Below are 496,732 nucleotides of genomic sequence, written 5' to 3' on the forward strand. Positions count from 1 at the left end.
TTGTGCTGGTCCACCCCTTCCCTTTCCAATCAGACCAGTGAAACCCTCAGCAGGTGGATTTCTAAACCATTTACTTGTTGCTTGACTGGGGTAAATCTGTGCCTCTCTGAGATTCGAATTGGCCATGTGTAAAATAAGGAAATTCGTGTTTATCCCACACAGTTGTTCTAAGAGTTAAATGAGATAATGCCCCTAAATCATTTAGCACAGTGTCTGGCACATACAAAGTAAGTGCAAAATAGCCTGGTTTTTGTTGTGAAATGAGTCCTGCCTTCCAGTCAGGTCCCAAAGACATCGCCTGCCTGCAAGCCCAGGTCTGACTATCTGGATGAAGAGCTTTCGACTCTCTTCCTGAGATCTTTTTGGCCAACACTTGCCAAAGTTTTCCAGAGGCTTGGTGACAGGGACCAAATTTTTATGCTTTTGTATCCTCTATTTCAGCCATATGGCAGAAATACAAGTCAGAAGGATATCTGCCCCTCTCCTGTGGTGTTCATATTTTACCTTACAGTTTTAGTTTTCTTACATTGGCAACTAGACTTGGCTGAAGGCAAGAATGGAATCAACTTTTCTGGGTTTTTCGCTCTGTACTTAGAATTGTGTTGGGCACATAAAAGTTGCTGTGTCTCCAGCCATCATCACAACCTCCCAGGGAAGGACTCTATTATAGCACCTTAAAGAGATGAAGAAACTGAGGCTGTAACCAAAATGATAGTCAGAAAATGGAAGACCAATCAAACCAGCACCCAAGGAGGCCTTTCAAACATGAGATGCAGGGTTATTTCCCAGAAATGTTCCCAGCTGGAAATCTACATACTCAGCAGTGGGTTTGAATCTTCTGTGTGACTGTGCTGAGTAATGCAGGAGACCATTGGCCTCCAGAGATGAGTAAATGAGGAGATGAATGAATCAAATGACCAAGTGATCCTCATCCCCTAGGGAACTCACAGGAGCAGACAGAAAATGAACAGACAGATGTACCTCACTGTGGTAAGTACACATGGAGAGAATTGTGGGTAAATGGAGGGTAGAGGTAGCTGAGGTTACAGGGCTGCTCAAAGGGGGATGACTGCAGGAGTCTGAGCTACTCAACGAAGCAGAGTTCGTGTGCAATTGGCACTTCTGTGGAATTTGCAGAAAGGAGAGGGGGCTTTCTTTGTGCTAAAGGTATGTGCACATGGTTTATTAAACGATAAAGTCCATGAGGTCAAGGAACAGCACAGGGCCTGGCACACAGAGGGAACACCGTTAGTGGGGGAAGCAATACTATTATCAAACCAACAACAACGCCTATAGGACACTTGCTCTCTGCCGGCTACTGCCTTACAAGTTTTACGTGTATTATTGCATTTATCTCACACAACAGCGTGAGAAACCTGATGTTTTGAGAGGTTAAGCAATTTATTCAAGATCACACAGTGAGTGGCAGAGGACTCAGACACATGTCTGCCTGGCCTAAAAGTTTATGTGCACGGTATTACTCTTACAGAGGAAACTGCTTGACACATTGCCTAGTCCGTAGTTAGAGATGACCCTCTGGTGATCTGGACTTCTTATTCCTAGCCCTGGCATCCCTGCCTCAGCTCGCTTCAAGCACTGTCTCCTTTGAGAACCCTTGGAAGAAGCCCCTTCCCCGGCAGGAGCTTTTCCTGTCAACAGCTTTTCTTTCTGCATGGAACTCCTCAAAGGTATTTTCCAAAAAAGAAAGCCAGGGGAATCACATTTCAGTCTGAAAGTGGAAAGAAAACAAAGACCATGACTTAGAGCTAAGTCTGAATGGCCTGGAGCCCCTCAGCCTCCCTCTCACAGAGTGGTTTACACAGTCGCCAGTCTGCTCCTGGTGACAGGCACGGCATGTTTGTCTTTGTTGCAGAAAACACTTCCCTGAGGGAGTTCCAGGCAGAGGGCTCTCCACCCTGTGATAGGCAGAGCATTTAGGAGAGGAGCAGAAGATGAGGGCATGTGAATTGTACCTTCCACTGACCTAAAGGGCAGGGCCTCTAGGCTCTGGCCTGAGTGCTTGGGAAGCTTCCTCTGTCCACTCTCTGAGTGGGGAAGATGCAGCCACTTTAGAGCTGTGACAAATGTGACTTCGGCAGGCCACTGGGCAGTTGGAGGGCTCTCTATTTGCATCTAATGAGAGGCTGGGTTCTAATTAACTCCTGTGATGTGTTAATTTTCCAACCTGACGTTTTCTGCTCTAATAGATTCTTGTAATGGTTTCTAAATTAAAGGCTGCATTTAAAGACAAGGGTTTAGGTTAAAACCCACCACCTAGGGGGGTGGGGGGCCGTAAACATCCTTTCCCTCCTAAGGAAAGCCTCTCATTTGCAGGTCTTTGCTAACCCAATTAAGTGTTGAAGTAGCCACCCCAGAGCCTGCTTTTTATTTCCTGAGAAACAATCCAACTAATCCATATTCAGTAGCTTCCAAGAGAAGTCTTATTCCAACCACTCATGAAAAAACCAGCTTCTTTGAATATGGACAGAACATTTAGAACTCACAAAGAGCAGTCTTGATAGAAAATGCAAGAAAATGTTCATTATTATCCTGTTCAGTCTTTGAGGGGAAAATTCACTGGGACCAAAACCTCATAAGGACAGGGACTTGACTGTGGAACAACAGAAGCATGGGGAGAAGCCAGGCCAGATCCCATCAGTTGGTATATAGTCTGGGTGCTACATCTTCCTCTGCACCCAAACCAGTTATGAAACAAAGTCATGTGTACTGAGTAAAGAAGAAAGGAGCACTAATCTTGCTCAAAGTTGAGGAATCACAGACCCCAAGAGATTAAGTAACGGCTCCTAAGTGGCAGACCCCAAAGTGTCTTCTTATCACTTGCACCACTAGCCAGCATTGAAGAATGAAGTCAGCAGAGAGCTCTTGCATGTGAAGGAATCAGAACCCTGTTGTTCCTCCTACCAACAGAAGATGGTATATAGGACATTTGTATCCATTCATGGAGATGGTTTAACGTACAGATGGGCAACCACAAACCTGTGCAGGAGGCAAAAAAATAATGCAAACACACTTTGTACCTCTACAACCTCGTTACATTTCAGTATTTGTTAGTCAAACCATTAGCAAATGTTTAGTGATAGGTTATTGTGGACCTGTCACTGAGCTGCATTATGGGAGGTATGGAGACATGTAAAAGGTGGTCCATGCCCTTAGTGAAACCTGTTTATAGTTAAGTGCTTTTTCTTGAGCTCCATTACTCATTGGTATTGGTTTTGGTTTGGCTTGGTTTTTCTCTCTTTCACAGTCCTCTGAGGTCAGAGGCTGTGTCTTCTTCACCGCTGTGTTTCTGAACAGCAAAGGAGAACACTACCTGACCCATTCAAAGCACTTAATAGATGCCTGTTGAATAAGTAAAGGAATGGTTCAGGCTATATGTGCTCTAATTCTTTAGAAAAAGAAAGCCTTCATTATGTTCTGGGTGTAGGAGACCATCAAAATGCAACTTAACTGGTTCCAGAATGATGGTCAAGTCTATTCTATAGGCCACTCCTAACAAGACAGCTTTCAGCTTTCAGAACTCAGATGTTATGCCAACCACTTACCTTCCTTTTCTGTTTTACTGTGCTGATTCTTAAACATTTTAAGGTAGAAAAATGCCTTGGCTAGAATTTTTGTTTGGTTCAGAAGCTTGTTTCTAAACTTCATGAATCAGCCCAAGATATTTTCTTGTCAACATTCATTGGCTAGTTGACCAGTGATCTCATTATTATCAATTGAAGTCATTAGGAATCATAAATCCAGGTGTATCCAGACAAAGAGTTATAAGTCAGGAGATCACCTGTGAGTAGTAAGTTTGTAGAAAATTTGAAATGTGAGTCTAGCTATGAGGAGTGTATGAGTTTCTAAGAGAGCCGGGGAAGCATGGAAAGAAAGCACGTGTAACGATATTCTCATGCACAGCCCTCTCATCTGTTGATACAGGTGAGAAAAGAACAGAAATGATGCTAAATAATGAAAAAGGGTGAACTAGCCACCTGCTGTGGATAAGCATGAACTAGACTAGACAAAATCTTAGAGTGATTTTAAAACATAGCCTCAAATTCAACATTCCTCCCATTGAAGGGCAGTTTATATTTCCTCCCCTTGAATTTTGGAAAGCTTGTGCCTTCTTCAACCAATTGAATACAGTGTAAGTGACACCAGGTGACTTCCAAAACTATGTCATAAAAGGCCATGGAGCCTGTACCTTATTTACTGGGAAATTCATTCTGGAGCTCTGAACAGCCTTTTAAGTAGTCGCTACCTTGAGACCACTCTGCAGATTTTCTAGCTGATGGTCCCAGATGAGCCTGACCTTCAGCTATACCGGGCTAAGTGCCAGAAGTATGAAAGAATAAACCATCTTGGAAGTAGATTCCATGGTTCCAGTGGTTCCTACCTCCAGCTGTTTGAGTCATCTCAACCCAGACATTTTGAGGCATAGAAGAACCATTCTTACCGTGGTTCTTCCAAATTCCTGACACACAAAATCCATGATGGTTATTGTTTTATGTCTCTCTTAGTTCACTTGGGATGCCATAGCACAGTACCACACACTGGCTGGCTTAGAAACAGAAATTTATTTCTAACAGCTCTGGATGCTAAGAGCTCCAAGCAGGACACCAGCAGGTTATGGATCTAGTAAGGGCACATTTCCTGGTTCATAGATGTCTGTCTCTTTGTTATGTCCTCCCACAGAAGAAGGGATGAGGGAACTCTCTGCGGTCTCTTTTATGAGTGCTCCACTCTCGGGGTGCCTGGGTGACTCAGTTGGTTGAGCGTCCAACGTTGGCTTAGGTCATGATCTTGCGGCTCATGAGCTCGGGCCCCATGTCAGGCTTGCTTCTGTCAGCTCAGAGCCTGCTTTGAATCCTCTGTCCCTCTCTCTCTCTGTTTCTCCCCTCCTTGCAGTCTGTCTCTCTCTTTCTCTCAAAAATAAATAAACATTAAAAAATAATTTTATAAAGGCTCCACTCCCATGACCTAATCACCTCCCAAAGCTCTTACTTCCAAAGGGGGAGGTGACTGAGCTAGAAAAAGAATAAATGTTACCCAAAGATGGATAAAGGGACCTTATATTGTCTCTTAGGGAGAAGAATAGCATGTTTTCAATTGCATGAGGGGCAATTGGGTTCTGTTAACTGGAAACATGATTTTGTTGTTGTCTTCACTTAAAAGGTAAGTATCATTTTAAAAAGCATGTATGAGGGACACCTGAGTGGCGCAGTCGGTTCTGTGTCGGGCTCTTAATCTCAGCTCAGGTCATGATCTCACAGTTTGTGAGCTCAAGCCCCTCATTGCCTCTGTGCTGATGGTGCAGAGCCTGCTTGGGATTCTGTCTCTCGTTCTCGCTGCCCTTCCCCTGCTTGTGCAACACACACTCTCTGTCTCAAAATAGATAAATAAACTTAAAAAAATTTTTTTAAGTGTATATGAATGCCAAGTTGACAAGGAGTAGGCTCTGGTAGCTCTGTACTGTCAATTTAGCTATGTTGGAACTCGCTTGCCAGAATTCCCTTCCCTATGTGATTCCAGATCAGCATTGGCCACAAGAGAAATTGGCACAAGGCTGGGGAGGTGGATGTGAAGCCATGTTTTATACTCTGACAGTGAGAGTTGGGCGCCAGGCACAGTGGTGGTTCATCCACATTGAATGTGCTGGCTCACTTGTCGGCAGGGTCCGCGCTCAGACCTGTATGAGCTCCTCCTTCAGCTTCTCTGAGTCTTGGTCCAGGTGCATGAGTAGCTCCGTAGTTAAGGGCTCTAGCTTCTACAGGTCACCTGTATCAAGAGAAGAGATGTTTAGACAGAGTTGGGATCCAGTTTGTGTGTTCTGATTTGCCCTTGACTTCCCGAACTCTGTGTCTAGCTTTCCTTCTTGATCCTGGGGCTGGCTGATCTATACTGACTTTGGGTCCAACACCAGGCACAGAGGCAATGCCTGGCATAGAATACTTCACTAGTTTCCACAGTTTTATAGGGGGGAATCCTTGTTATAAATTCTTTATTCTACCTTACTCATAGTGACTCTTCCTCTCTGAGCACATCCTGACGATATATCCCATCAAAAAGATTCATAGGATGTTAGCTCTGGAAGCTGCCGTAGAGTTCATTTGGTCCACTCCTCATTTTATAAATGGGGAAACTGAGGCCCACAAATGTGACTTGCCCAAATGGCACATACATAATCAGAGCTTAAATCAGTTTGCTAACCTGCTCTGTGACCTAAGTATTTGGCAGATTTCTCTTTGAATTAATGGAAGTGTGACTGGCCTGCATGCACCAGGTCTTATTATCTACAGCAAGCACTTAATTGAGCCCCTTCTGTCAGGCACTTTGTGAGGTGTTTTGCACAGATTACCTCATTTAATCCACATGCCCTCTAGAATATATCCTAAATTTGAATCACTTTGCTCTCTATCTCCACCACCACAAACTGTCCAGCCCTCATCAGCTGTCACTTGGGCACCTGTCTCCTGACAGGCATCTCTCCACCATTGCTCACTGACAATCTCTCCTCTACACAACAAACGGGGAAATTTTCAAACCAGCTTCCACAGATCATGTCTTCTCTGAAATTGCTGGAAACTCATCAGTGGTCTCCTGTTGCTGTTAGAACAAAATTTATGAGGGAGGCCTACAAAGTCTTATATGAGGTCTGGCCATCTTCCCTCACCTCTGGTCACACCCCCTGCCTTGCTCACCACACTCCAGCTACATTGACTTTCTCTCTTTTCCTAAAACATGCCCATATGGTTCTTGCTGTAAGGTCTCTAGTTTCTCCTCTGCATAGAATGCCATCATCATTCTCCCCCATCTTCTCTGGGCCGCTCCTTCCTGACAAATGTCATTTTCTCTGAGACATCTGCTCCAACACTCACATCTCATCCTTCCCTCCCGTCACATACTCCTTAGCCCTGTTTTATTTCCTTCATGGCACTTATTGGTGCCTGTCATTGTCTGGGTTACTCGCTTATCTGTCAATTTTCTCTTTCTCCTAACTGGAAAGAGTTTCCACAAGTACAGGGTCTTAACTGTCTGATTCACTAATATACCCCTGGTGCCTAGCAGGTACTCAGTAAATATTTGTTCAGTGAACAAAACTGTATAGTACCTACTGTTATTCTCCCTGTTTTACAGGTGAGGAAACAGAGTCCCGAGAAGGCTGAATTCCAACTTGGGGAGGCAATGAAGCTGTGTAAAGTAGGATGCATAATGGTTAAAAGCTCAGGCTGTGGAATCAGGCGGACCTGTCTTGGAATTCAGCAAAATGTAGCATAGGATGTTAGAACTACAAAGAACCTTTGATAATCAGCTAGTTCCTTGCCTAATCATTATAGTAAAGTTAATCAGCCAATAACTATTTATTGAGTCCTTATAGTATGCATTGCTAAGGTAACTGAAGTAGCTCCCCCAAACAGGGAAGACATTAAAGATCACTCATTTATCCCATCCTGGGAATTTCCAAATGCCTGCATTTTTCTGATTTCCCTTTTAGTAGCCCTCAATTTTTTAGGTTCAAAATTTGACTGAATTTTAGGGCTTCCTGCCTTGTTTTTCTCTATTATCCCTTTTGACTACAGTAATCCATACCTGGGGTTTCATTTCTGTTCTAAAACAAGAAGAAGGGACACATTTTAAGAAAACAGTTTTGAGGGGCGCCTGGTTGGCTCAGTTGGTTAAACGTCCGACTTCAGCTCAGGTCGTGATCTTGCAGTTTGTGGGTTCAAGCCCTACATCGGGCTCTGTGCTGACAGCTCAGAGCCTGGAGCCTGCTACGGATTCTGTGTCTCCCTCTCTCTCTGCCCCTCCCTCGCTCGCTCTGTCTCTCTCAAAAATAAAAAAATAAATGTTACAAAAAGAAAACAGTTTTCAGACCCATGAAAACAAACAGTAGCATCTGTTACATGGTTTCTGGAAGGAACCTTTCAGGTCATTTTCTGCAGGATCCCACTTAACAGAGAAGCTGAGACCCAATTGGTGGAGATGACTTCCCCAAGACAGAGTGAGAACTAGATATCCTTTCCCCTGCCTCCAGGACTGTTCCCAGCACATGAGAGTGTCTTCCCTTCACCTCCTCGCTAGGCAAACCTGCATTGTTGTGGGTAAAAAGGAGCAGACCCATTAATCAGACCTGAGGGTTCAGCCTGCTTATACAGACGGCGAGGTGATAGATTGCTCAGTAAAACTGGGCCCTTCTGCTTTCTCAGTTATACTGCCACATATGACCACTTGCACTAAGGATGACGGGATCTGCCCTGCCTGCCCGCCCTTCAGAGTGGCCAGTCCCTCCTCTGCTCCAGCCATCCTGTTTCTCCTTCCTTCTTGTCCAAACATTGCTTTCAGAGGAGTTGTATTGAATGACTTTCCCATTTCTGCTTCTGTGCTGTTAAAGCCTCCCTCGAGGCATGAGCCAAGACATCCTTGCTAATGAAACATTATAATTCCAACATCTGAATTCCAGCATCAGCATGAAGCCAGGGCAATGGGAGTTATGTGGCTTAGAGAATGTCAGAACTGGAAGACACTCTTAGAGACCAAAGAATCTACCTCATCACCTCATTGGCAGATACATGTGATTACAGAGAGAAAAGGAAATGTTAAGTGACTCTCCACTTTGGTACTGCTAGCTAGACACAGAATAAGACTAGAAGTCAGGCCTTCTGACTTCACAGATCAGTATTTACATGAATCATCTTTTGGCATGTAGAACACAAAAACACAGTGAGCCCCCAGGAAAGGGTGTTGAATGACTGACAATATCTTCTAGCAAGGAAATTAGGAAATTCTGTTTCCTTCTTAGAATTAAGCCCTAGCACAATAACTCTCTACAGGGAAAACAGAAGCAGTAACAAAATTTCTTTATCATCCTAGCGCTTATGTGAGAATGAGATCCATATATGAAGGTCCTTATCATCGGCCTTAGAAAATTTTCTTGGCTTTCTTTCACCTGTTTGTTGTGGCATTGAGTTAAAACTTGCCAGTGTTGTACTACTTAAACCCAAGAAGTCACCACTCCTCATTCTAGAGGTAAGTTTTCTGTGCCTCTTAGTAAGTGTGATGCATTGGTGAAACTCCAGGGCATAATTCATTTTATATTCTAGGTAAATAGTGCCCCCTACAGTTGTACAATATATGGTTTTTTACACTGTGGTGGAGCAGCAAATATGGACAGTCCATAACTTACAATGGTTCAGCTCATGAGTTTTTGACTTTACAAGGTGCACAAACAATATACACTCAGTAGAGGGGCGCCTGGGTGGCTCAGTTGGTTGAACGTCCGACTTGGACTCAGGTCATGATCTCGTAGTTCATGGGTTGGAGCCCCGCGTCAGGCTCTGTGCTGATAGCTCAGAGCCTGGAGCCCGCTTCAGATTCTGTGTCTCCTTCTCTCTCTGCCTTTCCTCTGCTTATGTTCTGTCTCTCTCTCTCTCTCAAAAATAAAATAAACATTAAAAAAAATACACACTCAGTAGAAACCGTACTTCGAACTTTGAGTTTTGATCTTTTTCAGGCTAACACTGTGGGGGATGATCCTGTCTCGTGATGCTGGGCAGTGGCAGCAAGGCACGGCTCTTGGCAGCCACATAATCACAAGGGTGAACAATCCATACGCTTACAACCATTCTATTTTTCACACAGTACAGTATTCAGTCAATTACGTGAGATATTCAGCACTTTATTATAAAATCACAGTAGGCTTTGTGTTAGACGATTTTGCCCAATGGTAAGCTAATATAAGTATTCTGAGCACACTGAAGGTAGGCAAGGCTAAGTCATGATGTTCAATAGATTAAATACATTTTTACTTAACAATATTTTCAACTTTTGATGGGTGTATCGGCATGTAACTCCATCACGAATCAAGGAAGATCTGTAATAGTGAAAGTGCTTTACACACACTAAGTTAAGTGATACTCTAAAAGGTAAGGACTATTGTTATGTCTATTTATCAGTGATAAAGACAAAGAATTGGAGGGAATAAGGTATGTGCCCAAGACTACAGTACAGGACAGAGTTAGTTAGGAGTATTTAAAATAGACCTGCAAATAGCACAAGAACAAGCAAATTAGAGCCAGAAGGATTTGATTGGAACTTCATGCCAGACAGTTTGCTAGGTATGTGATGCTGACCAACTCAGTCTCTTGAGCCTTAGTGTTCATACCTTTAAAATAGGATAATAGAAATTATGGAAGACATTGTTGGTTATTGAGCCAGTATCTTCCCCCAACCCTATGTGCCCAATCCAGACTTTTCTTCCTTCCTAACAATAATGTATCAGGATATCAAGTGCCTCATAAAAAGATGAGCTCTTCCCTAATCTTAGGGCATGAGGTAAATTTTCCCCTTGCAAGTGATTGCATTAGGAATGGGTATATGACATAATTCTAGCTAATGGGATGGATGTAGGAGTGTGCGGGGTAGGTAGGGAAGGCTCATCCCTTGGGACATTTTCCCTAACTTTCAGAAAGGAAATGGAGAAAAATCTGCCTTTTCTTTTTTTAAAAATTTTTTAAGTGTTTATTCATTTTTGAGATAGAGAGACAGAGTGTGAGTGGGGGAGGGACAGAGCCTCCAAAGCAAGCTCCAGCCTCCAAACTGTCAGCACTGAGCTCAATGCAAGGCTTGAACACACTAGGTGTGAGATCATGACCTGAGCTGAAGTCAGACACTTAACCAACTGAGCCACCCGGGCACCCCCAATTCTGCCTTTTCTTACTCCAGCTTGTGGATGTTGTATGAGGACATGATAACTGGAAGTGTTCCTGCCATCCCTCATAACCAAAAGTGTAAGCCAAATACTGAAGATGAATGTATGATTAGTTTTTATATGTCAACTCGATTGGGCCATAGGGCACTTAGATGTTTTGCTAAACATTATTCTGAGTGTTTCTGTCAGGACTTTTGGATGTGTTTAACATTTAAATCAATAGATTGTGTAAAGCAGATTGCTCTCCCTAATGTGGGTGGGCCTCATCCAATCAGTTGAAGACCTAAATAGAATAAAAAGGCCAACCATCCCCTGGAATGGGGAGATTCCTCCTGCTTTACTGCCTTCAAGCTGGGACACTGTTTTGTTTCTGCCTTTGGGCTCTAACTGAACTATTGGTTCTTCGTGGGTTTTGAGCCTTCCAGCCTTCAGACTGACACTACATCATCAGCTCTCCTAGGTTACCAGCTTACTGGCTTACCCTGAAGATCTTGGGACTAGTCAGCCTCCATACCCAAGTTGTTATAATAAATCCCTTTAAATATACGTGTGTACATAGGTATGTGTATATATATGTATGTATGTATATGTATATATGCCTGTGTGTGTGTATATATATATATACCCTACTGGTTCTGTTTTTCTGAGGAACCCTGACCAATACAATGAGTGAGCAGAGAGATGGAAAGAACATGGGTTCTTGCAGATACGATTGAGCTACTGAATTAATCAACCCCTTGATCTTTATGTCTAAACATGGGGTTAAGTGAGATAATACATTTTTTCTTCTTGTTTAAGTCACTTTCAGTTGAACTTGCTAGTTCTTGCACTTAGAGGCATCATAACTGACCCAACAATCATACCAGTAGGATTTTTGTGAAATTCAATGGTGGTCAGTAAATATTACTAGTCTTCTCAGCATCTAAGTTCTAGTGCAAGACTGTCTCCTTAATAATGATAATCCCTTAAGTGGTATAGTTTTCTGTTGGTCACAGAATGCTTCCATAGGCATTCTTCCTAATAGACTGTGAATTTTGCGAAGATTGAGGCATGTTTGATTTATCTCTAGTGCTAGGTCCTAGCATAGGTGTTGAACGTTTCTTAGGCTGTATCTTTTAATGAATTAGTTCTTCCTTAATGCTCACTTGGAAGTAATTACGTAAGAACCAGGCAAAGTAAACTTGACACAATTCTAGATGTGTGCCTAATAGTGTAGCTGTTGGTTTTAGACAGCTCGGTTTGGTTCTGTGATTGGCAAACCTTATGTTGACAGTGACGTGCTTATATAGTAACTACTATTATGTAAGTTACTTACTACTACTGTGCTAAGTTGAAGATATCATTAACTTAACAATCCATCATGTGGACATGGGCATTCCCTGACTGTTAGGATTGCTACTGAAGACAAAACTGGATTGCTTGGAATGTCTTGGGTAACCCAGGGCTCTAGGAAGAGCAATAGAAAATGCTAGATGTGATTCTAAAAAGTAAACACAAATTTTAAAGAATTTTAAAGATAGCCATCACCAAGCTGCCTCTGCCTGTTGGAGGATATGTTTATACACTACCAACCAGAAACAACAAAGGGAGAGAGGAGGAGGATCCCTATGAGAGATAATACTATATATATGTTGGGGTAATGGGATGTGGAATGGAAGGAGGTTATCAAGGGAAAGGAAGCCCAGGACTTCTGTATCTTTGGGCTACTTCCAAGAGGAAGAGCTTTTCTAGGGAACATTCAACTCTTTCCCATGACTCTTCTGTAGACTTCATGGATAAAGGAATCCTTGACCAAGGAAGCCTTCTTTAGTCAGCAAGCCTATGAGGAAGACATTAATGATATTTCAATAGCTGTTCCCTAATTTAACCTCTAGAGATTATAGAATCTAGAAGGCCAGGTTTATGGCTCAGGAAATTACATTTTTCCATCAAGTACCCCAGGTGATGAGGTTGGTAATTGTTCAGACCCTACCTTGAATATTATGGTATGGGGACATCTGAGCTAGGCAGCATATTTTGAGGAGACCCCTGGCAGGTAATTACTATGGCATAAAATATCTCTGTCAGGCTTTATTTGTGAGGACAGGCATGTAGGTGGGAGAAGGTGAGTCTAGAGAGCATGATGCTTGGGTCTTCTCTTCAGAAGGTCCTCATGGTCCCCTCTGCCCCAATAAGGACCTTAACCCTGAACAAAGGACTTGCACAATGTCAGGTCTGCTTCTAACCCCTTTTCTGTGAGAATTAGTAAAGTGATCGCCTCTAGGTGGACACTACCTGTGGGGTTCATGGCTTGGTGAGAGAAAGAAGGCTGGATTTTAGCCCTGCTTACACACAGTGGGGCACATCTGAACGCTGTATAATCTTCTTAACCACACAGGATGACCTTGCATTATGCAAGACACTTCTATTAGTTCTCACCAAGTGAAGATCATAATAATCTGAGGATTAATAAAAAAAAAATAGCTTTTTGGGGCTCACAAGAGAGCCCTAAATGAACACCATCCTTTTCTCCATCAGGCTCAAAACAAGCTGTATAAATAAATAAGGCAAGAATATGACCTTTATTAGTGAGAGAGGCCAGGCTGATCAGATGCTACAACTCTAGTGCAGAAAAATAGCTTCCTTTTTTTTCACTGGCTAATGTATACCAGATGCTAAACTGACACTATTTCTACCCCCCCGCCAAAAAAAAAACTTTAGGGTATAAATATTATGGTCCCCTTTCTGTGGATGAGGAAACAGAGTTAGTAAGTTGGAGGACAATCCAAACCCAGGCCTGACTCGACCCAAAACTTCTAGCTTCTTACTTGGCAATGCCACTTCTGGAGAACCAGCTGGAACTTCTACAACCTAAAACCCAACTTAGTCAACCAACCATCCTTAGGAGATTTCCAGAGCTACCCTCTGCAGAGCTTTTTTGTTTCCCTAAAGTTCTCCTTTGACACAAGCCAGAAAGCCCTGGCTCTTCCAGAAGATGCAGAAATGTGTTAAGGCCTCAAGCCCTCCAATTCCAGGTCATTCTTCATTGCCCCTGGGAGCACTAGGTCTAATGCCAGCACGGATGTACTATTTTGAAACTGGATGCATTTCTCAGAAAAGGCAGGCATAGTGCCATTTCAAGGATATATTTTGTATCATCACACAGGTCCTTGGTCCCACAGAGCAGTATCACTGGGATCTGCTGCCTACTTATAAGTCTTTGTTTAGCTACTTGAGCATGTTGGGAAAACCACATTCATAGACCTGGAGGGCTATGTTGCTCCCATGGCTTCCATCATTTACAGATATGTCTTCCCATGGGATAGTTGGAAGCAGAGCCTGAGATGAGTTGTGTTCAAGTGATTTATGGAATATTTTCAAGGAGAAACCACACAGGACAGGGAAAGGGGGCCGAACAAGAATTTGGCTTCAGCTCGATCCCGTGGGGAACTCTGAACAACAAATTGCATGACAGCGTTAGTGTCGCCTTAAGGTTAGGAGGCCTGGCTTTTTATACCTCCACGACAGCCAGTTATTGGCCACTAGCTGTGGAGGCCGCATGCATGTGTGTGCGTGCACGTAGCCTCCTGGTCAAGGTGACTCCCTCTTAGCCAGGGGCAATTCTCCAGAGAAGGGGGTAGCTATGTATTGTATTAGCCAACTTCCCAGCAGCTAAGGGAAACTGCTTGGTGCACTGGCTGGTAAAGGGATCTGGGCAGGGCACCAACACCAGTTCTGAATCACAAGACACAAAAATCATTTGAATCTGAGTATTGGTTCATTAATCTCAGAGTTCCCAGAGATTATGCCTCATTCTGTGTTTCTCTCTACACGTGTAATTGGTGAGTAACCCAAGGCAAAAACCACATAATAAAATACTCTTACACTTCCAAGTAGCTGTGACCAAAGATGATGTTCAGGCAGCAGTCACCCTATTTCCACACTCAGCCAGCCTGTTGAAATATGTAACTGTTACTGCTGCAGCATAAATTCCATTTATGGAATGAACAATACTGCATATAGTTCAGTCTTACAGTCTTACAGTATGACCAATAGGTGGCACCAGAAACACCCACACTTATTCTAAATAATTTATGTATTATGTATGTATTTGCTAAAATTTCAGTTCCACTCTACTTAGGTTTTCCATGTTGAAAAGGCACTCACAGCACTAAATCCAAACCTAACTTGGTAACTTGCAGTTTCCCATTTGCTATTTGACCTCTTGCTTGTAAGGTTGAGTGTGAAAAAAAAATAGGGTGATAGGGCCAGTGAATTCAGAAAGAAAACATCTATTCATTAGCAAAAGGAAGGAAAAAAGACTGGAGCCCTGCATCCTTTTCCTTCAAGGTCTCTTGAGTGTATAAATGCTGAAGATTATTAGGAAATATTTGAATAACAGGATAAAAAAGTCAAGGATACTGCCTCCAAAACATGAACTTTATTCCCCGCTGAAAACAGACTTGGATGGCAACCAAGTTGTTCAAGGATTGCCCAGGCCAGTATCTGACCACAAGGTTGCACTCAGGGAAAGGCCTCTAGCCTCTAGCATTGACCGTTTGCAAGTTAGTTTCTTTCGAAGTTTGGACTTTATTGTTGGTGGGAGGAAGTGAACAGGGGGAGGGGGTGCTGCATCTTCCTTTTTTTTTTTGTTTTTTCAACAACCCAGCATTGGGCTCTTTTCCTATGTAAGGTGATTCCAAGGAGCAAAAGGATGGGGGGAATATTCTGAACTGAGCAGTAAAGCCACAATACACTGAACCGAGCATTAGGCTGCTCTCATTATTTGATCTCCATCCGTGTTAAAAAATGAGGATACTGAGTCTCCCAAAGGTCATGAAGGTCTAGTCAGGACCTCAATCCAGTTCCTCTGACCACAAGGCCAAACTAAATCTAGATGTGCAGTGAGCTCACCCTGCAAATTTGGACAAACCATTCACCTTACTGGGGCTTCTATTTTACGTATAACAGAGGACGCTGGTCTGCATGGCCCCAGCACACCTTCCCGCTAGAAATCTCTCTTCTGAACAGTACGTGTAGAGTGCAGTGTCTTGTGTACTGATCGGGACTGGAGGTGTGGCTTGGCACCACGGCCAGTAGGAAGGGAGGGTAAAGCTCACTTTGATAGTGTTCCAAAGTGGAAGGTGACACGGCTATTATACAATGTGTTAAACAGTCTCGTCCTTGTATTTTGGGGGCAAAAGTAAATACCAGGTCCTGATTAGCCTTTCCTATACCTGTCGTCAGCTTGTGATACTGTAAACATTGTGCCTCTGGGAGCTTTCCTTTCCAAATGAAATGATCCCAGGGTTTGGAATGCCTCTTCTGCCATGCATGCCACAAATTATTTTCACTGCCCTTCTCTGAACCTTTACTATTTTTGCTCTGCCTTTTGACAGCAAGACTGATTAAAGGGAGATTTTTTTTTTAAATTTTACTTAAAGCATTCTTCAAAAGGACTCTTCAAGGATACGTATGGATTCCTTGCTTATATACATCTCCATTATGGGAATAGGAAAAGTCAGGAATGGAGAAGAAAAGAAACTAACCTGAATTGACTGCCTATAATGTGTCAGGCTCTCTACTGTGTCCATTTGAAAACTTATCTCTCTGCATCCTCGCAGATGGGAGGCTGTGTGGTATAATGGTTATGTGCCCACGCGTTTGAGCCAGACAGACCTAGCTTCTCGTCAGGGCCCTGGCACTGCTTTGCCATGCACTTCTGGGCAGTCTGTGTAACCTTTCAAAGCTTTGGCTTCCTCAGTGAGACAACACACCTAGGCTAGGATTAGTCCAAAGTCAGTGCTCCATCAATGTTAGCCAACACCACTACCACCACCGCAAAAGGCAGATCTTGTCTATTTCACACTAGATCAAAAACAAAACCAAATAAAAATAAAATCTAAGGTTCTAAGAAGTTAAATAAAAGTGTTTTTAAACCCATATTGATCTGACCTTATTATGGATATCTGTTGCTTCTTTTTCCCAACACCCCTCCTTACCTACAGAACCATCCTGCCCCCATCCCACGTTGTTTCTCTAGAACAAACCCAAATAGTGGCCAAAGAGTGACCTCTGGAGCCAAATGGCTTGGTTCAAATCTCACCTCTACCACTTATTAGCTGTGTCACTTTGGACAGATTCCTTAACCTTTCTGTGCCTTAATAATTTTGTCTATCATATGGGGATGATAAAATTTATTATAAAGATTAAAGAACTAGTACAGGGGTGCATGGGTGGCTCAGTCGGTTGAACGTCCAACTCTTGACTCCACCTCAGGTCATGATCTCACGGTTCGTGGGTTCGAGCCCAGCCTTGGGCTATGTGCTGATAGCACAGAGCCTGCTTGGGATTTTCTCTCTCCCTCTCTCTGCCCCTCCCCTGCTCATGCTCTCTTTCTCTCTCAAAATAAATAAATACAACTTAAAAGAAGCTAGTACAAATGAAATGCTTCTAGCAGTGCATCACACTGTAAGTACTCAGTAAGTATAAAATATTACTATTATTCTTACCTTGTCTGCCTTCTAGGCGTGGGCACATGATTCAGATCCAGCCAATCAGACTGTCGTCTCTTCTTGTTTACCAAGACGGGTCTAGGGCAAGGTCAGCGCAATTTTTCTGTAAGGAGCAGAAAGTCAATATTTTCGCTTTTGTGGGCCAATATGGTCTCTGTCACCACTACTCTGCTTCTACTATTGTAAAGGAAAATAGACATAAACAATACATAAATGAATGGGTGCAGTGTGTCCAATAAAACTGAAATTTATGGACACTAAAATTTGAATTTCATATAATTTCCAGGCATTACCAAATATTATCCTTTCTTTGTGCTTTTTTCCCCCCAACCGTTTAAAAAGGACAAAACCAGGGGTGCCTGGGTGGCTCAGTCAGTTGGGTGTCTGACTTTTGGTTTTGGCTCTGGTCATGATCTCACAGTCGTGTGATAGAGCCCTGCATCGGGCTCTGTGCTGACTGTGCGGAGCCTGCTTGGGACTCTCTCTCTCTCCCTCTCTCTCAAACATAATAAATAAACTTAAAAAAAAAAATGACAAAATCATTTTTAGCTTGCATCCTGTCCAAAAGCAAGAGGTAGGTTTGATTTGGCCTGTGGGTCACAGTTTGTTTACTCCTGGTCTAAGAAAGGGGCATGTTGACCCACAAAAGGCCAAAGTCCTGCCATGAGATTTAATATGCCAGCACCGGAAGAGAACGTGTGCCTCTTCCTTTTGGGTGGTGATTTCCATGGCCGTCTTCCTTCCCACACGGAGAGATGCTGTTTGTGACAGGAGAGAATAAGGCCAACAGTAAAAAGAATTAGAGCCATGCAGAAGCAGCTAAGAGATAGATAGAGAAAAAGAACCCCGAGAACCTCCTTTGAGCCTCCAGATCTAGCCACGCCTACTAATTCCATGAGCCAGTAAATTCCTTTTATTTTTCTTCTAATCTACTTTGGGTCAGGTTTTGTTCACGTACACTGAGGGAGTTCTGATAGAGACACATGGGCTTGTTGTCCTCACACTGTGCAATAGTGCCTTACAAAATAATTAAGAAAAAGGCAATAATAATATTAGTGTGTATTCTGTACCCATCATGTGCCAGCTTGGTAAGTGCTTTCACCAGTGATCCCTCCGTTACTTCTTACTACACCCCTCTAAGGTTGGCGTTATTATCCTCATCTTACCGAGGACACAGACACATTTGATGGCAGTAGATTGCTTGTTCAGATCCAATGATTGAAGTGGAATGGAACGGTTTGAAGGGATTTTTAAGGGATTTGAAGGATTTTAAGAAATGGATGGTTCAGGTCTCTTTTCTCACCCACTTCACTCCCCAGGAAAGAATGATGGAAGAGTGAACTTCGTCAGGGCACGCTTAATCCCTTTTCTGGGAAAGAGAGCATGTACTGATCAGGAATCCCCACTGTTCCCTCTGGCCATTCTGGGCAGTGGGGAGTGGCGGTCCTGGAGTTCTTGCCCAGCTGCCCGGCCGAGAGGATGAGCAGCTGAGACACACTGATGAACAGCCTGGGTTAATCCAGGCTGCAGCTTACAACTCCCTTGCAGGACCGATCCAGGATTTCCTTCAGAAGTATCACTTCACAGCAGCTGGCTGGCTTGACTTTGCCAACTGCTTGACCCCTGGCTACACAGGAAGCTTCAGCAGGTAGGACTTGGCCTGCCTGAGGAGCAGACACACCCTGAGCTCCTTAGGACAGAACAGAAAGGCTTGCACAAACAGGGTTTGCATGATACAGGATGAGAAAGGAGCCAGGGAAAATAATCCTTCACATCCATTAACCCTCACCTTGGTACATTAGCCTTTTGAGTTTTGGATTGAGGACAAAGAACTGCCATATTAATAGTGACTACTTATTGGACAACTACTGTATCTCTTTCCATTTCTTATTAAAATAGCTTCCATTGTTTTCTAAGCAATCACTGTGTGCCAGGCACTTTATGTTATTCTTAATCATCTTAACACCCCTACAAGTAGACATGAAATAGTATCTACTATTTTATGGACAAGGTAACTGAGACGACTAGAAGTTAAAAAAATGGTGAGCACTAGGAAGTCAGGGGAACTTGCACCTTGTCTGTCTCTATTTCACCTCCCTGCCAAAGGGGATGAGGGATTAAATGAGAAGAAAGGGGTAATGCGTTTCCAGCCTTCAGTAGTTGGTCAGGATGCGTCAAGTCACCCGAAATAGAAATGGGACTTGAGGCCTGAATCCTTCCTCAGGTTCTGGCACTTTCTGAAGGCCGGGATTATTGTTATTTTTGTGTTTACCTGATGTACCCTCAGCATAATTCATACTTGGCCCTGGGCAGGGGCACAAAGAATGTTTGTTGAATGAATGAGTACATGAGTCCAAGTGTCTGCTTTCTGTAAAACATTAAATGGCTGAGGGGATGCTGGCTTGGTGAGGTCCTCTCTTTGTTTAAGTTGCTTTCGAGAACTCTAAGAAGTTGTGTGAACTCTTAGGGGCATCTACATAACCATTTAGTGCAGTGGAGTAGAATTTACCCAATTTCACAGGTCATTTTATAGGCAGTGATTTACCTAATGACCCCGAGGGGGCCTACGAGTGTCAATGCATCTTTTGAAAACACCTCCTCCTGGATTGCTGAGGAATAGCTTGAAGCAGGAAAAGGGAAAGGGTCTAATTCCACAAACTTTCTGCATGCCTTTTTTTTTTTTTTTTTTTTTTTTTTTTGCTGAACTTTGACCAGGCAGTGATCAAGTGCTGGATGCTGAAAAAGTTAAGCAGAGACCTCTAGAAGGCAAGTATTTCAAATGGGGAAAGAGGGCAAAGGAGGGAAAATTGGGCAAAAAGGTAAAAAATTGGAACTTTGGCTTTTTTCCGCCTGGCAGGCAGGCCCTGAACCAAATTCCCCTTTGCCTGCTCTTTGGGGCAAGGCTGAGTTAGCAAGCTATAAATTCCACTCGTCTAAGTGTGAGGAATGTGGAGATGAATGTGGGGAAGTCTTCGTTCCAGAGGAAAGGGCATGATAGTAGGCCAGCTGGAGATGGAAGACAGAACATATCCCAAGTGTGAGCCAACGGAGATTTGAAATTAGAATCTGGGCTCAACCTGCATCTAGGTTTTAAGAACTTTGTAAATGGATACGGCTGTCAAGTAGTTGGAGGAAATTTTCTAGAGACCTGAAGTGACACAGCATTGATTGACCAAGAAAAATTATCAGCACAGTTATCTGACCATTTGAGTCAATGTATCTTCTTGGCAAAGAAAAGCATTTGTACAGGGAACTATCAGCTGGAGGAGAAGGGCAACAAGAGGAGAGCCCTGCGAAGGTGAGCAGGAGGAGGTCAGCTGGTGCCCAGAGAAGCCCATCTGGCTTTGCCATCAAAGGCAGCTTGATGAAAACGGGTTGTCCAAACAACGTGCCAAATTTCCGGTGGGTTATGGATGATGCCCTCCCATAGAACTCATGGCCCATGGATCCAGGCCTGGAGCTTACTTTGGACCTTGCTCTGGAGGATCATTTTTATTGGGAAGTGTGGTTTGGAATGTAAAACTGTTGAAGACTCTATCTTTGAAGATCAGTGTTTGCTGGCATAAACTAAGGCGCTCTGGGTTCTTGGATATTTAAACAACTGCCTATTTCCTTACCACGATTAGACTAGGTATAAACAATGACTATGTGGGAGCTAGAAATTCAAGGATGATGACCCTCTTAAGGTTTGCTTTGAGTGGAAGGATTTAAGACTGTACTCTTTTCACATGAACTCACCCAGTCATAGGGTGGGCAAATAGCAGAAAAGGTATTGCATTAGTGGCTGGAAAGTGAGGACTGTGGACCAACTCTACCGTTTAATGTGTGAAGTTAGGCAAGCCATTTCACCTCTTATGTCTCATTTTCCTTACTTTTAGCATGGAGATAATACTGTCTTCTCTTCTTCCCACAGAAGTTCTTGTCAAAGTGAAATAAAGTAATAAGTGACCAATGCTTTTTTAAATATAAAAATCAATTCAATTGCATTATATGAAAAAGGCCTGAGAATCTGCCTTTAAATCCCAGTTCTGTGATTTACCACCTGTATAATCTTGGACATGCTTCTTAGCTGTCAGTGCCTGCATGTCCTGCTCTCTACCTCTCTCAAAAAGTTGTTGTGGAGGGGCACTTGTGTGGCTCAGTTGGTTAAGCTCTTGATTTCGTCTCCGTCCTGATCTCACGGTTCGTGAGATCAGGCCCCATCTCAGGCTCTACGCTGACAGTGCAGAGCCTGCTTAGGATTCTCCCTCTCCCTCTCTGCCTCTCCCCTGCTCATGTGCACGCAAGTGCTCTGTCTCTCACTCTCTCAAAATAAATAAGTAAAAAAGCACAAAAGTTGTTGTGGAGATAGAATAGTGTGTATAAAGCACCTGGCATATAGATGTGGCTTAAAAAATAATATTGGCTGTGATTCTGACTCATATCAAGCAAGATATACATGTTAAGTTCTTAGACTAGTACTTAACCTGGTATACAGTAAGTTCTGATTATATTATCACTGTCCTTAATGTTTCTACCAGATCTGAAAAAAAAATTTATAAACAGAATTTCTCTTGCCTCTCGAGAGAACAGCTGAGTAAAACACAAGTAAATCCCCTCTATGCAGAGCAACCTGGCCTTTATTGGACCTAGAGCTTTTCCCACCATCTCCAGAAATCCTGTTCCACACGAGTTTTTATTTTATTCAAATGGGAACAATGAATGGACTAAGCCACTAGCGGTATTTAATGCATAGGAAAAACCCAAACCGGGGATAGGCCTTGGACATGATTTCTCAGCAATAACCTAGTGGCAACCACAGCCGCACAAGAACAATGTTCTGCCAGAAACCTCAAAGCCAGGGTGGTGTCCTTCCACCAACTCACCACAAGAGATTGTACCAGAGCAGTGGGGTAGAAGGAGCCCATATTTTAAAAATTACAGGACAAAGAAACCCAAGTCCAAAATACTCATAGGCAGAATGTATAATAATCTCATAACATCCATAACTGCTAAGGGAGAGCTAACTACACCAGCACGCTTTATGTGGTAAAACAAAAAGAAAACGGTAGGGAAACAAAACTGGTTAAGCTTGCTAGAAAGCTAATAAAACACAGAGATATTTCTTTTTCTAGCCCAAGGGTCTAATGGTTACATCTAATTTTTTTTCCTGCCCATTACATCTTTTTGGAGGCAGTTCTATTTTTATGTTTAATGAGTTTCTGAAAACGTACATGAAAAGTTTAATATATGAAAATCAAGCAATAGCCTCACATGCTTTGTGAGGAATTTTACCCTCAAGAGCTAAAAACAAACAAAAAAAGTGATAAAAGTCCCCAGTATATGTTATAAATGTTTTAATCTTGGATTAAAAATAGAAGCCTGAATGTTATATGATATATGTGATTATTAAAAATGTTCAAACAGAAACATTAAATACAGACAATAAAATTTCTTATCTAATATAATTTTGTACTTCAAATTCTGCTCTTAGCCTATTTGAAATGACATTTTGTAGACATAAGATACTGATTTCATGTTAGGAAGGAGGACTTTTTTTTGAAGTTTATTTATTTATTTTGAGGGGGGCAGAGGGGCAGAGAGAAAGGGAGAGAGAGAATCCCAAGCAGTCTCCACACCAGCGTGGAGCCCTTCGCGGGGCTTGATCTCACAGCTGCAAGATCATGACCTAAGCCGAAATCAAGAGTCTGACACTTAACCAACTGAACACCCAGGCGCCCCAGGAAGGACTTTCCGATGGTAAATTTTCACAGGCTTGGGCAGGGTATTTTGCATTGGAATGAACAGTCTAATAAGTGGATTATGAGGCTATCAGTTTTCTGCCAAATTTCTATCTTGGATTAAGATGGTGAAATGATCACACAAGTAAATCTTGTTTCTTCTACCTTCCAAAGCTCTTAAAATAGCATAAATGATGATAAAAAGGAATTAGGGTGGGCAAATGTAGCAAGAAGAAAAGAATTTTTTAAATCCAGGACACTCAGTAATTTGGATTTCAAGTAAACAAAGAATAATTTTTTAGTAAATTATTGGAATATTTTGGGCTTACTGTATTTTATCTGGCAGCCACAAAAAGAATAAATCCATAACCCTGTACCATTAATGGAGGATAACTATGAAGAATTTTTGGATTGTATCAGATTGGATTTGTCCTATATTTCTACTTCTAGGTTTTTACCCAATAGAAATGAAAACATATCTCCATAGAAACACCTGCACAACAATATTCACATCAGCTTTATTTGTAATATTCAAAATCTCAAAACAACCAAATGCTCATCAGCAAGCAGTCTTATAGATAAACAATTTGGATTTCTAACAAGTTCCCAGGTTTTGCTGATGCTGCTGGTTCAGGCACTATAACTGGAGAACTACCATTCCAGAGAAATCTATAAAAAATAGATTGGATCAGAGAGAAAGATAAAAAATTAAAAGAAACTCCCAGCTCAGAGTCAGGGTGACTATAAGTCAAGAGTGGTAGGGAGTCCTGTGATAGTTAATTATCAGGATAACTAATCACAAGATAATTAATTTCAGACCAGCATTCAGAGTAGCAAAGCCAGTCATGTCTCTGACCCCACCATCACCACCACCACTGAGTAGCCAGTAGCAGCAGCAGCCTTAGTCCCTCAAATAAAACCCCAAGAAATATCTCTTCAAATAATGTGAACTTTCTGCCTGGAGAGGGATAATGATGAGTGGGGGCTAGAGGGCTAAGAGAGATAAATCAAAACTTCCAAAATGGATTTAGAAGGAGTGAAATATGTAAGGCATCTTTGCTGAGGTGAAAAATTCATTGAAGTCCAATGATGCCTGTCAATGAGGGCAGGAGGTAAGAGTGGAGAGGGGTAGGTGTCTTCAGCCTGCCTGTCTTTCCCATGTCCAAGTCGCTAGAGTGGAGTCTCTCGGTCAAGGCCCTACCCACTTGAATCAAGATCACAGCCACCTTTCTTTTTAGGGGAGAGCCCTGTTGGGGGAAATAAGCCCCAGCAGCTTCAGAGGGAGCCCACGCCAGCACCCCAAATCATAAAAATATGAACAGACAGTGAGGGATTGCCAGGCATTTGGGGATCTCCAGAGATTAAGACTAAGAAGGAGTAAGAAGAACAAATGATCAGAGGAAGCAGAGATAACTCAGGGAGCAGAGGAGAACTTGAAGGAAATACGAATTCGTGTAAGTTGGAGATATTTGAGAGGCTATCCCATGCATGTTTTAACAAAAATACAATCACAATCTAAGACTGCCAAAGAAATGTAACAGAAACTCAACGTAGCTGAGCACTGTGTCTCTTACTGTTTTTCTCTTGTTTTCTTTGTAAATAATAATGGCTAAATGCAATAAAATATGCACAAAAACTGTGAAATAGGAAAAGATGTGACCCTGCCAAAGCAGAGCTGTGGGTTGGCAGGTGGTGCAGCCATGGGATACCTCAAATTGCTCATTAAACTGCAAGTGGAGGAAATTCCACACTCTGTGTGGGAAAGGCATTTTAGGGGTGGCATGTATAATGTGCGAAAATCCAGTTGTATAAAACTTGAATATGTGAAAAGTTAAGGACCATCTGTGTCCACATTCCACTTGGCTTTCCCCAGAGCTTAGTAATATAAATCTTTCAGCTTAAATTCAAGGTCACCATAACGATAACTAATATCTATATATCACTTTACCACCTAATTTACAAAACACTTTTACTGATTATTCTACTTAATCCTTAGCCTAGGAGGCAGCATATATCCCTATTCTATCCTTGAGGGAACAGTGACAGCCAGCAATTTGTATCTTCCTTCCAGGAAATACAGAGACTGGTCAGAAATGCAATTTTGCAAATTGTTTCCCAAAGGGTGTTCTGCAAATTGTTGATCCTATAGGACAATGATTCTCAGACTCTAGTGAGCTTCAGAATTGCCTGGATAGCTAGTAAAAAACATATAGATTGCCCCTTCCTTCCTGACCCTACCCCAACCCCCACTCCCTGCCACCAGTTTCTGATTCTGCAGGTCAGGGGTGGAGCCTGAGAATTTGCATTTCCCAAGTGATACTGCTGCTAATCCAGGGCACACACTTCGAGAACCACTACCATAAGATATTTTCTGAAGAAGGCATCCCATGGTCAAATTCAGAGGTATTCACTGTGTAATAGAATACAAAATAGCTTTGACTCTGAAAGGAAAGAGTAGGAAAAAGGGTAACTGTACTAAAATAATAGGATTGTGAATAATTTTTATCTAAAAGTTCTTTTCAAATGTCATGAGTGTCCCGCCTTCTAAACTAAAATGGAGGGGAAGGATATAGTGTCCTGAAAAATAAGATGAAACATCATCTACAAATCTTGATGAAATATTCTTAATGGTTTGGGAGAAAGTTTATGATGAATGATGTGATCTTAACCATAGACCTTAAAATAGATCTCTCTCTCTCTCTCTCTCTCTCTCTCTGTGTGTGTGTGTGAGAAAGAGAGAGAGAGAGAGAGGCAGAAAGAGGGAGAGAGAGAGAAAAACAGTGATTATCTTTGGATTTTGAGCACATACATAATCTTAGTGTCTTCTTTGTATTTGCTACAGTATGTATATTTTATTTACACAGTCAAGAAAATAAATCTGTAAATTTTTTTTAAAGGTGCTTAGAGTTGGTAGGAATCTCAATTTAAAAAGATCCCCATGGTTGTTTTTTTTTAAGACCACCTTTAAAATTCTACCTCTTTTGTTTAAGCATTCTTTCTGATAAAACTACGCATTTTGTATAACGTAGTTCATACAAAAGACAATTTGGGGCTATTTACTAGTGGAAAAACATCAACTGGGATCAAATTACCACAGAACATCACATAGAGGCTGTAGGGAAGACAAGTCTAAACTAGACTGATCTTTTCTTTTTTCTTGTTTCCCATAATTAATTTCTCCTTACCAATTGCTCATATGTGTTTTACCCAACTATGTTTGAAAAGTGCCCCAAAGTTATAGGCCAATTTCTGATATTCATGTGTAAAAGAGAATGTCTATTAATTTCAGTGAAAGAGTGGTAAACCCATATCTATTGTGAGATCCTGACTGGAAAAAACACATATTCAGAGAGTGTACTCCTGTGGGACCAACTTCACTACTGGGAAAATAGTCCTCTGGGAGAAAGAACAAACCATGAGTTCAAGATTAGCTGAATTTAAAAACATTTCCCAGGTAGACTTGATAATTTTTGTTTGTTTGTTTGGTTTTTTGCTATGTGTAGCTTACATCAGACTGGAGCTGGTTAAGATGACTACTAATGGTTCTTATTTCTGTAGTATGTTCATGAAAACACCCCTTCATAATTTCAGTGAATGCATATGTTGCATATTGTTAAGTGCCCAATTTTGTCAGAGCTACAGAAAGTTCCCTTCTATGAAAGAGCTTCCCTCTAAGGTGGCAGAAGAGATGAAGACAGATGAAGGACAGTATAAATGAGTGGCTCAGTGAAGTTAGCCCACTAAACAAGGGCAGGAACTATATCCCAGTCATCTCCAAACCCCCCTGAACACTACTCTACCACATATCTATCAGGGTGTTTGGCAGTTTAGTAATTCCTAACAGATTTTAAAATCTCCTCAATTAAGATGAATTTTTGTTTAAACAAGTCTTCAGTAAGGAGGCATTTCTTTTTTTCCTTATTTCTCCTCCTGCTTCCAGCCCTCAGTACATTTACTGTTCCACCATGAGCTAGTGAGGGAAACAGACAAGAGGGAGCATTTCCTCTTAGGGAAGTATGGTAGCTCGGATGCTGTCGGCCACAAGAGAAAAGCCCACTCAAGTAGACATAAAAAAAAAAAAAATTGCATATATCTCACAAGATAAGAAGCACAGATAAGGATGAGTTCTAGGTGTATCAGTTATAGGTTCCTTCAAAGGACCAGGTTTCTTCATCTGGCACCTATCCATCTCCATCCTCAAGTGGGTAGCCAAATGGCTGCTGCGGTTCAGGAGGCACTCCCAGATACAGACATAGTGCAGGGCAGGGAGGGGCAAACTGTGACCCATGGGCCAAATCCAGACTATCACCTGATTTTATAAGTTAGGTTTTCTTTTTAATTTTCTTATGTATATGTTTGAGAGTGAGAGAGACAGAGTGCAAGTTGGGGAGGGGCAGAGAGATGGGGAGACACAGAAAACTGAAGCAGGTTCCAAGCTCTGAGCTGTAAGCACAAAGCTCTATGCGGGGCTCTGACTCACCAACTAGGAGATCATGACCTGAGCTGAAGTCTGACACTCAACCGACAAGGCCACCTAGGTGCCCCCTTTAAAAAAAAATTTTTTTAATGTTTATTTATTTTTGAGACAGAGACAGATTTTGAGCAGGGAAGGGAGAGAGAGAGTGAGACACAGAATCTGAAGCAGGCTCCAGGCTCTGAGCTGTCAGCACAGAGCCCTAGGTGGCGCTTGAACTCACGAACTGTGAGATCATGACCTGAACCGAAATTGGATGCTTAACTCACTGAGCCACCCAGGCGCCCCATGAGTTAGGTTTTATGGGGACACATCTATACGAGTTCCTTTACATAACATCTGTGGCTGCTTCCGCTCTATAACAGAAGAATTGAGTAGTTGCAACAGAGAATTTGAAAAGTTCTTAGAAAGCCAGGCCAGGCCAGGCAACAGCCAGACTACTACTGCTCATCATTCACATATCCAGTCCTGTGTCTAATGAGCCATCCATCTATCCACCCACCCACCGACCCATGCTTCCACAAACACTCACGGGATGCCACCTCTCTGCGTGGATACTTACAGCTGAGGGGCATGTGCACGTGCACAACACACACACATAGCACTATTTTAAGAGAAAGAGAAAGATCTCAGACACTTGCTTCTCAGAAACTTGCTTCTGAACCGCTTGACCCTTAACATTTCTTTCTTTTTATTTATTTTTATTTTAGAGAGAGAGAAAAAGCATGAGCTGGACAGAGGGGTAGAGGGAGATAAAGAGAATCTTAAGCAGGCTCCGTGCCCAGTGTGGAGTCCCATACAGGGCTCAATCCCACAACCCTGGGATCATGACCTGAGTTGAAATCAAGAGTTGGACACTCAATCCGTTGAGCCACCCAGGCTCCCCGACCCTTAACATCTCTAAACCCCTGTTTCTTTTTGCTGCCAATCCTTGGACTAATTCTCTGACCTGTCCTCCTCCTTCTGGCTGAAAGTGTCTTCTTCATGGGGCTCCCTTGCTTACCGAGTCTGATTCTTTAACAGGCTGAGACTGTGAGGGTGTAAGGCATGGGGAAGAGAGGAAGGGAGCATCGAGTGACATCACAGAGGGTCTCCTATGAGCCATGTGCTGATCCAGGCACCCTGCATGCTTCCTAGCTTCACATCTGAAGGCAGTTGCAGGCAGGCATGAGGAACACTGGCAAGCAGCTGAGGAAGGAGGTATAGAAGGATGCTCTCATTAATAGTTATTAGGGAGAGATTGTTTCTCCAATTTGTTTAACAATTACCTGGGATCTTTGCATACTCGGGCTCCTGCTAAACCAGATATGCTTCCTAGCCCTTCCATTTCCTGGTGTCTCTGAGGTCTTAGAAAATTAAAATTAGAGTGAAACGAGAGATGGCTCTGAATAAATGTTCCATTCCAGGTGACTTATTGTTTTTTTCTTAAGTTTATTTATTTAGAGAGAGGAAGAGAGAGCAGGGGAGAGGCAGAAAGAGAGAGAGAGAGAGAGAGAGAGAGAGAGAGAGAGAGAGAGAGAGAGAGAATCCCCAGCAAGCTCCGCTCTGTCAGCACAGAGCCCAACTCGGGGCTTGAACTCACTAACTGTAAGATCATGACCTGAGCCAAAACCAAGAGTGAGGCTCATAACCAACTGAGCCACCCACACTCTCCTCTAAGTGACTTATTCTTTTTTTTTAATGCTTACTTATTTTTGACAGGGAGAGAGAGACAGAGTGTAAATGGGAGAGGGGCAGAGAGAGAGGGAGACACAGAATCCGAAGCAGACTCCAGGCTCTGAGCTGTCAGCACAGCTCGGGGCACAGCACACATGGGGCTCGAACTCACAGATTGCGAGATCATGACCTGAGCCGAAGTCGGATGCTCAACCAACTGAGCCACCCAGGCACCCCCTAGGTGACTTATTCTTAAAAGGACCTTGCACAAAATGTTAACAATACTCATCAATTTTCTGTGAAGTGAAATGTGAAGAGAACCATCATTTATTGAGCATCTACTTTGTGATTTGTATATGAATCCTATCTCATATTCACAGTAAGCCTGTGATATATTGAAATTACATAAGAACAGATTTTACTGCAAAATACAGAAAATCTAACCACAGTGGCTTAAAATATTATGGGTTTAGTAGTGTAGTAGGTGATACTGGCATTGATTCAGCTTCTCAGTGATGACATCTAGTGATGATGACTAGTTCCTTTTTCTGTATCATTAACCTTAGCAAGTTGACATTTAGTCTTACACTTGTCATCTCTTGATTGCAAGATGGCTGCATCAGCTCCAGATATCACATCCACATTCAAGGCAGAATTGAGAGGGAAGTACAGGGCTAGCCACATTAGTCTCCATTTTATCAGGAAAGCAGAAGCTTTCCTAGAAAGCTGCTCATGAGACTTCTACTTAGATATCATTGGTCATTTGGATCACATGGATACCTTAGTTGCATAGGAGGTGGAGAAAATAGGGAACAGAATTGTCAGGGTGGCCTTAGACTAGGGATGGATAAACAACAACTAAATCTGGACCACTACCTGTTTTTGTAAGTTAAGTTTTGCTGCAGCATAGCCACACCTGTCCAGTTATGTACTGTTTCTGGCTATTCTCATGTAACAACAGCAGAGTTGTGGCAGAGTCAAAGGTCTGCAAAGTGTAAATACTTACTTTCTGGCCTTTAACAGAAAAGTTTGGCAATTCCTGCCTTAAACCACTCTTGAGCCATCACCTAAGCTAGGCATTTTCCTCCCTCAAACAAAACCAGGCGAGCCTCTGACAGCATAAAGAAGAGGACACTGTCCTTGGATAGGCCACAAACATTGTCTGCTACACACAGCTATTGTTATCTGTTTTAGATGGAGACTGAGGGTCAGAAAAGGTAAGTTCAAATTCAGGGCTCTCTGGCTTCATGCTTTTCTGATCATACCTTATTTTTTGTGAGTTTTCTCATCTCTAAAGGAGCTGTGAGATATCCATCTGTTATTCAACTCTTACATGAGTTGCACAGAAGGGCAGGGAAGCTAATGGATCTATCTTAATAGGTTCACAAGATAGTTAAGCACTTACTTTTAAATTGTATTTTAATGCCCATTTTCCATTTTACTCTCTTTCCACTACACATATACACAGGTTGCTAGACCCTGATCTACTTTAGGGTAGTTTTTTCTCATCTTTTCTTCCCAGCACTTCACATAGTACCCAACACATAATGAGGACTAAATATGTTTCTTTGTTGTACCCCCCGCCCCTGACTCCATAATGTCTCATACCATGTAAATATACACCACTCATGCTTGCGTGTATTATGTCCCCAGGAAGGCTATTAATTACATCAGTGGAAGGCTATTAATTACATTAATTACCGTGCACTAAACCTATACAGAATGACTAAATGACATCCCTGCCCCACCACTGGCCCCTTGGAACTGAAAGTGATTGCAATTGCTCTGTTGAAGGGCAGCGTGAGTCACCTTCAGCCTGGCTGGTCAATGTCATCTCTGTGTGATAGCCACAGCATCTATATCAAGCTCAGGCTTCAAACTTGGGCTGCCTCTGTCCCTTCATTTTCTCTGCAACCTTGAAACAACGGCACAAGGGGTAGGAGAGCCAAAAACAGTGTACTCTGGGACAAAGGAAAAGGGCAAAGCTTTGAGACAAAAAGGAAGGCTTTCACAAATTGGTTTTTTTTTTTTTTCTTCTTTTTCTTCTCATCCTTCTCCGTAACCCAATGTAAGGGCCATTGGGAGAAACCACATCCCTTCTTCCCATCTTCCGTTTCAGAAATCTTATGCTTCCTCAAGTGCTCTCTACCTCTCTGGCTTGCAGGTATTAGCCATTTCCTTAGCCTGGAAGATCCTTCTTCTCTCCCACACTCATTCACCTTCATCAGGCTAACTCTTAAAGAGTTACGTTCAAGTCAACTTCCTCCAAAAAGCCTTCCTCATTAGTTGAAGACTCCCCAGAGCATTCTGTGCATGGGGACCTAATCGTCCACTTGTTTGTCTCTCGTATGAGTGTAGAAGCTAACTTTTGAGGAGCCGCATCCGGCGAATTCTACATGTTCAATTAAAAACTAGCAAATGAAAGAATGAAGAAGAGGAGGAAGAAGTCATTGGGCTCCTAACCCTTCCCCTGGGCAGGCCGGGATTCCTACCCACATGTGATTCCCTCTTCCCTGGAGGTTTCTATTTGCTTCTCAGTTTCTGAGAAAACTGTTAACCAGAACAAATATCTTTGTTTGTAGATTTTATCTGCATCCTTCACCACTGGGTGTCATTTTCCTCCATCTCTCCGGCCAGGCACTCCTCTGCTGTTCACCTCAGCTCTTTAAGTGGTGGAGCCTGGTCCTGGACAGAGTGCAAAAGCCACAGTGTAATCTCTTCTTCTTTCAGGGCCACTGACCAGAGGGAACAGAAAAGCACTGATTGGGCTCCCCTGATGCAGACTGGCCAGTGGCTCTGTAGTTTCCTTCTGTGTTTAAAATTCCTTATCTGGCCTTGCTAGCAAATCAGCAGGCCCACAGGTCAATGGAGGATTATCTCCGGAGCTGGCACTTCAAAGAGATATGCACACTCCACTCCCCTGGGTCAGATAGCTGTGTCAGTAAGAGGCTGGAGTAATTGGGATCACTCAGCTCAACACATAACACAACCCATTAGCTGTTTTTAAAAAGCAGGGTTTACTTTATTTTTTCCCATGATAAAGTTAATCAGTGCCGTTATAGTCCATTTGGCAAATAACAAAAAGTGGAAAGAAAAAAATTCCGTAACGATATACTGTGTTTGGTATGACTCGCTTTCATTGTCCACTAGGTCATTTCTTTAATAGTTGTGATTATATACATTTTACAATAAATATGAACTTGTATCTTGGCTTTTTTTCATTTAAAAACATAACAGGAATATTTCCCCAATTTTTTACATTCTTGGATAAATATAGTTTCAATAGCGGCATAGTAAGTATAATTGACTAATTTGTTTCACAGTTTCCTCGTTGTTAGGTGTTTACATAGTTTCCAGTGATTTTTTTGTCTGAATTGTTATGAATGTTATTGAACACATAAATCTTTTCTGTATGTTTACTTCTTTCCTTAGGCTAGATTCCTGGGAGAGATCAAATGAGATGAATATTTAAGTTCTTGGCTTATATTGTAAGACGATTTGATAGAAAGACTCTACTACTTCATACTTCTATCAGCATGTTAGAGAATGCCAGTGTGTTACACCCTAGCCAAAACTAGATAGTCTTCTTCAATATTGTATATTTTTCTTATTTGATAGGAAAAATATCATCATAGGTGTAACTTGCATTTTTCCCATTATTAATGAGAGTAAATATTTTTTCTCAAGTAAGTATTTCTTTTTGGACATCATCATCTATTTATGTCCTTTTTTACTTCCCCATTTGGTCCTTTAATACTGTTCTTGTTAACTTTCATGTGCATTCTGCTAGGAATTTACCCAAGGGATACAGGAGTACTGATACATAGGGGCACTTGTACCCCAATGTTTATAGCAGCACTCTCAACAATAGCCAAATTATGGAAAGAGCCTAAATGTCCATCAACTGACGAATGGATAAAGAAATTGTGGTTTATATACACAATGGAATACTATGTGGCAATGAGGAAGAATGAAATATGGCCCTTTGTAGCAACGTGGGTGGAACTGGAGTGTGTTATGCTAAGTGAAATAAGCCATACAGAGAAAGACAGATACCATATGTTTTTACTCTTATGTGGATCCTGAGAAACTTAACAGAAACCCATGGGGGAGGGGAAGGAAAAAAAAAAGAGGTTAGAGTGGGAGAGAGCCAAAGCATAAGAGACTCTTAAAAACTGAGAACAAACTGAGGGTTGATAGGGGGTGGGAGGGAGGGGAGGGTGGGTGATGGGTAGTGAGGAGGGCACCTGTTGGGATGAGCACTGGGTGTTGTATGGAAACCAATTTGACAATAGATTTCATATATTGAAAAAAAATTAAAAAAATAAAAGAATTTGGGACAAAATCCCCAGAATTGATGGTTGATAAAAGATACATTAAATGCCTCATGGATTTATCACACTGAGTCACCTAAGTGACGTGAGGGACTAAGTAAGCAGATCTGGTGTCTGAGACGCTCACGCTCTGGTTAGATAAGACTTACTATCACAGCCTGAATGAAAATAAACAATTCAAAAAATTAAAAAAAAAAACCTTTCATGTGCATCGATTCTTCCACATATACTATAAATACTGTCTTTCCATTTGTTGTTTTCCATTTCATTTCAGTTTGTTTAGGATACAGAATGAGTTTTTTTTTTGTACTTCAATGTATTGCTATTTAACTTTGTGTTATCTTTTGTGACTTTGAAACTTAAATAGCCTTCCTCCCAGATATTTGATAACCATTCTTTTCTTTGTTTGCTTTGATTATGTTTGTTTGTTGGCTCAAGAGGGTAGTGATTAAGAACCCAAAATCTAGAGTCAGACTTCCTGAATTCAAATACCAACTCTACTGCCTGCCAGCTCTGCAATGTAGGGCAAGTTACTTAAACTCACAGCACCTCAATTTTCTCATCTACAAAATGGGGACTAATGAACACAGAACTCAAACATTTGTGATGATTAAATTAGATAATATATGTAAAGCATTTAGAATTGTTCCCAGAGGCTTATAGTAAGTGCTATGTAAGTATTGTCTATTAATATTTAATTGTTGTAGATTTATATTGTTTTAAAATCTATAGAGTTAAGCTCTCTCTCTTTTCCTATTTTAAAAAATTGCTTATTTTGGGGTGCCCGGGTGGCTCAGTCAGTTAAGCGTCCAACTTTGACTCAGGTCATGACTCACAGTTTGTGAGTTCAAGCCCCGCATCAGGCTCTGTGCTGACAGCTCAGAGCCTGGAGCCTGCTTCAGATTCTGTGTTTTCCTCTCTCTCTGCCCTTGCCCTGCTTGCGTCTCTCTTTCTCTGTCTTTCAAAAATAAATAAACATTAAAAAAAGTTTTTTTACATAAAAAATTGCTTATTTTTCAAAAATTTCTTGGATAGTTTTACTTCCTTGTTTTTCAGGATAAATCTCAGCCATGCTCCTAAAAAGATTTCCACTGAGAATTGTATTGGTCTTGCCCCACCTACTTTTGCGTGGGCTCTACAAATCTGTGTAGAGGCATGGTTAAGAGGCAGTGGTATAGTGGTTAAGAGTAAGAAAGCATCAGATACAACTGGGTTTGCGTGCATCTCAGTTCTGCCCCTTTCTAGCAGTCAAGTTACTTCCCTCAGATTCAGTTTCCTTATCTCTAAAGTAAAATAGGAATAGTAATAATAGAAATTGCCATAACCCAAATGTCCACCAACCAATATGGATAAACAATATATGATACATGTATACAATGGAATAGTCTTTGGTTATATAAAGGAATCAAGTATGATATAGGCTACAACATGGATGAACCTTGAAAACATGCTCAGTCACATATTTTATGATTCCATTAATATGCAATGTACAGAATAGGCATATCTCTAGAGATGGAAAGTAGATTCATAGTTGCTTAGAGCTTGAGAAGATGGGGAAACTGGTGGGTACTAACTAAAGGACACCAGGTTTCTAGTGGAGTCTCATATGGTTTGAACTGATTGATGTATGAAGATTGTGTGCCTGCAGCCTCATTGCAAAGGAGACCAGCAACTACATTGGAAAATTTGCCACTTAAATATAGGAATTTTTCCTAACATAGAAAGGTTATTCAAAAGACAATGGTCAGTCATGATTACAATCTTTACCTACTACAAGAACAAAGAAAGTCCCAGAAAACCCAAAATCTAAGGTGTGGGCAGAGGAAGAGGATCCAGAGAAGAATACAGAGGAGAAAGGATGATATAGATAGAAAGAAAATTTAAAAAGAAAAATAATGGAAGAAAATAGATTAAAGACTTTCCAGAAGGAGGGAACAGTGATTAAGAAGGTTAGTTTTATACAGAAGTCAAATCGAATAGAAACTGAGAATTATCCACTGGCCTTAGCCATTAAGAGGTCATTCAGAGCCTTAGTAAGAGAAGCTTAAATAGTAGGGTGAGGAGGAACCCTAACTTCAGTGAGCTGAAAAGGAAATGGAAGATGATGTTATAAAGACATACACTCTCTCAAGATTTGGAGATTTTTGTCTCAACATGTGAGTGTTGTAATAAACATCATATTTAATCCTTTAAAAGCCTCATGAGGTAGGGGCTGTTACTATCTTATATTACAGATGTAAACAGGCTTTAAGACCCAAGGTCATGTAAGGGGCAGATCTGGGTCTCACACCCCAACATGTCTGACATCAGAGTAAGAAAGAACTCAGGCACTGGATCACACTGCCAACACTTATTCAGCTGTGTGTTTTAGGGCAATCCCCATAGTCACTGATTCTCAGAATAGGAAGGAATTTGAACTCTGTTTCACTTCTTGGTTCCACTTCATAGACCCTTAAAACCAGAATATATCTGGCTCCTCCCATCACACTATGTTCATTCCTCTGTTGTATTTGTTGTTGTTGTTTTTAATAATTTCTCCTTCTGGTAATAGAACTCTGATTTTTTTTTCCTCTGAAGATTCCCCTATTCTTTCAATCTGGGTCCACTTGCTTTAGCAGGTGCTGACTCTATCTTTGTTCTCAGGGCTGAGCAAGTCACATAGTCTCGATCAATTACAATATGGCATCCCTGTGGCTGCTGTGAAAAGTTTAGGGATAAGCTTGCAAGCAAATCCAAGCCACTGCAACTCACATCCAAGACTTGTATCACACTATTTTCTGTTAGACTTAAATCTGGGTGAATATAGACCTGGAGCTGTGGGAAGTCATCTTCCCTTCACATAAACTCTGCAGGTGAAGCCTACACTTGGGAGAACAGATCCAGAAAGTGGAGAGAGTTGGGGTCCCGATGCACATTTGGATCAAGCCCCATTTAAGCCCAACACCACTTGTCTTTTCATTACATGAACTAATAGTTTTTGTTTGTTTTTGTCAGTTTGAGTGGGATTTTTCATCACTTGATGCCAAGAAGGAGCTAATGCGTAGCTTATCATGGACTGCATAGTAGTTTCTCCTCCAATAGAATGTTAGTCAGAGTCCCCTAATCCTGCCATATTGTTCTTTGTGCTTCACCCCCATCAATGCCTAGGATGATGTCTTATATGCAGCAAGTGTCCAGTAAATGCCTGATGGATTTAGTAGAATTGAGTGTGGACTGATTCTGCAGCATTCTCTACAAGATGCTTCAGAGAGACTTCCTGCTGTCACTTTTGTCTACTAACCACAAAACTAACCTGCAGAAGAAGTTTCAAATATTTGATCTTTCTGTTTGTTTGAATCCATGTTGAACCAGAATTTAGTGTGAACATGTACTTGGAATGCTTACTATTTGGTCCAACAAAATAGCTTGGAAGATGCAGAATGGATTGTTTTATCAGTGGCCCAGTAAAATGAAATGTTTATTTTCTGTCCTTTGTAAAAAACAAAAAACAAACAAAAACAAAAAAACAAACCAAAAAAACAAAAACAAAAAACCAGTTTGTTTTTCTCTGGGGCTTGATTCCTTTTACACGAAGGGACTGACATTCTCTTCAATAAAAAAGGGGTAGAGATGGGAATGCAAACTGGTGCAGCCACTCTGGAGAAAAGTATGGAAGTTCCTCAAAAAATTAAAGATGGAACTACCCTACGACCCAGCAATTGCACTACTAGGTATTTATCTAAGGGATACAGGTATGCTCTTTTGAAGGGGCACATGCACCCCAATGTTTATAGCAGTGCTATTGACAATAGCCAAAGTATGAAAAGTGTGTGTGTGTGTGTGTATATTTATATATATACATGTATGTATATATATGTATATGTATATACATATATATACATATATAAATACACACACACACACGCAATGGAGTATTAATCAGCAATCAAAAAGAATGAAATCTTGCCATTTGCAACTACATGGATGGAACTAGAAGGTATTATGCTAAGTGAAATTAGTCAGTCAGAGAAAGACAAATATATGACTTCACTCATATGAGGACTTTAAGATACAAAACAGATGAACATAAGGGAAGGGAAGCAAAAAGAATATAAAAACAGGGTGGGGACAAAACATAAGAAACTCTTAAATATGGAGAACAAACAGAGGGTTACTGGAAGGGTTGTGGGAGGAGGGATGGGCTAAATGGGTAAGAGGCATTAAGGAATCTACTCCTGAAATCCTTGTTGCACTATATACTAACTCGGATGTAAATTAAAAAATAAATAAATTATTTAAAAATTATTTTTGTACAGTCAAAAATAGATAATTCAGATAGTTATTTAGGTAGTGCAGATTTGAAAAAAAAAACACCATCACTTTGCTGTGAATTATCAAATGATTATGACAAACCTAGGAGCTTATGTTCCCTAGGAGCTGCTAACATAGAGTTTAACCCTGAATTAATGTGAAAGATGTTGTTACTTAATGAGATAATGTCATTGAGAGTAACTGAAAGTTCTTGGAACACAGAAGGACACTATGTAAATATAAGCCATTACCACTATCATTATTCATTGGAAAATCTGTCTAAAGGGTTACTCTGCCTACTGGATAGAATTTTCTTAACACTTCCATCTTTGATGATTAAAAAGAAAATCCTTAAGCCTATTTTAATAAAGTTTTCATGTTTGGGGGAAAAAAGGGTAGAGAAATAGGACTTTTTCTATTTATTATTGTGAAAACTTGGCAGCAATTCTGTATTAAAATGTTCATGAGCTATTGCACTTGTACACAGTTTAGGATTTTTAATATGGATTGTTGTAATGAAGAACCATTCATGGCCAAGAGAGAAAGGATCTAAGCCTTTTTAAGGAAAGGAGTGAGTCTAGAAATCAGAGGTGAAGATGAAATTAAGTAGCGTGGTCAATTCAGTGCAATGTGGATGTGGGCTATGTGAGATGTGGCTGAGGTAGGTAGCACGGCCAAGCATTGTGGCCCCTGGGAGTCCAAGAGGAAACAGTCAAGGCAGCAGTGAAGTAATATGGAATCTGATGCTGCTACCACCTCCATCCACATTCCTGATTGTGACTTGTTTGGCCTCTGATCACAGCTGCCTTTGATTTATATATTTATTGAAGTACCCACTAGCAACTCTACAGCTTGGAAACTGTCTCCATTATAAAAGCATCTACCATTTATCCACCCATTCATCTGTTCATCCAACTGTTCATTCAACTAGCATTTGTTGAGTGCCCACTATGGCCAGGCCATATGCCCAGTGCTCATTGTGTGGTAAGCTTGCTTCTACCATAGAATACCAAACAAAGTCTGTTTTCTCTCAAAAACCTTATCTCAGCATAAACATGCTCACTTACCCTGTTCGCCATGTAAAAGAAAAAGGAAAGGAATGCTTTTTCTTATAATTGGGGTTGGGGTGGGCATTAGAGTTTTGACTGGGGTCTACTTTTTACTAACAATGGCCATGTTGAATACCCATGAACTATCATGGTACACAAGGCTCTCCAGTCTGACCCTGACCTGTTTGACCTTTTTCCTCTCTTACCACTTCCTACTCTCTATCAAAACAACCATACCAAATTTCTGAGCATTCCCAAAACATAGCAGGCTTTTGTAAGCTTCTTTGTCTTTTTGTAAATGCCAGTCCTTTTGCCTGGAAAACCCCTATCCATCCTTTAAGAATCCACTCATTTGTCACTTCTGTGACACTCTCAGTCACTTCCTCAAAAGATTAATTCCTCCATTCTGGTTGTCAGTACTGGTTGTTGTTGGAACTTAAAGTCTATCGTAAGTTCAAGAAGTTGGAAACCTGTGAAATAAACCACCCATATAATTCTGAAATGCTAAAGACAATGAATAAAAGCAGACATGAAGAATCACCTAGAGATAGGAAAGTTCCCAAACCTATAGGATTTGACTGTAACTTGATTGATAGAAAAACATTACAACTCCAAGAGAGATTGTTCAGTTGCAAAGCACAGAATAGGAGTCTGAGCAGCAAATGTGCATGTTTCCCATCTCAGGATTGCCCCGGGGATGAAATTCCCTTTCTGGAGATAAACGTTGAATTATTTCCAGGTCTAATAACAAGGCTCTTCCTACTGTGGACAGATACAGGACATTATCAGTTTCCATTCCCACCAGCAACACATTCTTACTGTGAGAAAGATGTAACAGAATTTCTTAGCCAGGCTCACAAAGCAATTATTAGGATTATAATTAGGCTTCCTGTGCAGCTTAATAACAAGGAGCAAAAGAGTTCTTCAATACAATGCTAATATTCTAATCTATTTGACAGTTTCATTGGTCTTTGAAGATTATTAAATCATGCTGGTGTATGTTTTTAGCCTCATGTGCAATTTATTTATCACGAGTCACTGGCAAGCCCCCATCATCCCTGAGCATGGAACTCAGCAAGCATATGGACTAGCGAAGCAGAGGAAGAAATCTTGGAAGTTGGCGATCACTGAAACACAGACCAGCAGTTCTCAACCCTTTATTCCATAACACATGGTAAATGCTATTCACGTGAACAGTTCCCGTGGGCAGTCCCAGGCGAATATGAATTCCAGGGTGCTGGTTCTAACTCCATTTCTGTCTTTTCCACTTAAGAAAGCATATTAGAATACAAGTGAGTACAAGGTTGCCATAGAGATGACCTTGAATCTGCTCTTGTTTTTAAAAAGCGAATTACTCTTACTGTTTTTGTCCAGCAGCCTTACTCTCCTCTGTCCAGTTTTGAGGGTGAAATCTGCAAAGGACTTTAGCAGGTAAGTGACATGATTATATTTGTATTTTAGAAACACAAAATGACAGCTAAAATTGAGAATGCTCCTGCGCTATTTGGGCAGGAGGTGATGATGGTCTAAATCAAAGTTGTGGGAATGAGGATGGAGAAGAAAGGATAGATTGAGAGCTGCGTAGGGTAGAATGAATAGAATGGCCAGATATTGGGATAGGGTGGGGTGAGAGAAGAGAAGAAGGCATAGATAAAGTCAGCTTGCTTGAATGACTGGGGAATTGTAATACCACTAACAGGAAAAGAACCATAGGAAAAGGAGCTGGTTTGGGTGAGAGTGGACTTTATATACACTAGGTTGTGGTTCCCAAGGCAAATCCACACATCAAGTAAGATGTCAAAAATGCAGGAGCGCCTGGGTGGCTCATTCGGTTGAGCATCTGACTCTTGGTTTCGGCTCAGGTCATCATCTCCTGGTTCGTGGGTTCCAGCCCCACATCAGGCTCTGTGCTGGCAGTGCAGTCTGCTTGGGATTCTCTCTCTCTGCCTCTCCCTGCTCATGCTCATTTGCTCGCCCTCTCTCCCTCTCTGTCAAGGTAAATAAATAAATTTGAAAAAAAAAACATGTCAAACATGCAGGTCTGGAGATTCAGATAGAACTGCAAATATAAATGTAAGTAAGGGTAATTAGATTATTGATCATAACTGAAGTCAAAGGAGTAGTGCATGAGGTGAAAAGGAAAAACAGGTAGAGGATTGAATCTACAAATGGTAACATGAAAGGGCTGACCAACAGAGGAAGAAGCCAGCTAAGAAAGTTGGGAGATGTCGAGATTCATCAGAAGAATCAGGAGAATGGATTGCCTTGGAAACAAAGAGAGGAGAAAATTCCAAAAAGAAGAGAGTGTTCAGTGATGTCAGATACTCCAGAGAAAGCAGAAGCAACAATGCAAAGTATTCATTGCCTTGGCAGTGAGAAGGCTATTGAAGATCTTGACAACAACATCCAGAGTGTGGAGCATGGGCAGCAGATTGCGGTGGGTTCATGTGTGAACATGAAAAAAGGAGAAGAAGGAAGTAGAGGTGATAAAGGGAATAATAATAAATAGTGATAGATAACATTTATTATGTGTCAGGCACAGTGCCTGACCTATAAATTCTCATTTCATTTTATGAACTATGTTTAATTATAATCCCTTTTTATACCTCAGAAACATACTTTTAGGTCATGATCTCAAAGTTTGTGGGATCAAACCCAGTCAGTGCAGAGCCTGCTTGGAGTGCAGAGTTGCTGAAGATCACCCAAGTAAGAGGTTGTAAAAACATGATTCAAGCCTAGTGCTGATGGACTCAAAGCCTAAGACCTTGACTACCACACTGGGGCCAGAAGAGAAGGTGAAGCCAGGGGATATTTTTATTTGTCTGGTTATAAAGGTATAAATAGAATGTTTCTTCTGAAATGGTAGATTTAGTTTTTTAATCATAAAAGTCATGCACATACACAAAATCACAAGGAACTAGTTTCTTTGAATTGTTACTCTGATCTCATGTCTGGAATCAGTTGATAATGAGCTACTCTAGTTCTCTCAGTATCAAACCTTTGCACTCAGGCAGCAAACTGGTTAGTTATTAATATGTGTTGAGCAATGAACTTAAAGTGGAAGTAAGACATCAGCCTCAACTTCTTGGACCCTTAGAAAAAGCAACAGGTAAAATACAGTGAGGAAGAGAGTTCCAGATTCACCTCAGTGTTTCTGACTTAAGCTGAAGGTGGCCCAGAAAGGTATTTAAATTTTTTTTCATGTTTATTTATTTTATTTTGAGAGAGACAGAGAGAGAGAGAGAGAGAGAGAGAGAGAGAGAGAGAGAGAGAGAACATGATCAGGGGCAGGCAGAGAGAGGGAGAGAGAGAGAATCCCAAGAAGGCTCTACAGTGTCAGCACAGAGCTCGATGTGGGGCTTGAACCCACAAACCATGAGATTGTGACCTGAGCCAAAATCAAGATGCCCAAGTGCCCCTGCCCAGAAAGGTATTTTGATTAGTGTTCCTGTGGGGATTCAAGTCCATTCTCAAGGTGGCCTTGGAGACTGTTTCACACTCGGACTCTGGGTTCTCCAGATTCAATCTAGAAAGACCTGAATTCTCAATTTTATTGAGAAATTAGACTTCCAGAGATCTCTGGGTTTCATGGATTGCCCATTATATGCCACCTATGTGGCAGATGTTCTGAGTGTATAAAGCTAGCTGATGATAATAAAGAGGAAGATACTTTACCATTGGAAAGTCCAATATTACTCTCCCCTGAATTATTCAAGAATTCAAAACATTTCCATGATCCAAAGGGTCATAACCCTCTTCCAGAAGCCAGGTTGAGAAAGCTGGTGAGCTAATGTGAACCTCAAAGAGAAAGGGTCAGAGACCCTTTCTTCTCTTCTCTTCACTTTGTCCTAGGGCTGCCTTCTTGTACAATTCTAGGGACATCATTTATATTGACCATTTATATTATTCAGAAGGAAGGATATCCCTTGAAGCACATCTCCAAAGAATATTTACTTTCATCACAACAGATTACAATATGGGGGCACCTGGGTGTCTCAGTCAGTTGAGCGTCCGACTCTTGATTTTGGCTCAGGTCATGATCTCAAAGTTCGTGGGATCAAACCCAGCACAGAGCCTGTCAGTGCAGAGCCTGCTTGGGTTTTTCTCTCTCACTCTCTCTCTGCCCCTCCCTTGCTCAAGTGCATACACTCTCTTTCTCTCAAAACAAACAAACAAACAAAAAAAACAAACAAACAAACCCCAACCAGATTACATTATGAATGGTGCCCCCTGGTGTTGTGCAGCTCAGCACCAACTTTCCTACCTAACCCTAATCCCAGCTTTCTATTCAAGAGGAATGAGAAAGAACAGATATTTCAAGACTAAGACAACCTATTATTCCTTCTTCCAAGGCAGTAGGTCTCTTGTCATTGCAAAACTAAGAAGTGACTCTTGTGGGGTGCCTGGGTGGCTCTGTTGGTTAAGCAACTGACTTCGGCTCAGGTCATGAACTCATGGTTTGTGAGTTCAGCTCAGGTCATGAGCTCATGGTTTGTGAGTTCGAGCCCGCATAGGGCTCTGTGCTGACAGCTAGGAACCTGGAGCCTGCTTCAGATTCCGTGTGTCCCTTGCTCTGCCCCTCCCCTGCTCAAGCTCTGTCTGTCTCTCTCTGTCTCAAAAATAAACATTAAAAGAAAAAAAGAAGTGACTCTTGCAAAACAAAGATCTTTTCAAAGTGATTTTCTGAAGCTTGTTTTTATTTTATCTTTTTAAAATGTTTTTAACATTTATTCATTTTTTGAGAGACAGAGACAGAGCGTGAATGGGGGAGGGGCAGAGAGAGAGGGAGACAAAGAATCCGAAGCAGGCTCCAGGCTCTGAACTGATAGCACAGAGTCCATTGTGGGGCTGGAACCGACGGACTGTGAGATCATGACCTGAGCCGAAGTCGGATGCCCCACCGACTGAGCCACCCAGGTGCTCCTGAAGCTTGTTTTTAAAAAATAAGATATTTTCTGCTCCTTCAGGCACCTTCATTACACAAAAAATAATAGCTACCATTTATTCAGCGGATGTGGCACAAATACTTTATATGCATTATCTCTTTTTTCTTGAGATAGAATTCTGACTCTAATAGTGGAGTTAAAATGTACAGAAATGAGAATGCAAGGTAGAATGTGTAAAAAATTATGTGAGTGAGGTATAAAGCACCAAGAGAGCCTAGAGGAGGTGGGATTATTTCCAGTCAGAGAGGCTCATTCAGTCAACATTCAGTATGTAATTATTGCATGACTTTTACATCCTGGTCTCAAGAATCTTACAGACCATGGGGGGAAAGGACGAAGAAACAGATCATCTTGACACTGTCATGTCATCTGATGACTGCAATCTGGCCATCAGGGCAGGCTCCTTGGAAGAGGGGGCATATGAGCTATAGCATTGAAGGTTTGGGGAGCTTCTAAACAGACAAAGATAGGGATGTCTGATATCCCAGGGTGGCACCTGGATCTCATTACAACAGCTCCATCCTCTAGAAGAGGAAGAGAAACAAGGGGTTGTTAACTTTCCCATTCAATTCTCCTCCAAGGCCCTAATTTTGAAGCCTTTAATGGTAACCAGTCCTTCCCCTTTGTGCAACTGGCTTTCCTCCCATGGAAGATTGCACTGCACTTTCCCCTACTTAGCGCCATTCAGCCTGTGACCTCCTCTCCAATTTACCAATCGTGATTCACATCCTCCACCTTTTCTCCCACTGAGAAGAAACAGCCCACTTTTGGACTTTCAAACCTCCTGGAAAAAGGCCAAGCTTCCATAAACTCCAGAATATTATTGTGTGAATTAAAATATTCACATGGTATTAACCATGCAGTTACTCCAACATTTATTTTGGAAAATATTACATTTGGAAAATGGGAAGTATTCCAGAGCATTCTCTTACCTTGAAATATCAGTAGACACAAGGGGATTTAAGGATCATTTCTTGCTCAAAAGTTATAAAAGAATCTGTACAATTAGATACATAAAATTGCCTTAAATAACATTAGTTAAGGGCTCTGGGGCTTAAAAAATGCCTATAGAATATTTGTGGAGAAATTTGGGGCAAAAGGCTGCAATTCTAACTCACTGAAGCAAGCTTTCAAAACGCCTTTGAGTTAAATCCCAGTTGGCTCTTATTGTACATTTCTCTTCCAATCACTGATGATTAGACCTTGCTCAGTTGCACATTTTCCAAGATCTTACATGCTTCAAACTCCGTCCCTCTGGCTACAAGAGGCAAAGCAGTCTAGAGCCCTAGTGAGAACTATATCTAAACCTCAAGCCCCAGAGACTTAGGGGCCCAGTGGGCTCATCGTGTTTCCCTTACTCTCCTCTCTCTTCCATCTGTTTCTTCTCAGTTTGGTTTTGTAACGCTAAAGTCACAAGAGGAGAGTGCCAGGGGTCAGCTGTCCCAAAGGGATCTTATGCACCTCTTTCTTTAATGTGGCTCGGCTCCCATTGCCTACGATATGTTTGCAGTGGCTATGATACAAGTGAGATTGGAGGGCACTGAGGAAAAAGGTCAGGAGTAATGGACAGGTTGCAGTCCTTCTTGTGTGTTCTTTCAGCCTTTGAAATTTGATAATTCTTGAGATACAACATTGTCCATGATCCCATTTATGAGAAAGAAGACCCACCCCCGCCAAACACACATGTGTGTGAGTGTGTGTGTGTGTGTGTGTGTGTGCGTAAATGAATAAAGAACAAGTAGGACATATGCCAACACACAACAACGGTTACCTCTGAAAAAGGAAGTGTAAGTAGGTAAGAGCACACCACTGATTTACATATGTCACCTTTTTACATTGACATTTTATTTGTGTAGTGTGTAAATAAACATAAAGGAAAATGATTACAATAAAGTAAAAATATGTTTTTAAAAACAACTAAGTAAGATTCTTTATAGTGATATAGAAGGCTACCCAAGAAATGTTAAATTAAAAATAGCAAGTTTAAGTGGTAAATATCCTAAGTTCTATTTTGGGGAAAGATGTAAACATACACACACATAATTGGTAGTCTGTGCATAGAAAACATTCTGAAGAAGATATACCAAATTATTGCTGTGGTTATGTCTGGGAGATGGAGATGCAGGCAGGCATTGTAATTTTCTACACTGGATAGTCTCTAGAATATTTAAAATTTTCAATATTAGCATTTATTGATTTTCCTAACAAGCTGGCTGATGTAGGATTATGCCCTTTTCCTAGATATTGCCCTCAAGAGACTGGCTGTTTCAACGGACCAACATGTAATGCTGTGTTGACTGATCTGAACAACTAACTCACATCCCAATTCAAATGATACTGTTCGTGGCAGGTTCTGGTTTAATAAAGATCCCAGCTTTTACCTATTCTTACCTTAAATAAACAGGTCCTTCTGCTACAAGTTCCCTCTTCCTCTTCTCCTGGTAAACTTCTTTTTTTAAAAAAAAACTTTATGATTTATTTTTGAGAGAGAGAGGGAGAAGGAGAGGGAAAGGGAGAGAGAGAGAGGGAGAGGGAGAGGGAGAGGGAGAGGGAGAGGGAGAGGGAGAGGGAGAGGGAGAGGGAGAGAGAGAGAGAGAGAGAGAGAGAGAGAATCCTATGACCCCAGGATCATGACCTGAGCCACAATCAAGAGTCAGACACATTAACAGACTGAGCCACCCAGGTGCCCCTATTTATCCTTTACAACCCACTCAACTATTAGCTTTCTCCAACTCCCCAGGTAGAATGACTAATTTCCACTTTGCCCTCATAGCATTTACACATTTCCCCATTTCCACAAGTTACTCCATGTATGCTAGTTCCTTTTCTCAATCTCTGTCTCCTCTTCTGGATTGTTAGCTCCTCAGAGCAGGGATAGTATCTTATTTTCTATGTATCTATGTTTCTATGTTTCTATGTATCTGTCTCATGGACAGATTTACTAAGTAAATAATTTACTAAGTAAATAATAAAATTATTTAGTAAATAATTAATGTTAAAATGGTTGGTTTCTGAAGCATAAGCTTCCTAGTATAAGTATATGGCTTCCTAGTATAAGAGTTGTAAATCTAGTGGACCCCAAACATGGCTATTATTAGAATCTCCTGAGGGAGCATTTAAAAACACAGGTACTGATGTTCCACCAGAGCTATTCTTAATTCAGATCTCCCAGATGATTCTTTCTTTCTCTGCCTCTTCCCTCTCCTCTTTCCATTGTTTTCCTTCCTAAACAATTCAGTCCAGTGCCATTAACTGGACCTGAACAAGGTAGACATTCATATGGTGGTGGGGAGATGGAGACCCAGGGTGGGGTGATGAAACCTAAGCTGGATGAATAGTGTACCTGGGTGGGAGGGTGATGTCAGATCCAGTTACCTGGATGGTATGGATATCAGAGCCTCAGCAGAGTGAGAAGGGCATTCACAGAGGATGATGCAGTGGGGGCCTGGGAAGGAGCATCAGAGCCTAACAGAGTCAGGAGGGTATCCCCATGGGGTGTCCAGGCAAGATGAGAGGTTGTGTCTCAGTGCAGCATCTTCCTGTTCGGATGAAGTGTCAGAGCCCCAGAAGCATGAGGAGGGAACCATATAGGTGTTGGGGACCAGGGTAAGAAAAAATTAGTAAGTAAGTAAGTAAATTTATTGATGGGAATTCTCTTACTATTGGACAGTTACAAATATGGAAGAGGAGGAAACTAGAATGAATCTTACAGTGTAAGATTGTCATTGGAGGCTTTCATGGTTTTCAATATAAAAATAAATAAAGAAATAAGTATAGATGTAAATAGTGTGTATGTGCAAATATATACAAATATGTATGTGTGTATATATATGCATATTTATGTGTGTATCTGTGTACATTTATACATATATATATATATCTGTGTGTGTATATATACACACTGACCTCACTGACCTCACTGACTTCCTAAATGGTCAGTGTATACCTTCCAGGGTTCTCAGAAGATCTAGAAGAAGGGAAAGGGACCCTAATAAAGGGATACCAGATTCCACACTAATCTAGCACTAGGGGGCTCAAGTCATTCTTCCTTTAATTGAAAGAGTTGGTTATGTGATCTTCATTCTACCTTCAACATTGAGCAGTTTATACCAGCTCCATGCCAATGGATTTGCTTTGGTTGCTACCGTACTGCTTGGCACATGCTGGCATCCAGTACATGACTACCAACAAATGCATAAACAGAATGTGATCAATATGATTTCCACAGATTTGGTTGGGAACCCATTTCAGGCCTGCTTTTGTAGTCTGCAAACCTTATGTTAAACAGGTTACTAAGATACAAAGACTGCATTTTATAGTGCATTCCAGATGCATGTACCCAGTCTCACAGACCTCACCAGACTGTGATTAAAAATGAGGTCAGGTTTACCTTGTGATGTTCAAATTACTGTGGCTCAAACTTCCATCTTATCTGATGACAGGAAGTTTCATCTTTTATGAGACTCCCCTCCACAAGTAGGTCTTTGCACTTACCAGCTGTTCACGCATCCCACAAATTCATACTGTCCCAGCCACCTCTGTGGTCCCAGATTGTTCATCACAGATCCCCACTGCCGCTTCTGACTTCTATCACTCCACGACTGAAGCCACCACAGCTATGCTGGCCTCAAGAAAAGGCTTTGCTTCCCTTCCCTAAATGTTCCCAAAGGTAAACAAAGACCTTTAATTTCCCACATCATGACATTTAGCAAAATTTTACAGAATGTTTAAGGATGAGAGGAAGGAATTATAAAACTGCCAAACTTACAGATGGCTATGAATTCTGAATGCTTTTTGTCCACAAGCCAATGCATAGGTTGTCTTAGGGCTGTGGAGGTGCCTTCCAGCCTAGTTCCCAGGCTTAGACTATCTGGGAGGGTCTGCATTTCTTTTTCCTTTGGGGGTAACTTCCAGTGAATTTGCCCTCCTGCAAGTCCAGGCCCCAATATCCAGAAGCCCAGGAGGAGAGCACTTTTCTCCCTGTGTTCTCTGTGGTCTCAGTCTACCTCCCCATCCACATCCTCTGAGAAAACCCCAGCCCTCCCCCACTCATGGAGTCAGGTCCATTCCTATGTCCTCTGTGAGATCATCACATAAAAGCAAAATACCCAGTGGACTACATTTCCCAGGTCTGTGTTTGAATATTACCACGTGTGATAGGCCAGTATTTTCGTACTAAGCCTCACCCAGTCTCATTTCTTTTTACGAAATGTTATCCACATGAGGTAAAAAACCAGAACTATAGCTTCCTGGTAGTCCCTAACATCTTTACTTTCAGTCTCCTGTGAGATGCTTTTAACGGGAAGTACAAACATTCAACTAAAATAAATAACGCTGTATAGGCTGGGGGTGTCTACACCAACACCTGAAAGGAAATATTCCTCCAAAGGTGTCATAAACCACAGGGATGCAGCTCTGCCCACACTAAAGGCAATTTTAAATATTATTATGCAGAACAGTTTCGATCTCTGGAGCCACAGCTGTCAAACTTCCATTCCAGAAAAAGGCCTTGTTCATTTAACCTTGTCCCTTTAGATCATTTCCCCCAAACCAAGGGTGAATCTGATTCACGATGGATGAAAATTTCCACTTCTTGAAAAACTACTTGAAGATACGAAATTACAATGTTCAAGCTACTCTGCCCACCCCCACCTTTGAAAATCTCAGGCACATTTCTGTCAAGGCTCTAGTTACAAGTGCTACGTGGCTGTCTACCTCCAGAGGTCTCTTTCTTTCCAAGGGTCTCATTCACTGGGGAGTCCAAGCTCTAAGGTGAAGGGGACACAGCCTTTTCCCTGCCACATAAATATGGAATGAATTTTGATTTATTTTCCTTGAACCTTAGATACCTTGTCAACAGTCATTCAAAAAGAATTTTATAAAGGTAAAAGAATTACAGTTAGCCAAATTGTGAAATTGAGATTCTTTAGGGAGTCGATTTCTGTAGTCATAGGTCATGCAGAATTAAATGAATTTGGAGGTGTGGACTTTAGTGGGTTTAGGTTGTGGAGATTGTCAACTCAGATAAATTGAAGCAAAAGGTGGATTTTCTCCACACATTTCTGAATAGACTTTAGGATTCTATAATTCACAACAGCTGGCAAGTGCTCACATCTATTTCTATTTTTATTGGCGACCAGCCCAAACAATAAAAATGGACTTTTTGCCAATCATAAACTTAAAAATCATCAATGGAGAATGCCATTTTTTAATTTTAAAATGCACTGTAATACATATATACAGTATGCAGAAAAGGAGTCCTAGAGAACTTCTATTCTTTTTTCTCAACTTCAGTTCCATTCATTCAAACATTTACTGCCTACTAAGTGCCAGGGGCTGTGCTATGAATGAAATGAATGGATGTTGCTATAAATGAAGTTGCTATCAAGAGGAAAAAGCAAAGCTGCCCTTGAGTTCCTTACCACCCAGGTAAGGGATAGAGGTGCATGGGTTGGCAGAAAACTGTGTTAAAATATTAAAATAAAAAGTCTGTTCTCAGTTAATAACAGGTGCAAAGTATGTGTTGTGGAGGCACTGATGAGAGCGACTAACTCTATCTAGAAAACTTCCCAGACAAGGTGCATTGGGTCTGATCTTGAAAGGTGAGTAGAGAGTCACCATAAGAGGGGGAGCAGAATTCAGTATTTGTTTGATACCTAGTCTTCCTACTAGACTGGCTGTTAGCATCATGTGGGGGAAGGACCGGGCCTTGTTCACTGTTGTATGCCTGGCACCCAGCTCAGCACGTGGCACACATCAAATGTTCTCAAATATTTGTTGACTAAATGACTGAAAGTATCTTAGGCAGAGAGAACCATGCATACAATAGCAAATAAATAACACAGTGATTTTTTTAGACAGTGGTTTATAACATCAGCACCATTAGCTTCTGGAAAGGAAGGAGGTAAGTCCTAACGTAACTCAGAAAAAACAAGCTGTAGAGGAGAAGAAGCCAGACCTGGGTTCTAGTTCCAGCCCTGTTATTAACTAGTTACATGACCTCGAATCAGTGATTACCCTGTACCACCCTCCATTTTCTCACTTGTAAACTAGCTATGTAAGAGCTTATTCTAATGATATTATATACTGTAAAAAAAGAAAAAAATTAATAGAAGGGGAAAGAATGTAGCATTCCCTCTCCTCCTTCTTTTTTTAAGTGCAAATTAATACCTGCGTCCCAGCTTTTAGATGGTAGATGGAGTACATACTTATCATTTCTCCCTCCCTCATCAAAATTGTAGGACTCAAAAAGAATAGATTAGTAAATATTCAAAAACGGGGAAGGGACTTTTTTTTTTGGATCAGAAGCTGTGATCATATGAGAAACCAGAGCAGGGAGCTGAGGCTCCTGCTATCTCAGAGTTACTACTCTTGGTCCTGGGCCGCCTAACTGGAGGCCTTATAGTTCTAATCTAACCAGAGAGATGAAGAGATAAGAGGCTGATACTGGAAGGCATTGAAGTTACAGAGATCTTATCATCAATCTCATGCAGGTGTTTTAAAAATGTTTTGTGCCATGGATCTCTTCAGCAGATTAGTGAATACTGTGGATCCCTTCTGTCTTAGGTCTAATTGGGCTGCTCTAACAAAATACCACCCACTGGGTAGCTTATAACTGAAGTTTGTTTCTCATAGCTCTGGAGGTTTGGAAATCCAAGATCTAGGTGCCCGAATGGTTCTCGTGAGGGTATTCCTAGCGGGTAGTGTGTCCTCATCTTGTGGAATGGGTAAGAGACCTCTCTGGGGTCTCTTTTATAAGGTCACTAATCTCATTCATGAGGGCTCCACTCTCATAACCTAAGCTCTTCCCAAAGACCCCATCTGCTAATACCATTACATTGGGCATTAGACTTAAATTTTTTTTTTTAATTTTTTAACGTTTATTTATTTTTGAGACAGAGAGAGACAGAGCATGAATGGGGGAGGGTCAGAGAGAGAGGGAGACACAGAATCTGAAACAGGCTCTGGGCTCTGAGCTGTCAGCACAGAGCCCGACGCGGGGCTCGAACTCACAGACTGCGAGATCGTGACCCGAGCTGAAGTCGGACGCTCAACCGACTGAGCCACCCAGGCGCCCCATTTTAATGTTTATTTTGAGAGAGAGAGAGAGAGAGGAGAGAGAGCACGTGAGAGAGCAAGTGAGCATGGGGGAGGGGTAGTGAGGGAGACACAGAATCCCAACCAGGCTCCAGCAGGCTCTGAGCTGTCAGCACAGAGCCTGACGTGGGGCTCAAACCCACGAAGCAGGAGATCATGACCTAAGCCAAAATCAGATGCTTAACCAACTGAGCCACCCAGGTGCTCCAGGCATTAGACTTTTAACATATGAATTTGGGGAGACATAAACATTCAGACCATAACACCTTCCTAGAACATTACCTTTAATTGTATAAAATAAAATATATAGGATTATAAAAGATATTAATTATATTTAAGTTCAATTTCATAATAGTAAAAATTTTGTGATATATTAACATTAACAAATCAAATAACAAGATCTGATAGCTTACTATGATTTTTGACATATCTGCTACAGTTATAATATAATATGAAAATATCTGTGATTTCTACTGGTGATAATGTCATAAGCACTGTGGTTTCTTGCCTCCTTTCAAATGATGGAAGATATTGTATTTCAGTTAGAAGTTAGTGAAAATAAAAATGAAATTGTCTTTTCATCCAAATTCATGGACTTCCCTGAGTTCTATTAACATATCTCAAGTTAATAGAATTAACTTGGTTAATAGGTCCTGGTTAATAGAATTTCCATGAGATTTCCCCAGAACAGAGGAAATGTGATACTTAAGTTTTCTAGAAGTGAAAAATAACATACTTCAGATTAAGATAGTTCACTAAATTCTAGCAGAATGATACAAAAAATGAAATAAAGAGACATGATTAGAAACATACAGGGACACCTGGGTGGCTCTGTTGGTTGAGTGTCCGACTTCGGCTCAGGTCATTATCTCACGGTTCATGAGTTCAAGCCTCACCTAGGGCTCTGTGCTGACAGCTCAGAGGCTGGAGCCTGCTTCAGATTCTGTGTCTCCCTCTCTCTCTGCCCCTCTCCCACTCATGCTCTGTCTCTCTCTGCCTCAAAAATAAATAAACATTAAAAAAAATGAAACATACAGTAAAATATCAGCAATAAGGAGAAAACTCTAAAAACTACCAGAGTAGAAAGACAAAAATAAAAAAAAAATAAAAAAATAATCAAATAACACTGAATATGTAATTAACAGTGATATGCAAGAAAATGATGGAGAAATATTTTTAGAATACTGAGGGGAAATTTACTTTGAATTTGTAATTTTATTTATAACCAAATAAATTATCAGTAGTTTGATGTAGAATGAGGGTAAAATAATGCTGTTTTTGGACTTATGAAGATTTACAACAATTAGCACTCAGGACCTAAAATAAACTCTAATAAGAAACAAAAAATCCGGAAGGAAGTGTTAGAATACAAGCATAATGTGCACTAATTGGGAAAAAATTAAACAATAAAGTATATAAGACAAAAAAGTGAAAGAACTCTGTCCTGATCCCTTTACTTATTGTGTATTCTCCTACACATTTTTCAATGCCTATGTAAATATGTACACAAATACATATATACAAAATACCTTTTCTTCTTTCAACAATGAGCTCATTCTGTATGAAAGAATTTGTGGGTTTTTCCCTCCTTCATTGGAATGTGATGAACATCCTTCAGTGTTGATACATGCAGATATACCTTTCCCTTTTCAGTATCCACATTCTACAATATGGATGCACCATAATTTATTTATTTGACATGTCCCTAGCATGGACATTTAGATTATTTTTAATATTTGTGTTCTTACAGATAATGATGGAGAAAATTTTTTTGTCAGTATTTCTGTATAATAAAGGCCTAGAAGTAGGATTTCTGGGTCAAAGGGTATATGTGTTCAAAATGTTCATAGGTCCTGTAAAAATGACTTCTAAAAATACTACTAATTTATACTCAGACTACAAGTATCTGAGATGTAATACTTTAAGGGAGGAAATATTCAAACATGAGCATAGACACAAAACAGAGAGTTTGTGAGTTTTTTTTAGAAAAGAGAAAATAAACATTACTTTGAGAGCATATGACAGATGACTTTGTCCTCCAAACTATGTGAAAAAAAAAATCCTTTTCCAAAATTGATCACAAATGAATCCAAAGAGATTTAGTAACTCTTCAATTATTCAATTAGGTCTTATTCTACTAAGAGCAGACCGACCATCAAATAAATTCTTGTAGATAACTTTATCTTTCACAAGGTAATCTTATGAGGAAACCCTCTGCCTTTGGACTTGATTCTAACCATCATGGAGCACTGACTTAATATAGTCAAACTAATAAGATCCCGGATTAAAAGTATCTTCATTACCTTAGAATTTGTAATATTTGTAATATGTAAGAATGCAATTGCTGGGAAGATTTAGACATGTACTAAAGATTTTGGGAAAACAGGTATTGAAAGTGTAGAGAGAGAAAAAAACTACAAATGGCCATTACTTGAATCTTCAAATGGAACTGTAACTATTGAGTGGTAACTATAGAAATTTAGGTATAAATGTATATTTTGAAGTGTATTTTACTAATTTAGCAGATACTTGAGTGGGCCTATGTGCTAGATTCCAGGTTAGGAACCAAAGACACTGCATCTATTTTGGAGGAAATGGCAGTTTTGAAGAACTTAACACATTTGATATATATTAATTTTCTAAATTACTTTAAGCAAAAATGTACCTCCATTTTGCAAATGGGTGATATCAATTGCAGAGAGGCAAACAGTAACATTTATTTATTTATTTATTCATTTAAACAATTTTTAAAAAGTTTACTTATTTATTTTGAGAGAGAAATAAAGAGAGCAAGCAGGGGAGGGGCAGAGAGAGAAAGGAAGAGAGAATCCCAAGCAGGCTCTGCAAAACCTGATGCTGAACTCAAATTCACAAACTGCGAGATCATGACCTGAACTGAAACCAAGAGTCTCACAAAATATTGTTTAAAAGAAAAGCAGTAGAACCTTCACAAAGAAAAATAAAATGCTGGTACTCCATGTCATACGTACATTTTTTTTTTTTTTTTTTTTGAGAGAGAGAGAGAGAGAGCATGAATGAGCAGGAGAGGGGCAGAAAGAGAGGGAGAAAGAGAATCCCAAGCAACCCCCACGAGGTCAGCTCAGAGCTGGAGGCAGGGCTTGATCTCACAGACTGTGAGATCATGAACAGAGCCAAAGTCAAGAGTAGCCACTTAACCAATGGAATCACCCAGGTGCCCCGTGCATAGATTTTCAAGAGTTGTGAACAGTTAGAAAAAAAAGCACATCTTCAAGGAAGGACACACGTGGGTAGCAACAAGAACACTGTGGATGTAGCTAAATCCTAAAATAAACAATTGTTTGAGTCTCATGGCCAACAAATAGGACACAATGGCCAAGTTTGGCCTCAGATAGGGGGAGGAGTAAACACTGTGTTTAGGGGAAAATAGTGTAATCTACATGCATGTTAGGCACAGGACAAAGTCATTAACTCCTCCTTTGCTTTTATATTTTCTAGCAAAACCAATTATCATTTATTAGGAAGAATAAAATTAAGGATAATTAAAGACCCAGGGGTGAGAAGACAATAAGAATTGAGCTATTTCCCATGAATTTGGGAGTCTAAGCTCAAGTAAATTACATCATAGAACTATAATAACTTGTAGATCTTGTAGACATATGGGGCTTAGGGATAGTTTTGTATACTCCTGGAGAGTTTGAGAAGACCAGAAGCTTGAGGCCGGGCTAATATTGTCCTTGTATTAAAAAAAGGGTAAAAGGCCATTTCTAGAACCAAATTTTCGATGTAGGAGTCAGTTATTTTTTCCCTCAAAATGTTACATTTTCACACTAGTATGCTAGGTGCGGAAGATAATATAAAGATGACAAATAGGGCATAGATTCTACCTGAAAGGTAAATAGGGAGCTAAGGAAGTAAACCCCAAATAAGGCAATAAATAAGAAATTATAAGTAATGAATATTTTTGTCTTGCTTTTTCTTTAAGAAGAAGACATAGTGTTTTAAAATCTCTCTCCCTGGGGCACCTGGGTGGCTCAGTCGGTTGGGCGTCCGACTTTGGCTCAGGTCATGATCTTGCGGTCCGTGAGTTCGAGCCCTGCTTCGGGCTCTGTGCTGACAGCTCAGAGCCTGGAGCCTGTTTCAGATTCTGTCTCTCTCTCTCTCTCTCTCTCTCTGACCTTCCCCCATTCATGCTCTGTCTCTCTCTGTCTCAAAAAAATGAATAAACGTTAAAAAAAAATTTAAGAAAAAAAATAAAATCTCTCTCCCACCAAGGTCTTCATTTATTTACTCATTCAATTTTTATTAAATGTGTTCTATGTTCAAGGCACTGTGCTATATAGTGCTGAAAACAGCAAAGAAGAATCCGAAATAGATCTTGCCTTCAAGGAGCTTAGAATGAGAGGGAATTTTACTAAAAATTTATTTATTCATTTATTTATTTATTAACAAAATTTTTTTTTAACATTTATTTATTTTTGAGACAGAGAGAACATGAACAGGGGAGGGTCAGAGAAAGAGGGAGACACAGAATCTGAAACAGGCTCCAGGCTCTGAGCTGTCAGCACAGAGCCCGACGCAGGGCTCGAACCCACAGACCATGAGATCATGACCTGAGCTGAAGTTGGATGCTTAACCGACTGAGCCACCCAGGCGCCCCGAATTTTACTAAAAATTTAAATGTAAGTGTCTTAGTCCTTTGGGGCTGCTATTACGAAAATACCATAGACTGGGTGGCTTAAAGAATACATATTTATTTCTTGCAGTTCTGGAGGTTAGGAAGTCCAAGATGAAGGCACCAGCTGATCCTGTGTCTGGTGAGGACCTGCTTCCTGATTCATGTCTGGTGCCTTCTGGCAGTGTTCTCACCGGACAGTGGAGACAAGAGAGTTCTTTTTGGAGCTCTTTTATAAGGGCACTCATCCCTTTTTCAGGGGCTCCACCTCATGATCTAATCATCTTCCCGAGGCTCCAGTTCCTAAAACCATCGCATTGGCAGTTAGAATTTCAACATACAAATTTTGGAGGGACACAAACTTCCAGTCCAGTGCAGTAAGTGATGATGATCAGTTTGCATTTGTTCATTGAAAACAAGTTGTATGGTTGCACATATATTCATTTGAAAAAGAAAGGTCATGCCATTCACAACGGTGAAGAAGAATCAACTAGGATGAACCTGTAGCCTGACACTGGGGTTGGTGTTTGTGGCAGAGACAGTGATAGATATTTAGCAAATCTCATTTCATCTCCTTTTTCTAGTCCCACAGGAAGACTACATTTCCCATCCACCCTTGAAGTTAGGTTGGGAACATGTAAATACATTCTGGAAATTGATGTAATCAGAAGTAATGTAAACCATGTTGAGTCCTGACCCTTAAAAATAAAAATAATCAATCAGTATCTACTAAAGCTAAACATATGCCTGCCCCATGACTAGCACCTCCACTCCTGTGTATGTGCCCAAGAGAAACAAAAACAAATGCCTACAAAAAGACAAGTAAGAGAATGCTCGGAGTAAGTTTAGTCATAATAGCCCAACACTTACAACAATCTAAATGTCCTGGAATGGAAAAACTGTACTGTATTCATACAATAGAATAGCAAAGCAACAAAATACTAATGAACTACAAATACATGGACCAACATATACAAACTCCTGAGTGAGAGAGACCCAGACATGAAAAATACTAATGTATGCCTCCAGTAATGTAAATTTGAGGAAAAGGCAAAATGAGGCTATAGTGATAGAAGTCAGAATAGTGGTGACCTCTGTTCATAGATGTATTAACTGGCACTGGGCACCAGAACACCTTCTGGTGTGATGGAAAAACTTTTTTCCTGGATAGTTGTCTCAGGAATGAGGTCAAATGGAAAAATGTATCAAATGGTACACTTACATTTTTTATACATGACTATGTACAATAACTAAAAATTATGCACAAAAAAATCAAGCAAGCAAAAAAAAAAAAAAAAAAAAAAAGAAAGAAAGAAAGAAAGAAAAAGGAAAATTGACCACTGAAGGCTCAATACGGATGCACGACTCTTTAACCTTGAATCACTACTTGGAGGAAAGTTGCCCTAAAGAGCCAGCCAACCCACTTTGGACTTCATGTGAGCACAAAATAAATCTTTCTAATTTTAATCCCCTGAGATTTAGGGGCATATTTGTTATCTCAGCACAGCCTAATCTTTCTTGGTTAATACAGGGTTTATCACCCACAGACTGCCAAGGTCAGAAACCTGGTTTATCAGCACACCAGGGGAGGCTCTGTCTCTCATAAGCTAAGTGACACAGAGTAAGTTTAGAAATGAATGCATAAATCAAAACATCAAATTATTAAATTACAGGGAGGAAAAAAAGCCCTCTTACACAAACTAGGATGTCAGTGTTGCCATGAGCAAGCCCTTTCACTTCAGACAGACCTGCAGCAGAAGTCAAATCGTAATAAAAGTTTGCTTTATGCACCTGTTCTCGGAAAAAGATGAATTCTCAGAATTAAATGAATCCAAAGTTCAATGAAATCCCTCTGAAAGCCCTTGTGGATCTATTTCACGGTGAAGATCGTTTTGTCAGTGGGTCCAGAATACCCAGGGTCCTGGAACTACTGTTTCTGCCCCTGTAGGCATATGCCTGACTTGTCTCAGTGGCTCTCCCTTTGTTTGCTTCCTATCCTTCAACTTTTCCTTCTAGGCATGTCATTGCATTCAGTCTAACTTTTTTAGGTGAATGTGGCTGGTCTCTGAGGCATTCCTTTTACCTATCTATTCCTATTGTGTGTAGATTGTGTGTTTTTCATATCAAAGAATAATCATAAGTCTTTTACTTATGGTAAAAGGAGTTCTAAGTCAGGGAGGATGGTGTCCTCAGTCGTAATTATAAGTACTGGTAACATCATCAAACTAACAGAAACACTGGGAATTCTATAGACAGTGTACCTGAATCTTTTGTAAGGTTATTTGAGAGCATTTTGTGGAATTCTTGAAGGCTTGAAGGACAGGGAGGAAATTCTTACCAGAGCCTAGAAAAAGGGATCGCTGTTATGTAGTAGAGGAAATTTTAGCAACACTGTTGCCTGCTAAATTGTAGGAAATAGAAAATACTCTAACAAACTGGTTCTTTTGGTTGATATTTCCAGGCAGAATGTTGAACTTTCATTTGACTGATTTTTTTTTTTTTAAATGAAGCCTGGTAAGATAGAGAGAGATGAAATTAAAAGGACTATTCAATTTTTTAAAGCAGAATTTATAGGAAATATAAAGAATCTAGGATCTTTGGGTTCAAAAGTAAAGCTGTTTTTCATTCTGAGCCTCTCCAGATGGTTAAAAGATTCTGAAACTAAGGAATTGCTTTAAGGCAAAGGTTAAATCCAGGGTGCAGCTGTAAGACTCTTTTTCAAGACTGTAGAAATATTTGATTGTTCTCCCTAGACCCTCTCAGCTTGATAAAAGGGCTTCTAATATTTTAAGGACATTTTCAAAAAACCTTCTGAGTCTCAGCTCAAGATGGAAAGTGTCTGTTGGTGTGGCTTTTTTAAGGGGTGCTTATATAATTTGATATATAAGAATCTTTCAAGTTTTTAGAGAGTTATGTTGGCAGAAGCATTATCTGTTTGGACTGAAAGAGCATTAAGTATCAACACAACAGCTTTCAATGTTTTTTTGGCAAAAATGTATATCTACACGTTAAAAATTGAATGTAATATTTTAAATAAAATGATGTGAAGAAAAATGTGAAGTTATGTTATAACCAAAATTGGTAGAAGATCAGAATCATATGTAGCTATTTTGGAAACCTTGCCTAGTATCAACAAAGGGAGTGTGCACCTGAATATTGCTGGAATTAAGAGGTACCACAGTGTTATACCTAGTTTGAGCCATGCTTTGTCATTGTGTTCATGACTGATACCCATTTCTATGACTGCCTGTAAAGCTGAACAACTCACTGTTGCTAAATCCTCTGTCTGAAATCCTAAGAGCTCTTCCATTCTTTATTATTGACATCTTCAAAGCCAGTATCTTGCAAAAGCAACAGTTTTCAGCCTGGCATGTCTTCAAAGCCTTAGAATTCAGCCGCAAATTTCCAGATTCATTTCCTTCATACACTGTGCTTCTACTTTGAAGGAATGCTTTGCTTCACCTTGTTGATGAACCCTAAAGCCTTTTTTATGGAATAGAAGCAACAATGAAGGCCCGAGAGAGTATCCAGCCAACTACTGGTCGTAGGCGCCTAAAAGAATAAATGGCTCATGTAGATACCAAGTGTAACATTACCTTTAAACTTAATGGTGGCATGATGAGAAAGAAGTCTTTCTTTTTTATTATTTTTATTATTTTATTTATTTTATTTTTTTAAACATTTATTTAGTTTTGAGAGAGAGAGAGAGAGAGAGAGAGAGAGAGAGAACAGGGGAGGGATAGAGAGAGAAGGAGACACAGAATCTGAAGCAGGTTCCAGGCTCTGAGCTGTCAGCACAGAGCCCGATGTGGGACTCAAACTCGTGAACCACAGGATCATGACCTGAGCCAAAGCCGGATGCTTAACCGACTGAGCCACCCAGGTGCCCCTGAGAAGACTTTCTTTTAAAACACAGATCTTATAATACCATATAAAGAAATTTACAAATGTAAACTGGTTTACTGAGAACTGCTCTATTTTGCAATTTCTTTTTTCATCCTGAAGTACAGATGGTCCTCCTTGAGAATTTACCAATGCCTTCCTCTTCTGGAGTCTTTACAGCAGCACCAGCATAGAGAATACCCTTTCCATTCCTTTGAATGCAATAGTTGCCTGAAATTGCCTTATACCATCCAATTCCTTAGCACTGTCACCTTTGGCCCCTGTGACAGTAATAACTGTGTTTTTCCCTTCTTAAATGTCTTTAAGGTTTAAGTCTCCATTTAACAGTTAACTAAAACAAAATTGCCTGCTTTTAATTGTAATTTTAAAATTTCCTTAGCTATTGGTATATATTTGTTGTGCTCTATGGTAAACATAATGTTTATCATTGTGCATGCAAACTACATGTGCTATTACATTTAAAAGCAACTGATAGTTGGCAACTGTATTGACTGATGATTAAAATGCTATTTTTTAAGGATTGTAAATACTAACACGATTGTTTGCTACTTGTATTTGGCATTTTATTTTATTTTAAATACATATTAGGAATTTGGGGATTGATGTGTAACATATTTCATTTTTCCTAGTTAAAAATAGGCTCCCGTTTAGCATTTTCTTACCGACTATCAGATTTTCAGGGATGGCTTATTAAAATTAAGTAGGATAAACCTGCATTGCTATTCCTGTAATTTCTGTGGACAGGTTTATGTTGTGTTTCTGATCCTCTCATATTTTGAATTGGAAATTTTAAATAATTTGTGATTATTTTGTTCTTGTCCAACCATTGTAGATTGGATATGCTAAGCCTGGAGATACCCTAATCATGAGAGCTGTATTTGGTCCTAGGAAAGATCCTGGACTTTGAATAGGATAGGGTAACTGCATGGAACTTTAGGTTGTCCCTTTTGTGAAGGGGAAGGTATGTTTATCCGTGGAAAGAAGAACGTGCCCAGAAATTTGAGTGACTAGAGGCATAGAAATATGGCAGACACTGCTCATTGTTCTCAGTATCTGTTTTTTCCATTTTGCTCAGCAATAAAACCCTAAATGTTAGCTGGGCATTTGTCCAACCAATTAAAATAAAAAAAAAAGCCCCATTTCCTGGCTTTCCTTGAAACTTAGTATGGCCATGTGACTAAGCTTTGGCCAATGGGATATAAGTAGTAGTTTGCATAGATCTTCTGGGAAGGTTTTTTAAAGAGAAGAAGTAGGTCTTCTCTTCCTCTTTTGACTTCCTGGCTGGCATGTGGATGTCATCTTATAAGTTGGGCTGGAAAGCATAGTTAACAGTTGGTAAAGCAACCCGTCAGGAGTCTGGGATCACTGATGGTTATGGAGCCATCCTCCTAGCCTAGGGACTGCTAATGTTTACCTGAACTGAGAGAAACTTTTATCTTTTTACCCCTGCTATTTTGGGCTTTTCATCAATGAGCACTCCTCTCTTGTTGACTTTAAACAACTATCTTATTTTATCTTCTTGCCTATTTTTCATTTCTCCCCCTAGAATGCTAGTTTCATGAAAATAGAACCCCCCTTTTTAGTAATATGCTATAATTTTTATGCTATAATTTTATAGTAATAACTATGCAATGTGGCTATTTTTGTGAGGATGAGGAGTTTGATCTTAAAAATAATGTTCCAGGTGAGGTTCATTTATACAGAAATTGCCATCGTGGCTGATATTCAAAATATCTTTAGTGTTGTAAGACTCACATGGTAAACAAAACTATACTTATTCAGTACTGTATACGGAATGGTAAACAAAAAGGCAGTCATAACAGCTATTCCTTTTAAGAAGATATGCAGGTAATGGGAATGAACACTGGGGTATGAGGATAAGTTGATGACACAGTTAGCACAACTTAATTGGCATTCCTTTTGGGAGTGAGGGGTTAAACTCATCACAAAAAAGTGCTTTCAATGCATGGTGTTATATCCATCCTGTCATGTCATCAAAACAGACTTGCCAAGGAAGGTGAGGTGTATGAATGCTGGAGAGTTACAGAACTGTAATCAAGTGCAAGTATAAATAATACTAAGTAAAGTTTACCATCTGACAGGTGAAAACTACTCTCAATGCAATTAACGTACACTTTGCAGTATTCTAAATTATTCACATTGACGATCACATTCATTGTAGCACTTGCTGCAGGGAAGGCATATATAACCAGTTGTTTTGGCTAAAATATGATGGGATGGCATTCCTTGGGTTCTATGTAAAAGTAACAGTATGAAACATTCTAACAGCAATCACTGATAGGCTGCTTAAATGAATGCTATTTCTTTCATTCATTGTTTTGGAAGGGCCCATTGAGAAGGGCAAGAAACAGAACAAAACCTCATACTATGCCGGTTGACTGAGCTGGAGAAGTGGAAGTTCCCTAACATCCAGATGGTATTTGTCATTTTATAAGGAGTTTCCTTCAAGTGGGACCACTATGCTGCCTTTGTTTCTCTCCAAGTGAGGAATACTCCTTAATATTATCCAAGCCGTTTACTTGCAACTTAAGTTTAATATCTGTAAATTTCTTTTTAATGGCATTTTTAGAGATAGCATATATCATCTCGTGTTATAAAGTGCACTTTCAGGACCCCAGAATTTAAATACTAGGTCTTCTTTCTTAGACTCTTGTTTTGAAGGTGCATTATACAAAGCAAATTGGCAATCATTCAGAGACAGCAACTTCACAAAAGATGTGTAGGGGTCCTCTACAATATCACTAGTGTCACCCACCAACATCTGCTTTGCTTTCTCTAACAGTGATTTCTTTTGCCAACGCATAAACGGAAGAGAACGAGTTTCTTTCTTTTTTCTGATCTCGTGTAGATTTCCTTACTTTCATATCATTAACAACTTTGTTGACATCGTTGTTCATTTGTAACTCCAGAAACCCCAATACCAGCGGCTGCAGCAGGAGCTCAGGCTCAGACTCCGTGGGAGTGGGAGGAGGAGCGGGTCAAAACCTGGTCTCTCCTGTTCACATGTGAATCAACGAGAGTTTACAACAGTGCCAGGAAAATAGTATGTGCTCAGTAAAGCTTTCTAGAATGAATGAAGGCTTGATTAGAACGGGAGTCCTCTAAAGGCAGTATGCTCCTGCTTTAAGAAGCTATAGAATTTAGGATTCCAAGGAACCTGGGTTATTATAGATGAGGAAACTGACATTTTAGAGGGGTTATATGATTTATAGGTCACACAGGTCCCTTCTGCCAATTGATGGCCAAGCTCTCTATCGGGTATGAGTTCTAAGACCACTGTCCCCTCTACTCTGTCCACCATTTGGCCGATGATTGTCATGTGCGCTGCAGAAAGAATCGCTCAGTGGCTCAGTGGACAGAATGATCTACTGCCCTTTTCCCACACAGGAAGTGTACAAACTTTGCTAATAGATTTTTCAAACTTCTCAGACACCACAGAATAGAAAGCCCAGCAACCAGGAGCAGCGCGGTCTCAACCAGCAGGCAGCCTTAGCCATTTATTAATTGGTAGTCTAGGGAAGGGAAGGTGGCAGTTCTGAGGAGGAAGGCTGTCCAGACTCGTGGCAACCGTCTTCCTCCACCAGCTAGCTCCCAACAAAGACATTTTATCCCTTTCTTCCACTGCCATCCGTTCAACTTGGCAGGGCTTTGAGAGGGCAGAGACGAGTACAGTGTGACCCAAGTCACTACCAGGGCTCTCCCGACGCAGACGTCGCGGGCCAGCGAGGGGCTGACGTGGGCAGTGGGAGACAGGCGCGTCCCCGAGTCGCGCTCTCACGCTTTCCGCTCTCCGCACGGCCCAGGGCTCCGAGGGCCGGGCGCGCGCACGCTCCGCCTCTCCCCGCCTCCCCGGTGCGCGCCCCGCCCCCTCGAGCTGCGATACGCCGAGCGCTTAACATCCGAGGACTTTGGCCCAGAGTAACCCTGCTCGCGTGACCTTTCCCCTCTATTCTGCACCTCCAGCAGCCAGCCCGGAGAGTCGGCTGCGGTCGGGCGCGCGCTCGGCTACCTCTTGCCCAGCTGCCTCCCGAGCTTCGGCTCGCCCCCTTGCTGCCCGTCCGCACGGCTCTCCGTCATGGCGGCTCTCAGCAAGTCCATCCCTCATAACTGCTACGAGATCGGCCACACTTGGCACCCTTCCTGTGGGGTCTCCTTCGTGCAGATCACCGGGGGCGCCCTGGAGGAGTCCCTGAAGATTTACGCCCCACTGTACTTGGTGAGATCCGTCAGCCCCTCCCCCACGGCGAGTTTAGTGTGGAGGGTGGGCCGTGGGACGCAGTCGTGCTTCCCAGCGGCCTGGGCGACTCGTTCTGTGTCGGGCTCTCATTCGGAGGGGCCAGAGTGTTTTGGGGGTTGTGGGTGGGATGGAGGAGGTCGCAAGGGGACGGATATCCCAAATGCTACACTCGGCGGGAAAAGGGGGAGGGGAACTTGATGTTGAGCTGTCATCCGAATGCCTGTTGATGGGAAGAGGATGGGCTCCCAACTTTAAAATTAAGTTAGGACACTTAAAATTGTGACTTAAGGGAACTGCAGTAATTTTTCTTTCTCTCACCTTCTGATGGAGAGGAGTTTGTAGGTCAGCGAGACGTTGAGAAATGGCCTTCAGTCTTTTCTCATCTAATTCCCTCTCTAACCCTCATCCCCCTTTTTAAAGGGCATATTTGACAGCAAATCCCTGCGGGCTCAGATCTTGTCTCAGTTTGGGATGACAGTATTGTGGCTTGATCGTTTTGCAAATGTTCTTGCAGGTTCACAGAGTAGACTCTGGTTGAGATTTTGGGTGCCAATTTAAAGGATGGTTCTCGACAGGATCAGTGAAGGTGATTAAAAGATCTGACTTTAGGTCACCCAAGCAATTTAAGTTTGGAGTTTTTAGTAGAGAATATTTGTAAATACATATATGTACCACTGAGAACTGTTAAAACAAGTTTGTGCTTAAATGTTTTCACCAGCATCTTTTTTTCCGATAACCTTGTTCTTGATATTAAAGATGTATTACTTTGGCTATCAAAGTTCATCCTCTCATTTTCTTGCCCAGTAGAGTATGTGTCTTAAGAAGGCAGAGATCATATATTTTGTATGTTTCCTAAGAGTTTTATTGTATATTCAGTGGATGATCAGTTTTTACTTCTCATTGAGTAATAATTTGGATTTATAGCCTAATATTTTTGAAAGTGTGTCAGGGCCATATCTGTGGTACTTCTTGAAAAGTCTGATTGTTTCTTACAGAGATAACAAAGAATATGGTAACTTTCTCTGGGCTTGCAGAAGTCAGTTTCACTTTTTATCATATAGACCCAGACATTAATATGTGTTAAGACACTACCCCCTCTCCCATCATGTGAAAATGAAAATGAGAGTTTCTGATTTAGTAGGTCTGGGTGGGGACTGAGATTCCGCATTTCTAACAGACTCCCAGGTAATATTGATGCTGTTGGATCAAGAGTCACACTTTGAATATTGTCTCTTTAGTGTCCTGTTAGGATGGTGGTTTGTATTTAGAATTAGCACAGTACTTCTGTAAGTGCTTAATAAATGTCTGAATGAGTACAGATGTGAATTAATGAACTCATGAATAGGTCAGGAGTAAGGAGATATTTGGCAGGCCTAAGGCAGTGCAAAAGAATGTTAGTTATTACCACACACTCACAACAAGTGGTACCCCTTTCCACACAATACACACATATACACACAAACAACACAACAGCACGAAACAGTTGTTGAACTATTTTAGCTGTAGGCCACCACTAAGATGAATGAAAGCTAGTGCCCACCATAATTTAGAATACAAATTTAGAATGCATAGTTGCCCATTTAGGGGGATGGATTCTATGTTGTTCAGGTTTTTAGGTGCCTTCTTTAAGGAAAACTTGCTCACTTAACTCACTCGGGTGGTTCTAAGACCCTAAGACTGACTGACTTTTTCTTCCTTCCTTTCTTTCTTTCTTTCTTTCTTTCTTTCTTTCTTTCTTTCTTTCTTTCTTTCTTTCTTTCTTTCGCAGGGAAGGGGCAGATGGAGAGGAAGAGAGAGAATCTTTGGCAGGCTCCACACCTAGCATGGAGCCCCGGGCTAGATCTCATGACTATGAGATCTTGATCTGAGCTAAAATCAAGAGTTGCTTAAGTGACTGAGCCACTCAGGCACCCCTAACACCATTTTTCTTTCTTTCTTTTTTTTAATGTTTATTTATTTTTGAGAGGGAGAGAAGAGCTTGAGTGGGGGAGGGGCAGAGAGAGAGGGAGACACAGAATCCAGAGCAGGCTCCAGGCTCTGAGCTGTCAGCACAGAGCCTGACATGGGGCTCAAACTCACGAGCTGTGGGATTGTGAGCTGAGCTGAAGTTGGACACTTAACCAACTGAACCATCAGGTGCCCCTAAGACTATTCTTAATTATGCTTTTACCAGGTGGTTTCTTCAGGACCTCCAGATTCGGATACTGGCATTTACAGGTAGCTGACTCCAGAGTACAACTCTTTGCACTTTTGGAAGGAATAATTTAAAAACCTCCCTTTTCACTGACCTTTAGATGTTTATACTGTTCTTCAGAGAACAAATATGTTTACATAATGTTTATTCATTGTGAGCCATGTTATCTAACCTATTATCAGTTCATCACCTCTAGACTGAATAAACATTTAAAAAGAGTTGGAATTGTTAGAAATAAACAACTTATGGGCAGAATCTAGTTAGTTGTGAAAGACCTGGAAACCACCGACTGCAGGAATCAGTTGGTTAATGTGGACTTAGGTCTTTTTTTTTTTTTTTTTTTTTTTTTTAATGTTCTTACAGTTTTATTTTATGGAAAAAATAGTAATTCTACAACACTTCCAAAGTTTGATTCCACTTCCAAGAAGCTGTTCCGATTTCTGAATTTTAGTGTGGCTTAGAGGCAGGATCCTGGACCCTGGATCAGATTGCCCATGTTAGAATTGTAGCTCACTACTTGCTAGCTGGGTAACCTCAGACAAATTACCTAACCACTCTAAGCCTCAATTTCTGTGTCTGCAGTATTGGAGAAATGGTAAATTTTAACTTGGGAGGTCTTTGTGAAGATTAAATGCGGCATAATATGTAAAGTGCTTCTGGCACAGAGTGTGGTCTGAGTTTGTAAAGGCAGTGGGTGAGCGGGTTTGCTAGAGAAAACGAGACCAGCAAAGGAGACCAGCAGTGAGACTTTTCAAAGTTTTTGATAATACACCATTTGTTTCTGGTTTTACTTAAAAAAAGAAAAAAAAGACACTGAAGTCATGAAGTGCCTGAGATATCTATTTGGATTATTTGACCTTTGGAGATCTTGGAATTTGTCTTTTTTTGGTCTGAGGCCTGGCTTAGGGGGTAGGGGTAAGGGACTCACTTTATCTTTCTATTCAGTAAGTATATGATAATTTTTACACAATTTGTTATTACATCTTTAGAGATTTAACAGTCATTTGGTCCTTTTTTTTTTAAATAAGCAATTAAATTATGACTTTTCCTATTCATTAACATGACATTTTGAGCTTGTTGAAACTTGTGTCTAATATGTGATTTATTTGATGGATCTCTGTTGAGTACAAATTGTCCTTCCAGCACATCATTTTTAGTTGAAAGTTGAAGCGTTACATTACACTAAACACTCTTCAACTCACCCTTTCCTGTAGCAGCTGTCTCAGTATAGCTGGCCAAATCTGGTTTACTATTGTTTGCCTCTTTAGTTATCATCGATCAGGGATAAAAATTAATAAGTATTAGAATATAGGATCTAAATAACTATGATCCATTATTGTTCATGTTTCTGAGTCAGTAGGTTCTTATTAAAACAGTTGTTCGGCTGATGAAAAAAAACTTAAAACAGCCTTCAAATCCTTAATATGTATTTTTCAATGTAGGCATTATTTACTTTTGCATTGTTGCTAGAAAATTCTTTTTACGTCAAAGGGAGTAGTCCTCTATCTGGGAATACATTTGGTAGAGAGAGGAACCTACCTGGAGGAGTGAGAGGGCCAGAAACATACTGGTAATCCCTGTGATAACAGAGTTTTTTTTCATCAGAATGCCTTCATATCCAACTCTAATTGATTCACTGTGATGCAGATTATTTTGAATAACCAGACCTCTTATTTACTACTTAGAAAATTATATTTGTCATAAACTTTGGACTCTAAAATTTTTTTTTATTATTTACTGATAAATATTGATTAAAAATATATACTAATGAAGGGGATACTGAGGTTTGATGATTAGTTTTTATAATATCTGAACCAAGACTATTGGTATTTGGAATATTTACCCCCTATTCACTTACCAGTTATTTATTGAGTCTGCTATTTGCAGCGTGCTGTTACAGCAGCTGTGTGCCATGTGGTATGGTAAAGAATAAAAAAAATGAATAGGGTGTATTTCTTAATATTAAGTTCATAGTCCAGGAGGGGAGGTAAGGCATGCAGTACCCTGTAACATAAATTCATTGAGATAATACTATAAGGTACAGAGCAAATGGTTTGAGAAATCAGAGGTAGATTACATTTGAATGGAAGGTAAGGGAAAATTTAATGGGAAAGGTGGCATTTTACTGTCCTTGAAGGAAAAATATGATCTGGAAAGGTAGAAATAGGTGATGGATAAGGGAAAGAATGGCTTAAACTAAGACATTCAGGTAGAATAGGATATAGTACGCGTTGGAGAATGGCAGATGGAATTTGGATTTTATTTGATATAGTAGGCAATCACTAAAAGTTGCCAACAGGGGGTGGTATGCTTGAGGTTGTTTCAGAAAGCTTAATCTGGCAGTGGTTTATAGAATTATTCGATTAGATTTAGTAACTCACTTTTAAAGTAGGGGAAAAAATTAAATGATGCTATATAATTATAAGCCTTGTTTATTGGGATTTGTAGAAGGTAGTGCCTTGGAGAAAGTATTTTCAGTGAAATAGGGTGGATTGCTTTGGGGCATTTTGAATTCTAGCTACTAGTGTAATTTATGAGTGGAGAATGACCTGGAGGCATTGGGAAATGTGGAGTTGCTATTCTAGAGAGAAGATGGGGCTAGAGATTTAGGTTAAGATGTCATAAGAATATAGATGAGAGTTGAAGTTATGGTAGGTCAATAAGGAAGAGAGATCCTTAGGCCAATAAGGGAGAGAGTTTAGAAAGAGAAGATAATCCGAAGAATGTTTGTTTTTGGAGTAGAGGAAAAAATATGAAAGAAGCAGTCAGAGGTATGAAGAGGTTAAAAAGAGAATGTTGCAGAAAAATCTTGAGCAGGGAGTTTTGGGAGGTGTTAAAAAGTGGGAAGAGCGTGGGCTTGAATCTTAGTGCTGCCACATATTAGCTTAGTGACCTTGAGCAAGGTTCTTAACATATTTGAACCTCAATATTCTTATCAAAAAATGGGGGTAAAATATCTATCTCATATTTTTTAGAAATATAAATCAGTACTTGTTATTCTTCTGCTCAGAACTCTCCATTGGTTTTCCAACTCGATTAATGTGCAAGCTTTACCATAGCCTAGAGTCGTACGTGACCTCACTGTTGCTTGTTTGATTACATATCATACCATTTCCCCCTTTTGTTTATTTACCTCCACCAAGATACAGTTACATGATTTATTTTATATTTTTGAACCTGAGTTTTATTATTTAGAATAGAGAGCTCTTGATTTCTGAGGAATATGTTAAATTGGACAACAGATTGTCAAAAAATGAACATTTCTAAGGAGTAAACTAATACAAGGTGGCTTCCTCTTTTTATGAGTTCTGACTTTGAGAGGAAGAAATCTTGCCTTATATTTGTGCATAAGCAATATACATATAAGTAATTTCTTTTATTGACTATGACAAGACAACCTGGATTAAAAGACAAGCAAGGACTTATATCCCATTCATCTATGTTGGTAAGCTGTGATAGTGATAAAAAAAATGTGGTAGGACTTTGATGATAGATTTATAATCTGTTCATCAAATGTTAATTGACTATCTACCAGGTACTGTGTTAGGTGATAATTAGGGAAGGGGAGTTAATTGAAGTGACTGCTTAACAAAAAGCTAAATAAAAAGGTTTTGGAGAGTTTTTTCAAAACATATTGGTACAATTTCTTGGATATGTGTATAGTATGATGTTGTGAAAATGTTTATATCCCTGAGACTGTACTAGCCACATAGTAATGCATAATATTAGTTGATGCTTTTGATGATTAGGGGCCTTAAACTATTTCATCATAACGTAGTATCATGTTAAAGATTTGTTTGAGTCTCTGTTGATACAAGGTCAAACTTTAAAATTGTCTGTTGGTTTATCATTAATCTTAGCTTTTTTTTTTCTATTAATTGTTCGTCTCTTAAAGAGTGTTGTCATTTGAATTTTTTAATGTTTTCCTTCATGTTTAATATGTCTGTTTCATCTTGGGAAACTAAGAGTATAGTTAAAGTGTATTCCTTAATGAGCCTGATTTATTGGTGAATTAAATTAGTATTGTCAATTGGTATTACAAACTGTATATGGTACTCTCTTTCCTCATGATTATACCTGAGGAGAATCAATAATTGAAGTGAATGAAAGAAGATTTTAAGTAATTTAGCTTTTAGCTGCATTGGAAAATATTCAGTAAAATGAACTTACATGTGAAAAGAAGTGTGAAAGGAAAGAAGAATGCTAGATCAAGTATCTAGCTAGCTCAAGAATGCTAGCTCAAATATATTTGAGCAGTTTCTGAATTCTTAAATTCAGAATGCTGAATTTACAGTGTTTTCAACTTACTACCATTTATTTTGTATAGTCTTTTGACTTACTACATGTGTCGGGTTGCACTGGTTTATTGATTCTAGCTCTATCTTGGCAGTGTGGATAGCGATTAATCCATTTTGGGCGTTGCCTCAGAGATACCTTTGCATCTTTTGGCAGTGATGGAAGAAGGCCTGTTCCCATCATTAGCGATTTCTAAACCTTGAAGAAAGTAGACATGGGACCATTTTTTTCCAGACCTGTGTCTCAGAAACTCTCATATTAATCAGGATCAGAGTGAATTTCAGAGTGTGCTCTAGTTCCATTTGGAGCCCATGGAGTGTTAATGTAACTGTATTTACTGAAACTTATTTCCTCTCACTCTCCTACCTTTGTTTCATTCTTCACATATTACAGATTGCCTACAATGAGTCAGAAATACAGTGCTGGGGGAACAAGATGTACTTGGACATTACAGTTAAGGGGAAAGATAAACTTGAATAGACAAGAAAATTATTTAAACTGTGGTAGGTGCTGTTAAGAGGTACAGGGGGTTACTAGAGGGTGTTACAAGAGGACCCATTCTGGTATGGTAGGTTTGGGAGGGCTTTCCCAATGAAGAGACACAGTGAATATATGAATATATATTAAGTACGTATATATTAGGTTTACCACTTATGGCACAAAACCCAAATTTTACCATGAGGAAATTGAGAGAAAAAGAAGCAATTACTTTATAGAGAGTATTTAATGATTTCTTAAATCCAATATCCTGGCCAGGATTTTGATTTCTTTCCTTTTGACTTGGCTCTTGTTTAAACTTGAAACCAAAGGCAGTTATAAGGTATCTCAGACCGTACATAACACCTTGATTACTAGATTTGCTGAAATTGAACCTCCTTTTGTATAAAATATATATTTTAAATCAAAGTAGTCAGGAGTTTTCAGTTACAAAGGATTACAAATGTCTGTTACAAATGTTAGAAAAGCTGTTTTAACCTGTTTGTCTTCACTCATCTAAAGGTAAATCAAGGATGTTTAAGACAAAATTATGGGATCTAGGAAGTTAAGCATCTTTTTAAAGCTTTCTTCTTCTGTGCTCTTTTCTTTTTTTCTCATAGTTAAATTTGTGGTTAAGTTTCTTTTCTGGTTCAGGTAGGTGATTAGGGTTATCCCCATTAAAAAATAATAAGAGGTGTTAGATCTATCACATAGTTGCTAATTATTAGGCTTCAGTATGAGTGAGTTTTAGCAAATATATCAGTACAAGTGCAGTTTTGGAGAATGGCTTTGTTTTCTGTTAATGGAATTTTGTATATCAACCAATGATGAAGCAGTTTGGTATTTTTCAGTCCGCATGATCCCCTGATATCTGTGATTTCTTGCTGAAGTTGTCCCTATTTTTCTGGCTTGAACTCTTTAATTCTATTTTAAGGATTCAATTCAGTATACCCAATATTATTGGAGAGATTGGAATATATGGGCATACTTTGTTTTTCATCTGAATAAAGTTCTTCAATAAGAAGTGTATTATTAGAAGTTTTCTTCATTAATTAAGGTATTTCATATTAGAGTCCATGATATTTGTGCTTAAGTATCTAGAAGATGGCAGGGTATGAAAAATGTTTTGGTTTAAGATTACAGTGTTAGGTGGAAGTAACAGGTGTATATTCTCAGTAGGTGGAGAACAGGTGTGTGTTCTTAAGACTCCCTACCCCTACATTACCAAAAATACTAATATTACTTGATTTGGAACATGGGTATAATTTACATAAGGCTCAATCTGAACCTTGTTCTTGATCATATTTTGTCTCAATATTATATTTAAAGTATACTTTCAAGTTTGTCTTTATTTAAAGTTTTTTAAAGTTTATTTTGAGAGAGAGAGAGAGAGAGAGAGAGAGAGAGAGAGAGAGAGAGGGAGAGGAAGCGAGGGAGGGGCAGAGGAGAGGAAGATAATCTCAAGCAGGCTCCATGTGAAGCTGATGCAGGGCTGGATCCCATAACCAAGGGATCATGACCTGAGATGAAATCAAGAGATGCTCAACCCACTGAGCAACCCAGGAGCCCCTGTAGTTTATAGTTTTAACCCTAAAAGCAAAGATGTTGGGGGCGGAGCACTGGGGTGGCAGAGTCAGTTAAGTGTTCGATTTTTGATCTCAGCTCAGGTCATGGTCTTGAAGTTCATGGGTTTGAGCCCCACATTGGACTCTGCGCTGACAGCCTGGAGCCTGCTTGGGATTCTCTCTCTCCCTCTCTCTCTGCCTCCTCCCTGCTTCTGCATACTCTCTTTCTAAGTAAATAAACTTTAAAAAATATATTTGAAAAAAAATGAAGATGTTAGAAGCAATTTAAATGTAGTGTATTTGTTGGGGTTTTCCAGAGACAGAACCAAAAGGGGTATGTATGTGTGTATGTACACACACACACACACACACACACACCACACACACAAAGAGACTTATTAAAAGGAATTGGCTCACACAGTTATGGAGGCCGAGAAGTCCCAAGATCTATAGTTGGAAGTTGGAGACACAGGAGAGCCAGTGGTATAAGTTCCAGTCTGAAAGCCCTCAGGCTTAATAAGACCCAAGAGGAGGGGATGTTTCATTCTGAGTCTAAAAGCAGGGAAAAGACTAATGTCCCAGCTTGAAGGCAGGCAGGCAAGGGAATTTCTTTTACTCAGCTGTTTTGTTTTTGTCAGGTCTTCAATTCATTGGATGAGACCCATCCACCTTAGGAAGGGCAATCTGCTTTACTTAGTCTACTGAAAATGTTAATCTTCACTAGAAACACCCTCACAGACACACCCAGAATAATGTTTGATCAAATAAATGTCTGGGCATCCTGTGGTCCAGTCAAATTGACACATAATTAACCAGCACATGCAACATAAATTTATTTGTTACAGTAAAGTAATTCTACCTCCTTTATTATGCTAAATATTTTAAAAAATGAGGTCTTATTATTTTTTAATTTTTCTTAAGGTTTATTTATTTTGAGAAAGAGAGCAAGAGCAAAGGGAGGGGCAGAGAGAGAGGGAGACACAGAATCCAAAGTAGGCTCCAGGCTCTAAGCTGTCAGCACAGAGCCCAACACAGGGCTTGAACTCACGATCCATGAAATCATGACCTGAGGTGAAATTGGACACTTAACTGACTGAGCCACCCAGGGGCCCCAAAATGAGTCTTTCTTATTTATTTATTTATTTATTTATCTATCTATCTATTTATTTATTTAAATGTTTTTTTATGAGAGAGAGAGAGAGAGACAGAGCACAAGTGGGGAGGGGCAGAGAGAGAGAGGCAGAAACAGAATCCGAAGCAGGCTCCAGGCTCTGAGCAGTCAGCATAACCTGAAGTGGGGCTCGAACTCACCAACTATGAGATCATGACCTGAGCCAATGTCGGATGCTTAACTGTCTGAGCCACCCAGGCACCCTGTGGTCTTATTTTTATAAAATATTTTGAAATTTGTTAGAGGAAAGATGTAGGCAGTCTTTTGACCCTAGATGAATATCCTACTCTAGTTCTGGTCTTTGAAGTTTTGTTTTTATTTTGAAGCTGGTGGTGCTATAAAAATGTGGTTTAATTTTGATTCTCATAAGGACCAGGTAACTTCCCTGAATAATGCAGTGTAGCTCTTTCCTGACCATGTAATAATTAGGTTATAGTGAATACTCCTGATATCTACTGATTCTGTTACTGATGGATCTAACCTACTTCAATTGCTACCCCAGGAAGTGAATGGGGAAGCCCTGCTGTGCTGCCCAGGTGAACTACTCTATCCTGGGAATCCTGAAGGGGCTGGACAGATGGAGAGCACAGCTCCTGGTAGGTTTTGCCAACACTGTTGTGCAACAAACTCGGATAAACTCTTGGCAGGAGAAGCCAGTAACTCAAGAGATGAGGGTTTGGAAAAGAGAAAGGGAAAAATTATTTTGGGTGCTGGCAGTAGACAGGAGAAGGTGTTAGGCTCAAACCTTAACAACTGACCTCTCTGCCCACACCTAGAGATTTGTAGAGAGAGGTTGGGGGGATATGGCCTTGAGAGCAGGCAGAGAACACATGATCATGGGTTAGGGTTGGCATGTGTTCAGCAGTGACCATGAGCAGCGAAGGGGATGTGTGGGTGTGTAGTTTTCTAGACATTCTGTTGCTGTCAGGGCTTTTCTGGTCTGGTGGTTGGAATGTTCCTGTCATTGCCAAATGTCTTCCTCAGTGACTGAAGAAAGTGAGATAAGAAATAAGCACAATAGGTTTTAGTTAGAGCAAGAGTGAACCAGTCTTCTCTCTTTCTGATTTTAACTGTTAGGATCTATAGTTGAGCAACAGGGCTCCCTGAAAATCCTGCTATAAGAGAAGGCAGGATGAGGCCATGAAGTATAGCTGAGTTCTTAATTGCCATTTATTTTTTCAAACATCTTAATTACCACAGGCAGAAATCTCTGCACATTACTTAAAACTTGCACAACACAAAGAGGAACTTGGGTTGGGATGGGGAGTGATTGTGCTGAGTGAAGGAAACTAACATTTTTAAGTGTCTACTATGTGCCAGTTACTCTACAGAGTATATTTGTCATCTCATTTATTTAAAAAGTACTGACATATTGGAAGAAAGAAAAGAGTAAAGTTTGCTGCACAAGTAGTGGATGCTATTTTCTTCTATTAGGATTAGTTCTTTTTACTTGCTGATTTAGTGGTATATTAATGTTGTGTTTCCATTGTCTTTCACCTTTTACTTTTGTAGACTGAGAATGTAATTTCTCCCTCTGGAGCCATCATCGAGCCTTAGTCTTCCCCCGAGGTTAGGACACTGGTATATGTATATACCAAATTTATGAATATCCTGTTATGTTATTTATACATCTCAGTTGTGTTTCCCTATATTTTTGTATTTTTTGTTTCCAGGATGGACAGCCTAAACTCCTATAGGAGATAATAAATCATACATTTCTATTTGTAACATGCACTATGGATAAGTGTTATTTGTCCTCATTTAGAATAGTCAGAGCAGGGGAGGGGCAGAGAGAGGGAGAGACAGAATTGCAAGCAGGGCTGAATCCACGAACTGTGATATTGTGACCTGAGCTGAGATCAAGAGTCTGATGCTTAACTGACTGAGCCACCCAGGCACCCACCAATTCTTTCTTATTGTGAAGAATTCTCACTTCTTATTTTCCAAAGGAACTAGGTTTGTCAGTCCCTCTAGAAATAGTCTTCTAGAAGATTTAGTGATCAAACTCTGGGGCCAAGAAAGACTGCTGAATTGGACTTTGGTACTAATAAGGCTAAGATCATGGGGTTAGCCATTTTGAGGAGGGCCAGTTAGCTTTGTTCTAGTCCATGGCCATAGGCTCTAATTCAAATAGTAGTCAGCCATCTCTGTGATAAATGTGCTGCACTAATTGAATGGGGAAACAGACAAGGGAATGTAAATGAATAAGATTAAATGCATATAGGTCTGATAGATGTTTAATAATGATATTTTTATAAAGAGAAACTCCTAAATTGGGGGCTCATAATTATAATTTTGCATCATACGTCAGTCTGTAGCCATTGTGTTAGTCAGGTTGGTTACCATATTTGTCCTTTATGGACTATCCTTTTTTCGTTTTTTTCTCCATGGCCTATCCTTAATGCTGCCTCTGTTTTTTGACTTTGGAATTTTCATAAAGATATTTGCCTGTATTTCCTTTTAGATACTTTACTGTTTATAATTTTCCAATTTAAGTCTATGATCCATCTCATATTAAGTTTTGTGCATAGTATGAGGCAGAGGTCAAGGTTAATGTTTTGTTCTACACGGATACCAAGTTCCTCCAGTACCATTTATTTAAAAAAAGATGCAGTTTTAAAAGTGGGGAAATAAAGAACTCTTTGTGTCATTTGTTTTTAGTGTTGACGGTTAATTTTTATCTTTCAACAGGATGTTTTGATATACATATTAATTTTCAACATGATTTGATGTATATACAAATGAAATAATTACTACAGTCAAACTAATTCACATATCGCCTTTCACATAGTTATATATATAAATTTTTTTCTTTTCAAATTTTTATTTAAATACTAGTTAACATACAGTACAATATTGGTTTCAGAAGTAGAATTCAGTGATTCATACTTACATACAGCACCCAGTGCTTGTCACAACAAGTACCCTCCTTAATACCTATCACCCATCTATTCCATCCCCCACCCATTTCCCTCCACATCTTTTTTATCCATTCATCAATCGATGCTCGGGCTGCTTTCATATCTTGGCTGTTGTAAAGAATGCTTCTATAAACATCGGGGTGCATGTATCCCCTCAAATTAGTGTTTTTGTATTCTTTGATTAAATACCAGTAGTGCAATTGCTGGATCATAGGGTAGTTCTATTTTTAACTTTCTGGGGAACCTCCATACCATTTTACACAGTGGTTGCACCAGTGCATTTCCATCAGCAGTGCAAGAGGGTTCCTTTTTCCTCATATCCTCGCCAATGACTGATATTTCTTGTGTTGTTGATTCCGGCTATTCTGACAGGTGTTAGGTGATATCACATTGTAGCTTTTTTTTTTTTTTTTTTTTTTTTGATGTTTATTTATTTTTGAGACAGAGGGAGACAGAGTATGAACGGGGGAGGGTCAGAGAGAGAGGGAGACACAGAATCTGAAACAGGCTCCAGGCTCTGAGCGGTCAGCACAGAGCCCGATGCGGGGCTCGAACTCACGGACCGTGAGATCATGACCTGAACCGAAGTCGGACGCTTAACCGACTGAGCCACCCAGGCGCGCCCTCCCCCCCTTTTCTTTTTTTTTAATGGCTATTTATTTTTGGGGAAGAGAGAGTGTGCTTGAGTGGGGGAGGGGCAGAGTGTGGGGGACAAAGGATCTGAAGTAGGTTCTGCGCTGACAGCAGCAAGCCTGATGTAGGGCTTGAACTCATGAACCATGAGATCATGACTTGAGCTGAAGTTGGATGCTCAACCGACTGAGCTACCCAGGTACCCCCACATTGTAGTTTTGGTTTGAATTGCCCTGATGATAAATGACGATGAGCATCTTTCCATGTGTCTGTTGGCCATCTGTATGCCTTCTTTGGAGAAATGTCCGTGTTTTCTGCCCATTTTTTACATAAATTATTTGTTTTTTGGGTGTTGAGTTTTATAAGCTCTTTATATATATTGGATACTAACCTTTTATCAGATATGTCATCTGCAAATATCTTCTCTCGTTCAGTAGGTTGCCTTTTGGTTTTGTTGACTGTTTCATTCACTGTGCAGAGTTTTTTTATTTTGATGTAGTCTCAATAGTTTATTTTTGCTCATTTCCCTTGCTTCAGGAGATGTATCTAGAAAAAAGTTGCTATGGCTGATGTTAGAGAGGATACTGCCTTTGCTCTTTACTAGAATTTTTATGGTTTTGGGTCTTACATTTAGGTCTTTTTTTTTTTTTAAAGTTTATTTATTTTGAAAGAGGGCACTAGTGGGAAGGGGCAGAGAGAGAGATAGGGTGAGAATCCCAAGCAGGCTACACACTGTCAGTATGGAGCCTGGCACAGGGCTTGATCTCACAAACTGTGAGATTATGACCTGATCTGAAATCAAGAGTCGGACACTTAATCAACTGAGCCACCCTGGGGCCTCTATATTTAGGTCTTTAATCCCAATTTATTTTTGTGTATGGTGTAAGTAAGTGGTCCAGTTTTATTCTTTTGCACATTGCTGTCCGGTTTACCGAATACCATTTGTTGAAGAGACTGTTTTTTTTCCACTGGATATTCTTTCCTGCTTTGTCGAAGATTCATTGACCATATGATTGTGGGTTTATTTCTGGGTTTTCTATTCTCTTTTATTGATCTGTGTTTCTATTTTTGTGCCAGTACTGTACTGTTTTGATTACTACAGCTTTGTAATGGAATCGAAGTCCAGAATTGTGATGCCTCCAGCTTTGCTTTTTCTTTTCAACATTATTTTGGCTATTCGGGGTCTTTTGTGGTGCCATACAAACTTTAGGATTGTTTGTTCTAGTTCTGTGAAAAATACTGTTGGTATTTTGATAGTGATTGCATTAAATGTGTAGATTGATAGTCATTTAATAATATTTGTTTTTCCAATCCATGAGCATGGAATGTCTTTCCATTTCTATGTGTCATCTTCAATTTCTTTCATCACTGTTTTAATTTTTTTTAATGTTTATTTATTTTTGAGAGAGAGAGAGCGAGCGCGCACGGGGGAGGGGCAGAGAGAGAGGTAGACACAGAGTCTAAAGCAGGCTCCAGGCTCTGAGCTGTCAGCACAGAGCCCAATGTGGGCTCCAACTCATGAATGGTGTGATCATGACTTGAGCTGAAGTTGGACTCTTAACCGACTGAGCCACCCAGGCACCCCATCTTTCTTCCTTGTTTTAAATAGTTTTAGGAGTATTGGTCTTTTGTCTGTTTGGTTAGGTTTCTTCCTAGTGCATTTGGTGCATTTATCAATGGGATTGATTTCTTAATTACTTTTTCTTTGTTTCATTATATGTATATAGAAATGCCACAGATTTATTTTTTATTTTTTTTTATTAAAACATTTTTTAAAAATGTTGATTTATTTTTGAGAGAGAGGGAGAAGAGTGTGAGTGAGGGAGGGGCAGAGAGAGGGAGACACAGAATCTGGAGCAGGCCCTAGGCTCTTAGCTGTCAGCACAGAACCCGATGTGGGGCTCGAACTCAAGAACCCTGAGATCATGATCTGAACTGAAGTCAGATGCTTAACCCACTGAGCCATCCAAGCGCCCCATATCCTGCTACTTTATTGAATTGGTTTATCAGTTCTAGCAGTTTTTTGGTGGACTCTTTCAGGTTTTCTACATATGGTATATGTCATCTGCAAATAGTGAAAGTTTTACTTCTTCCTTACAGATTTGGATGTTTTTATTTCTTTTTGTTGTCTGCTGTGGCTAGGACTTCCAGTACTATATTAAATAAAAGTGGTGAGAGTAGACATCCTTGTCTTATTCCTGACCATAGAGGAAAAGCTGTCAGTTATTCCCCATTGTGGATGATGTTAGCTGTGAGTTTTTCCTATATGGCATTTATTGTGTTGAGATATATTCTCTCTAAACCTTTTTTGATAGCTTTTTATTATGAATGGATGTTGTACTTTGCCAAATACTTTTTCTGAACCTGTTGAAATGATTTCATGGTTCTTACCCTTTGTCTTATTGATGTGATGTATCATATTGATTGATTTACAAATACTGAGCCACCCTTGAAACCCAGGAATAAATCCCACCTGATTGTGGTGAATGATTTTTTAAAAAAAAAATTTTTTTTTTTAACGTTTATTTATTTTTGAGACAGAGAGAGACAGAGCATGAACAGGGGAGGGGCAGAGAGAGAGGGAGACACAGAATCTGAAACAGGCTCCGGGCTCTGAGCTGTCAGCACAGAGCCCAACGCGGGGCTCGAACTCATGGACCTGAGATCATGACTTGAGCCAAAGTCGGACGCTTAACCAACCAAGCCACCCAGGTGCCCCTGAAAGATTTTTTTTATGTATTGTTGGATTTGGTTTGCTAGTGTTTTGAAGATTTTTGCATCTATGTTCATCAGAGATATTGACCTGCAGTTCTTTTGGTTAGTGGTGTCTGTCTGGTTTTTGTATTAGGGTAATGCTGGCCTCATAGGATGACTTTAGAAGTTTTCCATCCTTTTCTATTTTTTTTGGAATAGTTTGAAAAAAATAGCTATCAACTCTTCATTAAATGTTTGGTAGAATTTGCTTGTGAAGCCATCTGGTCTTGGACTTTGTAGTTTTTTAATTTCTGATTCAATTTCTTTGCAGGTTATTGATCTGTTCAAATTTTCTATTTCCTCCTGTTTCAGTTTTGGTATTTTATATGTTTCTAGGAGTTTATCCACTTATTCCAAGTTGTCCAATTTGTTGGCATATGGTTTTTCACAGTACTCTCTTAAAGTTGTTTATATTTCTTTGGTGGTGTTTGCTATTTCTTCTGTCTCATTTGTCATTTTATTTGAGTCCTTGATCTTTTCTCCTTGATAAGTCTGGCTAGAGGTTTAGCAATTTTATTGATTTTTTTTTTCAAAAAACTAGCTTCTGGCTTCACTGATCTATTGTTTTTTTTTAGTTTGTATATTATTTATTTGTGCTGTAATCTTTATTATTTCCTTCCTTCTGCTGGTTGTTCTTTTTCTAGCTCCTTTAGTGAAGTGTTAGGTAGTTTATTTGATATTTTCTTGCTTTTTGAGATAGACCTCATTGCTCTGAACTTCCCTTGTAGAACTGCTTGTGCTGCCTTCCACAGGTTTTGAGCCATTGTGTTTTCATTTTCATTTATTTCCGTGTACTTTTTAATTTTTTCTTTTATTTCCTGGTTAACTCATTCATTGTTTAGCAGCATGTTATTTAATCTCCATGTGTTTGTGTTCTTTCCAGATTTTTTCTTGTGGTTGATATCTAGTTTCATAGAGTTGTGGTCAGAAAAGATGCATGGTATGATTTTGATATTTTTGAATGTGTTGAGGCCTATTTTGTGGCCTAATATGTGATCTGTTCTGGAGAATATTCCATGTGCACATGAAAAAAATGTGTATTTTGCTGTTTTAGGATGGGATGTTTTGAATGTATCTATTAAGTCTGTATGGTCTAGTGTGTCATTCAAAGCCCTTGTTTCCTTGTAGTTTTTCTGTTTAGATGATCTATTGATGTAAGGATGTTAAAGTCCCCTGCAACTATTGTATTATTATCAATTAGGTCCTTTATGTTTGTTATTAACTGCTGTATGTATTTCGGTGCTTTCATGTTGGGTACATAAATATTTACAATTATTGTATTTTCTTATTGAATTGTCCTCTTTATTATTGTGTCCTTCTTTGTCTCTTGTTATAGTCTTTGTTTTGTTTTAAAAAGAATTTTGTATGACACAAGTGTTGCTACTCTCACTTTCTTTTATCATCCATTTGCATGGTAAATATTTTTCCATTCCTTCACTTTCATTATGCCTGTGTCTTTAGGCTTAAAATGATTCTCTTGGAAGCAGCATATAGAAGGGTCTTATTTCTTTATCCATTCTGTCACTCTGTGTTTTTTGATTGGAGTGTTTAGTCCGTTTACCTTCAAAGTAATTATTGAAAGATATGTATTTATTGCCATTTTATTACCTCTGTGATTCTTTCTTCAGCTTGAACTAGTCTGTTGTTGAAACTGTCTATGAGGGGCGCCTGGGTGGCGCAGTCGGTTAAGCGTCCGACTTCAGCCAGGTCACGATCTCGCGGTCCGTGAGTTCGAGCCCCGCGTCAGGCTCTGGGCTGTCCGTGAGTTCGAGCCCCGCATCAGGCTCTGGGCCGATGGCTCGGAGCCTGGAGCCTGTTTCCGATTCTGTGTCTCCCTCTCTCTCTGCCCCTCCCCCATTCATGCTCTGTCTCTCTCTGTCCCAAAAATAAATTAAAAAAAAAAAAAAAAGAAACTGTCTATGAAATTTTTTTTAGTTTTGTCATTGTTTTCTTCAGCTCCAGAATTTTTTCTCTTTCTTTTTATACTTTATTCCTTTTCTAAATAGAATTTTTAGGATTTCATTTAAATCCTATTTATAGTTAAAAAAAAAAAAAAAATATATATATATATATATATATATATATATTTAGAGAGAGCGTAAGCAAGGGAGGGGGCAGAGGGAAAGAGAGAGAATCTTAAGCAGGCTCCATGCTCACCATGGAGCCTGATGTGGGGATCAATCCCATGACCCTGAGATAATGACCTGAGTCAAAATCAAGAGTCAGACACTCAATTGACTGAGCCACCCAGGTGCCCCACCTTTTTTTTTTTTTTTTTTTTTTTTTAAGTAGTTTTCATCTTTGTTAAACTTCTCATTTTGGTTACGTATTGTGTTTCTGATTTCATTTAGTTGTCTGTGTTCTGTTGTAGTTTACTGAGTTTTTTTAAGATAATTATTTTGAATTCTTTGGCAATTCATACGTCTCTGTTTTCCTAGGGTTGGTTACTGGTGTTTTATTTTGTTCCTTTGTTTTTATGTTTATTTGTATTCCTTGTGGCTTTGTTTTGGTATGTGTGCGTTTTTTAAAAAATATTTACTTATTTTTGAGAGAGAGAGAGAGTGAGAGAGAGACAGAGAGACAGCATGTGAGAAGGGGAGGGGCAGAGAGAGAGGGAGACACAGAATCCAAAGTAGGCTCCAGGCACTTAGCTGTCAGCATGGAACCTGATGTGGGGCTTGAACTCAAGAACCATGAGATCATGACCTGAGCCAAACTCAGATGCTTAACCAACTGAGCCACCCAGGTGTCAGGCATCATTTACAGTGTCCAAATTCTGGCTCCTGTAGTGCAAGCCCTTCATCCTGTAGACTGGCCAGAGATTTTGGGTAGGTTTTTTGGTGAAGTCTGTGCATGGGCTTGCTGTTGAAGTCTTGTGGCTGGCTGGGCTGGTATTTAGGGGTAGGCCTAGAGCCTAGGTTCACTGGTGTAGGCCATGTGCTTGGTCCCATAAGGGAGCAGTCCTGATGGCTTGGAATTTGGTGTTAGGCCTACAGTAAGACTGGAGCCTGGCTTCTTAGGAGTTAGCCTGGTGCTGGGATGGGCCTTGAGCTTGAGTCCCTAGTTTGTGTGGGCTGGCTCACACACTTCTGGTGAAGTTGGGTGCTCATTTCACTCTTCTTTCATGGGGTGAGTGTCTGTCTCCACCCTGGGATGCCTGGACTTGGAGGCTGGGTAACATACATGAGATGCTCTTTCTTACCCTTTTCAGTGTGTGTTTTATTATTTCTGTGTTCCATTGAAGTGCTGTAATCTCTCACCTGGAATCCTTAGCTTTTGTGAAGGTATTTTCATGCATGGATAGTTGTTCAAATTGACATTTCTGTAGGGGATGAATGCTGGAATCTGCTGGTTTGCTATCTGGGTGTCACTCCTGTGTCATTTAATTCAATTTATTTAATAACTGAAGAAACTGAAATCTAAAGAATTATATCTAAACAAGGATCCTTCATAGCAATTGTTAGTTGTAGAGCTAAAGTTAAAAATCTTATCATATGATTATTTTGTACTCTATTAGGGTATTTATTTCTGTCTCTCATTCAGATTCTTTCTACTATAATAATCCCTGTTTTCTCCTACTTGTTTGTCTCCTACCAGTTTTACACATGTATCATGTGTTTATTGTAGAATTTCTGGAAAATACCCCAAAACAAAAAGAAGATTAAAATAGTATGTTGCCATGATCAGAGATAACAATGAATAACATTCTCGTATTTGTTCTGTATGTTCATTAAAAAATACTGTTTTGTAGTTTGCATTTTCAATTTATATGTTTTGATTTATTTTTCCCTGGTCATTAAGTGGTCTTCTAAAACAAGATTATAACACTATGGCAAATAAGTTTATATTTTAATCATAGTACTATTATGTACCTGTATTTAGCTAAATTTTTGTAAGCATATTTGGAAAATTCATAAGAGATTAATGTGGAATTTCTTGGTGAAATCTTATGAACATTGTAACATTTTTGCTATAAAAATATGTTTCTGAAGGTGTCTGATGATTTCGGATAATGATTTTATAGATATGTGCGTGTGCTCTTTCTACATGGTGTGTACGATTGCTGTTATGTTGTTTGGTGAGATCAGTGTTTCCTAACCTTTTTTTTTATGCTGTAGCATGTATGGTGTACCTAGAAAATGATAATAATTGTGTGGCACACTAGGGAACATTGAAATATTTATTGCTGTGCTCTGTTACCCTAGGCCTGACTACCCAGACTGTTGAGAGGATCAGTATTTTGGCCATTTGTAAACCCTGGTTGGAATCTCTGGGTTAGAGCACAGTGATGATAAGGTCCTAGGTTGTTTTCCTGTTTTGTGTAAGATTTCCCCCGTTTCTTACAATAGGCTATACAGTTTGGTATACCAATATTGCAAATATGTACAATTTATCTACTTTACTGGTAATGGGCATTTAGTTTTTGGCGGTATTTGTAATTACAGATGGTTTTTTCATTCCCATCAGTACTTTGCTTTATCCGTTCTTTTTATTTTAGTCATTCTGGTTTGTATGTAGTGGTATTTCTTTGTGCAATGATGAGTAATAGTGATGAGCATGTTTCATTTCCTATTGGCCATGTGGATGACTGCTTTTTTTTTTTTTAAGTTTACTTATATTTTTGAGAGGGAACGAGAGAGCACAAGTGGGGTGGGGGCAGAGAGAGAGAGGGAGAAACAATTCTAAGCAGGCTCCATGCTGTCAGTGCAGAGCCCCATGTGGAGCTTGAACTCATGAATTGTGAGATCATGACCTGAGCCGAGATCAAGAGTTGGATGCTTAACTGACTGAGCCACCTAAGTGCCCCTACTTTTTTTAAATTGAACTTTTTATTTTGAGATGATTGTAGATTCTTAGGCAGTTGTTAGAAATAGTGGAGAGATTCCTTGTACTTTTTATCTGGTGTCTGCTGATGGTATCATTTTATAAAATGATAGTAAATAAATATCACAACCCAAACCCTGCTATTGATATAGTCAAGATATAGAAGATTTCCATCTTCAAAAGGATCTCTCCTGTTGCCCTTTTATAACAGTACCCACTTTCCTCCCATATGCCCCCTCCTCCTAACCCCTGGCCACCATTACTTTATTCTTCATGTCTATGATTCTGTCATTTCAAGAATGTCATGTAAATGAGATCATGCATTATGCAGTGTTTAGGGATTGGCCTTTTTTACTCAGCATATTTCTTGGGAGATTCATCAACATTGTTTTATATATCATTCATTTATTCTTTTTCATTGCTGAAAAGGATACTCCACTATTTTTTAAACCATTCACCTCTTGAAAAACATATGGGTGGTTTCTGGTTTTTGACTATTCTATGGAAAAGCTGCCGTAAACATTTGTGCATAGATTCTGTATTAACATACGTTTTCATTTCTTTAGGATAAACACCCTGGACTACAGTTGCTTGGTCATAGGATAGTTGTGTGTCTCTATTTATTTTTTCAAGAAACTGTCAAACTGCTTTCTAGAATGACTCTACCATTTGACATTCTCTCTAGAAATGCACGAGTGATCCAGTTTCTCTTTCTTGCCAGAAATTGGTGTTTCCCTTATTTTTTAATTTCAGCCACTTCTGATGGTTGTATAGTGATAGCTCATTTGTGGGTTTTAATTTGCATTTCCTTAATGGCTAGTGTGCTTATTTGCCATTTGCACATCTTCAGTGAAATGTCTATTCATATCTTTGACACTTTTTAATTATATTAATTTTTTACCATTGAGTTGTGAGATTTCCTTATATATTCCAGATACTATATCATCCTTTGCTGGATATGTAGTTTACAAGTATTTTCTCCCAGTCTGTATCTAGTCTTTTTATCTTCTGAACAAGTTTTTTAAAGAGAAAAAGTTTTAATTCTGAAGTGTAATTTACAGTTTTCCCTTTTCTTTAAAATTTTTTTTTAAAAGTAGGCTTAATGCCCAGTGTGCAGCCCAACACGGGGCTTGAACTCATGACCCTGAGATTAAGACCTGATCTGAGATTAAAAGTCAGATGCTTAACCAACTGAACCACCCAGGCACCCCTACAGTTTATCCTTTTATGAATTGTGTTTTTGGTCTCATGTCTAAGAACTCTTTGCCTAGCCTTAAATCCCTAAGATTTTGTCTGATTTTTTTCCCCTAAAATGTTGTAGTTTTTTTACATTTATGTCAGTGATCCATTTTGAATTAAATTTTGTGTGAAGTGTGAGACTTTGGTTAAGGTTATTTTTTAACTTTTACTTAAAATTTTCTGGGTCTGTGGATATCCACTTACTCTAGCACTATTTGTTGAAAAGGCTGTCTTTTAGTTGGAAGTATTTGCATGGTTCTATTTCTTTTTTGTTTGTTTTTGCTTTTTAATATTTATTTATTTATTTATTTATTATTTTTTTAATATGAAATTTATTGTCAAATTGGTTTCCATACAGCACCCAGCGCTCATCCCAATAGGTGTCCTCCTCAGTGCCCAACACCCACTTTCCCCTCCCCTCCACCCCCCATCAACCCTCAGTTTATTCTCAGTTTTTAAGTGTCTCTTATGGTTTGATTCTCTGTTCTATTTCATTAACCTATTTGTTTATTTCTCTGCCAATATCATAAAGCCTGATTACTCTATCAATATAGTAAATCTTAAAATTGAGTGGACTGATTCTTCTCATTTGATTCTCTTTTTCAAAGTTGTTTTAGCTCTTATAATCTCTTCACTTTTTGTATCTATTTCAGGATAATCTTGTCTATATCTGTCTGCAAAAATCTTTCTGAGATTGTGATAGAAATTGTGTCACTTTGGGGAGAATTGACATGCTGAGTCTTCTGGTCCACAAGCATTTATTTACACCTTTGCTTTCTTTCATCAGCATTGTGTAGTTTGCAGCGTATACGTCCTATACAGGTAGATTTTTCCCTACGTATTTTTTTTTTTGAGGATTTATTAATGCTACTGTATTTTAAATTTTTGCATCCATGTGTTGATTGCTTTTATATAGAAATACAAATGATTTTTTTAGGTTTATCTGTATCCTGTGCCCTTGCTGAGCTGCCTTATTCTAGGAGATTGGGTTTAGTTTGTTTGTTTGTTTGATTTTATATGTTGCTTGGGATATTGTGTAGACAATCAGATTATCTACAGACAGGGATAGTTTTGTTTCTTCCTTTCCAGGAAAAGAGAAGATTTTTTTCTGTAACTATTTGAATATATAACATAGTGCCAGATTCTGCCCATTGTTAAGTCTAAAATGAAAGAGACATTACATTTTCAAACCTGAAGATACTGGGAGACCATTAGAACCGATGAGATGCTTGAGGATCAGGGAGTGATTGTGACAGACAGATTTTGTTTGTAAGTAATTGGGTGGTTGAGATAAGGTGGGAAACTCGGAGGTTAAACCATTTTTTTTTTTTTTTTTTGTGAAATATAGTGACTTCTGCTTTGGATGTGTTGAGTTTTTTGATGCCTGTGTTACATATTTATTGATATGTCCAATAGATATTTGAAGGATGTATTAAGACTTTAGGGAAGAGGTTGGAGTTATAATAGGAATTCTTACTTTGAGATGATAGATGATGCCATTGGAAAGAGAGCATATGTAGAATGAGTAGTGATCTGAAGAAATGCTAATGAAGGAAAAAACATTTAGAGATATAATGGGAGGATGAAAAGAATTCATTGTCATGGAAACTATAGCAACTTCTTTTATCAAAATTCTACCTATTTGTTAAGATCTGTCTTAGAAAGTTCAGTGATATCTTCTAGACATCATCACCTTCCCAGTCCCATTTCCTTTTAGTCATTTCCTAATGTGTATTTCTATAGCAGTTTCTTCTTCCTCTAGTCTAGCATTTGCCATATTCTAGTTTATGTGTCTATTTCCCTATCAAGATTTTACACGCCTAGAAGGCAGGGATTCGATCTTAGTCATCGTTTTTGCTGTGTATGGCATAGTTCTTATTAACAAGTTGTTTAATTGAATGCAACAGGAGATGGTCAGTTTCAGGGTCTTCAAAGGGGTGGAGTAAGAAGAGCACTGAGACAAGTCCATTGGATTTATTGATCACTGACCTTAGGAAAAGCGTTATGTCTGGGATGGTGGGGAGTGAATACAGTTCTCTAGTCTTCTTTCAAGTCAGTGTTGCCCTTCCTTACAATCCCTTCCTCATTCCCTGATTATGCTGTTTTAACTTTTCCTCTTTTGATACATTGTTTCATTGTGATGGAAAAATATTTTTTCCCTGTGGCTTGTAAAATTCTGCTATTTTTCCAAATATAGCTCATATCCCTTTCTCAATGAAACTGCTGCACACTCCTATGTTAAACTCACTCTTTGATAAACTTCCAAGGCACTTCCAAGGCACTAGTATTACTAACACTTAATGATTCTTCAGGATCTCTAACTGTATCTTATCATACCATATTGCAATTCATATTCTGTTTATGTTGTGTATGTACTCGATAAATACTTAGATCTCATGTCTTGATTTTTAAATATCCTTACTAAATTAGTTCAGAGCTTATTTTGTTTTAATCTTGAAAATTTTTTTAAATTCTGAGGTCACATACAAAAAATACTAAAATATGTTTTCAATCTAAATTTAAATTTAAAAGATAAGTCATGAAGACTCATAACATGATATTCTTTATGAAATATTTTTGTGACAAACTTCTGCAATCCTTGGTACAGGAACTTATTCCAATATTGTGGTACCAACTTGTAGTAGACTAGATTCTCAATGTTTGTTTTGTTCTTCAGGGCTTTTTTTTTTTTTTTCTTTAACGGGCTCCAGTGGGCCAGAAATTATTAATTTTACTTTTTGCTTTTTGTGTTCCTAGCATGGTTTTGTCACACAGTAGTCCTATTTGAATAGCTGAATGAATTTCTTTGGTTTCTATCACTGAGGTTCTCTAATATCCAGGCTGATAATATCTGTAAATAGTTTTGTTTTTGACATTCAATTTCTATTTGAATTGTGCTTTATTTTTGCCATTTAAAAATGCATTCCATTATTCAGTTTAACACTGTTTTTAAGGCATTATAAATACAACATTTGGTAGTTATTCTTTATGACCCATGATGTAATTTCTTGGTATGTATTTTACCCATTATACCTTCAATAGATTAAAGTGTCTTCTTTTCTGTCCCAGAAATTGTATTTTTGTAGAGGAGTCAGTAAAATACCAGAGTTTTAACTTCAATTTTAGAATATATGCTGTTATTCAGTAGCTTTCACATAAGAGCTAAGTTAGGTGGGAAAAATTGGTTGGATTAAACAAAAAAGCCTTTCTCTTTCCAGATTGCAGCAATTCTCCGGAAACGAAAATTAGACTATTATTTACACAAACTACTCCCTGAGATCCTACAATCTGCTTCATTTCTGACTGCTAATGGGGCCTTGTATATGGCTTTCTTTTGCATTTTAAGGTTGGTACTCATAATCACCACTGGAGGTTAAAACAGATTCTTTTGTTGGAACTGTGAAACAAACAGATGTTTATGTAAATGTTGTGCAGGTCACTGCTTGTATATTTTTTTTCTCTATCAATTGGCATTTATGTATCTCAAAGAAAGGCTGTTAAATAGGAGTTGTGGGCCTCTTGGCTTAAAGATTAATACAGACTTCAAATTATTGCTATGAGTATATAGCAAAAGTGCTTTGGTGTATCATGAGCTTTCTGAGGCCTACTATATTTACCAAGTTGTTGATTAGGATATCTTAACTTTCCAATTTCATGGATCAAGAATTCAAAGCAACTGTGCATGGTGTAGGTGAGGTCCACATACAGTGACTAGACTTCAAAAAGACTATAAAATGCTTGTGTTTATATGTAAAACAGTAAGTTAACTTCTGGCATATCCTATTGATGAAACTTCTCCTCATTAAGTCTTATAATTATCTATGTCACAGGCTTCCTGTGACATAGATCAGTTAGAATTCAGTTTTTAGTGCTGTGACATGCCTTAACATGTTTATTAGATATTTACTTCTTATCTTTTTTCCCATTGATTGTTGAAAATCCCAACTAGTGTTTTTCTTAAATCTGTCAAGTTAAAATACTAACTTTACATCATTTTCATATTACTGTTGCCCAGAGTAGTTCTGTAGGTATACATTAACTGCAATTAAAAAGATAATTTTCAAATATCCTTTACAGATTTTTTCTCGTCAAAACATTAATATTTATAAACTTACAGATTATGCAGAAAATAATTGATAAGGTTTATACTACTGAGGAAATTATGCCTTTAAATTGACTTGAAAGTATGTGTAAGAAACTATCATATGTACTCTGGAAACTTTCTAATACTTGTTCATACGCTAAAAATAAAGTTATAAAATAATTAGGCTTAAAATATTACAATAATCATAAATTGCTGTTGTAGCATATTTCTTTATGTTCTGTGAAACTGGTTAATTTGTGGAAATGCAAATACCTATAATACTTATACTTAAAATGCTTATAGTTACATCTATGTTCCTCCTTTAACTGACTCATTGAGTTATTTTTCTTGATTTTTACATTCAGTAACTTCCTATGGCCTTTGTGGATTTTATATTGGAGGAAGAATCACTTCTAGTTTTCTCGAACAGGAAGTTGCTGATGTTCATTTTAGAAATACCCATATTTCATATGCTCTGTAGGTTTTCTAATTCTTTTAAAGCTAAGCTTCAGTTAAAAATATCATTTCATTGGTGATCCTTAATCTTTATGTGTATGTATTTACATTTTTTCTTATAATGTGTTTTTTATCCATGGACCAACTTTGTTCAGATTATTTTTTTGCAAGTTTTATGTGCCGCTTCTCCCTTTCTTAGGAACATAGTGTCTTTGAAAGGAAAAAAATCTTCCTAACATTTCCAAGTATCTTTTTTTTTTTGATCTCTTTAAAAACCCAAGCAGCTAATGGCCATTTTATAGCATGTGAACACCATGTAGATTTTTACTTTCAAGGGACATATTCTAGTAAGTGAAAAATGATATACATATATATCTAAATAAAACTAAAAAAATATACATTACTTTAGTAAGTACCGTAAGAAAAAGTTATCAAGGATTGTAGAAGCAAAGAAGGGGTGACATTTGTTAAATATTTATCATGCGTTAAGAAATAGGGGTAGTAATAATAATTATAACAGCTAACATTTCCTTAGCACTTTCCATGTGCTGTGCATGGTGCTAAGAAATAGCTCATGTAGTCCTCATGACAACTGTATGAGATAGGTAATATTATTGTTCCCATTTGATAAGGAAACTGAGAACATAGAGGGTTTGCATAGTAATGTTGGATCTAGGGAATGTCTGAATGAATGTGACTGACTATTGGAAGGAGAGATACTTACTAGTTTGCTGTTGTAGTAACCAGATTCGGAGATGGTAAGAGACTTAACTAAGGCAGGGGTAGCAGATTGGAGAATTTGAGAGTTCAATTGCATATGGAAAAACTTAAGGGAATGATTTAATGTGTGGAGAAAAGGAAAAGGGAGAAGCTAAGGCTGTTTCAAAGTGTCACACGTAAGTGGGTAGGTCGTCGTTGATCCTATTAACCTAGGAAAATAGAGGAGAGAGAGCATGTTCATGGCGATAGGGGAGAGAGCTAATGAGTTAGTTTGGTTATGGACATGTTGAATTTGAGGTGCTGTGAGACATTTAGGTAGAGTGTGGAGTGAAGGAGGGGAACTTCTGTTCGTAATAACTGAAATAACCAAATAAAAATTTCATACAAAAATTCCAAATTTGAATTTCAGGAGGATACTTGGAAAATTCTACTCTTGGAGTCCTGGCTTTGGTGCCGCTTTGCCAGCATCTTATGTGGCCATTCTAATTGAAAGAAAAAGCAGGTAAATTTTCATGTATCTACATATTTAATAGAACTAGTTTACTGTCCTCTACCCCAACTAAAATTTTTTTGACTTACTATTTCTTATAGTCCAGGGGTGAGATATATTTCCACATATATTTTTAGTCTTACAGATACTTGATGGAAAATTTAATTTTGTATTGGTATTGTTATTTATGTTTACTAAGTTCATTAAAATATAAAGATTGACTTTATAGAATAATAATACCCACTGGTCTTTGTTTACTAAAAAATTAGAGAGTTATCTCTAAGTAAAACATGACATACACAAATCTAATTGAAGGTCTTTTCCATAATGACAATACCATTATCACACTTGAGAAAATTAACAGTTTTCTTTTATCATCTACATCTGTAATTTGCATCAACTCATTGAGTGATATCTGTTAAAGTCAGTTATTATTTTTAAGGCATCCTCTCATTGAAAAAAATATGTTCATTTATATAAGCCTGAAAGTGTTTCAAGTGACATAAGATTTCTTTAAAATGCTATAAGCTGTTATGTAAATTATTCAGTCAGGTAAACAGCTGAAGGTAAAACTTTTGCATAAAGGAATTTTTACTGTCTCATGAATAATGATTTTCATTGCTGAGAACTGCTTTGATTCCATCTTTTTTCCAGAGAGTCACAGTGGGGTCATGTATTAATCAAGATAAGGTCATCATCCAGTTTATGAAGATGTTCGCTAGAGTCACTCATCTCACGTTAAGAGTATAGATAGATCTTATCAGTTAATTAAATATTTACTTAAACCACCTGAGGCCATTTTTAATGCCTTCTTGTGTAACATAATGGTGTCTAAACATTTGGTTCTTTGCTTGTGTCAGAATACTTTTGGATTATTAAAATTACCAAAATCAAAGGACTGGTGGATATTGTTGCCCCAGCATAATCAAGTCAGAATCACTAGAAACATAGGTTATCACACCTGAGAGTATAGTACAGAATAGTACTGAGTATTAAGAGTGTGGATTCTGGAGCTGTACTATCTGGTTTAGGCAACTGGCTCTGTCACTTACTGCAACTACTTGATTTATTTAAAAATGTGAATACTGGTTTTAGAAATATGATTTTAAATCATACACGAAACTTTAAAGATGCTTTAAACCAAGTTTTCTCTTATTTATTTATTTTTAGCACTTGAGTAATAAGCATTTTAGAAGTTATTTGCCTACTTTTCAACAGAAAATGTTGAAATTGAATACTTGTGTACCCACCTAGAGTCAACAGTTGTTAACATTTTGCTATTTTTACTTAGTTGTAAGTGATTATATGTATGTGTGGTTATGTGTGTGTATGTGTGTGAATCATTGTAAACATCATGACACTTTACTCCTAAATACTTGAGCATTCAAATAGGGGTATTTTCCTGTGTAATTAATTACAACACTATTATCAAAGTAAGAAAATCAACAGTCACTCCCTAATACCAGCTAGTCCGTAGTGTCCTAAAATGCTTTTATTGCTGTTTTTTTGAAATAGACTCTAGTGGAGATTATGTATAGAGTTTTGTTTCTTTATTTTCTTTTAATCTAGCTAAATCTCCTCACTCCTTCCCTCTCCCCATGACATTGACTTATTGATGTGACAGTTGTCTTGGGTGTAAAACTTTTCTGGTTTTGTCTGAATTTTTTCCTCATGGAATTGTTTAATTGTTTCATTTAATTCATGTATTTCCTATAAACTGAAGTTTAGTCTAAAGACTTGATAGCATTTAGATTAAACATTCTTGGTAAGAATATACTTACCATCAGAATATCAGGTCCATAATTCCAAGTAGTTCCAAGGTTGAATATGTGATTAAAGTGGCAATCATCAGATCTTTTCACTAAACCTGTTAATTTGGGGGAATTAGATTTCTTGACATTCCACAGTCCTTTGCTGGAGTGAACCTGAGTTGATCATGATAATCACAATTTGTGGATTGGCTAATTGTTGTGTGTGTGTGTGTGTGTGTGTGTGTGTGTGTGTGTATTCTTCATTAGGATTGAGTGTCATTTACTTCATAAATATTACAGAAGTGTTCCTCTTTTTTACTGCTCTAGAATAGTTTAGTGATGAATTTTCTGGCTTTTGAGAATTTTGTATTAAAGAAGATTAAAGGGTCCCTTTGTTATTAATTTCTAGTTTTATTGCATTCTTATCTGAGAATGTTCACAGTATTTTCTCTGTATGAAACTTTATAAGGTTTTTATTGTGGCTTAATTTATGCTCAATTTTTGTAACTATGTTTTGAACATTTGAAAAAAGTGCATTCTTTTATTGGGAGTTCAAAGGTTGGTAGATAGCTATCAGATCTATGCTATTGAATATGGTTTTTTAATTCCAGGTGCAATTTCTAGCATTAAAAAGTATGCTCTTTTGGGAATGCAAGCTGGTGCAGCCACTCTGGAAAACAGTATGGAGGTTCCTCAAAAAACTAAAAATAGAACTACCCTATGACCCAGCAATTGCACTTCTAGGCATTTATCCACAGGATACAGGTGTGCTGTTTCAAAGGGACACATGCACCCCCATGTTTATAGTAGCACTATCCACAATAGCCAAAGTATGGAAAGAGCCCAGATGGTCCCTCGATGGATGAATGGATAAAGAAGGTGTGGTATATATATACAATGGAGTATTACTCAGCAATCAAAAAGAATGAAATCTTGCCATTTGCAACTATGTGGATGGAACTGGAGGGTATTATGCTAAGTGAAATTAGTCAGAGAAAGACAAAAATCATATGACTTCATTCATATGAGGACTTTAAGACACAGAACAGATGAACATAAGGGAAGGGAAGCAAAAATAATATAAAAACAGGGAGGGGGACAAAACAGAAGAGACTCTTAAATACGGAGAACAAACTGAGGGTTACTGGAGGGGTTGTGGGAGGGGGGATGGGCTAAATGGGTAAGGGGCATTAAGGAATTTACTCCTGAAATCATTGTTGCACTATATGCTAATTTGGATGTAAATTAAAAAAAATTAAAATTGAATTAAAAAAAGTCAACAACAACAACAATTTTTAGTTATCTTTTTTTTTTTTTTTGCTTGCATTTGCCTAGTATGTCTTTATCTTCTTGAAACACTTTATATGTCTGTCTCATATGCCGCATAAATTTGGGCTATATTTGGAGTTCCAATCTGAAAAAATAATTTTATTTGAAAATGTAAGTTCAGTCCATATACATTTACTTACACAACTAATATATTTGGCTTTTTATTATATTTGTCACTATGTACTCTGTTTTATTATTATCTTTCTTTTACTTTTAACTTTGACACGATTATAGAGTCATGGAATATTACACAAATAATACAGAGAGACACATGAAAACTTAATCAGTTTCTCCACAGGATAGCATCTTATGTAACTGTAGTATAATAAAAAACCAGGAAATTGACAATATTGTCAGCTAGACTATAGCTCTTATTCATGTTCACCAGCTTTTACATTGACACATATTGACCATTATAGTATCTTACAAAGTAATTTCACTGTTCTAAAAATCCTCTGTACTTGACCTTCATTTCACCCTTCCCCCAACCCCTGGTGACTACTGATCTTTTTAACTGTCTCTGTAGTTTTACCTTTTGCAGAGTGTCATATAGTTAAAATCATACAGTATGTCAGCTTTTCAGATTGGCTTCTTTTTTTTATTAATATGCCTTTAAGCCTCATCTATGTCTTTACATGACTTGATAGGTCATTTCTTTTTAGTGCTGAATAATATTCCATCATCTGGATATACAACTCTCTATCTTTTGCCCTGCTGCAGGACATTTTGGTTGCTTCCAAGTTTTGGCAAATACCAGTAAAGCTGCTGTAAACATTCATGTGCAGGTTTTGTGTATTTATGTTTTCAACCCCTTTGGGTAAATTACCAAGGGGTATGATTGCTATATCATATGTTAAGAGTATGTTTGACTTTGTAAGAAACTGCCAAACTGTTATCCAAAGTGGCTGTACCGGTTTGTTTTCCCACCAGCAGTGAATGAGAGTTTCTGTTGCTCCACATCCTTGCCAGCACTTAGTGTTGCCAGTGTTCTGCATTCTGGCCATTTTAATAGGAGTGTGGTAGTATCTCATTGTTTGAATTTACATTTCCTTAATGGCAAATGTTATAGAGCATTTCTTCATGTGCTTTTTATTTTATTTTATTTATTATAATTTTTTATGTGCTTAATTAATCTGTATGTCTTTATAGTAGATTTCTTGTATACAACATGTAGTTGGGTCGTGGTTTTTTGATCAGCTCTGGTAATGTTTGTGTTTTAATTGGTATACTTAGACTATTGACATTAAAAGTGATTATTAATATAGATGGATTCATATCTACTACATTTGTTCATGTTTTCTTTTTGTTCCCTTGTTGTTTGTTTTGATTTTCTGTCTTCCCACTTATTCTGCCTTTTGTGGTTTTAATTGAACATTTTATATGGTTCCATTTTTCTCTCCTTTCTTAGTAATCAATTATACTTTTTTTAAACTTTTTTTAGTGGTTGCCCTAGTTTTGTAATATACATTTACAACTAATCCTACTCTCAAATAACACTATAGCTTTTCATAGGTAGTGAGTATACCTTATGATAATAATGTAATCCTAATTCCTTCTTCCTGTCCCTTATGTCATTGCTATCATTCAGTTATATCTAAGTATTCATGACACACACATACACACACACACACACACACACACCCCTCATATATATACATAAGCATACAAAATCAATTACATTGTTGCTTTGATTACATTATTACATTATTTTTATGTTGTTACAGTATTATTTTGAATGAACCGTTATCTATTAGAGCAATTAAGAATAAGAAAAATAAAATTGTCTTTTCTTTAATGTTCCACCTTTCTTTATGTAGATGAGTTTCTTATCTGTATTGTTTTCTTCCTCTTTAGAGAACATTTAACATTTCTTGCAGAGCAGGTCCACTAGCAACAAATATTCTCAATTTTTTTTTTGGTGCGATAAAGTGAGGATAATTTCTCAGGGTACAGAATTCTAGGTTGTTTTTTTTTTTTTTCCCCTTGTCAACAATAAATATTTCACTCCACTCTCTTGTTTGCATGGTTTCTGAGGAGAAGTTGGATGCAATTATCCTTGTTCCTCTATAGGTAAGGTGGTTTTTTTCCCTCTGGCCTCTTTCAGGGTTTTCTTTATATTTATTTTTCTGTAGTTTTAATAAGGTATGTCTAGATGTAGTTGTGTTGTTGTGTGTTTTTTTTCTTGGGCATATATGCTGCTTGGTGTTCTTTGAACTTTATTGATATGTGGTTTGGTATCTAACATTAATTTAGGAAAACTGTCAGTCATTATTGTTTTGAATATTTCTCCTGTTCTATTCTCTCTTTCTCTCCTTTAGCTTTTCCCATTATGTGTATGTTATACTTTTTGTAGTCCTTGGATATTTTGTATTTTTTTTTTCTAGTCTCTGTTCTTACTGTTTTACAGTTTTCAAGGATTCTGTGATATATCAAGGGTATGGTGATATATTCTCTAGCTCAGAGATTCTTTCCTCAGCTGTGTCCAGTCTACTAACGATATGATTATATCGAAGGCACTCTTCATTTCTGCTGTAGTTCCTTTTCTTTGTGGAATTTCATCTTTCTGCTTACCTGGCTCATCTGTTTCTGTATGCTATCTACTTGATCCATTAGAGTCCTTAGTATTAATCATTCTTCTGTTTTGTTTGTTTGTTTGTTTAAAAGTAGACTCCACACCTATTGTGGGGATTGAACTCATGACCCTGAGACTAAGAGTCCAGGGTTCTTTACCTACTGAGCCAGGAGAGTGCCCTAATCATTGTTTTAATTTTAAATTCCTGGTCTGATAATTCCAGCGTCTCTGCCGTGTCTGGTTATGATGCTTGCTCTGTGTCTTCAAATTGTGATTTTTGCATTTTGATGTGCCTTGTAATTTTTTTCTTGATAGCTGGGCATGATGTACCAGGTGAAAGGAATTACTGTAATAGGCTGTTACTAATGTGGTGAGGTGTTGGGGGAAACTGTTCTATAGTCCTGTGGTTAGGCCTCAGTCTCTTAGTGAGCCTGTGTCTCTAGACTGAACTTTATAAGCCTTTCTCAGTTTTTCTTTTCCTCTTAGGTGGGGCAGGATGGTTAGAATGTGCTGGAGCTGGATATTTTGCTTTCTTGCATGTGGAATTCTAAAGCTGGCTGGAGTTAGGTATTTCCCTTCCCCATGTCACTTAGGCTCTTGTAATGCCCTAGTAGGTTAGGCTCTGGTAAACTAGCTTTTACCAAGGACAGGCCCTGTTAAGAACAGAATGCTCTGGCTCATTTCAAAATGATTCCTCTGTGTTTCCCCTACTTGGAAGTGTAAATAAGTGGCTTTCCCCCTGTTACTTACTTAGTTAAGTTCCCAGAGGCAAAATGCACAAAGGTATGAGGGTCCCTCTATGACTGGGCACCCCTTGAGTTTTTCACTCTCAGACTTGTCCACACTGAGCCTCTTGCGGTTTATCAGTTTAGGGTTTCCTGTTCTGGCTCTCATTCCCTCTGAGGTTTTAGCTGGTTTTGTTCTGGTAGATTGTGATTCTCTATCTGCCTGTAGTCTCTTCAGTTTTGGGGGCAATAGTTTGTAGGGTGACCTCGCTTCTCTTATGGATCTAAAAAGAGTTGTTGAGTTTTCAGTTTCCTTAGCTTTTTTACTTGCTGTTAGGAATAAGTGAGGACTTCCAAGCTCCTTGCACAGAAACTGGAAACTTGGAAGAAGACATTTTTTTTTTTTGTCCATTTTTATGTATTTTTTTGTTTTTCTTTTTTTAGTGCTTGCTCTAAGGACTACTTAGATATCTTTAACTTTAGAGCTTCTTAGTGTTAATATTCCACCATCTTGCAAAACGTAGAAATGTATTTAGGTCCATTTTAAGTCTGCTTGCCATATGATCTCTTTTATTTTGCTGCCCCCACTCCCTTTCTTTGACTGGTGAATGGTCTTTCTCTGGCACCAGGGATTCAATTATCCATTCTTTCTCCATGGATTTGTAATGGCCCTTGTCATATACCAATTTTTAATATACGTGTGCATTGTCGATTGCTCCATTGTTTTCTCTTGATATGTTAGTCTAGGTATTATTTTTTATAATTTTAGTTAAAAAAATCAAACTTTTCTTTGAAGATAAACATGTGTTTAAATACAATAACACCAAAGTAAAATTGTGCTATTGATATTAAGAACTATAACTTTTTAAGGCACAAAGAGGTTTCCTGGAAGTGAGGTGATAACTTGGATTTTAGTTACTAGTTTAATTCCTGCTCTCTTTTTGCTTTTGATAACAAACTTTTATTTTAAAGCTTTCTGCTTTCATTTCTTTTAAGTGAGCTATTGCACTAGTGTTTTATATGTAGACACTAGATAGTCTCAGAAAATTTGTAGGTAGTTATAAATTATGATCTGTTCTGAATATTAATTGGAATAGTCTGACCTAATCAAAATTTTAACTGTAGCTTCTTTGTAAGGATTTTCTTGTGGTTGCTGAAGAAAAATTGATCCTTATGTTGATGTGATTGTGGAGTAATTGAACCTTGTGTGATGTATAGTGATTTAGTTCTGTTGTTTATTAGGTGATGAAGTTATTACCTGGAAATAGCTCTCTAGTTCTTTTTTTTTTCTTGAGAGTTGTGTGGTTGTGTGTGTATATGTATAGCTACCACAAATCCTGGTTTGGGGTCTAATTAACAATTTAAATTTTAGCCTTTTATTTTTTATTTTATTTTTATTTTTATTTTTTAGTTTTTTTTAAAATGTAATTTATTTTTTAAATTTACATCCAAGTTAGTTAGCATATAGTGCAACAATGATTTCAGGAGTAAATTCCTTAATGCCCCTTACCCATTTAGCCCATCCCCCCTCCCACAACCCCTCCAGTAACCCTCAGTTTGTTCTCCATATTTAAGAGTCTCTTCTGTTTTGTCCCCCTCCCTGTTTTTATATTATTTTTGCTTCCCTTCCCTTATGTTCATCTGTTTTGTATCTTAAAATCCTCATACGAGTAAAATCATATGATATTTGCCTTTCTCTGACTAATTTCACTTAGCATAATACCCTCTAGTTCCATCCACGTAGTTGCAAATGGCAAGATTTCATTCTTTTTGATTGCCGAGTAATACTCCATAGTGTGTGTGTGTGTGTGTGTGTGTGTGTGTGTGTGTGTGTGTATGTGTATATATATATACCATATCTTCTTTATCCATTCATCCATTGATGGACATTTGGGCTCTTTCTATACTTTGGCTATTGTTGATAGTGCTGCTATACACATTGGGGTGCATGTGCCCCTTTGAAACAGCATACCTGTATCCCGTGGATAAATACCTAGTAGTGCAATTGCTGGGTCGTAGGGTAGTTCTATTTTTAATATTTTTTATTTTTAAAAAAATGTTTATTACTTGTTTTTGAGAGAGATAGAGAGAGAGAAAAAAGGGGAGAAAATGGGGGAGGAGCAGAGAGAGAGAGGAAGAGAGAATCCCAAGCAGGCTTCATGCTTTCAGTGGAGAGCCTGATGTGGGGCTCTGTCCCTCAAACTACAAGATCATGACTTTGAGCGCAAATCAAGAATTGATCACTTAACTAACTGAGCTACCCAGGCACTCTGTGACTTATTTTTTAAAAAGCAGATTAAAAAAAAATTTTTGGAGTTCACCTTTAAACATAGAAAAGCAATTTTTTTGCTCCATCTTTTTATAAGTTTCTTTATAGTATATCTTATTTTAAATGAGTCTGGTCTATGTTTATCTAAAATTGTGTAAAGGTTAATGGTCTTATTTGCTTTGAGAAAGTATTTTTTATTTACCACAAATTTTAGTAAGATTTCATTAAATATCAAGACTCCTTAATAGATTATATGTAACCTAGAAAGGTTGAAGTTATGTACATCTAGTTACCAAAGTGAAGTGTGTTAATATTACAGTTTTTACTTTAAGGAAAAAGAATTTGTAATTATGCCCTTAATTCATGAAGAAAATCAGTGATATGTTGGTGGAGATAGCCACCAGGCAGCTTGAAGTGTGAGTCTCGATTCAGAAGAAGCATGGTAGTCATAAATAAAATTTGAAATTTTCTTCTTATAGGTGGTCACTGGGGCTGTGGGAGATTAGAGTGAAAATCCACAATAAAAAGAAATCTGAGGTTAGAAGGTGGTAAACGACAGTGTTTAAGTAGTCAGTTGTCCATTGAGTTGAGTGTACGGTTCATATTTTTAATAATGTCAGTAATAGAGTGGAAGATAACAGAATATGGAGGATTAGCAGTGTCAAATTATAGTGGTAGCCCTAATTTTTAAATCTCCAAAACTTTAGTTAATAGTGAAGTCTTTACTCTGAGATTATACATTTTTGTACTCAATTGTGTAATCGGTTTTTCGAGAAGCATTTAATGAGGTAAGAGCATACACTATGGTTGTACACATACACATATGTGTGATGATATACATAGATACAGATATGTAAGTGAAGATCTGTCTGTCTTCATAAGTATGTCTTCATCTATATTGGTTTGACTTTCTTTCCTTCCTACTTCTCTCCCTCTCCAACCCATCCATCCATCCATCCATCCATCCATCCATCCATCCATCCGTCTTTCCCAGTCTTCCCCTTCCCTTTACAGAATTAAGCATGCTTTGCCAGCTAGTTCCTGAAACCTCCTAAGAGGGCAGTTTACTTAAATCTTAATCGTGTCACTGTGGGATTCTGAGAAAACTTTGAAGTTGTTTCCAGGGTTGCTCAAAAAATTTGTGCCACAAAGAACTGTGATCATAGTAACTCAGCAGGAAGCATTGGTAACATCTAGTTTATCCCTAGGTGGGCTGTTAAGAACTAGTCTTTTCTTTCTGTTTCTAGGAAGTGTTTTGTTTGTGGTTCAGAAAGTTGTTCTGATGGATTTTGTTTTGTAGAACTGCTGTGGAATTTGCTTTGATATTTAGTATTAGTTTAGATAAGTTAAAACCGCAGGGTGCTCAAACATGACATGGATTAAAATATTGAAAATTGCATATTTATTCTAAACCTACCCATGTGTTGCATTGTTAGATTACACTGTTGTAGTTATGAAACTCCTAAGCAGATATGACCAAAATGAATGAACTCTAATATGTGAATAAAATACCATGAATTTGGTTTATAAATTCTTGGCATCTTCATCTTTAAGTGTCATGTTATCTTCACAGGAAGAAAATTAAATTACCTTGCAGTCTTCTGAGAAGTTTACTTTGTATTATCTGCTGTGTATAACAGAATATGATCATAGACTCTTGCTCTTATTTTTCCATTCCTGTACTTTAAGGTGGTACTTTTATACTGTTCTAAAACATTGTGACAGATGAAAATATATTGTATCTTGAAAGACTTTCTGAGATCATTAAATATCTCGTAGTAGTCATTACAATTGTTAGCAACTTTCACTATGCTTTTCTCTCATCTATAATTTCCCGTTTTTTGTAGCGCGCGCGCACACACACACACACACACACACACACACACACACACACAAAGATAGGGAGAGAGAGAGAGAGAGAGAGAGAGGGAGAGAGAAGGAATATATATAAACACTTAGAATCTGGAAGTTATACGATGCCTACTGTACTCCCTAATAATTTTAGTTATGAAATGTGTTACAGTGTCATTCAAAAGTTTGAGAAAGTTAGGGGCGCCTGGGTTGCTCAGTCGGTTGAGCGACTTGGGCTCGGGTCATGATCTCTGGATTTGTGGGTTTGAGCCCTGGGTTGGTCTCTGTGCTGACAGCTTAGAGCCTGGAGCTTGCTTCGGATTCTGTGTCTCCCTGCCTTCTCTCTGCCCCTCCCCCACTTGTGTGCATGTGCACGCTCTCTCTCTCTCACTCTCTCTCTCTCTGTCTCTGTCTCTCAAAAAAAAAAAAAAATAAATGTAAAAAAATTTTTTAAAAAAGTTTTGGAAGGTTAGCCAAAGAATATATACATTAAGGTTTCCAGACAAAAAGAAAAGACAATTGTCCATCTAATTAGACACAATAATGTTGTTAAAAGATAAGAAAATTTGGAGTTCAATAGAATGTGAGGATACCTTTTAATTTACTGAGGTGTTAAGGAAGTTTAATTATTTTAATGTTTTCCTGCGGGAATAATGGTACTTTTATTACACAGAGTTCTTTTTTTTTTTTTTAATTTTTTTTTTAACGTTTATTTATTTTTGAGACAGAGAGAGACAGAGCATGAACGGGGGAGGGTCAGAGAGAGAGGGAGACACAGAATCGGAAGCAGGCTCCAGGCTCTGAGCCATCAGCCCAGAGCCCTACGCGGGGCTCGAACTCACGGACCGCGAGATCGTGACCTGAGCTGAAGTCGGACGCTTAACCGACTGAGCCACCCAGGCGCCCCAATTACACAGAGTTCTTAAACAGTGATTCTTAACACTTTTTTCGGCAGTACCCTTTGATGTGCACACCCCTCCTTAAATTTTGCATAGAAGTTGAAGACATTCACCCTTTCCTGTATCAAAAAACATTAGTTGTGGTTCACTGAGCTTCACCTGTCTTCCAGTCAATCCAGTGATTCACAGAAGAATGGAAGTAAAGGGTCACAATCTCCTGGGAAATTCAAAAAGTTACTGTTTTTCTAGGCCCTAGTTCTTCCTATTCAGGCCTAGGTCACCTTTTGTTCTTATTGGCACTTCTTCCTTCCCCATAACTGATGTAGTATTATTTTATTATTACGATTTTATTTTATTATTTTTAAATGTTTATTTTTTTATTTTTGAGAGAGAAAGAGCGTGTGTGTGTGTGGCGGGGAGGGACAGAGAGAGTTGGGGGCCGAGGGTCCAAAGTGGACTCTGTGCTGGAGGCAGAGAGCCCGATGCAGGGCTCGAACTCACAAACCATGAGCTCATGACCCAACCCGAAGTCAGACGCTTAACCAACTGACTGAGCCACCCAGGTGCCCCTGTTGTAGTAGTATTTTAATAGGTAACTTGTTTTCTAGAGAGAATTTACTCAAGTAAAAGGAAGTGACCTGTTTGTCTTCAGATCTTGGCTAGATATAGTCAAATGTTTAATAGTAAAATGGCATTTAATAGACTTACCAGTTTCTTGTGATACTCAGCATCCCTGGAGAAGTGATAAAATAAATCAATATTGTGATATTCTGCACCTACCGAATTGACACTGGAACTGAGGTTGAAGACGCCACATCTGGGAAACCTATCAAAAAGAGTCTGCTTTTAATACAGCATATCATGCCCTTCAGAGATACTGTCTTTTCATTCTTGAGGCTGTTAGTTCTGGGTTGGAATTCAGATAAAGCTGGGAGGGAGATGCTCTTTCTCATTGTTTGGGAACAATAAATTGAAACCTAAGACCAGAATAGGATTTCATCTAATAACAATACATCCTCTGCTTTTTCCCAGTAGTAAGAGTGTGTCAGGGTTTTATTCATTCTAAAGTCAGTGAGTTACAGAATTTAAAGGTAAGTTAGTAATGGACAGATTTTCTACCATAGAAGCAGTGCTTTGGAAAGAACATGAAGCTGACTTCTAATTCCAACTTGTCTTTGTGCTACTTTTATATTTTTAAGTAAACCACATAAATTTTCTGACAGAGAAAGGATAATAGTATCTATATCACACTTTGTAAGACTCCTAAGAGGATAAAATTTGCTTTCAAATATTTATTATACATTGCAGATTATTACATTTTATGCAAATGTAAATTACTTGATCACATCTTTGCTTGCTAATAAATTGATATCACTATTTTTTTCTCCTGTCTAGTGGATATCTTTTGTGATTATGTTTCTATAATATATTTTATGTCTCTACTATATTCCTAGTAGGCTGGGTTCTTAGTAACACTTTGTCTAGAAATTCCATAACCATTTGTTTAGTGCCTAATAGATATGCCAGGTACTTTTGCGGGTGTGTGAAAATGTGAAGGTAAACAAGATAATCTTTGCCTGCTAGTTAAAGATAAACGGTTATATTATCAGGTAGATAATTTATTGAATTTTAGAGATGGAATTAGATTAGTGGAACAAATACGGTAGTTCACTTCATAAGGAAATGTATGATTGGGTACTACTACTGAAATTGCAGAGATATACTTTTATTTTGTTTTTTTAATTAAGTATAATGTTTTTTTCTTTATATGTAACCAGCTTTGGGAAGATAGGTATCACTTGAAAAGGATTTAACTTTTCTGTGTATGTGTGACTCTTAGATGTTGATGTTACCCTAATTTTTCTTTATGTAATTTACTTAAAATAAGACCATCTTTGATTTAGAATTTGATAGGAGTTGATAAGATTGGTAAAGATTAGTAAGAACAATTTCAATTCATTTGTAGAAATCATAGACAAGAAAGCTACTAGGAAGCTTCTAGATCATCCTTGCAGTGATTTTCAAATTCTTTTTTAGAGGAGCAATAGAATTCTGTTGTTTTTGCTGAGGTGTGTTAGGACCTGCTGAACAGGGTCATTGCCTGTGGGGTTTGGTTCAGTGGGTTTGCCTAGACCTCCTTCCCCTTTCAACCCGAGTAGACCCAACATTATGTTTATATTGGTGATAAATGTATGTTTTTGTTAAATAATTTTTATGTTTAAAGTTAGGTAACTAGTCTTGTTCCCTCATTAAAAAAATTTTTTTTTTTTTTAATATTTATTTTGAGAGACAGAGAGACAGAGTGCGAGCAGGGAAGGGGCAGAAAGAGAGGGGACACACAATCCCAAGCAGGTTCTGAGCTGTCAGCATAGAACCCGATGTGAGGCTTGAACTCATGGACTGACCACGAGATCATGACCTGAGCCAAAGTCAGACTTTCAACCTACTGAGCCACTCCGGCACCTCTTGTTCCCTCATTTTAATGACAAAATTAAATTACAGAGTACCAGAGAATTAAAGTTAAATAAAATTCTGATTTTCAAACTTCAGTTGTTAAGTGAAACCATACTGCCTCCATGTGGCTTTAGTGATAATAGAAATCTTCTTAAGCCATTTTATTATTTATTTATTTTATTAATTATTTTTAATGTTTATTTATTTTTGAGAGAGACAGAGTACAAGCAGGGGAGGGGGCAGAGAGAGAGAGGGTGACACAGAATCTGAAGCAGGCTCCAGGCTCCGAGCTGTGAGCACAGAGTCCAACACGGGGCCCAAACTCATGAACAGCAAGATCATGACCTGAGCCGAAGTCGGACGCTTAACCGAATGAGCCACCCAGACGCCCCTTAAGCCATTTTAAATAATGAACAGTCAAGATTGTGTATGACTGGGTTGGACTTCAAGATTTCATTGACATGTTAATATTAAGACCTGACATGAAATTTAAGTGAAAATCATTTGATATGGGTACTTGTTTTATTTATAAAGGTTTTTTTCTTTTCAGTATGAAAAATGCTAATAATTGAAACTCAAATAGATTTTTATAATTTCCAAAGTTTATTTTAACTCTGTCCTTAAACTCTTAAAACATTAAAGACTTCTTTCCATATGTATGTATGTATGTATGTATGTATGTATGTATGTTGTATGTATGTCAAGTTAGCTAACATATAGCGTTGTCTTGGCTTCAGGAGTAGATTCTTGTGATTCATCACTTACATACAACACCCAGTGCTCATCCCAACAAGTGCCCTCCTCAGTACCCATCACCCAGCTCCTCCACCCGCCCAGTCCCCACCCCCATCAACCCTCAGTTTGTTCTCTGTATTTAAGAGTCTCTTATGGTTTGCCCTCCTCTCTGTAACTTTTTTTCCCTTCCCTTCCTCTATGGTCTTCTGTTAAGTTTCTCAAATTCCACATATGAGTAAAATCATAGGATATCTGTCTTTCTCTGATTGACTTACTTCACTTAGCATAATACCCTCCAGTTCCATCCACGTTGTTGGAAATGACAAGGTTTCATACTTTTTCATTGTCAAGTAGTGTTCCATTGTATATATATACCATATCTTCTTTATCCATTCATCAATTGATAGACATTTGGGCTCTTCCCATAATTTGGCTATTGTTGATAGTGCTGCTGTAAACATTGGGGTACCAAGTGCTCCTACAATTCAGCACTCCTATGTCCTTTGGATAAATTCCCAATAGTGCTATTGCTGGGTTGTAGGGTAATTCTGTTTTTAATTTTTTGAGGAACCTCCACACTGTTTTCCATAGTGGCTGCACCAGTTTGCATTCCCACCAACAGTGCAAGAGGGTCCCTGTTTCTCCACATCCTCGCCAGCGTCTGTTGTCTCCTGAGTTGTTCATTTTAGCCACTCTGACCGGTGTGAGGTGGTATTTCAGTGTGGTTTTGATTTGTATTTTCCTGATGATGAGCAGTGTTGAGTATCTTTCCATATGTCTGTTTACCATCTGGATGTCTTCTTTGGAAAAGTGTCTATTTATGTCTTCTGCCCATTTCTTCACTGGATTATTTGTTTTTTGGTTGTTGTGTTTAGTAAGTTCTTTATAGATTTTGGATACTAATCCTTTATCTGATATGTCATTTGCAAATATCTTCTCCCATTCCACTGGTTGGTTTTTAGTTTTGTTGGTTGTTTCCTTTGCAGTGCAGAAGCTTTTTATCTTGATGACATCCAGTACATTTTTGCTTTTATTTCCCTTGCTTTCGGAGATATGTCAAGTAAGAAGTTGCTGTGGCTGAGGTCAAAGAGGTTGCTGCCTGTTTTCCCCTGTAGGATTTTGATGGTTTCCTGTCTCACATTTAGGTCTTTTATCCATTTTGAGTTTATTCTTGTGTATGGTGAAAGAAAGTGGTTCAATTTCATTCTTCTGCATTTTGCTGTCCAGTTCTCCTGGCACCATTTGTTAAAAAGACTGTCTTTTTTCCATTGGATACTCTTTCCTGCTTTGTCCAAGATGAGTTGGCCATATATATAAATAGTTCCATTTCTGGGTTCTCTATTCTATTCCATTGGTCTGTGTGTCTGTTTTCAGGCCAACACCATACTCTCTTGATGATTACAGCTTTGTAGTACAGGCTAAAGTCCAGGATTATGAGGCCTCCAGTTTTGGTTTTCTTTTTCAACATTACTTTAGCTATTCAGGGACTTGTGTGGTTCTATAGAGATTTTAGGATTGTTTGTTCTAACTCTGTGAAGAATGCTGGTGCTATTTTGATTGGGATTACATTGAATGTGTAGATTGTTATGGGTAGTATCAACATTTTAACAATATTTGTTCTTCCAATCCATGAGCATGGAATATTTTTCCATTTCTTTGTGTCTTCTTTAGTTTTTTTCATGAGCTTTCTATAGTTTTCAGTGTACACATCTTTTACCCCTGGTTAGGTGTATTCCTAGCTATTTTATGGTTCTTGGTGCAATTGTAAATGGGATCGATTTCTTGATATATCTTTCTGTTGCTTCATTATTGGAGTATAGAAATGCAACCAATTTCTGTACAGAGATTTTGTATCCTGTGACTTTGTTGTATTCATGTATCAGTTCTATCAGTTTTTTGGTGGAGTGTTTCGGGTTTTCCATGTAGAGTATCATGTCATCTGTGAAGAGTGAAAGTTTGACTTCTTCTTTGCCAGTTTGGATGCCTTTGATTTCATTTTGTAGTTTGACTGCTGAGGCTAGGACTTCTAACACTATGTTAAACAACAGTGGTGAGAGTGACATCCCTGTTGTGTTCCTGATCTCAGTGGGAAGGCTCTCAGTTTTTTCCCATTGAGGATGATATTAGCTGTGGGTCTTTCGTATATGGCTTTTATTGATGTGAAGGTATGTTCCTTCTATCCTGACTTTCTTTTTTTTTTTTTTTAATTTTTTTTTAACCTTTATTTATTTTTGAGACAGAGAGAGACAGAGCATGAGTGCGGGAGGGTCAGAGAGAGGGAGACACAGAATCTGAAACAGGCTCCAGGCTCTGAGCTGTCAGCACAGAGCCCAATGCGGGGCTCGAACTCAGGGACTGCGAGATCATGACCTGAGCCAAAGACGGACGCTTAACCGACTGAGCCACCCAGGCGCCCCTTTCTTTTTTTTTAATTTTTAAATATCTATTTATTTTTGAGAGGGAGAGACAGAGTGCAAGCAGCGAAGGGACAGAGAGAGAGGAAGACACAGAATTGGAAGCAGGCTCCAGGCTCTGAGCTGTCAGCACTAAGTCCGATGCGAGGCTCGAACCCACAGACCATGAGATCATGACCTGAGCTGAAGTTGGACGCTTAACTGACTGAGCGATCCAGGCATCCCGTATCCTGACTTTCTTGAGGGTTTTTATTAAGAAAGCATGCTGTTGGGCTGCCTGGGTGGCTCAGTCGGTTGAACGTCTGACTTCAGCTCAGGTCATGATCTCACAGTTTGTGGGTTCGAGCCTTGGGTCAGGCTCTGTGTTGACAGCTCGGAGCCTGGAGCCTGCTTCGGATTCTGTGTCTCCCTTTCTCTCTGTCCCTCCCCTGCTCGTGCTCTGTCTCTCTCTGTCTCTCAAAAATAAATAGAAATGTTAAAAAAAAAACTTAAAGGATGCTGTATTTTGTCAAATGCTTTTTCTACATCTATTGACAGGATCATATGGTTCTTATCTTTTCTTCTATTAATGTGATGTATCATGTTGATTGATTTGTGAATATTGAACCAGCCCTACAGCTCAGGAATGAATCCCACTTGATCATGGTGAATAATTCTGTTGAATTCTATTTGCTAGTATCTTGTTGAGAATTGTTGCGTCTATGCTCATCAGGAATATTGGCTTGTAGTTCTCCTTTTTAGTGGGGTCTCTGTCTGGTTTGGAAATCAAGGTGATGCTGGCTTCATAGAATGAGTCTGGAAGCGTTCCTTCCGTTTCTGTTTTTTGGAACAGCTTGAGAAGAATAGGTATTAATTCTGCTTTAAATGTCTGGTAGACTTCCCCTGGGATGCCATCTGGCCCAGGATTCTTATTTTTTGGGAGATTTTTGATAACTGATTCTATTTCTTTGCTGGTTATGGGTCTGTTCAAATTTTCTATTTTTTCCCTTTTGAGTTTTTGTAGCATGTGGATTTCTTCCAGATTGTCCAGTTTGTTGGCATATACTTTTTTATAGTATTCTCTAATAATTGTTTCTATTTCTGTGGTGTTGGTTGTGGTCTCTCGTCTTTCATTCGTGATTTTATCTATTTGGGTCCTTGCTCTTTTTGAGAAGTCTGGCTAGGGATTTATCAATTTTGTTCATTCTTTCAAAAAACCAGCTCTTAGACTGATTGATCTGTTCTACCTTTTTTTATTTTTTTGTATGTTGTTTATTTCTGTCCTAATCTTTATTATTTCTTCTTCTGCTGGCTTTGGGATTTCTTTGCTTCTGTTTTTCTAGTTCCTTTAGGTGTGAGGTTAGGTTCTGTATTTGAGACCTTTCTTGCTTCTTGAGATAGGTCTGGATTGCTATGTTTTTTCCTCTTAGGACTGCCTTTGATGCATCTTGGACTATTGTGTTTTCATTCTCATTATGCTTCCATATATTTTTTAATTTCTCCTTTAATTTCCTGGTTGACCCATTCATTATTTAGTAGGATATAAAAAAAATATTTTTTTTAATGTTTAGTTATTTTTGAGAGAGAGAGACAGAGCATGAGTAGGAGAGGGGCAGAGAGAGAGGGGGAGACAGAATCTGAAGCAGGCTCCAGGCTCTGAGCTGTCAGCACAAAGCCTGATGTGGGCCTTGAACCCACGAACTCTGAGATCATGACCTGAACTGAAGTCGGCTGCTTAACCGACTGAGCCACTCAGGTGCCCCAGTAGGATTTTTTTTTTTTAAGTTTATTTATTTTGAGAGAGAGAGAGTTGGGGAGGGGCAGAGAGAGAGAGGAAGAGAGAGAGAGAATCCCAAGCAGGCTCTGCATTGCCAGTGAGGAGCCTGGTGTGGAGCTTGAACCCATGAACCATGAGATTGTGACCTGAGCCAAAGTCAGATGCTTAACCAACTGAGCCACCTGGGGCATCCCTAGTAGGGTGTTTTTTAACCTCCCTGTTATTTGAGGATTTTCCAAATTTTTTCTTGTGGTTGATTTCAAGTTTCATTATGTTGTGACCTGAAAATATGCATGGTATGATCTCAAATATTTGTTGAGGGCTGTTTTGTGACCCAGTGTGTGATCTGTTTTGGAGAATGTTCCATGTGCACTTGAAGAATGTGTATTCTACCGCTTTTGGATGAAAAGTTCTGAATATATCTGTATTAATTGATTTATATGTTTGGGAGCTCTCATATTGGGGCATAAACATTTACAATTGTGAGCTCTTCTTGATTGATAGACCCCTTCATTATTTTATAATGCCCTTCTTCATCTCTTGTTAGTCTCTGTTTTAAAATCTAGTTTGTCTGATAGAAGTATGGCTACTCCAGCTTTCTTTTGACATCCAGTAGCATAATAGATGGTTCTCCATTCCCTCACTTTCAGTCTGCTGGTGTCCTCAGGTCTAAAATGAGTCTCTTATTGGCAGCATATAGGTAGATTTTTTTTTTAATCCCTTCTGATACCCTGTGTCTTTTGATTGGGGCATTTAGTCCATTTACATTCAGAGTGATTATTGAAAGATAGGGATTTTGTGTCATTGTGTTATCTGTAGGTTTAGTAGTTGTGGTGTTGTCTCTTATCCTTTGTAGTCTTTGCTGCTTTCCACTCACAGAGTCCCCCATAGGATCTCCTGCAGGGCTAGTTTAGTTAAAGACTTCTTTCCTAAAGAATAGGATCTACTTCATTCATGGTCTTACATGCAATATAAGTTAAATGAAGTGATTAAGGGTGGAACGTTATCCCTATCTTTGAGTTTCTACCTTAATTCTCAGTAAACAAGTTTGATAAATGTGCAATATTTCTGGAAAGTTAAAGTTTATAGAAATTTTTTGTTTGTCCTTTGGCATTAGAAAGTTCACTTAGTGCCTAACTTCTCACTTAACAATGAAGTTAAAACCAAAGTGATTTAGTATGAGTTGTAAGAACATCTAATGAACAATTGCATTGTGTATGAAACAGATAGAAGACCTGATTTTTGTGCAATCGATGTGCATTGTTTTGGCCTTGACATCTTGGCAAGATGAATTCTTTAAGGTTCTTTATTAAATTTAGAACTCTAGAGTAAACATAGGCTAATAGCAAATTATACTTTCTATTAATATAAGGAAATAGTAATTTTTTTAAGTTAGAGATATAATTGACACAACATTATATTATTTTCAAATGTACCATGTAATCATTCAATATTGGTATATATTGTGAAATGATCTCTATGGTAAATCTTGTTAATTACAAGGCAATAGTAATTTTAAATAATTTTAATTAATGACCACTAAATAGAATGTTTAATGACCACTGAACAGAATGACTTGTAGAATCTATTTAGATCCAATTGTTAGGGTACAGAAAACTTAGTTCAGTATAATCTACTTTTTTCTCAACTCCTGATCATCGTTTTGATTTCTAAAAAAATGATAACGTGATTATTAAGTTAATTTGATACTTCATCTCACTTTGTATCTTTTTAAAATTATTTGCAGGAGAGGGCTGCTCACTATTTATATGGCCAATTTGGTAAGTAATTCCTTTCTTTTTGTTGTTGTTGCTTTTAAAGTTTCATTGTGCTTTTTTATTTCTCTTTTTAAAATCAAGTTACATTTAAAAAATGGGAAGGAAAGCTACTTAAATTTCAGAATATTTTCTGTCTCAGTTTTAAAGCATAGTCTTAAATGTTTAAAAAAGCCTTGATGCTACCCAATTTATTCCTGTCATACATGACTTAATTTCATTTATTTCAGGAGGAGAGTGATTCACTGCCCTGTGTCCTTCATGGCTGTTTTTTTTCTTTAAGCTTAGATCTTTATCTTTGATAGGATATATATTTCTGTGTATCTCTTTCTCTGTATCTTTGATTTAATTTCATACTCTGCTTCTGTTGCCATTTCTTATAGAAAAATGATTTAAAGATGAGCTTTTGTGATGTCATTATTCTTGGACGTCAGGACAGCATTGGTTCTATCTCTAAAGTCTGAGTATATTTAATAACATAATTAGCTAGGCTTCTTAATCTGTAAGTCTACAGGAATGAAATTAATGTTGTTTAGTCTGTTATTCTTTATGGTAAATATACAGTCAAGATTATGTAATTTTCATTGCCAAGTTCATGATTTAGAATGTATTTATATTGAAATCTTCTAAAGTTGTTTAATAGAATTGGTAGTCAACATTGAAAACTACAACTAAAAAATTATTTATTTATCTGAAGATAGGTTGTTGAATTCTCTTTTGAGGGAATATAATTCAGAGTTACATTTATCAATTCTTTTCAGCTGTAAATTTTTTATTATAAATTAGTAATATTTAATTTTTGCTCTGTACTTAGCATATGTCACTTACTGTGCTATATGCTGGTAGACAGGATGGAGATAGTCTTTACACTTAATGGAGTTTGCTGTCTAGTAAAGGAGTCACAGTAAAAATAACAATGTTTGAAAAGGACTAGAATATAAATTATAGTATGCTATGAGAACCATAATAGTAGCACCAAATTATTCTGGGTGCTGCTCTTCTTTCTTATTTTTTAAAAAACTTAAAAATACTTCCCCTGCATACTAGGGTGGGTTTGAATTTTAATGCGTTTTTTTTCTTTAAACATGCACATACTTTTCTATACTGCCACATGGTGTGTATACTTCAATACCCAAATACTATCTGTATTTAATTTTTTGTAATGTTTATTTATTTTTGAGAGAGAGAGATAGAGACAGACAGAACGCAAGCAGGGGAGGGGCAGAGAGAGAGGGAGACACAGAATCCAAAGCAGGCTCCAGGCTCCGAGCTGTCAGCACAGAGCCCGATGTGGGGCTCAAACTCACTGATGGTGAGATCATGATCTGAGCCGAAGTCGGACACTTAAGCGACTGAGCCATCCAGGCACTCCAAATACTATCTGTATTTATATACTTGTCTTTAAATTCTAAGTAAAATTTTACAAACTTTTTTGTGGTGTGGTGTGGTGTGTGTATGTGTGTGTGTGTGTGTGTTTTGCCTCATTTAGATTGTTAATTTCTGGAGAGATGATCTTTGATTTTGGTTGATATAATCAGTGCTAGAGATTGGTCTTTAAATACTGTAGTTTTGGGGAATAAGCCTTTTATTTGAATGAATCATACAGAAATTCATATGCAGGTGTAAGAAATGGTGGAGAGATCTCATATTCATTCTACTCAGTTTCCCCAGTAGTAATATCTTCCAAAACCAAAGTAGTATCAAAATTATGATATTTATATTGATATTTAAAGAAATTTTCCTTTCGACAAGGATCAAAAGTTAATTTTGATCCTTTATTAAGGACATTTTTTTATCATTAACCACAAAATTTTAATGAGACCAAAGCCTTTTTTTATACCTCAATTTTTTTTTTAATGCCTCAATTTTGACTATGTTTAAAGGAAAGTAAATTTGTATATAATATATTCTTAGTACTAATGATAATCTAATAAGTTTAATTCTTCTCTTTATCTAAATAGAGCCTTTTGTTTATACAGTTACTATACAACTATTTCTGTAATAAGAGAGTGGCTGGTGCAGAATAGGTAAAGATTTAAATATTTTCAGAGACTGAATTTATCCTTAAGAAGTAACTTTGTTCTATAATTTGATTGTTGCTTCCTAGACTAAGTTGAAATTGTTGGCATATAATATCAAGAGCAATATTTCTAAATGTTAGGAGGTTTTATTTTAAAATTATTTACTGTATTTAGTATGTATTTCTGATTTGGAAAGTATCAAAAAGCATAAAAAAGAAAGTAAAAAATCATCTGTAATTTTACCATGTAGTAATTTTAGTATTTATTTTTTATTCCTTTCCTTCTCCTCCAATGTACATACATAAGTACACAAATATAGATGCATAGATTTCCAATACATTTGGAAATGTGGATGGTGTTATGGTTGTTGCAGTGACTGGGGGATGTTGCAAGCATTTAATGATGAAGCCAGGGATGCTAAACACCCTGCAGTAAAGGGCAGTTCTGCATTATGAAGAACATCCCATCTCAAATGTCAGCTGCACTCCTGAGTGGGTACATATTATATATCCTTTTTAAACAATCAGGGACATATGTTTTGTGACATCTTTTGTTTCTGTGCTATCTAGCTTTTATTGCTCACGATATTAAGTAATCTTTTTTTGGAGGGTGTACTCCTACCTTTTCATTTCTTGTTATATCTTCATTACAGTGGGTTGGTTTTATACATAAACACATATACATAGACCCCCTCAAAATGTTGGGAGACAATGAAATAATAACTATTTGGCTAATAGTAATATCATCTTGTTAGTTTTGGTTGTGATAGTTACCCATTCCTTGGTTACTTTGATCAGAAAATTTCAAAGGCATTGACATGCCTTTGAATGAGTACAAGATAGAAGAATATGTAGATTTGTCTTCATATTGTCTTTATTTATTGTCTTGTCTTTGTTTTTATTAGTAAATATTTATTGCCTGCACAGTACTTTGCTAGGTATTGGGACACAAATATAACCTATCATTCTGTCCTTGAAATTGATTTAGTTGAGGGTACAAGGTATACCTGGATCAATACCTAGGTGATTGATATGCCAAGAGAGTGCATTCATGTCAAATATGTGATAAGATAATAGAGTCCTTAGAACTTTAGAAAAGGAAGTTAGCTTTGGGCTAGGGCAATCACAAAGTTTTATGAATTACATGGAACTTGAACCTTGAGGAAAGGAGGGGACTTGGAGGCAGCTTCATCTTAGAAACATGTCATTGGTAACCATAAAACAAAATCCTTCCCTTTCCAAGGATTGCTAAGTTGGGGTCAAGGTTTACAAAAAAAGAAAAAGATAAGAAACATTCAGTATCTACCATGTTAGACGCTGTGAGTGAAACTGTAGTCATTAAACAAGGTTGGGTCACCTGGGTGCCTCAGTCGTGTCTAACTCTTGATTTTGGCTCACGTCATGATCTCATGGTTCATGAGATTGAGCCCCATGGCAAGTTCTGTGCTGACAATGCGGGGCCTGCTGGGGATTCTCTCTCTCTTTCTCTCTCTCTGCCCCATATAGTTCTGTTTCTGGGGGATCTTCTACTTAAGAAGAAAGAAATATATAAGAGGAAAGAAATACATAAACCAATGGAGATAAACCTCATCTCTGTTTTTTAGTATTGACAGTTGTCTCAGAACAGAAAATAGTATAGTGTTTGTACCATGCAATTGTGAGGATACAGTTTGCTAACTGTGTTTTTGCTAGTGTTGTAGGAAACAGGTGAAGAGCTATATACTCTAAATAAAGGACACATCTATTACTGCTTCTGTTATTATGAAAAGATTTTTTCTGGTCTCCTATAGTTACTTTTATTACCCATGATATCTGTAAGTAAGCCCTGGTAAGTCTCTGTTATTAGATCAGTGGTTTATAGCCTTAATGATTAGCAGTTTCAATAATTACAAACTTAAGGCAGTTGAATTCATATCCATCTGAAAGTGTGTTTTGTTTATGTGTTTGTTAGCTTATTTTGAAAGGAAAGGGGTACAATTTTTAAAATAGTATAGTTTTTTAGATTTTTAGAATTCATGGAGGATTAGTTGTTAAAGGAAAAAATGTACGAAAGGTATAGACAAGTATGAAATAAAGAATTAAATGTTTTCTCTTGCTTCTGCCCAAGATATGGCTATAAAATTATGGAAATGTTTTGTTGGGACTAATATGTTAGAACCAGTTACCCACACAAACACCAGCTGCCAGGATTCAACTTTGCCACAGTATAATTTAAGAGTACACATAAAAGTTTGCATTGATATGATTTCCCTTTATTGTGTTGGTTGTGACAATGACAGGATCCCAGGCTTTCAAAATTCATCGTATACTGCTAACAGTTATTTAAAATGCGGTGTTAGGTGAAGTTCATTTATTTTTTAGTTTAATTATAATTTAGGACATTTAAAAATCTCTCTAGGGTGCCAGGGTGGCTCAGTCGGTTAAGTATCTGACTTCGGCTCATGTCATGATCTTACAGTTCGTGAGTTCAAGCCCCATGTCAGGCTCTGTGCTGACAGCTTGGAGCCTGGAGCCTGCTTTGGATTCTGTGTCTCCCTCTCTCTCTGCCCCTCCCCTGCTCATGCTCTGTCTCTCTCACTCTCAAAAAAATGAATAAATGTTAAAAAAAAAACTTGAAAAAAACCTCTCTGTATAGACCCTTTATAAAACTTTTCTCTGCAGTTTCATTTATGCCACTACGCATTCAACAAGGGGTGCATTTTAAAACTGGAAAATGTATCTAGTAGGCCTGCTTCTAGCATTTGCTTTTTAATTTTAAACACACACAGTGTCTTTGAATAAAACATCTGTCTTTGATTTTTCAAACATAAGGTTTGAAAATGTTGATTCATATGTTTTCTTGTAAGGCCACTTCAGTGAAATTAGATTCAGCAGGTATTTATTATATGTCAGTACTGTGCTAGGCACATGAGGATACGAAAGAAATACAAAATGGATTATAAATTAGTTGGAGAAATTTGACAGATGAACTTGAAAGAAATAAACTGAAAGTATTAAATTCACAAAAACAATTCTAAACACGCTTTTTCCAGTTACTCCCCCAGGCCTTCCCTCTGCAGCATATGACATCTACTGTCCATCTAGCTGCTCAGGCCAGAAACTTAGGAGTCTTAACTCTTTTCTCCTCTTTATACTCTTAGTTCAGTCCATTAGGAAATCTTATTCTACTTCTAAAATATATTCTGGGGGTTATAGTGACTTGCCACCTCTGTGGTTCTCACCATAGTTTGAGCTCTAAATCTCTTGCCTGAGCTACATTAATAGCCTAATAACTGATTTACATCTTCCCACCCTTGTCTTCCTGAATGTAGTCTGTCTTCCACATAAGCAGTCAGAGTCATTGGAAATACAAATTACAGCATGTCAGTCTTCTGCTTAAAACTCAGAAAAACCTTCCCTTCCACTGTACACCAAATGAAATCTAAATGCCTTACTGTGGCTTACAAGGCTCTGACTTCATCTACTTTTTCTTCTCATTCTTTGCACTTGCTTTCTTTCTGTCTGTTGAACACTTTAACACTTTCTGTCTCTTGAACACTTTTACAGCCTTAGCATTTGCTTTTCTTTGTGCTTGGAAATCTGTTTCCCTAGATTTCTTGGCTAGCCTCTCCTCCTTGTGTAGTTGGCCCATTGTCACCTTCTGAGAGAGCTCTTTCTTACTATCATAGTTAAACAACTTCCCCTCACCTCTCTACTCTCTAACTGGTAATCCTACCTTTTTTCATGGCATTTGTAAGTACTGAATTTTTTATTTGTTTGTTGTCTTATTTCCCTCACTGTGTGTAAGCTGCTTAAGGGCAAGGGACTCTTGCTTGCTCCCTGACATATCTCTAGTACCTAAAAATACTGCTTAGCATATAGTATATGCTCAATAAATAATTATTGAATGAAAGTCGACTGGGAGCAGATACTACTTAAAATGGCAAAAATGAGAGAGAATGATCTCTATTCTTATTTCACCCCTTTCAATACCCATAAGTCTTAAGTCCTTTAAGCCAACCAAATGACCTTGTTTTCCCACGAGTAAGTGGATCTGTCCTTGGTTGAGTTCCTGAACTTGTAGATCCGTTTTTGGAAGCCTTCTTAGAAGTACCAGAATTAGTGGTGATACTGCTTTTTAGGTTCTTAACTCTGACTCAGTCAAATTGAGGAATGTATTGCTGGTACCCAGTATAACAATAGACAATGTTGAGCTCTTACCTTCATTAGTAGAAGGTGAGATACTTTGTTATTTGAGGATAATAGGTTCCTTACGTTTGCCATGGCTTTCTTGGTCAGAAAGGCAGAATAGAGAGGAATTTTCCTAGAGACTGTGAGCATGTAAAGGGAAATTATTGGGATGCTTGGGTGGCTCAGTTGGTTAAGCATCTTCGGCTCAGGTCATGATCTCATGGTTCATGAGTTTGAGCCCCACACCGGGCTATCTGTTGTCAGCACAGAGCCCACTTTGGATCCTCTGCCCCCTTCTTTCTCTGCCCCTCCCCTGCTCACTCTCTCTCTCAAAAATAAATCAACTTAAAAAAATTAAAAAAGGGGAATTGTTAGAGACTCTTATTTTCTTTTACTGGATAATTTAAAACTGTGTTTTTGAGATATTTCCTTATTGTTGTAAGTATTTACTTTGAACTTCACAACATATTTTCAAGACCTGTGTGTGTTATGTACTTCCAATGCATTGCTTCTAACTGCTGTATAAAGTGCCAGAATATTCATCCTCATGTATGCTCTATAATAGTTATTTTAAGGTAGAAATCATATATCATAAAATTTACCCCTTTAAAGTTTACAATCCATTGGTTTTTAGTATATTCACAAAATTGTGCATCTGTCACCACTGTCTAATTTTAGACTATTTCATCCACTACATTTTATTTGTTCATTCTTCCAGCAATGGATATACAAATTGCTTCCAATTCAGCATCACCATGTGGTAATGAACATCTTTGTACATGACTGTTTTGTGAATTTTTCTGGGTGTGTGTGAATAAAATTTAAGGAGGTGAATTTTTAGATCATGTGCTTTCTGGTAAAGGTCAGGATGGTTTGGAATGTGAGTCAGACCATTATTCTGGAGTTCATTTGGAGGTAGAATTATTGTTATTTTAGGAGAGAAATTTGTGCTTCTTTGTCTTGTGTTTCTATTTGAATAATTGATTACTTATCTTAGAGATTTCAGGCTTGGAGGTTGAACTTTGAAACTATTAGGTACTCTGCTATACATGGTTTGGAGTAGTAGTGCAAGGTCAGTTAGACTACAGGGAAAAAGAGTGTAATTTCTCTTTGGGTATAGCTTGTATTCATAACTAGTCTTTATCACATACCTTTGTTTTCTATTTGCTTGGTAAAGATAATGTAAAATACATATTGGGAAATTGCAAGAGACAAATGTAAAAGAAAATCAATAAAAATAAGTAAATAAATCTAAAAGAAGCAGATATGAAGAAACAGTTTTACAAAGAAATATAAATAAAAGAGACAAAGGAAAGTAATATATAAGAAAGCAAAATGTAAAATACAATAACAACCTATGTAATAAGCATTTGGCTTTCATTGACACCTGAAGGGGGGTGTAGCACTTCTTTACTTCTGGGTGGGCATGGTCTCTGCTGGCACCCCTAGTTGGGGGTAGGGGAGCAGAGGCCTAGTTATCAGCTGGTGGGGCTGAAAGTCTCAGCTCTGTACTTGATATTCTCTGACTCTTCCTCATTGGAGGCCTTGTTATAGCTTTGTGAGGGTGGTCATTTGGTCATTGATGGTGGATATTGGGCCACAGGTTTGTGTGTGTGTGTGTGTGTGTGTGTGTGTGTGTGTGTGTGTGTGTGGTGTTTGACTTGAGTAGAGTGGTTATTGTCTAAAAGTTTGTGTTTTCATAGACTGCCCTTTTCTTGGTCCTTTAGCAAGACAGAGCAGGTTTTTGTCTGTGCTTATTAGCATTTACAGCTTACCAGGCTTCTTCAGCTCTAACAGTGGGATAGATAAGGCAAAAAGAAAATGTAGGTACTCACTACCATGTCATTCTTTGGATTGTAAGATCTCTAGATGGTCTGCTCTCTTCTTTTCAATTTTCAGTCTTTAATGTTTGCTTTATATCCAGTGTCCAGTGTTTTTAGTTCTAATTAGTGGGAGGAATAAGGAAAATGTATATAACTGATATTCCCAGAAGTAGAAGTCCTTCTTTATATATATGTACATATATATATACACACATATATATACATATGTATATATACATATATACATATATGTGTGTACATATATATGTGTATATATATATGTACATATATATATACACATATATGTGTATACATATATATATGTGTATATATATATGTACATATATATATACACATATATGTGTATACATATATATATGTGTATATATATATGTACATATATATATATATATATATTCTTCATATATATGTTCAACATTTTTTAAAATGTTTGTTTATTTTTGAGAGAGACAGAGACAGAATGTGAGTGGGTTAGGGGCAGAGAGAGAGGGAGATACAGAATCCGAAGCAGGCTCCAGGCTCTGAGCTGTCAGCACAGAGCCTGATGTGGGGCTTGAACTCATGAGCTGTGAGATCATGAGCCAAAGTCAGATGCTCAACCGACTGAGCTACCCAGGTGCCCCATATGTGTGTGTGTGTGTGTGTATGTGTGTGTGTGTGTGTGTGTGTGTGTGTGTGTGTGTGTATATATATTTGGTAGTCAGAAATAAACACTTATGAAAAACAAGTTACCAAGATCAAGATCTGGCAGAAACAATTAACAACAAAACAGACCTGCAGAGACTACGTGTGTTGGGATTATCTGAAAATGTTTTTTTTTTTTTTTTTTTTAATGTTTCTTTATTTTTGGGACAGAGAGAGACAGAGCATGAACGGGGGAGGGGCAGAGAGAGAGGAAGACACAGAATCAGAAGCAGGCTCCAGGCTCTGAGCCATCAGCCCAGAGCCTGACGCGGGGCTCGAACTCACGGACCACGAGATCTTGACCTGAGCTGAAGTCGGACGCTTAACCGACTGAGCCACCCAGGCGCCCCTATCTGAAAATGTTTTAAAACTAGTGTGTTTACTATGTTTAAAATAAAAGATGACTTCTGATGCAGGCTCAATTGGAGTAACAGGGAACAGATTTACCCTTCTGACTGAAACAACAAAAAACAGACAAAAGAAACAACAGTTTTCAAAACATTGTATATGAAGCAGTGAAGAACAGTGATCCCTGAAAGATTGGAAACTAGTGAGGTGAGTCCTGTGGTTGCTTTGACTTACTACCTGGAGAGCATTTCTAGGTCATGGAGAAGGGATGTAAAACTGAGGCAGAACCTATTTCTATCTCGGGAGTTGACAAGACATAGCTCGGAGTCCAAGGAAACAAGCTGGCTAGAGTTTGCATGGAGGAGAGGAGAGAGGTAGCTCCAGAAATGTGCAGAGGATCCCAATGAATAGTTAGGTGAGTTCTGATTTGTGCATGCATGTGAGGAATCTACTGAGATTGGGAAAGGAACCAGCGAAACCCATTAGAGGCAAAAAAAAAAAAAAAAAATCCTCTGAGATCATGCAGGGCTAGGAATAGTTAACGTTCCCACCATTGAGAGTAGAAAATTTCATAATTTGCAAGGTATTGGGAAGAGTCAGAAGCATTAGAAGTCTTTAGAAGCATTAAAATTTTTTTACCTCAGAGTGTGGCAAAATTAGTCCTAGACTAAAAACTGCTCTGGCCCCAACTAAAAACAACAACAACAACAACAACAACAACAACAAACAGCAAGACATGAAAGGATCTATTTCCAAATAACTGCATCCCCAAATAAATCTAAAGAAAATTGTGGGAAAACAAAAATATACAACATTCAACAAGGTAAAAATCACAATGTCTGGCATACAATGAAAAATTGTCAGGCATGAAAAGAATTAGGACCAATAATGATGATAAAAATCAATCATTTGAAACGAACTCAGAAGTGATACCTGTGATAGAATTAGTAGACAAGGATCTCAAAGCAGTACTTATTATTGTATTCCATGTACTCAAGAAGTTAGGGGAAATACTGAACATGTTAAGCAGAGATATGGAAGATATAAAAAAAAAAAAAAGACCCAAATTAAACTTCTAGAGATGAAAGCTATAAGATCTGAAATGAAAAATACACAGAGTAGGTTTAATGGCATATTGGACTTTGCAGAAAATATTAGCGAACCTGAAGGTGTAGCAATAGAAACTATCCAAAATGAAACACCAGGAGAAAATAAAAAACATGAACAGAATATTAGTGATCTAATAGGACAACTTGAATTTGCCCAATATGCATACATTTGGAGTCTCTGAAAGAGAGGGGGAGGGAGGGTCAGTAAAGGCATTTGGAGAAACGTGATGAAAACTTAACTGTCATATCCAAGGAGCTTAATGGACCTCAAGCACTCTGGGAACATGAAGGAGATGAATCATATTGTAGTCGATTAACCCAGTGATAAAGAAAAAAATCTTGAAAGCATCCAGAGAAGAGAGAACCTTTTATACAGAGGAATGAAGATCATGGCAGCAAATCTCTCATTGGGAATAATACAGACCAGAAGACAGTTAAGCAGTATCTTTAAAGAACTGAAGAAAAGGAACTGTCAACCTAGAGTTGTATACCTAGAAACATATTTTTAAAAGATAAAGATAAAATAAAAATAAAAAATAAAAAAGAATTCATTACCAGCAGACCTGTAGTTAGGAAATGTTGAAGCTTATCAGGAAGTAGTCAGGAAAATGATAGCAGTTGGAAATCTGAGTCTATGCAAAGAAATTAGGATCACTGGAAATGGTTAGCTACGTGGGTAAATATGAAGGATACTTTGTGTGTGTGTATCACACACACACACATATATATCCCTTTAAAAAGTATAATTGTAAAAATAATAGCAATGTAGTTTATGAGGATTATAGCATATGTAAAGTAAGGCATAGCAACGATAGTAAAAAGTTCAAGAGGGAAGAATGGGAGTGTGATGCAAGATTTTCATGCTATATGGGACATTGTATAATATCACTTGAGGGTAGACTGTCATACTTTTAAGGTGCATATTATAAATCTTAAGTCAACCCAGCTAAATTATTGTAAAAGTAAAAGGACACATATATTAAAAGTAAACTAAAATGGGTTTCAAAAGAAGCCATTTTAAAAATAAAGGGATAGACACATTTAAAGTAAACTAAAACAGGTTAAAAAAATAAAGTAGAAGGTGAGAAAAGATATATCATGCTCACTTTAAGCAGACATAAGCTGGAGTGGATATATTAACATTAGACATAGTAGATTTCTGAGCAAAGCATATGACCAGAGAAACAGAAGATTATTTAATAACAGTAAAGGGGTAATTGAATTAAAAGTATATAATAGTCCTAAATAAGAGTGCTAATAAGAGAGCTTCGAAATAAGTAAAGCAAAAACTGATGGAACTGCAATGACAAGCACATTCACATCTATACTTAGAGATTACAACATTATTCTCTCAATAACTGATGGTGTCAAAAGAAAATCATTAAGGATATAGAAGCCTTAAATAACATCAACTACCTTGGTATAGTTGACATTTATAGAATTTTCTACCCAACAACAGAATGAACATTGTTTCTTCCTTCCTTCCTTCCTTCCTTCCTTCCTTCCTTCCTTCCTTCCTTCCTTCCTTCCTTCCTTCCTTCCTTCCTTCCCTCCTTCCCTCCCTCCCTCCCTCCCTTCCTTTCTTTCCTTCTGTCCTTTTTCTTTCTTTCTTTAGCCCATCCCCCCGACCGAACACTCCACCAGCAACCCTTAGTTTGTTCTCTATTTAGGAGTCTTTTATGGTTTGCCTCCTTCTCTGTTTTTAACTTATTTTTGCTTCCTTTCCCTACATTCATCTGTTTGGCTTCTTAAATTCCACATATGGCTGAAGTCATGATATTTGTCTTTGGCTGACTGACTTATTTCACTTAAGATAATACACTCTAGTTCCATCCATGTTGTTGCAAATGGCAAGATTTCATTCTTTTTGATTGCCAAGTAATATTCCATTGCATGTATATACCACATCTTCTTTATCATCTGTTGATGGACATTTGGGCTCTTTCCATACTTTGGCTACTGTCGATAGTGCTGTTATAAACATTGGGGTGCATGCACCCCTTCAAAGCAGCACTCCTGTGTTCTTTGGATACATACCTAGTAGTGCAATTGCTGGGTCATAGGGTAGTTCTATTTTTAATTTTTTGAGGAACCTCCATACTGTTTTCCAGAGTGGTTGCACCAGTATGCATTCCTACCAGCAGTGCAAAAGAGATCCTCTTTCTCTGCAACCTTGAAAACATCTGTTGTTGACTGAGTCGTTCATTTTAGCCATTCTGACTGGTGTGAGATGGTATCTCATTGTGGTTTTGATTTGTATTTTCCTGATGATGAGTGATGTTGAGCATTTTTTCAAGTGTCTGTTAGCCATCTAGATGTCTTATTTGGAAAAGTATTCATGTCTTTTGCCCATTTATTCACTGGATTATATGTTTTTCAGGTATTGAGTTTGATAAGTTCTTTATAGACTGTGGGTACTAACCCTTTATCTGATACATCATTTGCAAATATCTTCTCTCATAGAATGCACATTATTTTCAAGTGCCATTAAGATTGACCATATTTTGGACTATAAGGCAAGTCTCAAGGGATTCAAGTCCTACAATTTGTTGTTTTGCCAAATTGTCATTAAACTTGAAGTGAGTAAAAGATACTGGAAAACCCCTAAATATTTGGAAAGAAACATACTTCAGAAGATATCATGAGAGACACTAGAAAGTATTTTGATCTGAATGAAAAAGCAAACACAACATATCAAAATTTGTGGTATATACTTACTGCCTATTTAGAGGGAAATTTATAGCACTAAATGCCTGTTTAAAAAAAGAAGAAAGGGCTTGGGGTGCCTGTGTGGCTCAGTCAGTTGGGCATGGGACTCTTGATTTCGGCTCAGGTCATGATCTCAGGGTAAGTGGGATCGAGCCCTGCATGGGGCTCCATGCTGGGTATGGAGCCTGCTTAAGATTCTCTCTCCCCATCTCCCTCTGCTCCTCTCCTACCTATGTGCACATATGTGTGTGTATACTTTCTCTCAAAAGAAAAAAAAATGAAACAGAAGAAAGGTCTTAAATCAGTGACTTAGTTTCTACCTTAAAAAACTAGATAAAGAAGAGCAGTTAAACCTAAAGAGAGCAGAAGTAAGGAAATAATAAATATTAGTGTGGAAATAAATGAAATAGTAAACTATGAAAACCAGAGAAAAAAATAAATATACCCAAAGCCAGTTCTTTGAAAAAATGAATAAAATTGATGGCTTTCTAGCCAGACTGATCAGGAAAAGATGAGAGAAGATACAAATTACCAATATCAGGAATGAGAGAAGTGATATCTGTATACAGTATATAGGTATTAAGAGTATACTAATATTTGATATTTTGAACAAGTTTAAGTCTGTATATTTGACAATTTAGATGAAATGGTTTCATTTCTTGAAAGATACCACCAGAATTCACTCAAGAAGAAATAGATAACATGATCATTCTTGTATTTATTAAGGAAATTGGATTTGTAGTTAAAAACATTTTTCCAAAGAAAATACCAAGCCTTAGTGGTTTTACTGGTGAGGTCTACTAAATATTTAAAGAAGAAGTAATACCAGTTCTACTCAGACTATATCAGAAAGTTGAAAAGAAGTGATCACTTTCATAATCAGTGAGGCCAGCATATTTTATTTTAGTTGAAGTATAGTTGACATAGAATATCAAATTACAGCACAGCAATTCAACAATTACTATATACATCATGAAATGCTTACCATGGCAAGTGTATTACAATTTTATTGACTATATTCCCCATGCTGTTCTTTTCATCTCTGTGACTTACTTATCTTATAATTGGAATTCTGTAACTCTTAATTCTTTACCCATTTTGCCTGTCTTCATCTTCCCCTTCCCTTTGGCAGCCAGTTTGTTCTCTATATTTATGAGTCTGTTTCTCTCTCTCTCTTTTTTTCTTTTTTGTTTTTGAGAGTCCACATATAAGTATAATTATATGGTATTTGTCTTTTTCTGTCTGGGTATTCCATTTAGCATAATACTCTCTAGGTTCATCCATATTGTCATGAATGGCAAGATTTTATTTTATTTTTTTTTATGGCTGAGTAATATTCCATTGTGTATATATACCACATCTTCTTTATCCATTTATCTATCAGTGGCTATTTTAGTTGCTTCCATATCATGGATATTTTAAATAACTTTGCAGTAGACATAGAAGTGATGTATCTTTTCACATTAGTATTTTCATTTTCTTCACGGAAATACCCAGAAGTGGAATTGCTGTATAATATGGTATGTATGTATGTTTCTTGCAGAACCTCCATACTATTTTTCAGGGTGGTTGCATTAATTTACATTCTTTCCAACTAGGCCAGGCTTTCCTTTTCTCCACATCTTTGTCAACACTTGTTATTTTTTGTTTTTTTAATATGAGCCATTCTGACTAGTATGAGGTGAGCTCTCATTGTGGTTGTGATTTGCATTTCTCTAGTGATTAGTGATGTTGGCCATCTGTGTGTGTTCTTTAGAGAAGACCGGTCCTCTGCACATTTTTTAAAAGTTTAAAAAAATATATTTATTTATTTATTTTGAGAAAGAGGGAGAGAGAGAGACACACAGAGAGAGGGAGACACAGAATCCCAAGCAGGCCCTGCAGCTGTCAGCACAGAGTCTGATGTGGGGCTCCAACTCATGAACCATGAGATCATGACTTGAACTGAAACCAAGAGTTGGATGGTTAACCGACTGAGCCACCCAGGTGTCCCTGTACATTTTAAAATCAGATTATTAATATTGTTATTGTTATTATTTTTGGTGTGGAGTCATGAGTTCTTTATAAAGGTTGGATGTTAACACCTTATTGGATGTGTCATTTACAAATATCTTCTCCTGCTTTGTAGGCTGCCTTTGTGTTTTGCTGATGGTTTTCTTCACTGTGCAAAGCTTTTTCGTTTGATGTAATCCCAATTGTTTATTTTGCTTTTATGCCCTTTGCCTGAGAAGGCAGAGCCAGAAAAATATTGCTAAGGTTGATATCCTAGAGATTAATGCCTATGTTTTCTTTTAGGGATTTTATGGCTTCAGGTCTTACATGTAGGTTTTTAATCCATTTTGAGTTTATTTCTGTGTATAAGAAAGTGCTATAGTTTCATTCTTTTGCATGTGGCTATCCAGTTTTCCTAGCACTATTTATGGAAGAGATTGTCTTTTCCCTATTGTATATTCTTGCCTCCTTTGTCAAGAATTAATTGACCATATATGTTTGGGTTTATTTCTGGGCTCTCAATTGCTTTCTGTTGATCTATGTATCTCCTTTTGTGCCAGTACCATACTGTTTTGATGACTGTAGATTTGTATTCTTGAAATCTAAGATTGTGATACCTCCTGCTTTATTCTTCTTGAGATCTCAAGATTGCTTTGGCTGTTTGGGATCTTTTTTGGTTCCATACACATTTTGGGATTTTTGGTTCTAGTTATGTGAAAAATAACTATTTGTATTTTGATAGGGATTGCATTGGACCTGTGGATTGCTTTGGGTAGTATGGACATTGTAATAGTATTAATTTTTTCAATCCATGAGCATGGTATATTTTTTCATTTATTTGTGTTGCCTTTGATTTCTTTCATCAGTGTTTTATAGTTTTCAGAATACAGGTCTTTTACCTCTTTGGTTAGATTTATTCCTAGGTATTTCATTCTCTTTGATTCAGTTATCTATGATATTCTGTTCTTTATTTCTCTTTCTGCTATTTGCAAATCATACATTAAAAGGAGCTTATAAGGAGTTTATATCCAAAATATATGTGAGGACCTCAAACAACGAAATATGAAAAAAATATCTGATTAAAATTTGTCAGAGGACTTGTATAGACACTGTTCCAAGGAAGACATGTAGTGGCCAAGAGGTACCCAGAATAATGCTCAACATTCCTAATTATCCAGGGAATGCAAATCAAAACCAGAGTTAGATGTCATGTCCTACCTGTTAGAATGACCATATTAAAAGGACAAAAGGGGGCACTTGGGTGGCTCAGTTGGTTAAGTGTTCTACTTCGGTTCAGGTTATGATCTTACAATTCATGAGTTTGAGCCCTGCATTGAGCTTTGTGCTGAGAGCTTGGAGCCTGGAGCCTGCTTCAGATTCTGTTTCTCCATCTTTCTCTGCCCCTCCCCTGCATGCTCTCTGTCTCTCAGAAATAAGCAAACATTAAAAACAAATAAAAAAAAAAACAAGAGATGAATGTTGATGATGTGAAGAAAAGGGAGCAGTTAGTTGTGCACTGTTGGTAGAAATGTAAATTGGTACAACTGCTGTGGAAAACAGTATGGATGTTCCTCGAAAAATTAAAAACAGAACTACCGTATGATCCATCAATTGTATTTATAAGTATATATCTGAAGGAAATGAAATCATTATCTTGAAGACATATCTGCACTCCCATGTTCATTGCAGCATTATTGACCAGAGCCAAGACATTTAAAGAACCTATGTGTCTGTGTCTCTCAATGAATAAGTGGATAAAGAAAATGTGTGTGTGTGTGTGTGTGTGTGTGTGTGTGTGTGTGTGTGTATAATGTAATATTATTGAATCATAAAAGAGAAGAAAATTCTGCCATTTGGAATAACTGGGTCAGATATTGAGGATTTTTTTTAAGTGAAATAAGTGAAATGAAGAAAGATGACTACTATATGATTTCAGTTATATGTGGAATCTAACAAAGCAGATGATATAGAAACAGACTAGAATGGTGTTTGGCCTGAGCTGGGACGGGGATAGAGGGAATGGAGAGATGCTGGTCAGTGAGTACAAATTTCCAGTTATAAGATTAATAAGTTCTGGGGATTTAATGTATAGCATTATGATGATAGTTAACAATATTGTATTATATACTTTAAAGTTGCTAAGATAGTAGATATTAAATTTTCTCAGCATAAAAAGAAGACAATTATGTTAGATGATGGAGATGTTCACTAACCTTATTGTGGTAGTCATTTTGAAGTGTATACATGTATGATGTCATCACATTGTTCACCTTAAACTTGAAAAAAAAGTATATTTCTATTATATCTCAGGAAAGCTGGATTAAAAAATAAGTGTATAAGCATACTATGTTGATTTATAATAATCAAAGTGATAACCCAGTTGAATAAAATCATAAATAGTTAAAAGTAAATTTTTAGTTGCTATTTGAACCTGACTAGGTATTCACTTTTATGTCGTCCCTCTGACTTTGTTTTTCTCTCCTTCTTCTTTATTTTATTTTATTATTATTTTTACCCACATGTGTTTATGGGTTGGAGTTCTCATTATCCAGGCCAATGCTGTTAGGATGTATAGTATAACCAAAATTAGTATAATGCAAAACACTCACTAATCCTTAAACACTCTCTCAGGTTAACTTGTCATTGTCCTTGGCAGTCTGTAGATGATCTTCTGTGTGGCAGACATTTGGCAATTTGATGCAAGTTCAGTGTAAATCACTGCAGAATGAAACTGCAGGTCTTTTAAAAGATGTAGCATTTCACGAAGCCCCTAAAAGTTAATATTTATGGAATAATCGAATCACTGAGAAATGTGGACCTGTCAATTAACAGCTGAAGAAAGCCAATAAATAAATAAATAAATAAATAAACAAACAAATAATATTAATTGTAATTAATTAATAATAATCATACATTATTTCATAAATAATTTATAAACAAACATTATTAATTATAATTAATATTATAATTATATAATTAATATATTAAGCATAATTAAGTGTAATTATGAATGTTAATATAACTAATAATGAACATTATTAATTGATAATAATTATAATTTATATATGTATGTATTTATTTATTTATAAAGTTTATTTGTTTATTTTGAGAGAGAGAGAAAGAGGGAGGGGAGAAAATGTGTGGGAGAGGGGCAGAGAGAGAGAGAGAGAAAGAGAGAGGAGAAAGAGAATCCCAAGCAGGTTCTGCACTGTCAGAGCAGAGCCTGATGCAGGGCTTGAACCCATGAACTGTGAGATCATGACTTCAGCTGAAATCAAGATTCAGACACTTAATCGAGCCACCCAGGTGCCCCTGAAATTTATTTTTTTAAATTATGGTTCCAGTTAGACTATTTCCTTACTATTTATCCTGGAATATTTGTCCTTATTTTAAGTTGACCCAAATTCTCTTTGTGACTTTTCAGTTTTAATTATTCTTAGATATTGTGGACCTTCCAAAGTACTTTTTTGAAAATTTTAAATTAAATTAAGGGAAAAAACTTAGAATATGGCTTATAGCCCAAGGATGGAAGATGGAATCATCATTTTTCCAGCTAGTATATTAGACTTGGTCCACAGGGCTGAGTTTGCTTTTTGAATAGTTTCTTTCAGGTAACCTGGATGCCTCAGTCAGTAGAGCATGTGACTCTTGATTTTGGGGTCTTGAATTCAAGCCTCACGTTGGGGAATAGTTAAGATGGCCGAGGGAGATCCTAGGCTTGCCCCCTCCCTGTAACACAGCTAGATAAATATCAAGTCCCACGTTGGGTGTGGAGCCTACTTAAAAAAATCAATTTGAATAATTTTTCTGTGTCAACGAGTTGTAGTTTATACTGACAAGAATGAATCCTATGTGACTTGTTAGATGTGTGAATCATAGACTACAGTGTAACACTTAGGCTGTTTTTATATGTGTTGCATACTACTGTAAATAAGAAGGGCAAAAGAAATAATACTGAGGCTGACTGTGAACTAAGGGACATATCTGTGCAAGGTCTGGAAGTAATTGTACAGATCAGTTAACCAAGGATGCTGTACTTGTGGTGGCATATTAATTTTTAACAGAGACTTGAGCAAACTAGCTAGTCCTGCACATAGCTAGAAAAACAGAAGTCTAGAATAGAGCACTGACTATTCCAGCAAATTCATGCATAATCACATTTATTTGTTATCTTTGAACCCAAACAATAGCAACATATACAGGGACTTTTGGAGAAATGTGGAGTATTGAGCTCTATAAGAGAAGCTCTGGTAACTAATTTTTTAAAAAAGGGGACCAATTAAGCACTTAATATTTAAAAAATGTATTAAGTTCATTTAATTTTATGAAATGTCATAAGCCAGATCTTTAAGAAGTGTCCATTATTTTGTTTAAAAAAATTCATTGTAATGCTTAAAGCCTGTAATATTTCATTAATCCTTACTTCTTTCGAAAGAAAAATTTATAAACAAATGCATGTATGTATTTATTTATTTTTGTTGAAGTATAGTTGATACACAATGTTACATTAGTTTCAGGTGTACCAACATAGCGAGTGATTCTATAGGTCTGTATAAGTTGTGCTATGCTCACTACAAGTGTAGCTACCATTTGTCACCATATCATGCCACTACAGTACCATTGACTATATTCCCTGTGCTGTGCCTTAAATCCTCATGACTTATTCTTTTCATAACTTGGAGACCTGTATCTCCCACTCCCCTTCACCCATTTTGCCCATCCCCCTTTACTTCTGGTGACCATCCATTTGTTCTCTGTATCTATGGGTCTGGTTCTGCTTTTTGTTTGTTTGTTTGTTGACCTGCTTGTTCATTTGTTTTGTTTTTAGATTTCACATATAAGTGAAATCATACGGTATTTGTCTTTCTCTGACTTATATACCTTAATAATGCTAGATCATGTTAGTTTATAGATTCTTTTTCTCTACATTGAAAGTGACTTTAGTGACTTTATTCTTTAAAGATTTCTGTCTCCATATTTCAAGTGGGACATTTTTTAAGGTAGTTATTTTGTCTTGAGAACTGTGGTTTATCTTTACCCTACCTCATGCCAGTCCTTCTTTATTTCAGTAAATGCTTTTGTAGTCAACTTCACTTTTATACTTATGCAACTGAACTCTGTTTACATTGAGTTTACTGCCTTTGAGGTCTATAAATTGTGTAATTTAATGGCTTAGCTGGCATTGACTTTTCTATTAATTTTTTACATCTAGTTGATATTAAGTAGATAGTTAAATTTAGAAATACTTATTCTTGAGTTAGAATACTCATCAGTTTTTTTAGGAGTACTGTTTATAATTTTGCTTTCCAAAACAAAAGGGAGTTTTCCTTACATAGCAATTTTAGTTTAATGTCACAAGAAAGAAAAGAGTAAAGCCTGTAATTTAAATTTATTGTTGGGCTGGTCATTTTGGAATCGCAATCTAAGAAGATCTTTGGGAAACTTCTGGCATAGTATTAGAAACTTATTAAACATAAAATCGATTTATATAGAATTTAGTTTCACATATCAGCAAAATAAATGTCAATCCTTGTTTACTTTTCATTTATCTTAGAATATAAAGATAATTTTAGTTGCTTTAGCAAGTCTGAAGATTAAAGTTACATTTATAAAATCACTTTTCAATTTTTACTTAAATTTTTTTCTTTAATGTTTGTTTATTTTTGAGAGAGAGAGAGAGAGAGAAAAAGAGAGGGAGTAGGGAAGGGTCAGAAAGAGGGTTACACAGAATCTGAAGTAGGTTCCAGGCTCTGAGCTGTCAGCACAGAGCCCGATCTGGGGCCCAGACTCACGGACTACGAGATCATGACCTGAGCTGAAGCCGGATGCTTGACCATCTGAGCCACCCAGGCGCCCCTTCAGTTTTTACTCTTGAAGAAAATCAATTAAGATCTATTCTTTATTGTTTTATAGTTTTGACCCACTTCTGGCCAATAATATATATATGACAGTAGCTGATAATTTATGTTCTACAACTTCATATGTTGACACAGTTTACAATGTAAAACTACATATTTTCTACATTAGAATTGGTGCAATTCATCTGGATAATTATTAGCCTTTATAAACATACTTTTATAGTGCTTTCAGTCAGAAAACAGTGACATTGAAAGCCTAAGCATTTGTAACATACGGCTTCAATTTGCATTTTAATCAGAATATGGAAGTCATTACTCTGACATCTGAAACTGAGGTAGCAATAAAAAATTATCACTAACAGGACAGCAGACACAATTTATTTTGTGTTTATTACTGGGTGGCCTTCTTGAAACTTTTGTGAACTTAATTGATTCCAGATATTAGAAAATTACAATTAAAATATGACATTTATTTTGGATGCATTTAAATTGAACTGTCTTATTAATAGGATTGGTACAAATTAATGAGTTATATCTATTAAGATTTATAGCATATGTGTACAAACATATATGCATATATATTCATATGTATGTTTATAAATATAGACAGAGGATCAAAAAGATTCATTTGAAAAATATTAAATGTCTTAATTATAGTTAATATGTCTGAAATGGGAATGTTGGTGAAAAGGAATTTCAGATTTTATTCTAAATACTATTTTCAGTCTTATTGTGGGGATATATTATTACTATAATAAAATAATTTGCAACATGAGATGATATTTAATCTCTAAATTTTATTTTAATTAAATATGCATTATAATTGTTTAAAACACTATTCAATAAATTATTGAAACTAACTTCTTAATGGAGAAAATACTTAAAGGTGCACTGTTCTATGGTCTGGAACTTTATTTTTTGTCTTAAATTTGTAATGTAATCTTAATATATATTCTTAGCAAATATATTTTCACTTCTCACATACTCCATACATTGGGCTGAGTGTTGGGGAAAACAATGATTAATAAAACATAGTTCGTGTCCCTTGAGAAACTCAAGTGTAAGTAATGGCAAATAGATACCTTAGAGTATGAGACAGTAAATATTATTTTAGTGATGTGAAGAAAGGACACAACAATTTGTCAGGAAATGTCATGAAAGGTTTTACTGAGGAGGCTGCATTTGAAGAATGAGTACACACATATTTCCCAGGTAGATAAGCAAGGCAAAGAGAATTCTCAGCAGAAGTGAGAACACACAAAAATGAAGTTTTAAGTTGGTCTGGTGTATTTAGTCATCCTTTGTTAGTTTATTCATTGAGCGCATATTTATTGTGTACCTGTATACCAGGCACTGGGTTGAGTGCTGTGTATATCGTAGTGAAACTGACAGACATGCCCCTATCATAAAATTCAGTTTAGTGTGGAAGAATAAACAAGTAATTAAAATCATAATGGGTATTACAAAGAAGGAAGCATAGGATGTTATAGGTATGTATATAGCAATGTCAAATATAGGAGAAGCTTTTGGAGTATTGAGGAATGGTGTAAAATTGGACTGAATAGGGGTTGGAGTCTAATTTTGAAGAACATTATATACTAAGCTTAGGAGTTTATGTAATATCGTATTAAAAAGTTAAAAAATTAACAGAAATTCCATTGCACGATCAAACTTTCTATTTTATGACAGTCATTCTGAAAGTATTCTTATGGATGAATTAGAGCAGAGATAGATTTATAACATAGCCATTTGAGAGGTTTTTATAACATTTAGTCAACAGAGAGTTTTAATTGCTTAGAGTTAGCATTTAGACTGGAAAGAAAAGACTAGGGTGTGTCAATGTATATCTCAATTTTTAAATCAGTTTTTCAATTCCATTTGATACTATTTTCAGGAGACCTCTACTGGATGTTTTCTGCCTATCTTGTGATGCATAATAAAGCAAATTAATAGTCTTATTCTACATTCTTCCACCATATCCAGCTTCTCTATAACAACAACTAATGTTTTCTAACTTGTTTTACAAATAAGACATGTTAGACTGTTCCTGACTAGCGCCTTTGTATTTTGCTAGTCTTTTGCCAAATCCTGATTTATTTTAAAACTTTAAACCATTTTCCCATGATAAAAATCCCTCGGTGTTTTGTTTATTCATTTAGGTTTTTAATCTATCTAGCTACTACTTAGTCATCTCGTTGGTACAGATTCGTTTTAGAGCTTTACTGTTTGTGTCTCAGGCATTAATGCTTAAGGTCAGGGATTGGCAAACTTTGCATATGGAGCCAGATAGTAAATACTTATGGCTTTGTGGGCCATATGGTCTTGATAGTAACTATTCAGCTTTGCCAATGTAGGACAAAAGCAGCCATAAACAATATGTAAACAAATTGGCATGGTAGTGCTCTAATAAAACTTATTTATGGATACTGAAATTTGAATTTTTATAATTTTCCCATGTCAGGAAATACTATTCTTTTGATTAAAAAAACAACAACAACAAACTAAAACGCTATTTTAATTAGTTTCCTATGGCTTCCATAACAAATTACCACACACTTGGTGGCTTAAGACAACAGTTTTGACACAGTTCTGGATACTAGAAACTTGAAATTAAGGTATTGGAAGACTCTGAATTCTCTAGGGAAGAATCCTTCCTTACCTGTTCCAGCCTCAAGTGGTTCCTGTCAATTCTTGGCATGTCTGCCAAGAATTCTTGGCTTAGCTGCATCATTTCAGTCGGTGCCTCCATTGTCACATAGCTTTCTTCCTTGTACATGTGTTTGGTTCCAAATCTCAGTTTCCTTTCTCTTCTGGACACTGGGCATTGGATTTGGGGCTATCCTAATCCGATATGACTTCATTTCGATTACATCTGCAATGACCCTATCTCAAAATTAGGTCACATTCACATGTACCAGTGCTTATGATTTCAACATCTTTTTCAAGGGCGATATTAAACCTATGTCTCTATTTAAAATATGAAAACCATTCTTAGTTTGTGGGTCATACCAAATAGGTGGTGGGTGGATTTGGCCCATGGCTGTGTTTGCTAACCTCTGCTCTAGCCAGAGTTGGCTTTTCATTTATTCTCTGATTAAACATCTTATGCTTACTGGGAAAGAAAGTGAGAATTAACATTTATCGAGCTTCTACTCTCTCCCAGATGTTTTGCTGAGTGTTTTGACATCTTTTATCTTGTTTAATCTTCAGACAGTCCTGTAAGACAAACATTATTATCATTAGCAGCTCAGGGAACAGACTGATAATGTGGTTAAATTACTTGTTCAAACTCACAATACATAGATAGGTAGCAAATAGGCAACTAGGATTTGAATCTGCATCTGGAAGTGAGTGACATTAATATTTTTCTCTTTCTATCACTATAGTTCATATGTATTTAGTGACTTCATACTACTCCTTGGAATAGATCCATAACCCTTAATCTGTTTTAGCCCTTCACTAGGATGATTGTACATTCACAGTGTTTCACATATATCTATTACAGTTGCTTTGGTTTACGTAACAGAAAATAATTTGATTAGCTTAAGACAAAAATAGGGATTAAGAGATTAGGGATTCATTGAGATCTTTCACAGAAATTGAGGGAAATTCTTAACAATCCAGTCTCAGGAAAGACTGGAACTAGGGCAGCCTTAGGGAACTCAGCAATAGGGCCTTTTTTGAAATATGACACTATCATTGTAGTAATTCAGCTCCAATGTCCTCATTTCTCCCCTCTCCCCCTTACCCTTACACTAAAATTACAAATCCTTTGAGAGGGAATCTGATTGGCCTAGTTTGGGTATAGTATATCTGATCCTGGATCAGATGACCATAGCAAAGTGGGGGATTTTGTCAATTTTGTCAGTGACATCTTTCGTATCACACACACTTGTGGGACTCCTCTGTGGTATAGAGGGTCAAATAGAATAATCCCCATTTGATACATATTATGTGTCATTGTTATTTTCTGGTCATGTACCTAAGACAGTGACACATCTCAATTTAGAAATCTTTCCTCTAGAGTAGGTTATATTCTCCTGTGTTCTCCTATGGAACTTTATGATTCTGTAGGAGCAGTGTCCTTTCCTTTTGCATTCCTCCCTCTTTTCCCTCTTCCTTCCTTCCTTCCTTCCTTCCTTCCTTCCTTCCTTCCTTCCTTCCTCCCTCCCTCCCTCTTTCTTTCTTTCTTTCTTTCTTTCTTTCTTTCTTTCTTTCTTTCTTTCTTTCTTTCCTTTTTCCTTTCCTCTTCTTCTTTTCTCTATTATTACCCTGGCAAGCTCTTTCAGAGCTGAGATTTTGTTTTGTCATATTTGTATTCTAATGAGCTAGATCTTGAGACAGTCTTTTGAAAGAGTATTCTGGGAGAGTGAACAGTAAGTAAATAGGTCCCTAGATGGGAACAAACTTGGTACATTTGATTTGTAGCCAAGGTGACTTTATGGCTGGACAGAATGGTATGAAATGGGACTGGGGAAGTAGACAAAGGACAGTTCATTTTTAGGACTTTGTTGGGTATGGTAAGTTTAGATTTTATGTTTAATAGAAAACCTTGAAGATTTTTAAACAAAAGAGTGATATGGTATGATTTGCCTTTTCAAACAGTTACTCTAGCTGATTTGGGAAGAAGAAACTGTAGGGAAGATGGGTAACAGTATTGGAAGCCTTGGGGCCAGTTCTCAGGCTATTATAAGAGATTATAAGAGCTCCAGAAAATTTAAATGTCATATAAAATTGAGTTGATTAAACTTTACAGATAGTTTATTTTAGTTAGCCTCTAAAATTTATACTAATGTATTTTACTCTTTTACCAAAGCAAAATTTGTAGTAAGCATGTGGAACCTATACTTTCTCTCTTGGTGATCTTCTTACCCACCCTGTCTCTTGTAGTGGATGTTTTCAAGATGGTATGAAGGAACAGTATTGTAGTGCAATCTGCTGTGAGGCATGCTCCAGGATATTTTTACTTGTGCTATCGAAAATATCCTAATTATCTCTGTAATAACATAACTTTCCCTGAATTGGATCCTGAAATATTTCTTGAGTGGAAGACAAAGAGGTGAATTGTAGCTAGCATGACATTAATTACCCATAATCTTGGGAGATCCCATGGAAATGTTAAGTCAGTCACCTTATGCAAGAGTCATGATGCAAAAGTTCCAGATGAAAGGTAACCATTTTATTTATTAATTAATTTTATTAATATTTTATTTATTTATTAATGTTAATTTTATTTCAGTTAGAAATTATCATTTACATTAGAATATATGAAATTGATTTGTAAATCTTAAAGTATTATAGAAATACAGAAAATTTTAATTCACAGGGTCAATATAAATTTTTGATTGTTTTGAAAAGTAAGTATAATTCATATCTTTATCACTAGGCTCTTGAAACTTAATTTTCGTGACTATCTCTTTTGAAGTCTGGACTACTGTGCTTATGTATATAAATGCAAATTTTTACATTTATGGCAGCATCAAAAATTTTTATCTTAATTTCACTTTAATAAGTATTTTAAAATATTTTACTTAACAGTGTTGATAATTAATTATACTTTCATTAAAAATGATAATTTAAATGACCATAATTAAGACAATTACATTATTTAACTTTCCAACAAAAAAATTTAGTATACTGTATTCTTCAGCTTTTTTTTTTTGTTTTTTTTTTTTAAGAAGGAAATTTAGTCCTTGCTAACAGTATATAGATTTAGAAGTGCTATGGCTTTTTTGTTTTGCATGCAGCATGCTATATATATATATTTTTTTTTTCCATGTACTACACTACACACACACACACACACACACACACACACACACACACACACACACGTGGGAGAAAGAGCCTCAGTGACTGCACTGTTATGAATCTGATGTTTTTAAAAAGACATGTTTTCCATTTTTGGTGTTAAAAATTGCTTATAAAATAATGTCCCATGCAGGATAGCCTGTACCTATTTGAAAGTCCTGGAAAGGAAGCATTACATTTAAAGAAGGCTGGTTTTAATTACTAAGTAGGCATATATACAGTATGTGTTTATAAAATTTATGTTTGCATTCTGACTTCTTATTAGAGTAATTTATGATGGAAATAAAAGTCAACAGGAGAGGCAAACTAGTACAGGAAATGGTGAGAAATTGTGGAATTAGGGGGAATGATTAAGAATTGGGATCTATTACATTCTTATTAAGAACACACATACAAGTGTAGATAAAAAAGGCTAAGTTCATTTACGATATATTTATTAACAGCTTGAGCCTGGTAGAAAGTAACATTGATTGAGCAATTTTGGATTTTTTCCAACTCCTGTTTACTTTGTTAAAGCCATAACAAGGTAATCTGGTTCCTTTTGACTTAAAATAAGACAAAGAATTCAATATTGGGGCACTGTTTATAGGTTGTTAAATATTTTAGTTTGGTGTCTGAGGATAATGTTTAGCATTGTGTTCAATTAGTGTGAATGAACTAGTTGAAGTGCCAGATTCTTAAATGTCTTACTTCAATTAATACAAAATACTAAGGGCTCCATTCATTCCAAGTTACTTGCTCCGGGGGTGCCAGCCACACAGTCTCCATAAGCAGGCTTTTCTGGGGACTAATCAAGACTCATGGCCTCCAGGTTTTGTGGCATGGCATTTCACTATCTGAAGCGTCACTTTTTCTTTTTATGAGCTTCTCTGTTTTGGTCCCCAGTTCTTTCTCCCATTTTAAGTTATGTATGGAATCAAATGAGTATGATACACTGATACAGTTAGAAATGAGTATAATTTGGTAAAGCATACTGGAAAGTTATAACAATAAAAAAATAAACCCAAAGGAAACTTTATGCCAATTTAGGATATTGGCCTTCAGGAGATGAAATTTTCAGTGAAAGACAACAGTAATGTTTTTTCCTTCTGTGTTAGGACCAGATGGTAAAATGGTGAAGTAAGACATTTTTTGTTTGCTACTCTCCTATCTTCTTTTTCAGCATCTCTGTTCCTATTTCTGTTTTTCTTCAGGTATCTATCCTTGTCAGCTATTTTGTAATAAGTTTCCTGTGTCCAGAGATATTTGCAACTTAATGCAAATATTTATTAATGAATGAAAAATCCTGAATGTCCAACAGAATACAGTAATGCAAATGTGGTTTCAGGCACTGTGAGAGGAAATGAAGATCTGTTTTGGAGGTGAGGGGGACTTTCAACATCTCTTAAATCTATGTAGGCAAATAAGTGCTCTGTTTGATCATGCTGGATCTAGAGTCTCCCTTTGGCTTTGTTGTGTCTAGTCTCAGTTATTCTTTGAATGGGTTGGTTACATAGATAACAAAGATTGCTATAGATATAGTTGTATAGTGTAGTAAAACTCTTGGCTTCTAACCTTTTATAATTACCTGTTCAGAATATTAGAGCTGGAAAACAAGACCACAGCCCCTCTACACTTTGACGACACCTTTTTTTCTTGGTCTTCATTGTGGGTGTGCATACATGTTAGCATGCATGATTGCACACGTGGCGTATGTGTGTATACACACTTCCTTCAGACCTTCTGCTCTGCTGACTCTAGATCTTTGCTCCAGCTGTTTCAAACTCTCTGAATACTCTTTTCCTTTCTTGTAGGTTTTGTTACTTACAATCAGACCATTTTTGGCAGAACAAGAATCTGTGATTTTTTTGTTGTTGTTTTGTTTTTTTGCTACCAAGAGAAGGGTAAGAAAATTGATTACTGAGTTACTATCACATGGTACCATTAAGTAGGTAAACAGTAACCATTTATTGAAGAAATGAGTAAGTTTACTTTGGAAATTTCTTTAGATATTTCATGATACTTGATAAACTTTCTTTTGTTAACCCTGAGAAAAATACTACTAGGAAATAATGAGAATTGCTGTCTGTTGCTGGTGGAGTGCTCATTAGTACAATCACTTTGGAAAAAATTTTGTACTTTTAAGTATAGTTTAATAGACACACATTTTACAACTCATCAATTCATTAACTACGTACTAGAGAAATTTTTACCTGTGTGTACCAGGAGAAACGGTCAAGAATGTTTAGAACAGCGTGTTCATAATTATAAAAACTCAGTTCAACTTAAGGATCCACCAGCAATTGAAGATAAGTAAATCGTATATTCATCTCCTGTGATACTATATGGTATATCAGCTTCAAGTTGGTTCTGAGAAACATGCTGTTTCCTATTTGGAAATTAAGCTGCTTTAAGTTTGTTTTTCTTAGTATTACAGTTTAACATTGTTAATACCTGGGGCTTTTTTGCATCTTCTTACTTTCTGTTTTTGTAATTAATAGCTTCTACTTTCCCTAAAAAGAAAAAAAAAAACCAAAAACAACTTATTAGTGGTATGGCTGTAGTTGAAAGAAACGGCAGAGTTTGTACTATCAGCACAATTTATTTTTTGTTATACATGCTCTTTACTCTTTTTGTCATAAATAGTATAAAATTGTTTACATTTTTTCTTTGGAAAAACTGAGCCTCAAGTTAATAAAATATAAATATTTGAGAAACTATTTTCATAATTCTCCAGACATCTAGGACCCTGAATATTTAAGAAGTGATAAATATGGAGTTTGCTCCAAGGCAAAGATCGTATTTTAACAAATTCTGAAGCAGGTTCTTCACTGGGCTAGATTTCTTTGAATGCAAGTAGCTGGATACCAACTTACAAGAGAATTAAATTTCAAGGAGTCTGAAGAGTAGCAGTTCCAGGATTCCGTATGTCAAAAACTCAGGCTATTTAGATCTCTCTACTCTGCCATCTTTGGTTCATTGGCCTTTTGCTTTCATGCTTGTCAGTAAATCCCATGATGATGATGATGATGATGATGATGATGGTTGTGATGGTGGTGAAAGACATACAATTATTATTTCTATTTTTGGGGGGAGGACTTGGGTGAACAGGTTGGCAACTGGGATACAACTCTTTGAAAATAATATTCTATTGATATTTTGGAAATCATATGACTGAAATCCTGACATCATGGGAAAGGAAGTCCTCCCATATTCACAGTTCTTCTTTCTTTTTTTGCTCTTTCCTTCTTTACTGTTATTTTTCATGGCCTATAGAATAATTGGACTATGTATCTGGGTATTACAATCATTGTTAGTAACTCTGGGTATTCTATTATGGAATAAATAGCTGTTAGATGTTTTAAATGGGTTATTTTCATATTGTCATCTAATTTACCCATTTTTTAGTATTTATTGAATTAATTTGGTTGTATAAAAGGTGCTATTTCTAATTTATATGTTTTGTTAGAGTTTTTATTTTTTATCTTTGGTATATGACCTTCCATTTTCTTTGGTCTTTTTAGGTTGTACATATATACTTTTAAAAATTAGACTTAATTTTCAGAGTATTTTTAGTTGTATAGAAACATTGAGCAGGAAGTACAGGTAGTTTTTATATTTTTCTCTTCTTTTCCCTGTTACTAACATCTTGCATGAGTGTGTGGCATAGTTGTTACACTGGATGAACCTATATTAATACATTGTTATTAACTAAATCTAAAACCTGTACATTAGGGTATTTGCATTGTACACTTTAATATATTACCAATATTAATGTATAATATGATGTATCCATCATTACATTGTCATATAGAATAGTTTCACTGCCCTAAAAATCCCCTGTAGAACAATTCTTAGCAACCGTTGATCTTTTTACCGTCTTTAAAGTTTTTTGCCTTTTCTAGAATGGGAAAGTTGTTGTTTATTTACTTTAGCCATTATTAGAATGTCATCTGAAAAAAAAGAGAGAAATTTGCTTTTTACTTTATAATCTGGATGCCTTTTATTTCTTTTGCTTGCATTATTGCACTGGCTAAGACTTACATGACAATATTGAATAGAAATTGAGCTGACGTCTTGCCTTGTTCCTAATCTTAGGACAAATGTATTCAATCTTTTCACCCTTAAATATGTGAGCTATAGGTTTTTTTAGATGACCTTTTTTCCATTTGAGAGAATTCCTTTTGTTCCCTAGTTTTTATGAAAGTTTTTATTATCAGTAGCAGATATTTGATTATGTCCAATGTTTTTCCTGTATCTGTAGAGTTGATCATGTGGTTGTCTTTTTTCAGGTTAGTATGGTGAATTGCATTGCTTGATGTTTGAATGTTAAATTAACCTTGCATCCTGGAATAAATCCCACTTGATTTATTATTCCTTTTGCATATTGTTGGATTCAATCTTTTCAAATTTTGTTAAGCATATTTATATTTTTGGGATGTAGTGGTCTGTAGTTTTCTTGTAATATCTTTGCCTGGTTTTACTATCAGGGTAACACTGCCTTAGAATGCGTTATGTAAATATGACCCCATTTCTTGTGTTGTATCACCATTGTGTAGTATCACCATTTAATGGTTAAGAAAACTCAGCTGAAAGATTGACTCGATTCTGTTGTTTTGAAGCAGAATGGAAATCTCACTCTAAATTTCAGCATTTGTGTTTTTATTTGTTTGTTATCCTTTGTTTTGACTTCAAGAAGATAGCATTGTGAGGGGGAAAACCCATGCTTTCCTTAAATTTTCTTAAGTTTCTTAAGGAAAAGCAGAACATAGCATATTATGTTATTTCATCATGTCGCACTGAATAGAACATGACAGAACATATATTTATAAAAATACACTCTTCTTTAGAGCCAGATGACTGCTATCAATTTGGAAACAAACCATCTGCTTATTGTTTAAATTCCTGGATAACTTACCAACCCACATCCATAAACAGAAGTAGCATTCTTCATAACCTTAAAACCACTGCGAAGGTCCATTGTCTCCATATGTAATGAATGCATATTTCCTGTGTACTGAATGAAAACAGACTATGACATTTATGATGTCTACAAAGATCAAGTTGACTACAGTCACGTGAAAGGCTAATGAATTATACTTTCAGCATTTAAAATTGTTATAATACAGTTTAGGACATATTTGTTCACACTTTGGTAAAACATATACCCCCAAACTATCAATAAATAAGCACTTATTCGACACAATCCAAACTACTTATTCATTAGCTCTTAATTCTTGGATTTGTCCACCTGTTTCTCAGATTCTCGGTTCTAGAGGTTTAATGATAAGCAAAACACAACCTACCGTCTAGTGAGAATTTTACATGAATTATCCTATTTACTATAAGAAGTATACAATAAAAATTATTTTAAGTATAATATAATAACTATTATTTATATTAAATATTATAAATTCTTGAAAGTACAGCAAGAATTAGAGATTACTCAAATTTCTGACTGGGCAAATGGCAGGTGGAAGCACAGGTACAAGAACACTCACCTGCATGTGAAGATGAGATTGGCAGTGCTCGTTTGCTGATTGCCCAGTTTGTATATAAACTACTTAGTTAAGTGCATTATCAGGAAAGTGGTTCTTCATTGGTGGTATATGTAGAATTTTGTGTGGAATGCAGAGTTTTCATAACAAATTACTCTTCTTGGATCCCTAAGTCTTCCTATGAGTGTGAAATGTAGACTCTATTCCTCTTATTTTTCCTAGATTATTCATGTGTTGAATTTATTGTCGGCTATAGTGTTATTGCTTATTTTCTTCTACTTTGGTTACCCTCTACCTCTGCTCTCAGTTATATGAATATAAGATAAAATTTATATCTAAAGCATATAAATGTCCTTTCAGAAATTTTTTTTCATCAGTGTAGGATCCATGTTTTTCCTAATGGTTGGGAGGAATTAAATTACCAATTAATTGACGACAGCTTTGGGGAGGGAGGCAGGTGTGTGTTCTTTTTTTAAAAAAAAAAAAGCTTTATATTTAATGAACTTCACCTGTTTTAAGGACAGAGTTTGATGAGTTTTGACAGATGTTTATAGTCATGTGCCTACAACCATAATTAAGATGTAGAATTGTTCTCTCTCCTCTAAAAAGTCCCTCTTCTTCTTTTGCAGTCAGTTGCCTCCCCTCATGTCTCAGGCTCCAAGCAGTCACTAATCTGCTCTTTGTCACTACAGTTTTGGCTCTTTTGCAATTCATATAAATGGACATATGTTTTCATTTCTTTTCGCAAGATACCTAGGGATAGGATTTCTGGGTCTTATAGTAAGTGTATGTTTAACTTTATAGGAAACTGCCCAGCTGTTTTTTAAAGTGATTGTAGTATTTCCACAAGCAATGTGTGAGGGTTCCAGTAGCTCCATATTCCCACTGTAACTTGGTATTGTCATTCATTTTACTTTTAGCCTTTTGGTCCATGTGTAGTGTTATCTCATTGTGGTTTTAGTTTACATTTCCCTAACGATTATGATGTTGAACATTTTTTGTTGGCTTTTTGCCCAGTCACACGTATATGTATGTGTGTATGTATGTGTGCATATATTATGTATATGTATAGATATCTATTTTTCTTTTTGAAGTATCTGTTGAAATCTTTTGCTCATTTAAAAATTTTTTGGTTGTGTCTTATTTTTGAGTTGTAAGAGTTATTTATATATTCTGAATGCAAGTGCTTTGTTGGGTATATATTTGCAGATATTTTCTGAGTCTGTGGCTTGCTTTTTCATTTTCTCAAATGAGTCAAAGAGCAAAGGCTTTTAATTTTCATGAAGCATATTTTATCAATGTATTGTTATCTCATGCTACTTACCAAACAACTCAAAATTTAGTGGCTAAAAATGACAATAGTATTTACTTTGCATGAATCTGCAGTTTGGGAAGTGCTCACTCAAAATGGCCCATTTCTGTTCCACTTGACATGGCTGGTACAGCTTGAAAGCTAAGGGCTGGAGTCCTCTGAATATTCACTCACATGAATGACACCTGGGCTTGGAGTAGTTGATTAGCTGTATGTTGGAATAGCTAGGACATCACTTTCTATTTCTGTGTAGTTTTTCTAGCATGGTTGCTTCAAAATAGTTGGCCTTCTTACATGCTGGCTCAGGGCTCTGAAGGCACATATACAAAGAAAGAACACCATACAGAAGCCATTTTGCCTTTTATGATTTAACCTTAAAAAAAGCATCTCTTCTGCCTTGTTAAATTACAGTTATAAGGGTAGTTTTAAAGGTCCCAGGTCCAAGGGGAGGGAACAAATGAAATATGTAGGAGAGTAGATGTCACATTTTAAGAAGCACCTGGGGTGTAGGATATATATTGGTGTGGCTACCTTTAGACAGTACAATCTGCCAAAATGAGTTTTTCTTTAATGTTTTGTTCTTTTTTTCCTGATGTAACTTACTTTTGCCTAAATCAAGATTAGAAAGTGTGTATTTCCAGTGTTTTCTTCCAAAAGTTTGATGGTTTGAGCACCAACATTTAAGTCTGTGTTCCATTTTGAATTAGTTTTTGTATATGGAGTATGGTATGGGTCAAGGCTCACATATTTCTGTTTGGAAAGTCAATTGTTTCAGCTTCATTGGCTGAAAAGATTACCTTTTGTGCCATGTACCTTGGTACCTTTGTAGAAATCAACTGAACATAAGATGGAGGTCCATTTCTAGATTCTAACCTTATGCTAATACCATAGCATATATAGATTATTGAAGCCTTTTAGTAAGTCTTCAAATCATGTAGGCTAAGTGTGCTTTTTTTTTTTTTTAACACTGTTTTTGCTCTTTTGTGTTTATATTTTATTTTATTTATTTTTTTTACATTTTGATATATATTTTATAGGCAGACTGTCAATTTCAACAAAAATACCAGGATTTGGTCTACAGGCCATATAGTTCAATGATCCTTGGTCTAAAGACATCAGTTCCTTTTATGATGAATGTTCAGTAGTGTAAACCACTATTTCTTAGCAAGCAGCATTACTCCAGTGTTACTTTTTCATTTGAGATCGGAAAGTCTTACCTTCAACCTTCTAGTTTGAAACAAACTTTGGAATTCATTCTATTTAACCCTCATGTTTTACATCTCCAAAAGAGTGTCTTTGAGTCTCAGACTCTACCAGGTGTCTTGCAGTTTTAGCCAGATGATACTGTTGTAGTTTGAAAATTAATGACTGAGCATAACATAGATGGAGGTACATTAAGTTTATTATGTTTTTTTTTTAAGTTTATTTATTTATTTTGACAGAGCAAGGGAGACATAATGTGCAGGTGAGGGGCAGAGAGAGAGAGAGGAAGAGAGAGAATCTCAAGCAGGCCCTATGCTGTCAGCACGGAGTCTGACGTGGTGCTTGATCCCACGAAGCATGAGATCAAGACCTGAGCTGAAATCAAGGGTCGGACACTTAACTGACTGAGCCATCCAGGTGCCCCTGTTATGTATTTTCTACTATATAATATCTACTATATAATATATAATATAACTGTATATTATACATATATATATATATATATACAGTATATATAACTATATAATATAATATCTACTATATTATAAATTTATGTTGGGGATAGTGAAACTCCCATCTTTTCTAGAAAGTAGACCCCAAATGTGCTAATTCACTACATATGCATTACACATGTACTTTGCTATGAGGAAAAGGTATGTTATTTAAAGGCAAACATTTTTAAATGCATTTTAATAAATTTATTTCAAGGGTAGTTGCTGGAGAGTTGATACTTTAATTTTCACCTTGTGTGCTTAGCACATAGAAGAAAGTATGTCCATGTTCTCTAATGTCCAGAATATTGAAATCACTGTGATGGGAATGCTAATAAAACCATTTCTCTGTTTCAGACGTGAGTAAGGTACAGAAAAAAACATATAGGTATAATGTATGCTATTGTAGAAATATTTATATTTAGGAGGGACATTTATTTTTATTTTTAATTATTTTTAATTTTTTTGATGTTTATTTTTGAGAGGGAGGGAGAGAGAACTAAGAAGGGGCAGGGAGAGAGGGAGACAAAGAATCTCAAGCAGGCTCCAGGCTCTGAGCTGTCAGCACAGAGCCTGACACGGGGCTCAAACCCACGAACTGTGAGATCATGACCTGAGCCGGAGTCTGGCGCTTAACCGACTGAGCCACCCAGGCGCCCCTTAGGAGGGAAATTTATTAAAGGGACATGGAAGACTTAATAGAGAAATTCCGAATTGAACCTGAATTTAGGTTTTTAAATATAATGTTACAATTTCTGTCTTTTAATTGGTTTGTTTAGGTCCAGGAGTAGCAAACTACAGCCTGCCATCTAATTTTGTAAATACAGTTTTATTAGAACCATATCCATTTGTTGATGGGTTGTCTGTGGTTGTTTTCATGCTGCAATGACAAGAGTTGTATGCCATAGTGACAGAATAGTTGTAACAGACACTGTGTAGTCTGAAAAGTCTAAAATACTTATTATTTGACCCTACGCAGTAAAGTTTACTATCTTGGTTTAGATAATTTATATTTAATTTTTTTATCGTTTGAAATAGGTGGGTACATTGTCTTCTTATTTGTTTTCTTTTTGCCACCTCTTTTTTGCTTCTTTGTTCCTCTTTTCTTGGATTTCTTGGATTATGGATATTTTTTACATTTAAATTTGTCTATTGGCTCTTTGGCTATATCTTTATGTATTATTTTTTAGTGGTTCCATTAGTGATTATAATGTATATGCTTAATCTTTTATCGTCTACTTAGATCAATATTTTACCACTTATAGTAAAATGTAGAAGGTTTATGACCACATAGACCTCTTTACTTTCCCCCTCTTATATTGTAGTGCTCATATATATTAAATCCACATACATTGGAAATGCCATCAGAAAATATTATACTGTTTTCAACAGTCATATGTATTTTAAAGATCTTAAAAGAATACAAGCTTTTTTGGGGCACCTGGGTGGCTCAGTCGGTTGAGCGTCCAGCTTCGGCTCAGGTCACGAACTCACAGTCCATGAGTTTGAGCCCCATGTCGGGCTCTGTGCTGACAGTTCAGAGCCTGGAGCCTGTTTCGGATTCTGTGTCTCCCTCTCTCTCTGCTCCTCCCCTGCTCATGCTGTGTCTCTCTCTGTCTCAAAAATAAATAAAAACATTAAAAAAAAAAAAAAAGAATACGAGCTTTTATATTCACTTAAATGTGAAATGCAAGCTGTTACCATTTCTGTTACTTTTCTTTATTCATAAAGTTTAATGTTTCCCTCTAAGATCATTTCTCTTCAACCTATAGAAATTTCTTTAGCATTTCCTTTAGAACAATTCTGCTGGCAACAGATTCTTGTAGTCTCTTTCACATGAGAATGACTTGATTTTGCTTTCATTCCTGAAAGATATTTTTGCTGGATATAGAATTCTGGGTTGATAGGGTTTTTTTGTCCAAAAACCTTGAAGATGTTCTCTCTCTCATTTTCATGGCTTCTGATGGCAAACCCACAATCATTCTAATAGTTCTTCTATATGTAATATGTATGGGTACTTTTCTGGAGGGGCTACTTTCAAGATTTAAAAAAAATGTGGATTTCAGCGTTTTGTTTATGATGTGTCTAGGTATGGTTTTCTTTGCGCTTATCTTACTTGGGGTTCATTGGCTGACTTTGTTGAGTCTATAAATGGTATGCCTTCTACCAAATTTGGGAAGTTTACAGCCATTATGTCTTCAAATATTTTCTCTATATTAATCTGTTTTTCCTCTCTTTCTAGATCTCTGGTAGAACAAATGCTTGATTTTTTTGCTATTCTCCCACAAGTTTCTGGGTCTCTTGTAAATTTCTTTTTTCAGTCTTTTTTTTTCCTCTTTGTTATTTAGGATACATGACTTTTAGAGGTTCATCCTTAGGTTCACTGATTTCTTTCCCTTTTCATTTCAGCTCTGTTGGAGAGTCCCCATTCATTGAAATTTTAATTTTACCTGTTGTATTTTTCAGTTTCAAAATTTCTGTTTTCAAAAATAGTTTCTACTTCTCTACTGAGAACTTCTCTTTCCATTCATGGTAAGTGTGTTTAACCGCACTTCATGGAACACAGTTAATGAGTGCTTTTATAGGCTTTGGTTATTTCAACATTCTGATTGTCTTTCCTTTGAGAAGTGGTCATGATTTTTTGTTCTTTGCAGGTTGAATAATTTTGCATTGATCCTGGATATTTTGAGTATCATGTTGTGAGACTCTGGGTCCTGTTAAAATTCTTTGAAGACTGTTGATGTGTTGTGGTTGCTGTCATTGTTGCTAATAGCCGTCAACCTGTTAGGTTCGGACTGCAGATTCTGTCTCATCTTCAGTGGTTAGTAGGTCCAAGTAGTCATGTGTTCAGTATCTTCCCCTGTGATGCTTTGGATATGTCCCATCTGTGTGCCACTCATGGGTCATGCTAGGGCCTGGGTGGTATTTTAATTGTAGTTTTGCTCTCAAAGCCTTTGCTTTGCTGCTTGGGTCTGTTCAGGGCTTTTGTGATTTGGGGTGAGCTCTGTACTTGTGCCAGTTCAGACAGATTTAGTTAGAGGATCCTCCTTTTCTAGCTATTCTCTTCTGGGATTGCCCATCTATTCTCTGCCTCACAGACATCCTTTTCCGGGTCCTGTGTCCAGAAGGATGGGGTTTTTCTTGGAGTTACAGCTGCCTGCATCACTATCACAGCTGCACACACTCAACAGGGCCTGCTTTGGGGCAAACTGGCTAGAAAAGAGAGTGAGAAATATAATGGGTGTTTTCCTTTCTTCTTTGCACTACAGGAGAGGTTGGTCCTCTTTCCGTATGCCTTTGACCAGAGAAACATGATTTCTTTTCCAGTGTTAACTACGTCCATTACTGCCGCTTTATCTTATAACCAGGGCTTATCCTTGGACCAGAAAGAGAAAACAAACACAGAAAACCCCCTGAACATCCAGGGATAAATTCCCTGCACATTCGGAGGCTCACTTGGGCTCCTCTTCCCCATTTTCTGGCTAGGAAGATAGATTTGCTTGCAAAGATTTTGCTGCCTGTGCTGGACCTGCTGCAGTGGATGAGCCCAGAAGTTATGAACTGTGTTCAGTGAGCTGGGAAAGGGTTGGGCTATATGCAGCCTCCTGGAGAAAGAGAGTGAGAGTGGTTTAGGGACATCACAAAGATCTTAGTTGCTATGCTAAATACACCAGTTTGGGTGTTTTGAAGAGATATTATTACATTTGTATCATGCATTGCTCCTTTGATGAGAAGCAGATAGCTAATGCTCAATTTTCCTAATTTTTTTTTTTTTTACAATGGGAAGCGATTTTTACATTTTAAAGGAAACTCATCAATGATTATTTGACCTCACCTCCATGTATCAGATGCCCATATCTAAAGTCAATTTGGGAAATGAGTAACAATGAAAGAAAATCCTCGTGAATGACTGGGTGAGGCATGTGAAAACAGATCATGCCTAAATTTATCCTAGTGTTGTTAAAAGCTCTTTCTTGGTTTTGCCTGTTCATTTTCAACTATTTTCTGCCAGACTGAAGTTTTTTTGTTTTTTTTTTAAATTTACATCCAAATTACTTAGCATATAGTGCAACAATGATTTCGGGAGTGGATTCCTTAGTGCCCCTTACCTATTTAACCCATCCCCTCTCCCACAACCTCTCCACAAACCCTCAGTTTGTTCTCCATATTTATGAGTCTCTTCTGTTTTGTCCCCCTCCCTGTTTTTGTATTATTTCTGTTTCCCTTCCCTTATGTTCATCTGTTTTGTCTCTTAAAGTCCTCATATGAGTGAAGTCATATGAATTTTTTCTCTGACTGACTAATTTCACTTAGCATAATACCCTCCATTTCCACCCACGTAGTTGCAAATGGCAAGATTTCATTCTTTTTGATTGGCGAGTAATATTCGATTGTATATATATATACAATCCATTTCTTTATCCATTCATCCATTGATTTTCTTTATCCATTCATCCATTGATGGACATTTGGGCTCTTTCCATACTTTGGCTATTGTTGATAGTGCTGCTATAAACATGGGGGTGCATGTGTCCCTTTGAAACAGCACACGTGTATCCCGTGGATAAATGCCTAGAAGTGCAATGGCTGGGTCATAGGGTAGTTCTATTTTTAGTTTTTTGAGGAACCTCCATACTGTTTTCCAGAGTGGCTGCACCAGCTTGCATTCCCAACAGTGCAAAAGAGATCTTCTTTCTCCGTATCCTCGCCAACATGTGTTGATGCCTGAGTTGTTAATGTTAGCCATTCTGACAGGTGTAAGGTGGTATCTCATTGTGGTTTTGATTTGTATTTCCCTGATGACGAGTGATGTTGAGCATTTTTCATTTGTCTGTTGGCCATCTGGATGTCTTCTTTGGAGAAGTGTCTATTCATGTCTTGTGCCCATTTCTTCACTGGATTCTTTGTCTTTTGGGTGTTGAGTTTGATAAGTTCTTTATAGATTTTGGATACTAACCCTTTATCTGATATGTCATTTGCAAATATCTTCTCCCATTCTGTTGGTTGCCTTTTAGTTTTGCTGATTGTTTCCTTTGCTGTGCAGAAGCGTTTTATTTTGATGAGTTCCCAGTAGTTCATTTTTGCTTTTGTTTACCTTGCCTCCGGAGACATGTTGAGTAAGAAGAAGTTGCTGTGGCCAAGATCAAAGAGGTTTTTGCCTGCTTTCTCCTCGAGGATTTTGATGGCTTCCTGTCTTACATTGAGGTCTTTTATCCATTTTGAGTTTATTTTTGTGAATGGTGTAATGGAGTGGTCCAGCTTCATTCTTCTGCATGTCACTGTCCCGTTTTCCCAGCACCGCTTGCTGAAGAGACTGTCTTTATTCCATTGGATATTCTTTCCTGCTTTGTCAAAGATTAGTTGGCCATACATTGGTGGGTCCATTTCTGGGTTCCCTATTCTGTTCCATTGATGTGAGTGTCTGTTCTTGTGCCAGTACCATAGTGTCTTGATGATTACAGCTTTGTAGTATAACTTGAAGTCTGGGATTGTGATGCCTCCTGGTTTGGTTTTCTTTTTCAAGATTGCTTAGGCTATTCCATACAAAGCTATTGCTATAGCTTTGGCTATTCCATACAAAGCTATTGCTTTGGCTAATCCATACAAATTTTAGGATTATTTGTTCTAGCTCTGTGAAGAATGCTGGTGTTATTTTGATAAGGATCACATTGAAAACGTAGATTGCTTTGGGTAGTATTGACATTTTAACAGCATTTGTTCTTCCTATCCAGGAGCAAGGAATCTTTTTCAGTTTTTTTGTGTCTTCTTCAATTTCTTTCATAAGCTTTCTATAGTTTTCAGTGTATAGATTTTTCACCTCTTTGGTTAGATTTATTCCTAGGTATTTTATGGTTTTTGGTGCAACTGTAAATGGGATCGATTCATTGATTTCTCTTTCTGTCGCTTCATTGTTGGTGTATAGGAATGCAACCAATTTTAGTGCATTGATTTTATATCCTGCAATTTTGCTGAATTCGTGAATCAATTCTAGCAGTTTTTTGGCGGAATCTTTTGGGTTTTCCATATAGAGTATCATGTCATCTGTGAAGAGTGAAAGTTTGACCTCCTCCTGGCCGATTTGGATGCCTTTTATTTCTTTGTGTTGTCTGATTGTAGAGGCTAAGACTTCCAATACTATGTTGAATAACAGTGGTGAGAGTAGACATCCGTGTCTTGTTCCTGACCTTAGGTGGAAAGCTGTCAGTTTTTCCCCATTGAGGATGATATTAGTTTTGGGTTGTTTATGTATGGCTTTTATGATTTCGAGGTATGCTCCTTCTATCCTTACTTTCTTGAGGGTTTGTATCAAGAAAGGATGCTGTATTTTGTCAAATGCTTTCTCTGCATCTGTTGAGAGGATTGTATGGTTCTTGTTGTTTCTTTTAGTTTTCCTAATTTTTATTTTGTGTTTTTATCATTACAAGGAAGGAAAGTAGCTGGTGCTTGAAAACCTCAATGTTTAAATCTTTTTTCTTCTATGGCTAGGATAAACAGTTGGGGAATAAATTTTGCATATGATTTTTGAAGGCTTTTGCTAAATTAATCTTTTTGAAATAATGTAAGTTTTCTATTTTCTAGTTATCCTTTCAAGAATTTTAGCATAAATAAATGACCATCTCGTGTAATGTGCTAATTGTGATTGATTGTTTTATATGTTATAATACATTTTTAATCATCATCTGATGTTATTTTTTTGTTTTTTATTTTTTATTTTTTAAATTTTTTAATGTTTGCTTTTGAGAGAGAGACAGAGCACAAGCAGGGGAGGGACAGAGAGACAGGGAGATGGAGAAAATCTAAAGCAGGCTCCAGGCTCTGAGCTGTCAGCACACAGCCCGATGCAGGACTTCAACTCATGAACTGTGAGATCATGACCTGAGTTGAAGTCAGACACTCAAGCAACTGAGCCACCCAGGTGCCCCCAGATGTAGTTTTTAATTGCATTTTTAATTGCAATTGATGACTGATATTTAAGTTAGAGTGGAATTCTGAATTTTCTTTTTCTTTTCTTTTTTTTTTTTTAACGTTTATTTATTTTTGAGACAGAGAGAGACAGAGCATGAACGGGGGAGGGGCAGAGAGAGAGGGAGACACAGAATCTGAAGCAGGCTCCAGGCTCTGAGCCATCAGCCCAGAGCCCGACGCAGGGCTCAAACTCAGGGACCGGGAGATCGTGACCTGAGTTGAAGTCGGACGGTTAACCAACTGAGCCACGCAGGCGTCCCTGAATTTTCTCTGTCATATTATTGGTAGTAAAATGATCATTTATTGAGCACTTAGAATTTTCCTTCAGTTATGTATCATTATTTTGCTAATGATGTAGTTGAGCTCAAAGAAGTGAAGTTGCTTGTCCAAGATCACACATCTTACAAATGGCAAAGCTAGAACAGAACTCAACAATCTTTTTCTAAAGAAAAACCTGCTTCTAAACCTAGCTTCCTTAATCTTTATGCTATATTGTTATATATTACACAAGGTGCTGGGAATATGTAAATAAAAAATTTAATTCATACCATCTAGGACCTCTCTGTTTAGGTGGTGAACCAGGACAATTAAGAGATAGTCATAGAACAGTAAGTGCCAAGAGTCTTTGACATAGATTTTTGTGTTTTAGATTCATAGCTGATGTTAAAGCTCATTCATATTTGGTTTTTTATTAGTCCAATTCTTATTTTTACATTAAAAGGATCAAAATTAGTATTTTTAAAACTCTTTCATTGCAAAAGTACTGTCCTAAGCTAGACTTTGGATTCACTATTTTCTATTTAGCTAGCTCTTTACTGAGCTTCTTGCAGATGTTAAAACCTGCATTGACCACCACGAGAAGATGGGTTGGTAATAGCTGTTACCATTTTACAGAGGAGGTCAGAGCTTAGAGAGTTTAAGCTATCTGCCTAAGGTTGCCCAGATAGTAAATAATGGGAATAAGGTAACTAGAATTCTAGTTGCTTGACTAATGGGAGACAAATGCCTGCTAACTACAATTGTTGTCTTTATATTAATAAACCATATATTAAATTAATGCACTCAATTCTTTCTGTAATAAGATGCTTTAAAGCTTTTATATTGCTTTTCAAGGTAAAGTATATTAAATATGTATTATTTTTAAAGTTTATTTTGAGAGAGAGAATGTACACATGTGAGCTGGGGAGGGGCAGAGAGAGAGGGAGAGAGAATCCCAAGTAGGTTCTGTGATGTCCATACAGAGCCTGAACTGTGAGATCATGACCTAAGCTGAATCAGGAGTTGGGAGCTTAATTGACTGAGCCACTCAGGCATCCCAGTATACATTTCTTCTTAATTTTGCTTATTTTCTGTTGCTTTATTGAATGAAAAATTATTAGACTTTAAGAGCATGAGTCTCTGTTGAATTTGGCTATCTTTCCTAGTAGGAGCTACTTACTGTAGTACTGCTTGTGTTATAACACTTTTCATTGTTCCAAAATTCTATTTTAAATGTTTTATCTTTTAGTGTAACAAAAGTTGTTACTTTTTTTTTTCCTTTTTATTATTACCAAACAGTATATGTGCATGTTGAATGTTAGAAAGTAAAGAAAAGGAAAACATCCAGAGACTACTACTGTTATCAACTCATTATAAATCCTGGATCTTTTTAGATTTGCACACATACACATACAAACACAAGGATCCAGCCCAGAGCTTTGCATTTATTATGTAGATTTCATGTCTCCTAAGTCTCTTTTTATCTAACACTCTTTTAAAAAGCAGTCTCTCTTGGTACCCTATTTTTAAATAAGGACCTGTAGATTTTTTTTCCTTTGCCACTGACAGAAAATGTTTAATGAGTGTTTTTGTAGTAATCGTTTTAATTATCAAAACTCAAGGAGAGGGGAATTTCAATGAAGAATTTGCTGGTGGTAAATTTATAAATGGTAAGAGTTAGCCCAGTATCTCATTGTTTTTTGACACTTGTTAGCCATTGTTTGGGTACAAGTAAATTAAAAGCAGTCTCTTTAGTAGAGGTCAAAAGAATGTTGTACACTCCAGCGCTTCCCTATAGAATCAAAGGAGCCTGAGCTGAATTGACAGAGTGCGGTTAGAATGAGCCATCCTTGAAAATGTTGGTGGGAAGAGCTGATGAAATAAATCAATTTAGTTGGAAACAAAAGATTGGATTTGGTATTCTTCTACTGGAGATAATGTAGAAAAAGAAATAGATCTTCAAACTACCTCTGGTTTTTGAGACACAAGAAAGCAAATAGTTTGATCTGGTTTAGAGAAGTTTTTGCATATTTTATCACAAGTGCTTGCTGCCTCCGCCTGTCACCTTTTGCTCCTCAAATATATACAGTAACTAACCTGACCTACATGAGTACCATTAATCACATCCCAGATTAAAGTTTAAAAAGAAACAGGAAGATGGAAGATGTAATTTAATGTATATATCATGAAGAATAGAAAAAATACAAGTACATCACTGGTGTGAAAATTTTTTCCTTCAGTAGCAATGTCTGTAAATAGGTTTTTCAACACCTAGCTTTATATGCTTTAGTAAAATTCGTTTGTCAGCAAAGTTGTTCATTTAAAATCTGTTTTTTGTTTGGGTATGTGAATAACCCCTTTCCTTTTCTAATAATGGCCTATTTTAGTGAATTATGAATTTGGAATTATCTTCTTATTGTGATACATTCACAAAATTTAGCAGTGTTTTCTCTAAAAGATTTTTTATTTTCTAACTTAGCATGTAGATATCACCCCCCAACCTCTGGGTGTGTGTTTAGGACTTTAAAACTAAAGATTGCTCTTCTAATTTAAAAAATGTTAGAAAAAATTTACTTTTATTTATAAATCACATGCTGTATTTTACAATAAATGTTGAATTAAAAGTTACTTTTAAATTCATATCTGGTCTAGGGTTGCTCACTTTGCCTTGATAATTCCTAAACTGTGAATCTTTTTAGCTTTCTAATTCTGTGACTGTGTAGATTTGTAACAACAAAGATGTATGATTTTCAGCCTTAGCTGGGCTTTTAGTGTTGCTTGGCAGTTCTGTCCCCTTCTGTTTTACTTTTACATTACATAGTCCCTTCCACCCCCCTCCCTCCTTCATTCAGTGTCTTTGTGATTCTCAGAAGATTATCCTGTCCTCTAGTTGCCTGGGGGAAGGGGGAGGGCTAAGGGCAGAGGGAGGGATAGGGAAAGCATGCTCCTCTATTTGTACCTTGTCCCTTTTAACACAGCGGATGGATAGCTGTGTGCTCTTGATCCTGTCTTCCACAGGAATCCCCTTCCATTTCCCTCCCTGTGTCTAAACTTCTTCCACCTTACTGACAACTTCTACTTAGCCATTAAAAACTTCTTTAAATCTCTTCTATCCTAAAAGTGTACTGTTTTCAGTTTTCTCTCAACTCTGTTCTTTCTACCAACAACTCATTCTCATTTCTTACCTTTATTGTCAAACTTTTTGAAAGAGTTTGCTTACACTGTTTGACTTTTATATCCTTTCATTCAGTCCTTGACTATATTCTTATGTGCACCACTCTATAGAAATTGTAAAGTATTTGACCTCTTTGCAAAATTGGACACTATTGATATACTTAAAATCAATCTTTAAAAGTTATGAAAAAAAGTTTTGATCAGGATTTATATGTAGTTTAAGCAAATAGTGTGCTGCGAAGCTAATGGAAAAAGAGTGGTATTCTTCTTCACCTCTTCTCATGCCTGATTTTCACAACCCAGAGGCAACCATATGCAAACTTTTATTTATTTCTTCTGTTGTTTACTTCATTAAATCTAAATGATCTTGTGTCTACTTATATTACCCTGATCTCACTGATTTTGCAACATTTTACCTAATAATAACCTTTGCAAATATATATATTTTAATGATCATGTGCACTTTCCTTTCTTTTGTCCTCCAGGTTTTCATCCCTCCTACCCTTTGGATTTCTTTAGATATTCATTCAGTTTTAAATTTAGAATTGTCTTTTTTATGTTTTTGGTTCATTTTTGGGGTTCCTAATTCTTAAAATGTGTGTTTTGTTGAACATCTTTTGAGTTATATTTTCTATTATTGAAGGTTGGAAATGCCTTTCTCTTATGCCAGGTTAAAAATTAGAAACACATGTTGAGCAGATGAATTTGCATCCTCTCGTTTTTTCAACCTTAGTCCCATGAAACCTTTTTCTCGGCCTCACTGGCTATCTTGTTTGTCTTTGCACATGCCAAGCATAATCTTACCTATTGGCCTTTGTATTTCTTGCCCCCTTGTACTGGAATACTTTCTCATGGACTGAATGAGAAATTCATGTCAAACCCCTACCCCTCAGTGTCATGGTATCAGGAGGTGGGGTAAATCAGATTAGATGAGGAGCACTCAGGGTAGAATCAGGGCACTTATGAGTAGAGAAAGAACTTGTTTCTGTTTGTTTCCAGCCATCCAGGAACCAGGAAGCAAGTCCTTGCTAGACACTGAATCCTCCCTTATTTTTCTTCTAAGAGTTTTATAATTTTAGCTCTTATATTTAGGTCTTCGATCCCTTTTGAGTTAATTTTTGTATGTGGCATAAGGCAAAGGTGCAAATTCATTCTTTTGCATGTGGATATTAAAAAGATTGTCCTTTCCCCCATTGAATGATTTTGGTAGGCCATGTATGCAGGGGTTTTATTTTTGAGCTCTCTGTTCTATTTCATTGACCTATCTGTTTGTCTACGACTGTACCACACTGTTTGATTACTGTAGCTTTGAAATAAGTTTTGAAATCAGGAAGTTTGAGTTCTCACTTTGTTCCTCTTTTTCAAGATTGTTTGGGGGTATTTGGAGACCCTTGGGTTCTGTATCAATTATAGGATTTTTTTTTTAGATTTCTGTAAAACAGTCATTGGGATTTTGGTAGGATTCACACTGATTCTATAGATCATTTTTGGTGGTATCGACATCTTAACATTTGTCTTCCAGTTCATGAACACAGGATGTCTTTCCATTTACTTATGGTTCTTTCATCTCTTTTAGCAGTGTTTTGTAGTTTTCAGTGAACAAGTCTTTTGCTTCTTTGGAACTGTTAATTTCATTTTAGGATTATTCATTGTTAGTGTATAAAAACCAATCACTCTTTTTTGGTATTATTTTATGTGTGGAATCACTGAATTATTTCATCTTCTGTCAGTATTTCAGTAGCAGTGAAGTGATTTCAACTGAACTTAAATGGAATGAAAAATAGAATAAATGATAATTTCTGAATTGAATTCAAGTGCTAGCTTATTACTTAATCTTTTTAATCAAACTAAGGTTTAAACTTATCTAAGTGTACTAATTTGAAACCATATAGATATGGGTGAATACTATCAGATCAAAATAACCTTTGAAACAATTTCACTTGAGTTCTTGATAACATTAAAACATTCTGAAAATGATGTTTCTGAAGTAGAATGTAGATCATGTACCTCTTATTGTGCTGTATTGATGCTCCTCTAGAAGTTGCTGGAAATGTAATAGTAATGAATGTTTTCTTCCGTTTTGGGGTGGGAGTAAAGAATATAAATGATATATTTTTGCTTTTTTTTTTTTTTAAATTCACAGGCCACAGAAACACTATTTAGAATGGGAGTAGCAAGAGGAACCATCACAACGTTAAGAAATGGAGAAGTAAGATGAGAATTTTGACATAAATATTATTTCTCATTCCTTAGTCTGCCATTTTTAAAATATAAAATGGGAATTCTGTGATAATTTATATAACAAATTGAGAAATACTTGGTGAGTGAATCTTACCTACAAATCTGTTCTAGTTCAGTCATATTGGAACCAGACCTTAGGTTGAAAACAAAATGCTAAGTCTTTTAATCTTTGGTTGCCGATTGCTTTTACTGTTAAAAGAAAATGATATTTTATGTAATAGTAAGTTTTACACATATATATATTTTTAATGAAAATAATCCTGTGCTTTTTCCTTTCTTTTTATCCTATGTCCTACAGATCTGATACTTCTTTCTTAGGATAAAATAATTTGTAATGTTGACATTTATCACACAGAGAACGAGAGAGACAAGAGACAAAATGTGTGGTGGGGGGACAGAAACGAATTTAGTCTGTTTTATAGTTGAGGCTCAATTAAGGAACAGATTCTAAGTTTTGACTTTTCTAAATGTTTCTACCAATTCTTAAAAAAAAAAAATGCTACCACTGGAAATAAATTTTCATTCCAGAATGATTATCAGCCTAATTACCACTCTGTCTGCCTTTTCTTAATTCACTTTCTCACTAAGACATGCTTAAGTTGATGTAGAATATGACATCACATTGCCATATTCCTTTTTCTATTCTACTAGCAAATACTTAAGGATAAAATATAGTGTTCCTCATTCTAGAATTAAGTTCTTTAATTTAATATTTATAATTCAGTAACCTAAGTATTTAATAGTAGAAGTGACTGAATATCTGAGGAGTTAACTGAAATTGTGTTATTGTATGATTATAAATTTTGTCAGTCAATATATCTTCTTGTTAGGCAAAAATGTACAATCATTTGGAAATGATATACTCTTAAGTGTTGAATTGTATCTTGGCAAGGCACTTCGGTGTTAACTTGTAGTATATATTTTGTCAATGAAAAAGACTTAACTGATCCCTTTGTATTCTCAACTAACTATAGTATGTGGTACCATTTTGAGAAAAAAAAAAATCCCACTAATAAAGTCAGACATATTTATCTGCCTAGAATATATCAAAATAAATTTCATATTTTAGTAAATACTATGTATTTTCTCTTGGGCGGTGGCAATTAATTTTTAAATTTTATCTTCTGTTGAAGGAAGTTTGGGGAAATGCATGCGAGACAGTTTTAAAAGTAATATTTTGAGCATATCGACACATATTGGATATGTACATATTTCACATAATGGAGAGGAAGTGGGTAAAGCAGCCCACTTTTGATCCATTTCTCCCCCAGTTACTAAGGAATTAGGGATTGCAGAGGTTGCTAACTTTGTTAACAGGTATTAATGTTGGACAAAGTTTTTAAGCACTGACTTTCAGTTTCTAAAATGAAGTTAAAACTGTTAAGATGCACATCGTTTTCTTTTACATTTTAGGATCTCTGAAAATGGTATGTGTCTTCTAATCTGATATCTCATAGTTACCATATAGTATCTTTCATGTTTTAATATGTCTTAAGTTTTGAGGTTTCTTATAAGTCTCTGATATGTTGGTGTTGATAACAAATGATAATATTTTGTAGTTTAAAAAAATACAGTGATGTAGTAAGTATTCAGTAAATGGTATTTAGAATAGGCTACAAATTAATTTTAATTTAATTATTTGACTTGGAAAATAGAGAATTAAGACAAAACCCAAAGATATTAAATATGTGTATATACAGTTAGCATAGATTTTTGGAGATGCTGGGCTAAGTGTAATGGAAATGGATAATATAGCATGATTCTGGCCTTTAGAAGTGCTTACTCTCTGGTTGAGAAAATAATTGCTTCAATACCTGGGGAAAAAAATCTGGTAGAGAGTAAAAAATACTTAGTTTATGTTGAGTCTAGAAGTAACTAGAGTCCAGATTCCATTTGGAATGTGCTAAATTTTAGTTAGTATCAAGGCAATAATCGATAATTTGGGAGTAGGAGAAAACCTAAAAGGCTAACAATTTAATGGGTTATTTAAAGAGAAGCTGAAATCACCATATTTATCATATTGGAAACGTTATGATATGCTAAGGGAGCAGAGGGGTCAGCAGCTTACTTATTCTAGGGCATTTACAAAATTGTTCTAGCCCATTGCTGTGAAAATTTCTGTTAAACAGTAGATTAAGAAGTAACCCCGTGACAATGCTATCAGGTAGCAAGAATAAAGACTGGTATATCCGAATTACAAAAAGATAAGTAAGCTGTTATCTGGTTGCATGATGACATTGAACTTTTCTTGTCTGCCCTTCCCTGTGTTCTAAGTCTAAGCCTACACATTTTGTCTAGTTATTGGGAATTTCTACTTGGATGTTTTAAGAACTGTTGAGACCAGAAAACATGGTTTCTTTCTCAGAAAATAAGAAGGTAGGGGCACCTGGGTGGCTCGGTCGGTTAAGTGTTCAACTTTGGCTCAGGTCATGATCTTGTGATCTGTGAGTTCAAGCCCCACATTGGGCTCTGTGCTGACAGCTCAGAGCCTGGAGCCTGCTTTAGATATTGATTCTCCCTCTCTATCTGCCCCTCCTCTGCTCATGCTCTGTCTGTCTGTTTCTCTTTCAAAAATAAATAAACATTAAAAAAAAATAAGGTAGTTTTTGAAGGAGTTTGAAGCTGACTTTATAATATGTTAATAATGCATCATTGGAGGATTTAAGCAAAGGAGTGACACATTATATTTTTAATTCTTCATCCCCACTCTGCAAAGGGGAAATTATTCTCATTTTATAGATAAAACGAGGCTCAGAGAGTTTAGACATTAGTCTGTGATCAAACAGCTAGGAAATGGGAGAGAGACAATTTGAACCCCTGTCTGACTCTAATTCCCATTCATTCCCATCATACAATATAATCTCCTTCAATGTAATTCACTTAGTTAGACTAGAGTTTTCTGTTTATTCAATTATCCTATATTTTGACAATTAAAAAAGAGCACAGTAGCTGAGACGTCTGAGATTATTGTAATCAGCCATGATTTTTTATGCATTCTGATTATCACTGTCCCCTTTTCATATGTGTAAAGAAATATGTCGCGTAAAATGAATGGAAAAAGTACCCTTCACAGTTCTATTTTGTCACTAAATGTCTAACCATGTTGATATGTTCTTTGTACAGTCCTATATGTGGGCTAGATTTTTGTATCTTTATTAAATTACATAGGCAAGGAAGCAGACAGTTTTTCTGGGTAGAATTTTTTTTCTTTTCACATTTTTATTTTAATTTGAGTAAGTTAACATATAGTGCAATTTTGGCTTCAGGAGTGGAAATCCAGAATTTATCACTTACCTGCAACACCCAGTGCTCATGATAAGCAAGTGCTCTCCTTAATATCCATCACCCATCTAGCCCATTCCCCATGCACATCCCTCCATCAACCCTTCGTTCTCTGTTGTTAAGAACAGAGTTCTTAAATAAGAAATTCTTAAATTAAGAAAATAACAGAGTTATTTTCTTATGGTTTGTTCCCCCCACCTCTTTTATATCTACTTCCCATATGTTAATCTGTTTTGTTTCCTAAATTCCACATGAGTGCAATCTTACAACATTTGTCTTTCTCTGGCTGACATTTTGTTTAGCATAATACACTTTAGCTCCATCTACATTGTTGCAAATGGCAAGATTTTATTCCTTTTGATGGCTGAGTAATATTCCGTGGTGTATATGTATGTCTCTACATATGTATGTATAGACACCACATCTTTATCATTCATCAGTGTATGGACACTTGGGTTCTTTTCATAGTTTGGCTATTGTTGATAATGCTGCTATAAACTTTGGGGTACATGTACCCCTTTGAATCTGTATTTTTGTATCCTTTGGGTAAATAGCTAGTAGTGCAATTGCTGGGTCATAGGGTAGTTCTATTTTTAACTTTTTGAGGAACCTTCACACTGTTTTCCAGAGTGGCTGTACCAGTTTGCATTCCCACCAACAGTGCAAGAGTGTTCTTCCCTCTCCGCATCCTTGCCAACACCTGTTGTTTCTTGTGTTGTTAATTTTAGCCATTCTGATAGGTGTGAGGTGGTATCTTCTTGTGGTTTTGATTTGTATTTCCCTGATGATGAGTGATGTTGAGCATCTTATCATGTGTCTTTTGGCCATCTGGATGTCTTCTTTGGAAAAATGTCTATTCATGTCTTCTGCCCATTTCTTCACCGGATTATTTGTTTTTTGGGTGTTGAGTTTAGTAAATTCTTTATAGATTTTGGATTCTAACCCCTTATCAGATCTGTCATTTGCAAATATGTTTTCCCATTTCTTAGGGTGCCTTTTAGTTTTGTTGATTGTACCTTTGTTGTCCAGAAGCTTTTTGTCTTGATGAAGTCCCAGTAGTTCATTTTTGCTTTTGTTTCCCTTGCCTCTGGCGATGTGTCTAATAAGAAGTTGTTGTGGCTGGGTTTAAAGAGGTTGCTACCTCTGTTCTCCTCTAGGATTTTGATGGTTTCCTGTCTCATATTTAGGTCTTTCATCCATTTTGAATTTATTCTTGTGTATGGTGTAAGAAAGTGGTCCAGTTTCATTTTTCTGCATGTTTCTGTCCAGTTTTCCCAACACTGTTTGTTGAAGAGACTGTCTTTTTCCCATTGAATATTCTTTCCTGCTGTGTTGAAGATTAGTTGACCATATAGTTGTGGGCTGGGTAGAATTGTTTTAAATTTGTTTCTTTATTGGTGGGGCTTATTTATGAAATTTACCATTATCGCAGTTATTGAATGTGCTGGGCTCAAAAATTACACTTTTGTGATTTCTTTGGGAAAGATGTGATTCTATGTTCAGTCTTCCAGGTGTTTATGCATAGAGTAAAACAACCCTTTTGTTGACAGATAGACTAATTCTTTTAAATTTATGTATTAAAAAAATCTACTGTTTTTTAATATAATTTAAGATCTAAGTAAGTCAGAAAGTGGGTTTTTTCATTAGATTATTCTTAATTCAAAGTTTTGAGAGAGAACAAATTTTAGAAATTCTTTACTTTGGGAAGGTAGGATTGCAAGCTCCAGGTCTTAATTTAATCCTTTACCTTCTATTTATCAGCTCATCCTATCCAGTTCTTACAAGGATATCACTGGGAGTGTAGAATAAAGAAGTTAAATGACTTTTTATAGCCAGTGAGTTTACTTATCTTTTTAGCTCTATTAATTTAAAAAAAATTTTTTTTTACATTTATTTATTTTTGAGAGAGAGAGAGAGATAGTGTGTGTGTGTGTGTGTGTGTGTGTGTGTGTGTGTGTGTGCGAGCTGGGGAGGGGCAGAGAGAGAGGGAGACACAGAATCCAAAGCAGCTCTAGGCTCCAACCCATGAACTGTGAGATCATGACCTGAGCCGAAGTCGGATGCTCAACCAACTGAGCCACCCAGGTGCCCTTGTAGCTCTGTTAATTTTTAAAAATTTTATGTATTTCTAAAATGTTAAATATGCATACTTATTTTCATTGTTTTGAAAAAGTTTAATTTTTCATGTCTATGTCTTTAGCATTACATTTGGAATTTTGGAGAGATGAATGGAAGGAGAAATAATCCTTTCCCATTTATTCAGCAAGTATTTATGGAGCACCTTCTATATTTCTGGCATTGTTTTAAGTGCTTGTAATTTATGAGTGAGCAAATCAAACCAGTATCCTTGCCTTTGGGGGACTTACGTTCCAGCCCACTAAAAACTTATGGAAGAAAATAAAAATATAGAAAGGAGCTAGAAAGTAATTACAATTACATACCTTTAAAAGAAATTATGAAGAAGTGTAAGGTTTAAGAGTACAAGTAATTTAACTAATAGAGGAAGAAACAAGTAATTAGAGTAAGGTTAAGTTAGTTTAGAAAGTTTCTTAGGAAGCATATCTTCAGCTGGGCCTTATAGGAATTTATGAACATTGCTGAAGGAGAGGAGGTCAGAAGGCATTGTTAATTAGGAGAAAGTGTACAAATGGGCATAGTTGAGAGTTAAGGAGAGACATCTTGATGTAGAATTAAAAAGGAGGGGAGTAGGGTGTGGTGTTGAAGGGAAGTAACATTTATTTAGTATCTGTTCTGGGCACTTAGTAATTATTCAGCTCATTTATATATCAAAACAACTTTCCATTTTAGATTCTTTTATCACAGTTCTTTCCAAAGGAGGTGTTTAAAATTCAAGAAAGTATAGCTGACCTTGGAACAACACAAGATTTGAACTGCACAGGTCCACTTATATATGGATTTTTTTAATTTTATAAATGCATTTTGTCTTTTTATGATATTCTTAACATTTTCTTTTTTTCCTAGCTTACTTTATTATAGGAATACAATATATAAAACTTATAAAATAGGAAACATGTGTTAATTGACTGGTTAAGTTATCTTAAGGCTTGCAATCAACTGTAGACTATTGTTAAGTTTTTGGGGAGTCAAAAGTTATATGCAGATTTTTTACTGGGTAAGGTTTGGTGCCCCTAACCTCCACATTGTTCAAGAGTCAACTGTAGTTTGTTTGTTTGTTTGTTTTTTTGAATTCATGTTTCCCTGATAATTTACCATACGAATGCTTACTTACATTGATTAAGCTTATGAATCAAGAATTAATACTTTTATCTCCTTCCCAAATGGAATAGCCAGTTTTGTGTGCTGGAAAGAGCACTCATCTGCATGCTAGTTGGTGTGGGTTCTCTTCCTGGCTGTACTATCTACGTGTTCTTGGGCAGTTTACTTAACTTCTTACAACTTCAGATTCGTACTTTAGAAAATGAATTGGTTAGTTGATCTTTAAGATCCTATACAGCTGTAACATTTTCTACTTCTAGGCAGCTTTGTATATCCCCCTTCCCCTTTTTTAAAAAAGTCGTTCTTGGCCTTTACTGTACATGAGAATTGCCTTTGGAGCTCTATAAAATTTAGGTGCATGGACTCCATCCCCAAAGACTTTGTCTCTTGGGTCTAGCTTATGGCTCCAGTGTCTATATTTATTTATATAGATTTACTCATCTAGTATAGAACTACTAATCTATCATACAGAATTACTAAAATCTACTGATTTTAATGCCTAGCCACTTCTGTAAACTATTTTAAAGAAGTATTCTTCTTTTCTTTTATTAAAAAAGATTTTTTTTTAACGTTTATTCATTTTTGGGAGATAGAGACAGAGTGTGAGGGGGGAGGGGTAGAGAGAGGGAGACACAGAATCCTAAGCAGGCTTCAGGCTCTGAGCTGTCAGCACAGGGCCCGATGCGGGGCTCGAACCCACGAACTGTGAGATCATGACCTGAGCTGAAGTCGGACGCTTACCCGACTGAGTCACCCAGGCGCCCCAATAAATATTTTTCATTGTTCTTTCTTCTTTGAACTCAAGGAACACACAGTTTGAGTAAGGCAAAACAGATGAAGACATAGCAAGGGGTTTGAAATGTATTTAAAGATTTTTGTATATAAAGTAGAACACAGCAGCATGGATTGCTATTTTGGAAAGATGGATAGGGGATTTGACTCAGTATCTACTTTTGTTTTATATTGCTGTATTCTACATGCTTTATAAGAATAGAAATCTTTTTTGCCTTTCAGGAACAAAATGCCCTACATAAGTAATACGGAATATCTTGTTGTAGTGTAATTGCTGCAGTAAGAGTAGGAGCTCTTTGTTACGGATTTCTGTTTCTTCAGATTTAGCATCTGCCTAGCATATAATAAGGATCTTAGTATAGTTCTGATGAACAAGTAATAGAGTTATTTAGAAAGAATATCTGTGATAAATACCACTTTGATTTAATCACCTCTCAGCTTAAGATAAATGTAACCATAAATATAGATTTATATGTGTAGTAAATACTAGGGTTATATTATTTCAAAATCATGAAATTGTGATATTAGTGATAAATTTTGTGACATTTTTTCATGAGTGAAAGACTATTTGAAGAGACTGAAATTTACATATTTAATATTCAATCTTGTTCACAAAGTTAATCGAGTATTTAAGATATTAAGATATACTTCCAACATTGTTAAAACAGTTAAAAATTGTATTCAATTTAGTTTACTTTTTAAGTGTTTTTTTCTTTTTGTGAATGAGAATTCTTTATATAAATAAACCTAGAAGTAAGCTTTCATATATTTATATTTTTAAAATTGCATTTAGTTTTTCTTAGTTAAATATTTTATTTATCTGTTTATTTTTACTCTTCTGTTTTAATACCACCTCAGGAAATATGTATGTCTCTAATAAGCAAAGTGTTAGTATTTCAAATACTGAGATCTTAGTGGCTTGGTGTCTAGTGAATGCCGGGGCCTAGTGGCTGGTAAACTCTGATCAAATGAGGAAATACTATTGAGAGCATCTTAAAGATCTGAGGCATGGCACTGGAGTCAGATCTAGTGTCCCTTCCCTTCCTTTCTTTCCCTAAATATTGAGTCCCAGGGACTATACTAGGTGCTAGGTTTTAATGGTAAATAAACCTAGTATGGGTTCTTCTCTCAGGAAGCTTTATATATATAGTTTAGTAGCTGAACCCACAACCTGCCACTTGTGACATTGCTACTCAGTGTCTTGTTCTGTAAATAGGAATAAATGCATCCACTTCATGCATTACTTTGTGAGAAGCAAATTAGATAACATGTATAAAGCAGTTAGCACAATGTCTGGCCCAAAGGAAGTCTATTAAAATTTAGTCTATACTGAATTATAACTTTTTTATTTAATTAAATATGATTAAGTATATTCTGTATTTGAGTATATGGAAATCTCTGGATTGTGGTTATTTGTAACAGTGTGTGAACTGAGAGTTGGTAATGAAAGACAGACTTTAAATATTTTGGTCAGCATATTTGTCAGTGCCCTCTGCTGTCTAATGCCGATAGCTCAGTTATAGAAAGAATATATTTAGTTACGAACTTGACGTCTCCTACTCAACCAAATTCTATGGAGCATGATTTTGTTTACATACATAGAATAAAACATAGCAGGAGTTAGTGCAATGGCAGAAAAACTGAAATGTACAAATAAACATAAGAATTCTATTAGAAAAACAGGGTGAAATCATTGAGTATTAGAAACTTAGTTCTGATAATTCCAAGTCTTAGTGGGACAAAAGTCCCGCTGTGACTGGTGAGACACTGACCTTCCAGAAGTGCAGCCTAAGGCTCAGTGATCCTGTCAAGGAAAATTGGGTTATCTCTTCTGCAAGAAGGCCTCTGATTTATGTATTGTATTTTAACAGGAAGAAAATGTTAAGATGCTTTATACATGTCCATTGCCATTTAAAATATACTCTTTGTTAACTTGATTAGCTCCCTCCCATATCATGTAAGGGAAAAATTTAAAAAAAAAAAAAAAAAAAAAAGGAAATCTGACCATTCTAGAATGTTCCTGAATAACTCTTTCAAGTCTCTTGTGTTTTTTGTTTTCCCCCCTGGGAGTGATTTCCAAATTGTATGCTTATTGACAAGCTATATAAATAATCTATTGGAATTTAACCTAGAAAAGTTATTATAATGTTTCTTCCTTTCAAGCAACAGATAGAATATAGCTAAAAAACAAAAACAAAAACAAAACAAAACAAAAAACATATGGGGAAAATGGATAGTATCCAGAGAAGGAGAGAAGGAATAAATATGGAAAATGATCTAGAGAGAAAGGTTAGGGCCCAAAGAGGATTTATAACAAGTAAGCTAATGCAGGGAAATCCCAAAGCTTTCTTTAATGAGATGGGAAGAAATGAGTTTTGATTGCAGAACAGAAAGTTGGAGATAACTGAAGCCACTGGTCATTACTTTAGGGTGATGAAACATTCAGAGGCTTCAGAGAGGTTGTGGGATTGCTATCTTGCTCATTTTAAAAAGGTTTATTTCTTAATAGCCATCAATCTGGGTGCTTTAGATATTGAACTGCCAGAGGCAGAAGACTGGTTTACATAGCATCTTGGTAATATATATATGTGTATATATAGATACATATTTTTTTTTCATTCTGTTTTTTTTTTTTTTCAGTTTTATAATTCCATGAATCAAAACAGCATGCTATGTTTTGGCAGGTGCTCAGAAAATTTAGAATCCATGCCAGAATTACATTGATCTTCAGAACTTGTATTTTATTCTTGCTGGAAAATTTTGTCCTTGTCACTAAATCTGCTTCAAGTGGCTCATCATGTTATATGCTGTGACATTATTTCATACTCCTGTTGAACAGAGTTTATTTGGAAAATTCTGGTGCAGACAAAGAAGGCCAGGGGCTAAGCTGAGTTTTTAAAAATATCAGATCACAATATTTAAGCTTGGTGGCCTTGTCTATACCAATTCTGTATGTGCCTTGCTATACCGAGGTAATTATCTATTGAAGTGCCCTTATTTTCTTCATAATAGAAACTCTGCTTTTGATTTAAATACAAAAATAAATGTGCCATAATTTTGTCCTTAACCAAAACAAACAATATCTGGACAATGTCTGGCTAAGTATGGAACACTTAGGTTTTATTTTTCAAAAATTGGAAGGGTTCTTAAGATAACATCAGTTTGTTTTGATCCTAATAGGAAGAGCTTTAGGCCAGGAAAGCAATTATTTCCACATGGGTAAAGCCAGCCCCAACTACTTCCCCTTCACCAACCCACTGAACTTAAACTTGCCTATCTTGGTTATATAGCTAAATGTGGTTGAATATATTAGAAAATGCAGGGTCTATTATAAAAATAGTCTTTAGATATACAGAAAATTTTTTTTGTACAAAGCATACCAAAGGAATTTTGTATAAAATTTTGGGATGAGTCCACCAACAAGTAATTTAAACTTTTTGAATTGCCGAAGAAATTTAATTTATACACACATATATGTATAATATATTTCTTACTATTTTGTTTGTACATCTTTTTTCTTTCTTTGTTGATTCTTGGCTGTATTGTCAATAGGTGAGTTTGCTGTGTAGTGACAAGTATTGTTTGTGATGACTAGTAGGGATGTGGCATATCAGAAAAGAAAAGGTTGTGGTCTTTCTGGTGATCAACTCTGATCCTAAATCTATCATTGTGAATCACCTCATTAGCATAAGAGATACTCCTATCATTCTGGAAATTCTAAGGATGTTTGAAGTTGTGTACCAGAAACTGGGAACAGAGACCAGATATATTCTTTATTATAGCATAGTCTATAGATTTGCTTTTTCTGAAAATTTCATATATATGGAATTATACAGTAGGCACTCTTTTGTGTCTGACTTCTTTCACGTAGTGTTTTTTTGAGGTTTATCCATATCAGGTTTTTCCTTTTTCATGACTGAATAGTATCCATTGTATGGATAATATTTGGCTTATCTATTAACTAGTTAATGAAGATTCGGATTACTTCCAGGTCTTGGCTTTTATAAATAATACTTCTTGCCGGGGTAGCTCAGTAGGTTGAACATCTGAGTAGGTTGAACGTTTCTGCTCAGGTCATGATCCCATGGTGAGCATGGAGCCTGCTTGAGATTCTTTTTCCCTCTGCCCCTCTCCCCTGCTTTTGCTGTCTCTCTCTAAAAATAAAACAAACTAAAAAAATTTACTTCTGTATTTGCCTAGAAGTCTTTGCTTGGTATATGTTTTTATGTCTCTTAGGTTGATACCTAAGATTGGAATTGCTAGGTCATCTGAGTAACTATTTACGAAAAAGTGGCTTTGCCATTCTACATTCCCAGTGGCAGTGGACAAGGAGTCCAGTTTGTCAACATCTTTGCCAATATTTGGTATTACCAGTCTTTTTGATTATAGCCATTCTAGAAATATGTTCTGGTATCTCATTATGGTTGTAATTTGCATTTCCCTAATGACTAATGATGTTGGGCATCTTTTTGTGTGCTTATTCATTTGTGTATCTTTGGTAAAATGTCTATTGGAATATTTTGCCCATTTCCTCATTGGGTTTGTTAATCATTGAATTGGAGCAGGTGACTTTTAAAAAATTCTGGATATAAATCTCATGTTAAATACATGATGTAAAAAATTTTTTCCCCAGTCTGTGGTGTTTCTATTTTGTAAACAGTACTTTTTGGAAGTAAAAGTTTTAAATTTTGATGAAGGTTCAGTTTATTAATTGTTTTTTGTATTCTAGCTAAGAAATCTTTCCCTAATCCAGAGTTGCGAAGATTTTCTCCTATGTTTTCTTCTAGAAGTTTTATATTTTTTGGTTTTATATTTATTATTATTATTGTTATTTTATTTTTTCAAGTTTACTTATTTTGAGAGAGAGGGAGAGAGTGTGTATGCACGTGGGGAAGGGGCAGAGAGTGATTGGAGAGAGAAAGAATCCCAAGCAGGATCTGTGCTGTCAGCGCAAAGCCTGACGTGGGGCTCAATCTTACAAACACTGAGATCATGACCTGTGCTGAAATCAAGAGCTGGACATTTAACTGACTGAGCTACCCAGACACCCCGGGTTTTACATTTAGATCTGTGATCCATTTTGAGTTGACTTTTGCAGATGGTGTGAGGCAGAGGTTCAGCTATTTATTTTGCCTATAGATATCCAGTTATTCCAGAATCATTTGTTGAAAAAACTCTCCTTTGCTTATTAAATTGCACGGACACCTTTGTCAAAATCAATTGACCATAAATGGTAGGGTTTATTTCTGGAAATTTTGTGATTCTCTTTCTGCTAAGTTGAAGGAAGTAGAGTCTGTCTTTGTCTGTCTCTCCCACTGATTACAACTAAAAACCCTGAACGGTATACATAAAGCAACTATTTGCAACCTTAAATGATAGCAGAAGATTGGAGAAAAGGGTCAAAACTGGAAGTGTGACTGATACCAGTGAAGTTTCCTGTTTCTTCCCACTCACCATCCTTTTTCTCCTTGTTTGCACTCCGAGGAATCTCCTATTCTTGATCTGTACAATGAGTACAGACAGAAAAAGCTCTAAGGGACTCCCTCTTCCTCTGTTTATGGTCAGAGAACTAGAAACGAGGGCTCCTGTATGAAGAAGACTGTAGAAAATCACCATTTTCTTATTATGTTTTGCATTTTGGTTTTATTCTCCTGGTAGGACTCCAAGAACTGTCCTCTAGCAACAGTGGTGGTAGTGACAGTCGCAGCTGTGATCTTTCCCTTTACCAGAGAAACTAGAAAAAGGGGTTCTTATAGTCCAAAGAGTGTGGGGAGAATATCTGTTATTTTTTGCTTTCTTCCTTTCTTGCAACTTCATCTCTGAGGCAGATGTAGTTGCAGTCCATGTGCAATGGTATGAGGGGGTTGGCAAAACCCCAACATAGAAGATCAAGAAAAGGAGCTTAGGAGACAGAATGTGGGGAAAGTCATGGAGAGACAGGAGGTAGAGAAAAAGATGACCTAAATCTGTCTATGATATCTGCGACTCACCTCTGAGCAGAGCATGTATGTACTAACAATAAAGACTGAAAACTGAACTATACCATAGACCATTGCCCTTAGGTGGTGCATGTGGAGATATATTGAATACACTGAAGAAACTTGGGAGATTGAAAATGATATTGAAACCACAGCCCAGAGAAGGTGGGTTGGGACTTGTGGTTGGGACCTAGTTCGGATGATTGCCTTCAACAACAACAACATCGGCAAAAACGGCAGCAACAGCAACAACCACAAACAATAATTATCTGGAGGACCAAGAATCTTTAACGTGATCAGGAATGTCATAATACAAGTCTCTAGGACTTGTATCCAAAAGTATTTGGCATGCCAAGAACCAAGGAAATCATAACCAATTGTAGGGAAGACAGCAATCAACAGATGCCAGTGTTGAGATGACATTGATGTTGGAATTATGAAAAAGTTTTCAAAACAACTGTTACAACCCTGCAAACATTGTTGATATGAATAGCAAGATTGAAGTTCCCAGCAAAGAAAAAGAAACCACAGGAAGAACCAAATTGAAATTTTAGGACAGAAAATTAAAATAACTCAAATATTATTATTAAATATAAAAATAACTAAACATGCATTAGTTGAGTTCAACAATAGAGAAGACAAAGGAAAGAACAGTGAAGTTGAAGAAAGCTCAATAATAATTATGCAATCTACACGATAATCAGAAAAAGAGAACAATGAGCAGAGCTTAAGGACTAGTAAAGATCTAATATTTGTGTCAAAAGTGTCCCAGAGGAAATGCAAAGAGATTTGTGCAGAAAAAATATTTGAAGAAATAATGGCTGAAAACTTCCAAATTTCTATGAAAGACAAATTTATATGTTCATAAATCTCAATGAACACCTACTAATAGGCTAAATATTATATGATTCCATTTATATAACATTCTGCAAAAGTCAAAACTTATAGGGATGGGAGAATGGATCCATGATTGTCAGAGATTGGAGATGGAGGAGAGGTTGATTACAAAAGGACAAAACAAGGGAATTTTTTGGTGTTGGAACTATTTTGGTATTGTGGTGCTGGTGGTAGGTGCAAGATTTTGTGTATTTGTCAAAACCAATGTAGTTATACAGTATAAACTAAAATTTACTGTATGTAAATTAAAAAAGAAAAAAGTTAAGGCAACCAAAACATGTGTATTGGAAGAGAATGCCATTAAGAACACTCTGGTTCTGGGGCGCCTGGGTAGCTCAGTTGGTTAAGCATCAGACTTCAGCTCAGGTCGTGATCTCAGGATAGGCAGGTTTGAGCCACACCTCCGGCTTTGTGCTGACAGCTTAGAGCCTGGAGCCTGCTTCAGATTGGAGCCTGCTTCAGATTCTGTCTCCCTCTCTCTCTGTCCCTCCCCTGTTTACACTTTGTCTCCCTCGCTCTCTCAAAAATAAATAAACATGAAAAAAGTTAAAAAAAAAAAAAAAGAATACTCTGATTCTTACAATTTCTCCTGGACTGTTGAAGATTAAGGAGCAGAATGAAGGAGGCTCATTCTACAGATTATTTTTTTCCTTTGGTTTCTTCCAGGATTTTTTCCTTATCTTTGATTTTCTGTAGTTTCAAAATGATATGCCTAGGTATAGTGTTTATTTTATTTTATTTTATTTTATTTTATTTATTTATTTATACATACTTTTCCTACTTAGTATTTTTTTTTGAGCTTGCTGTATCTGTTGTTTGGTGTGTTACATTAATTTAGGAAATTTTCAGTCAGTTTCGAATATTTCTTCTGTGCCTTTTTTTTCTACTCCTTTTGTTTATTCCCATTACATATATGTTACACCTTTTTAGTTGCCTGCAGTCCTTGGATATTTTGTTCTGCTCTTTTCAGTCTTTGTTCTCTTTGCTTTTCAGTTTTTGAGGTTTCTATTGTGTATCCTCAAGTTCAGAGATTCTTTCCTCAGCCATGTTCAGGCTACTAATAAGCCAATCAAAGGCATTCTTCATTTCTGTTACAGTGTTTCTTATCTCTAGCATTTGTTTTTGATTTTTTTCTCAGGATTCCTATCTCTCTGTATACATTGCCCATCTGTTTTTGCATGCTGTCTACTTTGTCCATTAGAGCCCTTAGCATATTAATCATTATTGTTTTAAATTCCTTGTCCGGTAATTCTGACATTTGTGCTGTGTCTGGTTCTGATGCCTGCTTTGTTGCTTCAGATTTGGTTTTTGCTTTCTAGTATGTTTTGTAATTTTTCTTGAAAGCTAGACATGATGTACTAGGTAAAAGGAACTGCTCAAATAAGATTTTTGTAATGTGATGATGAAGTGTGGGAAGATGTGAAGCATTCTGTCGTCATATGCTTTCTTCTCAGTCTTTTAGTGAGACTGTGGTTTTGGACTGTGAACTTCAGAGATGTTTCTCAGGTTTTTTTCAACTCCCTTAGGTGGGACAGGATGGCTAACGTGGGCTGGAGTTCTCTTCCCCTACATCGATTAGGCTCTGATAATACCCTAGCAACATAGGCTCTGAGGGTAGTCCTTGTTAAGAACAGAGTTTTATGGCTTATTTCAAAATGGTTCCTTTTCTCTTCCCTCTGCTTAGAAGCACTAGGGGATTTTTGTGTGATATTTATGGTGAGAACTCAGTCAAGCTTCTGCAGGTAAAACTCACCTAAACGTGAGCCCCTCCCCGCCCATGACTGGGTTCTTCTGGAGTTTTTAACTCTCAGACTTGTTCACACTGAGCCTCCAGCAATTTAGTCAATTATAGGTTTTCCTACCCCAGCGCTGGTTCCTGTGGTTTCTACTCCTGAGGTAAGCCGTGACTCCCTGTATTTGCCAGTCTGTTTCTCCAGTGCTGGGGGCAGTGGTTTGCCCTGTGTCCTCACCTCTTACAGATCCAAGAAGAGTTGTTGGTTTTTCAGTTTGTTCAACAGCTTCTTACTTGTTAAGATGGAGTTGTGACTTCCAAGTTCCTTCCATGTGGAACTGTAAATTGGAAGTCCCTCGGATTCTTTAAGGAGAATTGAATCCTTGCACTCATGATTTTTATATGATGTTGAAATACTCAATTTCTTTTGAACGAAGGTTCCAATTTTTTTTTAAAGACAGGATTGGTAACATGGAATGTATTTGACATGGGAGAAGTAAGACTTAGTATTTAATAAAGGCTCAGAAAGAAGTTAAAAATATTTACCAAAAATAAAAATTCAGAACAGAATTTTGAATATGTACTGATATTTAACAGTATTAAAATGAAGTTTTTGTTTATTGTTTTTCCAGGCTTTCCAAGTTTATGTGCCAAAGTGAAACTTCCATATGTTTTGTATTTCTTGTTAATAGTAGTAGTATACAGTGTACATTTTGTGACCTACCGACTTTCTTTCTTTTTAAAAAATTCTGTATTAAAATTAGTAGGAAGATAAACCAAAGTGCTTTCTGTATGTGCTTAAGTAACAGTTCTTGTTCACTGCTCACACTTGTGATATTGGGTACAGGGTTGTTCGTGATGAAATTGAAAACAAGGTGGATTAAGTGGAGGTCTACAGACTCAAATAAGAATTCTCAGATAGTGACGTTTTAGCATCAGATCTTATTGCTTTCACAGCTATCTCACAGTGTTATCTTGTGTTTTAAAAATGTAGATTCTGCTGTCTTAAAAGCTGTTTTTAGTTTTGGCTTATATGGGTTTTGTCAAAGCAATTTTGACAGTATTATTATTATTTTAACCATTGTGTTGTACTTTCACCTAAATGTTAAGTAGATGACAACCCTTGAAGAGAAAGTCAAGTTATATACTAGGTAAACAGTCTTTTCTGTAGTTTTCTTAAACATGTTTTATTACTAAGGTACAAATATAAAGTAACATTTAAAACAAATCAAATATACTCAACGTGGTGAGACCTGTTGCTCCCAAAGAATTATGGTTAAACCATATGAAGGTATTTTCCTTTTCTGGTGTTGCCTAGGCTGTGCAACATGGGAGGCAAAAACCTGGGTATTGCAGCCTATGACCACCTCTTCTATCACCACTACTGCTGATGAGAAAAGGAATCAAGGTGTTTCCTTACCTCAACACTAAAAAGCAGATGGTGATATCTAGCTGTACCATGCCAAAAGAGAATGGAAGATTCAAAAGCAGGTAAATATTTGTTGAAAACAAACTGTGTGCCTTTTCCTATTTCTTCCACTTTTTATATTCAGATCTTACTCATTCTTCAAGTGAGACTCATCTCAATTGTTACCTCCTCTGTGATTTCCCCAGCTGGAAGTCATTTTTCCTTTCTCTGAAATAGCACAGTATTTGTAACTGTATAAGCTTTCAGTATTTCCTGCATTTACATTTGTTATTTAGTTACTTGGCTTATGTTTCCTGCTAGATTTAAGCTCTTAAAGGATGGTTTTTGATCTCATTTTCCTTTGTATTCTATATAACAGTTAGTATAGCATCCCAATTTATATTCATTGAGTTAATGGAAGACAAACTGATGGTAAATTAAGAGGAGAAAACTACAAATGAAAGTCCTCTCTTGTATATATGTTTGTTTAAGTTACAGTTTCTGGTTCACTGCTTAGACTTGTGACTGGGTGGAAGGTTGTTCAATATGGCCTGTAGTAATTGCAACATACCTGTTGTGATAAAATGATTAAAATGATAGTACCTTTATCGGGGTACTATGAATTGTAGATGATGAGAAATATTTGTGTGCAGAAATGTAAATCTCCTTAAATCTCCTAGGGCTCCTTAAATATCCACACCTAGGGCTGCAGCAGATACAAGTTTGATTTGCCTGTTTTTCTGGTGTTGTATTATTGAAATGATGGATTTTAACATGAATGTGATGGGAATTTGTGAAGGTACTTTGCATCACTTTCTGCTTACTGATTATTTACCTAACGAAGATCAGATTTCTTTAGAAAATATTTCTTCTTTAGAAAATTATGTTTTTAAACTGCGTTCTAAGATATAGGGAAATGTAATGATGAGACATGGCCCCTGCTTTCATGGCCCGTGCTTTCATGCGTCTCATTTTAAAAAGTATTGTTTCATACAGGTTTCTTTTAATTTACTCTTGAATATTTAGTGTTAAGTATTTTAAATGTGATTTTTTTTCTAGTTTTATTTCTTATAGAATGTAAGTAAAATTAATATTTGATTTTACTATGGTATTTGATGGAAATTTTTTCCATCACATTCACGTGACCTACCAGGGTTTAAATCCTTTTAATTCTAATAGTTCTATAGAGTTGAGGTTAAGGAAGGGCAAGGAAAGAAAGCTATTGCTTGAAGCCAAAAGCTCTATTGTATTTGAATTGTAGCTGTCTAAATGACGGATGTTCCTATTCAATTGGCATGGTTCAATAATCATCAAAATTTTCTGTTTCTTTCCTCTATAGTCTATAGTAAAGCTAATGGCAAATAAAATTTAGCTCTGTTTTTTAATTCCAGGGCACTTTCTTGTTAAAAAAGGACATCTTACCATTTGCAATAACATGGATGGAACTAGAGTGTATTATGCTAAGTGAAATAAGTCAAAGACAAATATATGATTTCACTCATATATGGAATTCAAGAAACAAAACAGATGAACATAGAGGAAGTGAAGCAAAAATAAGACAAAAACAGAGAAGGAGACAAACCATAGGATTTAAATACAGAGAACAAACTGAGGGTTGCTTGGTAGGGTGTTGGGTAGAGGGATGGTCAAAATGGATGATGGATACTGAGGAGGGCACTTGTTGGGAGGAGCACTGGGTGTTACAGGTAAGTGACGAATCACTAAATTCTATTCCTGAAATCACTATTACACTATATGTTAACTAACTTAGATTAAAAAAGGAAGACGTTGTAATGAAATCATCTGATAAATGTAAACTTTTTTACTGATAGATTGGTTAGCCTAGTTGAAATGCATGCATTGACAGTGAAACTTGCAAATCACCTATTTTCTGAATGCTATTTCTGTATTAACAGCATTGCTTAAAAATCCCAACAGAGTTTAATTAATACTAATAATCTTTTTTGTTCTAAGAGCATAATGTTTAGTGAACATTCTCTAAGTTGGAAAATTTCGCCATATATCTTTCAAATATTTTAGAACCTTTTAAGTTCAAAAAGGACTTTGTGTCACAGTTGTTTTATTTGTTTTTTTGGAAAATTATTTAAGAGAATTTGAAACTTTCTCCCTATGTATTTATTTGTGAATTGCCTGTGTTCCAGAAAAACTGATCAAAAAAATTAGCCATTATATAAGGGCAGTTTAATTTCAGATTACCTTTCTATTTGGTGTTTCTTCCATCATTGGGTTACTTTTTTTTTTTTTTGATATAACAAGTTTTCAATCTTTAGTAGCAAAAGAGTATGCCTTTAAATGCTGCTCTTTGCAAAATGCATAGTGACGATTTAATCTGTAGTTTTGCCTGACATAATGGCTTCTAGATAAGAACTTTGAGGAGCATCTGATTACTTTAGGTTTTTATAAATCATCAGTTCACAATGGTTTTTAGAAAATTACTCTTTGTTCCATAGTAAATGAAGAAATTTCTAATGCTATGTTTCAGACACTCTAAACATGACACATTGTATTAATAAGTATATGTCATAGTGTTAGATGCTCACTTCTTTTTCCTTCTTAAATATTCTTGTGTTATATAAGGGGCATTACATATAATGAGGTATTTTTGTTTTGTACATATTACTTTCTATATTGAATTCCAGTGGCTGGAATGTAGTTTATGTATAACCGGGACCCAAGGGTACAAGAGTACCTGGCTCTGGGGGTCCTAAACAGACCAGGTTCAGCTACTCGCCACTGACAAAATCCAAAGGCAGAGAGACGAGTGGTGGTGAAATAAAGGAATTTATATTAGTGAGGTCAACATTAGGAAGATAGTGGACTAATGTCTCAAAGAAGGTCTCTAAAGTGCTGAAAATACTTCTGGGTTTATGTAAGGAGAGTGTGAGACAAAGGTCGCTGGGGTAGAACAGTTGGGCAATAAAGGTCAGGTTGATCATTGTCTAGGGGTCAAACACGTGGGTCTTGCTGGCTCAGGGCAGTCGTTATTGCTTGAGGGGTAGTTTTGTTTCCTATCAGGGCATACTTTGCCCACTGGGCCTTTTGCCTGAGTGAAGAGAAGGGCTAGAAAGAACTTAATCAGTTAGAAAGAACAGACTCAGGTCAAAATGGAGGTAGTTGAAGTCCTCTTTCAGATGCTCATTGAAAGGTTGGTGTTGTTAAACACTTAGGAGTGAACATTGATTTATAAGATTTTAAATGCCCGGCAGAAGTGTTAATACACATTGGTTTACTTCTTTTTATGAAAACCCAGTAGGCAAATAATCCCTTGGCTAAATAAAAAATTTAGGATACCATCTATTACATCATCAAAGAATTTTATGATAAAAATTTCTTTTTAGTATGGAATATTTCAAACTTATACAAAAAAGAATAGCCATTTTCCAACTTTAGTTACACACTGATTGCTAATATCTTTTACCCATACCCCCACCCACTTTCCTGTTATTCTGTCAATAACTTTGAGGCACATTTTAGACATTCTGTCATTCAGTCTATAAATATTTTAGTGTGTATCACTAAAAGGTAAGGACTCCCCTTTGAAAAACAAACATAACGCCATTTACCTCCCTCAGAAATTTCCCATTATTTACACAGTACACTTCAGTGTTCATATTTCCTTAGTCATCTTTTTGTCTAAGTGAGAATGCAAATGGCATTCCAGTTGGTTAACAAATTTTAAATTGTTTTAATTGGTTGGTTCCCCCTTCATCCATCTCACTCTGATTTCCTAGAAACTGGCTCCAAAAGTGAGTAATGAGGTTTTAAAAATGATTATTGTAAAGTCATAGATTTAAACAGATTTTATGTGTTTCAGTTCATCGTAGTTATCCTTATCCTTCTTCATAGTCAGATTGTTCCTATTTTGGCCAATATTGGCTTCTGAATTGGCTTCTGAATCCTTTTTATGTAATCTTAGTAGTTCTGATAAGATGTTTCTCTTGTACGTTTGCTGGCCCCAGTGGGAGTTGGCTATTTCTCCAAGTGGCCATGGTTAATATGAAGAAGGAGTCTAATTTAAAAAATGTTTTTATCTTTCAGACTAACTCTTCTTACCCATGAATTAAAATTTTTATTTAACTTAGACAGTTTTGATTGAGTGGATCATTGTTTCAGATTTGTCTGCTGTTGAAGTCAGCAGTCTGAGATTTAGGTTTTCCCCCAGGAATTTCTGTTACAATAAGGTTCATCTGTAAAGATGGTTTAAGTTTTGTGATATAGAATTTGAATGATTAGCATTATAATACACATTTAGCTGTGTACATATGTTTATAATTAGCTCTATTTTATAAGTAGGAAAACAAAGATTTATGAAATTATGATTTTGTTTTGTTTGTGAAACTTTGTAAAACTCAGTAGTTTGAGTCATCTGATTTATGATCTATTACTTTTCACTTGGTGAGATGCCACTTTTAAAATTGATATAGGAGTGAATGGAAAATTATCAAACAAGAGAAAGGAAAAATTAAGAATAAAAAGTTATAATATTTAAATATTAAGCATTATTATAGATGATATACTAGAAAGTGTGTTTATTATTGTATGGTTAGTATTATGGATACTTTGTTTTCATGATTTATAATTAAATGAGTCTTTGCCAAAATTAATGGTTTGACTAAATGCTTATATGAATTAGTTAAGAATATTTTATCAAAACTGTTGGGCTCTTAAAAACTTTTTCTGACTTTGAGATTTTAAATACTTAGAAATGTCCGTGTTTGGTTTGTGTCTCAAAAGGAGATATGTCATACTCAGTAAGAGTGCACTAATAAAACTCTTATAGTTTATTTCTCACAGAGATTTAGATTGATTTTATATGTGAAAGGTTACATAAGAATGAATACTTCAGAGAAAGTCTCTGAGATAAAACAATGTGTCAAATTGACAAAGTGGAGTACGTGAAGCCAGATTCTGATTAATTCATTCATGTGAATAAAACAGGGAATGGAGAAATAGTTATTGTCTGTCGTAAAGTATTGTGGTTAGGTTGGAAAGGCCAAGTCTAAGAGATCCTGTTGAACTCAATATAACCTTCCTGTGGGCTTTGGGGATCTTTCAGAGCTTGACCTTAACACCATGGATCCACAAACTACAGTCTTTGAGCCCATTCAGAATGTGGTCTCTTGTAATGATTGCAGTATGAAGACCTGAAATGTGTGTATTGTGTGTCTCTGCGTGCACTTGTGTGTAGATGGAGTACCATTTGATATGCGTTATGCTTTATAGTATTTTAACTATTGAGAATCTTTTGATGGTATTTTACAACTTCAGATTTCAAAGACTGGAGCGTTTTTCATCCAAACTGTAAAACTGTAAGGAAAATATCTAGTCACCATGCTGTTCCAATAGTTTCTTCTTGTTTGTGGTAGAATAAACAAAGTCAGTTTCCTTTTTTTTTTTTTTTTTTTTAACATTTACTCATTTTTGAAAGACAGAGAGACTGAGCGCAAATGGGGGAGGGCTAGAGAGAGAGGGAGACACAGAATCCGAAGCAGGCTCCAGGCTCCGAGCTGTCAGCACAGAGCCTGACGTGGGGTTCGAACCCATGTACTGCGAGATCATGACCTGAGCGGAAGTGGGCTTCTCAACTGACTGAGGCACCCCGGCGCCCCCAAAGTCAGTTTCCTTTATCGTTCATTTATTTATTTAACACACAGTGTTACTTATGCTTGGCTAGAGGCTGTTTACTTGCCAATCTTTCAAAGTTAAACCTTCTTAGACTGTATTAGATTTTGATACTCAGTTAATGTGTATATCTAATTTTGTTTAGAAAGAGCACTATGTTTATGCTTCAGGATATTGTGCTAAATAAGGTTATTTATTCAGCATTTTCAGCTACAGGTTCAGAGTTGAACAGTGAGAAAGAGCATCATCACAGACTCCTCATTGTTTCAATGGTGAAAATTAGTGGATAACTTTTAAATGGTGTTCCAATGTCTGTCTTTTAGAGTGTTGTAGAAAGGGAATCAATGCAGTGTTTGCACAGTCGCCTTTTTATTCATGCTCCATCCCCAGTTTCATACAGAGGCTTTTATTAAAAAACAAATCATGAAATTTCTCTAGGTTAATTGAACTGATTTGAAGTCAAATCTGAAGAAAAAATGTTATAGCCTAGCATTCTGTGTTTTATTTTGTTTTTACTCACTCCCTACTTGTCTTTATCCTGTGTTTTAATGTTACCATTGGATTTTAAAAAGTTAGAGAAGTATTATATGCTTTTTGACAATTTCAGACTACATAGAGATGTATGAAGTAAAAATGAATGTCCCCTGTTTCACTCTTCCTTATTCTCACCCTCTGGATTCACCACTGGTAACAGTTTGATGTATCCTTCTTGACTGTTTCTGTATTCATTCACATATGTAAGCATACATTCTGTATGAGCATAGAAAAAGACTATGTATGTTATCTGCTTTATAATAAAAATGGGATCATACATATTCTGCATATTACCTTTACACATCAGAGTAGATCATGAACATCTTTCTAGGTGGTCCATGTGTCCATCCAGTTTATTCTTTATAACTGTTGTATAAATATTGGCTAGTTTAGATTTGCCATCATTTATTTACTCTTATTTTACCATTGAACATTTGGGTTGCTTTCAATATTTTATTTCTCTAATGGTAAAATGAGCATTCTTGAGCATATATTCATAGGTACTTTTGTTTATTCTTATGTTGCATAGATTTCTGCAGGAAAAATTGCTGAGCGATAGGGTGTGTACATTTAAAATATTGATTGATATGTCCAAATTGCTTTCCCAGAAGTTAGAATTATTTTATACCCCAGGATACATTATAAGAATGTTCTTTTCCTCATATGTTTGCCCATAGTGGCATTTTAAACTTTGGGCTTCTTAGTAAGTTTAAAAAAGTCACTATTTTCACCCTACATTTTCATTTCAAACTGCTTCTTAGTTTTCCTGAATTGTTACTCTGACTTGTGACTTTTATTAGCAGCTGACAGTGAGTACAGACAATAAAGATTTCACTGAAGAAATGAGAAAGTGTAACGATGGTAAAGTTTCTTGGCATTTGGAAAATTTCTCTTTGTTACTTCAGTATTTTTCTGTTTAAATGTGAATTAGGCTTTTTAGGTTCATGCTGGAGCTTACAAGTGACACCGCTATTAACATTCATATTTTTAAAATGTATACCAACTTTGAGGTTTTAGAAGATGAAAGATGAGAAATAAGATAGCATGATAGCACATTTTCAAAACATACATTGATTGATGGTAGATGAAGCTTAATAGATTTTCTTTTCTTTTTTAAAAATTCTAGTCTTATTTGCTTTTTGTTTTTTGATTGTTTGTTTTTACACTAGGGGATATTAAACTCTCCAGGGTCACAGAGTCTATATCTTCTACTTCTGTTTTTTTTCTTGCACAGAATCTTCCATACTCCTTAATGAGGATTTCTTAATTTAGATTGACTTACATACAGTCCAGAATTGGAATACCAGACATTCATTTATTCTGTAAATTCATGAAGGGAATAAATTTATGGAAAAAGTTTCAAATTTTAAGTTTGAAGAAGTCAAGTCTCATTTAATGGTGTTTTTTCCCCAAATATGGTCAGTTTTCACCTGCCTGGGAAGATGAATTATTGATTTTGTGAAATACTTTTTGGCCAGTTTTGAGTCTTGGTTAATTGCAACCTTGTACTGTTCCCCGTCTTTAAATATTTTTATTTGATATTATTTTCTGATGTTACTTGTAGTATGCCCAGGGAATTCAAATAAATCTTAACGAGAATCCTATAAAGACTATAATATGAATGGAAGTTTGGTGCAGAAACCACCACTACATAAAATAAATTTGAATGCACATGCAACTTTATTTGTAGAATTATACACATGTAGATTAAAATACATTTCCATCTGAATATTCTATTTCATGCTAGTCACTTTCCCTTGTTTCTGTGTTTTTCTTTAAGTGCTTTTTTGTATATCTTGTTAACTCCATAAGTTCCCAGAGGGCAGAGACTATCTTTGTCGTTTTTTGAATTATTTAAAATGTACATTTCCTAATGCAATATATTCTTTCCATGATTGCATAAAGTACTAAAATGTTTTTTTTTTTTTAAGTTTTATTATTGGATGATGTCATGTTTTCTAAAGGTTCTACCAGTCTCATGCATGGAATTGTTACCTGTTATGTACCAGCAGTATTCCTGACCTTCCTCTTGCCCCCCTTGTAAGAATCCCATGCATTCTGAGACACATAATAATTATTATGAACATGTTAAGAGTTGGTATAGTGATAAGGATGGCAGATAGAACATCTCAATGGGTAGCATCCCTCTGCTAACATGTGTCTGACAGAAATGTTTATGGGACTGGGAAATATGCATTCTGAAACTGCTTTTAAAGTGGGATTAATAATCATTTTGGGAGTGCCTGGGTGGCTCAGTTAAGTGTCCAACTCATGATTTTGGCTCAGGTCATGGTCTCATGGTCTGTAGCATTGAGCCCTGTGTCAGGCTCTGCACTGGTGGCACAGAGCCTGCTTGGGATTCTCTCTCCCTCTCCCCCCCCGCCCCTCTCAACCTGCTCTCTCTGTCTCAAAATAAATAAATAATCATTAAAAAATTTAAAAAAATAAAATTTTGAGAGGCCAAAAACAGAGCAGCAGATCCGGATTTTCTTTTTAATTCAATCATGCCGAACAAGGAACTGCTATTTTAATACTTTTGAATCTACTGATTCCTAAGAGAGCTGTCCTGCAAAAATTTCATTCACTTTATTTCATAACTTTGCCAGATAGGACCAAAGTTGACTTTCTTACTTGTTTACAGATATTCTCCAGACTTCAGAGCTGTTACTACTCCCTGATAAACATAATCACCATCTTTGTGGTGTACTGTCACTACCTAATTCCAGTTTATCTTTGACAGCTGTCTTTGAGGATTATTACACATAGTGCCAAGGAAAACCATCTGGTTAAAAGAAGTAGGGCTGTAGTGGTACTGGGTGAGAGAGTGGGGGTGGTGGGGTGGGAGGAATGTGTATTTTTGACAAGAATCAAGCAAACTTTTTCTTAGTTTTTTTCTTTTTTGGTGGTATTTTAGTAATTGGAGTACTTGAAACTGACTCGTAGACAATCATATCTGAAATCTTTTGGGATTTCAAAGACTTGCCAAAAAAGACACCCTAACACTCCCCAGAGTGTTTGAGAGAAGCAAAAAAGGAAGCCACAATCTTTTGTGTCCTCATTTCATAAGACACACCATCCACCATCACTTTTGCCACATTCTGTTCATTAGAAGTGAATCATCAAGTACAGCCAACACTTAAAAGGAGTGGAATTAAGTTCCACCTTTTGAAGGGAGGAATATAAAGGAACTGTTCAGTGTATTTAAAACCACAATAGTTATGCTATATGATTTTTTAAAAAATGTGAGTGTATTATTTGGGATTTTTGCAGCAATGTTAATAAACGAGATGTGCTATACTTTGTTTTTTAGGAAAGTGTTTTTAGGTTTTGCAATGGGTGTTATACTCACTTTACAAAAATAACTTGGAAGTTTTTTGTATGTTTTCATGTTTTTGGAATAGTTTCAAGTATCATTGGGTGTTTACAGTTTTTAAAAGTATGCTAGAATTCTCCTGAGAAACTCTCTGAGCATGAGGTTTCTTTTGTTGGGAACTGTTAACTACTTTTTCTATTTTTTTCATAATATTTGATTTAAGTAGACTTTCTGTATTAAAGCCATATCTGGTACCAATTTCATTATTTTTTTAAAGATCACTTCTAAAAGCAAATTTGTACTCAGAAGTCTGTATCTTTTGTTTTTATACTATAAGCCGATGGCAATAAAATAAAAATGCTACTACAGACTTACATATTTTATATATAGGCAAACCTCAGAAATATTTCTTTAAAGAGAAGTATACCTTTCTTACACACATTTGTTTTTTACTCTGTAGATGAGGGATTACTAGTTAGGTAAATATGAATGAATGTAAGAATTTTCAAACAAGCATGTATTTTTTTGTATTATGTGTGCTATTTGAGACATCAGTCAAGTCACCCTAGTACTAACGAGAGAGATAATCTTTATCCTGTGTGACTTTATATCGTGATTTGAATTTGTTTTTAGATCTATTCCCAATTAAACACTCTTCCTTGAGTTTATTTTTTTATAAAATCAGTTTACATATTGGTAAGAATGTGATAATGTGAATGAGCTATGTGATACTGTTTTTAGTAAATATTTTGGTTGTCAGGTTTTCATTCTTTGCTAACTCATTCCTTTTTTTTTTTAAATATTGTAGTCCACCATTAGGTTAGAATTGGGTGATAATACAAAAGTGGAGACACTTGGTACTTGCTCTTGAGGAGGAACTTGTATGTAATAGGTTCTAAACTAGGAGACAGTGGTTTAAGAAATATTTAGGAGATGTCTGAAAATTGTGAGAGAGGTTTATAAAATCATTTTGTCTTCAGTTTTTTTGAGGATGTGGATCTCTCAACAGTTTAGCTTTTGTTAATTTTTATCCATTTTCTTTGTAATTTATATAATTTTTTCAGGTTTTTCCCATTTTATTTTACCATAAACCTAAATATTCATGAGACTCCAGATGCAAAAATTATTTTAGTTTGATACTAAGTATTGGAAATGAACCCTTTTGGGGGGGAAATGAGTAATTTCTATGAAGTACCCATGAAATAAGTGTTAAGCTTTTAATTTTGTGGTTATGACATTAAGATTACCTGAATTCTCTTTTCATTGTGTAATCAGAAAAATAGAGTTAAGAGCTCAGTTTTCTTTTATTTTCTTTAGTTGGTTCATATTCATGTCTTTGATGTTCAGTAATGAGGAGAATTATGTATAATACTTCTGAATTTTTGCTAGCCCTAGGGTCATGCTAGGATATAGTAGATTACCCTGTAAATTTCTATTCTGTTTGTGTGTATTGAAGCACTGCTGTGGAAAGTGATAAAGTATTTTCGCAGTAAGAAATAGTATTATTTTTGTTGTTTTTTTAAGATTTTATTTATTTATTTTTATTTGTTTATTTTTAAGTATAATTTACTGTCAAATTGGCTTACATACAGCACCCAGTGCTCATCCCAACAAGTGCCTTCTCTCTCTCTCTGCCCCTCCCCTGCTCTCTCTGCCCCTCCCCTGCTCACACCCACTCTCTCTCTCTCTCAAAATAAATAAATAAACATTTAAATAATTTAGTGGACACAGACTTCAAAATTCTATAGTTATGTCAAGTCTTCTTTGGAGCGATTTCTTTTTTAGTTTCCTCTACATTTTATACTTCCACTTAAAGAATAATACCAATATACCAATGTATTTATGTATCATGGAAAATTTTACTGTCACAAAATATACAAATTAGGTAACCATGAAACTCATGTTAAAATGATTTCCATGTATTCCTAATCTACTACATTGAGCAAGATTCCTGTTACCCTTCACATCCTCTATCAATTTCCTAGAATTCTCTTTGAAGTTACTGTTGTTATAAGAATGGAAGTAAAGAGAGAAATAAGAATCTAACCTAGGGTGCTTAGAGCTCCACTGAATTTGATGACAGTTAACTGTGAACAAATGCATCCCTCTTTCATCATTGAAGTATCTACAATATATAACAAGCCACCTGTGATGTGGTATTTTTAGAAAATTGTTAGATGTCTCGCTAATTTCTTGATGCTGTGTCATAGTCTCAGCTTTTGCATAACATCAGAATAGATGCATTGCATCTTCCTAAAGAGATGCATGCATAAGCCACTTAATATTGGATTCTATTTTTCTAACCTTTAAAACCGTATTTCTTTAAAACAAAGCATGCCTTTTTACTAGAGTGTGAAACATATTAAAAATTAAGTGCTAGGGTATCTGGGTGGCTCAGTTGGTTAAGCGACCGACTCTTTTTTTTTTAATATGAAATTTATTGTCAAATTGGTTTCCATATTTCACCCAGTGCTCATCCCAAAAGGTGCCCTCCTCAATACCCATCACCCACCTTCCCATCCCTCCCATCCCCCATCACCTATCAGTTTGTTCTCAGTTTTTAAGGGTCTCTTACGCTTTGGCTCTCTCCCACTCTAACCTCTTTTTTTTTTTTTTTTTCTTCCCCTGCCCCATAGACTTCTGTGAAGTTTCTCAGGATCCACATAAGAGTGAAACCATATGGTATCTGTCTTTCTCTGTATGACTTATTTCACTTAACATAACACTCTCCAGTTCCATCCACGTTGCTACAAAGGGCCATATTTCATTCTTTCTCATTGCCCTGTAGTACTCCATTGTGTATATAAACCACAATTTCTTTATCCATTCATGAGTTGATGGACATTTAGGCTCTTTCCATAATTTGGCTATTGTTGAGAGTGCTGCTATAAACATTGGGGTACAAGTGCCCCTATGCATCAGTACTCCTGTATCCCTTGGGTAAATTCCTAGCAGTGCTATTGCTGGGTCATAGGGTAGGCCTATTTTTAATTTTCTGAGGAACCTCCAAACTGTTTTCCAGAGTGGCTGCACCAATTTGCATTCCCACCAACAGTGCAGGAGGGTTCCCATTTCTCCACATCCTCTCCAGCATCTATAGTCTCTTGATTTGTTCATTTTAGCCACGCTGACTGGTGTGAGGTGATATCTGAGTGTGGTTTTGATTTGTATTTCCCTCATGAGGAGTGACGTTGAGCATCTATTCATGTGCCTGTTGGCCATCCGGATGTCTTCTTTAGAGAAGTGTCTATTCATGTTTTCTGCCCATTTCTTCACTGGATTATTTGTTTTTTTGGGTGTGGAGTTTGGTGAGCTCTTTATAGATTTTGGATACTAGTCCTTTGTCCGATATGTCATTTGCAAATATCTTTTCCCATTCCGTTGGTTGCCTTTTAGTTTTGTTGATTGTTTCCTTTGCAGTGCAGAAGTGTTTTATCTTCATGAGGTCCCAATAGTTCATTTTTGCTTTTAATTCCCTTGCCCTTGGGGATGTGTCAAGTAAGAAATTGCTGCAGCTGAGGTCAGAGAGGTCTTTTCCTGCTTTCTCCTCTAGGGTTTTGATAGTTTCCTGTCTCACATTCAGGTCCTTTATCCATTTTGAGTTTGTTCTTGTGAATGGTGTAAGAAAGTGGTCTAGTTTCATCCTTCTGCATGTTGCTGTCCAGTTCTCCCAGCACAATTTGTTAAAGAGACTGTGTTTTTTCCATTGGATATTCTTTCCTGCTTTGTCAAAGATTAGTTGGTCATACATTTGTGGGTCTAGTTCTGGGGTTTCTATTCTATTCCATTGGTCTATGTGTCTGTTTTTGTGCCAATACCATGCTGTCTTGATGATTACAACTTTGTGGTAGAGGCTAAAGTCTGGGATTGTGATGCCTCCTGCTTTGGTCTTCTTCAAAATTACTTTGGCTATTTGGGGCCTTTTGTTGTTCCATACAAATTTTAGGATTGCTTATTCTAGTTTCGAGAAGAATGCTGGGGCAATTTTGATTGAGATTGCATTGAATGTTTAGATAGCTTTGGGTAGTATTGACATTTTAACAATATTTATTCTTCCAATCCATGAGCACGGAATGTTTTTCCATTTCTTTATATCTTCTTCAATTTCCTTCATAAGCTTTCTATAGTCAGCATACAGATCTTTTACATCTTTGGTTAGGTTTATTCCTAGGTATTTTATGATTCTTGGTGCCATTGTGAATGGGATCAGTTTCTTTATTTGTCTTTCTGTTGCTTCATTATTAGTGTATAAGAATGCAACTGATTTCTGTACATTGATTTTGTATCCTGCGACTTTGCTGAATTCATGTATCAGTTCTAGCAGACTTTTGGTGGAGTCTGTTTGATTTTCCATGTATAATATCATGTCATCTGCAAAAAGTGAAAGCTTAACTTCTTCTTTGCCAATTTGATGCCTTTGATTTCCTTTTGTTGTCTGATTGCTGATGCTAGAACTTCCAACCCTATGTTAAACAACAGCGATGAGAGTGGACATCCCGGTCATGTTCCTGATCTCAGAGAGAAAGCACTCAGTTTTTCCCCATTGAGGATGATATTAGCTGTGGGCTTTTCATAAATGGCTTTTATGATGTTTAAGTATGTTCCTTCTATCCCGACTTTCTTGAGGGTTTTTATTAAGAAAACATGCTGAATTTTGTCAAATGCTTTTTCTGCATCGATTGACAGGATCATATGGTTCTTATCTTTTCTTTTATTAATGTGATGTATCACATTGATTGATTTGCGAATGTTGAACCAGCCCTGCAGCCCAGGAATGAATCCCACTTGATCATGGTGAATAATTCTTTCTATATGCTGTTGAATTCTATTTGCTAGTATCTTATTGAGAATTTTTGCATCCATATTCATCAGGGATATTGGCCTGTAGTTCTCTTTTTTTACTGGGTCTCTGTCTGGTTTAGGAATCAAAGTAATGCTGGCTTCAAGAATGAGTCTGGAAGTTTTCCTTCCCTTTCTATTTTTTGGAATAGCTTGAGAAGGATAGGTATTATTTCTGCTTTAAACGTCTGGTAGAATTCCCCTGGGAAGCCATCTGGTCCTGGACTCTTATTGGTTGGGAGATTTTTGATGACTGATTCAATTTCTTCACTGGTTATAGGTCTGTTCAAGCTTTCTATTTCTTCCTGTTTGAGTTTGGGGAGTGTGTGGGTGCTTAGGAATTTGTCCATTTCTTCTAGGTTGTCCAGTTTGTTGGCATATAATTTTTCACAGTTTTCCCTGATAATTGCTTGTATGTCTGAGGGATTGGTTGTAATAATTCCATTTTCATTCATGATTTTATCTATTTGAGTCCTCTCCCTTTTCTTTTTGAGAAGCCTGGCTAGAGGTTTATCAATTTTGTTTATTTTTTCAAAAAACCAACTCTTGGTTTCATTGATCTGCTCTACAGTTTTTTTTTGATTCTATGTTGTTTCTTTCTGCCCTGATCTTTATTATTTCTCTTCTGCTGGGATTGGGGTATCTTTGCTCTTATGCTTCTAGTTCCTTTAGGTTTGCTGTTAGATTTTGTATTTGGGATTTTTCTTGTTTCTTGAGATAGGCGTGGATTGCAATGTATTTTCCTCTCAGAACTGCCTTCGCTGCATCCCAAAGCGTTTGGATTGTTGTATTTTAATCTTCATTTGTTTCCATATATTTTTAAATTTTTCTCTAATTGCCTGGTTGACCCACTCATTCTTTAGTAGGGTGTTCTTTAACCTCCATGCTTTTGGAGGTTTTCCAGACTTTTTCCTGTGGTTGATTTCAAGCTTCATCGCATTGTTGTCTGAAAGTATGCATGGTATGATCTCAATTCTTGTATACTTATGAAGGGCTGTTTTGTGACCCAGTATGTGATCTATCTTGGAGAATGTTCCATGTGCACTCGAGAAGAATGTATATTCTGTTGCTTTGGGATGCAGAGTTCTAAATATATCTGTCAAATCCATCGGATCCAATGTATCATTCAGGGCCCTTGTTTCTTTATTGATCCTGTGTCTAGATAATCTGTCCATTGTTGTAAGTGGAGTATTAAAGTCCCCTGCAATTACCACATTCTTAGCAATAAGGTTGCTTATGTTTGTGAGTAATTGTTTTATATATTTGGGGGCTCCTGTATTCAGTGCATAGATATTTATAATTGTTAGCTCTTCCTGATGGATAGACCCTGTAATTATTATATAATGCCCGTCTTCATCTCTTGTTCCAGCCTTTAATTTAAAGTCTAGTTTGTCTGATACAAGTATGGCCACTCCAGCTTTCTTTTGACTTCCAGTAGCATGGTAGATAGTTCTCCATCCCCTCACTTTCCATCTGCAGGTGTCCTCAGGTCTAAAATGAGTCTCTTGTAGACAGCAAATAGATGGGTCTTGTTTTTTTATCCATTCTGATACCCTATGTCTTTTGGTTGGAGCATTTAGTCCATTTATATTCAGTGTTATTATAGAAAATATGGGTTTAGAGTCATTGTGATGTCTGTAGGTTTCATGCTTGTAGCAATATCTCTTGTACCTTGTCTCACAGGATCCCCCTTAGCATCTCTTGTAGGGCTGGTTTAGTGGTGATGAATTCCTTCAGTTTTTGTTTGTTGGGAAGACCTTTATCTCTCCTTCTATTCTAAATGACAGACTTGCTGGATAAAGGATTCTCGGCTGCATGTTTTTTCTGTTCATCACGTTAAAGATTTCCTGCCATTCCTTTCTGGCCTGCCAAGTTTTAGTAGATAAATCCATCACTAGTCTTATCAGTTTCCCTTTATATGTTAAAGCATGTTTATCCCTCGCTGCTTTCAGAATTTTCTCTTTATCCTTGTATTTTGCCAGTTTGACTATGACATGTTGTGCAGAGGTTCGATTCAAGTTACGTCTGAAGGGAGTTCTCTGTGCCTCTTGGATTTCAATGCCTTTTTCCTTCCCCTGATCCGGGAAGTTCTCAGCTATGGTTTCTTCAAGTATACCTTCAGCACCTTTCCCTCTCTCTTCCTCCTCTGGAATCCCAATTATGCATATGTTAGTACGTTTAATTGTGTCACTTAGTTCTCTAATTCTCTCCCCATACTCCTGGATTTTTTTATCTCTCTTTTTCTCAGCTTCCTCTTTTTCCATAATTTTATTTTCTAATTCACCTATTCTCTCCTCTGCCTCTTCAATCTGAGCTGTGGTCTCCTCCATTTTATTTTGCACCTCATTTATAGCATTTTTTAGCTCCTTCTGAGTGTTTCTTACTCCCTTGATCTCTGCAGTAATAGATTCTCTGCTGTCCTCTATACTTTTTTCAAGCCCAGCGATTAATTTTATGACTATTATTCTAAATCCTTGTTCCATTATATTGCTTAAATCAGTTTTGATCAATTCGTTAGCTGTCACTACTTCCTGGAGTTTCTTTTGAGGAGAATTCTTCTGTTTGGTTATTTTGGGTAGTCCATGCGGTGGCTCTAAACTGCAGGGCAGTTCCCTGGTGCTGTCTGGAGCAACTTGTGTTGGTGAGCAGGGTGGCAGTTGGACTGATGTGTACCCCCAGCACACCGCTGGGGCCACAGTGGGACTGGTGTGTATCTTATCTTCCCCTCCCCCGGGGGCAGGACTCACTGTGGAGTGGTGTGGCCCCTCTCTGGGCTACTTGCACACTGCCAGGCTTGTGGTGCTGCTTCTATGGGATCTGGCATATTAGCTGGGGTGGATCCGCAAGGTGCACAGGGGCGGGAGGGGCACACTCAGCTTGCTTTGCCTTCGGTGGTGTGCTTCGGGAGGGGCCCTGCGGCACCGAATGGAGGCAGACCTGTGGGAGGGATGGATCCGCAGAAGCACAGTGTTGGGTGTTTTCGAGGTGCAAGCAAGTTCCGTGAGGGGAACTGGTTCCCTTTGGGATTTTGGCTGGGGGATGGGCGAGGGAGACGGCGCTGGCGAGTGCCTTTTTTCCCTGCCAAGCTGAGCTCTGCTGTCCGGGGCTCGACAACTCTCCCTCCCATTGTCCTCTAGCCCTCCCGCTCTAGGAGCAGAGCTGTTGACATATAACATTCCAGATGTTAAGTCCCGCTGGCTGTCAGAACATACTCCGTCTGTCCCCTCTGCTTTTGCAAGCCAGACTCTGGGGCTCTGCCTTGCCGGGCGGTCTGCCCCTCCACCGCCCCGGTTCCTTCCCTCCCAACAGTCTGTGTAGCACGCACTGCCTCTCCACCCTTCCTACTCTCTTCCATGGGCCTCTTGGCTCAGTAGAGTCCGTTCTGCTAGTTTTCTGCGTTATTTCGGCAGATGTGGGTGGAATCTAAGTGGTCAGCCGGATGCAGTGAGCCCAGCGTCCTCTTACGCATCCATTTTCCTCCAAAATCCAAGCAACCGACTCTTAATTTCAGCTCATGTCATGATCTTGTGGAAATGAGATCGAGCCCCGTGTTAGACTCTGTGCTGACAGTGCAGAACCTGCTTGGGACCATCTCCTCTCTCTGTCCCTTCCCTGCTCATGTGCACATGTGCATGTATATTTTTTCTCTCAAAATAATTAAACATAAAAAAATCAAGTCCTAGTTGTGTGTTATTTGAAGGCAGTTTATTAAAATCTGAATTATATCTTAACTAGAAAAATGAGTATTCTTTGTAGAAGCCAAACTTAGGTAATTTACTGTGAAATGTCTCTCTTGTTTCTCCTTTTCCCCCTTCTTCCTTTTCTTTTCTTTCATAAGGTGCTGCTGTTAAGAATGATCAATTTCGGTCACTAATATTGAAAAAGTTATTTCCCCACTCTGCACAAGTGAACATTATTTTTGCTTGTCTGTTATTTTCAGCCTTTGGTTTCTGGGAGTCTGCCTCCTAGTATTGATGTTCCATGTTAATAACAATGAGTAAAATTTGAGGTATTTCAGAAATATGGCATTTGCTTGTTATGATAGCAGTTTAAAACAATTTTCAGTATTTGGACAAGACTATTTTACAGCAGCTATAAACTTGTATGAAATGATACCATTCTGTTGGCTGCAAACTATAAAAAAAAAGCCAGTTTTAAAAAATCTCCCTTTATTATTATTTTGTTTTTGGTTGAGGGAATAAGATCATGTGAAAATATTTGTGACAGTTTTATTGGCAAGTATTTGGGGATTTTGCACTAAAAAGTGGTCTGTTACTTTCATAGACCTTTCCAGTGGTGAAATATTCAGAAATTAAGTTAAATACTGGATTACATAATTGCAAGTATGCTCATATTATAACTTTTGCTATACTTATAATCAACATTGTTATTAAAATTACATTGACTATCATTTAACAGACTATTCTTTTTTCCTTTTCAGTATAGTTAACTTAGTTAACTTAGTACAAATGCTGAGGAAATAAAATTAAAAAGAATGATAAAGTCACAGAAATCCACTATACGTTTGATTATTTTAGGATATGCCAGTCTTTGTAGCCTAAAACTTGTTGTAATTTGATTATGTCAGATTTAGATTACTGGCTATTAGAATGTTTTCTTTTCCTTTTGTGCACAGTTGGGACCATTATTTTTATGGAATTTGGTGCGGGGAACCTGAAATTGAGGCTTAGTTTTACAGGAAGATCTTTTCAGAGTTGTCAGGAAGTAGATTCCAAATATAATTGTGCACAATCTGGCCACTTATTCGGCATTTCCTGACTTTATGATAAGGCAAAGCACAGATTGAGTGAAATTTTCAGTGAAACAGAACTTTTAGACTTTACTGCATAATCCTACAAGTAGGATCATACTGTATATACTTTTAGTGGGCTTCAAAAAATACTAAGAATTCTTTTTGAAATTATCAGCCAAAAGGGAATTAAAATTACTTTATGTATAGATTCATGTTTTTGTAACACCTATTATCTAATGTTAAATATGGGTTTTTAAAATTTAAGATTTAGAACATTGAGGGACTATTGATGAAGCAAATTATGTTTCTTAAAAAAACTGAGCTGAACTTATTTACAGTACCACAAAAAGGAAATAAAATATTTTTCAGGTTTAGGTTATTTTTTACTTCAGACAAACAAAATTAAGTATTCTTTCTTAAAAAAATATTCATACTCTTCTTAGAAATTTTCTGATATAAACAGAAGGTATGCAATCTATATGATTATGCATTCTTTTAATTTAATGCAAGAAATTGCAATTCAGCATAAATGGTAAAACATACATCACATTCATATAGAATATTGTTAAGTAATATAAAAGGAGAAATTCAATGAATTCCTTTGTGTTGAGAAAACACTTTATTCCTGTATCAGAATCAAGGAAGGAGACAATAACCTGTAATTTAACATGAGATAAATATCTCTTTCTGAGTTAGCAAGTGCTATTTGCTATTGAGGAGATAAGTTTCTTTATAATGGTACTTAAAGGTTCTATTAAAATTAGTAGTTTTTCATTATCTTGATTTATTTGTGGCCAGTGTGGCCAGTGTGGGTTTTTTTTTTTTTTTATGTGTGGCTTGGCAAAAAGCCTGTCACTTAGGGTGGCATGAATCTAAGCTTAAGGTTTTTTTTTCATGTTTAATTATTTGAAGTATTGCAAATCCAAATATATTTTATCTGGGGTCTTATGTAAATACAATGCTAATTAGAATGAAAAATGTATAAAAATTTTAAAATGTATATGTTATCATGGAAGAAAGTTGACATTTTATTTATTTGGAAAACAGTTAACAAAGCACAAATTAATTCCATCTCAGAGTCCATTTGTATTTTGTTTCATTATTTTTATTGGGATACTTCTTTTTAATCATAATTTATTTAGAAGCTGGCAAATTCGAGCAGGAACCTTGGGAACCCTTGAAAACCATTAAGGTATTTCTAAACAGTCAAGTGAACAAAACAAAAAAAACAATGAAAGAAGTTAATATGGTGACTTTCCAAGTTCTGAATATGGAAATGACTGAGATTGGTTAGTTGATGTCATCCTTTCATTCTTTCCTTCCTTTGCTTCATTCTTTCATTCCTCTCTTCCCTCCCTCCCCTCCCTCTCTGATTTTTCTCATCTTTCTTCCCTCATCCTTTTTTTTTTCTTTTCCTTTTTGTGTTTCTCAGTGAATGAACAAATGATGATTAAACACCTATGTTCAGGCACTATGGCAGGTGGTGGGAACAAGTGAATGGAAACGAAATGAGTTAAAAAAGATGCTTAGAAATGGAGATTATATGACTGAGTGTCTGGTTTTGTAAACTCATTAAATGGATTCTCAAAGTCTCTTTGCTAGGCATTAGGGATTTTTTGCTCATAAGAGGTGTAAAAATATCTGGTGGTATCATGGAAGTGTATGCAAAGTACCAGGGGAGTATAAAGAAAGGAGCATCTTAGCCTTCAAAAAAGATTCTTTATGCTGATATTTGGAGGCCTTTTTCAGACACCTCGTGTTATTAAGAGTTATCTAGTTAATATCAGAATTTATGAATTTCAAGCCTGCATTTTTGCACACCCAGAATCTTTAGAGTTATAGATAGGTGGCAGTGGGAAAACATCCTGTATTGGTACTGAGTTATCTTCTCCCCATATTCTGGGGAGTATGTGGTCACCATGCTTGTGGTCTGGGAATAGGGAAAGATATGTTTCATTCAGAAAATGAAATGTTGCTTGTTGTCAGTGTACATGAAGGGATGGCTATAGGCATACTCAGAACATAAGCTTTCTTGGAGCTGCTCTCATATTTGTTTCTTATCAGGTCAGTCTGCTAAAAATATGTGTTGTCCCCACTTCATCATCTTCTTGCCACCGTAAATTTACCCTATGAAAAATATTTCAAAACTTCTTAGATACCAAGTCTTATTCTCAAGAGTTTATGTGTTATCTAACATATAGTAGTATTGATATTCCCCCACCCCCAAATAATTTAAAAACAAACGTTTAAATGATAACCCATGTGTTAATAGAGGGCTTCTTGGAATAGATTGCGGTGTTATGTTCTGGAGTTTTGATCAACATCTGATTATTTCTGACCAAACTACCGTGTAAAAAGGTTTTTTAAAATAGTATCAGTACAATATAAATAATTAAAAATAATAACTTTAAAGATAATAAACCACTTTAACATTTTTACCCATTTTCAGCATGTTGATAATTGTCAGAGCAAAATCAAAGGCAGTATTCTGAGGATCGATGTAGAAATTGATATTATTTAGATATTTAAAACCCAAGACGTATTTAGACTTTTATCTGGTCCTTCTAGTTTTTATATTTGCTAATGCGTCAAAGTAGGTTTTATTTTGTACTAAATTCTGTACGCAACTAAGTTAAAAGACATGGTTTCTGCCTTCAGGTATTTAGTGACTTGACCTGTAGGATGCCCAGAATCAGTATAGATACTACCAAAAATAGCTATCTCTATCTCTTCAACCAAGGGACCTCCTCTCCCTGTCCCTCCTCCTCCCCTTTCTTCCTTCTTTCCTATCTTCCCTTCTTTTAAGAGTGACCAATGGGTTTGATGACAGTCGTTGTCAGCTGGCAGATATTTTTGACTGTTGACACAGTAAAGGGCATAAATATCCTAGAAAACTGAATATGATAGGAAAATTATTTGTTAAAAATGTTCTATAGTGTAAATAAAAAATATTTACACTATATTTACACTAATTTTATGTAAATAAAAAATATTAAATCAGTGTATAGATAAATGTATAAAAAATACTGATTAAAATATATAGGGCATACAAATATTAGTAAGTCATTGTCCTTGTTCTCCTAGGACCTCAAGTCTAGTTTGAAGACCACCAAATATATGAGAAATTGTAATGTAAGGCCAACCTTAATTAGTGCAGTATTAGAGTACAATTTTGATTTTGGGAGAGAGTGAGAAATTTAATTGTTTTTAATTCTAAACTTCATGCTTTTCCCAGTATTTTGAAGAAATTTGGAATAGAAAAAGAACAAAAAGAAGTTTGGGAACTTTAGTGTATAGGTTTTATTGGAAATTGTGGAAGAATGTAATAGAAGGTAAAGTTTAAAAATTTTCTGAATTCCTGGGGCACCTGGGTGGCTCAGTTGGTTGGGCATCCAACTTCAGCTCAGGTCACAGTCTCGCAGAGTGTGAGTTCAAGCCCCACGCCAGGCTCTGTGCTGACAGCTCAGAGTCTGGAGACTGCTTCAGATTCTGTCTCCCGTCTTTCTCTGCCCCTCCCCTGCTCTCACTGTCTCTCTCTCTCTCTCTCTCTCTCTCTCAAAAATAAAATAAAAACATTAAAAAAAAAGAAAAAAGGTTTCTGAATTCCAGAATTTGGAAGGTCTTAAATTTCTCTAGAATATACAAGTTTAGATATTTATTAGTAATTCTTATGGATTTATAAATACACTTCTGGAGATTCTGCTTTTTATTGCCATATCAGAGCTTTTTTCACTCCAAAGACCTTGGTAAGTATAGGTGTTTAATATAAAGGAAATTAACATTACCATTAGAGTTTTTGCTACTACTGATTTTTAAAAAAAAGTTTATTTATTTATTTTGAGAGAGGGAGAGAGAGAGTGAGCATGAGCAGGGGAGGGGCAGAGAGAGAGGGAGAGAGAGAGAATCCCAAGCAGCCTCTGCATTGTCAGCACAGAGCTGACATGGGTCTTGAACCCCTGAACCGTGAGATTCTAACCTGAGCCAAAACCAACTGAGATGCTTAACCAACTGAACCACCTAGGCACCCCTGCTACTACTCATTTTTAAACATAATTTCCTCTAGGTTCACATCTAAGAATACTTAAAAACATGATATGAATGGTGGATACTGAGCAAATAGGAAGGCTCTTTAATTAAAGGCAAGTTATTGGGAGGGAAAATGGAAATAAATCCTAGATAAGCCCTAAGATTTGCATTCAATGTGAGTCATGCTGATTATTTTATAACAGAATCTCATTTTTGAGTATATTTTACTTCCTTAACTTTTGTCTTTCTTTAGCTGCCATTCCTATTTTCCTTGACAAAAAATATTCACAATTTGGGGAGAAAATTCAAATGAAGATTTTGACTTCTTTTGAAAAGATAGTGAAGATGTGTTCTTTAGAGAAATCTGCCTTCTATTAAGTATCTAATTTGTCTTCAGCTATCTTTATAAATGGAATTGGTAATATGTACTTGAGGATAGGAAATACAGAAGATTTAAATGAGAACATATTTATCCTATGTTAGAAGAAAGATTTTGTGAAGCTTAGTTTTTTGGTTATTTTATAATAAATTAGGAGTGGCTTATAGCATATACAGGTTAGAAGAAAAATAGTAAACTCTTACGATGGCCCTGTGAATTAAAATTCCTAGTTTTACCTCATATGAATGTTTTGCATGATGCAGAACTAAAATAGTCATAAAAGGCACTGGAGATCAGCCAGAGTTAAACTAGATGTGCCACATATGACTTTAGATTAGTGGGTCACTTGTTAACTTAAATTAGATTCTATTTGTTGAATGCAAACTAAAATAGTCCAAGAGGTTTTCAGGAAATAAGTAAGTGTTTCTCTTGAGATGCTTAATAATTGTTTTGGCATTTCTGAAGCATTTTATTTTATTGGCTACATTTGAACAGTAGTTGTCTTCTAAACAAAATTTTTTATGTTTTTTTTTTTTTAACCCACAACCCCACATCCCAAAAGTCAATTTTTGAAGTTAATGACAATGTTAGAAGTCCTTATAACTACATCACCTTATTAGTCCAAGAGTGTTAGTTAACAGTTATAATCTGTTAAATCTGTGGTAGTGTTTCCCCTCTAACTGATTAGTTTTTACTCAAAGCCTACACCAGTGGAGTGAATGGAAGGCATATGGCAATTTTTACAGCTCTTGACTTAAGGGCACTCAGAAAGGACCTTGCAAATTGATAAGGATCACATAAAGCCATGCCATGTTTGACAACAAACATGGTGAGTTGGGCATGAAATTGTTGTTTATTTACTTTGTAAAAATTAAGTTGTATTTTTTTTATTAGCTTGTTTTTTAACTGTAGAAGTATTTTCAAGCTATTGCTCCTTAATCATAGAAACAAGCTTTTCTCTGCAATTAGGCGTATCCTCCCTGTATATAGTTCTGCCACTTTACAAACAGGCTAATTTTATGAGACAAATACACCTATATCATGTAAGCCTTCTCTCTGTGTAATTGCCTGTGTGTGTGTGTGTGTGTGTGTGTGTGTGTGTGTGTGTATACATGTATGTGCATATATAATTTTTAATTTTTTTCCAATTTTAACTGTTGCTCTGTAGTGTGGTACATTTTGTCAACATTCTGGTTTGGATAAAACTCATTAGTTCACAAGCCATGGTGAAAAAATGTGTGTATATATGTGTATTTGATTGAACTGTGTTTTTTTTTTTCTACCTTTCGGGAAAATTAATTCATAATTCAGTCCTTTAATGATTTCATACATATGTATCACTTTTCTTATATTCATCCATTTCTTTGTTATATTAACATAATTGTTGGTGTGAATTACCTACCGTTCATGATTTCTGTTTGAATGAAGACAGGTTAGTAATTTATATTTAAAGGGAGAAGAATTTAACCTCAAATCCTGGGTGTGCAGTCATTATCCTCATTATTTCGGCTCTGTTTCTACTGAAATGGCATGACATCATCATTGGAAATTTGGGCTGATGCTTGAACAAAAATGAACTTTCGCTTTTTCAAAAAGCTCTTCACAAAGAAGGACACGTTCAAAGTACCTTTTGCAGTCTAGGGAATGCAGCAGTGACCAAAGAGAACTTTCTTAGAGTGTAGACACTGGGAAGTCCTTGTGCAATGCTATTACAAGTGGTTTAATGTTTCTGAATGGCAGAGGTTAGAGGGAGTGTCAAAAGGATGGAAACCTCCTTGTATTGACCTCTCTGAGACAGTGCATTCATGTCAAAAACTAATCAAGTGCAGCTGCAAGATTAATTGTGTGGGGAAGCTGTAAACACAGAAAGCTGTGACCTCTTCTCAGAGCTCTGTTTGATGTATAAGCATTCACTTTGGAACTACTGACTGTGAACTTGAATGAACAATAATTTACTCAACTGAGCATGGAGTAGTAGTATTTAATAATTATTGAGCTTGTTGGGCATGAGATGGACGCTTACAGATTTCTAGTTGAGACATTTGAGTAAACTAGCATAGGACTAAGAAGTGAGTAGAGGGAGAAAGAACTTGGGTTTGTAAAGCCAGGAGAGAAATTTGCCATTGTTAGCCTTAGTCTTTTCCTTGAGCCCATATACTTATAATGGAATTTTACTTTAATTTCACTATAACTTGTCTTTCTCTAAGTCTTATTTAATAATTGTTATAAATGCCTCATTAAAACATGTAATTATTAGTAATTCTTGACTCGATAATTATTTTACAGAAGTGAAATGTGGGTTTTAAATTATGAGATATAGCTAATTTTATTTTTAATAAGAAATAGGTTGTCTACCTAAATATTATCATTAATATGGGCATTCACAGGGCTTTAGTCTTTGTCTACATACATGCAAAAACAAAATCTTATTATTTGGAAAGTAACCTAACTGGATATTTGAATTATCTTGTTTGGTGTTTGGTAATCTTAGAATTCAAGATGGTCAACATTATATAATGGTCAACATTATATAATATATATAATGTATATAAATACACTTTACAGTGTATACGTTATTTTAGGATTTATTTTAGTTTTTTTTTTTTTCACATTAGTAGACTTTATTTTTTAGAGAAGTGTTAGGTTTACAACAAAGTTGAGAGGAATTCTCGTATTACCTCCTCCTCTCTAAGCCTCCCTTATTCTCAGTATACCCCCAGAGTGGTGAATTTGTTACAGTTGAAGAACCTTATGTGGCTGCATAATTACCAACCAAAGTCTGGAGTTTACTTCAGAGTTCACTCTTGGCTGTTGTTCCTTCTACGGGTTATGACAAATCTGTAATGACATGTAGCTGTCATTGTAGCATAATACAAAGTTTCACTGCCTTAAAAATCCCTTGTGTTCTATCTGTCCATCCTTTCTTCTCTGCAAACCTCTGGCAACCACTGATAATTTTACAATCTTTTTGCCTTTTCTAGAATGTCATATAGATAGATGAAATCATACAGTATGTAGCTTTTTCAGGTTGGCTTCTTTCACTTAGTAATAGGCATTTAAGTTTCCATCATGTCTAATTGTGGCTTGATAGCTCTTTTTTTTTTTTTTTTTCAAGTGCTGAGTAAAATTTCATTGTATTTGTTTAGCTTTTAGGAATGGAAGAAGCTTACATATGTTAATGCTGTTATTTAAAAAAAATTTTTTTTTTCAATTTTCATCCTTGTGAAGGCAAATACAGTTATTCCTATTCACACATGAGGAACATAAGGTACAGAGAAGTTAAATAGGTTTCCCCAAATCACATTGCTAGGGATTATAAATTTAGGAATTGAATCCCAGAAGATCTTGTTGCTGCTCTATCATCCTGTCTCGGAGAAGGAATATGTTAGCATATATAAAATAGTAATTGTTGCAATTTTAAGTGCAACTAAATTTTTATTAAAAATACTATCTTTTTACATCTTTCACATTAACATTATTTTTGTATGGAAAATAAATAAACTGCTTTGGGAAAAGAAAATGTAATGAGTCTGTCGTATATATTGACATTTTACTGAGGTTTTAACTAGAGTGTTAGTAGATGCGGTTTAAATTTCACTAACTTTAGGTTTTTATGCAGAACAAAGTGTGTCCTGGTTTTCATTCTGTAATCTTGTAAATTATGTATCTTTCCTGATGTAGTCAGTGAATATAATATGCTAATTGTTTAGGTTGTTGTTAAATGCCTATTACTTAAAGGAGGTAATTTTATCCTATGATGATAGCTAATGTCAGCTGTATGTTATCAAAGTTCCTAGCATGGGAAATGTGAGAAGTGATTTGGTTTCATGTATAATGTGCCTTTTATCTCATATTTTCAAAAAACTGACACTTTAAAAAATTACATATATAATTACTATGCTGAAAAATTTCATTTAGTTTGCTAAAATTTATTAATATTGAATTTATATTAAGCCATTAAGGAACTTAATTTTAATGGCCATTACACATGTATTGTACTGTAATGGAATCTGTCATGTGATTACATTTTCTTTGACATGGTAGGAGATTTAAAAACACCCACACACATACATATACACACATGCTTTTGGTTTTTATTTTAAAGAAAATTTTATAAAAGTATTTCCATAATTACCACAGCAGTAGTTTGCATTTTTATTAATCTATATGACTTTTGAGGGACAAGTGGCAAACCACACATGTATGCATATAAAATATACTTTTATATTATGCAGATGTGTGTATAACATATTACATGTAAATAATAATTGGTATTTGTTTTCAAGCATTGTGCTGAGTTATTTACATGGATTTTCTCATTTTTAATGTGGATAACCTATGAAGTAGATGCTATTGTTATTTTCATTTTACAGAAAACTATGACTTGAAATGAACTAAATGCCACATGATCACACTCTTGAGGAATGGGGTATTGTCAAGAATTATAAAGAGTCTGGGGGCACCTGGCTGGCACAGTCAGTTGAGCCTATGACTCTTGATCTTGGGGATGTGAGTTTGAGCCCTATGTTGGATGTAGAGATTACCTAAAAATAAAATCTTAAAAAAAAAAAAAACGAATTATAAAGAGTTTGAAATTTTACCCTATTTTCAGGCTAACAAATTAGCCTGCCTTGGTTTCATGGATGCTGGCAGAAGACATGAGATTTCTGTTCAGAGACAAAAGACTTCATTACAGCAATGGCAGTAGACAGAATATCATCATTTTCTTGTGATGTGATGATTTCTTGAGCCCCAGTTCTCTATGGTGAAGTGAAGAGCTTCAGGTGACACCTGCAAGCACAGTAGATTGCATACAAGAAGAAAACTCTGAGACTGGGGAACCCAAATCTTTTATAATGGGCAGTAAGCATGCCTTTTTATCTTCTAAAGTTGTTCACTGTATACAGACATCATTGAAATATAGTTTAGAACAAAACGTGAGTACCTCTCTTGTAAGACATGCAGAAACATGAAAGACCTATGTAGAATTTTCCCCTCAGCCAAATGTTGGTAGAATGATTCTAGAGTGTATCTCTTAACTGTTCCTTGTTATATTGTCTCCCCAAGTAAAATATTTTTGCCTTTATTCTTTCTTTTCCTTTCACTTCTCTGTAGTCTTTCCTAGGTTCCTCTCAGTCATGCAAATAATGTTTAGAATTATCCTTTTCTCTCCAGCTTCACTGCCCTTACCCATTTCTGTACACTTGTCCACTTTTGACTCAATTACTATAGATAATTTGGGAGGTCTTTTCCCTTGCTTTTTGTTTTTCTCATTCATTTTGTTTTGGCCTGTTTCTGAAAGTCCCTTATGAATCTATAATAGGTTTACTTAGCTAGTCTTTGTTCTATGAATGGATGGATTGAATATTCATACAAATGACCCATCAAACCCAGACCCTTTGGGCTAGTATTTAGATCACTATAATTTGTTCCTTTCTTGTCTATTCAACTTTTCTTCCTACTGCTTCACTACAGAGTACAATATCATACTTGTTTCCATAACTATTCTTTATTCATATTGTTTCTTCTATCTGAAATGTCCTTTGTAGTTCTTTACTGAGTTCTACCTGTTCTGCTCTACCTTCTTCATGAAACCCTCTCAAGACAGTATTGAATGTGCATTTCGTGAGCTCCTACTGAATTTTAAGTCAGTATTTCCTATTTAATGCTAATTATTGTTGCATTAAAACAATTTTTGCTATTTTTTTAATGGCAAAAGTCAGAGACTATGTCATTTGTATTCTTTGCATATCTGTTGCTGAAAGAAATGGTGGCTGTGAGCTTTAGAAGTAGAAATGAGAAGTTATGTGGACAGAAAAAAATAGGTGTGGAGATAAGTTTTAAGAAGGATATAGGAACATGGTCGAAACTTAGGGTTCTTTTAAGGAGTAAGGTGAAGTGGGATGAGTAGTTCTAAGATTGTTTGATGGAATGGTGCCTGTGGATTTTCAGTAAGCAATGAAGACCCACTGTAGATATTTGAGTAAGAATGGTATGATGAAAATAGTTCATTAGGAAAGACATGTCTGTCAATTTACTATGGATTTGGAGAAGTACATACTAAGAAGCCAGCGAGAACATATTTGTATTGTTGGACAGCATAAATACTTTAGTGTTAAAACTAACACTTGGGAGGGTCAGAGGCTGGACATTGCCATTTCTGTAGAGGGACATAATTGAATACCACATTTTTTCTGAAATTTTGATAATCTTTGAAAGTTTGATATAGCAAGTGATGTTACAGCCAAATTTTTAAAAAGTATAGTTAATTACTTAACATTGGTGATGCTAATGTCATAGGCCCTAGAGAGATACAGATGAATAGGAGACAGTTTATTTTTTCAAACCTAAAAGTTCGCTGAACATAGTAATTTGTTACATTTTGTTCATGCTGTGTCCCTTCCTTGTGATAAGTCCATATCCCATGCTCTGTCCTACATGGTTTCTCAACACACTGTTGATCAAAAGGATGGGGAATTGGAGAATTAGGAAAAATAATGAGTGCCTTGGTGACTGTCTCCCCTCACAGAGGTAACCTCTTTGGCAGATGGGCTTGATAGGATGAACTTGGAGATTCACTTTCTTACTAATTGTAATAGATCTTCATTTTCCTTTTATCACTGGGCCTGACTGGTCACTTATGTTTGCACAGGTGCTTGTGAACTACTGTTCTAGTCATTTAAAATGTAATTCATTTTGTAATACTTTTATTGAAACACAGCTTTGTAGTAACATTTCATAAAGTGAGGAAATGATATGCATCTGGTTTGAAAAGTCCATGCCCTGTTCCAGATTGTTGGCAAAACTTCAGGAACTGCATCTGAGAGTAATATGTAGTCATTTGGGTGAAATGTGATTTAGTATTCAATAATGCTAGTAATACATGTCTGTATAGCATGGATAAAAATTGAGAATTGTGAAAATTTGTTATAATTAACCTCAAATTACTCCAGGACTATAGAAAGGCAAATGATGGTACATTTAACTCATCAGGAATTTTTAAATGTTATGCTCTCTTCTTTCTATATCATGGTACAGATTACTGCCATAATTGTTCAGAGATGAAAATTTATTAAATAAAATAATGTAATAACATCTCACAGTAAGGGCAAATTTTTCTAAAGTATCCAGAATGTAACCTGCAGTAGTGTTGCTAAGAGAGTAATCAGAAACATCTGTTAGGAATATTCACATTTAATGTTAGTTTTAAGAATATTTATTACATGTGTGTAGTGTAGTTAATCAGAATAAAAAGTTCAGTCTATACAAGTTTAGTCTTGAAATTTATTTTGGCAGGATACTAATAGTTTAAAAGCCATTCTAGCAGGAAGCATTATTTTGGTGACTTAATTTTCATTTTCATTAAAGTCTCATTTATACACTGTTGTTGCCATAGATGACTAGACTTGAAATTATCTCCATTCCTGGATTCTTTAATTTAATATGTTTTTTGATTTTAGTTGGTATGTTAGAACCTGTGTTGGTCAGAATAGCCCACTTAAAGGTAAGGTTAATGAAAATTCTCTCTTCCTAGCCTGCTGTAATGCTGAAAATTTTGAAGACATGCATTTTATCTGGGCAAGCCATGATGAGACAGTATGCCTACCAAAGTAGTAGCTAGCTACTACTCTTAGGGATTTTTCTGATTAAATATATTCATGAACATAATGGAACAAAGGTAATGGAACAAAGGTAATGGAACAAAGGATGAGGAAAGAGAGGTAGGAAACTTTTTTAGAAATTGTAGCTCAGATAGGTTTTATTTTGAAACTTTGGGCTATTTGTTTTGGGACATTGGAATCTTAGGATAGACTCTGAAAGCAGCACCAAATTTTATGTTTTAAAATATTTTAAAGTTTTACCTAAGGTTGTGAAAGTAATAATTCTGCTTTTGTATTGCCTTGAGTGTTTTGCTGTGATCTTCTTACCTTATGGCTCTTATTCTCTGATTCCCTGTGATCTTTGCTATACCTGAAATAGTTTCAGGAGAATTTCCAGGTGTCCCTTAGATCTCTCTTTGGGATTCAAAGATCACATGTTTCTAGTTTAATGATTTGTCATTAGGTAACATTGTTTACTTAATTGAAAACATAAATTTTCCAAGCTGTAGTAGCAATAATCACTACCATTTATTGAACCTCATCACCTTGCCAGGTAAAGTGCTAAATGCTTTATATACGTATTATTAACTGCTCAAAATAGCTCAAAAGGTATGCATTCATAGCACAATTTTTACAAATATAATACTGAGGTTTAGAGAGGCTATCTCAGTTGCCCAAGGACACACACAATAAGGACTTCAGAGCCTTAGTACTTTCTAGAATAACACACTGCCTCTTGGACTATGAAATTTTTAACGAAGTTGGATTTTGGTATTTCTTATCAATATTCTGTTTATTACCATTACATAACTATATACTTTTCATATTTCTGTTTCATGGAAGGTTTTAGAAGCAGAGCTGTCATTGCTATTGCTACATACTGTGTCCTTGGTCTTCTGTTTCTAGGCATCCTTTCGTCACAGGCTTAGTGAGATCCACAGAGTAAATAAGTATATTGAAGAGAATTAGGAAGAAAACCTAGAAAGTAAGGAGACCTTGTAGAATTGAGGAGGCTGCAAGAACCATTACAGAATGGTAACTTCAGCCATTCACTCTCTTGAGTTGGTGTGCATTACCTTCCCTTTGTTCCCTTTAAAGTGCATTTAAGTTGATTGGGAGATGGAGTTTGGGAAGACAGAGTAACTAAAGAGATCTGTTTTTAAACCACTCTTTCTTACAGAGACTGTTTGTAAAGATTGCCAAGTAAAAAGCTTTGAAATTCTCTTGAGATAGTATAGCCGATTGTAAGTTGGTTAATAGAGGGCTCTTTGACTTCACAGCATGTTTATTAACTTTTTTAGTATTTTCTCATGTAAAATGTGCACAGTGATGTATACTCATGATTTAGTAAAAGAACAAAATCAGATATTATACATCTGTCTATCCATGTATAAAGAATAAGACTTGATACATAGCAAACACCCAGTAACTAATGGTGAATATTAACAGGTAAGTATAATCTGCGTTTTAAAAGCCATTGTTTTTTTTTTTTTTTAATTTTATTTTTAATTTTTTAAAATTTACATCCAAATTGGTTAGTATATAGTGAAAAAATGATTTCAGGAGTATATTCCCTAATGCCCCTTACCCATTTAGTCCATCCCCTCTCTCACAACCCCTCCAGCAACTCTCAGTTTGTTCTCCATATTTATGAGTCTCTTCTGTTTTGTCCCCCTCCCTGTTTTTATATTATTTTTGTTATCCTTCCCTTACGTTCATCTGTTTTGTCTCTTAAAGTCCTCATATGAGTGAAGTCATATGATTTTTGTCTTTCTCTGACTGACTAATTTCACTTAGCATAATACCCTCCAGTTCCATCCACGTAGTTGCAAATGGCAAGATTTCATTCTTTTTGATTGCTGAGTAATACTTAATTGTATATATATACTACATCTTCTTTATCCATTCATCTGTCGTTGGACATTTGGGCTCATTCCATACTTTGGCTATTGTTGATAGTGCTGCTATAAACATGGGGGTGCATGTGTCCCTTAGAAACAGCACACGTGTATCCCATGGATAAATGCCTAGTAGTGCAATTGCTGGGTCGTAGTGTAGTTCTATTTTTAGTTTTTTGAGGAACCTCCATACTGTTTTGCAGAGTGGCTGCACCAGCTTGCATTGCCACCAACAATGCAAAAGAGAACCTCTTTCTCTGTATCCTAGCCAACATCTGTTGTTGCCTGAGTTGTTAATGTTAGCCATTTGGACAGGTGTAAGGTAGTGTCTCACTGTGGTTTTGATTTGTATTTTCCTGATGATGAGTGATTTGAGCATTTTTTTCATGTGTCAGTTGGCCATCTGGATGTCTTGGAGAAGTGTCTGTTCATGTCTTTTGCCCATTTCTTCACTGGATTCTTTGTTTTTTGGGTGTTGAGTTTGATAAGTTCTTTATAGATTTTGGATACTAACCCTTTATCTGATATGTCATTTGCAAATATCTTCTCCCATTCTATCAGTTGGCTTTTAGTTTTGCTGATTGTTTCCTTTGCTGTGCAGAAGCTTTTTATTTTGATGAGTTCCCAATAGTTCATTTTTGCTTTGGTTTCCCTTGCCTCCAGAGATGTGTTGAATAAGAAGTTGCTGCGGCTAAGATCAAAGAGGTTTTTGCCTGCTTTCTCCTTGAGGATTTTGATGGTTTCGCTTCCTGCCTTGCATTTAGGTCTTTCATCCATTTTGAATTTAGTTTTGTGTATGGTGTAAGAAAGTGGCCCAGTTTTCCCTGCATGTCGCTGTCCGGTTTTCCCAGCATCACTCGCTGAAGAGACTGTCTTTATTCCATTGAATATTCTTTCCTGCTCTGTCAAAGATTAGCTGGCCATACGTTTGTGGGTCCATTTCTGGGTTCCCTATTCTGTTCTGATGATCTGAGTGTCTATTCTTGTGCCAGTACCATACTGTCTTGACGATTACAACTTTGTAGTATAGCTTGAAGTCTGGGATTGTGATGCCTCCTGGTTTGGTTTTCTTTTTCAAGATCGCTTTGGCTATTCGGGGTCTTTTCTGGTTCCATACAAATTTTAGGATTATTTGTTCTAGCTCTGTGAAGAATGCTGGTGTTATTTTGATAGGGATTGCATTGAATATGTAGATTGCTTTGGGTAGTATCGACATTTTAACAGTATTTGTTCTTCCTATCCAGGAGCATGGAATCTTTTTCCATTTTTTTGTGTCTTCTTCAATTTCTTTCATAAGCTTTCTATAGTTTTCAGTGTATAGATTTTTCACCTCTTAGGCTAGATTTGTTCCTAGGTATTTTATGGTTTCCGGTGCAACTGTAAATGGGATCGATTCATTGATTTCTCTTTCTGTCACTTCATTGTTGGTGTATAGGAATGCAACCAATTTCAGTGCATTGATGTTATATCCCGCAACTTCCCTGAATTCACGAATCAGTTATAGCAGTTTTTTGGCGGAATCTTTTGGGTTTTCCATATAGAGTATCATGTCATCTGTGAAGAGTGAAAGTTTGACCTCCTCCTGGCCGATTTGGATGCCTTTTATTTCTTTGTGTTGTCTGATTGTAGAGGCTAAGACTTCCAATACTATTTTGAATAACAGTGGCAAGAGTGGACGTCCCTGTCTTGTTCCTGACCTTAGGGGGAAAGCTGCAGTTTTTCCCCAGTGAGGATGATACTAGTGTTGGGTCGTTCATCTATGGAAAAGCCATTGGTTTTTGAGTAAAACTTGTAGACTTCTTTCAGTTTGCACTGTTAAAAGATAGACTGAGACACCATAAAATTTATAAGAGTTTATTTAAGCAAACAAAAACTCTTATCAGGCAACAGTAAACTGAAAGTGGTTGGGGATGCTCCGGTGGACAGGAGCTGGGAAAGGCTTTTTTTATAGAACAGAAATGGTAGAAATGCAAGGAAATTATTTGATTGGCTATAGCTTAAGTGGTTGCTTTATTTGGGAAAGCCTAGTTTGTTGGTTGCTGTGATTGTTTGTTCTTAGGTTTCAATTTCTTTTTTTTTAAATGTTTATTTATTTTGAGAGAGCGGGAGAGACAGAGAGAGCACATGTGAGCCAGAGAACACACACACACAAGCAGGAGAGGGGCAGAGAGAGAGGATCCAAAGTAGGCCCCATGCTGTTCTCATAGAGCTGGGTCATGGGGATCCATCTCAGGAACCATGACCTCATGATTGAGCCGAAATAAGAGTCCAGACCCAATTGAGCCATCCAGGTACCCCTAGATTTCTTTATCTTGAGGCATTTACAGGAATTTATTCTAGTTTAGGTTTTGGCTTGCTAATGAAGCTTGCCAAGGCATTAGAGCCACCTCAGTGTAAAGGCTTTCTTGTTTAATTACTTTAACACTACCCACTTTAGCTCTTCTGCATTTGTTTTTCTTACCAGTAAATGGTAGTAACTGAATATCTCTTGCCCCAATTGTGAGAGTTACAAAATGGATGCATTAAAGCAGAGATATGTAATTTCTCTAAACGGTCAGAACAGTTCCTAGATCAGAATAAAATTCGCCTGTAATATAACTGAATATAACAATAATTCTAAAGGAGAACTTTGTAAATTGTCCTGTGTGTGTTAGGTATATTTCTACTGATTTAATAGAAATGGTGTTTTTTGTTTGTTTGTTTGTTTGTTTTTGTTTTTGTTTTTTAGCTTGACATCAGTCTGTATTCAAACCTCGATTAACTCATCTTGCTCTGATGCTTTGTTCACCAATAAATCTTCTGGTTATAATCTGGCTTCTTATGAAGCTTACATTTAGGGAGAGTATTAATGGAGAAGAGACTTAGAATGAATTGTTGCTTTGGCAGTTAAATTATATAGTATAAATTTATAAACTACATTTTAGCTAGAGCTGTCTCTGATAGCTTGATGAATGTCAGTAAGCATTTGTAAATAGTCTCTTTGCATGCTAAGAAATCAGATTTCTTTGCCTGCCTGCTGAGAGTCAAATTGGTGCCCCTGCAGTAGTTTTCCATGGAAGGTGTGCTACCAGTTTCAGTAAATACAAACTTTTTATTGTTGCTGCAACTATACAGTTCTATTATGACATCATATGGCAGAACATTGACCTGAATGAATCATGCAAAGTGACATAACCTGAGATAGGTACACTGTGATGAGAATCCAGCACCAAAGACAGATTTCTGGGCCATTTGAGAACTTTGCCTCGAGAGTAAATGACAAAATACAGTTAGAGGAACATCCACTTATACTCAGACTGCATAGAAGGGCAGCTTTTTAAGCTTCCAAACTAGTAGATATTATATCTCTTGTTCTCTACTGGATCCTCAGCATGGTAGTATGTATTCAGTAAATTTTTGTGATGGAATGGGTGAGTAGAATGAATATTCAATCAGTGTTGCATAGGAGGTCAATTGTGGACATATAAAACAGAATACACTTTTTTTTGGAAAGGCTACTTTTTTGAGGTACGGTTGACATACAAAAAACTACATATTTAATGTATGCAACTTGATGAGTTTAGAGATATGCATATACCTATGAATTTATTGCCATGGTAAATGCCATAAGCCTATCACATCCAAAAGTTTCTTCACACCTCTTTATTCTTTCTTTTATTGTGTGTTTTTGTTTGTTTTGTTTTGCTTTTGCAGAACATACTCTTTAATGACCTAATAAAGGTCATATTTTGGCTGATAACACACCTATTCTCTTCGAAATGGTGATTGAAAAAGATTTTCTTTTATGTTTATTTATTTTTGATACAGCACAAGTGGCAGAGGGGTAGAGAGAGAAGGAGACACAGAATCCGAAGCAGGCTCCAGGCTCTGAGCTGTCTGCACAGAGCCCGACACGGGGCTCAAACTCATAAACTGCGAGATCATAACCTGAGCCGAAGTAGGACTCTTAACTGACTGAGCCACCCAGGCGCCCTGTGATTAAAAAAGACCTTATAGCTGTTCAGTTTAGCAGGAGAAAGTTTGTATAAGTGAACTGTTACTTCAGTCTTTCCTTCTCATAACATTACATAATGTGATGTTGGAAAATAGTTTTTAGTGAAAATGAAGTCGTTTATGGAAACTGTGTATATTGCTCTTTTGTGGTAGTTGTAAGCGTTGTTGACTTTAGTGTTATTTGGAGTCTTAATTTCTTAATTCTACAGTGCTCTTAGTAAAGGTTGAGAACCTCTGTTCTACATTGTTGTGAATTCTCAATGTAAGGTAGTCCTGCTAAGGATCTGTGGGGCCACTAGGTGATCTTCTGTAGGTACCTTGCCAGTAAAAACCGGTCTGTTTTCAAACTTTCTTGTATTTAGTAAGATTGGTGCTATGTATGCTTAAACCTTATTCACAGAATACCTGGATTGGTAAGTTGCTTCTTGGTAGACTGTGCTGTAGGTCATCACATGAAGGAGAGTTTTCTTTAAGAAAAATACAGTACCTATGTAGTTTGGACTCTGTAATACTTTCTCTTCTTTTCTTCCTTTTTTTTTTTTTTTTTGGTGTTTTCTTTTGGCTACAGTACCAGGTTATGAGGCAAATTATAAATGTATATATGTATACACACACACACACACACACACACATATATATATATATGCTAGTTATTATAGTGTTTGCTTAATTAAATGGTCTTATTTTAAGTATTTAAAACATTTTCCCTTAGTATTACATCACTATGGAATGTTATGGGAAGGAAAGACTGAAGCTATGGTTCACTTATGCAGTTTCTGCTGCTACAACAATTGAATGATTCTAAGATATTTTTCAGCCAACCTTTTGAATAAAGTATTGGATAAAGATGTGTTAGTTGCCAAAATATGCATCTTTATTAGGTCATAAAAAGTATGTTCTAGGTTTTATATATCCATAATTGATTTCCTGTTCAACACTGATGGAATAATATATAAGGAAATATAGGTACTAAAGAATTTTATTCTATTACTTGTTATAATTTCTATTGTATATTTAAAACCAACAATTCATTGGTATTTAGTAATGCAAAATCCCAAGTTTTCTATACATTTTGGATTAACTAAAATATTTCATATCATCCTAGATTATTAATACAAATTTTTCTAATCCTATAATATTTATACATTTAAGACCTATTAAAAAAGGTAAGGTTCTGTATTCTACACTAAATGATCTGCATATGACTATTAATTTTGAGCTTAGCTTACTTATTATTACCTATTGCTGTATTGTGAACCTCCTCCAAACTTAGTGGCTTCAAAACAGCAGCAATTTTATTTGCTTATAATTCTGTACATCAACAATTTAGTCTGCCCAGCTTTGCTGGGCATTTCTTCTTCTAGATTCACACAACTCCAGTCTTCGGGTGCCTTGACCTGGGGCACTTCATGGTCTTGGATGATGTTGAGATAGTCATTCACTTTTCTGTCTTCCTGGTCTCTCGCTGTCAAGTTGGTTAGCTTCGAATTCTTTACACAGTGATCTCGAGGATCCAAAGGGTGATACTGGAGCCTAGGTTTGGGAGTCACATAGTGTTACTTTTGCCACATTCTTTTGGTGAAACCAAATCATAGGGCTAAGCCAGTAAGGGAGGGAAACTTGTCTCTATCTGTAATGAAGAGAGCAGTGGGGTCAAATCACAAGGGGGCATGTATACAGGGATAGGAGAAATTTTGGCCAACTTTGCAAATAATGTATCATTCTTAACCAATTTCCTATTTTGCTTTTGCTTTCATTATTATTTTTGTGCCTTCCTCTGGCATCCCGTCTCTTACCTCTCCTTCCTATGCTGAATTTGCTACTATCTTTTTGAAACCACTTAATCCACTTTGCTAGAATGACATGTAAACTAAGAAACAGATTTATTGTGAGGTAATTTACTATAAATCAAATCAAGTACATGCTAATTGTGGCATCTCTTTCAGGCTCTGAACATTTTTTTAAACTATGTGCCAAGATAGTCTTTCCTAAGATACTCTTCACATATATCTAGAGTTTTGCAGAACCTCTCAAGAACTACTGTGTGCATGGTATGGAAGACAAAGCAGTACCTCAGAACATCTCTACATTTATTTATTTTACTTCTAGTTTTTATAGATTTTATATTATTTGAACAAAGAGTTTCTTTGCTTAAGAAACAAAACTGCCATTTTAGGTAATTATACTTATTGACCAGCTGAGTTTTGGATATATGAGGTTAATTATATAGTTAAAACACAAATGATCTAAGGCCTTATAAAAATACTTTTGCCTTAAGCATTTCTAAAATACATTTTCTAAATTGGGAAGTTGTATGCTTTAGTTTTTATCAGATACTTTAAAAACATGTACTATAAACTTGGCAATCCCGGATTCAGAGCACTGGTTACACACACACACACACACACACACACACACACACACTCACACACTCACACACACACACACACACACACACACACACAGAAATTATACAGAATTAAGGACTAACATCTAAGGAGACAATGAATATAGTAAAACAGCAAAATGACAAGTCTTACTATGTGTAGGGAATATATATCATTTAGTCCACCAGTGAGGGAGTAGATATTTTTTAAAAGAATTTAAAATTTAGTCTTTGTCAGGAATTGAATGCTTATTTAAGTGAAAAGGAAATAATTAGAAAAGAAAGTTATTCCATAAGTTACAGGTATATTTTTGAGGGTTTAAATGAAAAAAAAAATACAAAAGTGTTTATAAGTGTTGCTATCAATGCATATGTGATCCAGGACTGGACCTGTCTGGAGCTGAAAGATAGTCCAGTTCCTCTGTACCTCTGTGGAATAGCTTGGGTGACTCCTTTACCATTGGGTGCCTAAAATACTGGTTGAGATTAAGTGTCACTTGTAGTTCTGACCTACAAAGGGATTAAGGTATAGAGGTGATCATCTTTGAAGGACTGGTTTTATGGAAGATTCTGTTTTTGTTTTTTTTTTAAATGAACTAGACATTACAAGCATAATTTAGAGAACATAGATTTTAGTGCATTGATGAGGAAGAATTTTCAAATATAAGTATCTGAAAGATGGATTTGGTTGCCTGGTAAAGTTGAGAGTTTTTCATTCTAGGAGATTTTTAAGCAAAAGCTATATAGTGACCTTTTATGGTCATCACAGAAGGGAGCCATATAGCAGAGAAGAGGTTATATTAGATAGTTCACAGGGTTTTGTCAGTGTTTGATTATATGAGTGGTCCAAGTAAAAAAATCTGTAGGTTTCCTCTAGGTCAGTGATTCCAGCTGGGGGCAATTTTGTACATCCTCCAAGAGATACTTGGTAATGTGTAGAGACATTTTTGGTTGCCCTCGCTGGTATTGGGGGTGCCATGAGATGGCTAGAGATGTTGCTAGACATCCACAGTGCACAGGACAGCCTCGCACTTCACAACCCCTAACAACAAAGAATTGTCACTAGTGCCAAGGGTGAGAAACTCTGGGATTTGGTTCTAGGGATTTGGCATAGTGACTGATTTAGATGGTGGCCCATTTGACATTTATTTATTTATTTATTTATTTATTTATTTATTTATTTATTTAATTTATTGTTTAGACTAGTGTAAGGCAACTGATGCTGGCCTTAGGCAGAGGTGTGAAGTAGGAAACAATTATTTTCAACAGTTTCTTGCCTTGCCCATCACATTGTAAATTCCATTGCTATCATGCTCTTGAAGGTCTGTTGCCTCTGTCCATCCTTCTGGGCCTGTCCTCTCTAATGACTCTTGTTCTCATTGAACTTTGCTCCCTTAGGCCCTGTTTCTTCACTCTGCTCTCTATTATGTAGATAATAGGAAAATGAATATGCCTATTCCTTGATTTAGTGTTCTTTCCTTAATTGGTAATAATGCCTGAATTTCTTTTTCTCCCCTGGTGATTCCTGGTGATTCTGCTGTCCAAGATGGCCAGGAATCTACTCACAGGGCTGTAAAATTTGCAAGTTGTCATTCACACAGATTATATATGAATAGTTTATTAAAGCAAGATAATGTGATTCTTGTCTAATATCTATTCCAAATGATTTAAATAAAAATTCAAATAAGACATTAGAAATATTTCACATATTTATATGAAGCTAATTAGAGCTACCAACCAAGATTAAAGTATCAATGAAAGCAATTTGAGTACTGGAAATTATGAATACTAAGAATGATCTACAGTAACTGAGATAGAGATCACTTAACCTTTTTTTCCCTAAAGAACTCACTGTTATTTATTTATTTATTTATTTATTTATTTATTTATTTATTTATTGTTCATGTGTATGTTGTGTGTGTACATATGGGAGAAGGGCAGAAGGAGAGTGAGAGAGAGAGAGAGACCGAGAATCTTAAGTAGGCTGCAAGCCCAGTACAGAGCCCAGTCCCACAACTGTGAGATCATGACCAGAGCTGAAATCAAAGTCGTATGCTTAATGGACTGAGCCACCCAGGTGCCCCCAGGAGACCACTTAACTTTTGAAGGTTAGCTGACCATCATTTTTATTTACATATGTGTGCAGAAATGGAATCATGCAGTAGTTTTGTGTTGAAATTTAGTTTATATAAATAAAATGCTTTAATCTTTAGCTTGGTGACTTAGTAATCCAAAATGAAATACAGATGTCACCTTATTGTTAGAGATAATGGGGAAAGTTTCTTCAGTCATTCATACTATGCTCACTACTAAATACTGAGTATATTTAATTGAAGAATTTATTTTTTGCTCAGCTAGGTCTCAATATATATGAATGTCTTATTTCTAATGAAATTTTTGAAGCAGTGTAAATACCGATATTTTAATGTTTAGGTTTCATTTGAAAACTGGTCATTGTACCCTTTTTCATTTTTATAATAATGAAATCATGCTTCCACAAATGTCAGTTTATACTTTGGCTCCTAGCTTGATTAAGATGAAAGAATGTACACTTAGGATAGCTCAGACACCGAGACTGTGTGTACCAGGAACCACCTGCTTTCCTTAGGGGCCTTTTCTATTAAAATATTAATCAGACTATTTGTTGTTATAGACAGAATTTCCATGTGAAAATTTTGGCTGACATACATGCATACCTCATTTTTGCCATGCCCTGTATTTAATACACTGAGAAAATTACATTTAGAAATGCTCTTCAGAACTTCTACTCCCAATTAGTTTGGTTTATTGTTACTAATTAAATTTTGAAGACTGAGAAGCCCATGTCATATCAGTTTCAAAGTGCTTTGGGTGTTGCAAGGACTTATTTTTTAGGATGTTAGTCTGTTTCATTTCTAATCCTCTTCCTAGCATGACAGTCCTGTACTGGGTTGTTCTGCTCTGTTGATAACCCTGCTTGTGCACCTCATTGTAACTTTGTGGCTGGAGGCAACAGTGGTGTTGAGACATGGTATTACAGAAATATGCCAAGGGTGTCTTTGTGTATGCTATTTTTCAGAATTTTATTTTGAAAAAGCTGTAACTTTGTAAACTGTAAGATACCTTTAAAATAGCTACCTCAAAAAAATTCAGGTCAGATGAGAGAAATAACTAAGTCTATAACTTAAATGAATGGGTTTTTTTGTTCCTAACCATGAATCTATGTCCCATATGTCTATATGTCCAATAATCTTCATTTTGAAGGCACTTCTTTGGGATAGGACCTAGAGGAAGTATAAATTCACATTTTGGGTATTTTTAAATAAAATTAATATGGATGTATTTGTAATATGCAAGAGAAGTAAGTTATAACTGCAGCTATGCCAATTGCTACTAGAAAAGACTGAGAACATTAACAATACTTTTGTGAGAAAGTTTAAGAAGACTTTTGTTCATTTCAGGATTGAGAAGAGAAAACAAAACTTATTTTTCCTTTTGTGACAATTTCTTTAGGAGTAGATGATTATCAGGTTGTGAACATAGTTGAGGGACTAAAGCACTCTTCATTCTGAAGACTCCTCGTCTTTTTAGGTGGAGGCATTATGAAAAGAGCAAGTAAGATGGGGAGAAAAAAAAACAAGGTAGAAATTTCTCCAAATATAGCCTGTACTCAGGTTTGCCAGTACATTATTTTGAGTTTATTTGGAAAGTTCAGGGAATACTCTCGTTCGGTAAGAGAATTCTGAACTGTTGAATATAAAGCAACCTATGTACCTATCTATCTCTGTCTGTCTTTCCACAGACACATATATATACATGCATACATACCTACACAACACTGACGTCAATGTTGTAAGAGTAATGTATTTATAAGGGGTGAAGAGTCCGAATGAACATTCCCAGGTATTAGTGCCTAAAATTGTGGTTTTGACTTTTAGACAGACAAACACTTCCTGCCTGCATATTAGATCATATGGTCCACATTCATCCTTGAAACTGCCTATACACAAATTTCATACAAGATCTTGATTGACCACATGCAGTAGAGATGTCCATGATAGAAATAACATCCACTCTTTAATTCTTTTTTTTTTAAATCATTTTGCAATCCATAACTAGTAGCTAATACTGGATGTAAACTTCATTTTACATTTGTGCTAGATTTTTATTTCTGTTTATTCTTAAATCATTTTTACTGTTGTAACAAGACCAGATAAGCATTTAAGTTTCTTCCCATTGCTAGACCCATTAAGTATTAAACAAAGTTGACTTTTAAAAGGTATTGGTGTTTTTTTCAAAGTCTTTTTATCATTATCTTTTCTGTTAAACTGTTAAGATGCTTTTGTAGGTATTTTGAAAAAGTATACATTTCAGTATCATTGTATCTCTTAGTAATAAACTAGGTACTGAATCTGTCTTGGTGATTGGGAAGGGAAAAAAAAAAACACAGAAAATGAAGGTTTCTTAAAATTTGTTAACCCAGCATAACTGAGAGGCCTTGATCTGTTGTGTTTTCTTGATGTAATAAGCATAGGAAGCTCAAAAGGAATAATCTTGTGTGGATTCACTTTGGAAGAGATGATTGAAAAGTCTTCCATAGTTTATCTGATTCAGAATTCAAGCACAAGCTATAACCACTCCCCCTGCCCCGCCCCGCCCCGCCCTCACTTTTTTGGTAGAGGTAATGCTGACTACATTATGCTGTAAGACTTTAAAAATATTCATTAGGAAAAAACAAAACAACATAAAATAGCCCATCAGTTCTGGACCTTCCTGCCTGAAAAAGTGGTAGTCAGTGGGAACCTATGCAGAGAGCAATCAGCAGCTGGATAGAAATAGTGAGAACTAAGATATGAGCAATGCCATGCCTAATCAAGGAAGGATTTTCTCAAATGAGTTCTGGAATAAGCATATGCCCGAAGAATGGGCATGGGGTATACTATTTGGGAAAACTAAATGACATTTTATTATACCAATGCATGAGTAAAATTACCCATGTGCTGTGTTTAAAACAACAGTAAAGAAATTATATATCCTGTTCTTTATTGTTGATAGCTGTTTTGTGGGAGGTTATGCATTGGGATTGAGTTGGTTCTCAGTGGACACCTAAAACATTTGGAACCCAGGTGGAGGGCAGCTGTTGGCCTTTGGTCCACAGCACAGCTTTGTTTGGTGAGGTAGTGAGTGCTGTCTCACTGGACACCTTGGTTAGGATAATAATAACTCTCAGTTTAATGGTCTTTCTTACCTTTATCAAATGATAAAAATCTGGGGGGTGGGGGGAGAGGAAAATGGGTGATGGGCATCGAGGAGGTCACTTGTAAGTGATGAATCATGAGAATGTACTCCTGAAGCAAAGAGCAAACTGTATACACTGTATGTTAGCTAACTTGACAATAAATTATATTAAATTATAAAATTAAAAAATGATGAAAATCTGAATTGCATACTGCTATGTGCTGTTTATATGTAGCCCTGCTATGAGCTCTCTAAAATAATCTGGGTATGTTTATTTATTTATTTTTGTAATGTCTCTGAGGGAAAAACAGAATATCACCCTAAGCCTCGTTCTTATTTGAGGTTAAGGAGAGTACCACCATTTGGATGAAAATAACTAAACTTCTACAAACTGTCTACTTATAATAATGAAGTTTCACTTAGGTGACCTGTCTACTTTGCCCTGCTGAAAACACAATATTTTTTCAGCTTCGACTTTGCTCTGAGTCCATATAAAACCTTTTTCCTCCATGTGCTGAATGACATGTAAGCTTTTTTGTGTTGTTTGGTTTTTTTCTCAAATGAAAAAGTAACATGTTTGGCCACGTTAGGACAAAGAATAGTCCCTTATATAGGCTATGTAAACATACTGGAAAACTGGCTCATGCCACTTTTTTCTCATCTCAATGTATAAACATGGAGGATTTTGAGTTTTGTTTTCATTGTTGTTGTTTTAGTTTTTTATTGTAATATTTAAATTACTTATTTTGGAAATGAAAAATATATTTTTAGATGTGTTTTTCTTTACTAGAATAAATATTTTAGACAAGTTTTGAGGATTATGGAATTTTCTTGTCATCTTTGCTTTTCTTAAATCTGGCTCATTATGCAAATAATTCTTTTACACAGAGACTGTATCTTAACTTACTATTTTTCTTTGCTGTCCATGAAAATAAGAGATGTTTCATAATTAATTTGAATGAAACTTATAAAAGCTGTAATGCTGTAATGAGGATTTAAAAGGAAACTTTGAGAGAAATCCATGACGGCTCATGGGCTTTGTTATCACACCTGGTTTCTAAACCTGTGTCAATCCCGTAACTATGTATGTCTCCCTAAACCTCTTCTCTGAAGTGGGGATAATAATCCCTATATCGCAGGCTGTTTTAAGGATTATGTAAGGTCATTACACATCAAGCACTTAAACCAGCATGTGACATATAGCAGGCATTCAATAACATCAGCAATTGATGTTGTTGTTAACATTATTATTTTTTTTAATGTTTATTTATTTTTGAGAGAGACGGACAGAGTATGAGCGTGGGAGGGTCAGAGAGAGGGAGACGCAGAATCTGAAGCAGGCTCCAGTCTGAGCTGTCAGCACAGAGCCTTACGCGAGGCCCAAACTCACAAACCCCAAGATCGTGACCTGAGCTGTAGTTGGACGCTCAACCGACTGAGCCACCCAGGTGCCCCAACACCGTTATTTTAATTATTATTATATTGAACTCTATAAAATTTCCCCTCATTCCCTTTTTTTTTAAAATGACAGACACTGGTTAAAAAAATAATACATTGGTGGAAGCATTATGGGGATTATTCTTATCATGGAAGCACTATATTCAATCAACATTAATAAGAATAAAATATTTTCTGGAGGCAAAGGAGTATAATTGAAAGCCTTGAATTTGAAATCAGAATAGTCTTCAACCACTTAAATATTCTGTAACTTTAGGTGAGTAATTTATCTTCCAAGCCCAATTGCCTCATCTTTAAAATGGGACTAATAGAAACCTACCTTAAAGAGCTATTGTTAGGGTTAAAAGTCAACAGTATTTTAAAAATATCTTTTGTAGTACCTGGCACTGTTAATCCATAGCAGCTTGTTACCTGTTTTATTTCTCTACTTTCTTCTTTCTCCATGTTCTCTGGTCCTTTTGATTGTCTTGACTTACCTTTACTGACTTTCTATCTAAAGCTCTTCTGTGGTTTATTTTGGCTTCCTTTTCATACTTAGCTCTTTTCTTGTTTGTTTTGAATTACATTTTTAATGACTTTTTTTTCAAAAATTTTTAATATTTATTTTTGAGAGAGAGAAAGAGAGAGAGAGCGCATGAGCAGGGGGAGGGGGAGGGGCAGAGAGAGAGAGAGGGAGACACAGAATCTGAAGCAGGTTCCAGGCTCTGAGCTGTCAGCAATGGGCCCTATGCAGGGCTCAAACCCATGAACCTGTGAGATCATGACCTGAGCCGAAGTTGGATGCTTAACCAACTGAGCCACCCAGGCGCCCCGGTGCATTTTTGATGACTTTTAATGACCAGTGAATTGACCATACAATAGAGAAATGGTTATGGGGGGGTGGAAAAAGCAGTTGATTATCTTGTTAACTTTTTAAATATAAGTCAGTGTCCAAACCTTACTTCCAATATACTGCATTTATTTACTTGATCATAATTGAGGTGTGAATAAAATATTGTGGGTATGTAATGATAATGTCTAATTGGTTTTGATAGCCCAGTTCTGAGAATATACTTTCAATGAGTATTGTTCAGTGAATAAATTCATGTCTTGGCTTTTACTTGACCATTAAGTTTTAAAGCAATTTTTTATAAGCACTGTTTCTATGTATAAACCTTTATCTGTGGTCTTTTAAATAGTGAATTGTTTAATGCTATTTGTTTTTTAAAAATCTGCTAGCAGAAATTAGAATTTTGTTGTTATAAGGAATTAACTTATAAGTTGTATTAGTTCCTGTGTACTGAAATTTTTCGCAGTTGTATACTTTAAATTGTTTTTTTTTTATGGAAAACAAGTACAGTTTTCTCATTTACCATAAAAGGACAGGATATCACATAGGCTATACTTCCCAGCTGCTATCTAACCTAACTCTTTTACAACTGGAAAATTTCAAGGTTATTGTGTTGCCAGACTCTGTTTGCTAACCTTGAAGGTATAAATCAAGAATAGTGAGCAGTGGAAGGAAGAGACTGGCCCCAAGTTTTTGTCATACATCGTGTAATTTCCTACACTCCTCTCAGAGCAAATACTTTAATTTGCTTATTATACACATATATTCTGAGATTTTTCTCATGATGTATTAGTGACTGTTTGCTTTGAAATAACTTTGTTCTAAGCATAAGAGACTTAAAAACTGAGAACAAACTGAGGGTTGATGGGGGGGTGGGAGGGAGGGGAGGGTGGGTGATGGGTATTGAGGAGGGCACCTTTTGGGATGAGCACTGGGTGTTGTATGGAAACCAATTTGACAATAAATTTCATATATTAAGAAAAAAAGAAATAACTTTGTTCTGTGGTGAAAAAAATTGATACATGGAATCATAGAATTTTAGAGTTCTGAAGAATTCTAGAGATTAATATAACTTCTTTTAAAGATGAAAAAGTTAAGGTTTAAAAAGTGGAAGTGATTTGGGGTGCCTGGGTGGCTGAGTCCATTTGAATGTTGGATGCTTGATTTTGACTCAGGTCCTGCATGATCCTATAGTCATGGGATCAAGACCTGCTTGAGATTCTCTCTCTCCCTCTGCCCCTTTCCTCTGCTCACACACGTATGCTCTGTCTAAAGTAAAAAAAGATAGAAATAAAAAAAAAATGGAAGTGATTTGATCAAGTTTATAGTCTTACTCTGGAGACCCAAGACTTCTTTCTTACCTCAAGTCTGGCATTTGTGGCTCTAAAATTCCTCTTAAGGTATTTTGTACTGTCCCTGTATTTGTTTTCTCACAGAGGGAAATTTTTAAAAAATCAGTAGGTAAAACTGCCAGTCTAAAACAAAGGGACAGATTATAAAGATGGACTATATATTAAATGAGATTTTAGTTACCTAAGATTTTTTAAAATTATAAAGCAATACATAGCTATTTAACATGAGAATAGTGCTGTTTAAGATTATGCATTATCTAAAGTCAGTCAGTATTATGATAATGATAAATTGTGTGTTTAAAGTCAAAATCTTTACATTGCAAATTATGATGCACTCATTCATCCAGTAAGAGTGGTTTCTCCAAGAGACCATGTGATGATTTGTGTTTGTGAAAAAAATGAAAAGATGCTTAGAGTCTAAAGTTCAGCCTTTTAAATAGTGTATGAATAGGAGAACTGTTTATTTTTTTGAAAGATGGATTCTATAAATAGAAACAAACATCATTATTAAAAGGTTACATGTAAAGAAATGTATCCATGTATGGAATTAGACGAAGTAAAGGCTCTGTCCTTTGGTACTTTGTATTTCAAGTAAGTTCTGGTGCAGACATTAAGAAAGATATATAGATGGCCAAAAAAGCATTGCCTAAATATGTTGAATAATTTCAATAATAACATAATCAGGTGTTTTGGTGAGTATCTCTTGTAGGATGAAGTGTAAATATTCTGTCCTAGTGTATTGTATTGGAGTGATTTCTTAATATGCCTACATTCCCCCTAGACTGACATCAGAAGGGCAATAGGTATCAAGTGTTATGTAATTTTGTTTCCCCAGTGTACTGGCAACGTAGCAAATATGAGGGTGAGAACCTGTGGTTCTTTCTTCTTTTTCACTCTGTTTGACTTGCTAAGTCACAAAGTGTTAGCAACACATAGACACCAGATCAATTTTTGTGAATGGGTGGGTTGGATACATGGCTAAAATATTAATAAAGTCCACATGGGCAAGGGGAAGCTTGTTGCTTCTTTTCCCGAAACAGAAATGAGATTTCATTATTTATTTGCATAATGGAAGAAGAAGTCTCAATGGATTGGTGGGGGGGGGAAATGGGCTTAATGAGTAATGAAGGCTAAGCAGCAAAGGGGCATCATTGTCTTTGGATACACTCAAGAAGAAGTGATCAGGGACAAAGAACATTTAATTGAGTATGTTAAAGAAAAGCAGTAGAGCTCTGTGGTAGGAAATATTTAAATGCACCATCTGTTCAGGTCTCTAGTATGCTCTAAAATGACTTCAGGATATGTGTTTTAACCATTTTTGAGGCTTAAATGTTAAAAACAGCTCTCTTTTCCAGGACGTATTCACATTGGGCCATATTCACATTTTTAATATTTCTGGTTGTTTTTAGGATTTTAAAGTATTCATATATTGTGATACTGTTTATTTGTTAGAGCTTTGAGAAGGGATAGTTTTCATAAAATTCTGCATGACATAGTGAGGAGAGGAATAGCACATTTTTTTTGGAAGTTTTATAAGCTCTATAGCAGGAAGCCCTGTATTGTAAAACAATCACTTCTTAAAAAGGCATTCCAGAAAAAACAGTATTTTTCAGCTGAATGAACTTTAGTTTCACATCATTTGTTATACTTTGTGTATACTCTTGGCTTAAAATGTTTTTTTGGTTTAGTACATTATGAGATTTCCTTCATATGATTACTTTTATTTAACCACTCCCATTCTTGGTGCAAATAGATAATAATGAAATTCATTCTATGTTTTTATATAAATATATGCAGTTTCAAAAAATAAGAATAGTTTCTAACAGATCAACAATCCACAAATAGGCAAAGGATATGAAAAAGAAACCGATCGACCAGAAACCAAAATGGTTTATAAATCTGGGAGGCTTAGTTTTACTGATAGAAAAAGCAACTATAATATGAGATACCACCTCTTTCATCCATCAGATTGGCAAGGATAAACAAGTTTGATAAAACAGTTTTTCTGGGTATAGGGAAATGGCTGGTGTAAGGAGGTAGATACACTCAATACTGTTGATGGGAGTGCATCAAAATAAAAAATGCTGATAGGCCTTAATGTAGTGAATTCAGGTCTAAGAATTTACCTCAAGAGATGTAAGTGCGCTTTTTTTTTTTTTTAAGTTTTTTTTTTTTTTTAATGTTTATTTACTTTTGAGACAGAGAGAGACAGAGCATGAACGGGGGAGGGGCAGAGAGAGGGAGACACAGAATCGGAAACAGGCTCCAGGCTCTGAGCCGGCAGCCCAAGAGCCCGACGCGGGGCTTGAACTCACGGACCGCGAGATCATGACCTGAGCTGAAGTCGGACGCTTAACCGACTGAGCCACCCAGGCGCCCCCCCTTTTTTTATTTATTTATTTATTTTTTTATGTGCGCTTTTTTATAAAATGTACTTTGGTATTCAGTATTTACTGGCTCCTTTCACTCCAAATGTCTATTCATAGACTGTTTTAAGAAATGTCAGCATTTCCATATGGGTGTGTGTAAAATTTAAAAGAAAAGAATAAAACATACTTTATTAGATATGTGTCTCTGTACAGAGGTATGTACAGACAGGATATGAGAGATCTGGAATAGGAGGGAACTTTCGTTTCCTTGTATTTTTGTTGTTTAGTTTGCAGTTTTGTTTTTATTGTGTATATGCATTACTGTGTAAAAAGCAATTTGAATAGTGTTTTTGACATGTAATTTAAATGCTATAAAATTTGCCATTTTGAAGTGTTAATTACATGAGTTTTAGTATGTAGAGTTCTGCATCTATCTCTACAATCTAATCTTAGAAACTTTTCATCACCCACCCAGAAGAAACTTTGTACCATGAGCAAACAGTTGCTGTCACCCCTCATTTCCCTAGCTCTAGACATCCATTAACTCTACTTTCTGTAAATAGATTTGTCTTTTCTGGAATTCATATAAATGGTATTATACAACATGTGGTCACTAGCTTCTTTCAGTTAAATAATGTTTTGAGGTTCATCCATGTTGTAGCATGCCCTACATTACTTTTTGAGTTAAAAAAATGTTACAAAATTAAAGTGAAAAAAGCAATTGCAAAATTCCTTATCCTTCGTAAGTGTATTGTGCAATGGTTGTGAAATGGAAGAGAATTACAGAGAAATTATTTCTTGTTAGTAGTTATTTACTGAGCATGTTTGATATACTAGTAACTCTTTCAGGCTTTATGTATGTTATTTCATTTACTCCATACATATATGCAAGAGATGGTATTGTATTGTTTCTACAAATGAGTAAAGTAAGTGGTAGGACTATAAATTTTGTGTTGATTTAGACATAAAAGTGTAAAGTATAAAAATAGATGTATGCAGATGTCTACTTTACAACCGAAGAGAGAATATTTTAAGTGCTATATAACATTACCACAATTCACAGTGAAAATACCATTCACTGGCCAGGCATTAGTCTAATAGAATTTTTTGCAGTAATGGAGATATTCTGTGGCTGTCCTGTCTGTTATAGAATCCACAACCACATGTGGCTGTGGATTCTATGAAACATGATTAGTGTGAATGGGGAACTGAATTTTAATATTATTTAATTGTAAATAATTTAAATTTAAAGAACCACACTCTGCTTCTGTTCTTGATGTAATAAATAACAGTTATGGGTTGATCCAGGTAGCACTTACTCTTACAGCTGCAACAACCAAATTGCAACACATGAAACAAACACATGAAACAATGATCTCAAGGTCCTGGACATTAGACACTGAAGGGCAGAGGGCCCTCAGACCTGGGAAACAATGAGTACCCTAGCTTAATGCTTGCGAGAGTTTCTAGGCTTGGATCAAAGAAGAGGCATTCAGACAAAGTCAAGGACTTCCTGAGTTGAAGAAACAGAGTAGAGAGCGAGAGGAAACAATGGTGGATAGAGTTCACAGAACAGAAGACCAGAGAGAAAAGTGCTCAACTGCTTACCAGTTAGGGCCTGTACCTGAGGGAAATGCCCTAGGCCAAGGAAAGAACAACTTGAAAGGATTCCAGGTCCTTACTTGATTGCTTGGCATTCAGATAGCAGCAGGAATAGTGTCTGTTTCTGGAAAAAGATGGGAAAATCTTGAGATTCTTGTGGCATTGGGTAAAGTACACATACAGGTCTTATCTCAGTAATGGAGAGTAATTGGCTCTAAATTGAGCACTACTCCACTCCCTCCTAAAATATCTTAAGAGCAAATCCTTAAATGATCAAACTGTTTCCAAATAGCTGTGTCCCAGAACAAACAAGACGATTTATGAGAATACAAAAATATCCAGTACTCACCAAGGTAAAATTCAGAATGTCTGATATCCAGTCAGAATTACTGGGCATGCAATAAGAAGAAACGAAATTTAACCTGTAATGAGAAGATAAATCTGTCAATTAATACCAAACCCAAATGGCAAAGCTGTTGGAGTTAGCAGGCAAGGACATTAAAAAGAGTTGTTATATCTGAATTCCATAGTTGCAGAAAGTTAGAGACATGGAAAATAGGGGAAAAAATATAAATCAAACTTATAGAGATAATTACAATGCATCAGATGGAAAATTTACTGAATGGCGTCGACATTCATTGCAGGAGAAAATATTAGTAAATTGAAGACATAACAGTAGAAACAACCCAAAATGAAACACAGAGTAAAGAGAATTTTTTTACAAAGTAAAGAGAACATTACTTGTAGGACAACTTCGGGAGACCTACTGTATGTTAATTAGAGCTCCTAAAGGTCAAAAGGAGGGAAGAAAAAACAGTTGATGTAATTATGGCTAAAACATTTTCAAATTTGGTGAAAATTATAAACCCACAGGTTCAAGAAATTTAATGAAGCCCTAGTACAAGAAACATGAAGAAGACTACTCCAAGGCACATGGTAATCAAATTGGAAGAAGATATTAGAGTGACATTTGTTGAGCCCGCTACTGAAATGAAACCGTCTATCAACCTAGAAGTCTACACCCTGCAAAAATATCTTTCAAAACAAAGGAATTATTTTTAGATCTACATTTCTGAAGAAAAGGGTTAAAATATAGCCATTTTATAACATAGGTTAAAGTATGATAGATGGCAAGAGTAGCACAAAGGTCAGGAGAAGAGAAATGGAAGAATACTATTGTAAAGTTCTGCATTATATATTAAGTGGTATAATATCCCTTGAATGGAGACTGCATCAGTTTAAAGATCTACAGTGTAAACCCTAAAACAAACACTAAAATAAGCCAACAAAAGAGAAAAATTGGAGTCCTTTAAATAATCCAGAAAAGGTAGAAAGGAGGAAAAAGGAAACAAATGAGAAACAATAGAAAAATAAATACCAAGATGATAGATTTAATTCTCGACTTACCAGTAGTCATGTTAAACACTCTGTGCCAATGAAGAGATGGAGAATTTTCAGATAGAATAGAGGGAACAAGAAACAACAAGATGTCTATGCACAATGAACTTTTAATATAAAGACTCCATCAGTTAAAAGTAAAAATATGGATAATAGTATTAAAAGAAATCTGGAGTTACTGTCAGATAAAATAGATTTCAGAGCAAAGGAATATTATCAGAGATAAAGAAGGTAATTTCATCATGATAAAGTAGACATAATGCTAAACATTTATGTTCCTAAAAACAGCTTCAGAATACACTGAGGAAAAAGTGATAGAATTGCAAGGAGAGATTGTGGAGACAACTTCACAATTACAGCAGGACATTTTGATAACTTCTCTCAATGATTGAACAAGTAGACAAATCATTAAGGATACAGAAGATTTTTTAAAAATATAATTTATTTTCAAATTGGCTTCTATACAACACCCAGTGCTCATCCCAAGTGCCCTCCTCAATGCCCATCACCCACTTTTCCCTCTCCCTCACCCCCCATCAACCCTCTGTTTGTTCTCTGTATTTAAGGGTCTCTTATGGTTTGCCTCCCTCCCTCTCTATTTGTAACTTTTTTCCCCCTCCCTTCCCCCATGGTCTTCTGTTAAGTTTCTCAAGATCCACATATAAGTGAAAACATACGGTATTTGTCTTTCTCTGACTGACTTATTTTACTTAGCATAATACCCTCCAGTTCCATCCACATTGCTGCAGATGGCATGATTTCATTCTTTCTCATTGCCAAGTAGTATTCCATTGTTTATATAAACCACATCTTCCTTATCCATTCATCAGTTGATGGACATTTAGGCTCTTCCCATAATTTGGCTATTGTTGAAAGTGCTGCTATAAACATTGGGGTACAAGTGCCCCTATGCATCAGCACTCCTGTATCCCTTGGGTAAATTCCTAGCAGTGCTATTGCTGGGTCATAGGGTCATAGGGTCAAATGGTCATATTTTTAATTTTTTGAGGAACCTCCACACTGTTTTCCAGAGCAGCTGCACTGGTTTGCATTCCCACCAACAGTGCAAGAGGGTTCCCGTTTCTCCACATCTTCACCAGCATCTATAATCTCCTCATTTGTTCATTTTAGCCACTCTGACCGGTGTGAGGTGGTATCTGAGTGTGTCTTTGATTTGTATTTCCCTGATTAAGAGTGACGTTGAGCATCATTTCATGTGTCTGTTGGCCATCTGGTTGTCTTTGGAAAAGTGTCCATTTCTTCTGCCCATTTCTTCACTGGATTATTTGTTTTTCAGGTGCGGAGTTTGGTTAGTTCTTTATAAATTTTGGATACTAGCCCTTTATCCAATAAGGATACAGAAGATTTAAACTACACTATCAACCAGCTTGACCTAATTGATACTCTCTTCCCAGCAAAAGTAGAATGCACATTCTTTTCAAATGCACATGGTTGGAGGGGCACCTGGCTGGCTCTGTCTGAGGAACATGTGACTCTTGATTTCAGCATTGGGAGTTCAAGCCCCATGTTGGGTATAGAGATCACTAAAGAAGAAAATAAACTTTAAAAAAATAAATAAAATACACATGGGTACTTACCATATATATGGAACATATTCTGATGTGTTCTGGAACACAAAATAAGTCCTGATAAATTTGGAAATAATCAAGTCATATAAAGTACTTTCTGACCATAATAGAATCAAGTAAGTCATTAACAACAGAAAAGTCACTGAAAATCCCCAAATATTTGGGAACTAACATACTTCTAATTAAGTCATGGATTACAGCAGTAAGCAAAAGCAGAATTAGAAAGTATTCTGAATTGGGGTGCCTGGGTGGCTCAGTCGGTTGAGCTCTTGATTTCATCTCAGGTTATGATCTTACAGTTTGTGAGATTGAGTCCTGCATCAGGCTCTGTACTGACAGCATGGAGCCTGTTTGGGATTCTCTCTTTCCCTCTCTCCCCACCCCTTGCAAATAAATAAGTTAATAGATAAATACATTAAAAGAAGTATTCTAAATAAACAAAAATGAATAACAAACTTATCAAAATTATCAGAATACATGTACAACAGGTATTTTGGCATTATATACTGATATTAAAAAAGAAAAGAATTTAGATCAATGGCCTAAATTTCTGTCTTTAAGAAAATAGGAAAACAAAAGCAAATGAAATCTAAAGCAAACAGAAAAAGGAACTAATAAAGATCAAATTGAAGTCAATGAAATAGAAAACAGAAAAACATCAGAGAAGATTAATTAAACCAAAAGTTTGTTCTTTGATAAAATCAATGCAGTTACTATAGACTGATCAAGAAAATAAGATACAAACTACAAATACTGGGAATGAAAGAGGTGACATTACTATAGATTCTACAGATATGAAGATGATAATAAGGGAATGAGGTTAAGAACTTTTTGGATGTGATGGATGTGTTTGTTATCTTGATTATGATGATGATTTTATAGGTATATATACCTATGTCAAGACTTACAAAATTGTGTACTTTAAATATGTTAATTTTACTTCAGTAAAGGTATTAAAAATTTAACTAGCCACATGTGAACAGCAGCTACAGATTTGGACAATGGAGCAGTCATTATCTGTAAGCTTCTTCAGGGTCTAAATTGTATTTAAATATTCTCTGTATAGAGCAGCTCTAGAGTGACTCATTTGACCAATATTTGTTTAACGAAGGAAATGCAAAATACAGCTATTGGGGTAAGCATGGATGTATCACTTAACTTCTCAAGACATTAGTTTCCTGATATGAAAAAAAAAAACCATAGAGGTTTATCTAAGTTCCTTTTGCCTTCAAATTCTGAATTTTGAAAAACAGAAAATATTCTTCCTTATTTAACTGCAGATTGTCATTTATTTGGAAAAGCATTTTTTTGAAGACACCATGTTTAATAAATTAGCACAATTAATTTAAAAAACTTTGAAAACACTACATCACTAAAAATTAAATCTTTTCTTTAGCACCTTTAATTAACACAGTACTGAATACCTTTCATAATAAAAATCAGAATCTTTCCAGTGGTTCTGTTGATACAGTCCCCTTGCTTACTCCTCATCTCCTCACTCTCTCTACTAAGTCTTGGCTTCCTTGACCACTTTGTATAAAACCACGACCCCTATTCTCCTGCACTTTATTTCCTTATCCTGCTTTGTTTTTCTCCTAAACTGCTATCACTATTTAACATAGTATTTTCTTTTAATATCTTCTTTCACCTGACTAAAAGATAACTTTCATTAGGGTAAGGACTTCGCCCATTTTGTGTACTGTTGTAGGTTCTAGAACAGTTTCTGGAACATAGTAGGCATTCAGTAAATATCTGTTAAATGAATTGATCTATTGTACATTAATATCTTTTAGGTTCCCCCCCCCCTTGTATAGATTTTTATCTCTTGAATCTCTACTGTATAAAAAAGTGAACTCCAATTCTCACTTTATAGACAAGAGATCTATGTCTTAGGGGAAATTATATAAGGCATTGAAAGTGACATACAACTAGACTCAAACCCAGATCTGCTGTATTCCAGAGCTTGAGATCTTTAACATTGTTCTTTTTCCCATTTTCAGGTGTATTATTTGCAAAGATAAATGTTAGTTTAACATGAGTATCAATAGGTTTAGAACATTAGGATAGAGCATAGCAACATTTTAAGAGAAAGTGACTAAGGAAATTTTCCTTAGAGAAAGGTGGAGGGTGTGAAAAAGATTTGTGGGACACTTCTAGAGAGGTTTGTGAGTAGGTTTGCAAGGGGGAAAAATGACTAGCTCAGGGAAAGAATGAAACCTTGAACATCTGGGAACTAAGGCTTTGCCCAAAGGGTATAGAATGATAGGGAACTAAAAATTGAGTTTCATGATCTGGGTCATTGGCTGGCCAGTACACAAACTCACTTGAACTTTAATTTTTAATTGGTTTTGGTTAATCAGTAATTGAAAGTTATTCCATACACTTTATGTTATGTTTACAAAAATAGTGATATAAACCTTACGTATCATTGATAGGGTATTTTTTAAGGCAACGGAAAAGAGAAAGAGGAAAGGAAGGAGAGAGGACAGAAGATTTTGTGTGTGTTTATTAGAAAGAGATTTTATATATTTTATATAGAGAAGGAGATTTTATGTGTTTTCTATATAATAATAGAAATATTTGTTTTGTAGTAAATGATACCTATTTTCTTTTGGGTCTCAGGTTTATAGATTTCTAAGCCAATCAGATTATGTTTATAATGCTTATCTTAAGCCAAGGTGGCAAACCTGTCAAGCTTAACTGTAATAGCAAAACTACTGTGCTTTTCTTAGTTGACTAGAAATTGTGTTGGAAGTACCAAAACACTATTTTGTCCTATATTCATTTTTGTTGTACTTTGTGGTAAGCCTTTTACAGTTAAAGATTGCTCATTTGTCATTTATCTGTGATGTGAGGCCATTGACAATCATGTTTTAGTTTATACTGTTAACACAAGAACACATTTTTACAACTTGTTTTTCAGTGATTTAAAACACCTTATGGAGATCCACTTTGTTGGCATAACTAAGCTTTTGGTCAGGAGTTGGATTCTGGATTCTTTCCACATACACCTTATTATGTTGTGTTTGAGAGGAGCTTTTTAAATTTAGATTTATTGTGTTCGGATGCCTGCTTTTAGAGGAATTTTGTTTTACAGCTAGTCTGTATCCCACAAAGGATGATTATAATTTTAGGAGTTTTTCTTATTGATTATAATTGGCTGACCACTGAAGCATTTTTTACATTTGAATACAAATCTGGTCATCTTGGTATAATAGTTAATAAGCTTTATGATTTATTTGCTGACTTCATTATATAAATGAACAAATGTCTTTGTTCTTAAGTTACTTATGCTTCTTCAGGGATTCTTACAGATAATTAAAAAAATTCATCGTTCCTCTTGAACCATGTTACCTTTCTACCCAGTCTATGTACACATAATACATGTTGTAATATATATATACATATTGTATAATGTGTATAATTTCATTTGTGTGTGTGTGTGTGTGAACAGACTCATTATTGCCTTAACATGGTTTATTTGAAAGACAGGGAATGTGGTACATGCATGACTAGTTGTGCACATCTTTAAATTGTTTCAAGCACAAGATTTAATAGGGAGAATTTTGCCTTCATAACATACAAATGATGCAATGGCATGGATAGAGCTAGAGAGCATTATGGTAAGCGAAATAAGTCAGTCAGAGAAAGACAAATACCATATAATTTTACTCACATGTGGAATTTAAGAAACAAAACAAAAGAAAAACAACCAAAACAAATGAGTAAAGGAAAACAAGAGAGAGAGGGAGACAAATCAAGAAACAGACTCTTAACTAGAGAGAACAAACTGATGGTTACCAGAGGGGAGGTCGGTGGGGGGATGGGTTAAATAGGTGATGGGGATTAAGGAGGGCACTTGTAAGGAGCGATGGGTGTTGTACGGAAGTGTTGAATTGATTGCTATATTGTACACCTGAAACTAATATAACACTGTATGCTAACTATACTGGAATTAAAATTTGAAAAGAAAGACACACAAATGATGTCAGTGCTCTTTTGCAAGTAATGTATTTTCTCCTTGTTGTAGGTCCTTTTGTTCTGCATCACAGCTGCCATGTACATGTTCTTTTTCAGGTATGTACTGTTATACCTATTTATTTTAATGGAAAAAAATAGTGGTCCTTTGTGGTTTTTTGAATCAGCCATATAACTAAAGTTGTTCCCTAAATAATTGTTTCTCACAAGTGGCATGAGTTGTATTTTTTTTTCTTTCCTCTAGAATAGAGATAAATCACTGCTTCTTAGTGAATAGAGGGAGGGAAAGAAGATTTGTTTTTGTTTTTTTTTTCACTTTCTACTTATAGGTTCATCTTGGGAAGCTGAATATGTAAATTAATAGTCTCAAATTCTGACAAGTGAATTTTTGTTTTTTCTGGACCTGATTTTAGATATTCTTCACTCTCCTTGTAAAACAGTCAGCATTTTAGATTTAGATGAGAGAAAAGTGATGGTAGAGCTTAATCTAAATTTTCTGTGGGGATAAACTAGCATATTCGTCATAGTCTTTAAAGTATTGAGTTAGTCCATAATGTCGGAGTTATATTTCTCATTCACACTGAAACTGTGAGGCCTGTGGAGGAGTGTTAGGATGGCTCAGGATTTCAAGGCCAATAAAAAGGATACCATCGCTGTATAACCATAGCAGTGCAGGGATGGGATTTTTCACTGGGAAGAGTCCACTCCTTCATAACCTTTCTGTCAGTGATACCAGTAATTTCCATTTATCTCACTCTTATTACACTAATTTGAAGACACTTTTTCATGATTTTTCTGGATATAGGAAGAATTCAATCACAGCAGGAAGGACCAAACTTTTAAAATTAAAATTTGTATTTGATTAACAAAGGCAGTTACATGTTTTAATAAGATATATTTTGTAGGTACCTTTAAATAAGACAATTTAACCATACCAGAATTTTAAAACAATTTTCTTCCAGAACACCCTAATAAATATTTGATAAGCACAATGATATGATTTTAACTTATTATCACTTTATCAGCTATTTTACATGCATTATAAAGTGATACTGCTGCTGTTACTCTTGTAAAGGGACAGCCAGGCCCATAGAAGGGAAAAAAAAGGGATCAAATTTCAGGCTAGGGTGGCTTGATTTGCAAAGGATTGGTAATGAGTGCATAGTATTTTTTGTTGGTTATTAGTGACTGAAAAATCATTGCAGCTCTCTAGAGGTCTTTGTGAAATTGTTTGAACTGTTAGGGGTGAGGTAGAGGTGTTCAGGACAAAGACTGTATCATTGCATCAATTTTCCAAAACTTCATATTGTATTCAGATTATTAGTAGGACAATATTGCAAAAAGTTCACATGGTTGATCTTTATGTTCATCTAGTCTGAAGATAAAGCATACTTAGTGGGGAAAATATAAAAAAGCTGAAAACGTAGAAACCTTTCTTTTGTTGACATCCATAGGAGGAAAGTACAATATCAAGTAAATTTTCCTTTTGTGATAATTCCTAAAAGAACATAGTTAAATGGAACAATCCTTCCCAATATGACATCTAAGGATAGCATATTTGATCATCATTTATCATTTCTTAGTCATTAGTTTTGAGGTTTAAAAACAAGTCATATGTTGAATATAGTGATAATACCCAAACTTTAGCATGGTCCTAGGAAATTGTGCTTGAAAATTGCTGCCATCAACGTAGTATTTTTGGTGTAGAAAGAAAATCAGCCCTATAAATATGTATTTTGGTGTAGAGCTATGAAACCTTTTCCTGTTTCAGTCACAAAGTCTAGGTTAAAAACAACAATTTAAAATACTTTCCAGAAGGCTCAATACAAGGTTTTAGTGCCAAGATAAACATTTTCCGTTTTCTGAGGAAAGGGGTTGTTTTCTCCTAAAAGAAGCACTATCACCAAATTCCTAGTGTTCTTGGCAGAAGTTAGTTTGAATAACTCAACAAAAGAGGTTTGGCAAATGGCAAAAAAAAAAAAACCATTTATAAAGTACTACACTCAAACAAAACACTGCTACATGTTTGGCTGAATTCCGGCATGTGTTTGCAATGAACAAACAATATTGTACATAGGAGTTAGTGAGTCTAATTGCATTAGAATATTCTATTCTTAAAATTCAGGTGTATGGTACGGATATTTGAGGTCACAATTTTCCATTTATTAACAATTTTAATTTTGTGTAAAATTAGATAAATATCAAATGATATTGTTCCTTGACCCCCATTCATAGTAACTTCCTTTGGAAAAGAGAGGATAAGGGAAACATTTTGTTAGAAAGTAATCAACTTGTCTTTTTATCCTAGCCTCTAAATGGGAAAAAGGGAAATAGAAATAGATTTTTTCTCAACAGAGAGAAAAATGTGCCAGTTTTATTTATTTAGAGAAGGAACTTGAGGAATAGTTCTGTAAGTATTTTCTAAAAATGACATGTAGGATGTGATGGTTATTGTATGAATTTACTTAAAAAACAAACCAGTGTTCTTAGTTTTGAAATTATGGCTATTTAAATGTGTAGTGAAAGTATCTTACTTTTGAATAGCTCTTTTGTTTTTTTTTTAGGAGGTAGTTTTGGTTTTTTTTTTTACACGCATTTTCTCATACATGGCGATCTTGATTTTCAGTCTGTGTACCAGAAATCAATTCTGTTAGGAACTGGGGTACAATATTTTGAAGATGTTTTGAAAGAAGTCTCTCTGTACAACCCTAGTGGGCATTCTTCATAATGATTCTGCCTCCTTTGTTCAGTCGTCTTATTATTTTGCATGTTTGTCATAACTTTGCCTCAGAAAAATGCCTATCACTATGAAGCAGAAGTCCTGGTTGAAAACTTGGTAGAATATTTTGTCTCATGTATACCTGTAAAGCCTTTTTTTTTTTTTTTTTCAATTTACAAACCTGTATTGTGAGCAAAGCAACTTGTTGTTATTTTGTTTTTTTTAAGTCAAGGATTTATTATAGTTGTTGATTCAGGCTTGATTAGGATCTTTCCAATAGTCATGTGGAGAGAAGAAACGAGTTTCTTTGGAATCATTAGCTCTTATTTTTTGTTTTAACTGAAAAGCAAAGGGAAGAATCAACAACAACGCAAAAATCATGCCAAAACTATTACACTTAATCCTGCTCAAAAAAACAATGATGCATGCTACACTTTTAAACAATTTATTTGATTGGTTTTATTTTCAACACTAAATATCTGTGTATGAAGAACACATAGTTTAGAAAAATAAAATGATTCAGCTTCACTTTTCTTTAAAGAATTTAATTTAAAATAGTATCATAAAGCATATTTTGACAACTCTGATCACATCCTAGTGAGTACTTAGTTAGAAATTCTTTTCACCTGTCTTTGCGAAGCAACAAATCCAACAGTTTTTTTAAACGTGTAGATTGAAGGGCTCAGAAGTGTTGTCATAGCAGATAATCTACAGACTGTGTATGACTGATTCACAGTAGACATATCTTAATCTGCTATAAACATTGAAAAGCATTGCATTTTTATTTAGAAACCAACTCAGGGGTGTGTGGGTAGCTCAGTTGATTGAACATCTGACTCTCGGTTTTGGCTCAGGTCATGGTCTCATGGTTTTGTGAATTTGAGCCATCGGGCTCTGCGCTGGTAGTGCGGAGCCTGCTTGGAATTCTCTCTCTCCCCCTCTCTCCCGTCCCCTACCCTGCTTGCACTGTCTGTCTCTCTCAAAATAAATAAATAAAATTTAAAAAAAAAAGAAACCAGCACAAATTAAAGTTTATTGTTTTGTTTTTGAAACGTTATTTAGAAACAGCATTGATGCCTGCCATTTAATGAATTCTAGTCAACTCTCTGTGAAGGTACAAATAATAAACCCTTTCATTAGTCTCAAGATATGGATGTATTTTGTTTTTAGGAAAATGGCATATTTTATTAGCTATCTGCAATTTTTGAGTGAAAGACATTTGTGATTGTTCTTGAAACTATCCTTATGTAAACGTAACCTATTATCTTTGAAGTAACTTTAACAGCAAGTAAACAGTTTTTGATCTGGGTCTTTCAACCATTATTGATTTTAATAAAAGTCCTTTAAATATCAATTACGTTCTGTTTTTTAAAGTACTGCCCAAAGTACACAAAAATCCATTCTAGGAAATTATGTATTGCATTTGAACTTTACAGTTTGACTGTAGAGTTAGGAGAGTTTGCCCTAAATAATTACGTTTATATATATTAAAAACATTTTTTAAATGTGTATTTAATTTTGAGGTGGGGGGACAGAGAGAGAGGGGGACAGAAGATCTGAAGTGGCTCTGCACTGACAGCAGAGAGCCCTGTGCAGGGCTTGAACTCACAAACCGTGAGATCATGACCTGAGCTGAAACCAAAGTTGCACGCTTAACTGACTGAGCCATCCAGGCACCCCTAGATTTATATTTTGAAGAGATTTCTTCCAGCAAAGCAGAGAGTGAATTGGAGGCTTGGAGGGAGCATAATGACAGGTAATGGTAGGATACTCTTGCAGTTATTCTAGAAAGAAAGGGTGGGTCATGACTGAAGGTTATTGTGGTAATGACATGGTGAAGAGTGGTTGTATCTAAGATATGAGGATTGATGCTTGGATGATGAAGAGTGAAACACTGGAAATTAGCAAATGAGAAAATGTGTGGAAATTGAGTACAGTTTTTTTTAAATTCTGAGATTGGAGTGTGTTTTAAGATATTTGCATAGAGAAATATAGATACCATTTGGGTATTTGGAGATCAGGAGATAAACAGAGGCTATTCTGGAATGTCACACCAACTGGTTGACTACAGACAAATTATACAGCTTTTGTATACTTAGTTTTTTCTTTATTAAAAAGTGTAAATTATATGGACCTCACTGGTAGGGTTCTGGTGATTAAATTAGACACAGTGTCTTTCAGACTTTTTTGAATATGACCCAAAATAAGAGCTAAATTGTATGTTGTGAATACACACACACACACACACACACACACACACACACACATAAGTTTTCCAGAATAATACTTAGCCTTACTGCATTGAATACACTTGGATCTTTTTTATTCTAATTTATTTTATTTATTTAAGAAGCTGCATTGAACCATTAATGGGTAACAATAGCAGTGAGAAAACTGCCAAGCTAATACATGTGAGCACCTAGCACCGTGATTATTACTTTAGCAGAAGTAGAGTTCCCAGTCAGCATTATTGTTTTTAAACTATGAAAGAATGTTAGTTAAAATGAAGGATTTCAAGAATGAGGGCATTATTTTTAGTGTTAATACTATGAATATATTCTTTAAGATAAGGGCTAAAAATTGTTTATTTGCTCTAGCAACTTAGTGGGGAGTGGTAAACTGCTGGAGAAGTTTTTCTTGTTGAGTTGGAAGAGTAGATTGTGTTACATGATGTTCACTCTAAATATTTATAGTTAGATTTGTCAAATTTTTTTTTGAGAAAGTTGGGAAATTTTTTTAAATAAAGGCAAAAATGTGAGATGAGGAAGTAGAAATGAGTATAATAAACTCAAGAAGTTTGAGAGGATAAGGCAAGTTGTTACAGGATTAAGGTTTTTCTTTTGGATTCTTTCTTAGTTTATTATTTTTTTAGACAAGAGAGACCAGACCATGGGAAAGTTTCAGTGGGTAAAAGAAAGTTATGCAAGCAGGAGAGATTGACAAGTTGAGGAATGAGAAAGAGGAGAGAAATGGCCTAACATGCAGTGCAGAATGTAAACATAGATAGCTAGATTGTTAAACCTGCTTGTCTGGGAGAGAGCATGTTAAATGACTAGGAGGATACTGACATTCTGTTTGGAAGCCTTGAACATATGGTTTTAAGTGGATGAGGACTGATACATAGGAGAGGTAGTAAATAGAAAAATCTTAGGCCTTTGGCTTCGTAAATTCATTGCCATTCTCCAAAGGTAAATTAACTTGTTAATAAAAATTGACATGGGCTTGGGAAACCAGTATTCCTCAGAAGATATATGCAAGTGAATCGAGGTACTTCCATAATAGGTAACTAAACTAGTGAGCTTACCAAAAATGCAAATTCTGCCCATGCAAAGATAAAATATAGAGATCATTAGGACTGTCGCTTTCCTCAAAGCAAATGGAAAAGGTGAGAAAACATAGGTTCATAAATGTTGTAAATCACTTTCTCTGACAATAGAGAGCTTATTTTCAAGCCATATGACTCTGATCTTTGTTTTTGGGGGGAGAAAATTAGTCTGCCCATGTGGTGAATGTACTCCCATCTGTGGGTGGAAGTTGTGGCAAGTCTATTTTCATTTTTTGCCTGTCAGCCACATGATATACTGTGCCCATATAAAGAAATATACTGTACTCAAATATTTGATGTCTAATATGTTTATTGTTTTTAGTATCAATCAAAGAGAAATACTGTTTGGAGAAATACTGTCAATTTAAAATGCAAATCCTTACAGACCTAAGGGGACACAGTCACAGTAGAAGTGGTCAGTTGTCTTTGCAATTTTATTTTCAAAAGTAAAAATGGCATTTTTAGGGGATTTTCTAAGTGTAAATATCTTATTTGTTTTTACTAATGTCAAAGTTCAAGAGGTGGTGATGTCTACACATTACTGAATCAGTGAAAAGTTTATACCATTAACATACTACTGTCATTCACTGCCGTTGGCTTGTTCTAGTTCTATAGTGGTTCTGAGGTTCCACTGGATATTGGAGCCTCTTTGTGAATCAAGATGGCAGTTTCGAGTTATAATAAAGGATAAACCATAAATGGGGCACCTGCGTGGCTCATTTGGTTAAGTGTCTGAGTTCGGCTCAGGTCATGATCTCACGGTTCATGAATTAGAGCCCCGCATTGGACTCTGTGCTGACCCTGTGGAGTGTGCTTCGGATTCTCTGTTTCTCTCTCTCTCTGCCCTACCCCTCGTTCTCTCTCAAAAATAAATAAACATTAAAAAGGATAAACCATAAGTATGTTATTATTTTTTTTTTTTACTAATAGCCTGATTTACACTTCTGACCTAAAACCCTTTTAACCTCTGTTTAGCATTGTTCAGCTAAATCAAGTTGGCAGTATATAGTTGAATTTATTTTTTAATGAATCTGTAAGATATGATCTAGCTAGAATTTAATAGTAGTAATAGCTGTGTCATGAGCAAAAAGTCTTTTGTTCCATGTTCTACAGTTGTATTTATTTTATTGAGAAAAGAATAATTATTCTTATAAATAATTCTTCTTAAGTTAGGAGAAATGAAAATGTTTTGTTTTGGAAATGATGATAGAAGATTTGAGAAAAGCATTTTTCAATAAACATTTTTGTTTTGAGCAATAAGGAATTCTTCCTGGGTATAAGAATCTGTTCCCTTTACAGAAGTATGAGCAAATCAAATGTGCACAGGGAAGAGAAATAATATGATAGATTTTTAACAATAGTGGCGAATTCTTGAAATAATTTAAATACTTTTTTTTTCCTGATAATGTCAGTAATAGTTTATTAGCATCGGTGATTATTACTGGATGTGGTTTGGGTAGAAGGGTACTCAGGAAATGTTTTAATAAATGATACTGAATTTAAAATATCTAATGATTAGAAGTAAAATTTTAGCTTTTCAGAATTTTCATTTACTTAATGAAAAACACAGATGTATTTTTGGAGGTTCTATGGTATAATAGAAATTGTATAGTCTTTGATGCCACACATTCGAACAGTCCTCTCTTTAGGTTTTGGCTCTAGCACTTACTAATTCTGTAGCTTCAGCAAGTTATTTGTTTGGTTTCTTTTTAAATTTTTTATTCATACAGTTATCCCTATGGCTATGAGAATTTAGAACAGACGCTCCTACAAGAAAATAATTTTTTAAATGATATTTATGTTTCCAAGCCAATCTTTAAAAGCTAACCTATAAATGAATCTATAAAATGTACTTAGAGTATAGTGCCAGTGGTACTATAGAAACAAATAATATTTATGATAATGTATTTTTGGAAAAATGCATTCATTTCCAATGTGGTAGAGCTAAAGCAGAAGGATTGGGACTTATCCAATTCTTGAGCTACTCCACAGAGTCCTCTGTCCCAACAAGAGGTCAGAGCATAGGAGAAGGGAAGTGAAGGGGTAGAAGAACAGAACTGGACCTCTTAGGAAGAGAGTGGTTAAAAACAAAATAAAACCAGGCTAATCCTGCAAATTTAAGAGCCATGGGATTGGGATTATGGTTTAACCTGGGGCTTTCCTTTCTCTTGTCTTCCTTTTTCTTTCTTCTTCTCCCATCTGTTTCCTACTTTGATGCCATCTGACTGGAGGGGTGTTGGGGCAGCAGAGTAAGTGAGGCTAGAGAAGAAAGGGTCTTAGAAGTATAGGGTGGATGGGCGCTGTGGGGGCTGAGGGTAGGAGGGGGGGAGTGGAGTGAGAAGAAAAGAAGTGTATTGGCCCCAAATTCCCGGAGCAGCAAGATTTGGCTGGGTGGGTCTTTCTGTTGCCAGCCTTACTCTCAACTAGTTGCTGCTAGTCCATCCATTGAAAACTGGATTAAAAAAAAATCTAACAAGGTTAAAATGGGTAAAGGATGGGGATTAAGGAGTTCACTTGCTGTGATGAGCACCGACCGGCTGATGTATGGAATTGTTGAATCACTATATTGTACACGTGAAACTAATGTAACACTGTATGTTAACTAACAACTTACAATAAAAACTTAATGAAGGAAGAATGCAGCCAATCAGGGTATCCTTTTCCCTTCCAAGTTCCAAATCTCTCTAGGCATCATACTGCATCATATTATATATGAAATAAAGCCACAAGTGATTCCTGAAAGTGTCTGCAACATTTTTTTGTCATTTTTCATAATCCAACAGCTGCCATGTATTTGATCTTGTTTTCATACAGTTGACTCTGTTTTACCTCTTGCCTGTAAGGGTGGGAACGTTGGAGAAGAGGAGGAATAAGAAAAAGAAAACAATTGCTAGAAGCAGTAGGGTAAGAGGAGGCCTAAGTTATGTTGGCCAGAGTAGCCATATGTATTTAAAGGATTTACATTCATTTTTGTATATCTTCAATGTAGTTAAAAGGCAATATTTTTCCAGAATTTGCTGGTATGTCATCCTCTTGGTAGATTAAAAGCTAGTGCTATAGTCTGAATGTTTGTGTTCCCCTGCAATTCATATGTTGATATGTCAGGGTAATGGTATTAGATGGTGGGGCCTTTGGAGGTGATTAGATCATGAGGGCAGAGTCCTCATGAATGGAATGATTGATTGCCCTTATAAAAGAGGCTCAAGAGAGCTCCTGTGCCCCTCCTGCCATGTGAGGTTACAGTGAGAAGCGTGCTACCAGTGAATAAGTGGGCATTGTTGGCTGGCACCTTGGTTTTGGACTTGCCAGCCTCTGAAGCTGTGAGAACTAGATTAGTGTTATTTATAAGCCACCCAGTGTCTAGTATTTTGTTATAATGGCTTGAACTAAAACAACTGAGAAGGGCTTTTCAACCTTCTGATTTAGTGCATTAATATTTCAGGTGTCTATTAAAAAAATTAGCCTGCAGACCTGCTTGCTACCCCAAGGTGGAGGCTAGCTAATATCTCCATGTAAGCTTTCTTTCTCTTAAAGGAAAGTCTTTCAACAGGGGTTTTCTATATATTTTTAAATTTTGAAAATTTTAAATCCAATTTAGTTAACATATAGAGTAATAATGATTTCAGGAGTAGAATTTAGTGATATATCACTTACATGTAATACCCAGTGCTCATCTCAACAAGTGCCCTCCTTAATGCCTATCATTAATAGGGGTCTTTAAAGGGAAGTATGAAATTATAAACTTCTTTGAATTGAATTTATTATTCATTTTTAACCCAAATACCACGTTATGGTTAAATATTGTTAGAAGATTTATTGTATTAGCTGAAACCAGGGATTCCAGCTATACACACTTACACACCTATACACACCATAGTCATAATTGTAACTTACTCCATCCCCTTTGGGCTTGACATACAAATATCGTGTTTTTGAAAATATGAGATTAAAGTTATTTGGAATTGAATATAATTCATAAGTGATAAATATAGAAGCTTGAAGCTATTTAGGTGTGAAAAGATGATGAAGAAATACTTGCAGATTCTTTTAAGAATTACCTTTTGGCTTTATTTGGTTGGGTTATGATATAATACCTAGAGAGATTTTTAAATTTGGGAACTATGGTGAGCTTAGGAGAATGATAAAACTTACTCTGCAATGAGATCAGATGCCTTGTGAATTAGAAAAATAACCAGAATTTTGTAGAACACATTAGAGGGCAAATAGCCTCAAATTAAGATTATATTGATTTTTTTTGGTAATATATGTATGTTTTTCTTTGTTTTTTTCCTCATTGTAGGAAAATACCACTAAACAAAATCTTTTGGAGAAAGATTACCACCTTGTGTATATCCTTACTGGCCATTTGCCACATCGTTCTTTCCTGGCTACCTGCCTTCCTTCTCTTGTCTTCCTCTTTCCCTTCTTTCCTTCCTCCTTTTCTTCCTCCCTCCTTCACTTGTTTCCCCTCTCCTTCCATATACATATTTTCATGTTCTTCCTCTGGTTTCTCAAATGAGATCATATCATGTAGGTTGTATGATGAAATGCCTTTTCTTGGCGTATCTGCATTAGAAAAGACTAAGATCTTTCTGTGATTAGTCTAAGCAGAAAGTCTTCTCTTTAATTACACCACCTGTACTCACACCCACTCGCACAGGCATATGTAACCAATTATTAGAAGTGGGAGAAAGGATTCTGATACCAGTCTTCGATTCTTCACCAAGAAAACTGGTGATAACTCTTAATAATGTGAACAGGACTGAAATAATGATTCCATCAAGTTCTGGGAATCCTTCTTTGTGTGCTCTTTCTTGTTTAAGGAGAATTATTATTAATCACAGAAAGTTCTTAGACTTTGCATCAGCAAAGTTAACTGCATATTTTATCGGTTATGAGGAATGCTATAATTCACTATGATTTTTTTCAAGCCTGACTGTATGTTTCTATTATTTTCTACTGCATGAGTTTTCTTAGAGGTAATTAAAGGACACCATAGTGTAGTAGCATTGTTATAGAGGGTACACTGTGAAGCCAGGCTGCATATGTTCAAATCCTTCCTTCATCTAGCTTGTTTTCAGATCGCAGCTAAGTTACTTAGCCACTCTGTGCCTTAGGTTTCTCATCCTGAAGTGGGAATAATAATAGTACTTACCTCATGGGATTACTGTAAGAATTAAGTAATTATTAAGAATTACTTAATTATTAAGTAAGAATTAAGAATTATTGTACACACTCAATAAATTTTTGCTATTTTTATTATTTAAATCTGAGCTATACGGTCACATATGGTATGAATCCACTTAGGTGATATGTCCAGAATAGGCAAATCCATAGAGATAGAAAGTAGATTTGTGTTGCCTATGACAAGGGGGCTTGAAGGGAATGAGGAAAGACTACAAATGAGTGTTTTTTTTAATGGTGATGAAAATGTTCTGAACGTAATTATGATGATGGCTATACAAATCTGTGACTGTAAAAACCACTGAATGATATACTTCAAATAGAGAGTTGTATATTACATAAATCATAGCAGTTATTAAAAAATCTGATCTAGAAACAGATCTTTGTTGCACAGTGGCATGGTGCATTAAATATCCCTGATGCTGCATCTCAGGGATGTTGCTTGGTTTTGTGGGTACGTAGACATGCACTGAAAGAGCACATTGGGAGACTTACCTTTTTCTCAGGTGTATTTGAAGGAGCGTTCCCTTGGAGATTGACAGAATGAAGAATATGCACGTGCACTGCTAGGCTTGTCAGCTCTCTTTCCAGAGTTGTCAGAACTGCAGTTTAGAATATGCATGCTCTTAGTTGTGAGACACTACACTTTGGAGTTACAGGGGAAACAAGAGAGGAAGCGACAGTAGAAGTCACAAGTGTATATATTGTTAACATAACATTGTGCTGAAATTTGTTTTTGTTTTTGTTTTTTTTTATATTTCTGAGTTAGGATGTTAACTTTTTTACTTTATTTTTTTACTGACTTAGGGTGTTAACTTTTTTACTTAAAAGTTTTATAGGCCTTCCAATGAAGACTAATTTCAGAAATATATGCAGATATGGCGCAACATCAAAAGTACTTATTAATTGGAAGAAAATAAGATGAAGGATGAAATAAACTTATTTTTATGAAACAGGCTTTTATTTATTTATTTTTTAAAAAATCTTTTTAACGTTTATTTATTTTTGAGAGACAGAGAGAGATAGAGCATGAGCAGGGGAGTAGCAGAGAGAGAAGGAGACACAGAATCTGAAGCAGGCTCCAGGCTCTGAACTGTAAGCACAGAGCCCTATGTGGGGCCTGAACTCACAGACCACAAGATCAAGACCTGAACTGAAGTCGGACGCTTAACCGACTGAGCCACCCAGGCGCCCCTGAAACAGGCTTTTAATGAATATGTTCTCAAATATAAGTCTGATACATTCTTCTCAAAATGAAAAGCCATGGATTGCCATCTAAAGACCAATCATGAGGATGTTCTTTAAATACCTAGGAAGTTCATTGCTAATACATTCCAATGTAGTTTGAATGAAAATTAAATTTACAGTCTTTGGAATTTATTAGTTAATAACCTGATTATATTTTGAATATGTATTTCATAGATTACATTTGATTATACATATATTGATATTGATTATATTTTGAAGAATTTTGCTGTAGTTTCTGTTTATTTGGGGGGGAGATGTTTCAAAATCACTGTCCTTGCCATAGAAAATTATTGAGTTGAATAGAGAGGCATAGAAAGAAATTATATTAATATTTATTTCATATAGAATATTAATTATTTTTCTTTCATGGTCTATTCTAGACATTTTCTAAAAAGTCACAGCAAAAATGAGGAGTATTTGGATTTATTCTAATCTCTATCCTTAAAACTTCAAATAAAATATTCACTTATGAAGGCTTATTTTTCATGCTGCACAGGTTTAATGACAGGGTTTACTGGGAGAGGAAGTACATTACCTACAGCTGCCCTGAGCTGAAATTCACAGTTAAAAGAGTATTTTTCCACCATTGTCAGTTTTCAGCACAGATTCTGTCTCTAATGTGTGACTGAGTCACTGAACCAGGAAGGTGTTTACCTGCAAGGTGAGCTGGTCGAAATGGGAGAAGCTTTTAAGTTCTAAAATTTCAGCCATAGTCTTCCCTAGAGGAAGAAAAAAGTGGGTCTCCTCCCTTTTTTATATTCTGTTGTCAATCACAAAGCCTCTTTGTACTGGATGGTGATTGAGTGCTGGCTGTTTATCATGTTCCTGTCATCCTAAAATGCAAAATAAAAAGAGGAGGAGAACATAACTTTGGGTTCTCAGGCCTTAGAGAAGAAGTTGGTTGTGGCAGCCCAGGACCTCTGAATCCAAGCTACCTTGGATTGCTTTCTGAAGTGATTGTTAAAAAAAATGAAGTTGGTAATTCTTAGGATTTGAGCCCCTTAGGCACAGTCAGAACAAGAGTGATATTCAGAATCAGATAATAGAAAGCAGTTGAGCTTATCAGATTTAATTTCTTCTATCAAAGAAACCTCAAGCTCTGATAATAGAAGCACAATTGCCATTTTAACTTCTGTTTCTTGCTTGAGTGTTAAAAAGATGCTCTTGCAACTGGATAATTCCTGATTCTAATATTTTGGACAAACCCTTCTGGCAGGGTGTCATTTTAAGATATCTTCAGGGACTCTTAATGAAAAGTGAAACTCCTCTTGCCTTTTAAAATCACCAGCAACTTCTGGTATGAAACATGTTGAGGTATTTATTATAGCAAGTCAACCTTGTTGAAATTACGTGAGTCCTAAGACTTTTACAATCATCAAAGTTTTTGGTCACTTTACTAAAGTTATTGACTCTTTCTTTTGGATTTTAGCTCATATCTCTTGTAATTTTCTATTACATTCTAATGATAGGAAGAACTGTGTGAATGAATGAGTTGAACTGATAGGGCTTTCACCTTAAAAGAATATAGGCCTAGTGAATTAGAGCTCATTTAAATTATTTTTTAGAAAAGCAGAAATAAAATGGTTCTAATAAGGATGATAAAGAAAGGTTTTGTTGTTAAATGAGGTATTCCTTTTTATTGATTCCAAAATATACAGTTACTCATGTTCAAGAGGTGTAAATTGAACTGTTGCAAATTCAGATATCTTACGTAAAAGCTATTAGGGAATTCTCAAACTTTAATGTGCCTACAGATCACTTGAGGATTTTCTTAAAATGCAGATGATTACTTATTAAAATGCAGTTGGTCTGGAATGGCATCTTAGCTCCTGCATTTCCAGCAAGCTCCCAGGTGATACCAGTGTTGCTGGCCCTGTGATCGCATTCTGAGCAGCAAATCTGTAAGTCACCTCAAGACATAAATTATAAGATTAAAATAAAATAAAATAAAAATCCAGAGACTTTAATCTCATTGCCACTCTTGGCAACATATTGTAATAGTTGACAACATACAGAATCAGGACATTTCCCCCAAATATCCTAAACATCTGTAACAAGAGGAAAACTAAGTCCTCTTAGTTGAGACAGAAAACAGCTATTCATATACTCACTTTACATGCTTAGAGATTAGTAGGCTTCCTTTTCTCTCTCTTACATTCTTCTCAACATCAACTTCTTTTAGCATTTAATATGTATTCTACTTTAATTTATTATCCCAGTTTTAGCTGCAAATTACGTATCTAGCATAGCCACGTAAGAAACAAGTTGGCCAGGCCAGCTCTGTGTCACACTGCAGGTCTCTGGGTCAATTAGGGCAGTTCTGTTCCTCATGTGTGTTCATTCTGATGCCCAAGCTGAGGGGACAAAAGTTATGCAAGGAAAGCTGTCCTCATGGCAGTGGTATGAGATTTGTTTTCACTCCGTCTCTGAAATATTTGTGTGTGTATATTGTATTAGTACACACAAATACCCGCTCATTTATCAAGGCATTTTCTTTGAGTATGAGTTCTCTAGCTGGGGTTCTGAGGTGTTTTCATTGTATAAACCATACTTCTAAGGTATTGTTGTTCCAAAACATTCAACTCTGTTTCCATGGAAAAAAAAATTTAGTCCTTTTTGGTGTATGTAATATATAGGTCAGTTCCATAATTACATTAGTGAATATAAATGACATTAACACATTTGGGGACAAACACAACTGATTGTTGACAGACATATAACTCAACTAGTATGGACAGATGTGTATGTGGTCATATTTGAGAGCGGTGTTTTTATCTCTGAGCAATCAATGTGACCGTTAGAATGTTGTATAGAGAGAAAAGAGAGAAGCTAAAATAAATTTGTCTTATTAAATGTAGTCTCCTAAATGGAGATTAGGTAATTTTTATAGTAAGGAGCACATTTAAAACATATTTACCAACTTCTGACTCTACACCTTTTATCTCTGCAGTATCACCATCACTGGCTTCTTTTCCATTCTTTGAAGATTTCTTCTATGCCTTTTAAAGCCCTCAAAATTGGCTCTTATCCTTTTTTTTTTTTTTTTTTTTCCTTCCTTTTTTGGCAGGGGAGGGAGCTTATTATTTATCCTAGTAGAACCAGACTTCGGTAATACTTTTATTCTAGGAATCAGTTTATGTATTTGAAATAGATCTTGATGCTTATTTATTCTAGCCTAAAAATAACTGAGGTTCAGAAATTCATGGGCTATATTATTTTGAGGTCATTTAATATGTTGCACAATTCTGTAAACAAAAGTATTTTCCTTTAAAGTGAATAATACCAATACTTAATGTTTCAGAGGATCATACATTTTTAGAGTAGGGAGCAAATTAGAGATTATGTAATATAACATTATCCCTTTCCTGGTGAGAAGTGGAATCTCTGAGGATTTTTGTGACTTGTCTTAGCTCAGTTAGCAGTTAGGGCAGAGGTAGAAGTAGAGTTTTGAATAATTTGCATTAAATACCGTAAATTATTCCAAAACAGTTGAATATTTAGAAATTTATGTGAGGAACTTGGCAAAAGATTCAGCTCTTTTTGTACTCTTAAATGTACAATATAATGGAAAGTCTTTTTGAGAGGAAAGATGAAATTAAACAGACCTAGAAATTAAGGAAGATAGATGTTTGGTCAAAATTTTCTTCAGACATATTTTGGATTTTGTGTTTGAAATAGTTTTAACTATAGTAGAAATAGTGTCTCATGAAATTATTCGTCTTTATATTTGAAATAATATTTCTGATTATTGCCATTAGAAATCTTTGGAGGGGCACCTGGGTGGCTTAGTCGGTTAAGCGTCCAGCTTCAGCTCAGGTCATGATCTCATTGCTTGTGAGTTCGAGCCCGGCATCGGCCTCTATACTGACTGACAGCTCAGAGCCTGGAGCCTGCTTCTAATTCGGTGTCTCCCTCTCTTTCTGCGCCTCTCCCACTTATGCTCTCTTTCTCTCAAAAATAAATAAACATTAAAATTTTTTTTAAAAAGTGAAATCTTTGGAATTCCTTACCTATGACTAGATTTTAAACCAGAAAGGAGAAAAGTTCCTTTGTAGTCATATTGCTGTGCTCTCTGTCTCTGTGTCTCAGTGTCTCTCTTTCCCTCTCTTCCTACCTGTCTTCTTCTTCACCACCCTGTTTCTTTTTTAATATTTTTGTTTTTTGTTTTCTGGTTTGTGGTTTTTTTTTTTTGTTTTTTTTTTTTTTTTGCTTTCATATATATTGTCAAGGAAATAACTGGATTGCTTTATGAACTTACCATTAAATATCCATTAGGTCATTTTAAATGTGCCAAATATGTCAATGAATAGCATTTTAGAATGGAATTAAATTTGTGTTACCCTTTCCTTATGCATTATTATTAATTGCTTAAGAGGAAGAAACTATACATTAGCATATATTTATAATCATCACTAAAATTTTATCATGTATTGATTGTTTTTATGAAATGTAAATAAATATGCATTAAACATTTATTTGAACAGCAGTTTTTGCATGTTAAAGATTTCGGTTGTTTTAATTTCCACAATGTAGTTCCAGCCTTAAGGCCAGTGCATATAGTCAATTGTCATTTAAATTTAATCTTATAAATGTAAGATATTTTAATATATTAATATAGGACATCAGAAACATATTAAACTTTATTCTGTGTTTATTCCCTTTGAGGACATTATTTTATTGCTACTATTAAAGTTTATTTTGCTAAAAAATAAATGACTAGATTTCCACGGAAGTTTATAAAACAATTGTTATTTTTTAAAGCTCTTGTACTACTTGAAATTTCATAAGATGAGTCTGAAACTATGTTGTAGAATACAGGTTTTACATTCTTGGTTTTCAGATCAAGTTGACTATAGTAATAATAAACTACAACTGAAATACGAAACTTTGACATAGAGAAGAAACTGGAATGTTACTAACAGCTGTTGTCATAAAAGAGATTGACTAGAATTTTATTGTGTGTCTAACACATCTCACAACTCTCCTTTTTTAGCTTACTGAATTTAGTTCTAATTCTGTTCAGCTTTCATCTCTCTTTTAGAGCCAAATATTGTTTCCTCTTGTCCCATAACTGAATTAAATGGATATTAGGCTGATCGCATCCACCTTGTATAATGTTCTGTCATGTCTAAAAGTATTCTTTCCGAGGGGTGCCTGGGTGGCTCAGTTGGTTGAGCGTCTGACTCTTGATATCAGCTCAGGTCATGATCTCTCAGTCGTAAGAACAAGCCCCATGTTGGGCTCCACACTGAGCATGGAGATTAGGATTTTCTCTCTGCCTCTCTTTCTGTCCCTCCCCGACCTTGTGCTCTCCCTCTCAAAATAAATAAATAAACTTAAATAAATAAAAGTATTCTTTCCAAATCATAATTCCTCTGGGTTTAACTTTTTATGGGTGAATGACATCTAGATCTGCTCCAGATCTTGACCTCGTGCCCTGTTTCTAACCCTGCAAGTCTAACTAGGTTACCTCTCTTGGCTATTGAATTTTTTGTTCAAATTCAACATATCTCTTAAAGCATCATTTCCACCCCCCCTTTTTTTCCCCTGCCAGTTATGTCTACCATATAAGTGGTCATGTACAAGGTAGGAGTCACTATATAGGCCACACTTGGGGCACAGTATGCCTTATTCCAGTGCCCAATTTTATTTGGAGTATGACTAATGTACCCTAAGCACATATTCACCCATACTTGAAACACTTTTCTATAGGAAATAGTGCAGAAAGTCTGATTTCTGGGTATGCAACATAAGTAGAAGAAGTTTTAAATTCTTATGGTAAGAATTAATATCACACCAATGAAAGAGACAAATAGCATGAATCTGAGGAACAGATATTGAAGTTTTACCAACTTGAAGGAGTCATGTATTACTATGTAAATAGCATATGAAGTTCACATGATTCAAAAAACCCACCATAGTAGTCAGTGTCTCCCAGAGCTTCAGAGCCAGTGTGTCCCTCTTTTGCAGTTGGAGAGGGCTGTGGATGTTGAGGCTTTGATGAAAAATGAAATTATTATAGCTAGCTAATATTTGTTGAATGCTTATTATGTGCCAGGCATTGTGCTAAGTGTTTTATAAATAGTATTGGGTTAATCCTTACTACCACTACACAGTAAAGTAGGTACTGATATTTTCTCTGTTTTACATGTGAGAAGACTGAGGCTTTGAGAGGTTAAGTAACTTGCCAAGGATTGTGTAACTAGAAATAAACAAGGGATTGGATTTGCATTTGGGTCTCTCTAATCTCACAGCTTATTCTCCTTAATTCTCACTCTATCTGACTACACCAGAACTTCCCAGTCTCTTCCACATCATGTTGTACATAGAAAACATGTGTGTTTTTACACATGTTTTCCCCACATGGTGGGGAAAGTGGCTAAGGCTGCTTACAACTGGAGGTAACTGACCTGTAGGTTATGGATACTATAGAGGTCTCCCCTTATCCCCCCACCAAGTCAAGTCAAAGTAAAGAAGGATTTAGTACCTAGTCATCCTCTTCAGTCTTTTGTGGCAGGCACATCCTTGGGAAGCTCTGTGCTACACTACATTGTCTCTGTAGAAAATAGGAGATGAGAAGTAAATGCTTTTTTTTCTTAAGTTCACAGTGCCTCCAGCTCACCTTATCGTTACGGGCCTGGTGGTGGAAATTTGGATTGGTGGTGTGTTCTCAGATCTGTTCTACTACTCTCTCTCTCTCTCTCTCTCTCTCTCTTTTCCCCCTATTTCTGTAATAATAACAACATATATAATTGATGGTTGAGTTTTGTTCATTCACGAAACATTTGAGTATTTCTGTGTGCAGTGCTTTGGTAGTTAAAAAGATTCACATTCTCCCTTCAAATTCATAGATTAAAATTCTAACCCTCAAGGTGATGGTTTAGAAGGAGGGGCCTTTGGGAGGTGATTAGGCTATGCAGGTAGAACCCTTATGAATGGGAAAAGTGTCCTTACAAAAGAGGCCCAAGAGAGATACTTTGTTCCTTTTGCCATGTGAAGACACTGCAAGAAAGTGCCATCCGTGAGCCAGGAAACAAGTCCCCACCATGCACCGAATTTGTAGGTGCCTTGATCTTGGACTCTAGAACTGTAAGCAGTACATTTCTATTATTTATGAGCTACACAGTCTATGGCATTTTGTTAAAATAGCTCAAATGGGCTAAGATATTTGTACATAAATTACTTTAATACGACATGTGCAGTATCGTAGCAGTGGCATGAACAAAGTGCAACAAACAGGAAGGGTACTGTGATTGGTTTTAATTAGTGAACATAGTGAATGTTTCACTAACAAATAGCCTCTTATCTAAGCTTTGAAAGATTAGTAGAAGTTAAACACAAGAGGTTGGTGATGAGGGCAGTGATGCAGATAGAGTTGATAGTATTAGATACTTAGAACAATGTTTACATGTTAAAAACAAAGGGAGGAACGAGATGAGGAAAAGAACCCTTTTTTGCCCCATTGTTTCTTCCAGTCACTACCTTATTTCTTTCTTCCTTTTATAGCCAAATTTCTCAAATCCTTTGCCCACACTTGCTGTTAGCTTTTCTTTTGTGCCACTGTAATCTGATTTCCATGTATTATGCCTCTGAGGTTGATCTCACTGAGATAATCAAAGACAGCCCGTAACTAAATCTGATGGACACGTTTATGTTCTTATTGGGTCTCTCAGCTGGTTATGACATTATTTCCCATGTCTCATCCCTTAAAATCTCTCCTTAGTTTCCCTGAAGTCACACTTTTCCTCTCTCGTCTCGTCATTCCTCTTCATTCTTCTCCTTACTTGTACCATCCCCTAAGTGTTCTTATGTTCGGTATTCTTTTCCAGGACCTCAGCTTTTCTTACTCTTCATACATCCTGTGGATAATCTTACAGATTTCTCTGGGTTCAGTTACCATCTATATACTGATGACCCCCTAATCCATATCTGTGTCTCAGATCTCTCCTGAACTGCTTGCTTCGTTGTCTCACTGCTCCTCAAATAAGTGTCCCCCAAGTTGAATTTATTGTCTCTGTCTCAACCCCTCCCCTAACCTCTTCTCCCCCAAACTCTGTTTTTCTTTAGCTGTTCATTTCAGTGAATGGAAATGCCACTTACCAGTTAGAAGTTTGGCCACCATCCTAAACTTCTCCCTTTCAGTTAGTCCAATATATTTAGTCACCAAGAATTGTCTATTTTACCTCCTTAATATATGTCGAATCCTTGAGACTCTCTCCATGCTCCCTACTGCTGCTCTACTCCTTATTCAAGACCTTCTTTGCCGTGATTCCATAACTGCCTTATAGGTCTCCACACTTCTCTTGTCTCACCTGTCCAGTTCATTTCCGAACTATAACCAGACTATTATGATCCTGTGATTCCAGTTTAAAGCATTCAATGCAATTTTTGCCCTTAGAGTAAAGTCTATACTCTTTCAGGTGTTTTTATTTATAAGGCCTTTTATAAAGGTCTGGTTTCAATTGGGTCAGGTGCCCAGGAATTGGAGTCTACTGCTTGGATTTGAATACCACTTACTATGTGATGTTGGACAAATTATGTTTCTTTTGCATCAGTTCTTTGCTTTGTTAGAATGGGGCTAATGACGGGCCCCTGCGTGGCTCAGTTGGTTAAGCATCTGACTTTGGCTCAGGTCATGATCTCACCATTCCTGAGTTCAAGTCCCACATCAGGCTCTATGGTGACAGCTCAGCCTGGAGCCTGTTTCAGATTCTGTGTCTCCCCCTCTCTCTCTGCCCCTCCGCTGCTTGCACTCTGTCTCTCTTGCTCTCAAAAATAAATAAACATTAAAAACAAAATTAAAACAAGAAAAGAATGGGGCTAATGATAAGGCCTAGGATTATTGCTAGGATTGAAAGAGTTGTTAGGACAATACCTGGTAGGTAGTAATTCATTGATAACATGTTAATTCTTATTACTGCAATTGTTACCTTACCCAAATCCATGATTATAAAGTCCATTCTTAGGGCGTCACTTAATATGGCCATTCACTTGTTAGAGTCCAAAGATTTCTGTGATTTCAGCATATGTGGGGAGCATGAGGAAACGAGTGATTATTGCAGATACACACTAGCAAAATGTAAATGGTTGATATGCCAGGTGCCAACTGAGAATATAGACTTTTGAACACCATAGGATTTCAAAAAAAGAAGAAGATATCTTATGAAAATTTGATCTGTCCTTTAAAAAAGATAATCGATGCAGTGGTAGCTGCAGCAGCTAATGTTTATTGAGCTCTTACTGTGTGCCAGGCACTGTGTTAACATTTTATGTGCATTATTTTCCTTGAAAGAGCTTTCAGAAATATTATTTGTAGCTGTTTCAGAGATGAGGAAACTGAAGCATAAAAAATTAGGCAGTCCGATCAAATGTAGAGTTGGAATTGAAATCCAGATAGATGACAAAGAAGTCCTCCAATTATTCATGTTTTAAAATGTTTTTCCTTATCTGTCACAAGTCTTTTGAGTCAGTGCACACACACAAACACACACACACATGGTTTTTCTCTCTGTCTCCTTTTCTAGTAGTGTTTAACAACAATGTAGTGTTATTTTTAAGTGTATATGAAATATGGTGTATTTATCTAAACTTTCTTATGCATGAAATATATTCTTCAAATAAATTATAGTCTCAGCAAGTAGAAAGAAAAAAATTCCAAGCATCAGCCTTGTAACATGAAGGATTTTGGGGGAATATGATAGTCAATGTTCAAATGCAAAAAAATACATAAATATTTGACATGTTGTATTACTTCAGGCTTTTAAGTGAAACGTTCTGATTTGTGTTTAGAGGAACTTGTGTTAAATATGTCCATCTCTTTGGCCTTTTGTACTTTTGCAAATATAAAAAAAGAACTAATACCCTATTGACAATTTAGAAGTTCTGTTCAGGCTTGATTTAGTCTGACTCTGTAGGCTTAGTACATTTCATGAAAGGAGAGCATTTGGAACAGGAGTTTTGTCTACAGATTTGGGATGTTTATATTGGGTTTTTATTTTATTTGTAATAGACTTTAAACGGTGTTACAACAAGTACTGTATTTTTGAACACCAAACACGTTGGATTCTCTTGTGAGGATAGATTGGCTTTGGTTGCCACCTATGTGGTAATGCCTTTTTCTTTCATTTCATTGGAAAAGATTATCTAACAATGATTGTCATTCATCCCGGATTTATTTTGCTATGTTGCATACCTATTGCAGTTTGTTTTTTGTTCTTTCTTTTAAAAAATCTTTACAAGTTAATTTTGATATGTATATATATTTTTTTGATAGCTTGCCCTAGCAGGCCAAAACTATGAAAAGTTTTTAGTTTTCAGAATATTAAAGTGTTTTGTTCTTTCTATTTCTTTGATAAAGAGATTATAAGCTATGTGTTTAATTGTCAGGATGTAGAGATGTAGACAATACAATTCGCAAGTTAATTGAGCACTTATAAAGGGAATATGACTTATTGCTTTTCACTAATACCAGATAGAAGAAGACTTTTTTCTTTGATGATTTTTCTTCCAGACATATTTATTTGTTTTAGTGTATTTGTATTCCAGGTGACTTCTGATTCCCCATTGCCCCTTTAAATAACATCTTGGAAATGAAGTCTTGGGGATTAGGTTTCTCTTTTTTACTATTTATATTTCTATCAGTGATTTTAGATAATCTTTCCTGACGTTTTAGTTTGAATTTGGAGTGAGGGAAAATGTAATCTTAAACTCCCTCTCTCTCCCCTTTTTTGTTGGTGGTTTTGTAGTGGAATGAGCACAGGCTTTAGAATTAGATTAATCTGGATTCAGATTCCACTTTTACCATTCACTGGTTGTTCAACCTTGAGCAATTTACTTAATCTCTTGGAGTCTATTTATTCATTCATAAAATACCAATAATTTCTCCTACACTGATTGTATTGAGGATTAGGGACAATGCTGGTAAGGCATCGTTCAATGCCTAATACATAGTAAGTACTCAGTAAATTTGTAGGGATTGGGCCACTTCTTTTAAGGAAGATATTTCATTTTAGCAAATATTTAACAAATATTTGTTAGGTTTTGTAGTAGTTATTAGTGTTATTCACTAAATATCTTGATTTGTCCACGTATGTAGTGTTACTCGGTAGGAGTGTGCTCTACTGACACTTGCAGACAGTCTTGGGCCAAAGGGATGTGAATGAATGTGATGTATGTATGTCCCTTCCAGGCAGAAGATTTAAGAGCTCGTGTGTCAGTTGCCGTGTCTCCTATTCCTGTTTCTCTGATTCAGGAAATATGTGTCCAGATGGAGCACCCACCAGCCTGGTTCCTGAGTGACTGCAGTGAACAGAGAGAGCTCTCCTGCTGACCTTGCAGTGTGAGCTAGAAATAAACTTACTGTATTTTGCCTTTGAGATTGGGGCATAATTCCTTACTGCTGTAAAACCATGTCCTGAGTGATACAGAACTACTCAGAAATTGTTTGCAATTTTTATCTGAATGAAACAAAGTCTTCACTTGGTCTAAGTGAAGATTTGACCTTTAGAAAACACAAATTACTTATCATTGTTCTTTAACTCAAAATTAATCTTGAGCACCCTGGCCTTTGAAAACAGAGAATATGTTTTATAAGAATGTGTTGCTTAAATGGCATGTTGGAATCTAGAAGTTACATTCTTAATGAGTATGCTTATGGAGTAACATGGGGCTGGGGTACATTGTTTGGCCGTAAAACCTCTGGGTTTCATTTAATGTGGAGTACCCCAGGTCTGATAACAGTGAGAGTAGTTGTTTAATACCACTGAACACCACAGGTCCTGAAAGCAAGATAAAAGAAGGTTAGGAACTATAGATGAATAGTATTTTACAATGCTTGGCTCGTTGTTGCCACGTAGATTGCTGTTATGATTGCCTCTCCGAGCATCTGCTTTGCCTGATTTGGGGGTTGGGTGAAAATGCGTAGCATTTGCTCTAGCTGCTTAATGTTTGGCAAGTTCTTTAATTTCTTTTCGTTTTGTTTTCGTACTCATAAAATGGGCAGGGTAATACCTTCTGATGATGTAAAAATAGAAGCTAATGTATATGGCATAACATTAAATGTTTAGCTCTGTGACTATAATTGAGAAGGTGCTAAAAATATTGGAGTCCTTCTACCCTCTTGTTAACTACATTTGTTGCAAAAGGTGGTGCTGATACCTTAAGACCGTCTTTTTATACATAATGTAGAAAGGAGTAATACTGTTTATTTTCTTGTGAGTTGTATCCTTTATAAAATCCCTTTATTTTCTGTAATATTACATAGAACTCACTAGACAGTTTCGTGAAGGGCATGAACTCTTTTTAATTCTAGAAGCCTACCAAATATCCTATCAAAATAGGTCCTCATTTCTGTCTGTAGTATAGTCCCTCAATAAATAGTAGGTTACACTGAATTTCTTCTTTAAATATCCCATAACATAATTCTCATGCTCATATTTATACATACAAACTCTCCATATTTAATATAGAGATATTAATTCTTGACTTTCCTATATGAATAGGTATTAGTCCTGAAATTTTCTGTTAAATTAAATCATCAAAATGCTGTTTGCTTTGTGCTCATCTGACTGTAAAAGGTTGTTGATGAAGCAAATTTCTCATCTCAAGTCCTACTTTGTTTATTGTCTTGCATTTGAAAAAATCTTGTTTCCCTGCTTAGGGCTTTCTGAATGTTGTTGCCATGTGAGAAGAGAGGCAATATTCAGCTGAAACTTAGGCAGAAGTTAAAAACATCCCACAATTGCAAATTTATCCTAATCTATGTCAGGAAGTTTTGTATATATTTGGATTCTAAAGAACTGACAAAATTAATAGATTTAGTGATATGTAGCTGAAGCATCTTTGGTGGCAAATGCCAATGTTAAAAACAGTTTAAAAACAAATTCTAGGGGCACCTGGGTGGCTCAGTTGGATGGGCGTCCGACTTCGGCTCAGATCATGATCTCATGGTTCTTGGGTTTGAGGCCTGCGTCGGGCTCTGTGCTGATAGCTCAGAGCCTGGATCCTGCTTCTGATTCTGTGTATCCTTCTCTCTCTCTCTCTCTCTCTCTCTCTCTCTCTCTCTGCCCCTCTCTCTCAAAAATAAATAAACAATAAAAAAAAATTAAAAACAAATTCTAGTTTAGTTTTAGAAATAATCTTGCTTTATGTTTGAGTAATGTTATAATATTCTTCATTATTATTTCATGCCTTGTAAGAGTTGAATTTCATTAAGAATCTTTAGTTTTTGAATAACTAATGCTACTTTTGATTAGCATATAAAATGACAGTATATTATCCAGAATTTTGATCTATTTGAAATGATATTATAATAAAATTCTAATTTATCAAGTCATTGTTTTAATGGTATATTACACCCCAGAATTTTGTATAATAATAATCAGAGTAAGGATGAAATATGAAAGAGGGTCATCCTTGAAGAAATTTATTATAGAAAACATACACTCTTCCAGAATGGACACATCCAAGGGTTATAAAGCAATTACTAATGTTTAAATTATAATTCTAAAGTGAAGTTTTCTATAAATACATGAAAGGTTTCCTGTTTGCATGCTTATGGCTCCTGTTAATAAAGTCTTATAATAAGGAAGAAAAGAAAATGTTTTTCATTTTTTAACTAGAATAATGTAAAGATAGCGTGTATTCTTTATTATTCATTCTCTTTTTAAAAAATGTATAGTTTTTACTTCAAATGTCCATTCCCCACCCCCTAACATTATTAGGTTTCTATTTATTTAGACTTAGTTTAATGTACCTAGTAATATTAGCATAATGTTTAGATTCAGACTCAAGCTAAATCTTACCTTCCTCCGTATCAAAAATGTGTAGCTTTTTTCTACCTGTTTTATCCCAATACAATAAAGATTTTTTCAGTTAAAAGGTGGTTATGGTGTTTGTCACAAATTTCAGTTATTGGAAAAACTGCAGTATTAAGAATTGAAGGTCAAATTTTTTAACATTTAAATAATAAAATAAAAAGTGTCATATTAATATAGGGGGAAAAAAGTACAGTTAGTGTTCCACAACTGTAGTTCTGAGAATCGGATTATGTAAGAGTTGAGTGAACATCTGAGTCCATATGTACCATCTGGAAAACAGCCAGTTTCAGCTAAAACATTTCCTCATAATGTTCATTAACTTTTCATAGAGAAAGTGTTTCACACTTAGATCAGCTCTTTTAGAAGGAGGAAATTTAGAGCTAGAACAAATAATATTTAATGCTCATTTTATAGACCAACTGTGAGAAATCCAGCCAGAAGCCAAGATTTTTAGTCCTACACATCTGGTCATGATGATTTTGGAATCTTTACACACTGATGATATGTCTCTGTTATGACTTTAGAATATATTCTGGCCAAGTCATTAGGCAGGTATGGAAACAAATCCTGAGTCTGACCAAGTTCCTATCATGCATGAAGAATACTGGACTCTTTTCATCCTGAAAGAGAAAAACAATTCTTTGGATGGTTTCATGGAGCCATTTTGCCATATTGTACATAAATGGAGTATATTACTCCAGTGTTTTCCCCTCTTTCTTTTTTTTTTTTTAAAAGAATGAATGAAAAAAAGAAAGAAAAGAAATTCTGTTTCACTTTATGCTAATTTTCCTTATCTTTAGACCAAATTTCAATAAGGATCTGAAACCTTGAAAATAATTTGTATGCATCATTTATAAAATATTCACATATTCTCTTAAAGACACATTTAAACTAATCAGCTATCATTTAATATAGAATTTAAAGAAAATGAAAGACATGTACACTAAAAATAGTTTTTAGGTGGCTTGTAGGTTATACCAAATAGTATAGTATAGTAATAAGTTATCTCTGAGATAAAAGCAGAAATACAGGATATTTTGTTCTTCATTTCATCCCCTGGATCATAGCTCATTATTAAACACTATGCAAAAAAAAATCAGTGATCATTCTATGCAGAGGATTCACTTCTCACTAAGCATCTCCCAGTTTACTGAATGTTCCTTGAGATACTGAGAAAATCATTTAAGATCTTTTTACAGGTATTAAATGAAGTATAGTATCCTGAACTATCTACTGAATATGTAGACTTATATCTAAAAGACCTTAGTGAAAACCTTTCTTTTTTAAACAAAGATTGAATCTTTTCTATGGCTCAGAGTTATGAAAAGGGAAATATTTATTTTGAGGATAAGCCAATTTATATATTATTGGACATAACACAGACCACCCAAGACTGAAGCCTACTGTTTACAGTTAAGGATCTTAAATCTACATATGCTCTTGATGAGCAAGAGCTATCTTTGTTTCAACTAGAAAGTTTTATGTCCACAACGGGTAATAATTTCATGTTTCTCCCCACCACCCTTGGCTCGTAAAATTCTGCCAAGATTATTTCATTTCCACAGGGGAAAAGATTTCTTTGGAACTCAGTAATAATAACATTTCCAAATTTCATCTGTCAAAGGACTAATGTTTAATATTGTTGGAAAACACTAGAGTCATATATGCCTTCAAAACCAGTTTCTTGTATAAATATGTGTATATGTGTGTATGAATGCATATATACATACCCATACACAAAATATAGCTGAAATGTGTGAATTAATACACAAAGCCCAAATGTAGCTGACTTGCTTTTAGTGTAAAATTCATACCTTGATTTGAAGCTGCATTCTCCTCTACTCAGCCATCAAATCTTAGAATTCTTCAGAGACTGATTCTAAGCTCTCTATATTCTCATTATAATGAGAATATCCCATTGATATTGATAATGAGAATTATCTCATGTTCATAGCTTTAACTACTATCTAATGTAGTAGGAGGGAAGAAAGAGAAAATCGTACAAAGCAGAAGCTGTCGGCATGAATACCCTCAACTTTTCATTGAAAAGTCATGTCTGTTAACCTCTGTGTTTGTCAGTAAAGTAGAAGGTAGGGTGTTTTATGAAACTAAGGATAGAGCATCAAAGGCCTGAACAGAATTAAGAGGATTTGAAATACTTGTTTTGTAAAAATCAGAGGAAAAGAATAGGATTGCTGGTCCATGTTCAGGATTCATTTGAGCATTGTTATTATATTTTGCTGTGCAGTTTTCCTTAGCAGCACACACTAGCTTCATTATAGTTATAGAGAAAGTAGTTAGTTTCACAATGATTGCAATTTTGCTAATGGAGGCAATGCACGGACTAAATGGGAAAAGAGTTTAGAGTAATAGAATGTTTTCTAGGATCATGGAATTTAAACTGGATTAGGAGGATAATGAAGAAAGAAAGCACTCATAGATGGAAAGAAATATGAAGCTAATGAATTAGAAGTCTCTTAAGAGACCACAGGACCTTCATGGTGTGAGTAGTTCATCAAGAGAATTAGAAGTAATGGAGAAAGTGGTTATAAGGTGGACTGCTTGAATAAATGATTCAAGAGCTGTTAGGAGGACAAGCTTATAGTAATAACCGTGGAAATAGATGGCTGAAATGAAGTGGAGTTACTCTCTGGAATTGAGAAGTCCAGAGTACTACATGGATCACACATGTGCATATGGAAGTCACCCAGAATAATGGAAGGATTTGGAATTGAGAGAAAGACTGTGAGTTAAATTCCAAAGCCTTTGATGAATAAAGGAGAATGACAAGAGATTAGTAGATACAATGGTGATGAGGAGGCAAAGGGTGTGGTATGACTGAATGGTGTGAACCTCCAATGATCAGGATCTTTACTAAAGAATTAGAGATAAATGGCATAAAGCTAGAAATAGTGAGCAAGGAAGAATGTGATTAGTAAACAAATAGCTTTTGTTTGAGGTGGCTACAGGACATAGATGTCTTTAAGGAACAGCTAGTTTTCACTGGAGACAAAGAGACAAAAAAAAAAAAAAGCATACATTCACACACAAAACCTTTTCAAGATGGAGTTAAGATTATAGGACAGCACACAAAGTAACATGTACCCAGTAAAAGGTGATATATTGAGTTGTAAAAGATGATTTTAAACACTGATACTATGTCCATATCTCTTTTGGTTCATGTGTATTAGTGTTTGGAATGGAGTATACATACTACAGGTAGACTTTAATCATCTCAAGATTAATGAGATGAGGTCAGTAGTACTAGGATGGGTAAGAGAAACTATGGGCGAAATCAGTGCAAAATTTGTAAGTCAAATGAAACATTTACAGGCTAAGGACTGTAGACTTCTATTTGTGAATGTGATGAACTGACTATGCACATGTTGGAATTAAGTTTTCCTCAATGTCTCATGCTGTTTCAAGAACATGCCTCCAAGTTTTATGCCCTTTGAGTTAATAATAATATGATCATGCTTATAAATTATCAAGATAGTATAAAAGTTGTTTTCTGTTTAATGATTTATTTAACCTGCTAAGTGATAAAAATTGTTTTATTTTTCTAAATAAAAAATTGTTTTCTTATTGAATGAGGTCATTACAGTTTCTTGGAAATATTTTTTAAAGTTTCCTAGTAGAATAAATTTTTTCTTATTAGACAGATATATTTGGCTGTACCCATCTTCCAGTGTTGGACTCTGTATATGTTTGAGAAAATTTCCTTGTGTTGAACATTTTCCTCAAATCTGTTTACTATTGAAATACAAATTTATAATGAAGGCTGTAATCATGATAGCTAACATACATGTAACACTTATATTGTGCTAAGTATTGGTTAAGTATTTTACATGCATCAATTAATACTCAAAACAATCCCGTGGGGGTAGGTACCATTATTGTCATCATCCCACTTTATAGATGGGTAAACTGAGGTACAGAGGGTTAACCAACCTGTTGATAAGTGGCAGAGCCAAGACCTGGACCCAGCTGTCTGAATCTAGAGTCTATGTATGATCTTAAACATTATGTTAAACTGTGATATCAGGAAGAATATGGCCCATAAAAAAAATAAAACTTTTCTTTTACATTCTCTTCCCTATTTTTTTAGTCCCTATGGATTACTTAGGTTTCAGTGTTTAAGATTGAAAAACCCAAAATACAGTGGCTTAAAGGTGAGAGAAATTTATTTCTTACATAAAAGAAGACCCGAGGTAGGCAGTCGTGCATATGTCAACTCCCTAGTCATTATGTCCTGACCCACTGCCTCGGGGAGGGGGGGGCGCTTCTGAAAAAATTCACTTTCTTTAAACAAAGCCCACACAACACTTTTGCTGTCATTTCATTATTTAGAATTAAGTCATGTGGCCATACAAGCTGGGAATTGCGATCCTTTATTCTGGATAGCGGCTTGCCTAACTAGACAATGGATTTGTTTCTTAGGGAGAATGGATGTTAGCTAAGTATCCAGCAGTCTGCAAGATACCATCCTTGGTATCCACATCTTTTCATGCTGGTCTTTTACTGATTTTATCAGCACATTTTGAACTGAAAATTTAAATAACAGACACGGGTGAAGAGAAGGATTGAGAAACCATAGAATGGGGCTTGGGTGCACTCATGGCATATAGTTGAGAGTAGCACAAACAGCAAATTGGAGAGGGTATAAGTCATAATTACTGTAGTTTTCCTTTGGAGTAAAAGTCTTCCACACAGTGACAAGGGAAGTTGGACTAGACGTTCACATAAAATGTGTTAACAGGTTAATAAAAAGCAGTACTTTTTAAATGAATATTATTTATTTATTTTTAAATGTTTATTTATTTTAGAGAGACAGAGACAGAGACAGAGAGAGAGAGCACAAGCAGGGAAGGGGCAGAGAGAGAGGGAGACACAGAATCCAAAGCAGGCTCCAGGTACCGAGTTGTCAGCACAGGGCCCAACGTGGGGCCCAAACCCACGAACTGTGAGATCATGACCTGAGCCGAAGTCGGACGCTCAACCGACTGAGCCACCCATGTGCCCCAAAAGCAGTATTTTTAAATTGAGCTTCTTGTTCCTACATGGGAAGGGAGTGGATGAAAAATTCTTACTTAGTTCATTTATTTAGGTATGTAGGAAAAGATTGATTATTGAACTGAGAAAGTCCTAAATGATCAGAGGAAAGTTCCTTCTTAATTCTCTCTCAGGAGAGAAGTACTCTTGTCCACCCCCTTTTAAAGAGTGGATGATGTGCTGTATTTGATTCCACATGGAGTTGTGTAGGTTTTATTATACAGAAAAAGAAAAGCGAAAGTATTTTGGAGGAAAAACATTTCATTGGAAGTTTTTTTTCCCTCCACTGAAGATAATATTAAGCTTCAAATAGTTACTTAAGTTTATTTGTTGTTTTATTCACAGCTTGGATTTCATGATGGCTTTTGGTAGCATGTAAAAAGTTTTCATGAAATTAGAAAGTATGCATGATATACATTTAAAAAACCTATATATGAAACTAAATGTCATGATCCATATTCTTATTTCCCTACAAGACAGTGTGCTTTGGAATGCAGGATAGCTAAGTAAAGTCTTGTTTATTTTCAGAGGAGGTTAAGTATACCTACTCTTTTTTAAAGATGGTCTGAATACAAATATTTATATGACTTGTTCATTATACACACTGTCAACTATCACACTTTAGGTGATTTCATTTTCCAGTAAATGACCTAGGATTTGAATTAGAATGAGAAAACCCTTTACATCTTTATTTCAAGAGTGTTAGGAATGAAATTCTGACCTTAAGCGTCAAAAATACTGGATGGATGATTATGGATTTAACAATTCTATTCTGTCTCCTCTTTGCTGTTGTATTTTTTCTCTTGCTGTGCAATTAGTAAACCCAGTTTACTAGTGTTATTGACGTTCTTTGTTTTGTTGCTCGTGGAAACCTGATCAGAGGTTTTGAGAGTGAATTTCAGTGAGAAGTGATTAATTTTGTGTACCTAAGCTAGGTTCCAGCTGTTTGAGGTTTTTCTCTTAAAAGTTTAGGTTTCACAGAACATCTAGATGGAAAAGACAAGTCTGGTTAAATATTGTTACAGCCTACCCATGTTCTTGTTTAGAGGTAGCCTTTTAGCCTTCTTCTTGACAGCACTTCACTTCAAGAGTACTGTGCTTTCCTAGTGTTGTTTATTCCTTGCTGTTTACTCTTATCATTTTAAGTCTTCTCTTTCCCTCATCCATTGATGTGGTTCTACAATCTTCAGTCCTTCTAACAGACTATAGTTGTAAACAAAAATAGAACAAATACATAATATTGCGCACAGAATGGAAAGCATCACTTGGAATTTGCATGTAGATTTTTAATAGCTGATATCATAGATTCAGAGAACAGTTCCAAACACCAAGGGGGGAGGAGGGACAACACCACATATTGTAGAAAACAAGGTCTGAGGAGAAGGGAGAAAGGAATATAACACTTTGATGTTAAGGTATTCATGACAATACCTGTCATGTGCTAGGCACTGCCCTTGAAAAATGATTTTATGTTACCTCTTGTTATTTCGTATTCACTACAATTTGTTAAGGGAGTTTTGTTTTTTTCCTCCTACCTTATAGAGAAAGGAACTACAGCAGACCAGGCATGTTAAGTAACTTGCTTTTAGGTTATTCAGGTCCCTCTTTATTGTTTATCTGCACCCCCCATCCCCCCACCCCCATCCCCACCACCATTTGGTAAGCACTGTTTACTTTTGGGCACTCCAGTTCTGTGCTAATGATGTATATCGAGTTGGTCTCAAGTGCACTAGAAAACAATGAAATTTGAGCATTTTTAAACAAGGATAATAGATACAATATTTATGAAATGAATTTTGTACTGTTTTGGGAAACAGATCTCAAGGCCAGTCTTTAGTGTGGGTGGAAAGGGTGGTAGCAGTCATTCAGAAGGCCTTCCTTTCCTAGGCTAAAAATGTCAGTGGAACTTGCAGGTCTGCAAGCTGTTGAACACTAAAAGTGAAACCCTCTCAATGTCTGGTTTTCTTGCTCCCATTCCCTTAGAACCCAGCTCTTCTGCCAGCTACTCCCCTTACTGGTAGGCAAGGCTAAATGGTAATTGTAAGTTTGGGCATTTTGCTGTGACTTTCAGGGCTAACTCCAGACTTATGTGACATGTCTTCACAAATGTGGCTTATAACAATCTCTGCCCGCTTCCCTCAAAGCTCTCCTCTCTGTCCATGCTTTTCTGCTTTCTAGCTCCCCGGTGCTCTACCCCAAACATGTCTTTCTCAGGTTCTACCAGTCCATTCTTACCTTCTGACTTTCTGACTTGTTTTTTAGAAAACCCCAAATACGCCAAGTGTTTTGTGCATTAGAAGTCTTGTGGCAAATCTGCATTTTGACTCAAGTGGAGAATTAGTGGCAGGAGTGAATGAACTCTTGAGAAATAAATACCATATTTTTAAGTCCATGTGCTCATGTTAAAGAAGGCCAGACAGGACATTTATAAAATATGATTTGTAAGCGCACTGGTTTCTAAAGGAATCTTTTTTTCCCTTAAGGAAAAGGAAAAGGAAAAAAGAGGCATCTGTTGTATTTCTAGAATAAATAACTTTAACCTCTTCTTCATCTTCTGTTTTATTCAGATGAATGATTATTTGAGAAGCTCTTATCTCTACATTCAGACTTCTACAATTTTTCTATTTAAAAAATATGTGAAGTGTTACTCTTACATTGAGTAATTTTATTTCAAACTAAATACAAGACTGTTCCATTCTTCTGTCCTACTGTATGATTGTCTTTTGTGCTTTCACTGGACTCTCCCTCCTCTTTAGCCTCTTGGAATTTTGCCTCTGAAGCTTGAATTTCCTTCCTTTTTTTTCTACAAAAATCAGATGCAGAACAAGGCATGGCTTGAAGTCAAAATTAAATTCTCATCTTTAAGTTCTAGCAACCGTTACAGGCTCCTTAAGGCGAAAGCCTGTTAGTCACTTGACTGTTAGGTGACTATATGTTCTAGGAAAGGGCACTGGACTAACTCTAAGAATGTGGAGTTTTGATATACTGTTGCCAAAAATTAAGAAAAAAAAATGACTTTGTGTATTAAGTATTTGCTTGGCAGGATACTGAAAACCTAAAGTATAGCCCACGCATACAAACTTGTTGGAAGACAAAGTGCATTTTTCACCAAGTTAGTCTCATAGTGAAAAAAGCCAAGTTAGCTTGGAGTTTTAAAGTTTTCCTCCCATTTTCCCCCTACTGCCAAGCTCCACAGGGACCTCTAATCATGTAGCATTGAAAAAATATTTTTTGCATTTTTAAATAATATTATTGCTTTTGACTCAGCAGCGTTTCAGTTTACATATGCGAAGGAAAATATAAAACTATAAAGAATAGGCATTAGCTAGTATGGTATTTAAAGAGAGAATTAAGATGTAATTAGAATCACTTAGAAGTTTTTTTTTTTTTTTTTTTTTTGCCATCTTTGTAAAAGAACATATATAATCCTAAAAGTATGTGTGTGCATAAATCTTGTTAGCTTCTTTAATATGTTTTCAAACGTTTCCTAAGGGAGGTTTGTTAAATCTTCTAAGACATTTTCTTGCTAAATATTAGATCATATATACATTAAATACTCTAAGATATTTTCCTGTAAAATGTCGCACATGAATGTTTCACCTTTCAGAGCTGATAAAAGCAAGAGCATGTTGCAGAAAGTCAGCTTAGAGAAAATATAGATGATACTGTGAACAGTAGGTTATTTGCTACAGTACTTAATTCAACAGAACTCAGGTAATTTCCACATAGGGAAATATTATATAGACATATAGAAATAGGTAAGCCCTTGAAAGTAAAATATAATTTGAATATTTGAATATTCATTTTGTATTACAAGTTCTTTTACTTTGGGTAGCATGTTAATTATACAATACTCTTTTCTACTTTTAGAACATAGAATATATGTTCAGTTGTCTGTAGAATTGAATGTTCCTTTGCACCTCATACAAATCTGGTATTGATTCAATTATAGTTTTTTACTTTGAAACTTAGAATCAGATTGGGACTGTATCAGGTTTGAGCAAATCATAAAAATTTGTAGATAATATTTTGTACCAGATTTTTTGAGTTTTGAAGAATCTGAAGGACCCTTCAATTCAGTTCTTTCATTTTCTACTTGGAGAAACTAAAAGCTCAGAAACCAACATTTCTGTTTAAGGTTTTTTAATTGTTCAAAGAGCCAGAATTAAAAAAAAATTATCAATGCCACATGATTGATATCTCAGAAATATCTTCCAGATGGCTTTACTGTTTGTTTAGTAAACTCTCTATTGCAACACTAATGGTTCCTCATTTAGGCTGGTCAGATAGGGTTTGTTTTTGTTTTTAAGGTAAACATGATAGTTTATATATACATCCATTGTCATGTTTTATGTGTGTATTAAAAAAAACTTTGCTTTTCACATAATCTGGTGAGTTAAAGCCTTTTTATTTTAGTTTTCTACCTGTATAGAATTATATTTTCAATAAAGCTTGGTGGGGGGTAGGGAGTAAAACACATCTTCCTTTAATTTTCTCAAAAAATACCAGGGTGTCCCTGCAACCAGTCCCTTTTTCTTCCCTCCCCTACTCAACACCTCCCCCCCACCCCCCAGTGTTCACTATAATGGAGTTGTAAGGCTGGTAAGAGCCATCAAACTTAAGAGATCCTCATAGTAGGGACTAAGACTTCAGGAACCCATTCTCTTCTCTGGGTAGGGATTATTATATTTTCTTTACAGTTCCAGTGCTGAGGACAGTAACTGCCACAAATTCATCTTTGTAGTTTATTGTAGTAATAACAGAAGCAGTAGTAATAGGTGATATTTATTGAGCACTTAGTATAATAATCATATGAAGTTTGTGCTATTTTTTGCAATTTACACAGAGAAACACAGAATTTATACATCTTGCTTTTCTGATTCTATAGACCTCCCTTTTAACTCTGCTGCCTCATTGCTTAATAATTATGGAACAAATGAGTGAATGTGTAAATGAATAACCATGACTTCAGGGTTCTCTGGATATGGTATCAGTAACACAAAAGCATCTATATAACTCCATCTACTATGACTCGTTGGTAGTCTTCATTGTCATCATCCTTCCCTGTTTCCGCAATAAATGAATGATGTGACTTTATTAATCATATACACACAGAGCAATATGTAGAACTCTGTTATGGTTGCCGAAAATGAGGTTACTTTCTGAGGTAGAGACAGTCTGCGTGAATTCCTACTTGGATAGTAACAGGCAAGTAACAGATCTGTATTATGTTAAAAGCACTGAGAGTAATCTATTTGTTAATCTGGGGTATTAAAAGTTTGCGTGGTTTAATCTGTTACCTTAAAGAACAATGTAAATTTTTAGATGGCTTTAATATCTGTTGCTTTCAACAGAAGTTTGTAAGTTGACATACTAAGAAGTTTAAACAAATATTACTAAGTGAGATTAGTTTAGAAGTAAACAACGAGATGAGATTCAGTAGTAGGTCATGAAAACTATACTTGGAATATCATTGTTAAACACAAATCTGGTCATGCCATTCTTCTAGAGCATGGTGACTTTTGCCTTGTGGGTAAATTTCAAACTTAGTTTGGCATGGTCTCACCTGTGCCAGTCTCTCTCCACTCTGTTTCTTTTTCTCTAGGTTACGTTAAACCTCTTCAGTTCCCAAAACACCAAAAGTTCTCTTTTCTCTGAATTCTGTATATTGTCTCTCCCCACTTTCTTCCTCCACTTCTTCCTTTACATATCACCTTAACTATGTCATTTTTCTGGATAGACTTCGATGACCAAGCCAGGGTTAGGCACCTCACCTTTGTGCTCCTATAACACCGTGGACCTTATATTAAAGTACTTTCTATAATGTTATAGCACTTTTCACTTATATATATGCCATGCTGGATTGTGAAATTCTAAGGAAAACAGGGACAATAGCTATCCTTGGGACCTGCCTGGTACATAGTCAACTCATAGTAAATATTTGTGAAATATTGAAGTGTGTGAATATGTGAATGCATGATGAATGAATGTGAATAATGCCCCATCTTACAAACTATGGTCTCACTTTTTTTACTCAGTTACAATTCCTTGAAAATTAACAAAGCTATCTATAGCAGCATCCCCAGTCCTACCTTTTAGACTTGACAGTTTTATATTACAGTCACTTCTGTTTCATCTGGGGTATTAAAAAACAAAAAGCTCCAGGGACGCCTGGCTGGCTTAGTTGGTAAACATGCGACTCTTGGGGTGCCTGGGTGGCTCAGTCAGTTAAGCGTCCGACTCTTGACTTCCTCTCAGCTTATGATCTTATGTTCCTGTGTTCAAGCCCTGCATCAGACACTGGGCTGATGGCACGGAGCCTGCTTGGGATTCTGTCTCCCTCTCTGTCTCTCTGATCCTCCCCCGCTTGCTCTCTCAAAATAAATAAAAATAAGCTTAAAAAAATAAAAGACCATGCAACTCTTGACTTCAAAGTTGTGAGTTCAAGCCCCTTGTTGGGCGTGGAGCCTACTTAAAAAAAAAAAAACAACAACTCCTCATTAAGAAAAGATCAGAGATTCCTATGTGGACCCTTATTTATGCATATTTATGTCTAAGTGTAAATTCATGCCAAATTGTTAGTGTAAAAAAACTAATACAAATTGATATTAAAGACAATCACTGGGAGCTGTTAATAAGTATTGGGGTAGCTGGGGCGCCTGGGTAGCTCATTTGGCTGGGCGGCTGACTACAGCTCAGGTCACAAATAATAAACATTAAAAAAAGTTTAAATAAGTATTGGGGTAGCTGATTTAAAAATATACTGATTTCTTTAGAAACTGAATATTAAAAAAACCCTAAACTCTAGAATTGCTGTTAAAAAAAAATGAATCCAAGAAAGTTGGTACCCAATTAGAAATATAATTATTATGAAGTATGATGTTTTCAGTTACTACACAGATTATAAAAATTTCTGTCTTTCAGTATATGTCTGTTGAGTGACTTAGGTGCTGTGTGTTGATGTAGGCACTTGGGATACATAACTGAACAATGTTAACTTCCTGAATGCTTTAGTAACTAAAAAAAATGGAGCCTAGTATACACATACACAAACATACACGTGTGTTTATGCATATATGTAAAATATGAATTAATATGTTGTAGATAAGCCTATTTCTCAAACCAGTACTAAAAGATTTTAAGATTATTTAAAGTGAAATAATAAAGTTATTGTGAAAAAAACTAAATGGTGGTAGGATTTGGGAGGAAAAGGGGACTTGTGATTTTAATTTCCTTAAGTATAATAAACACATACAACTGATCTTGAGCAATAATATACTTGGACTGTGTGGTAGACTGTGTTATTTTTCAAAAACCTCTGCTGCTCCTCCCTGGGGAAGCATTATACTGCCCAATCCTGCTGACATCATGCCAGGCCCTAGTTTTGCCTTGGCTAATGAAATATGAGTGGAAATGATTTATGTTTACTTGAGAGCAGAAGCTTTAAGTCAGAACATAGTGTCCTATATTCTCTCTTTTTTCTCTACTATGACAATCAGATCTGAATAGATGCTTCTTCCTCACCCTAAAGTCTGAAATAAGGACGACACGTAAGTTGAACCATAGCCAACCCTCGTTTGACATGTCACATGAGCAAGAAAAAGAAAAGTTTTGTTGTTGAAAGCCATGGAAATTTTATTACTGCAACATAACCTAGCCCAGTGGTTGTCAAACTTGAGCATGTGTTAGAATCATGTGAAGATTTTATTAATACATGGTTGTGCAGGTTTTACAGATTGTTGAGCCTCATACTTAGAGTTTCTGGATTCAGTAGGTCTGGGATGGAGACCAAGAATTTGCGTTTCTAACAAGTTACTATCTGATGCTTAGGTGTTCCAGGGACGACACTTTGAGAACCACTGACTTAGCCTTTCCTGACTGATACAGCCTGTTAGTTCATAGTCTTAGATACTTTAATAACTCAATAAATGTTATAGCAACAAAATGCAGAATATTTCCCAACTTCATTATTAAAGAAGTAAACTCCATTAAACCATTCCTTTGGTTTCTGGAGCATGGGTACACAAAATGCCGGAAGAAACCCTAAATTTGATTGCACAGGCCCCGGAGGTCCCGTCTTCATGGCGTTATACCTTGGCAGCCCTGCACCCACCTCCTCAGCACCCCTGAGCCAGCCATCCCAGGCACCCCCAGGCCTGATCTACTCTCTGGCCACTAGCACCATCCTGCCCAAGGGCCCACCGGCCCCTGCCACTGCTACCCCAGCCCCTACTAGCCCTTTCCCTAGTGCCAGAGGTGGGTGTCGGGTAACCCAGGGTGGACTAAGTTGGGGGACCCAGAAGATGGGCTCCAGACACGTCTGGCTAAGCAAATGCTCTCCTCTCTAACAGCAGGCTCCATAACCTACAGCTTAGGGGTCCCCAAGGCCCAGCGGCCCACCCCCCCAAGTACCCGGAAAGTGAAGGCGGCCATCACCAGCATTCAGAGTGGATTAGATAACCATGGAAATTACTATCATATTAGTCAGATTTACATAAAAGTTGCTAAAAATATACAAATAACAAAGGGAGTTTGAGAAAGAAACAGTCACATCTAATGGTGGGAGAAAATACCGTCCTGATGGACTTAGTAAGGAATTCTCTCAACAAAGGAGGGTGGCTAAAGAGGGCATTGCATATGGAATGGGAGAGGTGAGAAAGTGTGAAATGCGTCTGAACATAACTGCTGGCAGAGTTTGCTACTGAGAGACAGATAAAAGGGACAGTGTCCAGATTCTTGGTCTATAACATGAAACACAATGGAGCTTCAACTCAGTAATGTTTTTGGTAGTCATGTTTGGGATTGAGGTGCTTTGAGAATTTCCGTTGCTGAAGGTGGCAAATTAATACCCAGGGTAGGCCTGAGGACTGTCCAGGAGGTGCAGGAAGACTGCGGTGAATGATAGCTATTGTGACAAGGAAGCACGTGAGAGAAGCCAGCGTGGAGGCCTGACCAAAGCCCACTCTCAGGCAAGTCAGGTTTAGATAGGAGACATGTGGAAGGGAGGAAATGGAAATTGGTTCCAGTTGGAAGAACATTGCTTTCTCCCTTCATTCAGATGATTTGTGGTTTATCTTCTATAGCCCAAGATTGCACTGCTTCTCTGGAGTGTTTCTCCTTCACAGTGAGACCTCAGCAGGCAGAAAGGTAGTTGCCTGGGAGGTAGAATGATTTTACTGTTGTCTGAGGATATCTAGGAACAACTGTTTTCAGGCAGATCACTTAACCTGTCTCTTGGTTTCTTAATCTGTAGAATATAATTCTCCCAAGTTCCAAAATTCCATTTTTCTCAGTGCCTTTTGGCCAATAAAATTCCAATATGTGTTAACTTGCCCAATGTCCATTATACATACCACAAGTTAAGTTCATAGTCTTTTTTTTTAATTTTTTTTTTTTAATGTTTATTTATTTTTGAGACAGAGAGAGACAGAGCATGAACGGGGGAGGGTCAGAGAGAGGGAGACACAGAATCTGAAACAGGCTCCAGGCTCTGAGCAGTCAGCACAGAACCTGACGCGGGTCTTGAACTCACGGACCGCAAGATCATGACCTGAGCCGAAGCCAGACACTTAACCGACTGAGCCACCCAGGCGCCCCAAGTTCATAGTCTTTGAGATGCATGCAGTAAGCGGCAGTATTTGAAGTGAGTATGTTTCTTTCAGAGTTAGGATTCTCTATAGTGATCAGTTCATCAGAAGATAGTAGTTTTATAAAAGCTTCTAAAGTGTTCTTTGTGCTCCATTACCTGTAGATGCATATTTTATTTATTTTACATTTGAACCTTGATGTTAAGTATGCATAAACTTATGAAGAAGCATGGCCTAGTATAGCTTCTGATAGTTGCTCATTTTGTTCCAATATGAAAACCAATTGCCATTATTTTAATGACATAGATACTGACATGCGTTTGAAAATAAATTAATGTTGATTCAAAGACTCTAAAATTGAAAACATTTCTTTTAATCTTTTTTACAACCATTATAGGAGGGGAAAAATGAAAATACTTGCCAGTCTTGAGGCCTTTAAAAAATAGATTGGTTCAGAATTGTGCTTATAATTAAGTTTAATGTAAATAATTTGTGGTCATAGCAGTGTCTTGATTTTAAGAAGCTTGCTAAGTTTTTCCTTGGATGTATATAAAACACCATTTTGATCTTAAATTTGGTTTTTGCCCCTAGTTAATTTGTCAGATCTAAAAACGTGCCATTTCCTCAGCAACTGCAAACAGGTCTTCCAGGCTAGGTCCAGGACAACTAAAATCTACTCCTTTTACAAGTATTTTAAAGTTTGACTAGTATTGCTATGACTAGTTCCTTTTGAGAAAGAAATTCTTCCTAATTAACATTTCTTGTAGAAACATTCTGAAGGGGATTCTTGGTTCCTTAGCAATTGAAGACATTTTGGAGTATGACCTTCCTTAGTCTGGATTTTAAAGCAAAACCAGTTCCAGCCTCTGCAAGTTTAAGGAGAATACAATTCTACTGGAGTGGTTACTTTAAGTTTGTATCCAAATGTTTCCAGTTTATACTTAGGACGCACCAGAAAAAAGTGCACAGTAATCATCTGGGGATTTACAATGACACTTGATTACCCTTAACTGCCGCCTGCTTCTGCAGCCTTTCTTAGGTTCTTGAGAACAAAGCTAAGCACCAGTGTTCCAATGCATAGGAAATAAGTACTGTAAAGTATTTACCAGAATCAAAAATAATATTTTTAAAGCACTGGGAGACTTCATTTGTATTTAAGGAAATCCAATTGAAAGTTATTTTGTGTTTGGGAAGCAAACAAAATAGTCTTCCTCAAATTTCTTAATTTGTTACTATTCCAATTTAAGATTTTTGTATGATGTCCTTAAGATAGGAACATAACATCAGTTATTTTGTTTTCTTATATAAAATGACATATGCAGTCTGAAACTGAACTCTATTATTCAAGTAATATTAGACCTAAGAGGAAAACGCTGTTGTGTGTATATAAGCAATGTAATGTATTTTAATCGCACACCCTTAGTTCTGAGTAGTAAATTGAAATGCATGCTATGTGATTAGGATGGCGAGGATTTTTTGTTTTTTAAACAAAAATAAAAGGCTGGAATTAATTCTATGTCAATCTTTTTTTTTGATAATTCTTACGATAAACAGGTGTCAGTCAAAATCCTGTAGTTGATCAAGTTTCAATTACTAAATTATAACTGAGTACTGAGGTGGCTTCTACACTTCTAAGTATTCTAATTAGGATAATTAATTAGAAAAGGGGGTTTATTCTTTTATATTAGTTTTTTAAACAAAATAAGAAAATTTTAACTTAAAAAAGAAACTATACAATTTAACAAAGATGATGCAGATGGCCTTAAGAGCAGCCTACTCCCAGAACTTGCACATCCCTTGTGGAAACATTTAAGTTTTCATTAACACTGAGAAACCACCAAATACATTGGTCCTGTCCAACTCAGCTGAATGGGCTGGACTTGGCATATATCTAGTCAAAAAGGGGAGCGAGAAATAAGAATATACCAAAGCTGCTCAGCCTCTAACATAAATTCTGTTAGTCAACTTACAGGTACCCGTATTATAACTTTGTTAGAAAAACGCCAGCTAGGTTCAGAAGTACGTCATTTGTTGCGCTTGTACTGGTTTAGAATATAGGATTTTAAGGTCTTCCAACATTGTACTAAAACATTTCAATAAAATCATGCTACTTTTTCTTTCATTAAAAATGAACTATGTAAACTTGCATAAGTTTCCTTTATAATAAATAACAACAGTGAGTCACAAATTTGAGGCATTTAAATAGGCATTCTGGTTGCTTTTTGAATTTCAAATTAAACTTTTCAGTTGTATTCACTCCAAAATATACTTATGTTTTTAGTTCCAGTAATATTTAGATAATTAGACAAATCAAAATTTTGAAGATTCAGCTATTATCTGTAACTATTATTCATAATTAACTTCATGTCATTCTTTTTATACCTTCAGTATGACTGAATTTTAAACATCTTCTGTTTTTTAAAAAAATTATTTATTTTATATTTATTTATTTATTATTTCTGAGAGGGAGAGTGTGAGTGGGGGAGGAGCAGAGAGAGATAAAGAGAGATCCCAAGCTGGCTCTGTGCTGAGAGCGGGAGAGCCCGATGTGGGGCTCAAACTCACAAACTGCGAGATTATGACCTGAGCCAAAGCTGAATGCTCAACTGACTGAGCCACTCAGGCGCCCCGAAGCATTTTGTTTTAAATAATTTTATTCACATAAAATAATGCAACTTGTTTTTGATTCTGATTGACTTAGGTGATTATGATATAATCAACACATTATTTTAAGAATTATCAATATACTCAACTATTTTAAATTTAATTTATCTTTATTTTTTCCAGTTTTCTAGCATCTTTAATTATGATATTGCATATGCTACTTTTGTCAAATTAAATAATAATTTAAGGAGATAGATGAAGAAAAAGCCTGGACTAAAATTTGAAGCTGAACTTACAAAGTACAATAGAGTAATTAAGCTCTTGGACAGCACTACTGATGAAAGAAACTGTGTCATAACCTTTAGTCAAGGTTATTTTTATTTATATGACAAACCTACACATAAATTTGCAAATACTTTTTTTTTTTTTTTTTTAATAGTCAGAGGTGGTGTATAATTTATCTTTGCTTTCCTCAAGAGATCAACAGTATAGGGGCTCCTGGGTGGCTCGGTCAGTTAAGAGTATGACTTTGGCTGAGGTCATAATCTCACAGTTCATGGATCTCGTGGTTTGTGTATTAGAGCCCCATATCGGGGTTGCTGCTGTCATGCAGAGCCTGCTTGGAATCCTCTGTCTTCCTCTCCCTCTGCCCCTCACCTGCTTGTACTCACGCTCACACGCATTCTTTCTCTCTCTCTCAAAAATAAGTAAACATTAAAAAAAAAAAAGAGATCAGCAGTATAGTATCTTCTTTATATTAGGTGCTCAATAAATTAATGATTTGTGAGGCAATAAAGATAGAAGATGTAATATTCAAACAATATTTGAGTTTCCTTCTAACCAATTGAGTGATTAAAAATGAACAAAATAACTCTGAAATTGATACTTAATGAGTTTTTTTTTTTTATCATTGTTGTCACCCAATTGTCCATGTTCATTGGGAACATAATTTCAAAAAATTTTAATCTAACCATCTATTTTCGTTAGTAATTTTATGCCTTCTGGCAAAACTTTTATAGCAGTATTTATTAGTGAAGTTGACCACTTTGAGTTCACATTCTCTGGCATTGTGTTGGTGAAATAGAGATGAATACCTTTGCACCATTTAATCTTTTTCTACGTATTCAAGTATTGATGTTTTAAATTAAACTATTTTTCTAAATCACTAGTAATACAGATTATCTCACCAACATTGAGAATTAAAAAACGTAAAAAAAATACAAAAAATCCTTAATTTGTCTTGAGAATACTGGCTGCTATTAATGTTATTACTAATATTTGCTTATTGTTTTTGTAATACTTACTGATGTGGAACTTATTCCTGCCAAGGTTCAAAGGGGAATCTTTTCTAATTTTGAAATTCTTCCAAAAATGGTTTACTAGTGACATCTGCTGGTATAATGTGGTAATAAAGATAAAAGTATCTCCTGGAAGTAATTTCATGGAAGTTAAGCATGAAACAAAGAATCTTTGTGGGCAGAATTGTTTTTTTAACTATCATTTACACTTATAATTGAAAAAAAAAATTGTGTTTGTGGGCTCCCCTTCACATTGGCATTTGACCAAGTATATTCTAATAACAATAAACTTTATACTTTCTCATACACTACTTAATTGTAGCCTGAACCTCTATAATTAGTTGTGTCAGCTAAGTTGTTTGATATAGTGCTGCAATTTTTTCCTCCTTCTCTTTCCTGCACATAACATTGCAAATGTAGAGATTCATTAACTATGATGGAGTCATACTAGTTATTTATGTCATTTACGTAGGTTAACTGTAATAGAAAAGTCTATGTATACATGCATTATATGCATTATATTTTTATGCACACTCAAAAATAACAACAAGACTTTGTATTAGAGAATGATTTTATTAGAAAGAGAAAGGACTTTGTTTCCCCCCATCCCTTTAGAAGAGATTTTCTGCACTATAAAATATGGAGGAATTAAATATTCTCAGTCCTAGGATATTTTCTCTATTGGCACTTATCTCCTAGATGATTGTATCTAGTCCTATGGATTCAAGTTCTGCTTATAAATGAATCAGACCTTTTCCTTGAACCCAAACCTGTCTAGCAGCTGCTTGCTTCATTAACATTTCCATTTATAGGTAACATGAATCTCAAACTTACCATGTCCAAAATAAAACTTTGATTTTCTCCTCAAACCTGTTTCTCCTATAGTCTTCTTCACTTGAGTGAATGGACATTTTATCCTTCTATTTGCTCAAACCCCAAATATTCTACTAATTAGTAAATTTTCTCTTTCTCGTGCACTACAAATTCAGTCCATCGAGAAATTCTACCAACTCTGCTTTTGAAATGCATTCAGAATCCTCCCACTTGTCTTTACCTCTTTCATTATCTAGTCAGGCCACAATCATCTTTCCCCTCCTGATTAGCCTCTTTGTTGTTAACTTTGTCTTCCTGTTGTTTTCCATCTAGCGGCCAAAGATAATCTTAAAATCTAAGACAGATCTTTGTCACTCTTCTGCTGAGAACCACCCAAAGTTTTCAGGGTGCCTAGAGGGCCATACAAGAATTGTAGACCACTCCTTCCCTCCACACTGTTACTGTGACCTCATTTCCTACCACTGCTTCCCTTCCCTGTTCGGCTCTGTCTACAGTAATCTACTTTGCAGTTCTCCTTACATGCCATGCACACTCCTCATCAGGGACTTTGTACTTGCTCTTCCTTCAAATCAATGCTGTTCCCTCGATTCTATAAGGCTTCTGATCAAATTATCAAATTTCACCTTCTTGGAGAGGCCCTCTGGACTACACTATGTAAAATAATAAAGCCTAACTCCCATCTGTTTCTCCTCTTATCCTGCTTTGTTTTTTGCCATAGCAGTTATCACCACATGACATATTTACTTGTTTTGTCGTACCTTTCCCAGACATAGAGGGTCAGCTGTATGAAAACAGAGATTCTGTATTGTCTACTGTTACATCCTTAAAACTTAAACTTGTGGTTCCTCATAGTAGGCATTCACTTAATATTTGTTGAGTAAGTCAGTGAACCTTAATACGTGAATGGAGAATGTAATTTGATTTGCATTATAATAACCAAATCCATTAAATAGTGAGGCACCCTTCTAATGGGGTGTTTTGTATAAATCTTTGTGTGTGTATCGGACTTTATACATTTAATTCCAATTACAATAGTGTTTCCTAGTTAGGTTAAAGCTCAGACAATACCCTTGGTATCAAAATTCAGGGAGATATTACTATTTTAAAGATTCTTTTTATGGGAATAATTACTTTTTTGTTCTTTTGACATAGACATCTGACCCTCAATTACATTAACAGACCTTATACACATGAATGGAAAAAAGAATAGCCTCTTTTGAATTCGGGCTAAGACTTTATCAATATGAAGTGCTTCCCACAGGGTTCTGCTGAAAGAACCAAACTTCCATCATAATGAAATTGCAAATTCATTTGTGCATGCCCCCCCCTTTTTTTTTTGAAAGCTACTTTTTGATGTTTGGTCTGCAATTAGATTTATTGTTTAAGGTCACAAATATGCAATCCTGACTAGACCAAGTTGTCAGAATCCTTTATCTATTCAGCATTGCACAAAGATAAATGGCTATCTTTTAACAATAACATACCAAAGCCAAAAATTTGTTCCCCCTTGTATATAATCTTTTAATCAATCTGCCGCTGTTTTCCAGTCAATAGACTCTTAGCCTACCCCTTCACCACCCCACCTATCTAGAAATTGCCCAATTATGGGTTTTAAATTACTGAGAAACACTTTCTTTAGATGGAAAAGGATAAGTTTAAGAATTTTAATGCTACAATTTTCCCATGCACATTTTTAGCTTAACGTATGAATTACTTTGCCTTTACCCTCAGTCCATGTGGGGTGGATAATTATGTTAGTATGTTCGCTAAATTCTTTGCTTACATTTCTCACTGCTAACATGACCACAAAGTAGGTCATGTTGCTTAATTGAAATGAATTCTTAAGTGTTTTAAAAGATCTCTGATCTTTTAAATTAAATTAAATTCTTTTCTGAGATTCTATGTGTCCTCCAGTAAAAATGTATATATTTAAACTTGTTAAGATAGGTTTCTTATATTTTGTGCATTTCCTTTGTGACCTTTCATATAAAAGGCATACTGTGAGAATTGCCCAATTAGATTTGAGGCTGTACATTTTATCCAGGAATATCCAGTATCTAAAATTAACATACATTAGAGCGTCATTTTATCACCAATCTCTATAGTTTCTCCAAGGGATTTTGATATTAGATACCCAATAATTCTTTACTAACTTGATCATAACTTATAAAGCAGGACATTAAAACTAGTCTAGCAATTTTCTTGTTTTAAAATCTTCTTTAAATATTTTTTGCAGATCTGAGAATCATTTTTTCTTACTTGTCACACAGTTTGAATCTTCCCCCAATTAAAAGGAATACACTGTTTCAGAAGGAGGTATAAGAGAAAACCATAGCTTTTAATTCAGATGGACTTTAAAATTTTTTTCCTAAATTCATATTGCTATTTATTTTGTGACCTCTTGGAAGTTGCTGCATTTGGGGACAGGAGTGGGGGCTCTGCCCAGCTATGGATTAGAGAAATACCTACTCAAAGAGGTGTGATCTAATTAAATGAGACAACACACATCAAGGGCCCAAAACAATGCCCAGCAATAGTAAGTACTCAGTAAATATTATTTGGGCTTCTGCACCTGTGCCCTCCCCTCAGCCCCAATCTGTTCCCCAGGATATGTTATCCGTTCCGATTGCGCTCGCTCAGAAGTTAAAACCGGTGAACTAAACTTGAGGCCTTTTTGTGTCTGCCAACTCTGCGTTGCTCCACGTTCACTGAATTATTAAGTAGGGAGAAGTCAGGACCTAGAATTGACCTATTCATAATACCCAGCAGGTGTATGTGGCCTTTTCTTCTCAACAAATTGCTCCCCTGGGGATTGCCTAAAGTGAAACACTCCACTCCCAGCCTCCAAAAATGAAGTCCACATGGAGCCCTGAGAAGATATACTTAAATCTGTCTTCCACCTGCAAATATGAGAGTTGAGCCTTAAATTATGTTAATTTGGCATAGGACATTTTAATCATCTTGTGTAAGATGGCTTGCTTCATTGTTTGTTGCATTTATAGTGCTCAGATCACTGTCCTAAAAGAGTTTCACCTTTTATTTATTTGTTTATTTTTTTAAACGTTTATTTATTTTTGAGACAGAGCATGAATGGGGGAGGGTCAGAGAGAGGGAGACACAGAATCTGAAACAGGCTCCAGGCTCTGAGCTTTCAGCACAGAGCCCGACGCGGGGCTCAAACTCACGGACCATGAGATCATGACCTGAGCCAAAGTCGGCCGCTTAACCGACTGAGCCACCCAGGCGCCCCAAGAGTTCCACCTTTTAAAAATAATCTATTTCAGGAAAAATTTTTAATAGCTATTTAATATACTACTTTATATCTCAAAACATGTTATCTTAGCATAAAATTTTTTATTGTTCTAGATGTAAAGATGGTTTGAAAGGATTTACATTCTCTGCCCTCAGGTAAGTAACGTATTTTATTTAACTTCATGTTAAGAAAGCATTTGCAAGTTAACTTTTTCAAAAAGTAATACCATTACATATATTATAAGAGATATTTATCTACTCAGTTTTCTAGCAGAAAATAATTGTAGAAGTCACAAAGTCACTTTTGTGATATTTCATTAAAAGAGTAACTTATTAGATTTCTTTTCCCCTAAAACCCAGTCAATCACCAAATACTTTTGGGGCCTATTGTGTGCCTCATATCATTGGATGTTAGAAAAGAATTGCAAGAACTCTCTCTTTAAGGAGCTTTGGAAAGACAAAGCTACACATGGACAATGATTGCAAAATTAAATACTGAATTCTGTGGTACCACAGTCTGGACTTCATTAGGGCAGGGCTCATGTCAGACACATTTCGGATTCTTAGCTTCACTAGAGTCACTAGAATCTGCTTTTCACCCTGTAGCCCATCTCTTACCGTAGTTATTGGCAGATGGTAGATAACTGTGGAAATGTTGGTTAGCGCCAACATTGTATATTATAGTTCACCAAGCATTTTCACATCGATTAGAAAATTTTCACAACAGTTCTGTGAGATGGGTATTTTTATGCCCACGTGTCATGAAGAAGAAATTGAGGCTTAAGAATCCTTGACTAATTTAATGTTCACACAGTGACTGTATATATATACTTACTTGAAACCTAATGCTCTTCTATTTTGTGTCATAAATTTTGCCTATTTTGTTCTCCTAAGTACATATAGTAGATGCTTAGTGAACATTAACAGTGTAGTATTCAATGTAAGTATAGGAGGGAAAAGAGTGGATTTCAATACTAGAAGATTTATTTTGAAGATCAAATGAGTTAATGCATGAAAAATGTTTAGAACTGTGCATGGCACATAGTACTCAAGAAATGTTGGCTATTATTATATTATTATTATTAAAAAAATTTTTTTTAATGTTTATTTTTAAGAGAGACAGAGACAGAACATGAGCAGGGGGTGGGGAGGTGGGGGTGGGGGTGGGGGCAGAGAGAGGGAGGGAAACACAGAATCCGAAGCAGGCTCCAGGCTTTGAGCTGTCAGCACAGAGCCCGATGCGGGGCTCAAACCCACGAACCATGAGATCATGACCTGAGCCAAAGTTGGACACTTAACTGACTGAGCCACCCAGGTGCTCCCTATTACATTAGTACTCTTATGGGGATAAGCCTTAAAGTGTACTTGAAGGGTAGCTTTAGAGAACTAGAAGGGAAGGGAAGAGGCTTCTGGGTGGAAGGGAATTATGTTAGCAAAAGCATGAAAATTATAAACCTGAAATGTGAAGTAAGAGTGGGAATTTAATTGGTATGAAAAGCTTATATTAGGGATTATAAGGTTTGTTTGTTTGTTTTTGTTTTTGTTTTTGTTTTTTTTTATGATGAATCAAGCAGGGCCACATTATGGAAGATCTGAACAACAACACGAAAAGAAGACAGATTTGAATTTGATAAGATGAGCAGTAAGGGCCCACTAAAGGTTTTTGAGCAGGGTAGTTGACATTATTTCAGAAAGATTAGTCTGGCCACAGTATTTGGGACCTTGTATAAAGAAAGAACAAGAAAGAAGAAAGATGAAATGAAAAGGACTGAGATTGGGTGATAGTGGAGGATTAAAGAGAAAGAGGCAAAGTTGAGACGTGCAGTAGAAGAAAATGAAGACCTAATGCCCGATAGTTTCCTTTTTTCTCTTTCCCTCTAATCCTTGGTAGGAGCCAAGTGTTGAAAACCTAAGTACCTGACAGAAGGTACTATTAACAGAAAATCAGATGGCATGCAACAAGACTAGTTTGGGAGGGGACAGATTGAGTCCACTGTTTGAATATCTTTGGTTGTGGAAACTCTGTAGTAGCAATAACTAAGTATACACAGCAGTGATTTCTTCATATTATATTCTTCATTAAAAAATGATGGGGGCTCCTGGGTGGCTCAGTCAGTTGAGCATTTGACTTTGGCTCAGGTCATGATCTCATGGTTTGTGGGTTCAAGCCCCAGGTCGGGCTCTGTGCTGACAGCTCAGAGCCTGGAGCCTGCTTTGGATTCTGGGTCTCCCTCTCTCTGCCCCTCCCACACTCACACTCTGTCTCTGTCTCTTTCTCTCAAAAATAAATAAACGTTAAAAAAATTTTTTTTACAGATGATGAAACATTTTAGGAAATAACTTGTTGTTACTGCTGTTGTTGCATTGGCTGTAATGGATTCTGTGTTAAATTGAAAGTTTAAAACAAAACCAAAAGTTGGTTTTCCTAAAGAGAAAACTTAGCCTTTTCTCCCGTGTCTCTCCTTAGGCTCCCAGAATCCTTACAAAAACTTAAAATGTGTCAGATATTTTTGTGTCTCTTCTTCAAACCCACTTAAAATGAAGGACTAGGCTGGACTTTTTGTACTTAGAATTTTCTCTGTATTAGAGGAAAATGTTCTGGAAAAAAATGGTTATTACTTATTGCTTAAAGTTTAGTAGAAGTTATGAGAGTAGATAGAAAGAGTCAAGAGTAGAACCAAAGGGGAAGAGCCAGTTCAGGAGCCTTAAGGTATAGTAAGCCTGGATCAACATAGTTTAATACTTAGAAGTATATACAGCTTGGTGGTTAAGAACCCAGGATTTAGAGTCAGACAATTCTGATTTCAAATAGTTACTGTTATTGGCTGTGGGCAAGGTTTCATGCTCACCCTAATGGAAATTATGGCACCTAGTTTGTAGTGTTGCTATGAGGGTTAAATGATTTAATATCACTACTGTACCTATCATTTAGTAAATGCTCCGAAAATGCTAATTATTACTATAGTCACTCATTCAATATATATTAATTAAATATTTACTGTGTGGCAGACACTATACCAGTCATTAGGGTATAATAGCAAAGAAGATGTACAGAGTCTCTCAAGACCCCACAGTTTAACGGGAGACGTAGCCTACTAACAAGGTACGTCTACTATTGGGGATTTATTGGGACATGATAGCACAAAGGAAGGATTGCTAACTCACTCCAGTTTAGGCAGGGACAGCTTCTCTGAGGAAGTTACCTCTAATCTGAGATGGTCAGTCCTGGCTAAAAGAGCAACAGTGTTATGAACAGTGTAAGAGAGATTATTATAACTGTTCCAACATAGTTTTTATCTTGTTCATAAAGAACAGTAGTACAGATCTTAAACTGTCCATGCACACCCATGAATAAGAACCAAATTCTTTTGGAATGAGAGCTACTTAGACTGCACAACTGCCATCTTGTGGCACACAATCTCATTGCATATCCCTTATGATTTAATAAGCTAGATGTTTTATCAAGTTTGTCCTAACAAACTTGGGTTGCAGTTGATAGTAATAGCTTTTTTTCACCTCTCTTTTCTGAGTGTTTACATTTTCTTACTGTGTTTGTCATAGGTCCCACGTTCCAGAACCTTAGTGTAGTATTATAGATCCCTAGGTTTTGTTTGCATTTTAAGGTATTTCCTGAAAGTTCGGCAGGTAGAGTTCTCTTAGGAAAGCTTAGTTATTCTTTAAAAGAACAATGACTCTTATAGTGAAGGTACAGACAGCAAAAATGAAAACAGATGAAGGATACTGATTGAGGGATATCTAATGGTGGCAACTCTTTCATTCTTCCTTTCTTTTTTTCCCCTCTCTTTTCTTTTTGCATTGTCTTTGGGAAAAAAATAGTCCAGTTTTAATGAGATAAGAATAGTGTCTTCTCCTTGATACTAAATTTCTCCAAAGATAAGTAAATAGATTAGGATAACATGGAATTTAAGGTTTTCTAATGAAATTTTGTGAGAATACTTGGAATCTTGACTGTTTTATGATCCTCATTCTTCAGCTCCCTCCATTTCCCTGAGTATTGTTATATGAATTTCTACCGCAATGTGGCTATTTTATGACTCAAAGTGATGGGATATAACTTTATACTGAAAAATGAGAAACTCATTCAGTTGTAACTATTAGTAGAATTTAGAGCAAAAATAGAATTTTTGTGATCAATTAGTAGACCCAAGTAAATATTTCACCTGCTTCTTTGAAAAAACTTTAAGGTGTGTAATATCTTTAAAAAGTGGTGACTTAAGTTAAAACAGTGTGTCATAAAAGCTCTATGCTATATTTTACTTGGTTAATTTGATTTTAAAATACCTGCATTGTTGAGAGTTTAGGAAGATGGTGGAGTAGGAGGACCCTAAGCTCACCTCATCCCATGTTTACAACTAGAGATCATCCACATCTGTGTAAAATAACAGAAAGCAATCCAACTACTGACAGAACAAACTCCACAACTAAATGTAGAGAAGAAGCCACATTTAGGAGATTAGGAAGGGCAGAAACAGTGGTTGGGAGTGCCCACAGAAGGGAGGGAACTGTGGGTGCAGAGAGGTCAAAGAAACAGTCTTGCTCTTTCACACTTGGGAGCCCAAACTGGGAAGATGAATCCCCATAACATCTGGCTTTGAAAATCAGAGGGGCTGAATTCTATGGGTTTGTATAACTAGCAGGATTTAGAGCCTGGGGCTTAAAAAGTCAGCTGACTCAGTGCTGGGCAAGATGGGAGGGTGAGTGATAGCTGGGTCTTGCCCTTAAAAAGACCATAGACAACCTAGAAGCTACAGTTTGCACAGTGCCTGGGGCAAATGGGAGGGAGAAAGGTCTCCTTGTAGTGATTTCAAGTGTGTTGGGGGACTTCTCTGAGAACAAAGGAGCTGTCAGGCACCATTTTCCTCATCTGCCCTACAGTATAAACACAGGGCCACCTGTGGGAGGTGTTGCACAGATACTTGCTATCTAACCTGCTAGCGATGTGCCTTGCCCAAGTGTTCTCCTGAAGACTGGCCCACTCCAAGCCTGCTGGCCTCAGTCCTGGGCTCTGTGTAGATTTTGCTAACACCACCATCCCACCTCTGAGCCATCCTGCAGTCCTGCCTCCTCAGAGCTTGCAGCCAGAGTCTCACTAACACCACAGATAGCAAGCAAAGGCCACATCAAGCACAGAGTTGTAAAGACGTCTGGACTGAAAGAAAGTGACTCAGACACAAGAGCAGGACACAAGCAACACAAACAGGAGATTCCCCTGAAGCACCAGTTCTGGTGAACAGGGGACATTGCATTGTAAGGCACTACAGGACCCGTTTTTCATAAAGGCACTACTTTCCAGAGTAGAAGATGTAGCTGACTTTCTTAACACAGACAAACCAACACAGAGTGATAGACAAAGTGAGGAAACAGAGGAATATGTTCCAAATGAAAAACAGGACAAAATCACAGCAGGAGATTAAGTAAAACAAAAATAATATGCTTGATAGAAAATTTGAAGTAATGACCATAAAGATACTCACTGGACTTCACAAAAGGGTAGGGGACATCAATGAGACCCTTGCCAAAGAGCTAAAAAGTAACATATCAGAGATGAAGAACTCAATAAATGAAATTAAAAATATAAGAGATGGAATAAATAGTAGGCTGTATAAAGCAGAGGAGCCTATAAGTGACCTGGAGGATAGAGTAATGGAAAGCAATCAAGATGAATAGGTGAGAGACAAGTAAATACTGTATGAGAATAGACTTAGAAAATTCAGTGACTCCATCAAGTGTAATAGCATTCACAGTATAGGGATCTCAGAAGGAAAAGAGAGAAAGGGAGACAGAAAATGTATTTGAAGTAATAATAGCTGAAAACTTCCCAAATCTTGCGGGGATGGTGGGGGGGGGGGGTGTGGTGGTGGGGGCGGGGAACAGAGATCCTGATTCAGGAGGCACATAGATCCCCCAACAAATTCAACTTAAGGAGGTCCACACCAAGACACATCATAATTAAAATGATACAAAAAATAGTGATAAAGAAAGAATTTTAAAGATTACAAGAGCAAAGGAGACAGTTACATACAAAGGAAATCCGTTAAGGCTATCAGCTGATTTTTTAACAGACACTTTGCACACCAGAAGGTACTGGCATGATATATTCAAACTGCTCAGAGTGAAATGTCTTCAGCCAAGAATACTCTATCCAGCAAAGCAGTCATTAAGAATAGTAGAAGGAGTTTCCCAGACAAACAAAAGTTAAAAGAATTCATGACGACTCCACCAGCCCTACAAGAAATGCTCAGGGGGACTTTGTAAAAGGAAAAACAAAAACCGTAAGTAAGAGTGAGAAGAAACGAGAAGTACACAAACAAAAATAAAAACAAAGTATATCTAAAAATCAGTCAAGAGAAGCACAAAATCAAAGGATGTATGATACCAAATATCTGAAATGTGGAGAGGAGAGGAGTAAAGAATGAGTTCAAAAGTAAGCAACCATCAGCTTAATATAGACTTATATGCAGAAGGTGTTATGTATAAACCTAATAGTAACTACAAATCAAAAAGCAGTAATAGATTTGTAAAAAAATAAAGAGTAAGGAATCCAAATATTTTTCTATAAAAAGTCAAGAAATCATGAAAGAAGAGAGCAAGAGAAGAAAGGAACAGAGAGGAACTACAAAACAACCATAAAACATGTAACAAAATGGCAATAAATACATTCATACCAATAATTACTTTGAATGTAAATGGATTAAATATTCCAATCAAAAGACATGGGTGACAGAATGGATAAAAAAGCAAGACCCATCTATATGCTGCCTATAAGAGACTCATTTCAGGCCTAAAGACACATGCAGACTGAAAGTGAAGGGATGGAGAACCATTTATCATGCAAATGGAAGTGAAAAGAAAGCCTGAGTACCAACTTATATTGGACAAAATAGACTTTAAAACAAAGCCTTCATGAAATTAGGGACAAAGAAAGACAATATGTAATCAATCATACAAAGCAGAAAATTCCAAGGAACTATGGCTTTGAATATCAGACCAGATGGACCTAACAGATATATTCAGAACATTCCATCCTAAGACAGCAGAATACAGATTCTTTTCAAGTGCACATGGGACGTTGTCCAGAATAGATCCCGTTTTAGGCCACAAAACAATTCTCAACAAATTCAGAAAGATTGAAGTCATAAAATGCATCTTTTCTGAGCACAACACTATGAAACTAGAAATCAACCACAAGAAAAAACATGGAAGGCACATAAATACATGGAGGTTAAATAACATGCTATTAAACAATGAATGGGTCAACCAAGAAATCAAAGATGAAATTAAAAAATACTTGAAGACAAATGAAAATGCAAACACAACAGTCAAAATCTGGGATGTAACAAAAACTGTTCTAAGAGGGAAGTTTATAGCAATACAGGCCTACCTCAGAAGCAAGAAAAATCCCAAGTAACCTAACCACACATCTAAAGGAACTAAAGAAAGAACAACAAACAAAACCCCAAACCAGCAGAGGGAAGGAAATAATAAGGATTAGAGCAGAAAAAAACAAAAACTAAAAATATCAACAGAACAGGTCAGTGAAAACAGGAGACAGTTCTTTGAAAAGATCAAAAAATTGATAAACCTTTAGCTAGGTTCATTAAAAGAGAGAGAGGACTCAAAAAAATAGAATTTGAACTGGGAGAGATAACAACCAACACCACCGAAATACAAAAGATTGTAAGAGAATATTGTGAAAAAGTATATGCTAACAAATGGGACAACCTAGAGGAAATGGATAAATTCCTAGAACATATAAGCTCCCAAAATTGAATCAAGAAGAAATAGAAAATTTGAACAGATCGATTACCAGCAATGAAATTGAATCACTAATCAAAAAACTCCCAGCAAACAAAAGTCCAGGACTAGATGCCGTCACAGGTGGATTCTACCAAACATTTAAAGAAGAGTTAATACCTATTCTTCTCAAACTATTCCAAAAAATAGAAGAGGAAGGAAAACTTCTTAATTCATTCTACGAAGCCAGCATTACTCTGATACCAAAACTAGATAAAGACACTACAAAAAAGAGAACTACAGGCCAATATCTCTATTGAACATAGATGCAAACATCCTCAACTAAATATTAGCAAACCAAACCCAATGATACTTTAAAAAATCATGCACCACAGGGGCACCTGGATGGCTCAGTCGGTTAAGTGTCTGACTTCAGTTCAGGTCATGATCTCACAGTTCGTGAGTTTGAGCCCCGCATCGGGCTCTGTGCTGACAGCTTAGAGCCTGGAGCCTGCTTTGAATTCTGTGTCTCCCTCTCTCTCTGTTCCAACCCCGCTCATGCTCTCTCTCTCCTTCAAAAATAAATAAAAACATTTAAAAAAATTAAAAAAAAAATCATGTACCACAATCCAGTGGGATTTTTTCCTGGGATGCAAGAGTGGTTCAGTGAGATTCATCATATCATTAAAAGAAGGGATAAAAAATATTTCAATAGATGCAGAAAAAGCATTTTCTAAAGTAGAAGATCCATTCATGATAAAAAAAAACCCTCAAAAAATAGGATTAGAGGGAACACTGCAACATAATAAAGGCCATATATGAAAAACCCACAGCTAACATTTCACTCAGTGGCAAAAAATGGAGAGCGTTTTCCCCCTAAGGTTAAGAACAAGATGGGGAAATCCACTCTTCCCGCTCATATTTAACAAGTACTGGAATGCCTATCCATAGTGATCAGAAAAGAAGAAGGAAGAAAAGGCATTCAAATTGGTAAGGAAGAAATAAAACTTTCACTATTTGCAGGCAACATGATACTATATATAAAAAACCTTAAAGACTCCACCTAAAAACTACCAGAACTGATAAATGAATTCAGTGAGGTTGTAGGGTACCAAATCAACATACAGAAATTCATGGTATTTTTATTTACTAATAGTGAAGCAACAGAAAGAAAAGATAGCAATCCCATTTACAGTTGCACCAAAGGTAATAAAATACCTAAGAATAAACTTAACCAAGGAGGTGAAAGACTTGTATTCTATAAAATAAAGAATACATATTTTTAGAAAACTATAAGACTTGTATTCTATAAAATATAGAATACATATTTTTAGAAAACTATAAAATGTTGATAAAAGATATTTAAGATGACACAAACAAATGGATGACACAAACTGATGCTCATGGGTCAGAAGAATAAATATTGTAACAGTGTCCTTACTACCCAAAGCAGTCTACAGATTTAATGCAATCCCTATCAAAATATCAACAACATTTTTCACAGAACTATAACAAATAGTCCTAAAATTTGCATGGAACCACAGAAGACCCCAAATAGCCAAAACAATCTTGAAAAAGCAAAGCAAAGCTGGAGGTGTCACAATTCCAGACTTCAAGTTATACTACAAAGCTGTAATAATCAAAATAGTATGGTACTGGCACAAAAATAGGCACATAGATCGTTGGAACAGAATAGGGAGCCCAGAAATAAGCCCATGTTTATATGGTCAATTAATGTTTGAGAAAGGAGGAAAGAATACACGATGGGAAAAAGCCTCTTCATAAATGGTGTTGAGAAAACTAACCAGCAACATGCAAAAGAATGAAACTAGACCACTGGTTTACACCATACACAAAGATAAATTTGAAAGGACCTAAATGTGAGACATGAAACCATAAAAATCCTAGAAGAGAGCACAGGCAGTAACTTCTCTGACATCGGACATAGCAACTTTTTCTAGATTTGTCTCCAAGGCAAGGGAAGAAAAAACAGAAACAAAACTGTGGCGACTACATCAAATAAAAAGCTTCTGTACAGCAAAGGCAATAATGAACAAAACTAAAAGCTTACAGAGCGAGAGAAGATATTTGCAAGTGACATATTTGATAAAGGGTTAGTATCCAAAATATATAAAGAACTTATATAACTCAACACCCAAAAAACAAATAATTCAATTAAAAAGTGGGCAGATGAGAGGCACCTGGGTGGCTCAGTTGGTTGAGTGTCCGACTCTTGGTTTCCACTCAGGTCATGATCTCAGGTTCATGGGATCAAGCCCTGCATCAGGCTCTGTGCTGACAGTGTGGAGCCTGCTTAGGATTCTTTCTCCCCCTCTCTTTCTGTCCCTTCCCCACTCGTGCTCTCTCTCAATATAAATAAATAAAGATTTTTTAAAAAGTGAGCAGACGACATAAACAGACATTTCTCCAGAGAAGACATCCAGATGGTCAACAGATACATGAAAAGATGCTCACATCACTGATCATCAGGGGAATGCAAATCAGAACCACAATGAGATATCACCTCACACTTGTCAGAATGGCTAAAATCAATAACACAAGAAACAAAAGGTGTTGGTGTTCTTATTTCTCCAAATAGGAACCCTCTTGCACTGTTGGTGGGAATGCAAACTGGCACAGCCACTTTGGAAAACAGTATGGAGATTCCTCAGAAAGTTAAAAAATGGAGCTACCCTACAATCTAGTAATCACAGTACTGAGTATTTGCCCCCCCAAAATGGAAAAACATTAATTTAAAGGCATACATGCACCCTTATGTGTATTGCAGCATTACTTACACTAGCCAAATTATGGGAGCAGCCCAAGTGTCCATCAACTGATGAGTGAATAGAGAAATGGTATATACATATAGTGGAATATTATTTAGCCACAAAAAGAATGCACTTTTGCCATTTGCAACAACATGAATGGAGCTAGAGTGTATAATTAATGCTAAGTACCCAGTCAGAAAAAGACGAATACTATATTATTTTACTCATATGTGGAATTTGGGAAACAAAAACAAATGATCAAAGGAAAAAAAAGAAAGAGAGACAAACCAAGAAGTAGAAACTTAACTAAGCAGAGAACAAACTGATGGTTACCATGGAGCAGGTGGGTTGCGGGCGTTGGGTGAAACACATGAAGGGTATTAAGAGTACACTTACCATGATGAGCACTGACTAATGTGCAGAATTGTGGAGTCACTATATTGTACACCTGAAACTAATATGACACTGGATGTTAACTATCCTGGAATTAAAAAAAAAAACTTAGTGGAAGAATTTGTATTAAAGAAATGGCTGTCAACATTTCTGAAGCATTCAGATTTTTAAAGCTTGTATTTCTAAAGGATAAGATTTTATGTAAATTTTGAAAAATCTTATTTTAAATGATAAGGTACTATCCAAAATGTATTTATATATTAACAAAGTCAAGTTGTTTTTTTTTTTTTGGTTTTTTTTTTTTTTTAAGGTGAAAAATTCTTCAGATTGTGCTCTTTTCTTTAGGTTTATTGTAGGGAAGGAAGAAATTCCCACACATTCTTACTCACCAGAAGCGGCATATGCAAAAGTGGAACAGAAGACAGAGAAACATGAGCAAAAGCCAAGAAGAATGAATGTAATTGCTCTAATCAGGAAACTTGTGGATTCAGTGTAAGTTCTTTATCTTGATACTTAGCACACTTTGTCACTGTTTTCTATGATATTTGTACCATGTCAAAGTGTTTTTGTTTTCTTTTCAGTAATGATGTGTTTTTTTTTGTTTTTTTTTTGTTTGTTTGTTTTTTTGCAAAAAACAATGCATAGAGTTTTATAAAAGGCACATAATAGCAAGTCAATGTTATTTATTATTTTTGTCTGGACTATAGACCATCATATGGTCTTTTTAATAGATTTATATGAACTTATAATAGTTTTCTATGTCTAACTAGGCAGAGTTGCAGGAGGCTGGAATGGGGAACTTCGGGAAACAGATTAATATGTGCTAATCAAATATGCTAAGTGTAGGAAGGAGAAAGAAAAGTTCTGGGAGAGATTCAAGAAGATATAGGTACAAGGAGCAAACCTTAAGTAAAGGGTTTTGTTTTTTTGTTTTTGCAAGAGTGGAAATGTTCAGGGCTTTAGAAATGGAATAAGATAACTTTATTTGTATATTATACAAATAAGTCTGAATTTCATACAAATATTTGTATTTCTAGTATAGATATTGAAGAAAATTAATTTAATGATTTAAAATTAGAACATTAGTTAATAAAAATAATCTTGGTAGTGATATTTGAGAGAGTATCGAATGAATAACCAATATAGAAAGTTAGACATCGGTTATAGGAAGCTGAAGTGGGAATCAGAAGACCTATGTTAGACTCTCATTTTACCCCTTGCTGGCTTTGTGACTTTGGGCAAGTGATTTAACCACTCTGGATCCTAAAGTGCTCATCTGTTAACTTGGGTTAACGATCTTTGTTAAGGAATGCTGTATGCATTAAATGAAATAACATGTGAGTGGCCTCACATACATGAGCACAGTGTAGGTACTCAGAATTTTTACTGAATTTAAAGAGTTTGTCTTCATTTTAGTATACACCACATACAGAAGGTAAGAGGCAAGGAAGGGATAACAGATGGCAGGAATAATTGTGGTAGTGAACTTTTTAAAAGAATTTTATGTATATCTTTTTTTCTTGTTTTGATTTTTTCATTATGATAAGTATACTCCTTAATCCCCCATTACCTGTTTCATCCATCCCCCCATTCCCGCATTCACCTCCCCTCTAGTAACCATCAGTTTGTTCTCTATAGTTAAGAGACTGTTTTTTGGTTTTTCTCTTTTTCCTTTTTTCCCCTTTGCTCATTTATTTTTTTGTTTCCTAAATTCCACATATGCGCAATATCATATGGCTAAATAATATTGCACTGTGTGTGTACACACACACGCACATACATACATACCGCCTCTTCTTTACCCATTCATCAGTGAACACTTGGGCCGCTCCCATAATTTGGCTACTGTAAATACCATTGCAGTAAACATGGAAGTGCATATATCCCTTTGAATTAGTATTTTTGTAATTTGGGGGTAAATATCCAGTGGTGTGATTGGTAGTGAACTTCTTAAGTAAGTTCAAAATAGTTATGAATCACCTAAGTGGAGAAAAGAGAGAGGGAATCCCTATTCATGGAAATCATGTTCACCAAGAATCAGAGGGAAGTGCAGAGAATGTATTATGTGGATGAATGATACCTTGGGTATCAGAGCTAATCAGGTCGTGTCAGAGTACCCACTGCTGTGAGAGCAGATGCAGGGTAATGCATAAGCAGAGCAGATAAGACAGGAGATGGGGAGTCCAGGTTTTGAGAAGTTTTAAGAACAGACTAAGGAAAGGTTAAATGACAGTATAGCTGTTATTAGAATTTAACTTCACTAGCAAAGAGAGTTTAACAATCTCTGTGTAGTTCCAGTAGCACTGGCTGAAGAATGTCTTTGAAGAGGACACTTAGAAGTATGAAGAGTGATGGTTTACATACGGCCACCCTTCTCTGCTTTACCTCTTTTAGGCTCCAGCTTTAAGCCCTCAACTTCACATGGCCAGACATGTCCCATCATTCTAGTGACATAAGGGCTACGGTCAGTAGGAACTACTGCTGTCATCCTTGTGTATGAAAGGCTGCCTGCATACTCCAGCTGTGGCTCAGAATTGGATTTCCCAAAAGGTTTTGCTAATCAATTTGCAAATGGAATTAGAGAGACCTTGAGCCAGAATATTACTCTACAAATTATTATCAACAAGAAAGTTAATGTAACCATGAAGATAATTAACTGCAGTCTGCAAGAGTTATAAAGACTACTCATTTTAGAACATGAATCCTTCAGAGGGAAAGGGGGAGAGCTAGACCCATGTTAGATATGTTACTTTTTTTTTTTTTTTTTTTTTTTTTTTTCAACGTTTATTTTTTTATTTTTGGGACAGAGAGAGACAGAGCATGAAGGGGGGAGGGACAGAGAGAGAGGGAGACACAGAATCGGAAACAGGCTCCAGGCTCTGAGCCATCAGCCCAGAGCCTGACGCGGGGCTCGAACTCACGGACCGTGAGATCGTGACCTGGCTGAAGTCGGACGCTTAACCGACTGCGCCACCCAGGCGCCCCTGTTACTTACTTTTTTAAGCCTCGAGTGAATGTATGTATACTCCTGGAGTCAGCATCTTCAGTGTCTTGAACAGTAGTCTTCCTTGCAGAAAGGTTTACTAAACACAAGAGGACCAAGTGGTTTGTAGTCAAATCACAAATAACCTACTTTTGAATTCCCACATGATCTATTTCTATATTTATTTTTAAAATTGAATTTTGAATTCTAATACTCTATCATGTTTCTTTTCCAGATGTTTTCTTTCAAATATAATTAAGTATACATTCCAGTAACCTGAGCACTTTCCATTATGATTTTTGCTCAAGTACTGACTTCATGGATGATTTATGACTGTTATGCTCTTCAGTAAGCAACTTAAAGCTTCCAAAAGATTTGGCAGAGTATAGAGATAATATATACATATTTTTCATACTTAGTCACAAATATTTACCAATGTTTTTTCTGTTCCACATTTAAGTATTTTGACTGCAGTCACAAATTTTATGCACTGTATCAAATGCTGAACTGCAAAGAAAAAAAAATCTGTTATATTTGCTTTTTTATGTCCCAAGAAACCAAAAGATGTATGCATTTAAATATAAGTAGGTAATATTTTCTCCTTTTTAGGTTACAGAGTTTTAAGCACATATACACACATACACATATATAAACACATAATTTGTTATTTGTGTTTTATTTCAGATGTAAGCATGGACCAAGGCATAGATGTTGCAAACACTATGAAGATAATTGCATCTCTTATTGCATTAAAGTAAGTATATGAAAGTATCACTTTATTCGCTGCAGGAAATATGTATAGAAATAACTTTATAATTAAAACATGATTTCAAAGTAAATGGAAAAATTGACAGTAATTGCTATCATGCTTTGCATTTGACTTGAAAAATAAGGAATTTGTGAAAATTAGGTAACAATTTAGCTTTTAGTATTCACTTACCAGATCCTTTGTTAAATAATTTTAAAATCCGCTTATTTAAAAATTAGTGTTAAAATTTCAAAGCAGAAGAGAAGCTGAAGCAACCATAGCAAAAAAAGACAGAAAAAGAAAGTTATTAAAATTTGTACTTTGTAATGTATTCGCATTAGAATACATTTTAGATCAAGGTCCCTGGAGTATGCTGTGTACTAGTGGGTGAGCAGTCTCATACATACACTGTGCACAAGCTGGTACGGTGGTATTTGGTGTTGGACTTGTAAAGTTGTTACGTTTTTTAACGCATGGATGTAACTGGAGCATGTCCACAGTTGCTCTATATGAAGGAAGTTAGCTCTATCCACTGGCATAAATTCTTCACTCCATAATATGTTAGTGTACTAGAGTGTCTCTCCTCGCCCATCCCCCATTCTGTGCCTGTCGTCCCCCCATCCTCCATTGCCACCAACTCTGGGACGGAAGTTATTTTAATTGCAGTTAGTCTGGCACAGGTGGCACCATCTGCTACAAGTTCTTTGGTTGTGGATGGGGCTCTCACAATCCTGATACTTCAAAAAGTTTATGTTCTTTCTTATAATGTCTTATCCCCACTCAGTTGATGATGAGAAGAGCAGAGTTGTACAGCATCCCCAACAGATAGCCTTCCGGGGGAGCCTCGGTGGCTCAGTAGGTTAGGTGTCTGTCTTCAGCTCAGGTCATGATCTCACAGTTCGGTTCGTGGGTTCAAGCCTTGCGTTGGGCTCTGTGTTGACGGCTTGGAACCTGGAGCCTGCTTTGGATTCTGAGTCTTTCTTTCTGTGCACCCTCCCTCCCCCCGCCTCAACAATAAATTTAAAAAGGTTAAATTTTTTTAAAATAATAATAATAATTAAAAAAAAAAAAGCCTCTCAGCAGTCATTCTGGGAGAGAGGGATTGTATCACATTAGTGCTTATGAACATGAGTGCCTGTGATCTAATTAATGTTGATGGTGGCATTTGCCCAAGCCAACACTTACCTTAGAGTCCCCAAGGATATGACCAGAGGTTAAAGCAGTAGAGTATTTTTTCACTTGTGCAGTGGTTTCTGATACACTGCTTCTAAATCTGATTTTCTGCCCCACTTTTAAAATGGGGAGGAGAGCAACGTTGCTGGCAGCCTCAGTCAGGGTCTGCCAGCTCCCAGACAGTCATTATTTCCTCCAACTGGATGTACTGCTAATTCAAGGGAAGACTTCAGGAGGGTAACTAAGAGAAATATTCTGATTAAATCAGATGTATTTGATAAAGTTTGGGAAGAGGGGAAGTGATATTAAAAAAAAATTATCTGTGGGGCGCCTGGGTGGCTCAGTCGGTTAAGCGTCCGACTTCAGCTCAGGTCACGATCTCGCGGTCCGTGAGTTTGAGCCCCGCGTCGGGCTCTGGGCTGATGGCTCAGAGCCTGGAGCCTGCTTCCAATTCTGTGTCTCCCTCTCTCTCTGCCCCTCTCCCGTTCATGCTCTGTCTCTCTCTGTCTCAAAAATAAATAAACGTTAAAAAAAAAATTCTCTGAGAATGTTACGGAGAATTACTGATGATTGAAGAAATCTAGTCATTGTATCAGCAAATGTGTACCAATACTATAAACTTGGCAATTTTCATATAAATTGGAGTAATATGTCTGTGAATGTAAAATTATTTGGAGACCTGTAGGTGAGGAATTTACACTATAAATATAGTAAATATATTTTGACAGTGTACCTCATTATTCCATCAGCTCAATTACACCACATGCTAAATCATATCCCTGAGGAAATATACAAATTACTTTCCCCTCAACTCACTATGCTCCATTCACATTTTTTGTTGGTTCCTCATACCTGCCAGTCTGTTTTGTCTTTGTGCTTTCTGTCCAAGCTATCTGAAATGTTTTCATCATGCCAGCTCCTCTTTTCTGTCTGTTTAAATGACACATCCTCCATCGCTTTCCCTTATCACCCAATTTAATATAGGCTGCCTGTTAATTTCCCTCCTAGAGTCTTGATTATTTCCTGCATAACACTTACACTAATCTGTAGTTATTTTGTTTGTTCACTGACTTATGTGCTCCTCCTTATGAGCATGAAACTTCATAAACATTCATAAACATGAATTTTTAAAATACTGTTCTTTTAGATAACGTTTGGTTTTGTGCTAATAAGAAGTTTTCAGTCTGTCAGTAAGAAGTGATGTTTAAATTTCATTTCCCTAAATACTGAAATGAAATTGACCAGCACTAGTCATCCTCTCTGTTCTTTTTTGCCCTATAAATAGTTGGAGGTAATATGGGAAAATGTTGGCAGCAAGTATGCCTTTGTAGTGCATTTGCTTTTTCAAGTTTTGCTTAGTGTACCTTAAATGCTACCGATTCTTAGAGATGTTTTGACCTGACACAGTTGAGCATAGAAATAAAAACCTAGGTATAATTTTTTTTTCTGGAAAATTCTTTTAGCCTGATCATTTAAAAAGTTGATACCAAAGGTCTAAAAATAAAGTTATTTTTTTCTGTCAAAAGAATTCCTACTTACACCAGTTATTAAGAAGAGTACACTATTGGGGCGCCTGGGTGGCTCAGTCAGTTAAGCAAGTGTCCGACTTCGGCTCAGGTCATGATTTTGTGATTCGTGAGTTTGAGTCCCGTGTGGGACTCTGTGATGACAGTTCAGAGTCTGGAGCCTGCTTCAGATTCTGTTTCCCTCTCTCTCTGCCCCTCCCCCACTCACACTCTGTCTATGTTTCTCAAAAATAAATAAACATAAAAAAAGAAAAAGAAAAGTACCCTGTTAAAATTTCCAAAACACATTGGTTTTGTAAACTATTTTTTTGGAATTTCATTGCTTTTGTTCCTAAAATTCAGTTTTGGTTTAGGAATCATAAGTCCTGGTTATTGTTAACAGAATGTCAGGAAATGGAAGTTTGTTGCATAGACAAGTTTGGCCAGTGCTTGTGAGACTTCCAAGGTTTTGAAAATCAAAGAAAGTGTAATCACTGAAAAATTTTACCCTTATTTTAAGGTAATTGTTTTAAAATTATTTGAGGTCTTAGGACTTAATTTTGAAAATGCTTTGATATAAACTTGTGTTATTTATTTATTTATTTATTTATTTATTTTTGAGTTCTGTTTTGATTCTAAACCAGTAAAATTTATATCTGTCGGACTTAAATATTTGGATGTAAATCAGAATTTTATCCCAATTTTCTCTAGGGTTTCATCAGAATGTTTAGCGTGGGATACTTGATCCAGTGCTGCCTCCGAATTCCCTCTGCATTTCGGCATCTGTTTACACAGCCATCCCGGCTATTTTCTCTCTTCTACAATAAAGAAAACTTCCAGCTCGGAGCTTTTCTGGGCTCTTTTGTTAGTATATACAAGGTAAGGCTTTCAGCAGAGGAGAGAAAAATGGGAAATAAATAACATGGCTATTATTAGAATGAGATACGGCCTTAACCCATTTATCATTTTTTAATGCTTCTTTCTGTTGTATTCATAAATGTTTTAATGTCTCCAAGTATATATGCAATATATATTGGGAATTGAGGTTGGAAAAATTTCTTTTAAAATGTTATTTAATATGCTTCAAAGTGTAGATATATTTGCATTTATATATAATATGAAAGATTTTCAAAGACTTACTTTTTTTTCAGTAATGTAGATACTGAAAAATTTTAACTGTTATATTTCTAACATCAAAAATTATATTAATATATCTGGTCTCTTTGTTTTTCTTGATCATACTTACTGCCTGGTTATTAATTTAAACTTATTTCAGACCCTTCTAGCTGATATCAACACTTGATAGAGCCAGTAAAGATTTTCTGTTGTGACTTATGTAAGAAATGACTTGTTATCCCTCTTTGATCTACTCACTATTCCTGCTACACTCTCTCAAATAACCATTGTTAACATTCTTCCACCGTTTCTGCATGTTCCTGTAAACATACCAGCACATGTATAAGCACACACCTAAACACATATGTAAGGATCATCCATGACATAGTACTCTGAAATTTTAAGTAATGGCCTTTTGTTTAATGGGGATCACTCATATATAAGTCATACTACTGACATTTTATTAAACATCTAAAATTTAGACTATAAACCTAAACGTAGTTTCCAAATGGTAAAATATCTTAACTAAGGTTGACTATATGCAAACACACACACATTGTTTTTAAAGTGAAAAAAAAAAAATAATAATAGTGCAGGGAAACTTGAATTCTGGAGTCATTTTGGGTAAGATGGTTATGTATCATTTTATGTAAAAGTTTATTTATATAAGGTACATATAGGGGAAGTATTTTTAAATGGAAAGGAGAACAGGAGTAACAAATGATAAGCTATAGTTAATTACTTGTTATGAAATATTACTAATATTGAAAATATTTTCAATAGTTTTGATTAGGAAACATTACTGTCTTTGAATATACAAGAGTTAAATAGGACAGAATATTTGTAACTTTATATGTTCATATTCTTTTTCATTTCTTATGTCATAGTGTTTATGTTTATTCTTAACATAAACCCTAAGTGTCGCATGTGGATTGTCTCCCAACATTTTTATCCCAAATTGGTTATTCTCCACCATCCAGCATATCTCAGAGCATGTTTCATTTGTTTGCTTTAATTTCTGTTACTATTTATTTGCCCAGGTAATACAAACTAATGGTATTAAACTATAGAAAAATACAACCGGGTCAGAAAATCCCTTATAAAAAAAATGGTACAGTGTGTTCCAAAGCCATATGGGATTTAAAATAAAATTGCCAATGCCATTAGCGTCTTTATAAGGATGTAATTGGGAGAAGGGCGGAGCAACAATTCATATTTCTTCAGTGTCTTCTCAGGGAATGGACTCTTTTTTCATTTTGTAATGTTCTTTATTTCTGGTAATATTCCTTGCTCTGAAGTCTACAACGTATGATATTAATATGGCTATTCCAGTTTTCCTTTGATTATATTTGATAGTACATTGTTTCTGTCCTTTTACTTTAGTCTTAACTGTGTCTTCAGTTTAAAGGTTGATTCTTTTAGATGACATGTAGTTGGTTCTTCCTTTTTTATCCAATTTGATAATCTCTATTAATTGGTATGTTTAAGCTATTTACATTTAATGTACTTTTTGATAATGGTATAGTTTAAATCTACCTCTTGCTAATTGTTTTGTATTTTTTCCATTGTTTTTTTCCTTTTTATTCCTCCTGGATTTTTAAAAAAAATTTATGTATTTAGTTGTTTTTTTTTTGTTTTTTGTATTTTTGTATTCTGTCTTCACTCTTGGCTTACTATTTATACCTCTTTTTTAACTTAGTGACTGCCTTAACATTTATAATAAGCATTTTAAATTCATCAGTTATTGTTTTCAAATATTATGCCACTTCATGTATAGTGTATGACTCTTAGAATATTATACCTCAAATTCCTCCTTCTCATCCTTTGTGGTATACATTTATCTTTTCATGTGTTATAAACCCCATGATCTATTGTTACCATTTTTGTTTTAGACCAGGAGTCAGAAAACGTTTTCTGTAATTGGCTAGATGATAACTGTTTCAAGCTTTGTGGCTGATATGGTTGGTCTCTGTCATAACTACTCTACTCTGCTGTTGTAGTGTGAAAGCAACCATAGACAATATATAAATAAAGGAGCATAGTTATGTTCTTTTTTTTAAAGTTTATTTATTTTTCAAAGAGAGAGAGAGCACAAGTGAGACAAGGGCAGAGAGAGGGAAGAGAAAGAGAATCCTAAGCAGGCTCTGCACTGTCAGCCCAAAGCCCAACATGGGGCTCGAACTCATGAGCTGTGAGCTCATGACCTGACCCAAAATCAAAAGTTGGACGTTTAACCGACTAAGCCACCCATAGCTATGTTCTAATAAAACTTTGTCACACTTCAATTAGAATTTCATTTGATTTTTACATGTCTCAAAATATTACAATTTTATTTTATCCATTGAGAAGTGTAAAAACATTCTTAGCTCATGAACCACATACAAACAGTTGGCAAGCCAGATTTGGCTAGTGGGCCATATTTTATGACCACTGCTTTAGATAGTTATTTTATTATTATATTATTATTATTATTATTAATTTTTGATAGAGAGACAGAGACAGAGCGCTAGCAGGAGAGGGGAAGAGAGAGATGAAGACACAGAATCTGAAGCAGGTTCCAGGCTCTGAACTGTCAGCACAGAGCCCGATGCAGGGCTCAAACTCATGAACCATGAAGTCATGACCTGAGCTGAAGTTGGATGCTTAAATGACTAAGCCACCCAAGCACCCCTTCTTTGATAGTTCTTTTAATAGTTCTTCTTTTGATAGTTTATTTGTATCGAAAGAAATGATATTTAAAAAAATGTCTTCTAAGTTTATCTTCATTTTGCCATCTTCAGAGCTCCTCATTTCTTTTTTCAGATCTAAATGATACTATATTCCTTCTGCCTGCAAAATTACCTTTTACCATTTATGAAAATTCATCACTTACAAAGCTACTATGTGGGTCTCAGTATTTATCTACTGGAAAAAGTCTTTATTTCACCATTATATTGAAAAATACTTTATCTGAGTTTGGAATTCTGGCTTAGAGTTATAGTGTATTTGATTTTTCTTCTTGTTACAGTGGGAGTGATTCTACATCTAGGCAAAGGAAAATTTATGCCTTCATTTTGGAAAATAATTACAATAAAAATATTATGTATATTTTTTTTAAAGTTTGTTAAATTTATTTTGATACAGAGAGAGTACACAAGCAGGGTAGGGACAGAGACAGAGGAGAGAGACAGAGAGAGAATACCAAGCAGGCTTTGCACTGTCAGCACAGAACCCTGTGTGGGTCGTGATCTCACGAACCGTGAGATCATGAACTGAGCCAAAATCAAGAGTCAGATGCTTCACTGACTGAACCACCCAGGCGCCCTGACAATAAAAATATTATGTATAATTTCTTAATAGAGTCTATCCAGAACAATAACTTTATAACAGGTTATTGTTGATAGTTTTCCAACTCATATATTTAAAATAGTTTGATTTAGATCACCAATTTGCCATCAAGGTCTGCTAGTGACTCACTCATTATAGATGTTACATGCATGTTTTCTAGAAATGAAACAACTGAAGTCACTGCATTTTCTTCTTGATGTAGGGTACTAGTTGCTTCCTGCGCTGGGTCAGAAACCTGGATGATGAATTGCATGCTATTATAGCTGGTAAGGCAATGATAACACAAGAGTTACTGCTGTTGCATCAATCCGTGGTAGGAATGACTCAGAAATAGTTTCCAAATTCATCTGATTTCTGTATAACTCTTTTTCTCCATAATAGAATCCCTACTGAGGAACCAGTCCACACATTTTGTATTCGCCAAGTTTAACATACTCAGGCATTCTTGCCATCTGATGTTTTGAAATGGCAATATAATGACTTGGGTATCTGGCCTGCTACAGGCCTGGGATCCTAGGGAATGTGTTATAAAAGAACATAAAACTCAAAAAATTTGGTGACTAATGGAAGCACAGTTATATTGCTTGAAGCATTCTGGTTTTGCCACTGGCAAGTGACATATATTTTAATCATATATATTTTTATTTTTAAAGAACTTAATTAGTTTCATAAAAATAAGAACTCAAGATTAACATTTTCTGCAAGTACAGCATACATGCTACTTAAGTAAAATTGACAGTTTACAGATATTTATTAGTGATATTCCTGCTACCAGTATTCCTGGTCTCCCTCTGCCTTTGTTTCCCATTTAAGGAACAAAGGCAGTACTATGGAGAGAAGTTTGATGATATCACTAAAAGTAATTTGAGCTGTTAGAAGAATTGATTAATAAATATTTTCACTTAAAATGAGAAATGGTATCAATAGCCTTTAAAAATTATTTTTGAAAATCATTATATTTGTTAAGACTACTGTTTTTAAAGTTATATTTAGAATATAAAGTGTCTTTGTAATATATATGTCAAAACTGTGTGTTCCTAACTCTGAAAGTCAATTTCATAATTTAAAAATGTGTGATATCCACAAATTCACCTCATTTTAATGTCATCACATATATTACTGTCCTTATTTTTGTATAACAAAGGGCAGTGCTACAAATCGATTGTGTCTTACTTAAGTGAGTGAACATTTCTGAATGACTTAATAACAAAGAAATACTTTGAGATTTGATCAGTTTTGCTTTATTTGTTGTTTCAGGCTTTTTGGCAGGAGTATCAATGATGTTTTATAAAAGTACAACAATTTCCATGTATTTAGCTTCCAAGTTGGTAGAGGTAAGCAAACATCTTGATGCGTGCACAGCTCTAAAGGATGTAGAGCCTTCCATATCCCAGTTACAAGGGCTAGTCAATCCTATAAAAGTACTGACAAAGTCAGTTCTCCTGTTTCTTCTTCTTTCTTTATGTGTGTTATTTTCAAATATACACAAGTGTAGAAAGAATAAAGTAACTAACTCTTGTGTACCTATCATACAGTTTCAACAGTTAACATGTGACCAGTTTATTCCACCTGTACTGTCCCAACCCCACAAGTACTGAATTAATTTAAAGCAAATCCCAGACAACATATCACTTCTTCCATAAATAACTCAAGGTAAAGACTCCTTAAAGACTATGGCTAAAAGGATAAAGACTCCTTAAAAACAAATCAACACTACTACCAAAGTACAATCAAAATACTATTGTCACACATTTAAAAAACCTAGTATTTAATATTATCATATATCCAATTAGAGCTGATATTCTCATATCTCACAGATATCTTCTGCAATCTCTTTGTTTTAATTGGGATCCAAAGTCTCTTTTAGTTTTTAATAGCTGCCTCCTCCCCCTAACTCCCTTTCTTTTTTTCCTTGCCATTTATTTGTTGAAGATCTATGTTATTAGTTCTGGGAAATTTCCCACATTTTGGATTTTGCTAATTATATCCTTACTGGTGATACTAATATGTTTCTTTAACCCAAGTGTTTCCTATGAACTGTTTGTTAGATATAGAGGTTTAAGCAATTCAGTTTCAATTTTTAGGGGGTGGAGGGGACAGAAATACTTCACGTTTACTATGTGTATGAATTCCTATTGCATCACATTAGGAAGCACATTAGTTGTGTCTCTTTTTGTGATGCTAAGATTGATCAGTGGGCTCTATTAATACAACTAACATAAAGCTCCCCATTAGGCTTTCACTTAATTGTTGTAGCACCCATTATTAATCATTACCAGGGTTTATTATTTCATTGAGAGTTGCAAAATGATATTATAACATTATTGTTTCTTCTAATTATTTACTTGTGCAGATTTTTTAAAATCTTTTTTTAATGTTTATTTTTGAGAGAGAGAGAGTCAGAGCATGAGCAGGGGAGGGGCAGAGAGGGAGACACAGAATCTGAAGCAGGCTCCAGGCTCTGAGCTGTCAGCACAGAACCTGATGCAGGGCTCGAACTCACAAACCATGACATCATGACCTAAGCTGAAGTTGGATGCTTAACCAACTGAGCCATCCAGGTGCCCCATGAGTTCTTTTAAAAAAAAACTTTTCCCTTTTCGACTGTTTGGTTACTCTGAAATAGTTTGATTTGTTCACAAAGTCATAATAAAATGCTTGACTACTTCCCTTTACTTACCAGTGTTCAGAAAGAATTGGCCTCTAGCATTCTGCAAAACTGACTTATTTATGAGTCTTTATTTTCAAATGTCATTATGAAGATGTAAATTTTAGAATATTTGGTCTTGTTTCAACCCAGGAATTACACTATCTTTGACCATGAGAGCCTCTTCAAGTTGACTTCTGTTTCTTTTTTATATAATGCCAATATCTCTGATAACTTTCTTGCTTTGTGATAAAATGAAATGGTCCAGGCTCATTTTGGACATTTCCTCCCCTAGAAACAGAATCAGTCTTTTCTCCAATGACCCCTATTCTTTTGGTGGGAAATGGTATTTAGAGACTTCAATTTGGGTACTTGGGTACTTCTTGCTTCTAGGGTAGTTATTATTTTTTGGCCTTCCCAGTAAAAAGAGCTAGAGAATACTTTTTTCCCCCTTTCTTTTTAGAGAAAGAGAAAATAATGAGCATATTGATATTTCCAATTCAAAGTTAAGATTATAGATTTATTTGACTTCATTTTAGAAAAAATTTATCTCTTGGCACGAAAACAGACACTTAGGTCAATGGAACAGAATAGAGAACCCAGAAATGGACCCACAAACGTATGGCCAACTAATCTTTGACAAAGCAGGAAAGAATATTCAATGGAATAAAGACAGTCTCTTCAGCAAGTGGTGCTGGGAAGACTGGACAGCAACATGCAGGGAAAACTGGACCACTTTCTTACACCATGCACAAAAATAAACTCAAAATGGATGAAAGACCTAAATGCAAGGCAGGAAGCGAAACCATCAAAATCCTCAAGGAGAAAGCAGGCAAAAACCTCTTTGATCTTAGCCGCAGCAACTTCTTACTCAACACATCTCTGGAGGCGAGGGAAGCCAAAGCAAAAATGAACTATTGGGAACTCATCAAAATAAAAAGCTTCTGCACAGCAAAGGAAACAATCAGCAAAACTAAAAGCCAACTGATGGAATGGGAGAAGATATTTGCAAATAACATATCAGATAAAGGGTTAGTATCCAAAATCTATAAAGAACTTATCAGACTCAACACCCAAAAAATAAATAATCCAGTGAAGAAATGGGCACAAGACATGAATAGACACTTCTCCAAAGAAGACATCCAGATGGCCAGCCGACACATGAAAAAATGCTCAACATCACTCATCATTAGGGAAATACAAATCAAAGCCACAGTGAGATATCATCTCACTCCTGTCAGAATGGCTAACATTAACAACTCAGGCAACAACAGATGTTGGCGAGGATGTGGAGAAAGTTGCATTGTTGGTGGGAATGCAAGCTGGTGCAGCCACTCTGGAAAACAGTATGGAGGTTCTTCAAAAAACTAAAAATAGAACTACCCTATGACCCAGCAGTTGCACTACTAGGTATTTATCCAAGGGTTACAGGTATGCTGTTTAGAAGGGACACATGCACCCCCATGTTTATAGCAGCACTATCAACAATAGCCAAAGTACGGAAAGAGCCCAAATGTCCATCAATGGATGAATGGATAAAGAAGGTGTGGCATATATATACAATGGAGTATTACTCGGCAATCAAAAAGAATGAAATCTTGCCATTTGCAACTGTGTGCATGGAACTAGGGGGTATTATGCTAAGTGGAATTAGAGAAAGACAAATATCATATGACTTCACTCATATGAGGACTTTAAGATACAAAACAGATGAACATAAGGGAAGGGAAACAAAAAGAATATAAAAACAGGGAGGGAGATAAAACATAAGAGACTCTTAAATATGGAGAACAAACAGAGGGTTACTGGGGAGGTTGTAGGAGGGGGGATGGGCTAAATGGGTAAGGGGCATTAAGGAATCTACTCCTGAAATCATTGTTGCACTATATGCTAAATAATTTGGATGTAAATTAAAAAAATAAAACTAAAAAAATAAAAATAAATAAAAATTTTAAAAAAGAAGAAAAATTTTATCTCACTGAAAATCTGTGGCCCTAATGATATTAAGAGGATTACATACTTGCTTTATTCAGGTGTGTCTGTGTCTATGTGTGTGTGTAGGGGAGAGAGAGAGAGAGAGAGAGAGAGAGAGAGAGAGAGAATATGTGAGTTTGATATTTTTCTCAGTGCAATTGGAAGTCATTGGAGAGTTTTAAGTGTGGAAGTAGCATGATTTAATTCACATTTTAAGAAGAAGAAAACATTCTGGCTATTATATAAAGAATGGAATAGAGGCAAGACTGGAAGCTGGGAGAACAATTAGTCTCAGACAGATGATGGCTTGTGCCAGTATAGTAGCAGTAGGGATGGAGAGAAATACACAGACTTCGTATATGTTTAGGAGGTAAGGGTGACAAGATTTGCTAATGGAGAGGAAAAGGAGTGTCAGAAAAAGAAAATATCCCTTAGCTAGCAAAAATACATTCTTTGACACAGGGAGAATCCAATATTGAGATCTGGTTTGTAAAACCTGTATTTTATAGCTGCTTCCCTACATGGCTAGAGTTTTTTAAGCCAAGCAATGACATAGCTCTTTTTTAACTTATTTTTAAATTTTTAAAATTTTTATTTTATTTTATTTTTATTTTAGTTTTGTTTTTATTTTTGAGAGAGAGTGCACATGAACAAGGAAGGGGCAGAGGGAGCGGGAAAGAGAGAATCTTGAGCAGGCTCCATGCTGGGCTTGATGTCAGGACTGTCAGATCATGCCCTAAGCCAATATCAAGAGTCAGGTGCTTAACCAACTGAGCCACATAGGCACCTTGGCATAGCTCTTTTCTTATATCAACAGACCATGTTTGATCTTGGCAGAAGAAACTAGATATAAAATGTACTGATAAGAATTTATTTTTAATTTAGGAAATTACAAATGTAAGCTTACTAATAGGTCCTTTGTGGAATTAATGACTGTGGTGTAATAGGCAGTCATTTTCCTATGATTGAAGTTAATTTTATATTAAAATTCTGCATTACTATATAATGAATATTAAATAAAAATCAGCTGACTAGATAACTTTTATCTTGGAAATAATTATTTCCAAGATGTATATATTGAATATCTATTATGTTCCCACTACTGTATGAAGTGCTGGTAAGCATATAGAACTATGGGATATGGTTCCCACCCTTCATTAACTTAGAATCTGGTTCAATAGATAAGGTTTATTATAAGAAATTAGGAACACAATTGTTACATATTTCAGGAGATACCTGTGTTATATAATGTTTCTGTGATGCTATTCTACCACATCTGAATTTCATTTTTGTCAACATGAATACACTACAGTATACCTGTACCTGGTAATATACTGTATAGTATATTCAAAATAGTGGTGCATGTATATCTTCCTTTCTAAGTAGAGTGTAGCTTTTTGTACATATATATCTTCCAGATTGGGGAAAAATTATTTCATGTTCTTTAGTTCATGAACCACCCATGTCTTCTTGAACTTTTCTCCACCTGATTGTAACATCATTCTCTCTTGGTTCTTTCCTCTTTTCTTACTAGTTCTACTTGAGCTTTCCCATGTTTCAGAGAAACTATTGCCGTGAATAATTACATCTTCTATCCATATAAATTAGCTGGGCCTTCCCCATATGTATTGTGTACTTTCACCCAGTTCATTACCCCTGTTTTTTCTGCTTTTTCTCTCTTATCTCATTGTTAATCCTAGGCCTCTTAGGAGGCAGCACTGTTGGAAGTGTGGTCAGTAGACTAGTGCCAGTCTATGACCTGTTTATTACTAGTTCATAGTAAGCATAGAAATAGAGAGTAAGCATTTGGAAACTTCTGTAGCAACTTGACAGAGTAATTTATTTTTTTAATACAAAAGTGAAATTTTGGTTCACTTTGTGTTTTTAAAATTTAGTTTTTAGTAATTTATTTTTATTGTATTATAAAAGTATCAAGCTATGGCAATTGGAAAAAAATTTTTTTGAAGTGTTGCTTCACTGCAGGTGGTTTGAGAAGCACTATTCAAATGTAGTCATTTCTGAAATTCTCCTTGTTCCTTTGTCCTAGGCAGAGCAGTTTGTTCTCTCCTTGGTGGGGGGAGGGCAAAAATGCATACACACATACTAAACATATATATAGTTAAATGTCTAAGTGCATTAGCTATTTCTCTTATGCACTAACTTAGATGTTATTGTATTCATTTTTAAATTTCTAGCTCCTAGCATAGTGTTAACAGCATTAGTTAACAGCATTAAATGTTGAACCAATGAATGAATGAATAAATGAGTGAATGACTAGATCTAGCAGGGAAGGGAGACCTGAGGATTATACAAAAAGCATTGAAGGGTGCCTGGGTGGCTCAGTCAGTGGGGCGTCCAACTCTTGATTTTGGCTCAGGTCCTGATATCACAGTTTGTGAGATCGAGCCCCATGTCGGGCTCTGTGCTGACGGCACAGACCCTGCTTGGGATTATCTGTCTTTCCCCTCCCCTACTTGTGTGCACTCTATCTCAGAATAAGATAAACTTCTTAGAATAAGGTAAACTTCAAACAAACAAACAAACAAACAAACAAACAAACATTGAGGTATAAATGATATAAAAGAAGTAGAAATACAATGTTACTCTATTTCACAGAAAAGCATTATTACTGGTATCTCGGTTTGGGGTGAGGGAATGAGGGAAGGAAAAGGCTGACACTTAACTAATGTCATGGAAGATGCAACCTGTAATTTGAGCTCAGAAAGGATTATTAGGTTTGGAAGGTAGACAAAATAGTTGTAGATAGCAAGTGAGTCTGTTGCTCCACTCTATTGTTAATGCTATTTAAAGTTGTGGGGTTTTTTTCTAAATCTTACATTATGTTGTTCTACAGACAATGTATTTCAAAGGCATTGAAGCAGGAAAGGTTCCCTATTTTCCCCATGCAGATACTATCATCTATTCCATCTCTACAGCAATTTGCTTCCAGGCAGTAAGTATAGCTTTTTGATATGAGAAATGAATTATTTCTTTACATTAAATCAATGGGGGGTGGGGGTGGGGGTGAGCAATAAAGACCTGGGAAAAATTTCTATGGATTAGATTTTAGTGTTTATTTTTATTTTTTTACCAAGATAGCTTGCAAGTTTCAAATCAGTAAACATGCTAACTTAATGGGCTAGATCATTTTTAAAATTTTCTGAACACAATAATTTTTAGGTTTAAATTGAGTGCAATTTATAGGCAAATTATTACACTAGTACCTTGGCTAGAATGCCTATTTTAGTTATACTTCTACTAGAAGACAGATACCATGAGCATAAATAAGAATAATTGCATTTCCCCCATATTACTCAGGCAGCGTGGATAGAGGTAGGATCTAGTCTATTAGAAGCATTGTTCAATTTCTTTAAATTATGTAATCATCATTATTGATGCTAGTGGTTTTAGGACTGTTGCAAAATTTGGGGGCACAACTTTTATTTTCACTTTTTCAGAGTAATGCTGCCAAGTTTATACACTTATTATAACTAAGGAAGTACCAGCTATCTAATGAATATTCAGTAAATGCTTTCCTGATAATAATGACTTAATTATTATTTCATAAGCAATATTCTTGATAGTTGTCAAGTTAAACATAAGTACATATTTTCGTTATTATCATCACTGTTGTTTTTAAAATACAGTGAGCAATAAAAATAAAAAAGTGCTCTGTTGCCTAATATGACTAATTATATTTGCTCTTTACTGAAGAAGTCTCAAATTGAATACTCTAATCTTAGGCTGTGATGGAAGTTCAGACTTTGCGACCATCTTACTGGAAGTTTCTTTTAAGACTCACCAAGGGCAAGTAAGTGACTGAGATGTTGTACCTGACCATAGAAAAAAAAGCATTTTCCCCCTAAAAAGATTTTGAATCTTTTCATCTTTTTGAGGGAATATTCTTTCAGTGATAAAGTAAACATCTACATATAAATCAAATATGTCCAACTTAATATGTATAACATGGGGTATTCTTTTGGTAATATTATTTTGACTTTTCTTTTCCCTGTATTATTTTAGATATTTTAAATGTTGTGGGAAAATACTGTATTGATTTGAAAATTGCAAATTAGTTGCTACATAACACACTTAAGTCTCACTTTTATAATCTTTGATCTCTTCTTTTTGATTAGAAATACTCAGCAGATTCATTAGAAATCATTCCTAAATAATCGAATGATTTCCAATGGGGGAAAAATAATCATATTATTTTGCTTGATTCTGTAAGCATACTTTTCCTTGGCCTTTATTATCATGTTCTTTATTGTTTTAGTTAGCATTTTCTGATCTTGATCTAGTTCTTTGGGAGGCAGCTTGACCTACTAGAGAGACCATGGACTCTGTTGACTCTGGCTCTGATAACTTTAGCTGTGTTATTGGTGGAAAGTTTTTTTACCTCATGAGCCTCAGTTTCTCACTCTCTACTATGAAACAGTAATACATTCTTTGTATGGTTGTGTAATAGCACTTAATAAATTGTAGCTGTTATTATTATCATTCGTAGTTTTAATAGCCAGCAGTTGTATAGTATTGTACTGTGTTCCAGACATACACATACAACATGTGTACACATGCATATGTGTTTAATCCTTAAAATAGCTCTAGGAGATGAGTACTATTAGTATCCTGGTTTTACATTTGAGTCAACTGAGGTGCACAGAGAGGTCAGCTAGCTCGCCAGAGTCACACAGCTAGCAAATAAAAGAGCTGTGGGCTGTGAGCCAGGCAGTCTGGCTTTAGCATTCTTCCTCTTAGCCATGAGACTGCATCCTTTATATTATTATTATTAATCATTTATTTCTTTGTCATTTAGATTTTTGCCCATTAAGGAGTTTAAGCAGTTGATTATTTTGGGAGGGAACTTAACTTTGGAAAGGCACCGAAAGTTACTTTTATCATTCCTGGAATAGTGATGGTGGCCAGTGGCTCAAAATTAACCCTGTTGTCTTCTCCCCAGAAGAAATGCTTGGGATCGGGCATAGAGATATGGGTTCATCCTGCACATTAGCTAAATATGTGTCCTTAAAAATTATTTTCACTTAGCATAATACCCTCCAGTTCCATTCATGTAGTTGCAAATGACAAGATTTTATTCTTTTTGAGTGGCGAGTAATACTCCATTGTGTGTGTGTGTGTGTGTGTGTGTGTGTGTGTATGACATCTTCTTTATCCATTCATCCATTGATGGACATTTGGGCTCTTTCCATACTTTGCCTATTGTTGATAGTGCTGCTATAAACATGGGGGTGCATGTGTCCCTTTGAAACAGCACACGTGTATCCCGTGGATAAATGCCTAGTAGTGCAATTGCTGTGTCGTACGGTGGTTCTATTTTTAGTTTTTTGAGGAACCTCCATACTGTTTTCCAGAGGGGCTGCACCAGCTTGCATTCCCACCAACAATGCAAAAGAGATCCTCTTTCTCTGCATCTGCTTAAGAGACAAAACAGATGAACACAAGGGAAGGGAAACAAAAAAGAATATAGAAACAGGGAGGGGGACAAAACAGAAGAGGCTCATAAATATGGAGAACAAACTGAGGGTTGCTGGAGGGGTTGTGGGAGGGAGGATGGGCTAAATGGGTAAGGGGCATTAAGGAATCTACTCCTGAAATCGTTTCACTATACGCTACCTACTTTGGATGTAAATTTTAAAAAATAAAAAATCAAAGTAAAAGTAAAAAAAATTATTTTTTACCTTTTAAATTAAGTGATGGATAAAATGAGGGTATGCTTTTACTTCATCATGTCTATTAGAAATTTAAAATCCTATATGCTGTTTTCCCTTTAATCGTTAAATACACATTCGGATGTATATTCTGTGGATTGTGAGACATCAAAATGTCAATTATGAAAGAAATTACATTCAGTACCTTTGCCTCATTGGCAAATATTAAGCTCTTTTATTGTTTATATCCTGTGATTTCATTCATCAGAAAAATTGTAATGTATCTGTTTTTCTGTTTGACACAATCTGGTGGAAAGAACTTGAGAGGGGTTTGAAATAACAATGGTGGTTTCTGGGGTTTCAGGTCTAGGGATTCTGATCTCTTTAAACAAAATATGAGACAGTGGATCTTGAGGTAGAGTACCAAAGTGACTCTGCCACTTTGAATCTGCCATTGAGTTCTTCATCACGTCAATCTTTTCTGTTTTCCCATTCCATGAAAGATAGGTCAAGTGAATCATCTTCTTTTATAAACTTCATTAAATACTTGTTCACTGTGTCCTCTGTTTTGCAGATTTGCTGTCATGAACCGAAAAGTCCTTGATGTTTTTGGTACTGGTGCATCTAAACACTTTCAGGATTTTATCCCTAGGTTGGATCCAAGATATACAACTGTAACACCAGAGTTGCCCATCGAGTTTTCTTGAAGATGACTGTAATTTATTAATGTGACTTAATGTTTCATTATTTTATCCTGAAGAGTTAACTATGTTGAAACACAAAGAAGGAGTCTTGAGCTTGAACTTCAGTGTTATTTCAATGAGAGATACTCTTTTCTTGTTAGTTTTTCTTACCAGTCAGAAGTACAGAAGCTTTTTAGGAAGGTGTTGCTTAATAATTAAGCGCCCTCTGTAGCCAGAATCTGATTCTGGGTCACTTGTAGTGGTTGACATTATGATATATTATTGATTAAATTATGTCTACAAGCAATCTTAAATAATCTACGTAGAAATGTAGTAACAAATAAGAGTATACTTAAAATTACTTTAAAATATGTTTTTAGTTCATTCCAGTATAATTCTTGGTTAAAACTAAGAATATTTCTATGTTTTAGGATACAAAGGATCACGGGTACATGGATTTGGTCTGTATTTTTTTTTAACTTTTGAATTGGTAACTATAGTAGTGAAATATTATGGAACTGAAGTAACTCTTCCCAGACAATGCTGCTTTAGTGTGAAGAAATTTAATTGAAGAAAGTGGCCATTCTCACTTCAGGGATGTGAAGACGGGTCTTGTGCTGTTCGGATAAATGCCGTGGTATCCATGCTCCCCTTCCACTGATACCTTCATCTCTCTTCATGGTCAGTCGGGCTGTCTGGCAGCCCAGTGAGCCTATGTACTAATGGCAGGTTAGGAGCAAATGGAATTTGACATATCTGATAAAGCTGAAATGTATGTTTTAATCTTTTACAGGAGCATTACACTTGAATATTTAAAAGCAAATGAAGTTGCTTTTAAACCTCGTGAAGGTGTACGGTGTTTGTTTGCATTTATAAGGACTGAATTCTTCATAGCTTGGTTTGTCTGCCATCGCTGACTTAGAAGGGATCAAAAGTAGTTTGGGCAAATTTGTCAATTTGTTCCCTCTCCACCATCCCACCTTTACAGTGGATATTTTACAGCTACAAACAATATAAAAATCCAGTAGTTGTTAAAAGTCCATTTCATCACTATGGGATTCAGGTTCTCTAGCCTCTTTTCAAAAACTTATTGTTTTTATTCCTGTTAGAACAAAGAAGTGACAAAATGTAGTAAGTGTTGATTATGAGTTAGTTCGGGACAGCTGTGATTGAAATATGATTACTCTTCAGAGTTTTTCAGGGAAAAGTCATACTTTTCTAACTTAATAAACGGCTTAAGTGGTTATGATGTCTATAGTTAATGCAACATATAGGGATAATGGTATATTTTTTTAATATCATTTTGTTGCTGAAAAGTTTTGGGCCGTTGTAAATTAATTATGCAGTAGAACTTGTGTTGCAACAAGAATTATAACCCAGACTTTTAAAATGCTTAATCCGCCGTATTCAATTTCACCAAGCCCTGTATATTTCTGTTCACGTGTAATCCTGTCCTTAGTAGTTACGGCAAATTGAAACCCAACAAAAAGACAGACTCTGATACCGTGGTAACAGAGCCACTTTAATGAGGTCAAAATTTTGCATTGTGATTAATTTTTTAGAATTGACTTGTCTATTAGGCAATACTGTTAAGGAATCATTTTGGTTTCAGACTTCAAAATTGCTTAATAAATTAAGTTTTCAGTTTTTATTCCTAGAATCAAAATGATGATTGGTACTGTGTTTAATTTTAAAAATGAAGTATTATAGCAGTGAAGAAAGCACTGCTTCCTGTACCTCATTTTCTTTATTTAGAAATTATGTTTATAATATTTTTCCTGTCAGTTTAAAAGAAAAACATTTTAATTCATACGTTGCTGTTTTCATGAACATTAAAAAAGCTATAATGTTGAAAGGCAAATCCTACTGAAATTGGATGAGATTGTTTAGTAAAATCTTACTGTCAAAAGGTGCATTTCTATGATTTCCTTTTTTTTTCAAGCTACAGTCATTTTTTAATATAAAATGTAAAATGAAATAACCGTCATGAAGCAGAGCATGATAATGAATGTATAGCTTTAGTGAATAATTAATGAATTTTCAGGGGTGAAAAGAGAATCCAATTTGATTTCATTGAGGCAGACTGCACACTGTAGCTGTTTGAGAAAACAGACACTGTGTCTGTGCTCCTGAAGACAATCAAAATGATATCTCTCTACCTCTAACCAATCAGGTATCAATAAACCATGTGACACCATAAATAAAGTCAAATAGATGGTTTTTTTAGTCCATTTATACACTAAGGAAATTGTGCCTATGTTAAGTTTCCACCAGAACTGGTTACAGCGAACATTAATGTGTAGACTGCAAAACAGTGCATCGGAGTATTTGTAGTAGTGTGGTTGTTTCACTGCTATTTCCTGTGTCATAAAATCCTAGGGTTTGTACCAACCCAGTAAAGACTGAGGTTGCAGGATAACAAATTGTCTCCGATTTGTTCAAGCCTTGCCAATGTTTCGTCAGATAGTTTTAGACCATTATATTACTCATTTCTGGAATAAAACCTTTGGTTCAGTTATGCCGTTTCATAAATTCTGTGGTCACTTTGGTAACTTTTTTCTTGGTCTGTGCACATGGTTGTCACTTGGCTGATATGTAGTTTATTGTTGGTACTCATCTGAAGTTTAGTTAGTTGTTACTTTATTTAGAATTTTATCTTTTTATTCTTTGCTCTCCGATTTTATAATTTGCTTTTTTCTGTATTGAACATGTCTTGTGTGATGAAACCCAAATTGGTCACCTGTCCTAGTATTTTCTTTGTTGAGCTTGAGCATTCGTCTCCTTGTGGACTGTGCTCAGGCTGACATTTGATTTAGTTGTTAATACTGACAAAATTGTATTCTGCTTGTATGGTATCACAGTCCCAAGTTTCTGAGTCCCCTGCCAGTGTATAGTTAATGAAAATCGATTTCCTTTTCCCACAAAGAGCTTCGTCCATTGTCTTATGTCACATCCCCCTCACTGTGGTGATCAAGAAGCCTCTCAGCAGTGCCAGAGGGGCAGGCCCACTGGGACCAGTGGCCTGGTGTTCTTACTGCCTTGAATCAGAGATGCCGCCACGCCCTTATAGTCCTTGAATTCTTTCTGTGATTTATCTGTACTGTAAAGACAGAAAGTAGATTGACAGAAGGTGACTCAGTCAGTTAAGTGTCCAACTCTTGGTTTCAGTTCAGGTCATGATCTCACGGTTTTGTGAGTTCAAGCCCCGCATCAGGGGCTGCCAGTGCAGAGCCTGACCCTCTGTGTGTGTGTGTGTCTCTGTCTCTATCTCTGCCCATTCCATGTTCGTACTGTCTCTGTCTCAAATAAATAAATAAACTTTAAAAAAGGTAGTCTGACAGAGCAACAAGATCATTCTTACATGGATGGTTTTTTTTTTTTTTTTTTTTACAAAAGTATTCGTTTCTGAATTGTTAAGATATCTGAAAAACGTCATCTCCCCTAACACCTTCACTTGTTGCTGCTTATCAGTCTGGTATTCAGTTTCATGGGGTGAACTTGGATAACTGAAAATTAACGACCAAGAAAAACATACAGGAAAAAGAGTAAGAAATGAGTGTTTCCTTTAGGGCTGGGTTGAAACCGTGATGAATAATAAATAAGATTAGTTATTTGTGGATGCCCAGGAGACTGTTCTTATAGTTGCCTCAAGCCTGCACCCTCCCTTTCACAGCTCCTTCCCTGTCGGTGCCTTAGCTAGCTCTGCACTTCTTTCTTGTCAAATTGGTGAGGAAGGGGGTGTCTGGGACTGAGATTAGGGGTGTGGACATAGATCCTGGGGCTATGATTCTTCCCTCCAGCCTGTGATATGGGGACCCCAGGACTGAGGCTGTGCTTCTGTTTCATCTGTAGCCTCAGGTGACTTTGCTATTGCACTATGGTTGTGAAAGGGTAACGACAAAGGCATGAGACTGACACTGGTGTGTGATTTCTGGAAGTGGAGAAGGGGCAGGAACTTGGCCATGATGTACCAGCCCTGGGAGTGCAGCAGGGCAGTGCATAGCCTTAAGTTTCCAGCTGTGGGGAATAAGATGTGTGCTACTTTACATGAGGGAAAAATGAGTGACTTAACTGGGAGAAAGAGTTAATATCTGGTAATGCTCTCTTAGTCTGTGACGTGGCCTCTCTCTCCTTCTTCACCTCTGCCCCAGCTCTCTCCTCTCTCCTCCATCTTCACCTCTGCCCCAGCTCTCTCCTCTCTCCTCCTTCCCAGCCTTGGAATCTTTCTGGCTGACCTTGTGTTGCCCGCCCCCCCACCCCCACCCCGCCCATCCCTAAGGGACAGAGGAAAGTAATACTCCTGGATGATTTCAGCCATTATAGGCCCACAGGTCCACTTGTGGAAGGCTGGACCTCCCCACCCACACAGAGCTGCTGACACTTGTATGTTGTGTGCCAAGACCAGGAAACATCCTATTACCCACAGCTTAGGGTTTTCTTACAAGATTAGAATGTTATGCTTTAGGGTGGGGGCAGGGGAGGTGGGCACTAAACTGAACAAAAAACTGAACAGGCAAAGTACAGGGGCTTGTGAACTGGAGAAAAAGTACAAATTGAACCTGACATCCTGATGCCTCTGCTGTGGACCAGATGAAGTGTGTATGTGGTGTGTGTGTGTGTGTGTGTGCGCGCTATTACAAGGATTTGCAGGTTTGCAAAGACAAAGGATAAAACCCAATACATGATTTCACTTAGGACACATCTGGAGGAACCAGAGGTGGAAAGAAAATGGAGAAAGCAATAGGAAATAGGAAATAAATTCTTGCTTCTTCCATGTAGCCACAGCAAGTCAGGTGATGTCACAGGGTTGTTGAGAAGACATGGACTGTCTTGAATTTAAAGGCCCCACATTCAAAGAAGCACCTCTTTCCACACATGTACAATTATCCTCCATATGTTCTGCCCAAGAAATGCAGAGCTATATCAAAAGTCACTGTCCCTGAAAATGGTTATTCCATTTTTATGATCCCATTACAGCCTCCCCACCTTACCAGCTGCCACCAAAGGGAGCAACAGAGTGTTCACATTCAAGGAGATAGTTAGTGGAATGTAACACCAGTTGGCAGAAAAAAGGCAAGAGGCTTAGGGATGAGCGACATAAGACATAAGCGACATAAGAGACATAAGCATCGATCAAAGAAGAGCCTGCAGGAATATTGTGGAATGTGTTAGAAAAAGAGATAGCTTTTCTTCCTCTCCTCTCCCCTCAGAAGTGAGTCAGAGAGGGATTCATTCAAAATGGGAATATCTAGAGTCATATTCCAGTGACACATGAGACAGGTGTATACTACCAGACTTGGCACAGTGAAGAGACACAGTCTATGAAAGAGAAGGAATGGGGATTTTTCTCAGAATTATTAGTGTAGGGGCCATGTCTGCAAGCATTTTATATATATGTGTGTGTGTGAGTGTGTGTGTAGGTATATACATATATATATGTATATGTGTATGTGTATGTATATATGTATATGTATATGTATATGTATATGTATATATGTATATACATATATACATGTGTATGAACCTGACTGGAGGCCAGCGGTCAAACTAGGTATTGACTAACAAGGTGCTTTGCTTCCTCAAAGTATTCAATGTTGGTGGCATGACTTGATTGAATGGCCTTGTAATGCTTAAGACTGACAGCAGTTGTTTCCACAGTACTTTGAAAATGTGTTCAATGTATTAAGAGAGGTTTTATATGAATAAAGTTTTAAAATTCCTCCTTTTGAACTGTAATTTGTATGTTAGGTAAAATCTGCAAAACTACAGGAAGAAATTCAGTTGCATCTAAATCTGAGTCTGCAGATTTTAAAACATATCATTCTCAGGAATTTGGGTTTCCTTAAGACCTTAAGTAGGCAGGGGGCACCTGGGTAGCTCATTTGGTTAAGCGTGGGACTTCCCCTCAGGTCATGATTTCACAGTTCATGGGTTCAAGCCCCGCATCAGGCTCTGTGTTGACAGCTCAGAGCCTGGAGCCTGCTTCAGATTCTTTGTCTCCCTCTCTTTCTGTCCCTCTCCTATTCACACGCTGTCTCTGTCTCTGTCAAAAGTGAATAAACATAGGGGTGCCTGAGTGGCTCAGTCAGTTGAGCATCCAAACTGCAGCTCATGTCATGATCTCACAGTTCGTAAGTTCAAGCCCTACATCAGACTTTGTGCTGATAGCTCAGAGCCTGGAGCCTGGAGCCTACTTTGGATTCTGTCTCCCTCTCTGCCCCTCTCCCACCTACTCACTCTGTCTCTCTCAAAAATAGATAGACATTAAAATTTTTTTTAATGAATAAACATAAAAAATAAAGACCTAAAGAGGCAGGATGAATAAATCTACAGAACTAGAGGTATAAATAAATCATACAGGCATTTTTATTCCCCCACTAGAACTCCTCATATAACTCGAATTAAATTTCAAAAATGGATTGCAAGCTGTTGTTAATTGCTCACCTAATGGCTGTTTAATCCTTCTTCCTTGCTGATGGAGCACTGATTTTAAGACAGCAGTATGCCCAGCTGAGGTGATGGATCATGCTTTTTCTAGGTGTTTCATATGTCACTCCTTTCTTCTTGTCCAGATATTTTTCCATCCTTTTTGCTGAAGCTGCTCATGTGATCCAGTTTGGGCCAGTAAGATGTAATGGGAAATCTGGGAAGCTCTTGGGAAATTTTTCCCTCCCTGATTAAAGGAAAGCTTTTTTTAGCTCTCCTTTTTCTCTTGTTCAGAAAACTAGTTAATGAGATATGGATCTGTGGCAACAACCTTGCAGATAACGAGGTGAAGAGTACAAACATGAAAAACCATTATGTTAAAGATGTCAGAGCAGAAAAATGGAAGGAACCTGCCTCCCAGATGACATTCTTCTGCCACTGAACCAACGCCAGTAACCACATAACTCTGAGAATTGAGAAAACAAACCTCCATCACTTAAGGCTCTCTTAGTCAAGGATTCTGTTATGTCCAGCTAAAAACATTTCTAATCGACACATTCCAATCCTATATAGATCAGACCTCAGATTCATTTCCCATTGTATACTCTCCTCCCTTGATTTAGAATGTGCTCTGCTTTCCTCCCTTCCTCCACTTCTGCATGTGTCTTGAAATATTCGGTCACCTCTTGGAAGGTTTTGCTGATCGTTTATCTCTGTCTTCCTGAAGCATTTTGCTAATTCTTCCCACAAAGCCCATTCCATTTGAGTCTCATTAGCTGTGTGCTCACCTGTTGCTCCTTTAAAAGATTGTGTGTATATGTGAAGGGCAAAGATCACAGCTTATCCCCCCATGGCTGTGCCTAAACCAGGCCTTTGTATTGAGGGGTGGGGTGGAGTGTTAGGGTGGGAAGTGGTGGTCTCAGCAACCGAATACATGCTAACTTTGTGGAGTCTGCAGACTGAAAACCTACCCTGAGCCATCCCTGTAAAAGTCTGGAAAACATTATCCTTATAAATGATTTTGTAAATACTCCAGGAAATTGGCTCCTACTACCATTCCAGCAGCTATTAGAGCCAGTTTGGCTTCAGGTCTTAGAGAAATGATTTGTCATCTGTTTCATTTGTTTGCTTTTTCCTGACAGAGCTGGAATTCTGGATTGTTCCCCACTTTAAAAACTGCCAAATCTAAACCAGAAGTAGACAGGGCAGGACACAAGTCTCTTCCTTCCCATTCATTTTCACAGTGTAAAAATTCACAGGCAGTTTTCCTAGAATTACACTTCATGTCTGGCTTTTCAATCACGTATTAGGGTTATTTTTTCCCCATAACAGAGAGGATCTTAAATATTTGAGAGAGAAAGGCTTGGGATCATTCTTAACAATATAGGCAGGGCCCTTAACAAATAGCTTCTTTGGATGCTTTTAGGGGGAAAGAAAGGGGAATGAAATGCATGAGGTGCCTGTGATACAGGGTAGGTCGTTTATATCACATTCAAACCTTACAGCCTAGGAGGTAGATATTATTGGTTCTGTTTTACCAATGAGAGAACTGGGAATCAGAGAGGCTGATGATTTGCCCATGGTGGCATTCCCTGAATTGGAGCTCAGATCTCCAAGAGTTGAAAGTTTTAAGTTTTTTTTCCTTTTTCTTTTCTCTCAGAATATAACAGTCCCTGCCAAGAAGTGGCATCTTTACTCCCCTCTTTTAAAAATCATCATATAAAATTGTAATAAAAATCATGCCTCCAAAAATAATTTTGACATTTACTTGCAGCTCAGATAGAAGAATAAGAACTGGAATTACCTTCTCACTTGAAAAAACAAAACAAAACATACCAAAAAAAATCCTGATAATATGTATATAAAACAACAGTTTTCAGACACTGGACATCAAGCGCTGCAGGGTGGTGATCCCTGAAGGAAGGAAAATCAATGAGTTGACTCCTGTGATCACCTCAGCTAGTATCCAGAGAGAGATTCCAGGTTACAACTCAGGGAGAGAGCACCACATGGTGCCCAGAGGTCTTCCTGAGGTGAAGAAACAGACCTGGGAGTCCAGAGAGGCCAAAATGGGTGACGTTGATAAGGCAGGGTACAAGAGAGGAGCAAGCTGAGAGGAAGCAGAGGTTTTAAAAGGGGTCCCCCTTGGGACTGAAGCTGAGTACTTCTGTATGCTTGGAAGGAAGCTCCTGAGGCTGGAGAAAGAACCAGCCTCCTCTGAAAGGAGCAGAGAGGCCAGTCATTGAAGTCTGCACAAGGCAATGAATAGTTTGCCTTCCTGCTAGCCAGAGTGGAAAATTTTGCAATTCAAAGGGCACCAGATAGGAGAGTCAAAAGTGTCGCTTCAGTAGGAGAGCGAAATTAGCCGTAGACTAAAGGCCCAAAAGTGTCAAGCAGTTTCTAAGTAACTCTCTCCTAGACCAAAGTACAAGAACATAGGAATACAAACATGTACTGAGCATAGAACAAGGTAAAATTCCAAATGTTTGGCATCCAATAAAATTGCTAGCCTGCAAAGTGCCAGAAAATACAACCCATAAGAAAAGGGGGAAACACACACACACACACACACACACACACACACAACAAAACACCAGACCCAGAATGACACAAATAGTAGAATTACTATGAGTACAAAAGAGTATTGTAACTGTATGTCATATCCTTAAGAAGGTGGTAGTTAGGAAGAAGAGAGAAGGCTGAGCATGTTAAGTAGAGACATGCAAGATATAAAAAGGACCAGAGGGGTGCCTGGGTGGCTCAGTCAGTTAAACGTTCCACTCTTGATTTTGGCTCAGGGCATAATCTCTTGGTTCATGAGTTCTAGCCCCCCCATAGGGTTCTGTGCTGACAGTGCAGAGCCTGCTTGGGATTCTCTCCCTCCCTTTCTTTGTCAAAATAAATAAACAAACTTAAATAAACGAAAAGGACCAGAAAATAACTTGTAAGAGATGAAAAATAAAATGTCTGAGGAAAACAAAAACCTGAGTGTGATTAATAGTAGATTAGATGCAAAAGAAAAGATTATGGAAATTGAAGACCTAGCAGCAGAAACTATCCAAAACTTTAGAGTGAAACATTCATTAGTGAAAAAAAAAAAAAAAAAAGTGGACCAAAGAACTTCAGTGACCTGTCAGGCAGCCTGAGGTACATATAATGGAGTGTCTTCAAGGGACACAAGATAGGTGTGAGGAGGAGAGAGGTACAGAAAAATGTTTTGTGTTTTCATCTTCACTCAAGTCATTTGAGGACATGATGGCCACCTTTTAAAATTAGATGAAAATTAGAAACCCACAGATCCAGGAAGCTTACTGAATTCCAAGGACAAGAAGCAGGAAGAGAATCCCGTCACAGCTCGTCTTACTCAAATTGCTTTAAACCAGTGATAAAAAGGAAATCTTCTATAGCATGTAAAGGAGGGGAAAAAGATATGGCACATGCAGAGGATTTCAGATAAAAATGACAGGAAATTTCTCATTGTAAATAATGGAAGACAGAAGACAGTGGAGCAAATATCATTAGTAAAAAGAACAGACAAACCTGTCAACCTAGACTTCTATATGCAGTGAAAATATCTTTCAGACAACAGAGGCAAAATAATGTTTCAAACATCCAAAAAGTGAATATATCACCAGCACACCTACATTACAAGAAATGTTGTATTTATTTTTTCTTCAATACAATTAACATACAGTGTTATATTAGTTTCAGGTGTACAGTATTACATTTCTCACTGTTCAAGAAATGTTTTAAAAAATCAGATATGAAATAATACCAGTGAAAATATGATAAACATATAAAAAGGAAAGCTTTTTTATTTTTAAATCTCTTTAAAAGATAATGCTGAAAGCAAATATCGCAAAATGTCAAAGTAAAATATAATAATTACACAAAAGTTTAAGGAGGGGAAGATGGAAGGATTACCATAGTATAGAATTCTATACACGAAGTTGTATAATATTGAAGGAAAACTGGTAAGTTAAAGGTATGTTATATATATATATATATATATATATATATATATATATATATATATATAAAATAACCTAAAGAAAGCAGATATACTATAGCACTAGCAAAGTAGATTTCAGAGCTTGAGAATATTACCAAGATTAAGGATTATGATGGTTATTTATGATAAAGGTGTCAGTTCAATAAGAGGAAATTACACTCCTAAGTATGTGCATAATAACATAACTTCTAGATGAAGAAAAGTCTGATAGATCTTCCTGGAGAAAGAACCAACCCATAAATATAGTTGGATATTTCAACACCTTCAATAATTGGTAAGACATATAGACAACATCCACAACTATTTAGAAAATTGAAAAAACACGGTCAGCCATCATAACTGATCTTTATAGATCACCCAACAACACTATATATATATTTTTTTTTTTCATGTGTGTTGAGAATATTTCCTACAGAGACCATATTCTGGACCATAAAACAAGCTACAGTAAATAAAGGGTTCAAATCATACAAAGTATATTCTCTGACAAAAGAAAAACTAAAAAATCAATAGCAGATATTTGGAAAATCTCCAAATATTTGGAAAGTAAACAAAATGCTTATGATGAAGAAATAAAAGTAGTTTAGAAATGTTTGACCTGAATGAAGATGAGAACACAATATATTGACATTTATTAGATAGATAAGGCAATACTTAGAGGAAAATTTATAACACTAGTTGCCTGTATTATATAGAAGATTCTCTTTTTTTTTTTTTTTTAATTTTTTAATGTTTATTTTTGAGACAGAGAGAGACAGAGCATGAACGGGGGAGGGTCAGAGAGAGAGGGAGACACAGAATCTGAAGCAGGCTCCAGGCTCTGAGCTGTCAGCACAGAGCCCGACACGGGGCTCAAACTCATGGACCGTGAGATCATGACCTGAGCCAAAGTCGGGCGCTTAACCGACTGAGCCACCCAGGCGCCCCAAATCAGTGATCTCAACTTCTACCTTAAGGAACCAGAAAAAGAGCAAATTGAATAAAAAAAAAAAATGAAGTAGTAAGATCAGAAATCAAAATAAAAATGGAAAAATAAGAGAAAAATTAAAAGCTGTTTCTTTGAGAAAAATTAATAGCAATGGTAAGCCTTTAGCCGGGTTGGAAAAAATAAAAGGTCAGCACAGGACTATTAGGAATGAGAGGGATGACATCACTACAGATTTTTCAGAAATTGTGAGTATTATAAACAACTTTGTGCTAATAAATTTGACAATTTAGATTCACTGGACAAATTCCTTGAAAGATACAAACTAACAAAGCTTCTGCAAGAAGAACTGGATAATTTGAATAGTGCTGGCAGTCTTTTAAATAGAATTTTTAGTTAAAAGCCTTCCCACGAGCAAAACTCTAGGATCAGCTCAGTTCCTTGGTGAGTTCCACGAAACATCTAAGGAAGACATAATACCAATTCTATACACACTTTTCCAGAAAGTTAAAGAGAGAACACTTCACATCTGATTCTATGAGGCCAACATTTTCCTAATAACAAAAACAGGCGAGGAAATGACAAGACAACCAAAGCCCAACATCCTTCTGAACATGTAGACAAAAAATTGTAACGAAATTTTAGGTAAGTGAATAAAGAAGAGAACACATTATGACCAAGTGAAATTTACCCCAAGAATGCAAACATGGGAAATCAGTGTCATTTATCATACTAGTCTGCTAAAAAAGAAAAAAAAAAAAATGATCATCTCAAGAGAACTGAAAAAGCATTTGACAAATTTCACCATCTCCTCCTCATAACTCTCAGCAAACTGGGAATAGGGGAAAATCTCTTCAAACTAGGAATAGAAAGGAATTTTCTAATAAAGGGCACCCACGAGAAAAAAAAACCCTATGGTTAACATCATGCCTAATTATGAATTAATTAATACTTTCCCTCTAATATCAACATGACACGTATGTCATTGTGCTGGAAGTTCTAGCCATTGCAGTAAGACTTGAAAAATAAGCCAAATTAGAAAACAGTAAGTAAAAACTGTCTTCAGTGGCAGACAACATGCTCATTTATGTAGAAAATCTTAAGAAACCTATAAAAAACTATTAGAATTGATAATTTTTGTAAGCTGATTCTAAAATGTATATAGAAGGGCAAAATATATAAAATGGCCAAAACTACTTCAAAAAAGAACAAAGGGGACCTACACTATCTGATTTTAAGACATTATAAAGCTACCAAAAGCAAAATATTCTATGTACTGATACAAAGATGGGCAAATAGATCAGTCAAACATAATGCAAAGTCCAGAAATCAACCTAGATATTTTTGGTTAACTGATTTTTAACAAAGATGTCATGGTAATTCAATGGGGAAAGGATAATCTTTTCAGCACATGTGCCGAACCATTTGGGTAGCCATATGCAAAAGCAAACACAAAAACAAACAAAATAGAAAACTGGCTCTTCAAAGGACACTTTGAAGGAGATGTAAAGACAGTTGACATACTAGGAGAAAATGTTTGCAAATCACAGTTATTAAAGGGCTTTATCCAAATATATGAAGAATTCTGTAAAACTCAGTAGGGAGATGACTTCTGGCATAACAGCATGAACAGCTCTGCTGACTCACTCTCCAGTGAAACTGGTGAAAATCATTGCTAAAATTCACTCATTTAAAGCCTCTAGAAATGGCCCAAAGAACAAACGCAAATGAAGAACCATTTCTTCAAGAATATCTATGAAAATTTAATAAGGAAGATGAATTTTACTTTGAGTAAGAAAGGTGAATCTTACTTTCAGTAAAAAAAAAAGAAAAAAGTCTGTTGTATTTGAACCAATATCCTCCCCACTTCCCTCCCAGCTCAGCTTTGTGGAGACTCCACTCCATACTGCTGCAGCCAAGAATATAGGTCTCTTTCACTCCCCAGCTGCTAGCAAGAAGGCTTTCTTTCAGGAGTTGCAGGACTTCAGTGGTTTTCATCCTGTCCCCAGCTGACTAATGCTGAGGCGAAGTCCCTGCCAAGTGCAGTTGAGAGGTGAGAACTCTCTTCTTCTATCCAACCCTCATCATGGAGTGAGGGCTCTCCCTTGGGTGCAGCATACTGAGAATACTGGGGCCCTGACAGCCTTTTCTCCATCTTGTGAGATGATGGTTTCATGCTATGAAAAGCAAGCCAAGAGGACCTCAGGCTACTGCCCTTCCCCACCTCCACTGAGCTCTCAGCTCCAAGAGTAAAAGTGTCATTCCAAAAGAAGCTTGCCATTGTCTCTACTCCCAACTCCACAGTCAAGGAAAAACGGAAGGGAACCTTACCATCACTACTGTCATCTCAGGTTCACTAAGGCTACCCAAAGTTATATGAGCCCCCACTCCCCCAGGGCAACCACAGAGGCTGAGAGAGAAATAGACTTCACTAAAATAGTTCAACCAGTCATTAGACAAATAAGTAAGTAAGAACAATATGTCTTGGGGGTGGGGAGACCTCCAACCCAGAGTTGCTACAAGGTATCTAAAATGTCCAGTTTCCAATGAAAATTTATTAACCATGCAAGGAAACAGGGAAGTATACCTGGGGAAAAGAAATGGGCAACAGAAGCTACTTGTGAGAGTAATCAGATGTGAGATTTAATGGGAATATATTTCAAAGCAGTCATTACAAGTAAGTTCAACAGTAAAGGAAAGCTTGATTAAAACAAGTAAAGGAAGGTATGATGAAAATGTAGCATCAAATAGAAAATACCATAAAGAGGTTGAATGTTTAAAAAGAACCAAACGGAAATTCTAGAGTTGACAAGTATGATAACTGAAATAAAAAATTCAGTGGAGAAACTCAACAATGGATTTGAACTGACGGGAGAAAGACTTAAGTGAACCTCAAAATAGATCAGCAGAGGTTGTGCAAGCCAAAGAATACAGAAAGGAAAAAGAATGATAAACAGAACCTTGAGAAAGATGGGCACCTTCAATGCCCTGATATATACATAATGGGAGTATCAGGAGGAGAAGAGAGAGAAGAGATATTCAAAGAAATAGTGGCTAAAAACTTTCCAAATTTATTGGAAAACCATAACCTACATCCAGGAGGTTCAGTGAACTCCTAGTTGGATAAACTCAAAAGAGATCTGCAAATAGACACATCACAGTAAAAATGCTGAAAATTAAAGACAATAAAAAAATTAAAAGCAGCAAGAGAAAAGATGCATCATTTAACAAGGGAACCCTAATAAGGTTATAAACTGACTTAGCAGAAACAGTGGAGGTAAGAAGACCATGGAATAACACATTCAAAGTGCTTACAACTCAATAGCAAGTAAACAATTTGATTTTTTAAATAGGCAGTAGAGTTGGATACATGGATGGCAAATTAGCACATGAAAACATGCTCAGAATCCTTGCAAATTAAAACCAGACTGAGATACCACTACACACTCACTAAAATGACTCTAAAAGACTGACTATAATAAGGATGTGTACTAAGGAGGGCAAGGATGTGGACCAGCCTGAACACTTACCTACAGCTGATGGGAATGTAAAATGGAATAACTTATTTGTTTTTTGTTTTTTGTTTTTTGTTTTTTTATTTATTTATTTTTTTTAATATATGAAATTTACTGTCAAATTGGTTTCCATACAACACCCAGTGCTCATCCCAAAAGGTGCCCTCCTCAATACCCATCACCCACCCTGCCCTCCCTCCCACCCCCCATCAACCCTCAGTTTGTTCTCAGTTTTTAACAGTCTCTTATGCTTTGGCTCTCTCCCACTCTAACCTCTTTTTTTTTTTTTTTTTCCTTCCCCTCCCCCATGGGTTTCTGTTATGTTTCTCAGGATCCACATAAGAGTGAAACCATATGGTATCTGTCTTTCTCTATATGGCTTATTTCACTTAGCATCACACTCTCCAGTTCCATCCATGTTGCTACAAAAGGCCATATTTCATTTTTTCTCATTGCCACGTAGTATTCCATTGTGTATATAAACCACAATTTCTTTTTTTTTTTTTTTTTGTATCCTTAGAAATGTTAACTTTATTTATCACAAGGATTCTTTGATGTAGATTTTATCTCAAGTTTTCTTTTTTTTTTTTTTTTTTTGAAATTTACTGTCAAATTGGTTTCCATACAACACCCAGTGCTCATCCCAAAAGGTGCCCTCCTCAATACCCATCACCCACCCTGCCCTCCCTCCCACCCCCCATCAACCCTCAGTTTGTTCTCAGTTTTTAACAGTCTCTTATGCTTTGGCTCTCTCCCACTCTAACCTTTTTTTTTTTTTTTTTTTTTTCCCTTCCCCTCCCCCATGGGTTTCTGTTATGTTTCTCAGGATCCACATAAGAGTGAAACCATATGGTATCTGTCTTTCTCTGTATGGCTTATTTCACTTAGCATCACACTCTCCAGTTCCATCCATGTTGCTACAAAAGGCCATATTTCATTTTTTCTCATTGCCACGTAGTATTCCATTGTGTATATAAACCACAATTTCTTTATCCATTCATCAGTTGATGGACATTTAGGCTCTTTCCATAATTTGGCTATTGTTGAGAGTGCCGCTATAAACATTGGGGTACAGGTGCCCCTATGCATCAGTACTCCTGTATCCCTTGGATAAATTCCTAGCAGTGCTATTGCTGGGTCATAGGGTAGGTCTATTTTTAATTTTCTGAGGAACCTCCACACTGCTTTCCAGAGCGGCTGCACCAATTTGCATTCCCACCAACAGTGCAAGAGGGTTCCTGTTTCTCCACATCCTCTCCAGCATCTATAGTCTCCTGATTTCTTCATTTTGGCCACTCTGACTGGCGTGAGGTGGTATCTGAGTGTGGTTTTGATTTGTATTTCCCTGATAAGGAGCGACGTTGAACATCTTTTCATGTGCCTGTTGGCCATCCGGATGTCTTCTTTAGAGAAGTGTCTATTCCTGTTTTCTGCCCATTTCTTCACTGGGTTATTTGTTTTTCGGGTGTGGAGTTTGATGAGCTCTTTATAGATTTTGGATACTAGCCCTTTGTCCGATGTGTCATTTGCAAATATCTTTTCCCATTCCGTTGGTTGCCTTTTAGTTTTGTTGGTTGTTTCCTTTGCTGTGCAGAAGCTTTTTATCTTCCTAAGGTCCCAGTAATTCACTTTTGCTTTTAATTCCCTTGCCTTTGGGGATGTGCCGAGTAAGAGATTGCTACGGCTGAGGTCAGAGAGGTCTTTTCCTGCTTTCTCCTCTAAGGTTTTGATGGTTTCCTGTCTCACATTCAGGTCCTTTATCCATTTTGAGTTTATTTTTGTGAATGGTGTGAGAAAGTGGTCTAGTTTCAACCTTCTGCATGTTGCTGTCCAGTTCTCCCAGCACCATTTGTTAAAGAGACTGTCTTTTTTCCATTGGATGTTCTTTCCTGCTTTGTCAAAGATGAGTTGGCCATACGTTTGTGGGTCTAGTTCTGGGGTTTCTATTCTATTCCATTGGTCTATGTGTCTGTTTTTATGCCAATACCATGCTGTCTTGATGATGACAGCTTTGTAGTAGAGGCTAAAGTCTGGGATTGTGATGCCTCCTGCTTTGGTCTTCTTCAAAATTACTTTGGCTATTCGGGGCCTTTTGTGGTTCCATATGAATTTTAGGATTGCTTGTTCTAGTTTCGAGAAGAATGCTGGTGCAATTTTGATTGGGATTGCATTGAATGTGTAGATAGCTTTGGGTAGTATTGACATTTTGACAATATTTATTCTTCCAATCCATGAGCATGGAATGTCTTTCCATTTCTTTATATCTTCTTCAATTACCTGCATAAGCTTTCTATAGTTTTCAGCATGCAGATCTTTTACATCTTTGGTTAGATTTATTCCTAGGTATTTTATGCTTCTTGGTGCAATTGTGAATGGGATCAGTTTCTTCATTTGTCTTTCTGTTGCTTCATTGTTAGTGTATAAGAATGCAACTGATTTCTGCACATTGATTTTGTATCCTGCAACTTTGCTGAATTCATGTATCAGTTCTAGCAGACTTTTGGTGGAGTCTATCGGATTTTCCATGTATAATATCATGTCATCTGCAAAAAGCGAAAGCTTGACTTCATCTTTGCCAATTTTGATGCCTTTGATTTCCTTTTGTTGTCTGATTGCTGATGCTAGAACTTCCAGCACTATATATTTTTTTTTTTTAATTTTTTTTTTTTTAACGTTTATTTATTTTTGAGACAGAGAGAGACAGAGCATGAACGGGGGAGGGTCACAGAGAGAGGGAGACACAGAATCCGAAACAGGCTCCAGGCTCCGAGCCGTCGGCACAGAGCCCGACGCGGGGCTCGAACTCACGGACCGCGAGATTGTGACCTGAGCTGAAGTCGGATGCTCAACCGACCAAGCCACCCAGGCGCCCCTTCCAGCACTATATTAAACAACAGCGGTGACAGTGGGCATCCCTGTCGTGTTCCTGATCTCAGGGAAAAAGCTCTCAGTTTTTCCCCGTTGAGGATGATGTTAGCTGTGGGCTTTTCATAAATGGCCTTTATGATCTTTAAGTATGTTCCTTCTATCCCGACTTTCTCAAGGGTTTTTATTAAGAAAGGGTGCTGGATTTTGTCAAAGGCCTTTTCTGCATCGATTGACAGGATCATATGGTTCTTCTCTTTTTTTTTGTTAATGTGATGTATCACGTTGATCGATTTGCGAATGTTGAACCAGCCCTGCATCCCAGGAATGAATCCCACTTGATCATGGTGAATAATTCTTTTTATATGCTGTTGAATTCGATTTGCTAGTATCTTATTAAGAATTTTTGCATCCATATTCATCAGGGATATTGGCCTGTAGTTCTCTTTTTTTACTGGGTCTCTGTCTGGTTTAGGAATCAAAGTAATACTGGCTTCATAGAATGAGTCTGGAAGTTTTCCTTCCCTTTCTATTTCTTGGAATAGCTTGAGAAGGATAGGTATTATCTCTGCTTTAAATGTCTGGTAGAACTCCCCTGGGAAGCCATCTGGTCCTGGACTCTTATTTGTTGGGAGATTTTTGATAACCAATTCAATTTCTTCGCTGGTTATGGGTCTGTTTAAGCTTTCTATTTCCTCCTGATTGAGTTTTGGAAGAGTGTGGGTGTTTAGAAATTTGTCCATTTCTTCCAGGTTGTCCAATTTGTTGGCATATAATTTTTCATAGTATTCCCTGATAATTGTTTGTATCTCTGAGGGATTGGTTGTAATCATTCCATTTTCATTCATGATTTTATCTATTTGGGTCATCTCCCTTTTCTTTTTGAGAAGCCTGGCTAGAGGTTTGTCAATTTTGTTTATTTTTTCAAAGAACCAACTCTTGGTTTCGTTGATCTGCTCTACAGTTTTTTTAGATTCTATATTGTTTATTTCTGCTCTGATCTTTATTATTTCTCTTCTTCTGCTGGGTTTAGGCTTCCTTTGCTGTTCTGCTTCTATTTCCTTTAGGTGTGCTGTTAGATTTTGTATTTGGGATTTTTCTTGTTTCTTGAGATAGGCCTGGATTGCAATGTATTTTCCTCTCAGGACTGCCTTCGCTGCATCCCAAAGCGTTTGGATTGTTGTATTTTCATTTTCGTTTGTTTCCATATATATTTTAATTTCTTCTCTAATTGCCTGGTTGACCCACTCATTCGTTAGTAGGGTGTTCTTTAACCTCCATGCTTTTGGAGGTTTTCCAGACTTTTTCCTGTGGTTGATTTCAAGCTTCATCGCATTGTGGTCTGAAAGTATGCATGGTATAATTTCAATTCTTGTAAACTTATGAAGGGCTGTTTTGTGACCCAGTATATGATCTATCTTGGAGAATGTTCCATGTGCACTCGAGAAGAAAGTATATTCTGTTGCTTTGGGATGCAGAGTTCTAAATATATCTGTCAAGTCCATCTGATCCAAGTATCATTCAGGGCCCTTGTTTCTTTATTGACTGTGTGTCTAGATGATCTATCCATTTCTGTAAGTGGGGTGTTAAAGTCCCCTGCAATGACCACATTCTTATCAATAAGGTTGCTTATGTTTATGAGTAATTGTTTTATATATCTGGGGGCTCGGGTATTTGGCGCATAGACATTTATAATAGTTAGCTCTTCCTGGTGGATAGACCCTGTGATTATTATATAATGCCCTTCTTCATCTCTTGTTACAGCCTTTAATTTAAAGTCTAGTTTGTCTGATATAAGTATGGCTACTCCAGCTTTCTTTTGGCTTCCAGGAGCATGATAAATAGTTCTCCATCCCCTCACTCTCAATCTAAAGGTGTCCTCAGATCTAAAATGAGTCTCTTGTAGACAGCAAATAGATGGGTCTTGTTTTTTTATCCATTCTGATACCCTATGTCTTTTAGTTGGCGCATTTAATCCATTTACATTCAGTGTTATTATAGAAAGATATGGGTTTAGAGTCATTGTGATGTCTGTATGTTTTATGCTTGTAGTGATGTCTCTGGTACTTTGTCTCACAGGATCCCCCTTAGGATCTCTTGTAGGGCTGGTTTCGTGGTGACAAATTCCTTCAGTTTTTGTTTGTTTGGGAAGACCTTTATCTCTCCTTCTATTCTAAATGACAGACTTGCTGGATAAAGGATTCTCGGCTGCATATTTTTTCTGTTTAGCACACTGTAGATATCGTGCCAAGCCTTTCTGGCCTGCCAAGTTTCAAAGGAGAGATCAGTCACGAGTCTTATAGGTCTCCCTTTATATGTGAGGGCACGTTTATCCCTTGCTGCTTTCAGAATTTTCTCTTTATCCTTGTATTTTGCCAGTTTCACTATGATATGTCGTGCAGAAGATCGATTCAAGTTACGTCTGAAGGGAGTTCTCTGTGCCTCTTGGATTTCAATGCCTTTTTCCTTCCCCAGTTCAGGGAAGTTCTCAGCTATAATTTGTTCAAGTACCCCTTCAGCACCTTTCCCTCTCTCTTCCTCCTCTGGGATACCAATTATGCGTATATTATTTTTTTTTAGTGTATCACTTAGTTCTCTAATTTTCCCCTCATACTCCTGGATTTTTTTATCTCTCTTTCTTTCAGCTTCCTCTTTCTCCATAACTTTATCTTCTAGTTCACCTATTCTCTCCTCTGCCTCTTCAAGCCGAGCCATCGTGGTTTCCATTTTGTTTTGCATTTCGTTTAAAGCGTTTTTCATCTCCTCGTGACTGTTCCTTAGTCCCTCGATCTTTGTGGCAAGAGATTCTCTGCTGTCCTGTATACTGTTTTCAAGCCCAGCGATTAATTTTATGACTATTATTCTAAATTCACTTTCTGTTATATTATTTAAATCCTTTTTGATCAGTTCATTAGCTGTTGTTATTTCCTGGAGATTCTTCTGAGGGGAATTCTTCCGTTTGGTCATTTGGAGAGTCCCTGGTGTGGTGAGGACCTGCAGGGCACTTCCCCTGTGCTGTGGTGTATAACTGGAGTTAGTGGGCGGGGCCGCAGTCCGACCCGATGTCTGCCCCCAGCCCACTGCTGGGGCCACAGTCAGACTGGTGTGTGCCTTCTCTTCCCCTCTCCTAGGGGCGGGATTCACTGTGGGGTGGCGTGTCCCGTCTGGGCTACTTGCACACTGCCAGGCTTGTGTTGCTGGGGATCTGGCGTATTAGCTGGGGTGGGTAGGCAAGGTGCACGGGGGCTGGAGGGGCAGGCTTAGCTGGCTTCTCCTTAGGTGATCCACTTCAGGAGGGGCCCTGTGGCAGCGGGAGGGAGTCAGATCCGCTGCCGGAGGTTTGGCTCCGCAGAAGCACAGAGTTGGGTGTTTGCGCGGAGCGAGCACGTTCCCTGGCAGGAACTGGTTCCCTTTGGGATTTTGGCTGGGGGATGGGCGGGGGAGATGGCGCTGGCGCCTTTGTTCCCCGCCAAGCTGAGCTCTGCCGTCGGGGGCTCAGCAGCTCTCCCTCCCTTTGTCCTCCAGCCTTCCCGCTTTCCGAGCAGAGCTGTTAACTTATGACCTCCCAGACGCTAAGTCGCGCTTGCTGTCGGAACACAGTCTGTCCGGCCCCTCCGCTTTTGCCAGCCAGACTCGGGGGCTCTGCTTGGCCAGCGAGCCGCCCCTCCGCCCCGGCTCCCTCCCGCCAGTCCGTGGAGCGCCCACCGCCTCGCCGCCCTTCCTACCCTCTTCCGTGGGCCTCTCGTCTGCGCTTGGCTCCGGAGACTCCGTTCTGCTAATCCTCTGGCGGTTTTCTGGGTTCTTTAGGCAGGTATAGGTGGAATCTAAGTGATCGGCAGGACGCGCTGTGAGCCCCGCGTCCTCCTACGCCGCCATCTTCCGGAACCTCCTCTGGAACAACTTATTTGGAAAGTAATTTGCTAGTTTCTTAAAAAAATCAAACATATAGTGTCATTTTAGTCAGGCATTGCAGTCCTAAGTATTTACCTAAGAGAAACAAAATTCTATATCCATACTAAAGACATGTGTGTAAATGTTCAGAGCCGCTTTCTTTGCAATAGCTGGAAAGTAGATACAAACTAAATGTCTTCCAGTAGGTGAAAGGATGAAGTTTGGTATATGCATACAATAAAATATATGCAGCAATAAAAAAGAATTAACTAGTGATACATGCAACAACATTAATGGGTTTTTTTAAACCTCTCGTGAAATATACAACATTACAACCTCCAATCCCACAAAAAACTTGAGTTCAGTATTTATCACAAAACAAATAATTATGTAGTCACCAACAAGATCAAGAAATTGCCAGCACCAAGAAGCTGATCTTGTACACTCTTGCAGTCACTAAGCTTATCTACCTCAAACATAGCCAGTGTCCTTTTTACTATAGTCACTTATGCCTTAACATGCATTCCCAAGTGGCAGAGATTACATTGGCTAGTGAATTGAATTTTATGTGAATGGAATTATGCATGATGCTTTTGTTTTGTTCGTTTTGTTTTTGGTATCTGGCTTCTTTCTCTCAGCTTTAGATTGTTGTGTGTTGCTGTAATTTGTTTATTTTTATTTTTTACAGTATTCTGAATATACCATAGACAGGAGTTGTTTCTTGTGTAGGGCTATTATAAAGATGCCACTGTTAACATTTCTGTATATGAGTCTCGGTGCCCTGCACACACTTTTCCATGGGTTATAGACCTGGGGGTGGGGCTTAGGGGATTGCACATCTTCAAGTTTATTAGATCAACCTCTTCTATGGAACGTGGCCACTCCAGCTTATACTACCACAGAGCTCTGTGGCTGTCAAAGCTTTGTCCTGTCTCATAGTCTCTCAGTGAAAGCAACCCCAAATGCTTGGCTCATCTTTCTGGGCTTGTCTTACCTATGGATCTGGCTCATTAATTCATTTTCTAATTGGCTCTCTAATGCCTTCAAGAAGTTGTTTCTTTCATATTTTCCCCATTTTTGATGGCTTTTTTCATTTGGAGGATTTTTTTTGTGTGTGAAATATCTATCCCACCATTACTGGAAGCAGAACATTTATTATTTATGGAAGCATTTATTGTGTGCCTCATGTCTACAGACAATTCTGGGTGGAAGAGGATCTTTCTCAATTTTAAAAGAGCAATTCTTCTCCTTACTGGGAGTCGACTGTAGGCCTAAGGTAGTATCAGTGATCCTGAATGTGAGCTTTTCACAGGGGCCACATGAGCTTTCCTAAAGCCATGTGCCTGAGCCCAGGGGAGTGGTTGTGGAAGATTTAGAAAAATGGAGGGTAACTTTCATTAAAATTGGCTGAGCATTTTCTGTGTGCCCTGTCACCTCCTGGAAACTTTGCATAGATTTATTTCTAATAAACACCAAGGGAATATCTCTGAGTGATCTCAGACCTACAGATGTACCACTGGCCTTGGTATTCTATGAAGCTTTTATTTGGAATATAACCCTAGTTTTATAAGTTGTGGGAGCAGAACTTGACATTTTTGATGAGAGAAACTGCTGCTACTTTTTGATGTAGGTCATTTTGAAGTAAAAGGTTTTGTTTTGTTTGTTGTTTTTTTTTTTTTTTTAATTTTAGTAATCTCTACACACAACATGGAGCTCGAACCCATGACCCTGAGATCAGGAGTCACACACTCCTCCAACCAAACCACTCAGGCACCCAATGAAGTAAAAATTTGTTCTAAGAAGTCCTATTTGAGAGGTCCATCTTAATAGTATAAATGTAAGGCACTGGATACTTGTCCTGGAGTGTGGGTATAACTAGGACTTCTGTAGCTTTGTGAAGGCCAAAGTCACCTTCTTCAAAGTGCTTCATTTGTTTAAATGTTACTTTCTCAAGGAGGCCTACCCCATCTTTGCATCTTAGACCCATTTGGCCACCTCTACTTTTTTTTTATCCTTAACACGACTGACAGCCTTCAACGTGCTAAATTATTTATTAAATCTATTGTTTCCCTCTCTTCCCCTGCTAGAGAGTAAGCCCCACAAGGATGGAAATCTGTTTCATTCACTGACCTGTCCCTAAGAGGTAGCCCCTAAGAGTTTCTGTAACATAGCAAGCATTTGGCAAATGGTTACTGGGCTTCCTGATTATAAGAGTAATCAATTGAAAAAAACCATAAAGCAGGGGCGCCTGGGTAGCTCAATTGGTTAAACTTCCAACTCTTGATTTTGGCTCAGGTCATAATCTCATGGTTTGTCAGTTTGAGTCACACACGAAGCCCTGTGTGGAGCCCAGCCTTGGGCTCTGTGTACATGCTCTCTCTCTTTCTCTAATTAATTAAATTTATATATATATATAATATATAATATATATATATAACATATATATATTATATATATATAATATATATTATATATATATTATATATATTATATATATATGTTATATATATTATATATATAATATATATATATATATATATATATATATATATATATATATATATCAGTGTGACCATATTTATTCCTCATATGGGTCAAGTGACAGTTTTTCTGGGGGCTACTTCAGGGATATATTTTTATTACTCTTATTATAAAGGTTTCACTCAATTAGGCATTTTTTTCAGTCTTGTTTTGAATGCTTTTATACTAATTAAGCGATCTGCTCAATATGACAGTAAGAATAGTGGGAAGTTAGGACTGCCAAAGATAAATTAAATTCTTCCACATCTAAGATAAGGACTGAAGTGTCATTTATCCCGGAGTCTCGGGCCCAGGAGGGCCCAGAACCTTGTGTGGATGGGCTTCTCTCCTGGACTGGCTCCTTCTAGTTGGAGAAGTTGTGCAACTGCTTTCTTCACAGGTCTGGAAGAGCCAGAGGGAGAGTCCGAGCCTCTAGAAGGCAGAAATAACTGCTGCTGCCCAGCCTTGCACCTTCACATCACCACTGAAACCCACATTTCCTTTTTTTCATCTTCCCAAGAGAAGAACAATTGTACCCTTCTTTTCCCTGTCGTGCTACCAGCACGCTAGCTCTTTATTTCTCTAAGGTCTGTTTTCCCTCACTTTTTGGTATCTTACCTCTCTTAACTGTGGCCAGTCAGGAAGGGCCGGAAGCTTCTTCTAATAAAGCTTCAGGCAGGTTGACCACCATAGGAAAATGGCTGGAGATGTGTCACCAGGCTGAAAACTGTCTACTGCACCCAGCCCCTGCTGGAGGAGAGGGTAAAAAACAGATCCAGACCTTCTTGAGGAGCTTGTGATGCCTGCTAACTGTGTGACTTGGACCTATTCGTTGCCCACTTACGAGACTGGAATATGGCAACTGGAGGAAGCAGTAAATGAGCATAGTGTTTCATTCCCACTGAGCACTCAGTAAACATTAGCACTTACTATTATCCATATGCTCCCTCAGCAAACACATAATGAATCTGTTTACAGAGATTTGTATTTGACAATTGATTCAATATAGTTTTCACCTCTAAAGGCAGGAGAAATTTCTGCAAAACCTACTCTGAGTTTTCAGGGGATGGGGTGGTGGTCGTCGTAAAGTTGACTTTTTTGGAGTTTTTGCTTCTTAGCTCCGTGTTCTGTTTCCTGATCGCGTTCAAAAGTAGTCTGATTTCCTTCCCTCTCAAACCTGCTCTTGCTGTGGTCCAGCCTTGAATGGTCTTACTTTCTCACTGTCACTTACACTAAATCTTTTCTCCCATCTTTCTTACCACTGACCATCAAATCATGGAGCTTCAGATTCTGCAATATCTTGCCTGTCACCTCCTGTTCATGCCTCCTACCCACTCCATTATGCTCTAGAATGTAAGCTCCAAGAGGGAAGGACGTTTTGTACAAACAGTGCCTGGCACACTGCAGGCCTGCCAAGTGTCTGTTGAAGGTTGAAGGAATTCACCTGTCAGTGGAATGCCACATCCATTGTCCCTAATCAGTCTCCCTGCACACTTGCCTCTTAAAACAGATCTTTAAAGATCAACCTAGTTATGCCCTTGCTTCAAACCTTTCAGTGGCTTATTTTAGCCCTCAGGAGAAATGTTCACACCCAGCACCTAGCCTGTATAAGGCGTACCTCAACTCAATCCCAAATTATCCTCAAAGTTTCATCTCTTCGTGCATCACCCCTCCCACAAAATTCCGTGGCCACACTTGCTGGTTCCTGCGCCTACTGGGTGTTTTCGCTGGCCTTTGCCTTTGCCAGGACAGTTCCTCTGCTTGGAATGTCCGTCCTTTGGTCACCTGCTGAAATCTTGTCCATACTTCACAGCCTCAGTGATGCCTCCTTTTAAGCTCCTGATGTTCAGTAGTTACCACCTCATCTGGGCCTGCTCAGCTTATTGAATTTCTCATCATCCTTTGTCTTGTATTTTGGTTAATTGTAAATATCTGAGCATAGGAGTCCCTTGAAGGAAGGGACCGTAGCTTGGTAATTTTCGCTCTCGTGCCTAGCTCAGTGCATGGCAGAAAGTAATTTCCTGATCCATGGTGGACATTCTGTGGTTATTTTTGGTGTGGATGTTACCCTTATCATTGTAGAGACAGAGGGACCAGCCTGACCAAACCACAGAGAAGGCGGAGTACAGAATGGCTGGGAAGATGCGTGGTGTTCATAAGGTGTTGCTATCATTACAGTCACTGCAGTGGTGATCCTCGTTGCCCTGGCTGGTTCTGTAGGTCTTGCGGGCGCTGGGCGCGCCGGTCACGCCAGATCTTGCCACCAGGTGGCACCCGCGCTCCACGAGTGCGGCTCACTGTGCTAGGCTTGGTCTCAGGCATAGCTCTGCTTGTTGGCCGGAGACCAGCCTTGGGAATCCTGCAGGGGTGCAGGGGACATCCAGTGTCCGGCCAGATGGTGGTTCAGCGCTGCCCCATGGAATCAAAGGGCCATAAACTGAACCCCAGCTCTCCGAGCCATGAGTCGATATCCGTCTTCACTCTACTGCGCGTGCGGGTCTTCACCCAAGTGGGGCTCCATGCCCCTCCTCCGCAAGCCTTTTGTTTGTGTTTATTCTGTTCCCTGCAGCTTGGGTGACGGCCTCTCTCCCAGGCAGCCTGTCTGGCCATAGGAGGGCTTAGCGCCTGCGGGACGCCGTGAGCTATCAGCATCCTCAGTCATAGAGTCTGCCCTTCAGTGGTGTTTACAAGGTGTTTACAGTGGTGTGGGAAAATGCGTTCTCCAGGCAGCCTCCTGCTGTCCTGCCTCCCTGCACCTACCCCGCTGTCAGAAATGCCACGCATCTGCCAGTCCCTGTTATGACCAGCATTAACTGGCTTTTCCTCTGAATAGCAGCTGACCTGCGAGAAAAGGCTGGCAATGCAGGTTGGGGGGAGATTGGAGGTAGCCTCCTGCAAGGAGGACACACTTATGTGCTCAGGCAGGTGAGCAGGGTGCCCAGGGCCAGGCCTGGCCACATATGCCATTCCATTTCTGGAGCTGCGTCTCAAGTTCATCTCCCCAGCAGAGGCTCCTTTCCTGCTGGGCCTGGGCTCTGTAGCCCTCCCATCTTGTCCCTCAGCTGTCAGTGGGTACCATGCTCTGGGCACAGTCTATCTGGACTGTCCACTTCCCATTCAGAGGCTGTTGGGAGCTGTTAGTTCTCATGTGGAAACCAGAGTTCTAAGTGTGCATGGACTCGTGGAAATAGAGGGGTTAATTTGTCTGTTTTTAAAAAAATTTTTTTTAATGTTTTATTTAAGACAGAGATAGAGTGGGAGCGGGGGAGGGGCAGAGAGAGAGGGAGACACAGAATTTGAAGCAGGCTCCAGGCTCTGAGCTGTCAGCACAGAGCCTGATGTGGGGCTCGAACTCACAAACTGTGAGATCATGACCTGGGCCGAAGTCAGACGCTCAACCGACTGAGCCACCCGGGTGCCCTAGTTTGTCTGTTTTATGCTCAGTCACAAAGGGGCAATGGTTAGAACTCTCATATATTCATGTATTTCTGTATCTATGGCAACCATATCTTCTGTGCAGAATTCTAGAAGAGAGGATGTTTTTTATTTTTAATTTATTATTATTTTTTTGTAATCTCTACCTCGAAAGTGGGGCTCGAACTCACCACCCCGAGATCAAGAGTAGCATGTTCTTCTGACAGCCAGCCAGGGAACCCAAGAGGATGCTTTTGAGGCATTTATGTGGCCTATATGGCACAGGACGTAAGGTGCTTAGTCCCCATTCCAGCCCCTGCTACACACACTCTCTAGGGGATATGTCACACAGGAAGAGCCACAGCACCAGGAAGGCTGTGACTTTGGGTTTGGTGTGGGCAGGCAGGGAGGGACTGAAGAGAAAGCAGGGTAGAGTGAGCCGCGCGGTGCCTGGATCACAGCCAGGAAATGACTCCTCCCTGCAAAAAGCTTAAAATACCCTCTCCCCCACTTAAGAAAACTCACAGGACGAGGCTACATCTGAGAGAGCACCCCAAGCCTCAGAGCATGAAATGGAGGTGAGGCTGTGTTGGCTCACAGATTCTGGGCCTTGATCCAGGCGGGCCTCCTGGGGACTCAGACCCTTAGCAGATCTGAGGCCAAGCAGCTGGTCCTCAGGTGAACCCTGAGAACAAGCATGAGTAGAGGCGTAAGTCCTATAAATCCCACCCAGAGTCCTAGTGCTGAGAATAGGAGAGCAGCTGGAGGAGAAAGGTCATTAGCAGAATTTGGGGCTTGCTGAGAAGTGGGAATGAGGTGGGTCTCAGGAGCACGGTTCAGGTTTCAGGAATGTGGAGGCTCTCCTGAGCCCTCTATGAGGAGCTGGGGGCCGACATCAGGACCCACTGCTCACTGGGGGTGCCTGAGCCAGTGAGCTCTACACCAGAATGCATCTTGGTAAACCACAGAAGCACTGGACACACTGTTTCCAAACTCCAAGCTGAACAAAGCCCCCTCTCCACCCCTGTACCTTCTAACGATACTGGTCTTCCAGGTCTTATAATTTCCATAGCTCAGCAAGCCTATTGGTTCCAACTCCTGGGGAGCCCACTAGGAGGGTTACTAGCTCCCTGGGAAAGGCCCTGCCAGAAAGGGCCTGAAAAGGAGGCATCTCTTTTGCACCTCTAAAATAAGGACCAGCCGCTCTGGCTAAACTGCCCCCTAGAGGTGGTGTGAGGTGAGAGGAGACGATGCTTGAGAATAAAGCACTTTGCAAGCATGGGGCATTGATATTGCTGTGCACAGAGTTACATCCAGTTAGATTCTTGGCTCAGTGCCCTCAGTCACTTGTTTAATTGTTTAGCGTTTATGTGAAATAGCACGTCAACTTGGGCCTCCTCAAACCACAACTCTTTTGCAGAAGTCCAGAGTTAAACCAAAGATTTTTGCAGGTTTCCAGGGAGTAAGGGCAGTGCATCTCACAAACACTTCATTCTCCGTGACATGATTTAGACAAGAAACTAGTTCTTAAAAAAATATCCCGCTCAAAAGTTCATGAATGTGACACAGTTTGCTGAAGTTCTTTGGGGAGATGGATGGGTTTACACCACAGCAATGAAACACTTTTGAGTTGAATGTTAGGCATCCCTGTTCTTGCAATTTCCTGGCACAAAACCATCTCTGGGGTCGGGATCTGGACTCCACCCTGCTGTGAGGAATTTCACTGTCTAGACCTAGGCTTACTCTTAATTCTCCTGCTTTCTCTCCATCCAGTCCCCTTCCCTTGGCTTTATACTCTGCCCCTTCTTTTCCAGAGTGAGCAAATTCTCATCGTTTTCTTGTAGGTCCATTCAGCCAGTGGTTTCTGTCAGTCTCATCTTCTTCCCCAAGGTGCTTGTCAAAGTATTTTCCCCAAACAAGAATAGTTCTTGCCTTAAGAGGAACTCTGGGGCCAGCTGTTGAGATGACATTTTCACCTCATGACATTTACCATAACAGAATCAAAATATATATATATTTTTTCAACAGCTTTGATGGGAACAGATTAGAGCTGAGAAAAATAACCTACATATTTTGTTAAAAACAAAATTACAAAGAAAACTCATGAATGACATGGAGGGAAGGGAATAAAACTCTCCCAGAGACCCGAGCAGCCCTATCCAGTAGCTAAGACTAAAAGGGAAGCAAGTGTGCACTTCTCAGCTTAATACCCAATCCCTGAATCCCCCGCACCCCAGGGCCTAGTGGTACAGGGAGGCTTCCTGGGTTCTGAGCCCCTGCAGCAAAGGTTCTGGGAAGGAATCGAAGCCGGGGCCTCCCGGATGTCTGGGGACACACCAGGGATGGGGGGATGGGGAAGCTGGAGTCCAGAGGCACAGAGTGAGGCCCATGGGGATGGCCCCTTCCGGGGCCAGCATCAGGACCGGGCTGCAAACCATGGCTCACTCTCCCACTGTGATGAGCGCCGGGCAAGCACAGAGTGGTTCCCAGTTCTCCTGGGCAGAACCCAGCACGGACCCTCTTCTGCCTCCCTGGAGCTGACGGGTTATTTAGTCGTAACACTGTCACTGTCACCGTGTGACCACCTGGTGACCGGTGACTTCCCTTTCTCAGTACCTCCAGCAGGCACCCCATCCAGGTTATTGCTGTGTGACTGGTATGCAGAAGGTATATACAAGAAGTGTGGGAAGAAGGAAGGAAGAAGTGATCGGATCCATGGCTGGGGGTCCAGGGTCTGATTTCTGGCTTCTCCACTGACGGATGCTGAGGCCTCTTGCAAACCTGTAAACCTCTTTAGAGTTCCACTTTTCTTAGACTGGCACGGGAAGAGAGGCCGATCTGGAAGGGAAGAGAAAAGGAGCTCATGAGCTCAGTGTGGAAGCTGAGAGAACAAGGAGCATGGGTATCTGGTCAGAAGCTCCCAGGCCCGGCCCCACGCCATCAATGTCATCCTGTGCCGGGCTGGACTGCGTGCCCACACATGCTTGCACATTCGCCCCAAGTCCCCAAGAGAGAAGTTTCTCTTTCTTGCTAATTTTACTTGGAATAAGTGGAGACCCAGAAGGGTGAGTCGCCTGTCCAGGGCCACCCAGGCCTGTACTCTGTCTCGCTCCCAGCTGGGCCAGGTGCGGTGCAGCTGTTCACGTGTGCAGCATGTTGCAGAAACTACATGCAGGGCTGTGTGGGCCAATTTTAGAAGGCATTTAGAGCATAATCTCTGGGGCTCTGCAGTTCAATCAGGTGGAGCCTAAATGTAAAAGAATGAAAGCTTGGAATGTATTCACGATTTACCTAAATTCTGCCCACTGTCTCGTCCCTCATGCCCCCTCCTCCACTCACTCCCCACTTGTGCCAGTTTTCTCCCGTGAGAGCATCTTGTGGTCACGCAAGCCTCTCACCTTGTCTCCCCCCATCACACAGCCAGGGTCAGCAGGCCTGCTGTGCAAGAGAGCCCGAATCCAGGTTTGAGACTGAGCCAGTGAACAGCGATGGAGTGGATGGCTAGGTAAGTGCACATCTGGGACACCAGAGCCTCTGATGGATGGACACTAAACTCAGTAACTCTGTTATCTCCTCTCCCTTCAAGAGTACCAGCATTCCCACGGCTCTCCTGTGGCTTGGCATCGTGACACCTCCATGAAGGGCATTCCTTTTAATGGGATTTTGCCTCTCTGTGCCTCAGTCTCCTCTTGAAAAAGCAAGAGCAATTTTACTTCTGACCTCACAAGCTTTAGTGGGGCCCACATGGGTGCATAGATAGGAAGATACTTCATAAATTGTCACCCCCTCCAACATGTTAGATCCTCCGTTCCGGAAAAGGCAGCCCTAGCTTTCTTCCCGTTTCTGCTTACCACCTCCATTTAAAATAACTGTGGGTCCTGCACTGCACAAACTTACACACACAGCCCATATGCCCTTGCCCTTCCTCAGGCCCAACAAACCTGAAAACATGGCCATTTCCTGTCTGATGTCTGTGTTACATGATAGATAGGTTTTCTTCATATTTCTTCCAAGGTTGTTTCTTCATCAACTATTACTAGACATTTCCAATAGTAGTAACTGGTCCATACTTTTTCCACTCCCACAAAAACCACCCAGAGCCTCTTTGACTGGGTTTTCATTCCCTCCTTCCCCACTCATGATAGATGTATATACCCTCAGACCTTTAGTCTGGAGCAAGCGGAGCCTGCAGTGAGTCTATAGTGGGATCTTAGCCCAGGAAGGTTCCTGCTGTATGGCTGGAAGCCCTTCCTCCCTGAATTCTCAGGCAGCCAGTCCTGTGCATGTCCCTCTTCCTGGGTCCCAGGGCTCATTGCTTGCCAGCTCTTCTATTCCTCATCCCCACACACCCCAAGCTGAGGAACAAACTCAATGGGGGATGAGGTTGGATACAGTGATAATAAATTTGATTTTGAGAACTTTGAATTTGAGACAGCTAGAGGGCAGCTTTGTAATTAATGGAAGAGATCACAACTATAAATCTGGGAGTCTTCTGTATATTGTTAGTGTATTTGTTACTTGTATTGTCAAAAACCAGGAGAAACAGTGGCTTAAACAAGATGAAAGTTTGTTGTACTTAATATTAAAGGACGGGTGTGTTGATTCCATAGTGTCTTTGGGGAGCAAGGAAACCTTCTGTCTTCCTGCTTCACCATTTTAGTATGTGCTATCTTAGAATTGCCTCCTAGTCAAATATAGCTGCTAGAGTGCCAGTCATCATCTTTGCATTCTAGGCAGGAAGTAGGAGAAAGGATGAAAGATAAAACCAGACAAAATGCCTACGACTGCAACTGTCTTATCTTCTTTTTAAGTCCTACTCAGCAACTTTTGTTTACACATTACTGAATGACATTTGATCAAATGGGTACATGTAAGTGGAAGGGAGGCTGAGAAGTGTCATCATCTAGCCAGCAACTGCCACCAGCCACTGCACCATTTGGTTACCAAAAACACCTTTGTTCCTTTACAGAGAACACACTTGCCCCTCCCAAGGGGGACAACCCTGAAACCTCAACCAGCTTGAACTGCGGGATCTCTGGATGACGGGCAGTGCACGCACATCCCTACTATCTAGTGGTGCAAACACTAGAGGGCCACGTCCCCTCTGCACCTCCCCCCACCCCCATGTTCAGTGTGCAGTGGTGGAGTAGCAGCAGGAGAACCACTATAAACACTGTTGGAAGGAGAGAATGGGAGATGTGGCACAGTCACAGGCGTGACACGATGAGCGATCTTCCAGGACAGAGTTTCTGAAGACTCCTTACCTTCGTAGAGGTGTAGATTCCTGGGTTGTCTCATCTGTCAGCCCCCCGTTCTGTTCTCTGGAAGGATCTCCCTTAGTCATTGCCTCTTGTGTTCCCTGAGCCTCTATGGCTACGTACTCCATCTTTGTACACATTAGAAAAGGGCTTCCCTCTGGGTGTTTGCAGCCTCGCTGGTGTGTGACTTTGGCAACCTGGAGGTGCCTCTGGGCTAATGAAGACATGAAGCCCTTCTCCAATGTGCATGTAGTCTCATGCTCGAGAGAGCAGCTCAGAGAAGGGAGTACAGGCTGAATTTCAGCTCCTCAACTGAGTTTCAGCTGGGCATTTTTTTATGCAGTGCTCAACCTACACGTCTGTAGGTCTTATCTCTGGTGGGCCCTGGCTCTCCCATCAGGGGACTTCTTTGTTCTTAATTCTTGATGGACATACTTGAGGTCTATTCAGAGAGGATGCCCTTTCCGGACTGCACAGCCACATCAGCTCCCATGCTGGAGGTGTGGGTTTGGGGATGCTGGGATTACAGTAGGGGCTTAGCAGTCATGGGTGCTCCTGGGCCCCAAAAAGAGTGTGTGGCAAGGATAGAAGAGAGTCTTGGATCCTGACAAGGTTGGTTAGGGAATGAGGAAGCTCTAAAGAACCCCAAGAAGGAAAGGAACCAGAAGCCAGTGGAGGGGAGGGAGATAGTAGCACCGAAAGTGAGAGAAGAGATAGTCAAGGATGGGCAACTGTTACAAATAAGATGAAAGCAGAAATGGTCATAGGATCTGGCCTTTGACCTTCAGTTGCACTTTGACCCCTCCTATAGAAATTACCTTACTCTACCTTATAGCCTTGTGCGGGGTGTGTGTGTGTGTTTCCAGTTGTCCTGTAAGGAGACCATCCCTTTCACTTTTCTGTAACATGGGGCCCTGAGGAGCAGTCCCTCTTCTTTATGCTTTCATCCTTCAGCTTCTGGCTTAGACTCTCTCCTTGCTTTCCTTCTATGGCTCCTTCTCAGTCTTGTCGGCTGGGTTCCCCTTCACTACTCTCCCCAGGGCTCTGACATTAGTCCACTTCCCTTTATTCCCATGTGCCCCCAATTGACAATGACAGTCACTTCTGAGGTTTCAGTGTCTGTGGTGATATTTCCAAATTTATCGGTGCCTCATGACTTGTCTCTTGAACAGCAGACACATTTTGGACATACTTATTTGGATGGCCCGGTTGTATCCTAGATTCACTGTATTAGGACAAAAAAGCCCATAGAATTCAAGAAAACAAAATTATTTATTTATATAACTGGACTGTACAAGACATGTAAAATTCAAATTTCAGGCATGGCTCAATCCAGAATTTTAAGCTGTGTATTCTGGGTACTCTTTCTGTCTCCTTTTCTCTATCTGTCTCCCTCAGTGTCTTTAACCTTGGCTCCAAGTCGCTGACAAGCTTTCTCTACATTATGGCAAGATGGTTTTAACAGCTTCCACTCACACGCTACCCAGTTAGCAACCCCAGGTGAATGAAGATTTTAAAAATAGATCTGGAAGAAAAGTGTCCAGGAAGGTCTTTGTTGGTCCACTTTGGAACATGTGCCTGCTATTGACCCATTTACTGTGGTTGGGATACATGGCGGACACAGCTGAGCCATGGGTGGCTTCCTCCAGGCAGTGCTGAGTGGAAGGAATGAGGTGTTAGCTGCCCTATTTGTGTTCCTCCCCCCCTTCTCTCTGGACAAACAGAATCATTCATTATTTCTCTGTGTCCTTAAAGGCTCTTTTACGTCACTGTTCCTTTGCATGCAGTATTCTCTGTGCTTTAGTCCTGATTCTTTTTCTAGCCAATTCCTGCCTTCCTTGGGGCAGTCCCAGCTAAAGCTGTTTTGATGTCCTATTATAATTATTAGCTTCACTCTTCTGCTCTAAATAGTGTCCTGGTTGAGATGATAAATTATATGGTCACCCTGTTCATGAACCCTGACATGTCATCTGCTGCCACTGGTACGGAGCTGACTTCTGCTAAAATGACAAGTGGGAGCCATAATACAAAATTAGACAATGCAGGGTAAGGAGCAGAGGCGGCCAGAAGCCATGGTCCTAGGGCAGGTGTGTCCTGTATGCAGCACAAATCTGTGCAGCCATCCTGGCACTTGCGTGTACCTAAGCGTGAAGCCTCAATGTCACCAGCCAGGCAGTGGCATTTGGAGGCTTGTTTTCCTAAATGAGACAGAGTTGCAGCTATTTTTCAGCTTTAAAAGAAAAACTCCATTTTCTTTTTCCCAAGCCTCGTCTTCCAGGACCTCCCTCAGCTGTCTGCTCCTCCCTGGGAGTAAAATGACTTCCACTCAGTGCTCAATCTTCAGCCTCTTAGTCTTTATTTTTATAATAGCACTTAGGTTGAAAACACTATTTGACTCTAAAAGAAGCATCCTTCTACAATTTCAGTTTTAACATTTGTTGCTATGGGGGGCAGGACCCATGCCTTGCTGTCCTTGTGTGTCTGTCACCCACCCAGTGCCCAGCACAGAGTAGAAGGTTGACATGTGTGTATTGAATATGTGGACAGTGAGTCTGAATGAGATGGGCAAACCTGTCCTTGGCCTTGAGTGAATTTGCCAGACTGGAGTGGGCTTTGCTCTGCTCTTCCATGGTCTCTGGGTATGGGGTTCTCAGGAAATGGGTGGCCTGGGTTTGAGAGGTCTCTGACTTGGCAAAGATTTACCTCAGGCTTATTTCAGGAAGGTCGCCACCACTGCCAAGAAACCAAACTAATTGCTCAAGTTAGATCCTCCTGGGGAGAATCAATATTTATTAGCAGTTGCTTTAAAAAAGCACATGACATGATTTTCTCAGGTCCCCTGATGATAAAGAGGCAGATGCTATACAGAAAGCAACTTGAATGAGGGAAGGAAGGATTGAAGGATTCTGAGAGCTTATGGAATATCAGGATCCATTCAGTCTTGCATTTCACTCTATGTCATCTGTATTAGTCATGATTGTGTCAGAACAGAAGCCACTCTAGGTATTCCAAATAGGGAGAGGTTTCACACAGGGAATTAGCCATTTCTGGGGCTGCTGGAAGATGGAGATTCTGTTTTCAGGAAACCATGAAGTACAGCCATCTCAGGGAAGCTGCCCCTGACCTCAGCTGTGTCTCCAAGGGGAATAATTCCCAGAAGGCTGCCAATGGTTGGTGATTCAGGCTTTCCTTGTGGAAAAGGATGATTCTCGGGGTGATCCCCCAAACATTGCCTCCCGCCAAATGCCCCGTTCCTGCAAATAATTGCCCCTGGGGAATATTGACTTCTCTTTCTCTTCAGTCTTCCAGAGCCCTTCAAGAGTTTCTCCATGGCAGACTGACCCAGAACCACACTAGAAAGGCATTCTAGTGCTAGTTCTGAGAACCACACTAAGAAGAGATTCTAGCGCTAGTTCTGAGCCTTTCCCCTGAGTGGCTGGGATCAGGATGCTGCTGAGATGATTACAGACACTCCTGCCTACATATGTGTAGTTGGCATGGACCTGTAGCCATCCATTCATTCACTCATTCATGCAGGGGGTAATGAGGACCTGCCATTCGCCAGAATCTGCACTTAGGCTAGTTTTGCTTCTCTAAGAATTGTGAACTCAGGTCTGTGTCTCCTAATTTTTATTTTCTATCTCCCACAGTATGTTGCACAGTTTTGGGCACACAAGTTGATGTGCACAGATTGCCTATTAACTGACCTGAAACATGGCTAGCTTACTATTTCCAGCAAAAGAGGGTGAAATGAGAAACCTAATTTCCATAGGCAGATAAATATTTACGTATATATGTTGTGCATACCTTAGTAGTATAAAGGTACAACGTACTAATTAAAGACTTTGAAAAAACTAATTAAAAGTTTTAAAAATTGCTTCTAGTTTGAGACACCTGTGTGGTTCAGTCACTTAAGCGTCCGACTCTTAGTTTTGGCTCAGGTCATGATTTCATTGTTCATGAGTTTGAGCCCTGCATCGTGTTCTGTACTGACAGTGTGGAGCCTGCTTGGAATTCTCTCTCTCCCTCTCTCTCTGGCCCTCACCTGCTTGTGCTCTCTGTAAATGAATAAATTAATAAATGAATGAATGAATGAATGAATAAATAAAATTAAAAATCACTTCTAGTTCATTACCATTTACCGAAATAACCATTTTCCAATTATTTTTGGTTCAGTTTTTAATTATTTTTTGTTTTCTTTTTTTAGATATTATTTTCATTACTTTATATCTTTTTATTAATATGTTATGGGTATTTTATTATTATTTGTAAAATTTTAATAGCTGAGGAATAGTCCATTGAGTGGTTTCATTGTTATTCATTCAATCATGATCCTAGTACTAAACATTTAGATTGTTTCCAATATTGGATAGTGTTTAAGCCTTCAATCTTCATTCTGTCAGTCTGGCTTTTCTTCTTAGGGATGTATAGTAGAAAAGTTTCTCCCTTTCCATGTAGGGAGAAACCCCATTTTCCCTACTGTATGTTTATCTTCTATGTTTATCCTCCTTTACTAGGTCACAAGCATACTTTTATTTATTTATTTATTTATTTATTTATTTATTTATTTATAATTTACATCCAAGTTAGCACATTGTGCAATGATGATTTCAAGGGTAAAATCCAGTGATTTATCCCCTATGTATAACACCCAGTTCTCATCCTAGCAAGTGTCCTCCTTAATGCCCATTGCCCATCTAGCTCATCCCCTGACTCACGACCCCTCCAGCAACCTTCAAGTTTTTTCTTTGTTTAAGAGTCTCTTACGTTTTGTCCCCTCCCTGTTTTTATATTATTTTTGCTTCCTTCCCTTATGTTCATCTGTTTTTTATCTTGAATTCCACATATGAGTGAAGACATATATTTGTCTTTCTATGACTAATTTTGCTTAGCATAATACCCTCTAGTTCCATCTACGTAGTTGCAAATGGCAAGATTTCATTCTTTTTGATTGCTGAGTAATACTCCATTGTATATATGTACCACACCTTCTTTATCCATTCATCAGTCGTTGGACATTTGGGCTCTTTCCATACTTTGGCTATTGTCGATAGTGCTGCTATAAACATGGGGGTGCATGTGTCCCTTCGAAACAGCACACCTGTATCCCTTGGATAAATGCCTAGTAGTGCAACTGCTGGGTCATAGGGTAGTTCTATTTTTAGTTTTTTGAGAAACCTCCATACTGTTTCCCAGAGTGGCTGCACCAGCTTGTATTCCCACCAACAATGCAAAAGAGATTCTCTTTCTCCGCATGCTCGCCAACATCTGTTGTTGCCTGAGTTGTTAATGTTAGCCATTCTGACAGGAGTGAGATGATATCTCATTGTGGTTTTGATTTGTATTTCCCTGATGGTGAGTGATGTTGAGCATTTTTTCATGTGTCGGTTGGCCATCTAGATGTCTTCTTTGGAGAAGTGTCTATTCATGTCTTGGGCCCATTTCTTCATTGGATTCTTTGTTTTTTGGGTGTTGAGTTTGATGAATTCTTTGTAGATTTTGGATACTAACCCTTTATCTGATATGTCATTTGCAAATCTTCTCCCATTCTGTCAGTTGCCTTTTAGTTTTGCTGATTGTTTCCTTCACTGTGCAGAAGCTTTTTGTTTTGATGAGTTCCCAGTAGTTCATTTTTGCTTTTGTTTCCCTTGCCTCCAGAGACGTGTTGAGTAAGAAATTGCTGTGGGCAAGATCAAAGAAGTTTTTGCCTGCTTTCTCCTCGAGGAATTTGATGGCTTCCTGTCTTACATTGAGATCTTTCATCCACTTTGAGTTTATTTTTGTATATGGTGTAAGAAAGTGGTCCAGGTTCATTTTTCTGCATGTTGCTGTCCAGTTTTTCCAACACCATTTGCTGAAGAGACTGTCTTTATTACATTGGATATTCTTCCCTGCTTATCAAAGATTAGTTGGTCATACATGTGTGGGTCCATTTCTGGGTTCCTTATTCTGTTCCATTGATCTGAGTGTCTGTTTTTGTGCCAGTACCATACTGTCTTGATGATTACAGCTTTGTAATATAGCTTGAAGCCCAGAATTGTGATGCTTCCAGCTTTGGTTTTATTTTTCAGGATTGCTTTGGCTATTCAGGGCTTTTTCTGATTCCATACAATTTTCTAGGATTGTTTTTTCTAGCTCTGTGAAGAATGCTTTTGTTATTTTATAGGGATTTCATTGAATATGTAGATTGCTTTGGGTAGTATCGACATTTTAACAATATTTGTTCTTCTAACCCAGGAGCATGGAATATTTTTCCATTTTTTTTTGTGTCATCTTCAATTTCTTTCATAAGCTTTCTACAATTTTCCATGTATAGATTTTTCACCTCTTTGGTTAGCTTTATTCCTAGGTATTTTATGGTTTTTGGAAGCACGCTTCACTTCTGACACTCCTGGTCACTAAATGCATGGGGGTCTTTCACTACAACAAGCAATTCTATTCAGCACCAGCTGAGTGCCCTAAAATTTAACTAAATTCTGACACTATCTTCCCAGAGATAGCATCAGTTCCCGCAGGTTAAGGGCTCAGTCCCACACGATGTCCCCTTCCCCCCCAACACAAACACTTCAGATGCCATTTGCAAACTCAGGTTATCACTTGTGCTTCTGACCAACCAACTGTAGGTCGGATGTTCCAACAATTCCTCCCTGGGTTCAATTAATTTGCTAGATGGCTCTTAGAACTCAGGGAAACCTGTTTGCCAGTTTATTAAAAGATATGATAAAGGACACAGATAAACATCCAGATGGAAGACATGCATAGGGGATTGGGGATTGGGATGCATCATCTCCCAGTTTGGATGTGTTGGCAACCTGGAGGCTCTCCAAACCCTACACTATTGGAGTTTTATGGACACTTCCTCACGTCGACATGGTCAATTATGAGCTCTGTTTCTAGTCCCCTTTCTCTCTCTGGAGGATGAGAGTTGGGGCTGAAAATTCCAAACTTCTAATCATGGTCTGGTCTTTCTGGTGACCAGCCCCCATCTTGAAGCCATCTAGGAGCCCACCCAGAGTCGTCTCATCGAACAAGTGATGCTTCTGGTCCTCCTGTCACTTAGAAATTTACAAGGGTTTCAGGAGTTCTGTGCTGGGAATCAGGGGTAGAGACCAGCATACATATTTCTTATTATTTCACAAGATGTTTTGTGGCTCAGCTCAGGGGTTGAGATCCCCTCCACTTCTGCTTGTGCTGCTGCTTTCCTCCACTTGCACGACCTTTCTTCCCACCTCAGGATGGTGTTCATACATTGCCCAGTTCAGAGTGCCTATTTTGCTTTTCCTTCTACTCACAGTACAAAACATGGCTCAGATGTTCCCTCTGTAAAGTCTCTGTGTGCTGCTCAGTGTCCTGGCCCTTATGGTAGGCCTTTCCCCACATGTCAGCTGTTGTCCTTGCCCTGACTGACTGTGAGCACCTCAAAGCACACACCAAGCCCCTCTCCTTGCCATGCATCCCATAGTGAGGTGTCTGGCTCTCAGTCCATGCTCATGACTGTGTTGAATAAGGGAAAAAAGTGCACCACCCAGAGCAAGCTCTCTGGACGCTGATGGTTTGGAGCTGGCAGAAAAAGCACAAACCACCCTTCCTCAATTGAAAAACAGGAAAAGGACTTGTGGAGGTTTCCTTTGTTAACAAGAGAGCAGGATGCACATTTTTAGCACAGTAGGTTCCAAGCTGAAGGGTTTTACCTTATCAGGGATATCCATTCCTAGCATCTCTTTAAATGCTAATTGGAGTCTGCCCCCAGGGATATCTGGCAGATTCAGCTTCACCCTGAATATTTCTCAGCCCCTTTGTGCAGAGATGCAGGTATGGAGTGAGAGTGTTTGGAGTGAGAGTGTTACCTAGATGCCCTGAAGTCCTCCCATCTGCACTCAGAGTTGTCTCCCTTCAGTTCCCTCTACCCACCACCTTGCAGTGCTCGCTCTGGCCTTGGGAGAAGTCTGCTTCCGGTGAAGAAGACCGGGTAGAAATCAAAGTGACTAGCATTGATGCTTTTGATCTCCACGACCACATTTTTGGGTAGGTTTTCTCACCCCCATTTTAACAGATGTGGAAGCTGAGACCTAGAGAACTTTATTAACTTGCCCAAAGTCACAAAGCCTAAGTGGCAGAGGTGGGATTCAAACAAGGGCCCGGTCCACATTCCATGGGGCCAACCAGATAAGAAAACCGACAACTGCTGTTCATTAAGACTTTTGGGGCAGGTTCTGTTCTAAATACTGCTTTATACGTATAAACCATTTACTTTATATGAACCCCCACAAACTTCCATGGGACCTCTGTATCAGCCTCATGTTGCAGTGAGATGAAGAAACGACACAGGAGGTTAAGTAACAGGTGTAAGGTCACAATGCCACTAAATAGCTTCTGCTCCATGTCTGACACGAAGTCCTGCCTCTCCTGTGCCTCTTCCTCTTCTGCCTGGTGTCTCTTCACTCAGTTAAAGGCGGAGCTATGTTTGGGTTGCCGTGTAGTGTAGCTGAGTATTTGTCCCAGTAGAAATGACACAGGACGGCTTGCAGCCAGTGACCCAGGCCCCGCCAGGGGGTCTCTGTGGACACTGAGGCTCGCACTCGAGAAATCGTGGTCACTGAGTCACTTGTCTCTGGTCTGAGGGACAGTGTTCACCTCCTTCCCACCTCTTAGTAGATCTGGAAGCTCTAGTTGAATAGAATTTTCCTTCATGTGGGCTGCAATATTCTGGTTTGAGAGCACATTGATAGTACTTTCCTGGACTACAGCAGTGCCTCCTAGCTGACCTCCCAGAACCTCTCCTGCCACCCTCCAGCGCATTCACCACATGATAGCCAGAAGGATCATTAAACAACACAAAGCTGATTATGTCACTCATTCCCGAAGACCCTTTCATGGCTTCCCTTTGCTCTTCAGATAATGACCAAAATCCTTAACTTGACCATTCCATGGCACTGCCTGTCTGCCCTCACTGTGCTTCACTGACCTTTCAGTTTTTTGGTTTGCTCCTTTTTCCCTCAGGACTTCCCTCTTGGTAGTCCTTTATTCTAAAATTGTCCCTATGCTATCCCATGCCCACTTCTCAGCTTCTGAATCTTGACCTAAATGTCCCTTCCTCAGAGGACCATCCCTAACTCCTGCACAGCTACACCACTTCCCCCAGTAGCTCCTTGCACTTGTCTTTCATGATGTTTACCTACATTTGTCATCACGTCTTTATTAGTGTCAGCCATGTCTCAGGTTTGGTCTTTCATTGGCATGCATGCTCCCTCATGGGACAGGGGTCTCCTTTGTCCTGTACTTCCAGCATCATGCCACAGGGATAGAAGGCCTTTACTAGATATATAGTGAATAAAAGTTGGATGTTAAGGATTGGGCTACTCATACTTTTGAAGTTATCTCTTGCAGACACTTGAATTTCCCAAGCTTGATTTTGCAGAAGTTCTTCCTGAAAACTTTTCTGCATCCAAATGAAGTTGTCCTTATACTCTAAACATCAAGGGCTATTGGAAACACAACTGGAAAGAATTTCTGCTTGTAATTAAATTGTAGCTAATGTAATAAGTGACATTTTGATCTGTCTCACTGCTCACATATCTGGGACTGTGGGTTACATACTAATTTCTGTTCTAAATCGATTAAAGTCTTATGGAACAAAAAAACCTGCCCCTTTTGGGGAATAATGGAAGACAATGGGGCTCTTCCAAAGAGATTGGAAAGGACAGAAGGGAGGGAAACTGTGGGTCTCCTAGCTCTGCTTTCACCCAATCGTGGCCAGAGGAGAGGCAGATAAGTAAGATCTGGGTTTTGAAACCTTAATCAATTTGGATTGTAGAAAGGTGCCTCACAATCCACTGTAAATCTTCTTAACTCTTAGGAGGGGCAAATAACAAGAAAACGATAGAATTTCAGGGCTTTAGTCCAAACCCAACCAATGTCTCTGAGCTGTCCCTTGGTTCATACTGTGTCACTGTAATTTTCTTCTTCTCTAGCTACTGTATCAGGAAGGGAGAACTGTGTTTATGAGGAGGACATAGAGGCCCCAGAGCATCATCAGACACCTTGGAACAGCTTGACCACATGCAGAATGCTCTTACCCACTAAGGCAGAGTAGTGAAATCTATCTCAAGATTAATGAAAATTTTACATTCTTGCTAATTGCCATATCAGTCCTTCAAGAAATCAGTGTTCAGTGTATGCAGAAAACCAGACACAGTGTTTGTCCTCGAGACCTGCACCTGGTGAAGAAAGTAGTAAGTGCTCTAGACATGGCATTATTATGGGTTTGGAGGTTCTTTAATAAAACATACCTCAAATGTATATGTGTGTCTTGTGATAGCTGGACTTTGTGAGGTCATATCCTGATAGGATTAGTCAATTTAATTGGTAGGAAAAGGTCTTGTGTGTAGAGAACTCTCTCTGAGGATATTCTCACTGTCATTCTTTCATGGAAGAGGCAGGAAAGTAAAGAGCTTACACAGGAGGGGTAGAGAATTCCTGTCTTTCTTGGGGCCTTTCTTTGTTCTACTTTTAAGTCCTTATGATGTCTAGACTCACCTGTGGGTACTTACCATGTGCCAGGCTTTGGGCTAAATTTCTTTGTATAGTACTTGCTTCAAAACTCTCAGCCCTAATGTAGAAGGAGTTATCTCCATTTTTACAGGAGGTAGACTGAGACTCTAAAAGATTAAGAGTTTCATAGCTATAAGGGATGGTCATAGGATTCAAAACCAGGTCTTCTAAAACACATAGCACATAGCCTGCACTTTTATCTGTGGAGCTATTATGCATTCTGGGTAGTGGATTTGAAGCAGGGATGTGCTGGTAACTATTTAACAACCAGCTCTCAGAAATAAATAAGAATGTCCTGATGTTTGCTGATTTCTGTGGTGTAAATATTCCCACTATGGTCAAGTTCATGCTGCCAACACGAAGACACCTCACTGAACAGGAGCTGAAAAGAGATGCACACAGTGACCCAGCTCCAGCACACCTCTGGAATGAAGTCACCCACATTGTAGAAACAAGCTAGAAACTTCTATGGGGTGGAGCCTGCAAGCTCTGGAAAATAAAACTTGTTATTGAGCTGAGTAAAACCTTGAGAGCTACTTTATTTAATTATATATTGCTCTCTTCCTTCTTTATTTCCTACAAGACTTTCCTAAAGCGCTGAATGAATGCCTCTCCTGGCTCAGCTCCACCACTGGGTATTTAGGAAAGGGACGAAGACCTTTCTGGCTCACACCCACTAGTCTCAAGTGACCAGTCTCAAATGGTGTGACACAGATGCTTGGTGAGACGTCCCCAAGGGCACAGGGAATCTTAGGGGTGTGGGGACTGTGGCTGCTCCTCCTGTCAGGAACATATTCTTCCATTTGATTATTTAAGAGAGATGGCAGTTTTTTCCCTAAAGAAGCTTTGAAAATGTTCTCTAACTAAAATCTACCTCCCTTTTTTTGCCCTCATGGTATGTAGTCATCTCTTGACCTTCAACCTCAAGGTCATCACCTTTATTTTTCCATTACTGTTAGCTTTCCCTTAAATGTGTCTTGGCCCACCTGTACCAGAATCACCTTAGAATGCTTGATTGAAAATATAGATTCCAGATCCACAAATCTACTGCATTTAACCAGCGCTTTGTCGATGGTCATCTTCAATGTTTGAGAGCCATTTCTCTAAATTATATTTTATTTTTTTAAAAGTTTATTTTGAGAGAGAGAGAGAGAGCACAAGCAGGGGAGGGACAAAGAGAGAGTGAGAGAGAGAATATCAAGCATGGATCCAGCGTAGAGCCTGAAGAAGGGCTTGAACTCACAAACCTGTGAGATCATGACCTGAGCCAGAATCCAGAATCAGATGCTTAAACGATTGAGCCACCCAGATGCCCCTAAACTGTATTTTCTAAAATGTCTCCAGCAGAATTAGAAGCTGTGATACTGTGATTTGTAAGAAATATACATTTGGTCATTCAGATAACCAAAAAGTATGAAGAATATATATTTGGTCTTTACTCAGGGTTCCTGGTTCACAGCTTATAAAAACCTTGGAATTTCCTTAATGTTGGAGAGATAAAGGTACCTTTTGTTATGTTAATGAGGTGATTTCTGGGAAGCCCCTAAGAATGGGGACTGGTCACCAATGGAACCAACCAATTTCCACCCTTTTGACCTCCAGGGAAGAGAGAGGAGCTGGAGTTTGAATCAGTCGCCAAGTGCCAGTGATTTAATCAATTATGCCTATGTATGAAGCCTCCATGTAACCAAACCCAGAAATGATGGGGATTGAAGAGCTTCCATTGATAGACATATTGAGATGTGGGGAGAGTGGTGTGCTTAGAGAAGGCATGGAAGCTCTGTGCTCTTTCCTCAGACCTTGTCCTGTGCATCTCTTCCATTTGACTGTTCTTGAGTTATATACTTTTATAATAAACTGGTAATCTAGAAAGTAAAATGTTTCTGAGTTCTGTGAGGCATTCTAGAAGATTAATGGAACTCAAGAAGAAGGTTGTGGGAATTCCCAATCTGTAGCCTGCTGGTCAGAAGTATAGGCAACAACCTGGACTCGCTATTGGCATCCTGAATTGAAGTGGGTTGTTGGAACCTCTAATTTGTAGCTGTTCAGTCAGAAACGCAGGTAACATTCTGGCTGGCACTTTGCTTCTGAAGTTGAGATGAGGCAAGCCTATAGGACTGAGCCCTTACTCTGTGGAATCCAATGCTATCTTGGGGTAGATAGTGTCAGAATTGAGTTGAATTGTAGGACATCCAGCTTGTGTCCAGAACATTGATTGTCGGTGGTGTGGGGAACACACACCCCCTCATACACACGTTGAGATTGGGTCCAAGAGCCTATTTATCAGAAATTGGACATTAATAAGCATTATGTTAAAAAAAAAAAAAAGGAACATGAAAGAGGCCTTTATGCCAAGGGTCAGCTAAGAGCTAAACATTAAGTAGTGGCCTGTTTCAATATGGTCCTTGAGGTAAGAATAGTTTTTACATTTTTAAAATACTGTATAAGAAATAAAGAAACTTGACCATAGGAAAACCTGGTACTTTTCATATGCTAATGTGTAGTGGGGTATACAGCATTTCTCAATCTTGTTTTCAAACAGAATTAACTTTCACCACCTTATTTTTTTATGGAGCACGTTGTGTGGAACTAGTGTTCTATGGAGTGTGTTCTGAGAAACACTGCTCTAAACAAATTAATTCCAATCCAGATTTGGCAGTCAGGGCCCCCTGAATGTTCCATTGTCATACCCTCCTTTATCTTAGTTAGGAATGCCATTCTGCTCGACTCCATGGTCAATCTATGCTCCCAGGCTTTCCATTCAAGGCTTCTGTCCTCCGTCATCTACTACCATCTCCCACATTAGTCACAGACTCATAGGACACTTGCCATTTCTTCTTTCTGAAGCTGTCCAAGGAACTGAAGGGTTGCAGAAAACGGTATTTTCTGCTTAACTGAGGGGTTACCATTTTGGGCATGAAAACATTATTTAACTTAATTCTTTTGGACAGGAAACTTTTGAACTATACCGAATAATTTGCTAATTGAAATAAGAACATTGAAGATAATTTTTGTGTGTGTGTGACATGGTATGAAGGGAAGACCATATGATGAAAAGTCACGTTTCCAGCTCACTTTTACCACTAATGAGATGGGAGGCCTGAGAAATTCACTCTTCCACCCTGGCCTCTTGTAAAATGAGTCTATTGGCCTAGATGTTCTCCAAGGTTCTTTAGAGCTCTAACATTGTGTGATGGAACTGCAGAGTTCCAGGAAAGGGAATGAAATGAGACAAGTCCACTCAAGCTTACATTGGATTTATATCTGGTGATTTCTCACTAGCCACACATCAGTTACAATACAGACTTTAAAAACATTCTAATTGACACTTAATGCCATTTGGTGAATAAAACTCAGATTTTTGCACAGCAAAAGATTAGGAATCAAAGACTATCTTAATACTGTTAAGTAGATTTTCTTCTTCATGAGTGAGTTTGGCAAGCCTTTGATCATGGACTTGGACAGAATGTTGGTATTTTTATGACTTTTAGAAAGCCCCAGCTGTCTGAGACTCTCTGTCCCTGAGGTCTCACAAATCTGATTTGATCACTCTTAATTTATTTCCCAGATAAAGCTATTGACTGTGGGAAAGTTGCTTTTCACTTTGCAGAAAGGTCATGAACCTCATTTTGTGAATTTCTGTTTATTAGTTGGTGCCATTGGCATGCAAACCTCAGCTCAGCTCTCACTGTGCCTCTAAATCATTCTATAATCTCTGACTTTCCAACAGAGACAGCTCAGGGCAGTTCTGTTTTCTCCTTAATCTTCAGCTCATTCATCCTTTTTCAGCCCAGCATGGGGCTATGCTTTGCTTCACCATGTCAAACTCCTAAAGCACCCAGTGGCTTTTCATTCATTCATTCATTCATTCATTCATTCATTCAACATTTCTTGAGTGTTTGATCTTTTTAAATCTGGCACAGTCCTTCCTGTTCAGGGTGCTCCTACTCTGATGGGAAATCAGAATAAGTAAGTATACCAGTAACTGTGTATCTTACAAGTCTTAACACCAAAGGAGGAGCATTTACCTTGCTCAAATGGAAGAATCAGGAAAATTTCCCAGTGGCAGTGATCTGTGAGTTGTGTCAGAAAGGGTAAGTCAGAATTCAATAGGAAACAGTTAGGTGACCAGCATTCCAGGTAGAAGGAGCTATATGTGCAAAACCATCAAGGCCTGAAAAAGTATGGCATGATAAGAGAGAGAGAGAAGGCCTAGAAAGGAGGATGTCTTAGGGCAGTTGAGAGAGGAGCTGGAAAAGCTGTTAGGGGCTCTATCATCTGAGAGGAAGAAGTGTGTTTCTTCTGTGCTCCTGGCTCCACTCCCTTTGACTTTCTCCAGGATCTTGCTCCAATAATGTTCCCTTTGAGCTCTTCCCTTCCTTTTTATCTTCTCTTTCAACCCACAGATAAGCTTACATCTTATCTTTCAACACACACACAACACACATCTTTTCAACACTTTCAACACACAACTTTCAACACAACACACACACACACACACACACACACACACACACATTTCATTCCAGTCTTGTTTAAGCTTACACCTCACGGTTCTCAGTACCTAGTTTCTGAAGTTCTTGAAAGAGCAGTTTGTCTCACTTTCTTTACTTCTGTGTCTCTCATTCTCTCCATCCTATTGCAATCTGGCTTGAGAAAAAAATGAGAGGGGATATGTTTGGATACAGTATCCAACTTTTAAACATTTAAATCTAAAATCTATGAGTCAACTTCTTTTGGTTGATCCACTGTAAATTTTTAAGAATTCCATTTTCTCTTCTTCCTTATATTTGCAGCTCATGTAGACTCAGTTCCTGATTATATTTTAATTTACTTAAAACAAGTCTCTTTTTCTTTTCCTTCCCTACACAATTTTGTGAGGTCAATGGCTCTTTTAATACCAAGGCCATGGGGATTCACATTCAATGCAGAGGCTGAATCCATTTTCCTTTATCCTCACTCAAAGAAGACATGCACAGTAATGGAAAAGCAGAAGAATAAAAGAGAGAGAGAGGCGCACCTGGGTGGCTCAGTCGGTTAAGCATCTGACTTCGGCTCAGGTCATGATCTCATGGTCCGTGAGTTCAAGTCCCACGTTGGGCTCTTTGCTGACAGCTCAGAGACTGGAGCCTGCTTCAGATTCTGTGTCTCCCTCTCTCTCTGCCCTTCCCCCACTCACAGTCTGCCTCTCTCTCTCTCTCAAAAATAAATATTTAAAAAATTTTTAAAAAGACAAGAAAGAGAGAGAGAGGTGAGTTACACTGTCAGGGGAAAATGCCTTAAGGGTTTTGTGTGCCTACTGTGAAGAGGTCATTCTACCATTCCAGCTATTTCACAAATATTTGATAGGTGTGACTATGTGGCAGACATGAGGATACTGAGATGCAAGTTGCACCTCCTGATTTCATGGGTTCATAGTCGGGGGAGTCAGACCAAAACGTCATATTGCAATTTAGCAGTTTGCTAAGGGCCCAGAGAACACCAAGTGAAAAGGGCAAGTAAGGTAGCCTTGGATAGGTGAGGTGTCTTGAAGGACAAATAGAAGGACAAGGAAGCTGAAGGCAGAAGGGTATTAAAACAGAGGGGGCAAGATGTCTAAATGCACAGAGACATGAGAAGATGGTGCATTCAGAAAACTGCAGCTGGTTTTATTGCTTGCTGTGACTGAAACCTGGGAAACGGAAGTGGTCACAAGCTGTGTAATGAAGGGCTGTGAGGTCCATGCATAAGAGACTGGATTTTATCCTCTAGTAATAGTTGCTGCTGAGGGGTGTTTAATCAGGGCAGAAATAAGAATAAAGACAGTTGTAATTGATCATTACAGACCATCCTTTCTTTACCTTACCTTTGATATCTCTCCCTAATCTGTTCATTCAGATTCTTGTTCTTTGTTAAAATGCAATGCCTTTGTTCATCCCTCCCCTCTCCCCCCAACCCCACCCACACTTGCCATTCCTCCTGGTTCTCATCTTCCCTGATGGTTGATGAGTTTTGCCATTCCTCCCTCTCGAGATCGGAAACCTCCCTTTCTCATCCCCCACATCTACTGTTGTGACTTTAATTCTTTGATACTTCCCACATTCATTTCCTCCTTTATGCCCCTGAGAGCTTTTCTGATTTTGCTTAAGCTTTCATCATTTCATTTCTGGTTTGATGCAATACCCACTGAACTAATCTCAGCCTTAGATATCTTTCATAACTCTGCAGTGTGAGTCCATAAAATGGGAACCTGACCATCTGATATCCCTGAATAAAATCACCCCTCCTCAGAAAGTAGGCTCCTACAGCTTCTGCCGAGTGAGCCCACAGAGATCATCAGTCCAGGACAGGGGGACAATCAGACTGCATCTCCCAGAAAATTGGAAATAAACCTCAGAGACACGAGCCAGCCGCTGTGGGTACTTGACCTGCACACTGAGAATAAAATAGGGTCTGAGCAGCCATATTCAGCCTGTTTACAAGTGGAATGAGAAAAATGATTCTGCAGAGAGAGGGGCAGAGGGATAGGAAAGAGGATGAGAGAACATGTGGCCCCAGAGAGAGCGGGACTCAGTAGTGGGATGGGTCTATGGCCTGGTTTGGAGGGTATGTGTTTAGTTTCTGGAAGTTCCGAAAGTTTAGAAAGACCTGGTGCCTGTCTTCCCTCCTGCTTATGAGTTTGGGTTGATATTTCTCCTTATCCAAAACAAAAACAAAAACAAAAACAAAACAAAACAAAAAAACCCCACCTTTTGCTTACTATTGCTCAACAAAGTTCTGTTTCTTACAACCAAAAACTTAAGTGGGGGACTGATGGAACCCACTTCACATTAAGGTCTCTCTGACCCCGTCATTTGTGATTTCCTCATGTCAGTCTTTATCTATGACAGCACAGATTCAAGAGAGCCCTTTAATTGCTGAGACTCTGGCACACTTTCCATTGTACTCCATCACCTCTCCAAGATCATGGCCTCGAATTGAATCTTGTAACTTGGGACAGGCTTCTAATGTGACGAGAGCTCTTTTTCATCACAAGTGGATGGCTATTACTGCCATACTGAGCTGTTGATGGTGTCAGGAGGTTTGGATACTTCCATGGACGTCACAGTTTTACAGAACCTTGCACAGTCATTCAAAATTAATGTCTTCTCTTTGACAGAACTGTGTTTGGCATTGGAGATACAGAGAAAATGAAATACAGTCCCTGACTTTGAAGGACTCTTTGCAGGATACATACAAGACTTCCAAGGGACTGACACAAATTTCAAAAAACTGTTAATATTACTGGTGATAAAACTGAAGCCTAGGAGATGGAATTTAATGGAAGACAATACTAATCTCTCTGTTCTTTCTATGCTGAATATATATCCTGTTGGGTACTAAATTATTTTAAGTCTTTTGGCCCAACTAGAATAGGCAGGGGTGGAAAATCAGAGTTCTGCATTACTTCCTTCAAACAATATATGGAATCCAGCATTCCTGGAAATTGCATAAGCTTTAAGAATGCCAACCATTAGGTCCACTTTTGGGAATAAACAGTTGAATTCTACAAGGTCATCCTCCTTAGTGAAATAAAATAAATAGATGCAAAATACTCTCAAAGTTGCCTAAGCATTTGATTTCTGGTAACAGTAAAATGTAATAACTAGGTCAACAATGATGTGGTAACAATTTTAGGGGGGCAACATGAGACCATTGTACTTGTTATCCTGAACTCGTTGATTATTGTAAAATCTGGACAAAGTCCACTGCAAAATGGACGCAAAGTGTCTGCACAAAGAGAGACACCAAAGGGGTACTTACACCAGCTGGGCTGGATAGCGAGATGGTCTGGGGTGTTAGGATGGACAGGGAGGAGGCATTTGGAATGTATGTCAGCTTTGCCATGGGATGTCATGATGAAGCTGGTGGCAGAGCTACCCATGCCTCAGGAGTTGGAAGTGCTATTCTGAGGAGCTGAGTCTAGCTGGAGAAATGAAATGGGCCCTGAGAGGAAGCAAGATCAAGGTGGAGAGAATAACTTGATGTATCAGACTTGAAGGAAGCAATGGGCAGTTGTGCACTGCATAGGGAAAAGGAACAATAGAAATTAATGATGTCAGGAGCTACTCAGTTATTCAGTGCCAAGTCTGGGAGTACAGTGTGCATCAGGTAGGTTGGTATTAAGGAAGCCTCCCTGGCTGGACACCAGTGTTTGAGAAGATTCTATATTATTTGCATAGGGCTGAATAGTATTTCTTTGAATTGTATAGGGCTGAGGTAAACAAACAAACAGAAGTAGGCTGAAATCCTGACATATAATAATAATATTTTAACCACAATATCTGGAGCTCTGCTTTATTTTTTGCCAGCCACCAGACTCTGTTCTACAGAGGCTACTTCATGCAATCTTGACAAGAATTCTATACTGACTGGATTCTTTCAATATACAAGAAACAAAGATATATTGTTTGCTGGTTAATGGGGGTTTAAATGTTTAATTAAAAATTTAATATGAAAAATTTCAAACTTATATTAAACTTAGACTTATAAAATGGAGCCTTTGTACCTATCACAATTCCTACCTTAATTCACAAAAGCTCTTATTTTTTTAAAAATTTTTTAAATGTTTTAATTTATTTTTGAGAGAGAAAGAAAGAGACAGAGTGCGAGTGGTGGGAGGGGAAGAGAGAGAGGGAGACACATAATTTGAAGCAGGCTCCAGGCTCTGAGCTGTCAGCACAGAGCCTGACACAGGGCTCAAACTCATGAACTGTGAGATCATTACCTGAGCCAAAGTCTGACACTTAACCAACTGAGCCACCCAGGCGCCCCACAAAAGTTCTTGTTTTATGTAAACCCTGTCTTGTCATAGACTCTGGGTCTAATGTTCTCTCTTGCTTAACAAGAGAGCAGGATGCAGGATGAAAACGAGAGATGGCTAATGTCTGGGAAAAGACAAGAGCCCTGAATAAGGGTCCTTGCCCATATTTATTAAGATCAGAAGGCTTACAAACGTGATGGATGTGCACAAAGAGACAGTGAATCTGTGAACATTAACTCATGGGCATGAGGGAAAGAGGGTTTTGAAGATAGATGGTGTTTGAGGTTTAGGTCAATATAAAACAAAATCCTGAGTCAGGCAGATGGGCAGATGGTTGTTAATGGCAGTCAGGAGGCACCATGTCTGTTTATCTTAGCTAGCTTCGGGGGTAAGACAGAGGGGGGAAATAGCTTCAGGGTTAACAAAGCACCTTTTCTTTTGTTAATCATCTCCTCTCTGGGCTGCTTCACCTGCAGTGCAGCACAGCAGTCTATAGCCCAATTTACCTGTTTACCTAACTTGGTCCTTCCCTCCTGTGAAAGCAGCTTTCTGCTATAGTACTAAATTCGGGGGCGTTTTTGCCCTGAATGCCTAATCTTTCTTACCTCATATACCTTTATATTGGGTGCCTTTGCACCCCTCTCTATTATGGGGCCTTTGCCCCTCCCTCTATATTCTGGGGGCTCTGCACCCCCTCTCTATTCTGGGGTGCCTTTGCACCTCCCTATTCTTGTTGCCTTTACATCTCCTTATTCTTGGTGCCTTTGCATCTCCCTATTCTTGGGTGCTAATCTTGTTTACCCAAACTCTGGTGTGAGCATCCTATGCTTTGTACTTTTTTATGCCTTGTTAACCCACTGATGTAAGCCCGGGGGATTCCTAAGCTTATTCCCCACATTCTCTCATCCTTTCCTACTGAACAATTAGATTATTTTGAAGCAAATACTAGATATATTATATCAAGAATTTAAAAGTTAGCCTAAAAATTTACGTAATATGCTCAAATATCTAGTGAAATTTCAAGTCTCTCTCTTTCTCTTTCCCTTTCTCTCTCCTCTCTCACACCACACACACACACACACACACACACACACACACGCACACACAATTTTGGTTTGTTCAAATCAGCATCTAAAGAAGGCCCATATTTTGCATTTGGTTGATATTTTTTATTCTGTAGTTTCTCCTCCTTGTATTATTTTCTTGAAGAAACAGAGTCATTTGATGTATACGTTTTTCCATATTCTGAGTTGCATTGGTTGCAGCCTTACTGTGTCATGAAGCAAGTTCCTCTATTCTTTCCATTTTCTTTTAATTAGTGGTTATAGCTAACTAACCCTTCATACGACTTGGATGTATGAAATTTTAAAACAAAACCATTTCATAGGTGATGTGTGCTTCCATGAGGAAGTAATAATAACAGTAATAAATTCTGATCTGTCTTTTGTGAAGTTGGTGGAAATTAATGTTTATTGCCATATCCTTAGGTCTGGAGTTTGTGAAAAAGATAGTATTCTATCATTCCTCATTTATTTGTAAGCTGAAATGCTTCTAGAGAAAGAAAATTTTCTTCAGCATGTATTTTATTGTTCTAAAGTTCAGTTCATATAGGAAAGGGAGAAAAAAGTGCTTGATTGTTTACCTTTAATTAACAATTTTTAGAATAATGAATTAGTTCCTAGTATCCTTCAAAATAGACAATGAGTTGGATGTGTATGTGTGTGATTATAAACTCAATGGATTTAAATATATTTGATAATAATATATATAACTGGAGTTATTATTGGTACACAAATAATCTCATCTTTAGGCAATGAGATTCTCTGTACTTTGTCCCTGGAGTCCTTCTGACAGAACTGTAGTAGTCTTTGGTAGCTTCTTTACTTTTTGAATGTAAAGATGTTTTAGAATCATCTTGTAGATTTCTGGCCCCAGATCTAGACGAGCCATTTTTTCAAAGGGGTCTGTTTTCTTTTAGTGATAAATACTAGAGACCATAATTAAGTTATGAAAGTGCTCAAAGTTACTGGATTGGTTATTGTTTCTAGGTCTTAACAGTGAAAAGGGCTAGGAAAGGATTTAAAAAAAATTTTTTTAACGTTTATTTATTTTTGAGACAGAGAGAGACAGATCATGAATGGGGGAGGGTCAGAGAGAGAGGGAGACACAGAATCTGAAACAGACTCCAGGCTCTGAGCGGTCAGCACAGAGCCCGACGCAAGGCTCGAACTCACAGACCACGAGATCATGACCCGACCCAAAGTCGGACGCTTAACCGACTGAGCCACCCAGGCGCCCCGGAAAGGCATTTTTAAAAAGAAAGTACGTCATGATATAATGCCAATATTTCATATTCAACTTAGATAGTTTTTAATTTCAGTTTGGTTTATATTATTTTAGCATTTAAAAACATTTTTTTATTGTTTACTTATTTTTGAGAGAGAGAGACAGAGCACTAGCAGGAGGGGCAGAGAGAGAGGGAGACACAGAATCCGAAGCAGACTCCAGGCTCTGAGCTGTCAGCACAGAGCCCAATCCAGGGCTTGAACCCACGAACCACAAGATCATGGCCTGAGCCGAAGTCAGACATTTAACTGACTGAGCCACTCAGGCACCCCATATATTGTTCTAGCATTTTACAAAACTTCAACACGGTTCAAAGTTCAAATCATGAAACAAGGAATGTACAGAAATGTTTATCTTCTAGTTCTGTATCCCTGCACTATTCCTTTCTCACATTTTATTTACTTTATAGCTTATTTTTCCTTTTTTTAAAAATGAAAAATATAGAGTAAATTCTCAATGTTCACAGATTCTATGTTTGCGAATTCACTTACATGCTAAAATGTATTTGTAACCCTGAAATCATTACTTGTAGCATTTCATGGTCATTCATGGACATGTGTAGAGCACTGAAAAATTTGAGTCACCTCAATGTGATGTGGACATTCCTAGCTGATGTAGAACAAAGAATGTTGTTCTTGTTTCAGCTCTCATAAGTAATCAAGTGTCCTTTTTGCAGTGTACTTAGGGCTGCATTTTATGCTTTTTGCTGGTGATTTCACTGTTTAAAATGGCCCCCAAGCATATTGCTGAAATGTCCCTAAGTATAAGAAGGTTGTGATATGCCTTACAGAGAAAATACATGTGTGGGATTAGCTTCATTCAGGCATTAGCTATAGTGCTTTTTCGCTGTGAGTTCAGGGTTAAAAAATTAAAATATATATAAATAAGATGTCTTTAAACATAAACATACATAAAATAAAATTATAAAATGACTGTTCGGCAACAATGTGACCAGAATTTTACAGGAACATACCCTTATATACCCCCTAGGAGAAAAGGCTCAGTATTTGCTCATTCAGTGATCATGGTGACTTTATTGAACATAACTGCCAAAAATAAGAATAACAAGAATTGACTCTGTAGTGTGTGTGTGTGTGTGTGTGTGTGTGTGTGTGTGTGAGTACTTAGTACTTTCCTTTCTTATTTATGTATTTATGTATGTATGTATGTATGTATTTATTATTTTTTAATGTGAAATTTCTCAAATTGGTTTCCATACAACACCCAGTGCTCATCCCAACAGGTGCCCTCCTCAATGCCCATCACCCACTTTTCCCTCCCTCCCACCCCCAATCAACCTAGAGTTTATTGTCAGTTTTTAAGAGTATCTTATGGTTTGCCTCCCTTCCTCTCTAACTTTTTTTTCCCTTCTCCTCCCCCATGGTCTTCTGTTAAGTTTCTCAGGATCCACATAAGAGTGAAAACATATGGTATCTGTCTTTCTGTGTATGACTTATTTCACTTAGCATAACACTCTCCAGTTCCATCCACGTTGCTACAAATAGCCAGATTTCATTCTTTCTCATTGCCACGTAGTATTCCATTGTATATATAAACCACAACTTCTTTATCCATTCATCAGTTGATTGACATTTAGGCTCTTTCCATAATTTGGCTATTGTTGAAAGTGCTGCTATAAACACTGGGGTACAAGTACCCCTATGCACCAGCACTCCTGTATCCCTTGGGTAAATTCCTAGCAGTGCAATTGCTGGGTCATAGGGTAGATCTATTTTTAATTTTTTGAGGAACATCCACACTGTTTTCCAGAGCGGCTGCACCAGTTTGGATTCCTACCAAAAGTGCAAGAGGGTTCCCATTTCTCCACATTCTGGCCAGTATCTATAGTCTCCTGATTTGTTCATTTTAGCCACTCTGACTGGCGTGAGGTGATATCCCAGTGTGGTTTTGATTTGTATTTCCCTGATGAGAAGTGACAATGAGCATCTTTTCATGTGCCTGTTGGCCATCTGGATGTCTTCTTTAGAAAATTGTCTATTCATGTCTTCTCTCCATTTCTTCACTGGATTATTTGTTTTTCGGGTGTGGAGTTTGGTGAGCTCTTTATAGATTTTGGATACTAGCCCTTTGTCCGATATGTCATTTGCAAATGTCTTTTCCCATTCCGTTGGTTGCCGTTTACTTTTGTTGATTGTTTCCTTTGCAGTGCAGAAGCTTTTTATCTTCATGAGGTCCCAATAGTTCATTTTTGCTTTTAATTCCCTTGCCTTTGGGGATGTGTCAAGTAAGAAATTGCTGCGGCTGAGGTCAGAGAGGTTTTTTCCTGCTTTGTCCTCAGGGTTTTGATGGTTTCCTGTCTCACATTCAGGTCCTTTATCCATTTTGAGTTTACTTTTGTGAATGGTGTAAGAAAGTGGTGTAGTTTCATTCTTGTGCATGTTGCTGTCCAGTTCTGCCAGCACCATTTGTTAAAGAGACTGTCTTTTTTCCACTGGATATTCTTTCCTGCTTTGTCAAAGATTAGTTGGCCCATACTTTTGTGGGTCTAATTCTGGAGTCTCTATTCCATTGGTTATGGGTCTGTTCATGTGCCAATAACATGCTGTCTTGATGATTACAACTTTGTAGTAGAGGCTAAAGTCTGGGATTGTGATGCCTCCTGCTTTGGTCTTCTTCTTCAAAATTACTTTGGCTATTTGGGGCCTTTTGTTGTTCCAAACAAATTTTAGGATTGCTTGTTCTAGTTTCGAGAAGAATGCTGGTGCAATTTTGGTTGGGATTGTATTGAATGTCTAGATAGCTTTGGGTAGTATTGACATTTTGACAATATTTATTCTTCCATCCATGAGCATGGAATGTTTTCCATTTCTTTATATATTCTTCAATTTCCTTCATAAGCTTTCTATAGTTTTCAGCATACAGATCTTGTACATCTTTGGTTAGATTTATTCCTAGGTATTTTATGCTTCTTGGTGAAATTGTGAATGGGATCAGTTTCTATATTTGTCTTTCTGTTGCTTCATTATTAGTGTATAAGAATGCAACTGATTTCTGTACATTGATTTTGTATCCTGCAACTTTGCTAAATTCATGTATCAGTTCTAGCAGACTTCTGGTGGAGTCTATCAGATTTTCCATGTATAATATCATGTCATCTGCAAAAAGCGAAAGCTTAACTTCTTTGCCAATTTTGATGCCTTTGATTTCCTTTTGTTGTCTGATTGCTGATGCTAGAACTTACAACACTATGTTAAACAACAGCGGTGAGAGTGGACATCCCTGTCGTGTTCCTGATCTCAGGGAAAAAGCTCTCAGTTTTTCCCCATTGAGGATGATATTAGCTGTGGGCTTTTCATAAATGGCTTTTATGATCTTTAAGTATGTTCCTTCTATCCCAACTTTCTCGAGGGTTTTTATTAAGAAAAGATGCTGAATTTTGTCAAAGGCCTTTTCTGCATCGATTGATAGGATCATATGGTTCTTATCTTTTCTTTTATTAATGTGATGTATCACATTGATTGATTTGCGAATGTTGAACCAGCCCTGCATCCCAGGAATCAATCCCACTTGATCATGGTGAATAATTCTTTTTATATGCTGTTGAATTCGATTTACTAGTATCTTCTTGAGAATTTTTGCATCCATATTCATCAGAGATATTGGCCTGTAGTTCTCTTTTTTTGCTGTGTCTCTGTCTGGTTTAGGAACCAAAGTCATCCTGGCTTCATAGAATGAGTCTGGAAGTTTTTCTTCCCTTTCAATTTTTTGGAATAGCTTGAGAAGGATAGGTATTATCTCTGCTTTAAACGTCTGGTAGAACTCCCCTGGGAAGCCATCTGGTCCTGGACTCTTATTTGTTGGGAGATTTTTGATGACTGATTCAATTTCTTCGCTGGTTATGGATCTGTTCAAGCTTTCTATTTCCTCCTGATTGAGTTTTGGAAGCATGTGGGTGTTTAGGAATTTGTTCATTTCTTCCAGGTTGTCCAGTTTGTTGGCATATATTTTTTTTCGTAGTATTCCCTGATAATTTCTTGTATCTCTGAGGGATTGGTTGTAATAATTCCATTTTCATTCATGATTTTATCTATTTGGGTCCTCTCCCTTTTGTTTTTGAGAAGCCTGCCTAGGGGTGTATCAATTTTGTTTATTTTTTCAAAAAACCAACTCTTGGTTTCGTTGATCTACTCTACAGTTTTCTAGATTCTGTATTGTTTATTTCTGCTCTGATCTTTATTATTTCTCTTCTTCTGCTGGATTTAGGCTGTCTTTGCTGCTCTGCTTCTATTTCCTTTAGGTGTGCTGTTAGATTTTGTATTTGGGATTTTTCTTGTTTCTTGAGATAGGCCTGGATTGCAATGTATTTTCCTCCCAGGACTGCCTTTGCTGTATCCCAAAACGTTTGGATTGTTGTATTTTCATTTTTGTTTGTTTCCATATATTTTTAAATTTCTTCTCTAATTGCCTGGTTGACCCATTCATTCTTTAGTAGGGTGTTCTTTAACCTCCATGCTTTTGGAGGTTTTCCAGACTTTTTCCTGTGGTTGATTTCAAGCTTCATCGCATTGTGGTCTGAAAGTATGCATGATATGATCTCAATTCCTGTAAACTTATGAAGGGCTGTTTTGTGACCAGTATGTGATGTATCTTGAAGAATATTCTATGTGCACTCGAGAAGAAAGTATATTCTGTTGCTTTGGGATGCAGAGTTCTAAATATAGCTGTCAAGTCCATCTGATCCGATGTTTCATTTAGGGCCCTTGTTTCTTTATTGATCCTGTGTCTAGATGATCTATCCATTGTTGTAAGTGGGGTATTAAAGTTCCCTGCAATTACTACATTCTTATCAATAAGGTTGCTTATGTTTGTGATTAACTCTTTTATATATTTGGGGGTTCTCATATTCACCACATAGACATTTATAATTATTATCTTTTCCTAATGGACATACCCTGTAATTATTATATAGTGCCCTTCTTCATTTCTTGTTACAGCCTTTAATTTAACGTCTAGTTTGTCTGATATATGTATGGCTACTCCAGCTTTCTTTTGACTTCCAGTAGCATGATAAATAGTTCTCCTTCCCCTCACTTTCCATCTGAAGGTGTCCTCACGTCTAAAATTAGTCTCTTGTAGACAGTAAATAGATGGGTCTTGTGTTTTTATCCATTCTGATACCCTATGTCTTTTGGTTGGCACATTTAGTCCATTTACATTCAGTGTTATTATTGAAAAATATGGGTTTATAATAATAGTGATGTCTGTAGGTTTCATGCTTATAGTGATGTCTCTGGTACTTTGCAACATTTCACTCACAGAGTCCCCCTTAGGATCTCTTGTAGGGCTAGTTTAGTGGTGATGAATTCCTTTAGTTTTTGTTTGTTTGGGAAAACCTTTATATCTCCTTCTATTCTGAATGACAGACTCGCTGGATAAAGCATTCTCAGCTGCCTATTTTTTTCTGTCCATCACACTGAAGACTTCTTGCCATTCCTTTCTGGTCTGCCAAGTTTCAGTAGATAGGCCTGCTACTATTCTTATGTGTCTACCTTTGTGAGTTAGAGCCTGTTTATCCCTAGCTGCTTTCAGAATTTTCTCTTTATCCTTGTATTTTGCCAGTTTCACTATGATATGTCATGCAGAAGATTGATTCAAGTTATGTCTGAAGGGAGTTCTCTGTGCCTCTTGGATTTCATTGCCTGTTCCTTCCCCAGATCAGGGAAGTTCTCAGCTATAATTTGTTCAAGTATACCTCAGCCCCTTTCTCTCTCTCCTCTTCTGGAATTCCTATGATACGGATATTGTTTCGTTTGATTGCATCACTTAGTTCTCTAATTCTCCCCTCATACTCCTGGATTTTTTAATCTCTCTTTTTCTCACCTTCCTCTTTTTCCATAATCTTATCATCTAATTCACTTATTCTCTCCTCTGCCTCTTCAATCCATGCTATGGCCACCTGCATTTTATTTTCATCTCATTTATAGCATTTTTTAGCTCCTCATGACTATTTTTTAGTCCCTTGATATCTGTAGCAGTAGATTCTCTGTTATCCTCTATGCTTTTTTTCAAGCCCAGCGATTAATTTTATGACTATTATTCTAAATTCTTGTTGTTATATTGCTTAAATCATTTTTGATCAATTTGTTAGCTGTCGCTACTTCCTGGAATTTCTTTTGAGGAGAAATCTTCCATTTCATCATTTTGGGTAGTCCCTGTGGTAGCTCCAAACTGCAGGGCACTTCCCCTGTGCTGTCCGGAGTAACTTGTGTTGGTGGGCAGGGGCAAAGTCAGACCCGATGTCTGCCCCCAGCCCACTGCTGGGGCCACAGTCAGACTGGTGTGTACCTTCCCTTCCCCTCTCCCAAGGACAGGACTCACTGTGGAGTGGTGTGACCCCTGTCTGGGCTACTTGCATACTTCCAGGCTTGTGGTGCTGCTTCGATGGATCTGGCCAAGGGTGTATTAGCTGGGATGGATCTGCAAGGTGCACAGTGGCGGGAGGGGCAGGCTCAGATCACTTTGCTGTGGCTGGTCCCCTGCAGGAGGGGCCCTGCAGCACTGGGAGGGAGGCAGGCCTGTGGGAGTGATGGATCCACAGAAGCACAGTGTTGGGTGTTTGCAAGGTGCAAGCAAGTTTGGTGACAGGAAGTGGTTCCCTTTGGAATTTTGGCTGGCGGATTGGAGAGGGAGATGACACTTGCCACTGCCTTTGTTCCCCCGCTGAACTCAGATCTGTCTTCTGGGGCTCAACAACTATCTCTCCAGATGTCCTCTTGCCCTCTCTGCTCTCCAAGAGCAGAGCTGTGCACTTTTAACTTTCCAGAAATTAAGTCCCACTGGCTGTCAGAACTCACACAGTCCACCCCCTCTGCTTTTGCAAGCCAGACCTCAGCGGCTCTGCCTTGCCGGATGGATGCCCCTCCTTGGCCACGGCTCCCTCCCGCCAGTCCGTGTAGTGTGCACCGCCTCTCCGCCCTTCCTACCCTCTTCCGTGGGCCTCTTGTCTACACTTGACTCCAGAGAATCAATTCTGCTACTCTTCTGGTGATTTTCTGGGTTATTTCGGCAGATGTGGGTGGAATCTAAGTGATCAGCAGGATGAGGTGTGCCGAGTGTCCTCCTATGCCACCATCTTCCAGTAGTTTCCTTTCTTAGATAAACACTAACATACTATGTGTACCCTTCTTTACTTTGATTTTTTTCACTTAATATTAAATCCAGGAGATCATTCCATCTTAGTACATAAAAACATTCCTTATTCTTTAAGATCACCATATACCATTGTGTAGATGTACCACATTTAGTCAACTAGTCTCCTATAGATTAGACATTTATGTTACTTTTAGGATTTGTTTTTTTTTACATATATAGTCTTGTGCATACATCTTTTTATATTTTTGCCCATGGCTGCTTGCATAGATTCTTAGAAATGAGATTGTTGTGTCAAATGACAAATACATATGTAATTTTGCTAGATATTACCAAGTTCCTCTACCTATGAGTTGTATTATTTTGTTCTCCTACCAGCAAAGAAGTACCTATTTCCCCAAAGCCTTGATCACAGATTTCTTAACAAACTTTTGAATACCTGCCTGAGAGGTGAGAAAAAAAACCTGAGGTTAGTTTTAATTTACATTTATTTTTTTATCTTATGATTGAAGGTGAGTGTTTTTTCATATGCTACAAGGCCATTTGCTTTTTGTTATTGTGGTTGTTCTCTCTAGCACTGGGCATCTATTTTAAGGACACATGGGAGAATTAGGAAAACTGCACCAGGACTCCAGAGACCTGGAACATTGTTACCACATATAATTCAACAGCAGCACCAAGAGTCTGTCAATAGCTCTGAGCCCTAATAACAATCTGAGAAGTCTTCTGAGTTTGACACAGCAGCTCCATCTTTGTGTTTCTCCCCACCACCTTCTTCCTGTTTCATTCCTGACTCATTCTCCTTTCACTTCTCAACCTTTCTGCTTTTACCTTGCTTGCTCATGCCTTTTACTTACTCATTAATCATGTCCCCACATGGCCTCTGCCTCTTGCCTTCTATTTGCCTCCCTCTGCTTCTGCTGATTGATCCTACCCTCTGCTCACTGTTTTTGCACATCCGGTAGGAAAATTTCCTAAGAGTGGAGTTAATGGATTGGATTATCTGATAATATTTAATATAAAGTGTCTTTCTGGGTAATGCTTTTGTACCAGGCTGCTGGCCATTGCAGAGGAAGTTATCTTTGGGTCAGATACTCATCCTTAGTTCAGGAGCTCATGGTTAGAGCCTGAGGTTATATGACACAAAGCATGGAAACCTAGGGGTAGGGAAGTTCTCAGAAGAAAGGTATGTTCAAGGTCTCTCATGGCTTTTCTTGGAATATCCAGTATAAACACTAAGAGGAAGAGTATTATAGAATTAACATGTCCATTTACAGATGATTTAATTGAAGCTTAGAGACATTAAGTGACTTTGCCAAAGTCACATGGTTTGTTAGAATCAAAGCCATGTGCTTCAGAGACAAGATTCAATCCTGTGAGATGAATATGAGATATTTTGATTCTATTGACTCTTGTTTGGACTTCTTGGGTGTTTGGATATGGCTGTTTTGACCTTTAGCGTATTTAACCTCCACATTTAAAAACAGTAAAGCTCTAAATCAGGATTGTGCCTTAGTGATGAATGTCTATTGAGAAAAACATTTTTCTTTGGAAGGTCTCTGCACTAATCTAGCTCTTTGATGAATTTTTTTGTACACTGCAGTCAAACCAGTTCCAGTTTTACTTTTATTTTACCAATGTTGACATGGATTAATGCTTTCTGTGTATATTTTACAACAAACTTTGATGTTGCCATTAATTTTATTATTGCCATTTGTTTTGCTATTGAAAATTTTTGTTGATTTATTAACTTGAATTTTCGTAGATAAAACTTTTTTACATGTAAAATTTGCAATATTTGATTATTTTGCTAGATTTACTGAGTGAAGTTTTAACTTTTGACAGTTTTATTTTTTGTTGTTATTTCCTCAAAACAGATTTTTCCCCTCAGATTATTTTTTCTTTTTGCATTTTGCAATGTACTCAATAATATGTGATTCTTCAGTTTCTTTTTGCCTATAACCAATTTTAGCCTGTAGAGTTTTCATGGTCATCTGTTTCATTGTTGTATTTTTGGTAATTTTTCTATCAGTAATGCTTACTACGAATCTGGAAAAGTGCTGATAATATGTATTACTTTCTTGGGACAGAGGAAATTGTTCATGAAGGGCAAAGGCATAAGATTTTGTCACCAGCTAAATCCCAAGACTTGACCTATATTGCCCACCTGCTTGTACTCACTAACATTTGTCTAAAATTTTTCCTAAGTTCTTCTTTAGGCTTTCCCCTTCACTCAGGTAAAGGAAACCTGAAACCACCTGTGGGAGACTGACTGCTCTGATGAAGTCTCTCTTGGCCCAGACCACCCAGACCCTTTGAGCTAAACCCAAGACTCACCTGCACAGATGGGTCATGGAGTGACCTCTGAAATGACCTACAGCACCTTTACCTCATTATAATACTGAAATCTTCACCCAGGGAAGAGCCTCAGCCTTGTTTACATAACATACAATGTATGCATAGGCACATTTCCTGAAGGTGCATAGGTGACATTGTGTCTGCCTCTACATATAATGACAAGTCTTCCCTATCTAATATCTAAGTATTCATCCTAACCCTAAACCAAAGAACCCTTTCACCCTCTGTCCCTCTCTTGGGAGTCACAGCTCTGGAATCCATTGCCCTGATCTCCCTATTTGCTGCAAATAAAAGCTTCTTTGTGCAACAGCTCAGCCTGGTGCAGTTGCTGACTCGCCAAGGAGTGAATCCACTTTGGTTTAGTTAAAATTTGAATGAGTGACAGGTTAGAGGAATGCACATAGCCAGGAGTTTGGATTCTATAAACAGTGTTCCTTCTTTTCAATCTCAGACACCTCTAAGGATACCTGGAATTTCCCTTTCTCCAGGAGTAGTTTGGGACTATTGGGCCAAGGATCAGGCCTTTTGCTCCACAAGGTTGTTAAAGGAGAGAAGAGGTCACCCTGAATTTGTGGGTAAGGGTTGGGGAAAATAAAACATGTAAACCAAAGCTCCCCAGGCCCTACTTGCCTCTGTCAGGGAGCAGAAGCTGTTCCTTTCCTGACCTTGGCTCCCAAGGTCTCCAGGCTCTTTTAGCGCTGGGGCTGGGGCTGCAAAGGAATGCCTTTCATCCCCCTGGATCCATCCAAGTTCCTCTAGTCTTGGAAAGGCTCCCAGTCCTTTCTCCAGTTCCCTTCAGAGCAAAGCCTCCCTGAGGCTTTGCTTGTCTGAATTCCAGGGGCCATATGTCAGTTAAACACTTGGAAGTCATCAGTTGTCTTGTTAATGCTTCTAACTTCAACTGTCCAAACTATTAGGTTCAATCTAGTCTATTGCTGTTAAGGCCATGGTGTCCAGTGGGATTTTTATTAATAATACAACCATAGAGACGGGGTTAAGAATTAGATAAAACAAATAAAAACAACCATATACTTGGAGTCAGTTTTCATTATGAACTCAGCATTAAGTCTCATGATTCTATCCTTGGCCTTCTCTGGAGATAAGATATTCCATGGCCTTGTCCTGAAGTGGGCCACCCTGTGTGAGCATTTAATGACTTATACTCAGCAAAGGCCAATGTATAATACTCTTGCTGATGCCCCACGTGGTCAGCCCGAGGGACTCATGGATGGCCAGTATTTACTGTAAAACAAAGCATCATTTATCTTCCTATTACCCATGGAAACATGATATTTAACATGTTTATCACACACACAAAAAAATGAACAGAAATCTGTTGGCTGTGACTTTTTCATTGCCTGCTTTCTGAAACCTTTGATCTCCCTTTCTAACCTGCTTTCCAACCTGCTCCTGATCTTAGCTCAAGATCTCTTGCTCTGTGTTTGAACTTAGTCCTTAATACTCCCTAGGTACTGATATTTGCTTTATGCATAGCTACAACTCACATTATCCCACTGGGTTGTGGGCTTGGGATACTCACGGTAAAGGTCTCTCCTACTTTTGCTGCTTCCTGGAGCCCTTTGAATGCCAGGACCACTATCGGGTTTGCCAGGGACTTGGAAGGAACCAGAGAGTGCTTAATACTTGCCCATCTCTCTGCCTTCTACCAACTGTTGTCTGGTTTAGCCTTCAGGCATAACTAGGCGAGTGTCTTTCTGAATCCCAGGGCCTCAGATGGATCTGACCAATCATGAGGTGCAGTAGGCAGGGTCCTAACAGTCTTGGAACAGATGATTTTCTACTCAGCCTCCATGCCCTGGAGGTACCTGTCCAAAGTCACCCAATAAACATGCTTTCACTGTTTCTAAAGAAAGAGGTATGAAGGAGTGCTGCTGCATGCTATAAATCTGAACTGAGGGCTAGTGCTATACGTGCCATTGCTGGGAAAATGTGCCAGGCTAATTGCAGGAAGAGCTGAATGTTATTCATCTCTCTGACCACCACAGTGCCTAGAAGGTGCCTAGGAAATATCATTTGAATTTAACTGAATATGATTTGTAATTGTAAATCAATGTGTGATCTCATCAACAAAAGCTGTACTGCTTATGTACAGTGTAGTAGATATATAGGACTTGTAATATATGGCCTGCCAACCCTTTTATATCTAATATTTATCTTACAGATATTAATTTTCCTGGTATCCTCTTTGGAAGGCCTATTGGAAAGTATGTGCGCTTTGGGATCAGAAAGACAGACATTTGAATCCCTCTCCACCACGTATCAGCCTTGTGCTTTTATTTCTGTCTCTCTCAATAAAATAAAGGTAATAAAACCTGTCCTGCTGGACACTTATGAAGATTGAGTGTGATAATGTAGGGAGTTTCTCTTTTTCAATAGATAATTGATAAACTATGCCTTTATTATTTCATAGCTATTCTCCCATTTGTTCCTCATCCTCTTTGCCTCAAAGAAATAAGCAATAATATTTTGTCCCCAAAATGAAAGGTGAGCAGTGAAATGACCTGCTGCATTCACTTAACTTTTGAAGGGAGAAATCAAGACTAGGATCCAGACCCACTGACCTCCAGTCGCTGGCTTTCTGTCAAACATGATTTGAATCACAGGGGTGGAGGTGGGGTTCCAGCCATACCATTCACCAGCTGTATGGCTGTGTACACATCCCTCTGTGTTCCTAAGTCTCATTTCCCTAATCCTTCACACTGGGGTAACAATGAAATATATCTTATGAGATTGTTTTAAGGACCAACTTCAGTTATTTAAAGCAGTGGGTGCTTAGCAGGAAATATGTCAGAATCATCTGAGAAACATTTTGAACCTGTCCCTGCACAGGGCCACCCCTAGAGGTTTGGGGGTACACATAGGCATATGTGTTTCAGCAAGGCTTTCTCAGGTAATTCTGATGTGCCCTAACTCACCCCAAACTCCTGCCTAGAGAGAACATCTGCTTCTCACTAAAACGTTCCACACAGATGTGAAAGATTATTAGTTTCCTCACTGGCCTACATCGTATGGAGTCCTTAAGATGCTTATAAAATGGTTGTACTATGGAGGAAATATCAACAATCTCTCTTGGGTCGTCACATATGGTACAGCAAATCTGAGCTGTACATTTCCAGCTGTGTGGCCCTGGCAGGTTACAGAACCTCCCTAAAAATTGTTCTCAGGGCTAAAACAGGGTGGACTAGTGCTCAGGGTGAAAGATATGTACTAACAAAAGGGCACTCCTTAAACCAAAAGGACTTTCTTCAGCTGAGGAGATGGGAATACAGAGAGCTCAGGACATGTGTCCAAGATCAGACAGCTTATGAGTGGTGGCCCTGGACTTTGAAGCCAGGTGCAGTGGACTCAGAGCCAGAGTTCTTACATTCTACGTTGTCCTTCACTCATGCAGTAACAATTTATTGGGTGACTACTATGTGCCTGTTGCTCACCTAGGGGGCTAGACTGCACCAGGAAAGCAAACAGACAAAATCTCTTGTTCTCATGGAGCTTTGGCATTTGAAGGTGATAAGAGCTATGGAAAGAAATTAACAAAAGGAAAAAAAATTAAGCATAGAGGGGGATTGGGTATGTAGAGTTGGAGGTGGAGGTGGAGGCTGGGGGAAGATGGTTCCAGGCAGGAGAGCAGCCAGTATGATGGTGCTGAGGTGATGGTGGGCCTGGCAGGTTGATGGAGCAGCACAGACGGTAGTGTGCCTGGGCCTTGGGAGGGCACAGCTGAGAAGTAACAGATGATGTCACAGAGGCGGTGGGTGGCAGAGTGCAGGCCACTGCAGGGCACTAAAATGTCTTTGGTTTTTACTCCAGGGTGAAATAGGAAGCAGTGAAGGATTCCGAGCAGATGACTGACTTGATATCAGTTCTGCTAAGGGCAATAAGCCAGGCACAGAAGGATGAATACTGCATGATCTCACTTGGATGTGCAATGCAAAAGAGTCAAACTCATAGAAGCAGAGAGGAAGGTGGTGGTTGTCAGAGGTTACAGGGTAGGGGAGGTGAAGAGTAGCTTCACCATAAATGGGCATAAAGTTTTAGTTATGCAAGATGCTGAACACAGGAAAAAATATGTTTAAAATGCTGAACACAATACCTGACACTTAGTAAAAGCTCAGTGTAGCCGTTGTTATTACTAATTATTGAAACTTGTGCCTTATTCAGATGTGTGGTGAGAGGGTGAGTGTAGGAAGGCATCACAGGCAGGAATTTAGTCGCTGTCCTACTCTCTGAGACACCTTCTAGACCCTCCTAGATTTCACCTTGTCACAATTTTCACTGTGGCAGAAATGGAATTAATGGGAATCCATTCCTGGCTATATTGACATGTCAGATGGGAATGTAAACCTGAATCAACATGGAACTGATAGCAAACTGTTGTGACATGTGATGCGGTTCAGTGTGCATGTGTGTGAGTGTTTAATGCAGGTCACTGGTGTTGTATAGTCCCCCTGTAAAAGCAGGAGGACCCACCCAAAATTTGGTTTGGATGTTGAGGCTGATGACAGTCCACACACCAAAAGAATTTGAGAGAAAGTTTATTACTCACAGGAGGGACTCCGGGGAAGAGTGGAGCACGTGCAAGCAAGTCCAGGTTGGCTTGGGCAAAGCAGAGGTAGTGGGTTTGAGACTTTGTAGTGGCTAAGGAATGGGACTGGGGAGAATTTCCTGCACTTGGGAGATTTAAATTTCCTGCTGGTGCCAAAGGAGGTGAGGTCATAGGCCTTCTTATCAGCCTGTCCAGATGTGAGGCCAAAGGGAAGGGAGGGTGAGGCCTAAGAGAAATCAGCAAACATCAAAAATGCAGTCAGACTATTACAATTGGTTATAAAGAGAATAAGAAGTAAATACCGTGGAAAATCTTTTTAAAGTAGTGAATAACTGTCATAGCAAATTGTTACTGATGTAATGACTGAATGTACTGATGTCATGAATGAATTAACAAAGAAACATTTTACCATAACCTGATATAGAGGATGACCAATCCTCTTGCACCTCTGGCCTGAGGGATTTGCTATCCCTGAAAGAATGCCTGAAGTTGGGAATGCCCTTCCCTTAGGACTTTGAAATACTCGAGCCAAGAGATAGCATTAGGCTGAACCAAGCATTTGTGGATTTGGAAAGAATGGGTTTCATTCATTCATCATACTAATCAAGGGCTTATATTGTGCCCAGTACAGTCCCGGAACCTGTGACACAACACTGGCTGAGAAACAGTTCGTTCTTGCAGGAAGATAAAGAAAACAATTTCAACCTGGCATTATGTACTACATAATATGGATAAACACTTTGTTTGGAGAAGGTTAGGGGTCTGATAGCACACAGCCAGGATGACGGTGGAGGAAGTAAGGAAAGAGAAGTGGGGTTGGAGAGAACAGGGCAGACTGAAAAGATCATGACGAGGTAGAAGTGACAGAATGTGGGTGAGGATTCAGCGGAGGGGTGGAAGAGAGACTAGGACCGGGGATTGCCCCATGCTTCTGGCACAGGCATCCTCGTAGAGGGGGGTGCCCTTCTCTGAGCTAGGTAATACCCACTGAGGGGCAGACTGGTGGGGAGGGTGTGGGTTTATCTAACTTGGATATGCCGGGCTAGAGATGTGGGACCTCCAATTTGATGCATCCTAAAAGCCGCCAAGGAGAGAGATGTGGACTCCCAGTAAGGTTCCAGGGTTTACAGGGAAGTCCGCTGTGATTGGAGTCCTGGCCACGCATCAGGTCAGCTGGGGAGAGTGAACATGGTCTGACAAGGGGCAGCACACCGAGGAACATCAAGTTTGAGTGGGCTAGCACAGAAGTGAACCTCTGTCAGAAGCAGATGCTGGTGGCTTTTGGCATGGATTTTAAGCACTGGCATTAGCAGTCTAATTTCCTCAGAAGCATGGAAGGCAAGGGTGGGATGGAGGGAGCTGAGAGGACACAGTGGTAGGTAGTCCTTGGGGAGTCCTAGAAATAGTGGGAGGCTGGTGGCCACCATGCTTTCGAGGGAGGCCTGGGCTCCCAGTTTTCATACTAGATGAGAGCAAGAGCCAAGAGCTACCACTTATAGACAGTGTGACCCCGTTTTCCCACAGTGGCGTGGCCTCAGGACATTGGGATTACCCTTGTGATTTGGTGTCTCCTACCCTGCACAGATGGCTCTGGTCTTGGGTGAGGTTGGGAGGAATCACCTCACATCTGGTGGGGAGTTAGTGCCAGGTATGGTTTAAAGGGATATTTGTTTTCATCTGCTCACCTGGGCTTGCAGAAGAACATGACCACCTGACTGCTTTGACATGCGAGGGGCCAAGAAACAAGGACATGTGACACTGTCAGCGTCACCTGACTGGAAGTGACCTGCCCAAGTGTGAACCAGCTCTAGTGCAAAACCTGCTCCTGGAGAACTGGGTGTGTGGGCTTTGGGGCAGTGCAGATCTGGATTTGCAGTCTATGTCTGTCTCTTACTAGCTGTGAGAAGTGGGGCCACTCTGAGTGTCTGTTTTCTTCTCCTTAGAAAGGTGAGAATTGTTCATGTGGATAAAGACAAATGCAGGTGTGAGTGTCTGGAGGCGTTCAGGAAGAATTGGTCAGCCTGTACTTCTAGAATGCACTTCATGGGCCCCATCTTTATCCCCCACCCCCACCCCATGTGCTGGATTCCTGCATTGCTTTGAGCCTGTGATAGTGACTTGGGTGCTGACAGTATGTTGAATTCTTCTGTGCAGACACGGGTCTTGAAGGGAGAAGGGATGGGCACTACAAGTCATGTTGGGTCCTTAAAGTTGAGCGAGTCCTGTGGGTTTTTTAAATGTCCTATCTTACTTTTATTAGTGCCTCTCCAAAGGGAATGTGTAGGGGGTGATCTGGTGTGTTAATGGCCCTTGGCAGAGACAATGTGGTGGAGAAGGAGGAACACGACCTTTGGGTTCTGGCTTCTTTGCTTTCTATCACTGTGACCCAGGGTGAGGGTGAGACTTCTCTTGGGCTTATTTTCCCACTTGGAAATGGGCATAAAATCCAGGTTTTGTGGGAGCCAAATTTGGGAGCCCTGACTAAGAAAAAGAACACAAGATTATGAATACAAAATCAGTTACAAAGCTTACATTTAGAATGAGAAAGGAAATCACCACAAACTACAAATTAAAAACCAAATTTAAAAAAATACCAAAAATATCATATAATTTAGAAAAATAATAAACTATTATTATTTAGCTGCTAGGCATACCTTGACAATACTGTTTTTCCTCACCTTTTGTGCCTTATTCCTGTCTGATTACCTTTTCATAGAATAATAATTTTGTAATATCAATGTCTGTAGAGAGAATAGAAAGATACTATATTCTTTCCTCTTGTATGCTCATCAACATTTTTATTTTATTATTAGAGTATTGAGAGGGTCTTAGCTTCACTAGTGTGTAAAATTTTGGGAAGCCTGTCAATTAAAATATATATATATATATATATATATATATATATATATATATATATAAGCTGTATTCAAGTATTCTTGGATATACTTGTATTTTTATTTAAAGTTTATTTATTTATTTTGAGAGAGACAGCACAAGTGGGGGAGGGGTAGAGAGAGAGGGAGAGAGAGAGAGAATTCCAAGCTGGCAGCGCAGAGCCTGATGTGGGGCTCAAACCCATGAAACCATGAGATCATGATCTGAATGGAAACCAAGAGTTGGACGCTTAACTGACAGAGCCACCCAGGCACCCCATTGGATAGTACTTGTATTAAACACTCTCTGAAATGAGAGTGTTCTTTAATCAGCTTGTCTTTGATGTTATATGTAGTCATTTTCAATGTGTCAATTAGCAAAAACCTTCCAATGAATTTATATGATTCCCTCCTCTTCATTAATTGGATTATCAAATAATTCAGGAGCTTTTTCATGACTTCTATTCAGAATTGATCTCTTCCTTTTCAGGCTTGGCTACATTTGTTTGTGATGTGAATTTTGTTTTTTGTTATAATTGTATCTTAGTGTCGGAATAATTTCTTTTGATTTCATAGCTCATGTATTTCATGAATTTATTTGAATCTTCTCTCCACTCTTTAATAAATCTGTGATCTGCTACCTCAGGGAATGATTGAAGAGACACCATCAGATGATATGAGTGAAGACACTTTATAAATGGCAAAATGTTATATTCTTATGAATTACTATAATTCCTTCCCCACCCCCACCCCATCTCTGCATCCTTGCATATCCCTAGCTTTGCAGACTTCAGTGTCACCCATACAGAGTGGGCAGTGATGGTATACAAATGACTTACTGGTTCTCTTCCCAAAAACTAGGAGGACGGCAGAGAATGGAAGTGGACTATTAATTCTTTTTTGTATCTGTCAGTTTATATCATGTTTACTCTTTGGGGCAAACAAGATAAAGTATGACACTTAAATTTTTCTTTAAAATTTGCTTTTGGGGGCAACTGTGTGGCTCAGTCAGTTAAGCATCGGATTCTTGATTTTAGCTCAGGTCATGATCTCATGGTTTGTGAGTTCGAGCCCTGTGTTGGACTCTGTGCTGACAGCATGCACGGGAGACTGCTTGGGATTCTCTCTCCCTCTCTGTCTGTCCCTCTCCAGCTTGTGCTCTTGCATGAGTGCACGCACTCTCTCTCTCAAAATAAAGAAATACAAATTTTAAAAAGAAGTTTGCTTAGCATCTGACTCTTGGTTTCAGCTCAGGTCATGATCTCATGGTTATGAGTTCAAACCCTGCATCAGGCTCTGTGCTGACAGTGCAGAGCCTGCTTGGGATTCTTTCTCTCCCTCTACCCTTCCCCCACTTGCTCTGTCTCTTAAAATAAATTAACTTAAAATAATTTAAAAAAGAAGATTTATTTTAGAAAAAATAATCCCAGAATTTTCTTTATTTCTGATAAGGGTCTTTGCTCAGGGCTTCAAAAGTTCACCTGTTTCTGCAGCCTCTGCATGCCTTCTGATGACATAGGCATTTAATGGAGGTTACTCCTGCTTCTCCCTGCCTCTCCCCACCTCCATACATTGGTCCTGGAAATGTGTCTGTGATAGGAGACCAGGGCTGGACAAGTGTGGCTCAATCCACATTTTATTTGTTATCTCCCCACAACAAAGCCCCTGTTCCTGAAATCTTTTCAGGTGCATCTCAAGGGCAGATTTCCTGCATAGCTTGGACACTGCTGGAGCTTGGATTTAAATGCCAAGATTAAAGCAATCTACCTTTAATTATTTTTAACACTTATTCATTTTTTGAGAGAGAGAGATGGAGAGAGAGCACAAGTTGCGGAAGGAGCAGAGAGAGAGGGAGATGCAGAATCTGAAGCAGGGTCCAGACTTTGAGGTGTCAGCACAAGTCCAAAGCGGGGCTCGAACTCATGAACCGTGAGATCATCACCTGAACTGAAGTCAGACGCTTAACCAACTGAGCCATCCAGGTGCCCCTAAAGCAATCTGCCTTTAAAGGAATATTTTTATATTTGAAAACTCACCCTTCAGGGATAATTTTATAGGGTAAAAAATAAATGAGGGAAATTAATTTCACTTGGTCATTATTTTTAACAGGATAATGGAGCTGGTATACCCTTAAAAATGTGCCCTTCACATTACTCTAAGCATAGTTAATTAAACCCTGTAGATTCAGGTGGGCTGTCTTTGAAACAGAGAAACATCACCTCCTCCTGCCAGTCTTCCCTGATACGCTAAGGCAGAGTCAGAAGCCCCTTCCTTTCTCTCCTTCCAGCTGCCTAATATTATGTGTTCACTTCCATCATAGGACTCATCGTATAGTACTATTCATCTACTCATCTGCTTCTCGTACTAAATACCAGCTCCTTGAGGGCAGGAACTATGGTTTTCATCTTCCTTCGGGCCTTGCTACCTGTAGGTGCTCACTAAATCCTTCCACCTGGACTTCCCCTCTAGTGGGCTCCTGGTGCATACGTGAATGCTGCTGAACTACAGATGTCCTCGACAATCTGCCCTGGGGGCTCAGCTGTTCCCAGGTAGGTGATCCCTGCTGTAGCACAGACCCTCCAGTCTCTCATATCTAGGCCAGGCCTGATGATTCCTTCTGGTCTGGATGGCAGTGGCACTGACATGTTGGATGGACCTCTCTGAAGAGATGAAGGTTGCCACCCATGGCCATGAAGGCTGATGAGATGATTTTCCTTGTGAGTTCAGGCTCTTTGGTGCTGTCAACCCCCCTGAGAGTGGGCTTGCAAGGATCTCCCTGCAAGGACAGGTCTTGTTGACTACCCAACTAGTTGCTTCTGTTGGGGCTCAACTTGAGGTTAAGGAGGCCTTGCCCAGGCCCAGCAGTGAGGTTTTCCAGGGAGAAGATTCCAAGAACCTGGCTACAGGTTGCTCCTGGTTAGCCTCATTCCAGAAAGAAATGGTATCAAACCAAGATGGTGATGAATGGTTCTTGAAAACATAGGAAATTGGGTTTTGTGACAGATTACTAATTTCCCCCTCCCTCCAGCCCAACAGCCACAAGTAAACATGTATAAACATTCCACTCAGTATTTCACCCAGGTGAAGAAATAGCCAAAACCCAGGGCACCTGAGTAGCTCAGTTGATTAAGCCTCTGACTTCGGCTCAGGTCATGATCTCTCAGTTCATGAGTTCAGGCCTTGTGTCAGACTCTGTGCTGACAGCTCAGAGCCTGGAGCCTGCTTCAGATTCTGTGTTTCCCTCTCTCTCTGTCCTTCTCCCTGCTTGCACTCTCTCTCTCTCTCAAAAATAAATAAACACTTAAAAAATTTAAAAAAAAGGAAAAAAAAAAAAAAAAGAAATGGCCAAAACCCAAGTGCAGTGTAGGAAAATTTACCCAACCATGATGTCTGTGGCTCCTTCCCAACAGAAATGCTGAGCAGGGAAGGCGAGTGTTGATTTCTGAGGAATGACAACTCTCCAAAGTTGTTTAGGTGGTGATATTTGGTGTCTCAAAGTGTCTCAGCCACTGCCCAGCCCCGGATATAGACTTCTCTGCCTCAGAGAGCAGCACCTCATTCATTGACTTGTCAGTTCTGTCTCCACGGTTATCCTGGGATCCAGGCCACCCTTGTCTACCTCCAAGACCACTGCCTTCCTATGGGTTTCTCACTTCCACCCATAACCCTTCAACCCATCACCCAAATGGAAGCCAGAGCAGTCTTTTAAAAAATATAAATTAGATCTCATCACACTTGGCCACACATCCTGCTCCTTAATGGCACCATTGTTTTCCCACTCAAGAACTTTTTGCACATGTTCTTCCCACCCTCTCTTCAGTACACTCACTTCTTTGCCTCCCCCAGGCCTCAGCCCAAGAGTTACTTATTTAGAGAGACATTCTCTGCCTTTCCTATTGAGCTATTATATGCCCTCAAAGTACCCTCTACTTTTCCTTCATGGTATGTATTAAAATTTGTAAATATATATCCATGTGTTAACTTTTATTCTCAGACCATACTGTAAGCTACATGAGTGCTGGGGCAATGTCTATTGGCTAATCACTGTGTATCCAGTGTCTAGTATCATGCCTAGTATGTAGTAGGTGCCCATCAAATATTTGTTGAATGGAAGAATCTGTAATAACTTTTAACATAATAATGTAACTGGGCAGGGGCTGCGGGGCTTACATGTTATGAGTGAAAGAGTTAAGAGAAAGCCTCATACATAATTATTTTTATCTGCTAATTTACATAAGGACCAAGGACTGAGGCTAAGATTTAAATCCATCCACCTTGGAGTTAGATGCAAAGAAACATGTTTGATATACAAGAATGGTTTCCATGGAGGCCAAATAAGAAGGTGGAACATCAGGATTCCTGAGAAAGAAATTACTCAAAGACAGAATTTCTCAATATCAGCACTATTAACCTTTCATGTGGAGGGCTTTTCTTTATGCATTATAGGATGTTTTAGAGCATCCCTAGCCTCTACCCACTTAATTCCATTAGTAGCTCTCATTTCCAGTTGTGACAACCCAAAATGTCTCCAGAGATGATCAAGTGTACCCTGGGTTGGTGGTGCAAAATCATCCCCAGTTGAGAACAACCACTCTAAGAAAATATGCGACAGAGTGAACAGATCCCAGGAAAGTCCTGAATGCCAGAAAGGAGAGCTGGTTCTGGATACATGGAGGTAGCTGATGTCAGCACCTACCCTATTCCATCTACTATGTTGGCTTATATAAATCCTGGAAGGTAAGCATTGGGTCACTAATGCTCATGAGGTTTTGGGCTGAAACGTTGTTGCTGTGGGAACCTTTGCCGTCATCTGCATAAAATACTAAAAGAACTATTTCCTCCTGGCTTCAAGGGGCAGCAGCCTGTTCCATATCAGTAGTAGCATTCAGGACACAGATTCACTGCTGGCATAGACCCTCTGTGGAACTATTGGTATCTGGGGCAGTACTGGATGCTGCATGGAGTGGCCATATTCACTGATCTTGAGATAAGAGTATAAAGAATTCCTTGGAATTCCCCTCAAATTTTTGGGAAGTAGGATTTTGGGAAAAGGTTGACTTCCTGCAATTAGCTGGCAACAGAATTTACCCACCATCAGGAGTTTGTAGTAAAGTCAAAATTATAATCACCTCAAAGGCTGGTGAAACTGAGGATGCTTGTATTTGCTGCTTGCTTTTTAACTTACAGAGTCTTGGTTTCATTTGCTCTTCACAAAAGCTCTTCAAACAAGCTCCAGTATTGCTATCAGTTCCTCTTCTATAGATAAACCAACTAGCCAGGGCACCACTATCTTGAGTAAAACTATATCCCTGGGCTCCAGTGCAGACCATGATGTTTCTTCCTTTCAGTGGGATCCTTTAGCATATCCTGCTCAGTGAGAGGGTTAGTTTTATTCATTCTGCCAAGGTTGGTCAAGGTGAAGCATAGTCCCAGGTTATGACTAGCTCTAACTAGTGAATTGAGAAAAGTAAGAAAATGGATCCACATGTTTGTAAATTACTATATTTTTAGAGTCTTGTTCTTTGTGTATATATTCAGGAAATATTTGTTGGCAAAACAAATAAATGAAAAAATAAATATGAATTTATGTGCAGAGCTGCTACTGGTCCATCCTCATAGTGGGTTGTGGCCATAGCATAGGGTGACCAGCTGTTTTGATCAGGACTGAAGGATTTCCTGGGATTTGGGACTTTCAGTACTTGTCTTGGGATAAGCTGGTCACCCCACCATAATAACTCTTGTAATATGGACAACTAACCCTCTTTTCATGTAGCAGATTCATTAATTTCACAAACATGTTGAAGTCTTTCTCCACATCAAGCAATGATCTAGAGATTAGAGACACAAAGATGAATATTATTTAGTCTCTGCCCTAGCACTCTATGCTTAAATATTACTTAAGTACTTACTATGTGTTAAGCTTTATGCTAGAGATGGTGCTGTAACAATAAGAGACATGACACTTGTCATTAAGATGCTCAGAATTCAGAGACATGCAAACTGATAATTTCTCGGCATGGTAAAGTAAGCTATGATAACTGTAGGTACACGGTGTGCAAGATGAGGGTCCTAAAGTTCAAGCAGGAGGTGAATCAGGGAAGACTTTCAAACGGAATGATGTGGAGTTTAAATAGGTTAAGTAGAAATTTGACAATTAAAGAAGGAAAGTAAATGTAGTATGAGAGAGCATGGACCACCTGGAGAGGTAGATGTGGAATGAAATGGATCTACGAGGAGACCTCAAGAGCTAAGTTTGAGAGGTAGCTGGCAACCAACAGGCCTTTCTGGTGAGGCTAGGCAGGACCATTCCGCTGGTGTGTGGGCAAAGAATGGAAACTAGTGGGAGCAAGTGTTGAAAATGTAGGTCAGGGCTAGACCAGAGTGGTCATGAATGCTGGGCTAAGGAGTTTGGACGTCATTCCATTGGAAATGGGGCTTATCTGTGGAAGTATTTTGGCAGAGCCAGACCGAAGAGTTTCTTTTCACCTACTTTGACCTCCTCCCTCCCACACCCCAACCAAGCTCTCCTCAGCCAATATTCACAACACCTGGTCAGAGCCAGACTCATTCTTGTGGTCCCTTTTTCCTTCCTGTGTTTTGCACATTCCATTCCCTACCTTTCCTCTAGTGTGTACTCTTCCAGGTATCAAAGCTCCTAATAAGTTTTGGCAGAAGCAAAAACTTGATAATGATTTTCTGGGAGTAAAAAAAAAAATGCCTCAGTATAGATTATTGGGTTATTTAACTTCTGCTAAAGGCCAAGGGGTCTAGATTGTGAGAATAGCCTGTGGATGACCTGCACTGCTCTTAGATTCAACTTCTGTGTTTTCACAAGTTCCTTACACCACCCCCTGCCGCCAGGCAGTGTTCCTGAAAGGGAAGTAGAGACAATCTATGGAAGGAAAAAAAGTATAGGAAATTCTCTAAGCTTGATCAGCCTGAAGAGTCAATTACCCAGAGAAAGACTGAGCTGGTACAGGCTCTTCAGAGTGCACTTCAGGAGAAAGGAGGCATGTATAGCTCTTCTAATGGTGGGCCTGTGCCTCAGTTTCCCTTCTGTAAAAGGCCTCTTTGAAATTGAATGGTCTTTGTAGTAGCTTAGCTAGCAAATTGTTCATACATTCGTACACTCAGAATATATTATTCTCCATTGTGGTCAGTTTTGAGGATACAAAAAAAAAATGAAAAGTCACATCTCTGCTCTCAAGGGTAAGACAGACAACTGTGACTGTATGTTAAATTGAAAATGGGGTAGGGGCCTCTCTTTCTGCCATGCAAGGTAACTAGGTCTAAGTTGATTTCAGCCTAGAATGGTCTGTTCCTATGAATTGCACAAGACCTGTACATTTTTTAAGTCTCAGCCCAAATGCTGTGACAAATCTTGTGAAGCCTCCCTACCTACCCAAGGCAGGCCTACCCAAGGGCTCTTCCTGTCTTCCTGTCTTCATGTCTTCTGTGAGTTCTTGAGGGCATGGGATATGCCTTTATTCTTTGAGTCTTTAGCTCCCAGCACAGGACCTGGAACATAGCAGGTGCTCATTAAATTCATGATTTAATGAGAATGAATAAAGGTGGTAGGCCCATTAGCTTGGGCAGATGTACACTTCACATTCCATGTCACTGATCAATTCAAAAAACCTGTCAGGCAGGGAGGTAAGGTTGTGTTGTAAATAGTCGTGTTGAGTCTTTTTTGGGAGAGGGGGAAAAGGGCCTAGAAAGGTAGATGCAAATTGGATCCATGTGCCAAGAACCAAGAAGTTCATGGGAGGGTTTCCAGTTAATCTGGTTGAGAATTTGACGAGGGGCGTTTAAGGTAGGACAGTGACACCTAGTGGTGTAAGAAGGACTTACCAGATGTCCAGCTCCTTCCAGGTCATCTGTGACCTCCTATCCCCTGATAGGTCAGGACTCTGTGATGATGATGGGACTACTGGCCTCTAGGGTGGAGTGGATGGACTGTCAAAACCACATTGTGCCTATAGTTGACAATAATGTATTTATAATTAAGCCTTTGTTAAATTTTCTGTTCTTATTGCCATTTTGTATGTGCGTGCACACACACACATGCACACATCCAGTCTGATTATGTTAAGGGCCAGACTACATGATCATAGAAGCACACTGTTTAAACTTCTTTGAGCCCAGAGAATGAAAAGGACCAGCCCAAAGAGCTAATTAGTCCCAGAGACAGGCCAAGCATCTAGGTTTTCTGATGCTCAGAAGTCTTTCCTCTTCATTCTTCCTTTCCTAATGGCAGGACAAACCAACTTCAACAGGGTAGAATTATGTTACAGTGGACACAAAGGCAACCTTGAAGAGGAACAAAACAATAGGAGGGGAAGCTTGAGAATGTGTCCAAGCAGAGTCATACTTTCTCTGCTTTAAGAATGAAAGTAGAGGTGGGATGGAGCACTCTGGAGAAGCCGCTCCTCCTCTGCATGCACCCAGCATCTGCAACCTTCCCCATGCCAGCTCAGGGCCAAGAGCAATTGTCTTTGTCCCCATTTGAAGGACTGATTTGACAGTTCACATTAACATTATATTGCAAATGATTCTTAGTAGGTGCAGTGGTGGGAAGTATTAGAGTCATCTCAGCGGCTCAGTCCCTTACAGGAGATCATCCCACCCCTAGCTGAGAAGATTGTGGCAATGGAACCAAAGGGGACCATATGTAATCTGGGAGGAGCCTGAGCTAGGGGCTGGGAGGAAATTCACACAGAGACTCCTGGCAAAGGGCAGTGGTCAGGAGAGTCTGTTCTGAATGGAACACAGAGCTTACTCTGAATTTGTTGAAAGTGCTTGGTGGAAACATGTAATATCAAGATGCTCCAAGGATGGGTTCTTCTGTAGAATCTTCTTCAGTTGATGGTTGGTTATTTAATTTCACAGTAGATAGAATTCTTTAGGGATTTTGAAAATGAAAGGTATTTGAAAGACAAAGTATATAGAAATGACTAGAGGCAAAATAGTGTGCTAGTCATTCAAATTAGCCGACAGATCTCTATTTGGCTAATTCGTATAGGATTGGTTGGAAATAGGGGACATTTACTGTGCACCATGCACCGTGCTAAATAGTTTATGTGCATTTTATATTAAATCCTCACAACACACTGAGGTAGATGGTTTTGTTATCCTAATCTGCCATTGAGAAAACTGAGGCTCAGTGACTTGCCTGAAATCACACAGCAGGTTGTAAGGTCTTTGAGGGCAGGGACTCTGTCTTACCTCCCATTGTCTCCATTTGTTTGGGACATGATAGGGCCAACCAAATGCTGGTTCATGATGATGATGAGGGCATCTGACTTCTGACAAGGATGAGATGTCTCCCTTACTCACACCAGTTACTCCTTTGCTCCACTCCCAAGTATAATCTGCACAAGTATTCTCCCACAGGGACTCTTTAAAATACACCTCACCTTCCTTCCATGTCTGGGAAAGATAATAGTGCCCTGAGTCTAATCTTGCCTCAGTTTCCTTGTCTATAAGATGGGGATAAAGTATGACTTTAGGGGAAGTGAGATGTAAATGTACATCATTTGTGAAAGCACTTTGGACGCTGTTAGTCATTATACATATGGAATATGTTATTTCTTTTTTAAAAATTTTAAAAAATGTTTATTTATTTTTGAGACAGAGAGAGACAGAGTATGAACAGGGGAGGGTCAGAGAGAGAGGGAGACACAGAATCTGAAACAGGCTCCAGGCTCTGAGCTGTCAGCACAGAGCCCGACGCGGGGCTCGAACTCACGGACCGCGAGATCATAACCTGAGCCGAAGTCGGATGCTTAACTAACTGAGCCACCCAGGTGCCCCTGGAATATGTTATTTCTATTAACACTGTGATCTTAAATATTAATAATAATGTTCACACTTCCCTGAGAAGTGGACCACTTTCTCCTTACTCTGGACATAAAGCAAAATTGATCTTTCTTATTTGCATCTTGATTTTTAAAGCATATTTCCTTTGCTATACTTTTTATCCCCATAACTTATCTATTCCATTACTGGAAGCCTGTCTCTCCCACAACCTTTCACCCATTTTGCTTATCACCCCCCCACCACCCTCCCCTCTGGCAACATTAGTTTGTTCCCTGAACTTATGAGTCTATTTCTGCTTCGTCTGTTTGTTCATTTTTTTTTTAAATTCCATATGTAAGTGAAATCATATGTGTTTGTCTTTCTCTGTCTGGCTTATTTTACTTAGCATAATACCCCATTTGTTGTTGCAAATGGCAAGGTCTCACTACTTTTTATAGCTCAGTATTATTCTATTGAATATGTATACCACATCCTATTTATCCATTTATCTATTGATGGACACTTAGTTTGTTTCCATATCTTGGCTATTGTAAATAATGCTGCAATAAACAGAGGTGCATATATCTTTTCAAATTAATGCTTTTGCTTTCTTTAGGTAAATACCCAGAAATGGAATTACTGGATCATATGGTATTTGTATTTTTAAGTTTTTGAGGAACTCCCATACTCTTTTTCATAGTGATTACAGCAATATACATTCCTACCTACAGTACATAAGGGTTCCTTTTTCTCCACATCCTCACCAAACTTGCTATTTTTGTCTTTCTGATTCTATGAATTCTGACAGGTATAAGGTGATACCTCACTATGGTTTCGATCTGAATTTTCCTGATGGTTATGATGTTGAGCATCTTTTCATGTGGCTGTTGTCCATCTGTATGACTTCATTGGGAAAATGTCTATTCAGGTCCTCTACATTTTTTAGTTGGATTATTTGCTTTTGATGTTTTAAGGGTGGAAAGAGACAACTTTACTACTCTTTCCTTCTCTTGACAAAGCTTGACTTTCAAGTTGGTTTTCTTGCTGTAGATGACAAAAAATTTACTTGAATGTCTGAAGCTGAATATTGCATTCTTAATATTACAACCCTAATCACCCACCACCACAGATAGATGTCTTCTGTTGATTCTAATGGGGGCTGAAGACTCCCTTGTTCTACCTTAAACCGGTGTTAATTCACATGTGGTGCCTGGACAGGGACCTGTCCATGGACTTTTTGTAACTAGCCTGTAAAAACATGCATTTAGAAATTGACAGCAAGCATCTAGAAACATTGTATGGCAATTTGGATAGTTATTATTAAATTCTGTTGAATCTCATAATAGAAAATAATGACATGCGTTTTATTTTTGTTTAATTTTTTAAATAATACATTTTCATTGCATTTTCTAAAATATGCATCTCTGATGGATTGGGAATTTTTTTTTTTTTTAATATCATTTACTACTGGTAGTTTGAGAATTCCTGCTTTATACCTAAAAGGAGGGAGTGCAGTTTCTAGACTTTTATACTAAGTATCCTTCCTGGCCTTAGGAAAATATGCTCACTTCCTTCTCAGAGATCATACCCTGAGTTATGGTTAAGGATCTGATTTTGACAGGCCACAAAAGGTTCCATATACTCTTTCCCAAGAGAAATAGGTGTTGACTACTCCTTTCTACTTGGAAACTCAGGAAGGCCACTTTAATTAATGCTTTCTCAACAAGAACAGAATTTGCTTCTGGGCAACTCCTGGCTTTCACTTCCAGATACAGAGATGACTAGTAATTTAAAGATATGGCTCGTCAGGCACCTGTTCTATAAAATGAGGATTCTGGGGCTCAGAACAGATAAGCAACTTGTTCTAGGCACAAGGCTGTTATAGCTCAGAACCAATATTTAAACCCAGGTCTGTTTTCTCCAAGAGCACATGATGGTTCTAGTTTATCACAATTTGTTTTGGTGGGATGAGGTGGATTCCCAAGGTTCCTCAAGATGCCACAGAGAAACAGTTGAGGGACCTGGAGGAAGGGAGAAGACAAGAGCAGCTGGGCATGCCCAGGATGTGAGATGGGGGCGGGTAGGTTGGTAGGGTCAGATATTGTTGTGTGTTGAAGCATGTCGGCCTCTCCCCAGTTCACATATACAAGATCTAACTTCCAGTGCCTCAGAATGTGGCCTTATATAGGGTCTTTTCAGAGGTAATCAAGTTAAATTGAGAACATTAGGATGGGTGCTAATCCCATATCACTTGTGAAAAGGGGAAATTTGGAGGCAGACCCATGAGGAGGGAAGATGATGTGAATAGTCATAGGGAGAAGATGGCCATCTATCCAAGGAGAGACCAGACCCTCCTCTCACAGCCTTCAGAAGGAGCCAACCCTGCCAACACCTAGGTCTCCAACTGCAGCCTCCAGAACTGTGAGACAATGGTTTCTGTTGTTTAAGCCATCCAGCCTGTGGTACTTTGTTATGGCAGTCCTAGCAAACTAATACAGACATCCTGGACTGAAAAGCATTCTGACAGAGCCATAGCTTTCAGAATGGATAACATCATTAAAGATTCCAGAGATGGCTGGTCCCCCCAGTGGGAGAGAGAGAGAACTTCCTGCATGCTCAGATGGCCTACCCCATTAACATGTACTCATAGCCTGTCAGGGATGAGTGAATGAGGATGTTCTTTTCAAGCCTGTCAACTTCCCAACCCAGTTCCACCCCACTGCCCTGCCTCCCGATGAATTTCTGGCTATCAGTCATTCCTTCAGACCTGGCCTCCATAGCCTCTCACAAAGCAATTTTCACCAGGCACAACTCTATTAGTGTGAAATATATTTTCAGCATTGCTTTGTATGGTGCATACTTGTATAATAAATTGCTCTGAGTTAACCCAGGCCCTCATCCCGTTCTCCCGGGGCAAGCTGACGCCACAAAGTTCCTCTGAGTTCTGTTGGAAGGAAAGGCTGCTGAGAATGAGCAGGCTACCAGAGCGAAGAGCCATGCATGGTCCATGGAGTTTAAAGAGCAGGGCTCCACTGGCCATGGGAAGGCCATGGGAATAGGAAAAATGTTTTGCCTCAGAAGGGAATGTTTTCATAAATGCTACTTGTCATCCTGATTGGAGGGTCCCTCTGACTACATGTAGAGGTCCTCTTAGTCTCTTCTGGAAGCTTCTTGGAGACTTCTTCACTCACCTTGTAAAACAACAATTTACTTTTCTCTGGAGGAATATTTTATCTTTTCTTTTTCTGTCATGGAAATCATTATCAGATAGTCTGCAGAGATGGTAAATGTTGGTCACTTCCATTTGTCTTCTGGATCAGCTTTTCCTGTGAAAGGGCTGCGTTAAAATCACTTCAGAGTTTAAACAGTAAACATTCCTTGGTTTTTGCTCCCTGAGGTACTGATTCAAGAGTCTGGGCTTATATATAGGAATTGTACTTTAAAAACATCCCCCCGGTGACTGTAATTTACAGTCAGGTTTGGGAACCATAGTTGCTCATTTTTTACATTGCTTTTCTATTTATCTTTAATAATATTCATTGAACACCTTCCCTGTTCTAGAACCTGGGAAAAGACCTAGGAATATAAGCATAAAGGCACCATTTTTGTGTCAGTTTTAATGGGAAAGACAGGCTGGTAAGAGACATGTACCTTATAGCATAAGTGCTTCAGTATAATTAGGCCCAGGAAGGCAGTGAGCATTAAATCTGCCTTTGGAGGTAGGACCAAGAGTAGGCTTAGAGCATTGGTTTTCAACTGGGGATGATTTTGTCCAGAGGAGATATCTGGTAATGTCCGGAGACCGTTTTGGTTGTCACAAGTTGGGAGGGGGTGATACTAGAATCAAGTGGGGAGAGGACAGGGAAGGATTCTCCTGAATATCCAGTAATACATAGGAAAGCGCCCCACAGCAAAGACTTATCTGGCCTCAATGTCAATAGCACTGAGCTTGGGCAACTCTGGATTGGAAAAAGCTTCTTAGGGGGTGAAATTGGCAAGACATCCAAGGTTATGGAGAGGGTACTGCAGGGCAGAGAAGATGGCATGTCTGATGGCCCAGAGACTCTAAGCAGGCACTTCCTGAGAGCTGTGTGACAACATGCAAGCTGGCACAGGCAATGACAATGACCAGGGAAGAAGCCAGACAGGTCAGACATGATGTGGGGTCCTTGCATTGAGGAGTACATTTCTTCCTCATGGCTAGGGCAAGCTGTGGAGGGCTAAGTACCCCATTGCAAAAGCAAGCCTGTATTTTAGAATTATTACTGTAATAGAAGTTTGAGGGATACACTGAGGTGGAGAGCTGGGGGGTTGGGGAGGGCTTGGATTTATGAACAAAGACATGAAGACAAATGTTTGCAAACCCAGATTAAGTCCAAGAGTTGAGAGAATGTGTCAGGTTGGAAAGCAGTGGGGAGATGGAGGAGACTGTGGGAAACCCAGAGAGGTCAAGCCACTTCCTTAAACATGTACTTTTAAGCAACTCTGGTAGACCTGGACGTTTTAGCAGAAGATCTTAGTGATAAACGCATGCTGTAGCAATCCCTTTATTTCATGGGGCTGCACATATAACCACTGATATGCCTTGCACCACTTTCCCAAACACTACGTGTAGTTGAGTTTCCTCCCTGGTATTAAGAACTGGGCTGTCATCAATACTAGGATAAGTGAAATTTTATGCCCATAATAGCCCTATGAAGTTGATGTGATCCCTAATTTATAAATTTGACAACTGAGATGCAGTGAGCTTAATTACACAAATAGTATACCAGCTAGCTCTTATGGCAGAGCAGATCCACCACCCCCTCATCAGTGGCTTATCGCTGCTCATGAGTTTATAGGGAGCTGAATGACCTTGCCGATCTTGGCTGGACTCGTCCACATGCCTGGAGTCTTGGCTGAGAGGAACTCTGTTCCACATGGTCTCTCTTCTCAGGATAACACGATTATGTCTTCACAGCGATGGCACAGAAGCGACAGAGGAAGCAGAAATGAGGGAGCACTTTTTCAAGTCCAGGCTTTGAGCTTGCTAGTGCTGCACAGGCAAACCAAGTCACCCTGCTGAGGCCAGAGAAGGGGGAGGGGACTGTGGGTTGCAGGGCTGTAGGCACAGGAAGAGGGAGGCTGTGAAGTCGGGCCATTCATCTGCTCGGTCTACCTCAGCAAGTAGTGGCTGGAGCCAGGATCTCAGATGCTTTCTTCAGATTCCAAATGGTGTGCTTTTTCCACCAGATTCTCCTGCTTTGAGAATATGAACAAAATGATAATAGTAATAAAAATATATACACCAGGTAGGGCTTTGCATCAGTAAAAAACGCTTTCACATATGCCATTATCTCACCCAGTCTTAGCACAGCCCTGTGAAGCCAGCAGAACTGACCCCTCTGTTCAAGGGAAAAGGCAAACAAATATTTGGAAACATAAAGAGCTCATTTTCTTGGTAAGCAAAGGGTACTTAGGCATCTGTAAGGAAAAGAGAACTCAATGCAAATGTGAGCAAAAGGCTGCAAACAGGCAGTCAATAAAGAGAGAAATGTAAATGGACAACAGGCATATGAAAGGATGCATAATACCATTCAAAATAAAAGATGCTAAATGTAAAAAGTAAGGTATTATTTTCTCCTAATCAGATTGCCATAGACCTTTTAGATTCCATGATACCCCATGTTGCTCAGGGGCAGGAATGGGGGCCAGAAATAGGAAGCCTTCTAGGTTGTCGGTGGTAGAATAAATTGGTGTTATGTATTTGGAAGGTGATTTTGGCAAAAGTGAGAAATTAGATGTATGAAATTTGACTTAACTATTTTATTTTTAGGAATTTACCCTAATGCTGTGGAGATAGACGCAGGGCATTCATAACGGCATTGTTTGCGATAGCCAAACAATGGAAACACTATAAGCCAATATTAGAGAATGGTTGTGAGCATTCTCTTCAGTGTTGTCCGGGCTGGAGGGCGGGTGTCAAGGAGAATGAGGCAGGTCTCTATATCCTGACATGGAAAGCCTTTTAAGACATCTTGTGAGAGAAAAAGAATTGCAAGTCTCTGTGAAGGGGATATACAATTTTCATTTGTATGAAATAAAACTATACATATCCATGTTTGTGCCTGAGAAGAAAATATCTCACAGGACACCTGAGAAGCAGTTGATAGTGGCTACTTCTAGGAAGAACCCTGGAGTGGAGGATGAAAAGGATAGCTCTACTCTCACTTTAGTCCCTTCCTTACTATTTGACTTATTTCCCTATAAACTTATAAAGGAAAAAAAAAAAACCAGAATGAAACATAACAGGGAACAGATTGAGAGAAGGTTATTGCATTTGAGTATCATTTTTACTGGCATATTTTACCTTTTCTGTTGGCCAGTTTGCTCAATTAGCAATTCTTTTTTACTGCCTTCATCTACATCTGTTAGATGACTTTATTCTTGCTCAGCATTAATACTTGAGAATGCCTGTGAATTGTTTCCAAGGAAACCCATCTATAACCAGAAGTTATTGGCATGAGCTCCTACGGCCACAGATAGGGTCTTGTTTCTTAGCAACTCACCCAAAGTTTCTCATTTTAATTAAAATCATACGTTTCCTTAAAAGCTTATTCACAGCGGGGATATGGAAGGTCATTTATCCTTGTTGATGAGATTCACCCCTTGAAAAAAGGTTTTAGTGAGTGTGAAGTGCAATTCAAAAACATTCCTCACCCCCGTCCAAGGGCGCCCTCTTTGTTAGGTGCATAAATATGTCACTGCTTTCTACCCACCTTCAATCAACTCAGTCTGGATCTCTGCCTGTGGCTTTCTCAAATAAAACCTGCAAAGGGTAGATATGGATTCCTGGCCTGCCTACCCCTCAGGTTTTCTATCAAGACTGAATGAGGGGCGTCTCGGTGGTTCAGTTGGTTAAGTGTTCGACTTCAGCTCAGGTCATGATCTCGCGTAATCTGTGAGTTTGAGCCCTGTGTCAGGCTCTGCGCTGACAGCTCAGAGTCTGGAGCCTGCTTAGGAATCTGTGTCTCCCCCTCTCTCTGCCCTTCCCCAGCTCGCACTCTGTCTCTCTCTCTCTCTCTCTCTCTCTCTCTCTCTCTCTCTCTCTCAAAAATAAATAAACATTAAAATAATTTATACTTAAAAAGGCTGAATGAGTTAGAGTAGGGAAAGCACATTTATGATGTGGGCTCCACCTCTCTGGTGACTTGTATTCGAGGCAGACAATACTGGCCGATCATGGCCCTCTTTTCCACAGAGTATTGACAGTCCTTCTTATTGTGTGGTTCTGGGCAGTCACAACATTGTGCTGGGGCTGCACTGTGGGGAGAAAACTACCACTCCATCCTGGGTGAAGAGTTCTGAAAACATATACCAGAAGTGTACATATGATTACATGATCGCCAACATTCTGTGTCTCCTGAAATGGTCTACAAAGAAAGACAAACACCACATCTGTGGTATTTCTGACAAAGAAGGTTGATTCTAAAAACAATTAGGAAGAAGCATCAGGTAAACTTGAACTGGAGGACATTCTACAAAATAAGTTCAAATTGTCAAGGTCACAAAGGGCAATAAACTGAAGAACAGAGCATAGTTAGAGATTAATTAAAGCATCATATTGTATCTCTACAACTTTTCTGTTATTGTGGAAACACTCCTGGAAGGCAACATTTGTTATCAGTTACTGAGACCCTCTGAAGATTCATTTTTGAGACTCCATGAGACTGTGCAATATGGACTGAGGGCATTCCAAGAATGGAGAGGAGAAGGAGAGAGACCTAGGGAAGAGACTGTCAACCCAGGAGAGGCCACACAGGACACCTTGGGATCTTTGGGCAGGTAGAGGTTTTGTGAGGACTTCAGTTGTGTGCAGGAGGGAAGTAGAAGCCCTGATTTTGAATGAAAGAGGAGGCTGTGACTCAACCTCACTTACTGAGTCTGAAGTCCCAGCTCCCCTGGACAAAATGAGTGGGTTGCTTCCCAATCATTGGACAAGTATTTGCTGGTGCTATTACAAGGGCCAGGGCTATATCCTGTGAGCAGGACTAACTCCAAGTCTAACAAAGAGGTTGGTATGTAGACAAAAAGATAAGCCATGTTAGGGAGAGTGCAGGGACTAAGGTTGTGTGCATCAGGAGATCCTATCTAATTTAGAGAGAGTTAGGGAAGGTTTCCTGAAGAAGGCTGACAACATCTGATCTGAGATCTAAAGATTAGCTATGGGTTCAGAAGGTAACAGGAAGCAAGAACTTTGCCATCTGCAAAACAACAGGGTTGGATTTGATGATGACAAAGGTCCCTTCCAGCCTCATGGCCCCAGACTTGATGTCATGATTCTTACCTCTACAGCGTTTAAAAATATTTTTTTAATTTTTATTTTTGAGAGAGAGAGAGAGAGAGAGAGAGAGAGAGAGAGATGGAGTGTGAGCAGGCAGGAACAGAGAGAGAGGGAGACATAGAATCCAAAGCAGGCTCCAGGCTCTGAGCTGTCAGCACAGAACCTGACGCGGGGCTAGAACTCACAGACCACGAGATCGTGACCTGAAATGAATTCAGAAGCCTAACTGACTGAACCATCCAAGTGCCCCTCTTACCTCTCCAGCCTTAAACCCTTTCCTACCAGTAACAGATTTGAGTCCTGGGGACAAGAGGTTGTATTTTCACTGCTCTGAGTCTCCCTGGCACAATCATTCTGGCTGATGGAGCATCTGCCAGGACTTTGCTGATGTGACTCCTAGCCTGGATGGATAATGGGCTCTACCCTCAAGACTGGAGGGTACACCCTCACTGAGTGCACTGGGGTCTTGGAGATGCCATTTCATTGCCTGCTTCCAGGTAAATGAAGCCCCAGATGCTGGCAGATAGATGCTGAGCAGCCAGGCTTTTCAAGGCCACAAGGTGGCCTGAATCTTCTCTGAGCCCAGTTTCTTTGAAGTGAAAACTTCCATCGATTCATTCCCTCAAGCGAGAGAGCAATCTCATCCTTGCTGGGTGGCAGATGGTAAGGTCCTTGGTGCTGGAGGTGAGGGGAAATGATGACAAGCCACTTTTGGCCCAATTGACAAGCTGTTGTGACTAATTATAACCCGCCAGGACTCTCCAATACTGAGTGAGTTTTGTAAACTTGAGAAACAAAGGAAAGAATGATCACAGTATGACTCAAGAGAGGCATCTGCAAACATACATTGGGAGGAGTCAGGGAGGCAGCATTTTACCTGAGGCTGAGGAGCCAGTATCTGAGACACACCAACCTGGATTTTTAACCCTCTAAGCCTTAGCTTTCTGGTCTATAAAGTGGGGTCATGATAATATCTTCCACGGAAGGATTATTGTGGGATGAAGTGAAATAATGCAGGTTTTTGCATTTGCTTTGGCACCTAATAAATTCTCAAGAAATGTCAGCGATTTTTTTGTAATAATAATGATTATTTATTAATCACTTAATTGTAATAGGTTGACAGTTCAAAAAGGAACTGTCTTTAGGAATGAGCTCTTTAGGAATGAGCAATGCATCTTGAACACACAGATCATTTACAAAGAGCAGTTACAGCTGGAGAGATCTGTCAAGATCGTCTCATCTGAGTTTCAGTTGTCTCACCAGCAAATTGGGGGGGTTGAGCCCCTACCCTGCAAGACTGCTATGAAAATTAACCTATACCATTTTTACGGTGCTCCTGACAGTGACAGTGGGGAGCCATTGCTCTCATGATGGCTGAAGGCCGGGTTCTCTGCAGACAGACAGTCCTGACCTGAAAGATGGGGGGAAATGTCAGGCATAGGAAATGAAAGCCGTTGGAGGGAATGTGGGCAGAGGAAGGCTCTTTAGGGCTGTGTCCTGGGACGCTGAGCAGCTGCCCTGAGGTTGTCCTCCCTTCACCTCATCCCAGACAGGAATTCAGAGTCTCTTTTTCCTTGATCATGTTCCACTATTGAAATTACGTATTATCTTCCTTGCACAAGCCACACATCCTTACTGCATTGTTGGCAATTTCTAGTATTGATTCCTTTAAGGTAGACTAAGATCCTAAGGATACTTGAAAATCAATCACCTTAAGCTTATCATCCTTTGGATATTTATGTTTTCTTCCTGTATCTTTTACAGATGTTTCTCTTATAACTTTATCAAGTTTTCCCCAAGTATTTAGTTTCCATAGAAAAAACAACTCTCTTTCTTTTCATTCCGGAAGTTCCTAATTTTACCTAGGATTTAATGAAATGATTTAATGACAATATCAAGTACAACTGGATTGCACAGATGTAGGTACAGACAAGACAGATTCTCTGTAGCACACAACTCAACTGGGGGACACAGCATGAGCAGACACATGAGGAGGAAGCTGACTAGCTGTGGGCATCTGGGTACCGTGGGCATCACTCCATATATTTTACAGGAATGGAGAATAACAGCTAAACCAACCAGTTGGTTAAGCAAGGTCTGTAAAAGAGTTTCTGCTGTCCTTGCAAATTGCATGATGCACCCACCACCCTTTCTCTTGGTCTGCATCTTTATGCACTGTTTTCTTTGTCAGGAAGGTCCTTCTCATCTTTTTCATCCTCTCCCCTTTTTTTCCTAGGCCAATTTTAATTTTTCTTTATGGCTCTAACAAGTCTCTCCTTCTACTCTATTCCTTTCTTCTCTCCCTAACTTTTTCCTAAACCCTTGTGTACTTTTGTCCTTACCATCTCCCCTGAGAAGGTGGCTGGGCCACAAGGTGGAAGAAGGCTAGTTCCCTGCCCCCCGCCTCCACTTCTACGAGAGCACCCACCCCACTCTAGGGCATTCAGTTGGTCACTTTTCTGTCCTTTCCACTAGTATTTGAGCATCTTGATGGCAGGGCCTATGTCATATTCAATTTTGTTTCTTCAGCACCAAGCTCAGAGTCTGACACATAATTTTTCACTAAAAATGTATTGACTGATCTCTACTTCTTTTGGAACTATTATGCATGTAGTCCAATCCTACAGTGTTGTAGTAGATAGATAATCACATTCCAGTAATCAAAAGTAATGCCAAAACGGCCTGGGCTAGTTATGCGCATTTCTTGAGTGCAGTGAGTGCAACCACACTGCTTAAAACTTCCTTCTTTTTATAAGCTTTTGTGCAATTAAATTTGTCAAGTACTTGGTATTCACAGTCACTGGCTTGGAGGAGAGAGCACAGAGCATAATATGTGTCAGGTTTTTATGGACTGGTCCTGGAAATGGCAAATATTCCTACTTACTTGTACTCCTAAAGCCAGAACTCAGTTGTGTGCCTTCTCTCTCCAGTTTCAAGAGAGGCTGGGAAATGTAGTCTAGCAATATATCAGGCAGAGAAAATTTCTGGGTCATGGGAATGTGCATATCTGTAGCATTATTAGATAATGTCAAAATAATTTCAAAATGATATACCAATTTTTACTCCCACCAGTATTGGATAAGAGTTACCACTGTTTCACATTCTGGCTAATATGTGATGTTCATCTTTGGGTCTCCATGATATCTTGTGTGGTCACATGTCCTCTTTGACAGCATGTATCACCTTATATGACATATATTTATCTCCTTTAAGGACTGTTACCCTATTGATGGAAGTTACTCTGTACTTTTATTGCAAATATTCAGCAAGTCTACCCTAAGTACATACCCTAGGTGTGTACCCAGCAGAAAGGTGTGGACCCATGCACCAAGAGATGTGTGCAAAAATGTTCATACCAAATTAAATAGGTAGAACTTGGAAGCAACTTAAATGTCCATTGAGAGTTAAATGAAATATAGTACAACAATGAGAATGAGTAAACTATAGCTATACAGAACAACATGATGAGCTTTCAAAACATAATACTGAGCAAAATGAGTGTGTAATGTATGAATACATTTATGTAAAGTCCAGAAATGGGCAAATCTAGACAATAGCATTTAGGGTTGTGAACTTGGGTCGTGTGAGTATGAAAAAAGAAAGAAAGCAATGAATGACCATGAAAATCAGGTTTAGAGAGAAGGGAGGAAGGGGAAAGGAGGAGGGTCTCCATCAGTGGGAATTAGGAAGTCTAATACAGGGCTTTAGGGACCAGAGTTAGTTGTAGGACCATTTTAGCTTTAAAATGCAAAATAGGATTATTTCTGCATAGCAGGATTATGTTTTTAGTTTCTTCCTTTGTGCTTGAATTGATCTTGAGAGATTGAGTTTGCTAAAGCAATAGATTAAAGGAATGATAAGCTTATTTCTAGTGGTTCAAAAGGGTCTTCAATTAAAATCAGTTAATGTTTTTTCAGTTCAGTTCCATGCAGTTCCACAATTACTAATTTAATAAGCATTTGTTCCCTACTAGGCACTATAGTAAAACAGACGAAAAATACATGAACTATACTCAAGGATCTTGTGAGGGGAAAAAAACCCCACATACACACTAACTAAAATACATGCAAAATGCCACATTCCAAGACATAAGTGTAAACAGAAGCCTATGTGAACACCCGAGTCAAGAACCAGCAACCACGAGGGGGTAGCTCTGGGAAGATGTCATAGCACAGGAACTCCTGAGCTGTGCCTTGAGAAACACAGAGGTGAGGAGTGGAGAGAAGGAAAGGGCGGATCTGGCAAGAAGAACATCAGGAATAAAGACCTGATGTGGACCACAAGAGTGGACAGGAGGGATGGTGAATGGTGATAGGGCCCTGAGGGTCCATGGTGGGTTTGAAGGGGAGGGCGGGGGGTGGGTAGATGGAAAGGAAGTTTAAACAGGCAGTCTGGGCTCAGATCAAGAAGTACTTTAAAGACATGCAAGCAACTTGTGTACCTCCGGATCTCTCTCTCCGTGCCACCCCTACCCCCGCCCCGCCTCCATAACAAGAAAGGGCTCTTGATGCATTTGAAGCAGAGAAGCAACTGGCCATGGTTGCTTTAGGAGAATGACTCAGGCAGGAGGTTAGAGGAGGAAAAGGAGAGAAAACCCAAAAGGAGGAAAACCACTCTGGAGGTTCCAGTGGTGGTCACCGCCTTTCCACCCAACAGAAACACTCCAAACAAAAGCGAGAGTTGTGGCCATGAGAAGGAAGAGAAGGGAGCCAGCTGACACAATTTACTGCTCAGCTGATGCCGAGTGAGGAGGAGGGAGATGCTGAGGATGGTCTTGGGAACAGGGCGTGGGCGTGGAAACAGTGTGCTTCCATTGTCAATGTGTGGGGTGCACACCATCTCTGTTTAAGTTTGTTGTGACTCTGAAGGAGAAGGGGAGGGGCCCCAGGGCTTGAAGTATGTATGCTTGCTTACTTGACAGCGTTTTCTGTCTTCAAGACCCTCTGATTGACTCAAGGTTCCCAAGCAGTATCACATTTTGTTTTGCATGAAAATGATTGAGCAAGCTTGTGATGATAAGCAAGTTTGTGAAGCTTAAGGGTATCTCTGTCCATTGCTATTCCAGCAGAAGGGAACACTGTTTCCACCTAAGTCAAAAGCCCAGTTTGCAGCCATCTTCCAGGGAGAGAATATCCCGTAAGGAGTTGATAATCTGACCAATCCTCCCCAAAAGAAAGTCCTAGAACCAGCAGCTGGATAAGTTGAGGCATGGTTGTCCACATTTCCCTGTAACTTTGTTGAGCTCTCCAAATTTCTTCCATTTCCATATTGTCTGTGAGCCCAAGATCTTGCCTTTGATGAGAAATTTTTTTCACTGTTTGAATGTTTAAATTTAACTCCCCAAACTCAGAGATTAACTATCACTGTACAAAAAGTTTCCATTAATCATTTCAGATATCGTGTCACAGAGGACAATGACAAAATCTTCTGGAGACTCCTGGGCCTTTATCTGCCATAGTCATCTTTTTTTCCTGTCAAATGCAAACATTTATCTTCCTACCAGACTGGAATGATTCCTTGGTACCCACAAATTCATTACTGGCTAGCCGATGGATAAACATATCCCTTACATGAGATTTATTCCACCCCCAATATTTTCACCCTCCATCTAAGCTAGGAAAATAATGTTTTACCTTCCTTTTTAAAAAAAATATTCTTTGTACAGGTGATGGGTGGGAAAGAAATGCAAAGGAGATTTTTGTATTTTTTTAAGACTGGGTTTTGATTCTTTCTTGAATCTGAGCAAATCTCTTACTGTCTCAGAGCCTAAATTTGCTAATTTATAAATTGTAAAAATAATATTCCTGCCTACCCACCCCATGGGGTAGCTGGATCATCTACAAAATCATCTGGGAAGACAGGTTTTAAATTGCAAAGTACCATATAAATGTCGTATATCAAAATCATTCACTGATACGGTATGAATTTTAGTCTCAAAGGGCAAATGTCTATCTTTTTCTATTCTTTCTGGCTCTTATGCATATATGTTCTTCATTGACTTAAACTATTTATTGAGTGCCTCTTTTATGGCAGCAATATGTTGGAAATAAGGTTGACAGTGGATATGACAGAATTTATGTCAATTTCAAGATCAAAAAGATTCTAACAGAGGTGAGAAAATAGTGTTAACATCTCCTTAGAAAATAAACATAGCTCAATGTAGAATATACTAAAAGGAATGGTGTACCATAGTAACTCCAAAGCCTGGGTAGACACTAGATTCACCTGGGGAGCCCACAGAAACTATATGTTTCTATCAAATTAGGGTATGTGAGGATAGACCCAGAAATCTGTGCTTTGTGTTCGCTCATGTTTTTTAAACATCTATTTCTGTTTTTAAGTGTTTATTTAATATTTTGAGAGAGAGAGAGAGAGAGAGAGAGAGAGCATGCAAGCAGGAGAGGGTCAGAGAGAGAGGGAGAGAGAGAATCCCAAGCAGGTTCTGCACCATGAGCATGGGGCCCAATAAGGGGCTTGAACTCATGACCATGAGATCATGACCTGAGCTGAAATCAAGAGTCAGATGCTTGACTGATTGAACCTCCCAGGAACCCCTTAAATAACCATCTGAATCAGTTCCTTACTGGAACCACAGTCATAGATGACATTGATGCAGGGATAAAATGAAGAGAGTGCTCAGGGAGAGCTAAAGTGGCAGGGAAGGGGGCAGTGGTTTTCTGGAGGAGGTGGGCCTCAAGGTAGGAAAAATGCTGAGAAGAGCTTGAATCCAAGTCTTTCTTTGCTGCTCCTTCAGGAATTGGCAACATTGCCACCTCCTCTGGTAACAGTTTTCTGATTCCATGAGATGGGGCTAGGAGCAAATGTGGGCTCCCACAGTGCCCTGTGTATCCTTGAATCCTCACTTCTCATGCCAATCCAGTTATTTGCTTGCTTACTTGACTCTCCTCTAGAATGTACACTCCATGTGAGAGGAGAAAGTGTTTTGTCTGTATTTGTCACCGGGCCTGTCACACAGTAAGCTTTCAAAAAATCTTCATTGAAAGAATGAAAGCTGAGGGCATTCATTGTAGGTAGGACCAACAGCATATGCTAAGATCAGAAAGTGAGGTTGACCTTGGTGTGTTTGGGGCATGTGAGGAGGTTGAGGACCATCAGCCACAGATTAGAGAGGGTAGGATTGGTTTTATGGTGAAGCTTTGGATTCATTCCTTTAACAAAACAGGTTGAGCACTTACAGTGCACCAGAATTTGCTGGTAAGAGAAACACCATCCACTCCCTGGTGGAAGAGATAGGTTTGTGAAAAAAAAAAAAAAAAAAAAAAAAAAAATTATGCTCCAGGCACTCCTGGGAAACAGTGCAAGGGAAACAGTAGTGAACAGACCAGCATGCTAGAGCAGCCCAGAGTGGAGATAACAGACACTGTTGAGAGGTATCAGGATAAATATGACTCATGGCAGGATGTGTGAACCTGTTCCTGATGGAGGAAGAGCAGAATTTTATCAGGCATTGCAAAGTGGGAAAGGGCAGAAATCGTAGAGGACTTTCCATCTAAAATCAGGCTTGTAGCTTAAATCCTCTACCTGTGGCCAATCACTTTACACTTGAACATCTTTCATGATAGGGAGTTTTCTGCTCCAAGGCAGCAGCCTATTCTGATCCATTATTTCAGAGCCTAGGTTTGTCAGGCAGACCATGGTTATGCTAAGGAGGGCATGTTGCTGTGAGTGAGGCAGTTTTTCTCACCCACCATGCTCCACCTTCACATGTGCACACTGTGAACTTTCACCAGAGTCTTGCCCTTAATCTTTGCCAGGGACTATGACTCTCTTGCTCGCTGCTGTATACGCTAGCACTGCCTGAACCAGAGCAGACACCCAATAAAAATGTGGTTAGTGAATGAATAAATGCCAAGGAAAAAGGACAGTGTTCCCACAACACTTCTACTGCAGCAGCAGCCTGGAACCTTGATGAATGGCAAGTGAAGGGGGAGGGGTGTTCTGACATGGATCAAGGCAGCCTTAAGTCATGAGCACTGAGGTTTAGATGCCTCTTGTCCCCATTATCTTTCTTAAAACTGCCCGTTATTTCATGCCTTGCTCAAACTGGGAATGCGGAAGTGTAGGTGACGCAGCATGACAGAGGCAGGCTAGAGCCTAACCAGAGTTAATGAGCATCTCATGGTAGCTTAGTCCAGTTTCTCAAGTCTCTTTGTAGGTTTTCACATAATTGTATCAAAGGAACAAACCTCTGTTGTTCTGTATGTAATGGCTAGGGGATAGCTGGGATAGCTGAATAAGAGTGACTAGCTCTTGGAATTGAGTGTATGTTCTAATTGGGAACTGTGCATGACTGGGAATGTCAGAACACAGATCACTGTAAAATAATCATAGGAGATGTGATTCTGCAGCCTGGCTGACAGTGGAAGGGGTGATAAACTGGGGGATAGAGATCTGGATTCTTTCAGGCTTAATCCTGACTTGATTAACCATTTTGGGTAAGGCAGGAAGTACCTCTCTGACACTTAGTTTACTCACTGAAGTGAGGAAATTCACTTAAGTTCATAAAATGGAGTGCCCTGAAAGACACAGTGAGTCATTGAAGTATTTTTTTTTTAAGTTTTCATTTAAATTCCTGTCAGTTAACCTGCTGTGTAATATTAGCTTCGGGTGTACAACACAGTGATTCAACACTTCCAGACATCATCCTGTACTTATTAGGACAAGTGCACTCCTTAATCCCCATCATCTATTTAACCCATTCCCTCACCCCTTGCACTCTGGTAACAATCAGTTTGTTCTCTATAGTTAAGGGTCTGTCCCTCAGTTTATTCTTTTTTCCATTTACTCATTTGTTTTGTTTTAAATTCCTCATATGAATGAAATCATATGGTATGTGTCTTACTCTGACTTACTTTGCTTAGCATCATACTCTCTAGCTCTACCCATGTTATGGCAAATGGCAAGATTTCACTCCTTTTTATGGCTGAGTAATATTCTGCTGTATGTATATATCACCTCTTTTTTATCCATTCATCAGTTGATGGACACTGAGCTCATTCCATAATTTGGCTATTGAGATAATGCTGCTGTAAACATAGAGGTCCATGTATCCCATTGCATCAGTATTTTTTTATCCTTTGGGTAAATACCTACTAGTGCAATTGCTGGATCTTAGGGTAGTTCTATTTTTAAGTTTTTGAGGAGCCTCCATACTGTTTTCCAGAGTTGCTGCACCAGTTTGCATTCCCACCAAGAGTGCAAGAGTGTACCTTTTTCTCCACATCCTCACCAACATCTGTTGTTTCTTGTATTGCTGATTTTAACCATTCTGACAGGAGTGATGAGATAGCTCATTGTAGTTTTAATTTGCATTTCCCTAAGGATTAGTGATATTGAGCATCATTTCATGTGTCTGTTGGCCATCTAAATGTCTTCCTTGGAAAAAATGTCTATTCAGGTCTTCTGCCCATTTTTTAATTGGATTTTCATTTTTTGGGTTTTGAGTCATATTCATTCCTCACATATTTTGGATACTAACCCTTTTTTGGATATGTCATTTTCACATATCTTCTCCCATCCTGTAGGCTGCCTTTTAGGTTTGTTGATTGTTTTCTTTGCTGTGTAGAAGCTTTTTACAGGATGAAGGATGAAGTCCTAGTAGTTCATTTTTGCTTTTGTTATCTTGCTTCAGGAGACATATCTAGGAAAAAGTTGCTACGGCCAATGTCAAAGAGGTTACGGTGTTCTTTTCTAGAATTTTTATGGTTCCAAGTCTCGCATTTAGGTCTTTAAAACATTTTGAATTTATTTTTGTTTATGGTGTAAGAAAGTGGTCCAGTTTCATTCTTTTCCATGTGGCTGTCCAGTTTTCCCAACACCATTTGTTGAAGAGGTTGTTGTTTTCTTCTTGGATATTCTGTCCTTCTTTGTTGAAGATTAATTGACTGTATAGTTGTGGATTAATTTCTGGGTTATCTATAGTTTATTTGCTCTCTGTGTCTGCTTTTGTGCCAGTACCACACTGTTTTGACTACTACAGCTTTTTAAAAAAAAATTAAATTTTATTTTATTTTAGTTTTGAGAGACAGAATGTGAGCAGGGAGGGGCAGAGAGAGAGGGAGACACTGAATCTGAAGCAGTCTCTAGGCTCTGAGCTGTCAGCACAGAGCCTGATTCAGGGCCTAAGCTCACACACCATGAGATCATGACCTCAGCCAAAATTGGACACTTAATTGACTGAGCCACCCAGGTGCCTCTGATTACTGCAGCTTTGTAATGTAACTTGAAGTCTGGAATTGTGATGCCTTCAGCTTTTCTTTTTCAAGATTCCTTTGACTCTTCAAGGTCTTTTGTGGTTCCATACAAATTTTAGGATTGTTTGTTCTAGCTCTGTGAAAAATGCTGTTGGTATTTTGATAGGGATTGTATTAAGTGTGTAAATTGCTTTGGATAGTATAGACATTTTAACAGTAATTGCACATGGTAGATTCTTCAGAATAGATTATATATTAGGTCACAAATCAAACCTCAACAAATACAAAAGGATTGCAGTCAAACCATGCACATTTTCTGACCACAATGCTATGAAACTAGAAGTTTACCACAAGAAAAATTATGGAAAGACCACAAACACATAGAGGTTAAACAACATGCTATTAAACAATGAATGGGTCAACGAGGAAATCAAAGAAGAAATAAAAAATTCATGGAAACAAATGCAAATGAAAACACAATGGTTCAAAAATCTTTGGAATGCAGCAAAAGTGGTTCTAGAGAGAAGTATGTAGTAATACAGGTCTACTTCAAGAAGCAAGAAAAATATCAAATAAACAACCTAAACTTACACCAAAGGAGCTAGAAAAAGAACAACAAATGAAGCCTAAATCCAGCTTCCAGCAGAAGAAGGGAAATAATAAAGATTAGACCAGAAATAAATGAATAGAAACTAAAAAAAACAATAGAACAGATCAATGAAACCAGGAGCTGCTTCTTTGAGAAAATTAATAAAATTGATACACCTCTAGCCAGACTTATCAAAAAGAGAAGAAAAAGGATCCAAATAAATAAAATCACAAATGAGAGATCACAACCAACACCACAGAAACACAAACAATTAAAAGAGAATATTATAAAAAAGTATGCCAACAAGTTGGACAACCTAGAAGAAATGGATACATTCCTAGAAACATATAAACTACCAAAACTGAAACAAGAAGAAATAGAAAACTTGAATAGACTGATAACCAGCAAAGAAAATGAATCAGTAACCAAAAAACTCCCACCAAACCAAAGTCCAGAACCAGATGGGTTCACAGGTAAATTGTACTAAACATTTAAAGAGTTAATACCTATTCTTCTCAAACTGTTCCAAAAAATAGAAGAGGAAGGAAAACTTCTTAATTCATTCTGTATGGCCAGTATTACCCTGATACAAAAACCAGATTAAGATTCCACTAAAAAAGAGAACTATAGGCCAATATCGCTGATGAACATGGATGCAAAAATTCTCAAAAAAAAAAAATACTAGCAAACCCAATTTAACAATACAGTAAGGTGTTTTAACAAGAGAAATAACATGGGTCTTAAGTGACTCCAGTAATTGTGTGAAGTGGGTCAGATTGTGTGAGGAGGTGTTTTTTACTGCTGAGGTAAGTCATGTGTTGTGATAACTTTTTTTCTGGAATTTTACCTACATTTTTATGATCCTATTATTAATTCTTAAAATGCTTCAACTTAATTTTAAAAGCTCATTTAAATATTATTAGCCACATTGCCAAACTCATCAGGTATTATATACTCTATTAATCTATTTATTTCCTGGATCCCTTTCTTTTGGGATCCTTTGTCTTTCTGATACAGCCTGGACTGGGGGCTCTCCAGGCACACCTGACAGCTGTTACCCTGGGACTTCCCCCCACTGCTCTCCTATGTTAGATCTCCTATTTCTGGGATATATATTTTTTTCATTCTTGATCTATTTCCTCACTCTGGTGGAGAATGTCATCTGCTAGTTCCTGGAAAAGGGTTTTAAGGAAAAAAATTTTTGGAGAAGTTATATGTGTAAAAATGTATTTTTTCCCACACTCACACTTTAATGACAGCATGTCTGGTCATGACTCTGGGTTAGAAACTTCAGAATTGGGAAGGATTTGATGCATTTATTTTTGGCTTCCAATATTGCTATAAATGATACAATACCAATTCTTAGTCTTTAGTATATCACTTATGTTTTTTTTTTCTGTAAGGTTTAAGCTCTTCTTTTTGTCTCCTAAATTCTGAAATTTGACAAAAATATGTACCTTTTTCCATTAACATTTCCAAGCAGTAAGTGGGAACACTCAATTCAGAAACTCAGATCCTTTTGTTCTGAAAAACTTCTAGTATTGTTTCTTATATAACCTCCTCCTACCTAGCCCTTTCTTCTTTTCCTGATTCTGGAATACGGCATGTTGGACCTCTTACTTGATTCTCTAATTGCCTTTTCTTTTGTCAAAAGAAAATTCAGAGAGCTTTACTTAATATGGATATTTTGTTGAGCAAAAAACAAACTGGTAGACTTTGAACCCATAACAGGAATGAAGCTCAGAGGCATGATGTTCCAAAGTGAGAATGAGGAAGTTGTTCAGCCTTTACAATGACTGTTATTTGATGGAGGTTTCCAAACTGGCAAAGGTGATTATCTTACATTGATTTAGGAAGATGATGTAAACTTTGATTATGATTATCAGAAGTATTTGCAAGAAATAGCTTGTTTTATTTACACGCATGAAATAAACTAGATTATGTTTTTCCTATGTGATTTACATGGGGTTGTCTGATCAGAGGATCTTGAAGCCTGATCTCCATTTTAACAATTTTTCCATATATTCTATCACCTGGTCTCCTTTCCCAGAGCTATTCTCAATTTTCTTTCTCAAATCATTCTATTGAATTTGCATTTCTTTTATCATGTTTTTAATTTACTAGCGCTTCTTCTTTTTCTATAAATGTTTTGTTACAAACCTAAAAAAATTTTTTTTAAACAAATAGCATCCTATTTTTCCTCTTCTAGCCATCCAAGGTTATCAATTGTAGATTTCTAATTTTTTTCCCATATACTTTTCTATGTTTCCGCTGTGTAGAATTACTTTTTTAAAACATATATTTATTTTGGTCTCTGTCTTTCATATTGAAAACTTTATACAAATGTCTGGTGATCCTTGCTGCCCAATCATGGTTAAAAGTGACATCCTAATGGATGATTGGATATACTAACTATCTGTGGGAGGGATTTGATAACTGATATGTGAATTCCTTTTTTTAATATGAAATTTATTGTCAAATTGGTTTCCATATAACACCCAGTGCTCATCCCAACAAGTGCCCTCCTCAATGCTACTTTCCCCTCCCTCCCACCCCCATCAACCCTCAGTTGATTCTCAGTTTTTAAGAGTCTCTTATGGTTTGGCTCCCTCCCTCTCTAACTTTTTTTTTCCTTCCCCTCCCCCATGGTCTTCTGTTAAGTTTCTCAGGATCCACATAAGAGTGAAAACATATGGTATCTGTCTTTCTCTGTATGACTTATTTCACTTAATAACACTCTCTAGTTCCATCCACGTTGCTACAAAAGGCCAGATTTCATTCTTTCTCATTGCCACGTAGTATTCCATTGTGTATATAAACCACAATTTCTTTATCCATTCATCAGTTGATGCACATTTAGGCTCTTTCCATAATTTGGCTATTGTTGAGAGTGCTGCTATAAACATTGGGGTACAAGTGCCCCTATGCATCAGTACTCCTGTATCCCTTGGGTAAATTCCTAGCAGTGCTATTGCTATTGCTAGTGCTATTGTATTTTTAAGTTTTTGAGGAACCTCCACACTGTTATCCAGAGTGGGTGCACCAATTTGCATTCCCACCAACAGTGCAAGAGGGTTCCCATTTCTCCACATCCTCTCTAGCATCTATAGTCTCCTGATTTGTGCATTTTAGCCACTCTGACCGGTGTGAGGTGGTATCTGAGTGTGGTTTTGATTTGTATTTCCCTGACGAGGAGCGACGTTGAGCATCTTTTCATGTGCCTGTTGGCCATCTGGATGTCTTCTTTAGAGAAGTGTCTATTCATGTCTTCTGCCCATTTCTTCACTGTATAATTTGTTTTTCAGGTGTGGAGTTTGGTGAGTTCTTTATACATTTTGGATACTAGCCATTTGTCTGATATGTCATTTGCAAATATCTTTTCCCATTCCATCTGTTGCCTTGTAGTTTTGTTGATTGTTTCCTTTCCAGTGCAGAAGATTTTTATCTTGATGAGGTCCCAATAATTCATTTTTGCTTTTAATTCCCTTGCCTTTGGAGATGTGTCAAGTAAGAAATTGCTGTTCAAAGGGGTTGTTGCCTGCTTTCTCCTCTAGGGTTTTGATGGTTTCCTGTCTCACATTTAGGTTTTTCATCCATTTTGAGTTTGTTTTTGTGAATGGTGTAAGAAAGTGGTGTAGTTCCATTCTTGTGCATGTTGCTGTCCAGTTCTGCCAGCACCATTTGTTAAAGAGACTGTCTTTTTTCCATTGTATGTTCTTTCCTGCTTTGCCAAAGATTAGTTGGCCATACTTTTGTGGGTCTAGTTCTGGGGTTTCTATTCTATTCCATTGGTCTATGTGTCTGTTTTTGTGCCAATACCATGCTGTCTTGATGATTACAGCTTTGTAGTAGAGGCTAAAGTCTGGGATTGTGATGCCTCCTGCTTTGGTCTTCTTCATCAAAATTACTTGGCTACTCGGGGCCTTTTGTGGTTCCATACAAATTTTAGGATTGCTTGTTCTAGGTTCAAGAAGAATGCTGGTGCAATTTTGACTGGGAATGCATTGAATGTGTAGATAGCTTTGGGTAGTATTGACATTTTAACAATATTTATTCTTCCAATCCATGAGCATGGAATGTTTTTCCATTTCTTTATATCTTCTTCAATTACCTTCATAAGCTTTCTATAGTTTTCAGCATACATATCTTTTACATCTTTGGTTACGTCTGTTTCTAGGTATTTTATGATTCTTGGTGCAATTGTGAATGGGATCAGTTTCTTTATTTGTCTTTCTGTTGCTTCTTTATTAGTGTATAAGAATGCAACTGATTTCTGTACATTGATTTTTGTATCCTGAGACTTTGCTGAGTTCATGTATCAGTGCTAGCAGGCTTTTGGTGGAGTCTATTGGGTTTTCCATGTATAGTATCATGTAATCTGCAAAAAGTGAAAGCTTGACTTCATCTTTGCCAGTTTTTATGCCTTTTATTTCCTTTTGTTGTCTGATTGCTGATGCTAGCACTTCCAACACTGTGTTAAACAATAGCGGTGAGAGTGTACATCCCTGTCGTGTTCCTGATCTCAGGGGGAAAGCTCTCAGTTTTTGCCCATTGAGGATGATATTACCTGTGGGCTTTTCATAAATGGCTTTTATGATGTTTAAGTATGTTCCTTCTATCCTGACTTTCTCAAGGGTTTTTATTAGAAAGGATGCTGAATTTTGTCAAATGCATTTTCTCCATCGATTGACAAGATCATATGGTTCTTATCTTTTCTTTTATTAATGTGATGTATCACATTGACTGATTTGCGAATATTGAACCAGCCCTGCAGCCCAGGAATGAATCCCACTTGATCATGGTGAATAATTCTATTTAAATGCTGTTGAATTCGATTTGCTAGTATCTTGTTGAGAATTTTTGCATCAATATTCATCAGGGATATTGGCCTATAGTTCTCTTTTTTTTGCTGGGTCTTTGCTTGGGTTAGGAATCAAAGTAATGGTGGCTTCATAGAATGAGTCTGGAAGTTTTCCTTCCCTTTCAATTTTTTGGGAACAGCTTGAGAAGGATAGGTATTATCTCTGCTTTAAATGTCTGGTAGAATTCCCCTGGGAAGCCGTCTGGTCCTGGACTCTTATTTGTTGGGAAGTTTTTGATAAATGATTCAATTTTTATGCTGGTTATGGGTCTGTTCAAGTGTTCTGTTTCTTCTTGTTTGAGTTTTGGAAATGTGTGGGTGCTTAGGAATTTGTCCATTTCTTCCAGGTTGTCCAGTTTGTTGGCATATAATTTTTCATAGTATTCCCTGATAATTGCTTGTATTTCTGAGGGATTGGTGGTAATAATTCCATTTTCATTCATGATTTTATCTATTTGCATCATCTCCCTTTTCTTTCTGAGAAGCCTGGCTAGAGGTTTATCAGTTTTTTTATTTTTTCAAAAAACCAACTCTTGGTTTCATTGATCTGCTCTACAGTTTTTTTAGATTCTATATTGTTTATGCTCTGATCTTTATTATTTCTCTTCTTCTGCTGGGTTTGGGTGTCTCTGCTGTTCTGCTTCTATTTCCTTTAGGTGTGCTGTTAGATTTTGTATTTGGGATTTTTCTTGTTCTTTGAAATAGGCCTGGATTGCAATGTATTTTCCTCTCTGGACTGCCTTCACTGCATCCCAAAACTTTTGGATTGTTGTATTTTAATCTTCATTCGTTTCCACATATTTTTAAATTTCTTCTCTAATTGACTGGTTAACCCATTCATTCTTTAGTAGGGTGTTCTTTAACCTCCATGCTTTTGGAGGTTTTCCAGACTTTTTCCTGTGGTTGATTTCAAGTTTCATAGCATTGTGGTCTGAAAGTATGCATGGTATGATCTTAATTCTTGTATACTTTTGAAGGGCTGTTTTGTGACCCAGTATGTGATCTATCTTGAAGAATGTTCCATGTGCACTGGAGAAGAAAGTATATTCTGTTGCTTTGGGATGTAGAGTCCTAAGTATATCTGTCAAGTCCATCGGATCCAATGTATCATTCAGGGCCCTTGTTTCTTTATTGAATGTATGTCTAGATGATCTATCCATTTCTGTAAGTGGAGTGTTAAAGTCCCCTGCAATTACCACATTTTTATCAATAATGTTGCTTATGTTTGTGATGAATTGTTTTATATATTTGGGGGCTCCTATATTTGGTGCTTAGACATTTATAATTGTTAGCTCTTCCTTATGGATAGACCCTGTAATTATTATATAATGCCTTTCTTCATCTCTTGTTACAGCCTTTAATTTAAAGTCTAGTTTGTCTGATATAAGTATGGCTACTCCAGATTTCTTTTGACTTCCAGTAGCATGATAGATAGTTCTCCTTCCCCTCACTGTCCATATGAAGGTGTCCTCAGGTGTAAAATGAGTCTGTTGTAGACAGCAAATAGATTGGTGTTTTTTTAAAATCCATTCTGATACCATATTTCTTTTGGTCGGAGCATTTATTCCATTTACATTCAGTGTTATTATAGAAATATATGGATTTAGAATCATTGTGATATCTGTAGTTTTCATGCTTGTAGTGATGTCTCTGGTACTTTGTGGTCCTTGCAACATTTCACTCAGAGTCCCCCTTAGGATCTCTTTTAGGGTTGGTTTAATGGTGATGACTTCCTTCAGTTTTTGTTTGTTTGGGAAGACCTTTATCTCTCCTTCTATTCTGAATGACAGACTCACTGGATAAAGGATTCTCAGTTGCATATTTTCTGTTCATCACATGGAAGATTTTCTGCCATTCCTTTCTGGCCTGCCAAGTTTCAGTAGATAGGTCTGCCACCAGTCTTATGGGTCTCCCTTTATAAGTTAGAGTGTGTTTATCCCTAGCTGCTTTCAGAATTCTCTCTTTATCCTTGTATTTTGCCAGTTTCACTATGATATGTCATGCAGAAGATTGATTCAAGTTATATCTGAAGGGAGTTCTCTGTGCCTCTTGGATTTCAATGCCTTTTTCCTTCCCCAGATCAGGGAAGTTCTCAACTATGGTTTGTTCAAATACACCTTCAGCCCCTTTCTCTCTCTTCTGGAATTCCTATAATACGGATATTGTTGTGCTTGATTGCATCACTTAGTTCTCTAATTCTCCCATCATACTCCTGGATTTTTTAATCTCTCTTTTTCTCGCCTTCCTCTTTTTCCATAATTTTACCTTCTAATTCACCTATTCTCTCCTCTGCCTCTTCAATTTGAGCTTTGGTCGCCTCAATTTTATTTTGCACCTCATTTATAGCATTTTTTTAGCTCCTCATGACTATTTCTTAGTCCCTTGATCTCTGTAGTAATAGATTCTTTGCTGTCCTCTATACTTTTTTCTAGCCCAATGATTAATTTTATGACTGTTATTCTAAATTCTTGTTCCGTTATATTGCTTAAATAGTTTTTGATCAATTCGTTAGCTGTCACTACCTCTTGGAGTTTCTTTTGAGGAGAGTTCTTCCATTGTGTCATTTTGGGTAGTCCCTGGGGTGGCGCAGAACTGCAGGGCACTTCCCCTGTCCTGTCCAGAGTAACTTGTGTTGGTGTGCGGGGCCGCAGTCAGACCGATGTCTGCTCCCAGCCCACTGCGGGGGCCACAGACTGGTGTGTACCTTATCTTTCCCTCTCCCAGGGGCATGACTCACTCTGGAGTGGTGTGGCCCCTGTCCAGGCTACTTGCACACTGCCAGGCTTGTGGTGCTGCTTTGATGGGATCTGGTCAAGGGCGTATTAGATGGGGTGGATCTGCAGGTGCACAGGGGAGGGAGTGGCAGGCTTAGCTCGCTTTGCCATTGGTGGTCCCCTGCGGGGGTGGCCCTGCAGCACTGGGAGGGAGGTAGACCTGTCAGGGGGTGGATCCACAGAAGCACAGCATTGGGTGTTTGAGTGGTGCAAGCAAGTTCAGTGATGGGAACTGGTTCCCTTTGGGATTACGGCTGGGGGATATGAGAGGGAGATGGCGCTGCCCAGCGCCTTTGTTCCCTGCTGAGCTGAGCTCTTTCTTCCGGGGCTCAACAACTCTCCCTCCTGGCATCCTCTCAACCTCCCCGCTCTCTGAGAGTGGAGCTGTGGACTTTTAACATTCCAGATGTTAAGTCCCACTGGCTGTCAGAACTCATGGAGTCCAGCCCCTCTGCTTTTGCAAGGCAGACTCAGGGGCTCTGCCTTGCCAGGCGGGCTGCCCCTCCACTGCTCTGGCTCCCTCCCGCCAGTCCGTGTAGTGTGCATCATCTCTCCGCCCTTCTTATCCTCTTCCATGGGCCTCTTGTCTACACTTGGCTCCGGAGAGTCTGTTCTGCTAGTCTTCTGGTGGTTTTCTGGGTTATTTCGGCAGGTGTGGGTGGAATCTAAGCGATCAGCAGGATGAGGTGAGCCCAGCACCCTCCTATGCCGCCATCTTCCTCTCTCTAATCTCATATGTGAATTCCACTGTGGGTTGGTTTGGTGGGCACTTCCCAGACCTTTCTGTTGGAAGATTCTCAAATACCTGAGTCTATGGATCTTCTCAGTGGGGCATTTGATTTTTCCAGGAAACTAATCTCTTAACTGAGAAGAACACACTGGCTAACTGCATTCCTGAAACCATGGTGGCATTAGGGGGATCTCATGTTAAGTATGTAGACTTTCACTGAATTTCCTTATTTCCAATATAGCCCTCTTCCACTCTACCTGGTAACCCCAAATCAAGAACTGCTCTATGTCAGTTTCTGGCATAAATATTCCTCCAGTTTCCTGCCTGAGCAGAAGAGGTAGTTATCTAGCTTCAACAAATGGGGATGGGAACCTGAGATGCTATTTGTTAGAGAGACCTCAACTCACTCCCTTGCCTTAAACTCCTTTATGGTGGAAATTGGCATCTTCTATACTGGCTTCTCTGGAGCTGTGCAGAATGAATGGACCATGTCTTACTGACATCCTTTCTGCAGCACCTGGTATTCAATTTCCTCAGGTCCACTCACACCTTCTTCCACTTCCTATCTTCCCAAAATGTGTTGACATCTGTATTTCTCCCATTCATTCCCTTTGTAGGTTTATACTTTTTGAATCCTTGTGATATCATTTTAAATGAATATAGACAGAAGAAACAGTGATGAGCATATGGTTTTGATCCATCATTTAAACCAGAAGCCCAGATAGACTTTTTATTAAAGTGATTTTATCCTGTCATGCCTAAGTTATTTTCTACTATGTGTCACTTTAGTACAATCTTTTAAAATTGTGTTACTAAAATAGAACTAGTTTCTCTGATAACTCTCTCTCTCTCAATGCAGATTTCCCATTTAAAGACAAATCTTGAATTTGGAATAATGCTCCAGCTAGTTCAACTTGAAGTGTTAAACTTGGCTGACCCAAATGTATTTCTGATTCTAGGAGTGTGTTGCTACTCTATTCCACTATGAATTGGAAATCTTCTTGCACCCACAACATCTTTAGGGATGGGCCAGCTCTGCATTGGTCTACATAATGTTGCCTCCTTTATTCAGCTGCTCATTTTAATCCTGTGGCCCATTCCAGATAATTTGGGAAGGGTGCCGTCCTCTGTAAGTGACTGCACACCAAATATGAATTTGGAAATAGAATGAAGAGACAGCCCTTGCATAATAAAAAAGGCAGTGTAAGGAAAACTAAAAGAATCACTTGATGCAACAGGGAGCAACCCAGGGAGCTTTTTACCACCAAGGTTTTAATTGATTAAAGAAAGATGCAGAGTTTAGGCATACTAATGGACACTCTCTAAGAGATTTTACTGTGTTTTCCAAATTAGTTGGGTAAAGTTCAGAAGCCATGATCTCTATCCCTGGTGTAACTATCTGAGGCAACGTTGGGTTGAATGTGTGTTGGGCTGCCCTGGAGTGGCCCTGGGAAGCCTTTCCTAATCCGTCAGCATGAAGTAGCCACCCCATCCTGTGACCCCAAGCGTCTGGCCCATTCTCTACTGCAGCATTTGATACTCTCTACCTTTGAAAATTTCCTTTTACTTTTCCAAAAAAATACTAATTGTTTTTCTCTAAGTATAAAATTCATAGATATTTATTGTAGCATATTTGAAAAAAAATCACATATAAAAATGAAAAGCAGTTAGATAATGTACAGCTCTGGGATAACCCATTGTTTCCCCTTGTATGTATATACAATGATAAAAAAAAAACTCTCTCTCTCTCATCATACTATTTTTAAAGGTGCTGTTTTTCATCTTACATTAAATTAAACATTTTCCTGTCATTATTATTTGAAATCAGATTTTCTTATACCTTTATGGTATTTATTCTTGATGAAAATATGAATTCTGGATTTGGCTTTGACATATAAAGAGTTTAGAAGTTATTTCCATCCTCACAAAAAAGGAAAAATGGACAAAGAGGAAAACAATAAGTCTAGACACAGACCTCACACCTGTAAAAAATTTTACTAAAATGGAAAACCTGAATGTAAATGTAAAACTATAAAACATCTAGAGGATAATACAGGAGAAAAAAATCTAGGTGGCTTTGGGTTTGATGATACGGTTTTGTAACTAATACCAAAAGCACAATCATGAAAAGAAAAAATTAAGTTAGACTTGTTAAAATTAAAAAGTTTTGTTTTGTTAATGACATTGTTAAGATAATGAAGTAAATATAAGCCATATACAGGGAGAAATATTTGCAAAACATTTATACGAGAAAGGAATTATATTCAAAATATATAGCTAACCCTTAAAGACAATAATAAGAAATAATCCAGTTAAAAAATAGGCAAAACATCTGATGATCTTCCCAAAGAAGATGTATAGATGGCAAATAAGCATTAATATTAAAAGACTGTCAACATTATATGTCATTGGAAAACTGGATTAAAGCAATAATGAGGAGCATCTGGGTGGCTCAGTCAGTTAAGTATCTGACTCTTGATTTCAGCTCAGGTCATGAGCTCATGGTCATGAGATAAAGCCCCGTGTCAGGCTTTGTGCTCAGTGTGGAGCCTGCTTAAGAATTTCTCTCCCTCTCTCTCCACCCCTCCCCCCTCAAAAAAAATCAATAATGAGATACCACGACACACATATTAGAATGGCTAAAATCCAAAACACAGACATTACCAACTGTTGGCAAGTGTGGAACAATGGGAATTCTTATTCATTGTTGGTGGAAGAAATGGTTCGGTAGCTTTGAAGGTGGTTTTGCAGTTTGTAACAAAACTACACATATTTTACCATGCAATCCAGTGATCACACTCCTTAGCTCCAAATGAGTTAAAAACTTATGTCCACACAAAAGTTGCTGCACATAGATGTTTATAACAGATTTATTTGTAATTGAAAAAATAGGGGACAACCAAGATGTCTTTTAGTAGGTGAATCGATAAATAAACTGTGGTATATTCAGCCAATGAAATATTTTCAACACTAAGAGAAAATGATCTAACAAGCCATAAAGTGACAGAGACCTTAGATGCATACTATGAAGGGAAAGAAGCCAATTTGAAAAGGCTACCTATGGTGTGAGTCCAACTATATGACATTCTGGAAAAGGCAAAACTATGGAGACAGTAAAAAGATCAATGCCTGCCAGAGGAGTGATGGATAGGCAGAGCACAGAGGATATTTGGGGCAATGAAACTATTCCGTATGACGTTACGATGGTAGATACATGTCATTCTATATTTGTCAATACCCACAGAAGGTATAACACCAAGAGAGAACCTTAATGTGAAATATGTACTTTGGGCTATAATGACGTATCAGCATAGGTCCAACCATTGTAACAAATGTACCACTCTGGTGCAGGATGTAGGCCGTGCATATATGTGTTGGGGTGGGGTGTGGGAATGGGAACTCCATGCTTTCTTCTTGATTCTGGTGTGAACTGAAGTCTGTTCTGAGAAATAAATTCTATTAATTAGAACAAAATCCTTTTTACCTCAGACATATTTACCACAGAAGTCAATTATTAAAATTTTAGTATTTTTTAAGTGTGTGTAAATTTAATTTATTAAATCAGTTTCTAATTTCTAGATATTTAGGCTTTTTCTCCTAGGTTTTTTTTTAATTAATAGCATTACAGTTAACCTGCTTGCACCTAGATTTTTGTGCACATCTTCTCATATATTATAATTGTCTATATTCTTCCTAAACTGTAAGTGCCTTGAATGTGGGGCTCCACCCATCTAATCTTTATATGATCAGAGCCTAGTACAGTGTGAGGTACCATACAACTTAATACATATTTCTTGATTAAGTGAATGTACCTATATTTTCTCATGTAGAGTTACCCTAAGGGATTTCATTTTGTCTCTATATCAGACATGTTATACAATACTACAAGATCTTCTATTTAAGTTAAACACACACATACACACACACACACACACACGTACACACACTGCCTCTGAAAGTCAAACATGGATCTAAAAGTATAGCACTAATTTATTTACAAATCCATCTAATGAAACTCAGGTACTGGAATATAGTCAAAGAAACTAGGTATGGAGTATAATCTACCATTTTGAACTCTAAGCTTCTCTTTTTTTCTTAAGAAGCCAGAACAGTGTGCCTGGGTGGCTCAGTCAGTTAAGCATCCGACTTTGGCTCAGGTCATTATCTTGCGGTTCACAAGTTTGAGCTCCATGTCAGGCTCTGTGCTGACAGCTCAGAGCCTGGAGCCTGCTTCAGATTGTGTGTCTCCCTCTCTCTCTGCTCCTCCCCTGCTCATGCTCTGTCTCTATCTCTCAAAAACATAAAAAAAAATGTAAAAGAAGACTGCACAAATGACACATGTCTTAACATAACATAGATTGGAGGTGGAGTTTAATCTATGCCAGATTCCAGGGAAGACTCAGTTGAGTTGCAGAAGGGTGAAAGCAGAGTTGGAACAAATTTTAGAAAATTCTCTTCTAGCCCTTGCCTCACTGGGTGAATTCCCAAAAAATGTGGGCATTTGTGCCCTTCGCACTGCTGTGGGATTCTGCATATTAGGACATTTCTTTTGATTGAACTCTATTCTATAAATACTGAATGTACACTGAATATTGGAATTTGGATAAGTAATGCACTCCCCTTCCCCTGAAGAATTTCACAATTTTCTAACATCTTCATACAAATTCTGTGTGATCTTTGTTTCAATAAAGGCCGAGCTTGTCTATAGGTCTGAGGGAGGAGCTGACACACTTTTCTGTGGAAGTCAGGGGAGACTTCCCAAAGCCTGCTTCTGTTTTCTTATAGTTTTTGCTATTCCTTTTTATGGACCTTGATGCAAAACTGAATAGAACTTTCTCACTCATTTCATTCCCCCAGGTTTTCACAGAAGGGCACCATGTTCCTCCTAAATCTCCTTTTCTCTGGGATACACAGCCCAGATCCTTTAATCATTCCTTACCTGGCATAGTGTTCAGCTCCTCAGCCTTTAAGTTATTCTCCATCAGCTATATTTCATTCATTGAAGGCTGGTGCTTTTGTTATGTTTTCTATGGTATAGAGGACTATTCATTTTCTTGATACCTAGATACTACCTTTTAAAAAATATTTATTATTCATTTTGAGCGGGGAGAAGAGAGAGAGAGAGAGAGAGAGAGAGAGAGAGAGAGAGAGAGAGAGAATCCCAATCAGGCTTCACGCTCAGCACGGAGCCCAACACAGGACTCAATCCCAAGACTGTGAGATCATGACCTGAGCTGAAATCGAGAGTCGGATGCTCAACTTGCTGAGCCACCCAGACGCCCCTAGATACTACATTTTTTAATGCATACACACCACAACAAGTTTAGTATTTTTGGCATCCAGAATATAATATTGATTTCTTTTAAGATTATAGGTCACAATTTCCCCTTAGGAACTGTTGTTGATTTCTGAAACCTAAGCACAGGAAATTACATTTGCATTCTTAAAGTCTATCTTGTTTGAAATATTTTGTCATTAATCCCAACCTCTTGCAATCCTATTTCACCGTAAGTTAGCCAATCATTCTATTGGTTATCTCACCTTTGTTTTATATTAATAGATTTTGTTAATATGAGAGTCAGAATAGGATTGGTTCTATTGAAGGATAAACAAATTCTAAATCCCAGTAGTTAATAAAATCTGAAAGCTTGTTGCTTGCTTATGTTACAGTCCATCATGGACTGCCCGGTATTCTGTTCCATGTCTCTTCACTCCAGGAACCAGGCTGAGAGAAACCTCCACCTCAAATGTTGCTGGTTCACATGGCAGAAGGAAGAAGACTCTCGAAGACTCCACAGCAGCAACTGGATGCCCATGCCTGCAAACAATACACATTAATTTTGCTCATTAGCTGGAATTAGTTTCATGGCCTCATCAACCACATGGAGGTTGGAAATTGCAATTCTATCATGTACTCAAAGATATTTCATGAACAGTGCTGGTGACCGTCACAGCATGATCTTTATGTTGTTGATATAGTAAATATGAAAAATGTTGGCAAAGATAAGACTTAGAGAATATTCCTACAGTATACTTCTAGAGACCTCCTTTAAGATGAGCATGGACAGATTCATCAGTACTCTTTGGTTATATTTTTTCAACCAGTAACAATTCTACTTAAACACACTATCTTCTGGATCACAGTTTCTCATCTCCACAGCACATGAAGGCAAACTCAATGAAGTTTGTCTGTAGCTGATTAGGTGTCTTGATGTGATAGAAAGGGCCTTGATTTAAGAAAAAAAATCTGAGTTATGACAGGATTATTTATTACCCCAACATTATCTAGTGAAAACTAACTGATACACTAGGCTGGCCAACAGGTAGGTTGGGCATAGACTTAGGACCCAAGATCCTACCAAAGGTTTCAAGAGAGGGAGTTTTTCAAGGTTACGAGGATTGTTAAATGCAGTAAAAAAAAATCAAGAAACCTATTACCTGAGAGGTCATTTGGTTTGGGGACGAGGTAACATAAATTAAAGGGTTTGGTATATCATAAAGAGCTATATAATGATAAAACATTATTATTAAAATGCCATTAAATTCTAGAAAATGAATTCAGCATTAGCTAAAGAAGTAGCAATGTCCATGAACTAGGTAGAGAAATACTAAATCAGAGAGAGATAAGAAAGCAAGTGTTAAAAAATTATGATATCTTAGATGAGGGACTTTGGGGAGACTTCCTCTCTTCTTAGATAAATAGCTTTGTTGATGTAAGTCTTTGTGCTGAGGTTTGAAGAGGTAGAATATCTTGATCACAGAATGGGCCCAAAGCTGACTCTGGCTGCTTTATCACAGAAAGGGTATTGAAACCTTGCTTTTAATAAATGGCCCTGTCATGAAAAGAGTCTTTCTTAATCATCTCAGGGAGAGACGGACAGAGACAGGCCATACAGAATTCAAGTACCGTCTCCCTGATTGATTGCAGACTACTCACTGAACAGTGGTGGAGAAGGCCTACAGAGCAGGGGAACCAGACTTTCTTTTTCTGATAATAACACAAGATGATAAAATGTGTTCTGCCAAGTGTCTTGGTATTTCTCTTTCTCAAAAAAAAAAAAAAAAAATCCTTCACAGCTTTCCTCACCACTTTATCACATTTCTTCATGTAATTGAAGCCATGCTGTTGGACTACATTAATCTCTACTCTGTAAGGCAAGACTCAGTCCTTGTCAACATCTGAGAGGGCGAAAGTAACAAATCTCAGCATGGGTGTTGAGAGAAGTGTTGTCTTAATGAATGTGTGGGAAGAAATAGAATGAGCCATGAGGGTAGGAGGGATTTGGCATTTATCTAGAAAGTCAATCTCACCCCATTTCTCTTCCACTTCATTCCTTTAGGGGCACCACACATTTTTAAGGATCAAGGCCAGGGTGCCCAGTTTTCTACACCTGCACTTTGTGTGAGCCACTCTGATTGACCGGCGGTCTTGGCCCTTCCCACCTTCCTTTCCATGGCAAACTCTTGCCTGTCTTCCAAAGTGTAGTCGGAGAATTTTCCACCTCAGACTCCTCCTACCTGCAGTGTGATTTCACCCTTATGACTGTTAAGGGGTGAGTTGCTTTGTATCCTCCTCCACATTATCATTTATCTGCAGCAGGACAGGAAGCATACGGTATTCAACATTGTTTCCTCAGTGCTTAGAACCATGTCTGGCACATGGCAGATGTTCAATAACTGTTGAGTTTGTCCTCCAATGTCTTTGTTTGTCCTCTTTTATTTTGGGGAGGGGCCTGTCCCCAGAGCCAGGTCCCCCATCTCTTACGGAGATTTGCTGCTACATCCAGAATCTTCTGTGGCTCTAAAGAAGGAATGAGAACCTCTGTGAGGAGGGGGCGCTGGAGAGAGGGCCAGAAGAGGTTCCACGGAGGGCCTAGGCCCTGAGCTGCAGCCTTTAAGGATGCGCAGGAGTGTGTCAGGAACATGAGAGAAGAGGAAAACAGGTTCAAAGAGATAGTGGCACGAAGCAGATTATTAAAAGCTAGCAATTTTACCATCTGTTGAGCACCTACTCTGTGATACTCTTGTTGAGTGTTTATACACAACATCTCTAAGTCTGGCAACAGACTTGAAATGACATACCCCCTTCCCAGGTTGCCAAAGGGAACAGCCATTTAAACAACAAATTGTTGCTCAGAGAGGCTCAGTGATATGCCTAAGGCCACACAGCTTTTAAGTGTCAGATCTTGAATTTTAACCCACCGTGTTCTGAGAATAAAAGCCTAAGCTCTTTTCACTCCTCAGGGCTATAGATGTCATCTGGAATTGCTCTGTGTCTTATATTCATCATCAGCAAAATATGTGTGCTTGATTCCATAAATGGCCACATTTTCTTCCAAATCTGAATTTATGTTTGCTGAGCATGGTAATTAAGGCCACGGGCTCCAGAGCTGGAGTGTCTCAGCTCCGTCTCCAGTTCTCTCAGTTACTTCAGGGGTGGCTTGGGGTAGTGCCTGCCCCTCTCTTTGTTTCCATTTCCTCATCTGGAGAATGGGGCTGATAATAATAATAATACTCCTATCAAAGCACCTCTGTGAGCATGTGTGACATCCTTCATGCCTGACACAGGGAAGTGCTGTGTAAATGAGAGCCCTCTGCAGTTCTCAGGACTGGATATGACCATTTCCCTAGGTCTTTATTTACTCCAAAAGACTCTGTTGTCTTTTATTTATTCATTGAGCAAACATTTATTCAAAACCAAACAGGCAGTTACAGCAGAGCATTCACTGGTGATACAGAGAAGCAAGACACAGCACACATAAGAGTGACATGGCCAACATTTGCTTAGCTCTTCACAGTTTACACACATGTAGTGTTTATAGTGCTAACTCAATTCAAGGTGCTGTATGCTGGGTAGACACACTTAGTAGGCTTGAAGTGGTTAAGTACCAAAACCCTAGTTGCAAATGTGGGATAATTATGTAACATGAAGCAAACCAATTAGGTTGTCTGTCTTCTTGAGGGACTGGTGGAAGTTGTCCTCTACCCTAGAGGGGCACCGTGGTCTGGAACCCCATGGAGTGTTGCAGCATGGCCTGGTAAAAGGGTAGAGAAGGAACAAAAGAGAAGGAAGCAAGGAGGCACGCAGTAGCTTCCCAGGCATTTGGCAGAAGGCATGATGGGGCAAGGGTGCCTTCTGTTCCCACAGATACCCCTGATTCAGTAGGCAAGAGGAACCCAGACTCTTAAATGTGTACATGCCACAGGATGAGCAAATGTCCAGAATCATGTTTCTGTCAGGAGACTGTGGTTTTTGTGTATCAGCACATTACAACATTATCTACTTTTTCAACTGTGAGTAACTGACTCCTTTTTAATTTGAAGGACTTTTGCAAGTAAGAACACATTTAAAAAAAATTTAAGTCCACTTATTTATTTATGTATTTATTTATTGAGAGAGTGAGCACATGGGAGAGGGGCAGAGAGAGAGGGAGAGAATCTCAAGCAGACTTCACACTGTCAGTGCAGAGCTGACTCAGGACTCAAACTCATGAACCGTGAGATCATGACTTGAGCCAGAATCAAGAGTCAGATGCTTAACCAACTGAGTCATCCAGGGGCCCCATTTTTATTTTTTTATCGAGAGAGAGAGAGAAAGCGAAGAGAGTGAGAGCACATGCGTGTGCGCATGAGTGGGGGAGGGGCAGGAGAGAAAGAATCTTAAGCAGGCTCCATGTTCAGCTCAGAGCCCGATATAAGGCTCAATAGAACACACTTTTAATCACTTTCTAAGAGTTACTAAAAAAGACAAAGAAGGGTAAAACAAAGTGTGTTGTTGTGAATAAGTAACAAATCTCAACCAGGCCATCATCTTTAAGAGTTAAATTTGGCTTTTACATCTCCTCGGCAAATGCCTTCATATTTGCTCCTCAGACCTCACTCCCTTATGTGGTCCTATTTCAGAGGAGGCCTTTAGCAGCATTAAACAATACTAGCTATCATTTATTGGTGATGGCCATGTGTCCTTCCTAACCTCTTATTCTTTGCAATAGGAAAAATCCCCATTATCTAAGATAAAGAAACAGAGGCTCATAGAATTGAAATAATGACATATTGTTCCCAAACTCTTAGAGACAGAGTTTGGAGTCAGGCAAATCTCTGTTCGAGTCCAGCCTTGCTCCATACTTGCAAAGTCGTTTAATCTTTCTGTGCCTTAGTTTCCTCCTCTGTAAAATGGGGATAATAATGCTTACCTGATGGGGCTAGCTATTGTGAAAATTGTAAGAGATGGTATGTGTAGGAGGCATGGTATCCAGCACATTGTAAGTGGAAGCAAGCAAGGCCATGCTAACCTTATTGCCACACCTCATTTACCTCCTTTCCAAATAGATACTGTGGGTGTGGAATAGTGCCAGCTCTCACTTGTGTGCACCAAACAAACTTGTCTTTTTGATCATGCTCCTGCTGGGGCGACTGCTTTCAGTCAGAAAGGCAGGAGCTTTTCCTCTTTATTCCAGTGCACCTGGATGAGCTGATGTGATGGCTGCCTACAGTTTGGGGAGTTTCCCCTTCTCTAGTCAATTACTTCCATAATTGCTCACTTCTACATTACTGTGAGCTGGGAATTTGTGGTTATAGAACCTCCTCCTGTCTGGTTGCCTGTTCAGCTGAAGAGGTACTTCTGTTGCAGGTTGTTTGGAAGTTTTCTGTGCTGGCTACTTAACATCAGCAGAACAAATTAATGTATGTCCATGTTTGACAGCTCCTACCTTGGAGATTCTAATTCAGTAGGGCTCGGAATTCATATTTTGAAAAACCTTTGCTCACTGATTTGGATGCACAGCCTGGTTGAGAACCACTGGGTGAGAAATCTGGTTGAAGGATAATTGAGTATATTTATCAGATGTCCTCTTTAGTGTGATGATCAGATGGCCATTTTAGTCCCACATGTCATGGCTGGAAAAAGTGATTTGATCAGTGATTGAATCCCAGGTGTGAAGTGATAAACTTTCACATGTTAGGCCTTTGAATCCTCTCTACCGCCTAGAAGGTCAGCAATATTTTCTATTTTACAGGTGCAGAAACTATGGCCCAGACAGATGCTGTAATTTGCACAACTATTCGGTAGACTTAGGGTTCCTATATAGGATTCTCTGCCTTCCAGTCCAGGACTCCTTCCCTTACAGTTCAGGGAGGTGAATCATGAAGATCCGTTCATTTTACTGAGGTCATGACTGGGTTAAATTATCTTGAAAGTCATGCTTTAAGGGATCACAGTGAGGATGTTTTGATAGGTCCAAACCAATGCCTGGTAAATCTGGGCAGGCTTAATAGAAGAGGTGACTTCTGGAATGAGCTTTGAAAAGGAGGACAACATTTTGTTTGGAGGCGAGGAGATGGGTGTATGTTGCATGAGAAGTGAGGGAAGTGGCATGAAAAAGCCCCCAGCCCCCAGGACTGCTGCTTTTGGGAGGGGGAGTGAAAAGGTTGCAGAGACTCTTGGGAAGGTGTGAGGGAACTGGCTGGCCTTTGGAAATCATTTAAAAACCCTTTTGAAACAGGAAGCCCTTAGAAAGTATTCAAGTAACTGCTCAGCATTCTCCAGTTGAGGAGCTTATGGAAATGACATCTCCTGTAGCAATTTGACTATTAAAGCACAAAAATGCTTAATTAAATAGAATTATTGAATTGAATTAGCCCTGTTGATATGCAGAGGGGTTTCTTCCCTTACATTTATTAAAGTACTTGTTGCATGGCAGGATGTAATTAAAAGCTAATATTAAACTCTTTAAGAAAATCAGCTCAATCACAAGAAAATCTAACCTATGAGTTGAATATATGTGTATTGCAGCCTTCAGTGAAGGTGTAGTGGCAGAGAGAAGATTCTGCCTTGCACAAGTTAGGGGATTTTCTTTCTTTCTGTTTTCTTTACATTTTATTTATTTCTGAGAAACAGTGAGACAAAGCGTGAGTGGGGGAGGGGCAGAGAGAGAAGGAGACACAGAATCTGAAGCAGGCTCCAGGCTCTGAGCCAGCAGTCAGCACAGAGCCTGATGCGGGGCTCGAATCCACGAGCTGTGAGATCATGACCCGAGCGGAAGTCGGACGCTTAACCGACTGGGCCACCAGGGCGGCCCAAGTTAGGGGATTTTCTAAAGCAAGTTGGTACCATATAATTTCCAAGATGTCCAAACTGAAGAGTCTCAGTATATTCATTCATTTATTTATTCCACAAACATTTCTGGCTACCTGCTATGTAGTCCAGACCCTAGGTATTAGAGGAGGTCACTGAGAGGACATGACCTCTGGTTGACCCAACAGGTGCACCTGGGCAATTGGAGGCTCCTAGCGCGCCTCCCTGTCCTTGGGATGTCTGTTTCACTCAGCATTCTCACAGCTGGAGCCATTTTAAGGATGAAACCTGGAGAGGGTAATGTATTATTGAGACCATCTGGATGGTGTAATGACTCAACCCCCTTAAGGCTTCTTTATAAACTTCAGACTCTGGCAGGCGGGTGTAGAGATTTACTCATCTTGCGTCAGCCCAAGACAAGCCCGCAGGTAAGTTCCCTTACTAAACCTGCCACGGACCTATCCAGGAGCAGCCTCTTTCTTTAGCGTGTCCTCGCCCTCTGGGTACTGGACCAGTTTGCAAACCAGCAATTGGTGAGCCAGCCGGGGTCGGCGGAAACGAGTCTTGGGGAAGAGGCCTCTGTGGGGGGAAATCCTGAGCTGGCCACCCACCTCTGTGTGGGGAGGGGTGACCCGTACGCTAGAAGCTGTGGACCACCCTGGGACACCCCCAAAAACGCGCTTGTCTGAGGAACTGGGCCGAGCCCACTGCCGCAGAGAAGGGAAGCGCATGGCGGCCACGGTGGGCTGGCCTCTAAGGGGGCAGCTTTGCGGGCTCTAGATGCCCCACTCGGGGCTGGAGCTCGCGTTAGAAAGGAGTAAGCGCTGAGGTTGGAGAAGGGCGGGTGCCCCCTACTCCGCTGGCTTTGGGGCCAGCAGACAAGGTGGGAGAGCAAGATAATCATCTGGGCAATTTAGCTGCAGTTTTGCAAAGCTGGGCGGGCCCACGGTGGATTAAAGCCTGTGCATTTGGGACAAAGCCTGAGGCCAAGACGAGGATCCCAGGCAAAGTGGGGAGAATGAAGGAGAGGATGTTGTGATAGTGAAGCAGACAGAATGCCCCATGCCGTCTAACCCCTAATAATACAAAGGAAAACAAAAGCACACCAACAAGAACCCTGGCCAACAGGGCAGCCCTCAACTCAGGAAATGTTCATGATGAAAGAATATATTCCCACTGAGTTCACTAGTTTAGCTGCCAAATTTCAGCAAAAAGCCAGGGTAAGTAGCCAGGTGTGGCTAGTGCCACTAAGGGGATGGGGAGAGTTGGCATTTCTCTGGGAAGGAGGCAGAGAAAATGAGCGTCATCACCACACACCCTGCCCTCTGATAGTGCCTCTACCCCCTTGTGGGGGCAGGGGGGGAGTTTAAGGTATTCATGCTCTTATAAATGGATTATTCTAGCTTGTAGGTAGGCTTGGCTCAGTGAGGGTCCTCTCCCTGGTTATGGGGTATTGGAAATCCATAGAGGAGGTATAAATCTTGAGGGTGCTGGGTATGAGCCAGGCCACCTAGGCCTTGATGGAGCCACATTCACTGCAGGAATGCCCCAAGCATCTGGTATGGGACATGGATATCCTTGCTGAGTCCAGTTGTAGGACAAGACATTTATGATGTCTACTCCTGATCTGGGGGAAACTGACAAATTCCAGGAACTAGTACCAGCTGTAAGAAAGATCCCAGACAAGGAGGAAACTCAAAAAGCCAAAAGGCTATCCCAATTGTCTGTAAAGTGTGCAGGAAAGGTAACCTGTAAGTGGTTTGCCCTTGCTAAGGAGACACTACCTAAAAAGTAGAATCCGTAGCCCAACTCTATGTTGATCTTGATGTGGAAAACCTTAACACCTGAACAGACCTTCCCAATCTACTCTCTCTGACTCTATTGTCCCTGACACACCTCCTGTTTCCTCAGAGGCCTCTAGGTTGTAGTCCAAATGGGATGGGTGCCTCCTGTGCCCTGGGTACAGGGTCCAGGCCAAGGTTGTCTCCAGGTGAGGGCCATTGGAGGCAATCGGGGTATCATGTTGAGCTCTCTATTCACTAGTTTTCTGCTGCCTCCCCATGAAATAAACAAGAATTCTGGTTGATCCTGGAGTCAAATACACTCTAATACACAGTAACCCGCAGAAGTCTTCTGGCCCCTCAATGCTATTGGTGGTTACAAAGAGCGGATGATTATGGTCTGAGAGGTCCTTTAAAACTGCAAATTGGGTGTTCTCACTTAGAAGAGAATGAGGCTTTTATCTTTCTAATACCAGAGAACATGCTGGGCATGGACGTCCTACAAGCTCAAACTCTGTAAATCTCTGTTGATGAATTTCTTCTCTGGGTTAGACTAGTTAAAGCACTGCTGAGGGGGAAACCCCACCTGGGAACCATTAAGTCTACCATGCCTGGGAAGAGTAGTTTAACTGTCAAACAACAGAAACTGCCTGGGTGTGAGGGGAGCATAAGAAGAGAAACTATCTGAGAACTGCATTGAATGGGTGTTTTACACTCTGCCCATGTTGGTTTCAATAGCTTGGTACAGCTGGTAACAATGCTGGCTGGCTCATGGCAGTTGACTGTGGACTACCAAAAATTGAACAGGATTATGTCCCCATCCATGCAGCTATGCCTAACTTTGCCACTATCTTAATTTTTTTTAATGTTTATTTATTTTTGAGAATGAGTGAGAGAGCGAGCCAGACAGAGCACAAGCAGGAGAGGGGCAGAGAGAGAGAGAGAGAGAGAGAGAGAGAGAGAGAGAGCGCGCGCGTGCGTGAGCGAGCGACAGTGCAACACAGAATCTGATGCAGATTTCAGGCTCTGAGCTGTCAGCACAGAGCCCAACACGGGCTTGGACCCCTGAGCCATGAGCTCATGACCTGAATTGAAGTCAGAGTTCCAACCGACTGAGCCACCCAGGTGCCCCACCACTATCCTAGACACCTTGGCCATGGTTGTAGGAGTGTACCATGTTGAATTAAGCAAATGGGTGTTTCAAGATATCCCTGGCCACTTAGTCACAAGACCATTTGCCTTCATGTGGGAGGATGCAATAATGGAACTTTCAAGTACTTCCCCAAAGCTATGGGCATAGCTCCATAATAAGTCCTGGGATGGTAGCCTGATCATATCCCCATTCTCCTCCACAACAGTAAAATGGGTCCATTTTATGTCAAGTATATTACCATGTAAAGACTTGATTCTGCTGCAGGATACTCTGCAGACTGCTGGAACATCTGCAAGGGAGAAGATAGGTGGTAAACCCACAGAAAATTCCAGACCCAGGCACTGCCATAGTTTTGGGAGCCACTTGATGGATAAGATGTGCATTGTCCCAAAAGCTGTGATTGACAAGGTGCAAGCCTATACATCCCTTAAAAACATGGAAGAAGTGCAGCCTTGGTAGGGATTTGAGGGTTTGGGGAATTTTTGTTCTCCACTTGTCCTTTGCCATTGATACTACCTGGTAAAGGAAGGGCATGTGTGGGACTAGGGATCAGAGCAATAAGTTGCTTTTAAAGGCAAAAATACAGTGAAATAAATTAAAGTTTTGGAAGTCTCCCAAGCAGGGATACCTCTTGAATTAACTGTATCTGTCACTCCAGAAGGTGTGGATTGTCACTGTGACAATCAGTAGAAGGAAAGGCTACTGCTAGGATTTTGGTGCCTAGAGCAACAGGTCCTAACCATGTATATAGTATTCCTACAGGTATAGCTCTCCCTGGTAAGAACTCCCCTTCTTTGCAAAGAGTGGGGTAAGAATATATTCCATCAGCCTGCCTCTGCCATGGCTCAAATTCCCACTTGTACTAAGTGTCATGCCTACTGGCACCAGAGGAGCACCTGTTTGCCAGCCCACTAGAAATGTGGATGCTACTAGTCCCTGTAGAGTATGTAGATCTTCCAAATGCGCCTACCACTATTACCCCTGATGCCTGGTATACAGCTGGGTCTGGTCTGGGCAAGCTATGCACATGGACTGCAGTCACTATTCAGCCCAACACTGACCCCATTTGGATAGAAACTAGAAGGAACTACAGTAGCTAGTGAGCTGAACTCAGGGATGGCTGGTGATCACTCATGATCACTGGCTGTTAACCCTTCGTGCTGTTAGTTGGGCTGTTCTAAAGAGATTAAACTTGTGGCTTGAACAATGGAAACAAGGGGTAGATGGTCATGAGTAAGCCCCTGTGGATTTAGGATATGTGATAAGACAAGTTCACCAGCAAGAGCCTAAGGCAATCCTTTCTGTTTCCAAGTCCTAGCTCATAAGGCACTGATACCCTTCGGCAATGGAGAAGCTGATGCCATAACCTAGGTATGAACCCTAAGATCTGGCCCTTTTGTAGATATAGCAGATTGGGAGCATAAAAAGAGTAACCACTGTTGGCCCTGGGTGGGAGCCAAGGATGCCATTTAATATAGTCATAGCATGTCCTGTGTGTTCTAAACAATGCCTAAGGTAACTGCCAAAGAATTCTGAGACCATCCACTGGAGTTACCAACTGGTGAGGGATTAGAAAATTGATGAAATCGGTCCCCTTCCTCTGAGTGAGGGTTCTAAATATGCCTTGGTGTGTGGACACATTGTCTGACTTAAGCTTTCTCCCTTTGCCATGTGAACCAGGGTACAGCCATTAGAAGATTAGAAAAACTGAATACCATGTATGGATATCCTTGTTGGATGGATCATGATGGGGGTGGGGCGCACTTCAAAGGTCATGTTCTACAAAACTGACCAAAGAACAGGGCATTAAGTGGTGATTCCATTTCCCCAATAACCCATAAGCAACATGGTTGGTTAAATATTTTATATAATATAAATTACACACTAACAAAACCACCTTGGATAGGTGGGCTGAAAAACTACTCCAGGCTTTAATATATCTTAATGATCAACCAATAGGATCTGTCACCCCGTATGCCAGACTGGGGACCCTGCTGAAGGACGCAGCACCACAAAAGTATGGAAATCACATACTTCCCTGCCTCTCAGAGTGGATCAACACGCCATGCTGCTGGGAACAGCAAGCTTCATCACACCTGGGAGAGGTGTTACCTACTAGAGTTGGCAATTGAATGTCCTACTGGGATAGTGCAGCCAGATAGCCACCAATGAGCTACCTCCAAGCTAGTAAAACCCTTTGACCACTCAGGGCACACTGTGGAAGGAGAGGGAACATAGAAGGTGTAAGAGCCAGCCACAAGGAGTGGAATGTTGGAGGAGGTCATTGAGAGGATGTTACCACCAGTTGACCTAAGAGGTGGGTCTGGGCATTTGGAGGCTCCTCACCATCTCCTCTGTCCTTGGAATAAATTCTTTCCACCATTACCACAGCTGTTTTAAGGATGCAACCTTCAGAGACCGGTGTATTGAGACCATCTGGGCAATAGACCTGCCTCAATCCCATTAAGGCCTCTACATGAACTTTTAACATTCTGGTGGGCATGGGTAGAGATCTGCCTATCTTACAGCCACCAAAACCAAGCCTTGTGTGTAAGTTCGCTTGTGGATTAAAACTGCCACTTACCATTCTGGTGTGGTCTACCTCTTCATTTGCTCCTTTTCCTCTGTGAATGTGGGCCAGTTTATAAAGCAACACTGTTAATTACGGAGGAGAAAGAAACAATCCTTCCCCATTTTCATTGAATAGGAGAAGGCAAAAAAGTAAATATATTTATAAGATTACAAGATGGTGTGTTTATTTTGCTACAGTAGAGCTGTGTTTAGAGGTTAAGGGTATGTAGAGAAGGGGTTTGGTCAGGAAGGAGCCTTCAGAAGGACAGATAGAATTTAGCTCAGCAGATCCAAGTATGGCTATGTGAAGTACAGAGGTCTAGCATCAAAAGAGGATGGTGAAGTCCGGGCACCAATGACCGTAATTGCCATAGCAAAATCAACAGCAAAACAGCTCAGTATGAATACAGCTTTGAACTTTGAGTGTGGTGAAAGAGGCTGCCAAGATAAGTCTGGACGTGGGAGATAGAAGGCGTGCTATGAAGGCTATAGCTTGCCGACTCACAGGCTTGAACTTAGCCTAGATCCAGGGATGATACAACCAGAAATTTTTGTTTTTGAGCAAAAAGAAATTTTCTGGCTTTGGTGGTTAATAATGATAGACGGGTAACTATAAGGAATCAGATCAAGGTGAGAACCAAGGATTTGGCCTTGGCAAATCCAAAAGGATTTGGCCGTTGCTCATCCACCTCTCCTTCTTTTCAAATGTTGGCCTTAGCTTCACCTATTGCGTTCAGTTTTCCCCACAGGAAAGAAGACACGAGGAGACATTGAATTTGTCAGCATCCGTATCACAGATCTGGGGAAGGACTCCAGTTAGCCTTGTCTGGACTGACCAATCTTGCCAGTGATGGGAGATACAGGACAGCCTTGGGTATCAAAAAGCTCACTCCACAGGACGGGTAGGAAGGCAGCAAGACTGGAGGCAGGGAGGAGAGAGGCGATGAATTGTGAATTGATACATTAACAGAAGAAACAGTGAGCCAGGGAAAGGTAAAAAATATGGAGGCAGAACCCACAGAATGAAGGAATTGCCTGAAGAGGAAGGGAGAGAGAATGTGAGGTTTGAGGAGTGAATGATGTTGGCTGTACTTTCCTACTTGATAATCTGGGTGAAGGAGGTAGTATTTATTGAGGTGGGGGGAGAGACCGTTTATCACAGGAAAGAGAAAATTCAGTCTTTGTGTTTTACTTCCTATGACTACTTACACCTTTCCTGATTTTCTTCCAAAGATATTTGTCCCCTTACATGCAAAAACTCCATATAAATGAAGTTTAATTTTCACGAAATACCCGACATGGGTGGTGTCTTCTATAGGTCTTCATTAGCAGGTTAACACGTGAAGTAACCTTCAAATAATTGGGCTGGAAAAGATGGCTGTGGGAATTCAGAGAAAGAAAGGCTGTGTGATGCTTCTAAGATGGTTCAGGGAAGACTGGTGTTTGTCCACTATGTCCATGCAGCCCAAAATAGTCTGTGCTAAATGAAGCAGATAGGTCTCTTAATAAGCTTGTCCTTTCTTTGGAGAATTTTGTGTTTGTAAGCAAATGAAATGTAATAAAACTGCATTTATTTTTGTTGATAAAAGGACGTAGTTCTTACCTTTCACTAACGAAGACTGTCCTGTCTAGTAGTTTGAGTTAGGATCCCCTGGATGTTGACGAGAAATGCTGAACACTTGCAGCACACAACACCTTTGTGCACCTTCTTATTCTGCCTCAAGTGCCCTTTCCCGTGTTTCCTGTTGGGCAAATTCTGTCTGACCCTTCAAGACTTCCCCTGGACAAAATTAATCCCAGTTTCCCATGATCTTCTGTCTTATTCAAACCTCTACCAACTGTTAAGCCCAGCAGTTAAGAACATGGCATTTGATTTGACCCAGGTTCAAGTCCGCTTTTGTGAAGTATCAGGCAAGTTACTTAACTTCTCTGAACTTCTGTGTTCTTACTGTGCAGTAGGGCTAATAACAGTGCTTTCTAATGTTATTGCAAAAACTAAATGTTATCTTGCACATAAAGGGTTTAGTGCACTGACGCATATAAATGCTCAGTAAGTGATGAATGGATATATGAAATAACAAGTGCATGCATAAGAGAATGGCCCGAGATAAAAGGCTTCTGGTTTGTTTGGTTACTAAATGATAATTATGATAGTGGAGATACAGATCAGTGTCCTCACATTGATTGAGTAGTTTGAAGTGCCAAGGGGGATATTGTTTCTCCATATGCTATTCTTATCTCAGCAGGATGAGTGTTGCACTTTTCAAATGCGGGAAGACGGAGAGGGTCAAGTATTGAATGGATGAGGCTGATTGGAATCCAGGAATCTCATTCCCTCACCTGCAGGGCATACATGGCACCTGGCTTAGCTCATTCTAGTACCTCACACTGCTGGCCAAGGTGGTGGTTACAGGGATGAGCGTAGGGTGCAACCTGGCCCAAATGACTTTGATTGAATCCTCTGCAGAGGCTGGGCAAGAGAGGCTTTACTTCTCTGCTGGCAGATGATTAGCCTGTGGTCGTTTCTCCTCCTCTCCTCTCACTGCTGCATGGAAGAAAGCTGTCTGCAGTAAGCTAGAATGGGCCCACCACACAGGAGAAAACAATATTTGTGTTTCTGAGACTTGTTCTTCCCTTGGGCTTCCAGATTCCCTAGTTACATGGTACACGCGTTTTGTTTTTAAGTTTAAAATAGTTTGAATTGGGCTTTTTGATTCAAGATATATTGGCTTGAATAAAGTGTTTATAATCCTTACCACTACCCCATGAGATACACTTCTTCTCTTCTTAGATGTAAAACCCCGGTTCAGGATACCTGTATAAGAATACATAGTTACTAAGTGGGAAGGCTGGGTTTCAAATTGAACTCTGCATGATTCTAAAACCCTTACTGCTTTGATTGCTTCTCTGACATGGCTTCTCTTGCTTGTGACCTTGAGCCTCCTAACCACCAGGCTATAAAGAGGGGGAGGTATGGTCATCTCCTTGGGCACATTGTCACCCTGTCACCATGGTATTAAGATTGCTATTTGGAAAGAAATAGTATATGATTTCATGACGATGTGGAATTTAAGAAATAAACAGAAGGCAGACAAAAAGGACTCTTAACTAGAAAGAAAAAACTGGTAGCTGCCAGATAGAAGTGGATGGGGCAATGGGTGAACTAGGTAAGGGGGATTAATAGTACACTTATCATAATGAACACTGATGTATAGAATTATTGAATCATTATATTGTACACCTGAAACTAACATAACACTGTATCTTAATTATACTGGAATTAAAAGTGTACTAAATTGTATGTTAAAATTGTATATTCAGCTGCCATTTTTGTCTAATTCCAGTTTATTTGTAGACTTTTCTATTTAAACTCTTCTTCACTCCATTTCTAAGAAACTCAGAGACCATGAAAAGCCTCCTTGCCAGGCTGCCTCTGACCTGTGCTGCGATGGGTCCATTAATCTCCTAGACTGTGAGGGAGGATGTGGATGCCCCAGATGGCATTTCTTGGGAGACAGTAAAGACAGCCAGAAGGACATGACTAGAATCTAAACAGCAGTGGCCTGCTCAAGGCAGGAAGGTTAGGTCTTGGAGGAAAAGCAAGGTGGCAGCTTTATTTAATTAGTTTATTGGTTAATTATATCAAGAGTGAATATAAAATGGCCTTTGATTTGATAATTCATGAGATAAGAGCATTCATTGCCAACCATAAGAGATTCTAGGGGCAGAGAGGAAGAGGTCCAAGGTACAGTGTGTATATCTGTCTACATGTATGTTTCATGTTCTTACTAATTGAAATTATACACCACTGCATTTACAGTTACACTCTTACCTGTTTTAAGTAGCTGTTTTCCTTGTCCTTATTAAAGGCTACACATTATTACAGTATCCTTAAAGATTTTAACTGTTCTATTCATGAAATAGTTTTTCAGACTATTAAGGAGGTAGAGTTCTGTCCTCGGTCTACATCCTAAGGGGTTCTGCATCTGTTAATACATCTGCATTTAAAAAAAAAATTTTGTTTAATGTTTATTTTTGAGACAGAGACAGAGCATGAATGGGGGAGGGTCAGAGAGCGAGGGAGACACAGAATCTGAAGCAGGCTCCAGGCCCTGAGCTGCCAGCACAGAGCCTGACGCGGGGCTCCAACTCACGGACCGTGAGATCATGACCTGAGCTGAAGTCGGACTCTTAACCGACTGAGCCACCCAGGCGCCCCATACATCTGCATTTAAGTATAGTATAGATTATAATTTTAGCTGAAGTCTCTTTATTTTGACAAATGTGCTTTTAAGTCTTCTCACCCCCTTCTCTGAACTGACTTCTACTCCACCTTGGTCTCTTGTCCTTTAGGAAATTTTAAAGTTCTCAGCCTCAACACCTTTACTTGTTGATGTTCAGAATACTTGGAATTCTTAAGAAAATGTTTATTTATAGCACAAGCGGGGGGGGGGGCAGGGAGGGAGGGGGGGGGAGAGAGAGAGAGAGAGAGAGAGAAAGAGGGAGGAAGCGAGCGAGTGAGAGAGAGGGAGAAAATCCCAAGCAGGCTCCACAGTGTCAGTGCAGAGCCCAACACAGGGCTTGATGCTACAAACTGATATTATGACCTGAGCCAAAATCAAGAGTCAGATGCTTAACCAACTGAGCCACCCAGGCATCCTAACTTTTTGCTCAATGTTGTCTTTCTGCTAGACTGCAAACACTATGCACACTGTAAAACAGGACCTTGCATATTTGTGTTTAACAAACATTTGTTGACAAGAGACAATGGGCTATAATCTGTATGTCATCAGAGTTGCTCAGGTAATTTGGGCTGGTTGGAAAGTGGGAAATGGGATATAGGGTGGCCTCTCATACCTCCATCCTGGTAGGTCAGCTAGTCCTGTGGTGAGCCACTGCTTCTCATGGGATTCCATCTTATTCCTCAAGAGTTTGGGGACAGAAGGAAGGTTGTGAACCGCTATCTCTGGGCTTCTAGTACTCATACTATTGTATTAAGATTATATACTTAAATGCCTGCTTCCTCAGTTAAAGTGTGAGCTTCTAAGGGTTTGGACTAATGTCATTTTCATTGCCCAGCACACTCATTAGCAATTTCTATTAGAGCTAGGTGCCAGTATTTATTGAGGATTATGTGACATGTATTAAGCATATTATATATATTTGCTATTTCTCACAACATCTTATATGAGGTAGGCACTATTACATCCATTTTAAAGATGAGAAAACAGAGGGTGACAGATTTTAAGTATAAAGCCTCAAGACTATACATATAAGACCATAAATGATAAGGGCTAGAATTCAAACTCCGGCTATGTAGCTTCAAAGACCACACTCTTAACCAATGCTGTCTCTCAATTCACGATGCAATTTAATTTAGTTTGAGATTAAAAACTAAGCCCGGTCAGAAGTTTCCAGAGAAAGAGACCTAGGTCACTTTAGACCAGGTAAGAGGGATGAGATAGGTATACCACAGAGATAGGTTAAGTGAACAAATGTCATTATATCTTAGAATATGGGCATCTGGAAGGGAGGAGGAAGAGGTATAACTCTCTCCTTGATGCAGTCTGCTTCTGTCTCAGAGCTAAGTGTTCCCTCACCCTCCAACCTTGTATATGGAGCTGTTATACCTGGGGGGATAACTGGTTCCCCAAGAAGGATGAGCTCGGTCTGGCTGAGCACTGAATTCTTCCCACCCTGCCCGTGGCCATTTCTGTGCAGTTATGTCTCTTTCCATTTCTCTTATCCGTTAACCCACACAAGGATCTCTTTGGTTAATTGAATTTACTAGAAGGCTGCCTTCTGTGATTAGGCATCCTGCAGCCTGAGCTGAGAGGAAGAAGGGAACAGGCATAGAGGCAAACGTCTTGGTGAGCACAATTCAATCTGCTGCTAAATTCGATCTCTACGTTTCTGGTTTCTGTTCTCATTCAACTACCTGCAGTGATATGTTTAAAATGCTCCCGACATATCAGCAAGGTGGGCAGTGTGCCAGGACCAAGCTGCCCATTTTTTCCTTCATTTTATATAAAACCCCAGTGAATATCAGTGCCGTTCCTTTTCATGCCACATCTGCAATTCTGAATTGCTGAGTAAGACAGGACTGCAGTACCTGCTCCAAATGTGGTCTCCAAAAAAATGGGTTTTAATATGTGTTCCCCCCATGCCCCCACTAAATTTTCCTCTGTCCAGAAGAAGTTGGTAAGCCCTAGGTGTCTTAGTTTTGGAGCTCTTCTCTCATATTAAATACGTTGTTCATCTAAATCTTGCATGATAAAAAAATTTATTTAAAATTTCATGTAAGTTTTAGGTAAGTAAAAGATGTGTTGACATATAATAAAGCATATATTCATTTGGATTGTAAGTTTTCTTTTTGTATTTTGCAATGAATATATTTTCTTTTGTCAGGTCTCCACTTATTTAGGCGTCTGCAAAGGTCCTAGGTTCTGGTACCATGTGTGTGTCAGCTGAGGGGTAAGGAGACCAACCTGTTTTATTATTTGTCTGCCATTTTAAACTTTCCTGAAGTAGAAGCCAAGAATATTGTGTGTGATGGCTCAAAGCACAGGCTTTGGTATCAAGCAGGTCCAAGTCTGTCTGCTCGGAGCGTCGTTTCCTGAGAACAGAGCACCTATTTCTGCCTTTGTTGAAATTTCAGTGATGATAGTGCATACTGGTTTCTGTTATTTGAATAGTTTCTATGGTGGCTTTGTAATGTGACAGCTCGTTGGGGCTGAACCACATTTAGCAGAATTTCCTTTCTTGTATGTTTCTGGTTAGAGTGGCCCCAACAGAGATTCTGGTGGGAGATTTACAAAGTGCAAGGAAAGCAACAGTCATTTGGTCGTTCACACACATTGTTAATCTGCTCACCTCGGTGGGGGGAGGTAGCAATCAGGCCTGCAATGGCTTAGCCTCCCCCAGATCCTCCCTTGGCTTCTCTCACTTGTTGGCTGGGAATGTCTGTTTAGCTCCAGGACGAGGCCCTGGCTTCTATAGGACACTCATATCACGAAAATCAGAAACAAACTGATGCGATTTCAGTCCACTTTGTATATTCCAGTTTGTTCTTGCTCTTCTCCACTTTACATCCTTCTTCCCTTGCTGACTGTCTCCTTTACAGACTTCCAGCTCCCACATCAGATGTGAGGACAACCAGCTCCCATGATTGTATAAAGTCAAACCCCCTGTAACAAATCTTTCTATATTTATGGTGGCTCTGTTTCTCTGACTGAGCCCTGCCTGAAACAGAACCCACTCATTGTTTCAATGGGATAAGGCTTATAAAGTGCCTAGTATAGGGCCTAGCCTATATTAAATGCTTGATAAACATCTCCATTGCAGTCCCCAAAGATGGACATTTCTTGACTAATTAAGATCTAAGTACAGCACCTAACACAGAGCCTGGCACATAGCAGATGCTCCCTACAGACTTGTTGAATGTTTAACATCATAAGAGTGAGAAACAAAACTATATATGGCAATACATGGGAGTTGAGGGGGAGGTGGTGTAATCATTGAGTAACACAACATCTATATTTAAGAGCACTATTTTAAAGAAGTGCAATTTATTATTTCACATTTATAGAGTGATCACCTAGGGCAACATCATACACTCTAAATTTAAACAGTTGCTAAGTATGTTCCTTGGGGCCAGTTTGCATGATCGCTTTGAAACCTAATAAGTGTGTTCAAATAAAAATAGATGTTTCTGTGGTACTTAAGAATAAAACTATTCTGGGTTTTGTACATTCTGACAAGTCTTTCCTCATCCCCTCTCTCTGATCTAGCTTCCCCCGTGTCCACAAGGCAAGGGTGTCTTTCTCCCATTTCACTTTTTTTAATATGAAGTTTATTGTCAAACTGGTTTCCATACAGCACCCAGTGCTCATCCCGACAGGTGCCCTCCTCAATGCCCATCACCCACTTTCCCCTCCCTCCCACCCCCCATCAACCCTCAGTTTAGTCTCAGTTTTCAAGAGTCTCTTCTGGTTTCCTTCCCTCCCTCTCTAACTTTTTTTTTCCTTTCCCCTCCCCCATGGTCTTCTGTTAAGTTTCTCAGGATCCACATAAGAGTGAAAACATACGATATCTGCCTTTCTCTGTATGACTTACTTCACTTAGCATAACACTCTCCAGTTCCATCCACGTTGCTACAAAAGGCCAGATTTAATTCTTTCTCATTGCCACGTAGTATTCCATTGTGTGTATAAACCACAATTTCTTTATCCATTCATCAGTTGATGGACATTCAGGCTCTTTCCATAATTTGGCTATTGTTGAGAGTGCTGCTATAAACATTGGGGTACAAGTGCCCCTATGCATCAGCACTCCTGTATCCCTTGGGTAGATTCCTAGCAGTGCAGTTGCTGGGTCATAGGGTAGATCTATTTTTAATTTTTTGAGGAACCTCCACACTGTTTTCCAGAGCAGCTGCACCAGTTTGTATTCCCACCAACAGTGCAAGAGGGTTCCCATTTCTCCACATCCTCTCCAGCATCTATAGTCTCCTGATTTGTTCATTTTAGCCACTCTGACCAGCGTGAGGTGGTATCTGAGTGTGGTTTTGATTTGTATTTCCCTGATGAGGAGTGACGTTGAGCATCTTTTCATGTGCCCGTTGGCTGTCTGGATGTCTTCTTTAGAAAAGTGTCTTCATGTCTTCTGCCCGTTTCTTCACTGGATTATTTGTTTCTTGGATATGGAGTTTGGTGAGTTCTTTATAGATTTTGGATACAAGCCTTTTGTCCGATATGTCATTTGCAAATATCTTTTCCCATTCCATCTGTTGCCCTGTAGTTTTGTTGATTGTTTCCTTTCTAGTGCAGAAGATTTTTATCTTGATGAGGTCCCAATAATTCATTTTTGCTTTTAATTTCCTTGCCTTTGGGGATGTGTCAAGTAAGAAACTGCTGTCAAAGAGGTTGCTGCCTGCTTTCTTCTCTAGGGTTTTGATGGTTTCCTGTCTTACATTGAGGTTTTTCATCCATTTTGAGTTTAGTTTTGTGAATAGTGTAAGAAAGTGGTGTAGTTTCATTCTTGTGCATGTTGCTGTCCACATCTCCCAGCACCATTTGTTAAACAGACTGTCTTTTTTCCACTGGATATTCTTTCCTGCTTTGTCAAAGATTAGTTGGCCATACTTTTGTGGGTCCAATGCTGGTGTCTCTATTCTATTCCATTGGTCTATGTGTCTGTTTTTGTGCCAATACTGTGCTGTCTTGATGATTACAGCTTTGTAATAGAGGCTAAAGTCTGGGATTGTGATGCCTCCTGCTTTGGTCGTCTTCTTCAAAATTACTTTGGCTATTCGGGGTCTTTTGTGGTCCGTAAAAATTTTAGAATTGCTTGTTCTAGCTTCAAGAAGAATGCTGGTACAATTTTGATTGGGATTGCATTGAATGTGTAGATAGCTTTAGGTAGTATTGACATTTTAACAATATTTATTCTTCCAACCCATGAGCACGGAATGCTTTTCCGTTTATTTTTTATTTATTTATTTATTTATTTATTTATTTATTTATTTATTTATATATATGAAATTTATTGTCAAATTGGTTTCCATACAACACCCAATGCTCATCCCAAAAGATGCCCTCTTTAATACCCATCACCTACCCACCCTCCCTCCCACCCCCCATCAACCCTCACTTTGTTCTCCGTTTTTAAGAGTCTCTTATGCTTTGGCTCTCTCCCACTCTAACCTCTTTTTTTTTTTTTTTCCCTTCCCCTCCCCCATGGGTTTCTGTTAAGTTTCTCAGGATCCACATAAGAGTGAAAACATATGGTATCTGTCTTTCTCTGTATGGCTTATTTCACTTAGCATCACATTCTCCAGTTCCATCCAGGTTGCTTTATATCTTCTTAAGCTTTCTATAGTTTTCAGCATACAGATCTTTTACATCATTGGTTAGGTTTATTCCTAGGTATTTTATGATTCTTGGTGCCATTGTGAAAGGGGTCAGTTTCTTTATTTGTCTTTCTGTTGCTTCTTTATTAGTGTATAAGAATGCAACTGATTTCTGTACATTGATTTTTGTATCCTGTGACTGTGCTGAATTCATATATCAGTGCTAGCAGGCTTTTGGTGGAGTCTATTGGGTTTTCCACGTATAGTATCATGTAATCTGCAAAAAGTGAAAGCTTGACTTCATCTTTGCCACTTTTTATGCCTTTGATTTTCTTTTGTTGTCTGATTGCTGATGCTAGAACTTCCAACACTATGTTAAACAACAGCGATGAGAGTGGACATCCCTGTCATGTTCCTGATCTCAGGGGGAAAGCTCTGTTTTTTCCCATTAAGGATGATGTTAGCTGTGGGCTTTTCATAAATGGCTTTTATGATGCTTAAGTATGTTCCTTCTACCCCGACTTTCTCGAGGGTTTTTATTAAGAAAGGAGGCTGAATTTTGTCAAATGCTTTTTTCTGCATCGATTGACAGGATCATATGGTTCTTATCTTTTCTTTTATTAATGTGATGTATCACACTGATTGATTTGTGAATGTTGAACCAGCCCTGCAGCCCAGGAATGAATCCCACTTGATCATGGTGAATAATTCTTTTTATATGCTGTTGAATTCGATTTGCTACTATCTTGCTGAGAATTTTTGCATCCATATTCATCAGGGATATTGGCCTGTAGTTCTTTTTTTGTTGGGTCTCTGTCTGGTTTAGGAATCAAAGTAATGCTGGCTTCATTGAATGAGTCTGGAAGTTTCCCTTCCCTTTCTATTTTTTGGAATATCTTGAGAAGGATAGGTATTATCTCTGCTTTAAGTGTCTGGTAGAATTCCCCAGGGAAGCCATCTGGTCCTGGACTCTTATTCGTTGGAAAGTTTTTGATAACTGATTCAATTTTTATGCTAGTTATGGGTCTGTTCAAGTTTTCTGTTTCTTGTTTGAGTTTTGGAAATGTGTGGGTGCTTAGGAATTTGTCCATTTCTTCCAGGTTGTCCTGTTTGTTGGCATATAATTTTTCATAGTATTCCCTGGTAATTGCTTGTATTTCTGAGGGATTGGTGGTAATAATTCCATTTTCATTCATGATTTTATCTATTTGGGTCCTCTCCCTTTTCTTTTTGAGAATCCTGGCTAGAAATTTATCAGTTTTGTTTATTTTTTCAAAAAACCAACTCTTGGTTTTATTGATCTGCTCTACAGTTTTTTAGATTCTATATTGTTTCTACTCTGATCTTTATTATTTCTCTTCTTTGCTGGGTTTGGGTGTCTTAGGTGTGCTGTTAGATTTTGTATTTGGGATTTTTCTTGTTCTTTGAAATAAGCCTGGATTGCAGTGTATTTTCCTCTCCGGACTGTCTTCACTGCATCCCAAAGCATTTAGATTATTGTATTTTCATTTCATTTGTTTCTACATATTTTTAAATTTTTCTCTAATTACCTGGTTGACCCATTCATTGTTTAGTGGTCATTTTGACCTTCATGCTTTTGGAGGTTTCCCAGATTTTTTCCTGTGGTTGATTTCAAGTTTCATAGCATTGTGATCTAAAGTGTGCAGGGTATGATCTCAATTCTTTTATATTTATTGAGGGATGTTTTGTGACCCAGGAAGTGATCTATCTTGGAGAATGTTCCATGTGCACTTAAGAAGCAAGTATATTCTGTTGCTTTGTGACGCAGAGTTCCAAATATATCTGTCAAGTCCATGTGATCCAATGTATCATTGAGGACCATTGTTTCATTACTGATTCTCTGTCTAGATGATCTGTCTATTGTAAGTAGAGTATTAAAGTCCCTGCATTTAACACATTCTTAAATAAGATTGTTTGTTTCTTATTAGTTTAATATATTTGGGTGTTCTGAATTTGGTGCATAGACATTTATAATTTAGCTCTTCCTGATGGATAGACCCTACAATTATTATATAATGCCATTCTTCATCTCTTGTTACAGCCTTTAAAGTCTAGTTTGTCTGATATAAGTATGGCTACTTCAGCTTTCTTTTGACTTCCAGTAGCATGATAGATAGTTCTCCATCCCCTCACTTTCCATCTGAAGGTGTCCTCAGAGCTAAAATGAGTCTCTTGTAGATAGCAAATAGGTGGGTCTTGTTTTTTATCCATTATGTGATACCCTATGTCTTTTGGTTGGAGCAATTAGTCCATTTACATTCAGTGTTACTATTGAAAGATATGGGTTTAGAGTCATTGTGACATCTGTAGTTTTCATGCTTGTAGTGATGTCTCTGGTACTTTGTGGTCCGTGCAACATTTCACTCACAGAATCCCCCTTAGGCTCTCTTGTAGGGCTGGTTTAGTGGTGATGAATTCCTTCAGTTTTTGTTTGTTTGGGAATACCTGTATGTGTCCTATTCTGAATGACAGACTTGCTGGATAAAGGATTCTCAGCTGCATATTTTTTCTGTCCATCACATTGAAGACGTCCGGCCATGTCTTTCTGTACTGCCAAGTTTCAGTAGATAGGTCTGCTACTACCCTTTTGTGTCTACCTTTGTATGTTAGGGCCCGTTTATCCCTAGCTGCTTTCAGAATTCTCTCTTTATCCTTGTATTTTGCCAGTTTCACTATGATATGTCATGTAGAAGATCGATGCCAGTTATGTCTGAAGGGAGTTCTCTGTGCCTCTTGGATTTCAATGCCTGTTTCCTTCCCCAGATCAGGGAAGTTCTCAGCTATGATTTGTTCAAGTACACCTTCAACCCCTTTCTCTCTTCTTCTGGAATTCCTACGATATGGATATTGTTCTGTTTGATTGCATCACTTAGTTCTCTAATTCTCCGCTCATACTCCTGGATTTTTTTAATCTCTCTTTTTCTCAGCTTCCTCTTTTTCCATAATTTTACCTTCTAATTCACCTATTCTCTCTTCTGCCTCTTCAATCCGAGGTGTGGTCACCTCCATTTTATTTTGCGTCTCATTTATAGCATTGTTTTAGTTCATCATGACTATTTTTTAGTCCCTTGATCTCTGTAGCAATAGATTCTCTGCCATTCCCTATGCTTTTTTCAAGCCCAGAGATTAATTTTATGACTATTACTCTAAATTTTTGTCCATTATATTGCTTAAATCGTTTTTGATCAATTCATTTGCCGTTGCTACTTCCTGGAGTTTCTTTTGAGGAGACTTCTTCCGTTTCATCGTTTTGGGTAGTCACTGTGGTGGCTCCAAACAGCAGGGCTCTTCCCCTGTGCTATCCAGAGAAACTTGTGTTGGTGGGCTGGGCTACAGTCAGACCCGATGTCTGCCCCCAGCCCACTGCTGGGGCCACAGTCAGACTGATGTGTACTTTATCTTCCCCTCTCCCAGGGGCAGTGGAGTGGTATGGCCCCTGTCTGGGCTACTTACTCACTGCCAGGCTTGTGGTGCTGCTTTGATGGGATCTGGTCAAGGGTGTATTAGATGGGGTGGATCTGCAAGGTGCACAGTGGTGGGAGGGGCAGCCTATCTTGCTTTGCCAATGGTGGTCCCCTGTGCGAGGGGCCCTGCAGCACCAGGATGGAGGCTGACCCATCAGAGAGATGGATCCACAGAAGCACAGAGTTGGGCGTTTGTGCAGTGCAAGCAAGTTCCGTGAAGGGAACTGGTTCCCTTTTGGAGTATGGCTGGGGAATGGGGGAAGGAGATGGGGCTTCCCAGAACCTTTTTCCCCCGCCGAGCTGAGCTCTTCTTACAGGGCTCAACAACTCTCCCTCCCAGCACCTTCCCTGCTCTCTCTGAGAGCAGAGCTGTTCACTTTTAACATTCCAGATGTTAAGTCCCACTGGCTGTCAGAACTCATGCAGTCCGGCCCCTCTGCTTTTGCAAGCCAGACTTTAGGGGCTCTGCCTTGCCTGGTGGGCTGCCCCTCCACCACCCCGGCTTCCTCCCACCAGTCTGTGTAGCATGCACTGCCTCTCTTCCCTTCCTGCCCTCTTCTCTGGGCCTCTTGTCTACCCTTGGCTCTGGAGAGTCCGTTCTGCTAGTCTTCTGACAGTTTTCTGGGTTATTTAGCCTGATATGGGCGGAATCTAAGTGATCAGCAGGATGAGGTGAGCCCAGCATCCTCCTACGCCACCATCTTTACTGTCATTCCTCCCATTGAACTCTTAATACCAGTTAGTTTCATCTTCTTCAGCTATCAGTCATCATGGCCAGTTGCTGTCTCTGCAGCCTAGTCTGTACCATGCCTGAAAGCTTAGCTCTTCCAATTGCTCTGGTTGTTTAATGCTGCATAATAAACCACCCAAAACAACTCCCACCATTTATTTTCCTAAATCTGCAAGGTGGTAAGAGTCAACAAGAACAATTAGTCTTTGTTTCATGGCATCTGGGACCTCATCTGGATAATTCAAATAACTGGTCCTGGCATGGTGGACTGGCTAGACATCTCTTTCTTCTTATAATTCCAGTTTCCTTCCCTGTGGCATCTCCACATGGTCTACCCAGCCTGGGGACTTCAGAATAATAGCTGTACTGCTTATAACGCTGCTTGGGACTTGAAGAGCAAGTGTTCCAAGAGGTCTGTGTATAAGAGTTCTCATGATCCAGACTGTGAAGCCCAGATAATCAGTTATAACGTGTTGTATTGGTCCAGCTAATCACTATGCCCAGCACAGATTCAAGCAGAAGGAAATCAGACTCCACCTCTCACTGGGAGAAATGACAATGAATTTGTGGCCCTGTTTAATCTATTACAATATTTAAAAACAATGTCTCTGGCTACTAGCTCCTTTCCTTCTATGTGCCACTCACTTATTCTGTTGTGCCTACTGTTGGAGACCTTTGTTCCTTTGTGCCTCCATCTTTTTCCTCTCTGGCTTTACATCCCCACCTTCTAGCTTGAACTCTGTACCGGTTCAACACTCTGTGTCCCTATCTCTTTAACTTCTGTCACAGACTCTCAAAGTCTCAACTCTGGAGCAGTCCAACCAATAGTCATTTCTACTCTTCCATAGGCTGTTGAGATTCCTGAGGATATTACATGCATTAGTGCTCTGGGGGATGTTGGACTCCTCCCCAGAATCATGCCCCAGACTTACACTCTCCGTGGCCTCAGTAGCAGACCTTTCTCATTCATGCCTCCTGACAACAACCCTCTCCCCATGTCACCACTTCTTTCTTCATTCTTGGCAGATGACCTAGTTTCATATCTCACAGAGGAAAATGGAGGCTCTCTCAACTATGTGTCTTGTTCTTCAAGACCAACAGATTGGAATCCAAACTCCCTTGGTGATTTCCTGTAGCTCTCTCAGTAAGCACACTGATGGAAGGAGGGTAGTCCTTCCTCCTGTCTAAGGCTACTCCTCCTTTAGTGCTCTGCTCCATCTCCTGCCTCTTCAGGAACTTTGCTCCATCACTAATTCCTTATCTTTCCATTCTTTTAATCACTTTTCCCTATTATGAAATAGGAATATCAACAGAAGCAGCTAATATTTATCATTTACAGTGGTTCAGGAACCATGTAAGCACTTGACACTTGTAACTATTAAATACAACTATATATAGGCAGTATTATTAGTATCTCTAACTTGTGAATGAGCAAAATTGGATCCCGAGAAGTTGAGGAAGGTGCCCAGCTGGTCTGGCTCTATAAGCTGAGCTATAATACATGAACTTCAACACGTGCTGCCACACCATGAGCACTAATGTCCAAAATAAAAACCAAAAATACTTTCTACATTGAACTACTTTTAGCTTTTGCCCTCTTTTTCTTTTACAAATTTCTCCAAAGAGCTGTCCTCACAAGAGAGTGTCTATACTTCCTCCATCTTCAACTGCTCCCACCAGTCTGCTGAAACTACCTGAGCATCCACAAGCCCTGAATTTTGATTTTGGTACTGACTTCCCTGTGGCACTGAATGTCTCTGACCACTGTGTGTTTAGTTATCCCCTCCCTTGAGTTTATCATGGTTTTCTTCCTATGTCATTCTGGCTGTTCCTCCTTTGTCAGCCCTTCTCCGCCTTGCTCTTCTCTTAACGTTTCTCTTCTTGCTCCTCAGGCTTCCATCTGTGCTCATCTTCTTACCCTGCACAGTTTCCTGGGGTGAGCTGAGCTGTTTTCCATGCTGCCCTTACACAAACTGTTGATTACTCGCAACTGTATATGTCTGGCTCTGATTCTGCTCTGTGTTCCAGCTCCATCCATGAAGCTGCTAGCTGGGGACCTGGTTGCCTGCTAGTCTGAGTCACCATCCTGAAGGCCAGGGAAAAGCTATGGAAAGTAGGCAGATTGACCATGTGACACAGCCATTGCCAGAAAACCAGTGGTGTTGCCAGATCAATATGTGAGTTGGTAGCAGCTGAAAGACAAAGATTTGGGATGGTTATATAACCCTGCAGGTGGCTTGTGCATGAGGAAATGGTGTTATATAAGAGAAGAGGATTGTTATTGGTTCCTTAGAAACCCCAAATGAAATATATACAAAACCATGCTGGTCTTTTTCCTGTTGCAAACTTGCTGCTTTTCTTGTTATCTTTGAACCAGTGTGTGGCTCCATAATCTACCTGGTCATCCAAGTCAAATTCTGGATCATTTGCTCTTTATCACATCCTACATCAAATTTGTTCACAAGTCCTGTGGATTTTACATCCTAATTATATTTTTAATTCACTCACATCTCTCATCACTTCTACTTTCTTCAGTCAGGCCATCACCATTGCCTATCAAGATTCTTCCAAAAGCCTCTTGACTAATTTCCCAGCTGCTGTCTGACTGTCCTTCTAGAATGACCTATCTGAAATGTAAGAGTGACCATATCACTATCTCCTGCTTTTGGAATCTTTCAACTACTCCCATTGCTTACTGAATGAGATCCACATTCCTTAGCATGGCTTTATTACCTGACTCTTCATTACCTATCTCCTGACTTTGTTTCTCCAACTGTACTCTTTCCAATTGGGCCCATATACCCTAAGCCTGAACTCTTTGCAGTTCCTTGGCATTTACTGTCTCCTGCTCTTTTGCATAATGAAACTTCTTCTGGGTCCTAGTCTGGTTAACCCTTCTCTGAAGTATGGCACTACTCTGGGTCACCTTCTGAAAGCCTTCTCTGACCAGACATTATGGATTAGGCTGTCCTTTTCTGTGCATCCGAAGGACCCTCAGCTGGGGGAAAGATGTCCTCCTCCATGGAATTGTCGCAGAATCTAAAAATCAAGTCCCTTTGTGGTTAGTCTTCCCGTCACATCTTCTTATTATAGTGGTTCACCTTCTGGTTACTTCCACTGTCCTTCAAATACTGTAAAACAACTGTGGCCATAGGAAGCCGAATCTGCATGTGGCCACAGAATCTCAAAGATGCACAATATCTCACTAGCAAAGAACCTAGTCTATTTGGGAGCCTTTGTCCTGCATTGGCACCAGGCAACTTTTTTTTTTTTTTTTAAACTGAATCCAGAAGCCTGGTTTTTCTCTGTTGTAAACCAGCAAGTGTCACAGTTTACCCAAGAAGAGCACAACAGGGACTTTATGGCAGCTGCTGGTAGACCCCAGGGAGTCTGCCTGAAAGGCCAATATAGCTGATCCTGTCATTGTTCATTGTTCATTTGGTTAACTACCTGGTAATCCACCACTCCTTGTATTGAGGGGTTGTGGCAGAAGAAGTCTTCCAAAGCCTTGGAAATTTGATTATCCTTTTCTTTGGTCAGGGCCTATGTGGAGCTTCTGGGGACCCTACATGCGCTATGCTTTCTGTCTTTGTATCCTACATTCCCTGGGCACCTCTTCTTGCCACCTCAAGGGCAGCATTTGAGTGACCTTGGCTCTCCAGTTCTTTGCATTAATATAGCCGCCAAAGTCAAGCCCAGAGATCTGCTTTGCAACTGCCCTGTACAGCTCTGTCTTTTGTTATTGATTATTAAAACTCTTTATCCCTCCTTTCCAAGGGCTCCTTTGACTAGCCACGTTTTCTTGTTTGCTCATTCTCATTGCCCTGTGGGGCGACCATGTTTGTACACAGGATTCTCTTGCGTCTCCTGTGTCTGACTGCATCAGAAAGTATGTTTTAGAGAGGTGGTAGGGCTTCAGCTAAGAACTGAAAGATGGAGAAGATTCAGGAAGGCTGAGGAAAGGGCGGTGGGGAAGAAGGAAGGAAGGCAGGAATGGAGAGTAGAGGGTTGGGGATAGAATGAGTATAGTACATGTGCAGTGTAACCAACTGGCTTGGCTGGCATTAACTAGGATTTTGACAGCAGTATGCAAGTGGCTATGAGAGGAAGAAACAGATTGCAGAGGCCTCAAAAGTCAGTCTGGATCCATATTCTGGGCCCAAACCCTACCATAAACATGAACAACCCCATGGTGGAGATTAGGGTTGCTCATTTTGAGTGAGGGGAGGATAACAGAACTAAAACTATCAAATACCAGTGACTATTGTAGCTGCTGTATGTATGTCACTTACACATATCAGGAATACATTTGCTGGCAAGAAATAGCAAGTTTAACTTGCAGTGGTTTAAATAAAGAGGGGTCATTTTTCCCCCACATATGAGAAATCTGGAATTTGATGGATTCAGCATTGGTTCATTGTGTTGATGACATCTCTGTTGATGTCAGGGCTGATGATACTGATATTCTCTAGGCCACAAGAAAGCTCCTGCTACTCCAGACATCACATCTTTGTTCAAGGAATGAGGACGGGGAAAAAGAGTCAGCCTCATCTGTCCCTTTTATTAGGAAAACAGAAACCTTTGCAGAACCACTTAAAGTCTTCTGCTTCTATGCTATTCCCCATAACTGTGTTACCTAGCCACCCCCTCCTAGCTGAGAGGGAGCCTAGGAAAGTGAGGGTTAAGCTCTTTCAGCCTCTAAGGTGGAAGGTGCTAAGTGACCATCAAACAGTGTCTGCCACAATTATGCTCATGCTAAAACTTGACAGATGTCAATATCACTGTCCATTACAAGTGAGAAAATTGAAGTTTCATAAAGAAAATACCTTGGCTAAGTAACACAGCTAGTATCTGGGAGAGTTAGAATTTAAATCCTGCATATTCTGATTTCAAAGCCCTTTCCCTTCTCGTGAGCCCTGGCATGCTCAGTCTACCCTTGAACATTGACATCTCTGCTGGCCCTAAAGGCAAGCTCCTCAAAATTCTAGAGATTGGAAGTGTGAGAGGGAAAATGTTGGAATCTCAGAAGATTACTTGGCTTTCTGAGGAAGCCAGGGTTCCTGCAGTGTTGCTGGATACAGGTGGTGGATGGAGGAGGTGTAGAGAAGGGAAAGCAGAAAATTAAGCCCTTGTTCTTTGTTCTCACTGGCACCTAAGTAAAGTTAGACCGGCAGCTCTGGGAGAGGTGTCTGTTTTTGAGGAGAGAACAAAAAGACCTAGAAATCTGATCTGTTAGGCTGGAGGCATTGCTCTGTGAAAATACTGCAGCATACTCAGGCTCTCTGTTGTTTCTGGAATGGGTGGCTGACAGGCCCCAGTTCATGAGGGAGCCCATATAGGAAATAAAAGGCTTAGTTAAGTTTGACTAAATGACATTTCCTACAGAGCCAAAAATGACAAGTACTGATTTCCCATCAATCACACCTTAGGTGACTATTTTAAAAGCAAATTGTCCCTCTTGAAAAAGGAAAGAAAGAACATTTCTGGGTGTGCGTTTTTGCCCTGCATGTGGCTATTTGGAAGACTTTTAGAAATTGAAATGCCAGATTCTGGGAGGGAAGCAGCCAGTATTGAGGTTTGGCTCAAGATAAATGGATATTCCTGGCCTGGGGAAGGAAGTCACTGGAGAATCCCAGCCTCTCCTGTCTGGCAAAGAGACAAAGCAGCTCTTGGACATTGGCTGACACTGTGTTTGATTTCGGCCAAAGCAATCCCCAGTCTGCTCAGGCTTTCAAGAGAGAAGTTTGAGGAACAGTCTCCTTTTTCCTTGCGCTGACAGATCTCAAGATGCATTTCAATTCTCCTTCCAGTGAATGGCATCAGATCTAACCAGCTCCAGGGTCTCTGTCTCCATTTTGTTTCAACGGTTGTGTTTGATGAGTAGCTCCTTGAAGATTGTGGAGGCCTTTCGTGGGCCAGGGCAATGGCAAAAAAAGAGAATTTTGGAGAAATGGTATTAAAGGAAAATACAAGTCAGAGAAACTGTTTAAAAGACTCCTTGAACCTTTTGTTTTTAAGCCTTGTATACTTAGCTCTTCCCCCCACAGGCTCCAGTCTCCTTCCTATTCTGCTCTTCTGCAAATTTTTGGTGTCTTCTCTGCCCTCTGAGAGCCTGCCTTGACTTTCAGGCTTCTGGGCTTTTGCTTTTCCCTCTGCCTAGGGTTCTCTGATCTTTATGCTTTTCCTGGAAAACACATTTGGGACTCAACTCAAATGTCACCCCTTGAGGAAGCATTCTCTAACTCTTAGGCACAGGGAGTCACTCTTTCCTGTGGCTGGGCATGGTCTCAACTGTGACAATATACCTAAGTTAGCGATGGTTCTCAAACATTGCACTCAAAGAATTTTCTGTGGGTTTGCCCCAAATACAGATTCCTGGGCTCCAACCCCCGAGTTTGTGACTCAGTGTATGTAGGGTAAGACCTAGGAATCTGCCTTGTAAGCAGGAACACAGAAGATTCTTATAAACCCTAATATTGGAGCTCATTGTTCCACCTGGGGTGTCATCTGACAGTATAATGATTTGTTTTAGGTGGTCTGTCTATTCTGCAATTACACTAGCTTGTCTGGGCACAGACCAGTATCTCCAGTGATAAGCACTGTCTAGCACAGAGCAGGCCCTCATTATTTTAGGGACACAGGGAAAAAGGCTAACATTTTAATGGTTTTATTGCACCTCATTTTAAAGTTTATTTATTTTGAGAGGGAGAAAGACCAATGGCACAGGTGTGGGGGAGAGAGCGAGAGAGTGAGAGAATCCCAAGCAGGCTTTTTTTTTTTTTTTAATTTTTTCAACGTTTTTTATTTATTTTTGGGGCAGAGAGAGACAGAGCATGAACGGGGGAAGGGGCAGAGAGAGAGGGAGACACAGAATCAGAAACAGGCTCCAGGCTCCGAGCCATCAGCCCAGAGCCTGACGCGGGGCTGGAACTCACGGACCACAAGATCGTGACCTGGCTGAAGTCGGACGCTTAACCGACTGTGCCACCCAGGCGCCCCCCAAGCAGGCTTTGAGCCATCAGCACAGAGCCTGATTTGGGGCTTGATCCCATCAACTGTGAGATCATGACCTGAGCAAAAATCAAAAGTTGGACGCTTAACCAACTGAGTTACTCAGGTGTCCTTACAGCTCATTTTACCGATAAGGAAATGAAGGCCCATGGGATGTACAGCTGTCACTCAAACCCAGGCTTGAGTTTGGGTACATTTCATGTACAAAGATAGTTTGTACAAAAAAGGATAAAAATCCTAAAATATAAACACTCGAGGGGACCTTATCTTGGTTCTGTTTATGCCTCTATTGGGTTTTAGGCTAGATTCTATCTAGGCTATTTCTACCCCCATCCCCGAAGTTATGTACTAGGTACGTTTTGAGTTTCTTTGGAAGTTCCTCTCAAGCCATGCCGCCACCCAAGTCAAGAAAGGATGGAACAATGTTGTATGAAGTGATTTCAACTCTGTTGTTACTGACCCTGAACTGAATATCAGATTCTCTCTCCAGAACTTGATGCTCCAGATGTTGTCAGATGGAGACTGGTAAGGGAGCTGTGAAGTCACATTGCAACTAGAGTCAGCACCATGGCAACACGGTGCTCCATGCAAATTGAAATTATGAGGTTTTAGGAAGAAGAGAAGATAGTTCATAGAAAAAGATAAAGGAATGTAATAAGTTTCTAGCAGAGACAAGAGGCCATGTTGCTTCAGAGAGTGATGAAAGAGCTGGACAAAGGAGCAGCTCACAGATTTTCCAGTTTGTATATGGCTCGGCTGTGTTTCCTGCCCTTGCATCCTGTAAAGTACTTCTGATTCCTTATAATCAACCCTCCTCATCTAAAGCTAGTTTAAAGCTGTTCCTTAAAACCTAAGTCAGTGAGCAAATGAAAGACTCACATACAGTCTTGGTATAACTAAGGCCATCTGCTGCCCCACTTCTCTTTGCTATTGAGAGGTCCCTCAGAAATCTGCCATCTTGCATCTAATTTCAATAAATTCTGACTTCTTTTCTATCCAATTCTGGGCTAAAGTCGTTATTTCTCCCTTTGCTGGCTTGTATGTTTACATCTAGTCTGGGTTCCCATGTAATTTGAGGAAAGTTGAGAATAAAAGACTCAAGTTAATTTGCATTCCAAGCTTACGATGTCTTCAGGTTTGCTGCCTTTACTGAGAATCTCTGTTTGTAGGAGAGAAGCCCAACAAGTGAGCCCTGAGCAGGCAGAACCCAGTGAAATCCAGGCTCTCAGTACAATAACTTCTACTCTCAGGCTAATTTATTTGTACGTCAATTATAGGTAGACTTGAGCCCATGGAAGTCAGTGAGGAAACTGTGGACTAACTTGGCCAAAAGATATATTGAATCCAACTAAGCCTTATCAACTAATTTGTCAATAAATTAACCAATCCATCAAATCTGCCCAAGTTCATTGACTGACATGACACTGATTCAATAAATCATTGTTCCTGGAAATAAGAGATGCTAGAGGGGAAACTATACGTTTAGAATCTGATACACTAGCCTTGCAGCATATACCATCATTTCTTCTTGCGTGAATTTAAGAAAATTTGCTTATCCCTGAGCCTCAGTTTCCTCATCTGTAAAATAAATGTATTGAGAACTGCAATATATAATGTAGGAAAACAGCTAGCAGAATGCTCAGCACATGCTAAGTGCTCGTTATGTTTATTTTCTCTCCCCATATCAGTAACTTAGGCTACATAAAAGCCGAAATTAGCCTCTTCTATTTTCTCACTTAAAGCTATCTTCAGAAATAGCTGCCAACCAAGAGCTGAGCTGACACCTGGACCAGCTATAGCATGATAACACCAGTTGCTTACCCACAGTAACCTGATGTTGCTGCCCTCATAAATTCTAGTGCTGTACTGTGGACTCTGCTTCACGATCTCTTAACCTCGAAAGGGCAGAATCATTCCTGCTCATAGGTTTGTTGTGAAGAATGCATGAGAAAATGGGGAGAAATTGCTAGGGAATTGTAGAGCCCTCACAAAGATTGGCTGAAGGTGGGAATGTCTCTAGTTGGCCTGAAGCCAAGTTAGCTGCCTTTGCAAGAGCAGCCAGGATGAGGGAAAATCTTTATTTTTGGGCAAGGTATTCCCTCAACTGCTCTTTATTTATATAAATTAATTAGGTTTCAGATGAAAGACAATGCATTAGTTACATTAGCACTGTTGATAGCAATGATTAATGAACTTCCATTTGGTTCGTCAGCTCTGAGATTGAGGAATGAGTGGCAAGGGAGAAAGGAAATAGACACCCAAGGGAGGGGTACTATTTCCGTATTCATTAGTTAGTTCACAAATTCTTTATAAGTTTTGTTATTACTGCTTTACACATCAGATATAGACTCAGGTTCAGTTGCTGGTGAACTTCACATAGGGGATAGAGATAGAATTTCAGTGTAGGCTTGTTTGACTTTAAACACTGTTTGTCCCAGTTACTCTTGCTACTAATCAATTTAAAACTTAGTAGTTTAAAACACCCATTGTAATATGTTCATAGATTCTGTGGGTCAGCAATTCCAGATATGGCACAGTGGGAATGCCTTATCTCACCATCAATGAATAGTGGTGACTTTATGGTTGGGACTGGACTCCTATGAATGCAACTTCACTTCTATGTTTGGCAATTTATACTGGCCATTAGTGTGGACCTTAGCCAGCGCTGTTGACCAGAACACCTACAGGTGGCCTATACATGTGGCCTGGACTTTCTAGCGGTATGGTGGCCTCAAGAAAGTTGGAGTCCTTAAATAGTGTCTCAGTGAATAAGGCAGAAGCTGTATCACCTTCTCTTATTGAGCCTCAGAAGTCCAGCACATTCTGTTATAATTAAGTTACAAGCCTGCCTAGTTTCAAGGGAAGGGGACAAAAATCCCTTTCATGGAAAGATTTTCAAAGGAGCTGTACTCATTTTTCTTTAATTTTCCTGTAGCTTGGTAGGATAGCTGTGACACATACTTTGATAGAAGATGGCAGGTCATTTGCATCAATTTTTTTTTTTTTTTTTTTTTTTGCTTCCCACTGTTGCCTAGGACCACCTGTAAGTGGTAAAGCAGCAGGTGGGACCACAGGCCAGGCCTCATCTGAAGGCTGACTTGCCAGTCAACGGACTTGACATGTTCCAGTTTTTTTTTTGTAGGCTTTGTCAAAGTATGTAAGACTTCTGAGTTCTGGTATACGTTAGCAACAGGAGCTAGAAATCCCAGTTAAAGCTGCCAACAGAGGCCAAAAAAAGCAGACAGTCTTTCTATTATCTGGAAGAAAAGTTTAATGTATGGGAGGTGGACTTTGCACTGGTGATAACCGGCAGAAATAACGAAAGGAACATTATAAAGGTCACTGTTGTCAGCCACAGGTAAGAATAATCCCCTGTCCAAGAAAAGGAAAGTCCACAAGCAGAGTTGACAATAATAGCAGTGAATGTAATAGTCCTAAAAGAGTATAACATGTGGGGAACAACATCTATGTGCCACTCTCTGTGCTAGATATTGAAATCACCTCATTCTCCAGTGACTAGGACATATCCTGTTATTTGAAGGCAGTCAATGAGCTGATTTCTTGAGTGACTTAATGACCATAAAGAATTTAATGCATTACAGGTAACTGCGTTTATGGTAAAAATTTTCAATGTGCAGAAATGAATAAATGCCCAATCCAAAAATCTGCCCTACTTTACTCCCATTGTAAATCACCAAGTTAAAGTTAACTGAGTCATCTTTTTCTATGGTAGAGTTTTCTAACCTATGACTAATATTTTCAGCTGCCATCTGAAAAAGAATAGAGAAAGAGACATTTATTCTCTATTTTTATATGTAGCAGGGCTAAGTGGTTAGGCAAATTCAGAAGCTACAGGGTGATATAGGATTTGTGGAGAGCTTGCTGGACCAAAGCAAGACAGGTAGATCAGGCTGGACAATGAGCTAATGCACAGAGATTGAGAGAACAATGGCAGTCAAACCTTGTGTCTGTGGCACATTGTTGCCCCAAGTGAGCGTATTCTGAGTTACAAATAACCTAAAATACTCTGACACAGCAGCCATGAGGAATTAAAGAAGAGGTAAAATGATCTTTCTGAGCAGGCTTGACTCAGATGCTATGCTTTGGTGTGCTGCCAATCTGCTTTGTGTTGATGGAAGTGATTTCTCTGCATGAAGTTGTTCTAGTCATTGAAGAAGCTGCAAGAAGGTATTGAGAACTTTGAAGTGAGCATGGAGCAAATGCTTGTTGAGATAATGATGAATCACAGCCTTAGATTTTAGAGTAATGAAGATCCTGATACAGATATGGGCAGCAGTGCTGTCCTCAGTCTTAGTGCAGGATGAAGCTGGAGAAGGTCCCGGACTCTATCCTGGACTCCTTTTTTCCATACCTTTCTCTCTTTAGGATGTGCAGTATTGACTGATCTGTTTTCTTCAAGTAATGAATGCTGTATCCATCCACATAACTTTTGCCCTCAAAATGGTCATGAGCTTTGTCTTTTTGGTGTAGGGAAAGTAGGCTGAAACTCTGACGACTTTCTGATTCTACTTAGTGTTTCTGTGTAAGAGATGTTATAATAGGCTCAGCATTTCTCTTTCCCTGCAAGTGCTCTCTTCTAATTTAGTTGGGACATGCTGGAAATCCTAGACTTTCTGGTTGAGACTAGTAGACCCAGTAGTTTATTACATGAAGCTCAGAGGACAAAATGGTATGTGGTATTTTTTTTTTTCCTCAGCAAATGTTGCCAGCCTCCTTGCCACAAGGCGGGGGGTGGGGGGAGTGAGAATGTAGATGGATGAACATAGATTCCTGCCCATTTATCATGGACTTGATTTGATTTCATTCCATTCAAGGTCATCAGATTACTTCCTCTTCCCTCCCATCCCAATTCATACCATCCCCTTCCATTCCGTCTTTCTCATTCCATTTTGTAAGCTCCATATAATTGATGTGGATGGAAAATTTTACTCTGCTTATTGAACAACAAACAGAAGTTTCTCCTGTGGATATAACACTGCTAGCCATCCTAGGATACACAAAGATGAGTAAATCACAGGCAGCCCCTTATGAAAGTGACTTGGGAGATTTATCAAGCTATCCTCAATTTCACCCACTCCAAATCCCATTGTTGCTCTTCCTGATCTTCCTTTTGGAGATACCTTCCTCTACTTCTCTTCCTTTGAAGCATTGTTAACAGAAGGAAGGCTGGAATTTTGGGTTCTGACTAGTTCTTATTTCTCTGAAGATCTAGAGTGTGTCCAATAGAAGCCACATAGTTGTCACTCTATACACTTTGTTAATTGACATCTATGTGTATTGAACACCAACTTGTGTGGCGTTGGGTAAGAGACTTCACCTCTCTGGCTCTCAGTTTCAGAATAAGGTGGTTTAACTCAGTTTGTGTTTTCCAGATTTTTGTAGGGATTCTGGATCAGGAGACCAGTTCCAATGAGATCAGACTCTGAGAGTTAGGATAGTACAGTAATTAGAGGACTTACGGTAAATCCTTGAGAGAATAGCAGAATGGGGCAGGTAACGGACTACGGTGAATTTTCTTGGAGAATATGGTTTATGATTAACTTTATTGCCTAAGAAGAAGTAGGGGCCATATCAAAGATTTTATTTATGCTATGTTGGTTTGAATAAATGAGTGGAAAGTACCTTAGTCAGTGAGAATTGTACACAATTTTTAATGTTTATACATTATGAAATGTTAAGTAAGCAAATTAAGATAGTTGAGACTAAAATTATTTCTTACTTTCTTCATGCATCTTAGGATGAATTAACTCCTGTAGCTGCACAGGAGAAGAGGAAAATTTTGGTGGATGTGGTATTAGAGGTGTTGAAAGTAACTTCCATCTGCAAGGAAAACACCAAGAGTAGAAATATATATATATAGAAATATATATATAGATTTATATTCTATATATATAGAAATATATATATAGATTTATATTCTATATATATAGAAATATATGTATAGATTTATATTCTCTCTCTATATATAGAAATATATGTATAGATTTATATTCTCTCTCTATATATAGAAATATATGTATAGATTTATATTCTCTCTCTCTATATATAGAAATATATGTATAGATTTATATTCTCTCTCTCTATATATAGAAATATATGTATAGATTTATATTCTCTCTCTCTATATATAGAAATATATGTATAGATTTATTCTCTCTCTCTCTCTATAGAAATATATGTATAGATTTATATTCTCTCTCTCTCTCTATAGAAATATATGTATAGATTTATATTCTCTCTCTCTCTCTATAGAAATATATGTATAGATTTATATTCTCTCTCTCTCTCTATAGAAATATATGTATAGATTTATATTCTCTCTCTCTATAGAAATATATGTATAGATTTATATTCTCTCTCTCTATAGAAATATATGTATAGATTTATATTCTCTCTCTATATATATAGAAATATATGTATAGATTTATATTCTCTCTCTCTATATATAGAAATATATGTATAGATTTATATTCTCTCTCTCTATATAGAAATATATGTATAGATTTATATTCTCTCTCTCTCTCTATAGAAATATATGTATAGATTTATATTCTCTCTCTCTCTCTCTATAGAAATATATGTATAGATTTATATTCTCTCTCTCTATAGAAATATATGTATAGATTTATATTCTCTCTCTCTATATATAGAAATATATGTATAGATTTATATTCTCTCTCTCTATATATAGAAATATATGTATAGATTTATATTCTCTCTCTCTCTCTATAGAAATATATGTATAGATTTATATTCTCTCTCTCTCTCTCTATAGAAATATATGTATAGATTTATATTCTCTCTCTCTCTCTATAGAAATATATGTATAGATTTATATTCTCTCTCTCTCTATAGAAATATATGTATAGATTTATATTCTCTCTCTCTATATATAGAAATATATGTATAGATTTATATTCTCTCTCTCTATATATAGAAATATATGTATAGATTTATATTCTCTCTCTCTCTCTATAGAAATATATGTATAGATTTATATTCTCTCTCTCTCTCTATAGAAATATATGTATAGATTTATATTCTCTCTCTCTCTCTCTATAGAAATATATGTATAGATTTATATTCTCTCTATATATATATAGAAATATATGTATAGATTTATATTCTCTCTCTCTATATATAGAAATATATGTATAGATTTATATTCTCTCTCTCTATATATAGAAATATATGTATAGATTTATATTCTCTCTCTCTATATATAGAAATATATGTATAGATTTATATTCTCTCTCTCTATATATAGAAATATATGTATAGATTTATATTCTCTCTCTCTATATAGAAATATATGTATAGATTTATATTCTCTCTCTCTCTATATAGAAATATATGTATAGATTTATATTCTCTCTCTCTATATATAGAAATATATGTATAGATTTATATTCTCTCTCTCTATATATAGAAATATATGTATAGATTTATATTCTCTCTCTCTCTCTATAGAAATATATGTATAGATTTATATTCTCTCTCTCTCTCTCTATAGAAATATATGTATAGATTTATATTCTCTCTCTCTCTATAGAAATATATGTATAGATTTATATTCTCTCTCTCTCTATAGAAATATATGTATAGATTTATATTCTCTCTCTCTCTATATAGAAATATATGTATAGATTTATATTCTCTCTCTCTATATATAGAAATATATGTATAGATTTATATTCTCTCTCTCTCTATATAGAAATATATGTATAGATTTATATTCTCTCTCTCTCTCTATAGAAATATATGTATAGATTTATATTCTCTCTCTCTCTCTCTATAGAAATATATGTATAGATTTATATTCTCTCTCTCTATATATAGAAATATATGTATAGATTTATATTCTCTCTCTCTATATATAGAAATATATGTATAGATTTATATTCTCTCTCTCTATATATAGAAATATATGTATAGATTTATATTCTCTCTCTCTCTCTATAGAAATATATGTATAGATTTATATTCTCTCTCTCTCTATAGAAATATATGTATAGATTTATATTCTCTCTCTCTATATATAGAAATATATGTATAGATTTATATTCTCTCTCTCTCTCTATAGAAATATATGTATAGATTTATATTCTCTCTCTCTATATATAGAAATATATGTATAGATTTATATTCTCTCTCTCTATATATAGAAATATAAAAATAAGAGATAGAGACCCCGTCCTCAATTATAATTATTTTTTATGCCCATCATTTTATAAATAATTACTTTATATGTATTAGCGCACATAACACAACATTGAAAGTGAGGTACTATCATCATCTCCATTTTAGAGATATGTAAATAGAGGAACTGAGAAATTAAATACTTGACTAAGATTTCAGAGCTACTAAACAGGAGGGGGAGGTATTGTCGGGACTTGAACTAGGTTTTAAATCTTGGCTCCAGAGCCTAGCCCTAAACTATACCATACCATACATACATACATGCCACACACACACACACACACACACACACACACACACACACCCCATATATACATACATACCATACGTGCATATATTCTGAGGCTGCCAAGAACTTTTTTGAGTGTACAATTCAGTTAAAACACACTGGTAAGTTAGGATTAAAATTGGCTATAAAGCATCCAGTAGGTAACTTATAAACCACTTTGCAGCACTGATTTTCTTTTCCCTTCTGAGCCTTCGCAAAAGTGGTTCGATTGTATGAAAAGCTTTGCATCTACCCAAGGCTGGCACTTTTTTTTTTTTTTTTTTGTAGGTAGTTAGAAGAGTGTTTGTTTTGTTTTGTTTTAAACTTTATTTTTTTATTTTTTAAAATTTACATCCAAGCTAGTTAGTATATAGTGAAGCAATGATTTCGGTAGATTCCTTAATGCTCCTTACCCATTTAGCCCATTCCCCCCTCCAGCAACCCTCAGTTTGTTCTCCGTATTTATGAGTCTCTTTTGTTTTGTTCCCCTCTCTGTTTTTATATTATTTTTGTTTCCCTTCCCTTATGTTCATCTGTTTTAAGACTGGCACTCTTAAACGCTTTTGAGGTATAATTTACAGATGACAATATAACCAGGTCTTAGGTACTGGCAAATAAATACACTGGTGTAGCCACCACTGTAATAATGAACATTTTTATCACTTAAATTCTTTTGATACATTAATCAACTCACTGTCTACACTCGGCTTGGGTGATCATTTGATTTCTATTATAGCTTAATTTTGCCTTTTCTAGAGTTTTGTATAACTGAAATCAGATAGTGTGTACTCTTTTGTGTCTGGATTCTTTTACTCACCATAATGTTTTTAAGATTCATTCATGATGTTGTGATGGGTTTTTGTGTGTGTGTGTGTGTGTGTGTGTGTGTGTGTGTGTGTGTGTTTCTTTTTGGTGTTATTTTATTACTGAATCCATTGCATGAATTTATCATACTTTTAAAATTCATTCATCTGTTGATGGCTATATGGGATATTTGTAATTTTGGATACTATGAATTAAAGTTTCTTTGAACTTTTTTTGTACTCTTTTTTGAGAAAGGGGGGCAGAAAACAAGCAGGGTAGGGGCAGAGAGAGCGGGAAGGAGACAGAGAATCTGAAGCAGGCTCCAAGTCTTTGAGCTGTCAGCACAGAGCCCGATGTGGGGCTCAAACTCACAGACTGCAAGACCATGACCTCAGCTGAAGTCAGATGTTTAACAGACTGAGTCACTGAGGAGCCCCTGTTCCCTCTGTGATCACATGTTTTCTTTGGAGTAAGCATCTAGGAGGATTACTGGTAGATATATGATTAACCAGATTGTTTCCTAGAATGCTTGTGTCTTTTTGGATTTACACCAGCAACCAGCCTGTGATAGCTCCAGTGGCTTCATAGTCTTAACAACACTTGGTATTGTTGGTCTTGTTAATTTTAACTATTCCAGTGGCTGTGACATGGTATCTCATTATGTTTTTGATTTGCATTCCCTAATGACTGATGATATTATTTCTTCATGTGCTTCTAAGACATTCCTATATCTTTTTTGATAAATGTATGAGTCTTCTGCCCACTATTTGTCTAACTTAAAAAATCTATAGAAGTTCTTTACGTATTCTGAATTCATTTTTGTTATATCTTTATATTATGATTTTTCCTTAATCTGGGCTTATCTTTTATTTTCTTAATAGTATATTTTGAAGAGAAGTTTTATATTAGGATGAAATTCAATTTATCAATCTTTTCTTTTATAACTCATGTGTCCTGATTAACCTTGACTGCACTAAGGATGTGGTGATATTTTCCATCATTTTCCTCTAGAAGTTTTATAATTATAGATTTTATGGTTAGGATATCTTGAGTAAACTTCAGTGTATTGTTTGAGGTAGGAATCAAGAATCAACTCGTACTATGTTGATACCAGAATTTTCCAGTAGTATTTGTCAAAAAGAATATAATTTCCCTATGGAATTACCTTGGAAGCTTTGTTGAAAATAAATCAATTGTATATATGTGAGTGTATCTTTGATCTATATTCTTTCCTTTGGTCTGTGTGTTCTTCACATATACCACACTGACTTCATTACTATAGCTTTATAGTAAATCTTGAAATCAGGTTGTATAATTTTTTCATTTTTATTCTTCAAAATTGTTTTGGCTATTCAAAGTTGTTTAGATTTCTAAATAAAATCTTAGAATTAGCTTGCCATACCTCCTGAGATTTTAACTAGATGAATTTTGGCATACTTGGCAATTTTACAATATTGAATCTTCCAATTTATGAATAAGATTTATTTTTCCTAAGTTAATTTGTCATCTTTAGTTTCTCTCTGTAATATTTTATAGTGAAGAAATCTCATACATTTTTGTTAATGTATTCTAAAGTATTTTGGTTTTAGATGATATTGTAAGTGGTACTCTTAATTTTCATTTTATAATTCTTGCTATATAGAAATGCAGTGATTTTTGGATATTGAACTTGTATCCCATGTCTTTGCTAATTTTTCTTGTTGATGGTAATAGGTTTTTTGTTTTTTTGTTTTTTGTAGATTCCTTAGAGTTTTCTATGTAAATAGTCCTAATGTCTGTTACTATAGTCTGAACTTCATGCCTGTTACCTTTTTATCTTGACTTAGTATATTGGCTAGGACCTCTAGTATAATGTTGAATAGAAATAGCAAAGATGGACCAACATGTCTTATTTCTAATTGTAAAGACATTTAGTATTCCACCATGATAGCTGTAGGATTTTTATAGATGTATTTTTTCGGAGTGAGAAAAATCCTGTTTTCTTTGCTGAGGGATAAACATTTTTAAACACAAATACTTCTCTGCCTGTACTGTGATCATGTTCCTACTCCCTTTATTCTGTTTATGTAGTGTATTGAATTAATTAATATGAGTATTGCACCAACCTTGTATTCCCAGAATAAGTTTCAGTTGGTCATGATGTATTATCATTTTATATGTTGATAGATTTAATTTGCTATTAAATTGTTTAGAATTTTTGTGCCTATATTAATGAAGGGTATTTGTAATTTTTCTTTTATATCCTTTTAAGGATTTTTTATCATGATTTTGCTAGCCTTCTAAAATGAATTGGGAAGCAAATATTTTCTGAAAGTGAGGAAGTGTTTATTAATATGGTTAAAATTTTCTAGTTCTTGTAGTCTGGTAAGTTGTGTTTTTAAAAGAATTTATTCATTTTACCTAAGCAGTTAAATTAGGTTGCATAAAATTCATAATATAACCTCATTGTCCTATGACTGTAGGATCTAATGACACAGAGAATTTGCCCTTTCTCTCTCTCGATTAATCTAGCCATGGATTTATCAACTTTATTAATCTTACAAAAAACTATTTTCTTTGTTGATTTCTTCAACTAATAACAGTATTTATGTCTCCTATTATCTTTATTATTTTCCTTATTTTACTTAAATTTTAGTTTATATTTCTAGGTTCTTAAGATTAAAGTACAAATCGTTTATTTTATGCCTTACCTACTGCCAACATTAAGGCTATAAATTTTCCTTTGAGGACTGCTTTAGCTGCATCTCATTAATTTTAATATTTTAGAATTATTCCATTAAATATGTTTTTAAATTTTCTTTGAAACATCTTGTTTGATCTATGGGCATTAGATATGTCTTGCTTCATTTTCAAATAGATGTACCTTTTTTATACAAAGTATTACTGACTTAAAATTTAATGTTAGGGTCAGAGCATATAATCTTTGTGATTTCAGTCGCTGAGTTCATAAAAAAAAAAAAAACAACCTTTTTTTATGAGCCAGTGTCATATGGTTAATCTTTCTGAATGTTTCACATGAACTTGAAAAGAAAATGTATTATTTAGTTACTGATGGTAGTTCCGTAAACGTTGACATTACCAAATTGATAGTGTTGGTCTAATCTTCTGGGTTTTTCCCCGCCCCCCATTTCTTGCATTAGTTACTAAGAAAGGAATGTTGTAATCTTGAACTGTAATTACTGATGTGTTTATTTCACTCCTCCAACTCTGCCAACTATCACTTCCTATAATTTAAATAAATGTTATGACTGTTAGGCCTTGCAGGTGAATTGATTTTTTAATCATAAAATTACCCTCTCTGATTTCACTCATTAGTGGAATTTAAGAAACAAAACAGATGAACATAAGGGAAGGAAAAATAAGATAAAAACAGAGAGGGAGGCAAACCATAGGAGACTCTTAAATACAGAGAACAAACTCAGGGTTGCTGGAAGGGAGGTGGGTGGGGTATGGGCTAAATGGATGATGACTATTAGGAAGGGCACTTGTTGGGATGAGCCCTGGGTGTTATATGTAAATGATGAATCACTAGGTTCTGCTGAAACCAGTACTACCCTGTATGTTAACTTGAATTTAAATAAATAAATTTAAAAAATTAAAAAAATATCCTCCTCTCCTTCTAATATTCTTGAAGTTAACATTAATACTCCAGATTTTAAAACATTAAAACTTCAGCTTTTTTAAAAAATGTTTATTTATTTTTGAAAGAGAGTGAGAGAGTGTTAGCAGGGAGGGGTAGAGGAAGAAGAGAGAGAATCCCAAGCAGGCAATGTGCTGTCCGCACAGAGCCCAATGTAGGGCTCAAACTCATGAACTCATGAGATCATGACCTGAGCCAAAACCAAGAGTCAGATGCTTAACCTACTGAGCCACTCAGGTGTCCCAAAACCAGCTTGCTTATATTTAGGGTTTGTGTGGCATATCTTTTTCAAATCTTTGAGTTTTAATCTGATGTTTTATAAAGTATAATTCTTACAAACATCATGTAGTTGCGTCTTGCTTTGTTTTGTCCCAGTCTATCTCTGAGTGTTTGTAGTAATTTCTTGTTGTTTGGCAGAGTATAGGTGTCTGTCATCTTTCTACATTTTAAGCAGAAGGAGAACTCAGGTGGGCTAATTATTTTTATTTAACTCAATTTATAAATTATCTTAATGTTTATTTATTTTTGAGAGACAGTGTGCAAATGGGGAAGCAGCAGAGAGAGAGAGAGAGAGGGAGACACAGAATTGAAGCAGGCTCCAGGCTCTGAGCTGTCAGCACAGAGCCCGATGTGGGGCTCAAACTCACAAACCACGAGATCATGGCCTGAACTGAAGTCGGCCGCTCAACCGATTGAGCCACCCAGGTGCCCCCAAAATTATCTTAACAAGACATCATCCATGATCCTCTCAGGTGTGGGTAGGTATCCTTTCTTCATATTCCAATGAAGAAGTGCATTGTATACTTCTCCCAACTGTAGCGTTGTATCACATACCCTGCATTATACTAGTCTATTACATACTTGACTGTAAACATTTTGAGAAGCAACTGAAATTTGTTCAGTGTTTGTATCCTTGATACGTAGCACATGCCCTGGCCTAGAGTATGTACTGAATTTATAACAGATGAATAAATGGATAAATGAATGAATATCTTAAGAGATACAAAGTAAGCATGTAAAGAGGCACCTAGGTGGTTCCGTTAGTTTAAGCATTTGACTTCAGTTCAGGTCATGATCTCACGTTTGTGGGTGCAAGCCCCGCGTTGGGCTCTGTGCTGACAGCTCAGACCTTGGAGCTTCCTTCAGATTCTGTGTCTCCCTCTCTCTCTCTCTGCCCCTACCCTGTTTGTGCTTGCTCTCTCTCTCAAAAATAAATAAACATTAAAAAGAATTAATAAAGTAAGCACATAACACTCAGTATATATGTATGTGTCTGAAAGCTTGTGTGTATATATTTTTTTTAGATCAGAGGTAAGGGGATGTATTACAGAATACCTCAAAGAAGAGATAAAATATTAATTGGGCCGTGCAGTATGAATAAAATATTCAGTCATAGATGGAATAAGATATATCAAAACATTCAAAAATTCCCCTTAGAATGCAATAGTGTCTCAAAAAGTGTCTTAGGTTCTATGAAGGCAGAAACTAAGTCTTGTGTTGTTTATTGCTATATTCTTGGAGTCCAGGACAAGGCCTGGCACAATGTGGGTTTTCTTTCTCCCTCTGAATTCATCTATTCACTTTATACATATATAGGGGTATATATAAAAGTAGTTGTAATTTTAAATGAATAAATGTTAGGACATGAAATCTGCAATTATCTTCTATTCAGGAGAAAACTGAGGTTCACAGATGTGCAGTCACTTGTCCAAAGCCACACGGCAGTTTAGGAGCAGGAACAGGAATTGAAAACTCCTAAATCCATGCTTATTTTACTTCACCATAACACGCCTCTTGTCATCAGTTTTACAGATGGAATTCTACCTTGATAGATTAATATTGACTTGGGATTTTACCTCTGATTTAATTGGGGTATTAGGACTGGATTTATCCTCCTACCCAAAACAACCAAAAAAATACGGATACAGTCTATGAAACCATGGATTTCAAGTTACTGAGCATCAAAGAACAATGATCTCTGAGAGACAGGAAACAAATGAGGTGAGCTCTAAAATTGTCTCAGGTTGAGAGGGCTGTAGGCCGTGGTGCAGAGAGAGAGAAATCAGGTGGAGGCACATGTAGGGAGACACCAAGAGTTGAGGAGACAGGTTGTGAGTATGAAGTGACTAAGGTGTCCAGTGTTAACAGGACAGAGGACTAAAGAGTCACACATGGAGAGAACTGCAAAGATCTGCAGAGTGTTGCATCTAAGTATTTAGCTGGGTATTGATCAGCATGAAGGTAATGCAACCACCTGAAGCAAGGAAGGAACTAATCAAAAAGATTAGAGGGGAAAACACCAGATATGCACAAAAGTATCAGGAAAAGTTCTTGTTCCCACCAGCCTGGAAAACCTAACAATTCATAGTAACTCAATGAGGCACGTGGAAGGGTTGTGCCTCAGTAGTGCAGAATAATTGGCCTCAGACTGAATGTTAAGCTATTCTTGCCTAATCTTAAAAGCAAGGCCCCAAAGGATCAAACTGACTCCAAGTAATAAAACCATATTCCAGATGAAGCTAATGAAAATTTATAGCAATACAAAAATATCCAGCACTCAATGAAGTAAAATTCCTAATGTATGGGATCCAGTAAAAAAAAATTTCCATGCATTCAAAGGAGAATACAACCCATAAAAGGAGAAAAATCATAAGTGACCCATAACTGACACAGATGTTAGAATTAGCTGATAAGAACATTAAAATGGTTATTACAAAGGTGGTTCACACATTCAAAAATTCAGAGAAATGGAAGATATAAAAAAAGAATCAAACTCAACTTTTAGAGATAAAAACCACAAGATGTGCAATGAAAAATACACAGGATGGAAATAATAAATTAGACATCACCCAAGAAAAAAATAAGTGAGCTTCACATAGCAGTATAAACTATCCATAATAGAATACAGTGAGGAAAAAATAAAAACATTATCAGAGCATCAGTGAGCTCAGTTACAACTTCAAATTGCCTGTTAATGTGTAATTACAGTCCTGAAAAAAAAAGTGGAGAGACAGAAAAATTTTTGAAGAAATGACTCTACCCCCAGTCCCCAAATTGATGAAAACTATAAACTGATTAATCCATGAAGCTCAAAAATGCTAAGCATGAGAAACATGAAGACAACTACTCATAGGCAGACACTTCATAATCAAATTACTCAAAACCAGTGATAAAGAGAAAAAAATTCAAAGTAGCCAGAGAAAATAAGATGTTGTAAACAGAGGAACAAAGATAAAAACAGCAAATTTCTTGTTAGAAATTATGCAGGGGAAAATATAGTGTAGCAAGCTTTTGATGGTAATGAAAGAAAACCTGTCAACCTAGAATTTTACAGGCAGAGAACATATCTTTAAAAAATAAAAGTGCGGGGGCACCTGGGTGGCTCAGTCGGTTAAGTGGCCGACTTCAGCTCAGGTCACGATCTCGCGGTCCGTGGGTTCGAGCCCCGCGTCGGGCTCTGGGCTGATGGCTCAGAGCCTGGAGCCTGCTCCCGATTCTGTGTCTCCCTCTCTCTCTGACCCTCCCCCGTTCATGCTCTGTCTCTGTCTCAAAAATAAATAAACATTAAAAAAAAAATAAAAGTGCGATAATGACTTTTCAGACATAGAATCTGAAAGAATTAATTGCCAGTGTACTTGTACTATAAAAAAATATTAAACCCCTTCAGATAGAAGATAAATGACTGATACTGGATGAAAATGTATACAAAGGAATGAGTATCAGACATGATCATGGTAATTGCATAGATAAATACAGATTTTTTTTTAATTTTTAAAATTATTAAAAAAATTCCAGTATAGTTAACATACGTTGTTGTTGGTTTCAGGTGTACAATATAATGATTGTACTAATTGTATAATGATTGTAATAATTCCATATATTTTTCAATGCTCATCATGATAAGTGTACTCTTAAGCCCCTTTACCTATTTTACCCATCCTCCCACCAACTTTTCATCTGGTAACCATCAGTTTATTCTCTATAGTTAAGAGTCTGTTTCTTGATTTGTCTTTTTCTTTGTTCTTTTGTTTCTTAAATTCCACATCTGAGTGAAATAAGGTATTTGTCTTTCCTTCAATGACTTATTTAGCATTATACCCTTTATTTTATTTTTTAAAAGGTTTTTTTTAATGTTTTTATTTATTTTTGAGACAGAGACAGAGCATGAGCAGGGGAGGGGCAGAGAGAGAGGGAGACACAGAATCTGAAGCAGGCTCCAGGCTCTGAGCTGTCAGCACTGAGCCCAACGCAGGGCTCGAACTCACAGACTCTGAGATCATGACCTGAGCTGAAGTCGTATGCTAACTGACTGAGCCACCCAGGTGCCCCAGCATTATACCCTTTAGATCCATCCATGTTGTTGCAAATGGAAACATTGAATTTATTTTAATGGCTAATGTTACATTGTGTATAACACATCTTCATTTTTTTATCGACTCCGCTGCTTCCATATATTGACTATTGCAAATAATGCTGCAGTAAACATAGCGGTGCATGTTATCTTTCTGAATTAGTGTTTTCTTATTCTTTGGGTAAATACCAGTAGTGGAATTACTGGATCCTGTGGTAGTTCTATTTGTAATTTTCTTTGTGGAACCTTCATACTGTTTTTCCCCAGTGCCTACACCAGTTTGCATTGCTACCAACAGTGTATGAGAGTTTGTTTCTCCAAATTGCCAACACTTATTTCTTATGTTTTGATTTTAACCATTCTGACAGATGTGAGGTGATATCTCATTGTTGCTTTGATTTCCCTGATGGTGAGTAACGTTGAGGATTTTTTCATGTGCCTGTTTTCCATCTGTATGCCTTTTTCTGAGAAATGTCTGTTCGTGTCCTTGTCCTATTTTTTAATTGGATTTTTTTTTTTGGTATTGAGTTGTGTGAGTTCCTTATATATTTTTGATACTCTTTGTTGGATCTTCTCCCATTCAGTAGCTTGTCTCTTGTTTTTCTGTTTTCTTTACTGTGCAGAAGCATTGTATTTTATTGTGATCCCAACAATTTATTTTGGCTTTTGTTTCCCTTGCCTGACGTGACATATCTAAAAAATGTTGGTGTGGCCAATGTCTGAGAAATTATTGCCTGTGTTCTCATTTTTATGGTTTTAGGTTTCATATTTGGGTCTTTAATCTACTTGCATTTTTTGTATATGGTATGAGAATGTGGTCCAGTTTTGTTCTTTTGCATGTTGATGTCCAGTTTTCCTGTTATGACTTGAAGAGGCTGCCTTTTTCCCGTTGCTATTCTTGCTTTCTTTGTCAAAGATTAATTGGCCATATAATCATAGGTTATTTCTGGGCTCTCTATTCTTTTCTGTTGATCTATGTCTTTTTTAATTTTTAATTTTTTTTTGTTAGCAGTATCATGCCATTTTGATTACTACAGCTTTGTAGCATATCTTGATATCTGGGATTGTGGTACATCCAGTTTCGTCCTTTATCAAGATTACTTTGACAATTCAGGGTCTTTTGTGGATCCATACAAATTTTAAGATGACTTGTCCTCGTTCTGTGAAAAATGCTATTGGTATTTTGATAAGGATTGCTTTAAATCTGTAGAATGCTTTTGGGTAGTATCAATATTTTAATATTTGTTTTTTCAATCCATAAGTACAGAATATCTTTCCATTTGTATTGTCTTCAATTTCTTTTATCAGTGTTTTAGAGCTTGTAGAGTACAGATCTTTCACCTTGGTTAAGTTCATTCCTAGTTATTTTAGTATTTTTGGTGCAGTTGTAAATGAGATCATTTTCTTAATCTCTCTGCTTCTTCCTTAGTAGTGTATAGGATTAAGTGAATTAATAGATTAAATATATTCTATACATTGTTTTTGCATCCTCGCAAGCTTACTGAATTCATTTATTCTGGTAGTTTTTTAGTGGAGCCTTTAGGGGTTTTTATCTACAGTATCATGTCATCTGCAAATAGTGTAAGTTTTACTTCTTCCTTACCAATTTGGATGCCTTTTGTTCCTTTTGTTGTCTGAGTGTTGTGGCTAGGACTTCCAATACTATGTTGAATAAAAGTAATGAAAGTGGACATTCTTGTCTTGTTCCTGACCTCAGGAGAAAAGCTCTCAGTTTTTCCCTGTTGAGTGTGCTGTCAGCTGTGGGTTTTTTATATATGGCCTTTATTATGTTGAGGTATGTTGTCTCTAAGCCTGCTTTGTTGAGGGTTTTTATAATGAATGGATTTTGTACTTAGCCAAATGCTTTTTCTGCATGTATTGAAATGATTATATTATTTATCCTTTCTCGTTAGTATGTTGTATCATATTGATTGATTTATGAATATTTAACTACCCTTGCATCCTGGGAATAAAACCCACTTGATTGTGGTGAATTATTTTTTTTAATGTATTGTTGGATTTAGTTTGCTAATAATTTGTTGGATTTTGCATCCATGTTCATCAGAGATATTGGCCTCTAATTCTCTCTCTCTGACCTTTTTGTAGTGTCTCTATCTGGTTTTGGTATCATGGTAATGCTGTCCTCATAGAATAAATTTGTAAACTTTCCTGAATATTCTATTTTTTGTAATATTTTAGAAGAATAGATATCAGCTGTTCTTTATATTTTTTAATTTTTCTAATTTTAATATTATTTATTTTGAGAGAGAAAGAGAGCAGGGGAGGGGCAGGAAGTGACGGAGAGAAAGATAATCCCAAACAGGCTCTGCCGCATCAGCATGCAGCCCAAAGTGGGGCTTGAATTCACAAAATGTGAGATCATGACTTGAGCAGAAACCAAGAGTTGGGTGCTTAACCAACTGAGCCACCCAAGTGCCCCAATATTAACTGTTCTTTAAGTGTTTGGTAGATTTCACCTGTGAAACCATCTGGTCCTAGACTTTTGTTTGTTGGGAGTTTTTTAATTGCTAATTTAATTTATTCTCTGGTAATCTGTTCAATTTTTAAATTTCTCCCTGATTTAGTTTTGGGAGGTCATATGTTGCTAGAAATTTGTCTATTTCTTCCAGATTGTCCAATTTATTGGCACATAATTTTTTGTAATATTCTTTTACAATCTTTTTCCGTGGTGCTGTTTTTTTAAATTTTTTAAGTATTGATATATTTTGAGAGAGAGAAAGACAGCATAGGAGGGGCAGAGAGAGAGAGAGGGAGAGAGAGAATTCCAAGAGGCTCTACACTGTTGGCACAGAGCCCGATGCAGGGTTTGAACTCATGAAAAATGAGATCATGACCTGAACTGAAATCAAGAGTTGGACACTTAACTGACTGAGCAGCTACTCAGGTGCCCCTGAGGTGCTGGTTTTTATTTCTCCTCCTTCATTGCTGATTTTGTTTCAGTTCTCCCTCTTTCTCCTTTTGATGAGTCTGACTAATGGTTATTAATTTTGTTGATCTTTTAGAAGAAACAACTGGTTTCATTGTTTGTTTGCTTTTTTTTTCTTTGTAAGTTTCTATTTCATTTATTTATGCTTTAATCTTTATTATTTTTCTCCTTCTTTTGGGTTTGGGTTTTGTTTGCTGTACTTTTTCTAGCTCCTTTAGGTCTAAGGGTAATTTGCTTCTTGAGATAGGCCTGTCTTGATATGTACAGTTTTACTACATCTCAAAGATTTTGGACAATTATGTTTTCATTTTCATTTGTCTCCATGTATTTTTTGATTTCCTCTTTGATTTCTTGGTTGGACCCCCCCCCCCTTTCTTTTTTTAGAGATGGCACATTCTCTAACCTCCATGCATTTATGTTGTTTCCAGATTTTTCTTCTGGTTGATTTATAGTTTCATAGTACTGTGGTTGGATAAGATTCAATTGTTTTGAGTTTTCTGGGACTTGTTTTGTGGCCTAATATGTGATCTATTCTGGAGAATGTTCCATGTGAACTTGAAAAGAATGTGTACTCTGATGTTTTAGGATGGAATGTTCTAAATATATCTGTTAGATCAATCTGATACAATGTGTCATTGAAAGCCACTGTTTCCTTGTTAATTTTCTGTTTGAATGATCTATTCATTGATGTAAGTGGAGTTTTAAAGTTCTTTACTATTTTATTACTATTGATTACTTTTTTTGTTATTAGCTGCTTTATGTATTTGGTTGCTTCCATGGTGCGTACATCCTTACAATTGTTACATCTTCTTATTGGATTGCTCTCTTGATGATAATATAGGATCCTTCCTTGTCTCTTGTTAGTCTTTGTTTTAAAGTCTACTTTGATATAAATATTGCTACTCTGGCTTTCTTTTCACATCCATTTGCATGACAAATATTTGTCTCCTCACTTTCAGTCTGCATGTCTCTTTAGGTCTGAAATGAGTCTCTTGTAGGCAGCATATAGATGGGTCTTGCTTTTTCATCTACCATGTCACCCTCTGCCTTTTGATTTCAACATTGAGTCCATTTATATTCAAAGTAATTGTGCTTATTGCTATGTACTTCTTGCCATTTTTGTTACTTGTTTTATGGTTGTTTCTGTAGTTCTTTGCTGTTACTTTCTTCTCTTGCTCTCTTCTCTCATGGCTTGCTAGCTTTCTTTAGTGATATACTTGGATTCCTTTCTAATTACTTCCTGCATATCTGTTACCGTTCTTTGATTTGAGGTTATCATTAGGTGTATAGATAACATCTTATGCATATAGCAGTCTGATATAAATTGATGGTTAATTCAGTTTGAACTTATTCTTCTCTCCCCTCCACCTCATCCTTTAGGTATATGGTGTCATAATGGGTGCCCTTTTGTTTTTTTTAATCCCTTGACTGATCTTTACAGATATACTTATTTTTACTGTTTTTGTGCTTCCTACTTTTCTTACTCCTACTTATGGTCTTTCCTATACATTCAGAGTCTCCTTTACCATTTCTTGTAGGGCTAGTTTGGTGGTAATAAATTCCTTTAACTTTTCCTTGTCTGGGAAACTCCTTTTCTTCTATTTTGAATGGTAGCTTTGCTGGGTTGAGTATTTTTGGTTGCTGTTTTTTCTTTAAGCATTTTGAATATATCCTGCCACTCCCCTCTGGCCTGCAAAGTTTCTGCTGAAAATCCACTGGAAGCCTTATGGGGTTTCTTTTGTATGTAACTGTTTTCTTTTCTCTTGTTGCTTTTAAATTCTCTTTAATACTACTTTTTGTCATCTTAATTACTATGTGTCATGGTGTGGACCTCCTTGGGTTGATTTTGTTGGGGGATATCTGCCTTCTGGATCTGGATTTCTGTTTCATTCCCCAGATTGAGAAACTTTTTAGCTATTATTTATTCAAATCAATTTTCTGCCCCCTTTTCACTCTTTTCTCCTTCTGGGATCCCTGTAATGCAAATGTTATTATGCTTGATGGTGTCATTGAGTTCCCTTAGTATATTTTCTTCTATTGTTATTTTTCACTCTTCTGTTCAGTTTGATTACTTTCAGTTACTGTATTCCAGATCACTGATCCATTCTTCTGCTTCCTCTAGTCTACTATTTATTCCATCGAGTCTATTTGTAATTTCATTTATTGAGTTCTTCATCCCTGATTAGTTCTTTCTGTGTTTGTTGAGGGTCTCAAGTTTCTCCATGCTCTTCTCAAGCCCAGTGAGTATCTTTATGACCATTACCTTAAGTTCCTATCAAGTAAATTACTTAGCTCTGTTTTGTTTACCTCCCTTGTTGTGATTTTTGACCTGTTCTCTTGTTCTTTGTTTCATTTGAAACCTACTACTTTGTCTCTTCATTTTGACTAACCATCTATGTCAGTTTCTATGTGTTAGGAAAGTCTGCTACATCTCCTGCTCTTTTAAGTAGTGTTCTTAGGAAGAAGAGGTCCTGCAGTGCAGTATTCCTCATTTACCCAAACTGATGCTTCAGGGGTATCTCTTATGTGTGATGCATGTGCCTTGCTGTTGTGGCTGATCCACATTTACCTTCAGGCCAGTTGTCTGTAATGGTTTTATTTGCCTGTTGTAGACAGGGTTTGGTCCTGTGTTAGTGCGCCATTCTGGGCTGGCTGCCTTGTGCTTGAGTTGAGTCAGACCATGCCTTTGCCAGAGATGCAGCTGCACCAATCTGCAGGGCACTTTACCCTTGTTGTCCCCTGAGAGGTTTTCACTGGTGTAGGTGGGATCTGCAGTCAGACCAGATGTCTGCCCCCAGCCCACTGCTAGGGCTGCACTTAGACTTATGTTCATGGTTATCTTCCCTTCTCCCCAGAGTAGCAGTCACTTTGACATGATACTGGCTTCTGTTGGGGCTGCTTGCACACTTCCATGCTTTTGACACTGCTTTGGGTGGACTCCTGGCAAAGGTGTGTTGGAGGAAGCAAGTCCATAGGAGAATGCTGAAGTAGGGTACATGGTGCCAGCAAGGTCGATACTGGTCCACTATGTAAGGAGACCTGTAGTCACCCTGGAAAACTCCTGCTGAAGCTTGGATAGAGGAGGAATGTCCACAGGAGAACTTGGGAGCAGGGTGCACTGCTACCAAGCTAGGTGGAGAGTGTTCTTGCTGCACTATCTGCTGCATGTGTATAGGCTGGGAGGTGGGAGGGAAATAGTACCTTCTAGGTCTTTTGTTTTTGAAGTTCCCAAAGATCCCTGCCCCTCTAGCACATGCTCTGAGATTAGTAAACAAATCTTCCTGTATACCTCAGGCATTTTTTAAACTGCTGCTTCTATGCTGTATCCCCAGTGGGGCTGTTTGTTGTGCTGTCTCTTTAAGGGTGAGGAGTCAGTTTCCTATTGCCCTCCTGGCTCTTTGACAGCCAAGTGGCTGAATTTTAAAGTTCTAGGTGTTAAGCCCCACTAATTGTAACAAGTCACACAGGCCCTTCTGGTTTCAAAGCCAAATATTATAGGGATTTGTCTTCCCAGTACAGGTCTCCCATACCTGGGTGCCTGGTATACGAGTCTATTTCTCTTCCCTCTCCATGCCCATGGCATTCCCTCCCCTTCTCTGCCCCCCCCCCCCCGCGCCCCCACCAAGAAAAACAGTCTTACACGTTAGTTTGGCTCCCAACTATGCCCTTTCTACTCTCTTGAATGTGGCTTCTCTACATTTAGCTGTAGAGAGTCTGTTCTGCCAGTCTTTGAGTTGTTTTCTGAGTTATTTACACTGATGTAGGTGTTACCTAGTTGTATTTGTGGGACAAGGTGAGTTTAGGATCCTCTAACTTTACCATCTTTTCCAGAAGTAGTCTATAGATTGTTGTCTTATTTGAGTCTCTTTAAAAGGTAATTATTTGAACAGAAATAAAAACCATATAGAGTAGGGTTTATGTGTGAAAGCAAAATGTGTGACAACAATGGCACAAAAGCCTGGAGAGAAAAAATGAAAGTATATAATGCATGAAATGGTATAATATTTAAATATAGACTGAAAAGAAACACTATTAACCCTAGAATAATGACTAAAAATATCTACAAATCTAAACAAAAACAAAATTACAGCTAATAAAAAGTCAACTCTGCCGATTAAGGGTAATCACAAAAATAATCAGTTAATCCAAATAAGACAAAGAATGGAAAAATATAACAGATAAAACAAATAGTAAAATAATAAAATCAAACTTAACCATATTAATCACATTAAATGATGTAAAATACATCAATTAAGAGGCAGATATTGGATACAAAAAGCAAGACCAAACTATATTGCCTATTAGAAGTCTACTTTAAATATCAAAACACAAATTGGTTAATAGTGAAAGGCTAGGAAAGGATAATGCACAGAGGAAAAAACTTAGAAAGATAGAAATGATCAGTGGAGCAGAATAGTGAGTCCAGAAATTGATTCACGCTTAAACGCAAACAACTGACTTTTGAAAAACGTGCAAAAGCAATTCAACGGGGAAAGGATGTTGCTTTCAACAAAAGATGCAGGAACAAGTGCATATCAAGATGCAAAAGAAAAAAACTTCAGTGTATATATTATGCCATATAGAATAATTAACTCGAAGTGCATCATTGACATAAATCAAGAGCTATAATATTTATTTGTTTTTAATGTTTGACAGAGAGAGAGAACATGAGTGGGGAAGGGAAGAGAGAGAAAGATGGAGACACAGAATCTCAAGCAGGCTTCAGGCTCTGAGCTGTCAATACAGAGCCAGACGTGGGGCTCAAACTCACAAACCGTGAGATCATGACCTGAGCCAAAGTTGGTCTCTCAATGGACTGAGCCACCCAGGTGCCCCAGAGCTATTATTTCTGGATAAAAATTTTTATAATCTTAGGTGAAAGTTTCTTAGATATAATACCAAAAGCACAATCCATAAAAAAATTGATAAATTGTACATTAATTTACAAACTTTTGCATTTTAAGGAAACAACCAACAAAACTAAAAGGCAACCAATGGAATGGGAAAAGATATTTGCAAATGACATATCGGACAAAGGGCTAGTATCCAAAATCTGTAAAGAACTCACCAAACTCCACACCCAAAAAACAAATAACCCAGTGAAGAAATGGGCAGAAAACATGAATAGACACTTCTCTAAAGAAGACATCCGGATGGCCAACAGGCACATGAAAAGATGCTCAACATCACTCCTTATCAGGGAAATACAAATCAAAACCACACTCAGATACCACCTCAGGCCAGTCAGAGTGGCCAAAATGAACATATCAGGAGACTATAGATGCTGGAGAGGATGTGGAGAAACGGGAACCCTCTTGCACTGTTGGTGGGAATGCAAATTGGTGCAGCCACTCTGGAAAGCAGTGTGGAGGTTCCTCAGAAAATTAAAAATAGACCTACCCTATGACCCAGCAATAGCACTGCTAGGAATTTACCCAAGGGATACAGGAGTACTGATGCATAGGGGCACTTGTACCCCAATGTTTATAGCAGCACTCTCAACAATAGCCAAATTATGGAAAGAGCCTAAATGTCCATCAACTGATGAATGGATAAAGAAATTGTGGTTTATATACACAATGGAGTACTACATGGTAATGAGAAAGAACAAAATATGGCCTTTTGTAGCAGCGTGGATGGAACTGGAGAGTGTTATGCTAAGTGAAATAAGTCAGGCAGAGAAAGACAGATACCATATGTTTTCACTCATATGTGGATCCTGAGAAACTTAACAGAAACCCATGGAGGAGGGGAAGGAAAAAAAAAAAAGGTTAGAGTGGGAGAGAGCCAAAGCATAAGAGACTCTTAAAAACTGAGAACAAACTGAGGGTTGATGGGGGTGGGAGGGAGGGGGGAGGGTGGGTGATGGGTATTGAGGAGGGCACCTTTTGGGATGAGCACTGAGTGTTGTATGGAAACCAATTTGACAATAAATTTCGTATATTGAAAAGAAAAAAAAACACATAAAAAAAAACCTTTTGCATTTTGTAAAACACTTAGGAGAATGAAGAGACAAGCCATATACTGGGAAAGATTTTTGCAAATCATCTGATAATTTTTATCTAGAATATGTAAAGAACATTCAAAACTCAATAATGAGAAGACAACCCAACACAAAGTGGGTAAAAGCTTTGAACAGACACTTTACCGAAGAAGATAGACAGATGGTAAATAAATGTGTGAAAAGATCATCAATGTTGCTGGTACACAGGGAAAGGTAAATTAATACTCCAATGAGACAATAGTACATTCTTTTTAGGATGATTAAAATTTACAAGACTGTTTCAAGTGTTGGTAAGGATGTAGAGAAACTTGAACTCTTGTACATTGCTGGTGGTGGTGTAAAATGTTTAACCATTTTGGATAGCAGTTAGGTTTTTAGAAACTGCCAAACATATAATTCTGTCATTTCACCTAAGAGAAATTAAAGTGTACATCCATACACAGGTTTTTACATAAATATTGAGAGCAGATTTGTATTATTTATAGGCATGACAATGTGGATGAATCTCAAAATAATTATGTTTAATGAAAGCAGACCAAAAAAGAATACATGAAGTATGATTCAACTTAGAGAAAATTCTAGATTATATAAACTAATCTAGAGTAATAGAAAGTGAATCAGTGGTTGCCTGGAATAAGAAATGGTAGAAGGTGAGATTATAAAGGTGTATAATAAGTTCATTGTGGGTGAGAGATATGTTTATTATTTTGATTGTAGTGATGGTTTCACAGGTAAATATATGAAAAGTTATCACATTGGACTCTAAATATGTGTTTCTTCTTGTATGTTAATTTCTTTATTGATGTAATTATTGATATTGTGAAACTTAGGTCTCTGTTCAAAATGAGAGATACTAAGCAAAACAAATTTAACCATGTCTAAAGTATTTTTTATCACTTAAATATCACTTAAATATCATTAAAATATATCAAAAACTGAGTTATATAGCCAGATTTCGGACCCGAAGATAGAGAACAGAAAAATGTAGGTTCAAGAAGCCTGAAACTTGAGCTCACCCTGGCACTTGGTTAGTATGTATAGTTGGAGCCATGTATTTTCATAATGACGAACATAACTGTTGAGTTGAATTTTGTCTTGAAACTAAAATATCTATCAGTGTGAGATATGTGGAGCCCAATTATAGATGAATGAAATCATAATTGTAAGTTGCTTAATATAGTAATTATTAAGGCAGATGTACAGTAATTAGTTTATAGCATTAAGATTTGGTGATTTTTTTCAATACCTTTGAAAAGAGAAGTAGGTGTGGAAAGGCAGAATTGGGTGTGGAATCTGAAGTGTTTTTAGGATTTTTCTGCATCAAACCAGGGCTTGCATATTGGCAAGCAATGCTAGTGACAGAAGATTCAGGCTCAAGAATCACAGAGAACAGAATGTGTGGTAGTGAAAGAGCTAGATGATAAAACTGGGCAATGAAATGTATGGCTTTTGAGTGGGATGTCAATACATAAGAGAACATACATGTCAATATATAAAAGTATCACTACTAATTTGCTGCCAGTAGTTAATTGATAAGTTATGACAAATAAGCAAAACTTTGAATCAACTTCTCAGAATATCCATAGTTTCAGGATGTAGAATGTCAGGTAGTACCAAGAACAGAGATTTGAGAGTTGGGCAAACTTGTGTTGGAATCCCAGGTTGACCACATATCAACTGTATTATCACTAGTAAGATGTGTGGTGTCCTTACATGTCAAGTGGAAATATCTACCTTTTTAAGGTAATAGAGCTAGCAGAGGTAGTGTATATAAAGTACATAGTACTTTAGGCCACTTTACCCTAACGTGGGAATTTGCTCTAAGGCATAAAATGGTCCTGAAAATTGAAAGACACTTTCAAACACTTTCAAACCATACTCTTCAGTGCTATTGTAAGAATTCTAGGCATTCTCTATAAAGTACCTAGTATGATGCCTTGTACATGGCACAAAGTAGGTGCTCAATAAATGATAGCTTGTATGCACATTATTAAAGAAACTTAGGTAAGGATCTGAATTAGGAGTCAGAGGACCTGGTCCTAGTTGTATTTCTAGCACCAATAACAGCTGTGTATCCTTTAACAACTCACCTGTCATTTCTCCTTTTTGAGATAATTACCTCTAATGACACTTCTACCTTTGTAATTTTATAGCTTACTTCCTTTTTCTGTTTTTTTTTCTTTTAAATTGAGGTATAGTTGACACACAATGTTACTGTATTTCAGGTGTACAATATAGTGATTTGACAAATTTATATATTATACTATGCTCACAAGTATACCTTCTGTCATCGTGCAATACTATTATAATATCATTGGCTATATTCTCTCTGACTATATTCATTCTCATGCCTTACTCATTCCATAATTGAAAGCCTATATCTCCCTCTCCCCTTCCCCCTTCTTTCCCATCCCCCCATCCTGGCAACTATGTTTTCTGTATTTATGGGTTTGTTTTGTGTGTTTATTTTTTAGATTCCACATACAAGTTAAATCATGTGGTCTTTGTATTTCTTTGACTTATTTTACTTAGCATAATACCCTCTATGTCCATTCATATTGTCACAAATGGCAAAATTTCATTATTTATGGCTGAGTAATATTCTTTGTGTCTGTGTGTGATTGTATGTGTATACACAACCCACATCTTCTTTATCCATTTATCTATGAATGAACACTTAGGCTGCTCCCATATGTTGGCTATTGTAAGTAATGGTGCAATAAACACAGGGATGCATATGTCATTTCAAATTACTGTTTTTGTTTTCTTTGGGTAAATATGCAATAGTGGAATTACTGGATCATATGGTGGCTGCATGCTGTTAACATTCCCACCAACAGGGAACAAAGATTCCTTTTTCTCCATGTCCTCACCAGTTGTTATTTCTCGTCTTGTTGATACTAGCCACTTTGACTGGAGTGAGGCGATCTCACTGTGGTTTTGATTTGCATTTTTTAGATTATTAGTGATGTTGAGCATGTTTTCATATGTCTGCTGGCCATCTGTCAGTCATCTTTGGAAAAATGTCTATTCAGATCCTCTGTGTTTTTTTAAGCTTATTTATTATGAGAGAGAGAGAGAGAGAGAGAGAGAGAGAGAGAGAACTCATGAATGAACATGCCTGAGGCAGCAAGTGGGGAGGGTCAGAAAGAGGGAATCCCAAGCAGACTCCACGCTGTCAGCATGAAGCCCAATGTTGGGCTCAAACCCATGAACTGTGAGATTATGACTTGAGCCAAAATCAAGAGTGGAACACTCAGCTGACAAACCACCCAGCTGCCCCCCCCCCCCCCACACTAGTTTTTAAATCCGATTATTTGGGTTTTTTTGGTGTTGTGTAAGTTTTTTTTTAATGTATTTTAGATATTAACTTCTTAGTGCATATATCATTTGCAAATACCTTCTCCCATTCAGTTGATTTCCTATTAATTTTGTTGATGGTTTCCTTTGCTGTGCAAAAGCTTTTTATTTTGGTATAGGCCTAATAGTTTATTTTTTGTTTAGTTTCCCTTTCCTGAAGGGACATATCTAGAAAAATGTTGCTAAGGCTGATGTCAAAGGTTATTTCCTATGTTTTCTCTTAGTAGTTTTATGGTTTCAAGTCTAATATTGAGGTCCTGAATCCATTTTTAGTTTATTTTTGTGTATGGTGTAAGAAAGTGGTCCAGTTCCATTTTTTGCATGTAACTGTCCAGTTTTTCCAGCACTATTTATTGAAAAAAGGCTGTCTTTTCTCCATTGTGTATTCTTGCCTCCTTCATTGTAGATTAATTGACCATATAAGTGTAGGATTATCTCTTGGCTTTCTAACGTGTTCCATTGATCTATGTGTCTATTTTTTTTGCCAGTGCCATACTATTTTGATTACTATAGCTTTGTAGTAGATCTTGAAATCTGGGATTGTGATACTCCCAGCTTTGTTACTTCTCACAATTGTTTTAGCTATTGATGTTCTTTTGTGGTTTCATTCAAATTTTAGGATTATTCTATGGGGCGCCTGGGTGGCGCAGTCGGTTAAGCGTCCGACTTCAGCCAGGTCACGATCTCGCGGTCCGTGAGTTCGAGCCCCGCGTCAGGCTCTGGGCTGATGGCTCGGAGCCTGGAGCCTGTTTCCGATTCTGTGTCTCCCTCTCTCTCTGCCCCTCTCCCGTTCATGCTCTGTCTCTCTCTGTCCCAAAAATAAATAAAAAACGTTGAAAAAAAAATTAAAAAAAAAAAAATTTAGGATTATTCTAATGTGAAAAATGCAATGGTTATTTTGATAGGGATTGCATTGAGTTTGTAGATTGCTTTGGGTCATCTGGCCATTTTAACAATATTAAATCTTCTATTCCATGAGCATGGAATATCATTCTATTTGAGTCTGCAATGTCCTTTTACCAGTATTTTAT

At 37.9% G+C, this 496,732-nt stretch overlaps 2 protein-coding genes and 1 pseudogene across 6 annotated transcripts in view; 2 read left to right on the top strand and 1 right to left on the bottom strand.

The window, feature by feature from the left end:
- LOC109267045 (transcription factor ATOH8-like) overlaps positions 1–7,363 on the top strand; it is an 8,787-nt gene extending 1,424 nt beyond the window's left edge. The window contains exons 3-4 of the mRNA XM_053900630.1: positions 940–990; positions 7,141–7,363. Of these exons, the coding sequence (XP_053756605.1) occupies positions 940–990; positions 7,141–7,169 (80 nt within the window). The 3' untranslated portion in view covers positions 7,170–7,363. The remainder of the gene's footprint in view (positions 1–939; positions 991–7,140) is intronic.
- A 55,414-nt stretch (positions 7,364–62,777) lies between these two features.
- Positions 62,778–63,615, bottom strand: LOC109267314 (cofilin-2-like; annotated as a pseudogene).
- A 591-nt stretch (positions 63,616–64,206) lies between these two features.
- On the top strand, positions 64,207–385,083 carry TMEM135 (transmembrane protein 135). 5 transcript variants are annotated; one of them, XM_053900177.1, is made up of 15 exons: positions 64,208–64,565; positions 89,879–90,006; positions 92,330–92,422; positions 112,913–112,946; positions 160,510–160,575; positions 237,143–237,189; positions 286,125–286,166; positions 297,275–297,421; positions 300,597–300,666; positions 304,050–304,217; positions 307,984–308,047; positions 309,039–309,115; positions 315,257–315,355; positions 316,146–316,213; positions 384,910–385,083. In XM_053900177.1, the coding sequence occupies exons 1-15, from the start codon at positions 64,425–64,427 to the stop codon at positions 384,914–384,916; spliced, it is 1,251 nt and encodes a 416-aa protein (XP_053756152.1). In that variant the 5' UTR covers positions 64,208–64,424; the 3' UTR covers positions 384,917–385,083. The 5 variants fall into 5 exon arrangements, with proteins under 5 accessions (XP_053756150.1, XP_019305587.1, XP_053756151.1 ...); XM_019450041.2 differs by lacking the exon at positions 384,910–385,083 and adding an exon at positions 318,646–321,272; XM_053900175.1 differs by lacking the exons at positions 286,125–286,166; positions 384,910–385,083 and adding an exon at positions 318,646–321,272 and having other exon boundaries at positions 64,207–64,565.
- Positions 385,084–496,732: the final 111,649 nt, after the last annotated feature.

Source organism: Panthera pardus, unplaced genomic scaffold, assembly GCF_024362965.1.
Source record: "Panthera pardus isolate Hobbes unplaced genomic scaffold, ASM2436296v1 HiC_scaffold_12, whole genome shotgun sequence".
Lineage (NCBI taxonomy): Eukaryota > Metazoa > Chordata > Mammalia > Carnivora > Felidae > Panthera > Panthera pardus.

Coding starts and splice junctions, on each gene's coding strand:
- TMEM135 (XM_019450041.2), top strand. CDS start 64,425: ATGGCGGCTCTCAGCAAGTCCATCCCTCATAACTGCTACGAGATCGGC. Junction 286,167..297,274: donor TTTACATTCTCTGCCCTCAG/GTAAGTAACGTA, acceptor TCTTTTCTTTAG/GTTTATTGTAGGGAAGGAAG. Junction 304,218..307,983: donor CTTTTGTTAGTATATACAAG/GTAAGGCTTTCA, acceptor TTCTTGATGTAG/GGTACTAGTTGCTTCCTGCG.